General features: G+C 39.8%; 28 protein-coding genes and 3 long non-coding RNA genes across 54 annotated transcripts in view; 15 read left to right on the top strand and 16 right to left on the bottom strand.

Annotated features, from left to right (window-relative positions):
* tm9sf3 (transmembrane 9 superfamily member 3) overlaps window positions 1-15295 on the top strand; it is a 15832-nt gene extending 537 nt beyond the window's left edge. The window contains exons 2-15 of the mRNA XM_074646791.1: window positions 1596-1791; window positions 1925-2047; window positions 4085-4245; window positions 4929-5006; window positions 5512-5643; window positions 6986-7152; window positions 8571-8665; window positions 8789-8919; window positions 10228-10367; window positions 10943-11011; window positions 11100-11246; window positions 11452-11535; window positions 11662-11738; window positions 13693-15295. Coding sequence (XP_074502892.1) covers window positions 1596-1791; window positions 1925-2047; window positions 4085-4245; window positions 4929-5006; window positions 5512-5643; window positions 6986-7152; window positions 8571-8665; window positions 8789-8919; window positions 10228-10367; window positions 10943-11011; window positions 11100-11246; window positions 11452-11535; window positions 11662-11738; window positions 13693-13760 — 1668 coding nt within the window. The 3' untranslated portion in view covers window positions 13761-15295. The remainder of the gene's footprint in view (window positions 1-1595; window positions 1792-1924; window positions 2048-4084; window positions 4246-4928; window positions 5007-5511; window positions 5644-6985; window positions 7153-8570; window positions 8666-8788; window positions 8920-10227; window positions 10368-10942; window positions 11012-11099; window positions 11247-11451; window positions 11536-11661; window positions 11739-13692) is intronic.
* Window positions 15296-16296: 1001 nt separating this feature from the next.
* prdx3 (peroxiredoxin 3) lies at window positions 16297-23395 on the bottom strand. Of its 2 annotated transcripts, none has more exons than XM_074646800.1 (7): window positions 23271-23395; window positions 21052-21163; window positions 19849-19990; window positions 19477-19612; window positions 18454-18557; window positions 17624-17789; window positions 16297-16474 (listed from the first exon to the last, which is right to left on the bottom strand). In XM_074646800.1, the coding sequence occupies exons 1-7, from the start codon at window positions 23304-23306 to the stop codon at window positions 16424-16426; spliced, it is 747 nt and encodes a 248-aa protein (XP_074502901.1). In that variant the 5' UTR covers window positions 23307-23395; the 3' UTR covers window positions 16297-16423. The 2 variants fall into 2 exon arrangements, with proteins under 2 accessions (XP_074502901.1, XP_074502902.1); XM_074646801.1 differs by lacking the exon at window positions 23271-23395 and adding an exon at window positions 21280-21298.
* Window positions 23396-25123: 1728 nt separating this feature from the next.
* On the top strand, window positions 25124-28150 carry sfxn4 (sideroflexin 4). Its single transcript, XM_074646799.1, has 14 exons — window positions 25124-25310; window positions 25438-25503; window positions 25593-25649; window positions 25741-25767; window positions 26101-26155; window positions 26394-26419; window positions 26511-26564; window positions 26657-26719; window positions 26821-26889; window positions 27010-27100; window positions 27328-27443; window positions 27538-27623; window positions 27699-27816; window positions 27895-28150. The coding sequence occupies exons 1-14, from the start codon at window positions 25272-25274 to the stop codon at window positions 27970-27972; spliced, it is 945 nt and encodes a 314-aa protein (XP_074502900.1). The 5' UTR covers window positions 25124-25271; the 3' UTR covers window positions 27973-28150.
* Window positions 28151-28281: 131 nt separating this feature from the next.
* dennd10 (DENN domain containing 10) lies at window positions 28282-34804 on the bottom strand. Its single transcript, XM_074646797.1, has 10 exons — window positions 34646-34804; window positions 34492-34546; window positions 32956-33152; window positions 32768-32847; window positions 32514-32662; window positions 31547-31658; window positions 31355-31455; window positions 31131-31238; window positions 30720-30814; window positions 28282-30622 (listed from the first exon to the last, which is right to left on the bottom strand). Exons 2-10 carry the CDS (start codon window positions 34535-34537, stop codon window positions 30455-30457), a joined length of 1056 nt encoding a protein of 351 aa, XP_074502898.1. The 5' UTR covers window positions 34538-34546; window positions 34646-34804; the 3' UTR covers window positions 28282-30454.
* Window positions 34805-37207: 2403 nt separating this feature from the next.
* On the top strand, window positions 37208-47872 carry eif3s10 (eukaryotic translation initiation factor 3, subunit 10 (theta)). Its single transcript, XM_074646788.1, is given in 23 exon segments — window positions 37208-37385; window positions 39039-39229; window positions 39322-39458; window positions 39997-40160; window positions 40566-40765; window positions 40971-41179; window positions 41262-41433; window positions 41618-41722; window positions 41870-41968; window positions 42074-42190; window positions 42321-42506; window positions 42719-43066; window positions 43155-43259; window positions 43334-43447; window positions 43558-43680; window positions 43785-43938; window positions 44076-44257; window positions 44518-44634; window positions 44776-45211; window positions 45312-45395; window positions 45432-45480; window positions 45599-45891; window positions 46963-47872. Coding segments are annotated over 23 exon segments (3828 nt in total). The 5' UTR covers window positions 37208-37336; the 3' UTR covers window positions 47157-47872.
* Window positions 47873-48580: 708 nt separating this feature from the next.
* Window positions 48581-157742, bottom strand: LOC141774275 (uncharacterized). 5 transcript variants are annotated; one of them, XR_012595289.1, is made up of 6 exons: window positions 157541-157742; window positions 157274-157409; window positions 155839-155895; window positions 155158-155276; window positions 140772-140836; window positions 140072-140571 (listed from the first exon to the last, which is right to left on the bottom strand). It is a non-coding gene; the product is annotated as an uncharacterized LOC141774275 (long non-coding RNA). The 5 variants fall into 5 exon arrangements; XR_012595293.1 differs by lacking the exons at window positions 140072-140571; window positions 140772-140836 and adding an exon at window positions 48581-49826 and having other exon boundaries at window positions 157541-157741; XR_012595292.1 differs by lacking the exons at window positions 140072-140571; window positions 140772-140836 and adding an exon at window positions 56772-56867 and having other exon boundaries at window positions 157541-157741.
* emx2 (empty spiracles homeobox 2) lies at window positions 51059-56661 on the top strand. 2 transcript variants are annotated; one of them, XM_074646802.1, is made up of 3 exons: window positions 51194-51954; window positions 53770-53954; window positions 55897-56661. In XM_074646802.1, the coding sequence occupies exons 1-3, from the start codon at window positions 51567-51569 to the stop codon at window positions 56065-56067; spliced, it is 744 nt and encodes a 247-aa protein (XP_074502903.1). In that variant the 5' UTR covers window positions 51194-51566; the 3' UTR covers window positions 56068-56661. The 2 variants fall into 2 exon arrangements, with proteins under 2 accessions (XP_074502904.1, XP_074502903.1); XM_074646803.1 differs by lacking the exon at window positions 53770-53954 and having other exon boundaries at window positions 51059-51954.
* LOC141774276 (uncharacterized) lies at window positions 157331-174275 on the top strand. The gene is made up of 3 exons (XR_012595294.1): window positions 157331-157416; window positions 171582-171684; window positions 174138-174275. It is a non-coding gene; the product is annotated as an uncharacterized LOC141774276 (long non-coding RNA).
* On the bottom strand, window positions 161132-184218 carry rab11fip2 (RAB11 family interacting protein 2 (class I)). 2 transcript variants are annotated; one of them, XM_074646796.1, is made up of 6 exons: window positions 183938-184218; window positions 181299-181894; window positions 177190-177596; window positions 173956-174289; window positions 172295-172367; window positions 161132-161905 (listed from the first exon to the last, which is right to left on the bottom strand). In XM_074646796.1, exons 2-6 carry the CDS (start codon window positions 181649-181651, stop codon window positions 161837-161839), a joined length of 1236 nt encoding a protein of 411 aa, XP_074502897.1. In that variant the 5' UTR covers window positions 181652-181894; window positions 183938-184218; the 3' UTR covers window positions 161132-161836. The 2 variants fall into 2 exon arrangements, with proteins under 2 accessions (XP_074502897.1, XP_074502896.1); XM_074646795.1 differs by lacking the exon at window positions 161132-161905 and adding an exon at window positions 162388-170150 and having other exon boundaries at window positions 183938-184210.
* A 50694-nt stretch (window positions 184219-234912) lies between these two features.
* Window positions 234913-255709, bottom strand: fam204a (family with sequence similarity 204 member A). Of its 2 annotated transcripts, none has more exons than XM_074646805.1 (7): window positions 255365-255709; window positions 254142-254229; window positions 253773-253803; window positions 252829-252931; window positions 251168-251257; window positions 236082-236191; window positions 234913-235884 (listed from the first exon to the last, which is right to left on the bottom strand). In XM_074646805.1, exons 1-7 carry the CDS (start codon window positions 255569-255571, stop codon window positions 235833-235835), a joined length of 681 nt encoding a protein of 226 aa, XP_074502906.1. In that variant the 5' UTR covers window positions 255572-255709; the 3' UTR covers window positions 234913-235832. The 2 variants fall into 2 exon arrangements, with proteins under 2 accessions (XP_074502906.1, XP_074502905.1); XM_074646804.1 differs by having other exon boundaries at window positions 252829-252934; window positions 255365-255708.
* A 30095-nt stretch (window positions 255710-285804) lies between these two features.
* pik3ap1 (phosphoinositide-3-kinase adaptor protein 1) lies at window positions 285805-301372 on the top strand. Of its 2 annotated transcripts, none has more exons than XM_074646786.1 (17): window positions 285805-286075; window positions 286910-287335; window positions 288825-289066; window positions 290115-290265; window positions 290362-290504; window positions 290594-290726; window positions 290958-291154; window positions 291265-291442; window positions 292246-292308; window positions 292415-292678; window positions 292783-292839; window positions 294772-294965; window positions 295069-295138; window positions 295346-295522; window positions 296764-296825; window positions 297979-298076; window positions 299408-301372. In XM_074646786.1, the coding sequence occupies exons 1-17, from the start codon at window positions 286045-286047 to the stop codon at window positions 299523-299525; spliced, it is 2604 nt and encodes an 867-aa protein (XP_074502887.1). In that variant the 5' UTR covers window positions 285805-286044; the 3' UTR covers window positions 299526-301372. The 2 variants fall into 2 exon arrangements, with proteins under 2 accessions (XP_074502887.1, XP_074502886.1); XM_074646785.1 differs by having other exon boundaries at window positions 285809-286075; window positions 299405-301372.
* A 10141-nt stretch (window positions 301373-311513) lies between these two features.
* sorbs1 (sorbin and SH3 domain containing 1) lies at window positions 311514-350325 on the top strand. Its single transcript, XM_074646784.1, has 28 exons — window positions 311514-311627; window positions 315750-315792; window positions 316007-316093; window positions 316489-316605; window positions 317348-317454; window positions 317601-317742; window positions 317977-318006; window positions 319599-319741; window positions 320402-320462; window positions 320615-320689; window positions 323232-323267; window positions 323441-323543; window positions 324730-324844; window positions 327399-327482; window positions 333044-333093; window positions 335027-335205; window positions 337029-338471; window positions 339677-339741; window positions 339936-340106; window positions 341034-341080; window positions 342017-342131; window positions 342354-342479; window positions 342560-342754; window positions 342954-343475; window positions 344135-344230; window positions 345707-345894; window positions 345993-346099; window positions 346402-350325. The coding sequence occupies exons 3-28, from the start codon at window positions 316060-316062 to the stop codon at window positions 346467-346469; spliced, it is 4419 nt and encodes a 1472-aa protein (XP_074502885.1). The 5' UTR covers window positions 311514-311627; window positions 315750-315792; window positions 316007-316059; the 3' UTR covers window positions 346470-350325.
* On the bottom strand, window positions 339918-353087 carry LOC141774265 (uncharacterized). The gene is made up of 3 exons (XR_012595288.1): window positions 352941-353087; window positions 352815-352866; window positions 339918-340058 (listed from the first exon to the last, which is right to left on the bottom strand). It is a non-coding gene; the product is annotated as an uncharacterized LOC141774265 (long non-coding RNA).
* Window positions 352622-361536, top strand: pdlim1 (PDZ and LIM domain 1 (elfin)). Its single transcript, XM_074646787.1, has 7 exons — window positions 352622-352911; window positions 355119-355270; window positions 355742-355826; window positions 356940-357124; window positions 358708-358853; window positions 359062-359179; window positions 360887-361536. Exons 1-7 carry the CDS (start codon window positions 352819-352821, stop codon window positions 361071-361073), a joined length of 966 nt encoding a protein of 321 aa, XP_074502888.1. The 5' UTR covers window positions 352622-352818; the 3' UTR covers window positions 361074-361536.
* Window positions 361537-361735: 199 nt separating this feature from the next.
* neurog3 (neurogenin 3) lies at window positions 361736-362824 on the bottom strand. The gene is made up of 2 exons (XM_074645432.1): window positions 361958-362824; window positions 361736-361803 (listed from the first exon to the last, which is right to left on the bottom strand). The coding sequence occupies exons 1-2, from the start codon at window positions 362505-362507 to the stop codon at window positions 361736-361738; spliced, it is 618 nt and encodes a 205-aa protein (XP_074501533.1). The 5' UTR covers window positions 362508-362824.
* A 7077-nt stretch (window positions 362825-369901) lies between these two features.
* On the top strand, window positions 369902-384461 carry sgpl1 (sphingosine-1-phosphate lyase 1). Of its 2 annotated transcripts, none has more exons than XM_074646776.1 (14): window positions 369902-370121; window positions 374296-374461; window positions 375073-375140; window positions 375499-375646; window positions 375772-375851; window positions 376033-376161; window positions 376247-376335; window positions 377794-377902; window positions 377986-378084; window positions 378174-378320; window positions 378538-378776; window positions 378861-379007; window positions 379105-379225; window positions 381408-384461. In XM_074646776.1, exons 1-14 carry the CDS (start codon window positions 370110-370112, stop codon window positions 381549-381551), a joined length of 1698 nt encoding a protein of 565 aa, XP_074502877.1. In that variant the 5' UTR covers window positions 369902-370109; the 3' UTR covers window positions 381552-384461. The 2 variants fall into 2 exon arrangements, with proteins under 2 accessions (XP_074502877.1, XP_074502879.1); XM_074646778.1 differs by lacking the exon at window positions 369902-370121 and adding an exon at window positions 373048-373363.
* A 274-nt stretch (window positions 384462-384735) lies between these two features.
* On the bottom strand, window positions 384736-388432 carry pcbd1 (pterin-4 alpha-carbinolamine dehydratase/dimerization cofactor of hepatocyte nuclear factor 1 alpha). The gene is made up of 4 exons (XM_074646779.1): window positions 388295-388432; window positions 387388-387519; window positions 387202-387282; window positions 384736-384989 (listed from the first exon to the last, which is right to left on the bottom strand). Exons 1-4 carry the CDS (start codon window positions 388295-388297, stop codon window positions 384897-384899), a joined length of 309 nt encoding a protein of 102 aa, XP_074502880.1. The 5' UTR covers window positions 388298-388432; the 3' UTR covers window positions 384736-384896.
* On the top strand, window positions 387569-416603 carry LOC141774256 (heparan-alpha-glucosaminide N-acetyltransferase). 2 transcript variants are annotated; one of them, XM_074646775.1, is made up of 18 exons: window positions 387569-387662; window positions 389667-389761; window positions 391207-391325; window positions 392255-392373; window positions 394270-394339; window positions 394442-394508; window positions 398228-398310; window positions 401185-401261; window positions 402797-402827; window positions 402939-403099; window positions 405434-405546; window positions 406277-406398; window positions 406949-407072; window positions 407181-407267; window positions 409028-409105; window positions 413156-413226; window positions 414314-414426; window positions 416312-416603. In XM_074646775.1, exons 2-18 carry the CDS (start codon window positions 389681-389683, stop codon window positions 416491-416493), a joined length of 1698 nt encoding a protein of 565 aa, XP_074502876.1. In that variant the 5' UTR covers window positions 387569-387662; window positions 389667-389680; the 3' UTR covers window positions 416494-416603. The 2 variants fall into 2 exon arrangements, with proteins under 2 accessions (XP_074502876.1, XP_074502875.1); XM_074646774.1 differs by lacking the exon at window positions 387569-387662 and adding an exon at window positions 388996-389307.
* Window positions 416604-420277: 3674 nt separating this feature from the next.
* On the top strand, window positions 420278-441992 carry ret (ret proto-oncogene receptor tyrosine kinase). Of its 2 annotated transcripts, XM_074646773.1 has the most exons (21): window positions 420278-420417; window positions 420544-420632; window positions 430851-431099; window positions 431330-431620; window positions 433172-433410; window positions 433507-433699; window positions 433788-433987; window positions 435030-435312; window positions 435619-435750; window positions 436185-436295; window positions 436406-436519; window positions 436660-436901; window positions 436982-437129; window positions 437249-437356; window positions 437439-437653; window positions 438080-438202; window positions 438293-438363; window positions 438977-439114; window positions 439259-439358; window positions 440003-440150; window positions 441005-441992. In XM_074646773.1, the coding sequence occupies exons 2-21, from the start codon at window positions 420569-420571 to the stop codon at window positions 441160-441162; spliced, it is 3327 nt and encodes a 1108-aa protein (XP_074502874.1). In that variant the 5' UTR covers window positions 420278-420417; window positions 420544-420568; the 3' UTR covers window positions 441163-441992. The 2 variants fall into 2 exon arrangements, with proteins under 2 accessions (XP_074502874.1, XP_074502873.1); XM_074646772.1 differs by having other exon boundaries at window positions 420327-420632.
* A 3513-nt stretch (window positions 441993-445505) lies between these two features.
* Window positions 445506-454733, top strand: csgalnact2 (chondroitin sulfate N-acetylgalactosaminyltransferase 2). 3 transcript variants are annotated; one of them, XM_074646757.1, is made up of 8 exons: window positions 445506-445658; window positions 448341-449184; window positions 449273-449489; window positions 449646-449747; window positions 449849-450027; window positions 450111-450205; window positions 452174-452255; window positions 452345-454733. In XM_074646757.1, exons 2-8 carry the CDS (start codon window positions 448533-448535, stop codon window positions 452635-452637), a joined length of 1620 nt encoding a protein of 539 aa, XP_074502858.1. In that variant the 5' UTR covers window positions 445506-445658; window positions 448341-448532; the 3' UTR covers window positions 452638-454733. The 3 variants fall into 3 exon arrangements, with proteins under 3 accessions (XP_074502858.1, XP_074502859.1, XP_074502860.1); XM_074646758.1 differs by lacking the exon at window positions 445506-445658 and adding an exon at window positions 448011-448149; XM_074646759.1 differs by lacking the exon at window positions 445506-445658 and adding an exon at window positions 448160-448181.
* sec23ip (SEC23 interacting protein) lies at window positions 454198-465337 on the bottom strand. Of its 2 annotated transcripts, XM_074646755.1 has the most exons (18): window positions 465037-465334; window positions 462862-463373; window positions 462492-462702; window positions 462187-462380; window positions 461840-461929; window positions 461630-461750; window positions 461146-461235; window positions 460913-461054; window positions 460012-460220; window positions 459824-459921; window positions 459424-459594; window positions 459041-459136; window positions 458792-458956; window positions 458559-458714; window positions 457846-457948; window positions 457132-457314; window positions 456895-457057; window positions 454198-454851 (listed from the first exon to the last, which is right to left on the bottom strand). In XM_074646755.1, the coding sequence occupies exons 1-18, from the start codon at window positions 465170-465172 to the stop codon at window positions 454770-454772; spliced, it is 2922 nt and encodes a 973-aa protein (XP_074502856.1). In that variant the 5' UTR covers window positions 465173-465334; the 3' UTR covers window positions 454198-454769. The 2 variants fall into 2 exon arrangements, with proteins under 2 accessions (XP_074502856.1, XP_074502857.1); XM_074646756.1 differs by lacking the exons at window positions 454198-454851; window positions 456895-457057 and having other exon boundaries at window positions 457173-457314; window positions 457749-457948; window positions 465037-465337.
* Window positions 465338-468131: 2794 nt separating this feature from the next.
* mcmbp (minichromosome maintenance complex binding protein) lies at window positions 468132-478162 on the top strand. 2 transcript variants are annotated; one of them, XM_074646769.1, is made up of 16 exons: window positions 468132-468337; window positions 470586-470677; window positions 470783-470923; window positions 471056-471097; window positions 471181-471271; window positions 471396-471524; window positions 473056-473201; window positions 473387-473484; window positions 473566-473738; window positions 474963-475086; window positions 475201-475318; window positions 475410-475575; window positions 475736-475869; window positions 476572-476736; window positions 477560-477648; window positions 477943-478162. In XM_074646769.1, exons 1-16 carry the CDS (start codon window positions 468277-468279, stop codon window positions 478067-478069), a joined length of 1896 nt encoding a protein of 631 aa, XP_074502870.1. In that variant the 5' UTR covers window positions 468132-468276; the 3' UTR covers window positions 478070-478162. The 2 variants fall into 2 exon arrangements, with proteins under 2 accessions (XP_074502870.1, XP_074502871.1); XM_074646770.1 differs by lacking the exons at window positions 468132-468337; window positions 470586-470677; window positions 470783-470923; window positions 471056-471097 and having other exon boundaries at window positions 471189-471294; window positions 471373-471524.
* Window positions 478163-478924: 762 nt separating this feature from the next.
* inpp5f (inositol polyphosphate-5-phosphatase F) lies at window positions 478925-493581 on the bottom strand. 2 transcript variants are annotated; one of them, XM_074646767.1, is made up of 20 exons: window positions 493084-493581; window positions 489661-489741; window positions 489009-489145; window positions 488203-488331; window positions 487891-488076; window positions 487736-487792; window positions 487166-487364; window positions 486768-486947; window positions 486469-486536; window positions 486056-486180; window positions 485866-485943; window positions 485559-485679; window positions 484326-484454; window positions 483908-484025; window positions 483621-483819; window positions 483463-483534; window positions 483305-483378; window positions 482990-483118; window positions 482808-482895; window positions 478925-482645 (listed from the first exon to the last, which is right to left on the bottom strand). In XM_074646767.1, exons 1-20 carry the CDS (start codon window positions 493178-493180, stop codon window positions 481502-481504), a joined length of 3411 nt encoding a protein of 1136 aa, XP_074502868.1. In that variant the 5' UTR covers window positions 493181-493581; the 3' UTR covers window positions 478925-481501. The 2 variants fall into 2 exon arrangements, with proteins under 2 accessions (XP_074502868.1, XP_074502869.1); XM_074646768.1 differs by having other exon boundaries at window positions 487891-488058; window positions 493084-493578.
* Window positions 493582-495214: 1633 nt separating this feature from the next.
* On the bottom strand, window positions 495215-501130 carry bag3 (BCL2 associated athanogene 3). The gene is made up of 4 exons (XM_074646771.1): window positions 500750-501130; window positions 497890-498225; window positions 497453-497797; window positions 495215-497346 (listed from the first exon to the last, which is right to left on the bottom strand). The coding sequence occupies exons 1-4, from the start codon at window positions 500975-500977 to the stop codon at window positions 496447-496449; spliced, it is 1809 nt and encodes a 602-aa protein (XP_074502872.1). The 5' UTR covers window positions 500978-501130; the 3' UTR covers window positions 495215-496446.
* A 3947-nt stretch (window positions 501131-505077) lies between these two features.
* On the top strand, window positions 505078-515836 carry tial1 (TIA1 cytotoxic granule-associated RNA binding protein-like 1). Of its 5 annotated transcripts, none has more exons than XM_074646763.1 (13): window positions 505102-505290; window positions 506589-506685; window positions 507464-507562; window positions 507710-507764; window positions 507870-507957; window positions 510510-510585; window positions 510871-510979; window positions 511398-511493; window positions 511624-511708; window positions 511944-512067; window positions 512567-512637; window positions 512692-512832; window positions 513200-515836. In XM_074646763.1, exons 1-13 carry the CDS (start codon window positions 505262-505264, stop codon window positions 513321-513323), a joined length of 1194 nt encoding a protein of 397 aa, XP_074502864.1. In that variant the 5' UTR covers window positions 505102-505261; the 3' UTR covers window positions 513324-515836. The 5 variants fall into 5 exon arrangements, with proteins under 5 accessions (XP_074502862.1, XP_074502864.1, XP_074502863.1 ...); XM_074646762.1 differs by having other exon boundaries at window positions 512689-512832; XM_074646761.1 differs by having other exon boundaries at window positions 505078-505290; window positions 512567-512832.
* Window positions 515837-516922: 1086 nt separating this feature from the next.
* On the bottom strand, window positions 516923-522819 carry pkd2l1 (polycystic kidney disease 2-like 1). Its single transcript, XM_074646760.1, has 15 exons — window positions 522479-522819; window positions 522022-522135; window positions 520353-520480; window positions 519998-520251; window positions 519692-519916; window positions 519384-519612; window positions 519123-519293; window positions 518853-519034; window positions 518647-518767; window positions 518468-518566; window positions 518259-518380; window positions 517757-517874; window positions 517509-517642; window positions 517247-517388; window positions 516923-517042 (listed from the first exon to the last, which is right to left on the bottom strand). The coding sequence occupies exons 1-15, from the start codon at window positions 522750-522752 to the stop codon at window positions 516923-516925; spliced, it is 2433 nt and encodes an 810-aa protein (XP_074502861.1). The 5' UTR covers window positions 522753-522819.
* A 2220-nt stretch (window positions 522820-525039) lies between these two features.
* Window positions 525040-526490, bottom strand: atoh7 (atonal bHLH transcription factor 7). The gene has a single exon (XM_074645368.1). The coding sequence runs from the start codon at window positions 526005-526007 to the stop codon at window positions 525477-525479; it is 531 nt and encodes a 176-aa protein (XP_074501469.1). The 5' UTR covers window positions 526008-526490; the 3' UTR covers window positions 525040-525476.
* A 3129-nt stretch (window positions 526491-529619) lies between these two features.
* On the bottom strand, window positions 529620-547827 carry mypn (myopalladin). 3 transcript variants are annotated; one of them, XM_074646750.1, is made up of 21 exons: window positions 547601-547827; window positions 544959-546059; window positions 540103-540278; window positions 539968-540019; window positions 539419-539857; window positions 539251-539322; window positions 539028-539169; window positions 538327-538350; window positions 537792-537908; window positions 536930-537692; window positions 535160-536248; window positions 534941-535073; window positions 534282-534359; window positions 533307-533528; window positions 533064-533213; window positions 532900-532979; window positions 532549-532675; window positions 532261-532468; window positions 531975-532140; window positions 531036-531169; window positions 529620-530927 (listed from the first exon to the last, which is right to left on the bottom strand). In XM_074646750.1, the coding sequence occupies exons 2-21, from the start codon at window positions 546056-546058 to the stop codon at window positions 530749-530751; spliced, it is 5451 nt and encodes a 1816-aa protein (XP_074502851.1). In that variant the 5' UTR covers window position 546059; window positions 547601-547827; the 3' UTR covers window positions 529620-530748. The 3 variants fall into 3 exon arrangements, with proteins under 3 accessions (XP_074502851.1, XP_074502853.1, XP_074502854.1); XM_074646752.1 differs by lacking the exon at window positions 534282-534359; XM_074646753.1 differs by lacking the exons at window positions 536930-537692; window positions 537792-537908; window positions 538327-538350; ... (5 more) ...; window positions 544959-546059; window positions 547601-547827 and adding an exon at window positions 536678-536859.
* Window positions 547828-549884: 2057 nt separating this feature from the next.
* cacul1 (CDK2 associated cullin domain 1) lies at window positions 549885-555806 on the bottom strand. The gene is made up of 8 exons (XM_074646754.1): window positions 555295-555806; window positions 554968-555094; window positions 553582-553684; window positions 553399-553494; window positions 552404-552506; window positions 552061-552150; window positions 551336-551474; window positions 549885-551223 (listed from the first exon to the last, which is right to left on the bottom strand). The coding sequence occupies exons 1-8, from the start codon at window positions 555626-555628 to the stop codon at window positions 551184-551186; spliced, it is 1032 nt and encodes a 343-aa protein (XP_074502855.1). The 5' UTR covers window positions 555629-555806; the 3' UTR covers window positions 549885-551183.
* Window positions 555807-557535: 1729 nt separating this feature from the next.
* On the bottom strand, window positions 557536-564997 carry sirt1 (sirtuin 1). Its single transcript, XM_074646748.1, has 9 exons — window positions 563326-564997; window positions 561872-561994; window positions 561471-561706; window positions 561190-561342; window positions 560650-560797; window positions 560478-560557; window positions 560004-560187; window positions 559339-559866; window positions 557536-559043 (listed from the first exon to the last, which is right to left on the bottom strand). The coding sequence occupies exons 1-9, from the start codon at window positions 563693-563695 to the stop codon at window positions 558754-558756; spliced, it is 2112 nt and encodes a 703-aa protein (XP_074502849.1). The 5' UTR covers window positions 563696-564997; the 3' UTR covers window positions 557536-558753.
* Window positions 564998-565216: 219 nt separating this feature from the next.
* dnajc12 (DnaJ (Hsp40) homolog, subfamily C, member 12) lies at window positions 565217-568303 on the top strand. The gene is made up of 5 exons (XM_074646749.1): window positions 565217-565585; window positions 566278-566356; window positions 566629-566768; window positions 566849-566993; window positions 568057-568303. Exons 1-5 carry the CDS (start codon window positions 565508-565510, stop codon window positions 568137-568139), a joined length of 525 nt encoding a protein of 174 aa, XP_074502850.1. The 5' UTR covers window positions 565217-565507; the 3' UTR covers window positions 568140-568303.
* Window positions 568304-576716: the final 8413 nt, after the last annotated feature.

Here is a 576716-nt window from a genome sequence, read left to right as displayed (position 1 = left end):
AGCTTCATGGTGATCCAGATGAACTGGATTTACCTGAAGTGATGACTGTGATGGTTGTCAAATCAGTCAGAGGCCCTCTCAGGGTATTTCTAATGTCTTATTATATTAAACCCTGATTTACATTAGCTAGGTAATAAAGTGTGTTGTCTTCACATAATGCAGCAGTTAAGTTAGTGGAAACTGCATTGAAGTTAACTTCCCTGACTTGTAAATCAAACATGGTTAATGTACACCACTTTTAGTACTCATGCAGAGATAAGTGCTTTAACATTTTCTGATGTTTGCATGAATTTGAATGCAGTTAGTTAGTTTCAGTGGAAATGTGATGATAACATTACTACCTAAATCAAATGCATCTTTTATTTTAAGAATAGGGTTTCTTGCCAAGTAGGATATTCACATACATTGGTGTTTGGTGCATACAATAAACAGTGATAATAATAATATACAATACCTGTTAAGATTACACCCCTGATTTACAACTCATTAACAAGTTAATAAAGTGTATTACATTGTCTTCACATAATGCAGCAGTTAAGTTAGTTGAAACTGATGTAGCATTGAAGTTACCTTCCTTGACTTGTAAAGCAAACATGGTTAATGTACACCACTTTTAGTACTCATGCAGAGATAAGTGCTTTAACATTTTCTTATGTTTGCATGAATTTGAATGCAGTAGCTAATGTTAGTCAGTGGAAATGTGATGATAACATTACTACAGACACCCTAAAACCTGTGTGTAAATCATTTAACTCACACAATTTTTTTTCAGAATAGGATCATTGCCAAGTATGATATTCACATACAAGGAATATGCTTTGGTGTTTGGTGCATACAATTAACAGTAATAATAATATACAATAACATATTAATTCAACATAAATACAGGCAAAGTTTTGTTAGTAATATGAGGGTGAACATGTATTACAAGTTATTTATAAATCACATACACTTTATTGTAACAGGTCAACTAGCTAGAATATGAAACCAGTAGGGATGCACCGATACCGAATCGGATATCTGGCCGATACTGACTCAAATAGCTGGATCGGATATCTGGCCGATACTGACTCAAATAGCTGGATCGGATATCGGTGACAATGGGGTCGATCTATTCAATTTAATTCTATGTACTATATACTATATACATTATATACTGAGATATTAATTAGACTAATTTGTTGCTGCATTAAAAAGGTTTACATTTGAATTGTAATTCCTGTAAATTTCGAAGATTTTTTGGGTGTACGATTTATTATTTTAATAATAAATAACAATTCACTAAATCTCTATCTATTTATTTCGGACATTTTGTTTTATAAAGTTAGGAAAGTCAATATTTAAGTCAAGCCTGATGCTGCCTTACACATAAAAGACTGATCCCATCACTTCCACACAGTTAGGCATAAAGCTTATTGATTAAACAATGGTATCTAATTGGTACTCGGTGTTGACGGACGCCTAAAGCCCAGGTATTGCTATTGGTATGGGGACCGACTAGTCAGATCGGTGCATCCCTAGAAACCAGTAGGACTGGAAGAACAGGTGAAGTGTTCCTGGACTTCACAATAAGAGTCCTTGTTTTTTCTTTGCAGTACGTAGACAAGGAGGAGGTAGTTTTATGGATGAACACAGTGGGGCCTTACCACAACCGACAGGAGACGTACAAGTACTTCTCCTTGCCCTTCTGCGCGGGCTCTAAGAAGACCATCAGTCATTACCATGAAACACTCGGAGAGGCTCTGCAGGGAGTGGAGCTTGAATTCAGCGGCCTCGACATCAAGTTCAAAGGTAATCTACAGTTACCACTTTGTTGAGCACATGTGAACTGATGAGAGCATTGAAATGATAATTTGTCACTTGCCGCTATTCTTTTTCACACCATTTTTTAACAAAAATAATGTGGTATTCATGATCCCTGTAGATGAAGTCATGCAGACAACATACTGTGAAATTGACCTGGACAAAGCCAAACGGGATGCCTTTGTCTATGCCATAAAGAATCACTACTGGTACCAAATGTACATAGACGACCTGCCCATCTGGGGTAAGTGATACTTCATTTCTTTTTTTTAAACTGCCTGTTGGCCTGACAGACCTCTAAGAAATTGCCAGACACTGAATATGTGTCTGTGTTCTGAGTTGTCCGGTGATTTTAAGTATTACTGTAGTATTTTCTGACTCTGCCTATCTGTGTCTTCCATTCTGTCTCTGTTACTGAGTTACTTATTTGTTTATTAGCTCATTTGCCTCTCACAAAGGTTTGCGGTGACACTGGCTTCTTATCAGTGAGTTTATCTTGATATTAGAGACGTTAAACCAGTTCCTATTCATGGATGGGACTGTCCATTCATCCTTGGCCAACCTGCTAGGGGTGCATGGTCATTTATAGTCATTTATGTCATGTATGAAATGGCTTACTGAAAGGCACTCAACTCAGTACGTGTGGTGTCTCATAGCACAGCTCAGCATGTTTTTTGTTCAGAATCTGTTGAACAATGCAGTAGTCTGGCTGATTATCTGCTGTCTTCAGTTACTGTCATCTTGTCTGGTTGTTATATTGTAGAGAGCTGTACACATAAGGGATAATGTAATATGTTGTGAAATAAACCCCAATGCGGAGGGGTCTTGCATCATCCTGAAGGGGTTTATTTCACAACAATGACCCGCTAGCAGTGAAATCAATAATTCGACTCAAAAATAGGCCACCAGAGTCCGAGATCAGAACTGCGCCCATAACAGCGGTCTGCTATAAAGAAACAACACACCATAACCGCCATGAGTCTGTGTAATAGGACGTGTCAATTTGAGAGATGTTATGGTGAGTTGTTGTTGTCTTTCTAGCCAAACAGCTACCGTGGTGCTAACGTAGCAACTAGGTGGCTCACGCTTTCAAGTTGCGGCTGTGCTCAGCTCGTGATTGGCTCGGGAGGGTGTGTGGGCGGGACCTCGATACTGCGGCTCAACCGCTGATCACTACTGCGCAGACTCTGACTCCAAATGACGTCAAAATCCCAAGATTGCAGCTCATGTATCTGGGATATTTTTACTTCACTTTTGGGTGGAAGTGGGAGGAAGTGGAGACGCATCGTCCATCTTTATATACAGTCTATGGTATTGATTGACCGTTATTGTTATGCGCTAAGAAGCATATTGCTGCGTGACTATAATTACAGACTCTTCTTAATACTGTAACTCTAACAGGCTATCAGTGTGTGTGATCACTTCCATACATGGTAATAATTTGTACAGTTGTGCCACTCCTACAGTTGTTCAAACATAACTGTGTTAGCTGATGTTGTTGGTAGAGGGTGGGGCACTGGCATTTACTCAAGACAGCTCTCCATGTTGTATGTTACATACTCATGGCCTTAATCACAATAAATAAATATAGACTTTAACCTCATGTCCGGTTTGCCGGCGTGGTAACTGAACAAGTTTGTTTATCATGTCTGAAACAATGACGTTTGTTTGAGGTTGTTCACAGAAAGCCCTGGCAAACACATTGCCTGCCAAGAATGGTTGTTTTCCAGAATAATGTGTATTTTTCATAGAAGGTTATAACCATACCTGCTACTAGTGCTATAACCAGAAGCAGTGTGATTCACTAAAGAGGCACAAGTATATTTAGAGCTTTATGGAAAACTCATTAGTGAAACTATTTTTCTAGTGGTGCTACGGTATGTGTTGCCACAAGGGAATAGCATTGAATTTCTATATTAACATTGAATTATTTGTTGTGTACCCATGCAGTGGAGAAACAGAAGGATAAACATGCAGTTGTTTTTAAAGACCTAGAATAAAAGGCAGCCAGTCGGGACAATCAAACTGATTGTTTACGGTGTCCAGCAGGGACAAACTTCGATAACAGCTGAGGCCTAGAGACTGAATGTAACAGATGAATACAGATGATGCTGTTACAAAGTTAATGAGCAGTGTAGCAACTAGAAAGTGACCTTTTATTTGGAATTTACACACCCTGATTATTAATTTCATACAACCAAAGGCTCTTTGTTTACACCTGTCCATTCGATCACTTCTGTAAGAACCAGATCTGTAATTCAATGCATGTCAATTTTTGAAGGTATTGTTGGTGAGGCGGATGAAAACGGAGAAGATCATTACCTGTGGACATACAAGAAACTGGAGATCGGCTTCAATGGCAACAGAATCGTTGATGTAAATCTGACCAGTGAAGGCAAAGTCAGACTCGTCCCAAACACAAGAATCGCAATGTCTTATTCTGTGAGTACAGAACGATCCACCCAGTGGTCCTTTTTATATGCTAGTACTAGGGCTGTCAATCGATGAAAATATTTAATCGTGATTAATCGCCTTATTATCCATAGTAAATTGTGATTAATCACAAAATAATCACTAATTTCATCAAATCATAACATGGCAAAATCTAGCCCATCAGGCAACAACAGCCGTCAGTGTGTCAGTGTGCTGACTTGACTATGACTTGCCCCAAACTGCATGTGATTATCATAAAGTGAGCATGTCTGTAAAGGGGAGACTCATGGGTACCCATAGAACCCATTTACATTCACATATTTTGAGGTCAGAGGTCAAGGGACCCCTTTGAAAATGGCCATGACAGTTTTTCCTCTCCAAAATGTATCGCAAGTTTGGAGCGTTATTTAGCCTCCTTGCGCTAGTATGACATGGTTGGTACCAATGGATTCCTTAGGTTTTGTAGTTTCATATGATCCCAATCTCTGTAGTTTTAAAACTGAGCCCGCTGCAACCCTAAAAATTGCGTTAATGCATTAAAGAAATTAGTGGTGTTAAAATGAATTAATGTTAACACGTTATCACGTTAATTTTGACAGCCCTAGCTGATACTTATGTCATGTCTGTAGTGTGTGTCTTGTAATCTCATTAATTCATAGTCAATATATGAATGCAAACCTTTTGTACTACAGGTGAAGTGGAAGAAGTCAGATGTGAAGTTTGAAGACAGATTCGACAAGTACCTTGATCCATCCTTCTTCCAGCACAGGGTGAGTTGAATATTATACGTTTTCGTTTTCATCGTGCAAGACGCCAGTGGCTTGTTGTAACAGCACACTTGCGTATAACCTTTCAGGAGTTTAGCCTCGTTTGTATCCTGGTAAATACGGTGTAATTGACCTGCCTGGTAACTTTTGGCTGACTATTTGTCTCCACCTGCCGTTGTGGCAAGACTCCAGCAGCTCTCTCACACAGGAAGTTTGGAATCCACACCAGCTACTACAGCTGGTGGATGTAAACGTTTGGTTCCTGCCCAGACTTGTACAGTCAAGCTGAGTCTACCGAGAGCAGGGATATTACAAACCAGTATTTATGTGATTTAAATACCTTGAAATATCCTGAGTAATGCATTCGCCACGTTTTTACTGAAAATGTTTTCACACCACTAAATACTATTTTATCAAGGCTTTTAATATTTGATATATTCAGTTTTGATTTAATAAGCTTTATAACATGGTTACTTCCTAAAATAATTGTTAATCATTCTTTTTTTAGATTCACTGGTTCTCCATCTTCAACTCCTTCATGATGGTCATTTTCTTGGTGGGTCTGGTGTCCATGATTCTGATGAGAACACTAAGAAAGGATTACGCCAGATATAGCAAAGAGGAGGAAATGGATGACATGGTACGTAAAAAACATTTATTCCTTTATTTGGGATTCATTACAGCAGCAGTTCAGTTATCTTTACTTTTACAGAATGATCTATATTTTTAGCTTTTTACAATGTAAATATAGAACACAAAAATGGCACATGGGGTGTTTTTCATTTGAGATAAAGAAAAGCCACATTTAAAAATACACATTTTTTTGTTTCGGGGAAATATGCATTTTCCACTTCTCCAAAATTTCTTCAAATTTAGTTTACTGAAACCTCATGGAGAAGGTGATTCTTTACATGCCTTTGTGCCGCCGACAGCCGTGGCTGGAGGCATAATGTCTTTGGGTTATTCGTACGTACGTCCGGCCCGTTCTCGTGAATACGATATCTCAGGAACGCCTGGAGGGAGTTTCTTCATATGTGGCACAATCGTCTACGTCCAGACTCAAGGATGAACTGATTATATTTTGGTGGTCAAAGTTCAAGGTCACTTTGACTTTGTCCCATTCTCGTGAACGTGATATCTCAGGGACACCTTGAGTGGAATTCTTCAAATTTGGCACAAACATCCGTCAAAGGTCAAGGTCACTGTGACCTCACAAAACACGTCTTTGGCCATAACTCAAGAATTCATATGCTAATTATGATAATTCCACACAAATAGGATAAAGTGATGACATTTTGGACAGACATGGGTATAAACTCCAACTTGACTTGTTGGCGGCAGCATAGAACCGCGAGGTGGTAATTCTAGTTGACTTAGTGGTTTGCTCTTGAGCACATTATTATTTTTCTGAAAGTAAATTTTAGGTTTTGTCATCGTTGTTTTCTTTGAGTCTTGGAGGGTTTTGTCCAGTCCTTTTTTAAGTCTTCTTTCCTACTTATTTTTTTGTTTGTACTTCAGTACAAAATGGACAGTGTGACTGTAGCGGGCTACTATCAATTAAAAAGCTGCTAAGAGGCTGAAGTATGCTCTTCACTGTGTGACTCGTTCCAAACAATCCAAAAGTCCTGATGCGTTTTACTGCTTATTAAATTAATAAGGCTAACTGGAATAACTAAACGTGAAGTGACGGTCAACAGAAAATATCCAAGCCTATCTCACCCTCTTTGTCTAACTCCCGCAGTTCAAGTGAACAGGTAAAAATAGGTGAAACCACACCCCTGTCCCAACTACCGGAAGTGATGTTAACCAAAAGAACGTGTGCAGCCACTACTACTACTACTACTAATAATAATAATACTAATAATAAAAATAATAAACAACAGGCTAAATACACACTTTGGCTCCTATAGTGACTTTATGGTGTGCAAGAACTTTTTTGAAATTCCTTCTCATTTTTGCACTTTGTCACTGTGCACCATCAGGACCGAGACCTGGGAGATGAATACGGGTGGAAGCAGGTACATGGTGATGTGTTTCGGCCGTCAAGCCATCCGCTGATCTTCTCTTCGCTCATCGGCTCCGGCTGCCAGATCTTCTCCGTCTCTCTCATCGTCATCATCGTCGCTATGGTTGAGGATCTGTACACAGAGTGAGTAGCTGGCAGCTAACTGCCTGGTGGTAACTCATTGTTGTAATTGTGGGATTGGCTTCAGATACCAGGTTCCATTTCGGATCCAGTTCGTAAAATAGGTAGATTTATTGAGCTCAGAGTCTAATGAATCTCTTCTCAAATATTTGATCTCCTGTCAGTTAAATGTATTGCCTAAGACCATTATTCAAATCATTTAGCTAATAAAAATCTATCGGGAAAAGAATTATTTTGAAAATGTAAAATTGCTGAAAACAAAGCCAGATGGACTCATTAATTAGATTCAAAAGGATTCAGATTTTTAAAAATGCTCTAGAACACTAACCATATCTAATTGTCTGGATAAAATATGTGGAAGTTACAAATCACAAGAAGTATTAAGAAATATAATTTGCATATAAATGGGTCCTTAGGGGAAAGGTAAAAAAGGTGTGTATGAAGAGTCATCTGCATGTGTTTTTCTTTGGGTAATGTCTGGTGAAATTAAACTTCTCTATTGAATTGTAGCTTAAAAATAAATGATTAGACGTCAGTGCAGGAAAACACTATGAATATGAAATACCAGTTTCAAGGGGAATTAGAGTTGCATGGCATACCGATACTAGGAAGATATCGCAATACCCTTTACAGTCCCACTCTGAGCTGGTGTCTGTATCAGCAGAACTCCCTTCAAAAAAATAAGTAAATTAACAGCGCGGCTCTAACTACTGATTAAATGCACTGATAAAATTAGATTCACCATCTTTTCTGAATCTGTCCAAGCATCTCTTGTAATTCGGCAAACACTTAATCCACCAAAGAGCACGTGTTAAAGTATTATTTTACCGCGTGTCTCTGTAACAAGAAATGGAAGGAAAGAAAACTACAGAGACCTTCTCTTCACAAACACCACTTCGACACAACACTTTCTACAGTTACTGTCGTGTTGTCCTGATTTTAGCAGCTTTTCCCGCATCAACTTCTCCCAGAACTTCATCTGAATTTATTATAATTTTGTGGGTTTTTGTTTTGTAAGCTGCTCGCCGTCTCCCGTGCTGCAGTACCACTCTTCACCTGAACTGTTAAATGCTGTTTAAGAAGTCATATCTGGTTGCAAATGTGAAGTTAACTGTCAAATTAATAACATAAACTCAAATATAGGGGACAACAGAGTACTGCATACCATGTACATTTTTAAAGTAATACATCTAAACATATTTAATTAATATAAAAAAGACTTCCCTTCTGTAATTCTAATATTCCATTACCGTCCTGATGTTTTAGGTTTTCGTTTCAGTATCGGTATCGAGATATTTAGGCAGGGTATCATACTGAAGTCATAATTTTGGTATTCGTGACACCACTAAGGGGAATAAAGCCCAAACACTGAGGGTGTAGTTGACTTCACAGGGCTCCACTCATTTCATTTTTCTCTGCAGGAGAGGATCCATGCTGAGCACGGCCATTTTTGTGTATGCTGCCACCTCCCCTGTCAATGGCTACTTTGGGGGAAGCTTGTACGCAAAACAAGGAGGTAATAAAAAGAACAATGCATCACATTCTCTCTTTTCTGTTTATGGACTATTGTCTTTATTTCCTTTCAAAAGCTATCGTAAATGTCTCACATGATGCTGTTTGATTTGTCTGAATAACACAGGCAGAAGATGGATTAAGCAAATGTTCATTGGGGCCTTCCTGATCCCAGCCATGGTGTGCGGGACTGCTTTCTTCATCAACTTCATCGCTATCTACTACCACGCCTCCAGAGCCATCCCATTTGGCACCATGGTGGGTTTGACATAACAACACCTCCCTAAAAGCCACAGAGTTATGAAGAACATCCTCATAGTCAACAGCACAGTTTATCTTTGTGGCTGTGTTGCACTGTGGTGGAAGTGATATCATATAGAGTTTATCAGTCATGGAGCTGATAGACGGCTGAAGTAATGATTATAGTGGAGAAAGTATTTAGTCACAAGTGTTTAAACTGCATCTCATACGTATGTGTTTGTTGTTGAAAATACGTTTCTACGGTTACTTTGCTTCATCTGAAGAACATTAAAAACAGATCACATCCTGTAGAATACATTCCACATGACACTGTCCGCCCTAACTTAATGCAGTTTGTCCATTCTGTTGAGTTTACGTCTGCATTTAGTTTCCAAACTGAACAGTAAAAAAGAAACATGAATGCTTTCCAGAGAAACTCCTCAAATTACTTAATTGCAAACAGCTGTTTGTTGGCTCGACACTCAAGAGTTATGTGTCTATCAGCGCAACACGAGATCCATCATAAGTGTCAAGTAACCATCTTGAAACCAAACCATGAAAACGCCATGTTCCAACTGCATCAGCCAGACTTATTTATTCAACATGCGTGGACAAATCTGGGACAGTTTTAGTTTTTTCTGGCCAAACCTGAAAGCCTGGATGCATTTGTTATCCCTCTAATTTAATGAGCACTATTGTTTTTAGCATTTGTATTTACAGATCAGGCTATCGGGTCGACCTACAACCCGCGGGAGTGGGGCAGGTTTGGCTGAGCTTCCTAGAAAATACCGTGGGTTCAAGCGGTCTGGTCAAAAAGTGACATAGCAGCGTTCCGAGTAAGTTATTTGGCTCGTCCGAGATAAGCCAGGCCTGCGCAGAATGGATCACCAGCGATCACCGCACCATGCATGCCGGTTAGATTAGTGTCCGACTTGATCCCGACTTGCGTTGGCGTCATGCACACGTGGGCAATGATGACCTCACGAGATCGAGGCGGCCGCAGTTTTTAGAGCCAGTTGCGCAGTTGATCTATACCGACTGCAAGACCCAGGGCATGATGGGAAATTATTGTTACTATAATGCATAAAGTTGCCGGTTTATGGGTCGTGTTGGGTTTGGGTGGTTTATTAACGCATATTTTTGTCGGTCGGGCGGTGCAGATCGGCTCTCACAATGGGTCAGGTGGGTGTAGGTAATAAAAAACCCTGACCCGCGCATCACTATGGGACACAGTCAACGGACAATTGAGATAAATGATGGGGGATCTGAAAACCCCCTGGATGCTGGACCACCCAGTGTAACATTACTAATGTTTGTTTCCTGCAGGTTGCTGTCTGCTGTATCTGCTTCTTTGTCATTCTGCCGCTAAACCTCGTGGGAACCATTCTGGGCAGGAATCTGTCTGGCCAGCCCAACTTCCCATGCCGAGTGAACGCCGTGCCCCGACCCATCCCTGAGAAGAAGTGGTAAGTGTGTCACGACACAGGCAGGGTCAGCTTAGTCTCAGAGTACGGTAAATGTTCAGGAAGACAGATGAGTCAGAGACAGTTGAAATCCTTATGATACTTGCACACTGTACAAAAATGTCAATTAAAACATACTGTTGATCACAGGCAACACATATTCTGCACATGCTTTACATAAAAACATGTCATAGTGTTTTTATCGTTGTAGAGGGAAGGAAGTGGAATGACTGATCGTTGGGGAATGAGGAAGTTGTACTTAAAGCATGAAATGAATTCTAATTGTTGAAGGGCCTGTGTTCAAGTGTTACACAAGTAGAAAGTGGCTTTGCTGTCTACACAAACTCTTTGGGTAATGAAAAATAGCAAAGCAATAAACTTAGTGTATTAACATTTCCAACCTTCTGCCAAGCTCTCCTGTGGGCAGCTGCCAACAGGATGTGGTAGATGTGACTTTGGGCCACTTGAATTTGCAATCTGTGTCCTTTTTCCTTCTCATAACACAATGAGTTGTGTACCGTTGCCCTGGAGGGGGGAATCTAAACAGTCATATTCACATGTTGAACCTTGTGTTTCAGGTTCATGGAGCCAGCTGTCATCGTCTGCCTCGGAGGAATCCTTCCATTTGGGTCCATTTTTATTGAAATGTAAGTCCCTGCTGTAACACCGAGGTGGTTTTCATGTTCTGAGATGATCTTTGCAGCAGGTGACAAGTTTTCTGTTCTCTTTCTTCAGGTACTTCATCTTTACGTCCTTTTGGGCCTACAAAATCTACTATGTGTACGGCTTCATGATGCTGGTCCTGGTCATCCTGTGCATCGTGACCGTGTGCGTCACCATCGTGTGTACGTACTTCCTGCTCAACGCTGAGGACTACAGATGGTGAGTAGTGAGGTCACGTTTGGCTACAGTCTTGACACTGACTTTTTCCGCACAGTAAGAGCAATGTCATAGAGTTTAGTGGTGGAAAATAATCTTATAAACATGTTCACCTACCTCAGTCTCTAATCAAGAGCTGAGAGAATAATTAATGATTCAAAAAGCGTCTGTTGAGTCTGTTTGCTTACTTTCGTCTTCTCTTTTCTAGGCAATGGACAAGCTTCCTCTCCGCTGCATCCACTGCTGTTTATGTTTACATGTACTCCTTTTACTACTACTTCTTCAAAACTAAGTAAGTCTAAACTTTATTAACCACATTGCATTATGGGGAAAAAAACATTTCAAAATTCATAGAATTAAAAAAAAAGAAAAATCAGATGCACTTCTTACATATTGTTTTATCCTTGTTGTCTATCAGGATGTACGGGCTGTTCCAGACATCCTTCTACTTTGGCTACATGGCTGTGTTCAGCACCTCCCTAGGAATCATGTGTGGTGAGTCCCACATCTACTTGTTTAAATACTGTAGGACCGTCCTCCTGAACCAGATAAACTCATGACTGATAAATAATATTCACACAATTCGGCTTTTATGAACTCCAGATTTAATCAAAAATGCGAAATTGGAAAGTCTGTTGCAGTACCAGATATAATGTGACCAATTAGCAAAGAGGCAGAGCGACTCATTCTAAACTAACAAATTTCTTCAAATTTGGTACAAACATCCACTTGAACTCAAGGATGAACTGATTACATTTTGGTGGTCAAAGGTCAACAAGGTCACCGTGACCTCACGTCCATCCCATTCTGGTAATATCTCAGTAACGCCTCGAGGGAATTTCTTCACATTTGGCACAAGCGTCCACTTGGACTCAACATTTTGGACAGACATGGATGTAAACTGCAACTTGACTTGTTGGCGGAGGGATACACCTGCTCATGCTGGCTGTGTGGCTGCTCTAACTTGTTAACATGGGCACCGAAATAAAAAGCAACAGGTTCCACGGTGTTCTGACGCAGGCAGCGTGGCCTGGGCGTCACACTGTCTGTGCAATGCAAGCTGTTCTCCTGGACAAAGCAGCTGTGTACTGTTTTAAGTTACACAGTACAAAGCTGCTCAGGGTCTTTGCCAAAATATTCCAATAAAATCTACAAAAAATTGTTTTCACACCTCTCAGTAAACTGGCAAAACATGACGATGATGATAAATTGGTGAACAGAATACTAATTTAGTTATTTATTTATAGTTATTTTAGCTTATTTCTGTGACAGTTTCAACTCACAGAAATTCATTCAGATTAAAGTGGCAGTGGGCAGTATATCTTTTTGGCATCATTGGGCAAAAATCCCATAATAACCTTTCATCATGTTGTAATTCAAATGTTCTGAGAGATAACTAGACTTCTGCACCTCCTCATGGCTCTGCGTTCAGACTTTAAAAAAAAGCTAGCCTGTGACGGGAGACTTTGACCAATCACAGGTCATTTCACAGAGAGAGCGTTCCTATTGGCTGTGCTCCGGTCATGTGACCAGAACTTGGCGTTCCTTCACCAGATTTCACAATGGCGGCGGCGTCACAAACTTTCTCATTTTACAGCTAAACCGTGCACTACAAGATGATTCTGAAAACATTTGAGGCGAGACATAGGCATTAATGTGACATAATATTGATTCATATTTGATCAGCGCTGCCTAGTTTGACCGTTTGAACGGAGTTGGCGAGTGATTGACAGCCGGCTCTCATAGACGGCAGCAGACCTCAGATCAGCTCTTACTGCTTGTTTTCCTCCGGTATGTGAAATCTTGCAGATGCCGTTAGGAGCACCGGAGGACACAGAGGCACATGATTTTTTTCATGTTACCTGTTTCATTTACTACTGTCACGATATACAGTAGCGACCGTTTTATAAAAATAACTTTTTTAATCATATTTGCTCCAATCTCGCCTACTTCAGCTTTAAGGTGTTATAATTCCTAAGTCAAACAAGTGTTTTTTTCCCTGTGGAGAGAGGCGGACTACATGACTCCTGCAACAGGACGAATGAATGCTACAAGTAATTTTAGGAACTGATCTGTTACGTACAAGCAGTTCTTTTTCCACATTTGTTCCTCAGCTGGAAGTGCAGTTAAGTAGACGTTTCCTCAGCTGCTGCGAGCCAAACTCATTCTTCAGCTTGATGAGTAATAAGCCGAGGCTGGCACTGTGCACCTTTTTTAAAGCACCTCTGTGGAGCTTTCTCTATCTTCACCAGCTCCTACAGGATGCCTTCTGGGTGTGTTGTCTGCTCATTTTGTAGACGTAGGATGTGCTTTTTCTTGCTCACATCTTTATTGGATACCTTCACCAGTAATCATTTTATCCTGTGATGGATTTACCTGCACAGTGAGAACAGAGTGATAACTTGCAGCCGCCTGGCCACCTAACAGAAACTCACCTCTGTTTTTCCAGGTGCCGTTGGATACGTGGGAACAAGTGCCTTTGTGAGGAAGATCTACACAAATGTGAAAATTGACTAAGAAGCAAAGCAGCAACACAGGGATATTAATGGATTTGCCTACGTGTATCCTGAAAGACGGCGGGCACAAGTCATTCTTTATTACTTTTCTTTCTTGCAAAGAGATTGTGAGAATCTCACTTTGTACAACGTAGTTTTTTTTCCCTCCATTTTCTGAATGAATTTCAACGCCGCAACTCCGAACAAGAGCAAAATGTGCGGGAGAGATATCAAACACAAGGTTCTGTTTTTATCAGTTGCTTTCAAACAAAACGTTGGGGCAAATGTTTAAGGCTGACATGGCTTCTCTTTTCCGACCCAGTCCCACCTGAGACCAGAGAACACAAATGTTTATTGATGGAATAGTGTAGCTCTCTTCAGTGAAGAGGCCTAAGTGTATTGAAAGCCTTTGTTCTATTGGGTCAGAATATTGGAGAGTTGGGTTTTATGCCCGTGTTCTGACTTGATTTCTATTTTGTATTCTTGAAGTCACTCGAAATATTGTTAATACACAGTACAGTCGTTTGTTTCCGATTTACTTCCACTGCAAAAAGACGATATAAAAAAACTGTCGAGAATCATTCCCCCATTTTGACGATTCTTAAGTCCCTGTTACAGTAGCAATCCATCCAGTTGTTGAGCGAGATTTTAGTCCTGCTGTAGTTTACTGTACAGACGAGAACAGAGGGACTGATCAACGGTTGAGGTACAGTAAGAACCGATTTTTAAATGGATGTTTGATGTGATCCCATTTCCCCGTTTAGCCGGGGTTTTCTTAATGTTTGGGTTTGAATGAAGTCTACTTGTAAAGATAATATATGGATGGGTGGGAGTGTATATAACCTTAATGTACCTTTAGATGTAGATCCCAAATGTATTTTCGTTGTACAGATTTACTACAGGGTGTTTTTTTTAATGAATCATTCAGTTATAAACAAAAAAAAGGTTTTTGTTTTTTGTTTCTTTTTGTTTGGTGCTTGGGATGGGGCTGGTGGCGCTGTTACATCTTGCCTGAAATTGCATGAAGTTTTCACCAAACCATCTGCTCATCAAATTCCACTTCAGTCAGCGCTGTCAGTTTGTTTTTGTTTTTTTGGCCTGCTTATGGACACTCTTACTTTAATTTCTTTCGTATATTATTTAAAGCTTTAAAAAGGCTCTACATCTTCTGGTAAGCCATTTCCCCCCCCACTCACGTTCTTTCTGTTGCCTAACCTGAAACATCATTTGTGAATGTCAGAAGGAATGAGGCGATTGCTTTGTTTCCGCAAACATACTGTACAAAGTGAAGTTTATGTACACTTAAAAACTAGATGTTTTCATAACCACACAGTGCTGCGGAGTGTTTCAAACGCTTTTCTCCATTTTGTGTAAATACAGTATGTACCCTACTTGTATGAGAAGTGGCAATGCCTTTTTTGTTTTTCTAATTTCCAGTTCTCCCCCACTGAAGTTGATTTTGGCACCTCATGTTGTGTACCAATGTCTGATTAGACATTTTGAACCTGCATATTAACTTGCTGTAAAAAGAGAAAATAAACATGTTTATGTACAGGGGTTATTAAGTGTGGTTTTGACTTTGAGGGTAAATATTTTGGACTGAATTATTAGATCATTTACTGTAGGTTTGTACAGGGGCAGAATTTTTCAAAGGTGGGGGGGACACCGTTATTAGTACAGGTACGCTTTAGCTTTTGAGATGCCCTTACCCGATGTAGAACAAAACGCAGCCATGTTTTTTCATAATTTTTATGATAATGGTCGTAACAAATATTTTATACAGCAAAAGTGATTAAATTTATCAATATATTGATTCACCCCATAGGCGAGAGAGTGCAGAGTAAAACCACTCTGGAGACTGTGTAGGCTGAGATTATGTATAACCTCAACACTGTAATGCACAATCGTGTTATTTTCATCATTCCTTTTTTTTCAGGACAAACTCCGCTATTGGAATATGTATGCTATAGTGATGTCACATGAATGTATAAATAGTTATCACCATAAATACAAAAAAAAAATAACAATAGTGAACAAGACTTTGATTTGAAAGTTGTTCTTCTAGGCCTTGGTGATCATGGGGAAAAAATAAACATTGTAGCAAACGCAGCTCAAACTATTTACATTACAGAAGCCAAATATAATATGAGAAATAATAACTATATATACACATAATATACTTTGTGGCCAGTTGTCTCATTCAAAAAATAGATTTAAAAAAAATATCTGATATGCTGCAATAGTTGTAGCCTATGAATTTCCTCAAGAAGAAAGACGTTAACGTCTCTCTGAAGCTACGATGCCAGTGGGTTTCGTACTGGGATGTACTCACACGAGCAAAGGCTCTTGCTCGTTCTTTCGCACCCCGCTACGCCCTTGGACGTGTATCTACAGCCACACTGACTATATTTATGCAGAGTTTAAGGTGAATTAAATTCAGGTTAATCCATCAAGAAAATAAACAGCCATGAATAAAACAGTTTCACGTCAGGAATCCTGAAGTCCTGCTTAAAATATAGACCACTATCTGGCACATTAATCAAAACAAAGAGCTGCCATTTATAAAGAATATATTTATTAGTTTGTATCCAGCTGTGTATGACTTACAATTTACAACTTACTGTATAAACTGTAACTGACAGAGAAACATTTATTTTAAGGTGTACGAGTTGTGAACTTTGTCCTTCAGTTGACTTTTTCAAAGTATTCCTTGGATCCCTCTGGGGTTGGTTTAATCTGAAAAACAAACAGTTACACAGAATAAACTTTAACAAAGACAGGTGGCAACATATTAAGTCTGCAACAGAAATAAAACCTTTCAGTTCAGTACTGAATTGGTTGAAAATGGTAAATGTACTTGCAGTTATATATATATATATATATATATATACTATATAGCGCCTTTCTAGTCTTCCGACCACTCAAATCGTTTACACTACATGTCAACATTCACACACACACACATTCATACACTGATGTCAGAAGCTGCCATACAAAGTGGCAGCCTGCCCATCAGGATCTAATCTAAATACTCATTCACACACCCTGACAGACAGCCTTCAGGAGGACTGGAGGAGCCGGGGATTGAACCGCCGATCTTCCAATTAGTAGACGACCCGCTCTCCATCTTGAGCAACAGCTGCTCCAGGATATATACCGTATTGGTCCGAATGTAAGACTTTGTTTTGTATCTATTATCTTATTTTATTCTAATTTTTTAATTTTGTTTATAAACCTTGTGGGTCGGGGCAATGGTTAAAAAATGGGAGAAGACTCGTATAGTTGAATTCCTCATTGTACGGAATATAAAGAAAAGGCTATATGACTATGTTGCCAGGAAAGATCAAGACTTATTATTTCTCTTCAGTTTTTCTGAACTGTGAAGAAGGCAAAGATATTCACAATGAGGTTGTTTCTTCATGCAAAACAAATTTGGGGTTTCAATTTCAATTAAGCTGTTTTATTTTAGGGTTTTAGCAAAGGCGGTTCATCTTTTACCCTTAAGAACAAGGGGAGTATGCAGAATATTAAGACTACACCAGGGTTAAAATGTGCATCATAACTCCTCCTCAGTTGGTGGTGAACTTGAGCCACTCTGTTCGAGACAATCACTGCGTCTCTCCATCTTTCAGGCAGCTGTCAGCTAGTTGTGAAGGACTGATAGCTTCAGTCAGGAGGGCAACACTCCTTTTACAGATCTTTGGTGCCATCTATTGTTGTGGCTGTATATTGACATTTAAAAGTCTAGACTCCGAATATATGACACTTTTTCAGACTCATTTCCAGGTTAAAAGAGCCGTCTTATATCGGGACCAATATGGTAGTGTTTGAGAAACTCTTTTTGGGGAGCACTTAGAGATGCTATCAGAGATTGAAAGGACTCACCGTTGGGGAATCGGGGGTCCAGCTGGCCGGACACACCTCACCGTGCGTCTCCACAAACTGGAACGCCTTCACGATACGAAGCGTCTCTTCTACACAACGGCCCACTGGAAGGTCGTTCACACTCATGTGTTTCACAACACCGTTTGGATCAATGACAAACAGGCCCCTGAAGGAGAATAACATACATTATTAATTATCAAGCATCTTTCTAAACAACAGTTATGGAGTTCTCTATATAACAAACAGAATATCATGGGAAAACAGACTAAATTTAGTAAAGACTGTCATACAGGCAATAAAAAAAAGCTCAGTAATAGCTACAGTAACAGTGGTATTAATAGTAGCACAGTAGTATTATGCAAACATAATGGATATAAAATAAATAGCAGCATCTCTAGGCTGAATTGTGTTCTCCGTGTGCTTTCATTGGATCAAATCCTTCCCAAATCTCCTACTATTATTCAGTAGACATACTGTATGTACTAGCTTGATCTTCTAATGTTTAAGTATTGACGCCGTGGATGTGAGTATATGATTATTAGATTGTGCATTGACATTGTTCAAGTTCACCAAATGCTGCCTGTAACAGCCATCTGTAACATATGGCCAACATATTTCTCTTTTACTCAAAACAGTCCTGCAACAACATTATGATACCGTATAAAAAATACCAAGAATATCTAAAAAATACCAAATAAACTACACCACTAAATACGTACTAAAGACAATGATATACCTGTAAATTGTGTTGGAAATTAAATTTCAATATTTACAAAATAGTGACATTTCCGTAATAGCAGCTGTGCATAGATCACACATATTGAGCGTACCTGAGTGCAATGCCTGGATCCTCCAGCAGCACCCCGTAGTCTCTAGAGATCTGCTTGTTGAGGTCAGACAGTAGGGGGATGTGGATGTTGCCCAAGCCTCCAGTCTGACAAAACACCATGAAACAATACCTGTTAGATTAACACTGACACAACGGACCCTTCGCTAAGCCCCTCCCTAGAACGCCCACTGTCCAATCCTATGTTAGCAACCGTAACTAGGCGCAGGAGGCCTGTCAGGCTTTCAGCAGTGTGTATGGAAGTCCGACAGCGGATATCGTCAAATTTTAAAGGGTATAGTGTCGGATTTTTTTTGCTTTTCCAAAGTCAAAAACTCAAGAGGAGCTGAATCCATCGAATATTAACAAAAACTCCTTTGTTTTTTTCTCACATGTGGGAAAAAAAAAAAATGGAAAAGCGGGATAATTTAGTTTTATATTAGATAATGAAAGCAACAGGGAGTCATAACTAAACATTGACTTAGCTTAAAAAATGAAATATTGACTTAACCTGCTGTAAAGGAACATCCTGTTGTTCCTGTATATGTTTGTCCTTCATGTGAGTTGTCAAGACCTGAGTTGTCTGTCACTTGCATTGGGACCGCCAGTGAGCTTTCCTCTTGATTTTAATGTCCTCTTCATTCACAACACTCCGACGACAAATTATACTGTGAATGTAGCTTGAATGCATATTTTAGTCCTTCCTCTTACTTCTCTCTGATATTTCAGAACTATTATTTCAGAAATCTTCCATATTTCTTTTGGTTTATCTCTCACTGATGTAATTGAAAATGCTGTATTGACATGCCGGGTGCGAAAGCTCGACAGGTTTAGCAACAGTAACCAAGGGGGGAGGGGCTTAGCAAAGGTGAATTATTGCTGCTAATACGCATTTCAGACATGCAGTATTCACAGGTCACTTATTTACTAAAAGCTCCTTTATGGTCCACATCAAAAGATTTGACTGAGTTGAACTGCGCACCATGTGTTTGTTACTGAATGATCATTAAACTGAGAGGGAGAGTACCTTGCGTGGCGTGTTGGTCCATGCCAAGTGGGTGAAGTGAGAGTCCACAGACACGCCCACCACCTCACAGTTGATGTCGTGGAACTCGCTGGCCTTGTCGCTGAATGAGATGATCTCCGTTGGACACACAAAGGTGCTGCAATATGACAAACACAGAGAGAGAGAAATAAAAAGCTCTGTGAGTAAAAATGTTTGGATTGATGAGAAGTCACAAAGCAAAGTGATGGGAGGGCTGAGGCCTGTGGGACTTAATCAAATTCTCTGCTGGTCATCAGCAGAGAGTTACTTAAAAATCAGACTGAATATGCATTTCAATCAAAGGTAGGGAAAGCCATCATGTTGTTCTCTTTGTTCATGTCATAAAACACTCACAAGTCCAGCGGGTAGAAGAAGAGAACCAGGTATTTGCCCTTGAAATCAGCGAGGCTCATCTCCTTGAACTCCCCGTTGTGGACAGCTGTGGCCTTAAAAGCAGGAGCAGGCTGAGTGACAGCAGGGCTCCATCTGGAAGAGCCTGAAATAGAAAAGACAAACACAATTTATTCACTCATATTTGCTTAGTAAAACCAAGGTGACTCTCAGTGTGAAGTACAGAGACATTACACTGAAAAGTATAGACATCTATGTACTCTCACTTCACATCTAAAGTGAACATTAATGGTACACAGGAGTTATTTAAGCCTGCAACTAATAATTAATTTAATTGTCGATTAATCTGTTGATTATTTTCTTGATTAATCGATTCGTTGTTTGGTTTATAAAATGTCAGAAACATGTTGAAACATGTCGATCAGTGTTACCCAAAGCCTAAGATGACGTCCTCAAATGTCTGGTTTTGTCCACAACTCAAAGATATTCAGTTTACTGTCATAGAGGAGTAAAGAAACCAGAAAATACTCACATTTAAGAAGCTGGAATCAGAGAATTTTTTTTTTTGTTTCTTAAAGGTCCCATATAGTAAAAAGTGAGATTTTCAGGTCTTTTACATTATAAAGCAGGTTTAAGTGTTGTATAAATACTGTTAAACTATCAAAACACTCAATATACGGAGAAATACACACAGCCAGTTATTGTGCGTTTGAAACAAGCCGTTAGGATTTCTGTCCATTTGTGATGTCACAAATCTACAATATTTAGACCATTACATGGTTTTCAAAGTAAACATTCTAAATGGGTCCCAGTTTATTTCCTGTTGCAGTGTATGTAAATAACCTCAGCTGACAGGAAGTAAACATGGACCCAAACTGTTGCCTAGCAACGCAATTCCGTTGCAATTCCATTGAAATGCTCTAAAACGGAGCGTTTCAGACAGAGGGTAAATACAGGTATATTCAGGCAGACAGTATGAGGAAAATAAAGTGTTTTTTTAACATTACAGCATGTAAACATGTTCTAGTAGAAGTATGAACCTGAAAATGAGCATGATATGGGACCTTTAAAAAACTACTCTACCAAACTACCATTTTCTGACATTTTAAAGACCAAACAACTTATCGATTAATCGAGAAAATAATCAGCAATGAGATAATCGTTAGTTGCAGCCTTGATATTCTCTGACGTTGGTTTTGTACGTACTGGTAGAGAAACAGGCTCTCTGAAGCGACGGGGCGGTGAGGATTCTTGCAGCTCCAGATGCTCCATGTCGACAGGCTGCTGTCACGTTCAACCCTCCTGCTGCAACTCTTGCCTTAAAAAAACACACATCAATCCAGCATGAATAATCCACAAATACACTGAAGAAGAAAAAAATACGCTATTTTGGTTAGCAACTTGACAACACTTATGTTTATAGTTCAAACTAGCCATGTTTTGTGTCTTCAACATGAGGCCTGAAATCTAGTAAAACTGTTGATTTTGTCCTCCATGAAGGGAAAACACGTCTCTATTATCTTCCGTAGCTTTCTTTTTGCTGCACCACTTCAGAGTCTAGTGAGCAAAGGTCTTAATGTGCTCATTTGGGAAACGTGAATGAATGTGAGGTTGTTTTGTTTTGCAGTGGATGAGGTGATAGAGTAAACAGGATATCATCAGGTTTGATACTAACAGGTTCTCCAGGCTGAACCAGACCACATCCTGTGCCAAAAAAATTATGAAATGCTGAAACCTCATACAAGAGCTGCAGCTTTGATTATTATTGATTTACTTATTATATGAGACTCGGGGGTTTAAATCCTATTTTACATATTGAATAATTGTGGATAGAAATAATAATTTTGTTTTAATTAAAAAAAAAGAAAAACATTATTGCTCTAAAGTATATAATAAAATACAACAGGACATCCACAACATTTCATTTTTTTTAAAGCAACTTTTCTTTTAACATTAGTTTGGAATAATTTGAATTATAGTTATTATATACTATTAATTTTTGTCCATGTATAGTTTTGAAATTACTTGGGCAAAGATGCCACCGTGTGTTATTATGATGCTAGTGCAGACTGCAGAGTCGCATCAAAGCAGGTTTATATCTGCAGCTCCGTCATATGTGTGACTGTATTTTTATTGAATTTTCAATTTTGAATTTTCACGTCTAATTTTTAACTGCAAAGTTTCGACCTTCAAACATTTTTTTTAGGTATTTATTTATTTATGTGGAATTTGTTAATTTTTAATATTATTTTATATAATAAGAATAAACTTTATTTGTATAGCACCTTTCCAAACATAGTTACAAAGTGCTTTACATAAGTTAAAATAGAGCAAACATCAAGATAAAAATACAGCATAAAAACATAAAAAACACAGGCCAAAATAAAATGTTGAACATAAGACTTGTGTACAAAAAGTCAACAATAATGAAATTTAAAACAAAGGGATTGCTATAATATTTTAAAAGTACAAAATCAATATGGTTACAAGAAAAGAACAGCATTAATTCATCATGTCTAAACACATCCCTGCTATGACAGAGCACAATGTGCACTGAGGTCCATTGTATGAAATGATAATGTAAAATCACTATGACACAGCAGATAAAAAATAATATCGTATTATTATTACATTTTTAATTTTTAATTTTTACCGTCTAATTGTTAACTGCAAAGTTTCGCCTCCAATACTTTTTTTTTTAATGTATTTATTTACTTTTTATTTATTTATGTGGAATTTGTTTATATTTCTAGTATTCTCATTTGACATAATGCCATATGTTCTAATTGGGGAGAGTTCTCATATGCATAATATGTTAAAAGTACAAAATCCATATGTTAACAAGAAAGAACAGCATTAATTCATCATGTCAAAACACTTCCCTGCTATGACAGAGCACAACGCGCACTGAGGTCCATTGTAGGGAATGAAAATGTGAAATCACTATGACACAGCAGATAAAAAAACATCCTAAAATCATGAGTTTGTGACTCATCAATATTAACTATCACAGACACAATGAAACTTATTGATTAACATATTGATTATTTGCATGTAGAATGAATTTAATCTGATTATTATAACATTATTGAGTAACCTAGCATGCAGTGCTACTTTGTGTTGTTTTGTTAGAAGTCTAGAAGAAAGCCCTTCATTAGGCTTCTCTGTTAAACAGCTTTAAACACTATTAAGTGAGTATTTCTTTGGCATATTGGTGCAAACCAGAGGTCCGCGGACCAGAGGTTTGTTACCACAGTGTCAGGTTTAAATGTGCGACACAAACAAGACGAGACATCTCCTCCTGTAGAGCTGAACTACCCATCATTACCTGCTGTCAGCAGCAGGTAATCAGTGGTTGATGAACAGCAGACTAGAGAGAGAGAGGAGAGATCTAGTGATGATGTTTATCATGTAGTTTTACTCACAGAGGTCCTGAAGAGGCTCCCGATGGTGGCTGCCATTTTGGATTATGACAGAGGCCGTCTGTCAGACGGCGGTTTGAGCAAATTATTGCGTCACTTTACCCACGTGCTCCACGCAAACCTGTAATCTGAGAAAAAAAAAAATATATATATAAAATTATTCACTTATATTCTGCACAATCTATTACTTATATTCTGCAACAAAAACAGAAAACATTAAGAAAACAGCAAGTTAAGTAGCAAAATATAATAAAATTAAAATTAAAATAAGTGTATTTACAAATAATATACAGTATAATAATAAAGGAAGTACTTGGTATATGGTAAATATAGAAGCAATATATATATATATATGAAAAATTTACCAAAAAAAAGTCAAAAAATGTCTAAAAGAAAAGTCAGAATGTTGGGTAAAAGAAGTCCAACAAATGTCTGAAAAAAAAGTCAGAAAAATATCCGAAGAAATAAAGTCTAAAAAAATGTCCGAAAAAAGGGCAAAAAAATGTTAAAAAAAAAAAATCTGGAGAAAAAAAAGTCTGAAAAATGTCTGAAAAGAAATCTTAAAAAAGTCTGAAAAATGTCTAAAGAAAAGACTGAAAAATGTCCGAAGAAATGAAGTTGTGCGAAACAGGCAACCAGGTCAAAAAAATGTAAAAAAAAAAAAAAAAAAGTCTGAAAAATGTCTGAAAAAAAAATCTGAAAAAAAGTCTGAAAAACGTTAGAAAAGAAAGTTAGAAAAAAAAAGTCTGAAAAATGTCCGAAGAAATAAAGTTATGCGAAACAGGCAACCAGGTCAAAAAAATGTAAAAAAAAAAAAAAGTCTGAAAAATATCTGAAAAAAAAGTCTGAAAACTGTCCTTGGAAAAAAAAGTCTTAAAAAAAAAATCTGAAAAATGTCCTTGGAAAAAAAAATCTGAAAAATGTCCTTGGAAAAAAAAGTCTGATGAAAAAAAGTCTGAAAGATATCTGAAAAATGTCTGAAAAGAAAAGGGCCAAAAAATGTAAAAAAAAAAAAAAAAGTCTGAAAAATGTCTGAAGAAATAAAGTTAGAAAAATGTGCGAAAACAGGTCAAAAAAATGTAAAAACAAAAAAGTCTGAAAAATATATGAAAAAAAAGTCTGAAAAATGTTCTTTGAAAAAGATGTCCGAAGAAATAAAGTTTGAAAAATGTCCGAAAAAAGGGCAAAAAAAAAGTAAAAAAAAAAAAAAAAGTCTGAAAAATGTCTGAAAAAAAAAAGAGTCTGAAAAATGTCCTTGGAAAGAAAGTCTGAAAAATGTCTGAAAAAAAAGTCGGAAAAATGTCGGAAAAAATAAAGTTTGAAAAATGTCCAGAAAAAAGTCAAAAAAATGTAAAAAAAAGTTTGGGAAAAAAAAGTCTGAAAACTATCTGAAAAAAAAGTCAGAAAAATGTTGGAAAAAAAGTCTAACAAATGTCTATAAAAGAAAAGTCTGAAAAATGTTAAAAAAAAGTCAGAAAAATATTGGACAAAGTCTAACTAATGTCTATAAAAAAAAAGTCAGAAAAATGTCCGAAGAAATAAAGTTTGAAAAATGTCCGAAAAAAAGTCTAAGAAAAGTCTTAAAAATATCTGAAAAATGTCCTTGGAAAAAGGACATATATATATATATATATATATATATATATATATGGGAGCAGCAGAGGCTGCATACTATACAAATATTGCACAGGCATTTTTTTATTTTTATATCGCACATATTGCATTGATTAATTTATTATCATTATTTCCTATTGTTATTATTATTATTGCTGTTATTGTTGTATTAATATAATAATTATTTGTATTGGTTATATTCCGATATTTTCTGTGTCCCTGAATGCAGCACCAACCCGCCCACAGCTGACCACGTGGTTGAAGGCGGAAGTAGATTACAAATAGAATTTGACCTCAAAAGCAGGAAACACATGCTGTTAAAATGTGTACTGTAGTAGTATTATTGTACGTTATTTAATTTAAGAGCAGTACATGCACTTATTGTTCTAAATGGATCCTAATCTGCTGTATTGGAAGAGCCAGGGACAGGTAACATATCAGTGTTTTAACATGCAGAGCATCTTCAGTGATGAGGATTTATTACATTATATTCAGTCAGTTACAATGAAACTGTGTTTACATCTCAGTGTTGAACTGTTCTTTTCCTCTTTTCCAGTCTTTCTTCAGTCGACTACGGATCTGGGTTAATCTCCTTGATCCAACTATCCTGCTTTCCTCTGATGTAAGTAGAAGTCACTACAGAGATCTACTACTGTGAGATGAGTAGAAAATATATGATGTTTATCTAACTAGTGATGCTGCTCTCCTCAGGCGGAAATAGAGAAGGCCCACATTCTTCTTGGAAGTGGAGAGCAACTAAATGAAAAGGTCAGATTATGTTTAAGAGTCTTAACTGCACACAGTGGTCAGTCAGTCAGTCAGCTGCCGTAGATTTAATTAAATCTGTTTCTTCCTCCAGGATGGACAAGCACCGACCCTCTCACTTGTAAGTCTGGCAAGAAACTCAAAACTGCAAATAACATTGAATTTATCTCTGATAAATAAATCAGAATTCACTTCTATATTTCTGCATAAACATCCACCACTATAATGACTGTCCCCTCTTCCTGTTTGTTCAGCTGACAGGGTTTGATATTGTTGTGTAAATGTGTCATATTTTGGATTTTTAGAGAAAGACATTTAGCTTTAAACGTTTGCACAAACTTTTTCTTGATTAAGAATGAATTTCTATCAATTATATCTTTGAATGTGTCCAGATGTTGTGATTTTGAAGGAGTTTAATGTGCTGCTTTTTGTGAAAACTGCTCTGTGTTTACAGTCGTCCGTCCACGCTGATTCTGGTGCTGTTCTTCCACTAATTTTCCGCCCTGCAGGTACAATATAATTTAGACTTTTACACATTTTTATTATTAAAATTAACTTCAGGACGTAATGCATTCATATCATGTAACATCAACAAGTATTACAATTATTATTATATAAGGTATAACAACAGTAAATAAAGTCTATAAACATCTCAAATTACATTTTTGAAACTACTAATTGTGTCACTAAAACTATTAATTTGAAAAAGAGATGCTAATGCTCTCACTTCTGTCATTTTCTTTCTAGCATTGTTGCCAATATCAGCACCTCTGGTATGTCTGTCATCCAATAATAATATAATAATATAATCTGACACTTTGTTCTTGATAACGCTGGTGAAACAAACAAACGTCTTTATTTCAGGTGGTTGCCAGCTTTTTGCCACACAGTTATGTCAAACCCGCTCTGTTTTGGCAGGTAATGAAGCATATTCATCATATTTATAAAAATATTACATGTGGCTATAACACAGTGTACATTAATGATTTTTAAAAAATGGGTTATTTCAGTTTTTGCTGCAGAGTTACAGTGCTGGGTTCAACTATACAAATAGAAATTCTTCATCAGAGCAGGTAATATATAAATATACAGTATATACAGTATGAATTGTTCATCTTCAGTCAGTCCTCCCTGTTTCTGCTTGACGTTATCTGTGTTTATCTCTCACCACCAGAGTAAGAAAATGTCTCTGAAGCAGCTTCTATTGATCACTGGAACGGTTTCCTATGCAACATGTGCCGGGGTGTGTGTAACCTGATTGTACCAGTGTGTCATGTTGATTGTCATGTTACAAGAAAACTTTAAGGTTTTTAAAGAAAAGTTGCTTCTTCAAGCTTTTTTCCCCCTCTTTCTTTTGTTTCAGGCCCTTCCTCAAATTGTCATTAACCGACTTGGTATAAGAAGCGCACTGATTAAGACTTTCTTTAGGTCGATATTACCAATCCCACTCTCAGGTAAATATTTACTTACATACTGTAGCATAAATAGTATTGTACCATAAATCTGAATACTTTTTTTTCAGGTAGTAGATACAGTTGAGGCTTTATATTTAAATACACACAGGCTAAAGACATTCAAACTCAATTTTTCAGCTGAAATACATTTCTTTCTTCTCTTTCTGTGGATCCAGTAATAACAGGTAGGACTTTTTAAACTTACATGTTGTGTTAACTCTCTCCAGCTGCTCTGGCCTTCTTCAATGTGTTGACTGTCAGAAGTGAGGAGTCAGAAGATGGGATCCAAGTGTTTGATTCCAGTGGAAATCCTGTCGGCCTCTCTAAAGCAGCGGGGGAAAAGGTAAAACTGAAATAAAATGCAAGAAGCAAATAGACAAAATTAAGTCTTCTCATTGAAAACTTGCAGTGTTACACATGTTATTGTTTTTCTTCAGGCTGTGAGGGAAACCGCGTTGTCAAGAGCGGTACTGTTTGGAACCACCGCTGCTCTTCCTAATCTCCTGGTGTTGCTCTTACAGAGGTCAGTCACTTTTATATTTAGCTCTACTTACCTGGTCAAAACATCAGACTTTACCTAATAGATTTTCTTTTACAGAACAAGACTTTTCCAGAGGAACTCTCTGCTGGCCGCTCCTCTCCGTCACATAAGTGTTGCGTTTATCCTGGGCTTGATGATCCCCATCTCGTTCAGTCTCTTTCCACAACTGGGAACGGTGAGATTCACGACGATCATCCGGTGCTGTGATGTTTTCCTTTTGATGAACTCTGCTGACATTGACCTTGTTTTACAGATAAAGAAGGAAAACATGGAGGAGCAGCTGCAGGCTGCAGCGGGGGATGGACAGTTATATTACCATAGAGGACTGTGAGGACTCTGAGGCGCTGTAGATACAAAATCAACCAACACATGTGTTGCCATTACTGGATAGCTTGATAATAAATGTTTAAACGTCATGCAGCTGAAAATGTACAATGCATGTGAGCCTTTTCTCCCAGTTCTCATGGGAAATATTTTGTTTAAAACACACATTAAAACAGGAAAGAAGCTACTTTTTTGATAGTAAATTTATTTAGCTGGAATATTATGTGTTTTCATAGATAGGAAATATTACATCAATTCATGAAAATACATTTAGTTTTCAAAGTTACATGAGCATCTCTATGTATTGCACTCTGTCTTCTCTGAAATACTGAGGCACAAAACCATCCATTTGGCAATGTGGTTGAAATATACTCACCTGTAAAATAACAGCGCTAATTATACATTTAAAAAAAAAAAAAAAAAAGACAGTAAGACTCACATAATGCAGAATAAATCAATGTGGACATGGAAGCACCTATCGTTATTTGATCGGTTGCTGATTGATGAGGAATAGCTCTTTTTCAACCGATCATCTTTTTATAAAACAGTTTGAAAAAGCCTCATTCGACACAACTTACTAGTATTTAAGTCATTAGTAAAATACAAAATGTGACAATGTTAAAAAAAACTGAAATAAACTCACGTTGTGCAATGTCTATAGCAGTTCTGATCTGATAACCACATATAACGACGTTTCTATCAATAAACTCATTAATAATAATAAATGCTCATTACATCTGAGCCATTTCAGCTGCTGTGTATATATTTATATATATATATCTGGGGTCGGACTCTTCACAGCGAGAACTTAATATTTTGGACCAGGAAGAAGATTGTGTGTCGTTGTGTTGTCACCAAATCCAATGAAAAGACCAAAATCAAGCAAGTTAGTCTGTCTTTAAAAGCCGGGTCCATTATTTTTGTTTTTCTTTGAGGTTTTTATATCATTCTGTAGCTTCCCACTGGTGTTCTTTATGTATTCAAATCCAAACATTACAATTTTGGTCTAAGTATGTATGTTTTAGCATCAAAATGCTATTTTCCCCAAGCCCTTCCATAAACTTTTTCCCATGTGACCTGATGTAAGTTTCTGCATGATGATGCTGCTACATGTACAGTATATATACATCCTCATGATCAGTCTATTACATATATAGTAACTTAGATGGCGGTCGGCATGCTCCCAGTTTAGAGTAGCGGACTGGAGAACAGATGTTACAGTGAAATCTGTGACCGCAGAGAGCCAGCAACACAAGGTCACCATTTCTGACGGCTGTCATCAGTAAATGTGACCACCTTACCTATCTTTGGCTTTTTTAACTTTTGTGAATATATCTTTAAAGTAAAAATATTAAATTACAAATTTATATTTTTTAACAATTTAGTTTTGTGTGTTTTCCGTCACGTATTTGCCTCATTTATTACACAAGTACGGAGGTGGCACTTTTTCTGACGACAGCCGTCAGAAATGGAGCTGGCTCTCTCTGGTCACAGATTTCTGTGGTTACAGATTTCAGTGTAACACCAGCACAGAAGCTATGTACTGCTGTGTGCACACTGCGTTAGTTATTTAGTTCACATCCAAAAAGTCACACAATAACTCAAACAAACTAACCAATCGATGCAGCGGTAGAAAAGCAACTCCTGTGTTCTGTGAGGTAAAATTATTATTCTCGTCAAATGAGTCTGGTGGCTTTGAAGACAGCGATGTAACAGCTTCAGTTTTCAGTAAGAAAAAGAAAACGCAGACGGACCTGCCCTTTAAATACTCTCTGACTATGCTACTGTCTGTGGCACTGAGCTCCAAGGCCACTGGTTCCTGCTTAATACGTACGTCTTTGAAAAGAAGTCACAAATACTTACTTTCATTTAAAAGAAAGGCAATTTCCTAAAACAGCTGGGCACTGTAACTTTTAACAAGTGTAATCTCAAAGTGGTGTAAATAGTGCATTTGTTAGGGACTATTTTCAGCTGCGGATTAATACACAATTAGTGCTGTAGTGAGTAATACATCCATGGTATTTATGGCAGCAGAACTGAGTCAAAATGAACTACAGTACCCATGATCACGGTAATGAAGGAGCATGTCAACCAGTGCAGCAGTGTGGCTCGGGGATGTGTGTTTTTTTTTTTTAAATGACCAAAATGGAGCTCAAAGGAATATGATTTTTTGCTTTTGGATACACAGTCAATACTTCATAGGATCAATTCACTAATGTTTTTGGTCTTTTCATGGGATTTGTTGGCAATTAAATTGGTATTGGGACAAGATGTGAGTCATGTCACATATTAGCACAACAGTGCTGGTGACACTTTCCTACATCACGTAAAGATCACTGTGAGAAAGTGTCTTGTGCACACTCTCGTGATAACGGTGAGTGTGCACAAGCCTTTCATTTCAGTTATTGCAAATATATACAGAACAGCACAGCCAGAGTCCGTGCTGTTGACGGTAACGTCATCCTGCAGCACGGCGTCTAAAAACAGGTTTATATCCGTAAGAGCTGCTCGGCAGCTGCCAAATGAAAGAGGAAGTTCTCCGTCGCCGGAGGGAAATGATGCTGCTTTAAACCTTCCAGTGTGATTTTAGAGTCTTCACACTCGTCGGCCAGGGCCACCAAGTTGGCAAGGATCTCTTTTGTCTTGACAGAAATATCCTGTGAATTAATGTGGGGTTGTCATGTTAGATTCAGGACTACATTTCTTACAACTGTGGACTGAATTAAGACATTTGTGCTCTGAGGGAACTCTCACCTTAATGACCTGACTGTCTGACCTCTCAGCGTCCTCAGCAGACTGGACGATGAGGTGGCCAATGTCCTTGTGCAGCTTCCCCATCGCCATGGCCTCTGTGAGGGGATACTTAACATCAGTCTGAGGGAAATGCTGTCCTACTCTCTTAAGTAAGTCTGCTCGATTATGGCAAAAATCATACTCAAGATCATTTTAGTTAATATTGAGATTACGATTATTTAACACGATTACTTTGGAAACATCATGCATTCAAAAATAACATTTTTTAGCCTATATTTAAAGGTAAATGCATCAATCGAAGCGGCGAGGTCCGGGGCGAAGGGTGCTGTAAAGCGCAGAAAACTCTCAGAATACTCTCAAGAATCAAAGCGCTCTTAGAAACATGCTGCTTTCTCTTTGAACATACTGTACCTTTGGCGCTCTGGGATACTGTGATGATGCTGTCTGGGAGGTTCACATACACATCAAACAAGTCCGACCTGTTGCCCACTTCAGGATCTACAAACCCTGCTACATATCCTGCGGAGAAAACGAACATATTGGTGCATGAATAATTCATTTACAGTGCAGATGGTGGCTGATCACCAACCGTGAGGAGGAGGAATTAGAGTAAATAAACCAGGAGGCAGCCTCACCGGGGCATCTCTTGAGATCCTCTAGCTCAGTATCAGTCAGGTGCACATACGGGTGCACGATGGACCAGTCTTTCCTGTGCCACGTCAGAGTCGGCAAAACTCTGAGGGGAAACAGACAAAAAGTTACCCACAGACGGTAATATTCTCCACTACACAGTGTCCAAATATTTTGAATTTAAGTCTTAAATGCACCTTGTAAACTCCAACAATGCTTCAATCCGTGGGTGATGAACAATGATCCTCTTCTTCAGCATGAGAGCGGTATACAGGATGATCGTCTCCATACCAAACTGAGACACCACATCTATAGATAGAGAGGAAACATGGATGAGCCACTTTTACTCTGAAGGAATCTTGAATCTTTCAAGTCGGGTGGGACCCATCACTATCACTATCACCTTTATCACTGTAAACAAGTGATAAAAACACCTACATGAACTGCTGATTACATTTGCATACAGAACTTCCTTGTAAGACCTGTTTATTTCAAGGGTCGAGGTTCCTTTTATAGTCTCTCAAAAGAGAAAATTGTCTTGGATTCAAAGGAATTGCTGTATGAAAACCAGAAATGTCACCAAAAGGACGCATAAAGAGGATCTAACAAAGCGTATTGTAGGTTGAGGGTGTCTGCTGAGCATGTAAATCCTATTTTTGTCCTGAAAAGAACAAATAGCAGAGTTCAGGAAACGTCTGAATTAATTAATGAAAGGTCCCCTGATGTTTTGTCTCTTATGTCTTGTGTGCACAATTAATTATTTCCTAGGAAGGCTTTTCTGGAGTGTTCCCAGAGCCCGACTGGTGACTAAGAGCCATCAGGCTTTTGCAGTCCAGGCCCCCTCTGGACTCTGGAACGATTTACCTACCTAATCTATCACTGCTTTAAAATCTCTTCTCAAAACATTCTTAAAGCTAAAATTAAATTTAATAATATAAAATAATTGTATATAATTTAATATCTTATAATAATCAAATTAAATTAATTTTCATATATTTTAATAAATTCACACAGAAATAAAAGCTTTTATCTCTATGTGAATTTTATTTCACTGCAATTTTTGCATTTTTTTATTATTGTTTTATTGTGTTTTTTTTCTTGTTATACTGTTATACTTGTAATACTGGTTAGTGTTCCTGTTTAACGACTGTGACGTCTTCTTACCTTTGACTGAACCAGCCAAGTACGCTTTCCGAACATCGTAGTCCTTAATTAGAAATGAGCCGTTTTCATCACTCTGGCAAATTCCTTTGGTGAGGACGGTGACGTAAGCCTCCATCATCTTCACTGGGCTGCCATGTTTGATGTACATCCTGGATAACAGACAAAACAGACAAAAACACACCACTCAAATGAAATTAAAAAAAACACTTTAAAGAAAAGTGTACAAACAGTGTTATGTGAGCTGAACAATGTACCTGCAGAGTATTCTACTGAGTGCAGCATACTTCTCAGGATTGAAGTCTTTTGCTGTAACAACTATTGAAAAATGAGTGACCTTGAAAGGAGAAAATAGAGACAAAACTCAAATATCAGATAGAAATGCTGCTCTCTCATTGCTCCTTGTTAGAGATTTTGACGTCAGCAGAGTGTCTGGACGCTGTACCTTGTTTAGCGCTGTAGGTTCCTGCACCTCCGCTGTGGTGATGTAGTACCAGGTGCGACAGAACTGACCAAACACAAAGGTGTGGAAATCCCGGCTGTCCTTTGTCAGACAGCACTTGCTGAGCAGGACTTGCCTCAAGTCTGAGCCCACAGAGGGATAGCACCACACCCACAGTGTGTCTCCATTCACATCTTTCTCTGGGCACAGGCAAAATAAAACCATCATATATGAATCTTAACATATCAGAATAGTGATTATCAAAGTGGGTCTGTGGCACTCTGTCAGGGGGTCTGTGAAATAATTTGCAATAAATTATAAAATTGTGCTGCATCATTAAAAAAGTGCCTATCTACAGTTACTTTGTTGATACTTTATTGATGCCCGGGAGGAAATAAACATAAGAAATGTAAGAAAATACAAATTAAGGAGTATGTAACATGTAAATTATGTACATAATGCTACGATATAAACAAAGTAAAGAAATATAAGTACTAACATTTTTATTTTTATTTATCATTGTTGTAGGTCTAATGTACAACGGTACAACAGAGTATTAGGGCCACATTGAGAAAAAAAAAAATCTGAGATTTCGAGAATAAAGTCATAATATTATAAAGTAGTAATTGTACGTGTTATTTTCTTCTTTTCTCGTAAAGTTATGACTTTATTCTCGTATTACAACTTTTTTTCTCGTAAAGTTGTGACTTTATTCTTGCAATATTACGATTCCTTTTCCCGTTAAGTTATGATTTTATTCACGTAATATTATGACTTTATTCTCGTAATATTACAACTTTTTTCTCGTAAAGTTATGACTTTATTCTCGTAATATTATGACTTTATTCTCGTAATATTACAACTTTTTTCTCGTAAAGTTATGACTTTATTCTCGTAATATCATGACTTTATTTACGTAATATTATGACTTTATTCTCGTAATATTATGACTTTATTCTCGTAATATTATGACTTTATTCTCGTAATATCATGAATTTATTTACGTAATATTATGACTTTATTCTCGTAATATTATGACTTTATTCTGTAAATCTCAGATGTTTTTTCCCTCAATGTGGCCCTAATACTCCGCAGTACATTTGCACTTTGGCCCTCACTGCATTAAATTTATATACTATAAACTTAGACTATAAGCTGTGTTACCTTCATCACAATGCTCAAATGTTTTGTGGCTCCAGACATTTGTTTTTTATTTTATTTAGCCTAAACTATCTCTTTTGATAGTAAAGGTTGCTGACCCCTGGTCCATTGTGTGTCTCAGAGGGTTAAACACCATTATCACACAGAGCTCTCTGGAACCAGATCTGTATCACAGGGGTCTCTGTGTTATTAGGTGCGTTCAGGGACCATCCATGTCCATGTACATACTGCCTAACATGCAGGAGCAATGAACCAATCAGGGACCTGCTGATTAGACACTTTCAGGTCACACTGATGTCATGTGAGTCTCCTGCACCTACTGAGGCGTCAACTTTCGCTTGAAACAAGACAAACCAAGAGCTGTGAGCGGAGACTTACCGATTAGTCCGACGCTTAACATAAACTGTGTTTCAGGTGCTGCCATGTTCCATACCTGCAAGAGTCCAGAGTTAACACAAGTTAAACTGCAGAAACGACACCAAAACACACCAAAACAGCTCTCTCTGAGGACACTAATGCCACTGTGAAGCACCTTGAGAGCTCCTGCTGAGTCCACAGTAGCTGAATGCGATGCTGCACGGCTTTAATAAGACGGTAAAGTGTGTTAAAACTCGGGTGCGATTTCTTCTGTCAACAGACTTTCCTCTGTTTGCGAAATCTCTTCCTTCTTCCGGGTCAGGAGGATTGTGACCATCCAATGGGGGAGGAGCCACGCTGCTGACAACCAATCAGAGAGCTGGAGATTATAGTGCATTCAGGGTTACCGAAAAACCTCGTAAATTGCAAATGACTATATGTAGGTAAGAGTTTCTCTTTATGAATAACACAAGCTCAGTCAAAAGTAGGAATGTTGCTGATCATGCTTCTTTTAACTCGATCCTTTAATATCAAGTATCGACTACTGATAGGTCAGGGGTCAGCAACCTGCAGCTCCGGAGCCACTTGAGGCTCTTTAGCTCTTCTCCAGTGGCTCCCTGTGGATTTATAAAAAAAGTAGTGGAAATTAATAACTGTTTTACTGTTTACATTTTCATTTTTATCTATCATTGTTGTAGGTCCATGGTACGACGGAGTATTAGGGCCACAATGAGGAAAAAAATAAATAAATAAGAATAATAATAGATTTTGAGAATAAAGTCATAATATTAAGAGAATAAAGTCATATTATTATTAAGTAGTAATTTTACGTGTTATTTTCTTTTCTCTTGTAAAGTTATGACTTTATTCTCGTAATATTACGACTTTTTTCTCGTAAACTTATTACTTTATTCTCGTAGTATTACGACATTTTTTCTCGTAAAGCTATGACTTTATTATCGTTATATTACGACTTATTTCTTGTAATATTATGACTTTATTCTGTAAATCTCACTTGTTTTTTCCCTCAATGTGGCCCTAATACTCCGTAGTACATTTGCTCTAGGGCCCTCACTGCATTACTTATATACTATATACTTAGACTATAAACTGTGTTACCTTCATCACAATGCTCAAATGTTTTGCGGCTCCAGACATTTGTTTTTTGTTTTCTTTGCCTAAAATGTCTCTTTTGATAGTAAAGGTTGCTGACCCCTGTGCTAGACTAATCTGCAGTTAAATTAAGCCTAGGTTTGATATAACCGACATTTAACGTGGGTTACCTGAACACACCATCAGCGGAGCGCATACGGGAACTTTATACACTCAGGGCTGCCAGGTTTGTTGAAACCCCCCGTTTAGTGGGTTTTGAGACTCTGTTATCCGGTTTATAAAGCTCCAGTCAAATCAAACATTTATTCAAAATAAATCATATATATAATTAAGCTTGATACTTATTTCACACACTTTACTTATTTGATACTTTTAAATGAACACCCATACTAACATATCAGTGAGTTACAGATGATATATGGCAGCAAAATTACGAATAATAGGTCAAATACAGAAACCCCATACTGTACACGGAGAGAATAAAAAAAATAAATAAAAAAAAACTACATTGAAACCCTGAATAATGTTACATAACCTTTAATATTTATTATAATGTTTTGGTTGAGACAGAACTAAATTTCTTCGCACTGAGTCTTTCCTTGAAAGGCGCTATATAAGTCCAATTTGTTATTATTATTATTATTAATATTATTAAGGAACCCCTTTGAAAATGGCCATGCCAGTTTTTCCTCACCAAAACTTAGCGTAAGTTTGGAGCGTTATTCAACCTCCTTCGCAACACGCTAGTATGACATGGTACCAAATGGATTCCTTAGGCTTTGTAGTTTCATATATATATACCTTCACTCTAACTTTAAAAGTAAGTCTGCTACAACCTAAAAATCACAAGACGCATTATTGCGTTTAAAGGTCCCATATTGTAAAAAGTGAGATTTTCAGGTCTTTTACATTATAAAGCAGGTTTAAATGCTTTATAAATACTGTTAAACTATCAAAACGTCAATATACGGAGAAATACACACAGCCCGTATTCAGAAATTGTGCGTTTGAAACAAGCCGTTAAGATTTCTGTCCATTTGTGATGTCACAAATATACAATATTTAGACCATTACACGGTTTTAAACGTAAACATTCAAAATGTGTCCCAGTTTATTTCCTCTTGCAGTGCATGTAAATAATATCAGCTGATAGGAAATAAACATGGACCCAACCCAATTCCATCATAATGCGCTAAAACAGAGCATTTCAGACAGAGGGTAAATACAGGTATATTCAGGCTGACAGTATGAGGAAAATAAAGTTTTTTTTTTTTAACATTACAGCATTTAAACATGTTCTAGTAGAAACATAAAATACAAGTATGAACCTGAAAATGAGCATAAAATGGGACCTTTAAGAAATTAGTGGCGTTAAAAGAAATTTGTGTTATCATTGCGTTAACTTTGACAACCCTTAATATAATCTATAGTATATTAAGATTTGAACAGTCAAAAAATAACTACATTGAAACCCTGACTAATGTTACATAACCTTTAATATTTATTGTAATGTAACTAAATGTCTTCTCACTTCACGGTCTAGTCGTGGTGGGGTAGACTAGACGCTGCGATAGGGGGATGGTCGGTGAAGGCAGCTGGCGCCCCTAGCTAGGCCGCTCACGAGGTTCTCTCTTTCTCAGCAGCAGCGTAGCAACGGGTGAGGTCGTGGCGTCGCGTGGCTGAATGGACTGACGAAAAACATCAAAATACACTCAAAATCAGTCGATCTGAGTTCAACTAGAGCGCCGCAAACATGCCGGCGTACTTTCAACGGCCGGAGAACGCTCTGAAACGAGCCAACGGTGAGTAGAAACACAACTTAACGTCTCGTATCGTCACACTTTGATGCTAACGGCTAAGCTAACGGCTAAGCTAACATGCTAACGGCTAAGCTAACATGCTAACTAGCCTCCATGGCGGTGGAAGCCATGTTGCTCTCTCACAGCTACTTTGCTGCTAAGCTAACCGGCTGGGCCATCTTTGTGGCAGCTTTACTGACTATAGAGTAATGAGATGTAGCTTTAAGTGTCTATTAGATGCTTGTTAGCACTCATCACAGCTTTGAATCGTTATTAACAAAGTCTCTTAGCAGATTGTTAGTCTATTCTTGTAGCTTGATGATAATGTCCTGTTAAACCGTAAGGCCTAACAATGTGGGCCAGATCTAGATAAAGATGTGGATTGGTGCTAACGTTTACTAATATTTTTTTATATTTCATTTATTTGCACATATATAAAACTGCACAAAATCCAATCAATGAAAACAAAAAACAAGGAAATGTGTGAGGATAGGTCAAGAAGCCACAGGTTTATACAAAGGACCTCCCACCAAAACCCCAGGGGAAAAGAAACTATAACAACAAAGGAAGAAAGATCTAAACTAACATATAAACTAGTAACTAACTAGTATGTGTAAATGGTTACTATTGAGCTGTGATTTATTTATTTAAAAAGGATCCCTATTAGCTGATACCACCAGCTAGTCTTCCTGGGGTCCGAAATCAAGTACATTACATTTATCACATACATACTATATATATACATCATATTTGTGTTACACTAATAACATTCAAATTTTCCAAACATATGTATAAATTTCACATTCATACACAATCTTCCACAACCATTTAGCCTCAAGGCCCATCATCAGGGAAAAGGAACAAAAGAAAAAACAACACTGGACTATCGATCAGCTGCTTCAGTAATGTACTTGATTAAGGATCCCTATTAGCTGATACCACCAGCTAGTCTTCCTGGGGTCCGAAATCAAGTACATTACATCTATCACATACATACTATATATACAACATCATATTTGTGTTACACTATTAATAATGCATTATTTTTATTAATACAGAAAGAGAACACTAAATGTTGTAGTAATTTGTAGAGTTGTATAGTAATTTGATTTCCTCTTAATATGTACAACAGACATCAGAGTGACATAATTTACAATACATACAAACCACACTGTGTCACAGTAGTACCACAGGAATGACCAATTAAAATGCCATGGTAGTGCTACTGAGATAATGGTTATAAGTGTTGTTGCTCACCTGACTACCACAACAACCTCCTGGGTTCACAAAATATTCATTATAACCTCTGATTTTGTGATTTATTTAAAAAGGATCCCCATTAGCTGATACCAATGACACCAGCTAGTCTTCCTGGGGTCCGAAATCAAGTACATTAAATTTATCACATGTATACATATATACAACATCATATTTGTGTTACACTAATAACATTCAAATTTTCCAAACAGATGTATAAATTTCACATTCATACACAATCTTCCACAACCATTTAGCCTCAAGGCCCATCATCAGCGAAAAGGAACAAAAGAAAAACCATACATGACCAACACTGGACTATCGATCAGCTGCTTTAGTAAAATGTTTTAGTGAAATGATGGAGCTCATGTTGGTCTATTTCTCGTTGTGTTTACACAGAGTTTCTCGAGGTCGGCAAGAAGCAGCCAGCTTTGGACGTTTTGTACGATGTCATCAAGAGCAAGAAACATCGAACATGGCAGAAGATCCACGAGCCCATCATGCTCAAGTACCTGGAGCTGTGCGTGGATCTGCGCAAGAGCCACCTGGCCAAGGAGGGTCTCTACCAGTACAAGAACATCTGCCAGCAGGTGTGTGAGGAGGAGTCATCTGGGAGTGTTTGCACACACATCGGGGTAGTTGTTTTTTGAGTCAAAGTGTAATCTCTTGTCTTTGCTTTCAGGTGAATATCAAATCTCTGGAGGATGTGGTGAGGGCTTACCTGAAGCTGGCGGAGGAGAAGACGGAGACAGCCAAGGGGGAGTCCCAGCAGATGGTCCTGGACATCGAGGATCTGGACAACATCCAGACTCCTGAAAGGTGAGGATGCTTAAATGTTAGGGCCTGTTCAGACTTGGCATTAACGTGCGTCCTGTGTGATCCGATCACAAGTGGACAGCTTTAAGTACGTCTGTTAACACCTGGCATTAGAATGCGTCCCACATACGTCTCCAGTGACTGCTTGTGATCGGATCTCACTTCCCCGCACTATATGCAAATAAACACGTAGTAAACACATGACCAATACACCAGATGTTGTGACATAATATTACATGAATGTCAGTAGTAATATCCTACATGTTTGTGAAGTCGGGTACAGGAATGTGGTCATATTTGGCCCAGACCACCTCTGAATGTGGTCTGAAAGATCCGATCTCAATGCGTCTTGAGTGTGTTCACACCCGTACTTAAAGCTGTCCACTTGAGATCCGATCACTCAGGACCCATGTTAATACCAGGCCTGAACAGGACCGTAGATGATGTTTCTTAACAGCATAAAAAGTGTCCACATATATGTTGTTGGATTTCTTTTAATCTGATAAATAATCTAAACTAATGTCTTATTGTCTCTCTTTAGTGTTCTCCTGAGTGCTGTGAGTGGAGAGGACACTCAGGATCGTACCGACCGCCTGCTGCTCACTCCCTGGGTGAAGTTCCTGTGGGAATCTTACCGCCAGTGCCTGGACCTGCTGCGGAACAACTCCAAGGTGGAGCGCCTGTACCATGACATTGCCCAGCAAGGTAACGACACACACTGAATACCTTATTAAGAACGTTTTGTATTCATTTAATCTCTTGGTGTGATATTTTTCAAGGCTGCATTAAAGTTACTGTCAACAAAATGTTTTATATTTTGTCTGTTTTCGTGTAGGTAGATGTTACTGAATATGTAGAGAACATGGCAGTGGCACCATTTTGAAAAAAAAGATAAATACTGTAATTTTCAGCCAGTAATAAGGGAATCATAAAATGTACATTTATGATTTTAGTGTAAATATTGTTTTATCTTTACCTAATTTTGATAAGATAATACCGTGTGCATCATTAAAGTAAAGTCACACAGAAAATAATTAAATAATTATAAATTCAGCTGTTGAATGTTGCATATTAAATACTGTAAATAATATCTGGTCATCTTTTCTGCAGCTTTCAAGTTCTGTCTCCAGTACACCCGTAAAGCGGAATTTCGCAAGCTGTGTGACAACCTGCGTATGCATCTGGGTCAGATCCAGCGCCACCACAACCAGAGCACCGCCATCAACCTGAACAACCCTGAAAGTCAGTCTATGCACCTGGAGACACGTCTGGTGCAGCTGGACAGCGCCATTAGCATGGAACTCTGGCAGGTCTGTCCCCCTAAACACTAAATCTCTCAAAGGACGATATCTGATATCTACTTAATAAACATTTAAATGTATAAAATATTTTCAGAAATGCTTTAGTGTGTTATGTTCAGTGCATGATCTGTAGAAAAACTAAACTAAACACAGGTATGATTAAATATGTAAAGATGATATTGTTACTAATGTAGTACTGTTTGTCTTTTTCCAGGAAGCATTCAAGGCTGTTGAAGACATCCATGGCCTGTTTGCTCTTTCCAAGAAGCCTCCCAAACCCCAGTTGATGGCCAACTACTACAACAAGGTGTCTACTGTGTTCTGGAAATCTGGAAATGCTCTCTTCCACGCCTGCACCCTCCACCGGCTCTATCACCTTTCAAGGGAGATGCGCAAGAATCTGACCCAAGATGAGATGCAGAGGTATTCACTGTCTGTACATATGTGCACAAGTTTTACTCTGGTAGTGACCAAATGGTTAACGATGCTTACTTTGGATCTTCAGGATGTCCACCAGAGTCCTCCTGGCCACACTGTCTATTCCCATCACCCCCGAGCGCACTGACATCGCTCGGCTGCTGGACATGGATGGCATCATTGTAGAAAAACACCGCAGGCTGGCCACCCTCCTGGGCCTGCAGTCTCCACCAACCCGGCAGAGTCTCATCAATGACATGGTGCATTATCTGCATTAGAAAGCTTTGTTAGGTCTTTTAGGTTTCAACAGTCCCCCTAAATACTTTTTTAGTAACATGATTGTTTAGTTTGAAATTTAGCTTTTAACCTGATCTTGTAAAACAGTTGCTTAATATTTGCTTAAAGATGTTCTGACACATTTATATTTTAATGTTTGCATTCTAGGTGAGATTTAACTTGCTGCAGTATGTCGTACCTGATATAAAAGAACTTTATAACTGGCTAGAAGTCGACTTTCATCCACTGAAGCTGAGCGGAAGAGTGACCAAGGTAAACAATCTGGCAGCAACCAGCTTGATGATAAAGACAATTTACAATCCATCTTTGTAGTTGGAGCAGTTTATCTAATATTCATTTGATTAATTAAATTTGATTGTAACATCCCAGTGTATGCTAACAAACTAACTCACCCACTAGGTGCTGAACTGGGTGAAAGACCAGGCTGAGAAGGAGGCTGATCTGCAGCAGTATGTCCCTCACCTGCAGAGTAATACCATCCTGAGGCTCCTGCAGCAGGTAATTCTCTACAATCTTTTTCATTCCCCAGGAATGCTGTCCTAAATCACATCTACAGTGTGATGGTAGAACATCTCACTCATTATTCTGCATCCATTATATCAGGTTGCACAGATCTATCAAAGCATCGAGTTCACCCGTCTGGCCTCCCTGGTTCCATTTGTGGACGCCTTCCAGCTGGAGCGCTCCATTGTGGATGCCGCCCGGCACTGTGATCTGCAGGTAAGGCCAAGATCAGGAGAGATTAGGCATTAAATGAACTACTGATAAACCAACAAACATGTTATTACATATAAGAGTGTTTATCATACTGTTTTACACTACTTCTCTAACATTCCCTTCTCCCCTGTAGGTCCGTATAGACCACACATCTCGAACGCTGAGCTTTGGCTCTGACCTGAACTACTCTACCAAAGAGGATGCCCCTGTTGGTCCGTTCCTGCAGAACATGCCCTCGGAGCAGATAAGGAACCAGCTTACTGCCATGTCTGCTTCTTTGGCCAAGGCCATCCAGATCATCAAGCCTGCCTCCATCCTGGTGAGTTCACTCTCTCCTATATAGATACGCAGAGACACCTGATCAGTGACCAACAGTAGCTTTTTACATACTTGCACATAATACTAACCAACACATACAGGTATCTTCATGTGGTATTGAAGTCTAATTCATGATTAGTGTCTTTTCGCACAATACACTCTACTTTATTCTTCAACTCTAAATTGCATTTTGATGTTTTTGTCCCTTCTCAGCAAGAGCGCGAGGAGCAGAGCCAGCTGGCCATCGCTGCCTATCTGAAAAACGCCCGCAAGGATCACACGCGCATCCTGGCTCGCAGACAGACCATCGAAGAGCGTAAGGAGCGCCTGGAGAGCCTGAACATCGCGCGCGAGAAGGAGGAGCTGGAGCAGCGGGAAGCTGAGATGCAGAAGGTCCGTAAGGCTGAGGAGGAGCGTCTGCGCCAGGAGGCCAAAGAGAGGGAGAAGGAGCGCATCATGCAGGAGCACGAGCAGATCAAGAAGAAAACGGTCCGTGAACGGCTGGAGCAGATCAAGAAGACTGAACTTGGAGCCAAGGCCTTCAAGGATATTGATATCGAGGTAAATGTAGATTGATTCATTAGGTTGAACTCCATATTCATTGTAACATTGAGTTCAAAGATGAGACTAACAAATGTGTTCTGTGCAGGACCTTGAGGAGCTGGATCCCGACTTCATCATGGCCAAACAGGTGGAGCAGCTGGAGAAGGAGAAGAAGGAACTTCAGGAGCGTCTGAAGAACCAGGAGAAGAAGGTAACTGAGTGATACATCAGTGAAATATCAGTCACTTAGGTGTGAATTGGACACTAATCTTTCTCTCTCTCCAGATTGACTACTTTGAGAGGGCAAAACGTCTCGAGGAGATTCCTCTTATCAAACAGGCTTATGAGGAGCAGCGCATCAAGGATATGGAACTATGGGAGCTCCAGGAGGAGGACAGGGTATGTAAAACAAAACGCTGATTAAAAAATGACATGCATAGGAGGAGGAAATTTAATAAACCCAGGTGAGTATCAAGAATGTAAGGTTTTGTTTTTTCTTTTTGTTGTAGATCAGTAACATGAAAGTTGAGCGGGAGAAGGCTCTGGAGCACAAGAAACGCATGTCCAGGATGATGGAGGACAAAGAAAACTTCTTGTCCAAAATTACTGCTGCTCGTAGCTTCATTTATGAGGTAAGACCATTCAGTCCTTCTATCAACTTAAAGTTATAATATGCAGGCAGAACAACTGTATGACTGGACGCGGTGGTTTCAAAGTTACTGTTCTGTCTTTGAAGGAAAAACTGAAAGCTTTCCAGGAGCGTTTTGTGGAAGAGAGGAAGAAGCGCCTGGAAGAAAGGAAGAAGCAGCGCAAAGAGGACAGGCGTAACACTTTCTACCGTCAGAAAGAGGAAGATGCACAGCGTATCCACGAGGAGTCGCTCAAGAAAGGTAACTCATTTCTTGTTGCACTCCTTTCATGGTAAAGGAGGAACTTGTGGTAGAAATGTTATCAGTTGATGTTAAAGTGGTTGTTTTGAGGAGCATTAGTACCACAGGAAGTTTTCATTTTCCTGGTTTTGTTACAGAGCGCGAGGAGGCTGAACGCGTGGAAAATGAGCAGCGAGAGGAGGAGGAGAGGGAGTACCAGGAGAAACTGCGCAAACTCGAGGAGCAGGAACGGAAGCAGCGTGCTCGTCAACAGGAGATCGAAGAGCGAGAACGCCGTCGTGACGATGAGAAAAGGGCCCCTCCAGAGGAGAAAGCCAAGGTACAAATTAGCTTTTTTTAAAACTGATGGTCAGAGCCCGACAGAAGGGGTGGGGATCGCAGGTAATTATACGAGATTTTATCATATGTTACCCAGGATAATTGTGATACCATGGTGTCTAGAATAGAAAAGTCTAAATAAGGACTTTTTCAAAAACGATATGCTTGCTTTCTTGTACTGCATTGTGAATGTGTAAAGGTTACACCTGAGTATACATATTGCAAATAATGTGTCTTGATCAATACGTTTTGCTTGTACAGGATTGGGGGGGCGAGAAGGAGCCTGAGAAGGAGAAGGAGGAAGGAGGAGGAGGAGGAGGATGGAGGAGGCGCACAGAGGGTGAATCAGAGTGGCGTCGTCCTGTGCCTGACAAGTAGGTGTTAACTATATTTAATCATTCTTTTTTATTGTTAACCACGAGGGGCTACTCTAACGATAGCCGTGCTCTCTCCAGGGAGGGGAGACCGGAGGGGAGACCGGAGGGGAGACCGGAGGGGAGACCGGAGGCGAGACCGGAGGGGAGACAGGAGGGCCGTGAGGATGACCGAGAAGACAGAGACAACGTCAGGCGAGAATGGCCTCGCAGAGATGACGGAGGACCCCGTCGGGGCTTCGATGACGATAGAGGCCCACGCCGTGGCGGTGATGATGCGCGTCCTATACGCAGAGGGTTTGATGATGAACGTGGCCCAAGGAGGGGTGGAGATGACGATCGCGGCCAGAGGCGTGGCTTTGATGAAGATCGTGCCCCCAGGCGTGGTTTTGATGACGACAGAGGTCCCCGTAGAGGCATGGATGACTTCAGGGGTTCCAGGCGTGGGGCTGATGACGACTGGGGTCCCAGGAGAGGAGGAGATGATGAGAGAGGTGGAAGGAGAGGCATGGATGATGGGCCACGCCGTGGTGGTGATGAAGACGACGAAGGCAAAGCCTGGAAACCCGCGGGCAGACCCGGTAAGCCTGTAGCCATTCAGCTGCTGATAGGTGATAGAGATGTCTTCTAGCTCTGTGCTTAAATGTCTAGCAGGATAGTGAGCAAATGCTTATGTTGCAGGTGGTTGGCGTGAGCGGGAGAAGGCCCGAGAGGACAGCTGGGGTCCTCCCCGTGATGACGCCCCAGAGGGCAGAGATGATGGTGGCAGAGATGATGGTGGCGGTGGCAGAGATGATGGTGACGGAGAGGAAAAATCCAGTGACAGCTTCAGAGACCGTCGTCCAGTCAGGTGGGCCTGATAGACCTCTGCCAAGAGTGTTGCTCTATTTATGTTTTGTAATAAATGGAGAGTATATCATAGTTCTGCGAGTGGTCCCAGTTATGTTAATGACGCTATCTGTTCACAGAGAGGAGAAGGAGAAGGAGAAGGAGAATACCTGGAGGAGAGCAGGCGCAGATGACAGAGGAAGCGGCTGGAGAGACTCTCACAAGGAGGAGAGTGACCGCAGTGAACGGCGTGACGGTGATGATCGTCGTGTTGAGCGCGGTGTTGAGCGCGGTGGTGAGCGCGGCGGTGAGCGCGGCGGTGAGCGTGGCGGTGAGCGTGATGAGCGCCGCGTTGAGCGCCCTGTTGAGCGCCCTGATAGAGACCGTCGGGATGACCGTGAAGTCAGAGCCCCACCCAGAGATGAAGATGCTGGTAAGCGGAGCGAGATTTAGGCTATAACCATTACAGGCATGTCAGGCATACACCGTAGGACGCATCACAGTTCCCTTGAAGATGCGACATAATTAAAAGCTGTAGGAAGTACTTCCTTTTTATGCTAAAATATCCTATTGAAATGTAGTTTATGGCTTCAGATTTGTCTGATTTACCCTCAGACCAATCACTGAATGATCCAAACATTGTAGCAGTAGCAATTATCCTGATAGGCTCCAAATAGAGTTGCCAAGTTACTAAACGGAACAAATCACTTTTAAGTACTTTATTTAGCACTCCTGTCTAACAAAACAGTTGGATACAATATGTGGGGGTGTTGCATTCAGCCAGCAGAGGTCGCTGTTTACCTTTTAATACTGCTACAGCAGGTGTCTTAAGGCGCTTTCACAAGCCAACATTTAGTCTGTTTTAATCGAACTCTGGTGTTTTTCGTTTGGGCGGTTGTGAACTAAAAGAAAATGTCTTGCAAGTTGTCTCCGGTTTCCAGGCAAATCAAAACACAGGCTGCCTGTGCGGGCGTTTGTTGAGATGGACACATGTAAACGACAGGTTAACATGAGTGGGAGAGGACGGACCTGGACTCCTGCAGAAGTCCCATGTTGGCCTGACATCTGGGCCGGAGAGAACGGACCGAATATGCTAAATAATGTCCTCAAAAATAGTGACGTTTAAGTCATTCAAGATAAACTGGAGGAGAAGGGATTCGTGCGCACAGTAGATCAGTGCCAAGTCAAAGTAAGAGAACTTCAACAGCAACATAAAAGTCTGTGATTCCCTGCATAGAAGTGGCAGCTCTCAGGACGAAAAAGATAAATCTGCTCCTTCGTACACACCTTTCAGCAAGTTTTTTTTTTTTTATTTGGTCTGCTTCAATTTGTAAATCTGAACTAGTCTAAATGGAAAACAAACCAAAAGTATTAATTTCACTGATTCGGACTATGGCTTGTGAAAACGCCCTTAAAAAGATCACCAGGTTGGATAAATATGTAAACTTCTGAACTAGAGTGTTGTAAAATCAACGTGTTCTGATGAGTATCTCTGTTTCCTTAGGAGGTTCTTGGCGTCGTGGAGGCGAAGAGAAGCGCGAGGAGCGGCCCAGAGACAGAGAAGGAGATGGGGAGCGTGTGCTTGAGCCGGACCAGGACCGTGAGGCTGAAGGAGATAAGGGTTGGCGTGGGGACAAAGATGCTCGTCGCACCAAGAACGAGACAGATGATGATGGCTGGACCACGGTCCGCCGCTGAGTAAAGACCGCTGCATCTAATCAGCTCAGTTAATGAAGAATTGGTTTTGAAAATAAATAATACTCAGTATCCCATCAGCCAGTTAGCCAGTGGTGAATTAATAACCACAATCTTCTGATGCTCATGTGCGTTATTCCTTTGAATTAAATATTTGTAGGCAGTAGTTTTTCTGGGGATTTCTTTCCTTTTATTTTGACTTTCAGCAGTTTTGAACCAGAGGCTCCTCATTCACCACCCAAAACACCATTAACCAATGAACCCGTGTTCACTTAGGCCTCACGCAAACCATCAATGTAAACATGACTGCCCCCAGTGGTTAGGAGTGTTATTACTTCACATGAGGAAGTGAAACCGTCTAAACTGAAAATTAATGTACCTGTTCCAACTTTCACTGCAAACTCAAGTACATCACCAACTGCCTCTTTTAAATAATCGCATAAATGTTATATTAAGCCACAGATCTTGTTAACAGCAATGACTAGTAGTCTGTCATCTGCTTCAGTGATCTTCGCTCTTCATCTAATGTTTCAGGTTCTGCTTAACCCGATAAAAGACTAGTGGAATTTACATTTTGATGTGCATGCTTTAGAGTATTCAATTGGCCTCGCCTGATAATCCAGTATGTGCTTCTATCTTGCAGCAATCAACGGCATCAAACCAGGTTGCATGTGTACAGATAAAGCCTTTATTAATAAAGATGTTTGCTCACCACCAAATTGTTCATTTTGTCTCAAATTCTGTATCACCATTACAAGATCACAGCACACTTATCAGTCTGGTGTACAAAAATAAGTCACTGAAGACGGCGGCTCCCAACGCGGGGGTCGCCAAAGCCTCACAAGGGAATCGCAAAGCCTTCTAAAGGGTATAAGACAACTTTAAAAATATATATATATACAGTTGGCCTGTGTCAGCATTCCATTCATTTCGGTGAAGAAAACTAAATTAAACTTAAAGTCTGAATTATTTCATTTATAAACTTAAAAATTAGAAACGTATACAGTTTGAACAACCAAAGAGCTAGCGTCAGGGAGAGGAAAACACTGAATCTGTCAAAAAAGAAGCCTATTAAGTATGAATGATTGTTAAAAAATAAAAAAAATACACAATAGAGAGATTTGTATCAAGTTACTAAGGATAACAGGAAAACTTCTCTCTAATGCAACATTCACAGGAAATAATCTGCTCAAAATTCATCCTGCAAAACTCCATGCTTGTTTTACCATGAAAATTCCTGTAGGAAGTAGTAGTAGTAGTAGCAATAGCAATAATAGTAGTAGCAGTAGTAGTAGTAGTAGTAACGGTAGTAGCTATAGTATTAGCAGTAGTAATCCTAGTAGTATTAGTAGCAGAAGGAGCAGCAGCAGGAGCAGTAGTAGTAATCCTAGTAGTATTAGCAGAAGGACCAGGAGCAGTAGGAACAGCAGCAGTAGTAGTAGTATTAGTAGTAGCAGCAGCAGCAGCAGCAGTAGTAGTAGCTAGAACCTTTAAAACTGTAACACTACTACTAAGTGTTTAGACAGAAAGTATTTGGGCAGAATTAACCTTTAAAATTGTAAGTCGCTTGACAGAAAGTGGTATTTGGATGGAATTTTTTAAACTATGTTGTTAGACAGAAAGTAGTATAAATATGTAAGTAAGTATAAACAATAGAAACAAGAAAATATATAGCACTACTGTTCTGAAAGAGCTGAATATTTTGATAGTTGAATGGTTTCTTGAGCTGAAAGTATGCAGAAAAGTCCAAAAAGCATACAGAAGAAATAGAAGATGTTGAAATTGAAGTAACCGTAGAAGAACAATACTGTAGAGTATATAGTAAGTAGAGTATATAGAGCTAAGGTGACAAGATGACATTACATAGTGCAACACCAGTGAAACTAAACCACTCTTCATCTTGTTAAGGACTTGCTGGATCTCTCTGTTTTCAGGGTACCCTAAAGCTCCTCAGACCCCAGTTTTGGTCCCATTTTATGACCCTACCATGATGTAAGCGACCACTAGAGGTCAGTAAAGCTCCGTGGAGATGAACCGACACGCTTCACCGTGTTGGTTCATGTCTACGATCAGCAGTTAACTCGGTGTAAAACTCAGGCAGGCAGTGGTCAGTAAGCAGTCCATTAGCAAACCAGTAACATCATGTTAGAGTTGTTAAAATAAAAACTCAACCATGCTCATCTTTTCCTTTAAATATATGCTTGTTCAGAACAACAAATGGCTTTTAATGTGGTTGCCCGATTTTTAGCTATGATGTACTATAATAATGATGCTAATAATAGTAATACTGATAATAATAATAATAATAATAATGTGGGTGATACTGATATTTTTTAGGTGACATTACAAAAATTACAAAATAAAAGTCTTTACCTTAATGAACTGACAAAGCTAGTTCAAATAAAACTCCCAATAATTCCTGATAATAACAATGTAATCTGGATTGACGCATTTCAGCAGCATTATGTGTTGTACAGCAGTTTGTATTTTATTCCACAGAGAGCCCTAACATGCCCGCAAAATTAAACCTAGTGTCCTTAAGATGTGTATAAACAAGTGACGATAATAGACTAATAATAATAATAATAATAATATAATAGATATTTTTATCCTACCATTCAGTGGTCCTTTCAAAGGAGACTTTAATTTTCTGACATCTGAAGTCATAATAACCTGCAAACAAAAAAAAAAAAAAATAGAAATAAAAAATGTATTCAGATTAAATGTAAAAACACTATAGAGCATTAATGGTTTTCAGGGCTGCATGTATTCAATGTTAAGTGAGTGTAACTCGGCGTGTTATTATTAGTGTGTATCATGTGTTTATGGAGGCCCTGCTCGGTGCGCGGCCATGGCTGCAGCTTTGTGCTGCTGATCCACACACACACACACACACACACACACACCAAACACACGCACACACATAGGAGGTGACAGCCTGGCCTGCACTCACAGGTACATACTCCCAATAAACACCTGAGCATTCTGCATTAATAACACTGAATGACACATCATCATCAGGGGGGAGAAGGTGTTATTGAATATTTGAAGACTGACAGTCATAGTTGACAAAATGCTTTTAAATCTAAAGCTTGTTTGTGTCTCCAGCAGAAATATTAAAGAGTCAGAAGAGTCAATCAGAATCAGAATGAGAATGAGAATCAGAATCAGAATCGTGTTTATTGCCAGGTGTAAGAGGTATACACTAGGAATTTGCGTTGGTTTTGTTGGTGCAAGTTAAACAGTATAATAACAAAAGAATAGATAAAACGTTAGAATAAAATAAGAATAAAAAACGTATATCCTAATAGAATCTGAAGAGCAGTTTCTCTACATAAATCCAGTTAGAAAACCCCCAAAAACAGGAACAAAAACAGAAATAAATGAAGAGGCCGACTGCCAATTAAACAGCTGAACATCATCCAGCGCGCACAGCATCGACTTTAATAGAAGCTAATGTGAATGTTTGCGCAACATTGTTGTGCGTAATTAAAAATAATCACTTGCTAGTACTAACACCACACAAACCCCCACCTTTAAAAAAAAATGTTTTGCTTTGTTGTTGTTTTTTAACTCTACTCTTTCTTTTTGTCATTATTATTATTATTATTGTTATATCTTTTCTTGGTTTTGTTTTGTTTTTGAATGTTGAGGTTGTTTTCTCTTTCTAGTGTACTGGATGGGTTTGTCTGTAAAGCTCGTCTATACTTAAAAGTTGGTTTATAGACTGTTGTAATTACAAACAAGTGGATTGCATATATGAAAACAACCTTGAAAAAAGGGAAAAAATAAAGTATATATATAATTTTTTTTTTTTTTTTTAAATCAGTTTGAAGCTGCCATAGCCCTAACTAAATGCAAATAAGCATGCTATACCTTGAGCTTTTTTCTACTGGTTCAGATGAGTGTGTTAAATGTCCTGGAGATATATGTGCGTGTGAGTAATAATGTGTGTGTGTGTGTGTGTGTGTGTGTATGTGTGTGTGTGGGGGGCTCCTCTCTGGACGAATCCGCCTCTCCTCTCCTCTCTCCTCTGCTTCTTCCCATTGACGCACTTTTTAAGCGTCTTCCTCTTCTCCACCTTCAGGCTTGCAGCAGCAGCAGCAGCAGCAGCAGCGACCAATCACCATGCCATTACAGCCTTCAGAGGAAGCTGTTTATGGGACTGCAGCGCTAATTAGGCTCATGAACTAACAAATCTGCCTGCACGAACACCGGCGAGGAAAACGATCACATCCATGGATTAGTCTGGGAGTATAGAGCCGGGCACTTTTTATTTTGGCTTTTCGCGACACTGCTGTCGACTCAACTTATTTACTGCTGCAGAAAAACTTTCCTCTCTTTTCTTTTCTTGGGTGTGGAGTATTTTTTTCATACGACAACTTTAAACTTGGGAATCTGGACTATCAGACCATGTTTCAACCTACACCCAAGAGGTGTTTCACTATCGAGTCTTTGGTGGCGAAGGATAATCCCATCATCCCGGCGTCCCGCACCGAGGAGCCCATCAGGCCAGCGGCGCTCAGCTATGCAAACTCCGGCCAGATGAACCCTTTCCTCAACGGCTTCCACTCCGGCGGCAGGAGCGTCTACTCGAACCCGGACTTGGTGTTCGCTGAGGCGGTCTCTCACCAGCAGAACGTCCCGGTGCATCAAGTGGCTCCTCCGCACGCTCTGGCTGGACACCCGCTCTCATCGTCTCACAGTCCGCATCCTCTGTTTGCCAGCCAGCAAAGAGACCCATCCACTTTCTACCCCTGGTTATTACACAGATATAGGTACTTGGGTCACAGGTTTCAAGGTAAGCTATCCAAATGGCTTCGTTTGGCTTCTTTTACGCACGAAAGAATGATTTATCTCTCTCTCTTTCTCCCTCCATCAGTACACATGTATGTATAGAAGGAATTAAACATCTGTAGATAGAAATAATTAAACATCTGTAGCAGAGCACTTTTAAAGCCTCTCATCTCCAATTGTCAGGACAAAAAAACACACTTATTTAATGGATTATTTCGCTCAAAAGAAATTATACCCTATAATGAATTCCTTCATTTAGAAGGAAGAAAAAAATATCTCGAGTAAATAAAACAATGGTTTGAGTGTAGCTGTCTGCTGCCTGGAGTGTTTATTCATGGATAAAACAAATTAATTTTGACATATTTGTACACATTTGGACCTGCAGGTTATATTTAGCAAAGGGACCCCTCAACTTAGGTCACAGGTTTCAAGGTAAGGTTATCCAAATGGCTTCGTTTGGCTTCTTTTACGCACGAAACGCGCCGAGTGATTTCACTACAAGATGTTTCTGAAAACATTTGAGGTGACAAATAGGCATTACAGTAACAGTAATCTTACAGATGCCATTAGGAGGACATCGGAGGACACATGATTTTTTTTCAAATTACCTGTCTCATGCACTACTGTCAGGATATAGTGACCGTTTTTTAAAAATAACTTTTTTTTTAATCCTATTTGCTACATTTCGACCCACTGCAGCTTTAAATCCAAGCTCAAATTTTGTTAAAGGTCCAGTGTGTAACATTTTCGGGGGATCTATTAGCAGAAATGGAAAATAATATTCATGGTCTCTCCATCAGTATACAGACAGCAGCATGTATATAGAGAAGGAATTAAACATCTGTAGCAGAGCAGTTTTAAAGCCTATCATCTCCAATTGTCAGGACAAAAAACACACTTATTTAATGGATTATTTCGCTCAAAAGAAATTACCCTATAATGAATTTCTTCATTTAGAAGAAAGAAAAAAGTATTTCGAGTAAAAAAAACAATTGCTGCCTTTTGTCTATGTGGCTATTCATGGCTAAAAAAATACATTTTGACATATTTGTACACATTTGGACCTGCAGGTTATATGTAGCATGAGATTTATGATGCGTAAAAACGAAACTAATGTATCTCGCTGCTCGGCAGTTTATGCTTCACTTCTTTTACATTTGAACTAAAAAAATATATATTTTAGTATTTAAAGGAAAAAATATTGTGGTTATTTGACAAGCTTATTGCTAATTTTATAAGACTGGCATGAGTCAAATTTCGGGTAATTTAGATTTTATTATGAAAGTTGACTTAGCTTGTATTTAGACTGAGAATATTCGTTTATTATTTTTTGCTTTTTAGCCGCTCATTTAATTGCATTTATATTTGTGTGTTTATTTCTGACAAATAAAAAAAGCTAAATTAGGACATTTTATAGGAATGTTTTTTAAATTAATTTCTAAAGTGTTTTTTGGGCTGCTGTTTATTTAAACGTCTTCATGCTGCTTCCAGTTTACCTGTGATTTTGTTTACAAAGGAGCTAATTTAATTAGGCCCAGCTGCTTTCCTTCATGCGCTGCTCTCACAAATGTTACACGAATACAATAAGCAATAATTTAAAATACATACGTGTTCGATAAATTATCAATTTACTGACTTGTGTCGAGCTTCTCCTCAGACATTATTATTATTATTATCATGCTGTTTATTCCCAGTCTGCCCTCAGTAGACTATTGTTTAATAGCTGTGCGCAGGCCTGCTGCTTGTTATGGAAATGTTATATATTTAATAGAATTAAAGAAAGCTGCTGACGGATCCTCGTTGTTCTGCTCGTTTGCAGGTAATGAAACAAGTCCAGAGAGTTTCCTTTTGCACAACGCGTTGGCCAGAAAGCCCAAAAGAATCCGGACAGCTTTTTCACCTTCGCAACTCCTGCGGCTCGAACACGCGTTTGAGAAAAACCATTACGTGGTGGGAGCAGAAAGAAAACAGCTCGCCCACAGCCTTAGCCTCACAGAAACTCAGGTAAGAAATACTATATATTTTATTCAACATTAAACTGTCTTTTTGTCTGTTCACCTGGAACAATGTGCTCATTTTTATTTTGAAATAGTAAACGCTGCTTCTTGGTGTGATGTCATGCTCTGGCTGTTAGAAATAGGCCTGCTTACACTTTATAGGCATTTTTATTGTTATTATAAAAATAAATTTCTCACATTATGGCTGACTCTCCCCCGCTCTCATACACTCTCATTACCACCATACCATTATTCTCCATCTGACACCTGGTTGTTTGCACACCGGCAATATCTGTTTATATCATGTTTATAGCTTATTTTGTATATTGTATATTGGTAGAAATAAAAAAAAAAAATTCTTATTTTATTCTAACGCTTCTATCTATTCTTTTGTTATTATACTGTTTAACTTACACCAACAAAACCAAAAAAGAATAGTAGTAATACTAGTGTATACCTCTAACACCTGGCAATAAACACCATTCTGATTCTGATTCTGATTCTGATTCTGATTCTGATTCCGATTCTAATTCTGATTCTGATTCTGATTCTGATTCTGATGTAGTGCACTACGTTGTTTTTTCTTCAACGTGGCACCGTGCGTCATGGAGCCTTTTAAAACCCAGGCCGCTTATAAATAAAATGCATCTTAACGTCTATATGACAACAAAGATATATAGTTATAGCAAAACAATCATTTTAAATTATCAGCTACCAAAATTGTTTCTACACACCATGGGTCCATAAATGCATGTTGTCAATGGAAGACAGAGGCTTTTCTGTTGGATCCGATCCACTGCCATTGTATAGGCCTAACCTCATTTTAGGAGGGGTTGAATTACTTTGTTTTGGGGGAATGAATGAATGTTGCCTTTCAAAATGGAGGGCAAATTAACCAGTTAACCATTTTATAGGATAGAAGATACAAAGAGCCAGGCGGGTTCAGTGGATTGCCATATTTAAGATGCTGTTTGAGCCCATCAGACGCTGTCTTTTGTCCGCTGTGTCTCCTTTGGACGGCGGGGCCTTTGGAGGGACTGAAGGGAGAAATGAACCATCACCTGCTTTAATGAGCCCACTGAAGGCTTATTAAACGCACCTCAGTGTCCATTTAAAGAGATAAAAAAAGGGGCTGCAGAGTGACAAAGAAGGGAACAGACTATTTATCGATTTAGATGTTGTTAATTCCCCACGGTGCCGTTTAAACAGTCGATTTAGAGGAGTGTGTGAAAATACATGTTAATTATGTGACTCCTTTTATTTCTCTCACATGCTTGCATAAAAAAAAAAAAATCATATTGTGGAAAATAAAATGCTCTGACCTACTTTTAGATGAAGCAAAAAGTTTTTCCAGACAACACATGTTTGTGAGCTCATATTTAGAAAAGACCTTATTTTTATTTTTTTTTAAAGGGCACTCTTTGTGTGTTAAATTAATATTATATATTAGACGCTTTTGTCCTTCAGTCCATCTTGTTGCTAAATAATAATTAATGTACTGCTAAAGAAGACATGTAAATCCAGAGGACAGATGGTAATTTTTGTAATGGGTTATGTATGAATAATTGTGATGTGTTTTTGTTTTTTGTCTGATGGGTCTTACTTGTGTGTCTGTCTATGGTAACAGAGTGTATATCTATCGAATTTCAGTGCAAACTGACCATAAAGTTGTATCGTATAGACAAATAATTGTAATTTGAGGATTTAAATGCATTGATTAGATTATAATAGTTTATCCTGGAGGTTGTTTATGCAGGTCACAGTTTATACCTCCTTTATTCCCACTGCACCTCTCTCTGCTTGTATTCAGCTGCTGCTATCCAACAAACAATGCGTCCCTTTTACGCACTAGTTTTACGCACTAGTTTTACGCACTGGCCAATCTCGGTTTATCTCGTGATACTGATCCCGTTTCTTTTCTTTTCTTTCTCTTTTTCTTCCCTCTTCAGGTAAAAGTGTGGTTTCAGAACCGGAGGACGAAGTTCAAGCGCCAGAAGTTGGAGGAGGAGGGCTCCGAGTCTCAGTCGAAGAAGAAAGGATCACATCACATAAACCGGTGGAGGATGGCGACTAAACAGGGAAGCAGTCCAGAGGAAATAGATGTCACTTCGGACGATTAAAAACGAAAGAGAGACTATATAAGCGTCTGAGTGAAAGGAGGACATGGATAACGGATGCCGTGTAGAGACAGTGAGGCGGTAAAGAGCCAGATCTGCAGCTGAGGGTGAGAGAAACCCGACTGGTGGCTCTGCTGTCTGTCACCGTGCTGGTCTGTCAGGTCTGAGTGTCTCAGTCCACCTGAACCTTTCCACACCAAACCACCAAACCACCACCACTACAATCTCACTTTTTTTTTCTCCAATTCACATTGGACGTTTTGCACTTTTTTTTTTTTAAATTAAAAAACAAAAAACGTTTCCACTCAAGATACCAAAACACCAAACTGCTTTTTGTAAAACTTGAATTGCATGGTCTAGTCTTTTTTTTTTTTTTCCCTGGTAGTTGTTTTATTTAATTTGACAAGTTTTTCTCAAACCAAGAAGAAAAAAAAATCAATTTTGTTTTTAACTCTATTTTTTAAAAAACAGAGATGTCGTGCTTCTTCCTTTTTACAAAGTGTGCAGTCTTTAATTAATGATTCTCGTGTAAAAGTGATTGTGAAAACATATGAAGTAGCGGTGCTGCGCTATAGTGTTTTTTTTTTTTTGTTGTTTTTTTTTTTAAAGAAAATAGAACAAAAAAAAAATTCGATTGAAAAACAAAACCTTTCTAAAAAAAAAAAGATAATCTGACTCCAGCTAAATAAAGGGAAGGTATCAGGACATTCCTTTAACCTAAAGCTTTATTACCAATGTGTCGCTGCGGCCCCATGCAGCCTTCTGTCAGGACTTCAGCCTCCAGTGAAAGTTGCCAAGAAGGACTAAACAGAGAATTGAGAGTAAAAAAACAAGCACTGAGCGTATTCCATGTACAGAAATGCTAAAAGTTAATGTTTCTGTTAAACCCTCTTTTACAGAATGTAAATAATTTTTGTGTTTGTGTTAAGTTTGCTACAATTTTAACACAAAGTATACTTCCAAGAAGTATGTAATTGTCAATATTTTGTCAATAAAGTTTTATCAATATGTTGCGCGCAGTAAGAGAATAGAGGTTTGATTATGATGATGATTATTATAATAGATGATTATGACGCGCAGCAGCTGAATGGATGGAGGCCTCTGACTAAAACAAATGGAGCTTTTTAGGGCGATTATTCTTATTTTGTGCCATCAAAGTGACTCATTTTGGATACAGTGAGGTTTTGCTGAGGAGTTTCATCAATGCTGCAGTTTGTTGTGCTCAGCTCTGCATTTGTTTCTCAGTCTGATGGAGACTGCAGGTTTATTTCTGAGAGGCTGCAGCGTCTCTTGCAGGGATACAAAGAGTCCCTGCAAGCTTTTGTGAAAGTGCAAATCAGTTTGGGCAATTATCATGCGAGTAATATGAGGGGGGGAAAGGGGATGCATTGCCCAGTGGTCCACTTTAATCTCTTAATCCACGGATCCAAGGGGCCTTGGTTGGACATAATTTAGTACAATCTGACTACCCCTCACGACGCGATAAGGAAGGTTGCAATGCGCCGAGAAATGGGATCTTTGTTTAAAATCTTGTCTTCTGGGCTCCATCATGCTGCAAGCTGCTGAACGGGAACATTACAGGACGAAAAGTAAAAAAAGATGCTATTTATACAGCCGGAAATTATTTTCTGTTTACACAAACAAACAAACAGGAAAACAATGCAGTGTTTAAAAAAAAAAAAAAAAAAAATTCAAACTAGATTATGATTTTTTTCCTTGTGAATACATAACAATTTGAGTGTTTTCTGGTTACGAGGTGTTTGTGTTAATTGTTTCATAAACTAAAAAAGGAGCTGTTTTTGTGGCATATAGGGAATTCTTAATCGGCCCATAGATTATAACAGCAATAAAAAAATCTTTAGAGAATACCATTAGCTTTGAAAAAACCTAAAAGCTTTATTACAAACCCAGCTTTGAAATAGGGGGGATTAGAGGACTGAAAGGGTCCCACAATAGTTAGAAGAAAAGGTTTCATGCTAATGAGGTTAATGCCCTTTGTATCTCCGGACTCCACAACTTCATTACTCCTATCTATCTCAGGCAACACCGAGCGGCTCAGAGCTCCACAACCACAATCCACTCGAGCTTTCTCCTACCAGGCCTCTAAAGAAGGATTTGATAGCAGTCCTGTTCAAACTAGATAATTATATCTTTTCAAGTTGGAATTAAGATAAAGAAAGTGCAGTGGAGGCGGTGAGCCTTGATCCGCCGCAAACAAACTGTCCCCCCTCTGAGCGCCTGTGTGGACACACTGGAGACACACAGGAGACACGAGAGACAACCAGGACCGGCTTCTCATTAGAGCCGGACACAGTTTGACTCATTTAGACGCGTTTGTTTTCAACCTGGGAATAACTCTGCTTTTTTTTTTTTTGAAATTTATGGAAATATATTTTTTTGGTGGATATGAGAATAAGAAAAGCAGGTTGAGATGCAAAATTTTAACTGTTTTTTTTTTTTTTTAAATTCTGAAAATATTTTTTTGTCGGAATATCCGAATAAGAAAAGCAGGTTGAGATACAAAATTTGAATGTTTTTTTTAAATTTTTTTAATTTATAGAAATATTTTTTTTGGAGGATATGAGAATAAGAAAAGCAGATTGAGATGCAACATTTTAAACCAAAATGTACCAAACTAAGCGCGCTCTCCTGGCCGTCTGTCCTTATTCTGAAGGCACTCATCCAAATATTTAAATAAGAAAAAATAATAGAGTTGTAAGTATAGAAATTAATTTACAGTCTCAGTCATTTTTTGTTATCACTATTATGTAGTCATATTATTTCTTTATATTAATCTTATCTCTAGGTGGAGGCTTCAGATAAGCCCAGTCTTTTTTTTTGCCTCTTCCTGCACTTTATATTATTCATTTATTTTTTTGTTATGTTGTATAGCCTTAAATTGTGCAAAACAAATAAACAAATAAAATAGCCTATAATCCAAAATGACCAAATAAGAATTGCGCATATAAACTGCAAACCACTGAGCATGGCTAATATTTAGATGCGTTTTTTTGCGTGCACCAGATCTTGCCTCTTATTAAAGCGCAATTTGAGACTAAGGTCACATGAATATAATGGGTTTGGACAGTGTGTGTTGTGATGTGAAGTGAAGTGGCCCTCACATATCAGATCCCTCTCACAGAGGGCCAGCTGTGGAGACCTCTGGTGACCTTCTTATCTAAACTTTAAGCTGAGGCCAAACTCTCCATAAATCATCTGCAGCTCCTGAACTGTTGGATTATTCCTTAAATATTCACGACCGAGCTCGAGTTTGGACATTTTGTGGACCTATAAGCCCCCCTCAGCTTGCATGAAACATTTAGTCTGAAATGATTATCCGCACATTGAAAAGGGGAGTCGGTCCTATCAAGTGACCCCACTGACCCAAAACCTCTAATCTGCAATTAGTAGGTATAATTACGTCCGCTGACACCACTAATGTGGATGGAGGCTGAGGGAGGAAGACAGGCTGCGTATTAAAGCTGCAAGTCAATAATTGATCGAGCTGAAATCTCTTGGAGAAGTGTTTTTTTTTTTTTTTCTTAAAGGATGTCTTTGTATAGTTTTCTAGTTTTATTCCACATCTCATCATCAGAAATGCATCTCTGAGGTGGCACCTGTATAGGCCGACGACGTCATGACTAACTTGATCTGTCCTGTTTCACAAATTGCCTCTGAAATTGATCCTTGAAACGGGAGAATGAAGCCCACACAATTCCCTTGGCCTTGACATAAGGTGCAGCGATAAATATACAAGACTAATGAGCAATTACTATACAATCACCCTTCAAATAGCTTACATCATAATAAATTAAACATCGCAGCCTCGGATTCTGTTTCTTTCTTTATTATTAATAACTAAGAGGAGGGGCGTCTGCAGCCCTGATGTGTCTCTCATCATCATCATCATCATCATCATGATTATGTTTTACAAACGCAGCAATTTACAATTCTCCATCAGGAACAGTCAGCACCTATTGACTCGGACTCACTAACTAGTCCTCTGACTTTCTACTGCGCAGACGCGAAAATACCTATTTTTTAATTGTTATGTATTTGAATTTATTTCCAATTTAGATCTTGAAGGAGATGAGGCGTTTAAATGCACGACACTCACAGTGATCTTAAACGCAGCACATATGGGCCTGCTGCGTTCAATGACATAAATCGTCCTCGTTAAAGCCTAAACTCTTAACTAAATTGGGTTAAACAATAGATTATAGTTAATATTTTGTCTAAAATACACTAAAATCAAATGATAGCAGTCATATGTCAAATAATATACCATCATTTTGCTGTCCTGGCCCTGATTAGCCTCCTAAGTGTCCCTTTTTTTATCTTCCATCTCAATTAATGAATTCAGAGCAGCTTGTAGACACACACTAAGAGGCTGGCACCAAAGTGTGATTGTTAATAGATGAACGAAGCCAAGAGCCACATTACAAGCTTCTCTGACCGACCCACGCTGAGTTTTGGTGCTCCGTTGCTCCGGAGCTCGCTGAGGTCACCACACAGACAACACACGACCAAGAGATGTCGCAGACCTACAAGTGACAAATGGCCATTTCACGATGAAATATTCATCGAGAGCTGCGATTCAGAAACACTAAACTTCTTTCCACCTGCACAGATGCCTCTTTCTCCTCCTGTCAGGCTTCTTCTCTGTCCCATAATGCCCTGCGCCTCCAGCAGACACGCCTGCACAGTCACAGGGAAGCCTCAGAAAGTTTATTAGCTGTTTTTTCCTCTCATTCTTTCCACTGACTGCAGCAGTAAACATTTATTTTCAATGCATTAATATTCTTATGACCTGCTGGCTATAGCCCATAGATTCCTAAGGTTTATTTTCTCTAATGATAGGGGGAATTTGGGCTGTAATGTGATGCAGTTTCATTTGCATATAAGTGTTTCCCACATATGCACCAGCTCTGAAGAGAGCAATTGTCGACCCCCCGTCCTCTGAAGTTCCAAACATTTTATAGGTTGTATCTGCAACCAGCATTCCCCTCAGCGCTCTAATGTGTAACACATGGCGGACTGTACACCTGATAAAATACCTCAGGGGCCCTGCAGTTTGGAAAATCCTCAATTCGCTCCCTAAATAAAACAAACAATGGCCTCACTAAATATATCACATGTGCCTGCTGAGCTATTTTGTGTCTCTTGACCTGCGAGTCCCCTCCCACATCATCAGCACTGATACGGGTCTATCTGCTCGCTGGCTGCTGCCACGGCACAACCAGCAGGTACTTTTTGAAAACACAGATTTTAAAAAGCTCCTGTTTTTACCTGCTGCAGGCTAAATATTTTGTATGAGTACATCTTGTTGAAGCCACATTGCTCCTGTGTTAAACCCACATGAAGGTTACTAATTCTTCTGTCTGTGTTTTATGTCGTTCCATGTCAGGATATGATCACATCCAATGACATTAGCTCACATCTAAAACTGGAGTCCACTTCTCTTCTGCCGTTTCATCTCTGTGAAAGTGCTGCAAATGTGGCTGCGATTAGAGCTGAAATGTAATATCGCTGCGAGTGTGTGGGTTATGGAACAGACAGGTGAAATTGTGGGCACCTGTTCTTCTGTCCCTGCATTGCACCCGTCTGAGTTTTGCTGTGTCTCCCCCTCTTGGTAGCTGGGAGGGAGAAAAATCTACCCCCCAAAAAACATGAAATATCAAGTTTCTGTTGGCTGAGTCTGACGGCAGTTGAGTGCTTAGTGTCTGGAAAGTGAGGCAGCATAAAATACTCGCGGTGGACTTCTTGGACAGGGGCTCGTGTGCACTTGGATAGTGGATGGTGCATCGCTTTCCCTTATTCTTTTTCAACACCAGAGTCAACTGAGCCTGTGACACATATTTAAAATGTAATTTTAGATATTAGGATTTTTCATTAAGTGCTTTATAATAGATTAGTGTTGACTAAATGAAACATAAACCCAGTAAATACTATTTATTTTACAGCCTTACATTTTCTTATTATTGTGTTCTTGAAGTACTTGTGATAAGTTATACTATAGGGCTGAACAATTTTGAAAAAATGATCTGAATGCAATTACTTTGACTGATATTGCATTTGCGATATGATTTGCGTATCAGAGGGAATGATAATCATTATTCTCATTTTCAATGAAAAACATATCAAAATGATTATGGTGTTGATTTTCATGGGGATGTGTACCAAACAAAGATGTTTTCTAAAGCCTGTAGAATATGATGTGTAGGCCAGGACATCACTGCAGCACCACAATATTTAATCTAAAATGGTAATTTGTGACACATTTTGCCTTTAACAAATATTACGCCTCCTGCGATTTGAAAACTGCAGTAGACCATATTGTGATTTCGATAAAATTTATATTAATTGTGCAACCCTAAGTTACACACATGATTTTGCAGAAAACGTATTGCTTATGGTTTAAATGATGCAAATCAAACTGATCTTCACTAGGATCTTGTTTTAAAAATGACGTAGTATACATGTTTTTGTATAATTTATGACACATTACTATGACATCAGCTTGCACAGTTTGTTTCCCTTATCAGCACTGGACAAATTTAAAGCAGCACTAAACTCTGGCAATGGACTGCCTGCATGCATATATGTATTTATTTTTTTACTTTTTTATTTATATCTGGATACCACAGCATTTATAGCCTAAGCTAGTCTGCAATGCCCCACCATACAGTAGATGGGCCTTTAAAATACTCAAAACTCAACAAAAAAATACATCAAATGTGAACACAAACAATACAATAACACAAACAACGATACAATGAAATTTCCATTAAACTATTACACAAAGTTAGAAAATACTTGCCTGACGACATGTACCAATGCGTGGCGCTATTTGCCACTTTAATTTTACTTAAAGGTGCAGTGTGAAGGATATGGCTACATCTAGCATTGAAGTGACAGATTGCAACCAATTGCAACCAACAAGGAGAACTACGGTGGCCAACACGAAAATGTGAAAACGTGAAAACGTGAATGGTCCTATCTAGAGCCAGTGTTTGGTTTGTCCCTTTTGGGCTACTGTAGAAACATGGTGACTGGCTCCGTGAAGAGAACCCACTCCGAATGTAGATATAAACGGCTCATTCTAAGGTAACGAAAACACAACGATTCCTATTTTCAGGCGATTATACACTAAAGAAAACATAGTTATTAATATTATATTCCATTTCTGTAAAATATATCCTCCTAAATGTGACACACTGTTCCTTTAAACAAAAACATCAATTCCGATTGTGAAACCATAACAACAATCAACGAAGGAGCAATAAGATTGTGGATAATATAAAGAATTATCTTAATACACATTATAATTCACTATGTTAAGACTGGAAATCAAATCAAAGACTGAGACACTACACCAAAGTAGCTTACTGCATCTTGCACAAATTTAAAATAATGACCAGTGATTTATATTATTTTCTATTGTTAAAATTGGATAAAGACATTTTTGCCTGTATAAACTTGAGATTGACAAGTAACACTGACCAGACCACTTTATTCTCCCTGAAGCCTAATTTACAACAGACAGCATTCATAACACACAAGCAGAGGTTTCATGACGAGACACGATAATTCATGAAGTTTCAACTTCTCCACATTCATGCAGCGTCTTCATGAATGCTGACCCGACTCTTACGCCAACTCTCATTAGCTTTTCATATAACGCTGAAGTTATTTGTGGCATGGATGCGATGCCGTGCCAATTCTCTGGTCAATGCTGTCATAATACGCACGACAGGCGCTTAAAGTTGGTTTGAACATGACTAATATTCACAAACAGTATTTTCCGTCGGGGTTGCGTTGGCATCTCTTGTGTGTGTGCATTTGTGGGCAGGCAGCGGGTATCTCTGCATTCCTAGTGTAAAAATGCTGTTGGACAAACTAGTCTGTGGGTTTGTTTCAAGAAATTGAATGCCCTGGGTTGCGGCGACAAACATTTTGATTGTATGTTCAACACAAACACCTCACTAACAAAGTGGTTTTGTCTCTTGTGAGCCCGAGGACTGAAGGCTGCAACTCCAGCAGAGATGAAGCACAAAACATGGAAGTAATAGACAGAATGGAAAAAACTAAGAAAAGGTTTGTTACTTCTTTCTTTTGGCGGCAGATGTTCTTGAATTTCCTGTCATAAAAAAGTGCAGCCATGTGTTCAAAATGTGTCTGACATCTAAACACAGCGATGTAGAAAGGGAAGAAAAGCTGTTTAGTTATTTGTTCTGAGCATAAACGTGGGGGTCTCAATATGGCTGCTCACAGAGTTGGAGCATTGTAAATGATTGGTGGTAGTCATTCAGGTTGTGACATCTATTATGGGCCAATGAACACCTTAACACCTCCACAGATAAACTAACCCAAATTATACTTGCTAATCATTCACTCGTAATGTTCTTCCTCCACACTGCAGAGCTTAGCCATTGCTAAGAAGGATGCTAACATTGTCTAACGATCTCAAGTGGAGTTTCTAATTAATAACAAGCATAACTTCTTGCGGAGGGTTTATGTAAGTTTAAGGTGAAATGATCACTCCTCCAGCAGCCGCACTCCTCGTCCACCGAGGGACTTTGAAGTCGGACCAGTGATGGTTGGGAACCCTCCAACATCGCCGCTTGTGCAGCACTCCATTATGCATTAGCAGCAACTGAGATGTGCTCTGTGCCTCACCTGACTCTAACTGGTGGTAATGCTCACTGGCTAAAGTGCCGTCTGTGCAGTGTGAACATATGAACTCTAAATGCATGTAAGCCACAGAAATGACAGGCAGGTGACTTTGATGATCTGCACCGGTGTGCATCACTTTCTCAGATTCTGGGATATAAAACAGCAGCGAGAAGAAACAGGTGCAACGCCAAGTGTAGAAGATATAAACGAGGTAACGGCAATATATGTCTTTTCAAGTCCAATTACTGCGAGAGCCAGAGCCACTGCACATGGTTTTGCTGTAGCTTTTGTCCTCCCCTCCCCCCCCACGGGCAGTCCTATGTGTTTATAAGCGAGGTATAATGGTAGCAGGGTGTGTAAGTGCTGCAGGTTATTTTGTATTTGGAGGTGAGGACATGGCAAATCAGACCACTTCACACATGAAAGGCAGTAGTAGGTCCATTTAATTCTCTGTGCCTCTCTTACCCTGGATCTCGCTGTCCTTTTAGGCGGACTCCAGAGGCTAGTTAAAAGGTGTCTGATTCTCACCATGAATCTAATTAGATCTCTGACTGAGGTCTTAACATCTCCTATGAAAAAAAAAAAGGAAAAAAGAGAAATGCATGGAGGAATAAGGTGCTAAAGCCCCTACCCCTCGCCTCCACTGCACCTTGGCCCGAGTCGTCCCCTGCTCCCTCCTTTTCTGGAGAAAAACAAAGTCCTGCAGGCTAATGAAGTTTGTAATTAAGGAGATTCTGTCAGGCTGAATGAGTAATTAGGACGTGGTCTCTCAGGGGTGTTAATGGTGGTCAGGCGGAGCACAGGCTGCATGTATGGCCAAAGAGAGCACCCTTTCATACCTCACCAGGAAACGACAGGGAAAGAGGAGGGCTTGTTTTTCTCTCTTTTTTTTCTTTTCTCGGATCTGTTTTCTTTCAGAGAGAGGGTACATCTTGTTGTTGGTGCACTTGCTATATTATAACATTTATGTTAAAGGTGCTAAATGTGAGATTGGGAGCATTTCTATTGCCTCTGCGCGACTCTCAACATGGCGACGGCTGAGACAATGGCTTGTAGTGGAGCTGCAACAATTAATCTATAACTACTAAATTAATCGGCAACTATTTAGATTATCGATTAATCGCTTTGAGTAATTTTTTAAGAAAAAAAACTAAAAAATTTCTGATTCCAGCCTCTTAAATGTGAATATTTTCTGGTTTCTTTGCTTCTCTATGACAGTAAACTGAATATGTTTGAGTTATGGACAAAACAAGACATTTGAGAACGTCTTCTTGGGCTTTGGGAAACAATGATCGACATTTTTTTTACATTTTATAGACCAAACAACTAATCAATTAATCGAGAAAATAATCAACAGATTAATCGACAATGAAAATAATTATTAGTTGGAGCCCTAGCTTGTAGCTAACGTTGCTAACAGTGATCATCTGTAACTGCCATATGAGCGCAGTGCAGAGCAGCATCTGTGAGCTAGCCAGTGGGGCACGCTCACATGCACTAAAAGCGAGTGGGATCTGAAAAGAGAAGCCAACGCTGAAGCGCCTTAAACTTGCATTCTTTCTAACAGCCAGCAGGGGGCGACTCCTCTGGTTGCAAAAAGAAGTCTGATTGTATAGAAGTCAATGAGAAAATGAGCCTACTTCTCACTTGATTTATTACCTCAGTAAACATTGTAAACATGAGTTTATGGTCTCAATCGCTAGTTTCAAGTCTTCTTCAACACAGCAAGATGTTCATTTAGTAAATTATGGTCAAGCAGGGTATGCTTTAGGGCGTGGGTACCTTGTGATTGACAGGTAACTACCACGGCGTTGTCCGGTCTGGGAGTTGTTCGTGTTTTCGTCTTACAACTTTAACCCTTGCAGTGTGTTTTCAGTTCATAAAAGTTAATTATAACATTTTTGGTCGCCTAACAACGTCTTATCCAGCGTTTGGTTGTAGTTAGCTCCAAAATGCCGAACTAGAGGCTTCAAAACGGCAGTCTACAAAACAATGGATGACGTCACAGTAACTACGTCCACTTCTTATATACAGCCTATGGCTAAAAAACACAACAATGTCAACAAAACACGAAGTAGCTCAGATTACAACACACAGAGTGACTTCATTCTCTGCTCAGGTAGTATTACTCCTTTAGATCTTTACATAGCAAATAGTTGTTTGCTGCTATATTAATGCTCTGGATATCATAAAGAGAATCTTGAAATATCTGCAATGACATTTAAGATCAGAAACAAATGCTAGTAGAACTGCAGGAGATGTCTTTCTTGCTTATTGCTTCCAGATGATCATGTTTACATGTCTATGGGAGACATTACTGCATTTGTTACCCCACTAATTTGCTATAGATTTCTGATGTGTTGTGAAATCAGATATAATTTGAGGGAAATGGCTGCGGGACAGGACCACGCTCTGTTCTCGGTGAAGACATCTCCGTTCTAATTATCACATTTACTTCAGATTGGTTGACTGTGCTGCTGATAAAGAAAGTTCACCTGGCCTCAATTAACTATATTTATCTCAGATTATCCCTCCATGAGATTTATGCTCTGGCAGAAAGATTAGCGTTATTAAGAGTCGCATACGCAGGATGAATACATTTTCAGACAAAGTGACATCTCTTAAGGATGAGAAATTAAATCAATGAAATGGGAATCAAAAGGAAGAAGCTGCATGTTCTTGGGATTCTCCAGCAGCGCCTATTTTTTTTTATTCTGCTGTAATATCACAGTTTACATCCACTGATATGCTCTTTTCATTTGGACAACAAATTGAAAATTAAATTTGATAATTGTTTAACTCTTATCTAAAGTTATCTAGAATTAAATTTGTTCACCAAAACATGGTAGACATTTACTTAAATTTGCAGTAATCTGGTACATATGAAAACGTACAGCTGACACTAAGATAGAGCACATTATCAGCCCTAAAGTGACACCAAATAACCACACATACATAAAACGTATTTTTGTAGGCCAACCAGGAAGTTAGCACCGCACGGGTCCCCTGGACAAAAAGCCAAAGGGATTTTTCCATTGGCTTTTTGATTATTGCAGAAAATAAACTCTGTGGCACAAAAACGTTTATGATACTTACACGTTTTGTTCCCTAAAATAATCTCCACCAATGAACACCACTTTTATGATTTTTGAAGCGTGAATGCAATCGCCATTGCTAATGTTAGGCTATAAACGAACTACACCACGGTCGCATGAGCGCGAGTATACACAACGAGGCTGTAAAGGCGCATGAGTCGGCGTGATGACGTTTAATAGTCCCATTTAGACACTTGTCGCCTTTTTTAAGACATTTAAACGTTTGAAAATTCACAAGTGGGATATTTACTGATGTATTTTATATCGTAGAACAAAACGTAAAAATCTCTTCAGCTTGTGTTAACCACAGACCTTATTTCAGGCATCTAACTAAAATCCCATTAAAAAAAAACATTGACTTCCAGACGAGGGAACCAGAAGTGCTAAAATGCTAACTCATTTCCAGGTTTTAGGACTCCTTACTGTAGCACTCTATTGATAGGAGCAGATTCGTGTGTTGACAAACTGATGTCTTTGTCAGATACAGTAGAAAAGAGCCTCTTCAGAGGTGGATCTCTGTGATCTCGGGTTAACCTCTACATTCTCTAGAATCATTTACACTGTTTAGACTGGGAAATGTCCTGCTGCGAGGCACAACACCTGGGCTTTGAACCCGTGACCTCACATCTGAGTGCTCTCGCTGAAGCCCCGGCTGCCTCCCAGTCAGCTGGAGGATCAGCGTGGACAGACAGGCCCAAAACTCTTCATTTCCTGTTTCGCCTGCAACCAACCCTTCCAAAACTACAAAAAAAAAAAAGGAAAAAAATGCTACCTGTGTTTCAGGTAATATAATCAACATAACCAGGGTATGACCTTTGTGAGTCATGTTTTCACTGCAAATTCACAAACCAGTTGTGTAAGAAAAGTACTAGAAGAAAAATAGAGAACATGGGAGTATTTCAGTGATGTGGTTGTTCCACATATTGTTCTATGTATTTAAACGCAAGTGAGGAGATTTTAAAGCAATATTGTTCTTCCCTTTTATTGCCCCCACAGACACAAGACAGATCCAAGCTGCGGACTCATTACAGGTTAAGTAGAACAGGTGTTTGTCAGCTTCAGGCGGACCTACGTGGATGAGGTCTTTTCATGTTGGCTACTTCCTCACACATTAGTCTTCAGCCAAATTGCTCTGAGTGCCCGGCCCATCCCTCATCGTCCAACCTGACCTCTCTCCCCTCCGCGCTGCAGGCAGGGCTGGAGATAACAAAAAAAAAAGCTGAAAAACGACTCTAGGAATCCTAAATATTAGTGGTTGTAAATCAGCCCCCAGTGGCCTATGAATAGCAATTATCTTTTTCGCACTAATAAATCCCCCCAGTCACAGATAAGATGGTTTCCCTTCCTAACCTGCAGTAAAAACAGCTAAGGATTGAGCAAGCAAAAATGGGAGGGGTGCAGCAAATAAAGGAGGGCTCTTTAGCTGTGGATTACACAGAAAATATGTAGTCTTTTGTGCAGTATATCATGTATGAACTGAGAGAGGAAATGGCGCATGATCACAGGACTTTGGGAATTCAGATGATATCAAGAGGCAGGCTCTTATCGGCCTTATCAATACCTGCTAAACATGATTCACTCCAGTGCACTTCCAGCTGGTAGAAATGCTGAGATTTCTTGAAAATGTCACTGGAGAAAGTGGAGGATATTGATCCGATAGGAACACTCTTTGATTTTTATCTACTAACAGGTCAACACGGACGAGGTTTAGCTATTGTGGAGCACCGATTAAACTGACCATCCTTCAACCAGAACCACAAACTAACTTCCCGTCTCCTCTGCTTGGTGTTACCTCTGAGAATAAGTTCACTGTACCTCTGCACCCCACTGGGATTTACAAGGCTTCATGGTCATCATCTATATAGGAGAAAAACACGGCAATCAGCAGCAGTGTGGGGCTTTTTTTCTCCCTCTAAGGTGACTGAACCCTTATTCCATGTAAAGACTTAAGTTAACCTCATTAAGCTCGCTCACACACTAGATACATAATTATCCCTGAGAGGATAGCCAGTGCTAATACAAATTAGGGAAGATAATTAAGCTACTGAGACTGGCCATTGCATCTCCCAGAGCATTGGACCCATAGAACCATTATGGCGAATTAGAGCCTTTGTTTACAGTCACAACAACAGCCTTTTAACCAGTGGCCATGTCTGTTCAAAGTCCCATATATTTATATATCTGGGTTCAAGTTTACAGCATTTAGCCACATCCGTTTGGGAACATACCTCGCACAGGTGTTTAAGTTATAACTGCAGAAGAGACATAATGTGAATTCCTTTCTCCCTTTCCGGTGTCAGGCAGGACGACTTCACAACACCTTAGCTCTCTGAAAACAAAGCGTCCGTTGGAGAGAAGTGCCTTTGGGCGCTCATAAAAAATAAATCTAAACGACAATTCACCTCCATAGTGTGCAATGCATCTGGTCTTCTCTGTAACAAGGCAGTTTAGTGCTCTGAGAAGTCTTACAGCTACTTCAAAGATCCCTTAAATGCCTCCTCGAGCTAGAGGAAACATTTCTCTCTTTGCCTTTGCAAACAGGAACAATAAATCTGGCTGATTTCTGCATTCCTCTTTAGATCATATGATACCTGAACAGTAAAAACTCAAACCGCTCCAGTCCGTGCACAACAAACATACGTGTGCGCTGCTCAGTCTGGTCTCTCTGCAGCGTCACGATTAGATCAGGGCCGGACGTTTTTTGGTGAAAATATGTCAAGAGAAAAAGTTAAGCACACACAGCTGGATGCATTTTAGAGTGCAATTCCCTTTTGTCATAGGAAGAGCACACGCTGTGTCAGGCCTAAATGAAAATGCTGTTGCGTTTGAGTGCACCATAGCAATTGGGAGGGAAATTGTCGCCCAGCTATGCTTTAAAAAAATGCAGCATTACAGCTTGTGATGTTGAAAAAGTTTTTGGCCGTGGACGGAGGAGTGTTTTCTTTTTTCTTTCTTCGCCTTCATGGCGAGGGGAGTGCGAAGGAGAGGAGCACGCTGCTGGTTGTGTGCCAGCTCTGCCTCCTGTGGTTTCACGCATAACAACCTTGCATGTGCACAGCTCTGAGTAAAGCATTGATTTAAGAGGGTACTTCTTCTTTCCACAGCTTTAGCAAAACAAGCCCCTATGTTTGGATAGACCCGGTAAGCAGCTCACTGACCTGAGCAATGGGTCAGATTAAGTTAGACCCCCTCCTCCCCTCACCCCAAACCCTCCTTCCCTCCCTCCCTTCTTCCCTGCCGGCCCAATGCAGAGTGAGGAAAGGGAAAGTGCTCTTCAGGGCAGGCAGGCCTGCCAGCTGGGTCAGGGGAGTCGCTCAGGAAAACAGGAAACTGACAAGAGAGACAAATGATAGGTCTCACCCAAAGGTTGATCATCTATAATTGCTGCAGGAGCAATCTTTAAAATCTTTAAATGATACTTGTGTGATTTTAAAATGGAGCGGTTTTCCTCGAGCACACATGTATATTCTCCATAACTAATGTTCCACTTTGTTCAGAGGTAAATCTGTTACCACGGCAGCCAGACTGGGATGAACCCGGGACATTAACCTATAAAGGAGCTCTTACAGTTTGTCATAAACGCAGCAAAACATCCGTTTTAATCCACAATTAAAAGAAACATTAACTTTGAGTGTGTTTTTCTGCAAAATCACAAAGCAAACATTGTGACATGGCAACACAGATATTATCTATTGACCCCGCTGTGAGACTGTTCACAATAAGTTAGTTACATATTTTCTCCGGACAAGCTGGAGGGAGGATTGTGTGTGTGTGTGGGGAGGTGGTTCAGAGTAGAGAAGCTGCTTTTGGCCTAAGGCAAAGATAAGCGAAGGGGAGTGGAGGTGGCGGTGGCTGTGGTTGTGGAGGGGGGGGGGACACACACAATGGATTGAGCCAGGCAATCAGTGAGCGATCTGGGGCGGCGTTTAGTGGTGCTGTAAGATCTGCTAAACTAGCCCTAATTTCCCCTGTTGTAGGAGATGTGTGAGTTGAGGTGGAAAGGGGCAGGAGGAGGGGAGGCCTTTGGTCTGTCAGAGTGGAGTTAATCTGAACCTGGGGCAGCACGTTCACTTTTGATGGAGGCCAGAGATAGGACGCCGATGCGGAGGAGGAGGAGGGCTGGGAGGATGAAAGATCACCCACACCTGCGAGGGGCTGCCGAAAGTTACAACTCACTCAAAGAGGCCTTTCTACTGCTGCTCCATTTGTCAAGGATGATGGGGGCAATAGCGGCGAGAACTTCACTCTATTTCTGTTTTCACCGGTGGCTCATCACATGCACTCACGGCCACGGGATACAGATTACATTGATTTGTCTTTTCACCAGTAAATCTTTTCCAAATGCACATAAATTGCGTTTTTTTTCTTCATATATGGCTGTCTGTAAAGCAGCTGTGAATTTAGCACGCCGGCCCTTATCTCTTTAATTACATTATCGCAACAAAAAAAATTTAACACACCGGACAAAAAGCTAAGCAAATATAATTTTTTCTCCACCACTCCATATTTGATTCTCCGTGGCCCCTTTTTGGTTTTCGAGAGGTGTCTGTGTACAAAATCCCCCATAATCCTCTTGGAGAGAAATATGAAGCACCACCCCTTGAGGTCTGCACTCTTTGGCCCTGCGTCTTCCTTTCATGCACTATAAGATTCATCTGTGCCATCAAGAGCTTTTTGTTGAACTTATAAAGCCAGAATGATTACAGCGCCATAAAACACCAAGATCCAGAGCGGTCAGCTCCGTCTCCACAAACCACCACATCATAAACAATAATCAAAAACAACAATTTACTGCTGCGAGGATTTATTCAGCTTCGAAATGAGGATGAAGATGTTGTCTGAATGTGACAAAGTTAGAAAGACTAATTTATTAGGACATTTTGGTGGTGTGTTAGCGATAGGGTTGCACGATTATAGCCAAAATGTTAATCACGATTATTTTTGATCAATATTGATATCACAGTTACTCATTGATTTAAGCAACAAAATATTTTTATTACACTTTCACATTAAAATGAACAGAGCACTGCTTTCACTTCCATGCTGTGCTACATTCCTGCTAATGTACAAATTAAGGCTGCACCGTGTTGGCAAAAACTGGCATTGCAATATTTAGTTTTCTGCTATATATATTGCAATATAAAAAAAATACAGGAATATTCACCCGACCTTTTTGTTAGCTAAAGTTAAATGCTTCAATCTGGTGCACTACGAGAGCAAAATTAGCAACATTAAGAGTTAGATAAACAATTTTATGCTCTCAATTTAATCATAAACACATTGGTTGTATAGATAATATCCAAAAGTGAAGCCAAAACTTCTCGATCATCAGCTGTTGACTGTCTGTTTGTTTAGGAAGCGCTTGATTTGATATGCAGCAGAGTTTTCTATGAGCAGAACGTGCATTTTAAACGTCAATATCGCGGTCGATCATGTTCATTTAATTGTGGGGAGCCAAAATCGTGATTGCGATTAAAATTAGATTAATTGTGCATCCCTAGTTTCCAATGATAATAATTCTCAGATGGTTCTGTGTAACAAACTATCTGGCGGGTCATGTTACCCGGTACCTGCAGTAATGGGTTTGCCTTTTGGCTGGATTTAACGGTTTAACTTCCATCCGTAAATGTTTTAATTTAACGATGTCATAGCTACGCGTATCGATTTGTGGCACTACTGTACACAGCTAAAAAAAACAAATTAACTAATTAATCAAAACTCTAATTTTCTGGAAAAACAGGACAGGATTCAGGAGTTGGGACAACTGCTCGTAATCCGGGACTATCTCGAATTTTACGCGACGTCTGGTCACCGTAGTTTTATGGCCTCTGACTTTACTTTTTTTGATTGAGTCTCACCGCTCTCATCAGCTTAGTTTCCAGAAGTAGGCAGCTGTTTTAAGCAGAAAAGGAAAGTCGATCATGTTCATTTAATTGTGGGAAGCCAAAATCGTGTTGCGATTAATATTTGATTAATTGTGCAGCCCTTATTAGCATGGCTGTTCTTTATCAAAGTCAGTAACTAGCCAGTTTGCAGATGCATTATGGGTCGGTCATGCTGTATGTGGCTGCAAATGCAGGTTCTCAATAAAGACGGGAGGAGGGCATTAATCCCCCTCTGTCTGTTTCATCTGGCCTTTTTTGCTCTTTGCCAGGGTAATGCTCCCGCCACAGCTGGCAGCTCAGACTGCGCCGGGAGCACAGCACATCTGGATCAGAGGCTGAGGGAGGGATAGTATATGTGAGTGTGTGTGTGTGTTACGTATATAGACGGGGAGCTTGTGTATGTGTGTTGGACAGGTGGGCAGTGCTACATGTATGGGCATATCCTCTGAACTATGAAGAAAATGCCCTTTGTGTCCCAACATGACGGGGTGAATTCCCAGGGAGAGGTAACCGCTCATAAACAAAAACATATGGTGCAGCGAAGAATCATAAAGAGTTTTGTTTCCGCTGCCCCAGAGTCACACCGAGGCTTCAGTATCAACAAAGCGTGAGTTTGAGTCTGTGAGACAGCAAATCTGTACGTTATTATCCAGACAAGGGGAATAAGTAGAGAACAAGGCGATCTCCCAGTTGGGAATGAAACTAATTGTGTTCTACATGCGTATATTTTAAAATGAGTCATGTTAATCGTGCTAACATATTGAGATGTTTTACAATTGCTTGCTTTGACATTCCTGCTAGACATATTAACGTTCAAGATCTGTGACGCTGCAAATCGCTCCCTCTCCTTGAACTCATATGTGGAATATTTTTGCGGAGTGTGGTTTAGATTTTCATGCTTTTGAATTTCACTTCGAATCAATTTCCATATGTCCGTCTGTGCTTTGTAAGAATCTGAGGGTGATGTGTATTTGTGGTGAGCAGTACCAGAAATTCAAGTTCTTTCTCTCAGCTATTCTAATGAGACTCTGATCAAATATAGACAGGAGAATTGCTCGTTGCCGTATATAAACAAAGCGAAATCATTGTGTTTGACAAGTGAACTAAAGGAGGCCTGTATGTGCACATCGCTGGTGTTAGCGGCAGCTTGTTGAATAAATGCGAGAGAAAATGTAGGACAATTCCTGGTGAAGCTAACAGGTCAGAGACTATCCACCTTATAATGGCAGAGTGTTGTGAAAAGCAAGTGAACCAGCATCACATTTCACACTCTGGGCCAATTAAGATTGCTTTAAAGAACGCCAAGAGCATCTGAACACGAGCAAAGGTTAGAGATGGATCTGTCTCAGCCCTTAACACTAGAACCGTGGAAGTATGGATGCTCAACCTGCAGTTTAGCAGCATGTGGCCAACAGCAGTCATGCACAAGAGAGTCTTGCAGTGAAAAATAATGGTCACATCTTTACACCCTGTAGTCCTCTACACCTGCAAGCTTTAGTTACAAACCGGATGAAGTCTTAGCAAGAAACAACATCCAAAAGAGCAGACTGAATCACCTGTAAGAGCTCATCATTTCTTTCCTCAATGTTTTGAAGAGAGGCACCATTTCATAGCGATTGTGAACGGCTAACTGGTGATGCTGGGTGTGAGAAAGTGTTGCTGGGATATTTCGCCACATGGAGGGCAGACCAATTGTGTGTACAGCAGCGTCTCTGCAGGGATTAGTGGTGCCATTAAGTGGCGATGAGTTGCGGTGGGGGGGCCACATCCCCTGCTCCCTCATTAAATCGCCGGCAGCTGCCCTTTATCACAGCTCCGCTCCGCCGCCGTACTGTACCATCAGCACCCCCTCAGCACCCACGGTGCCAGTCTGGGACCCTTGACCTCCATGAAATCTCTTTTGGTAGCTTTCAGAAAGTTTAATTGCAGGCTATTGTGAGGCTCGCACTGATTATGTGTCTTATGGTTTGCATGCATATACACCGTTTGGTGTATTTCTTAACATAAAAAAATTCTGCATGTTTTGATCACAAAGCAGCAGATGTGGTGAGGAGAGGGATTATTAAAACTGAGAAAACTGAGACGTAGATGATGCAAAAGCAGTTGAATATTAGTAAAATGGTTTAAATGCAGGAATTACCTTGTAAGAAAAAACACACTCACACTATTTCTTTTTAATCTATCCTTTATTTTTGCAGGTGGACCTTATGATTAATGATAAAAAGGACAAAAAAAGATTAGGGCTATCAAAGTTAACGCGATAATAACACATTAATGTAAATTACGCCACTAATTTCTTTAACGCAACTTGCAATTTTTAGGTTGTAGGGGGCTCAGGTAGAGGGAAGATCCTGGCATCATATGAAACTAGAAAAACCAAAGGAATCCATTGGTACCAACCAATGTCATACTAGTTTGTCGTGAAGGAGGCTAAATAACGCTCCAAACTTGCGCTAAATTTTGGCGAGTAAAAACCGGCATGGCCATTTCCAAAGTGGTCCCTTGACCTCTGACCTCAAGATATGTGAATGAAAATGGGTTCTATGGGTACCCACGAGTCTCCCCTTTACAGACATGCCCACTTTATGATAATCACATGTAGTTTTGGGCAAGTCATAGTCAAGTCAGCACACTGACACACTGACAGCTGTTGTTGCCTGTTGGACTGCAGTTTGCCATATTATGATTTGAGCATATTTACCTGTGATGGTTTCTGGACAACATTTGTCATTGTTTTATGTTGCTAATTGAGTTCCAATAATAAATATATACATACATTTGTTTAAAGCAAGCATATTTGCCCACTCCCATGTTGAGAAGCGTATTTAATACTTTAAAAATCTCAGATAAAAAACGATTAATTGCAATTTACTATGAACAATCATATGATTAATCACGATTAAATATTTTAATTGATTGACAGCCCTAAAAAATATACGTCCTATCTTTGATGCAATACAAATATTTGTTTCTAATTAAAATGTAAGGTTAAGTATGTTTTGGTGCTATATCGTGAATTGCAATTATTTTGATCAGGATAATCATGACATGAAATTTTCACATCTTCCCATGCCTACTACACATAATATATTTGTAGCTACTGTACAATGTCTGCAATTTTGTTATTCTCTATTTTTCTGTTACACATAATGTATTTAGTCTGGGATGTTACCTAGCGGTGGACGGTGTCCAACCACTCAGCAGGTGACGGAAACTAGGATTGATTTGTTCTGTTCACGCAACGACACGACAACGATCATCACAGCGAAAACGTCTCCAAGAACAGCCTTTTCTCTCAGAGACGCGGCGCTCTCGTAGCTCTTTAATCCATTACAAAAATTAATCCACCGACTTCTGTTTAAAGTGTGGATGAAAAAAACAAAGGAGTGTGTGCTCCTGCATGTACAACAGTATATTGCAAAGATATCAAAAGGGATCCATAAATATTCCTGAGATCTAAACAGCGTTTGAACAGAGGAGGGATAGAGGTGTGTTAAAACACCACCCAGAATGCCGTGCCTCGGGCTGCGGCCTCGGGGCAGAGATGGGTCCTTGTGTAGACAGAGGGGGGAAATAGTAGGTGGGACAGGCAGTAATGACAAGCTAACAAAAAAACGCCCACTTTTGTGAAGTTTCTCATTTCCTTAAGGCATAATTCATTACTGGAATATATTTTAGAAATATTCTGGACAAGATACTATACCATCTGAACCTGGAGGATCTTTCTTTACACAACATTTCCACTGCAATCCTTAATAAGTACCGTAATAAAGAGACAAGCGGTGTGGTGAGTCCGAGGCAGTTTAGTTTCAGTAGTTACAGCAGCCCTGCCCCGGCCTCGGCCCCCGAGGCGACGGAGCCGAGGTGAGGTTTCAGAAACACAATCATACACACATGGATTTGGGGAAATTAGAGTTTCACGTAAATGTAAGCATTTACAGGTGGTAAATATCCTGTTGGATTTCACGAATGTAAAAGCTTAAGCATTACACCCACAGGCTGCGGGGCAGAGGAGACCAGCACACACACACACACACACACACACACACACACACACACACACACACACACACACACACACACACACACACACACACACACACACACACACACACAGAAGTGATTTAGTTTTCAATGTTATGTATATTGTTTTCACACCTTTAGTTGGATAATCTACTACATCTTGAAACAAACACAATTTCACTGATACGCCATGTGAAAAATACAAACTGTAATGTGCAATCTACGGCAATCCCCAGCTCAACTGGTGGATAAATAACTGAAATCTCTAACCTATGTCAATCTCTGATATCTACACCGTGGAATATGAGTCTAATTTCAAGGTAATTAAGATGATCTCTTTCCTATTTATTTTTTCAATTTACGTGCCTTTTCAGTAACATCCTTTTCCATACATCACCCCTGGAAATAGTTAAATCAAATTTGCATCCTGTGAATTGGGTATATCACAAACCTGATTGCATCTGCAAATCCACCTATTTTCTGGGGTTTGACTTTAGTCATGCTTTGTGTGATTACATGGCCGAGGACGGCGACGACGTTCGAGACAACAGAATTACATCGATATTGGCGGAAGTAATCGCTCATTCACAGTGTTAAAGTTTCTACTGCTGCTGCCTGAATTTGACCACTTTTTCCATTGTAGTGGAACAGAGATTGTAAAGACGACTGCAGCCCCTCCAATTTGTTATTGAGTGCGTTGCCATTACCTGGAGAGCCGTTGTAGTTAAAAGAGAATAACAGCCATAATGGAGATCTCTATCCAAGGTTACATATCTGATCGAGGGGCTTTAAAGATCAAACAGTCAGTCAAACATTTGGCATTCCTCACGGAGTTTCTTTTGATGTTGTGGTACGCCTCTCTTCAAAGGTGGTTGTCTTCATACCACCATGAAGATGTAAACATTATTACTGTTAATCCATTTGGTCGTATTCTGTTTGCTCTCGGGGCTAAGAAGGCCATATTCATTTTATGCAGAGTAGCCCAAAGAAAGGCTCAGATCAGGGAGCATTCGTAGCATTGTTTAAAAAGTGAAAATGTGTAGGAATCACAAGGTGTAGCTGCATAGCGAAATGCCATTCGCTCCACTGGAGCTTTTATAGGGAGCAGTTCCACACCATAAAATAATATTTTGTATTAATTCACTTGCAATACAGTTCAGTCTTCCAATAAAAAGCTGTCTGTTCCAGTTTGACAATAAAGACAATTTCTTATGTTAGATTTTTGCCATTTTTTTTTACACAAATGGCAGGTTATTATCACAATAGCATTTTAAAAACCTACTTTTAAAATAAGTAATTTTTAGGGCTGTCAAAGTTAACGCAATAGTAATGCATTAATGCAAATTTATTTTGAAGCCACTAATTTCTTTAACGCATCAACGCAACTTGCGATTTTTAGGTTGTAGCGGACTCAGTTTTAAAGCTTGAGTAAAGATACCGGTATCATATGAAACTAGAAAACCTAAAGGATCCATTGGTACATGCTAGCTTGTCGTAAAGAAGGTTAAATAATGCTCCAAACTTACGCTACATTTTGGCGAAAAAAAATAGTATAGCCATTTTCAAAGGGGTCCCTTGACCTCTGACCTCAAGATATGTGAATGAAAATGGGTTCTACTGGTACCCACGAGTCTCCCCTTTACAGACATGCACACTTTATGATCATCACAAGCAGTTTGGGGTAAGTCATAGTCAAGTCAGCACACTGACACACTGACAGCTGTTGTTGCCTGTTGGGCTGCAGTATACAATGTTATGATCTGAGCATATTTTGTATGCCAAATGCAGTACCTGTGAGGGTTTCTGGACAACATTTGTCATTGTTTTGTGTTGTTAATTGATTTCAAATAATAAATAGATACATATTTTTGCATAAAGCAAATTTGTCCCCTCTCATGTTGATAAGAGTATTAAATACTTGACAAATCTCCCTTTACGGTACATTCTGAACAGATAAAAAGGTGCAATTAATTTGCCATTAACTATGGACAAGCATGCGATTAATCACGATTACATTTTTTAATCGATTGACAGCCCTAATTTGAACATATCATGATAACGTTATAATTTACCTTCGCTCAATACTAATTTCCATCATGTAAATCAATAGAACCTAAATTAACGTTAGCAGTTAGCTCCGTTATTTAACCAAGCAGGACTGTGCCAGCGACTACAAAGCATTAATGTTGATCTCCTGATCACATCCCTAAAGATAATTCCTCATTTCAACTTCATGAATCCACAGTGGGATATTTGGTGGCCACAGAGTAACTTTTTGGTTAATGTGGAACCCTGATAAAGACATTTTTTACTGACAAATAGCAGGTTATTATTCCAATAGCATCTTAAAGTCTTATGTTACCCACTTTTAAAATAAGTAATTTGTGGGACTTATTTTGCACAACTGTAATTAAATTAAAAAAAAATTGGCAATGGTTAGCATTTTGACAGAAATAGGTCTTATCTTTGACTTGGCTTGCATCACCTTGATTCTGTTCAGATGGAAGCCGCTATTATCTGGCAAATTATGTCTGAAATGTCGAGAATATTAATGATGACTGTAACGCATGCCCAATCACTTCCCTGGAAAAATTATAGAGGATTATTTCTGAAAGGCAGAAAAACATGCCGCTTATTAAATAATTTCTCCCCCCCCCTTCTTCATGCTTTTCATGGGTGGTCAACAGTAATCAGTTTACCGTCTGGCTCTTTCAGGGTGTTAAGACATCCACTTTTCATTTGCACAAACAGTATGATAGTTTCAAGCACCCATTTAAATTAATCCCCCTTAAAGTTTTGTGCAGTCCCTCTAGAAAAAAACAAACCACCCACTTTTAATCTGAAACCTATGGTGTGTTTTTTTTGTGAAAAAGGATTTGCCCATAATTCTCATTGCCTGCATCCCTTCCCCTCACTTACAGAAAACACATCTGCACCCTTTTTGTGCACACACACATGCACACACGCTGACGCACACAAACACACACTGTATAATTTATAAAGCCTAAGCTCTTTCAATACTCCAAAATGCCAGATAAACTTTTCTCATTTGCTCCTAATTTGGTCACGCAAGATAATGCCAACATCTGAAGGCTTTTTAAACTGCTTTTTAAAATGCATTCCTGAAAGGAGCTGGCACTGGCACCTCTGCACCTTGTCAGCTCCAATAATTATTTCCAATCCGGAGCTAGCCCTTAATGTGCTGATTAATCCAGCCCTCTCCTTGCTGTGAGATGCATTCAGCTCCATTAATTTTTCAAAAAGGCCTCACTCTCTTTTGCTGGGAGCCCTGCAGATGTCAGGGCTGTGGCAGAGAAAGCCATTAGAAGTTAACACCTCCCACTCCCCAGAGACTGGCACGGACTTCCCCCTCCCTCATTCTAATGCCAAGCAGCCGCATTAAGGACGTCAGCTGCCAGGCCTGGCATTCCCTGAACTTGGACATCACCATCTAAGCACCATCCCCCCAAAAAGAAAACAGCCCTAATAAGAGTGGTTTCAAGAAACCGACATAATGAGAAACAAGGCTCAGTCTCTCACAAGCAGCGTTAACATCTTCGCTTTGGGAACATTTAGGATTCGTGGAGATCTCATGTCTTGTGTCACTGTTCTTATCCAAACTCTCGGCTCAGAGATTCCCAGCCAGGTTTCAGATCAGCCTCTGTGAAAACGTCCTTTAGAACAACTCGCTCACCACTGTGTTCGAATTCAAAGCGATTTGAAATCTGCGCTCCAACCTCCTCTCACTCCAGAGCTTTGTGCGGCTCCCCCCTTATGCAGACTGGTTACAAGCTGTCTCAATTGAGGAAATCCCCCCCTTCAACCAGCTTTTATCTGCCGATAGGTAGGTGAATGGTGGAAATTAGGATTCCTGGAGAGACTTGGGACGGAGAGAATAGAAACAAAGACTTCCCCATGTCGGGAACCGATGTCTCTTTTTCCACTGCTTTTCCCTTTCATCCCAAGGGCTCCTGTCAGACAGAGGGAAGGAGAACGAGAGCACATATAATACCTTTTAAGAGGCTGCCAGTTCTCTCCCATGCGATAAGCTCTGCTCAAATCACAATGGAGTTTCAGGACCCTGCAGTCACCCCACTGTAGGCCTGAGAACACACTCCAGCATACACATCAACACCGATATGCAAGCCGCATTGAAATATAGCACTGTAGCTAATTAGACATACAATGTTGGCTCCAACTTGCACTAAAAGCTAGCTTTTATGGTCATCATGTCTTCCAAATCATCTTTACGGTCTGATTGTAGCGTAAAGACACATTTTTCAAACATTCAGCATAAAGGCCTTTACACATCAGGGGCGTGAGGAATAAAGGACACGAAAATGATAAATACTCTCCAGCGAATAGTATATGTCTCGGGCTTTTATTGTGAAAGGTAAGAATGGAAAGAGTGGATCTGGTATGTGCTGCCTTTCTCAAGGTTGTAAGGAGTAGTAAAGATTGCCTACGGAGCCTCCGTGCTGTTGAGCAACTAAGCCGGTTCCGCACAATATGATTGGTTGATGCTTTTTTTCGCGGTGAGAAAGCTCAGAAAATCGACCTTGTTATGGAAAAAAACGCTTTTTTGCCACGTGATATTTGCGTTCTGTTCTAACATACAGGGACCAAGTGAACTCTGGCGAATCGAGCGTGAAAAATTGTTCAGATATACTACAAGCGATGTCACTCTCCGTTACATAGAGAGCGCAATATTGATTAGCTGTCAGTTGTTGTCAGCGTCGATTTTGACCTGTGAAAATAGGTTGGAGGTGCGCGAAACTTAAATACAGCCAGGGCGAGTGTTTTTTCAAACAAGCAACACGTTGCTTTGCCTGTTCGCTGTCGCACGGAATCTTCATTGGTAATAAATGAAACAATCTGATGTTCACTCGCTCGTTCGCATCACGTCCAGTGAAGAAGAGCTGTGAAAGTATTCATGACAAAAACAGTAGTTTGAAAAAATGTATTGACGTGCAAATGAATCACTCGAAATAAACGCTGCCGCTGTGTAACGGCCTTTAGTGGGAAAATTATCCGTCTACACCACAATGCTTAGGTTGCCAGTATGGAAGTGTATAACTCCACTCAACAGTGGAGATACTATGTATACAGTATTCTGTATACAATCCCCACCGCAAAGTATTCAGAAATCTGTATAAACAGAGGCAGTGTCAAAATCCCAGCCCTTTTGAATGTTAATGAAACGGAGGTGTTAGGATGTCAGAAATCTGTCCAATAATGATAACAGTACAACTCCTGTTTACACTGAGCACGCTTCAGCTCCCAAAACCCAAAGTGCAGCCTCATTTACGTGCTAATGTGGGGAGGCAGATAAAGGACGGAGGAGCGATCACATGCCCTGTCAGAGAGTCACCCTTTGAACCATCCCTCATGCCGGTGAAGAGGGGGGAAATTAAAGAGCCTCAGCAGGTTTACCACCTTTCAAACACAACTCACACTCCACTCAAGTCCTCACATTTGTGACAGAGAGAAAAATAACCTGCTGTAATACACACATACACAAACATACACACACACACACAAGCTTTCAAGGCAAGAGTTCACCGTTGTGTTTGTGTACGGGAGATTTTCTTTGACAATTAATCCAAATGATTGTTTGGACGGAACAGAATTAGGTTGAGGTTGATGTAATATACATGACAGCGCCAAACACAGCTATACTTTGTATGAGGCGTTAAGTATACACAACTATATTAAATGCGTTTTTGGTGTCATATAGGCTCAGATTGTTGGACAGTTTGACTCTTTCTAGCTAGTTAATTTAACTTTCTGCTTACCTAAAAGTGACTGCAATGACTGTTTACACAAGAACAATCGTAAAACACAGATATGTAATATTCAGGAGCAGACCTGCATCAAGTCGCATTTGCTTAAAGCTGCCCTAATAAATATTTTTATATTGACAATGGGTCAAAGGACTAGATGTAATGTGAAAGGTGTCACTTATAGTCAACTTGTTTCTGCAGTTCCTCTCAGCTCTATGGAGCGTTTTAGCGTCTTTATCTCATTGTTTTGGTTTTACTTATGGTGACCAGATGAGACGTTGGGCGTGGTCACATGACCACAGTGGGCGTGGCCTCCAGTACATTACATTCAGTGTCTACGAACAGAAACGCTTTGAGCTTTGAGAGTAAATATGAGACTTTCATTTATCAGGTGCCAGAAACCCGTCTCCACATAAATGCTAATGTTGCTTTGTATCTGCTGAAAATACATGTGTAAATAAACAACTGTTCACTAACACGTTTGCAACTTAAAAGGTGTTTACTCCTCGTTGCATTGCCCCCAAGTGGTCAAAAAAATAATATTTCAGGTCATTGTAGACATACTGCTGATTTATCTCCTTTTTTTTTTGTACTTTCCAAACATATTATTACCTTATTTTATTTTCCTGTCACAAGGCAAGTGGTGTGAAATTGTATTGTACATACTGTATTAAAGAAGTGAGAAATTTCATCAAGAGTGGATCCCGTAAAAGGTTTCCAAAACTGTCCACCACAGAGAACAATACAATTAACAAAGAGGAGGAAACAACGTGCACACTCCCAAGACTTTCTTAGTTGTGGTGCTGTAAGTGATGTAGCCTCCGAAATTAAAGATTTACTGCAGCGCACACATAATTGTAGACTATTCTAGTTTCAATGTTTCATCTTCTGACCTCCATGATGACATGTGTCTTGTCTTGAGGCCAGATGAGGTGAGAGATGAAACATTAACAATGTAATACCAAAATTGTTTTGACCATTACAGGAAAGAACTGTGAATTAAACACTTTGTGACGCTGTCTGGACTGTTCCAGTTGAGTAAACCCCACCCATCTGGTGCTCTCAGATGGTTAAAACAAATGAACTACTCGCACACTTTATGACCCTGATCTGTTTGGGGTTAAAATGAGGTAACGGAGGACTGATGGTGCATGTGCGTGATCCCAGCTGCACTGCCTTTCGGAGGAGTGTCTCTCTCTCGGAGCAGGAAGTGAATTCACAAAATTGTCATGTAGCGTTTAGGTGCGCTGAAGTCTTGAACAAATAGGCCTGGATGTTCTCCATCACCCTGCGCCCCGGCCCTCCCGCCTCAGCCATCCTGCTAATGAGAGCAGCCAGCTCGGCCACATTAGTGGTGCCGCATTAACTGTTCCCACATGCTGCTGAAATCTAAAGTAATGCACCTGTAATTTTTCCTCCGTTTGTTAATATTTTACATGCGGGTTTAAAGTCGGCGTTACTGAGTCTAAAAGCTTGCCGAGGGCTTGCGGTCACAGTTTGATACTTCTGTTCAGTTCTCATTCACACCTGCTTACAGTTTTACAGACACTGACTGCTCTAACTTAAAGGTGGTTGTGTAATGTGTTCACATAACTCATAATAACACCCACATAAAAGCACACAGTCCAGCTCAGAGGTCGTTTCATGGGGTAATAATTTTCCATCTGTCTGATTTTGTTCATGTAAAATGAAAACTTTAAATATATGACTGAACATGTCTGTTACAGTCAAAGCATTTTATTTTCATCCGTGTTTGCTGTGATTGGCATTATGTGGTTTTGGTAACATGAGAGGCGTTTTCAGACCGGAGGAACTAGTTCTAAGAGCTTAGTTTTTATTGTGTCCCACAGGAACTAGGAACGATCGTAGTTCTTGTAGTTCTTAGAACGCCGTTTTGAGGGATTTTTTTAGCTCCTTTTTTTAAGGTAGGTACTTTCCCAGCACAAGAGGAACCGTGATGGTTCAGTGCCCCTCCGCATCGGAGACTTTTGGACGAACCAGGGACGGCGTGTCAATATACGCTCATTACATGCATAGTGTCCTTTCAAAATAAAGTTTCGTTTTCACAGCAAGTTAGGTTTAGGCCACACAACCACTTAGTTAGGTTTAGGAAACGGTCATGGTTGACGTTAACTTCACTGACTAACGACTGATACTAACGAGTCACGTGACTAAAGACTGATGTGACAAAATAGGTCAACTTTACTTTTAGTTCGGGACACGAACATCGGTCTCCTGGTTGAAAGTTTGTTTGACCAATCCACAACACCTCCCGCCCACCCTCATGCTATTAATACTACGTCATTTGCTACGATCGTCGAATAACGCTGCGGGAGGGTTTACATTGGAGTTAGTTGAAAGCCCGGTTTGTCACATACTGCAGCTAAAGGGCGCCTCCGTGCATCGGTTTACGATACTGAGGGGCGTTTACCAGCGGCGTTATTTGACAAGTTGGGAGTGAGAACGGGTTGGACTGGTCAAACATATGAGCAAAGGCAGCACCGGAAACCACCTTTTCTAATGTAACTAAATGGAAGAAAACACTGACAAATGGGCCGACAGTGAAGTCCAGAAGATAACTTGTTCACGATCACACAACCACTGAGCCAAAGAACGTGAGAGCCGCAGCTCAGCGCGCTAAACCAGTAGCACAAAGGCTAACCCAGTACCACAAAGCACACCCAGTGAGCCGCAGAACGATAGCCGATTCAAACTGAAATCGCAAAAGCTACTTTCGTGACGGCTATTTTGCTTGAGTTTATATGTGGCATGTAACAGAGTTGTTTATTTATTCTTATATTACTAAAAAAGAAAGAGAGTTTGTGAAACGTAGCAAACTAGCCGCCTTACTGATCTCCCAGCTGGAGATGTGTGCGTGTGGCGCCGGCCGGCTAACGTCACTTAAGCCTTCCTATTGGCGGTGCGAATGCAAACAGAAAAAAAGCCCTGTTTGGTCTGAAAACACCTATGGTGACTTTCCTGACTCAAGAGGAAACTGGCCACACGGTAAGATGAAGGTCTGATTTGTAAGATATTAGTTCCCTTTCCTGTAATTCCTGTAAAAGGATCCGTCTCTAAGAGGCATAAATGTTGAATACAATTTCAGTGTAATTATTCAGGGGAGATTTGGAACAGTGGGACATTTAGGCCTTTATCCCATGTATTATGCGGGGAATTAACAGCTAGAGAGCTATCTGCATTTGGCAAGAGGAGCTAAGTAAACATCCCAAATGGATGAACCAGGCAACCTAGAATCTCACTAAATGCAATCATTAAACTTCCCTGTATTCTCATTAACTTTTGGGAGCTGTGTTATCGCTCAGGTTCAACTTTAGTAATGTACACAAGTAGTAATCCAGTATACGTTGTACTGTTATCATGTAAAAAAGCAAAGGTACTATGACTTTGCTGTTCCTTTTTCGGACTTTTATTTGGAGATATTTCGGCGGTGACAAAAAAAAAATGAACCCCCAATGGCTGGAGTTCAGGGAGGGGGCAAGCCAGATTGCGAAAGAATTGCTTTGAGTGGTGGATCGGCATTGCAGGAATTTTTTAATTTCCTGTTACTCAATAATTCTGCTCTAGTTAGGTCCTTGGACAACATCCTGCACTGTACCTTGTCTGATCAGCTCAATCCATTGGACAGATGCAGGGGAAACATGCTTTAATCCGTTATCATTGGTCCACGACATGGTGGCCCAGTGTGACCGGCCTGGCAGGTAGCAGAGACTGGGTGTAGTTATTTGGGAGGAGGTCGGACAATGTTGTGCGGCTCAGTGATGTCACACACTGGGGACACACCTCAACTCCCCCCCTCACCCGCCGCACAAGTGATTATTTTATCCTCCAGGCTTTTTATGAGCTCATGGTGATAAACGGGAACGATTCTGCCGTCTTTTACTGGGGAAATAAAGAAAACAGTCAGATGAGAAGCAGAACGAAGTGAGCAGTAAGTGCTTTACAGTGGGGGCGTTGACTTCCAGGCCTCCGGGGCTGTGGAGCTGGTTTTCTGGTGAGGATCTTCTCCGCCTTAACCTCCACCCCGCCTCCCTCCCCACGGCGCGTTCGTCATGGCTGCTCAGGGTCAAATAAATCACCTGCCATCGCAGGTGCTGACCTGTTGTTTATTAGTAAATGTCTAAAGGACAAGCTTTGAGAGGGGGAGGAGCTGGAGAGAGGTAGTCAAGGGGTTAAAGCACTAGTTGTAGGTCTTAAGGTTGATTTAGCAACCCCTCTGGGAGGCTGCTGTACTACCCTGAAGAAATGAATGCCAATAAAGCCTGCAGTGACTGATGTTTGAGAACGTCTTAATTGTCTTGTTAAAAAGAAAGACTATGGTACGCAGGAAGAAAATGTGCTCATGGTGCTGAGATGTAAGGTGTTAGGAAGACATTACGGCTGAAAAATGCTGCTGTCAAACTACTTTTGTACTTGACCACAACGGCAGAATAAATCCAATGTTCTTGTGCAGTCATATTTTAACTTTAATTGAACATATGGACGGCATTGAGAAATCTCTCCTTCTAGGGTTTATGATCGCTTATAAAACCCAGAACATAAACTCAAACTTTTATTAAAAAAAACTTAAAGAATTGACAGGAGATACCTGGTTTTCATTTTGTATGAGAAACTATTCCACAGTATTTAATCATATGTCACGTGTTTAAATGGTGGAGGATTATAAAGGGATTATTATATTATGAGAACGCTGACTGTCAGAAATGACAGACACAAAATTACTTCCATCATTGCTTCATAACTGAAACAATAATAGTAGAACCTTTGAGACAACCAGGACTGACAGCCAAGCCCGATCTTCTGCTATCTAATAAATTACACTATTGTCTCCTCACTCTTGACTTAGCCTCCTGAAGCATGTGAGCTTGAAAGAGACCAAAGCACTGGAGGCCTTAGCATAACACTCGCGCTGCCACCATCCAACAATGACAGGCACCTTCCACCAAAGACAAGTCAACCTTAAAATTTTTAAATTAAAATAATGATTGTCTAAACATTTATACACTGGATTTCTGTGTACATACGCCTTTGTCTAGACAGTGCGTTGCCATAAAGCTGGCAAAACAACATTAGCCTGCGAGAGCGGCGCAAAATATCTGTATCAAGTGATGTCATCTGCCCATGTAATGTAAAGCTAAGATTGAGCTCGATCAATTAGGATTTGCAGTGGAGCAGAAAATAGCTTATGACAGAGCTAAGGTGGAGGAATGTATGAGGAAAAATAAACTTCTCCTCTGACACACACTCTCTACCTTTGCAGATTCACAATGTCAGACTGTATTCATTCATGTTCTGTACTTACTAATACAACAAAACGGAGATCATTTATACAGTTTCTTGCAAATACTAATTTCAATGGATCGACAGTTGCACGTGTACATATTGCCGTGATGTCAGCAGTTCTAAATTATTTCATATCTGAAGCAATGCCATTTGATGTTCTCCAGCTGTTCCACATCAATGTAACTAAAGGATGCACCGATACCGAAACCAGTATCCGATACTGTGCTTATTAGGGACGCAAAACCAAACCTTTCAATGATGTACAAACCGAACTTTGGGCTTGTTGAACCGTTGCGCCGCTATTAAATACAGACCTGCTAATTATTTGATGAGGTGCAAGAGACAAAGAGTTTAAACGGTTAATTATTAACACCACTACTGCAAACTGTGCTCTTGTTGTTAAAATGTCAGCAACAGCTTCATGTTGTATATTTAATTTGATACAGTCAGAAAGTGAGGAACATCTGATGGAAATAAAACATGTTTTCAAAGTCATTGTTAGAACTGTAATGGTATTATTAAGTACTCATATCAGTACTCGGTATCGGCAAGGACCCTAGATGTACTGTAAATACTTGTACTCGTACTTGGTATGAAAAAAAGTGGTATCGGTGCATCCCTAAATGTAACACAACATAAACTCTGGTCAAATCGGATCTGCTTGAGGTGCTATAAGTCCTTGCTTATTAGACTGGATTGTGAGTGTCAGTCAGAACATGCTGAGGTTTGACTACAGGAGAGCTCCCAGCTTCATTCATCTCAACTCTGGACAAGCTTGCAACTTCACAGAGGAATACTCATCTACCTACATCATACCTACAAACCTGCATCCTGACATTTGCTTTATGACTTCAAACAGGTTATCTTCATAACAAAACTACAAATAACGTACAGTTCAAGTGCAAATGTAAATTGCAGACTACTATAGCAACATAACTTACTTTCTGTGATGCATCACTGTTAATACTAACTACTGAGTTCCTCTGTTTACTTCAAACACAAATGCTACTGCAGGAAATGCAAAGTGTATACTTCTCTGTTCACTACAGGCTTAATACACTTTAATAAACTGGGTATACTGTCGGCTACATTGCTGATGTGTCTTCTATCGACTGGCAAGTGTGTGAAAACAGAAATTAATTTATTTGAAAAGCAGTCCCATATACAGAATTGATTTGTGTGGCCCCTCATGTTTATTAAACCGACTATATTGTTTATTGTATAGAAAAACAAACGGTGTAAAAGAGGGGAAAACAGGCTACAGTGTCACCTTTTTCTCTTTCAGTTTTAAATTTATAGAGACGCTGCTGGGAGCACAGAGTTTACTACTTTTAGCGAGGGAACGTTGGCTGAAAAATATGTAAATTATGACCGTCTGTAAACTGAGGTTGAGGTTTCATAATCTACAGGCAAAATCTCTTACTGTCACATCAGTGAACCTGTAAAGTTGATCTTTTCATAGCCTATAATTTGTAGCAGATATTATCAGTGTGGATATCAGCACGTCAGAATGAGTTAACTGATGAATCAGTTAAAATGACTTATTACCTGCTCAATCTGGCTTATCACCTTCATCTGCTTTCAAACGCGCTGTCTTTAACAGAAAACTTCCTCTTGGTGAGCAAGTCTGTGCAGCGGGTCACCCCCGGTGACAGCTCAAATCATGTTTGTTATTGAGCAAGAGGTTGAGAGACCGAGGCTTGACAGGCAGGTGTAATAAGCCAGGGAGTTGAGATGTCACCCATGGGTGCAGCCTGGGGCAAATAAGGCCTAGTGAGCGTCTGAAGGATTCCTGGGCTATAATGTAACTCTTTGTTCAAGTTGTACTGCAGAAATGGGAAATATGTTCGTGCTTGACGTGTTCTTGTAATACCGCGGTAATGAGTGTCGAAAAGCAATGGCCATTCCAAATACCTTTTGGCGTCGTGCGTCACCTTGGTGTCAAAACCACAATCCAAACGCAGGTGTAGCTGTAATTATTTCACTTAAGAATATGTGATTTATGTCCGCTGTGAGCCTTGAAGTGCTGGAAACATAAATATTACTTATTAGTCATTACCACATTTGATCTGTCAGAAGAGCTGGATAAACTTTGGATGACTGTCCTGTGTCTGTAATTTATTACACGCATACGGTATTTACTAGATACAACGGTTACTGGCAGCTTTCCTTAACGTCCCAAACGTGTGTGAATGATCAATTAATGACTCATTTTTTTAACAATTACATAAACAGCCTTTCTCTGTGTATATTACCACGACACAAACTCATCTTTCCATGTTTTTTATCTAGCCTATTTAAGGGGGGCGGGGTACTCTCCACAAGGCTAAATGCTGTTAATCCTGGCCCGAGGCCTCAGACAACAGAAATACAAATTTGCAGCTGCCTTAATTACCAGATTTCAAAAACAAACAATAAATCTGCCTTAGATAGAGATGCTGGTGGAAAACAAACAACCTCTGGGCTTACAGACGGTTATCGCCATATTCTGATGTCTTAGGAAGATTAGCATAAAAGCCATATATATAGTTGAGGTTCCTATGAAGGGGTTGTGACACTTAAAAAAGTGTGTGAATCGCAGTTTCCTAATTAATTCTTTCTTTTTAAATCAGAAGTCGGCTCTAGCTTTAAAGGTGGTAGTTTGAGAGATACATGTCAGTCATTGGAACAAGGTGTGTCTGTTTCACGCATGAGTAAATCCCTCTCTCAGGACAAAGATGTGCTCTGTTCGGTCCCGACCACCCGAGTATTGCAGCCCAGCTTTTGAGGTTTTGATTATATTTTATGAGTCCTAATTGTGACTGACCCGGCCCGCCGGAGGCTTCATTTCATCTGAGGGAAGAAGGGTCCGGTGCTTCCTGCTGACTGGGGGCATCTGGGCCGATCAGCGTGGCTGTCTGCTGACCTCCACCTTCACAGGACGGTGAGGGACACGTCTCAAGTTCATCCTCCCCTTGGGTGGTACGGCTCTCAGCTTACCTCCACCTGTCCGCTGGGGCCAGCTTCTCCCTTCACCCCTCGCCCTCCAGCTTCTCTGTGAGACTACTTAACATACCCCACTCAGCTCCTTTTACAGCCCTTAAACAAAACTCTGGCATTGTTTACTAACACTAGTTAGGGGGAAACACGGCTTTCATGCCTAGTTTTGCTGTGACATCAAATTTTGAGTTGAGTTTTTATAATAGGGTTTGGATTAGGGCTGTCAAAGTTAACATGTTAATAACGCGTTAACGCAATTTGTTCTAATGTCACTAATTTCTTTAACGCATTAACGCAATCGATCTTTCGGAGGTTGTAGCGGGCTCATTTTTAAAGCTATAGTGAAGATACTGGCATCATATGAAACTAGAAAACCTAATGAATCCATTGGTACCAACCATGTCATACTAGCTTGTCGAGGAGGTTAAATAACGCTCCAAACTAACGCTACATTTTGGCGAGGAAAAACTGGCATGGCCATTTTCAAAGGAGTCCCTTGACCTCTGACCTCAAGATATGTGAATGAAAATGGGTTCTATGGGTACCCACGAGTCTCCCCTTTACAGACATGCCCACTTTATGATAATCACATGCAGTTTGGGGCAAATCATAGTCAAGTCAGCACACTGACACACTGACAGCTGTTGTTGCCTGTTGGGCTGCAGTCTACAATGTTATGATCTGAGCATATTTTATATGTTAGACGCAGTACCTGTGAGGGTTTATGGACAATATTTTTAATTGTTTTGTGTTGTTAATTGATTTCAAATAATAAATATATACATTTGCATAAAGCAAGCATTGTATTAAATACATGACAAGTATTAAATACCTCACAAATCTCCCTTTAATGTTCATTTTGAACAGATAAAAAATTTGCAATTAATTTGCGACTAATTGCAATTAACTACGGACAATCATGCGATTATTTGAAGGAGTTAATTTAAAGCTCTTATTAGTTCAAAAGGAGGCAACACTGAGAACTTTTTTCACTGTGAAGTCCGGTGGCTGGTGCTCTCTTTAGGTAGTAACATAAGAATGTGAGTCTAACCCTTTATTAAACTGCGGATTCCTCATTGTTTGTATAACCCCAGAATGACTCCAGAGTCACATTTGTTCTCTAGGCCTCCGTACAGCAGAAAATGGCCGCTGCATGACCAGATCCTCTTTGATGCGATAATGAAAACAAATGAGTGTAACATGATAATATATTGAGGAGTGCCGCAGTTTCAAAGCTGACATCGTGGGGGAATTGAGGTGCAACCAGGGAAACACTAAGCTATGTTTGTCATCGCTCTCGACATTGTCTCTCGCACAAATTATTTCCTCCAGTTCACTTCGGAGTATTAGTCTTCTTAGGGGTTCAATTAATCAAAGGAAGCACAGTTCCATATGCCTCTGCAGGGCAACTTTGACTGACCCCGCCATCGCTGCCGACTTAAAGCCATACTTCATTATTCTGTAAGTAAATACCAGAAGAAAACGCCAAATCATGCACGAAAAAAATACCATTCGAAAAGTAAAACATTTTAGCACATTTACCACTATACTGCCAACTTAGCTTTATATTCCATATACTCTACTTATTATTTTACAAACTGTTTACACCTCTGTGTATTTATATATTTATTACTTATCCATACTACATCCTGTTTACATTCAGCTTATCCATTTTAAATACTGCCTCCCACAAATTTACATTACATTACTTATTTTATATTTATGTATGTTAATATTTAAGCCCTATATTTTTACTTTTTTTAATATACAATTTTTATACCTGAGACCCAAGATTTTTATTGCAAATGACTGCTTGCTTTAATTGTTGTGCGAATATGACGAATAAAGACACTTGAAACTTAAATAGAACCCCCGTAGAAATGGTGACTATTATGGTGCTCTAAATATGGTATGAGGACATGACCCAATTTACCATGTGTGAATTGAGTTATTGAGCCTTATCCTCTTTATTTACATACACATAATTTTATCTTTATAGGCTCGGTATTACCTGCTATTTAGGTGGACTCTGAGTTATTTTCTACAAGCTCACCTGTTGTTCTCATAAGGAAATCAATGCCTCTCTCTGGCGGTATAATAACATTCCCGCTGGAGAGTAACAGCTTAATTCACTCTTATCACTTTTGGTTGTCTGGCTTCCAGTCAAGCTGGGGTCCAAGAGGTGAAATGAGTTTGGCAACCTCAACTCCAGGCGCGACAAGAGAACACACATCATGGTACAGTTAGTGGAAAAAGAGAGGGAAAATTGCCTGCATAAGCAGGAAAGATAGAGTTTCATCGTCGTCCCACTAAAAACGCACACTCGTCTTTGGCAGACTTCAAACACTTAATCGGCAATCATTTTTCAATGAGCCCCGGAGGAGCACATTTTAGTGCTCCACCAAACAGTCTGCTGCTTTGTGCTCTCTAATCCCTCACGGTTATGCATCATGGGGAGCCAGTGGTCGTTCTTTAGGCGGAGGTTAACCCCCACCTCCAGACACACAGACAGGCAAACAGACAGACCCGCAGCAGTCCTCTCCTCCGCCGCCTGTGCTCTGCCTCAGCCGCAACATCTGTATCCATCAGGAAACACTCACTTTCTATTGGTGCAGCCCTCAAATTAAGATTGTCTTTTGATCTGGAGGCTGGACAAAATGCAAATGAAACATGATCCCATAAATGGCCTTCTCATCTGCCTTGTTAGGCTCTATGAAGAGGTTTCACCAGCCCCTTGGATTGAGCCCTGCCTCTTCTGGACTAGTATCACACATGTGACTGCCTCACTTCAGAGACACCCCCCCTCCTACCCCAGCAAGCACACACACACACACACACACACAACTTCCCTTAACCCCTGCTTCACTCCCATCTCATCTTTTTGCTTGTGCTCACGATCGGAGACATAGAACTCGGGAGAAATCATATGCAAGGAAGCCAATAATCTAAACAGCACTTAACCTGGCCGGTGCAGGAGAGTATTTGTGTGATGAGAAAATCTCCAGGCTCTCGCTCCGTCTCATTAATGAGAAAAGATGAGCGTTCCCCACTGCAATTAAGAGTCAATCTCCTGCATTAACTCACCGCCCCGCGGCCACACACACAGCACAAAGACAACAGGCCATCCCCTGTCACTCATTTTCCTGGGGTGAGCACTCCCAAGATATATTAAATTAGATGCTCTGTCCTTCTGGGCTCACCTGCTGAAACCTAAACTTGGAGAATGTAATGCTGCAAGGAAACGCAATGAATGCAGCTCCAACTCCGTTTGACATTTGATCACATCACGGTGATCATTTTGGTGTAGTGCATTACAATCCTGCATACACAATCAGAGCTGCAAGCTGTAGACGAGTGGAAAGGGTGACAGGATACAAAACTAAAATCAGGTAGGGGTGTTTAAAAAAATTTAATACGCAAATGAAGCCTTTTGGAGGGTTTTGAGATTAGAATACAACAAAAAAACTACTTAAAATTAGTCTTATTGCATTTCAATTCTTTTAATCACAATGTCCAACAACAGAGATGGGCCACAGAATCACAACTTCAGTAAAAGTACAAAAGTAGTAGCATCAAATTGAATATATATATATACATCAAGTTGACAATAATATCATATTATTATAATTATAATATTAATATTATAATATTCATGGAGAAGAAGTAAAGTAGTAGAAAATAGAAATACTCAAGTAAAGTACAAGTAGGTCAAATTTGTACTTAAGTACAGTACTTGAGTGAATGTAGTTAGTTACTTTCCACCACCGGTAGCTGAGGTGAAAAACGCCATGAAGTTAGTTAATACTAGTGTGCAACATTATTTACGTTGTGTTGTTCTGTAAGGCAGCGGCCACTGTGCCGTAACTCTTGCATGCCACGGACAATCATTGCGTAATTCACTTGTACCTGAAGCAAATAAAGTGCCGCACCGTAGCCTCCAAACATGACAGTAACAATGCATGTTAATGTTTGCTATGAAAATAAAAGCTACACACCTTCGCCAAGGTCGAGGGTTATTTTGAACGATATTTAAACAATTATTTTTAATTATTTACACGATTCACACGAATGATCTGGTTGACACTAAAAACGGCGATTGTTGCTGGAAGGCGACGAGTTTGCAGGTATTCACAATACACAATAGGCTGCTGTTTCTATGGCAGACATTTTGACTTGTCATAGTAGGAAAAGCAAAAGTGTTTTTAAAAATATTTTAAATTGTGCGATGTTTACATCCATGTTTGCTTGCGAGCACAATGCTGCGTTTGTTGCCGCGGTACCGCCACCAAGATGTGAATTGCACCACCCACAACGCTCGCACGCGTGCACATGCGTTCTCCTGCACATGCAAGATACAAACAAAACTGGCATCCAATCATAAAAGCATTGCTCCATAGCGCTACTAGTGGTCAAAAACTCCACTGGGTGCCTTTAATTTAGAAAGATAAAGACTTGCTTCTCTTATTTTAAACACACATTGTACAAAAAAAAGCCGTCTGCAGCATATGACACTATTTTAGACTGTGTAACACTCAATGGAAAAGCAGGTTTGGACGACTCACCATTGTAATTTGAACAGCAAACATCATTAAGCACTCTAAGCACAATATTCATCAAACAAGATTACTGCAGCACTCAAAAGGAGCGCAATGGCGGGCGACAACAAACAGGCAGTTATTTCAAAGAACACACTGTAGTGTAGGCGTGGTGGGAGGAAATCTGAACAGAAATACTGAGGATAAACACGCCACTTGAAAACCATTATTGTGTTTATTATGTTACATCATCATTTCTGTGCAGGACTAGAAGACCAAACAGGGCCTATAAATGTGAGTGTTGGTGGTCATGGGGGTGTTCAAGAGAGAAAATAAGAGACAAGTGGAGGGACGGGAGATTGAGTCGGGGTGGGGTGGGCTGGCATAATGAGTGACATATTGTGAAATCTTTACCTACAAAGCAGAGTCTTCTTCCATGCAAATGAGACTCCCTCGATAAGGATCTGTTTGATGGGACACGTGCGGAATATGAGGCAGTTAATTCCCTCATTAGTATTCCACAGAGCTGATTGGCAAAGACCAGAGAGAGCCAGCCGGAGAGCATGTCTGCAAAACCCAATATTGATTTGTTTAATGGTGTCAGGGAGTCAAAAATCACAAATCTCCTGTCAATTGTTTATGAGGCTGTTTAGCGGGCCAATAGATGCCCCTCGCTTAATTAATACCTCATTACGGAGATGTGATTATATGCTTGAACTGTTAATGGGGGCCCCTGAATTTCAAAGACCACCATAAAAGGTGTTTTGACAAACAGAGGTGGGGAAAACGCGATATCTGATGAGTCTCAGTGTGTTTGTTGATTTGGGGCTCTTTGTTTGTTTTCTTCCCTTTTTTATGCTTCCATTATTCACAGGGCATCCGCGCTGGAAGGCTTTTCTTCTGGTTATGTCCGATTTTTGCTTTCTATCATTTCACAGCTATTTAACTTGCATTAAAAATGTCTGTGCCACACGTCAGGTAAATAAATGTAATAAATGGGAAGGAGTAATAAACAGCTTGTGAAGATGAATATTGAATACAATTTGCCAACGTAAAAATGTATGCATGTGCAAACTAGGGTTGTCAAAGTTAACGTAAACTCATTTTAACGCCACTAATTTCTTTAACGCATTAACACAATCAATAAGGAATCTAGCTAGTCGTAGCTAGAAACTAGCTTGTCGGGAAAGATGTTAAATAACGCTTCAAACTCATGCTAAATTTTGGCGAGGAAAAACTGGCATGGCCATTTTCAAAGGGGTCCCTTGACCTCTGACATCAAGATATGTGAATGAAAATGGGTTCTATGGGTACCCACGAGTCTCCCCTTTACAGACATGCCCACTTTATGATAATCACATGCAGTTTGGGGTGAATCATAGTCAAGTCAACACACTGACACACTGACAGTTGTTGTTGCCTGTTGGGCTTGAGTTTGCCATGTTATGATTTGAGCATATTCTTTATGCTAAATGCAGTACCTGTGAGGGTTTCTAGACAATATCTGTCATTGTTTTGTGTTGTTAATTGATTTCCAATAATAAATATATACATACATTTGCATAGAGCAAACATATTTGCCCACTTCTATGTTGATAAGAGTATTAAATATGTGACAAATCTCCCTTTAAGGTACATTTTGAACAGATAAAAATGTGCGATTAATTATGGACAATCATGCAATTAATCACGATTAAATATTTTAATCGATTGACAGCCACACATAAAGGATACTGGACACGACGTCTGCAAGAAACATATTTTTAAAATGATTATTGACAAAGCAGCCAATCCAAAAAAGCAATAAATGTCTTGTTACAAATGCCAGAAAAAGCGAGGGGGCTGATGTTCACCTAGTCGAGCACACATGGCTGATCTGAAGGGCTCTCTATTTAAAGGCCCATAAAGAGAGTGATAATGGCGTAGGTTTATGAGGACTCAGCCCAGTGAGACAGGCTGTTACTGCCGCGGCTGCTGTTGTTGTTATTCCCACTGTTCCTCGATGGCCACTAAAGCGGAAAAATGGATCCCCACTTTGGGTTGAAATATGAAGCTGGGCTTATTCTCCCTCTCTTTCTCTTTTTGTGTGAAAGGCGCCCAGGCATTTGCCTGCATGGTTATGGAGTTAAATGCTCAGCTCCATGGCTGGGCTTCTGCACGGTTCCCCCCTCCATTTCACTCCCCCTGACAGGATTAGCAGGTCTCCAGTGTTAGAAATACATTAAGTGGACCTTTGCAGTCACTTATTATGCCTGATTATGCAGCTGGAATGGGCAAGGTAGGCTCTGTTTGTAGTTAAATAACTTCTCAGATGCTTTTTTTTTTTTTTTTTACAGCAGCAATCTTCAAAGCATGAACGGGTCAGTGGCTCAGGCACAAAGCTGAGATTGATTTCCACCCTCCTACTCTTTGTTCCCGCGGTTTAAAGAGGACAGGTTCTACTAAATTAGTTTGCCCGTGTTATTAATGGAATAGCCAATTAAACTCCCATACAGTGGTGTCATGGCAAAACAATGCAGCCGCGCAGCCTTCCCACATCAGCGGTTAATGAAATGGTTAACTTATGCTGATGTATAGATAGGATTAGGCTCCGTCTGGGCAGCGTGCCACAGAGTCCCAACAGCTGTCCATTTTCTACATCAGTATAGCAGAGTGATGCATTCTGGGATCTTCTCAGGTCGAGGCGATATATATATATATAACCAAGCATCGACATCACCCGAGCCTGCAAACGTGCCTAATGTTGACTCCTCTTGTTTGGACAGCTGGGACAAAACTACCTGAGAGTTTTGAGCTAAAACAAGTGGACGATTCAGCGAAGCCTGAGAACGTTTCCATGAAATCAGCAGAGAAAGTGAGATTGACAGGGGGAAGGGGGGAAAGAAACTTCACCAGGAAAGTCTACCAAACAGTGATAAGATATGTGTAAACGTGTATGTGCGTGAGGAAATTAGAGGTTGGGTGTTTAGGTTGGTAGAGAGGCTGCTAACGCCTCATTTTCACACAGTTTTGTTTTGTCTTTGTAAATCTGCAATCTCCAAATATAGTATACGCCCCCTAGTGTTCAACGCAAGGAAATACATCTCTTTATTGATGTATAGAAACACAACCGTAGATATGGGAGAGAAGTTACTACATAGATATAAAACAGTGTTTTTATATCTTTGGGTTACTGTCTGTTTTTCGCCGACCAGTCTTGACGAGTCACATTTATATATTTTTTCTAAGTTACCTAACATCGATAGCATGCTAGCAGTGTAACATAGAGTGCATGCATGGGTGTTCATACGTCTTTTAACAAAAATAGTTCACAAAACTACTAAATATGCAGCCCTGTTGCACAGCAGTTTGAAAAATCTATCTGTCACGTAACTTCCGTACTTAAGTTACGGCACTTTAGGAGTTATTTTAACCCAGACCGCGATTTTTCCTAAAGCTAACTAGTAGTTTTTGTCACGTAACTTCCGCACTTAAGTTATGTCACTAAGTAGTTTTGTTGCCTAAGCCTAACCAAGTCGATCTATTCCGAAACGTAACTATGTAGTTTTATTTTTAAAAAACAGGAGCGGAAATTGACACGTGAGTCACGTGTTGCTGGATATTCGTAGGAAAACGCATGAAAAATGCGTTGTTGAAAGTCGTGCTGAGCATCACGAAAAAAAAGGAAATTTGCGTCTATGTACACAAATCAAATAGATTACATTTTCGTGACTATTTTAAAAACTACCTTGAGACTTTTCACTTTAAAAAAACATATAAATGTATGAGCTGTATTCATCAATCAAAAAAAAGAATTGAAGGAGGAGTTTCGCAAACACATTGGATATCACGGAGGTTCCCATAGGAATGAATGAACTTCCGGTTGTATCGCATACGTACACAGAGCTGTGTGGAAACAAGGCAGTAGTGTCAGCTGCTCAGATTATCCAAAATGAGAGAATATTCACTGTTGCTCCAACAATGAAACCCAATCCCGTGTTTCTTCCTACTTACTTGAGTTATTTTCTGTAACACCAGCAACATTTTGTTATTCATTCATTATCTCTGACAATATAAATGACTCATCACATTTCGAATGGCTCCCTAAGGTGAACAGACCCCAAGAACGATGTGAATGAAATCACGAGCATTTAGGCTGCGGCCCAGTTCCCTTGGCCTGAAAATCCCAGTTAGAGTATGAGACAGAGCGGAGGGAGAATTAGTCTTCCTCGCTTGATGGCTGTTATACTTGGCCATTTCCTGACCCACTGTGAATAAAGCTCCAATTTATGGCAATTATCTACGTTAAAGACGGCACCCATACAAATTAGCAATAATGCCAGAGGTGATGAGAATGTGCGAGCTCAAGTTGCTATTAACGTAGTCTTCAGCTCGAATACCTCACATGTACAGAGATCACAGCTAAAATGGCTTTACACATGTTATCTGTAAGGCGAGTTACGCTAAAGCTAAATTGATAATATTTCTATTTATGTGCTCCTGAGAAGCAGCGTATTTGTGGCGACGGGGAGGGTACGAGAGGACTTTTTCCCAGAACAGCTGACACAAGCGGTGCGTTATTTCTTGGAGGGGAGGTCATGCACATGGGGCCTCCACACATCACACACCTCGGGCCATGACCACTCAGCAACGCCCTCCCCATCCCGGGCCCGGCCCTGTCACATCTGGCCCCGAAGACCCGGGACGTTTTCTTTCCCCTGTTCAAAATGCACCAGTGGTTCCCATTTAACACCTGTTCGGCCTAATTTCCATTTTCGGGGACGCTGCGGATTTCAAATCATTTATCACTTCCCAAAGTGCTTCCACATGTGCGCTGCCTTTTCCCAGTGTGCGGGGTTCCTGCCTCCGGCCAACCTTTTCCAAATGTATTAAAATTCAGTTTGGTCCAAAGAAGTTCAGACACTGATGTTTCATTGTGGTGATGTCTGGTAATTATTAGTCTAAATTACGGCTCCGGCATGTGACTTGACAGGGTGGACTCCATGTTTAAAAGGGGAGATGGGGCGAGGAGGTAGGGCCAAGGTGGTCTGTCACGCTTTGTGCACTTTTATAACTGTGTTCCCCAACACTGGGATGTCAGTCAGACTGAAACAGTTTCGCCACCGTGGAAACACTTGTGTGGTTAGGGACCTGAGAGGGTCCACTGGGGCCCACTGCGGGGCAGCTGGGTGAAGGCTGTGTCAAAAGCACTCCACTGTGAGGGGAAGACTCCCACATCGAGCTCTGATGAACCTTAAATACCGACTGCAGTCCGGTTCGTATTCAAGGTCAGAGTTCATATTGTGAAACCAGGATTAGATCTCAAAGTGGAAAATGATTTGAATGAAAGTGAAATCAGATTATGTCTTCAGGCTCCTTAGTCAACGGTCCCCAAGCCTCAGCAGCACACCAACAGTGTGTAATTGGCTTTGACAAAACGGGACGGGAGACATGTAACCTACTTGGAAACTGTAATGTGGTTAAAACATGTTGAAGCACCGACCTGTAACAGCCCCTCCCATGTAAAGTTGTGTTTGTCGTTGTCAAGTCAACACCTTTAATCAACAAATTTAAAGTCTGGGAATGCGTTTGCTCAGACAACCTCAGACAAAAAGTTCCAAAAATTAAAAAAAAGAAAAGCACAAAAGAAGAAAAAACATGTGTGCCATATAATTGTGTTGTCATCATTTTAAATAATAACCCAAAATCATGGTAGGTAATGAGAACCTTATCATCACCACATTTTCATGTTCAAGGGCATGTGCTACAAACGTGGAAAAAAAAAAGATTTTTCTACAAACACAAAAAGAAATCAAATTTAATCTAATTAAAAAAAGGAAATTGCAACATTTGTGTTTACAAAGTAAGTTTTTCTGACGCGCTAAGCTCCATCTTCAAGTGGCGAATGTTTGAAACTGTACTGTAAGTGTGCTTAATTAAAGTGGGCTGTGAAAATGTGCACTAATCAGATATGGTTGGTTACAAAGTCCATGAAATTACTAATTAGAATTTCATTAAAAGGTACCGCTTTATCATCTGAGGAAATCGTAACCTTTAAAACGCTTTCAGGAAGGCAGTGTGCCTCTTTAAATGGGCTAAAAGAGGGAAACGGCTGGCTTTTGATGTAATATCTCATTTAGGATTTGAGCTAAATTGGACCATTTAAACATGTCATTGTTTTGGACGTAATTTATCAGACTAATTAATGACAGTTATTGCCTGGGTTGGGCGGCTGACAGAACACCAGGCTCCTGCAGGAAGAGATCACAAAGGCAGACGTTTAGCTTTGGATGAAAACACACCATTAGGACGTCAAGAAGGAGAGCCACCCCTTTTTGATTTCTGGTTTGGTTAGACTACCTCGGATGATTAACAATGACATTTCAAAGTGTTGTGGGGAAAACAAAACGAGTTCAGTTGTTTGGTGCTAATTTTAATCCATCTGTAATTTACCGTTTAATTACAGTGCTTTCATAGACAAATTTACACTAAATTTTGGCGACGAAAAACTGTCATGGCCATTTTCAAAGGGGTCCCTTGACCTCTGACCTCAAGATATGTGAATGAAAATGGGTTCTATGGGTACTCACGAGTCTCCCCTTTACAGACATGCCCACTTTATGATAATCACATGCAGTTTTGGGCAAGTCAGCACACTGACACACTGACAATTGTTGTTGCCTGTTGGGCTTGAGTTTGCCATGTTATGATCTGAGCATATATGTTTTTATGCTAAATGCAGTACCTGTGAGGGTTTCTGGACAATATTTGTCATTGTTTCGTGTTGTTAATTGATTTCCAGTAATAAATATATACATTAATTTGCATAAAGCAGCATATTTGCCCACTCCCATGTTGATAAGAGTATTAAATACTTGACAAATCTCCCTTTAAGGTACGTTTTGAACAGATAAAAAATGTGTGATTAATTTGCGATTAACCGCAATTAACTAGGGACAATCATGTGATTAATCGCAATTAAATATCTTAATTGATTGACAGCCCTTGTGTAGATATAAAACGTTTAACGAGTCACATTTATACATTTTGACGGCATATTCAGCTAACATTGGTAGCATGCTGGCTGTGTAACATATAGAGTTGTTAAAATAGTTCACAAAACTACTAAATAGGCCGTTGTTTCAATTAGAAAAAAAAAAAAAATTCTTACAGTGCTTTCATAGACGTTAAATATTCTTCAAAGGTGCATGCAACAAATACTACATTTTGCATTTCCATCCTGTTAAGTAGTTTAAAGTTTGCAACCTGGTCTCGTCCACGTGACTGTGTGCCTGATTACTATTCCTCCCGTCAGTTGGATGGGCTGTGTTAGCTGAAGGGATCATATGTCAGCACTCAGTCCTGTTTATCTGAGAGGACAGAGGCAGTGGAAGAAAAGACAATCTGTTCTTCTACTAATGACTGCCTGATTTAAGCCCCGCAGAGTTCACTCTTTTCTACACAAGAACAGAGAATAACAGGCAAACTGTCGACATCGGGCCGATATGTGTAGAAAGCTGATTAGTTGATAGTTCACTCCGGTAACACCCATGAGTCAGAGGTGAGCACGGGTGAACAGTGAAAAGTAATACTGTAGGTTTCCCTTGTGTCGTGCCCTCTGCAGAGGTGCTGCAGATGTTGAAGAGGGAAAGCAGAGAGGTGCATTACGGGGCCAAAATTGTCAGTCTAACTGGATGCAGTCTCAGTCTGACTTTACGAATCAGGAAACTGATCTAGTCCTACGAAAAGAGAGGGGAACTCAATCAAACGCAACACTCTCGTTAAGTTAACTGCCAGTGTGGTGCAAAACAAGGCATGTCGGGAATGCAGCTGTTTAATTTGCCCTGCAGGCTTCATAAACCTTTACCTTTGAAATACCAACCATGGTGGCAACATTCAGTCCTACCGTCTACATGTGTACACATGTAACGTATCACCAACTGTTTCTCATGCAACATAAATTCTCAAAAGATCAGCGACTGGATGCTAAAAACTTAAAAAAACACATCTTTATTTTTTATTTATGATACTGTATTTCCATAAATAATAATCAAACTGTCTCCTAAAATTAAAAGAGCAGATTAAATTGATAATCACAGACACTTTAGGTGATTGGTGCTCGATGCCTGAGGCCAAATGATGTCGTTAGCGTGATTTGTGGCACACCCTGGTTCCTCGAGTGGAAACTAATTTGCACCTTCGCACGGGTGACACTTAGGCATTAGCTTGTGAGTGTGTCAGTACCTGTAATTAAAGCAGATGGTCAAACAACCCTGTCAGGACTGTTAACAAAGTAGAGCCTCTACATGGTCCTAATTCCCTGCCCGTTTGCAGAGCAGAGCCAATTCCCTCTGCACGTTGTTGCAGAGGAGTTGTTTATTTCACTCGGTTTAGGCCTTATTAAAGCTGTGGCTACAATTAAGGCATATAGTAAATAGACTTGGTTGAGGACAACAGAGAGGACGTTTAAGCTGGGGATATACTGTACGATTTTACAAATGTTGTTCCTACTTCTACTGTACGGCCCCTGAGGGTCGTTCTGGCTGTTGTCAGTTGTCAATAAAGATTTGTTTGAAAGCTCCGAGGCAGGTAAAGTTTGTTTGCCAGCAGAGGTCTGTAGGGGTCACAATAATGCTAAGAATTATGCTGCCTTGATCATCTGTGCCATCCTGGACAGAATGGCTTGTCCATTGTGCAGAGAGAATTGGAGGTAAGCTAGCTACGTTTTACTCTATATATTGTATATTGTACATTGACTGACGTTGGGGAATCGGCTCGTGGCTCTGCTTCAACTGTGCAAGAGCCTGTGGACGGCCGAGCAAAATTTCGGACATGTCAGAAATTCATCTGACTGTCCATCGGCCGGTCAGGAGGAGTTAATTGATCCTCGGTTCCCCCCCGTACACTGCACGGCAAACGGGCTAAAATCGTACAGTGTATGACCAGCTTTAGGCAACAGTCTCTGTGACATGCTTTATATTTCCATAAATGACATGAAATGAATCCTGTTAATACCAAACTGCCTAATCTCCACCGCACAGGTACTCATGTTTGAATGACCTTCAATCAGCCCCCCCACCCCAAAAGAAAGGGTTATTCCCCCAATCATTTTTTTTTTTTTTATCCAGGAAGCAAAGAAAGAAATAAAAAGAACAAGTACACCATGGGAGGTCACTAAATTAAAGCTGTGACAGATCTGGAAGTTAGTGTGCGGTTGGGCTTATACTTGAAAATAACCCGGTGAGATTCCTATTAGACCATTTCCTCTAAACTAGTTCCAAATATTTGGGTCCGTCCCCCTTAAATGGCGAGAAAAGCGTCACACTGAGATATGTGCTAAATACCAGCTGAGCAAAAAAAAAAAAAAATCCCCATATCTGTCATTAAAAGGATCATAGAGTATAATCATGGAACACATGCTGTAATAGCGCATTCAGCAGCCACTATACTTTCTGACATGATACTACAGCACATAATGCAGCCTGTAATTATCTGTTTCCTGAAGGTGGAGAGCTGCGTAAAACTACCAGGCTCCTGTGTGCTTTTCAATAAAACGCCTTTCTCCTCTTTGGCAATCGCCCGCGTGGACTGACTCACTGGGCTTCGACAAGCAATTTAAGCAGGTTCACACCAGGAGGGGCAGCAGTACAGCAGCCATCTGGTTAGAGAACAAAGACCAGTAAAATAGAGTGCACACCTACACACCACTTACTGCACAAACCTGTATTCTTACTCATTCATTTGGATGAGGTATCACACTTGGATGTATTATAAGCTTCCTGCCATCATGCTCCCATCAAGCCAGCGTAATTTGGTTTAACCCAAGCTTCTCTATCAGGCCTTAACATGACCCTTCATCCCCGCAGACGACTGTGAACAGCCAGGAAATACATGATACTCGTATATCTTTTAGCACCGTGAGATTAAAGAAGCGAAATAAACATAATCAACACGGGCGATACAGTGCTGCTGTTGTCCACCGCCTTATCTAAAAATACTCTTGTGAGACGTCATCATCCTGCAGATTGGCGAAGCGCTTTCTTAATGATATAGCGAACGGAGGCAGGGAGTGCTTGTGATGGTGGAGGTAGAGCAGGAGGAGAGAAAGAGAGGGTAAAAAAACATTAATTATTAGCCCCAGTGGGATCTCTTATATTCTGTCTAGCCTGGACAACACCAATTAATACAGCAATTATTATCCTGGCCCGTAGCACAGGGTTGACTAAGCTGGCTTGCCTTCTGACGATTATGGCGTGAGGGGGAGCAGCAGAAGAGAGGCATGCTGGAGCGAGATTATTCATCTCGCACTAAACCCCTGCTTTTATGATGCATGGGTGATGGGGGAGATAGCCAAAAGAGCCAAAGAGTAATTTAGTCTGCACATTTCAACTCAGCATTACTGCAACACAATCTCCCTATAGATTAATTTCTGTTGGGTGTCATCTTTAGGGGCGTAGGGGAGCATCATGACGATAAAAAATGAACCCGCCACAGATATTTTCTCATACTTCGCCCTCCTCCGGAGTAACAAGCAAGCCTAAAGCTGCACTTTAAGTCTGAGACCCTCTAGATCCTGTGTGACAGGTGCACAGTTCACAGTGCTACTCCTCTCCTCATACCCCCGAGGTCTGTGACCCAGCCCTGCACTGCATTCATTTCCTAAACATTGTCTTCTCCCCTCCCCTCTCTTGGCCCTGATTCCTAAGCAGTGGACGCAGATGTAAGCAATAGCTCCACCTAGTTTCAGCAGCGCAGCTCTCGCCCCTGCACTCCTTTTGAGACGACTGAATGGGGCTCGTATGAGAGAAGATCTGCCGTTTCAAATAAAATACTGCTCCCATATTATCCCCCCTACTCCAGTCAAATTATCCACTGTGCTCTATTCTTCCTCATCATCTCTTTGGACAGGAGAGCTCTCCATCTCTCTTGTTCTATTTTTGCGCCTCCCCGTCCTCTCCTGCAGTGACAGCCCTTTGCAGGAGCATCTTAAGCACATATGCCCCTTCTCCCCGCAGCCACTGTAAAATCTGTGCTGACAGCCAATGAAAACAACACGGATGCTTGCATGTTATCTTGACATGGCCATGTTAAGCTTCGCTCTCATGATGCTAAATGGTCGTCATAAACCTTTTAGGATCCGAGCCGCCTAATATGGACTTTTATAAAAACATTATGCTGTGTAATATGTTTAGGTTCAGCGAGGACATACAGTAGGCAGCCGCCGCTCGCTGTCACAGAGCTCAAAAGTCAGGCACTTTACCAAAACAATGTGTAAGCTGTATTCAAAGAGAACCAGCAAGGTGTTAACACAGATGCTAATTCTATCCCCTGAATGCACCATTTTCCATGTTACAGCAGATTTTTATTTTGAAGAATTTAAAATATTTAAAATAATAGTGTTTTTTTTAATGTTCTACTGTCTTCTGCTCTCTAATCTATCTCCGCTTTTCCATGGGATCAATCGACAAAACAATTACAGTCTACAGGATCTCGTCTAACAAGCCCTTGGAGTACTAAGAATGATTAGATGGCGGGTATTACATGAGGAACCCATCTTTGGATTAGTGATGAACACAATAAATTCTGAAATAAGTGGAGGAATATGTACATCCCTTTCATGGAAGACGCTTAGGTGATTGCTGCCACGAGAGGATTTGTCAGCATAACACAGGATCTCAAACAATAACGTGTGTGTGATAGGACACCGTGGAACACATTCACAGACGCATTCACTGCCTGTTGTGTAAATGGATTTCTCCTCCGTGCAGCCGAGCGAAGGGCCAGAAAGAATTCATGCTCGGTTTCATCATCGTTTGGTTGAATACATTAAAACCATCCTCACCATCATCATCATCATCATCATCATCATCATCATCATCATCATCATCATCATCAAAAAGAGAAAGCAGCATTTATTTAAAAAACAACAAAGTTAAATCCAGGCCTCCAACAGATCACAGGTTCTAGTTAGTAATTGGTGCATGTTCTGTCCTGCAGGAACGTCATTTATTTACAGGGGTGTTGTGTTGCACCTCGGTACAGAAAACCGGCCAGGCCTCTAAGAGGAGGCGCTGTCATTGTCACTGTGAGGTGTAGGATAACAGCTCTTGAGCAGGTTGTAATTAGAGTGGCTGAGGTGTAATGAGGGTGCAAGATTCCTGCTCCTGCAGCCGGTGCCAAACTGGACTCGGGTGCCGATGGCACACCGTCGAGTGGCATCCCAGCCAGAGCAGGGTTGCCACCTCGCTGTCTCTTCCTGTGACATGGAGCAGCAAAGTGGACGCCTCACATTTTAACCGATACTCTTATTAACATGCGAGTGGGCAAATATGCTGCTTTATGTAAATGTATGTATATATTTATTACTGGACATCAATTAACAACACAAATCAATGACCAATATTGTCCAGAAACGCTCACAGGTTCTGCATTTAGCATAAAAAACAAATGCTCAAATCATAACATGGCAGACTGCAGCCCAACAGACAACAACAGCTGTCAGTGTGTCAGTGTGCTGACTTGACTACGACTTGCCCCAAACTGCATGTGATTATCATAAAGTGGGCATGTCTGTAAAGGGGAGACTTGTGGGTACCCAGAGAACCCATTTTCCTTCACATATCTTGAGGTCAGAGGTCAAGGGACCTCTTTGAAAATGGCCATGCCAGTTTTTCGTCGCCAAAGTTTAGCGTAAGTTTGGAGCGTTACTTAGTCTCCTTCACGACAAGATAGTATGACATGTTGGTATCAATGGATTCCTTAGGTTTTTCTAGTTTCACGTGATGCTAGTATCTTTACTCTAAGATAAAAATAGAAAGTTCGATTGCGTTTTGCGTTAGCGCGTTAACTTTGACAGCCCTCGTCCCTAAAGCCTAAAGCCTGTCAGTCTTTCACCGGGGCATAGCCTGACACATACATCAGATACATACACTGTCGTGTGTGTCTCAGAGGAAGCACATGTGAGACGTGTTGCCCTGGTCAGCTTTGCATTTCGCATTACAAATATTGCAGCAAGCGTTGTCAGCGTCAAGTTTTGAAAAGTGTAACGTTAACCAGCGCATTTGGCTCGCCTGTGACTGTGACTCTCTCTCTCTTTCTCTACGGCGGATACGTGCTACTCCGCTGTATCTCATACTCTGTCTCCCAGATGTGCTCTCAGGTACAGAAATTTGTTTACTAGTAGTACTAGGGCTATCCTGAATAGTATTTTTTAGGCTTCGAAAATTCGGTGAGAAATATTTGAAGGTATTTGAAGCTTCGGGACAGCACCGCTGCCACACTACTGTACACACACTCACCTCTACACACAACAAACAGCAATATCCATCTTATAATAACTAATAATAATTTATGTTGAATATGAATTGTGGGATTATTCCTTATTTCGTGGGCTATTTGGGGATTTAAACATTATTATTACATACTTATATATAAAAAAACAAAAAAACAAAGCATTCATATACTAATTTGGAGGTCTATTACCATGGCAACAGTCAAAGCTTTGAAGCATTCAAAGAGCCGTAGGTAGTACCGACTTCGGTACCCAACCCCAGGCTGCATCATATCAGAGAGGGGGTTCAGATTCAAGTCGCTGAATATGTTTACAATAGTTTCTTGGCTGAACTGGAGAAGTTCCCAACAACAGGTGGTAATGATAATAATAATAATGATCCTGAGTTATTAAAGTGACTCTCAAGAGACAGAGGTAGTGCTTTGGCTTAAAAGCAAAGTGAGACGTGAAAGAATTTGTGGTTTACTGATGAAAATCTTTGTTCATCCTGGGTGTTATTTGAACATTTTCTGACCCACTCCTCTTCTCCTATGGTCACATCTTAACTCGCTCACAAGATGTGTACAGTACAACTCCCAACACACACATAATGCACACACACATACACACACAGACGCCTCTTTTTGCACTCTTGGCAAAATGAAAACTTCTGTCGGAGTCAGATTGAAATTTATATCAGTTTGTCAGGCGCAAGCCAAAAATGATCTTACTACACATTATTTTGATAAGTTTGGTGCCAGAGATAGAGAAGAAATTGAGGAAAGAGGGAGGAAAGTACCCCACACTCCACACACACCAGATAAGTGCAGAAGCCAAGATTCCTCTCACTGCTCCATCAGTAAGTGCTCGACCTGACCCTAAAAAAAACACCCAACCTTTTGATAGCGATGCCTCTTTGCATAATATTCCACCCTCAACTATACTCTCTAAACTGCACACAATTTTCTCGGAGACGAAACGGCATCAATCACTTCCAACATGCTCAAAAACAATCCAGCTGCACATAAACTTAAACAGCAATGCATTAATTCTGTTTTTCTCCAAGTCATGTGTTTGTTTCTGTATATTAATATGTGTGTGCTTGCTTGTATCACTAACTGTGCTGTACCAGGAGTTCGTTAAAGTACAAACTGCTACTACCGTACGTGATTGAACTTTTAAATTAGTTTGTGAGCAGTTCTCCATCTGACACTTTGGAGACAACACAGCTGAGGAATTGTAATGAGATGAAGGTGGGTGGGGGGGTGGAAGAAAGTGGTATGTCAATAAAGTGTTGACATATAATTTTCTTCCCTTGTTTATTTATTTTCTTAATGAAGAGAAAGCCTTTATCTGCGGCTCAACCACCACCATGAAATTCTTTTCTTGGCTGTGTGTGGAGTCAACCACAGTGTAACACAGTTACACCATGTCAGAGCTGCAGCGCAGAGCAATGCGACTCATTACCGCTCTGCTAGAGAACATAACCACAATAAAACCACCCCTTTCCACCAGGGCAGGAGGCGGGGGCCGCCACTGTGTTTGTGTCCGGCCCCAAGAGTGAAAGGAGTGGGCGAGCTGTGGTTATGCTGGCAGGGTCAAGTCAGGATTGACTTTTAGTGTACTGTAATGTAGAATATGAAATACTGTTATATGAATATGATGATAGTTCAGCCTCATGTACTTTTGCTGGGTGAGATCATGTTTTAAATAGCTCATTATATGCATGGATATAGCCAGTTTACTCCAGCATCTGTCTGGAGTAAACTGAGGAGTCTGGCATGTGGTGAGCCAGCCAGAGATGGGCATTTTCCCCTGAAGTCCTGTCGGGCTAGCGGGAGCAGACCCCCACAGGCCATAAACTCCATAATGTAGGCCATCACAGCAGCTCGCCCGTGTAAATATGACTTCTGAGGGGCTTCCAAAATACCATGGCAGCGCTTTCATTTCCCTCACCGCTCGCCAGGCAGCCGCAAGAATGTCAATACGAGTGAAAGAATGTCTCGGGAAAATGTCGAGAGGATTAATCAACACCTGTACTCCTTGGATATCGATTTACAAACGGCGCTAGACTGAGAGACAGTGCAAACTAAGCAAAGCAAGAGAGTGGGATTTATCATTATTTGCATTCATCCTATTGTGAATGACAACCAGGCACAAGGCTTAAACTGAAACCAGAAATATGTATTTATTGCTTACTTAAACATTTTTGCAGTGACACACGTTAGAGATGAGTAAATGTGCGATGTAGGGCTGCACAATATGAGGAAAATATGCGATAAATAAACAAATAAATAAATGAAAGTGTGCTCAGTTCGGCCTTTGTGCTTCTTTCAGTATACTGCTGAAATACAACAAATTGCTTGTTGAATTAAAAAAACAAAGGAAATTTATTTCCAATATTCTTTTATTAAACATATTGAACATTGAATTGAACACAAATAAGAAAGAAAAATAGTTTGGCTACATATTAAAGTGCAGTTTTCTACTGATGCTCTCTTTCAACTAACTCAAAAAAATCCCTGAGTGCAATATTGCAGTCCTTCGCGATGGGTTTAACGCACAAGTTGACATTGCGATGATGATTAAAAACGATATATTGTGTAGCCCTAGTGATGTGAAGCAGACTTGGAAAGGTTCATCTTTATACAGTGAGGTGAAACACTGAATGGGCAATATGACTAATGGTCTGCTAATGATGGCAAATGCATAAGATAAGGATTATTATGAGAATCTTTCTCAAAGCCAAGTTGTTTCTTATTTAAATGTTTAGTAGTATTATCAATAAAATGCACTCATTATGCAGAATGCCCCCTGCTAGTGTTACTTTATTTCATTTTAGATTATTATTGTTGATTCATTAACAAGTAAGCACTACTTTACTGTTTTATCTGGTCAAGTAGGTCTGGGCAATATGGCCAAAATCTTCTATCACGATATAGGTCATTTCATATCTCGATAACGATATAGCATGTTTTCTGGTAATTCAATTAAAAATTGTCTATATGAAATAACCACAAGGTAAAGCCTATGTTTGTAAACTCCTATGTGAATTAAATACATGACAAATGAAAAGGTATTTTCTCATTTTAAGAACTTGAGTGCAAAAAGAACATAATGCTTTCAAGTGAAATTATAGAGAAAACAGAAATAAATATAGGCCTAGCCTAAATCACGACAGAAACGATATAGTAAAATATATACAATGGAGAATTTTATATAGTTTTGACGATATATATCGTCATATTACTCAGCCCTATGGTCAAAGTGGAGCTAGTTTTAACTGCTTCATATTCTGTTGGGTAGTTTAATTTATAACAATGCTTCATATCTTATAAACTGATCATTTGTTACATATGTAAAATCTTAATCTGAAAATATCATAAAATGTAAATACTCAAGTAAAGTACAAGTACCGAGTCAAAACTGTACTGAAGTACATACTGGAGTACATGTATTTTGTTAATTTCCACCACAACATTAACAATATGACCAGTGATTATGTCTCTGCAATAACTCAATAATTCACTCTTTCAATACAACCCTATGAAATAATGATATCAAGTCAACCTGATATGTTATTCTATTTACTAAATTATTTAATGAAAAGCAAATACTAATTTAAATCTCTCAGAAAATGAGAAAATAAAGGAGTTTTCATTCACTCTTCCTCTGTTTTATCTTGCCTTTACCGTGCCATGTAGTGTGATGTCAACAGATGTTGCAGTTATATCAAAACATTTGTGAGTCTTCCAAATGTCTGCACCCAAACACGTGTTAGAATAATAGTTATCACAAATGTGCTTATCAGTGCTTACACCTATTAAATTCACACTTATTATAATGAACAAATTACACTGCATTAGTGCGGCAGACGCGCTTTGTGACCTAACACTGAGTAATACACAGCTATGTTGTGTGTGTGCTGATATGTAGAGAGCAGATGATGTTATGAGGTGATAATGACCGAGCCGGGGTAATTGCTCTGCCAGCAGGAGACCTGTAATCACCACGCTGTGATTATGTAATGGACCTCGCTGATATTGAACAGGTGAGCCGAGAGCGAGCTGATTCATTTGGAGCATCCACAACAGGGACTTCATTTACATGCACACAAACATCAAGATTACATTGCTATTAAGACAATAAAGGCAGTACAACAGGACCTATGTAAACACCGTACAGATTATGTCAGCGCTATTATTATGCCCTTAATGTGATCATGTGATCTCAGTAGTGTATGTGGAGTACATGGTTGTTTATTAGTATCAACACTAGGGCGGTCAAAGTTAACGCAAATTTGTTTTAATGCCACTAATTTCTTTAAAACATTAACGCAATCGATCTTTCGGAGGTTGTAGCGGGCTCAGTTTTAAAGCTAGAGTGAAGATACTGGTATCATATGAAACTAGAAAACCTAAGCTTGTTATACTAGCTTGACGATAAGAAGTATAAATAAATAACGCTCCAAAGTTAGGCTACATTTCTGCGACCGCAGTCCGTGTGTATGTGGCGGCAATGAGTGTGGGGTTGTCGGTGGTGTTATAGCTGTGAATGTAACTGTGTTTGCAGTTTAGTTGTCGGTGATTAAAGGCTACACTAAACTCCTACAACTATTAACTCCTGTTTGAGTTATGGTTGTTAAAAATTACAGTCCCCAGATGTTTCAGGAACTTACTGAGCAGAGAAACTAGATATTTGTGACTCATCTTTAAAGATTTATTTAGAGATCATCAATCTCCAACACCTCCACTACATCACTTGCCTTTTCACCTGTGTCAGATGAAGGTCAGAGCGGTGAGACTGCTGAGCAGAGCTCGACCTGCCTCGTACTGGCAGACACTGGACCCGTCTCACCCTTCACCGGTCGGTCGGACACTATCTGTCTCCCCAAACAAGGAGGATCCACGATTCCCAAGCAAGGTGCAGCACACCGCCGTCACTGCCCTCCTCTTCATTGCTTGCACCTGCTAAAACATTTGAGGTATTTGAGCAGCAGGGCAACACATTTGCTTTTCATTTAACCTGCCTTTGGAGACCTTTGAAGTACATAATAGCAGAGCAGCATAGGTCCCCCTCCCACCCCCCTTAATCATTTACCTAGTAAAGGCGCATTCTCTGCAGCTAACCCATCAAGCGGAAAACGAGTTTGGCCCGCTATTTCTCTCTCCCTCACTTTTTTCCCTCCCACCTTTCCTCCCTTGCTCTCTCTCGGCCTGTTTTGCTCCGTGTCTCCCCTCCCGCCCCTTCCCATTGTGAAACCCAGTTGCTCACTGACTCTACTGTATGTGAATGAGGGAGGCACGGAGCCAATTGTTGGCCACGTTTGGGCGAGAAAGGTTTCAAGAGATGGTGTGGCTGGCAGCCCGTTGATACAACATGGCTAATTATCTTTTGCGTCCAATCATGAAGACATGTATTGGCATAGGGAATATAGCCTTTGTATTGTGGGCAAGATGATGAGACTTCTGTGCCTCAACCAGGAACATGAAAAAGATCTGGTTATAAATCTGAGTTGGGATTGGAGCCAGATTTGGTCGAAATGTTTAACCATCTTCAGTGATAATAGCATATGCTATAATTTTTGCTTTGCGTAAATGTCCTTATTAGACAGATGGGACTGTCTGAGTGTGTGTGTGTGTGTGTGTGTGTGTGTTTGTGTGTGTGTGTGTGTGTGTGTGTGTGTGTGTGTGTGTGTGTGTGTGTGTGTGTGTCCAAGGGGGAGTAAAGAAATTAGAGTAATTCTCTCACAACTGTAATTTGATTATTGTGTATAAGATAAATCTATTGGCTTTTTATTTCTTATCTGAGCTCTGTGGACTTTCTGAGGAAATATTTCCTACAAATGAAACATCTGTTTATGTTTTAGGCTACATTATCCTTTAATCAGAACCACTGAAGAGTGTCTGGTTCAGATGATTTGGGCTATTCGCCTGGCAGCTCAGACTCAACAGCCAAAACCATACTGTGTATTGAATAAACACCGTGATGAAATGCTCCACAGTGGTAGACGGCTTTACTGGATGAACCCCTGGCAGTCACACACTAACTACCCTCACCTGCGAATGCTCACCTGGACCTGGGAACTTTTAATAGACATTATTACACGCATTAAAGACACGGCCAAGAATCGGAGGATGCTTCGCTGGGAAATGTGCTTAGGAAATGCCACAGGGCAATTTGCCTCACCAGCTAAGGTTATTTGTACATTGCAATCCCTGCGACTGTGTGCAATAACAACAGCAGACTGGGGATGTTCCTGTTACAGACAGCTGGGGTTTGCATCCTGCAGCAATACACTAAACTATTGCCCAGCTGTGGATTCTTCCTTATTTCTAGGAATATATATCTACTTAGAGTTCTCAGTAAACACTAGGGCTAAGACGATACACCTATCTCCCGATTCGATACTATCACAATACTTGGGTGCCGATTCAATATGTATTGCGAATTATTGCAATTTTTGTTAACTTTTTTAACACTAAACTATGGGAAAAAAGTTGAATCATACACTTCTAAGGACATTTACTATATCTAAATTAATACAGTAAAAATGTTTGATTTTCAGCATGTATGTAGTCAGAGATGTCAGATGAGTTAAAATCAAAGAATAAAGGCATTTCCCTTGGGTGCTCTACAGTTGTAGCGTTGGCCGATTTGACCACGGAGATGTGAGTGACGGCCGGCTTGACCACACGTTACCGCAATACGATAACGTTTTCTGTCTATGACAGAGTTAGCATGCAGCTTTAGCCATCATGTCTATAGCTCTGCTTTTCCTGGCAATGTGTGAAACCCAAAGTGTTTCTATACTTAACCGTATGTGTTGTGTTTACCACTTTGGATTTAAAATGTGAGGGTGCAGGTTGTATCAATGCAGACCCGTGCTTTGTTGTTTCGGCTCGCTGCGGCTTTGTTTTGGTGTTTGATAGATACGGAACGGATATGACATCACGTTACTCAGACCACAACAATAAGAGCAAATAAAAAGCAAGTATATCGATTCTTGCATTAGAAAATCAATTCAAAATCATAATTTTTAAAAAAAAAATCACGATTCACCCTAGTAAACACAGTGATTCAAAATGTGGACCAGGCAGGCATCGTTGATAGAGCTCCTTTGAGTCCAGCAAAGTGAGGAAATAAAGAAGTCCTGCTCTATGACCATCGACTAAATGTTCCGTATGAACATAAATGTTGATCTTGCCACCTCTCTGCTCTGACTGAGTGCCTGGTGGAGTACCACATTCCTCTTTATGTCACTTGAACCTTAAACAATACGGGTTGGAGTCATAGCACATCCATAGGGAATCAAGGTGCAGGGCGTGAAGTGTGGTCAAGTGCACATGGAAACAGGGTGGGATTAGAAAGAATCTATTATCATACTTTGGTGGGTGTGTTAGAGGCTGAGACAATCTAGCCAATCAGCGGTCTCCTCACGATGACATCCTGGTGGAGTGAAGAGTTCAGCCCATCACTCTCCTTCTCTGCTGCCCAAACTCTGATCCATGCCTTCATCACATCCAGAAATGACTACTGCAACAGCCTTCTTTACGGCTCATCATCCCAAAGACCTAAATAAACTCCAGTACATCCAGAACTCTGCTGCCCGTCTGCTCACCCATTCCCGCTCCGGTGACCACATCACCCATCACCCCTGTCTTCCAGAACCTCCACAGGCTCCCTGTCCCACAACGGATCCAATTCAAAGTCCTTCTCCTCACTTACAAAGCCCTCCATAACCAGGCCCCCTCCTACCTCATCGACCTGCTCCACCATCACACTCCTTCCCGTTGCCTCCGCTCCTCTGATGCCAACCTCCTGTCCCCACTTCTGCTTTTAATGTGCAATCAATGTTGTGTTTTATTTATGAGCCACACTGTCACTACCACAATTTTTTTTTTGACAAATAACTTAATTTTGCTCAAAGTTAAAAAGAAAAATAAGGTTGTTGGTAAAATGAGAAGATGACGTGGGACTATAGGAGAAGCTGCAGGTCTTATGTCATCCTCCAAACTTGCGCAGGTGCACTCATGCTCGTTTGTGTCTGAGCAGCAAACTGATAAATCTGTTTATCTGTCTGTCAGTTTGTCTTTCTAGTTAGTTAGTTAGTTAGTTATTTAGGTGTAGTTAGCTAGCCCAACTTGTTGCATTTGCTTTAGTGTGTTTATTTTTCACAATGGCATTTGTGTGTGAACAAGTGAATCAACGCAGTAGATTAGTCTACACGAATACATACAGTATGTATATATATATACAGTACATACATATTTATATAAAGCCACGTGTAAAATTCAGAGCTCATCAATCTGTTCTCCATATTGAGTTGCTGAGTTGATCTTCTTTGGTGGTTGCCACGTCAAAGAGGATGCAGGTTGCACTGAAATCAGTAGCAGCTCTTTGTTACACGGTAGAGGCTTTCTGAGCCATCAAGGCATATTTGCTCCATCACTCCATTGTTCAACACTCAAATCCACATTTAAATCCTCTCGTCTTTGTCTTCTTCCACGTCACACGGCTGCCTCCCACTCTGAAAACTCTGTTAGCTGCCCCGACCGACCATGCAGGCTTTACGGCACAGGCTACAAGCAACTACAATTATCTCTGGTGTAGGTTCAAAGCTAAATGTTAAATTATCCTAAAGTTAAATAGCTTTTCATTGTTACCACTTTAACAACCTTTTCTGACCAATAAACTCCTCTGGAAAAAAAGCTGAAAATAAAAGTAGTTAATTAAAACCCACACATCAATAAAAGCGTCTGTGGTAAAATAAACATTGAGGGGCAGTAGCAGGATGTCTGTACACATCACTGAATAGCAGCACACTCGCTCCTTCTGGTGCTATCAATGTCAGTCACATCTCCTCGCCCACATTTTACTAGGGCCCTTGAGTGGTTCTCTTTAATGCTCAATTTAACACAATCACCGTATGAAAGGACCACCTTCGCCACCTGGCTCTTTCCTTCGGGAGAAAACCAGGCCGAAGATCAAACTCTTGACCCCGCTAACTAAAATTGTTATGCTCCCTCACAAATGAATCTGATATGCGAGCTTACTTAACATATCTCCTTTCCTCTCACCACAGCTCCTGCTTCGGTTTGGTATTTTTTGCAGGGTATAGCTAACTTGCTAGCAATGCTAGTGCTCCTTCCGTCCATTAGGTATGATGTACAAAAGCATGGATTCTTTTGACTATATGACTATAAGCAGTGGTGGAATCTAACTACGTATATTTACTCATGTACTGTACTTTTGAGGTTTTTTACTTGAGTGTTTCCATTTTATGCTTCTTTACATTTCAGAGGGAAATATTGTACTTTTTACTCCACTACATTCATTTTGAAATTTTAGTTACTTTGCAAATTTAGATTATTGATACAAAATAGAAGTAAACTAATAAGTTATAATATATTATAGTAGGTTAAATCACCCAGCAGTATAATGTGTAATTAAAATGAGCTCCATCTTTACCAGCTGCACCATTAAAGTGATGTACACACAAAAACATCAATGATCATAATGCAATAATATATATGATTCTGAAATGGGCCAATCTGCATAATGAGTACTTTTCATACTTTAAGTATATTTTCATGCTAATACTTTTGTACTTTTACTTAAGTAAGATTTTGAATGCAGGACTTTTACTTGTAACAGAGTATTTTACACATTATTGCTACTTTTACTCAAGTAAAAGATCTGAATACTTTTTCCACCCGTGGCAATAAGAACGAAACAGTTTGTGCTAGGTCTGCAACTAACGATTATTTTCATTTCGGTTAATCGATTAGTTGTTTGGTCTATAAAATGTCGATCAGTGTTTCCCAAAGCCCAAGATGACGTCCTCAAATGTCTTGTTTTGTCCACAACCTCAAAGATATTCAGTTTACTGTCATAGAGGAGCAAAGAAACCAGAAAATATTCACATTTAAGAAGCTGGAATCAGAGAATTTTGACTTTTTTTTCTTAAAATAAACTGATTAATCTTTTATCAAAACAGTTGCCGATTAATTTGATCAATAATTGCCTCAAGGAGCTTTACAATCTGTACAACAACTAATCGATTAATCGTTGCAGCTCTAGTTTGTTCAACAATTAACTAAAAATGAACAGTGACTGGACACAACTAGCGTCCCCAATCTGGATAGTCTGTCATAGTCACTTAAAGAGCACTTCAATGAGGCCAAGCAGATTGCCACAGAGAGAGAAGACTGATATTTCCCCTTTGGTATTTGTTTGTGTTCATACGCATCCTTCTCTTTCAGTTATGTCAACCAAACTAAAGGGCTGGTTAAAAAGGGCCTGTCTTCATGTTATATATAAAGCCCAAATAATAGGGAAGGGGTAAAGATGAAAAAGGGACACGGGGCTTAAAGTCAAATAAATCACACCTGGATCTGGGTGAAACTGGCAGAGCGCTCCTTATATTGCACTCAAATTACTCCATTTGTTCCCTAAGATATTTTAATCCCAACTGACCTCAAACTTCCCATGAACCAGGGTCTGAACAAAAGGCCGCCCACTGTCCTTGCAGTAAATCTGTTGTCTCCCTTCTGGGCCCTCAACAGGGGATCATAGATCAGCACTGCTCTGCAGCTTGCTTCAATTTACTCAATTAACTCTGGTAAAGCACTTGTAAGTTCTGCAGATGTTGGTTTATTATCGAGGCCTAAAATGTACAAGTGGGTTCAGGAGCCCGGGGTTGTGGCAAGGTTCACAAAGAGGGGGAAGGGCAAACTAATTACAACCCGTAGTTTTAGTACAGAACACAGATTATGACAAGTTAAGACCTTTGCACACCAAGTTCGTATTTTTCGTCCGAAATTGTTGCACGTTAAAAAATTAATACCACCTCACGTTTCCTCACCGACTACGAAACTTCTGTCCGTCATTAAAGTTTTCGGACCAGTTTCTATTTTTTGCATTTTTTCGCATCTGTCAAAAGCCAAAAGAGGTTTGTCTGACCACTCAGAGCCACCGTCCGTGCAAATGTCATCATCTACAATGGCATGATAAAAACTCACTTCGTCTCCCAGAACAAAGCACTTCACGATAAACAAAAGACTACAGAGATGCAGAATTAAAAGATTTAAAGCTTGTAATCGGGGACGGTTGCAAAACAAAGGATGTAGGAAAGATTAGATCGTAGTGATTGTGCTCTGAGCAGCTAAACAATAGATTCTTGCTAATAACATTCATTCATTAGCCCAGTTTTGGACTAGCGCTATCCATCACACCCACGTAATTATTTCAGTTTTGTCTCGTACTGCGAATTTTCGCAACAAATAGAATAATAAAACGCATCGTACTTGATGTGCAAGGTTTGTGTGCCACATTTTTTATTAGATGACGGATTAAAAAACGCATACGAAAAATACAGGCTTGGCGTGCAAAGACCTTAAGGCCCTGACACACCAAGCCGACGGTCGGCCGTCGGACAGTTTAGGGCTGTCAGTCTGTCGGCTTAGTGTCCCGCACCGTCGGCTCTAGTCTGTGTCCGAGTTTTTTTGGCCGATTCAGTATGTTGACTCGGCGGCGGCGCCTGTTGGTGAGAGAAATCACTCTGATTGGCTGTTTAGCTTAATCAAATCATTGCATGAGAAGAGAAACGGAAATGAGAAAAGCAAGCCAACATGTAAAGTAAAGAGGAAAAACACAGAAGGCTCTTCTCATTTTTCATCTTCATCTCCTCTGATCATGTAAGTATCATAACAACAGCTTGTATATCCGCCATCCTCGGTCTTCCGGTTTCCCTTTTTGAATCATCGCCATCGTCGCCGCAAGTTCTTTGATGTCGGCTTGGTGTGTCCCCCAGCTGTAAGGGTGTATGTGCATCTGCAAAACTTGATGTGACTGTTACAACCTGCATATTAACTACAGATCTCAAACCAAAACGTCTGCTAAGTAGCTTTAAAGAGAAACTATTTCAATCTTTACATTCAAATCCTCAAAGGTGGCGATTAACAGGTTTAATCGAGCCATCGGAGTGACGGAGAAGTCGACTAAAGATGAGCACACAAAGTGTAGATTATTTCCGCTGCCGCAGCTGTTAGACCTCCAACCAGCCTCTCTGAATAAAGTTCTCTGAAGATCTTAGCCACATGAAATGGCTTAGTCCCTCAGCCTGAATCATTTGCAGATGACAAACCTCAAGTGGCGAGACGTAAATCACGATCACAATATTATTGCAATGCTCACAGTTATCTCAGAAATGACCTCGCACCTAAATAATTTGTAAAAAATGTTTAACATATTTATCTTCTTCCAGTTATCAGAAAATCTTGCTTAAACATAAAACTCTATTTTTTATCTACTGCTAACCTCTCTTGGATAAATCAAACTAAAACTGACGTGAGGAATGTAAAGTATACAGTAAGGAGGATGCTAATATTAAACAGGTGTTGTTACCATCACCATAAAACATTCTGCCGACACCATCGATGTGTGCCCATATATTTCCTTGCTTGGCAAACTACATTTCAATTAAGAGCGGCAACACAGGATGACATTCATAGCGCTTTAAAATAAGGTTTTGACAAATTATTTTCCTCTGTCAAGCTAATGTGCTAACTACAGGCTCAGCTCTATTGAGCGGGGGCTTATCTTTGTTCAGTCAGTGAGTCACAGGCCAAGTCAAAGTTGGGAGGCTCTGCACCAGTTTAATGGCTTGCCGGGTGATTTTAATGTGAAAAGTATTGCTCGTACACAGGTACAGCAGCTTAGCCACAGCACATATTTCTAATAACTTCACTCCTCTTAAAACACATCAAATCTAAACACTGGCAGCGACATTGATCTTCTCTTTCAAGATGAAGCACTTGGCAGAGCTGATCTGAGCCCAACTCTGCACAGTTTTGACAGGAAGTGATAATTTTAACTGCAACGTCAACATTTTTTACATCATGATTTTGAAAAATAGCCTTATCGTGCTCTGTTATTGAACATTTTTAACATTTTTTAGCATTTCTCAGAATAAGTGGTGGAGTTTTATGTGGAGCAGACACTGATACAATTCAGTAGCGCTAATCATTCAGCCACAACTACTCTACTCTATGTGTGTTTTCTTGTGTAAGAAGACACTTATCACTGCAGGTTACAGTATTATTTACAGTATTATTATAATTTAAAAAGAGATCATCTGCAAGTGATATCTACGACAGCGTATTCGGGCCATTGTAGGTAAAAAAATATATAATTGCGGAGCCGGGGGGAGTAGAAGTCAGAATTTCCAAGATCAAAGTCGTAAATTTACAAGAAAAAAACTCAGATATTCTCTGAGATTAAAGTGGCAAATTTTCAAGAAAAATTCACAAATTTGCAGGATTTTAAAGTCACAAATTTCCGAGAAATAAACTCGGAAAAATAGTGGATTGCAAAACCGTGGTAATGCCAGCCACCGCCTGAATTTCATTGCTCTTAAAGTAGTTATTATAGTAAGGATGGCCTCTAAGTGAGGTGAAGGTCCTGAAAGATACATATACACATTTTCTTTCATGTTCTTAATGTGTTCTTTTACGAACATAAGTATATAATAATATTGCAGAAGTTACAGGAAAGTAGAGACAAACAACTGCTATCTTTGGCTACACGAAGGTGTGTCTTTTATTTCAGCACAGCTAACACTAAAAACCAACCGTTGGGAGGACGCTACTCCGAAACATACTGCGTTACCATAATTACACATTGACACTGTCACTGTGTCAGTGTGGAAGAAAAATAACTCAGAAAAGGCACATAACATAACAGCTTGTGTTGAACCACAGATTATAGTGAATTATGTACGTAGAGTTTACTGGGAATAGGGACGTCTGGAATATCTGGTTTAGCCTGCTGCCCCTTTGCGACCCGGCCCCGGATAGAGAACGGATGCATGGATGGAGAGCCCGTTACAATATTATATATTTTACACTCGACGTCCTACGTTACTGCAGTTTTTAACGGTTTAACCGCATATGTAGGGGGGATGAGGTTGTTCCAACCTTGCAAAGTAAAACAATTTGGTTCCTTAACAAACAAAGACACATATTTTCATTACCACGGTTTTGCACTCCACTATTTTTCTGATTTTTTCTCGTAAATTTCCGACTTTATAATCTCAGAAATTTGTGAGTTCTTCTAAATTAAAATAAAAATAATTTGCCACATTATCTCAGAGGATATACACGTTTTTTTTCTCATAAATGTATGACTTTATAATCTTGCAAATTTGTGATTTTTTTCCGTAAATTTGCCACTTTAATCTCCGAGAATATCCACGTTTTTTCTCGTAAATTTACAATTTTACAATCTCACATATTTTTTTTTTTTTTCCCCTCGTAAATTCTCCACTTTAATCTCAGAGAATACCCAAGTTTTTTCCTCATAAATTTACGACTTAAATCTCAGAAATTCTGAGTTTTTCTTACCCCCCTCCCACGACTCCGTAATTATTTTTCTTTTACCTACAATGGCCCTAATACGCTGTCGTAGATATCTAACAAGCCTTTAAATTCTCAATAAAATACTGACATAAAAAAATATATAAATTTAATTATAGCTGTGAAAGCTATTTGAGTGACCTTTGTAATATTTTATTAGGATGTTGCTCCTTCAAAACAAGATGTTATGGCTCCAGAGCCTTTACTGTAAAACAGATTAACGCTATGCAAATACAAGCTATGGCATGCGAGGCACCATGAAAGCGATGAGTCTTACTGTCGACATTTTCCCCCCATTTAAAAGATGAAAAGTAAGACAAAGTCTTTTGGGAGGCTATAAGAAGGAATTCCCCGCTAATGATATTCCCTGTGGGAAGAATGTAATTTATTCAAGTTAATGCGTCTTATTTTCTGTTCAAGGTGTATTCCACGGAATTACCAAACAAATTTAATTGTTAATCCATCTGCTTTGAAACAACCAAGATCTTGTTCAATAAGCTCTGAGTCAGCTTGATCCAATTATGCTACAACGGAGACATTTGTAATCATTTGCCATCACACCACCCCTGCAACCTACACAGATACATGCACAAAACCGGCTTATGCTATTTGGGGGAAAGCATGAAACTGGCGCTTGGTGAGCACCAGAGTAACACAAACTGTTTGAAATGAAGTAGTGACCCCAGAGAGTTTGAGGTCAAGGGTCTCGGGGTACGAATTGTAAATGACATGTTCACCCTAGGGCTTCTTCTAATAACTTTTAGATGAGAGGATGAGGCCCGCTCATTTCTCCACTGTCTTCATTGACAGGTCTTTGGGGAGTGATATGCAAGTATGGAGAAGTGTAATGAACTTGTTTTCCTTCTCTAAACCCCCTCGCTGTCTCCTAAATCACTTGCGCAGCACATGAGCCACCATCCTCTCTCCCACAGCTGCACTGGCTCTGAAGCTCTGAACTACACAAAGTGGTGTTGATTGTAAGCAGATACAGACCTTCTGTCCAGTCCAGTGCTATTGGGTTGTTGAGTTATTGACCATATGGAGTTTTTTCTTTAATTGTGAGCTTTGCAGATTTGAAATGATCTCAGCTAAATTTTCACAACATTACTGATGAGGGAATTTGTCCATCCTTTTATCAGTGCTGCTCAATAAATAACAGATGTAGCTTGTCATAAACTATTTCTTGGATGTGTTGTAAACCCTGATGATGTTTGACATTCCTCGTTGACAGAAGAGTCAACTGTCTCATCCTGTATCTGCAAGTTTCTGTATATTTCTATTAAATAAATATTGTTTATACACATACTTGCCAACCTTGAGACCTCAAAAATAGAGAGGATTTCAAAACTAAATTTGAGTTTCAGAGACTTTGTTTCCTACTTTGTGGTGACTTTTTAAGAATGAAAATAACAAAATAATAAGTACACTGCAACAGCATTTTTATATTAAATAGGCCTACTTTTAATTTGACTTTTAATTCTCAGGAAAGAGAATGATGAATAATTCACCTTTCTGACGTAAACATGTGTGAATCTCCGGCATAAACTCAAATTCATCAGTTTTTATTTAGTCTCTCATTCACTGAAGGTCCTTTCAGACACAACGCGACAACAGCACCACTGCGCTCTGAAACCCGTTATTTCATGCCATGCCGGCTTTTCGCTGCGTAAAGCAAAGCCCAAATTTGGGCGCTGCACGCTGTGATGTGTGGCGAGTGTAGCTCAAACCGGGTTGTGTTGCGAGCAGCTCACTTCTGCCGGTAAACAACATTTGGTGTAGCTCTATTGTCATCCGGGTGGAAACAGTAGAGTTTATACACGCTGTAGATTGCCAGAAACAGGATGAGATAACGAAAAGGGAAAAAAACGTGTAAAAATTTGCCATAAATCACGAGAAATACGGGAGAATACTGGGAGGAAACAGGGAGAAGGCAATGAATATCGGGAGGGTTGGCAAATATGTTTATATACACTATTATATAATGTGACACTAATAGTAGCATCATTTCCGTCATGTGGTCTCATAAGTTTCTGTTTTCATGTCTGAAGTTTCTACGAGGCTGAGAGATTATATATAATGTATGTTACTTTCAGTTTAACGTTGTTAGTAAAGCAGAAATTTGCCATTTTGCTGCAGCGCTATTTTCATTTATTTTTTTATTCCTTTTTACAATTTTAGCATTCTTTCAGCAAGCATATCCAGTAGGGGTGGGTGGGGGGTGGGGGAAAATCGATACAGCATAGAATCGTAATATTTTGCGTGGCAATATTGTATCAATACATGGACATTAAGTATTGATGTTTTATCATCCGACGGCCTGCCGGTGGGCTCAGACACTATTCTGTCATTCAGAGTTTGTAGCAGGCTCAGTCTTAAAGCTAGAGTGAATTGGTACCAACACCATATGTCATTATAGCTTGTCGGGAAGAACGCTAAATAACGTTCCAAAATAACTCTAAATTTTGGCGAGGAAAAACCAGCATGGCCAGTTTAAAAGGGGTCCCTTGACCTCTGACCTCAAGATATGTGAATGAAAACTGAGATGAGCGAAAACTGTATCTTATTAGATAAAGCAGATGTTGACAAACTGTATAATTTGCAGTTGAAAAAAAGGGAATAAATCGCAATATATCTTATTGCAATACTCAGCATATCACAAAACGTTTAAAAAGATTGTGTTGTGGGCGCCCCGGTAGCCCAGTTGGTAGAGTGTGTCCTAACCGAGTTACCCGAGCAGGCCCGAGTTCGAATTCAACCTGTGGCCCTTTCCGCATGTCACCCCCTCTCTCTCCCCCTTTCTAGACTATCCACTGTCGTATAAATAAAGGCTTGAAAAACACCCACAAAAAAAAATTGTGTTGTGACTTAAATATCACGATAATATTGTATCCAGGGGGCTTGTGGTAATTCCCACCCCATAATCCAGCTATGAAAGTCAGGTTTATTTAGTCTTCCCTATTAGCTGCCACCTGCTTTTTCTCTAACTTTAGGTATCAAATTTGAAAATGTGTAAACTTACCTCTTTAAAATTACAACATTGGCAATAAAAATGTTCTCAGAAATTACTATTTATTAGAAAAATACTTAATGATATAATCATATTTGCTTTGATCAGTCAATACTGGTGTTTTTGACTGGCTGACTTTAAGGTTTGTGTTGTGGTAAATGATATGTGATTACTACATTAAACACTTCAGCGAGGCCTATGAAAGATGTGAGATTGCCGTGTCCGTGTCATATCCTGCACAGGGTGCAGCGGCGGGTTAGCCTCAGGTCTGCTCCTGGTTAACTGAACAGATCTTAATCTTCTGGGTAGACTGAGTCCAGCATCTGTGGTATTCAAAGAGGATTGATGGGCAGCATTCCTTGATTTTTTTTTTACCCCTGCCCTTCCCCGTGCCCCTCCCGTGATGTAATGACATTATCAATTAGCCCCCATTAATTTAGCAAAAACAAATAAGCACCCCAGTACGCCTCCCTTCCAGCATGTGGTTCTGATTTCCTGAATGTTTGTCAGTGGCCGCTGTTTGGTTAATCCTTTGGCCAAGGTGGTGTGGCCAAGAGAGGTCATGCCTTTCTCCTCCCTTCAACTCGTTTCCTCCCAATCCTCTGAAGGCTTTCTTCAAGTTTGTGGCACACTGTTAACTTTCCTAAATCCGTCTTGCTTGATTTCTCTGCAGTCGTCTATAAGCAACAATTATGTTAAAATTTGACGGTTATTTAGATTTTAAAATGTGTATCTAGATATGACTAGAAGCAACATAATTAAAAGAAAAATTTGTTATAAAGTGCAAGTATTTGTCGAGATCAGAGCTGCCCAGAATACAGAAATATTAACTGATACTTAACAACCATACTTGCAAACCCTCCCGATTTTCCCGGGAGACTCCCGTTTTTCATTGCACTCTCCTGGTTTCTTCCCAATGCTCTGTCCTCCGAACAGCGATTGCCTCATTAATGTTGTGATTCCTTTACAGCATTGGGTTTAAATTCAGAATATTACCAGATAGGCATTTTTGCTTTTCACTTTGACACCAAATCTTCTCCATCGTCTTGTCTGTCAACTCTCTCTCGTCCAAGGGTGTGAAATCTGACTTCCTGCTACTCTGTGCCGAGACTTTCACTTTCAGTTTGTAGCGTCCGTTGTCCGATTATGTATTGATAACACTGTGTTGATATGCAAAAATTAACTACATGATTTTTATTTCTATAAAAAAAAAAGTAACACGACGGTGGTGGGCAAGTAATGTTATCTTGTATGCCTGAACACCGTGTAACACCGACTACCACAACAAGCCTATTGCTATCTATATGTAATAATTGCTAAACTCTTAGTTAGCCATTAGTCTGTTAACGACAAACAGCCAACTTACAGAAAGAAAACACAAGTATTAACTACTTAGTCAATTCAGACAATACAGGCACATATTCACATATATACACGCTCCACACACAGTGACAGGTATGAGTTGCTACAGGCAGCTTTGTGGTTGGATTTCAAATATGTGATGGTCTGAGCTGAAATACAATACTATAATAGATCTGTACACCATACTGTACCTTTATGTTGAACATCTGGCAATACTGTTTGTATAGTACAAGTTAGAGTAGTTAACTGACAACGATTATGGCAACAAAAAATACAAATAACATTTGGCAATGTGTTTTTTTAGTTATTTTGTGTGCTCAAGGAGGCTAGCTATAGCTCACCTACAGTAGCTCATATAAAAGTTAAACTTGGCAACTTGGCAGCTAACTTCAATAACCTGTTGGCTTGATTTGTTCTTTTAGGCAGTAGAAATAGTTTTTAGTGAGAATAACTGTGGTTCTTTCGCCCCACCCATTGTGGTTTAAACTCAAAGATTAAATCTGCCCCCAGAAACCAATGTAGGCTATAACTAAAAGTCCATTGTGCTACTTCTAAGTGAATAAGTGGATATTGGTCTCTGTAAATAGCTATACCCATAGTAGCTAGGAGGAGACAAAACACACAGACTCACTAACAATATACAAACAAACAATTAAGGACATATTAACCTATACTAAACATTATCAATACGCATAATATGGATTTTATGTTATTTACAGGGAATTAAAGCTAAGTGGAAACACATCAAAACGAGCCTAAGGAAAAGTTGACAACCTCCACTGCGAGCCCCCTGCGTCCCAGAGGAGCAGTTCATACATAATACTCGACCCCTGCAGGAAATTGGGGCTTTCCCCCCCTGTATCTCTGTAAAACATATTCCACTGCAACAAAGGCTATGGAAAGTAGCCCGCTTTTTTATATTAATAAGGAGGTTAAGACTGACGCTCATAGATTAGACCACAACGTCTGGCTGTACGGCTGCACAAAGACGAGAAGTTGACCCCCTTCTCTTCTCTCCCCGACTGTGAAGTGGCAGAGAGGAAATCATACAGTTAGGGCTGCTGCTGAAATAACTCGGCTGCAATCTTTACTTTGGAGTGTTTGACCACCGTTTGAAGCCTAGGTTTTCTAGCTTCATATGATGTCTTCACTCTAGCTTTAAAACGGAGCCCGCTACAACCTAAAAAATCACAAGTTGCGTTAATTTGTTAAAGATATTAGTGCAGTTAAAACGAATTTGCGTTAACGTGTTATTATCGCGTTAACTTTGACAGCCCTACAAGAAATACAAGAAAAACTGGATATTTAGCATGAGCAGCTACAATGGCTGGAGAGACAAAGGCTCAACATATAGAAACTCACATGTCATCAACAGATACACAGAGGAAAGGAATCACACCACTGACCACACTGATTGGTCAACACATGGTCTCCAGTGTTCGCAGTGCAAAAAGACCCCTGAAAAAAGTATGTGATTATCATGGTTGTCACTCTAACTACCTAACAAGTAACTACCTAACTTCATTAGTGATGGGTGGTTAAATCTGAACGCTATGCTGTCTACTACTGAGGGTCAGTATCAAATACTAAAGCACCTGCTACTGGGTCACTGAATCTGGATTAGCTATAGGGGTCTGTTCTCTTTTCATTCAGTAAATCTGTCTGAATGGTGTCACGCTGCCTTTACTCAGGCCACATTGACACTTCTCTGTGCCACTTCAATACTCATGGCTCATTTACTAACCGGGACAGATTTTATTGTTTCCGAGGACCACTTTTCAAAAGTGGCAACATGCTCAATACACCGTGATTCAACTTGAACTTGAACTCATCGTTCCAAAACCATCAGGTGATGGAAAAGGTTGAAGAGTTTATCTGCTTGCAGATTAAATGAAATCTTAATCTAGACTCCTGTGTTTTCTTGATAGCGGGGCACGTGTTGGTTATGTGATTGCTTCCCCTGCCTATCCTATTTACTTTACACTGAAGGGAACAAATCTCCAGCTTCTCCTCCTGGTTGCCACACAGTAATTCCTGAAGAGAAATCAAGGACCTTGAAGCGTGTTAATGCTCACATATTGAAGTCTTACAGCATGGTTAAGATACAGTAGCTATGAGGGAGCACAGATAAGGAGGTGTGGACAGTGATGCGAAGTTTCTGTGCAGCATGTTTGTGTAATATTGCATCTAAACACTTCAAAGGTGGTGTGACTCATCTCTGGACTTTGCACCTGACTTGTGTTTAGCCAATCAGCAATGTGCATATTTATCCCAGAATCAACTCTGGATTAGGAGCTGTCTAGAGAGCACTTTAAAGGAGATTTCTGGATGAGGTTCTGGATGTTTTTCAGTTTAAAAAACAGCTGAAAAATATTCTACAAAGCAGATAACCTTGTGAAGTTATTCATGTCTGTGGTAGGATAGATTAAAAACATATAGCAAGACAATAACAACTATGGGTTGGCCTATAGCTCATAGTCGAGGGCATATGACGGCAAAAGCACACTAACGTTTAGTGTTAATGATATCAATAATCATATAAGAGACCTTCTCCCCAATTACACTGGCATGGTACAGAATACTTTAGCTGTGTCATGGTGTACCTCAGAGAAGAGAATAACTGTCCTGACCCATGATATTGTGGTCCTGATTACATGCTCACTGGCCTTTTTGTCATTAGGGCTGGGTATCGCCACCGATTTCCCGAATCGATTCGATTCTGATTCGATTCAATATCGATTCGATTCGGGATATTTCAGTCACAATAACAATTTTGCTTTGATATTAAAAAGATTCACACACAACTTGTATGCTGTAAATTGTACAAGGAGCGCTCTAACCTGGTTCATTACTAAAAAATATTAATGTTTACATCAAGAATTGACCCCAAAGCATTAATGTATTTTAACTTATTTAACATGAACACAGTACAGCAGTCAACACAATAAAGTGCCACTCTACAGACTTCACAGCTTTTGTCCAGCACTTCTCTGTCTTCATAGTTTTTAAATCCGAAATGCAACCAGACATCAGCCTTTAGCCTTGGCGGTGCCTTCAGTGGAGCAGCTCCAAGTATGTTTTGATTCAACTGAATCAGTTCGCTAGTCTCTCACATGGCAATCTCGTTGTGCGAAGAACCAAAGGCTGGCCACGCCACACGAACCGGGCTAAAGATTAATGCATCCATGCATGGGAAAAGGCGTATATTAACATATCAATCTCAGGATTTTATGAATCGATATCGGATCATTCAAAAGAAGATAGATTTGAATCAGAAAATCTTTTTTTTTTTTTAAACTCAGCCCTGTTTGTCATTGCATCAGTTTCAAATAATGCAAAGGAAAAATGTTAAAGGAATAAGCAGCCATACTGAATTAGTTAAATGAAGATCTGCATGCAACAGGCGCTTATTGCAGTTGAGATAAACCTCAAGCCTCCGACAAGGCATCAAGTGAAGCAACACCTGACTTCTTGACCAGCATCACTCTGCTTCATTTACATTAAAATAGTCTTCGCACTACATCTCACAAGGTAATGGCACCAAAAAACAGCTATTATGGTGGCCTGAGAGTGTGTGCTGAGGCTGAAACCCTGTTTCAATACTGCAGCCACATTTCTCTGAGTCACTTTGTTTTGAATAACGGAGGGAAGTGGAGAACGTTATGATAAACCTTTGGAAAGGTTTATCATAATACATGCAAATATATACATATATAGAAGCTGTAGATTTATTGTTTTAGCCTTAGTTCTTTGACTTTAGACCACTTATCGCTACTGATTGGTCAGATCGACTTTCCAACATGATTTATGAGGCCTTAAATCAAGACAAGTCATGTTTGGTTCGTTAGCTGTCGGGCTAACTTGTGGTTTAAGCTTTTAAGATTTGTTCACGTTTGTCTTCCTTAAGCTATTGCCTTTAAGGCAGCAGATGTGTACTGGGAGATATTATAAAAGCTCTGATACATACATACAATATTTTACCCAATTTGGTTGTGTTGGTGATGCTAAAAGCACTCCGAACATCTGACCCACAATCAGAGTGAGGATCACTCTCTCATGCATTATTGCTATAATAAAGCAACAGCTTCCTTTTTTCTTCCTCTCACGTATCCACAGCTGCATGTATGTATTGGCTGGGGGATAGGAGAGAAAGGAATTTCTCCTTTGATTTATATGATGGACCTGGTTTTGACCCAGTCCTACTGCTGGAAACTTGCCATCACCCCATTCAGTTATCAGTAAGCACTTGAAAGTGACCAGACAACGTTTTACGCCACGTTTGGGTCATTCTGGGCAGCTCGGGCATTTAAGGAGTGGAGTGTCCTGTCAGGTGGACGAGTAAATATGTCACACACGCATGTACTCGCAGCTTCCTTTATTAAGTTGCACCAGAATGGGCCGAAAGCTGAATTTATGAAAAGCTGTTTTCAGTGACAGTTGTGTTTACAAAGTTTACAAAGTGTATGATTAAAAGTGGGGGGCAGTAAAGGTACATTGACAGATTGTATGGTAAGGCAAGCTGATGAAGACTCTTGTAAAGTGAAGAGTGCAATTCTTCTTTTATCTCTAGCGGAGCTGTTAAAACCTTCCAATGAGCACTTGTAAAATGTCTGTTGGTAAGCTGGGTAGTAGTCGGATGAGCAGAAAGGAAATCTAGAAATAAATAAAGTGGATTACATCCTCTGAAAGCTCCATCTCTGCCCTACAGCCGACTGGGTACCTCTCCTGTCTGCATGATAATGCTTTTGTCAAGGCTTGTGACCCAGTTGGTACAAAGCGGGAAATTACGTCATTTGCAAATATGCTTTTATTCCATGATAGTGTATAATTGTACAAATGAAATGAGATTTATCTCTCTAGTCCTCCACAAACAGCCATGCAGCTTTATAGGGGGGATTGGAAAAGACTGATAATTTGCCAAAAAAACCCGTGGCGTGGAAGCATGTACTCAACCTTGGGCCCAGGTTATTTTAAGGAAAGCCAATCTTTGATCAGCCAAGCTGAAATGGCTAAGATAAGTGGGAGCTACATCTCGCGGCAGGACCGCGCACCAGTCTGATATTGCTATTTCCTCCCTGGTTTCTCAAGAGCGGTAAATAGCTGCTGCCCCCACCACTGCACCTCCTCCCCTCCCCCTTATCTACTCCCCACTTTCTTCTGGAGATCTCTGTCACTTTAATCCACAGAGTCTGCCGCTGGTTAACAAGGAAATCCTGTGTCAATTATCACCAACCACTTCCTGCTGGGAGAGCAGCGGGGAATCAAAGGGGCCTGAGAGTCTTTCACACCAGAGAGGAGCGGTAGGCCTAATTAAATGGCCCTTGTGTCCCGCTGGCTGCCGGTGGCCGGGTGACAGATAGCCCAGCCCAACGATAACCTCCTTCAGCTGATGATTGTTTGGATAGGGGAGCTAGTAGGCACTTTGGGTGCCCTAAGGTTGGCAGATTGTGATCCAGGGGTCCAAATTAACTCATAGAGGACACAAAGGTTTATGGAGAAATATGATGACTAAACTCTTTGACATGTATGTAACCATAATGTAATGCGGGTATAACAGATGTAACAGGTTCATGTTGAAATGAGATCCAAGCTGTTAAAGCTTTACAGTACAACCTGCATTTTTAGAAAGTCACCATAAGCTTTCACAGAAGAAAAAAAAATCTGTCTCCTGAGCTACAAGTCATTAAAATTCTGGTTTCATAAATCTGGGAATGTGAACCCGCGATGCATCATTTGCACACTAGTGGGTGAAGCGTGCATATTAAGATTTGATATGCCATATTTTATCTCGATTCTCAAAACCCTGCGTTTGGGGAAAAAGGGAGGTTATTTGAAGCCCAAATATGCAACGCTCAAAATGACAATTCCCGGACCACTTTCAGGTGGGGGTCTGTGAAAGCACAACTTAAGGTTCAAACTGCTTTATATCAACTTTAAACATCATATGGGGTCAGCAAATCAGCAGCCTGCCCGCCTTGTAGTTGTCGTTTCACTCTTAACTGCCACTTACAGGTATCTTGTGTCGCCTGCATAATGTCAGATTAAGCTATCACCCACAGTCACTGCCAAAAGTAGCTCTTTCTGTTCATTAAAAAAAAAGTTAGCTTCTAAAAACTCACCAGAATTATCATTTCAAATAGTGCCTGTGTGAAATATGTTTCCCAGAGATTGGCTATGGATTGTGCATGATTGATAGAATAGGTAATTTGAGGGTCGGGAGGAAGTGAATGTGAATAAATGTGCCTGCACACAGTCAAACTTGGTAGAATATTTAACATTTAAACAGCCTAAATACAGTATAATGCTGAAATTTTACATTGCAGCCAAACATTAAGAACAAAAAAAAACGTGCAGCTGGTGAAGTTCAACACAATGTGCTCCCCTCTGCCTCCACTCCTGTTGGAGACGGCTTCAACCCCCCAGTGCCTTGTCCACCTTTAAATTTTCATATGGAGGAAAAAGGCTGCAGAAAAACCAATTTACTAACAGAGCGACATCATCTGTTTGGCCGTTTATCTCTGACACACCACCCCTCAGTCCAGTGTTGACAGTACATGATATTCCATTAATCTGCCTAATGAAAATTTAACCAGTGTTATAAACAAATAATTGGCCATTATCCTCTCAAAGATCCCGAATAAATTACTTGGGCGTTTTTCATGGCTTCTGAAAGAAGAAGAAGCCGGCCCCTCCTGATTGATGTTGGAATAAATGCGGGGCCGGCTCCGACGCTGCGAGTGGGTCTCGGCTAAGCCTGTGATTGACTTAATGAGAGTCTTTGGGGTGAGTAAATGTTCCAAATTGCTCAGTCATTAGCTTTTGCTCGGCTGTCTGAAGATACCCCCGGATCTGCAGCGCGGGTCTCTCCTCTTGTACCATTCCGCCTGCAATTACATTTTCATTTAGAGCAAACCTCTGAAGTCCGATAGGCAGGCCCCTTTTCATTATGCTGGCCTCCTTTTTCTTTTTTATCTAAATGGTGTGAAATGTCTCTTCATTTAGACCAATTAAAGTTGAAAAAGACTGCGCTGTAATGAATTATCATACAAATTATTTACTTAATGCCACAATCTCTCTCCCTCTCTCCCTCTCCTCCTCTCTCATCCTCCTCTCTCTGGCACCAGGGATGCACAGAGTCAGGCGGACGGGGAATACGGTGCGAGAGAAGACGTGGTGGGAGTCCACAATGGATCCACTTTGAAATTGAAACTTCCTTCAAAATGATATTTGCCGAGGTTATGTCTCTCTTTGGCATTTATCTGTGTCTTGCATGAACCGAGCTCTGCATATGGACAGTCTTGACTAATGGAGGAGGATGGGGAACCCAACATCTGAAGAAAGGGAATAGTATGTCGTCAATATAGCTCATTTCAGATATTTCATTTCAGGAGATGTCTAAGCTCTTCTTAATTAAGGACAAGCTTATGGTTTCAAATTAACTCGTTTAATTGAAGGGACCGGTTCTTGTCTGCAAGACGGTGTGGAGAATGTCTCAAGTCTCCTTCCGGAGGCTGTTGGCTGACACATAAACACTGGGAGAGTTCACAACTATCACAGCAGCCCCATCCATACCTCTGGGACCGCCTCTCTCTCTCTGCCTCCTCAACACTGCCAAAGACTTCCCTCCATTAGCTTTTCACCAGCAGAACAGCTATTCAGCGCATATTCTCCAGCCATTATTCGTGTCAGCAGCCAATGCACCATATTAGGGCTGTTTTTCACCAGCCGACATAATGGGGAGAGGAATGAAACGGTATATTTTCTCCCAATGTTTAGTTTTTTTTTTCAAGCCAGCCTGATCGTGCTGGGTAAAGCTGGTGGAGCTGAAGTGACTTGTCACCATGGAGACGGCAGCTTCTACTTCATGCCAGAGCAGTTCAGCTAAAGCCCCGAGATGAGGGGGCAGCAGGAAGGGGCTGTTAGTTTGTCCCCAGCCCAGCCACCTCTTTGCCTACTACAAATGAGGGGGACCGGCCCAACCTTAGATGGAAGCCAGATTTTGTCACCGGAGGCCATATTTAAAAAACCTCAAGCTGGTGAAATGAAAAGTCCCAGCTTGGATAAATTACTTTTACGTCCTGCAAAAAAGTCCGAAATCTATGGGGAAAAATAAACCCAAGAGGGGTCAGTTTCAGAGGAGGTGTCAAAGTGTTGTTAAACTCACTGGGCAATAATCTTAAGTACTCCATGATTTGCACTAATTGGTATGAAATCACCCACAGTGCTTAACTGCAGCTACCGCTTCGCTTTGCTGCGTCTGCTCCATGTCAGGGCCGATTCTTTGTGACAGCCTGGAAATACAAATACAAAATTTGCCATATGGATCGCCCACCTTTGAGCTTAAGACACAGGTACAAAGAGCGAATGGATTCTCACCAGAAAATCTCCTCTATTGCTTGTTGCTTTCGTATCAGTGGTGAAGAACACAAGTGCTATTTGCTGTCATTATCGAGGAGCGCATAAAAGCTCCAGATCTGCTCTTGTGCAAAGGAAGCTATGCTAAATATTATGACATGAAATGATTTAAACACAATGACAGGATTGCTGTTTGGCAACATAGACAAGCAGTTAATAGTGAAGGGGCGACCGAATGTCACAATATTTCCAGATATGTTCATAATACAGAGCAGGAGACATTATTAGATTATGACAGCAATAAATTAATGCCGTGAGAGGATACTGTAGGAGTCTGATGTCAAAACCACCTCACTTAGATCTGTCACGGGATAGCGAGTGTCCCATATGGCTAGACGAGGCTATTTGCTCTCTCAAACATCAAGCTGTCTGAGTAATCATACCCAAGTACTCATTATGTGTGGCATGCACCCTAATGCATGCTAATTGCTGCTTATTAATCTAATACTTCCATTAACAGAGGTAACTCATTCTGAAGCGACATATAAACAATATAGAAGCCATTTATAATAAACAATTAAAAGGAAGGTTGCACTAATATGAATCTGTGGTATTAACTAAACATGATGCAGTTTGAAACCAGTTTGATTGATTAAGATATTCTTTAAGCATTGCCTGTGGCTCCAGTTTACATGAACATAAAATCAGGACAGGTTGATCCAAAGTGCTTATGTAAGTAGTTGTATCTTCAGTCCCACTGCAGCTGAAACAAATGTTTAAGCGGTGACTTCAAGTGAATGAAACGGCCACCTGTCATGAAACGTTTCAGTCTTGGTTGAGTCATGAGTTGTGTTGAGCAGTTATGTGACATGATTTATAGACCTGCAGGCCAACATTACCTCCCTGTTACTTTAACACAAAAGGCCTTGTTTCTTCAGTATATTAATAACCAAGTCTCACCTAAAAAAAATTAATTTGAAACTATGCATACACTCCTGAATAGGAGAGGGTAAAACTATTAATTAAAAGTGGAACAGGTTCTTATTTTAGTGGAAAGTGGAAAAATTACGAGCCTTTGTTAAGGAAGGCCCAGGAGCAAAGCTTTCATTAGCCTACATGCATGGCAAAAGCAATTCATCAACTGTAATTTTGCCTCAATGGGCAAAAAAGAGGGATCAACCTCAGCATGCTATTTATGGAGATTTACGGAAGTCTGGGAAATGCTAATGTGATTAACATTTATCTACAACATGTTTCGAAATGGCCCTCATGTCCACGTTTTGCCTTTAAGATTAAGTTATTGCACTTGCTGGAGAAAAAAAAAGGAAAAATAAAGAGTGATACTGAATCTGCTTTGCACACAATGATGATTTTTTTTTTTTTTTTTTTGGAGAATTCTCTGTCACATTAGTGGAGGATTTCTTACCCCCCCCCCAATCCCCTCCCCTCTCTCTAAATATCTCTCTTTATGTGTGTCTGTCCCTAGATGAAGGCGCGGCGAGCAGAGCGGCGCTTTTGTCCTACCGGAGTGTCTCTCTCGAAAATGTGAACTGTTCCACGGATTAGCTGAGCAGAGATTTATTTAATGCATCCTCATAGAGTATTGTTGAAATCTATTTTGGGATACGGAGCTTGCCAAGCTCTAAGCCTGGTAATATATGCCTGCTACAGTTTAAGAGAGAGGGTTCACAGACCCTCTTTATGTTGGGATCATATGGATCATACAGAGTCATTGAATATGAAAATATTGAGGGCTGGTAGCACATTTATTGTTTTCACACAGGGCCCACAAAAGGCTTGTTTCCATGCACTCCCTCCCTACCGCCTCTTGTTTGTTTGGCCTGTTTAAATATTTGATGTCCTAGAGAATGATTGTGATATTCACCAGATAAGATACTGCACATGCATATGCCATGAGAGGCCCCTATTTAAGATACCGGCTTAAGGTTTCTGAGAGGCCAACAAAGCCACGGATGGAAAAGACTGCAGTGCATTTGCATTTAAGCGGTGGATTTAGCTGGAGCAGAATGAATACTAATAATGTATCTAATTTAAAATGCTAAGTATTTACCTTAGAATTTATTCAGCCGTAAAACCTTATAAATAAAATCAAAAGACTCATTTTTATTCAATATCTATTATAGTGTGTTTACAGCAAAGGACAGTCTATGTAAATCTCATAAAGCATTTACTATAAAATACAAATGTAGCCGTAACAGTAATTTACTTTCAGTTAAACTGCGTTATACCATTGATCAGTTTCAAGTTGCTGATATCAGCAAAGTCCCAACAACTGAACCAACAATCCCCAGACTCTGACTACACTTCCCAGCATGCCTCGGGGGGATAAGGTTTGGACCGCTTCTCCTCACTGTGAACGGGTAGCAATGTGACAGAGAGTGACACAAAAGAGGAAAGCCAGGGGGTGTGCAGGAGTGGGGGAGAGGGAGCCGGACAAAAGAGAAGACATGGGCTTTGCACGGAGGACACGATAAAGCCAGGAGCATTATCGTCAGTGTGAAAGACGGGGGCCATACTTCAAACGGGATTTTCTCTCCATGACAGGATACTCCGCTGACGCAGAGCAAATAGCTCTCTGTAGCAGTATATAGCTTCAGGGCTTCTAGGCTTCTTTGTAAATTCAACAAACTACAATGCAATGATAGGATCTCATGCAGAGAAACCAGAATGCTCAATGTCAAAATTATAGATAGGTGAATGCAATAGTAGAGAGGAGAAAATTCACAAGTGAAGAATTAAAAATATATATTTTTTTAAATGATTGAGAAAAAGTGGTTCTTGAATAAATCAATGAGACTCACTTGAAAGCAAGACTGGCAACTGATGCATTATTTTAGCTGCTATAAAGGAGGCTTTAAGCTTTACAAATATGACTCTTGCAAGGAAGCCACGGGGTTCAATCAATTAGTCTGTGATTATTATTACTTCTGTTGTTATTACTAGTCCCAGCAGCCGGGCTGTTATGGTAACCCTAGATGCGGCCCATACTACTAATCCTTGCCCCTTCCCTAACCTTAACCTTTACTCTCTTAATCAACATCATATTCGGAGCAAGTGGGCAAAATATTTACACGTTATCTCCCGCAGCATTCAGTGAGAATTCGCTTTCACTCTGGGAATTCTCAGCTGGAGTTGTTTTGTGTGCTTGCATACGTCGCAGGAGTGTGTGCGTGTGTGTGTACAGTATGTCCGTGTGTTATTCTGTCCGGGCTCCATTGTTGGTTTTTCATCTTTTGTCTGAGTTGAGAGTCACAAGGACATTAGGGTCCCAATAAATTAGAGGAAGAAAGGCTCCCATTGTAGATGGGCTGTCGTGGGTGGTGTACTTCTCTCTTTATATAGATCTGTCTTGCACATTATGGTGTTACTGACAAAATACGAGTTTAGGCTCGGCCTTAGAAGTTGTGGTAAAATACAAGATATTTTGAGTTAATAAAAGGCGAAAAAGACAGTAGTACAGCAACCACAGCTAGACAAGTTTATATCCCAGACTGGTGGAAAAAGCTCTTCTTTTAATTTGTTCAATATTCAACCCATCTGTCCTCAATTTCTGAAAATGACAATTGAGAAGTTTGATCCAACAGCAAATATAAACTGGACAGCAAGATAAAGGAAAAGCACGAAAACGTTGAAGCAAGCAAACATCACAGTGAGACAAAGATATTTCCTATGCAAAGCTCGCACACAATGTCATGTGTGATAGCGGCGAATCCCGTCCAAGTCACACGCAGGGGGGTTGGTGGGGAGACAGAAACGAGGTCGGCCGCCTGCATCTTCCAATGATTCCCCCTCTTAGCTTTGATTCCGCTGATCCAGTATCTCGCCATATAGCAAGGGACACAAAGCAGATTTCAGCTTTGGGCTAATCTCATTAAGAAACTCTAACCACCCTATGAGTGGTGGGGGGAAAAAAAGCAACTCATTCTGCACTATGCCAGAGCCAAGGCTCAGGGAGGCAGGTGTAATGTTACATAATTAGCCTCTAAACGGTAAAAAGGAGATTATTGCAAATGGCCTACCAGCCAGCACATGCAGTGGACCTGGTCCCTGAAGACTCACAGGTCTAGTGGAGCTGAAAACATCCCTGGGGAATTGATGTGTGAAAAAGGAAAAACAGGTTATTTGCTGTAAGTGTGTGGTAAAGGCTGGTCAAGGCCCTCTGTAATTTGGTCCACTTTAACAAATGAACAGGAGTTTGATTAGGGTGTAAGTGGGGAATTTAAAACAAAGTAGTTGATTGCCAGTTTGTGTGTGGTGCAGGGATGACGTATTTTTGTAGGCCAACCAGGAAGTTAGCATCGCCATGGTTCCCTCGACGAAAAGCCAATGGGAATTTTCCATTGGCTTTTGGATTATTGTAGAAAATAAGCTCTGTGGCAAACAAACGTTTATGATACTTAAATGTTTTGTAAAATAATGTCCACAAATGAACACCACTTTTATGATTTTTGAAGCGTGAATCACCAGAAGTAAAAAGCCAACGTTTAAAAAATATGCTGTTTTATGCAAATGTATGTATCTATTTATTACTGGAAATCAATTAACAACACAAAACAATGACAAATACTGTCCAGAAACCCTCACAGGTACTACATTTAGCATCAAAAATATTCTCAAATCATAACATGGCCAACTGCATCCCAACAAGCAACAACAGCTGTCAGTGTGTCAGTGTGCTGACTTGCCCCAAACTGCATGTGATTATCATAAAGTGGGCATGTCTGTAAAGGGGAGACTGGTGGGTACCCATAGAACATTTTTGGAGCGTTATTTAGCCTCCTTCGCAACAAGCTAGTATGACATGGTTGGTATCAATGGATTCCTGAGGTTTTTTAGTTTCATGTGATACCAGTATCTTCACTCTAGGCTTAAAACAGAGCCCGCTACAACCTCCAAAAGATCGATTGCGTTATTGTGTTAAAGAAGTTAGTGGCGTTAAAATGATTTCGTGTTAATGTGTTATTATCGTGTCAACTTTGACAGCCCTACTAAAAAAAACATTTAAAGAAAAACCACTGACTTCGAGACGAGGGACCCGAAAGTGCTAAAATGCTAACTCATTTCCAGGTTTTAGGACTCATTCCTGCACAACTCTCTAGTCAATGCTGTAGGAATACAGCAGGAACCTGAATTGACATGTAGCTTTCCACCATCTTTCCTGTCTTTCTCTTAACAAGAGAAAATGATACTTTTAAAACTGCATGAGGGGAATTTAGTGAGGCCCAAGTTTGTGCTCCTGCTGAGATGTCCTGTCAACCACCAGCAGGGGCTCTGCCACCGACTCCTGCACAGAAATGGCAGAGAGAAGAATTGATGAAGTCGGTCTGATCCGGGGAGCCCACACCTAGTCACTCATAACCTCCAGACTGGATTACCATGTCAGATTGTTGCCATATGTGGCACGGCGCACCACTCTGGCAATGACAGTGATCAACTACTACCGTTCACCAAAACCATCCACCATCCAACAAACATTACTGTCAGAGTTCAAACACTGGACGGACCCAAATAAAGGATCTCTGCGCTGTGCCGGAGCACAATAGCCCATATTGTCCAGCAAACATGCTAATTAGAGAAACAGATGATCTGAAAGTCTCGCTGGGCAGAGCCGGTTAGGACAAAGAAAGAACGGCGGCATTCCTTTGTTGCCTCTTCAGACACGCTGAAGCATCGGCTCGTTGTTACATAAAGTTGTATAACAAATGAGCCTGGGCTCTTTGAACTGGCTGACCACACAAGCCTGGAAGAGTCACTAGGAGCCCAACATGTGGCAGCAATAAGATGGCCCCGCCCTCCGCAAGACATGTGGGAGACACTGCATTCCAGCGGAGCTCATTAAAGCTAAAAAACAAATCCAACAAACACTGCCCCAGTCTCAAAGGAGGACCATGAAATATGCAGGACAGGCCACGGCAAATGACGCTACTTCTGTTTATCTATCTATTCTTAACTCATTTCTATTGTCCACACAACACCGAAAATGCCCAAACATCTCATAATCCTTAATTCCATTCACTCATCATCTCAGGAACTTTAATGAGTCAGTGTGACTGACAGCTGAGTTTTCAGACACGTTTTAAAGACAGCGACATTTACCACGGCTTTTATAAAGTGTACAGATGTGGTTAGACGTTTAAACCTGTCATTGAATTTGGCTTTATTTATAATACTGTTTGTTCCACCACTCTGCCCTTTTAAGCAATGTGTTGTCTGTTTAACTTGGCTATAAACAGACTGTCGCTGACTGTTTGAGCTCCTCCCCGTACATTCGCATGAGCGAAAGGGCGTGTTTGTTTGTTTTACTGTTATTGTAAAATGTGACATGATATTCAGTTTGCGTACACGACTTCACAACATGAGGCCGTGCATTATGAGGATCCCAGAGTGTATTCACTTAAGATTGATAAAAACTCAATAAAATCAAATGCCCACCGGGGAGGCAGCTTTCTCGCTGTAGCAGACATCTGGCATGATTATTTTCAGCTCTTCAGCTAATCCTCTCTAAATGTAAACTGAAGAAAAATGTGCCAAATGGCTTTAGAGCAAGACTGAATTTTGGACTTGTGGAAGATTTAAATGAGTTTTATAGAAATGTTAGAGGCATTATTGGAAAACACAGTGAGACAATTGTAATTACTTTTCAGCCTGTCACATTTATAATCATTATCCCACTTTTTAGACATGCCAATTTTTGACTCCTGTTAACCATTGCAGCTGTGGAGAAGCCACATAACATACAGCAGGGTTTTTTTTCTTCTTCTTCATGTTTTGATGTGCTTTCATCTGTGTTGCTGGGCGTTAGATGTTTGATATGTAGCGTTGTGACTGGAAACGCTTGAGTCGTGTGCATGCCATTCAGAGGTGGCCCAGTAAGAGCTAATCTACTTGTCAGGGTTGACTGCCAAGCATATCAGCCCACACACTTTCACAATATGACTTTATTCATACTGTAGATCTGGGACATTAACTGTCTCTGCCCACCAGAACACAACACTTACGCCCACCGCTCCCAGTGAAAGAAACCTACATTATAAGTCTGTGCGAGTGATAAAAAAACGGATCCACATCCTTCACACCTCACATCTACAACCCCCGTTACCTTCAGACTATAACCTAAACCCTGTTGAGACTCACTTTAACAGCAATACCTTTGTTTTTTATGTGATGAATCTACAATAATTCGGTACATTGTGATTCCTATTCAGTGGACTTCAGGAAAACTGCCAGAAGGATGTTTGGACAACGCTCTACTTAACAATGATTCAGTTCTTATGCAGCAGCATTTGAAATAAAAAGGCTTAAGAGGCTATAATGTTTACAGCGGCTGTATCATTAGGGACTTCTCACATGGCTACCACCATAGTCAGTACATAAACGCTTTGTGATTTAAATGAGTCAAACCAAAAAAAATTGATTTCTGATCTGACAAACCCGGTGATAGCTTCCAAGCAGATGACCTGAATCATCTTAAATAGAAAAACTGCACATCGCTTCTGACTTGGATGCATCTGATCAGGCTTATGGCACTATATTGTACCATAATAAAAGTGGCTGGCATGATTTATTGAGCTTGAATAATGGTGCCTCATGGGCATTTCATAAATCTCTAATAGGGCGGTGACCTCAGTCGCCGACACTTCATAAATCTATATCAACAAAATTGGAGCTTCAAAACACACATAATATAGCAAATACGTCTAATATGTTTGCTTCTATTAAAGAAATTGAGCACAGGTCAAATAGGCAGGGTTCGCATATACATTAAGAGTAAGAGCAATTATTTAGAAAGTAATAACTCCTTGATAAAGAAGAAAGGACACACGAACATCTGCAGTCGATTAAAGCCTCACAAATTTACAACGAGGCGGAAGAGGGATGTCAAGTTTTCACACTAATTTAATAGAGGGTCTTCTTGACCCAGCTATTATGAGAAGGATTTTTCTTTTGCATAACATATTGTAATGATAATTTTAACTCTAATACGTAACGCCGAATAAGCTGTCACAGAGAGGGCCGTTGCCAGATGGAAGAAATATCACTCTGTATTATAGCGAGACAAAATGAAAATAAGAACGTATCCAAAGTTTACAATAGCAAAGCTATTCAAATAAACCAATAAATAAATGAGAGTACAAATGTGTAGGCCTCAGGGCGAAGAGAGGATCTCGCTGCCAAGTCACAATCTCCATCTCAGTTTGTGCTACACCACCAGGGGCAGTGTGCCATACATGACAAACAAGGGCTGCAGTGCTGTTACACATTTGATTCACTGCAGGGGTGGGCTCACACAAGTCAGTTAAGGCTATCAACTGTTTATGGCTCCATTTGTCCGACACGTGCTGTAGGATAATAGAGAAACAAGCAAGACGGCTCAAACAAAATGTGCATATATCATTTAGCTGTTACGATTTAAACACATCTGATCCTTGGTGTGATACGTACACGTCCGTAGTTCCCTGTCTTAAAGGAGTCAGTGTTGTTATTGCAGAACGTGTAGCTAAACTGTTGTTGATCTCTAGCTTTCACTGTTAATATGATGTTCTTAGGGCAATTTACTGTACTAATATTAACAAGCAACCTGAGCATTAGTCCATTAATTCCAAAATGGCAAACTATTAATTCGACAATATGCCATTAAAATGGGCTGAGAGGAATGCTGAATATTTTATATGACCAATTAACAGCTTCTTAGTGGATGGATTTTATTTGAATTAACAGACCGTCTCGCTCTTCTTTTTAATTTCCCAGATTAGATTGTTTCAAAGGAAAGGAAATAAGTTTTCGCAGGCACTGTACAGTACTGACAATGGCAATGTGTGTGTGTGGAGGCATGTGTATGCTTAAGGTGTGTGTGTATAAATGTTTTTAAGACATATGCTTTGCATTTCATATTTTAAATACAAAAACACATTTTTAATATTACTTAAAAAATAATATAATATGATTACAGATACAGTATTTTGAAAAATGAGAGGATTAGTTACTATGTTTTAAGTGAGAAACACTGGTCGTTATTTTAACATATTTTCTATATTTAAAGAAATATGGTTTGGGAAAAAAAAAACAACAACACTGCAAATATGTTTGTATTATTTTTGTAATTAAAAAATACTTTTCTTTCCTTACGATTACTGGTACCTTTCAGTAGGGCTGAGCAATATATTGATATTATATCGATATCGTGATATGAGACTAGATATCGTCTTATATTTTGGATATCGTAATATGGCATAAGTGTTGTCGTTTCCTGGTTTTAAAGGCTGCATTACAGTAAAGTGATGTAATTTTCTGAGCTTACCAGACTGTTATAGCTGTTCTATTATTTGCATTTACCCACTTAGTCAATATATCCTTTACTGATGATTATTTATCATAAAGCAATATTGAGGTATTTGCTAAAAAATATACTGACATTTTATTTCTTCCATATTGCCCTACCTTTCAGTATGTTCATGCAATACTAAAACTTACTGTCTTTATCTTTTAGACCACATTAATTATCATTTTATTCGTTATCTCTTATTATTTTAATTATTTGATTGTAAAAGAAAATATATATTTTTAAATAACATACTCAAAGCTGTATATAGTACACCGGGCTGTATTAATTATGCAGTAGGCAGATGCGTTGTTGTGGTCATGTATGGATTTACGGTGTGGGCAATTACAGTAAAACAAAACCTGCCAGCTGACCCAGTGAGGAGGCTGCAGGTTGAGGTAGAAGCTGGGGAACTTGAGAACACAACCTGAATCACTTTCAATCTATGTACTAAATTGATGGCGATGAAAATAAGACTCAGAGACACAAAAAAACACTTGTTTGCAGATTAATGTCTTGAATGGAGGATTGTGAGGGCGCTCTTTGTCGCAGGCCTCACATTGTGCCTCGGCCCTCACCTGAGACTAATGCTCAGAAGACCCTGAAACCCTGCTGAGGCTGAGCGGCACAAACGGGACAAATAAAAAACTATAGTTTACTTCAGAAGGAATGTTCCTATTTACTGTGGATATTTAGTAATAAACAAGTAAGCCAACTCACTGCTACTGCAAGTGTTTTTCCACAATGTCACATTTAGTCTCTAATATTCTCCGGGAGAATGAATATATTTGTTGACTAACAGCATGGATAAAACTCTTAAATATTCAGAATTTTTAATCTGGTTTAACATTTCCACCCGTTTTATGCAAATTACAGTCTATTAGCATAATCTCATTTGAGAATACATCCTTTTAAAGTAAAAGATTATAACCTATTTTTTTAAACACATATAAATCAAGTGTTATATTGAAATGGTAATGTTTTAAAGTGTGTGTGCGCCGCAGAAAAGAAGTGCATTTACATATATACTTTTTTTTTTTTTCTTGCATTAGTGGCTCAACACTACATGAAAAGATACAAAACTAAGCTAAAACCTCCATGAGGGAAAACATCCAACAGCTTAAATGTCTTGGCAAACATGAAACATCCATTTAAAGAGCTACAATAAACAACTGCAAATATTCTCTTTGTGTTATTTTAACATATATGTACATCATTTCTATCCTGTTTCTCATACTTTTCTGATACCAATACGGTTGTTGACAAGATTAAATCAATTTTCCTGGCGAGGAGAGGAGAAGGTAGGACATTACCTCTAGGCATTTAAGTGGAAACAGGGTCTGTAAAAGCTTCAGCGAGATATTGGGATGGATAAAGATGTAAGAAAGAGCCATTATGCTGCTGAGGTGGGGGGACTCTATCTCTCTCCGTCCCCTCCTCCTTCCCTCTTTACGTCTACCTTGAACTTGTGAGGAGTTCAGCAGGTCTGAGCCGACCGTCCAGACAGGCCTCTGGAATGCGAGTGCGGCCACTCAAGCCCGTCTGACCTGCCACCATACCAGCTCCATTTCACTGGGCTAACTTACCTATTCATTTACAATGGGACTTCAACTTTATCTTCCCTTGTAACACAACATTAACTGCCAAAGAGCTGGAAATGCATTATCAGCCCGCCCCAAAGCTTGGATTGCTTCCCTCATAAATAAGATCATTATACGAGTGGTAATCCCATTAAATAGATCATTTTACAAATATCTAAATCCAATTAATAAAGTGTTTTCAGAGGGGGTGCAGCAAACACTGCCTTTTAGAGAGCTGACAGGCTGCGACTCCCGCTCTTTGTTCCTCCTTCCCTTAGTAGCAAGGGTGATATTAATAAATACAACCCCGAGCCGGATTCACTCTTTGACAGAAAATCAGGTTTTGCTTGTTCTGCTAGAATAAAAAGTCTCTGTTTATCAAATGAAAAATGTAATTATTTAAAGTTAGTTTTACTATGGGTTTGGAGAACCTTTCACTCTGGCGTGTATTGCACTTGCTTGCATAATGTGCTTATAGGATGTCCTTATGCTGTAATCCCATAAAAATCCCTAGCTGGACTGAGCCACATGAGCTAAACGCTTTTAAATGATTGCCAGATGGTTTAACAAATTAACCATTTATGGAATTAATCCAAACTAGTTTCCTAAATCATTACCATAACTCATCAGTGGAAGTGCCCTCCAAGTGCCCTTTAACTTTTGGACGTGTGTTCCTGCATTGACCACGTCGCTTTCTCTGGACTATTAGCCAGAATATTAGAAAGACAGAAAACTGCTTTACTAATTAATTGCCCTTGCATAAACCAAACATCTGTGAGCAAAAGAGGCATTATAATCCTAAAGTAGATGCCCCTCAAGTGCTTGTGTTTGTTCCACTGAACTAATAAAGTGCATAATCCGATAAAGGATGATATCCTAAGCTTTGATTGCGCCTGAAGTGGTTGTTTTACCTTTGTGGAAAGTGCGTCTGGCATGGTAAGAATGTTTTCGTATCTTTTCATGGTTTTTAATTGCCAGCTGAAGCTGTTAGGAAAACACTGCTGTGGTTAAATGAATTAGAAAACAGTGCCCCTGGGTGATGTTAACACGTTGCACTCGCTCATCCAAAGCGTATGTAAGGCAGCTGCCAGCGAATGATCTATGTGTCATTTATATGGCTGTTTATGGTACAGAGTGAAGGAGACCACAGCTCTAATTATGGTTTTGAATGTGTCTTTCACTATCTAGATAATTCCTTTGTCTCGGGGGTTCATTTTAATAACTCGGAGATGATTTAAGTCACATTGGCAACAGTTTCTACTGCACTTCAACCTGTCAAAGGAATCTCAAAGCCAAACATATGTCTGTATTTGTACATGTGATACCATTAGAGTGAAAAGTGTTTTTTACATTTTGGGAAGCTCCATGTGTTCAGAGTAGGAAAGGAGCAGCTTTTAGCGCTGCAGCAGACCACAACTCAGCATCCTAATGACAGCATCATTAGAAGTATCATAGCAGTAATTATTCTCTTCATCAGCCTACAAAGAGGGGCTGGTGAAAAACGAAGGCTGAGGTTGAGACCAGGCTCCCCCTCTTCCACTCTGCTTCCCCCTGTCTAATCTGTCTTTCTCTAATGAAGAGAAGGAAAGCGAGAACAGTGGAAAGAAAGAGATGTCAAGATTGAGGTCGGCCGCCCCCCTTGCGGGGTCAAACTCGAGGGGTTAATACCTGGTGTCCGACACTGCACATAAACTCCGCTGAGCTCATCACACTAATTAAACAGACACACATCCTCTCTGAGCTCCGATGGCCAATCGCTGCCAGCTAAAAAAGCAGTCCATTCATGGAGGTTGGCAGGGTGTGCATGTGGGGTGGGCTGGGGAAATGCTACCTGCCCTTCCTCAGTTTGATTAATGTGAAGAACAATGGCGCTCTTGTGGCCCGCCAGCCTCACTCCACTTGGTTCTGGTTCACCGCTCAAGGAGAGGGGACTGCATGTTCTAAACTCGTACCCCCAGACGAACCACCACCCAGCCTAACAACTTCTCGATGACGGCTGTCTCCTCAACACCCATCGCCTCGTCCTCGTGTCAAAATACAGTCCCAACGAAAGCACAATGTTTCAGAATGTATGTCATTAAAATAATGGACAAAATATGTCTTAAATGACCTTGGACATGTTTCTGCTGCCCTGTCTCCTAAAATATTACGTTCCCATACAACTAAATTGTATTCTCAATTACGTTTGGAAGGAAACGTATTTTGTCGTGGTTTACGTTTGTCTTTTACGTATCACAAATACCTTTGTTAGTCCGTGGACGGCTGCAGGGAGTGACATAGTACGAGCGACGTGCAGAGCAGGTGACGTAGTATATCGAGCGGGCGTTAATGAAAGTCACATTGAATAATAACGTTATTAAATAATAACAGGTATAACAAGCAAAAAAGTCCACTACTAGTGGGCGGGAGGGGAAGTCGAGTGGTCCAACAAACTCCAGACTTTGAAAATGTCATGGATTATTTCTTTAATGTCTCATTTGTTTGTCTTTCCACAGACTTAACAACCCTAAAGTGGATGCATCACATGCAAGTTAAGAGAAGTCGAATCCTTTGTTTTGATGTATTAAACTACTGTTTTGCGGATGCTTGATCTAAGTTTTATCCAGAGTCTCAGAACCATCCTTCTTTCTTGCTGTTGGCATAAAGAGTAACAGACAGCCGGCAATTACATTCAAGGTATAAAGACGTCAACGTCATCTCTCTGAGGGAGTGACAGCATAATGTTACATGTGTCAAAACTTGGGTGACATAATTAATTGCAGCACTCCCTGAACTCGCAAAGACTTGCAGAGCTTTACCGATACTTTGCCAATACTCTTCGCTTCAGCTTTATCAAAACAAGGAAACAAATTGAGCCACCTGCATGTCTCCAAAGCTTGACAACTCATCTCACTTGCAAATTGCGAGCATTTTACCCCCCTACAAAGAAGTCCGTAGAGGCCAGCAAGCTTCTCACCAGCCAAGGCTTGATAGGTCTTCATGCGGCTACGTGACACTTTGAAAACAGTGGAGACATTCCATAATACTGGAGGCTGGAAAAAGAACATGGAACGTCCTAATGATGATAGTCCATATGGCCAAGAGCACAGCGTCGGTCACACACTCTGAGATGTTTGGAGAAGTGCTTCACAATTATTTGCAGTGAATGTATATTTGAAAAACAAACCCTGACTAGTGCGCTAAAAGACAAGCAGTGAGGATTATGAACTCAGGCATGTTGGTTTTCTGTAACATAAGGTTTATATAAAATGATATATATATATATATATATATATATTTATTTTTTAAGTAAAGCTGGTGACGGGCACTCAGGATGTCATGATAACAGAAATTAAGCAGTCGATAACAGTACCAGTGAAATTCCACGATTCTAAAAACCACTGTAAAAAACAAAAGTAACGCAACAAATCCCATGTACGTCAACATACACTCCTTTATTACCGTTTAGGAACAGGTCATAATTCCCTCACTGTTATCTTCATATTGCTGTGAAAACATCTCCTTCAAACAACTGTATTTATTCAAGTTTCTCGCCAAAAACTAAATTTTACAAGATTACATTTGAACACATCATGATAACGTTAGAATTTACCTTCGCCCAGTTCTAATTTTTACTTTAAATAGCGCCTGAATGCATCATAAATCAACGGCACCTCCCGTATTGAAATCGGCAGGATGAGAGCTAGTTAACATTAGCTGTTGTCAGCCAGTATGCAGCACAGTCCTGCACGGAGCTGACATCTAACGTTTGTTCGGATTTGCTGTTCACAATGTAGCATTATCAGGGAAAAAATAGGATGCTTCCCCTGGACGCGTCGATAGTGAGTTTACTGCCTCCCAAATACATTTTCTATCGTCCCTGGGACGACGGGACGCTGGTAGTCTCGAGCGCTGACGGTACCTGTGGTACTGTAGAAAAACAAGTACTGTCACATTTTCAGAGCTTTGGCTTCGACTTGGTACCGAAGTATCGGTCTGAAGTATACTGTATACTGTCTGAAGAATTTTGTTCGCAAGTTGCATCTATACATATTTTTGGCATAAAGGTAAAGCAGGTTATAGATTACTGAGGCATCTTGAACCATTGACGTGAACATTGAACATTGAAGGATAGTCTTATCTCGTCAGTAAGTCAACTCATGTGTGAATAGGCACGTATTAATTGAGAATTAATGCTAACGGAAGTGAGATTATTGTATGTCTGGTACGTTCACATAGAAAATGGTTATCACAAGGAAATGTGCTGATGGGACTGTAGATGCAGCTTGACAAAAAAAAAGAGAAAAAGAAAAAGACGGAGGGGGAACGAGGCGAGAGAAAGATATTTCAATTCCTTTCATTAAAACTTTGTATTTTATGGTATTGTAATCCTCTCTATGAGCAATTTTGTAATAGCATAAATCATTATTTATCTCAGATTAATTAGATTAAAGACCTTTTAAATCTCGTCTGGTGCAGAACGCCCATGGAGCTTCTCTTTTCACAGCGAAGAAAAACCAATAGATCTTTCCTGCCGATCACTTTTTGTAGATTAGAGGATTGTTATTAATTGGTCAATCGGCTAATTGTTCTCTTTCTTAATTAGTCACCGCAGAGGAATAACGGGCTTTGTTCAGTGACCCTCATTTACAGTAATGTGCTTGTCACATTAGTGAGGATTCACACACAAGCCAAAATCTAAATTATTGGGCAGAAATATAGTGTATTTGTAATCCTGAACTAAATGATACAAATTATGGATCATGCCACTGATCCATACCATAAATCTTATCACCCATTGGCTATGGAAAAATGAAGTTAGCAAACTGAACACTAATCTTCTGCATATAGGGAGACGACAGAACAACATATTTTTTTTTTTCACTTCGTCTATGCAGACAAGCTGAAAGAACACATTTTATTTGCAGAAAAATGCTTCCTGTGGTATCTACAGGATGAGGAAAGGTTGAACGTGTTTACATTCACACCTGGGAGCTGCCTGGTATTCAAACTGGTATCCACAGTAAGTAGAAAATAAAGGGTAGAAACTAGAGAGGCAGAGTGCTGGTGATTACACTGTTTTGTTAACACAGAAACAGTATTGCAAAATTAGTTGCATGCAGCGTATCTACAATTAACAACACAGACAAAAGGGTGAAAATTATAACCTCCTTGATAAAAGCAGTATACAGAGGAGGAAGATGGCTGTGAGCTGTACAGCCACCCCTCGCCGCTTCCCAGGGACGTGGACTTAATGCTCGCTGCGCTCTCTCTCCCTGCAGGGAGGGGCGTGACTGCCACCCGGGGCGGACTGTCCTCACTGCGGCAATGTCGGCGACCCACCCGACCCGCCTTGAAACACGGACCCCGTCTCGTTTACCATGCTTTGTGGGTGTGACTTTTTTGCTGTGTCATGACCATTCATATCTATACAACCAATGTGTTTATGATTCAATTATTTACAAGAGCACAAAGTTCTTCACAGATCTAGCCTCTTATTTTTACTCTCAAGGTGCACCAGATTTATGTATTTAACTTAAAAATGTACAAAAATGTTCTCCCGGGGGACCGAAGCCCCGCGGGGCCGAGGCCCACCCACCAGTCTGACTAAATCCTGTTGGAAACACTCCATCTGAAAGGATACAGGTTTATGATCACTGAAAGATTCTCATGTTGTACAATAGTTTCAGCACCCTTGTATACTACATTTCATGTCCTCAGCTAAGGAAACAAGAGCCAAGTTGAACATCCAACAAAAAAGTAAACATCTTACACTTGCCTCAGTTACTATTTTAATCTAAAAAATATACAATTATCAGGCTAAATCATCAGGTTTGCCTTAAACTCAGTCATATTCAGATACTGGATATGGACATTTAGACTCACACTAAATGAAAAATTGAAAATCTAATAAAAATAAATCAAATTAAAAGTGAAAAAAGCACAGTTCGGGGTTCAACAATAAGGATTGCCCGATAGTAAAATGCTGCGTCGGGCAAGTAAATCTAGCAACTCACTTGTCCAATCAGGCAAGTGGTAAAAAGGAATTAAACACATTGTTTTTCCGGCGCTGATGGTGGAAGTAGCAGGAGTGAGCCATCTCGCTTCCTTCTCATCTCTGTTGAGAGCTGCACATGCGCAGTACCGATAGGGCACTCTCATGTAAATGGCCGCAAACTTAAGTGTGCTTTTCTGAGATTTACTTGATATCTTGGTACTCATGTTCAAAATTTGCATTCAGCTATCTCTAAGTACAATTTGGTGGCACCAATATGCAAAGACGCGTAGCACAGCTCAATCAAACAAAGCCCTTTTATATATACATTTTGGTTTTCCATTTCAAATGTAATATTTTTGACATTAGTTGTTTAACTTGAAACTATTGAGATGACATGTAACCAATGACATCCAGCTAAACTGAAAGTGGTGGCAGGCAAAACTGATGTTAATTCTCTGAAATGTCTAACTGAGCCCAAAAACAACAAGCGGACTGAATCCTGAGTCACCTCAGTAACAGGTTAATACTTTCTATTACAGCGTGCGGTGATGTCATATCCTCCTGGCCGTGCCTGCTACTGTAAACTGCCCACTGCCATCATCTGTGAGATGACCAGTGAGCGCAGCTCAACAAGGAGCTCTGTATAAGAGACCATGAAGCCAGACACTCAAAGACATTGGCAGACTTTGCTGAGCTCAGCCCAAATGTACAACACGCTCCCCTCAAACGTGGGCTTGTTTAGCTGCTGGCACCCGAAGGCATCAGTCAGATGTATGCCAGCTGAGCTGAAATGTGCCCACAGAGTACACACTGCAGCATCACTACCAGCACTCGTGCCCTCACCTTGTCTACCTTGGCACTTTTTGAGTTTGATGGAAAAAATGTCCCATTGCAAACGACAAGTCAAGTGCCAGACAGCATATTTATACATCTTAATTAGCGATAATGAAGCCCAGTAGCTTACCTGCCAACGGTCTGATGCCAGTGGTTACTGTGTTGTGTTGACTAGAGTGTGTGTCTGTTGTTTGCCTTCTACTTACATGAGAATTGCACAAATAAAATTGGTGAAAGGATACTGTGTTTTGCTAAAAAACCATTAGATCCGATAACAAACATGTAATGATGATGAATCTTTAAATCTTGATAATTCAGGTAACATTTGAGGATGCAAATGTTTAGTCTGAATAAGCCTGTAACATCACTTAATGATAACTAAGCTTCTATTGAGGGAAAGGTAAAAACCTGCAGGCTGCAGCATGCCTCAGATTTACAGAAGAGTATGAATGAGCAGATGATTATTAGTTACTCTCACAGTTTGTCATGTAACAGATCATTCATTTTAAAGGACCTGTCAGGACATGGTGAATGACTGCAGTAGATTCCCATGATGTTTTGTTTCAAGTGCCCGTGATTTGAGGCCATGTTTGGATGCTAACATGTTTAGATCTGTCCTCAGCGATAAAGGTGAGCCCTGCACAGCTAGACATTCTTTATGGGGGTAATGGAAACAAGTTGCATGGATTTTTTACTGTGAAATAGGCTACAGCCATCCTCCTGACGTCTGGATTTATGGCCTGGTAATTCCCCTCTGGAGTAATTTGGCTGGTACATCTGCAGCTTAGCAGCATTCCAGCAGAGCTCTCCTGTGCTGTGAAGTCAGGAGATGACTGATTGATTGATTGTATTACTCTAGTTTTAACATGGCTTTGCTGAGCTATTGCAGTGAAGTTCTAATGTGATCTATCCACTGCAAACTACAACTGCGCTTGACGTAAGCAGTGAGCGGCCTGCCTGCTGCTGGGATATCCTGCTGTGATGATCACAAACCTTAGTTAAAAAAAGTGAACTTAGCATAATAACCCACATCAATAACAATACACACACTGTTATTTTTTTAGATTAGGGGAAATTTAACATCCTTCCACACAGAAAAAAGTATGTAGGGTAACCATTATTAATACACTGTCAGGCAATCTTCTGCTTGATGATGATTATATGTAATTCTTAACTGTTGATAATCCCAAAATGATATCATCAGCTACTGCTTTCAAACTAGTGCTCCCTCTACAAGCTCTTTGTGGTGCCAATTACAGGCTAAAAATGACTGAATGCAAACCTATGGTCTGCTGACAGCTCATGTTTCCTAGCTTTTAGGTGATAAGTCCCAGGCACGTGCTGCTCAGACCGTGATAATGTAACCAGTCGCTCACCGGCCTGCTGTGGAAACACTGTGGTCCTCCGAGTTCTGTCCCCCAAAACAGCCAGGCCTGCAAAAAGCACAACACATCCAAGTTTAAAAGAGGGTTTAATGCACAGAATGAAATTACTGAATGAAAATCTACTAATTTTTAATGTTACTCATTTAGTTGCAAATTAAAAGCTAGAATTATACTAAACTAAAAGTAATGAATGTGTTATTAACCACTGTTAAAGGTCCCATATCGTGCTCATTTTCAGGTTCATACTTGTATTTTGTGTTTCTACTAGAACATGTTTATACGCTGTAATGTTCAAAAAAACTTTTATTTTCCTCATACGGTCTGCCTGAATATACCTGTTTTTACCCTCTGCCTGAAACGCTCCGTTTTAGTGCATTTCAACAGAATTGCGTTGCTAGGTAACAGTTTGGGTCCATGTTTACTTCCTGTCAGCTGATGTCATTCACATACACTGCAACAGGAATTAAACTGGGACACATTTAGAAAGTTTATGTTTAAAACCGTGTAATTGTCTTAATATTGTATATTTGTGACATCACAAATGGACAGAAATCCTGACGGCTTGTTTCAAACGCACAATTTCTGAAAACGGGCTGTGGGTATTTCACCGTATCTTGAGCGTTTTGATAGTTTAACAGTATTTATACAGCACTTAAACCTGCTTTATGATATAAAAGACATGAAGATCTCCATTTTTACAATATGGGACCTTTAAAGTTACTGTTTGTTAGTTCCTTATTTTTAACATAAAGTTATGACCTCCATCCCATAAAAGAACATGAGGCACATTTACATTTCATTAAAGTTAGCTGTGTAGTGTTTTGAAATGTGTTCAATTAACATTTAATATTATGTAAAGCATTTAAATAACTGACAATAACCTGATATATTCAGGTGGAATTCCAATCATTCATTCATTTCATTCTCACTGTGCAATATCATTTTCCACTTGTGCAATTTTGTTAATAGTCTGTTTATTGTCAATACTGTATATACTGTTCCTATTTATATACTTCCTTCTATTTAAATGGTTCATATTTTGTTACACTTTGTTTAGCTCTTTTTTACTGTGTTAGCTGATGCATCTTGTTTTTGCACTATGTCACTATATTACCAAGCAAGCAACATTACTAGCAACTAACTATAGCTACTAACTTAGCTTGCTAACCATGCCAACTATGTAACGTTAACGTGTTTACATGACATTAACGTTACCTTTTATCTCATGCAGCTAATATAACTGCAATTAAACATTTTAATTTAGTTTAGCCATTCAACCGCATTGCACTTTATAGCAGTTAGTTAATTAACGGCTTAGCTAGTGACAACAATGCAAAACAGCATAGCTGGCTAGTTATAATTTATCTATCGTTAGCTAAATCACCAAATAGGATATAAAAACTCAAACAAATACAAACTAAAATACCTGAAGGAGGAGGAACTGTGAATTAGCGTCACTGTTTCCTAAGCCGGATGTTGCTCGCCGCTATTGTCCTAAACCGGATTTATCCGGTATGACGCATTTCCGGTCTTTTCGCGGTCATTTCCTTCGGAGATCCCAACTGACATGTAAGTAGAATCAATTTATACATATCCAAGTATCTATGTGTCAAATTCCATCTATATGTATGGACGTTTACATGTTGAATTACTACAGGAAAGTGACTTTGATGAGATAAAGCAGTAAGAATACGTTAGTTGCGCTCGGGGCGACGATCTTTCCCCTCTGTGTTTTCACTGTACTGCTAATATGAGTTAGCTTATGAGCGCAATTCGTAGCTAGCTTTACCCTGCTTTGTCTAGCCAATGAAGATAGAGGATCACGTGTGACATCATCTGTTGTCAAGTGAAGAGTGGCAGAAATGTTGGATGTCTGTAAAAAAAAAAGTTGACAGGGAATGAAATTAGCAGCTGTTAAATAACAGGGTAAATGTTGGCTGTGGCAGGTGAACATTTCAGGTCACCTGCCACCATGGCAGACAGGTTTTCCTTATATTAAGAAATATTATTTTTAAAAAGCAATTCTAAAACCTAAATTAAATATATGATAACACTTCATTTTACAGGTCCGCAAATTTCAGAGTAATTAGGTGATAATTAGCAAGTAACCTATTTGAAATTTCTTTGTAATTACTGCCAAATCACCCCAATATTAACCTCAGAATTTATTGAAAATTACTTTATTATAAACATTATTTAATAATTATATTCCACTATTTCTCAACAGCTGGTAATTGATTTAACACATTTCCAGGAGAAGAATACAAAGTTAATTGATATGCTTTATTTCCATGTCTGCTGGTAAATAGATAATAATTAGCAAACAACTTCTTTAAAATGTCTTAATAAACTCCCTGAATCATGATATTAATGACATCAGCTACCAGGTTACATCTGTGTAGACAATAAGTCACAATGGTGAGATTTGTGTCTGATCAGAAGTGTCTTCTATTAGTTTTGGTTTTCCACTTCCGATGAAGAGCAGCCTCTTTTCAAGCCTAAGGGCCCTATTTTAACCATTAAATGCTATTTTAGTATAGAATTATTAAATAAAGTTTACAATAAAGAAATTGCGATACATTTTGAGTTAAATATTGGGCTAATTTGGCAGTAATTCAAAAGAAATTTCAAATATGTTACTTGCTAATTATCACCTAATTACCATGAAATTTGTGGACCTGTAAAATGAAGTGTTAACAAATATAGTCATGCATTAAGGTTACATGATATATTCCATAATTCTACGGTCTGGTACCACTGATTCAGTGTTTACAATTTGAAAAGGTACTTAGATTTCAGAAGTGGCAGACAAAAAAATTGAGTGGCCGGTAGAAATGTTTAGTGACCTGCCACAGTGGCAGGTGAGGAAAAAGGTTAATTTCAGACCCTGGTCATAGAAGTATGTCATGTTGTCCAATGACAAATCTAAAGTTCAGGTATGGGATAATACAAATGTAAAGACTGTATGCAAAATGTATTCCACAACATCTTTGAGAAAACAGGATTGTTCTTGGTGCTTTCTCCAAACACTACACTTAAATTAACTTTATTAACAATGATTCTTCATTAACAATGACTCACTGCTGAGTCAGCTGACCTTGTATTATCTGAGCTGTTGATAAAAGCTCTGACAGTGTGTGAAAGAAAATAAACGTTTTTTATTATCCTTACCCATTTGAAAGTATGAATGTACTTCAATCCTGTTGTCACTAACATAACAAATATTAAAAAAAAATTTTAATGTACAGGATATGTGTTTATTGACGTCCCTTTTGTAACGCTGTGAGTTCTAGTCTGTATCCGTCACCCTTGTTTGCTGTTCAGTGTTGACAGATTCCCTGTTTTCTCTGGTTGTCATCTGGCTTTGTTCACCTGATACCAGACGCGTGGCAGCTATCAGAGGAAGACAATACCGTCAATACAATGCACAACGCTGGGATCTGCAGCACGTTTGACACCTGATTTATCTCAAGCACCTATTCAGATGAGTTAACTATCCAACAAAGAGTGCCTGCGTTGGAGGAGTGGGTGTGGTCTGATACTCTGGGGAGTTTGAGGGGTTAACCTTGACATCTGGCCCCCGATCATCCAACAAGTTCAGGCCAGCTGCCCAAATAGGTCTGGTTTTTCCCCTAAAAACACCTCATCCATCTGCTGAATTTCTCCTGATATAAGTTTCTCCATGATTGCCTGAGGCATTTCTATTCACAGACGCGTGCGGGGGTGACACTGATCCCTGCTATGACGCCCATCCATATTTAAAGGGGAGTGCAGGTGACCTGTGGGTGGCCCTCTCTGGCACGCTCTGCACCCACAGAATCTTGCATAACACGTTTGTTGGATATTTCCTCAAATTACAGCAATATGATATAAAGCACAATGAACTAATGGGCTTTAATCTAGCAGGCACTCAGATGACACGTGCCGTACAAAAGCTGGGATCTGTGAAATTCGATCTGTTGATGAATGTGTAAGGATGACAATGAGTGTGCCAATTAGCTTATGAATACAACAGGTGACACCTACATAAAGCCCAATTACACACTTTATTTGTGTTCGGTGTCTCCCGAGGCAGACTATAAGTTAACATGGGGAGATAAAACATTAATCATGATGCATGCTGCCAATTTTTGTCACCAGACAGAATTATTTTGAAATTAACTTTATGAGCATGGCTGTATGTAAATTGTAACTGACACTTAAATTTAGCCTCTGAGGCCCACAGAAAAATTGCAACATCTATTTGAAACAAACTGTGTAGTAGTACCTATTCCTGACTGAATGTAGACAAACACTACATAAACCAACACCCTTGACCCTAAACTGTATCATCGCCACGTTCTGGGCAGGAAATAGTAATACTGTAAGACAAACCACTTTCCAAGTTCAAACAACATGCTGTCTCCCACTGACCCCCAGCTCTCTCGTTTGGACTGATTTCAACCATTTTCCAAGTAAGTATTTGACCTGTTAAGGGTATCAAAAATAGTTCAGGGTTAATGATAAGGGATAATTTCTTTGTGTGCAATATTAATGTCCAACATCTTTTCTCATCACATGCAATATTACTTATTTTTCTGTTGTTTAGCTTACTTTACCTTTTTTTTATTTTACTTATCTTATTTACTTACTTAATTGTTATTCTTTTAGGCACTGGTGCTAGAAATAGTATTTTTCTTTTATACACTTGTATTCTATATACACTTGAACTCGTTGTAATTTTGTTGTATTTTTGAGCAATCTCTGGCACAAGAATTTCCTTCGGGATTAATAAAGTTCTATCTTATCTTATCTTAATCTTATATATACTGTATAAGGTCAGGGTTGCATGCAATGCATTTAGGCATGTACAGCAGACATGGTCAAGACGATCTGCTGAAGTTCAAACCGAGCATCCGAATGGGGAGAAAGGCGATTAAAGTGATTTTTAACGTGGCCTGGTTGTTGGTGCCAAAAGGGCTGTTTTGAGTATTTCAGAAACTGCTGATCTACTGGGATTTTACTGGTTAAATTCATTTGCTTTTTAATGTGATGAATCAATCAGTTTCCTGTCAATAAAATAAATTTTAAGATACATATTTGGATATTATTTAATCATCAATGCCTAATATATGGACTTTGTTAATATTAATGATATTTGTAACCGTGAAGACTTGCAATTTTGCAACATTTTCACAAAATCCTCCAAATAACAAATAATTATTTTCTTGATCAGAGGCTCGTTATTTTCTTGATCAGAGGCTACAGACAGTTTAATAAGGAGAAAAAAAAATAGATTAGATTTCCTTTATTGTCATTGTACAGGTACAACGAAATTGAGTTTGCAACTCCCCATCACATACACGATGCATTAAAAGACAGTCTATAAATACAGGATACTGTATAAAGACAGCTGTGAGGTTAGTGACCAGTGTCGTATGTGCAAACTGTCATAAAGGACAGAAAAAAGTAAGTAGACAATCTAAAACAATATAAAAGACAATGATTATAATAAATAATTAAATACATAATAAATAGTATAATCAGTCGGCATGTGCAATGAAAATACATACAAATACATCAATAAAATCAATGCTTGGGCTTCAGAGGGTTAAAAGCAAAAGTTTAACCTAGTTATTTAATAAGCACAGGTGGTTCTGTCACTATTTCAATCACCCATAGCGCTCAAAGATTGCTTCATTCAATGAATTATGTTGTAAGTAATTTTGTACTTTGCTGGTGTCCGTGGTTACATGCATCGTGGTGTGCGTTGGCAGCTGCTGCGGTGTCGAGGTGAATGAGGCGACTCTTCAGGGACTATTACATTGGGATGACAGGGGAGAGAGGTCATGTTTTAACCTGCTACATGGCGGGGAAGCAAACCAACCCACAAAAGCATCAGCCGGTAAACAACACAAGTGTTTCTTGTCCCAAAAGACTCCACACAGTCTTGTTGCACTCATAGGCAAATTAGAGTGGAGTTTTAAAAAGCAATCTTGCTACTCAGTTGTCAAACGATGCTACTTCTCTCTTTGGCCAGGAAGGCATGGGAATTCCTCCAGAACAAAAGGAAGAGCTGCTTTAAGGAAGGGAGAAAACAAAAGCTTTGACACAAATCAGCACAATTAAAAACGCTAATCGTGGTTTAACTGCCAGTGAGATCAGAGTTAATTGAGAGTGGATTTTAATGATAGGACAGGTGTTAAAGGAAAGGAACAGCTGAATAGAAATCCACTTCATGGATGATTTGCATCAGATTTACGCTGCGGAGTTTGATTCACCGGATCTGCTGCAAAATGTAAGAATGCGTATTAAAACTTTTTTTTCGCTTTTTCTTAAATAGAAATATTATTTTAAAAAAGGGGTTATATTGGGACGGGAAATATACGCTTACATTGCCAAAGCAAGTGTGAAATAAAAATGTACTGTATAATAAGTTAAGATCTATTAGAATAAAGAAATGTGTATATAGGGGGAAAAAGAAAGGATATTATAAAATTCTACTTTAATTGTGGTTAAAATGTCTTTACAGGCGTTAAAAAACACACATTAAAGCACCAGTTTTCATTTACAGTGAGTTTATTGAAAAGGACATTGGAATTTGATTATAATGAATGTGGTGATAATATCTAAAAATGAGTGTTTGAAACTGTGGTACATGGAGAATGGGTACATTTTAAGAAATGTATCACCAAATTCTTATGAATTGTGTTGGCACTTTATATACATCATTAACAGCATTATACTGTTATAATAATACATACATCTTCTAGACCCCAATTTGTTTTCCAGTTAACTACAATAATAATAATAAAAAAGCCATACATTCTTGTCCCCACACATCCAGGTATGAAAGTCTTGCATATTGGCTATCGTGTGAAAATAAACACACAAAAAAAGCTCATCTACCTTCTTAACATTTGTTATCCAACGTTCACACTGTACAATTGTGAGTTAAATACATTACAATAAGGTAGTGTGATGAAAATGAACCCGATCTAGTGGAATCACGGGTTTCTAGATCAGGAAAATGCCAGATGATTTGGCAAGAATATAAAGTGTTACACAATCAAAACATGTGATTGACATGCAGAAATGACAAGAATCCAAACACACTTCATCTTATTACATTACAAGGCGTGTACTACACATTGACTACCTTCAGGTGTAGACCAACATGTTAGTATCAAAATGTCAGTTTAGGTCTCCACCATGTTGGGGCACTAAACTCAAATGATGTTTAATTGTGTTGGCACCTCTCTGCACCATACAATTCTGTAAACTCAATGCTAACTGGCGAGATCTTTTATAAACACAGTCATCATTTCCTTCAAAACTGTGTGCCACATTACAAGCACCGTCAGGGGATTTAGCGGCAGCTTAAGTCTTAGTGTCTGGCAGCTGTATGTGGCCTATGGCAAGCAGCATCACATTATCAGCAGAAGACTTAAAAGACTGCCAGAGAAGGATTGTGAGATCCGACTTGAGCTTCATGTCATCTTCATCAAAAGGTTCAATGCATGCTTCGTCAATATGGAAAAAAAAATCCCCCATATGTTTGCACTGTTTTCTTTTTAATGGGGTGGACATTCACCTACAACACAAAACATACTTCAATGCATGTGCAAAACAATCTATATAAATTTAAATTACAGCACAGGCCATGGCCAAATTTTATAGGAAATTTTTGCCTCCAAGCATTCTGAATGCTTTGCATATTCAAACACTGGCATTAATTGGATGACAAATATTATGCAAAGAGGCAAGTATAATAATGATGCAGGGTTTTTCTTTCTTTTTTTTGCAATGCACCTCTTTACAATGCTGTGCTAGAAAATGATTTGAAAATGCTTTTCATTTAGATTTGTGTTTAAGTCTGACATCTTCCAAAAGCACCAAATTATATTAAAGCATAAAAGCAAATGTAGCAATCAAGCTGAAAGACGAAATGACAGGCAAAATTAATTAATTTGAACTACGCACCCCTCATTTTTCATTTGAACTAAATAACCTCAGGGTCCAAATGTGTTCAACATTTATTTATTAAGACCTTATCGTTTGCTTTTTCCATCATTCAAACAAAGCAACGGCGCTTTAGGGCACTTTGTAGACCTGAGTGTAAATCACCTGTTCCATACTCAGTGTACGACCATAGACTATATAAAGATCGACGACATGACAGCTCCACAAAAGTGAAGCCAAAACATCTCGATCGCCCCCTGGTGGCTGGCTGCAGTATAGGTCATATATCCAACCCCTCCATGTTAGCGGATGGGGCATGGGTCAAACTAAAAAGTCAAAGCACACGTCAAATAAATTTTTCCCAAAGATGATTTCTGTTATTTTAGGTAGTTCTTATCATGTTGATGTTTGTTCAAGTGTTCATTTTTCTGATAAGTTTGGTTTTAATTAGTTATTTGATGCTATAAAAAGGGGATGGGACGTCATGATTGTCAGCTAGGAGTCTCTCTCGCTGACAAGCTGCGACCATGCTCGGCTCGTGATTGGTTCGGGCAAGTGACCTTGATACCTCGGCTCCACCGCCCGATCACTACTGTGCAGACTCTGACTCCAAATGACGTCTAATTTTAAGATGGCAGCTCCCGTATCCGGGATATTTCGGCTTCACTTTTGCATAGTGGGAGGAAGTGGAGACTACACCAAACGCCTTTGCTTTGCTAGCAAGAGAAAATGCCTCTAAACTGTTAAAAAGCCTGAGGATCACAACTAAATTTAGCCAATATCAGTTCAGCTCAAATGAAAGATGGGTGGTGACTACTTTTCATTCGTTTTACAGTTTTATTCCCACTTTTGAAATTTCATTTAGCTGAATAAAACGCCAGGAAGCACATTTTCAAACATTTTACAGCACAACAAAATGTGCAAAAAGTCAAAGGAAGTGAAGTGATAATACAAAGTGACTATACAGTATGTACAATGGAAGTATTAAGAGCTCGGCAAGGTCCATGAACAACTGTCTAACTACCAATACGGACTGGTTAGAGCAGTTTGTAAAGCCTGTAACACGAGGAGTCAGAGAGTTTACACTTCAGCACATGTAGGAAGGCAATCTGTGAGACGCTTTTCCCCAATGGAAAACAGATTCTTATCCACATATCTTCTTAATTACTATCACATAATACTCATCATTAAAGAACTGATTCAAACATGTTTGGCTTTACAAAATATATGCAGATCAAATAACCAATGCAAAGGAATTTACCCAACATCTGTGTCACATCATCGCACAAAACCATATAACCCGACAATAACCATAATGAAGATTGACTAATAGAGAGAAGGAAGGGGGGGAATCACTCATATGAAATGATCTCTTTGGAATCACCAAATACTTTAAAGGCAAGCAAGGTTCAATGGCCTTGTTAGTGTACTGTATATCATCATACACGTCAGAATCATGTATTTCTAAGCCGACCAGAGTACATTCATTAACAGATTTTGGCTTTGAGTCCAAAAAGAGATCACATGCCTTCAGATGAATTCGCAGCAGCATAAATAATTAGCACATACTGTACATGACGAGCTGTGTTTCTGAGTGGCGTTAACATTCATGGAAAACTTAAATTAAGTGTTTTTGACTGTCGACATTCTATAGATACAGTGTAGCACTCAGCTGTGATTTGGTATCATACAGTGTAAAGGTCAAATAGTGTATAAGACTGGAAAGTAATTACAAAATAGATACCAGAAATAATACCAGCAAAAGGACAAAGTGGATCATCATCTGATAAAGAGGTTTGATCGATTATTAAAAATGGCGTGCAACATTGATGGTCACTATATTACAAAGCGTGTTTAACACTGTACATGAAGCTGCGTTCCATTACGTAGGAATAAATGATTAAAAAATGTAAACCTATTATACTATTGTTGAACATCTAGCTCAAGCACAGGTGATTAAAAACGTGGCCTCTTTCTGAGATTAACCTTCAAGTTCATTTTAGTACCAGCAGTGCGATCGAACAGCTGCCCCGGAGCGCACTCAGCATCTGTTCAGTAGAAAACTGATAAATTCACAGAATTAAAGGGGTCGTGTCTAGAAGGTAACCCACAAGTTAAGAAACTCGCGAGATGGTTAAGGTTAGGCATTGACCTCAAATTGTTAAGGTTAGGATAGGTCGTCCGGTCTCGCGAGAGTTTTAGCACATTTTCGCAACTTGCGGGTTACCTTCTAGACACGACTAATTAAAGGTCCAGTGTGTAGGATTTGGTTGCATCTAGTGGTGTGGTTGCAGATTGCAACCAACTGAGTACCCCTCCGCTCACTCCTCCCTTTCCAAGACTGAGGTAACGTGAGGCGCTGAGTGCAAAACTGTGTAACGCCGTTCGCTTCGCTTGCCCGTTCGAGCGTGCATGCGAACAGCACCCCTTTGGCGGGGCTCATCCCTCGCTCACCCGGTACCAGCATGGAGGGAGACGGGCGTCGGTCTGCATGTGTGCCGCAGAGTCGATTTAGGGTTGGCAAAGTTTCACTTTGGGGGCATTACGTGACCAGGCATTATCAATCCACTTGACGAGGGCACCTTCAACCACAGGTGCTTTCCCTGTGTGTGTTTGTTTTTCAGTCAGAGAAAAAATTGCTTTCTTTTTCTCGTCATGACATCAATGTGCACGCAGCACAGCAATTCAGCTGGAAAGCGAGGCAAAATTCAACTAACGTTAGTCTAACGTAGTTTTAAAATGTTTTTCCATATGTTGTCATGTATGAAAAGACCCCAAATGAACACTGTAAGCATACTACTTGATTACTTTAAGCAGATTACTTAAACAGCATTTGTATAGGAGTGATTCTATCCCAAGCTTTTTGATCCATATGAGCGATTGATCACTGTAACCGTGATCACTATAAGCAGTTTCCACTGTAATACTACTTTAGGAGCAACAGAAGTCAGACGGCGGCTGGCGATACCACGGTTTTGCACTCTGCGGCTCACGTTATCGCAGTTTTGTGTCGGAGAACTACGGTGGCCTTCAGGTAATGTAAAAACGCGAAAGGCTCTCTTTAGAGCCAGTGTTTGGTTTGTCCGTTCTGGGCTACTGTAGAAACATGGTGGAGAACCATGGTGGACTCCGTGAAGAGAAACCTACTCCCTATGTAGATATGATGGGCTCATTCTAAGCTAACAAAAACAACGATTCTTAGTTTCAGGTGGTTATACACTAATGAAAACATGAATATTATATTAATTTTCTGCTAATAGAGCCCCCGAAATGTTACACACTGTTCCTTTAAGGAGTTTGACATGGAAACAACATATGTTGTTATGACATTAGCATCACAGATTGAGGCGACATATGCAATGACATAAAAACTGTGAAATGAGGACAGTTAGCTTCTGACACAAGCTGTCAAACAGTTATTATTAGTGACCTGAATGACACTCATTGGTTGTTTACCTCGAACAGTTATGAACTGATCTTCATTAGTACTCCGTGAACTGGTGAGACACTTTTATCTTACTGTATATGAATGTTAGTATTTGGACTGTATTGATAATCCAAAAAGAAATAAAAACATTAGCTGATATATACTGAGGCACGGTACATAATTAATTAGTGACTAGTAAACAGAATTACATATAAAACCTGTATCAGTGAGATCTTCATACGTGTATACTACAGTAGAAAGGGTGGTGAGGGAGGGGGTATTGGGATACAGTAGCGTTTTTACCATAAAGTACCTTACAAATACATTAAAATAATGGTCATATGTAAATGAGCTGTGAAACATTCATAAATAAACATTGTTCAGCATATATCCACATGTGCAGCTATGTACCATTAATACAATCTTCAGCAAAAAGTGTATTTGAAGGAGATGAAGGCTGGTCAACCCGTGGAGGCTGCAACAGACAACTCCAGGCTTTTCCAGTGAAATCAAATCAATATTAAGAGATGAGTTTGACTCAAAGATGTGATTAAAATGTAAACAAGAACCAGCAGAATATAAAGCAAGTTGATGATTATTGCACTTAAAGTCAGTAAAATGATCACCTTCAGCGAGTGACTGTGAGACCCTCGGTCCAAGAAACTTAAATGATAGTCATCACAAATAAAATAGAATGTAAAAGTCAGTAACTGATAACAGCAATGTATGTTTGTTCTTTTTTTTTTTTTAAATGCATGACTCGGTAAGCTAGAGAGAAACCAGACTCCAAGATACTCGTCCAGCAACTTCTTACCGTAACTCTCCATCAGTCTTTCTAAGAATACCCATGAATCATTCAGACTATTATAGGAGAGCAGAGTTCATCCACATCTGTAGCACAGAAGAACCAAACTGATGCTGCCTTCGCTGAATGTGTTTCGTTACTTAGGTAGCAAGTTTGAGACTTGTGCTTGAGTGTAAACACGGCAACTACAGCTTCAAATTATCAACCACTTGGCCGTCTTTCAGCACACAACTGCAACTACGCCATCTGGTAGACATGAATCTGGCTGCATTTGCACCTTAAAGGGTAACTTTGGTATTTTTCCAACCTGGACCCTATTTCCCCCCATGTTTTTCTGTCTAACTGACTAATAGGTTTCTGACATTGGTCCAGTATTGAGGGAGAGCACTGTAGACGGCGGCCGCTCACAGGCTGCAATGTAAACCTATTGGGGCAAGCTGGCACCGTCATTTACGTCCACTAAAAGTGCTTGTTTTTGCCCTGGCAGGCTCTGATTGTTATTATACGTGTCTGACAACATTATGGAAAGAGTCTCACTCAAGGAGAAGTCTCAGCGAGATGACGTGTTGCTGGAAGACAATGGTGGAATAGTGGAATTCATCCATGGTGGAAACGCGACAGTTTGTTGTGTTGGGAGTACAGAAAAGCGTAACTTGGTGTTATCTAAAAGATTTTCAGGGTCGTGGCTGAATATTTAGATGATTTCCATAATGTGGACGAGGTCTTTGAATTTGATGTCTGCCCATATTTATTTGAGCCAGAGTATACGGATATTCAGATATCACAACGAGATAGACTCCTTGAGTGGGACTTGAACGCAATAACAGACAGACCGGATCAAGAGAAAGGCAAGAAATCAAAAAGTTTTATTTCTTTGTAGAGTCCTCTCCATAATGTTGTCAGTGAAGATGCAAATCCGAACCATGGACTTGTTGAACCGTTGCACCAATATTAAATATTAAGCCCTAACCCTGCTAATTATTTGATGAGGTGCCATAGAAGAGGCAATTATCTGAACATAGGCCTGCTTGACCATCAAGTAGGCTATGTCATGTATAAAATCAGTACATCTTAATATACTGTACAGTAATTTCTTTCATTACTATCAATCGATCTATCAATTCATAGATTTTGGATTTCGAACACATTGGAAATTGTTATGTTTTTCTTCTCCCTAATGTGAAAAACGAACCAAACCGAAACCGTGATCCAAAAACCACAATGCAAACCGAACCGTGGGTTTGTTGAACCGTTGCACCACTTCTTGTCAGACACTTATAATAACAATCTGAGCCTGTCAGTGGCAAAAACAAACACTTTTAGTGGACGTAACGTTACATTGACGCTGCTCACTTGCCCTCGCAGTTCATTTCACGGCTGTCGGTTACAGCGTTGTCCCTCAATATTGGACCAATTTCAGAAATTGTTGTCCCCATTAGTCACTTAGACACAAAAACATGGGAAACTAACCAGGTTGAAAAATACCAATGTTACCCTTTAAGTGCATCTGAGGGGATGATCGCAGCTGTATGTGCAACAGACCTCTGTGGGTTCACAAGTACAACGAACAATAAACCTAATCTTTGATTTGACTTCAATCAATCGATGAATGTCTCTTATCCTGTTTAAGTACCTAAAAATGCACCGCAACAAGTATTCATAAAGTAATTTTAAAATGTAAATATAGGAATGCCAAACTAAGAGGTCAAAATACCTGTGTGTACTAAACATTGAAAAAAGGTATATAAAAACTACATCAACATAAAATGTTCTAAAGCAAAGACAAATCAATCATAAATTTTGATCAATCCCGTTTGTTCCCACTTATTTTACCACATTATTGATGCACGAGCTCTAGCTAAACCTTCATTAGTACCGTTTCATCCTGCGTCTTTTTAATTTCTACTTTTTTTTACCAAGTTTACCCGCCTTCTTTTTGGGCTCATAGGGCGTCCGTAGAATGCTCGGCGTCTCCTCCATGACGCGCACCAGCAGGTTATCGATGTAGTTTTCCAGCTCCCGGATGTGGGCGTCTTTCTTTTTCACCACTTCTTTCTGCTTGATGAGTTCCTGCACAACTTCCTCAAAGGATAGGTTGCTATAGGAGGCCACGCTTTCCTGTTTCACCTCCTGAAAAATAGTAAATGCTCAATTTAACCACAGCAGATTGACGCTCCATAATCACCATATTTTGCATAGTTATTCTTTGTAAAAATAGACTAAAATGGTTGAATGATCTTCTGTGAAATGTCAGCATCTGATAACAGAGGCAAGAGTAAAGATACCCTTTAAGTTCGCTCACAATGCGACTGAGAAAATAGACTAATTAGACGTGTTGGCCTAAAGTGACATAAACTGTCATGTGTTTATCTCGTGTTCTCTGTTGCTAATAAAGGCTAATTGAGAGTTGTTAAGATGACTGTTCTTGAGGGACATGTCAATGGCAGATGTTACGAACCAATACTGTGCAACAGTGTTTATAATGAGAATCAAGAGCAGTTTAACGGCTCTAATGAGACTTAACTTTGACACTACAGCAAGCAGCGAACATCTTGAGAAAGTTGTTCTCCTTTTTCTTTTAGTTTCTTAAAGCATGACCTCTCTAACTAGAGAGGCAAAAACTCTAACAAGCCTGCCAGAACTTAACAATAAAAGATGTCCCAAAAAGTGGAATCTTTGTTTTGTCGGGGAAATGCCAGGCTGCATATTTCTGCAATTAAAGGTCAGGCTAATAAATAGCAAAATAAGGATGCAACCCAAGCCCAGCGTTGCTCTTTGAGGACAACCTATTTGGACGGAGCAGCGTGGTACGGTATGTGCAGATCATATTGCGCGGGTACGAGAGGAGCTGTAATCGTTTTTAATGAGGGACCACTTTATCGCTTCAGTGCTGGGCATCCTCCCCCGAACGGATAGAGCAGCAAAGCCTTCGCCCTGTTTAAAATACCACACTTATCAGCTTCCACTCCCATGCACCATTCAAGCCTCCACTGCTGGGCAAAGACAATGCAGAAAGACCTGGAGCGGGACTGCTTACCAGGTATCTTATCGCGTCTAACGGCACAGAGGCTACTGTGGGCCGACACAAACCAAAATGAAATATTTGCCACTGAGATTAGATGTCCAATGTAAGGAGGGTTTCAAGAACAGAGCTCGGTGACCTATTCCTCACACACAATAATAGGCATCTCACTGAAAGATACTGCATCCAGGAGGGAATAAGAGAACTGACAACCATATGGATGTTGGTTTCACATACAAGCATGTAAACGTGCACTTTCTCTCTCTCACACACACACACAGACACACACACACAGCATAATAATCAGGAGCTTCAGTGGCTGGTGACAAAGCCCTGGAAAGGACCATGAATTGGCAAAGTAATGATGACCATTTTTCTGCGATCAGTAGTGAGGAGAAGATAAGGCGCACACTTGGCATTCTCCAGTTGTGTCATTACAGTTTCTAATGAGCTAAGCTTTGAGAATCTAAAAGCTCAGTCCTTTGAAATCTCTCGCTGCCCCCCCTCTCCCCTTCCCCCCCCTGTGTGTGGTTAATTAGGGCCTTGAAGCGGAGGAAATGGGAGCTGCCATTTCTGCAAGGCACTGCGGCATGCACGGGGGCACGTGTGGATACCGACAGCCCTCAACACCCACAAAGAAAGGTGAGGAAAGCTATTATCAGCATTCTCTTTCTCATTTAGGCATCACTTTAGCTACTGCTCCCACTGCTCCCTCATAAATACCAGTTTTGCTGCGTAATAGTCTGCAAATTTGACGTGGTTTTTTCTTTTTTCAAATTGGAAATGCAAAGAATTTAAACTAAATACAAGCTACAAAGTGTAAAAAGTGAAGAATAAATAATGTAATAATCATTAAAAAGAAAAAACAAATGACATTTCTGTGCCTTTTCTCACAAAAAAAACCTCCAATTACAGAATAAGTGCAACACACCACTACGAATGACCTTACAGACCGAAATCTCACACCACTTCAAATTATGATCAGATCAGACATGATGACCGATGTGTGCAGCTGCTAATTAGTTGAATGGCACATCTGAATTTTACAGAGGCCTCAGAGATCAGTGTCACCAGCTGCTATGTCAAATTAAAGTTAAAGTCCTCAATTAAAAATCTGCACGACACAGAAAGTAGCGACACAGTTGCAACTGCTGGGGTCATTTCTTCTCTTTCTTCCATCTCAATCTTTGTCAGGTACAAGTGACAATTTCACCTGACGGATCATTTGCTTTTACAAGCTGTCTTTTCTTACCTTTTTCTTGCCATAGATGTCCTTCTTCTTATGGCCAAATGTGATGTCTTGATTTCCTGTTGACTTTTTATCACTGCGAAGCAATCAAAAGGACAGTGAGTATTCATATGGAGGCGTTACAGTGAATACTTTTGGCATAATTATCACCACTCTACTAATACAGAAGCTCTAAGGTGTCTATCTTTGAGCTGAAAAATCAAATTTGGATATAGAGTGCTGCAGGGATGACGTATTTTTGTAGGCCAACCAGGAAGTTAGCATCACACTAGTTCCCTCGACAAAAAAAACAAAGCGATTTTTTCATTGGGTTTTAGATTGTTGCAGAAAATACGCTCGGTGGCAAACATTTATAATACTTACACGTTTTGTTCAGCAAGATAATCTTCACAGATGAACACCTCTTCTATGATTTTTGAAGCGTAAATGCAATCACCAGAAGTAAAAAGCATTAGGCTATAAACAAACTACACCATGACTGCATGACTTCACATCACCAGCACTAAGTTAAAGACGGACTAGTGTTCGGCGTGATGGTATTTAGTAGTCTCATTTTTAGCAACCAGCTTTTTTAAGACATGTAAAAGCTTCAAAATTCATGAGTGGGATATATACTGACTTATTTTATGTTGTAGAACAAAATGTTAAAATCTAAGCTTGTGTTAACCACAGACCTTTTATTCACTCATGTAACTAAAGAAATAGAAAAAAAAACATTGCCTTTCAGACGAGGGAACCGCAGGTGTAAAAATGTTAACTCATTTAGGACTCATTCCTGCACTCTATTGAGAGTGACTGACAGAGCTTATCAAGAAATAAAACATACATACGTTTTGCTACACCTGTGAATACGTTCATAAACCACCTTTTTGTATTCCTGCACCACATTATAAATGACCACTGAGCTCCTGCGCGACAAAGGCAGCAGTAAAGATGATGGACTAGTGCCTACAGAGATAAGTGGTTAATTGGGTGGTCTATCTCTGCAGAGGATCTCATTACTATAGCTCACAGGGCTCCGTTATCAAGCTCAGGCTCTCTAAAGAGCCACTAATGACACCTTCCACTCTGATAAACCAGAACTTAGCCACACAGCTCACCAACTCTTTATGCAACACAGGAAATAGATGTAACCAACAACATGTAACTACAACAGAATGAGAGAAAGAGAAAGGGGGGTCTATCAGATAGTAGATTTCAATCAAGAAGGTATTTGAAACTTTATGGGAATGCTGTAACCAATATCCTGTAGTACAGCGGTGGTTGACCCATGGGGTAGCGAGGTCACGCTTTGGGATTGTGAGAGGATATGGAAGATGTTATGCGAACTAAATGTTTTGCCGTTAACACAGACAGAACCTTTAAACAAAGTGATTTCATTAGCAACACTACTTTTGTCATATATCACCTGTCTTCTCTATGTGAGGAGGGCTTCTTCTACATAGGCCGTTAATATGAAAGATTGTTCTTGCTAAACTGTTTTCTGAAAAGGTGGCTTTAATATTCGATGTTTTGTATTTATAATCATTTATATATTGTTTATAATGAAACCTACCATTATAAAGGAAACATTTAATGAGATGAATAAATGATGTACTGAAGGAGAATTGGGTGGTGTGTTCTAATTTTGATGAACCACACAAAGCAAACATAAAAGGGACTACCTGGCTTTGTAGTTGGAGATGAACGGGTTAGTGTCTCCACTAAAGGGGTTGGGGGATCGCAAGTCTCCAGAGCTGCCCGAACGCGCCCCGTTGCTAGTCTTGCGGCCTTCCTTCTTTCCCGTCACGCGTTCCAGTAGGCTGACCTTCTCCTTTTTCTCCTTCCGCTCCGCCCGGTCCCACAGCTGCCCTTGCTCCCCCTCAAACGGGTTGTGGTTGCGTGGGAGCGTGGCATACTTCTGTGGCAGGGTGTCACTGATATCAGTGAAAGGGTCACTGTGTGCCTCGCTGTCCTGGTAGCCTGGCACCTCGCTCTGGGAACGCCTGTGAGGGCCGCCTGTACTCCCGAGAAGAGAAACCAAATCAGTTCATCAACTTATCACACTTTATAAAAGGTCAAACGTGTTATTGTTTTATTTTAATTTGTGTGATTATCTGTGACAGAATTTATGATGTAATATGGCTTTTAATGGCCAATACCACTGATTTGAATCATTATCTCTGTCATTAGAATTCAAAACTGATGTTTTTTTCTGTTCATAAACCTTTTTTACAGTTTTGCAGAGATAAGCAACCTGTATAAATCACCACTTTGCGTTTATGTATTTACTCGTGTTATCTTCAAAGTTGGTCAGGTGGCTGCTCCAACTAATACCACAAAAGCGAGACCGTGCCTTTGCAGCGACAGCTCCAAAACTTCGGTTGCTCTTAGTGGTTTTAATGCTTTGTTTTAAAATGTTTGTATTTTATAAACTTATATTCTTATAATTTGCTCTTACAAGTTTATAAGAGTTATAATATTGCCTTGTATTTTTCATTGCAACCTACTGTTGCTTTTGTTGATGATATTTTACTCGCTGTTCACTTTAACTTGTACAGCATTTCTGGTCAGCTCCAGAAGTTGTTTTTAAACGTGCTATATAAATAAACTTGACCTGACTTGGGAGCAGTAAAGGACAGCTTGTTATATAATTTATACCCTCAGAACTGTGGATAAGTTGCCCTCCCCTGCATGCCAATCACGCTTGATAAAGTAAAAGTCATCATGATGTACCTGCCTCAGAAAGCTGTTCAGTGGAGATCGGGCAGTGAATTGAGTAATGCTTATTTATTTGCCTTTCATGATAATTTGTACATTTAGAGACCAACAGTGAAGTTGTTGGTCGTGAATATCAGATATATAATATCAGAAAATTCTGATAGTTGCCTGATTGCTTGCAGCTTCCCGTGGTAAAAGTATGAATTTTACTGCTTCAGCACAAAATTAGAGCTGCAACGACTAATCAATTAATTGCTAGTTGTCAACTATTAAACAAATCTGCAACTATTTTGATAATCGACTTATCGCTTTGTAATTTTTTAAGAAGAAAAAAAAGTCAAAATTCTCTGATTCCAGTTTCTCAAATGTGAATATTTTCTGGTTTCTTTACTCCTCTATGACAGTAAACTGACTATCTTTGAGTTGTGGACAAAACAAGACATTTGAGGACGTCATCTTGGGTTTTGGGAAGCACTGATCAACATTTTTCACAATTTTATGACATTTTATAGACCGAAAAACGAATCGAGATATCGAGAAAATAATCAACAGTTCAATTTTTATTGAAAAACATATTAAAATGATTATGGTGTAATTTTTGCGGGAATCTGTACTAAACAAATATATTTTCTTAAGTCTGTAGAATATGATGTGTAGGCCAGGACACACCACGGCAGCACCACAATTTAATTTAAAATGGTATTTTGAAACACATTTCGCCTTTAACAAATATTGCGCCTCCTTTGATTTGAAATTTGTGGTAGGCCAAATTGCGATTTTGATAAAGTTTAGATTAATTGTGCTGCCCTTGTTTGCATTAATTACAGTAACTCAAGGACAGAGGGGGCAAATGGGGGACACATTTTATAGTGGGGTTAGCAACAGAGATAAATAAAGGTCACAGATGGATATGCTGACCTAAATAGCTATCTAATTTAGTTATGGTTTATATACATTATACTGTAAATATCTTTATATAGCACTGTGACTTCTATCGACCTCTACTGATGGCCACTAGAAATTGCAACAGTATCCCATTAAGAATGAGACAGTCACACAAGAAAAATAAGAAAGTTAATTAAAACCAGGTAGACAAATAAAACATTGTGTTAAGAGACACCAGACTACAATGCAAAACAGTATAATTATAACACTGCTCTGTAATTTTAGTGCGTGAGAATGAGGCCTTTTATCCTTCATACATAGCTGAAATTTTTGAGACACCAGTCTGCTGCTCCATCCTTGAAAATTCAAATATGAGAAGGTAGCAATGACTCACTGATCACTAGTGACTTGACTTGGTAAAGAAATGTGATAAGTGTTATTTAAAAAAAAAATAGGGCAGTCAAAGTTAACACGATAATAACACATATATTATTGCGATTTTTAGGTTGTTGTAGCGGGCTCAGTTTTAAAGCTAGAGTGAAGATACTGGTATCATATGCAACTACAAAACCTAAGGAGTCCATCGATATCATACTAGCTTTTTGGGAAGGATGGTAAATAACGCTCCAAACCTACAATAAGTTTTGACGAGAAAAAGCTGGCATGGCCATTTACAAAGGGGTCTCTTGACCTCTGACCTCAAGATATGTGAATGAAAATGGGTTCTATGGGTACCCACGAGTCTCCCCTTTACAGACATGCCCACTTTATGATAATCACATGCAGTTTGGGGCAAGTCATAGTCAAGTCAGCACACTGACACACTGACAGCTGTTGTTGCCTGTTGGATTTCAGTTTGCCATGTTATGATTTGAGCATATTTTTTATACTAAATGCAGTACCTGTGAGGGTTTCTGGACAATATCTGTCATTGTTTTGTGTTGTTAATTGATTTCCAATAATAAATATATATATACATTTGCATAACGCAAACATATTTGCCCACTCCCATGTTGATAAGAGTATGAAATACTTGACAAATCTCCCTTTAAGGTACATTTTGAACAGATAAAAATTAATGTGCAATTATCCTGATTAATAATGTGCAATCATGCGATTAATCACGGTTAAATATTCTAATCGATTGACAGCCCTAAAAAAAAACCGATCAAGTCCCTGCAGGCATGTGCCAAACAGCAATAAAAGCCTACCTATTACCATTTTGAGATCTTAGAAAAAAAATATTATTTAACTGTCAAATATTGAAACAAACTTCTGCAGCAAATGTGAAAAATAGAAACTCTGGTCCTCACCGCTTTCTTCAATGGAGTTCATGGAGTCCAGTTTGGGTCGAAAGTGAGTCCCAATGAGATCCGACATGGAATGAGCAGCAGAGAGTTTATGGGCCCCAGCCAGTAGTGGTCTCTTGACCTTCGCTTCAGGCTGGGGTTGTGGTTCTGGGGCGAAGGACTGCCGGCTAGGCTCAGAGTCGCACATGGCAGAGCGAGGCATGATGGCTGAAGACGTGTCACCAAGGCCACTGTCGTGTTTGCGACCCTTCATTTTGCCCTTCAGTTTGGAGAAAGGCGAGCGGGGCTTTTCCTTCATGGAGAGGTCGAACATGCTGGCCGTCATGTTGTTCCTCATGAACTGAATGCTGACTTGGATGCGGCCTCGTTCTTTCCTCTTCTTTCCCGGCTTGGACTCCAAGGAATACCAGCTAAAATGAGAGAGGAGGACGCTTAGGCTGAGCAAATTCAATGAGACAATTTATATAAAAAGAGCAGGATTTATGAAAATCTTCTGAGTTGATTACATGTAATTCAGCATAATTCAGGAAGACGGGTATACAAAGTCAGAATGTGGTAAAAGTCTTTACGCTATCAAACAATATGACAAAAGGAAGAAATAGCCCACATTCTTTCTAATGTGCTCTACCTACTTCTTTGTGGACACCACTGAAAAGGCTAATTTGAGCAGACTAATCCAAAAGCTACACACAAATGCAGGGGCTTAAATCGTTTGAACTTTTCTGTGACACAAGTGAGAATACAATTTATCATTCAGAGGATAAACATTATTCTTTGCAAACTGAACATAAGAAATAGCCTGCTGCTGAATAATATAGAGCCATTTCAGGGCTGCATTTGGGCTCCTATTTGTTTAACCTCTCTGCTTTTTCAACTGGAAGTAATGGGATTTATGCCTTCACTCTGAGCGAAATAAAGTGGCATTTGCACAAATCTGGCCTTTGTTCAGAAATGCAACGACGAGCAATTGGGAAATTGCAAAGCCACGTCGCAGGGCAGCCCAACAGTTCATACATGCTAATGAGACATATCCTCTGTTATACAGGGCTGGAGACAGTGTCCTTTAAGAAACCAGCATCGGGATGAAACAACTACCAGTCAATGTATTGTATTGTAGAGCTGCAACGATTAATCGATTAGTTGTCAACTATTACATTAATTGCCTATTTCTGATAATCGATTAATCGGTCAAAATTCTCTGATTCCAGCTTCTTAAATGTGAATATTTTCTGGTTTCTTTACTTCTCTATGACAGTAAACTGAGTTGTGAACAAAACAAGACATTTGGGGACGATCGATTAATCGAGAAAATAAAGGACAGATTAATCGACAATGAAAATGATCGTTAGTTGCAGCCCTACTTCTGTCTACTTTTGATATATTAGTCTGGGAAATGTTGTGGGTGTATTCTAACCTATGGTCACATCAATATACAGTATATACCTTTGCACTCACCCATCTCCATCATGGTGCAGTTTGATCAATATAATTGATTGTTCTAATCTTACACTATTTTTTCTTGATGACCCCTTAATCTGAATTGACTTAAATGCCACATTTTGCTCAGACTCAAAGTCATCACGTATTTACATTTACTGACATTTCTTCCTGGCTTTACATGGAGATTTGTAGTATCCCTTGAATTCCAGCATGAAATATATAAATAAATATATAAGTATTGGTATTGGCTTTTTAAAAACCGCAGCTGTCGAACGCTATTCTAAAACCGTCTAGCTCGTGGCTCAGGAGGAGCCCAGTCATGAAAGGCCTTGCCGGGTCTGATTCCCAGGCTGCGCGCCGCGCTCAGTCTGATCAGCAGCCACAGCATGCCGCTGCCGTGGGGCCGGGGCTGCACCTCACGTGTGTCTCAAGGCCAAGATAAACCTCCCTGTGCTTGGAACCACAATCCTCCCACTCGGGCCCGGACCGCTGGGAAACTCCTCACAATCAACAAACACAGGTGTGCGATAATTATGGGCTGCCTACTCAGATATCAAGACGGGCTTTCCTCCCCAATATGTCAGTTCAAAAACATTGCGGATGGGCCGCGGTGAACACAGACCCACTGTGGAGTGTGGATATAGTATCGAGGGTCCCGGCGTCATTGTCAAGTATGCCTGCAGTGTGGGATTAGGCCAACAAGCAACGTGAGCGTATCCATTACAGAGCCTCTGCTGAAATAGTGCACGGCCTCGAGGTGCATCGGCCCAGGCACCTAAAACAAATAAAACCCATCCACACACTGATTATAACATATTGTGATTCTCCCAACTGATGGGCAGAGAGGAAGTGTGCTAATGTCTTTCTGTGTTGAAATGTGCAGAGAGCTAATTAACACCAGATCCAGATTGGTTATTCTGTTTGCTTAATGTGGGGTTAAAAAATGTGTGTGTGCTGAACTTGTAAGGGTCAACACCCCCAAGTTCAGCCTGATATAATACTGCCTTGTCAAGCTATGATTAGGTTTAGTTTACCCTACCTTTATGCATGATCTGCTCAAGCCTTTCATACAAGTAATTTCACAAGGAGACAAACCTTAGCCAAACAAGCGCCAGGTATAGGGCAGGTAAACAGCCTCGACAAGTTACCTGTTAATGAAAGGGCTGACTCACTTACAAAGAAACCCATTATTGGCCATAAATATCAGGCCTACAGACAGTTTAGAGTCTCCACTTAACCTGACTTACATTCCTTTTTGGCTGAAGAAAAAACCCAGAGCATTCAGACAAAATAAAAACACGAGGAGAATGAGTCAACTCTACACAGAACAGGCCAAGTTTCAAACCCAGTTCCCTTTGGTGGTGAAGAAAAGGTCATACTCCATTCACACACCTTTGAAAACAATTAGGAGTGACTTACAAGACATGTTTAGCCAGCTCCACTAGTTTCAATTAGGCCAACTGCTGCTCACCATGTCAGTGATTAAGCTAAAAATAATCTCCCGACAATGTAGGCCAATTCATTACTAAGCCTCAAACAATAGAGAGTCAACAATGTGGAAAAGTTCAACCAATCTGTGGTCACTAACGGAGCACAAATGTACTACCTCATCTGTGTTATGTAGTTTCAAACTGAAGAAGAAGACATCTGGTGTTTCTGTTAGACCAGTTCACCTACTGGGCTACAAAACAAATATGCTCTTTAAATTAAACATGTCTATCTAATAAAATGTATTTGTAAAACAAGTGCATAAAGAGAATAAAGGACAATGCAATTGTATTTAAATCATGTGGTGTACACGTCATGAACTTAATTGAGAACAGAGCACAGAATATAACACACAAAACACAACAATTATGTTATTATGTGTAGCCTAATATGGCAATAACACATGTCGAAAATGTGACAAATAACAACTATTTCAGTCCATGCTGTAGTCCACTTATGACTGGAATAGTTCTGCAAATATTTTCCACTTCCTCTCAAAAGTCCAGTCCTCTACCAGCAGCACGTTGGTGCATGACTGTGAGCTGGAAAGTAAGTGAATGCTATAAAAATATCACATACGAAAAAGCTCAAAAACTGTACATGTGATGTTAAAGACGTATGAAATGTACTATATCAAAATCCCAGTGTTCAAGTTTCAATTACTGTACTATCTAATGCAGAAGCTCCTAAGCTTGGTAGTTTTTTCCGTACCAAATGATCCATCCTTCACATATTAATTATAAAATTGTCACAATATTCTCTTGTAAGGTTATCACTGTGGCTCTTTGTAGTTTTTCAACATTTAGTGGGTGTAATATTGTTAACTAATGACATTGCAATGACTGTATAGAGAACACATGGATGATTAATGGTATCATACTGGTCGCCTTAAATTCAATTTTAATTTTCACTGGTTCACTTAATGCTGCCCTGATAATCCAAAGGAGACATATTGACAAAACATGTTGGCGTAAATAAAACAAAAATTAATGTTGAGAATTTTGCAGCGGATATTATTTGATCATCTCATTTTGGATTGGTGGTTTGCACATTGGAATGGGTGTACACGCATTACCTGAAATAATTGTGCTTGAAACCAACGGCAGCAGATTAAAACAGTAATCGATGCAGATTTAAATGTATGGCTTGTTGTGAAATATTGTGCTACAGTATATGACACTTACTCAGTTTTCTTCCGTTCCTTGTTATCAAAGATTGTATTAAGGTTGATGAACCTCTGACCCAGGAACTTGTCCATCCCAACCAAGGACCGATGCATCACTATAAGGCAGAGTTCATATACTTCTGGGTTGCCCTCCAGAAGTAAACCAGGTAATTCAAAGGAGGCTTCCTCTTTCCAGACAGGGGTAAGTGTCTTCTCGGCCACTGATGTCGAATACTTTTCTTTGCCCAGCTGGATGATAGTGTAGGCATCATTGGTGCCATTTTTGCCCTTGGGCTGTAAACCGGTTGCTTGAAGAACAGTGGCTTGGACATGGGTTGGAAACCACTTTTGAGACTGCTCGCCCAGCGACATTGTCAGCACTGCTTATCAACTGAAAGCCATCCAAAACAAACTAAATGATAATTTATGTCGTTAGTGTTTTAAGTGAGTGTGATGTGCAAAAAGCAACAAACATGATTCACTATAGTTTGTCGTCCATGTCAGTTTGGTTTATGTGCCTACAGTAGCGATCATTACACGCAATGACAAGTCTGACAAACTGAGCAAGCCTCATCTTCTGTCAAATCACAGATGTCCAAGCCACTGGTGAGTCATCTGAATAAAAAAAACACAGAAAGAAACAGAACAGCATCAGTATCTTTCCCAGAACCACAACATGACTCATGTGGGTGTGCAGGGAACATTAATATTAAGCCAGCTAATATTTGCAGCCAGCTTTGATAGCAGTCACTTCGCATCAACATGTGATTTTTTAAGTAATTACAGGAAATAAAGACTAAAACAGAAGTTAGATTGCACTGTATGATTTTGTACAGTACCTATGAATAGATTTCCCTAAGAAACTGATGATCTCATCCAGTGACACATTTTGGTGCTGGTCCATTGTCACTGAATTAGTGACTGACTCAGTGGGATGATGGCTCGATTTTTCACGTTACCTCCAAATGAATCGTATTTGAATACAGGACTTCAGACTGAGAATAAGATAATGTACCCATAGTAAAGTAAAATGACTATGAGTGTTGTCAAAATGTCTTTTTCACTACCTAAGAGCAGCTCCAGGTTTTATCTCTAGATGACTCATCTCTGAAGTCTGTGTCTCTATTGTTCAACTTGAAATGAGACTGTTTTTCATTCACAAATTAACAAGAAAACTCAGCTGTATATCACAGAAGTGACATAACTACGCTGTGGTGTGCTGGGGGGGGCAGCACAACTAAGAGGGACACCTCGAGGCTGGACAATCTGATCAGGCGGGCTGGCTCTGTGGTCGGCATGGAGCTCGACTCTCTGGTGACGGTGGCAGAGGAAAGAACACTCAACAGACTGATGGCCATACTGGACAACGCCAGCCATCCTCTGCACGCCTTCATCATCAAACAGAGGAACTTGTTTAGCGGCAGGCTGCTGCTCCCCAAGTGCTCCACAGACAGACTCAGGAAATCCTTTGTCCCCCGAGCCATCAAACTGTACAACACCTCGCTAGGGAGGGAGGGGACAAAGGAGGACGGTCTGCAGGACAGATAATAATGCACATAGTGCACTTTCATAGACTAAGCTACTGGAGTTAACCTGCACTATAATCATTTTTAACAGTCTCTTCTGCACTATATTCACTTTTTAATAGTCCTGTATCTCAGTTGTTACCCTGCACTATATTCAGTTTTAACAGTTTTCTTCATCTCCTTGTATTTTTATATCTGGTATATTGTTTTGTACTTTGCATTACTGCCTTTTTTACTGCCTTTTTACTAACATGGTTTGCACTACGGAACTGTGATGCTGGAAACTTGAATTTCCCTCAGGATCAATGAAGTTACTATATCTATCTATCTATCTATCTATCTATCTATCTATCTATCTATCTATCTATCTAGTATGCACTTCATGACATCTATCTCTCTATCTATCTCTCTATCTCTCTATCTATCTATCTAGTATGTACTTCATGACATCTATCTCTCTATCTATCTCTCTATCTCTCTATCTATCTATCTATCTAGTATGCACTTCATGACATCTATCTCTCTATCTATCTCTCTATCTATCTATCTATCTAGTATGTACTTCATGACATCTATCTCTCTCTCTATCTCTCTATCTCTCTATCTATCTATCTATCTAGTATGCACTTCATGACATCTATCTCTCTATCTATCTATCTATCTAGTATGTACTTCATGACATCTATCTCTCTATCTATCTCTCTATCTCTCTATCTATCTATCTATCTAGTATGCACTTCATGACATCTATCTCTCTATCTATCTCTCTATCTATCTATCTATCTAGTATGCACTTCATGACATCTATCTCTCTATCTATCTCTCTATCTATCTATCTATCTAGTATGTACTTCATGACATCTATCTCTCTATCTATCTAACCACGTGAATTACATTAGGGTGGAGTTTACCTTTAAGTGAGCATCTTTCCACAGGTTTTGTCCTACATTCAACTGATTTGTCTCCTCGTAGATTAAAGCAGCTTTACACACTACGAGGCAATGAGGTAACTTTACATGAAGCTTTGTTATTGTTGTTACATTCACACATTAGGGCTAACGTTAGCATTATGTGGCTAGCTGCTGAAGCTAACAGCACACAGAGCATCTCTCTCACACACACAGATAATTACCTCTGGGTCATCTTCACCGACACTAGAAGGACATTCAGGGCTTCAGCTCCTCAGAGACTGGCTTCACTGAGACATGCATGTGACGGTTCCTGGTGGAGACAGCCCAGCTAGTAGGAGTTGTTGCTGTTGCTGTTGCTGTTGCTATCCAGCCATTGCTCTCCACTTCTCTCTGGTCAGCCAGCGGTGAGCTGTACTTCCTGGTCTGACGTCACGTCCGCCTCACCCCGGTGGGCGTTCAACGTGCGCGCTCCCGCACACACGCTTCCGCGCACTACAAACTGTAATGAACAAACTTAAACATCTGAGATAAATATTGGAGTATTTATAAAGAGAAAGACAGAAAAGAAGAACACATTATTTATCTCACTGAGTTGTGAGATTACTGTACATCCTACAGGTAAGCAGTATTTCTTTTATTTTAGAAAATATAAGTACATTAACAGCATATACATACAAAACTGCTCATGTCAGGGGTACATTTATAAAGTAAAAACAAATGTATGATAAATAATAACAATAAAAATAAAAATGAATACAAATTTAGAATAAATTCTCATCGTTCCATAAGAAATTGAATACATAATTAGCTTTAAAGGTCCCATATCATGCTCATTTTCAGGTACATACTTGTATTTTGTGTTTCTACCAGAACATGTTTACATGCTGTAATGTTCAAAAAACCCTTTATTTTCCTCATACTGTCAGCCTGAATATGCCTGTATTTACCCCTCTGTCTGAAACGCTCCGTTTTAGCGCATTTTGACCGAATTGCAACAGAATTGCGTTGCTAGGCAACAGCTTGGGTCCATGTGTACTTCCTGTCAGTTGATGACATTCACATACACTGCAACCAGGAATAAACTGGGACACATTTAGAATATTTCCGTTTAAAATTATGTTAAGGGTCTAAATATTGTATATTTGTGACATCACGAATGGACAGAAATCCAGCTTGTTTCAAATGAAGAGTTTCTGAATACAGGCTGTGTGTATTTCCCTGTGGATTGAGTGTTTCGATACTTTCACAGTATTTATATAGGACCTAAGCCTGCTTTATAATAAAAAAACATGAAAATCTCACTTTTTTATTATATGGGACCTTTAATTGTATTTTTATTCTTAATGTTTCTTATCGTGGTACCATATTGACGCAGTTCTTGATAAAAAAAATTCTAAATTTGGAGTTGCCCCCACCCCTACCAAAAAAGAAGTTTATTCAAGTGTGCTCTTAGTATACTTCTTTTAAACCTAAAATAAGAGAGTAGACTTTCAGTTTACTTTTTATGTACTTATCAAAGATATACTTAACAAAAGTATACTCAAGTATACTTGGCTCATACTGACAAGTATGCAGAAAAGTCTAAGTATACTTGGCTTATACTTATAAGTATACAGAAAAGTCTAAGTATACTTGGCTTATAAGCCTATGTACTTAATCTTTTGATCGAGATATACTTAAGAAAAGTATAATTAAGTATTCTTGCCTTATAGGCCTACAGAAAGGTATACTTGGCTTGTAGTTGTGTTTACGTTTTGATAGAGTAGCCTATCTCTTCTTGTGAATGTGGAGGTTTCCCAAAAATATAATTAACTGTACAAATAACACAATATCTTTTCCTTCTCATTACCTTAAAAAAAATGTCTTTATCCTGAAATTGAATTGTTTGCACAGTTTTCCTTCTTAAATAATGTTGAACATCCATCTACCCAAAATATTCTGGTATACATACAGTACATCTTCTAGTTCACAGATAGTGGAAGAATACTCAATATCAATTCTAAATTTCTCCAATGTCTTTTTTGCTGAATATATATGATGTAAAATTTGAAAGAAAACTTCTTTAACTTTATTACTAAAGCAGAATTTGTAGCCAAATTTTCTGCCAATTAATTTCTCCATAAAGCGAAGCCCAAGAAAATCTTCATTATATGCTAGTAACTGCCCATCAGCATTAAGAAGTTGTTGAGCCAAGACAATACCTTTGTCAACCCATTTCCTATAACATAGTGATTTATGTTTATATTGAATATTCTTGTTATTCCTAATATAGTAAGTAGTGGGTGAAAATTATGTTTGTAAATCAGCAGGCCAGCAGAGCTTGTTTTGGAAAATTCGTTAATTTTACAGGTAATTTATCAGTTGTGTAATCCCACTTAGATTAGCAGTTATGAGAGGATGGCTATATAAATTATTTTAGCTAACACACTCTCCTCTGTAACATATGGTTATGTGTGTGAGTGTGTGTGTGCATGTACTCGTAGGGGGTGCACTTTACTGGAGAGAGGTAAATCATACAAACATGGGAAGTGCTTTTGTCTCATGAGTGGGACATGGAGGTGCAGATAAGGGGTTCACTTGAATGAACACAGACATGCTTGTCACCCCTCTTGACAAGTGCATCTTAACCAAACACACCTGCCTGTGTTGGTTTTATCGTTCTGCCGCAACCAGTGCAGTATGTACACACACCAGTGGCCTGAGGCTGCGGCTGGGCCATCCATCAAACTGAGATTATTGCGCTTATCTAGAGAACATCGCCGAATGAAATGCTAAGGCTTAGTGAAATATTGGGCTGTTCAAAAATGTGAGTCAGATAGAATTTAATACATTTGAGGATCCCACCCTCATGTTTTGCAATAACTCCTCGATGTAAACATTAGGTGAATAATTATAGTACAATGTCCCTTTGGAACTGCAAAGACGGGGCAAAATGTAGGTATACATGTATTAGTGTTCGAAAATGGCTTTTAGCTCAGCTAAAATGGATTGGTAAAGTAAAAACTTATTTTCACCTGACAAATACCACTATTTTAACCAATATTTAACCAAAGAAATGACTGATAAACATTTGAATATTGATTTATAACACAGCATGTTTTGAAATTGTATTTCAAGTCGCACACGGTGTGTCATCAGGTTTATATTTCATCACAAAATAAAACCCCTAAACATCCAGTTTTCCCATTTAATTTCCCCCAAAGTTGGAAAATCCAAGGCACTGTGTTTTTTATGCTTTTTTTGGTCTACTCCACTTAACTAAATAGAAATATTCTAGATGTCTTGACCTCATTTTATACAAATTCTACCGAAAATCAGCCTGAAATATTTGGTATCTTTGGAAAGAAGAATTTAAATTTGGCAATATGATGATATAAACTGTAAGATGATACAAATTTGTCACCGCTAATACCGTTAGCTATCCCTTTCCCTCTGGGCGTAGGCCATTGTGGACAGTGTTGTGAATTGGTGAGCAGGACTGGTTTATTTATAGATTTAGATTTATATATATATACTGTATATTAGGGCTGACCTCAATGCTTCGAAGCTTCAACCGTTGCCATGGTAATCAACCTCCAAATCAATTAGTATGTTAATAACAAGCAACTATGTCATAATAAAGTATAAATCTCATAATAGCCCATGAAATAGGGAATTATCCCACACCATTATTCATTATTCATATTCAACATTAATTATTATTAGCTATTCTCAGACGGATATCGCTGTTAGTTGTGTGTAGAAGTGCGTGTGTGTACAGTAGTACGGTTGCGGCGGCACTGTCCCGGTCACTGAAACTGAAACAGACAGAATAACATGTCAGTCTTGAGTACATTCGAATATTTCTCACCGAAGCTTCGAAGAACAAAAAATGGTATTCGGGACAGTCCTAATATATATATTTGCGTCAATGTGATGAAGTACCTGAAGAAGATACTGTATATATATTATATATGATTCACTTGATTTAATAAAACAGACATTGTTTTATCCGTACACAATTTCTCAATATGTTTTCCAGAAAATTCACTATGTCACTTTATACTAATATTGCGATAAAAAATGACAAAGGACAGATGACAGATTGTTGGTGTGCACAAAGTTTGGCTGCACAGTACGAGTTTGTAACTACTGACCCACCAATGGGTCAAAATAAAATGACTCTCTCCACTGTTTGGTGTCCAGCAGGGACAAAGTTTGAAGACAAACAATGGGATGAACAGTTTTAAGTATTCACAGTGCACAGCTCCTGGTTGACTTCCAGGTGTTTGTGATGAATCCAGTCCCATCACTACTCACATTCCTCTCCTGAATATTTTATTATCTGTTGTACTTAGCAATGTCAGGTTGCGCTAGTCGAATGCATATACACCATCAGGGTCATGACACTCGTCCTTAATATGACAATAAGTCAAACACTTTCATATATTACCCTCTATAGGAACATAATACCACTGTACTGTGATAAAACATGAAAGGCGCTGCATTCCAACATCACTTGTATGCTTTTATTACTCCTCTAGTAGAGAATACATCGGTGCATATGAAAACAGAATATCACGCTATAAATTAGAGAGTAAGGACCCGCTCTACTTTCTGAGGGAATAACGCTGAAGGTCATAAACTGTCCGACATGTGAGTGAACCTGCCTGCATGGCCGGGTCCACATGTTGAACCACATTAGCCGTGGCCCCTAACGGCCGCCATCCACTCCGGGCACATGGTTCTGGTTTAGGCCCCTTTCTTCAACACTAGATATGTTGTATTACATTTATTAAACACTTTAAAAAATCTCTGGCTGCAAGATTGTCCATCTGTTGAGGACAAGAGAGAATATATGAAAGAGGCATAAGGCGCAGCGGGGAGAGGGGAAACAGTCGTGATGTCAGGGCCGGTCTTAATGTGGTGCAGGTCTAAGTTCTGGACGGATGACTGATTTAAAAGGTATAGCTTTTAGCCGAGTGGACAGTTAGATCACAGATGAATTTTAATAAAAAAAGAAGGAGAAAGGCACACAAATCACCTCCGCTTTGCTCTCAGGAATGTTTTTGTGCACGGCTTTGATATATAGGTGCAGATGTGCGACTGCAGCGTGACGAGCGGAGCTTAAAAGGGCTGCTAAGCTGGGGCAGCATGTCAGACCGGTGACTCCCTAAAGGCCTCGATTTCTACCTTGTAACCTCAAAAAGAGGAACTGAAACTAAAAAACCTACAACTTCCACAACTCGCTGGTCAATGAGCTCTATGTGTGCTTGTTGTTTACTGACTCATTTTAAGAAACAAGAGAAGGAACATCTAGAGAAGCAAAGGGCAAATCTGCAGCGTTTTGATCATTATTTGGTGAATTTCACACCAGATCCCAAAACTTATCAATAAAACAAGAACAAAAATCTCACTATTTCTGAACCTATAACCATCCAATTAGCACAGGTTTGTTTGTGCAGGAGGTGTCCTCTCCTGCATGTCAATCATACTGTGTGCTCAGCTCTCTACTGTGCAACCAGTAATTACACAAGGTTCCCTCTTCCTTGGTTTGTCATATTTTACTGTGCCACTAAGGCAAAGCTGTGCAAAAATTAATTTACTGCCTTTGCAGAACAGCGTGTCAGGGTGTGTTGTGAAAGCCGGGCTGCATCCAGGCCTTGTATAACCAGAGCGATTGTTGTGTCTACATTTTCAGCAGTGGCAGCGGGTATAGGCAATTCTTTGTACCAGGCTGTAAACATGTTTATTTCTGCTGTAAAGTTGGGCATTTTAATGGGCGTCTATGGGGGTTGACTCGCTTTTGGAGCCAGCCTCAAGTGGTCATTTGAAGAACTGCAGTTTTGGGCACTTCCGCATCGGCTTCATTTCTCAGCATTAGGAGGTTGCCGCTTCTTATAGGCATATGCCTTGTCCCCAATTCTCTTTGTGATTGTCTTGGACAGAGGCTGTAGGTGCAGCTGAGGAGTGTCTAGTTTGGTGACCTGTTTTGCTTTTTGCTGGTGTTGGGCTATTAAATAAATGGACTGCACTGGCGATGGACACCTGAACATGTTGAGAGGAGGAGCCAGCGGGATCAAACTGCCAACCCTGTGATTAGTGGACGACCCGCTCTACCTCCTGAGCCACAGTCGCCCCCAGTAGCCCAAGTTCAGCATACTGGACTTGCTACAGTATGTAGTGATAGGGACAAGGGTCAGAACCTCCAAGCTTGAGATTATGGTCTACTGGAAACTTGATTGCCGCCTTGCTTAGGAAAAAGTTGTTACTCCAAGTGAAGGAAATAGAGTGTCTCAGAGACATGTCTTGTTCGATAGTGAGGCTAAAATGGAGCTTGAGATCAGGTGCTGCAACAGCAATGATGCAGGTGTTGTCCTGGACTGTCATGGTGAAGACATTAACCAGTCAATCTATGTTCCAACTGGATATAGATGGATGACGCGTCTCCACTTCCTGCCACTGTACAAAAGTGAAGCTAAAATATCCTGTATAAGGGAGCTGCCATCTTGAGGTTTTGACATCATTTGGAGCCAGAGTCCGCACAGTAGTGATCAGGGAGCTGACGATCGAGGTCCCACCCATACGCCCGCCCGAACCAACCAGGAGCCGAGCACGATCGCAGCTTGCTAGCGTGAGCCACCTAGCTGCTCCGTTAGCACCACGGTAGCTGTTTGGCTAGAAAGACACAACAGCTAACCATAATATATCTATTACTACATGTATGATCAAATTGACTCATGTTCTATTATACAGACTCGTGACAGTTATGGAAAGTTAAAGTTCCAACTCCTCTCTCGTACTCTCTCTCCTCTGGCTCCGCGACTACTTCACTCAGAGCAGCTGTCAATCACAGCTGTCAATCATGATGACGTCTCACACTAGACACCAAAAATGCCGATCTAGAGGTGGAACACTTGTCAGATATGAATATAATTTCTTACATAAAACATTACATCACAAACAAAGAACTTTGTCTCCTGTCCCAAGTTTGACAAATAAAATCTGTCACGAAAAACTGGTATGACATTTTAATAAAAAACATTATCATATCATGGTCAATAAAACATGAAATGAACTTAGCATAGATTGTTTAAAGACGCTAATTTATATTCTATGAATGCAAGAAAGGAAATCCAGAAAGTAGCCTCTCTGTGTCCCCGTAGGCCTCTAAATTAGTGCATTCTTACATGCACAGTTTAATGTCAGCAGCACACTCTGAGGTCATGTTTAGCGGGGCAGGAGAACAGGTGTCCGTCCTGCACCAGTAGGAAAAGGCCAGAGGAAGCACCCACACGTGTATGCCCCGCAGTCAGCCCCGTACAGGATGAAATAATTCATCAGAACTGTTCAGAAGAGACACTGTGAGGCAAAGTTCAGAGGCATGCTAATGACAAGAGCATGTTCGCAGGGAAAAGGAAAAACTGTCAGCTCTGAATGAATTGGGAACGGCAGAACAGAGGTTAGGCCATTTCAAACTCTATATCTTTGTATAATCCGTGTAGAGGGCTTCTAAATGTCCAATAGAAATTGGTGGTTTTGTAGCACATGGTTCATGCTTCATGTTGTGTGAATTTCTTTAGTCCAGCTCTACTAGCGCAGCCTGTTGGATAGACCCAGATGAAAAATGTTGGAGAAGGAATGTTGCTTTTTTTTAAAAATCCCTGTCAAAGCTATTTTATCAATTTAAATATAACATATGGACTACTTTATTTTTTTAATACCGTGCAGCTGAAGACGGAATTTTCCATAGTCAGAATAAAAATGCAACTGCATTTTACAGTGGGATGATTTAAAGTCATTTAAAGTAATGAATGTAGTACATGCTGTAAATGAGTCTCTCCAGATTACCATTTTTATAAGACGGTGGAATGTATGGGGGTACCGGCATTTGCATAGGATATATGTTTATATATCTTAACTTAACAAGCGGTGAGACATTTAAATGTAAAACAAATATTGCATTCGGAGAGACTGTGCATTAAAAACACACACATAAATATATAAAGTGGTATTACCTTAGCCCTACAGACAAAATGAGTGGGATGCATCATTACGTTCAGCAGTCTTCAAAGCTAGAAGCAGAAAGGAATCAGCTTATTACCAGTTTCTACGAGGATAAACATCCCACACAGCCACTCAGTCTGCACAGTTTTATAGCAATTTGACTATATTAAGAATCAAATTAACATTTTCTTTTACACACACATATACACATTTAACACAATATGGCAAAGTCAGACTTGTGTATATGAAACTTTAATGATTCCTGTAGGGACGCTGGTCCTGCAGCTGGAAACTGGAGCCACAGAATTAATGACAATTGGGTTTACATATATATTTATAAATAGATGTGTGAATCCTCTGTACATTTTGCATGATTACTCAGATTTAATATGTGCATGTGTCATCTAAATTTCATTGCAATTGCACATTGAATGAAACAGATATGGTAGTTTATGTCAAATAGGCCATTTATTGGCAACCAACTACAACATGGCAGATCAAAAAGCATGTGAATAACTATTTTGGGGACTGATCCTAATATGTTATGTAACACATTTGTTTAATACTGGTGGGAGAAGCATTAAAAATAATTAAATGCATCTTGAAGATTCAAAGATTCAAAAAACTGTATTGTCCATCACATAGTGATAGAAAATTGTCTTAGGTTAGGGGCTCACAAAACACATAAAAACATACACCCACAAAGACACATAAAATTACATTAAAATGTATAACAACTAAATAAATAAATAAATAAATTAATAAATAAATAAATAAATAAATAAATAAGAGCAGGTGTGCAAAGTTGCATTAAAAAGCAGTGACAGTCTATTTGGCCTTGTTTAAAATAGATATTGCCGTGGGAATGAAAGAGTTTTCTCTTCTGGGGAACAGATTATTTTGTTTCACAGTTCATGATGGACACTTTTTTGTCTCTGGTGAACCAGGATTTGCACCAAAGTCTAATGTTGCTCATGGCCCCAACTTTCCACCAAAACATACTGAAATCTGTAAGATAGTTTTTAGATACAAATGTATTTATAAAGGATATATCCATCTTACTTACAAACAAATAGACAAATGGCATTGTTTCATGTTATATATCAACTAAATTGTCTTTAGAGATGCACAGATACTGAAGATTAATAGCAGTTAATTGTCCACCAAATGAGTAAAATTGAAACAAAACCAGGTTCAAAATGAATGTACTGCCTTTAAAGAGCAGTTTTTCTGTTTAGTTAAATAACATGGGTGATGGGAGACTGTGCAGCTACAGTAGAAGCAGGGCTGCACGATTTTGAAAAAATATTGAATTGCGATTATTTTGATTGATAGTGAAATTGCGATATGATTTGAGATTTATTATTTATTTAAAAATTAGCCATTAGCCATTAGCTGATACCAATGGCACCAGCTAGTCTTCCTGGGGTCCGAAATCAAGTACATTACATTTATCACATATATACTATATACAAAATCATATTTGTGTTACACTAATAACATTCAAATGTTCCAAACATTATTAGATATTAGAGGGAATGATCATTTCTACATCATTAGTCTCATTTTCATTCAAAAACATATTAAAATGACTATGGTGTGATTTTTGTGAGGATCTCAAACAAAGTGTCTGAGTCTCAAGTATGTAGAATATGACGTGTAGGCCAGTACATCTCTACAGCACCATAATATTTAATTCAACAAATATTGCGCCTTCTGCGATATAAAAATTGCAGTAGGCCATATTGCGATTTTGATACAAATTTGATTAATTAAGTAAAAGTAATCTAAGTAGAAGTCATTGTAAATGTGTGCTTACTCTGCTAAAATGCTCCAAAACAAACGTAGTTATATTGATATATTGAGTGAATGATGTTTAATATTAAAAAATGTATCTATAGGTAATAAATTAGAATCCACTGACAACCGTTTCCTATAAAATATCGATGTTTATGATGTGTTTGGATCACCTTACTGGCCCTCTGTTACTAAATACAGTGCATGCTGAAGCGTTACGGTGCACCTGAATGAATAATCTACCAGAGACTTGATGTGTTTCAAACAGGGAAACCTCCCAAATCTTTTCTCCAGGATTGTATTTATGAAGTGAGATGAAGATAGATAGTCTCGACAATTTCACAAAAGCTGCAGGTGCATAATAATACTGTCTGTAATAGCTTCAAAGATGCCAAAAAGCTGGAATATTGGCAGCGTATATGTCAGGAAGGTCACGAATGAAAGATAATGCTCCTCCACCTTTGGGTAACACATGCCCAAATAGATGACCTTTGTACTGACTCCGCTAAAGGCCAAGAAAGTGTGAGCAGCTTCAACCTGGAATGACACATTTCACAGATTACAGATTACACTACGGATGACTTGTCAGGTTAGATGATAGCTGCCATGACCTGCCATCACGGGTGTCAGCACCCCGGTAGCATCGGTGATCAAGAAAACCACATTTTAAGCCCTAAAAGGAAAAATGTTTAATGCCTGTTTTTGTGTTTATGTCTTTAGCAGCAGATTCATGATACCAGTAAAGAGTTTCTGGAAGTCGCTAGTGTCTGCTGAAGGTATCCGGTCATCACTCCCTGGAGTCGTTCCTCGCTCAGGTCAGACACGCTGCTGCTCTGTCATCATCCCTCTTGTTCTTCTTCTTCTCCGGAACACATCACCGACACTTTCTAATCTCCGCACACAACATCTTCACATGGGTTAACATGTCTTCCAGATGTCGTAGCAGCTTTAGCATCTTCACCACATTTTGTGTTTTTAGCGTAGGTTCTGAACAGTTAGCAGCATTTTAATTGACACAAGTCCTCATACTTCTGTGAGGTGATGATATATTGATAATTGGGAAATCTTTTTTACATTGTCAACGTGACAACAAAGGTCAAGCTCTGTGATGGAGAAACGCTGAAGTATTGTCTCATTTTTGTGTCACATCAACCTCAAAAGGTTACCCAGATGACATTAAGCAGAGCTGACGTCTCTGATTGGCACTATGAGGCTCATGACCTTTTGTGATGCGCAACTGTACTGTGATTTCTTGATATTAAAATGACAATTGATAATGATAATTTTAGTAGATCTTTGTTAGAGTTTTTCAAGCATTAAGGTGTGCAAAACATGATGTTTTAAGTCAGCTGAGGTGTGAGATTAAAAAAAGCTGCCTCACTGCACTTACTTAATAGTAGTAGGAGCCAAATATTAAAAAGTAAAATTCCTTATTATAAGAAGTAAGTTGACGCCAAGAGCCAAAATAGTTTTTCAAAGGTTTAAAATAGGTTACTTGTTAATTTCACTAAGACAAAGTTTAAGTTTGTCTTCTTCTTTACTTCGGGCTGCCGCACACATACACATAGGCTACTCGTTGCCTTCCATGCATTCATCAACTGAACTACCGCTGGACATCTAACCGTGTGTTACCTGCTGAATGAGCGTACCTTCATGTACCTACAAACCTTGTTGTGTACGTTTCTTGGTGATAGAAATGTGGCTTAAAGGACTAAAAGAAGGAAGCCATAACGTTAGTTAATCACTAGAAGGGAAGGAAAACCAGTAGGGGTGTAACGATACATCAGTCTGGATCGATATATCGGTTCAATGATCAATGATCTAATATCATCGATGCAAAGTGAAAACATCGATACGTATTGTCATCTTTAAGATACGCCTTTATTTTGAAATTCTTAACTGATAACATTTGCACTTAAACATGATAAATTTGGCACTTTATAGTGAACAACAGGAGGTCTATTTTTATTCTTTTTATTAAAAAAAAAATATTATTTTCATTTAAATGCATTTAAAATCAATTTTTCATTTGAATGTCTAGAAGAGCCCAGTAATAAAACAGTAAAATCATAATTTAGTTGCTTTTTGTGAGTTGATATACATGTATAACTGATTGTGTTAAATATATATGAAATATGTTATCGTCTCATATTGATCGCAGGCCGCTGTATTTAATCACAACAAAATCTAATCGTGGCACACAGCAGATATCGTATTGTTGTCCAAAGAATCCACATAATATCAGATTGTGATGAAACTTGTGATTTACACCCCTAGAAACCAGAGTCTTCATCAATGAACATGTGGCACTTGGACTATCAATAATATGTGAAACAAACTCGATTACTGCTCACCTGACAGCTAATCCCTTAAATATGAATTGATTCTGATATCAACGCGGTGCACTGTAAGCCTTTCCATCTGTTTGTAAATAGTTTTCAATTATGAATATGTTAAAATCCTCATTCTAATGCCTGCATACATTCAAACATGGCTTTTGCCACAAATGTGCTATTTTCCAGCAGAAAGGCCAATTTGATGCTCATCATGTGCCCTGCTGTACCTAAGAGCTGTTTAAAGAACATCAATGCAAAGAGGGATTAAATATTCCTGTATTTTGCTAATCATTTATGAAATGCATAATTATCTCAGCCGCTTGTTGAGTGGATTAGGAATCATTGATTCTCCCTCTCTCTCTCAGTGTATATATATAGTGTCTACCTAACCCTTTCAAACTCCCCAATAGAAATATTGTGAATAATACGTACGTATATAGTTGGCAGAGCTGCACCCCGGTTCATATTTCATGCAATGTGAATGACTAATCCATGAAATGTGTGGGTGGGATGATTAACACAGACACCAGCACTGAAAATATGTTTGCTTTGAAACTCTGAATGTGATACGAACATGAAACTATGAATAATTGGCAGAGAATGGGAGGCTGTGTCGATTTATAAAGTCAGAAATGCAGTTTATGACTAATTGTGTTAAGTGAAAATAAAGTGCACTTTTGTTCCTGGGATAATTAGCTTTTTAATGTTGCAAGGGTGATTGTGGAGGCTCTCCTGGGCTCCGCTGCTTTTGGAGTGGAGGGAGCCCTCTAGCTCTCCCATGGGGTGGCAGTAGTAGGAGCGCTTGTTATACATGTCAGCCTGCAGGCCGGAGGAGAGAGGAGGCAAGGCAACACTTGTTAAGAAACCAGCGTGTACACAAACAGCTCATACTGCTACCCACAGTGTTGGTTTGGTAAAGCTCATAAGGCACATTATTACTGTGGGATTTACAAACTTTATCAAAGTTGTTCCTAACTGTGAAACATGGTCGTTAAAGTCCTTTTTAGTTGCTTAATTCACACAGATTTCAATACATTTAGTTAGTTAATGCACTATGAGGGCAGAAACTAACGATTATTTTCATTGTTGATTAATCTGTCGATTATTTTCTGATTAATCTGATTAACTGATTAATCGATGATCAAAATAGTTGCCTATTAATTTAATAGTTGACAACTAATCGATTAATCGTTGCAGCTCTAGTTGTGTGTGAGCAGTGAGGCACCTGAGCTGACTTGAACAGAAATGTTTTGCACACCTTAAAGCTTTAAAAAAAAAAAAACTCTAACAAAGATCTACTAAAATTATTATTATCAACTGTCATTTTAATATCAAGAAATCACAGTACAGTTCCGACCGTTTGCATCACAAAAGGTCATGAGCCTCAAATTGCCAATCAGAGACGTCACCGATCAAACTGATTAATCGATTATCAAAATAGTTGCAGATTAATTTAATAGTTGACAACTAATCAATATATCATTGCAGCTCTATGCACAATTTCATGAACTTTCATTCTATATAACGGGTAATTTTTGTTTACAATCTCTTTCTTGGATGTGTCTTTTTATAATTATAGTAGACAAAATAAGGTAAACAACGCACAAGAAAGTACTCACCTTTAAAGCAACTAAATCATCATTACAAACACTGCTACACTGGGTCACAATACAGCATTTGTCAGCCCACTTTTATCACTATACAGTATGTCATAGTCCTGTTAGTCGGTTATTTTCAACTGTTTTTCTTTGTCAGTGTAGTTTGTTTATGTTCGTCATATGCTGTCATGACTTATTGGGCTGTTTGCTTTGATATAATAAATCATTATTAAAAGTTTTTAATAATGCACCGAGAGTTTTGTTCCCTGATAACCGGGAACAAACTCGTATTTCAAAGTGCTGACTGTCAGACCTCTTTACTACGCACAAATACATCCAAATAACAATTAACATAATTCAAAATGCATTGCATTATTTCTAATTGTGATTAAGTTATATCCAAGTTAAACTACTCTATATGTTGCCCCCCCTTGTGCACGGATCACATGCTTATTGAAAACACCTTTAAACGTAACTGAAATGTATTCACGTAGAAGGAAACCATTAAAGGGGTTTGAAGGAGCGGGAAGTTTAGCTTGAGAAAGAGGTGAAGGAAGAGGAGGATTTAGGAGAAGGAGAGGACAAAGTAGGAGGCGGCGAGGAGAGAGGGAGGGAGTAATTACTGGATGTAAAGGCCACAAACGGAGCTCCTGCTGTCGCTGAAAAATCAAATCTGTCAGCAATTAGAAGGAGGCCAAGCAGCACTTGTCAGTGGACAATGGGGCGAGAGGAGAGGGGGTTAGCAATTATTAGAGCTGATAGAGTACCTTTATTTATCTAAACAGCAGGTTAGTTGCCCAATCTGCTCCTTTGTGACTTGTTGCTTATGTGAAAGGGGCACCACTTAATCCGAATAGTGTTCCTTGTGGCGACCAACGGGTATTATGCCCGGGCCAAGAGCTGGAGAGGGCTGCCTTTCAGCGTGGAGGGCAGAATAATCCAGGGGTTGATCTCATGCTCTTGCAATGCTTCCTTTGCTCAAAGCGCTGATCAGGATCCCTTACGTTTGAAGCTATTTATTAGAAGTTTAGGGAGGGGAGGGGGGCACAAGTCTAAAACATGTAGTCATTATCAAAGACTTCTGCTCCTTGAAGGGGCAAAAGCCCTCAGTGGAGGGATTTGAGATGCTTATTTTCATTTAAACTGCAAATACAGACCCCAGTATAAACTCAGTAGTTCTCACAGAAACATATCAGCATCATATAAACTAGGGGAGACTCCGCTTTGTTTAGTTAGTGACAGAAATGTTATTAAATGGTGGCTCAGGAGGGAATATTTTGGCAGCTAAATTATTATTAGTTGCTTAAAATCTCAATTAGTGTATTATAATTAGTTATAATTTGAGAAAAAAAGTTCTCACCTAAAGGTTTTGACACTGTTGGAAAACGTGTTAAGCCAGTTTAATAACAAGATGTAACGATGCAAATATCACAAATATTGCTTTATTCTTAGCTACCGCACCATCATTAATAATGTTTCAGTTGACTACGGCACGTTCTTCATGCATGTTGATATTTATTTATTATACATGAGACATTTGTTATTTATTTTTCCCTAAAAATATCTTGGAAAAAAATAGTTTAGGTTACTGAGTGCAAACTAGTGTTACTCCAAGCAGTGTTACACTTACGCCACATTAATTAATACCATAATGTTTTCTCTTTGCATCCATTGAAAGGTAAAATTTGTTGGTGCAGTTAATTGCATCGGTATCTCTCAGGTGCAGAATGCAGTTTTACGTCAAGCAGCAAGAATAATTTAAGTTTGACAAGTCAGCAATTCTACAAGGAATGACTGCAAAATATTAGATAAATTGTGAAGTTTATTCATTAAAAAAAAAAATGACATTGAACAACTTGTGTTAATAATTAAGGCCAAACTGAGAATTAAACTATATAATTTGCTGATGATGTGAATTCATTCCATTAATGACGTGCGTGTGTGTATTTGTGCTGTTTCCCTCTTGAACTGCAGAAGTTTAAGAGCTGAGAAACATCGACTCAAATGTGCGGTTTATCTTATAATGTGCTTGATAACTCTTGTGCTGACACAGGCTAATTTCCTCAAACATCCTTAACTGGAAAAAGGAATTAATATCAACTTCACTCTCAAGTGCTCTGTTGTTCAATTAAAATTCAAATTGGAAAATTTTATTAATAATGTTTCAACTAACTTTAAGAATAACAAGAATTGGCAAAGTTTATTTGAAGTATCATTTTGAGTGAGGAGGTTATAGTTTCTGGATAAACGTCTAAAACGTCTTTCTAATATTGAGCATAAATATTTTTCATTTGCTTATGAAATTGCCAGAAGAGCTGAGCGTCATTTCCAACGTGTTTGGGCTAAATTACAGTCAAGTTATTGCTTCATGACATGTTGGTGATCGTAGTGCCTGGACACGCTATCTCTCAAAGAGCTGAACACTCCTGAATCGTAAAGAGGAGGATATTTGCGGCGATGCCGTCCGATTGTCAATAAAGTATGCAGAGCGTAGTAAAGTGGTGTCTTAAATATTCCTTTTATATATGGAACCCAGATGTGAAAAATATGAAATCCCATAAATCACCGCAGGCTGATTAGCTCCCTTTCATTTGGCCATTGAAAAATGCATAAGTACATCACTCATAGCTCAAAGCAGATTTCTGAAGATTACAGAGTTGCATATTTCTGAAATAGTGGCAGGTTTTTAATGTGGTTTACTGAGCGCTCAGATGGGAGAACAAGCAAGCGAGATTCATAAAGTGGAGACTCCGACGGCTGATTCTTTAAGTCGACGTTTAGGTATTTGCCTGTTTCTCACACATGTAAACATGTGCTGCTGCTGAGATGCATTACTGACATGAGACATAGCTCATTGTTATATGAACTTGTTACAAATCTATTTATCAGGTTGGAAAAAGAAAGAATCCATTCATGTGGATTAGTGATGTTGGAATAAATAAATCTCTTTCCACCTTTAATCTGAGGAAAAATTTGTCTGATTGGAAACTTTGTCGAGGCAAATTGGTGGTCGTGGAGAACACATGAAGAACATTGTTTCTCTACTTCAAATTGCTTTCACAGCTTAAACAAATTTAATAAGACTTCTTTTGATTGACAGGAGAGCGCTCTCCCACAATGTCTTCTTTTTGCTCTCACATTCCTCGTCAGCAGCTGTGCGGCCGTTTTCAATGAGATGGAGCAGAAAATCGGCGCTGCACACACACACACTATCGACATGGAACAAGTGGGACTTTTATACGAGTCTCGGCGGGCCTGAATGTGCTACTCATGACACATTTCACAAGTGTTATTTTGTGTCATTGAGAGTTTTGTAAATTCCGTCGGAGTACAGTGCAAGCTACATATCACAGCCGTCATTAGATGGTGTTTTTGAAAGCAAATCTTAAAATCCATTTGAGTTTTGCTGGTCTGACATTTACATTCCTGCACAGGAAGTGATGCATTTTACATTTCCTGCAGCGGCAACATGTTTGTTTGCATTAAACAAAGGAAGGAACTTGTTAGTATGAACAATAACAGCCAAAAGAATAATAATAACGCCACCTGTAAAGTCAAAAATAAAAATAAAAATGAAAAGAAAGTACCACCCACGCATCAGTGTTCTCTGGCACAAAAACACACAGCAACCCCTTAGAAAGAAGTGTATTTAAGTGTGCTATTAGTATACTTCTTTTAAAGTTAAAATATGATAGTATGCTTTCAGTTCAGTTTTTATGTACTTATCCGAGATATACTTAACAAAATTATACTTAAGTATACTTGGCTTATACTGACAAGTATACAGGAAAGTCTAAGTATACTTGTCTTATGCTTACCTTTTGATAGAGTAGCCTATTTGAGTGTGTGAGAGTTGGTAAACATATTTTTTTATATGAATTTACTTCAATTCATCAAGAATTTTCTACGGTTTTGCATTTTCCGTTCACCGTAGAGGCATGCGAGGATATCAAATTGTATTTATTTTTTCAATCTCATCACAAAACATCAAGTCAAATAGCAAAAGGAGCAAGTGTCTTTATGTAATGCATAAATCGTTGGCTAAGTACTATAAATTAAAGAAAAGTACAAGTATACTTGCTGTAAAAACTATTAAACTAGTAGTTTATTGAGAGTATACTTTAAAGTGTACTTTCATAAATGAAAAAGTGTGCTACACGTAACTACTAAACTAACAGTATACATATAAGTTCACTTGTAGTATAGTTCACTTCAAAATACAACTTAGATGTAAACTAGTTGTGTTCTCAACATTTACTATTGTTACACTTAAAGTACACTTAAAAGTATACTTTTATAAACCTACTTAGTCCAAAGAAGTATTGAAGTAGTACATTTACAAGTATACTACTAGTTGATATTTGTATACTTACTACATAAAGTATACTTGGGAAATATACTTGAACGTCACTTCAGTTTAATTGGTAAAATAAACTTGAAGTATACTACGTTTTCGTAAGGGACCCCTAACAAAAAATAAGTTTATTCAAGTATGCTATTAGTACATTTCTTTTAAACTTAAATTTAAGAAAGTAGGCTTTCAGATTACTTTTTATGTACTTATCAGAGATATACTTAACAAAATTATACTTAAGTATACTTATACCGACAAGCATACAGAAAAGTCTAAGTGTACTTGGCAAGCATACAGAAAAGTCTAAGTGTACTTGGCAAGTATACAGAAAAGTACAAGTATACTTCAGCATATTATACTGAAAAGCATATTTGGATAAGTACTAGAAGTTAACTTAAAGAAAACTTACAAGTATACTTGCAGTAAAAACTACTAAACTAGTTTACTGAGAGTACTTTAAAGCGCATTTTCATAAACTAAAAAGTGGGCTACAAGTATATAACTAGTAAACTAACAGTATACCTATAAATTCACTTGAAGTATAGCTCATATTATAGTTGCATTACAAAATACAACTTGGATGTAAACTAGTTGTGAACTCCAAGTTTACTATTCTTACTTACTTATAGTACACTTAAAAGTATACTTTTATAAACTAAAAAGTGGGCCAATTTAATCCCAAGAAATACACTTACAAGTATACTACTATTACATTGATATTAGAATACTTATTACATAAAGTATACTATACTTAAGTTTGCTTGATAAGTATACTTCTTTTTCGTAATGGACGGCCGGCGAGCACCAAAGATATCTCCCAAATAAAACCCAGATTACCACTTTAATTTGTCGTCAGCGGGGATTATTTGCTAACTTCTCCAGCGTTGTGTTTCCCAGCGAGTTGGAGGCACAGTGGAGGTCTGTGCAGGTGGCAGAGCTGTGGAGCCCGGCGGGGGTTTTCGGCTCCCTCTCTGCTTCTCCACAGGTGCTTATTAGCATATATGAGCTGCCACATGTTCCCAGCCCGGCCACCGCCCGAGGGGGCAAAATCAGTCTTCGCCCATAATCTTCACAGCCTGACCAGGCCTTCGCTCCCGCTAACAGGGGCACATGGCGGAGCGTTTATGAAGCACAGCAGAGGTATTACCCCGCCGTTTTCTCTCTTTTTTTCCTTCACTCCTCCCTGAACTGCTGGATAACCTTTCTGAGCATCTGCCCCTTTATTTCCATATTCCACGTTTAAGGTCAGGATGAAAAGAGATATCGATGCACATAATACATATATGTAAGAGATATCTATTCTCAAAGGCAAAGAGTCATTCAGCTGCAGACTTTACGTTGTTAACGGTTATCAAACAGCTCCGTACTTTGGCCAGCAGTTGAAATGTTTTGCACCTGGTCGGCATGACAGAAACCCATTGTCATCTTAACAGCCCCCCGCTCTGAATGGTTCCGCTGTGTGTATGCGAGAGGGCGAGAGGGGGGGGCGGCGGCTGGATGGGAGCCGTCCGTGTTTGAAGTGGGCATATGGTCGTCGCATTTGCATTTAATGCCCTTCAGATTACTTGTTTTAACTCGTGCTAAACACCTCACTCGGTTGGGGCTAATTTGATGAGGTCATGGTATGACCTCGTGACCCCCCTCTCTCTCCATGTTGGCTAAGTGAAACCAGCTGAGTCACAGAGGGAGCGAGAGAGAGAGGGGTGGAGGAGAGTGGGGAGGCGTTGTGGCTGGATTGGCCCTGACAGTCACTGAGCTCCACGTACCCATCAGTGGATGGAGCGGCGTGTACGCTGCTCAGCGGACACCCAACCGTCACAGAGCTCAGCAGCTCCTCTCCCAAGCAAAGCATCTAGTCAAAACACATTCAATAGACCTGGAAAGAATAACAAATGCTTCTTATCTCTCCACTTTCCACTTAGAAGATGTTGCAAGAGCGGATTGCGCCAATATACATTCAGCCAAGGATGTATGTGTGTGTGCGTGTGTGTGTGTGTGTGTGTGTGTGTGTGTGTGTGACCTGCAAGACCCCTATTAAGATATTTATTTTCCTTTGCATGGCTATACTTTCTTATGTTTCAAAACTCTTAACTAGAGGTTTAACTATGACTTTTCCAACACATGCAATCTTAAAAATTCTAGTTTTTAAATTGGGAACAATGCGTTGATTACATTTTACTAGGGATGTCAAAGTTAATGTGATAATAACGCTAGAGTGAAGGTACTGGCATCATATGAAACTAAAAAACCTAATGAATCCATTGGTACCAACCATGTCATACTAGCTCATCGCAAAGGAGGCTAAATAACGCTCCAAACTTGAGCTAAATTTTGGAGAGGAAAAACTGTCATGGCAATATTCAAAGGGGTCCCTTGACCTCTGACCTCAAGATATGTGAATGAAAATGGGTTCTATGGGTACCCACGAGTCTCCCCTTTACAGACATGCCCACTTTATGATAATCACATGCAGTTTTGGGCAAGTCATAGTCAAGTCAGCACACCGACACACTGACAGCTGTTGTTGTATGTTGGGCTGCAGTTTGCCATGTTATGATTTGAGCATATTGTTTTATGCTAAATGCAGTACCTGTGAGAGTTTCTGGACAATATTTGTCATTGTTTTGTGTTGTTAATTGATTTCAAATAATAAATATATACATACATTTGCATAAAGCAAGCATAGTTGCCCACTCCCATGTTGATAAGAGGATTAAATACTTGACAAATCTCCCTTTAAGGTACATTTTGAACAGATAAAAAATGTGTGATTAATTTACGATTAAATATTTTAATCTATAACAACCCTACATTTTACACTAGGTATTTGCTATGCAATTTATTATAATTTTCAAATAATGTTAGCTTGTTAAAAACAACAGCCATAAGCATGCATAGATATGCATATGTAAACCTGCACACAAACACACACACACACACACACACACACACACACACACACACACACTCCTCTCGACATGAAAGGCCGTCCATAGCAATAGTAAAAGCCCTCTTAAGGAATGTCAGTGAAGTACTGATCCACAGCGGCAAACCGGCTCTTTTCTATCGCTGCAGACTCAAGTGTTGTCCAGACTCCAGAGAATAGTCCCGTATGGTCTGAAGGGCTACATTTTCCTAACCTCCAAGGCCACCGCCGCGAAGGCGCCTCAAGAGAGCCTCTTTCGTGTCAAAGGGGGGAAAGCCATTCAACTCGAGAACGGCCTCTGGCTTTTGATCAGTTCACAAGTTACAGTTTTGCGGAGGCCCTTTTTTCATGCAAATGGCAAATCTTCAAACACTGCGCGGAAATACATCTCTTTCGGATGTACCTTGATAGGTAGTGCTTTTAACATGGGAACTTTCACAGCCAAGGACTTGCTTGAAAGCCTCCTCAGAGTAGTGAAAAACTCGCTCAGCGCCCAGGTGTAGCCGGTCCCCTTTAAGAGCTGCTTTCTGTCCCGAGCTCCTTCCAGCCAGCGCCTTTGTATGTTCACCGGAGACTTTATTGACTCCCAATTAAGGGATTAGGATAAAGATTATTGGAACCATTTTCAAAACACATAACGTTTACTGGCTTTCCCACACCACTTTGGATCACCACTCGTGTTTTGGCACACATTAACTTTATTGTTATAGATGGAACAGCTGTTTCCGAGTACAAAGTGTTATTGAAACCGGTGCAGCATCCAGCATAAACTGTTTTCATTCCCTTCTGACGAAATTGTGTTTTTTATAAGATTAAGCATAAATATTATTCCCCCGTATATATACACATATATATATATATGCTCAGATCCGTACATAATCCTAATTTGAGAAGCTATTTGCAGTGCAGGGTTGCGTAAATATAGTCCGAGAGGTCTTTCCCATGTGGGTTTGAACTCGAAGGTGTTGGAATGTCAGGTTTTATTTGGGGTGTCTCTGTGTTTCATGTGTTTCTCTTGGCGCTCTAAAACTGCCCATTATGCTCCTATTAAAGTTCATGTTGCTGGAATATTGGGAAGGAGGAGGGGTGAACCAAACTATCGTCAAGGTCATGTTCCAATGGAAAGAGCCAACAATGCCAGCGCTAATCCCTCCCCCTCCACCGCGCTCTGACCCCATCCCGTGGCTCGCAGAACTCTGTGGTGGGAGAGGACAAGAGTCCCGGCTTGTTCCTACACTCAACCCGGCATTAGGCAGCCCAGAGCTCCTGGATTATCTGCCAATTAGCACCAATTGTGCCGGACGGCATTAATGTAATGTTCTATATTTTTTTAATACCGTTTAATTTTTGCTCCTCTTCTCTCCCCTCCTTCTCTTTCGCCTAATCAAGATTGTCAGCACTCTCTTTTGCCTTTTCTCATTTAAAATAAAAGAGTTGGGGTTTAATTTGGCATTAAGGAGCGTAGAATATGCCTTGCCAGCAGAGCGTTTGTTGGAGGGAGAGAGTTAGCAGGGAAAAGAAGGGGGGAGAGAGAGAGAAAGAAGGGAGAAAATCATTTTATGGGAGATACTGTGAAGGACTTGTTTGAACAGGCCGCGAGCCTCAGTGTCCTGCTATATTAGTGGGGAAGTCAGCTTTGTGCCGGAGTAACGTGTTGCCTCACTATTGTGCCCCCTACGGTGGAAGGGTTTGGTGGGTTTGGATTAGGAGACTCCATTACATTACCCTAATAACTGGATAAAGCCGCCTCATCCAGTGCAACTGATCCTCAAGTATTAACGCTCATGGCTCGTTACAGCGTTTCAGCAGCTGATCTGCAGACAGTTGATTTCTCATTATAACACACTGATAGAAGCACACAGCTGCAGTATAAACGGCGCCCGAGCACGCCATGATGTGCAACTTTCATCTCTGAGCAAATGTGTTATTTATAAGAGAATTCCAGGAGACTATTACAGTCGTTTTTCCTACTGATTTAAACTGGCAATAAACAAAGTCAACAAACCGCCCCACAATTTACGAGGCTAAATGATAATCTTTAGTCTGCTATGAGGGAATTTCCACAGAGGTGAACTTTATGATTCATACTTTACACATAATTGACTCTGTACTATGCATAAAAGTAGCTAATCATTATGAAGCATGGTTAATTATATGTGTTGCAGGTGTTAGGGCATGTCAGAGGTGGCATTATGAGACTCGCTGCGTATTTTTATTGTGATCAAAACAGTCTCATTTACCTTGTGTAAGCTGTGCGAGTTGTTGAGAGAGAAAAAGAAAGACTAGGAGGAGAAAGAGGGAGAGAAAATGTAAAAAGTGCAGGGAAGGAGTGTGTAAGACGACAGCAAACGGAGCGGTGAAAGCAATGAAGATTTTTGTATTAAAATGCTAAATTTTTGTCATTTTAGATCAAAGTGAATTGATGGAGAATGACCTTCATTACAACGTTTGAACATATAAAAAAAGCGGCGGCGTGAGAGTGTGGCAGAGGAGCGAACAGATTACATATAAAGCCCAGCTTCTTTGATGTTAACTGTCCAGACCAATTAGGCCCGAGGACATGTGAGTGAGTCCTGACGCTTTCATGGATGGATTCAGGTTGACTGCAACCACGCACCAACCTATCCCAGAAATTCCCTCTAAATTAAATCACATTTTTTACTGTGATTTTTAAATAATTTTTATTAGTAGTCGTATAATTAGTAGTAATAGCAGTTTCTAGTATCAAAATATTCACAAAAATGTGAGTCAAAACATGCATTAAATAAACGTAATGTATAAACACCAGCGGACTGTAAATGAATAAATGTCCTTACATGTGCTCAAAGTGTGTCCGGAGGTCTGGCTGCTGTGTGGGAGGAGCTCAGGTGAGGCCAGAGGCCACTGGTCATTAGCGATCCAGCTTCCCTTCATAGTGTTAATATGGGGTCAGGCTGTGGACCAGAAATCCACAATCACAGCTGGCACATTCAGCATCTCCACGGTTGCTGTTTTCACTAGTGGAGTGAAAACAATCCGCCTGCTGTTCCCCCCGGTCCGCCGGGCTGACCTTGCCCTTGGGCCACACCACCGTACACCACCCCAGCTGTTGTCACTCTGCAGCAGGAGAGAGAAAGCCCCGCCGCTGCCGCCTCGCCTGCCCCTCTTGCTGGGACCTTTTTCTTCGCTGTGGGCCCTTCCTGCAGGTGTGCTAAGGTCCTAGCTCCCCCTGTTTGATTACGGCGCAGGCCAAACACCAGGGCTCGCCTCCGCCCCGGTCCTGCGGGTTTGATTCAGGGCCTCCAAATGCCTTTTAGATCCCTAATCCTAAACACTTAAGCCCTTCCTGATGGGTTCAGCTCCAGGTCCCAGCGATTTAACCAATCCAAATAGTGAGAGCACTGAGGGGTCGAGTTCGGCCGAGTTGCCTTTTGCCCTTTTTTTCTTTTAATTCAGTGTTTTAACCCTTTCCCATTGATTGAAGATCTATCGACGCAGTTGTAAAAACACAAGCGTCATTCTAATATTTTAGGAAATGTTACTCCACACAGTTACATCTTCACCCCTCTCATGCAATCAGAGCTGCTATAAAGTTTGAACGCAGACAAAACAAATATAAAGTCTTAAAAAGAAGTGAACAGATAAAGAGATCTCTGGATTGTGAAAAGATGTTAATGGACTATGAGGTTCAGTGCTTCATATATATGACTTAAAAAAAAGCCCCAAAAAGTATATTCTCATCAAGCGTGCATACGTTGGTTTAATCTTCCCCATTTTCCCCGTGCTGTTTGAGTAAACAGGGCTGTCCGGGCCTCCACCTGTTTCAGGGCGCTTGAGAAATGGACTTTTCCTGAAAAGTCTGTGACCTCTGACCCCTGCCGAGCAGGAAGGGGCTGCCAGCAGGCAAATGCCCTCCTGTGTGGCCAACTGCCATTTAACCTCATAATTGTTACAAGGCAGCTCCTGGCCGTCCAAAACTTGGTTTCCGGAAATCGCTCTTAAACAATCAAATAAACGCACATGCGGGGAATTTGCCATGCCCAAGGCCCTGAGACGGAGCTTGTGAAGCAGTGATTACACATTCACTGGTTGGACTTGACACCTTTGAAAACATATATAACAATATATATATAAATATATCTACATGTTGATTATGTAAGAAATGTAATTTAAAAAAAAGTTATTTCAACCACAACAAACATTATAAGCTCATAAGGTTTTCCATGTCAAAAAACAAGTTCATGTAATCTTGAGTTGAACAAACTATACTAACACAGTTTTTAATTGAAATAATAGGTGAAATAATTCAGCCAACATTTGACCAGTTAAGATCATTTAATTTTGGTGTTGTGGTGTTGAATCACAGCTGGCCTCCGGCTGTGTTGTAGATACAGTATCCACTTTACCTTTATCATGCAGCGCTCCGGCCCATCAGGCTTTCTATGTGGTTGGCTGCACTTGGTTATTTTTTCCATCCCTGCACATTTGCTTTTTTGCTCGGCGCTCACCTCCAGACTCGGGCTTAGAGTGTTTCCCCAGCAGCCTTTCTGATAGCGGCGCGCTCGGTGATTGCTTCCCAGGATCAGAGCGGCATGCAGCACGAGCAGGCGGCTCAGCATACCACACATGCTGCGAGATCAAAGGTCACTCTCGGAGGCCCGGGATTATGGGGGAGGTAAAATTATATTTTTTATCCTTCATGCTTTGTTTTTGATCACCCTATCTGACCCACCTCAACCTGCACTCCCACGCCACCTCTCGCTGCCGCCCTTTTACGCTCAGGTGTTAGTTTTCAAGAGGGGTGAAGGAGGGTTGAGGTTTGCTAATGTAGAAAAACAACAGACAGATTGGACGCAACCTTGAGCAGCGGGTTTTGGAAAGAGCTCTAAAGAGACTCCAAGGTCAGTGGATGTGGGAACTGCCGCTCTCTCCTGGGTCTGACGGAAATAGTGACCAAATCAAAGACGGCTCGTGAGTGATACGTTCACTGAGGTCACATCTATTTATTACTGCAGGGGGGGGGAGTATCACATATACAGCAGGTCTATAATGGAGGGGACAGTAATGATGCCTGATGTATGTCATCAGCAGGTGTGAATGACTTGTCATCATTGGAGTTATTATCCAAGTGACTACAGCTTATTATATAAACCCTGTGTGTATTTATTCTGCAGGACCGGCACATTACTGTCGTCTTTTATTTTGGTAATCAGGAGAAAAGAAAGATGTTCTCCTCTAACTTTTAACTACCACCTCATTTGCATGCCGCAGAGTGTGTAATTAACACAGAAAGCATTGCATTGTATTAACGTCAAAATTGTTCAAATTTGTAAACAAATAAAGCAAACGCACAGTGAGAGTGTGTCATCGACTTAGTCTTGTAATTTCAAGGCTATTGCAATAAACGTCATGGTGTTTTTCCACCAGTGTTAGGAACATCAAACACTTTTAAAAAGAAAAAGTATTGTAATTATTAATTCACAAAAATATTACCCCTATGTGTCAGAGTCTCTGGGGCACATTTGTTTTATAAATATACATTTAAAAAAAAAAAAATATGTCTGCTACCCTGCATTCATCTGGCAGAATTAATTATGATGTTTAGTAAATGCTGTATTTTAATGCTGACATTCAGGGAGTCCGAATTTCTTTAGGTGTTATGGTTAAACAACAAATAGAAGTTTAGAGGCAAGAGGAGAACAATAACAGTACTTTATTTACATACTTTATTTATGTTTGCATCATTCAGAATTTAAATTAATTATGCAATATGTGGAAAAAAGGGCACACATTATAAATCTACATGTGTTCATCCACATATATTTCATAAAATATATTTTATGACTTAAATAAACTACATCAATGAATATTCCATTAATTCAATAAATACATGCACATGCATCCTGAACTATAACAAATAATAATTTAACAGATACATAAAAGTTGTAAAAAGTTATGCTTATATATATATTTAAATGGATTACCTTATTGAGTATCTTCAGTAAAGTTTAAGTTTGCCTTGAAATGTACATTTTAAAGGCACCATATGTGGCATATTTTGTTTGTTGCATGTAAAATACTAATACAACAGATTTTTTTTGTGATGCTCCATTAATAGTTGTTTCTTGATACATGTTATAATTTAGTTTGTATACTGTTGAGAGAAGGTAAAAACAAAAAGACAGAGATGGTCGTAAAGTAGGTGGAAACAACTGTAGTAGAGAAATGTATATTTTTGATTTGACACTACAAAACAAAAAAGAAACATATTTCAACAAAAGAACCAAACAACCAAAAGAAATAAGCAGTTATATATTGTAATATTAGTGTAATATCTGCTATCTGATATTCTGTGGATGAATGAACGAGGCGAGCCGGATGAATAGAGGATGACGAGAGAGGAAGACGCTGCCCTCCATGTGAATCAAAATGCTCTGACAGAGTGGGAGAGGACCATTAAGTGGTGTGTTATTTACACATCATAAGCCAGTCTATTATATTGACATCCAGACGACCCAGTCCACCACTGCTCTGTGCACGCCGCGGCCTCCCTCTCTGTTTGCTCTCAACGCCAGCATGCTGATTGGGTGATTTTCTGATATGACATTCCAACGCTCGGGACTATGTGCGAGATCTTTTTTGTCTGAAATGGTCCGAAAGCATTCATTACCCGCCGAGAAATGAGACAAAAGGTCAAGAAAGCGGTGTGACGGGGTGGAGCCATGTGAAGTGGAGGTGGGGTTTACAATCCAATTGGGGATTAAGTTATCTCTTATATCTCTTACTTACAATAAATCCACACGTCTCCATCAGAAATGTCTTGTTTAAACTGTGGAGGAGCATGAAGCAAATGTTTGACTTTATTTAAAATTCATTGTTCAGTATTACATCGCCGGCTGGGGTGAGCCCCGAGATTGCAGAGGTGAGCAGACGGGCTGTATATTTTTTATTCTGATCCAGAAATTGCAGAATTGCCATCCAAGTTGTTGTTGCTGCTCCTGCCGCACCATTCTGCCATTTACCAATAGCATCAAAATATTTGACATCCTATAATGGGATCGCATCCAGAGTAATTCTTGTAACTACTGTTGACGTAGGTGCCCCAAGTAAAATAAATCTATTTTAGCCATTGATGTGAATGAACTCTCTGTGAACCATTTAAAGCATTAATGCAGATAAAGGAGAATACAGATCATTACAATAAAACTACCACAGAGTTATTATTACTATGGGCGAATACTTTTCAATAACATCTCAATAAAGCTGCAGGAATGCGGAACAATTATCTGCTGCAGTTCAAAGCGATCCTATAAAAGGTGATTTTTTGCAGAATATGAGAGGTATTACAAGAGTTTTGCACCCAAACACTCAGAGAAACTACTTTTTCAATTTGTCTGAAATGATTTACAAGAAAATAATGTTCTTAAAAAATCTCTCTCTGTGTCACACACACACACACACACACACACACACACACACTGTAGCACAATACAGTAGCCTTTGAAAATAGTCTTCACAAGCAGGGGAGAAATGCAATTATGAGAGGTCATCTTTTACCCCAAAATATTTGTTTAACCGTTTCAAGGACTGCAGGCAGCACAAGTACAGTGCATGTTATGAATTTTGACTGATTCATCGACCAATCAGAAGCACTTAGGCAAAAAGCTGAGAGAGACGCTCTTTATACAAAAAAAACATTCATGGCTTCAATTTATGATTGCAAGTAATCCAGCTGGGTGTTATACATGAAATGTATATTCAAATTAACATTTTACTTCCATATTTGGAGCACCTTTTTCTGTCTTTTTTAAAAAAAAATCCTTATTGTTTTGTTTGTCAGCATGCTGTTGAATATATAACACACCAAAGATCAGATGCTGTTGATCCTCAAATGAAGATTTGTGTTATTTTTCTGAAGAAATTGAGATCAGAGCAGTCAGACAAGTCGATCCTATTACAGGTTAAAAGTCTAGTGAGTAAAATAATAAGTCCTTGATATACTGGGGATCACTGGGAGACCCACAGGAGTCCCTGAGCCCCAGTTTAGCCACCACTAACCCAGCAGACACCAGTATGATCTCAGTGTAGCCACTCCAAGCGTCGTAGTGGAGTCAAACTAAATCTCTTTGTGTTATACCATCACAGTTGCCAATTCTTTTTTTAAATTGTAAAAGATACGTATTAAAAAAATATTTTTTTTCGTCAAATTGTTTTAATGTGTTTTGATTTATTTAAAGATATTAGAAATGAGACTTTAAAGAGTAAACAAAGCACATTTTAATGTTTATTTCTGTGCTTTTTACAGTCCACGAGTCAGATGATGATGCAGGCAGAGAGACTCGAGGGTTGTTTCACTGCAACACATCGCTGGTTGTAAGTACACCATCTGTGTGTTTGTACTGTACGTATTTTGACTGTAGGAGCTGAACTTAATTAAATTATAGTACATATAAGCTGTGCATTTAAGTTAAATTAGACACCAACTTTATTAGTTTCCTTTTCTTCTTCTGCATGAAAAAAACTAGTGTTTCTCCCCTTTAAAGTAGTCAAAAGAAATGTGTTTATCTTCATCTGATAAAGTAAAAGTAACTTGTTAATTTACATACATTGCACATACTTTTCCTTCCTACATCAACGGGATTAAACAGTTTACTATCATTTATTCCTTTAGAAATGACAGGTTTGTTTCCTTCTTATTTAATGCATTTAAAAGAAAATTTGCATACACTTGTAACATCAATTGTTCTGGCAGGAAATTAAGTATTTCAATAAAAATTGAAGAAAACAATTGGAGCTCTAAATTGTAAAACTATTAGGTTAATTGAATTAATGAACATTTGTAATATCAATTAAAATCTGCAGCTACTGGAAACTGATAATCTCATCCAAGAAAACTGCATCAGCAACAGCGCCAGTGGAGTCTTTAACATTGAACTTATACTGTTTGTAATAAATACTTCATTCTACGAGTGAGATTAGTTTGAGAATGATTTGAATAGGAAGGAAACAATAAAAACAAATGAGAAGCTGATTGGGATCTGTGGCAAACTTGGCAGACAATTTCCTCTCCTCACCTCTCCCCATAAGTAGCAGCACCCACCAGAGCTGGAGGCGGCCCACTGGGAGAGCCTCTCTGTGGTTATCATACCCCATCTAGTGGCTGCAGCGGGTTAAAGGACACGAAGAGGAGGAGGAGGAGGAGGAGGAGAAGGAGGACAGTGTCAGCAGCACCTTTAGACCTCAACTAGCTGCTCTCCACACTAATGTTAATACAGTCAAACTAGATAGATAGATAGATAGATAGATAGATAGATAGGTAGATAGGTAGATAGGTAGATAGATAGATAGATAGATAGATAGATAGATAGATAGATAGATAGATAGATAGATAGATAGATAGATAGATAGCAATAATATAATAATAATAAAGACTTTGGATGCAAATTACTGTAAAATTAAAAGAAAACAGAGACGTAATTTCACTCAATTTGTTTGTATATCGCATTAAGGGGAGCTTCAATGTGGTCTGACAATATAGTAGTGCACGTAACACTCTTTTAGGTGCAAATTGAATTTGATTTAGAGGAGAAAAAAGAAGGCTTATGGAGGTGTTGAGACTGAAGCGGTTCGTGTTACAGAGATATGAAGCCATAAGAATGTGTGAAAGCAATGCCCTCTAGATCCCCTCTTTTCACAACCCTATTATCCAATTGAAAACTGATCTTCAGCGAACTCCCATTGTGTGCCTCTCTCAGAGAATAAATGCACCAAAATTGATCTCAGGTCTCTGAAGTGGGCCCGCGGAGCTGGAGTTTACACATGGGACCATTTTATTCACTTCTGGTGGCAATTTACAAACATGCAAAACGGAGAGCTCTCCGCCACAACCTGCGAGCCAAACGCAGGAGCTCCACCTGTCTCATAACCTTGTTGGAGCACAATTTTCCTGCCTACAGTACGGAGGAGGGGGGGGGGGGGGGGGGAGAAAATGTAGCTGTGACAATGTCAGACAATGTGTGTTAACAATTCAACAGTACAGTGGGACTGTCATGCAGAAAGAGCAGCCAGTCGGAGGATCTGCTAATGTATTGTGACTCCTGCTGTCAGCAGTTCAGCTCTGCCCTCTCTTCCTGTAATTTTCAGCCATCTCCACTGCACTGATACCGTTTCAAAAGGCTGCTCACTATCACTCACGCTGAAGCTGTGGGGGCTATTAACGCTTTGCTCTGGTTTTGATGTTTTACATTGTATGAGAGCGGAGAAAGATGCTTTCAAAACACCCATGTGGCCCAGCTGAATTAAAGATGTTGCCGTTGAAAGGATCATCAGACTGTTTTGTGCCACATTTAAAGTCTCCTTGTAAGTCCCAGCTCACAAGATACAACCTGGTAATATTAACAAATGAACATTGCAATAAATGGATTGTTTTTGTCACTTATTTTAGAAATCAAGCATCACTTACCTGTTTTATGTCACAGCAAATAAAGATACAAATGTTATAAAAAGCCCAAACCTGCATGTATCCAAAAGATAAAATGCCAGTTATATATATATTTAATCAAAGAAAATGGAACTATAAAGTTTAGCATTCTTAAGAAATTTATAAACAATTGACAGATGGTTTATAACATGTTATAATACTGCAGATATAAGACATTGTACGTATGTATTTGTCAGAAACTATAACTTTCGTAACTCTGAAACAGTTGTAATCAAAATGTGTCTCCATATAAATATATAATTGGAATTAAATTAAATATATTTCTATATATATTATTTCACATTTGTTATCATTAATATATTTATATTGATATAAATAAATAATATAGCGTATATATATTGTGTACGATTTTTTTTACAAATGTCGAACAAAATATACACAGCTATACTTGACAATATATAATATAATATTATAGAGTACGGTCTAGACCTGCTCTATATAAAAAATGTCTCAAGATAACTTCTGTTATGATTTTATGAAAATAAATTACATAAATATATATATTTGTATAATAATATGTAATTTTCCTTTTGTTTTAATGATCTTGCTAAAGTGTTTGACAACGTTGATCATGACATTTTGTTGGCCACATTGAGACAGTAGGGTTTCCGTGGTAATATATTTAAGTGCTTAACTACCAATATGTAATAAGAAAGACAGTTCATGCAACATTTGGTGTACCACAGGGATCTATTTTGGGACCCTTATTATTTCTTATCAGTATCCAGTACTACTTATCTAGTATATTTATGGCTTCCCATTAGTATGTACATATTGTTTGCTGATGATACCAACATGATTTTATCACGTATATATTCCTGAGAAAAATTACTAATGAAAAAAAATGTATGCTAAGGATTATGCTTAAGTATCATCAGTAAATGCAGCAGAAATTTCCCACACTTCTTTCTCAGCAATGTTGGTTCATGATGAGAAACATATTGATTTTGCTTATAATAAAACTGTAAAGTCATTGGGGATCATCAACAAATGAGTTTTGATTAAAATGTGTTTTGTTTATTAATTTAATATTATTCCATGATTTATTCATTTTTAAGTTATGGTCGTATTGTGTGGGCCAATACATACTCTACATAATCTAGTCTCCATAAGCTTCATGTACTACAAAAGAAAAAAGATTTATATAATCGGCGATTTTGTCAAACTCTCAAATATATCATAAAATATGATTAGAGATATGTTAAACTGTGTTATTAATAATAGTTAATATACCAGTTCTGGACGCTTCATATCATTTATTAAAATCATCAATAATTAAAAGGAATTATAATTGTTGACAAACATACATTAACAAACATTTAAATGTGTCCTTATAGCTGCTTACAACGACACTATATTGGGTTTCTATACTTCTAAATTATAAGGGACTGTATGAAATTTATTATTTTATTATAATCTTTATATTTCATTTTATGAAAAAGAAAGCCCTCCCCAGAAAAAATTATATTATTAAATTATTTTTTTGTTTAATAATTTTTTTTGTCTCCTACCCCTGACACTGAAACACTGCAATACTGACCTCCCAATATCTCAAAATAAACAATTTAAAATATATATAAATAATATATATAATATAAAAAGATTTGAAACACGCTCCCTGGTGCTCCCAGAAAATATCTACCCTCCCTTGATCGAAAGAAAAATGATATACATTGCATCGGTTGCACTTTAATTACGTGTAACAATGCCTACATGTATTGTCCCTGTCAAATAAATTAATAAATAAATATATCCCTTTCCCCCCTTTTTTTTTTTTTTTTTTGTACACTTTTTTGCCCAGTTATAAACAAAACGGCACAACATCAACAAAAAGGAACAAAAATGGAAAGTAACAATGTTTAGTCATCTGGAAATTTAATCGTAATTTAATTTATTTGTAAATGTAATTTTTTTTATTTATTCAAAATCTAATTTAAAGCCCTCCCCCTTTTTGACCCTCCCACCTGTCCTAATAATTTTCATACGGCCCCTAAACTGAGGGGATTTAAGTAAAGTGTTAGTATAATCCTATTTACCACTTTATTAGGGTTGTCCATGTGCACTTAGCTTGAAATTCCTACATCTCTGATAGCGTTTACTCTTGACCATATACCTCAGAGTCAGATTTAAAACGAACCAACAGGAGCATCAGGATGGAGCTGTAGAGTTGCTCTGATAGGTAAAAAGCTGTCACGAGCCCTATTATATGGTTTATAATTATAGAGCCCTCAGCTGTTTCAACCTATTTCCTGAGCATCCTTTTAATCAGGCCATAACCACCATTACATTTGTTCGTCCAGTGGGTGATGCAATCCCTGAAGCCAAAGCTCTCTATTCATTAGATTGTTTTAATGTGCCTGAAAGCAGTTGTGCAAATAAACAAGCGGTTACAGTGAAAAGAGAGGAATCCCTGAGTCGAGCAGCGACTACAATTCCAACTTGTGCCTTTTATCTTATTAATCCCACGCAACGTCATTCTGCAGGTCCCTGAAAAGGACTTATAAATTGCGTCTAATGGGCTTCAAATCAAGCACTAATTAAAACTGCATTAACCTTAATGAATCAGAAAAATTGAGACCACAATTTATTGGAGTTGTGTTTATACAAGGGCTGGTTTCAATAATACATGACGCAACCGGCTGTGTGGGATGAGCCCGTCTTCCTAATGCGAACCTCCTGTGAGTGTGTACGCATGTATGTGTGTGTGTGTGTGTGTGTGTGTGTGTGTGTGTGTGTGTGTGTGTGTGTGTGAGCATCAGTGTGGTGTGTTTTGGCCCTCGTCGTCATTACAGGCCTTGTTAGAGGTTAACTTTAGCAACATTCAGGCGTCTTTAGCGCCGCGGAAGGAGACGGAGCCGCATGGTGCCAATCAGCGTCACAGGTGTTCATAATTGTCTGTCTAATTGCTTCATTACTGGCGAGGAGGCCTGAGCCCCGTCTGCGCTTCCAACACATCTGGATTTTGGGAAGCCCTCTCCAGCTCAAACGAGAAGCTCTCTCCAGAGTTTTAACATGTATCTGCTTGTTGCCGTGATTTCCCAGGAGCGCGTCATTTATTTGTACGCCGATTCTGACTCAAACGCCTTTAATGGAAATTCCCATGGCGGCGGGAGAGGGGTGGAGCGCTTATGGCAGTTTGTTGACGGGGGGAACTCATTTGTTTTGAATGAATGTGAAAAGACGTAAAAAAAATAATACAACATGCAAATGATGTGAGTGTGCTCCAGTGAAGTACAGGGAGGTTTTTCCTCCCGCTCTCCGAGTGTGTTTTTGTGTGTTCTCCCAGTCACTTGTATGGTTAGAAGACCCTTGAGACTTCCCTCAAGAGACCTGCTGTCCTAATGAATCAGGCCTCTCCAATGTGGGAAGGACCTGAGGGGGAAAAACTGTGATTCTTTATTACTGAGGCTTCAGCAAACCCGCCAAACTCACCAGACCAACTCACTCTTGTTATGTCAGATTACTGACTGAAATTACAAAATGACAAAACAGAAACCTTTAAAATCTTAAAATGTCTGTCTGATTAGTCAAACGGCTGCAATACTTTTCTCCGTAAGGAAATGGGCGATAGATTAAGCTGAGGTCACCGCCGCTAATGAAACATTTAACATGCCATTTCTCAGGAAGTGCCCCAAGATCTCCCCTCTCTCTTTCCGATAAGCTCCATGACGCCCGTGTGAAACGCTACGAGAGGGGACCGAGGCTCGACCTCAAACCTCCAGCCACCTCTGCCCACCCACACAGGGCTGTTATGTATCCACGCTCACGTCAAGCCCGGGCCTGCGCGCGCCAATTAACTCCCCGCCATATGGATTTCAACTGTGGCTTTTGGCAGCTGTTTGTCCAACCCATCCCTCAATTTGCCGCACGAGGGATTTGGTGTCACCTTTTGGGAGTTTTGTAGATTTCTGTCAGATTTTGATTATCAGGTGGATTGGTGTTTTCCCAGAGGTGAAATTACGGCCCAATGTGGCTGTTATTTATACATGAAAGTGATCTCAGTCGCCTGCAATGCCAGGAGTCCCTCAGGGGAGTCAACGTCATCGTTCACCTGTAAAATCTGGGCTCAAATTGGATGAACATTGTGGATTATATTCATGTCCAATGATTAAATTCACTCCTCAAATGTATAAAGTTAATTCAATTATAAAAACATTTGTAGGTACAGTTCCTTTCTCCCTACTGTCAGATGTAGACGGGCATGTCTTGACTTGATTCTCCCTGACAACAGAGTCTTCAGTCAGGCATGTTGAAGTCCTCCGAGGCCTCGCTGGTGTTTCATGTAATGTCAACACTCCAAACACAACATGCTAGTCTGGATTTGTATCAGACATTTACACCTCTCTCAAATTTGGTGATTACACACAGGAATCCATCTATCATGACGTAATTAGATATGACATAAATGGCCAGCAATGAGCATCTGCATCTGCAAATCGATTGATGAACCTGATTAGACTGTTATCGGGACATTAAATAGGCATTATGCATCGCTATAAGCACCATAGATGTGGGTCAATAGGGGCCTACTATGCCATACTTGCCAACCTTGAGACCTAAACAATTTCAAAACTAAAGCGGGGGTTCCTCCCCCAGCAGGACTTTTAAAGAATGAAAATAAAAAAAATAATAAGTACACTGCAACAGCTTTTTTTGTTAAATAGGCCTACTTTTAATTTTACTTTTAATTCTCAGTAAAGAAAACAAAATAATTTGCCATTTGAATTTGTGTGAATCTCTGCTAGGCTAACCGGGCTAATATTCATCAGTTTTCATTCATTCATTCATTTTTTGCACCTGCTTGAGTATTTCTTTCTCTTAGTACTCTCCATTTCTCTCCGTCTCTCACTCACTGAAGGTCCTTTCAGACACAATGCGACAACGGCACCACTGCGCTCTGAAACCTGTTATTTCCAAAGGCTTGCGCCATGCCATGATGGCTTTGCTGTGACGCTGTGATGTATGGCAAGCGCAGCTCAAACAGTGGCGCGGTGTCGCGAGCACCAAAACTTAAGCAACACGTTCTATCACGTTGTAAAACTGCATGAAACGTTACGTTATGAACACAAACAAAACGGCTTCTTTAGGTTTAGGCAACAAAACTACAACTTCTTTAAGTTATAGGCAACAAAAACACTTAGTGTTCTGTCTTAAAATAAACATGTTTCAAAAGTGAAAGTGAAACTTAACTCTTGTGAACACAAAGACTTCTTTCTACACGTTGGTTTCACCTGGATGCAAACCCCGGCCTCCTGTGTTTTGTGACCCATCCATCGACCCTGACCTCCAACCCATATGGACTTTCACACTGGCTATACAGCGCCTGACTTCGCTTCTGCTTCTGTCATAATTACTACGGTCACTAGGGCCGCTGTTGTGTCCTTTATATCTTCTTTTGGTGATCTACCATGTGAATAGATGATAAAAACCTACTATTGGGTGTAGTAGGCCCCTATTGGCCCACATCTATGGTGCTTATAGTGACCGATAAAGCCTATTTAATGACCTGACAACAGTCTAATCGGCTGGATTGATTGTCTATCAGCCCCCAGAAAGTCTAAAACATGCTTCAGTTTGCCATTACAGGCTGCACCTTCTCCCTAACCACCAACTGGAGTCAACATTTCCCACCATTGTCTGCCCCAAATTGACTCGGCAGTGGGTATTTCAAATACAAGTGGTGAAATATTTCATGTTCTTTGCAGCTTATGTGCAATAGACTTGGCAGCAACACAATAGCTATGGGAGGTGATTTATTTTCTTAAAGTAATTAAATGCCTACTTGATCATTTTTTCTGGGAAAATGCGAGAATGTGGCAAACAAATTAAAAGAGCACTCCATGACTAAACCTATCCCTAGGATTGGTGGAAACATCACAAGCGAAACAGGAGCCAAACCTTCTTAATCTACGTGGCTACATTTGGGAGTTTCTGAGGAAACAATTCGGAAACATGCATTCTATTTCTGTTTGCACCCGATTATTAATTTCAATTTATGTAACCCCACTTACTCCCACAGTTTAATTAATGATGCTTGTTATCAGCTGTGTTTAAGAGGTAATGGACAATGCTGAATTTTGAGTGTTTACAGTGCTGGAGAAAAAATCCCGCTTTACCCCTTTGTAATGGACTGCCAGCAAACAAGAGATTAACAGTGTTTGTCACTCTTCCTGCAGCTGTGTTATAATGCAAAGCAAAGAGGGGAGGGAGGAGGGAGGGAATTAAGCACATAACTTTGAAATGGTGACTTGAAATAGCTACCATGGTCAGAAGAACTGGCATGCCCCTCCATCACCTAATCCATACCATAATTCCTGATCTAATTAGAGGGAGGCTCAGCGCTAGGCCTGCCATAAATGAATAAAGAACACAGACAGACCGTGTGCCCAGGGAACGGAGCGAATAAGAAGTCAGTGAAATAGAAAGAGAGGGAAGTAGGAGAAGGAAGAGGAAGAGGAAGAGGGAAGAAAAACAAGTGCACAGTGAACTGAACAGGTAAACATGGCTGGCCGCTGATTTAAAGCACCATGTATTGATGCTGTAGTATCCACCTGCTCACAGTCACTATTTTAAATATATACAGTAAATGTTTAATCTACTCATGAGATTATTGGCTCATCTATCTGTGTAGAAACAGGCATATCTCATATATTTCACAAATCCTTCCAAGAAAGATACACAAACATATTTCTAAACTAATTAAGCAGCAATAAAATGATGGATACTCACAAACCACCAAGCTAACTGGCCGGTAGAGCTCATTTGCTTTAGGTGCTAATCTATTTATGGCACAATATAATAGCTAACAAGGCTATTAGTGCAGCAAAATACTACATCACTATTATATATCAGTTAATCCACAGAATCCTTAAAGGTACAGTGTGTAGGATTTGGCGGCATCTAGTGGTGTGGTTGCAGATTGCAACCAACTGAGTACCCCTCCGCTCACTCCTCTTTTTCAAGACTGCGGTAACGTGAGCCGCCGAGTGCAAAACCATGGTAACGCCGTTTGCCTCCCATCCTTACCATAATAACACTACTTTAGGAGCAACGGAAGACAGACGGCGGCTGGCTGTACACTGCGGTTTTGCACTCTGCGGCTCACGTTACCACAATTTCACAAGTATGTTGGAGAACTACGGTGGCCTTCAGGTAACGTAAAAACATGAAAGGCCCTCAGAGAGCCAGAGTTTGGTTTGTCCGTTCTGGGCTACTGTAGAAACACGACGGAGCAACATGGCGGACTCCGTGAAGAGGACCGGCTCCCTATGTAGATATGAAGGGCTCATTCTAACTTGAAAAATAAACATTTCTATCCTGTGCCGCCTGGCTTCGTGTGAAATTGAAAAATAACTTGTAAAAAACTCTCTGAGATTCAAATAATATGAAGGAATTAAATCAGTATTTGTACGCAACTCAGTATGCAAAGAGTTAGCCTGCTGCTAATACCATTTATAACCTCAGTAACTACGGTTTCAGTACCATGACGGTAATTTTGAGAAGTTACTAATTCATGTCCACAAAATAGACGATAGACACATTTCTAATTTGGGCACATGCTACAGAAAAATAACTTCCCTTAAAAGACCTGCAGGGCTTCGTAGACGATTACTCAAACAGCAATAACTCAAATAAAAAGCAGAAATGTTGCAAAGAGCAGGAAAACGTAACACATGTCCCCAATCTTTGTTTGTGATGCAGAAATCTAACATTTTTTTTCTCTTTCATCTGGACAAGATGAAGTCATTTAAACCGCCCGGCCCTGCTCGGCTTCAAAGTGTCCGTTTGAGGTCTCAGACTGGACACTCGCTGCAGGTGCAGTGTTGGAAACACTGATGCAACACCAGAAATGATGGCGGAGAGTGGGGGGGTAAAGCGAAGTGAAGTCACCTCATGTGTCTACCTGATCAGACATGCAGCCTAAATTCAAATTTCCAACATTTGAAGACCTTTCAAAACCAAACTGCATAAAACCAAGTGGGGAGATAAGATACCTCCCCTGGGTACTCAGGTGAAAGTAATAAAAATCATGCTGCTGCCTCTCCAGATACAGTAGAGCTACAATAAGTTAGCTGAGGATTACGCTGTTGAATAGCCGGAGGCTGTGCGTGTATCATCAGCCTGGATAACTGCACTATTGCGTACTACACAATCGTGCATTGCCAGTAATGTAGTCTGCACTCTGAATTACATTCACGGGGATGTCAGTAAACTCCCTTGTGATGTATCTTTGTGGGTTAAGAAATGAAATACACTGATCCAGCAGTAAGATAGAGTGCTTACCAAGGTCAAGGAGGCTCCCCGGCGTAATTACACCACTACCAAACACAAAGGGCATTGTTATTGGACAAGTATAATGCTGCATATTACCAGAGCAACACAGCGGTTTCTATCAGCGAACACTAGCTTGGGAAGACATAGGGCGGGCATCAATTTAGCCTACTTATCTAAAGTCTCTAATTACTTGGTTTATTTGATAAACAGAACAAGGAGAATCCTTAAATGATTCTGCAAGATCCAAAGGGGATTAATTTCTTACTCCTTGAAAAAAAAACAAATCACTGGTAGAATCCCTTATTTCACTCTTTAATCAGGCATTAATTAGGAGCAATAGGGGCACCAGTTACACTTGGCATTTGGTGAGATTGCAGGAGAAAAAAAGAGGCCTGCATTAGCCTCTCCAGAGGAGGAGGCGAGCACATCAGGCTAAGACAAAGACGACACAATCAGACAGAACAGCAGGAAGTGTGAGTTGGGAGAACGGGGATGTATGAGCTTCTCAAGCCCCATTCTTTCCTCAGACTGGATACTCACACTCACTGCATCCTGGTCCGACTTAATATTTACCACTGTTACATTAAATATAGGTTTTTACGATGTGGCTAATACACACATCCATACTGATCTTATAATGCCATCTACCCTTCCTTCCTAAAAAACACCTGTGCTCAAGTACAAACGGTTCACATCTTCATTCCTACAACTTAGTGGGTGATAAATAAATAGAAATGTTGTTATAGAGAGGTGAAGTCCCGCCTCTTCCGGTGGACCACCATGAGACCTTATTTCAGAAAAAATCAGACTGTGAAAATATGTGCTTAGAAAGACGACGCACCCAAAAGTCGCGTTAAGTGACGTCTCTCTCTCTGAAGCTAATGAAAGCCCACACAGACCATGCAAGAAGTCCATTGGTTCAGTTAAAACATTCAATAGACATGGACACCATATGGACCAGCAAACACGAGACTTTCAACCAGGAGACCTGTGTTCGAGACCGGTGTTTTGTTTTGTAAGTAACGTTGTGACGTGTCTTTCGTACTTATGTTACGTTGTTTCCGTACGTATTTCACTTAGTTTACGTACTCATTTTTAAGCCCAACCATGACGTTTTTCCTAAACCTAACTAAGTGGTTTTGTTGCAACGGCAAACACACACCAGGCAGCGGTGAAATGTGGCTCGCCGCAATAATCAAATTTTTCTGCAGCCGGGAGGCGTGTTCATGTGTTTCAGGCGGGAATAAATTCTTTGTAACACAGGTCAGCATGTCACAGGGGTTACAGGATCTGTTTACTGATTGGTTGCGGGTCCTCTCTGGCTGCACTTCGCCGCTAAAAGTTAAATTTCTCCCAATTTTTCTAATTCTTCGCCGCAGAATCAAACGGCCGCAGCTACTGCAAGCTTATCATAGACATTGCATGGTAGCTCGCCGCAGGCCGCACTTCGCCGCTGCTCTGTTGTGAATTCGGCATAACTGCGGACTTTACCGTAGTTTTGTTGTGTGGCGTACACAGCAGTAGAGAAAATACTGACTGAATAGAAAATACTGCCGTGTTTTTTCAGTGTAAAGCAACATGTTTTTAATATCTATTTTAACCACCATCCGGACGTGAACATCTTGACAAGATTATCACAACCCAGATGTGACGTTTATTGAACATCTGGGTTAACAATGGAATCCCTTTGGTTCTGCAGGACTGCTTTCTACCACAGGCTGTGAAATAACCTTTAAAAAGCACCGAACCTTCAGCGTTACAGCACCTGAACCAAAATACTACCACAGTAAATGTCTTTCAAGTCTTCTCATAACATTTTTTGGGTTATCTAAGATGAAAACCGTATCGAACACAATGAACAAAATGGTCTGTAAAATGTGTTTTGAAACCATTATGCGCTCAGTCTGTTTTCTTATTTCGCGAGCTTGAATAAAGAGGTAGCTTCTCAAGCAATCTCGGCCTTGTTTGTTTAAGGTAATTACTACTTGTCCTCCCATCCTGCCGGCCCAGATGATGCATGAAAATTACCATTCCCCTACTTCAATCAAAGCTGGAAAAAGAAAAGGGAGAACGGGGGGAACAGAGGCGAGCAGATGGGAGGGGGAGGCGGTGAGAGAGGAACTCTGTGAGACGCACAGAGCTCCCTCCCTGCATGACAAGAAAGGGCACTGTCTCTGATTAATTAGCTGGAGTTGGTAATCAGTTTAATAAGACTGAAGTTGATGGTGAGAGGTCCCCTTTGGCAGAGCCACGCTAAGCTTAGCACTCTGTTCAGGGCCCTCGCTTTCTTCCACCAAGTAAACACGCAGTGTCTATTTACATAAACAGTTGTTTCTTTTTTGTGGGGGGCTATTTTTCCTTCCAAACTGCCTGAAAGCCTAACACCACCGCTTAAGTCAATCCCAACAATGGCAGCGGGAATTGCAGACAAATTCATGAATTTTTCAACATATGAGAACTAATTAAATTGAGGCCTTTTTGAAATGAATATAGTGTGAGGTACTCACCAGCCCTACGCACACAAAGAGGGTATAATTCAGCGATTGAATTCTGGCTTGATAGCATTCAGCCTTTTACCATGGTGAGCTATACAGATGGCTGGGGTCCTTTTCATTCTTTTCTCTCTTAATGGCAAATCTCATTATGGCAGTTATCACTGTATGGAGAACAAGACGGGAACGACGACGGGCCACAAAGCCGCGCCGTGCAAGAATCTGGTACCTGTCTGCTGCAGAACATGATACTTACTGTTGGGTCATGATCGTGATGAGAATTTAAAATAATTAGACTTTGTTTAGATGATTATTGTATTATTGCACATCCAAAATGCTGTGGATTTTATCAACAATAAGCAATAGGATAGATCAAATATATTTAATAACATTAAAGGTTTGAAATTAACCCTTTAAAGGAATAGTGTCACATTTCATTTGACTCCTCCAAGAGTTACACGAGACGATTGATACCACTCTCATGTCCGTCCATTAAATATGAAGCTCAGAGACAAATATGAATATGGACAACAGAGACGGTTGGCTTAGCTAAAAACAGCGAGCCTGACTCAGGTCAAAGGTTAAAGAAATCCACCTCCCAGCATCACTAGAGCTCACTAATCCACAGCGACTTCCTGGAGTCTTGTCGTCACCGTGAGGCAACCAGAGGAAACTACAGGGAATCACAAGAGTCCAGCACATAACCCGCTGTAAAACCACAACTTTTTACACTTGGTTTTTGAACGGATTAAACAAATGAGATGTAATGTGTTAATTAATGAACATTATCCAAACCCACAGGACTTTAATTTAGTGGAAATCTTAAAGTTTCCAAAAGATACCAAATTTGTCACGCTGTCGGGGTCGTGGATAAAATAGTGCTCCCATAAAAAACGTGAATTCTGGGTTTGAATATTACAATTTCACATCATACTGTCAGAGGAGAAAGATTATTTTTAAATTAAGAAAATTAGGAAAGTTTGGGTAAAATCTCAGAGTTTTAAAGGATAAGACTGGCATTATTCTATATTTTTGTAATTGCAAACAGATCTCATGAAAGACCAAAACCAACAATGTGTTAGTGCGTCTGTCCCTCAGTACTTTCTGACTTCCCTACCCTGTCTCTGGCTCTCAGCTCCAACCACATGTTTCCCTCTGAAGCAATGAATCTTTAAAAACGGATCACAAAAATAAATTGTTTCCTCTTTAATAAAGACTCCTAAAACAGCTGTCACTGTAGTTTTCAGCAAACGTTACACAAACATGAGTAAATAGTGCATTTGTTGGGGACTATTTTCAGCTGCGGATTAATATACAATTGGGGCTCTAGTGAATATTTCCAGCAGCAGCACGGTGTATGTTTTTAGGATTGAGTCATAATAAACCGCAGCATGTGTGTATGCGGTGTTAAAGAAACATATCATCCAGTGCAAATGTGGCTCGTTGATGTGTTTTTAATAGTTTTTGGAAAACAATGGAGCTCTGTGGCAACACAGGAAGAAGCTTTCCGGTATCAGGATTTGGCTACACAGACAACAATTGTTAGTAGGATCAATTAATTGTTTGTTTTGGCCTTTTCATGGGATTTGTTAACAGTAAGAAAAGTATTTAATATCTTAAGACTTAGCATTTAATGAAAATTTGGGTGAAAATTAAAGGAGAAAATCAAGAGTTGAAGTGGTTGAGATGAATCATAAGTGTGTCATCAACCAACCCGAAGTCACGGGACGGCGTATAAATTACATGATATTACAAGGACATTCTGCGGGTCACCAGGACGCATTTTAGGCTTTTCAAGTGTCATTTTTATGCCACACAACAAAACTACAGTAATGTCTGCAGTTAGGTTTATGCAACAAATCCACTTAGTTAGGTTTAGGAGAAACGTCATGGTTGGCCTTAAAATAAGCACGTAAACTAAGTAAAATACGTAAGGAAACAACGTAACAGTACGGAAAACAAACGTCACTAACGTAACCCACAAAACAAAACACTGGTCTCCTGGTTTAAAGTCCTGTTTTGTTGTGGACCCATCCACCTCCCCTCCAGCCCACCATAAGCAGTCTTTCTCACTTTTTATTCTACGTCACTACCTCTGAGCGTTACGTGGATGCGTTTACATTGGAGTCAGAACAGACTACATGACGTACAAATGACACGGCAAAAGCAAGAACGCCTTGTAAATGCCTCGTACATTATTGTGTCATTGATATGATTTTTCGTGAGACCGGGCTTCATCAGCAGTGCCTGTTTGAATCCTTGTTTTAACTCCATCTGTTCCAGTAGCCAAAAAAGGAGGGTCTCTGTGAAATGAACTCTCAGATGTAAACTTGTGCCTTTATCAGCACTTCAAAGAGCATTTCTTTCCAGTTTGACATTTCTAGCTCCTCAACTCAGACACATAAAATGTTTGACAGCTTGATGGTCTTCTCTGCAACTAAAATCTACTTTCTTTATTATGTTCAGCCTCCCTGGTTCTCTGCAACTCATTCTCCTGACCACTGTTATAATTAAGACAGTTTTCTTGCCCCCGTTTTGAAACGCTTAAGATAAATTAGTCATATGAAGCCTCTCACATGACAAAACTGCTATAAAAGTATAATTCAACTTTCTACATTGTTCACTCTGCTACACTAAAGTCTAATAAGTCATGACTTAAACTAGTCTTGGAATAAAAAAAACAAGTTGTTGCCATCATGGCCCAGCAGTTTCTATCTAAAGTGAACTCTGAGGACCGAGCCAGAGATAAGGGCGCACCACATCACCCCGTGGCGTTAATGATCGTCCGCTGTTACAACACAAAGACAGTCAAGTAGCAGATAGAGCACCGAAATAATTTAAGCAGTGCTAAGTGGTCTATTGTCATTCAAATGATAAATTATGCTTGGCAGAGGTCTTAGAGTCACTTTTACAAAGCGTTGCTATTGTTTGTGTGGAGACAAGGTTTTAAGGAGTCGGAAAAGAGGGAATTACTTGGGAGAGTTTGGAGTTTCTTGGGGTTTGGACACAAATTGGTTCCTCGCTCATCGGGTTTGCCCTGACTATTAGACAACACTCCAACATCAGGGCAACATTATTGCTTACAAAGGACGGCAGTGTGTCAATGAAGATTTGGAGTCAATATTGAAGTTTAGATCACTGTCATAAAATGATGTTCAGGAGAAAATCTAACTAGAATTACTGCCTCTCGGTTAACGCCTCCACCATCCAGACAAGTTACAGTTTACATCCATGTCTGTCCAAAATGTCACTTCATCATTTTATCCTGTTAGACAATTGTGTGAAATTGTCATAATTACCATATGAAAACATGTTTTGTGAGGTCACAGTGATCCTGACCTTTGATCATAAAAATCTAATCAGGTTACCTGGAGTCCAAGTGGACGTTTGGGCCAAATTTGAAGAAATCAGCTCAAGGCGTTCCTGAGATATCACAAGAAAGGGAAGGACGTGAGGTCACAGTGACCTTTGACCACCAAAATCTAATCAGTTCTTGAGTCCAAGCGGACGATGCGTTCCTGAGATATCACGTTCAGGAGAATGAGTCGGACGGACGGACAGACGGACAACCTGAAAACATAATGTCTCCGGCCACAGCTGTTGCCGGCGTGCAAAAAATATTTTTTCTTGTCACTATTTAATGTTGCAAAAAATGTTAACCCTTAAATGCGTAAGTGGGTCAAAAATTAGCTGAATGCAATTCCTTCTCAGTTATTTCTGTCAGGTATTTACAATATTTAATGTATTTATTGTTAAGCACACTGATCAGCTGCATTATTTTACACAGCGAGACAAGACAGTTTCCTTCAAAAATGATCCAAAGCACACTTTGCACTTTTTTCCCCTTTCTTCTCCTCTCTATTGATGATGCATCATTTCCTTGTTTTGGACCAATAGACTCTCACATTGATGGAGAACCACCCTCCCACTCTACTAATCAGTGCAACACAAAAAATAATCCAAGGCACACTGTTGAGTTTGTACACAATTTATTTACTAATTTTATATACTTTATTTTACATGCAAATAATTGTTTAAAATGACCAACGAGTTGCGACCGACATACAGTAGGTCTTCATCAGGGTCATTATCAGCATTCAGCAGTAGTTTGCACACCTACAGTATGTTGTGTTGCACTAATGAGTAGAGTGGGAGGGTGGTTCTCTATCAATGTGCCAGCCTATTGGTCCAAAACAAGGAAATGATGCATCATCAATAGAAGAGGAGAAGAAAGGGGAAAAAAGTGCAAAGTGTGCTTTGGATTATTTTTGAAGGAGACTTTTATTTTGTACTTTTTTGAGATCATATTGCACCCATGCAATGAGCCCTTTACAATACGGAATAAGCACAGCTACACCTGAAGGATCCAAAGAGCACCTGTATGTGTCTACCACAAAGACCCAGCAGCTCCTCTACTCTGTTGTCTTCAATTCAGGATCATTATTTTGTGCAAACTTGTTAAAATAACATATTTATTATCAACAAAAAAGTGGGATCATTTTGGCCCACTTATGGAAGAGTGTAGGTTCGAACGGCCTCTGCATCTAAGGGTTAAGTCAATGTTCTTGTTGCCGTCCAACTCCAGTATTACCAGTATTAATTGATCAATAACAAGTCTGGAGCGATTTCTTCCCCCTTCTAATCAAGCCACTGTTTGTAATTACCTGCTCTACAGTAGGTGAGTGTTCTTCATAGGGACCCGGCAATAAATTAGCACACAAGCCAGACGTACTGAGGTCTTTCCTGGGACAAATCAAGGTAATGTTAATTACACCATTAAATTCATTTGCTCAGTGTAAATCCCCGCCGGCTGCTCTAGATCACGCTGCGTCCATTCTTAAGATACAAAGGCATCTCAGGTCTACGCATGTGGAAATAAAGCCAGGTCAGTGTAGGTTATATAGGTGTGTTTGTACACAAGAACAAAAGGGGAGGTCTTAAATGAACACGTTCATTGTTAAATACAATAAAAGCATTAACGTCCTAATATAGCCCCATATGTTGCACCTGGTCGTCCACATGAACGGTATTCTCTCCTCTCTCTTCAGGTACTGCTTAAGATGTCATTACCTCTGTTGGGACTGTTAAATGGTTCCATAAAGAAAAATGAAATATTCATTAACTTGGTTAATAATTCATCCTGATAAAATGCGGTATGTGGTTTGCAGAGTGGAAGATGAATGTATAATGAGTGCACGCTCAGCATATTTGTGCTTGGGAATGTTTTTATTTCGCGATAGCAAAAGAAGAAAATTAATTGAAAGTTCATTTTCAGTTTTTTTGTTCTATAAGTTATGCTAAATGATAAAATAGATGCTTTCCAAGCAGTTTCAAACTGAGAAACAATTAAGAGGGCGTATGAGTAACCCGCATGCTACAGAATGGGTTTTAATTATGGAGGATGTGCATTTAAACAGTCTTTATCAAATTGTAAATGTTAGCTTGACCTAATTCCCACAGTTTTGAGGAAATTGTGTAAAGCACTTTGTACTTTGCTGCCTGAAAATTGGAACCATAACCTCTGCTTATCATGTGACAAAAGGCGGCAGAATGAAACCGTATATTCATAATTTCATGAGAAGTTATGCCATTACTGAAAATATCCAGTTGCTGCTCCAGATGTCACATCAAAAGTCTCTCCCGTCCAGAAACGGCATTAAGTGTGCGCACGTTGCTTCAGTTAACACCGGAGTGGTAAAGTGCTCCCACACCGCCACGCTGCAGTGTAAACACCGCTCATCCAAACACTGTCAAACTAATTTCCTCACACCACAGAGGTTCATTTTGGCTTTCAGATGAATCACTTCTTCCTCTAATTATCAATTGTGACACCCATAATCACTGGAAGACTGTGGCGCTGAATAAATGGCATATCTTTTGTGTTATAATTCTGTGCATCTTGACAAACATGACCCATTAAACAACCCTGTGGCCTTTTTTCAAGAGCGATGATTACACTAATTAAAACGGCAAAACATCTGAGCGGGCTACAGACGTGCCAGAATTAAACAGGTCATTAAATCAGCCGAGGAATATGTCAACATCCACACTGCCTGTCGCTCCCGCAGTGTGTTACTTTGAGACGAAGGGAACAAATATACCTTGTGTACTGAAATGTGCTCATAATGCACATATCTCATGTAAAAAGTATCATTTCTACGGTGGCCCTGAGGTACAAAACACAACAACATTGGACAAAACACTTAAAGGACCAGTGTGTAACAATTAGGGGGATCTATTGGCAGAAATGGAATATAATATTAATAAGTATGTTTTCTTTAGTGTATAATCACCTGAAAATAAGAATTGTGTTTTCGTTACCTTAGAATGAGCCGTTTATATCTACACAGTGAGCGGGTCCTCTTCATGGAGCCAGCCGCCATGTTTCTACAGTAGCTCAGAACGGACAAACCACCGTGTTAACCTTTCCTGCTTGGGTCGGAGCATAGACTATATGTAAGAAGTGGACGTAGTCACTGTGACGTAACCCATTGGTTTGTGGACCGCCGTTTTTAAGCCTCGAGTTCAGCATTTTGGCCGTCGCCATCTTGGTTATTTGCAACCAGAAGTCACACGAAGGGGTGGACCTAAGTACAACCAAACATTGAATAAGACATTTTTAGGTGACCGAATATGATTATAATTAACTTTCATGAACTGAAAACACACTGTGAAAGGGTTAAAGGTGTAAGACGAAAACTTACAACGACCTGGTAGCAACCTGTCAATCACAAAGTAGCCACGCCCTAAAGCATCCCCTGCTTTATGGTCTATGTGACTCTAAATGGGACGATAATTTACTAAATGAACATCATGCTGTATTGGAGAAAACTTGAAACTAGTGATTGAGACCATAAACTAATGTTTACAATGTTTACTGAGGTAATAAATCAAGTGAGAAGTAGGCTCATTTTCTCATAGACTTCTAAACAATCAGACTTCTTTTTGCAACCAGAGGAGTCGCCTCCTGCTGGCTATTAGAAAGAAAGCAGCTTCCGAGTTGGCTTCAATTTTCAGACCCCGGAGTCGCCCACTAGAACTTGCTCTGGGAAACACAGGAGACCTCTGTTGGTCTTGAGGAGCTGCAGATTCCACTGTACATTCACTTGATATTCTCAAAGCTAAACTAATTATCTTCTGCTCCACTAGCTCACACACATTCACCGCCGCTCTCTCTCTCTTGCTTCACCACTCATTCCCCATGTACACACACACACACACACACTCACTGGCTCTGCTACTTACAACAACTGGCTCTAGAGAGCGCCATTATCGTTTTCGCGTCGGCCACTTTAGCTCTCCAACATGCTTGGCACACAGGAGAGGTTTAAATTGGTTGCAATCTGCAACCTCACCACTAGATGTCACTAAATCCTACACACTATTCCTTTAACACAACATGGTTTCACAAGTTGGTAATGAAGCGACATTAAATGATTTGGTTGTATTTTCTAAAATGTTGTGTTTTATGTTCTGTAAATGTTGTTGTGTTTTTTTTTTTATTTCGTTAATAGGCTTCATCTAATGTAGTTTTGCCTCTCAGGGCCACCGTACAGTAGTTTCCCAATGTGAACAAGTGAAATTTCCTCTGTGAAAAAGATGTCCCCTTCCAAATCAACGGCATCCTTATGAAGGTAAAATATTTTAATATATTCAATATGGATTGAAACCTTTATTTACACAATAAGAGCAAGTGTAACAAGATACAGTTACACAACAAAACACAACATCGCAGCTAAAATGTTATCAAAAAACCTGAACAATACTCCAACAAAGCAACGTTATCATGTCTGATGTGCACGTCGCGTTATAGGTGTGAGCTGTTTTCAACATCGCTCGCCTTTATCAGCTGCATCTCAGAGATCTCGCCTTCGAGTTAATCCTCTTCTAGCCGGCGATAACAGCGAGCGATAGCGCTGATGTCGTGTTACCGGCAACATATGTTCCCTTTCATACAACAGCAGCTTTCCAACCATTTAATGGGATTGTTGTTGTTGGTTTTTTTCTTTTTTATCCCCCCCCTCCCACTCCACACAACAAACACTTTTCCTAGAAGTGCTTCGACATGTGCCCAAGGAATTTGTCTCCGCGTTTCACAACAAATCAGCCTAGGTCAGGGGCTAAGATTGGCCTCCAGGAGCAGACTATTGAAAGCAGCTCCTCAACATAGACGAGAGGGGAAAGTGGATTTTCCAGCTTAAAAGCAGAATCATCTCTGCTCAGGGCATTATCCTGTGTTCCAAGAGATTAATAAAGTGAGATGCTATTGATACGGCGCCGCGCTGCTCTTGGATCAGCGCTGGTCGTGTTCACTGACGACTACTAGCTTTAAAAAAATGTCTACTTTACATATGGAAAGCACATTCACAGATGCTTTTTGCCTCTTGTTTTGAATGCTCTTCCATTGAGATGATAAATGTAATGCAGAATATTGAAAAGTTGCAATAATCACACAGACTATTAAACCATTTGTTCTCGAGGAGTTATCCAAAGCTTTTGAAGGCTCTAAAATGTGACTACTTTTTTAATAAAGCATCTCTGATGTTTCCTCTCTCCTCAGTCAAGATATATTTTTCATAGCAGTCATCAAAGTGAAGAAATCCCATGTTGTACTTTGATGTGCTTAACACAGTTTTAACTCGCGTCTCATTACAGAGATAATTAATAGTTTAATTAGCACCAATTCTCACCAACTGACAGCTTCTCAGACACGCAGTCACGTGACTCGCTCGGATGTGAAATGATAGGAAAAGCTTGATTTTTCAAATTTCAGCATTTGTTTTTGTCATATCTGGGTTTTCTTCAGCTCAGGTGTTTTGTGTCATTAACTGCCTACAAACTTTTATTTCTGATGTTTAGTTCATTTTTCCTCGTCCTGTTTCAGCCTACACAGCAAAGCTATGAGAGCACTCACCGGGGGACAAAGTGCCCAAATATGTGCAATGCAAACAACTTAGGTGGGATTAATTTTAATTCTCATTACCTTGAAGCAAAGCAATCATTTTCTATGGTTGGGAAAAAAAATATATAAGCACGCATTATGAATAAAAGTAATTATCATGCTTGTGCTTTTTTGCATGCTGTTTGCAATTAACACTTCCTGGAATCTGAATGAAGCGCGAGTAGCTGCGGAGGAAAAAAACGCTGCAGATCAAAAAAAAAGATCAAAGTAAGAATGAGAGGAATCGACGAGTTTACAGATGCTGAAGAGAGCTCATCACACAATGAGCGGCGAGCGTAGGCTTCGAGAAACAGCGCGTGCCTCTTGTTCGGGCTGAGAGACAATAGCATGTCTCCCAACATGGGTGAGGGCCAACAGCAAAGCCTCTGTTTCATGTCTCACCCCCCCATCCCCAAAACGTTCACTCAACTTCCAGTTTACAACTGCTCACAACTGTTTACAGCAGCCAAATTTCATTTTCTTCTCCCAAATCCTATCGCACATTATCCTGTACATTGCATTAGAGCCCTAATCTTTCCTTTCTCTTCCTCGGAAGAAGAAAAGAGCGCCTTCATGATTAACCCACTTTACAGCAATAAATAAACGCATCATCCAGTAATGTACACCAGATTTAATTTGAAGGGGGAGAAAAAAAAGGCCAGAACGCTCAAATCACTGAAATGTAATGAAAAATAACACAATGCAGACACCAATGGGCGCCTTAGGAATTAATTTGAATGCTCCATAATTTTTTCTCTCTCTTGTACTCTCCGGATTGGCTTTTCCTCCGCCAACTGTGTGACTTTTCCCCCCTCACGCTCAAGCCTTCAAAATATACAAAGAGAATAAAAAGAAACAGGATCAGTCCTTCTTAAAAAAACACTACTTTTATCAAATTAACTTAAAAAAAAATGACAGTTCCTCCGTGTTTGTCACATGAAGCCCATGTTGCTTTTGGTTTCCCATCGTCTTTTAGCCTCAAACCTGCAACACAGAAAACACATTAAGTTACTCAACCCCTTATGAATAGCTGTCAACTTCAATCTCTGCGCCAGTAATCATTCAAAGTCCAGCGAATGCCGGTTTCAGTAGCTCTATCTCAACTGTACTTGAGCCCAGAGTGTCACACATGGCAGATATGATGGCGAACACAAACACGAGGACACAGAGAGACGTCCTACCCCCAGGCTATTTGGTTCTTCCTTTTCTGCGCTGCCCTCAAAGCTTCCTCTTCCTGTTTGCGTTGCACAAAGTCACGGCAATCAGCGGCTTGAGCGATTTTCACAGCCAGCTATTTAGAGGCAGACAGAGGAGAGGCCCATTAGAGAATGGAAATCAGGCTGTGGCGAGAAAAAAGCTTTCTGACTGATGTGTCAGGGTGGCTTCTCGTCAGCGTGCCTCCTCCACACCACAGCACAGCCGTCATTGAGCTCAATAACACATGAACGCTGTTCTACTATCCTAGAATTGAACACATCTTACATTAGGACTGGTGAAAGCGTATAACATACAGTACGTCACAGAAAGCAACTCTTGCACAATGTCCTAAAACATACGAACATCATGTAAAATCAATACGTTAAACATGATGCAACAAGACGAAGCAGCAGCATGAAAATATAAATAAATAACAGGTGAAGAATAATATCAGGACATTTTACATCTGTAATGATCATATAATAACGTATTAAATACATATTATTATATACATATTGGGCTTTGTTTTCACTGCATCTTGAAAAACTAAGAAGTTCAGTTTGTTTACTCTCCAACTGCAATAATACAACAAGCAATTCCTCTTCTTAAGACATCTGGTGGTTTTACTGGTAAGTTTCCTGTTTCTGAAAATGACATTAAAGCTGAAACAATTAGTCGCTTATCCAGACAACAGAGAATGTTGATAATCTATGTAGGGCTGCAACTAACGATTGTTTTCATTATTGATTAATTTGTCAATTATTTCCTCGATTAATCGATTAGTTGATTGGTCTATAAAATGGTGAAAAATGTCCATCAGTGTTTCCCAAAGCCAAAGATGACGTCCTCAAATGTCTTGTTTTGTCGACAACTCAAAGATATTCAGTTTACTGTCATAGGGGAGTAAAGAAATATAATAATATGAATTTAATAATAATAATATTCAGAGAATTTTGATTTTTTTTTTTTAAACTACTTAAACTGATTAATCGATTATCAAAATAGTTGCTGATTAATTTAATAGTTGATAGCTAATCGATTAATCGTTGCAGCTCTAAATCAGCTCTAAATTTCTCAATTTTCTTTGATAGCAAATTAAATATCTTTGGGACTGTTGGTCAGTCAAAACAAGCAATTTGAAGACTATTTTCTGATTATTGTAGAGACCAAACTACAGCTGCAATGATTAATTGCTTAGTTGTCAACTATTAAATTAATCGGCAACTATTTTTTATTATCGATTAATCGGTTTGAGTACAAAAAAAAATGTAAAAATTCTCTGATTCCAGCTTCTTAAATGTTAATATTTTCTGTTTTTTTACTCCTCTATGACAGTAAACTGAATATCTTTGAGTTGTGGACAAAACAAGACATTTGAGGACGTCATCTTGGGCTTTGGGAAACACTGATCAACATTTTTCACCATTTTCTGACATTTTGTAGACCAAACAACTAATCGATTAATCGAGAAAATAATCGACAAATCGATCAACAATGATAATAATCATTAGTTTCGGCCCTAGACCAAACGATTAATTGAGGAAAATAAATGGCAGATGAATTAATAATGAAAATAATCAGTAGTTGAGATTTCTGAAGTGCTTCCTGTATTTTTCTTTAGAAATTCAACCCTACAAGATGTTTGTAATCTGCAACACCCAACATACTGGAAATAAGTCAATGAAAAATAAATGTAGAGAGATACAGTATAAATAACAGTGCTCATAAATGTGTATATTTGTGTGTGTTTTGAGTGGAGGGTGAAGTGCCTCATAGCTCCATAAATTACAAGAGCACCGTTTTATTAAAATTATTCTAATCTATTTTGCCTTTTGTTTGAGGTGTTTTAAGAGGAAGTCATATTTTTAAGCTCCTGGCTTATAGTCTCTCCCGCACATTGTTTCTTTTTGATTACTTCTTTTTTTTTCTTGTTTAATGTGCAAATGAAATGAGAAACAATGTTCAGCATTTTGCCATTTTTTTTCCTCCTCCGTCTCAAAAAAAAACGTTGCAATGGCATTTTTCACCAGTGTAAAAGAGACTTTTCTGTTTGGAGTACTGCAGGCAGTCCCTGAAATCAGAAGTGAAGAGAATGACCGTGACTGCAAGAGGCAAACATTCAAATCCCGAGGAAGACGTATGTATTGTGAAGCAGAATAATCCCAATAACCCCAGTCACACAGAAGCACGGGAAACAAAGAGAAAAACCCTGCCTCCTCTGTCACTCCTGAGATAGGTTTATTATTCAAGCAAAGGCAAACTTTGATAAACAACTTGGAACAATTTCACCAAACCTTTGGGTAATTCTCTGTAATATTCAGAGTACAATCAGGGGAGGGGGGAGAAAGTCTTAAGGTAATGAAGAAATGTGCCACCACTGCGCCACTTGAAAAAAAAAAAAAAAAAAAAGACCTGCTGGAAAAAAAATGTTTCAATTATAATTAAGTGGGATAAACTTTATTAGAAAGACTGAAACTAAAATATCTCCTAATGCATGCTGGGATTAAGCAGGTCAGAGCGAGCAGGCAGGAAAAATTAAACTCTAAAGGCTTTTTATCACCATATTTCAGGAACCAAGGGTGTAAAATGTTCTAATTTGGGATACATTAAAAGCCATAAAGGTCTTTCAAAAAGATTAATGGTACTTTGCTTGGATTTAAGATAAGGGCTTCGGCTGGCTGCAAGTACTGGGCTCCGGCTGGGCCCTCAAGGCATTCATCTATACAGTCACTGGAAGATTTGTGAAAGCGTCTGCATAACCTGGAGCGTTCATACTATGACAGTTCTCCAGTTCTTTGCCATTTTATAGCTTTTAAATTCCTCAAATCATGTTTTCTCCTCTCTAAGAGAGTTATAACGGGTGACTGCTCTTACATTTGCAGGAGATTTGCGGGCAGATAAAACCACACCAGGGTTTTTCCCTGCTGCTCCTTGATGGAGCGGCGTATAGGTGCTAAATGCTTTTGAGTGTCTGCGATGCACGCGGAGATTATAAAGCAGACGTTTATTAAATTGTTGACAAATCTGAGGACCTGCTCTCTGTGTTAGCAGAAAAAAAACCCCACTTTGGCTCATTGTGGGAGCAAATGAAAGTGCTTGATGCTAAATGGTTTCATTTGGAGATTTACAGACAGAGCTTTTTCTTTTTTTTCTACACCAGGATTACCCACATTAACCTGCTCTCCTGTGGGGTTGCATTTGAAATGCAAAAGGTCTTGAAAACACGCCTTCCCAAACATTCCAAAAGCAAAATTAAAACCCACCTCATTTCCCCCCTCTTTTAAATTCACAACATGGCGTTTACTATATTTAAAGCATTAAAGGTCTTTAATTCTTTTCCGTTTTTTTTTATCAGTTTAGTCTACAATCCCTGATTGTCTTTACTGGGGCTCAACATTAATGTCAACCAAGTTACCTAGGAGACAGAACAGATCAAAGAGACAAAAAAAAACCCCTCAAATGTCTGATTAATCAAGCCTGCAAACAGCTTATTTCTTTTAGCCTGCATGCAAGTATGAAAATGAGATTCCGAGAGCAGTACATTGTGCAGATTTGTTCATTCTTATCTGAACAAAGCCAGCGGCAGCTTATTTCATGGATCACTGGCACTGTCAGCGCTGTGGCGCCGAGCAGGTGACGGCTCCTCTTTCTGTGGCGAGAACAAAATTAGCAAAAAGTCGGCACAAATTAGCCTCTCATATTTTCAGTAATATGACATTATTTTTCATTTACTTTTTTGATCCACTTTTCAGGATTTTTTCCCCCTCCCCTTGCGTGCATCTTAGTGCCAAATCCTTTCACATCAGAGGCTGGTGGGAAATAAGAATGAAACTACAAAGCTGGAATAAAAGCAGGAGACAGAAAACCTCCTGCATTCTTTGTTTATGTGGCTCCTAAACGGCAATTCTTCCCACTCCACCACATATTAATATACAATTAAGTGTCCATCACAGCCGTGTTTCAGTGCCTCTCTCTTGTGTGGCCTGGGCACAGCCCGGTTAAAAACAAGGTTTATTCAGAGGATTAATACTCTGACCTTTGGAAGATTTGAGGGCGGAAAAAATCATCATGCACAATGCTGGCACTGCAGCAGCAGCAGCAGCAGCAGCAGCAGCAGCTTAAGGCCACTAGGAGGGTTAAGTCAATAGTACCGTTTTCTGTTCATTCATGTTTGGGTCGTCATGGAGATTCAAGTGGAGACCCAAACATGGGGCCTAAATAAAAAAAAAAAAAGCTGCATTGCTGCTGTATAAGCCATACACAAGATAAACCAATCTTAATGACAGTTTCACACTCTGCTGCCATGCGTGTGTCTGCTCTATTGCATCATTTCTGAGGTGTTTGATAAATAAAAGAAGCATTAGGAAGTCTTTATGAGCAGCGCAGGGTTCACAAAAAACACTGTGGCAATTAAACAGCGAGTGCAAAAAGACAATAGCTGAATGAAAGATGAGGAAAAATACATCTCCATGTGGATAAAGTGTTAAAGCTCCTATTAACAATAAGAAATAAATGATGGCTTTAAGGAAGAAATGGCCTTAAACCCATTCATAAATTTCCTATCCAGGAAGCCTCTTCCAATTAAAACGTGTGAGAGGTGGATTAACAAGGGCTATATGGCTTTGCCTCGCTAAATCACCTCCCCGAGCTGCTCTGCTGCATTTGACGTGTAAACGATTAATGACCAGCTTAATTCCCTTATCACACTACCTTAATGCCTAAATAATGTGGCCTTAGTCAACTTTGGAAAGCAGGGCTGTATAAGAAAGGAATGAATATCAGATTAGGCAGCTTGTGTGTTATTTCAGCATAATTTCTCAGAACTGAGGCGGAGGGGGAAGAGAAATGTGTTTCTGGCTGCAGAGCCTCAGTGTTGCAGCGACATCGGGGAGGTCAAAAGATCGAGAGGTCAATCAATACCACCCATATCGCATTAAAGAGGAGGGAAGACAAAGTTTCATTCAGCTAGTTCCTTTGGACAGAAGTAATAGACTGGAGTAAACACAAAGAATGCAAATCAGCCAGTTTCAGGTCTCGTAGAAGACAATAGATGTGATTACTGGGTGTGAACATACAGACCTCATTGGTTAGGAAAATCCTTAATCTATCAATCGATTATCAAAATGTTGCTGATCGCAGTGGCGAAGGAGTCTTTACTTGACTAAAACCACGCTTAGGGCTGGGTAATATGACGATATATACCGCCAAAATGATATAAAATGTCTATCGTATATATATTTTTCTATATTGTTTCTATTGCGATATAGGCTAAGTCTATATTTATTTCTGTTTTCTCTATAATTTCACTTAAAGCCGTTATGTTCATTTTGCACGTAAGTTCTTAGAATGAGAAAATACACAGTCATTTTCATTTGTTAAGTATTTAATTCACACAGGACTATGCAAACATTGGTTTTACCATCTGATTATTTCCTATAGGCTATTTATTTATTGAATTACCAGAAAACATGCTATATCGTGATATGTATTGTTATCGAGATATGAAAGGACCTATGTATATCGGGATAGAAGATTTTGGCCATATCGCCCAGCCCTGCTCTCGCTGTAAAAATAATCCATTACATGTAGAAGTCCTGTATTGAAATGTTACTTAACTAAAAGTACATAATTAGCCAAATCTAGTGAAAGAATGAAAAGTATGCAATGCAATTATATATTGTATCGTTAGAATATTCCTGCCGATGCATGAATGTGTAAGCAGTATTTTACTATCGTAGTTGGTTGAGCTCATTTTTAACGGGTTGCCACTAATGATTAGTTACTAATAAGATCATTACTAATTACTTCTAGAATGAGTCTACTCATTGTTTGGTTTGTAAATGTTAATAAAAAAGAGTGAGAAATGCCCATTACAATTCCCCAGAGCTAAAACTCACATCTTTAAATTGCTTGTTTTGTCCAACCAATAGTCCGAACCCGTTATTCAATAATTTAAGATACAGGAAAGGAGTATATCCTCTTATTGAATGAAATATTTGACATTTCTTCGCTGGAAGAATTAATTAAAGGATTAATCAGTTATCAAAATAGTTGCAGATTAATTTTCTGTTGACCGACTTAATCGACTAATTGTTACCGACTAAACTAGTGGGTAGTTTAATACATAATAATGCATCATATTTCACAGGATCATCATATGTTTTGCATGTCAAATCTTAATATGTAAAGTATAGAGCTGTAAATAAATGTAGTGGAATAAACGGTACATTTCTTTATGAACTATAGTGGAGTCAAAGTATAAAGTGGCATGACATGAAATAATCAACTAGTGTGCCTGCTACTAAGTATGGCGAATATCAATTAGTGTGCCCGTAGTGTACACAACAAAAGTACTTCAATTTGTAGTTAAGTAGTACAGTTCTTTAAGTAAATGTACTTAGTTACATCCCAACACTGGTCAGTTGATTTATTGATGACCCAACTAACCGTTGCAGCTCTGCTCAGGAGTTTAATGGTAACTTATGTTTCTCTGAATTACTTCAACAATGAGGTCTTCAACAGCAAAACCACTGTTAAACAGTGTATAACCTGAAAGCATTAACAATTACAATATGGCATGATTTCCATCGCAATGCTAAGTCCAGATATCAAGCAAAAAGAAAGCCACACCAGGGAAGACACAGCAGAACCGCCATGTCTACATTTTCCTCTATTAGTAATCTGATGCTAGATACACATGACATGACATCTTTAGGGAGTAGACAAAAAAAATCTCTAAAAGTTCGCCCGCTTTGTGCACACTCCATTATCTCGCCTCTTCTGAGTAGGGTAGGCTTATTAGCAAGCTTTGAACTCACACTTACAATAATATGCCATCAACAGTTTTATAAGCTAATTAGAAAAAACAGTTTAATTAATGAGTGACTGGCAATAAAATGGCAATCATGAAAAAAGAAACCGAGGGTGCTAAGCTTCCACTACCACCAATTAAGGCCTAATTACAAACAAATTATATATGTGTTTTGCTGTGGGCTTTAATTTAAAAAAAAAAAAATGGCTTTAATTAAAAGAGAAAACATGCTAATTAATTAAACAGCACACAAATCTACATTGAAAAGTATGCTTTGTCTATCAAGTAATTAATGAAATACAATAATCCAAATGAGATTCCCAGGCATTTGATAAAAGCTTAGTACCCATTTCAAAATCCATTTCAAAATTAATGGGCGAAAATTTAATGTGAGTCATCCAGAGATACAATAAAAGTTCATTCAGTGATAAATTGCTTATGCTGAAGGAAAAATGAACAAAGAGGAGAGTTTCCCTAAACTCTGTGCGAGGTGGCCTGGGGGGGCTCGCAGGGGAGACGGAGTCAGCCTCCGACTCTGATGCGGGGCGGGGAAAGTCACAATCTGATAAAACCCACTTTCCACAAAGGCGCTGCTCATTAATTTTTTGATTACAAACACGGGGCATGGCGTGGAGAAGGTGGTGAGAAGAAAAAAAGGTGCTAAATAACATAAATATCATGAAACACTCTTAGTTCAGCTCTTTGTCTCGACTAAGCCACCATGTCTCCTCCGACAAAATGCCGCGACACCTTTGTTTCACAGCGTTTAAGCGAAGCTTTCCAAAGGGTAGATTTCAAGGACAGTGGGGCTTTTCCTTTCAACTGCTGCTTCTATTGAAATACGAGCTGGGACATAATGAGGCATATTATAACCATCCGCATGTTCAAACACTACAGAAACCAGAAATGGCTCCAGTTAATACATATTCATTAGGTTAATTATTGTATATTAAGTGATCTAACTATTAGGAGGGAACACTTATGAACAGTTTAGGCTGATCAGGTTAATCTGGCTCAAAACAGGGTCTAAAGAGAGGTCCGCTAACCAAAGGCCATCCAGGAAGCCACAGGTCAAAAATGAGGCTAGATTAGGGTTGTTGAGCCACAACGTTTCAGGCAGTCAGTTAACAATCCAACACAACACAGGTACCGAAAGACCAGTAACGCACAACTTAACATGATTTTATACTGTAATATACCATTTACAGCTCAGTCGCATGAAAAGGTGTGTGAATGACTCAATAATTGATAATGCGCAAGACAAAAGTGCATAACAAGAACGCCGTTCTTGGTTTAGGCGTATCATATTCACCCCACGTAGTCTGTACTTACTGCAATGTAAATGCATCGGCGTACGTTCAGAGCTAGTGACGTACATTAAAAAGGGAGAAAGACCGCTTATGGCAGATGGGAGGGGAGGTGGATGGGTCCAACAAACACAGGGCTTTCAACCAGGAGACTGGTGTTCTGTTTTGTAAGTTACGAAAGTGTCGTTTGTGATGTGTTTTCCATACTGATGTTACGTTGTTTCTGTACGTATTGTACTTGCCCAATCATGAAATTTTTTCCTAAACCTAACTAAGTGGCTTTGTTGCCTAAACCTAAGTGAGTGGTTTTGTTGCCCCCTGCTGGTACTGCACTGTCATACATGCGTTTAATATTCACGAAGCAAAACGTGACACTGACACACTAGAACCGATGCGTTACTATGATCTTTCATTTATAGATCAATTTCTCTCTGGAATAATTTGCCTCAAAGTCTGTTTGCTGCGGTGGTGTTTGTATGTTTGTTTTGTTTGGTATGCTATCTTAGGTGTCCTATTTGTAAGTTGTATCTGTAAGTAGTATAGTTATTTCTAAGGTTTTTATTCTTGTATTTGTATTTTGTATGGTATTTTAATGTGTTTGTATGCACTTAATGTGGACTCCAGGAAGATTAGCTGGTTGCTATGGCACCAACTGATAGGGATCCTTAATAAAATCAAATCAAATCGAATCAATTCACAATTTATTTCTGCGAAAAATGACAGAAACAACTGGGTAAGAGACAAAAAAGTATCAGAAAGTGTTCCTGCCTTTTACACTCTCTCACTTCACTGACAGAGCAACACCGGGTTTCTTAGAAATGATGATTGATATCGTCAAGACTTCTCAGTTGTTGTTTTTTTGTTTTGAGTCATGTAAGATGTTGCTGAGCTGAAGCAATATAATACTAAGTCGGACTTAGTTCTTAAACAGGTTTCTCTGAGGAAGGTGCTTATGATATTTATATGTGAAAACATATTATAATGATACATTCACAGTGCACGTTAACATATCCAGAGCCATATTCTGCAATGTGGTGTTTTGACAGCACTTTGGACAGAAGTGGAGCCAAAGTCTGTGTTAACTTTAATGCCCTTCGGTGTGTTATTCTACCTCAATATTGAAAGCATCACTTCTACAGTAGAAGAAAAGATAAACAGATATTAAAGATTCAGTGAACCTGAATGAGACCTGAACTGGATTACAGTCAGTGACGGGCTTATTGGATGGAAATGTAACCATTGAATCAAGCATCTATGAAAACAACTATGAGGTCAACTTATTGCAGTAAACATCCACTAGACCATTATGCATTTGATCATCACATGAGTTAATAATCTGAGGCCCATTTCCAACTGACTGACTCTGTTGTGAGAGGGACTGCACTAGCATGGTTGACACTTTTTAGTGTTTACAGCTCCAACTAGATAAGACAACGATCCAGTTCAACACCAGGTATTTCTGAAATATGCCGACCCTCCATAGTGCCTATTAGACTGAAAAATAGAAACATACGGTAAATGTTTCTTTGTGGGGTGCTTTTTGAAGGCCTGCTTCTTTCCTGTTGGTTCAGGAGTGGCCAGCAGCCATGCAACTACTTTTTATTTTTCATATTCTTTAGCTCCTGGAAGTAATGAAATGGTCTTGACACCCTCTATTGTTACAGACTCAGAGAGTTTCTGTTTTGAAGTGGTAATGCCTCTCTAATAGCTGTGATGAGTGCTATGGGGGAACTGTAAGCTCTAACTTGGCGTGACAGTCTTTTGTGGTGAAATATGCCCACTTACTATATATAAAGTACAGCTCCTGACTGTTTCAAAAGACCTCAGTGGCTCTGTTTTATAAAGAGAAAAAAAGAGCGAGGGAGAAATTATTTGTTGTAAGGATGTTTTTGTATGAAATACTACAATGAGAAGGTTAATTAGTGTGACAAAGAAAGTACTGTATAGTAGCAGTCATCTTGATTTAGGGTACAGCGTTGAATGAAGACACCAATACATATTCTCTCTGCATGGGATCATCATATATTTAATACTAAATTGTATTGGCAATGCCAATCCAGGTTCTGAAAATCACATGGTTCTGATCGACCTTCGACAGACTTTTGATACACTAAATTATTTAATTTGATGCAATGCATTTGAGGTTATTAGGTGTGATAACGTAGTAGTTTGTTAGCTTAAGTCATACCAAAGTAATCTTATTCAGTAAGTAAATATGAATGGCACCTTATCCGATAGGACTGGTCATGTGTGGAGTTCCACAAGGATCAATCTTAGGGCCCTTACTCTTCCTAATATATGTAAATGATATTACATCTGCAGTTGATTGTGAACGTTTTCTCTATATGCTGACGATTCGGCTTTGTTAGTTCAAAATGTGTCCGTTGACATTGACTTTATTTCAATAAATTTGGGTATGACTTAATCTATTCTATTTGCCTCAAACAATAAACTTGCTCAAACCATATTTCTTAATGTAAGCTGCAATGATGTCACAATAAAAGGTCAAATCTTTTGGCTACCGTTTTCCCATAAGTCTATGCTTCAAGAAACTGTTCAGAAGTCTAATGCCAGTCTAAAATAAAATAGTTACATGATATGGTATGATACAATCAAGAATTCACTATGCAGGTACTTTATGTTATCATAGTCTTTCAAAGCAACAACAGATCTGCTTACAGATTGTACAAAATAGGAGGATATCTTACATTTTTGATTACAATAAAATATCTAATTTAAGTATAGGAGCTTGGAAGGAGGGGCCAACTTTGAATGTTTTGTTTACAAACCGAAACTGTTTGGGCATAATAGAGAGCAGCATAGGTATAATATTTGACATAATTCAGCCAAAATGTATAGATATGTTTCTACTGTCTCTAAATCCTTAAGTGTGGAACAGTTTAGCAGATACTAGTATGAGAATAACATAAGATACTAGAATCTACAACAGTTGTTAAAAACAGCTGTAAAAATGGAAAGAAGAGATACTGTACATACTTATGTGTACGTACTGAACCAATACATTACAGATTTTCCTGAAGGTCATACTACACTTTAGATGACACAGGAAGCCCCACTGTGCTTTGTAGTACTGATGAGTTATCAGCTTTTCGCTCTGGCTCATTTACCAGGAATAGCTGCAAAATCAATCTGTCAAATATGAGCTGCTGGATGCTATCAAGCCTCCTGACAGGCTGTGAGCCGTTTTATACTATATGTGTCAGTCACTCCATGTTATGCTAATTACTGAATTAATTGGCCCATATGCAACTAGCAGCAGTGTAAAATAATGTGCAGTAATCAAAGGATGGAGACCCAGTCTTCTTAATTGGAGGACTTGCACCTTTTAATCTACTCAACTACTAGAACTACTTTAGAGGCGAGAAGCTTTTTACATTATTTTGTGTCTTCTAAGGCTTGTGAAAAGAAATCTAAACGTGCTGAGAAGGATCAACAGACATCTTTATAAGAAAAGAAACCCTATCTGCACAGTTTAAAGGAATACATTAGGGAGCTTTGTCTAAGCAATGTAGACATAAATAATATTTTGTTACCTAAAAGGGGATGTGATTTCTTTGCGCCGTCTTCGGGGGCGTTAATACTTTCACTTAAAAGCGGAGCATGTCTTCATGAATTCATCTAAAACAAAGACTTACAGCCTTGGGAAATATTTAAAAAACTGTAATGAGAATAAAAAAACTCAACCTGCAATATCCAAGCAGCGCGTCTCAGAAGTTTGACAGATGAAAGAACACATATCTCAGAATTTGTAAGGAGCCTTCAAAACAGGTTTTTACCAAATTGTTTTAATGTTCAGATTAAAAAGAAGAAAGTGGAGCAAATGGAAATCATTAATTGATTTGAGGGAGCTCGAAACAGCAGAAACAAACATTTTCGTCTTATAAAAGGGGGGATTCTGACAGCAAGCTCTCTATCTTCCCTCCATTTCCCTTTGCTTTGAGGAGATAAGTGGGAAACCGTTAGATTGAGGCTGAAAATACGCTGAAACATTGTCATCCAACATGTAGCAGCGTTTTCTTAACAAAACAATGCCTAGAGGGACAAACAGGCCTCTTTAGTTCTTCACAGCTGTCGAAATGCTTTTGCATTTTTTGCGAAGAAAACCTGTTCCTATTCTTCCAGTGAAAAGCCTTCCACAATCATGTCTTGGTGTTATGACCGTAAACAAATTAAACATCTAAGCCATTCCGTGCCAAATGAGCCACTCAATTATAACCTTGAAATTGATTCTGGCCACAGCGGGGATTATTGATCCTCTAAATGTTTGTCACAGTGCTCCTGTCAAAAGTGAACAGGAGTGCTGTAAACAAACATTGGTCTAAATGCTATCTGCACTACAGGCTGCATCGTTTAAGATAGAATATAATCAGAATCCTTCAAACTTTTTGCATTTTAGCTGCCACTTCTCTTCATACTCCACATATATTCAGCCATGCCTTTCTTCGTATTCAAAAGTGAACGATAAAGAACTTTATGTTTTGGGGATTTCAAAATGGTCAATTGACTACACTCTGAAATGAAGTTATCGCTGCTAAACAATGAGTAGTGGCTGCCAGACTGCTGTCACGTCCCATCACGGTTCTGGCAAGACGCGAGGCAGGTGCCATGGAGGCGAGAACCTCGGCTCAGGCTAAAACCAATCCACCAGCGCTCTAAGAGGCTTTCTGAAAGTACAGCGCAGGTGCCACTCACAAGAGCTTTCATTTAACTTCCCCATATTTGACCACTCTGCTAGCAGTTAAGATGGGAATATGAGGGCTCTGATGCTGCACACTAATGTCCATTACACACTGGAGATACCAGGGCCACGCATGTAATGACAATTCAATGAATAGTATGACGTTTTCATTTTTAAACACAGACCCATGTTGTTGGAGCTTACTTATTCATTCAAGAGGGTGAGGTTTAAAATATTTACTGACATTATAAAACATTTTTTTTAAATAGCAGGAATAAAATATCATGCAAACACACATTCTGTACTTCTATTTATAGTTTGTGGTGTCATGTCTTACTGAATATCATCTTTTTGGGTGACACATCTAGTCTGAAGGTCAGATGTTTTCTACTGTGATTTCTTATTCACTATCGCAGTGTTAAAGAGTTGTGAAGTGGATGGAGCCATTTTGGTCACCCCTGCTTCCGGAAGTACATGTCCCATGTATATGTGTTTACATGAGGGGGAACCGGAGGGTGGGTGCTACACTTTTGCAACGGCACCGTCGGTCGGGACGGCATTATCAGCTGTAACCGCCGTATGAGAGCAGTGCAGAGCGGCAGCCGTGAGCTAGCCAGTGGTGCACGCTCACATGTACAAACATGCACTAAAAGGCACGCACAGCCGGCCCGGCGATGTCAACAAAGCACGGAGAAACTCGGATTACAACACACACAGAGGGAGAGTGACTTCATTCTCTGCTCAGGTAGACATTACTCCTCTATATCGTTACATAGTAAATAGTTGTTTGCTGCTACATTAATGCTCTGGATATCGTATAGAGCACCTTTAATCATAAGTGCAAAAGACAAAACTGTGGTTCTTTGACAAAAAAAGGTACAATCCTGTAGACATAAAAAACATGAGGAGAGAAGTTGACTACGACTCCTAAGGTAAAATATCGATGAGAAACATCTAATCATAGCGCTTAAATTTTAGTTGCGTTTCAGTTGCCAGGCAACCAACAGAAACTCCAGGAAGTTACTGGTCCCAGCAAAGAAATAGTCTGGCACATAACCCCCTGTAAAATGGCAAATTGTCATTTTTGTACAAATTTAACAAACAAGATATAAAGTTACTTAGTGAGCTTTAGTGGAGTAGTTAGGCAGATTGTGTATAGACCCAGACTAGCTATTCCCTCCTGTTTCTAGTCTTTTGCTAAGCTAAGCTAACTGGCTGCTGGCTCTAGCTTAATATATTTAGTGTACAAACATGAGAGTGATATTGATTTTCTCATCTGTCTGCCAGAATGCGAAAAAGCATATTTCCCAAAATGTTGAACTATTCCTTTAAAACAATTCACTTTTGGATTCTTGGTCAATTTTTGTAACAACAAAATGTTTTGAATTCACCACAACTCTCTGACTCGCTTCTTCTCCATTGCATCGTCGACAGAGGCTTATGGGTATTGTAGTATTTAGAACTGTCCACCATGCTAAACTGATGGATGAAATAGGATATCTTAGAAACTACGTTTAAATAATTCAAACTGGTGGCCATAACATAAAGCTATAGTATAGGAGCATTACACTATATGGGAGACTCCTGTGCTTCTTTGTTGAGAAATATTTCCTGAACCAGCAGCCCCGTCTACTTTGCAACTCTATTGCAATCATCCAGGACCGACAATGAAATCTGAGCCCACAGTGTTACACATGTTTGTGTTGCTATTATTACAAAATGAAAAAGCTTATGGGATGCTGTAAGCAACATGCATCATGAAACAAAGAAGTTTAACTTTGATGCTCAAAGTATGGCAATTCCCCCAGTGGAGGAGTAACACCGCAGCTGTATGTCTTTTTAACCACAATTATATGTGTGTGTGGGCTACATTTTATGCTAAATTAGTTTCAAACCACTTGATCCTTGATGCCTGCCAAGGCGGTTAGTTACAAAACTTCAGGCACTGCATTTAGGGACATGTACACTTCAAAGGTATGAAACTCTTACCTGGAGAATGATTTAACAGTTGGCTTGAAAGCAATGTACCCTTCATTAAAAAGCAGAGCCAAAAGTCCTTTAGACACTGCAGCACTTCAAAACTAAGGGGAGGGCTTTCCATTAACTCAATGGAAAAGGGCTGCAGGACTGAATGGTGGGTGTCTGCGTGTGTTTTTGTTCCTCTATGTCTTTGCCGCAGAAATGGCCACGGATCCATTAGCCTGATTTGTCACAGCGGGAGCACCCCAAAGATCTCTTATCAGCACAACGTACCTCTCGAGTGGCGAGTCTGTCGCTCATCTCCTCCGCCTTTGTAATGTCCCCTTCAGCTATGGCCCCGTCTATGCTCTTTTCTAGGCCGGACTGCAGAAGAGGGAGAAAAAAAATTCAGATTTTTTTTTCCGGAAATAGGGGTAGAGAGAAAAAAAATCAAAGAGTAACTTCAAAAGTCCCCAGGGCCTTATTTTTAATATGATTGCCATTACTACAAATATGTAGATTTCCCTTCACAAATGAAAACCTTTTTGATTGGATATTAGTGGGGAAATCTTAGAAATGCTACAGGAGATTACCAAACATAAATGTGACTCTTTAATTACACATTTCCATTACAGGCCTAAGCAGAAGGGGGTGCGGAGAGGCCCCCGGTTACTGATGGCAAGGCAGTTCTGCTGTGATGAGCCTATCTGAGGAAGCGGAGGACCAGATTTCTTCAGCCCCCAAAATTTCATCATACTGAAAAAAAAATACAGTGGAAAGAGGCTGTAATTATTAATGTGTCTCCTCTGATGTATTGTTGGAGGACCTCGACTCAACTGTAAAAGTACAAGGCGGATACCATCAGGCTTAAAAACGTAGAATTAGTATAACAATTTTCTCTGTAACTCTAGTTGCTTGCTCTTGATTTCACTTTTTATAGTTTATTATTCTGCATATAAACTGAAGCTGATTCAACCTGACTTGTGATCTCAATTATCGTCTGTTGTATCTCACTAACAAAACTCTAACTGTCAGACCATCATCCTTTGTGCTATGAAACATGTTTTAAGGTTACTGAAGAAATGCTGTTAGCAGATGAATTAACGACATCTGTCTGCTATGACAGCTTTTTCCTGAAATGACTGTGTGAAAGAATTAAAAGAAAATATGATATATTAATTACAAGGAACTGCATTTGAGGGATGAAGGAGCCCCTCATTATGTTGATGTGACAAGTTCTGTTTCATTCAGCTTGTTAATCATTTCTTTTATCCTTTCATAGTGGCCCTATTCAAAAGGAGGCTAAAATCAGCAAAAACTCAATTTTATGCTGCTCTGAGATAAATTAAGCACAAAATACTCCAAAATAATCATTAAAAGGATTTCAAATTGAAATGAGAACAGTTCCTATTCACTGGGTCAGCTATAATGTTCATCAAGCTTGCAAATATTTTGCTTCATTGGCAATTTGCAAGCCTTTGCATAAAATGTTCATTCATCTTTAAGTGCTGAGATGTATCCGAATGAAAGTAAGTTATAATTTCTTTCAATGATGAATTGCACATTATCTAACCATTAATTTAAATGTTCTAGCAGCAGTCATAGCGGCTGTATCAGGTACTCTAACCCTCTCTTCTTTTGTCAAGCAGAATTTTGATTTTCATTAGCTTTCTTGCACAGGAAAAACCTACATTTCACTTTAATCTCAAACACACGAGAAAGGAGATTCATCCTAATCTTATCACTAAATGTAGCCAAACATAATCCTTAATATTCATCTCAGTGTCAGGTTGAGTTAGTACAAGGATTCTTCTAATCCATATGTCATATCACATAAAACAATGAGAGGATACAGTGGCACGGAAGCACAAAGGATGGGAAGGTGTTACTAACAGCTACGACTGACACAGTATTAAACCTCAGCAGATAAGTTGGAAGGCAGGAGTCTTTGTTACCTTTGGAGGGGGTTTGGAACATGCAGGAGGATGAAATCGATCATTTACACCGAAATGCTGCTTAAGCCCGTCCCAGTGCTTCTCCTGTTCCTCCTGATGCTCTCTGCTGACAGAGAAAATGTGAGTTAATGTTTATGACATATCCCCCAGCACTATGATGAGGCAAACTACCACTGTACATCATACGACTGGACTTTATTTCAATCACTATGCTGAAATCAGATCCATGTGTCTAGATGAGTGTCTGTCGCACAGCATGGGAACAGCATTAGTGTTGGTAAAAAGGTAAAGTGTTGGTACATTCTGCCTCATTAAACTTCCCTCAACATAACACAGTTATGATGCTACACTGGTTGATGCTCAGAACTTGCTGTCATATAGATGATTTAGCAAACAATTGCTTTACTATAAATTATCTCGGTTTCTTGCATGTTTACTACAAATCATATATACTGCCATTTTCTAAAGTGTACAATAAGCTCTTAGCCATTGGTAGCTAGTGTATTATTTTCAAGTCAAATAGTTATTATGAGGATCAGCTTGCAGTAAACTTACTTGTTTGTGTTAGATATTCCATTAAAGCTATCGAGTCTGCTCTGATGCCATTCGACAATTGAGATTTGGCTGCATTCACAAGTGAATGAGTTGCCTATTAGAATATGATAAGTAAAAAGGGTAGGTATAATAAGTTTAAGCTTCAGCCTACACCTTTTCGGTCAAAACTTTGTTTTTATTCTATTTTATTTAATGCCTTATTGTTACCTATTCTTTATTAAAATTGTTAATAAGGACCGAAATAAATGACGACGACTACTACTACTACTACTTTTTATTTTGGCAGTCCACACTTTCAGCTACACATTTGCCACAGTTGCATGAGAAGAATTACCTGAATATTTTGTTGTATAAATGAATTTGTCTGGTTGGACATTATAATTTGGTACCTTGTCTCTGTAGGTTCCTCACTCTCTGCTCCTGTTGATTGACATAAGACACACAGTTAAAAGTTTGTAGGATACTTTGATACATCATTCATCAGCTAAGCAGAAGTCTTCAAGTATAACAGGTGGGCCAATAAGGTCCTCTGTTATTTAGAGTATTAAGAGGGTGGCCTAAAGTAAATATGGGAGAGTATTATTATTATTATTAATAAGTAGTACTATTATTTTATTGTATTTTTTGTCATAAAGAGTGATTTTGAATACTTTTGCCCACTGGACTAGGTAAAATACACACTAACAGAAGCAACCATTGTGGGTCAACATTAACACACATTCTCAAGCATTATATTTTCATTGTATAATCACTAACACCTTTCTTGTGTCGTCTTCTTTTTCTTCGTCTGCAGGGGACCTTCATTGTCTTCATTTCGTCATTCTTCTTCCGTAGATCCTGGAATTTCTTGAAACACACAAACACAAACTGTATTCACAAACTGAGACCACCACAACCCTTGATCTACCTCTGCTGTACACATATTATGTTATGATCAGGGTCTGAAATTAACCTTTTTCCTCACCTGCCACTGTGGCAGTTCACTGAACATTTCTACCGGCCACTCAATGTCTTTTGTCTGCCACTTCTGAAATCTAGGTAGAGCGCTTTAAAATTGCAAACACTGTGCCAGTGGTACCAGACCGTAGCATTATGGAATATATCATGTAACCTTGTATTATATAAGTAGTATAAATTAATATTTAATTTAGGCTTTAGAATTGCTTTTTTAAAAATAATATTTCTTAATATAAGGCAAACCTGTCTGCCAAGGTGGCAGGTGACCTGAAATTTGTACCTGCCACAAACAACATTTACCCTGTTATTTGGCTGGTGCTAATTTCATTCCATGGTGGGGGACACTTGAAATGTGTGTAAGTGGTGTTTTTTTAGCATTTTATATACAAATAACCCCAAATTGTAACATCAGAATAGGGACTTTTGTTTTATGGTTGTTTTATACATTATCCCCTAATTTCCCCAGATACAACAGACATTAGCTGCTTAGCTTTCCCTAACATATAAGTATCACATTATTTAATACAAAAAAAGACAAATAAAGGCAATATAATGGCTGGTAAAAGCCAATAAAATAATACTTTTCTTCCACCCCTTGTAAACACTGAGTCAATGGTAACAGACAGTAGAAATGTGGATCATGAAACCTTAATCCCTGACTGTCTTTAATTTACTTGCTTTTAAGAAATAATATGTCTTAATATAAGGAAAACCTGTCTGCCATGGTGGCAGGCGACCTGAAATTGTTACCTGCCACAGCCAACATTTACCCTGTTATTTGGCAGGTGGCAGGTGCTAATTTCATTCCCTGGTTATGATACACACATAGTCCAACAAACAGGGCTTCAAACACCTGTTCATTCACATTTTGTTAGATCAAGAAGGGCTGGGGATTCAACATAAATTGTATTGTAAAGGTGTTTTCTTTAAGAATTAGCCCTCACTTACAGACACCACAGGTACACTACAGCTAGCTCACAGGATAAATGCTAAGCTTAGCTCACTGCATACTAAATCAACATACTTGCCACGTTTCCTGGGATGTACCAGGCAAACTGCATGTCTGTGAATCACTGTGTGCATCACCGGCAGTGTGAGAGGACTGTGTCTCCTCCACCACTGAGACTGTGTTCTCCTCTGCAGAGTTCAACTTCTCATCCTCCTCCTCCTCATCCTCATCTGGACTGAGGTCGTCTTCGGTTAAACCTTTGGGCAGGAGTCCGCTGTACATACCGAGTCAGTAGATTACAGTCAGATCATATTTAGTTGGACTAAAAATGGTTAGAAATGAGTAAAAATATAGATTTATTTGACAGCAGCAGTTAGAGCTGGCTCTCATTTCCGGGTAAACACTGTGACGTTGCCGATATGAAGTCACCGATTGGCTGAGAGCTTGGACCGTTGAGCACATGATCCAATCAGAACTGTGCTGAGCAGCGGAGCACGAGGGCGAAACAAAGGCTCTGATTGGCTGTTTTTTAAAAGCAACGGTTAACAGTTTAACGGTTTAATTTTGATGATTTTGAGCGGTTTTAACGGGTTTAATGGTGTAAAGTTTCCCGTTTTAGTGACATTTACAGCTCAGAATAGACGCCTTTTTAACAAATGTAAGGAGTTATAGCCGTCTAAGATAGTCTTTGCAGTAAATTAAAGTCAAGAGCAGGCTGTTGTGGAGCGTTAAACAGTTAACGGTTTAATTTTGGGTTTTTTTTTGGCTAGCAGAGCGGTTTTTATCGGGTTTGATGGTGTGAAGTTTCCCGTTTTAGTGACATTTAAAGCTCAGAATAGACGCGTGTAACAAATTTAAGGAGTTATAGTCGTCTAAGATAGTCTTTGCAGTGAATTAAAGTCAAGAGCAGGCTGTTGTGGAGCGTTAAACAGTTAACGGTTTAATTTATTTATTTTTTTTGGCTAGCAGAGCGGTTTTATCGGGTTTTATGGAGTAAAGTTTCCCGTTTTAGTGACATTTACAGCTCAGAATAGACGCGTGTAACAAATTTAAGGAGTTATAGTCGTCTAAAAGATAATGTTTGCAGTGAAGTAAAGTCAGATTATACAGTAATGTATCATTTAGCTGGACTAAAAACGGTTCGAAATGGGTAAAATATAGATTTTTTTGACAGCAGCCGTTGGAGCAGTCAAGTCATTTCTGGGTAAACACTGTGACGTTGCCGATAAGAAGTCACCGATTGGCTGATAGCTTGGACCGTTGAGCACATGATCCAATCAGAACTGTGCTGAGCAGCGGAGCACGAGGGCGAAACAAAGGCTCTGAATGGCTGCTTTTTAAGAACAACGGTTAACAGTTTAACGGTTTAATTTTGAGTTTTTTAGCTAGCAGAGTGGTTTTTATCGGGTTTTATGGCGTTTTAGTTACATTTACAACTCAGAATAGACGCGTGTAACATATTTAAGGAGTTTTAGCCGTCTAAAAGATAGTCTTTGCAGTGAAGTAAAGTGAAGAGCAGGCTGTTGTGGAGCATTTCTAATTGAGGTGAGCCAGGCTACTGACAGGTCCGTGAATTACCAGGAACCATTCAAATGTTAACCTATATTTGTGTCATGTTCTCGGCGAGATAAGCTCCCCTTCTATGACCAATGGTTCGCAATTTGCTCAAAGCGCTTTGGGCATTACATTATTATTAGAATGATTAGCATGCAAATCTTGTATAGCCCCTGGCACTGGCACAGGCACATCTACCCTTAAATTGCTCTTTCACACTCATTCACATTAGGCTTTCTTTTGGTTGCATCTTATTGCAAAAGCCAATAATCTACATAAATTATAGCCTTATATTTTGTGTGCCCTATGAATGTAGAATAGAGAGTAAGACCTATAACACCAATGTATATATATGAAAAGGTCAATGACCAGGCTCAGGTAAGCTGGACACTGTAAGGGGAAGAAGTTTCTGGAAGAAAAGGGTATCTCAGGTAAACCAGTAGTGTTGTATAGGAACGGCTGGGAATTGTGTGAAATTATTCAATATTAAATACTGTTAAAGTGGCAGTAGGCAGTATATTTTTGGCATCATTGGGCAAAAATTCCATAATAACCTTTCAGCATATTGTAATTTTTTTTGAATGTAACCTTTATTTAACCAGGTTAGTCCCATTGAGATTAAGAACCTCTTTTCCAAGGGAGACCCGGCCAAGACGGTCAGCAGCAAGAACACAAAGTCGCAGACACAGACACAAATAGAGATAGAATACAATTCACAGATTTCACAACGGCTACTGCGTCACAAACTTTCTCATTTTACAGCTAAACCGTGCGCTACAAGATGATTCTGAAAACATTTGAGGTGAGAAATAGGCATTAACGTAACATAATATGAATTCGTATTTGATCAGCGCCGCCTAATTTGACCATTTGGTCGGAGTTCGCGAGTGATTGACAGCCGGCTCTCATAGATAGCAGATGGACAGCGGACCTCAGATCAGCTCTTACTGCTTGTTTTCCTCCGGTCTGTGAAATCTTGCAGATGCCGTTAGGAGCACAGGAGGACACAGAGGCACATGATTTTTTTCAGGTTATCTGTTTCATGTACTACTGTCAGGATATAGCGACCGTTTCATTAAAAAATATATTTTTTTAATCATATTTGCTTCAATCTCGCCTACTTCAGCTTTAAGTGATTTCGGTGCCAATGCCAAAAGAATATTTATTCTATTTTATGATAAATTACTATTCTTTGTATTTAAAGGTCTTATTGATAACATTTTTATCTAGACGAATAATTTAAAACAAAATAATACATCCACAGAGCTTTTAGAAAGGTGATGAATAAAAATCGGTTTCCCTAAAAAAATGATTAGGATTGTGAATTAATCATTTTTTAAAAATTGGCGGGTCCAAAATGAATGTTTTGTTTACCTTTGTGGAAGATATCTGACATCTAGTGGCTGAATGTTATCAATAATAGCACCTTTAACATAAGAGGCCAAACTTCTCAAATGTTCAGAAGCCATGCAGAAACTTTGCCTCAATGAAATACAGTTTAAATTTGGAAAAGTTATGACTTAATGTAGATGCAAACAACTGGCAAATTACACAATTAATCAATGGACGGAAAATTAATTGACAACAAATTGATAATTGATCAGAAAGTGATAATTTAATTCAATTTATCAAGTAGAAATGTCAAACATTCTTGCAGCTTCTCAAATGTGAGTATTTGCTGCTTTAATTGTAATTGAAACAATAAATTAAATTCATTTTATATTGGACTGTTGGTCGGATGAGATATTTGTAGTAGGGCTGTCAATCGATTAAAATATTTAATCGTGATTAATCGCACATTTTTGTATCTGTTCAAAATGTACCCTAAAGAGAGATTTGTCAAGTATTTAATACTCTTATCAACATGGGAGTGGACAAGTATGCTTGCTTTAAACAAATGTATGTATATATTTATTATTGGAAATCAATTAACAACACAAAACAATGACAGATATTGTCCAGAAACCCTCACAGGTACTGCATTTAACATAAAAAATATGCTCAAATCATAACATGGCAAACTCAATCCCAACAGGCAACAACAGCTGTCAGTGTGCTGACTTGACTATGACTTGACCCCAAACTGCATGTGATTATCATAAAGTGGGCATGTCTGTAAAGGGGAGACTCGTGGGTACCCATAGAACCCATTTTCATTCACATATCTTGAGGTCAGAGGTCAACGGACCCCTTTGAAAATGGCCATAACAGTTTTTCCTCGCTAAAACTTAGCATAAGTTTGGAGCTTTTTTCAGGCCGCTACAACCTAAAATCGCAAGTTACCTTAACGCGTTAAAGAAATTGGTGGCGTCAAAACAAATTTGCGTAAACGTGTTATTGCGTTAACTTTGATAACCCTAATTTGAAGACATCATTATGGGCTGTGGGATCTTGTGATTGGCATATGTCGCTATTTTTTATATTTTAAAGAGATATTAAAGAGATAATTGACAGTTAATCGATAATGAAAATACGTTGCAGCGCTAAAATCAGAAACAAGACTACAAATCGGGGCAGGCATTTGATGCCAGCTTTTGATACTTAGACACGTTTTGGTCGCTAATAGAAAAGTGTTAAGGTTCGATACCCAGCCCTGTCTTGTGGCCCAAATGTAAAAAATAACCCTGGAGACCTTGCACTCTCCTTGACCTTCCTGTACCCCAAGATGAGAGATTTACTCTGTTCAGCTTTGCAAAAATGCATTGCATATTAAACTGGGATGATAAGGCTTACGCTATATTAAACGTCATCTCGAACATGTAAAATCTCTCTAAAATACGGAACCATTAACTGGTATCACTCACTCAGCATTACTGTGACTTTAATTACTCGTGTGACAAGTTGATGAGCACGGCAGCGTCTGAAGGTAAATGAGAGTCACAAAGTCCTGTTAATACTAAACAATTTTGGCATTACAGGTCTGAATCATTTCCTTATTGATTACCAGACTTTGTGTTCTATTTCACACTTGAATTAATGTCTCTCAGCTCTCCCACCATCCATCTCTGTGTCTCCCCCTCTCTCTCCCTGGCATGTGCTCCAGTTCATTATTTCCGTCATTTCTTGGTAATTTGGAGTTGGCTGTTTAAAACTTAGAGCCTCTTATTAAGTTTTGGCCATGGCGGATAAGAGGCAGGACTGTAAGAGCACAGAGATAAACTAATCATCTTAAAACCCTAATTATTAGTATCTTACTGTGACAGACTGTTTTTGCGAGCCAGCCAAATTGAGCCTCAAATGAGGAAAGGCATATCTGTGGAAGTGGTAATAATTTTAAGTCATCTCGATCTGGCTTGGTGTGGCAGAATTCATTAGTGCAGATTAGCACTGTGTGTACAAAGTAAATGAGATATCTAATAGCAAACGTGGAGGTCCGGGGACTCTTAATTTCCTCCCCAGTATGAGGGAGGATGTTAAGAGGTGATTATTTAGCTATATTTTAACATTGTGACTTCTGCTATGTAGATTTGTCTGCTCCTTTACCAAGCGGTTACACTAAACTGTGTCACTAAACTGTTCACCTCTCACCTTCCTCTGCAAAAAGGCGACGAACCACAAATCAGATTAAACTGTGATGCAGAAGCAAGCTGATTTTTTTTTTTCGCGAGGATATGAGGGAAGTTAATTATGTGTGTAAGGAGAAGCTTGGGCAGAAAATAATAAGATTACAAAGAATAATTTGCTGATATAATTACACCAAAATTGGGTACACACAATTGTAAAATACATGTATTGCTTGACCTGGGTTAGCCAGTGAAATAAATCCTCCTTCTATAGCCTTTGTTAATTTGTTTTTATCATCTCCAAGTGGTGTTTGTGCAGGCAGTTCAATTTGCATGTGTAATTCCACTGTGCAAATTGACAACAAGTAGATAATTCGAGGAAATAGGCTGGTTGCAGGCCCCTGCTATCTTCCCAAGCCTATTCATTTTGAGGAACCACTGAGGCATGAAACTCATACATCAACTATTTCCTGACAACGCTTAGGCTTATTGTCCCCTAAAATGTCATTACAGCCATTATTTATGAAGCTAATTCATTTATTAAACCATATTTACTCTGACAGAATTTGTCACATTCTATCCATATCCCGAGCATTGCTTTTGAACAATGCCTTTCAATGAGTATGCGTGAACACGCACGGCCTCGCAAAGTTTTGAATCAACCCTCATAATAGTTGGAATATTGCGAAGAAATGGCATTTTATTGGTTTTATTCATGGGAGCTTTTCATGGCAAAAGCCTATACCTTGTGTTACAGAAGTCCATTGAAAGTAGTTTGGTAATAACTCTCTCCTTTTTTGTATTTTTGTCCTAACAGAGCAGAGTTGAAGGAGATTAATTATTCGCACATCACGTAGGTGCGAGGCTATCAGAACAGCGTCAGTAAAGAAAAAAGGTAACCCCTGCACACTACTCCATGACACAATATTTTTATCGACTACGATTCGATCCTGCTTGGATCTTCGTCAGGTCAAAATGTTTGAAAAAGTGGAAACCACACCCATATTTATACGTAAAGCACACCAATAGGCAAACAAGCTCTATGATGGCAGGTGTGGCTCCACAAACAATTCACCACACTTCTATTATCATGCTACTGAATATCAAACATGTTATTTTATGTCATATTCATCATCTCATATATCAGAAAATCCATCACCTATGTTTAAAAATATTGCATTACATTGAGGTAGAGGAAAAAAGGAAAGAAGAAATATTAATACTTGTACAATAAATTGGGTTTAAATCCCCCTTCTAATTAAGTTCTCTATATCGAATCCCACTATGGAAAAAAGACACACCTGTCCAAATTAGGGCTGTCAATCGTTTAAAATATTTAATCGCGATTAATTGCATGATTGTCCATGATTAATCGCAAATTAATAACACATTTTTTTATCTGTTCAAAATGTACCTTAAAGGGAGATTTGTCAAGTATTTAATCCTCTTAGAAACATGGGAGTGGACAAATATGCTTCATGCAAATGTATGTATATATTTATAACTGGAAATCAATTAACAACACAAAACATTGACAAATGTTGTCCAGAAACCCTCACAGGTACTGCATTTAGCATAAAATAATATGCTCAAATCATAACATGGCAAACTCAAGCCCAACAGACAACAACAGCTGTCAGTGTGTCAGTGTGCTGACTTGACTATGACTTGCCCCAAACAGCATGTGATTATCATAAAGTGGGCATGTCTGTAAAGGGGAGACTCGTGGGTACCCATAGAACCCATTTTCATTCACATATCTTGAGGTCAGAAGTCAAGGGACCCCTTTGAAAATGGTCATGCTAGTTTTTGAACGTTATTTAACCTCCTTCTCGACAAGCTAGTATGACATGGTTGGTACTAATGGATTCCTTATATTTTCTAATTTTATATGATACCAGTATCTTCACTTAGCTTTAAAACCGCGCCCGGTACAACCTCAAGATCAATTGCATTAATGCGTTAAAGAAATTAGTGATGTTAAAACAAACTTGCGTTAATGCGTTATGATCTCGTTAACTTTGACAGCCCTAGTCCAAATCCATAGTGGGATTTGATATAGATAACTAATTTAGAAGGGTCTTTTAAACCCAATTTATTGTACAAGTATTAAATATTTCTTCTTTCCTATTTTCCTCTACCTCAATATAATGTAATATTTTTGAACATAAGTGATGGATTTTCTGATATATGAGATGATGAATATGACATAAAATAACATGTTTGTTATTAGAAGTATGGCTTTTGTATTACTGTTTTTTATCACGCTGGTGTTTTAGATGAACCACACCTGCCATCATAAAGCTTGTTTGCCTATTGGTGTGCTTTATGTATAAATATATAGGTGTGGTTTCCACTTTTTCAAACCCTGACTGACCTGACAAAGATCCAAGCAGGATCAAAACATAGTCAATAAAAATATTGTGGCCTGGAGTAGTGTGCAGGCGTTACCTAACAGAGCAGAGTTAGAAATGAATGTGATCAGATGGACTTTAGTAGCACTGATAAATCCCCCCTCTGACAGCCTCCTTCCCAAATGAGTGTGCATTAGTCACTTTTAACGCATTGCAGTCAGACATCTGAAGCTAAAGAGTTCTCGCGTGGAGCCTCCTGGCCTGTTGCTGCTGACTTATGGATCTGTCAGTTTATAGCGCAGCACACTTCGTGACAGTGTGGATAATTTGCAATTGTGAGTGATGAAGTAACGCACAGGGGGGGGTAATACATTTTAATGTTACATGTTGGCTCTGGGTAAATCCCTCATACTATTCTCCCGCGTCTCTTTCTTTGGACTTACCTGTCACCCAAAAGCACTTATCACAGCAGTGGCGATGAGTTGTGTTTGAACTGTTTTACAATATTGATTTGGAGGCATGACATTTTAATTAATACTGGGTGTTAGCTGTCATATAGGCAGCCAGCCTCATTGGGTAGAGTATGAGACAGGCGAGGTGGGGGCAGTGAAGATAAGACTAAAGTACTTACTGTGAAAAGGCTGTAAAAAGGGATCAATGTGGAGGGAGAGAGACAGTCATGGGCTGAATTTAAGGTGGGAAAAAAACAGTAATATCTGCGCTCACTGTATTTCTGTCAAGGTCTATTCTCTGCCCGATAACACAAATCACTGAGACACAGCGTGGCCTCTGTCTTCCACAGGTTGCAGAGTACATCATGTTATTGGGAGTCTGCGTCGCCAGCGTGCTAAGAGACAACCAGGGGGGGAAATTAGGTAACTTTGTAGCACTCCATTGAACAGCAATAAGCTTTTAGGGCTTAGCGAGCATAAACACATTAAACTGATGAGATTCATCAGCACTCTTGTGTCAAATCTGTTGTGCCCACAGGCAGAGCTCAGCGGCAGAAAACTGCAGAGCGGGAGAGACGGGTTGGAGACTAACCAGTGCTGTGTCTACTCTTCTGGATGTTTCCTGGTTTACCCAGACTGATGCAGGTGATCTCTAAACTGAAATATGAACCGTTGATATACCATTTCATCTTTAGAATAGCAGAAATATTTAGCCACTTGAACTGCATGGAAATAGCAAGAGATTTAATACTCATGATTATCGCTCCACTTTTTGATAATTGAATTAAAGATGGACTCTGTTTAATGTGAGAAATAATAGTAAAGGGTATTCAAAAGCGGTGTTTTGAATCTACTCGGTAAAGAGATACATTTACTGGAGGATACAGATACAGATAGGTTTGGGGGTTAAATCGATACAGCATTGAATCGCGATGTTTTGCGTGGCAATATTGTATTGATACACGGATGTCAAGTATCGATCTTTTAGTATATAAACTAACCTCTTAACAATCCAATGCTATTCTGTATTTCAGATGTCGTAGCGGACTCAGTCTTAAAGCTAGAGTGAAGATAATGGTATCATGTGAAACTAGAAAACCTAAGGATTTCATTGGTACCATGTCATTCTAGTTTGTCATGAAGACCGCTAAATAATGCTCCAAAGTTAGGCTAAATTTCCGCGAGAAAAAACTGGCATAGACATTTTCAAAGGGGTCCCTTGACCTCTGACCTCAAGATATGTGAATGAAAACTCTGAGGTGAACTGAGTGAAAACTGTATCTTATTAGATTAAACAAATGTTGACAAACTGCATTATTTGCAGTTGAAAAAAGGTAATAAATCGCAACATATCGTAATATATTGTTTCGCAATACTTAGCATATCAAAGAATGTTTAAAGTCGCAATAAGATCGTATCTCGACTTAAGAATTGTGATAATGTCGTATCGTGGGGTGATTCCCTCCCCTAGATACAGAGTTTAACAAATGTGAGCAAAAAAATATATAGCGGTTATACGTATATACAGGTAAGAGCTGGACAGCAAATTGTCTAGTAGATTAGATTATGAGTAGATTATGTACAGTATAGCCTATGCAGTCTGCTCCCTCCATATGGCAATGAAAGGATATTATGTACACCTTATTGCACGATGTGTATATTACGCATTATATGATATGCATCTACAGTAAAATGTATATACATTATTTGCTCTAGCCTGCAAACATTCTGTATTTCTACTTGACTAAATGACTAAAATCATGAATCAAGTCACAGTTTTGGAATCAAATGCTTTTCAGTGGACTTTGACCAATAATTCCAGCTCAGTAGCTGTGTTTATGGCCCGTGTGAAGCTGTGTTAAATCTACACGCAGCAGACTAATTGTGGTTGTAAGTGAATGTCTCTGAACAGCATAACGCCAACCTTTAAACAGGAGCACACGAGGCATTTGTTCATTTGCAGTTAGTTCACCATATTTGATGTTTAATTGGTGTAATCTCAGAGCTGCAAAGCTGGAGGACTTTACACTGATAAAGTGATACATTTAAATTGAAATATTTCCTCTCAAAGGTAAGAAGGCCCCCTTCAACTTCATTTCACCATTTATCTGTTGTCTCTTCTTATCCAAATCACTGTAGCCTCTTGCCTTTTGGATAGTTTCACTGGAGGCAACCAGATTGGCATGAAATTAGCTCAGTTTGAATCGTTGTATGGTCCAATCAGACGAGCTGAGATTTAATCTGGGCTGGCCTGCCCTACCAGAGTCCGACCCCTCAGATGAAATGGACTACATATTCATAGGTTCACTCTCATGGTTGATTATGACAGCACGGATGGAAGGTACAACCTTTCTTCTGTTTATCTTTATTCCACTTTTCCTGTGTGAGAATGAAGATTGAATATTCACCAGTCCAAATTAAATTATGAAGAAATCACATTTGCTTTTTACACAACCACTCAGTCCATGTTTCATCCCATTCCACATCTGATTGTGTATATTTTTTAATATTTCCAGCTGTCTATTGTATAATCCAAACTGCAGAGCTTGTTGTATTTCGTAGCTAAATAGTGTGCGTGCCCTCGTAGCTATTCATTACCTTCCCTGACATAAAATAATGCCTTGGAATAATGGGAATTATTACCTGATGAATTAATTATGATGATAGCATCTAGGGTAGGAGGCTTAAATGCCATCTTAAATTACATGCAGACATTAGAAAACTTTCAACTTGTCTCATTTGCATTAAAGGAACAGAAGTATGCATAAATACGAAGGCTTCCTTAGGAGAGAGGCAAGTACGTTCTCTGGGAAGCCTCGTCAATTTATTGCGGAAATTATACTAAATTATTATCATCACACAGTATTGAGAAGAAAATATGTAAAATGTCTAACCTATGCTTACTGTTACACCTCTGTGTATATACAGTATATACATATTTACTACTTCTCTTTACGTACTACAGCCCTGTCTACACCCCTGTATATATATTTTGAATACTTCTCATTATTACATACTACATCCTGTTTACATTCAGTTTTCATATCTGAAATACTGTCATCAACAAAATTACAATTTACACATTTACATTTACATTACTATCTTACATTTACATATGTTTCTATTCAAGCCCTATATTTTAACTGCATTATTTTATACTTTAGATTATTATTTTGCTTTTATATTTACTTGTGTGATTTCCCCTTTTATATAAACATATTTTATGAGCATTGTTGAAGGAACCTGAGACAAATGATTTGCCAATGACAGGCTTGGCTGGAATTGACAAATGACAAATAAAGAACCTTGAACCTATATTATATAATAATATTATACAGGTACTGTATATATATATAATAGTACTTAGTTTTGTTTTTTTCAAAGGTTATACCCTATCAATTTAAAACAAAATTTGTTTTTACAATGAAGCTGTGGCCATTTTCCCATTATTTTATTTGAATGTCAGAAGTGATTGTCTCCTGCAATAGTTCAGCATTTTTAATTGACTTAATGGACAAAATGCCAATTTAAAAACAGAAAATTAAAGTGGTCAGTTCCCTGATAAGGGATGCTCAGTTGTACCGAATCAAAATACTGATGTAATTCATTGTTTTCCTTCATTATGTACACTGGGCACCAAGGACTAATGACGTATAAGAAATTTGGTAGAAGAGATTGGGACCAGGGTGTCTATCTTTTGCTAGAGTCTGTTGACGAACATTACAGTGATATGATTAAGATGTAACTGTACTAATCAGGTAAACTACAGAGCAGCAGCGTTATTATAGACAGTATTAAAAATAATAATAATAAGGTGTAATTGTAATGTCTTATTGATGTTAAGGAATGCACAAAATAAGAATGTTTTATAGAAAATCTGAAAAAAAAAGAAAACGTGATATGACTGCTAGTCAAGCTGAACTTTAAATACGACCTCCTGGCCTCCATTTATCATAATAAAATGATGGCTGTTTAGCCCAAGTTGATCCCTTTTAACTTTTACATTTCTAAACCAACTGCTGATTTGTTGTAGATACATAATGCTCGTTTTCAAATGTGCTGCATTGTCATTGTCAGAATATTGTTGTTTGCCTGCATGTATTCATTTGCAGTGCATTGAAAAAATATATATATTTTTCCTCCTTCACATAAGAGCCCAGTGCTAATTAAGCTCATGTGCACCTACAGTAAGTTCACAGGTAAGCTCTCCATCACGGCATCATGGCACAGGAGGAGGAAAGAAAAAAAGCCCCCATATTGTGGAAATCTCCTTCTCCTTAGAGAAAGCGAGGGGGAGAGAAAGTAAGAAGGAATGCCTTGCCTTCCTCATTACACTGCTGTCATTTACTCTTCATCCCCCGTACTCTTTAGTGGCATTAAGACGGGATGTAAATTTGACAGTTAACGCTGTTAGAAAATGGCTAGTTCAAGAAGGGCAGGAATTAGAGATGGGCATTAGACGCTGATAAGCTCCTTTCCTCTGCCGCGGCGGCTGCTTAACATTCATGGGAAAGTCATCATCAAACAACGTTATCACAGCTCTGTTGACGGCTGAGGAACATCATCACTATGATAATTTTTTTTATAGCTGTGAGCCAAAAAAGCACTCTTTTATTTCAGCGGTTTGTTAATGAGATAGGAGCTTGTTGGTATGGGCAAATGCAAACTTGCCACTCTCCAGCGTTTGTTTGAGTCCCCCAGCCTCCCTCCCCCTCCCCTCCATGCCTCCCACTGCACCCCCTCCACACTGTTTAATGTTGCAGGGAGGGGGGAGAGGCAGTTTTATGTACTCCTTTCGAAGTGCTCTGTGTACATTGCTGAAGGAGGGCCTTTATGTGTACCTTTGCAGATCAGTCGCTCAAAGAGAGGAAAACACGGTTATATCAACAAACGCTCTCTCCTAACAGCCCTGTAGCTGGCACCTGTCACTCACCTGGGACTTAGCCATAGATCTGAATAGAGCCAGAGTGTTGATGGTTATTGAAGCTGAGTAAACTCCCACCAGCAATAGCATGTGATCAGCTCTGCTTTTAATGATGAAAAGACTACTTAAACCGTCGGATCTTGAGGCCTTCAGTAATTATGGCTATAAATCATTTGCATTGTTCCTTCCTATTCATTCATTACGCTCCTAACAGCTCGGTTCAGAGGTTGCTCCCTGTTACCACCGGAGCAATTCACATTAGCTGCCAAGACTAAGCAGCTTTCCTATGGATAGGGATGCAAACTGTGGGCTGTAGATACCAAAATCTGATTTTGGCTTTATCCCTGTTTGTGTTTGTGGAAGAGAGATTTCATCTATGGAAATCCTTACCACCATGGGAGGTGACGAATCGTCTCTAACTTGCTCTAATTACTTCTAAAAAACTTTTTGTTTGCATATCAGTTATTGAGAAAATGTAGATGAGGATGATATGTAATGTTGTCATTATACAACACTCTTAGATTGTTGCATTAGTGCAATTAAATCATTTACATTCAGAAGCACATGTTATTATTACAATGTAGGGCTGGGCAAAATGGAGAAAATCAAATATCATGATAATTTAACCAAATACCTCGATACCGGTATTGCAACGATGTCATAGGGTTGACTATTGATGCTTTTACAAAATATATACACAATGAGATTTTTGATTATCATCAGTAATGTGGATATAATGACAAAGTGGGTAAAGATAAATAATAGAACAGCGGTAAGTTCAGAAAAATACGTCACGTTACTGTAATGCAGCCTTTAAAACCAGGAAAAGACAACACTTATGCCATATTGCGATATAATGCCTGCCGCATTACAGTGTTGTTTTGGGCTGGGCGATAATTCAATATGATAATTTAACGTCTTTCAATGGAATTATATCGTGATTAAATCTTATATCGAGATTTCATGATGCACAATTACGTCGTCTTAAATGATAATAACAAGCACATACTAGCTCAAAGTTCTCTGAAAATCTGATCAAACTGCATTAAATCAAACTATTGTCATAATCTGATTACTCTGTATTTGTGTGCATGCATGTCAACATAGTCAGTGTGTAGATGGAAATATGTATTCATTTATTTCTCTATAATTTTACTTGAACCGTTCATGTTCATTTTACATGTTCATTTCTTTTTGTAAAGTATTTCGTTAACACAGGAGTATACAAACATACATGTAGGCTTTACCATGTGGTTGTTTTATATTTCATATAGACTATTTATTGAATTACCAGAAAACATGCTGATATATATCGTTATCGAGATATAAAATTACCTATATCGCGATAGGAGATTTTGGCTTTATTGCCCAGCCCTAGTGTTGTTAAAGTAATAATTCAGTAGATAGTTGCTTTCATTTACAGCTCAGAACTCATCTGCACACCACCTCTGGTCCCAATGAGGAAGCAGTTTTCTGGAAGTTGCCCCAACAGTACAGTAAATTGATCCATATCAAACCAGCGGGCTAGGGGAAGCTAAATCAAAGCATAAACAAAAAACAAAGAATGAATAGTTGAACAACGAGGTCATGCCCTATTAGAGGTTATGATGGTCAGGTACAGTGTGTAGGATTTGGCGGCATCTAGAGGTGTGGTTGCAAATTGCAACAAACTGAGTAAACTTCGCTCACTCCTCCCTTTCCAAGACTGCGGTAACGCTCAGAGGCCATCCTAACGATAATAACACTACTTTAGGAGCAACAGAGGTCAGATAGCGGCTGGCGGTAACGCAGTTTTGCACTTTGCTGCTCACGTTATCGCAGTTTCACAAGCGTGTCGGAGAACTACGGTGGCCTTCAGGTAACGTAAAAACGTGAAAGGCTCTCTCTAGAGCCAGTGTTTGGTTTGTCCGTTCTGGGCTACTGTAGAAACATGGCGGACTCTGTGAAGAGGACCCGCTCCCTATGTAGATATGAAGGGCTCATTCTAAGCTAACAAAAACATTTCAGGTGATAATACACTATTGAAAACATAGTTATGAATATTATATTACATTTCTGCTAATAGAATGTTACACACTGTTCCTTTAAGTATCCAGTAAATATAATTCACATCTTTGACTTGGCGTTAGAGCTGCAACTGTCAGTGTGTTGTAATTCTTGTCAGCTAATGAGACCCTACTGTATGTGGTGAAGGACAGTAGTTTGTGTTGCTTCTGGTTGAGACATAGTGAGTCTTCAGCAAATATTTTTTTTAAATATGTCTGGCACACAGCACCAACATGTCACAACCAGGTAGAAGAACACACAGCAGCGATGTGCCTGTCTCCACGATGCCGTGGAGCTCTTGGTAATCATTGTGGCAGATGTAAAACCAGCAAAAGTCAACACTTTCTGGCGTTGAATTACTCTAGACGTAGAATCATGCATAAAATTTCAACATGTCACTTAAAATGCTCCTAGGTACTGTAGTGTTAAGGAGTGTTTTCACAGCTTTTTGACACAGAATTCATAATGATGATTGCATGGCGCCTCAGTTTACTGGAATTCAGACCTATAAAAGGAAAACAGGAAGTTTACTGCCACATTAAGTACAAGAATTAAAAAAATGTCCCTTTCTGAGTAGATCACCTCATAAAACATACTGTTTTTGATATGTCATTATTTAGGGCATGTCTTTTACCTAATAGATAGAATAGTGAGTGACATTTAAGTGACTTGTTCCACCATGAAGTCAGTCAGATAGATGTTATTAAGACATAAATAAGTTTGACATAAAGCAGTCAAATACACGCTGTATAGTACTTTTTCTGTAATATCAAGTTACCAGAGTGAGCTCACACTTTGTTAGACGTATAAAACCCAACGAAAACCCTTCATAAAAATCACCGTCTTTGTTTATCAATTGATTGGCTTGAAGACATTTTTTCCACTCTTTAATATTTTCATTGAGCGACTGGTACGAGAACCAACAAAGCCGCAGCGTATCATTGTGTAAGTCAGCTTTTTGTACAAGTTTGGAGCAAGGTTATAATAGTTTTGAATTTTCAATTAGTTCTTATTTTAGTTTTAGTTTTGACTTTTCATTTTCATTTTATTTAGTTTTCAGAGTGCGTTTGCTAGTTTTAGTTTAGTTTTTATATATTTAGTTTTTTGTTTTTTTTGTTAGGGCTGGTTACAATGTCTCAAAAGTAGCTACATATGCACACTAGGGCTGTCAATCGATTAAAATATTTAATTATTAAAAAAAATGTATCTGTTCAAAATGTACCTTAAAGGGAGATTTAGGAAGTATTTAATACTCTTATTAACATGGGAGAGGGAAAATATGCGTCATAGCGCCACCTCCTGGAAGGTCAAGAGAGAGAGAGTTGAAAATTCACACGGTCTCTTTTTTTATATAATAGTTAAAAAACTAAAATTTGTTTTTATTTTAGTTTTACCTTCATTTTAATTTTATTTGTATTAGTTTTTTTAACCGGGCAATATCGTTTCAGTTTATAGGTTTTCTTCAACAATATAGTTTTTGATTTAGTTTCAGTTTCCTAAAATATATTTTTCACTGCTTATTTTGGTTTTAGTTTCAGTTTTAGTTTACCATAATAACCCTGGTTTGGAGTCGTGTCATTCCTTAGAAAAATGAGTACAACGCAAATGAATCGCAGATGTGCTGCAATCCGTTTCCATCCACAGTAATTCTGTCTTTTGAGTCGAGTCCACAGCATTATCTCCACTTTATAGTGGTCTCTGAGCCCATTGTCGTGTTAGTTCAATAGTCCTCTGTACTGTAAACCACCATTGCTCTGAGTGTAGCTCTGTTATTTAGTGCCACTTTGGGAACGTGGAGACAGGAGAGAGCTTGATCCCGTGTTTCTGGGCACAGAGTTTCTTTGCAGGGTTGGGAACCCTGAAAAGCATAAAATAGATTTGATCATTTAATGAGACAGGATATATTTTTTGCTTTGAAAATACTCTTTTCAATATCGATAAGTGTTTATTAATGTTAAACTATTCAGTACATGTTTCTGATGAATGACCAAAATATTCAAATGCAGCCAACAGAAGAAAGTAGCTGAAACATTTAGAGCGATTGTTGGAGGATCTGGGGTCGAGTCTTTGGCTCACCAGCCTGTAAACTCCTCATAACTAAGCTGCAGTTTGCCTTCCTTATATTTATGATAATGAAATGTAATTCCGCCCTTCATTGACATCACCATCGCTGCCATATTTTGAAACCATTACTTAATCACATTGTCAAAATCCCCATTTCCTCTCATCAATCCTACATTGAGCTTTATTTGTGATCCTCTTTCTTTTGCCCTCACCCGTTTTATTCACTCCATTTCTCTCGTTCAATTTCCACATTGCTGTTTATTTTATTTATTTATTTTTTTGAGGATGACTGGATTAAACCTACTGAAATAGCTGTTACTCAGATTTTAGGTCATCTACCAAATCCATTAGGGGGAAATATACAAATAACCCGACTTTTCTCTGCCATCCACAGTGGTCTGCTTCTGTTTCTCCTCTTGTGGCTGCAGAGGCTTACGCTGCTATTAATAGTAGGTTATCTATCTCCTAATATATTTATGCTTATTGTGTTATAGGAAATAAACACTTCATGTGGATAAAGGCTACAGTATAACTGCCTAGCACTAGTTACCACTTCTTCTAATGTATACTAAACATCCTTGTGTCACATTATTATCAATAACAGAGAGGCAATGAGAGAGCAAGCTGCAGCACTTCTCATAATTCATAATGTATTAATTTATAATTAGCGGCTTTAATGAAACTGATACTGCAATATTAGTTATTAGGTGCACAGTTTCAACAGAAACAAATCCGCTCATTCAATACAATAAAAGTGGCCACATGAAAGAAATAAAGTGAAGAAGCAAAGAGCATTGAAGCTAACGAAGTGTATTACACACTTATTAAAGTAATTTTCACTTTGCCTCCCAGACCTGGCCAAAAACACTTTCAAATTCTCATTGTACTCCGAGGAAGGCTGTGTGGAGCTTTTTTTTTTCCTTGTTAACTTTGAAGTAAGCTCAAAAACGTATAGGTAGACAGGGGTGGCATCAAATAATCAGCAACTTCAAAAAGCATGCGGCCACTTAGCACTCCTAAAGCTAATGTCCCCGAGACATTCAGGATGGAAATTATTCAAACTCATTTAGTGGCAGCAAATTGGTCTAAGTTCAATCAGAAAACAGACTGACACTGAACAAGAAGTGCAGCCTAATTATACTTGTTTGTCAAATGAAAATTTCATTTGGGCAGAAATGAAACCTTCGAGCAACTTCTTTTTAAGGTGAGCTCCTAGTTGTATTATCAGCTAAATGCAGTAAAATCCATAATCATGTGATGATAATGAAAATGGAGCCAATGTTAACATTCAGGCTTTCAATGCCCCGGGCACATGGCGATAAAAATTAAGTACCATAGTCCTCTGCCAGGCACGCTGACACCCGGGCTGGTCTTTAGCCTCTTAGATGCGTTTTTGCATTTTAAAAACTTTATCAAAGCACTGTTGCAATGTGGAAAATGTCAACGTGAAATGCACTGAAGGCAAATTGGAATTTCATTAATAGTAAAATTATTGCTTTTGACTGATGTATTACTATGCTTGTTAAGAGCTGGAGAGTGGAACGCTCGTCTGTCTGGTCGGCAGTCTTGCCTCTTCTTGTCCCATGCCATTTGCTGAAAGTTAGAGATCTGCTTTCCTACTGAAAAATAGCAAGGAAGTTCTGAAAGTTGCAGGAAGTGAAGAATATCGAGTTGAAGACATTCATTTATAGAGCAGCATGAGAAGATACTGAGCTTATTAAAGAGAAAAAGAGAAGGGATGAACAGGATAACAAAGGCTTGTGTTAGATAACATTAACATTGATTTCTGGCTAGTTTCTTACAGTCCATGCTGTGCTTTAACACGGAGCTGTGACACAGTGTGGATTTGTGTCTTCTCATTGTAAAGCGTGGTGACATCTAATCTTAACTATATAGAGGACGGGCCCCAGAGATCCCACTGTGTACTGGTATCACAGGTAAATAGACCTAGCCCGGTATGGAGGTATCAGTTCACCGAGACTTGTGCTCATTCATGAAGCCGGTGGTGTTTATTGATTTACCTCGTAATCCTCTCAGTGTCAATGGCGTCAATGATGGAGGAGAAAATGGGAACGGCGTGTCAGATGATGGAGGACATTTTCTGACAGCAAAAGGAGACAACAGATTAGCTTTAATGGGATATTCATGTTCTCCTGTGGGGTTTGGATGTGTGGCACTCACGCTACGAGTGGACCAAAATTATTAGCTTGAGAAAATGTTGATGGACCGGCTATCATGATGGAGAAGATAATGTTTTATAACATTTTTGGTATTTTTCGTGACCCCTATCTTCCATTATCTATAAACTAAGAACGATTTCAGTGAGAGGTGAAAAAATAATATAAAAAGATGAATTAGCATGACTGTTTTAAAAATGTATTCAGAGGTAGAAACTGTCTACCTTAAAAATATGATATCAGAATTCAGCCAAAAGATTTAACATGTTAGAGTTATCTTACTAATTTCAACATGAGATTAACAATATTTAATATTTGAGTTAATCTCTGAAGTTGTTGTTTTCAGGTTGAAGGAGCCTTTTTAAGAAATGGAGGTGTTGCTTATTGTTAACCATGGACCGTGCCTGATATTGATATTTTCTAGTTTAAATAAGCTTGTGTTTACATGATACAGGAAGTGCAATTCATTCCATGACTGCAGTAGTTCTCACATTCGCATTGTCTGTCGGTGTAACTGAACATCTGATACATGCAGAAGTCTTTGTTACATGTTAGCTTTTATTTCTATTTTATTAAACTTTGACTCAGTTTATTAGTCATATATAATATCATCACAGTCACAGGAAAGATCACAGGTTATGTTATCATGACCTCTTGAGGGCTACCATAGCTACATACAATATTTTCAAATTCAAAATTGGCTTTATTGGCATGAAAGTTTCCAAAAAACAAAGCATGCCAAAGCATCAAAATACAAAAATATATTAACACAATATTACAATTGTTATATATTAATGATATATACAATATTGCAACACAAAAACCTAAGGCTTGTAAAAGATGAATTAAGCTTTTGTCTTGTCAAATGAATTAACCATTGAACACACTGTACCTTTCAGTTCCCTTTTCAACCTAGACATTTATGCAGTGCTTTAATATTCAAGACACAGACGGGGACCCATTCTGCGACTCGCTTATTTGTATTATTGTGTTATACATTCTACCTCGCAGTCTAATAAAAATACAGGATACAGCATTATGCTATCCCATGGAAATATAAACACATATTACTATAATATAAATTAAGAAAATAAGCGCTACATACAACAAAATGCAGAGTATTTTTAATAAAAGGTGTCAATAACAGTTACAATTGAAGGGTTGCACATTTTGAACCCTGTATGTTAGCGTTCCTCCGGCCCTGTTGATCCTCTCATTGCATGAATGATGGTACGTTGTCTTTGTGCGACTGTCAGTAGAGATGGACCTTATCACAGATTAATGCCATGGACTGTAGTCAAAGGGTTTCAATGAAAAAACCTCAACAAGATCAACTTACAGTGAGCTAAACCTTATGAATTTTGAAAGGTGCTTTTCATATTGAATTTTAAATGATTGATATAGTATTACGGGTGGTAACAAATACCATTTGGCCGTACTCTCCAGCTAAACATATTAAGAAATCGACCTCATTGAGATGAAGAAATCTATCTGTAAATGACTGAGTGTAACATAACAGTACACGGCAGCACCTTCCTCTATACATTTAAACATCAGTGACCAGATTGCTACCTGGTACTCAGCTGCAAGCTTTCTGTATTTTCAAAGAATTCAAATCACACAATGTTGTCACTCTTTTCATCTAGTTTAATGACACTATTAATTGGATTTGTAATGATGTTTTAAGCAAACTTATTTCAGCAGACATCTTTCAGGCAATGGCCTTCACGATAACGATGAATAGTGCATGCCTGGCATACATACAGCAGCTGTGGATGAGACGCCAGCGTGCTTCATTGTATTTGTAGTGGAGCTCTGACCTCTTGTGCCTCATTGTGGAAGTGCAAAATCCTCATGCTACACTAGCAGTGGTGCTCTGTAATGCAATATCTTTGTAAGTATGCACTTTAATTTTGAGAATTAAAGCTTCTTGGAGGCCTCTTTCACAGCTGCTCCATATGTAGGACTTTATGAACCCCTCAGGTGACTTCCCGTCACAATAGTCCCTGTAGGAACGAGCTGGGTGACATTTTGAAAAGCCCAAAGAAATGTTCCACAAGGATCCATTTATGGGACTGTGAAGGAACCTTTCTCAGTTTCTGAAAGGACTCGTACCAGAGCTGGTTGACCATGCAGGCTACTGTGCCAACTTGGAATAGAACAAATTGGAGTCAGTGTCATCATCAAATCTGCATTTAATTAACGTATGTCTGGTGTTGCCTTGTGGCTCTATTGTTTCACATAGTTCATGACCTCTGCTGTCTGACAGCCCCGACTCTAGTGTCTCGTCACTCCTGTCACCCTCCACTACACACAGTTAAAGCATTAAATATTCCATAATCCTTCAACAGTACCGATTTAACTCCGGTCATACGTAATGAAGCAGCAGGACAAGTTCTGCCTCTCCATGTTACTGTTGCTAACTTGGACAAACAATCCCACCTGGCTGAGTGACAACCAGCGAAACAACGGGGATAGTCTCTCAGAGGCCACAGATAACTTTTGGAGACAGACCAGTTTGATATCATCGGGACTATAGCATGCTACAGAGAGAAAAGTCCAAGATTTCAAATATACCAGAGGACACAGTGAAGTGCTACTGTAATGCTTAGGGGTGTTTCTCAACGGTCACCTGACATGACCATTTGTTGATGGCAAGTAATTCAAGAAATCTGCTTAACGTGAGGAAAATGATGAGGAAATGTTGGTTACACCTGGTACTTTGTATCACACTGACCATCAACAACTGAGTTTTTCTACAAAACAGCTAAAGTGGTTTTCGAAATAAGACAAAAATCATAGTTTACTGTATAATATATTATGATATGATATGATAAAAAAAGAAAATATAAATAAATATATTTTTCCCATTTATCCAAAGTCAGTGTTATTTAACTATTTACACATGCATGAATTAAGGGCTGCAGCTAATGATTATTTTCATCGATTAATCTCATGATTATTTTCTCAATTCATCAATCAGCTGTTGGTTTATAAAATGTCAGAAAATGGTGAAAAATTATGATCAATGTTTCCCAAAGCCGAAGATGACGTCCTCAAATGTCTTGTTTTTTCCACAACTCAAAGATATTCAGTTTACTGTCATAGAGGAGTAAAGAAACCAGAAAATATTCACATTTAAGAAGCTGGAATCAGAGAATTTTGACTTTTTTTTTTTTTTAATTATTCAAACCAATTATGTTTGACCTGTTATATATTCTGCAATAACCACTTTAAGCTGCCTTTAAAGAAGCTTAAGATAGTTATGACTTGTACCACCATATAACAACAAAAAGAAAGCTGGTAGATTTAATCTGTTATCCTCCAGCATTTTTAGATAAATTCAAAATTCTCTAAAGGCGTTTTACAGAAAGTGTTTGAATTGTTCAGGCCCCTTATGAATCCTGAAAACATGACTAAAGTACTTCACTGAGTTCTCAATTATTATTAAATATACCAATCAAAATACAAAATGCTATTTTTTTCTTGAACGCAAAGAGAACATTTCGTGGAAAATGTGTTTTTCGTGCAGCACTTTTGATATGTTGGAGGAACTTTTCTTGAGCCGTTACTTTGTAGAGCGTCAGTACTCATCTTTATTCTCTGGCTGTCACATGTGATCTGTAAATCTCAAGCTGTAAACCATGTCTTTAAGCCAGTACAAGGAAAGTAAAGAGATTCATGGGACCCTGAATATTGCTTTTGCTATTGTTGATACATCTTACGAATCCATCTTTGTCAGCCCGATGAATCCTAATGAAGCAGAAATCTGTCACATTTACTCCACAATGAGGGCAGCTGGCAAACTTTCTCTTGGAAAATGAAACTATTATCTTCAACTAGACACGCACGGGGCTCAATATAAATAAATAAAGTCACACTTATCTAGTGGCCAGTGTGATTACTGTAGCCAAAGCTGACATCCAAATTGACTGTCTTATCATGTCGAAGTGATTTCAGCTGAGTGGAGACTGTAGATGAAAGCGAAATGATCTTTAAATAGTAGCTAAAGATGGCTGCTTGATAAGTTGTCCCACAACAGTTTTGATCAATGAAGCATGCATTCAATATATTGCCTATTTAGATATGTGAGATAAACTTAACTGGGCCTCTAAATGATTCATAAATTATATTTCCTTCAGTGCAAGGTAATGACTTTATGGCCTTGTTGAATTCCTAACGTTAGGACGTGTTGTAAATGCTTCAGGAAAATGACGGTGAGCTGCAAACGACGCATTTTGAACGCACAGTATATTTCCTTATGCCTTGTATTTGATACAGCTTTTAATGCATGATCAAATAGGTTCATTCTTATTTCTTATATATATTTTTCGTATGTCTTATTAATATTTATCACACAGTTTTGTTGAATACTCGATTCTGATTGGACAATCACGGCGTTCTACGGACTGCTATTTCTTTATAACAGACCGTTGCTATGTATAACAGACCGTTGCTATGTATAACAGTCCGTTGAGATGTAAGTGCTGCATCGCCCTGTCGGGGTTTATTTCACAACAATGACCGGCTCGCTCTACATTATCGCTTACACACTAGGGTTGTGTATAGGTAGGAATCTGGTGATATGATACATATCATGATACAGAGGTTACGATTCAATATATCGTGATATATTGCAATTCTGTAAGCAAGGCGATATATTGCAGTTTTTTTAAATCTAATTTATAGGAAAACCATCATAGTATAAAGAACACACCACCTTATGTATATATAAATATATATCTTTGCAAATTAAGTTAAGTATTGATTGAGTCAATCTTTGCATGTAAACTATTAATTAAAAATCAATACAGTGTTTTTTAGAATCAATACAGTGTCGCAAAACACAATATCGCGATGCTCGATATGTTCTCTATTTTCTTACACTCCTAATACAGTATATATATTATTTATTCCATCAAACTGGCAAAGATACATTCTTTAAAAATAAAAAACAATTATTACACAATAAGTATCTATTCTCTAAACATCTGGATGCTGACGACAGGTGGAGTAAGTGAAAATGGGCCTTTAAGCAGTATTTCAGGAGGAAGCGTTGACTACCTCCCGTCTAAAAGCCTCTGAATTGAATTTGCCGTGCTCTCATACGACAAAGCCTGTCAGGTGGGAGCTCCGGCTGTGGAAAATGTCAAAGCTATTTTCCTCTTTACTAGTCAATGCAATGCTTGTTTAATAGTAATTGGAATCTTATCCTGCTGTTTGCTCATCATTTCCTGTGCCTGGTTATTCCACACCTAAACTCCATTTAAGTTTTTAATAACATTTTAGAATAGTTCCCATTCAGGTAAACAGAATCTGATTACCTTGATGGATTGGAAATGTATGTCTGACGGCGGTTTATTTGATTTATTTATTCAAGGGGCCTCAAATGGAGGCACTTTAACTGAGGCAAACAAATGGCTGCCGTACCTTTTCCAAGAGCAGAGTGGTTTACAGAAACGGTGAGATTTTATATTTCCCTATTCCGCTGTGGAGAGAGAATGGAAATAATGTCTGCCACACTTCATTTGTTTGTTTGGACAGATTTTTTTTTGTCAGCATATCATTGTTGCAACCTATAATGGGTCCCACAATCTACCTGTTCAAGAGAAAAATACTGTCCGGCGAGGTAGTTTAAGATATTTCTAAAAACTGAACACATGCACACTCAGTGGCAGAGGCCAATGAGCAGGAGGCTAAAACTATTCTGTGATAGTTTTGGATTTCCCTCTCTCCATAAGCCTCTCATTGTGTTCGAGGACCTGCTTTGTACAAGTGCTTGCCAGCTGCTTACCAAATGAGGTTATAGTGTTTCCCTATCAACTGTAAATTTCAATAATTTGTTGGAGGGGCCTCTCACTGTCAGTTTTTATCATATTATCAATGACGACTCAATTTTCCTCTGCCACTCCATCTCAAGCACTGACCCCCGGCCCTATTACAGTCCTGTAATGAAGTGCAATGGAGTGGTAATTGGTCCACATTATACCAGATCAGGTAACATTAGACTTATTTTCTTATCACAATGAGCCCTGCTGGTGACTCTCAATGAGAAACCAAACACAGTTCCTTTCTTATGCAGGCTATCATCCAAATAACATTTCAGCTGGAGACCCTTTCCCCATTTCAGTTTTCCATTTCAAGATTGCACTCCGTGTCCTCGGACTGCGCTTTGTTTCTGGCTTCCTCCACTTTAAAAGTCTCCCAAACAGCCTCAGAGGTAGAGCAGATACGAGGTAGAGCTTTCCCGGGATGGGGGAAGTACAGTAAATGAGACGGTAACATGACCATTATGTCGGCAATATTAGATGTACAGTACTCCGCTCCCCCTCTGTTACAGCCTCCTGCCTCGGAGTGCTTTGTAGTGACTCTAGTTTGGATGTTATTCATGTTGTTCTGCACAGGCTTCTCTATGAGCTGAGCACATTTCATGAGCTCGTGAAACTGTTTCAAAAGTACATGTTTAAATAAGGCTGCATTTCTTCCATTCCTCAAAAATTACTTTTTGGTTAATTTTCACCCAAGAGGCACATTATGTGGAAGTTATTGAAATCAAATTCAGTTCAGGAAATTGGCACAAATCCATTTTCTCATACTCATCATCGCAGTAATTGTGTGTCTGTCAGCTACAAAAGAGATTTCATGAGTCTGAGTAACAATGAGTTAACCGAGAAAAGTTGCAAAATTATATCTGCCCAGGTTTAAATAATTATGCAAAAGAAATGAATGTGTAATTCCCAGTAAAATAAGCCAAACATAGTCGAGAAGCCTCATATTGAATCTCATATTAAAGGAACAGTGTGTGGCATTTCGGGGGATCTATTAGCAGAAATTGAATAAAATTTGAATAACTATGTTTTCATTAGTGTCTAATAGAGCTGCAACGATTAATCGATTAGTTGTTCACTATTAAATTATTTAATTAAACTATTTTGATAATCGAATAAACTGAACATCTTTTAGCTGTGGACAAAAAAAGACATTTGAGGACGTCATCTTGGGCTTTGGGAAACACTGATCGACATTTTTCACCATTTTCTGACATTTTATAAACCAAATAACTAATCGATTAATAGAGAAAATAATTGACAGATTAATCGACAATGATAATAATCGTTAGTTTCAGCCCTAGTGTTTAATCACCTGAAACTAAGAATCATGTTTTCGTTAGGTTAGAATGAGCCCTTCATATCTACATAAGGAGCAGGTCCACCATGTTGCTCCGCCATGTTTCTACAGTAGCACAGAACGGAAGAAACAAAAACTGGCTCTAGCGAGAACCTTTCACGTTTTTATGTTACCTGAAGGCCACTGTAGTTCTCGTAGTTCTCCCGCGGCGTTACCACGGTTTTGCACTCGGTAGCTCACGTTACTGCAGTCTTGGAAAGGGAGGAGTGAGCGAAGGGGTACTCAGTTGGCACTAGATGCCGCCAAATCCTACACACTCTACCTTTAAGCAGTCCAGCTAACATCTAGGCCTGGCTCAGGGAGACTTAAACTCAAATTAGCCTGGTCAGTAGTAAACTGTTAATGTACGTAACGCTGACTAATCCAGAGCCAGCATAGCAGAATATCAGCAAGCTGTTAGTCCTTGTGTGAACCTTTGTGCTCCGAGAGGCAGGATGTCAGGTCTCTGTTGTGAACTGACGCACGCTCTCTGGCCGAGGCGCTCTGTGTGCTGAAAACACACGGCAGACTAAAAAGACAGGATATTGGATAACAAGGTTAAAATATAGGAGCGAAAATATTCTCTTATTAAACTCAGGCTGCAGGGATTTGATTTGAGCCACCTAATAGATAGTGGTTTCAAGGGAGCCCAAACAAAAGGTAACGGGCCGGTCATGCTTATGGTAGCTAATGGCAGAGTTAGAAGAAATTAGGGGATTCTTTTTCTACAGGAAATTGTACTTAAAGGCGGGTCATGGATCACCCTGCTCTTCACAGGCAGCTTCAGAAGTCAGAGAGTGAACTTCTGCTGCGGCCATTAAAAGGTCTACGTCGGAGGAAGAGGTCAAAGCAGAAACAAAACTAATTGCATTATTGGAGAAAGGCAAAGCTGTGTAAATTGATTTCATGGATGAAATTCATGCTTAGACAAGTGAATAAACTCTTGTCTCGTGATTTTGTAACTATAATTAAAGAAACTGAAGATTGAGGACAGGGCAAACCTACGTGTACATGCCAAAATAAACCAAACCTCAACAAAAAGGTTTAAACCGTGAGCCACAACGAACAGCTTCTTGGCTTTGATTCCACAAGTGTCGGGAAGTTTGTTGAAGTAATTCTACAAGAGATGTGATGGTTTGGTGTTTTGTTGGTGGAGGTGGAAAAAGCTGTTTCAGGTGCTGCTACAGAAACCCCTGTGAGGGCTTTGTTGGGCTGCGATCAGGTCCATCAGTTCTCATAAAATGATCGTGATCACTGATGATTGCTTTGTGTTCATTGGCATTTACTTCGCCTTCAAATTGGTTCAGTGGGTCTAAGCCATGCCAGGAAAATGTACCTCAAGTGTAGCCTTCAACACTTCACATGCAGCATAAATATGTGAAAAAAGGGGTTTAAGCTCTGCAACCTAATGTGAAGTTAGCTGTTTTTGCCTGTGCACCATAGACTGTATATAAGAAGTGGACGTAGTCACCGTGATGTCACCCATTGGTTTGGGGTTGCTGTTTTGAAGCCTCAAATTTGTTAATTTGGCCGTTGCCATCTTGTTTTTTTGCAACCAGAAGTGACACGATTGGAGCAATGGTGGGCCAAAATACTGTACAACAGAATGCAAAAAAAGACAAAGGTCATAATTAACTTTTATGAACTGAAAACACACTGTGAAAGGGTTAAAGTTTTAAAACGAAAATACAGACAACTCCCAGACAATGCCGTGGTAGCGACCTGCCAATCACAAGGTAGCCACGCCCTAAAGCATCCCCTGCTTTATGGTCTATTTGACTCTAAATGGGACCATAATTTACTAAATGAACATCATGCTGTATTGAATAAAACTTGAAACTACGATTGAGACCATAAACTCATGTTTACAATGTTTACTGAGGTAATAAATCAGGTGAGAAGTAGGCTCATTTTCTCAAAGACTTCTATACAATCAGACTTCTTTTTGCAACCAGAGGAGTCGCCCCCTGCTGGCTGTTAGAAAGAATGCAAGTTTAAGGCACTTCAGCATTGGCTTCACTTTTCAGAACCGGAGCTTGCTCACTGCTGTGTACTAATATTACAGTTTTTTACAATTTAAGTAGAGTAAATTGAGATTTCGGACACTTACGAATCGTCATTTTGGGTCAACACAAGCAGATGTAGAGTCACACAAAAAATAATTTTCACATTGTTATCAAAAAGTAGTGTCCATGCCATGGACAGTTTTGTTCCATTGTATACATTTCTGAGGGCACTATATAGTCTTGACTTTTCCTTTAACAACAGAAGTCCATCTCTCCAAAGCAATACAGGCTGCATCGACATTCCCATAGAACAGGGGTTTTCAAAGGCGCCCCCTCACACTCCCTTAGTTTACTTGCTTAGTTTCAATCAATTCCTGGATGCCTATGGGATCATGATTTTGTTTTTTGATCCCATAGGCACTCAACAATTGAGCTAAGATAGCCTAATATTGCAGTTTGACATAACTTCAGACATCACCAAATATATAAAAAAGGTCTGTCCTAAAGCATTTACGAGATTCTGACTCTGGGAAAAAATGTAAAATTTGCTGAAACTACTGTCTCTGAACTATCTCTTTAACCAAATCACACACATTAAGGCTATTCTATGTGATCTTTCTTGATAATTAATGTAAAAACTAATGTAAGCCTCCCCTGAAACAGTTTGGAGCCCCCCTGGGGACGCCCGCCTCCCACTTTGAAAACTTCTGCCATAGAAGATATCATGTCCATGTTCTTCAACCTGACCTGCAGAAGTCCAAACAGTTTTTCTCTTTTGATGTGGCATGAGGGTGTTGTCTTTAGTTCAGTCTTCCACGTCAACTTTATCTGGAGCTGAGGAGAAAGAGTAGTAAAGATGCTCAAACCAACTCCCCGCAGTTAGAGATAGGTTGTTAAGTCTGTGTAACCAATACAGTGCATTTAAATAATATATTATACCCTGAGTATTACTGCTAAAGTACACCTGTATAGAGGTACCTGCGTTGTAGTGACTGCTTTCCTCTGGTACAGTAGTCTGCATGCATAGTGAGAGGTGATGGAGATGGTTTGTTGGCCAGTGTAAGTGATTGACTGCTGCCCTCTAGTGGTTGTATCTGTGTGGTGCCTTGTGTTGTTGCAATCAGCTGTTTCATGCAAGAGGAGAAATTCACATCCATAGTAATAGTGACAACATACAGATGATTCATTCAGCTTGTTTAACGTAAGAAATACATTGTGTGTGCTCTTGTGTGTGTGTACTGTGTATGTGTGTGATCATTTTCAGTCAGCATTTGAGCACATAAATAACTCTGTACTAAATATCGAATCATAATAATAAAACAGACATTATTACAAGTTCTATCCTAAACATGTATACAGCATGAAGCCAAAAAATACACCCTCACTGTCAATGCTGAGTGTAGCTGCGTACATGCAGTATTATATGTACGTATGCATAAGCTTCACAATGACCCAGAAACAGTGTACCAGCACGTTTAAAGTTTTATTGCTTATAAAAATAGAGATATGTAAGTTTAACATTAACTTTTATAACAACACATCTGTGGTAGCAGAGTTTTTAGGTGCAGCTAATATGATCAGGGTGGTACTGTTTAGAGATACGCATGTTTATTTGTGAGATAATCTGTAGAGTGAAACTCTCCAGACTCACCGCACCTTGTTAAGGAAGTGAAAATACGGAAGAAGCATGGGTCTCACACAACAGGTGAACTAGTGTGTGTGTGTGTGTGGGGGTGTATGTGTGTGTGTGTGTGTTCTTGTATAGCTACCTTTGTGAGGACCAATTTGAGTTTTAGACCTTCAGAGTGAGGACATTTTTGGAAAGTGAGGACATTTTAGCCGGTCCTCATTGGACAGACCTTCAAAGGCCTGTTTGAGGGTTCAGACTTGGTTTTAAGGTCCAGGTTAGAATTAGCCTTAGGTTAGGGTTAGTGTAAGGGTTGGGGTCAGGCATTTAGCTGTGATGTGTCCTCACAAAGATAGATAGAAGTACACGGCTGTGTGTGTGCGTGTGTGTGTGCGTGTGTGTGCGTGTGTGTGTGCGTGTGTGTGTGTGTGTGTGTGTGACCTACATAGAACACTTTGTATTAATCTGTTTTCTACATCAACGTCTCAAAGTTCAACCCAGTAACTCAGCTAGCTGCCCCTTCTTTTTATTTATTAAACCCTTCTTTTGAATTCTTTCACTTTTGCCGTGAATGATCTCCTATCTACAAATGACTAATGACAAACAGCAATGTGTAATCGCAGACATGTTGCACGACATGACACCGCTGCGGTGCATTTTCTCACTTCTTCAACTGTTTCAGGAAGTGGGGCAGTGTCACCAAAATCAGGAAACTGAGTGTTGCTATTTATACAACTGAGCAAAGGGCTACAGCTGGTGAAAGCTAATGTAGTCTCAGTTGAAGAGGAATTGAGCTTCAGTAAACTTGAGAAACCAAAAGGATATACGGTGGATTTGAGCAAATGATGTTTCTTGTTGGGTGATTTTGAGGCTTCACGACCATGGAGGAACCCGTCTCAAGTGTTAAATCAGGTAAATACGACCTATCTTCTACAGTATAACTGTCTTTTTGGTCAGTTTCACGTGGTGAAAATATACCCAAAAGCTGTAGAGCTTTTTACACAGTATTTATTACTCTTTTAGAATGTTTTATCTTTTCTTTTAAATATATGTGTTTATTTAATTGAACTTTATTTAACTGAAGTTTCATTGACAATTCTTCTCAGAGCTTAAAAAAAGAGGAAGCTAGCATCTTAGCCTTCCTGTATGGTTAAATTAATATGTCGGTCATTATTTTGAATTTCCCATACGTCTAAATTCGGACCATGTTATCGCTCCATTAAGAAACAGATGGCGAGTCTCTCTGCCCTGTCATTAGGAGCGGACTGAGATCAAGGTGAAATAGTCGTGTTGGGTTTCTCTCCCAGTTAGCGTGTACAGAGGTGAACTTGACCTGATTAAACACTGTAATGAGTCAAACAAAATTACTCTGACCAGTGGTGACACGGTGCAATGTTTGCACAACGCCTTGTTGGCTCGGCGCTGAAATATCAAACAAATCGGACATTCATTCTCCAACCACAGTCACCTTGACGTTCCACCGCCGGACAGCTGGTATGTTGTGGGAGCATTTCCACGACAAACATTACCTCCTGCAACATGGAGAGCAACACATAATGTCGCCAGTGTCGCATCATTAGTGTAATGTTCGAGGTGATTACAGGATTGTGATTCATTTCACGTGGTCAGGCTGGATCAGCAGTGTTTAAGGAACTAATGATTAATATTTTCCAGTTTTATGCTTTGGTGGGGCAATTTTGAGTCTGTTTGCACTGTACATACTAATCACACTGTTCTGTTTTTCAGCTAAATCTGAATCACATTCAGTACATGAGACGTTGATTCTGCACTCAGCCGAGGCGCAGGAATGGGCGGCATATTTGCATCAGATCTTGAAATCCTCCAGAAAATTCCGCAAAAGGTCTATTTTGATGTACGCGGTCGAGCCAGCCGATCAGCTCCACGGATATGACTTTGAACGTTTCCAGAGCTGCAGGTGCGTTGTGCTGCTCCTCACGGGAGTGATCCTGGAAATGCTCAGTGACCCCGAACTGCAGGGAGCGCTTCAGAGACTCCTTCATCCTCCACACAGAGTGGTGGCGCTGCTGTGCGGCGTGTCAGAGGATGACGTGCCGACTGAGTGCTTCGAAGACTGGCCGAGATGGAGAAAGCTCTACGCTGACGACGACCCTGCTCTCTACGTTTCCACCATTTTGGAATCCATTGCTGACAGTACGCAAAACTTACCGCACTTAATTATTTCTTTTTTTTTGCCTTTAAACACCTCACACTTTTGTGGTGTATTATTATGACTCTATTTATGTAGCTTTTTCTCAAAATGTTACAGCTATTTAAAATTCAGATAAGCTGCTTAAGCTGTCAGTTCACCCCCAAAAAAAACAAAAAGACACGTTCTCTCACTTGCCTATTTACCGATACATTAGGGGGTATAACGATACATCGATCTGTATCAACATATCTATTCAATGATCCAATATCATCGATACAAAGTGAAAACATTGATGCATATCATCATCTTTAAGATACGTCTTTATTTTGAAATTCTTAACTGATAAAAAACATTTGCACTTAAACATGAGAAATGTGAACAACCAGTGATATAAATCATAATTCAGTTGCTTTTTTTGAGTTGATATAAATGTAACTGATTGTGTTAAATATATATGAAATATGATATAATCTCATATCGATCGCAGGCCCCTGAATTGAATTGGATTGAAATCGTATCGTTGCAGACACTGTGATATCGGCAAATATCATATCGTGTGAAACTTGTGATTTACACCCCTACGATTCATGTGGTAAAGTTTTGAGATATCGAACTCTGCTCCACTCCAATGGAAGTAAATTAATTTCCATACTGTATCTGATGGTCAAGATCTGACAAGAAATGTTTGAACAAAACTCATCAGCATCTTGCCTTTCCAGAGACAACAACAATGTCCTGGTTAATCACATTCATCCACAGAACCAGCTGTTTTCACTTGAACTGATTTTTGACGGAGGAATAGTCCTTGTGAAAACTGTTCACACTGTGTTCAAACTGTGTTTTATCAAATGTTTTGAACAACACACATGAAATTCCACTCACCTACATTGTCTTAAAGTGATAGTTTGGGTGTTTTGAAGTGGAGTTGTATGAGGTACACTTATCCATAGTCAGTGTATTATCTACAGTAGATGACAAAGTGAAACTCATCTATGCTCGCCTCAAAGCCTCCGTCGACAAAAACAGTATAGACACATTTCACTTTCATTTCAGTTCCCTGTCAGAAAATATTCTAAATGTAGTGCACACTTAAACGGATATTGATTTTATTTTAGGTGAGCCTTTCTTTTAGGTGGCTAAAATATGTTTAGCTGCTGGCCCCGTCCACAGCAGTACATTGCTTTGCTCCTCCTGTCTGTTTCTTGATGCTGAGGGCATGCCGACCGTCATTTACTGTAGGTAATACAATGACTATAGATACCTCATATAACCTCACTTCAAAACTTCCCCTTTAAGGTGGTTGGCAGAAGTTTCAGAGGTGGATACCACAAACTTCAGCATTTAAAACAAACCATCAGCAGAGAAAATGTATTTTTTGTGTGTGAACTGAGACTTCAGCCCTCACTGAATAATTGAAGCATGCAGAATATTTAGGTGACTATAGAAGTGATTGAGTTCTGATAATAATGTCTTTGTTTTTTTATTCAAAAGGCAGACGAGTGGAGGCTGAATATAAGAGAGAAGCTGTAGCTGCAGCAGAGTTGCACATGACAGCAGCCTCTCCAACTGAAAGTCCCACCACTGATGAAACAGAGGAATTGGTGTCAGCAGAGCAAGAAACTTGCCTGGAGGATGAAGAAGCGGTGAGCGCGGGGAATTCAGCAAGTGAGGAACTTAGTACGCCCACGCACCTCACCTGTCTCACCGTTCAACCAAACAGAGTTCTGTGTGGGGTAAGACTGAAGTAATTACATAATAAAAATAACGAAGATAATATTAGTATGGATCAGAGCTGCTTCCAAGATGATACTATGTGAAACGAGTGTGTTATTCAACTTTAATTCCCACTTTTTCTTAATTTAAAGGTGCTCTTGATAACATTGATAACATTCAGCTACTAGATGTTACATCCTCACTCCCCCGTTCCACTGCATTCCCTTCACAACAAATGGTTGCCAGTTTGTCGCACAACCAGCGTAGTGACACTCAGACAGACAGTCATGTCAAGTGATGAATCTTTCGTGGCGGAGTAATGAACTCGTTTTGCAACATGTAGCTATAGGCCTACATTAGGTGTGTGTGTGTGCGACTGTTATTTTTCTCATTTAGAAAATCTAACCAGTGACAACACATTAGTTAAGGTTGTATGGACTATGGTTGCTGGTTGTTATTGTTGGTTTTGTTTAAATATGCCGAATTGTAATTTTATGGGTTATTGTTGTTCGGATGATTAAGCTAAGGCAGCTAATATGTGCCAACGTCAGTTGTCACTTGTTGCCACGGTAAATATTCACTTATTCTGCAGCCTGATGGAGACACCTGTGTCAAACGCAACCATTTGTCTGTTTTTTACACACTAACTGGCAACTTGATCACGTGATACCAACGTTGTTTTACTATTGGCTCACAAGCCTTTTTAGAAGTGGGAACCAAACGTCAGATATCTTCCACAGAGATAAACAAACATTCATTTTGGACCCGTCAGTATTTTGAAAATGATTCATTCACAATCATATTTTCTTTTAGGAAAAACTATACTTTTATTCGGCACCTTTCTAAAAGCTCCGTGGATGTATTATTTTGTATTATTATTATTCGTCTACATAAAAATGTTATCAGTAAGACCTTTAATTGTGTGAGACAGGATTGAGTGCAGTGCAGAAATATTTAGCATTTGCATTATGTTAGTGCTGTTGATTGAAGCAGAAGAGTTTGTAGTGGTTTCAATACTAATGAACTATTATTGTCCGTAATTCGTTCTATTGTCCCTTTTTTTTTAAGGAACGGGAGAGACTTTTTATCATTTTCACACATAGTGCACAAGTAGACGATCAGTCGGCACCAGTGGTGGAGTTTTCATCTGAAAATGTAGATGCAAAAAGAGTCCCAGGCACTGTGGAGAATGAATACACTATAAGTGTTATTACACCTGGTAAGTCATGTGACCTTACACTGTTTTTTCAGTGTTGATGGCAATATCTTGAAACCTTCAATCTGAACTCACTATATTTTCTTTTTTTCCTACTAGATATGCCTGCTGGAGTGGTATCACTCACCATGTACACTGACCAGCACTCTGTCAGCTTGAGGCCTGTTACATTTTATACCAACATGGGAGAAGTCAGTCGGTGTCTTGAAAAGGCTGCTGATCCTGTTAACTTCATCTGCCAGGTGAGTCATTACGTCGTACAGTAAACAGTATTGTTTTGCTAATGTTGTTTGCTCTCCATGTCATGTAAGTCATTTTTTTGTACTTTCAGGCCTTCAACTTGACGTCCAATGCAACTGAATCACTGGACAAAATGCTAACTGACTCGTTAAAATCCAGACTGCCTGCAACTAGTCTTCAGCTGTTTGGAATCAGACAGATTGAAGAAGACAATATGGCGGCATGTGAGTACAACACAGCACTGATTTCTTGTTTGATTTCTTGCGTTCCACAAATAAGTTGGGGGCAGATGTGCTGTTGTTGCAGATGTGTCACAAGAACATATCTGGAAGCATTTGAAAGCATATTTGATCCACATCTGCAAGGCCTGTTTAACCTCAAAGAGTAAAAGCAGCTTTTAAGAGTCAGCATACAGTCGTACGAATGGTTTTATCTGATTGCTATTTGTCCTTCAGATCAGCGTAGTGACGAGCTTCCCACGCTGCTCCACTTTGCTGCTAAGTACGGCCTGAAGAAGCTGACCACCATTCTCCTTCAGTGTCCCGGGGCTCTGCAGGCTTACAGCGTGATGAACAAGTCTGGAGACTACCCAAACACGCTGGCAGAGAAGAGTGGCTTCTCTGATCTCAGACAGTTCATGGATGAATTTGTTGTAAGTCCAGTGATGAAAGCTTATTTTTTGGATATTTTTCTCCTGACGGTCAGGTTGTCGTATCTTTATACTCAGTGTCTGCCCGTCTCTTGTGTTTCAAACTAATCTAGGAGACAGCAGACATGCTCAAGTCTCACATTGAGGGCTCCATCAACACAGAGGAGAGTGCAGAGGTGTATGAGATGATGTCAGCTTCTTCTCAAGACATCATGATGAAGTACTCGGGATGCTCAGAGGACATATATGAGTCAATGCTGGGGATTGACCCTGAATGTGCAGAGGACCTATGTAAGATGATTTTATTGATTGATCCTAACAATGGCGACTACAAAACGCATGGTTAAAAGAATAGTTTGGGTGTTTTGAAGTGGGGTTGTATGAGGTACTTATCCATAGTCGGTGCATTACCAACAGTAGACGGCGGTCAGCATGACCCCAGTTTGGAGAAGCAGACAGGAGTTACCGCACAGAACCAAAGCAATGTACTGCTGTGGACGGGGCCGGCAGCAAAACTTATTTTAGCAACCTAAAAGAAAAGCTCACCTAAAAAAAATCTGTATCAGATGAAGTGTACGCTATATTTACAATATTTTCAGCGCTTTACCTTGCCGTGAGACTGCCCTTTCAGACGGGGAACTGAAGCCGTTGTATGTTCTCTCCAAAGCCACCAGACTCCATTGAAAAAAACTGTAATTTTACCTCGCAGAACACGGAAATTGCTGGTCTACCGCTGCCTCAATCGGTTAGTTTGTAGTACAAAAACACTATAACACAAAAAAACTAACCAATTGAGGCAGCAGTAGACCAGAAACTCTTGTGCTCTGTGAGGTAAAATTACAGTTTTTTTCAATGGAGTCTGGTTGATTTGATGAGAGCATAGATGACGGCTTCAGTTCCCTATCGGAAACATAGACTGTATAGCTGTCTCACGGCAAGGTAAACTCCTGTCTACTTCTCCAAACTGGGAGTGTACTGACCATCATCTACTGTAGATAATACACTGACTATGGATGAGTACCTTATACAACCCCACTTCAAAACGCCTGAACTACCCCTTTAAACTGATGCTGATGATTTGTTTGTTTTTTCAGATGAGTCGATGAATGCTGTAGACGAGAACCCAGAGGAAGTTATGCTTAGGAAGTTCTTCCAAGGTATACATTTGAATAACTGAAGTAATGACCTTAAATAGCAACATTTATAATATAGTACAGTACATATAATATAGTATGGGTAAAGCAGTTACGTTGTGTCCTTCAGCAAAACCACACGCCAGTGAAGACCCGGACAACAATGACCACCCTAAAAGTGAGGAAGAGGAAAAGAACAATCATAGTGACTTAGATCTAATTGAAGAAGAGGAGGATCCATACAACCTCTGCCCAGAGGATATCTATGATACCGTGGATGAAAACGGCACCTATAAATCAGAAATCCTGAACCGTCCACCAGCCCCCATCCCCAGACCCGAGTCCGTATCTGAGCCTGAAAGGCCTGAAAGGCCTGAGACCTACATCTCTAGAGGTATTCAACAGTCTCTCTTTCTTTCCCCCAAACGTTCCCTTTACATATCAGATTTCATAAAGCTGCTCTCCATGCAAAAACAGATAACTCAATATTTCTGACAGTATTTTCAGATAAAGCACCATCCCAGAGTGAAACGATGGACGTAGGATATCCTGCAGGTAAAGCACAGTTTAAATGATTGAAAATATCACTGATAATCTTTATTTTTTTAAGTCTGTTTTGTCATCATTTACATTTCAACTTGATAAGACCATAACTCTTAATAATCTTGTGTTCGACCTCAGTATCGAAGGAGCCAAACATGATTTGTTTGATCTTGTAAAATACTGAAAAGGTTAATGGATCAGGCCTTTACTACATACAAGCTGTTACTTCACAAAGCTTTAGTTGATTCTCAATTTAGTAAACTCTACCTATGATATTCTAACAACACCAAGTTGATGCAGTACTTCAGTGTGCTTGTTCATGTATGGAAAACACAATCTTTAAATCTTAACTATCTAATTAGTGGTGGAATGTAAGTAAGTATTTATTCAAGTACTGTACTTAAGTACACATTTGAGGTATTTGTACTTTACTTGAGTATTTCTATTTGATGCTACTTTCGTCTTCTACTCTACTACATCTCAGAAGTAATTATTGTACTTTTTAATCACCCGATTCGACTGTTTTCACTGAATGAAACATTACGTTTTGAACTCAAACAAAAGGGCTTCTTTAGGTTTAGGCAACAAAACCACTTAATTAAGTTAAGGGAAAAACAACATCGTGTTTTGGCTTAAAATAACTATGTTTCAAAAGTGAAAGACAACTACACGTTGTTGGTTTCACACAGGATGCAAACCTCGATCTCCTGGATGAAAGTCCTGTGTTATCTCCCCCCCATATAGAGTTTCACGCTTTCTAAACTCACTTCCGCTTTTGCTTCTTTCTTAATAACTACTATACATAGAGGTGGCTGTTGCCTTCTTTCGGTAATCGACTATGTGAATAGACAATAAAACCTAATATTGAGTGTAGCAGGGCCCTATTGACCCACATCTACAGTATGTGGCTTATAACCACTGTTATTACTGCTATTTCATGGCCTGATAACCTGATAGTCTAGTTCACTCTTTTACTCCACTACATTTATTTGACAGCTTTAGTTACTAGTTACTTTGCAGATTTAGATTATTAACTCAAAATTTAAAGTTATTATAAGTTAAGCTACCTATCAGTATATAAAGTAATTTAAATTAACCCCACCTTTACCAGCTGCTACATTAAAGTGATGAACACATTAATACATCAAAAACTATAAATCCAGTAATATAATATATATGATTCTGAAATGACCTCCATAATGAGAACTTTTACTTTTGGTACGTTAAGTACATTTTGATACTAATTACTTTTTTACTTTTACTTGAATGTTCCTCCGTCACTGTATCAAATCACCCATACATATTAATATTTCAGTGATTTAATCATGTAAACTTCTTGCTTGCTAAACTTCTAGCAGTGAACAGTTTTGCCTGCATGAGACCATTCTGCCGATTTAGTATTTAAGTTTTTCAATATCTTTAATTGCATGTGGGCCTTATTTGGATCACCACCTCATTTCTCATAGACGGTGAATGAAACTAAAATGTTGCCTTTTGCATTTGCTGTGCAACTAAAGTAAGAGAGGAGATAGTCCATGTTGTGAACACTAACTTTAAGAAATGTCAGTCAGCGGAATTACCCTTTAGGTTCTGAGGTCAAACTGCATGGTTTTGCTAGCCACTATACATTATATACGATACTGTAGTTATCTTGGTAGACTAGTCAGGCTTGTTTTTGACATTTGAATATGCGATTTTGTTAACCTTTCCTCAGATACCCAACAGACCTGATCAAAAATATTTTTAAATACTGTGCTCCACACATCAGTGCTCTGTGACTCTGCCTATTGAACCAATGAGCTCAGTTCCAGTCCCCACATCAGCTTTCCACATGAAACAGACTTTTAGTTCTGCTTTACATTGTTTTTTCTAGTTAGGCATGAAATAATGCAAAGTGGAAAACTTCACCATGTTTGATTACTCCTCTGTTTTCTACCCATCCAGTTCGGCCTGTGTCGGACCCCCCCTCTCCTTCTTATGACCCCTACGCTGGGATGAAGACACCTGGACAGAGACAGCTCATATCTCTGCAGGAGAGGGTGAAGGTGGGGGAAATTACTGTGGAAGAGGCCGTCCAAGAGTTCAAAGCCTGGCAGTTTGACCATGAGCGGAGGTCCAGCTCCATACGTTATCAGCAGGTAGATCAACTATACAGACTTCACGATCTGTCCGGTGCTGATTAGTGGTCAAGAAATGGATCTAACGTGTTGTGTGTGCCGTTTTGTTTTGTTTTTTCTTCAGGAAAATCTGAAGAGATTACGAGACAGCATCACCAGACGTCACAAAGAGAGAGAGAAGTCAGGAAAGCATGGTAGAATAATTTATTATTTGAATATTTATTTGATTTATTATGAATCAAATGGCTCTAATGCAGCTTTAATATAAATCTCCTCAATGAACTGACTATAAGCATATTTTACAGTGGTAAACTTATTAATTAATGAGCAGCACACAGCGGAAAATCACATCCTGTTGTTTTAGGAAATGCTAATATTTGATGTGGTCTCTCACCTATTAGATTTTGAGATAAGTGCTCCGCTTCAGAGGAACTTGTACTGGGGCTCCAGTGTGACGTTAGAGTGTTCAGTGTACGAGTCGGCGCCCAGAGTGACGGCTTCTCCTGTTCCTCCTCCTCCAGTGCCTCAGGTCATCCAGAGAGGCAGCTGGAAGACAGGCAGCACCTCCAGCACATCTAGTGAGTCCTCACGATTTAGAGCAAATCTGCTCCCTGAAATACTCTTATATTGGCCCATATTGCATTTTAAAAGCTTGAGTTGTCTCAAATTTCATTTTTATACTTATAGAGAGATATACAACAATCCCTCTCTTACAGTTTAGCTAATAAAAAAACAGATTACTGTTTGACAAACTAGGGTTCTTTGTTAAAGACACACTTTTGGCGAGTGATCTGACAGCCTCATATCAGAGAGTTAACTAATCCTTAACAGCCACTGCATGTTTAAAGGGGACATGTCTTGAAAAACTCACTTTTTCAGTGCTTGTGCACATACATTTGTGTATCTAGAGTGTCTACCAACCAACAAAACTGAAATAAGACAACCAAGTCAGTCGTTTGTGGGCTGCCTGGATCAGAAAACATGTGATTCAACAAGCCATTCAGATTTGGCTCCCCTTCCTACACATGCAGGCTCATTAGAATATATCGCCCACAGCTTGAGAACTACCTTCGCAAAGGTGCACCATACTTTCCAATCAGAGCAGACCGGGCTTTTTCAGGAGGGGGGCTTAAAGAGACAGGTGCTAAAATGAAGCGCTTCAGACAGAGGGTGAATACAGGTATATTCAGACAGACAGTATGAGAAAGATAATGTGTTTTTTGAACATTAAAGCATGTAAACATGTTGTAGCAGAAACCCAAAATACAAGTATGAACCTGAAAATGAGCATGATATGTCCCCTTTAAGTTATATTGTTTGTTCTTTTAGGGTTGTTTGTTGTTTATGTTGTTTTCAAGCGAGCTGGACATTGAACTGTTCTTTAGTATGAATCTAGGTCGTATGTACGTATGTTTTATGAAGGAACTGTCAGTTTAATTTCCTATATTTTGTATAATTTTTTTTTTTTATTTTTACAAAAACTTGCTTAAAACTAAAATAACAATATCAGAAAAGTGCTTATAAATATGCTTTTTAAATGCACTGATATGTTGACAAAGTTTGAAGAATTTGCTGACAGCCTCGTGATTTTCATTCTCACAGATGTAGTCCGTCTGTTCTTTGTTTAATCTCGCTGTGGTTGCTCATACTTCTCCCTGCAGACATGTTGTTCAACTATAACGTCTTTGTTGTGAGACTCAAAAATATATTTGGTGAGGTGGTCTACGGTATTATTCACCACAAGCATTAACCTTGCTGAAACTTAGAAATCACATGTCTACTTCCCACATTAACCTGTTTTATTTTTTCTGTTCATCAGGTACTGAGAGCAACAGACTCAGCACCTTCAGCTACAGTAGCGGGACAGAGCCTGACTTTGAGGTGAGCCCGAATCAACAACAAGAGCAAACAACAATCTTCACACACACTTCTTTAACATCAGAAAGTGTTACATTCGCTATGACAGGCCTTTATTGCTCCCTTCACTTTCTCTGGTGCTTGTTCTCTTGCTGCGCATGTCTGTCCTCTGCACTAGTAACATGCACTACATGACAACATGTGCAACAGAGAGTCTAGTGTTCAGCTTAATTCTCTAGTCACTGGCTATTTCAGTTCTTCAGTTCCTAAAATACGCACAAGTGCAGATCTACTTATAGTGCAAGACCCACGTTTTTCTTTTCTTGTGAAATCATTGAAGCTTAACACGGAATGCTCAATGGTTTCTCAGAAATCACCAGTCATCAGAATAATCAGAAAGGTGACGTATTTCTGCAGATTTCAACTTTTTGAAACCGCTACTCATATTGTAAGAGTCTTATATCTAATGAAGTTAGATAAGCCTGAAACCAACAACTATTTTCTTTTTTGATTAATCAACTAATTATTTGGTTTATAACATGTCATCAAAACGCCCGAGGTCATATCTTCAATCTGCTCATTTTGTCCAACAGTTTAATACCCAAAGATTTTCAGTTTACTGTCACACAAGTAGAGCTGCAACGATTAATCGATTAGTTGTCAACCATTAAATTAATCAACAACTATTTTGATAATTGATTAACCGGTTTGAATATTTTTTTAAGAAAGAAAAGTCTAAACTCTCTGCTTCCAGCTTCTTAAATGTGAATATTTTCTGGTTTCTTTACTCCTCTGTGACAGTAAACTGAATATCTTTGAGTTGTGGACATAGCAAGACATTTGAGGACGTCATCTTTGGCTTTGGGAAATGCTGATCGACATTTTTTCAGATCAAACAACTAATCGATTAATCGAAAAAATAACCGAGAGATTAATTGACAAGTTACAGCCCTACACAAGATCAAGAAGTGCAACAAATCCTCGCAACTGAGAAGCTAGAACTAGAGAGCGATTTACTTCAACTATTTATTGATTATCAGAAAAGTTGTGGATTCATTTATCGATGATTAATTGGCTAATTGTTTTACTGTAGCTGTAAAGGTGGAGCGTTGTGGGATGTTGGGTCAAAATGTGTTTTATGTGTCGTCACATTTAATCTTTTCTTTTCCTTCAAAAGGACTCGATAGAAAATGTCCCTCCTCCGCCACGACCTCCACGGCCTGAAGCTGCATCCCTCACCGCTGCACCCAGGATTCCTCCACGGATCCCAGAAAGGTCAGTTAAAAGACAAATCATTGAGTTTGCTGATGTTACAATACAGAACAATACTGTACTGAACGACATAGTTCAATATATAAAACAATACGATATGGCAACGTGGTAATGCCTAATAGAAATCTAATAGAAGTGTAAGAGTGTGACAGAAACAGAGAGAGAGACCACTAGAGAATCTACAAACGGTGATGAGTGAGACAAGATGAAGAGGAAATGCTCACCCACCAATGATTCACAACTGTGCATTAGGGAGGAAGCCAAAGTGAGAAAGCGATGAAGGCACTGATGTTGCGTAAACCTATAAATATCTACACAGAGGTGAGAGAGCACACACTGAGAACCTTTCAAAATGAATGTGACTCTAAAAGTGGTTTGATTGTTAACAATAACTGCACAGGATTCCTGTAACTTTGAGATACTCTGATGACCTCAGATGATAGAAGTCTTATCTCTTTAAAAAGTAATGTGGGTAACAGTGCAATGTGTACTACAGAAATACCAGGTATAAACTCTGATACACCGTTAGTTTGTTCAGCTGTTGAACATATTATATTTATCATAATATATCATCTTTCTTTCTTGTTTGTGCATGAAGAATCTTACTAGTTTGTGAACAGCAAGTCTCTAAACATCATAACTAAGTAATGTTTCTAAAACAAATGTCATAATAACGAAAAAAAACGTATGAACAAACACCTACAGTCCACCATGGCAAGAATGCAGTGTGAGATCGAGGAGTACACGTGTTCTGTACGTTTTTGGTGAGACCGTGTGGATGAACTTGTGAGTTCAGCTGAAAGTAAACATTTACGCTTCAAAAATCATAAGAAATGGTGTTCATATGTGAAGATTATCTTGCCGAACAAAATGTGTAACGTTTGTTTGCCGCAGAGTTTATTTTCTACAATAATCCAAAACCCAATAGAAAAATCCCATTGGCTTTTTGTCGAGGGAACCCAGGTCGATGCTAACTTCCGGGTTGGCCGACAAAAATACGTCATCCCTGCACCACTCTATTATCACAATCATACAGATTTATTTAACAGATGAATAATCAACCAAAGATTTAGTCAACTTCACCCCAAAGTTTGAATTTCTGGGATAAATGAATGCCACAGTATATGGTATGAAACAGTTTCTAAAGTCTGGATGTATCTGCTGCTGCTGCTGTTTTTTCTATGATTCACAAATTGAAGGTCACATTTTACTTTGCTTTAAATAAAAACAACATGAAACCATCAAGCCACAGTAAGAGACATTTAACATAGTTATATTTACAGCTGCATGCATCAGAGTTGATGACCTTACAGCACTGTGTCTGTTTCTAGTAGGGTGCCAGATAAGATGCTGCAAGAGCGCTACATATCCTGCCCAACTCGAGCACTTCCTCAAAGACCCACTCAGAGGACCACAAACTCAGCACCTCCAGTACCCCGCCGCCTGCGGTGATCCACACGTCTACTTTTTGCTGGGTTTGGTTTCCAAAGTTATGAGTAGGAGGGATGGAGGAGTTGAAAAGACAGTGTGTTCCTCTGTAAGCAACCATCAGCATTTATGAATACATGCAGAGAGAGTTTTTTGTTTTGTGTTTTTTTGCTTTTATTAATTGTATGTATCAGTATCCCTAACAGAGGAATTCAGTTCCCATAATATTTCATTGTGTGTGTGTGTGTCTGTGTGTGGGTGAGTGAGTGTATATGTTGTGGCATGTTTAAACTGTTATAACCCTGGAACATGATTTTACTGTGGCAATTGTAAAGTATAATAACAAAACATATTATGGTATTTTAATTATTTTCGTTCTGGGTGTTAAGTTTAATGTGTTTGTTTTTTAATTGAAATCTTAATTATGATATTTAAACAGTTCACCAGAGAGATTCCTTTTCATAAGTATGCTTGTACTTAATTGCAAGTTGTTTATTGCATTATATTGTACTTATTTTACCTCATATATCGATATTTGCATGTTTCTTAAACTTAAAGAATTCATGCATGGATGATCAAATAACCTTTAGGAAGTTAGTTTTGTTGTACATCAGACTTTATGTTACTTTTGAATTTCATAATGAAATATAAAAATATGTGCCTTTTATACACTTAAATGTGTTCTTATTTTAATTGGCTCCTTTACAAGCAATTTATTTCTTGTGCAATATAAGGTTTGGTCACTTGATGGCGCTCCATATTCTCTGTTTGGATTCCAATAACATTTGTTTCCATGTATGTGGAAACTTTTTCCAAGGAAATTTTTTTTAAGCAAGCAGCAGTTTAATGAAATTACAAATGACTTCACTGTATTGAATATAAATTAATCCTGACCCCCAAAACTGTCTCCTGTAAAGTTCTGGAAGGAGAGAGACATGTACAAAGTCTGAGAGAGTGTAGCCAGACAAGATTTCTGGTCAAAACTTTCAAAGTAAAATCATTACTGATAAATACACAGCAACAAATTTAAAGAATGTTTTAATTATTATTTTATCATTCACTGCATTTATTTGTGGCTTACAACCCTATGCTTATGTTTGGTGTAAAAGGTGTTAAATCATGTATTTATGAATGAATGAAAAAACAAGATAATGTCTGTCTTTATTCGATATTACAGTTTTCCAGACGGTGTGTTTTTTTTGTTTTTGTTTTTAAATGAATAAGATGACTATGCATTGACTGCTTTAGGTGAAAAGGTGGAAGCTTTCATACGCATGTAACGGCTCTTTGTTTCTTTGTATTCTTTGGCAACCAAAAGTGTGTTTCCAGTGACCTGTGTCTTCTAAAATGTGACAGAGGTCATCATCATTACTCCTCTGAATGTTATATGTTCTCAACTGACAAGAATTTATGAAGCAAAAAAATACTCCATAGCAAGTTAATATTCATCAGTGGAGGCATTTTAATCATGAGGAATTGAAGCATGACTAGGACCTGCACTGAATTAAATCTCATTTAATATAGATATTTCTGTCAGGCGTATTTGTTGCTTAATATTGTACAAATGAAATCCTGCAAAATCTTTCAACATGGTCGATATTCAGTTTAGTAGGCTGTATTTTGATGCATCCGTTAAGACCCAGACTGGCAAATACATTGAAGTATTTTAACCAAAGCCAAAAGCATGTGTTTTGGAAATCTAGAAAAAAACATGTATTTGCTTTAAGCTGTGCTTATCAATATTTTTTTGTAATGGTTAGAGGTGTCATTCATTTTGATAAACCCTTGGAGAATTACCTCCAGGCTGTTGTTTATAACCCTGTTGTGAGTTCCATTGTGTAAATAAAGGTTTTTAAAAAAATAAATAAAAAGACTAATTCCCCTCAGCTCTAACGAGCATTTTAGCATCTATTAGCTCATTGTTTTGGTTTTATGGGCCTCAACTTAACTGTTTTGGTTCAGTCTTACTGTTCCTATCAACCATATACTGTGCCTAGCGACCACCATGGCAACCACAGATCGACAAAGTGAGCTACTAGCTAGCTAGAAAACAGTGGAACATTTAGCAGCTACAATTTTTCTCAAGGGTTGATGCTTGATGGCGACAAAAGACGAGCTCGTAAGTGAATATTGGACTAATATTGGTAAAGTTGTCTGAAACAGAACTTCTAATGAACGCTAATAATGTCCCCTGTTCCCAGGATGTCTTAAAGGTCCCATATCGTGCTCATTTTCAGGTTCATACTTGTATTTTGTGTTTCTACTAGAACATGTTTACATGCTGTAATGTTAAAAAAAAAAGTATTTTCCTCATACTGTCTGCTTGAATGTGCCTGTATTTACCCTCTGTCTGAAACGCTCCGTTTAGCTCATTTTGACGGAATTGCAACAGAATTGCGTTGCTAGGCAACAGCTTAGGTCCATGTTTACTTCCTGTCAGCTGATGACATTCACATACACTGCAACCGGGAATAAACTGGGACACATTTAGAATGTTTACATTTAAAACTGTGTAAAGGGTCTAAATATTGTATATTTGTGACATCACAAATGGGCAGAAATCCTGACAGCTTGTTTCAAATGCAGAGTTTCTGAATACGGGCACATGTGTGTATTTCCCTGTGGATTGAGTGTTTTGATACTTTCACAGTATTTATATAGGACTTAAGCCTGCTTTATGATAATAATAAAAAACACGAAAATATCACTTTTTTATAATATGGGACCTTTAAGGTAACTCTTTGCCAGCATGTTAACATTAACCATGAACTTAATAGTTAAGGTAAGTCAGTGTTCAGCTGCCTAGTCCAAGTGGCTTATAATTATTTCAATGTGTAGGCCTACTGCTTGAAGTCAAAATGTTGCTGCAACATTTATTTACAGGTGCCATTGTGAAGTGACTGAGTGCATGCTTTTATTGTGAAGGGCCGTCGGTCCAGCCCCCCGATGCTCGGTGCTCGGTGGTGGAGTCGCGCAGCCGGTTGTTGACGCAGCTGCAGCCGGTGAGGGTGAAGCGCTGACAGGACGCTGGACGCTGGTGGAGAGAGAGCAGCTTCAGTGAAGTGTGTCTGCAGCAGCAAGCATAACACTGGATTACCATCACACACAGGTAAGCAAGTTCCTGCTCTGCATCGCTGCATGCATGTGGCTGCTGCTGCTGCTGTGGTATCTAATGTTTACTGGAGATGTATTATTCCATGCCTACCTTTTTTTTTTTTTTTTTTTTTTGCATTGGCATCATAAACAGCTGACTTTGTGTTATTATCGTATGATGCAAAACCAGCACCACTTAATGTCTTTCTTAATCCTCACTCAGTCAATAAGTGTGAATTCAGCAGACTTTATAAGTGCTTTTTATGAGCAATTTATATTTTGCATCCCAGCAGAGAGGAGCTCTAGCTGCCTGGCTTTGGGACAGTTTACTGCAGTACACACTGATCCATACACAGTACAGTAGGACCAGCCATGGTGCCGCACTCTGAAGCTCAATGCCCAGGAAAAAAAAAAGACACATTCTCAAGTCTGGGAATTAAAAACGCTTCCTGTCTTTACACTATGCTGAATATACAGCCTGGTATTATTTAAAAAAAAAAAATACTAATTAATCCTTTGGTTGTTTCTTTAAATTGTCAGGTAGCAGTGAGGCTTATTAGCGGTTGTCATTGTGAGTCATAGTGAGCAGACTACAGGCTACTCCACATGCATATAATAAGGCTCAGGACCATGCACTTAATGGATGCATATTATGCGGCATGGAGGTGTTGTGGAGCAGTTTATTAAATAGCATTCAACTAATTTTTTATCACAATGTTGTCAGATTGGACTAGCCTTTGGCATTGTTGTTATTTTGAAGGTGAAATTGCATTGATGAATTGAATGTAGGAGTAGTAGTTTGAATCCATGAGGTGCATTAGATACTAATAAAATAATGTTATTTTAGTGGAATATTTCAGTCCTATTTTACACGTCTTGTTCCAGTGACATATGTGTGTGAGTATGAGCAGCTGTGTTGTGTAAGTGCACAGTAGTACTAGTGTGAGTATTCTCTGCAGGTATTGACACAGTGGACCTTAATGTTAAACTTCCTGTTCTTGTCTGATAAACAGGTCTGCTTGAGAGAGGTCTCATAATGAACGGCATGTGACATGCCTCACAGCATAAGTGTGGACTTACAGCATATAGACACATAGACAATCAAATATACTCACCTCTCGTTGTACATATTGCAGTAGAAGCACAGTTAGAATAGGCTTTTTAACTATTTCCTAAGTGTTTGACAAAGAGGATATATGAAATATCGATAAAGAAAATACAGAATAGCTCTGATCATTGTGCTTAATTGCTACCGCAGGTAAAAAACACTCAACACCTGAAGACACTAGCACTAATCCTTTAAATTACAGTTTTTTTTAAAATCCTAACATGTACCTTTAGCATATTTCTGAGTGGAGCGTGAACACTGCTTCCACACTGAGTGTACCTTCGTTCATAGATGCCATTAAATCCCAGTAGAAAAACAAAATAAATCATAACTTACTTTGGCAAATTAGTTTCTCCGCTGTCATTGAGTCGAGTCGTTCTCCTCTGAAACTCAGCAGGTGTATTTGTCTGTGTTTTCATTCATGAATTTACTACAATGGTGATTTTTTTACTCCAAGGGATCTGGGTAACATGACGCTAAACAAGCTTGATAAAATATTAACCCCCACACAAATAATTCATCAAACTCCTTCGAGGACAGAGTCTGCAAAGCTGTCAGATGGATTTTCTAAATTAAAGAAATGGTTTTTTTCTTCCGTGTTTTGTTATGTAGATGGCACATTTCTGAATATCACACTCTCTTCTGCTTGTCTTATCACATTTAACAGAGATTGTGAATGTAGACAGTGTTCTCTCAGGAAGAACAGGACCTCCATTGGCTCCATGTTAAAGGACTTTGTGTATCTAATCAGTTTTATCAAGTCACTGAGGGAAACAATAGTTTAAATCTCCCGGAAGGCACAGCGTGTGTCCACTCTGCTCACTACTACACTACTGAGTCAATACTCAGTAGTATGAAGCAGACCCCTGGTTGACAACGTGTCAGCAGAGGAGTTGTAGATGTTTACATTCACAGAGATGGTGATAGGTTTAAATGGAAATCATATGTTACCTAGTAGCTCAGATGTTAGCTATTTGTTCAAACAGTCACTCAAAGGGCAGCCAAAACTCTATGACCTTTTGACCCATATTGTGCAAGTCAAATATGAACTGTGCAAAGTAGCATTTTTGGTTGAGATCGAAAGGATTCAGAATATACAAATGTACAATTTATCTTTTGCAGTAGTTAATACTTGTTTATTTTAGATTAATTGGCCTCCGATTTCAAGAAGGATTTTCTTTCTGAATGATTCACAATTTGGGGGTTTACAAGTGTTTTAATATGTATCAGCATACTTGATTTCAGGGTACAGATTGACTAATATTCAAACAGAATGTAAAGTTTGGCACCGGCTTTTATTATAACCCAGTATAATCTAGTTGTTGCTTTTCAAATACACAGTAAATCAAGGTCAAAGTGTTGCATTTCAGTCTTTTGAGCTTGACAAACAGGAATGATGACCTGTGGAGTAAGCATGGGACCTGTTGGTATGCACCCAGCACAGTTGTTAATATTTTATGAAGCTTGTTCGGAGTCACGTTACACAGATCCCCCTAGATTTGAGAGAAGCAACCCCTCGGAAACATGAATCTCATAACTGAATTTCAAAGATTTGCCAGAGCTGGCCAGTTTCCAGATCACCTGGTTTTTCCCTAGATTATCTCCATTTGGTTTGGAAATCTGACACAGAATATTAGAAAATATGAAGTATATGTTTAAGTGAAATCACCGCACGTGTCATTAGAATTAGCCTGCTTTGCTAAATAAGTGTATTTTAAATGTTATTTTTAACTTAAAATTAATCTCCAACTATTTTGACAATCGATTTATCGGTTTGAGTAATTTTAAGGAAAAAAAAGTCAAAATTATTTGATTCCAGCTGCTTAAATTTTAATATTTTCTGGTTTCTTTACTCCTCTATGACAGTAAACTGAATATCTTTGAGTTGTGGACAAAACAAGACATTTAAGAACGTCATCTTGGGCATTTTTCACCATTTTCTGACATTTTATAGACCAAACAACGAATCGATTAATCGAGAAATAATCAACAGATTAATCGGCAATGAAAATAATTGTTAATTGCAGACCTAGTTACTTACATACATATGAGCAGATATTGCTTTTGTAGTATGCCTACTTTAGTGTCAACTAATTATCAACCACTATTAAATGCAGTTCTGAATGAAATACAAAGTTAAACTGGACAATAACAAAATTATTTAATGATACTCCTCTCTTTGTTAAGCTATATTTCTTAAAGTCACCCTTATTCATTAGTCAGAGTTCATGCAAGCCAACTGCTTAGTGAGGCTGGATATCAGCATGTTAGCGTGACATGGACCAAAACATTTGTAGTGACAGTATTTGTAGAAAACAGCCTTGTCTTTACTGCGAATAACGGATGGCTTTGAACACCAGGTCTCTGTTTTCACTCCATGTTAATGTTACAACAGGTTGCTTAGCAACCTCCACCTCCCCCCCCTCCCCCCCTACTCTTCTGCTTTCTCCATCTGCTGCCATTGGCTGAAGTGGATGGTGAAGTGAAGTGTTATGCTTTGGCTTTTCAAGGTACGTGGAACAAAGAAGCCCCCTGCGATCATGGACGCATGTAAACAAGGCAGTGAAAAGACAATTTATGCTTTAGTGATGGATTCAAGCAGCACTCCGCCCCACCTCCACCCTTCTCCCCCGTGTTATATGTCAGCAACTGATGGAAAACAACAGCATCATCGCACCAGTTGTTGGAAGATATTTTAATAAGAACCAGCATGTGTCCTCACTCATCATCACACAAACCAAACCAGAATTATCAAGTGACAGTGATGCACAGCAGGTTTATAAATCACTCACTCCAAAATGTAATAAACAGTAATGAAAGCCTAATATGTGTGCCGCCACCTACGTATGAAGCCAGGCTGTTATTGATGGAGCTGCCTGTTGTGTTTGTGTCTGGGTGTGACGGGACGAGTCAGACTGGGCTGGCATTCCTAGAATAGACAGATGATGGCGACCCGCTGGAGTCCTGCTGCACGCTCATTTCACACGAGGATACCTTCATAGCACTTAAAATTACTGGATTATCACATCGCTGTTTATATTCACGTTTAACCGCCATATCCTATGACTCAATTATCAAGTAGTCCTGCCACATAGCTCAGAGAGTTATATTAGGGAGCACACTCAATCCGCGTTGGAGTCAAAACATCCAGCAGAGATGAGGAAACACTTTCAGCACGCTCTCAGACAGTGATTTGAATTGTCATCACAGCTCACCTAATGTGTGGTACAAAGGAATCTGTTGGGCACAGCTGAGCTCGTTATGACATCAAAGGAACATCACGTGTGTCTCTTATTCATATTCCCAAATTAAATGGCATTATATTATCTCACGGGAATTGTCGTTATATTGCAGTCGTTGGGGATTTCTTTCCAATTCTGTCACTTACTGTATAGTCTGAGCATTTTACCTCGAAATGTGGGCCAACCTCACACAACAACAACAACAACAACAACAAAATCAATGGATTTTGTGTCCTCAATATTATCTGAATGAGAGAAAAAAGTCCCAATCATAGACTGTATATAAGAAGTGGACGTAGTCACTGTGACGTCACCCATTGGTTTGTGGACTGCCGTTTTAAAGCCTCGATTTCGGCATTTTGTCCGTCGCCATCTTGTTTTTTTGCAACCATATGGAGAGGGTGGAGCTAAGTACAACCGAACGCTGAAGAAGACGTTTTTAGGCGACCAAAATGTTACAATTAACTTTCATGAACTGAAAACACACTGTAAACAGGTTAAAGTTGTAAGACAACAACACGGACAACTCCCAGACCAAACAACGCCGTGGTAGCGACCTGTCAATCACAAGGTAGCCACGCCCTAAAGCATCCCCTGCTTTATGGTCTATTTGACTCTAAATGGGACCATAATTTACTAAATGAACATCATGCTGTATTGAAGAAGACTTGAAACTAGCGATTGAGACCATAAACTCATGTTTATAATGTTTACTGAGGTAATAAATCAAGTGAGAAGTAGGGTCATTTTCTCATAGACTTCTATACAATCAGACTTCTTTTTGCAACCAGAGGAGTCGCCCCCTGCTGGCTGTTAGGAAGAATGCACGTTAAAGGCACTTAAGCATTGGCTTCGCTTTTCAGACCCCGGAGTTGCCCACTGGTACTAAGGAATTGTATGAAGGGAAAGATTTGAAAATTGCCTAAATATGATTCTACAAAAAATGCCTTTTTAGCCATATTTCAGTGCATACTAGATCTGACCATGCTGTATTTTTTTCCATGAAGCAAAAAAACAACAACACACATACAGTGCAGTATATCAGTGATGATAATTTATCATGATCACATTATTGGTCTTGTCCTATTCAAACCAGAGTTTTATTGCATTCTAGATAATCAGCCCTGTCAGATACCAATTACAAAATATTCAAAAGTAACTATATTTCAAATACAACTAACAGAAAGACATCTCTGATTGTACCCCTTTCAAATATGAAATCATTATTGACACTAGGGCGGATGAAGGCCATTTTGAATTTCCCAGATTTCAGGATTTTCTAGGGCTGCATCTAGCAATTATTTTTATTGTCAATTAATCTGTTGATTAGTTGTTTTGTCTATAAAATGTCAGAAAATGGTGAAAAATGTTGATCAGTGTTTCCCAAAGCCCAAGATGACATCCTCAAATGTCTTAATTTGTCAACAACTAAAAGATATTCAGTTCACTGTCATAGAGGATTAAAGAAACCAGAAAATATTCACAGCTAAGAAGCTGGAATCAGAGAATTTTGACTTTTTTCCCTTAAACCAATTAATCAATGTCAAAATAGTTGACGATTCATTTTTTAGTTGACAACTAGTCGACTAAATGTTGCAGCTCTAGGATTTTGCCTTGGGATTATTCATTAACATTTAAAGAGGATACCCTTTAGGGCTACAATACAAGTAAGATAGCTTTTACATCTTGTGTGAGTTTAAGTTACGTTGTTATTGGACTAGTATCCCAGTTATGAGTCTCTCCTTATTTGCTCATAAGCTTTTCTTATGTTGAATTTTTCACTTTGCGCCTACTGAAGTAAACTCTCTAAAAGCCCCCTAAAGAGACACCGCAGGGCTACTTGAATATTCAGTTTAATGTTTATCCTCACTCTGGGGCTTGTGATCCAAGCTCTCTCACTCTTGGAGTGTAGCCTGGAGCCCTCGCTGTGAAGATGTATCACCCTGGGTAAACTGTCAGCTCCCTGACATTCTTATTACACTGGCTCTAAAAGCCTAGCAGGCACGTTATAAGCAGGCTGGCTCTCTAACACAGCATCTGTAACAGTCCATGCGGCCAACTGCAGTCCTCCCCAGGACCTTTACACGTGCCAACCAAGGGATCTGGCCATGGTCACGTCCAATAACTGTCAGGGCTTCTCATGGACACGCTGGCAGGCTGCGAGCCTCTCCAAGCTCTGAGGGACACGTCTCTCATTGGCTGGTGCTCAGAAAAAAGGACATTTTATTCCTGAAGGTCACAATCATCCTCTAATATGACAGTGATACCATTGGATCACTATAAACTCGTTAAGTCTCTACTGTGATATTTCATTAAGCCATAGGAGCACTGTTCATATAGACTCAGCGTAAGCTCCGTCGATTATCAACATGAATGCGTAATCCTGCTCTGAGGCCTATAATGGCTGCAGTGTTTAAGTTACATACATTTCCTTTTATGCTGCAGTTGTTTGAAATGAACTTCAAATAGCTCGGTGGAGGAATGTGTAGAATCCCAGGCTGCTGTCCAGCGTGGAAGCTGTTTATGGAAGAGAGCTCGGAGGGTGGAGGGGTAGGTGGGGGTCTCTTCTCAATTAGGGGGATAAGCTGCTGCTCCGGAGCGGCCCTTTCGAACCATGTTTGGAGCTGTTTGGTGGGATCCACGCACAGCGCTGGATAGCTTCTCTCCTCTCTGCCATTTGTTGACAAAGCAGAAGTCAAACTGCGTTACGTAAGGGCCCTTTCTGTCCGTCCGTAGTACAGCTGAGCGTGTGGCGAGAGCTCTTTTGTGTTAACATAGGTCACTTTTAAGGCGGCCTCTGACTGCGACAAAGAGACCCCCTATGTGAAATACATCATAGTTCAACTTGGCACCACCGCACCTTTGTTTAGTTTTAGACAGACAGAATCTGAAGCCGGATTCAGAGGAAGTGATTGTTGCTGCTCTGGTCCACTGGACATTGAACTCATAAAGTAATTCAGGGAAAAATCAATTTAAAAAAAAAAAGCACTGTTTCCAGTCAGACAGATTTGTTGGATACCATCCAATTTGTTTTTCCCACATCTAATAAGATGGACGTTTCTCTCTGATCCCAGCGACATAAAAGCAGCCATCCTTTGAATGTTTTATTTATTACTGTAATCTAAGAGTTTCTTGTAAATTATTTCTTCAAATTAAGTGACAATCCTTCCAATTCTCACTACTTTCAGACAGCCCGTTCTCATTCCCAGGGCCTAAAATACAAACGCTTTGTCACGCTCCTTGGCGCGTGAAATCAATGCACAAGGCACCCTTTGGTGCCGGTATGAGACGCACCATGCTTTCCATTAGCTACAATGTAAACCCATCCGCAGCAACAGTAAACGCGCAGGGAAAGTGCTGTAGTGACGTAGTTTAAAGAGCGATAAAACACACACAGGGAGGGTGGGAGGGGAGGTGGATGGGCATCATGGTTTTCATCCAGGAGACCGCTGTTCGTGTCCTGTGCGTTAAGTTTCACTTTTACGTCACATTAGCTGTTCGTCCGTGTCCCATGTTCACAACGTTAAGTTTCATTGTCACTTCGTAGTGATTTTAAGCCCAATCATGTTTTTTTTTCCTAAACCTAACTAAGTGTTTTTGTTTGAATTCACAACGTTAAGCATGTGTTTACTGCGACTGTAAATTGACACTGAGGGGCCTGACAAAGCGTCAGTATGTGACGAGTTGGGATGAGAACGGGTTAATTCAGAAGGTGTGGTCGGTCACACAGCTTTAGTCTGGCCTTTACGGAAGAGAAAAATCTGTTTGTGTGGTGAAAAATGTATTTCTGTATTTTCTGGATATATGTACAGATTAAGGCACAAATATCATCTTTGTTATAAACACATTGGTATCAGCCCTCAAAACAACATTTTAGCGCTGACACTAATGTTTTTACTAAAATAATATTCCATAACATTAAGGAATAGCCTACTTCAGCATTTTGGGAAATGTATTTGCTTTCTTTCCAAGAGTTGGATTAGAAGATTGATTCCATGTTAAATATGAAACTGGAGATTTTCTGTTTTTCTCTCTCTTATGTCGCTGTTACTGGAACATCTTTGGGTTTTGAGCTGATGGTTGTACAAAAATGGCAATTTGAAGATGTCACTTTGGGTTCTCTGACCTTTTTTTTGTTAGACTAAACATAAAATTGAGTTATCAATTTAAAAAGGTTCAATTGATTGTAATTGATAATGAAAATAATAATTAGTTGCCGCCCTAATATATTTCAAACTGCATGTTCCCATTATCTAAAGATTTTGGTGTCATAGATCTAATCACACATTAACATGCACTCAGTAATAGCCATTGCAGTAGTTCAATGTATTAAAACCTTTTGGATGGTTGAGTCATCCAGTAGTGAATTCCAGCTGTCCTCCAGAGGGCCGTCTGTCTCTCATCTACTGTTCCTGCAGGAGCATTTCGAGTGGGCAGGAGGATTTTATATGGGGGTCTGCCCAGTTGTTGAGTGGGTGCCACATTCCCAGGTGGCATGTGGTGACAGGTCCATCTGGACACGCCTGTTGTCAAAAACAAACAGACCCCCTACATAGCGAGGGTCAAGGTCAAAGCTGGGACCGTCCCGCCCAGACGAGACCCTCAAAGCTCAGCCAGACGCCTCAGGAGGCTTCAGAGGGACCTGGTGTACGTGGACTAAGGACTCGCTGTGCTCATCATCGAGTAGGTAATGCGCCTCCCTAGATCCACAGTGATGCGTTGGGATGATCGTAGCCTTTTGGGGGTTGCTTGTTTTGGAAAGGTATTTTGGTTACGCCCGAGTGCATTCAGTAGGAGATTTATGTGTGTTAGAGTGTCACGTAGAAGTGGAGCTGCAAATGGGATGAATCATCTTGTCTTTGCTGTGTATTCCTGCTTTTAGGTAATCACACAGGTTTGAGCTGAGAGGGCGTTTCATTGGCTGTGATTTCCTGGACTCTTTACTGAACAGATCAAGCACTGTTTGTGCAATGTTTCTCAGGTCTATGAATTTGGAGTATCAGTGCTGTAGTTTGTGGCAGTTTTAATGTTCTTGCTCATTTTTTAAGGAAACACCAAAGTCTTGTTTGATTCTAGTCCTATGACCAGTTGCATAAACTTAGTTTAAGACTAGTCTTGTCCTTAGACTGGTCTTAGATTGACAGGTTACACTAAATATTAAGACTTACTTAATTTGTGGTGGGAAAGTTAGTCACCTGTCCTCCTGGCTAAGCCTGAGAGCTTTGTTGCTATGGCAATGATCTGTTAGAAGGTCGGTTAGATAACTATTTCAACTGTTTATTCATTACTTTTAGCTAACCTTTAGCTGTCTATGGCAAGTCTGACATAAATTTATATTTAAGACGAAGACTAGGTCTATTTTTAGCCCCTGGTCTCTTACTGTTATGAGACTGCTGGTCTAATCTAACCTCAGATCAGGATGCATCAGTTCACCAAGAAACCCTGGTGGAGAATGTGAGCTTAAACCTTAAGAAGTCAAATACTTTCATCTGTTTGAGCCTCTCGGTTTAATTCACTATCTGCTGAACTTTGAGCTCCCCACTTTAACTACAAATCCATTTGTTTGTGCCATAGAGATTTGCCAAATCGATCACATCGAGACATCTCAAAGCTTCCTAGACTATAAAGAGTGACGGTGCATTTAGGAAATTGCAGTTTCACAGGAGTTTATCCGATAAAGTCTCCTTTTATTTTCCTGTTTGTCTTGGCCCGGTCACTGCTGGCCGTCCCAGAGCTCCTGCAGTGGTCTCGTTTTTTTTCACAGGCTGGATGGATGGCGTTCTTTGCCCGCCTCTGCTCCGAGGCATCTCTTCCTAAAAAGGCCAGGGGTGATCTCTGCTCTCGTGTGTTTATACAGCGAGCTGAACGCTGCAAACTGTCATCTTCCCATTATCTATCATATGTGAGAGGTTTAAATACTCCCACATCTCTCTTATATATACTGTGTATATTCACCATCTCGGGGGTTCATCTGAGGATACAACGGAAGTAGAGTTGAGATTGGTGTAAGCACTCCTCAAAGGAATGCCTGTTAATGGTTTTGGAAATGAGATCATGGATGCATTGTCTCCCCGGAACGCATGGGGTCAGGAAGCAAGTTGATTTTATTAAAGAGAGAAGGGAAATAAATACACAGAGGCTGTGATGCTCAGGGACAGCTCAGCTCCAAGACTGGAAGATGTTTTAAAAGGTTTTTTAGCTTGGTGTCCCTGGGGGACTTGTTTGGAATCGCTCCCATTTTCCCTCATCCATTTAGACCTATTTGTGGAGGTTTCCAGCTGGAACATGAGTCCCCTGCCTGTTCTGCAGGTTGCCTTATTTACCGCCATGTGTAAACATAGTGGACACGCAGTCCTACACTAAGTCAGAGTGGAAAATGCAAAGATACAACTTTAAAAAGCAGCTTAAAATCGACATCGTAGAAGAAATTCTCGATGGACTTTGCTGTTTGTGCTTTTTTTCTATCGCCCATCATCCATAGCCTGCAAACCAAAACACTTATTTGTGTGCGTCGGTGTGTGTACATGTATGATTGAGTGACTGCTTGACTGCCTTTGTGTGCGTGTTTGTGTCTTGACTCAATCAGTCCTTTTCTTGGTATTTTAAATGGGGATGTCTCCTAAATCAGTCGTGCTGGCTGAGCACAATAGGAGGCCCAGTGGAGCAATGGGAAGTGTTTCACTGCCACTCTTCTGGTGGCCTTGGTGTTGCTTCTGCATGCTCCACTGATGCAGCTCAGATTAACATATGTTTGTTCTCTCTCACACCCTCCCTTCGTGTCCTTAAAGGGGAACACAGATACAATTCATATATCATTGGTCCAAGACTTCCTCCCAAACTAAACTAAAGGCATGCAAAGTGAGGCCAGAGACGTTGTTCTACATCTGAAGAATTGTTATCAGGAGCTAATCTTTTTACATTTAACTGAGTTTTAACTGATAACAGAGTTACTATTGAATTTGGCTGAAGAGAGTCATTATCCACAGAAAATTCCTTTCCTTAATTCATTTCACATGTAGCAGCTATTGACGTCCTAGATTAGATTGTTTTTTGGCTTTGTGATCATACTGTAGACATCACGGTCAAATAGTGCATGAGTAACAGCAGTCAGCAGATTGTTTCTGCTGTTTGCACTCTTTGCTGCAAAATTTAATATCAGTGATATGAGCTTGTATAATACATATCAGGGTTGGATAGGACTAAGAAAACATAATTTAATATATTAGATTTTGCCATATGAAACACCAGAGGTGATTGCTTTTTCTTAAAGCAAACTGATACAGTTCAAGCTGTGAATGTGTCACTGATTAATAATAAAATATGAAGTCTTGTGTGTTATAGGCGACATTTAAACAGATGACTTGGAGGTTCACCGCCTTCCTGTCTGTCTGCATTGTATCTCATTTCAGTGTGTAACCCAACCATAGTACTACCACAATTTCATTAGCTGTATGTGGTCCCCAATTACAGCTACTGGTTGCAGCCCTTTCAAAGAATTCTCTCTAAGTGTACAGTGATGCTCCAGTGCTCACAGTTTTCCATTTTATTTTATTCAAATGTGATTATTTTTTCACATATATTGTACAGTCAAAAACTGCTCAATACTCCAAAATAAGATAAATATAGAAACATAAAAACAGACTATTGCTAGTATTGTGAAATACCACATAAATACAGTAAATTGGCACTTGATAAAAAAAATTAAATGTATTGTAGGTAGTGTATTTAAGCTGTTGAAGTTTAAGATGGGACATTACCTCCTCCACCCAGTGATTGTGAGATGGTGGCATAACTGTCTTCCAACTAAAGAGTACCAGACGTCTAGCTAGTAAGGTAGAGATTAGGATGCTATAGCCTCAGCCTGCTAAATTGTTATTGGTGTCTCCTGCGGGACTACCTCACAGTCTTCCATAATAAAGTACACCGCAAAGGTATAAATCAATGTTCCTAGGCTGCCTTATCTGAGTTATGTGATATATACTGTATCTTAGATTTTGATATATCTTATTATTATTTTATTTAATATATACATATTTATTTTATCCTTGTCCATTTTTATTTAATTTAATTATTTATTTTATTTTGAAAATGTGTCCTTTCTCTATTTAATTTGCTTATTTTTGATACTGTTCAAATCTCACAATTCAACCCGATCTCTTTTATATCATCTGTTTTATGTCTGTGAATGTACATTAACATAAATGAATGGAAATGAGCATTAACACAACAATATACTGTATGTCTAATCTTCTTTGGCTCAATAAAAATATTTGAAACAAAAATTATAATACACCGCATGCTGCAAGCCAACACTGCAGCAAAGCACTGGCCTGGTTACCAAACTTACCCTGATCCACAACTAATATTAGGCAAGGCAAGCAAGTTTATTTATAAACCACATTTCAGCAACAAGGCAATTCTACATAAAACATAAAACATTAAAAGCATCCACATTATAAAAGATACAAAAATGAGTTACCTAAACAGCAAGCTGTGGGTTCCTCACAATATTAGATTTATGGATATCTGCCATATCACATGTATAAGTTGGACATTTTAAGAAAAGTTTCAAAACAAACAAAACAACCAGAAAGCAATTCACTTAATCACATTTTCTTAACTGCATTATACAACTGTCCATGACACGTGATTGTCTTTGCTGCACCAATCGGTCTCTTTGTATATCTGCAGGCTGATGTTTAATTATGTATTACACAGGTTTATGTGCAGTATACTTCCCAGATGTCAGCTCTTTTCCTTGACAACACTGTGTTGAATATTTGCATCCCTGTTTTTCTCCTCCAGGGCTCTCCAGAAGGGGGCAGCGTAAGACCGAGTACAACTCCCAGTAAGTCATCTCACTCTGAAAGGACCACTGAGTAATTATAATGCTTTTGGTTTAATAATTGGATGCTGATGAAATACATTCAAATGAAATACATTTTGACCTCTAAATTTGGTTGTTTTGCATTTACTTTGTGATTAACTGATGAACATTTTCTGACAACATTTTCTGCCACATGGAAAAAAAGTCTCCTCTTCTTTGTGTGTGTGTATTGAAGTCCCATCAGGTCCTCGAACGTCCTGCGCTGTCAGGATCACGCCTCTGAGAACCATGAAAGGCTCTCCTGACCTGATTCCCTCCGCAGGTGACGTATCCCTCCACCTCATCAATCTTTCAGTGCCTACAACTCTGGGACACCTCATACTCACAAAGAAAACTAAGAGCGATACTCTTAAAACTCACTTTTTTAACAACGTGGCATCACTTTGATAACCTGTGTTGAGACGGGACGAGCTCCAGCTGCTCTACTTCCAGCTCTGACAGTGTGATCATGGCAATTAGTTTTACAGGACAGTAGGATATTAATTTGATGGCCTGGTTCTGATGTTTCATTTCTATTTTGGTCATTTGGGGCATGAGGTAGCAAGAACTTCCCAGCAGCCCTGAAGCAGGAGTGCACTCGTAGATTATACCAAATATAAGACTGCTATGGGGTGAACGATGAGGAGCTGTGTAACTCTTATTTTTGAATGTTTTCAGATCTGGACCCCAGCAAAGTGTGCAAAGGGAAAGGAGTCGTGACTCTAAGGGCCACCCTCATCCACATAGACGATGAGGGCTGCATCAGCGAGGAGCCAAATGTCATCACAACGCCAAGTAAGTCCGATCAGCTGCTTCAGAACAACTCTCCACATGGTGAAAGAGGACAGTAATAGTTGCATGGCCTTGTGAAAGCAGGACACGTCACTGTAGAATGTGGACAGACGATGTGAGCGTTGCTGTAATTTCAAAAGCATTTCATCATTTTCTTTAGTCGTAAAAAAATTCCCCACGTTCCTGATGTCAGGATTATATAACTGGTCATGTTTTGAAGTGTATGCTCAGGCGGCGGGCACACAAACAGAGCTGTGATAAAGGGCGATTGCTCATATTTTCATGTGAGTGTCAAAGAGCTTTATTGTTGTGGCCTGCCCACTGCACGCCGGAGCAGGGCGCCTTTACTGTGGGCTTGTTTGTTACGTCGAGCACATTGGAACCGGGCTGGAGGCTGGCCAAGGCTTTTGGGGAGATGCTTTAATTGTTGTAGAGTCTGAATATAAAGGCCATTGGAACAAACAGCCTTTACAGCTCAATGAATGGACGCTTTGTCCTGATGACAAAGTTCAGAGATTGTGGGAGAATCTTTTTTTTTTTTTTTTTTCCTTTCCTGAGCATATTAACATTTCTGGAAACCTCCAAGGAAAGCATTCACGCCCCGCGGAATGAAATGGAGATTTATGTGATCAGCAATTGGCTGTTATGTTTTTACGTTCACTTAAATACTTTTTAGTATCATCTCCCGTGTTTTTATCCTTGCTGCGCTGGCTGCCAAACTGAGAGAGTTCTGGACTCTTTTCAGGTGGCTGGGCAGGCCAGATTAATGGAGACAGCTCTAAAGCAGGATTGGCTGAGGGAGGCAGCAACAGCACAGCTGATTTACCTCCAGTAAACAACACTCAGTGCCAGGTACGTTTACTTCCACCCTATTTATCACAGGATCTTTGTTTATGAGAGCTGTGTGATCTTTTTATTTTGAGGTCTTTATTTGATTTCAGTGATATTCTCAGGAAAGCTTTGAATGCATTTGACACTGTATTTTCTGTTACTTTCAGGCCAATTCACCAGAGAGCATAAAAGAGAACCAGGCTCCATCCTCCACTGACATCCAGAACTGCATCACATCGACTCGCAGCTCTGTTTATCCCTGCACTAGCGCAGTTAACCCCACCATAGTCCTGCTGCAACACAACAGAGGTGAGCACACCAGAAGAGTTTCCAGAAGCTTGTCATGAACATGCTCTTACATGTCTGTGTAGCATCTTATCAGCCAAGCTTTATGGTACCCTCAACTATAAATTTCATCTGTCTGTAATCCATTAGCTGTGTCTTGCTGTGTGTCACACACATAACCTGTGCTTTCTCACTTTTGCTTCACTGCTTATAGTCACATTTCACCGTGCTGTCCTTGTCTCTTGTCTCTCACAACAGAGAAGCAAAAGCATCTTTCTCATTTTGAAGGTATGCACTGGGGTCTTGGTGATGTCTAACGGATGTTTGTGATGCATTTTTAATTTCTTAGCCTTAGCCAGCAGCAATCCCAGTTTTATTACAGAGCAATTTATTACAGAGCAAGATTTTTTTTTGCCTCCACTGAAGCATCTGTCACCCTCCCACTGCTTCGACACCGCCGGCTAAATGTGTTTGCCACGAACCTCCTGGAGTGAATGAGTCATGTTTTATGTGTCAATCTGTCGAAAATATTGGAAATGTTTATTTGTTGAACAAGAATGTACCAGACTATACAGAAACATCATGGCTATGAGTTCTTTTCTGTATATTTTTTCCTACATACTGCTGATTATAGTCCTGCGTCAAACAAGATTAAATTTCATGTAGACAACAGGATTTTACAATTTCTTCCACTTACTTGACACCTGACAAATGTCATTCTTGGGGGCCAAGTGTCACATGCTGCATATGTGCTACAAAGTTTACCTCTGGCTCAGCAGTTTGTCTTTACTGCCATGAAATGAGGAAACAAGAACGGAAAGTATCATTTCAATATTCCATGTTGTAACGTCTTGGGGGAAATGCACTTTGATGACCCTTAGTAAGCATTAGCTCAGTAAGAATTTCATGCCATGGAAAGTGCTGCTACTTACATTTTCCCCAAATGTTGATATTGAAGTTATATTATAATCATTTCACTCTTTTTTATTTGGTGGTACAAAACGCATTCTGTGATGTAAAGTGGAACAGTTGTTGAATTATCAACCTGATATCACGCCAAAGTGTGTAATAGACCATCAACTAGAGGATAGAGTGTCAGTGTCACATTTTGCCTTTGCTGAGGCGTGAATATCACACGTGTGTATGAAGGTGCAGGAGCCTACCAGCAGGGGGCAACAAAACCACTCACTTATGTTTAGGAAAAACATCATGGTTGGCCTTAAAATAGGTACGTAAACTAAGTAAAATAGGTACGGAAACAAAGTCGCATCAGTACAGAAAACACGTCACAAACATCACTAAAATCAAAAATGCCACTAACTAACAAAACACCGGTCTCCAGGTGGAAAGTTTGTTGGAACCATTCACCTTCACTCCCGCGCGCCATAAGCAGTCTTTCTCCCTTTTTATTCTACGTCACTATCTCTGAGCGTACACAGCGTACAAATGACACGCCTAAAGCAATAACGGCGCTTGCCTTGGGCATTATCGTGTCATTCACACGCCTTTTCTTGCGGCCGGGATGGAATTAAAGGTATAAAATGCAAATTCAGTTCAGTAGCACCGAATACTGTATATTTTGTGCACAGCATGAAGCGTATGACATATGATACCGATAGATTTTCCATGTAGGTTGATACACATACTAAATATTATAATTATAATGAATTAAAAATAGTATTTGACCCAGGTCTCACACACACCAACACTTATTTTGTTTTTCATGCTCATCGTTTTTTCATATCGTGCTTTACATCTTGTCATGTAGTTCAATGAAATACTTGAATTCATTTTAGTGTTGTGTGTCATTTCACTAGAAATGTGCTGTGAACTTTGAGTTGTGTCTGGCTTACAGGGTTTTTTGATGTTTCTTGTTACAGACCCGACCCCAGAAAGGGACAAAAGCCCAGATCCTGGCAGAGACTCGGTCAGTCCAGTTCCTGATATGGACTGGAAGAGGCTGCGGCTATCTCTGCACTCCCCCGTCCTCGGTCCTCTCAACAAGCCCATTGTGCCTGTACGGGTGAGCAACAAAACCTATTGTCAAATGAAGACAAATCTACTCCCTGCAGACATTTAATGGGTCTTTTGTTCATGTCATACATGGGTCTTTGATGTTACAATAAAATAGTTAGAAGGCTATCCATATAAAGCACATTACTATACTTTATTATAACATAGTTATTTGTTGATTTAAGCTGATCTGGAATTTTTATTAGCAATAAACCTTTCTCAGAGACGATATTTCTGACTTTTCATAGCAGGTGAATCACAGGTGTAACTTATAACAGTAACAATGGCTCTGCTCCATGTGGGTGCCAGCATACACATCTTAAAGTGTAACTACGGTATTTTTCAACCTGGATTCTATTTTCCCATATTTTTTAGTCTAACTGACTGATAGGGACAACAATTGCTGACATTGGTCCATCCTTGAGGGAGAGCGCTGTAGACGGCAGCTGCTCACAGGCTGTGATATGGTGTTATCGGCATTTTCATCCACTAAAAGTGCTTGTTTTTCAGGTTGAAAAATACCAAAGCTACACATTAATGAAATGCAGCCACCGCTAATGACACTTTGAACATCACCAGGGCTGCTCTGCTCCTGCTGGAAAAGCACAATGTTGATATATCTGTCTGTCATCCTCACCTATTAATTCAAATCTCCTCATCTTAATTTCAGAACACTGAAAAGTCCAAAGACTGGTACAAGACAATGTTCAAACAGATACACAGAATACCTGGTAAGAGAGAAAAATCATCATTTCTGCTTCTTGTATGTCTGATCAGTTTTGCCAATCATGTTCCTCTGTTGGTGTCCAAGTCCTGTGTGTGTTTCTGTATGTGTTTGTATATTATGTCACGCTGTGCTCTGTCTCTCCATCACTGTGCTCAGAGGCTATTGAGGAAAACCCTTACCGCCCCACCTACATTTTCCCCGAGAACTATGACATTCAGATGAAATCAAAAGGTATCCGATGGCGGTGACTCCTCTCTCGTTGGCTTTACTGATCTGCAGCCACCCTGGGCTCTTTCAAATACTTTGGCTGTGTTTAATCGTGTGGCAAGTACAAAACCACATACCTTGAAGATGCCCAAAGTATTTGAAAGGCTCTGACCTAATCTTTCCCGACGTCTGTTCCATACCATAGAGCCATTATTTCCATAAGTTTTAAACACACTGCGGGTTTCGTGCAGATTTCCTGATCTAACTCAGTTGGGACATTTTCAAGATCAGTTTTAGATTTAATAGGCCTTTTTTTATAGACGATATTTTGACATGTCACAGTAGGAAAAGCACATGCACATGATAAAATGAATGATGCTTTTAGCTGCTTCAGTTTCAGGTTCTTGGTATTGTGCATGCTGGCTCACTGGGACACTTTAATAGAACGGAGCCATCCTTAATGTTATTAGTGACACTTGTGCTTTTCCTACTATGACAGTCAAAATGTCCCATATGGTCTGAGTGGTACAAAATCTCAGTCTGTGATTTAAACAAAAGGCTAGCTCCACTACTCAGCACAAACAGATTATACATAAACTCTTTAACTAATTTGAGTTAGGCTGTAGATTCTACGTTTGACAGACACAAAAAGTGTCACACGTATTAAAGGGGCAGTCCACCAATTTTACACATGAAGGTCAGTTTACTTGTACAGTAGTAGTAACCCTAATGATGTTATTTGGGTCTCAGAGACCTAAGATTTCTAAAGAAACTCTACATTACAAACTGGGGGGAGAGACCAGACCGGCATCGCCAAGGCCACGCTTTCTTTTGGGGGATAGAAACAGAAGATCCTCTAGATGTCAATGCAATTTGACGTGTCTGAGGTGATAGTTTTGACAAGGTGGTATGCATTTGTTTCTCGTTAAACAAACATTTGTTTTAGAGACACAACTAATAATTATTTTGCGACCTCGCCTGAACCTGAGCATTCTGCGATACCTAAATAAGGTTGATCGCTGTCATGCTCCTTCAGTGTTCCCCCGTCCAAGTCGAGGAATGACCCAACACAGTGGCCAAACATTGCTTATCCGGACATCTATAACGCTACATATTTGAGCGTTGTCTGTAAATAATCAACCTGTGAATAGCCACTGTTTGATCTTTAGGCTGAGATTTATTCGGATATGACAGTCTGATGCTGCTATGCTGTATGTCTATACTGCAGCAGCCTCCCATTCAAGCTAGTTAAGCTAACTTATCCATCTGTAGTAACTGTCACAACATAATTTAACGTTTTACTACACCGACTGTGAATATTTTCATATCTCGTGTTCCTCAAATCTCAGCGTGAAAGCCTCGGTTAACCCGCTACACAATAGCTTTTCGTAATTTTCCTGTTTCTCTCCATATATGACAGCACGTTTCTTTCCCCCAAAAGGGGGCGCGGCCTTGGCGATGCCGTGATGACGTTCTGGTCTATGACATTTAAAAAGAGTGAGGGAAATGTAGTAGCCAGTGTTTTTGGAGTCGTTACTAGGGACATCATCAATTTTGATCCTTGTTTTTAAATCTGTCTCTTGCAAGTCCCCCAATTTTATGGATGTGCTATTCTAAATTGTTGGAGTGCCCCTTTAATGTTTTGCTATGCTTTTGAAAGTAAAGTTTGTGCATATACTGTACTATACTAATGTTGTCACAAAAAAACTAAATGGATTGTGCCTTTAAAATCTTAATTTAAACATGGTTAGCTGGTTGATGCACGAAGCCTTGTGGTATCATTTTACTTTCAATTAACAAAGTGTATCAATTACTCATTGCTTTTCTCTTTTTGCTGTTAACATCTAATATTAAAAGCATCAGACAGTTTCAAATTATTTCATTATTCATAGACGTCATCATCATCATCATCATACAGTTGTAGTGTACTGTTGTGGCCACTAGATGCTGCTGCAGTCCTACACTGAGGTTGTGGACTGCACAACATTCAGCCTGTGTACAGCTCCTAACAGGCTTCACCAATCAATGTTTTGTAGATGCTTCAGGTTAAGTTTCGGTTCCTGGTTTTAGTTCTGTCAACTCTAGAGAACGAGACAAGATCTGTATGCAGAGAAGAAGCTGCCTGAATTTTCCTCTTTAGTTGCACCATGTTCATAATGTAGGTTTCTCAGTCTCAGCTTGACATGATTTCGTCCATGTATGGTTGTGACTGATATTATTCTGTGAATGTTATCTCATGTAAAATATATCACTTACACAGACGGAGGTAATTCTGAACCTTTTTGCTTTACAGTGCATTACTTATTCAGAGCCTTGATGCTCATCGATGCTTGGATCCCGTTTTAGCTCAGTAATGCTTCCTGTAAAGTGCTTTGATCTGACACACTTTGATTGTGTTTGGTGAACTTGTAATGTTCGGCCTAATGGAAGGTGTGAGGCGGGGGGGGGAAACACAGGAAAAGAGTCTTTTTAATGCCTTATGAATTATTTAGTTTTGTGCTATAGTCATGACTTTTCTAGTAACAGGTTGTAATAAATGATTTCTGGTTGTCTGCCCCTCTTTCAGACGACTGTCCCACTCCCTTTGGTTACTTGGAAGATGGTGAGTTTTGTAATTTACTTTCATTAAAGTACAAAACTGTATTAGTATTTATTGAGATGGAGTCCAAGATAAGAGTGCAGCATACATGATTTACACAACATTTCAGTTGATGCATTAAGGCAGTCGATTGTCATGCTGTTGATGTCTGTTGATATTAATGTGCCTGTTTTCAGTGAGAGCAGTCCCACGCTCAAAAAGTGACGCCGAGGTCGATTCGAGAGGCCGGTCGATGCCAGTGCCAACGCGGTCCTCTTCCCTCAAACCGTCTGCCAAAAGGTCAGCGTCCTCCATCTGCTCCAACCCTCCTTATGACATTCACTTTGATATTTAACACAAAAGCAGAGCACTGTTCGTGTTTGTTAGTGAAGAAAGGAGCTGTTTACGACTCAGAATACTTCAAACGTTGAGATGTAAAAATTATGTAACTCAGCATAAATATAATTCTAAGTAGAGAAATCCTATTTATGCGTGTTTCTTAGTGTTCCCGTGATATAAAAACCATGGCTGTAACGGTAGATTAGTGTCCATAATGTCCATGTTCTCACAGTGTGACGTTAAAGTCGCTTCCAGAAAAAAACTGTCTTGTGATGAACAGTTTGTATTGGTCTTTATTTACATACAGTGCTAGTAAGTGTGACTAAACATGGCTTTGCACAGCGGGGCAAAAAAAAGCAATTTCTTCCTCCTGACTTTACAAATCTGATGTTGTTTTGTTCCCAGTGGCTTCCACTATATGTCCCCCCAGTTTGTACTGGAGGTAGGATTAGTCTCACCCCTCCTCACACACACACACACACACACACACACACACACACACACACACACACACGCACATGTCAGCACTGACATAAGATGATCTGCTCTCAGAGAAATGAGTGATGGAGTGATGAAGGAGGACAGGTGATGGAGGATAAACTGTTGCCCATTAGAGCTGCAGATGACATGTCGAGGACTGACCTTCCTCTGCATGAAGGGGGGGGCATTGCTAAACACGTCTTTGTTCATTTTTGAAAAATGCTGCTCGATATTCTTGACGCCCAGAAGGAATTTCACAAAGTGTTTTTTTGTGTAGTGAGAATAGCTGAAATATTTGGTATTTCTTATTTAAGAGTCTTATTTCTGTCCTTTCTATGAGTAGTAATTTTAGCATTGGCTGTCTATTACAGTAAGAGATTCTCCCAGGAAATGATGCGCTCTGTTTTTCGTCACTGGGTCCAATCTTGTTTACCTTATCGAATTACCGATGTGGCTCAAACGTGAATTGGATTTTCTGTCACATCATCATTAGAGGGAGAGAGAGGGACAGGAGGAGAGAGAGAGTAGGGATAATGAGGGCGGACGTTATGATTGTATTTAAAAAAAATCATCTCAGCCTATGCTGGTTGCCATGGAGACTACTTGATAAGGATTGGCTCTCTTCCATCCCACACCCCACCCCTCCCTGACACCCGCCTCTCCACAGGAACGAGTGGGAGCCCCCGGATAAAAAGGTAGACACCAGGAAGTACCGCGCCGAGCCCAAGAGCATCTTTGAGTACGAGCCGGGCAAATCGTCGGTGCTGAAGCTGGATAGAACGGTATGCTAGCCGCCTGCCTGTCTGCCTCTCTCTCCTTCTCTCTCCCTCTGTCTTTTCCTTTCTGTGTGCATGTTGTGTAAGCTGTCCCCCACTCTCCACTCTCCACCCACCATGCACACCCCCACTCACCACCTCTGTATCTAAGCTCCCGGGTGGCAGCTTCACTAACAGCTCGGACGGCGTTGTATGTGTAGCCTGAATCGCCATGTGCACCACATTCCTGGAGGGTGTCCTGTTGCGGTGACAGATGATCCTGCTTGGGCGGCAGGGGAGGATCACTTACAAGGATAGCCATTGTCTTCCCGTCTTCAATTTAAGGTTATTGGGCCGAATCAGCGCAGACACAATACATGGATCCTGTGTGTGTGTTTTCTTGAGGGGAAGTGTAACGCTCTCGTCCCTACTTTCATCTCTAGCTGTGGCAGTTTGTGCTCAATCAAACGGCGCGGCATTATTCGGTGTCCTTGAGGGCTGTTTTTTTGAGGATGTGCTTTGTTACATATAACAGATAATTGTCAGCTGCTCTCTAGATCTACTCTGTAATATTTACCAAAGGAGAATACATATTACATTTCAATTTCTCAGGTCTCCCTCTTACATAATAGAGGACATGGAGGTGATCAGTACTGTGATTAAGTTGATTATGTCATTATTGCTTGTCTGATGCTCCATTATATCAAGCTAGTAGATGTCGTTAGACAGGATCTGGCCCAATCCCAGTGGCAACAAACACACTCATTAGAGAGAGTTCGCTCCAGTTCATCCACTGTGAAATAATAGACTGTTGTTTTTCAATCACAACCTCAGTGTTCTTGTCGTGTTAGCTGCTCATTTTCTACGTCAGGTCTATTCATTTTACTCTCTGGTGCTTAAAGTTGTGTTGGCACTGACTTACTTTAGACCTTATACATAATATATATTTTAATGATTATATTACATCTACAAAAAGTGCATGTTTTGTTGGTCGTCGTCGGTGTGTGTCTGTTGATTCGATAGAATAAAATGAAAACAACAAATATGTTATTCACTTTGAATAACAGCACTTGTGGGGTAAAAGACATGTTTTTTCCTGTCTATTTTAATGCAATACCCATATGCTCATATGTACATTGAAATCGTTTTTGTTGGCTGAAAATCTACTTCCGGTCCATACTGGTCAAGTCAATTGCATTGAAAGAGTTCAAAAGTTCAACTGAGGCTAATATGAAGCTTCAGCAGTCAAATCAAATGAATAACTACCAAAATTAAAGTATTTTATAGGACTCAATTCCTTCTTTGTATTTAATTGGACAGTGTTTCCTTGCTGAACTGCAGTGAAAGGATAATAACATTATGTATATTAGGGCTGTGCATTAGCAATAGTCTGGCTATAGGCTACATATCATGATACCATCCAATATATATTGCGATTCTGTAAGTAAGGCGATATATTGCGTTTTTTTTTTTTTTTTACTTTATGCAATCAGAACAGTAGGATCTGCATTTATCGCAATCCCTCCAACATCATAGCATTCATCATCATTACTTTTTGTGCAATCTGTCTGCGGCGAATCTTTGCATGTAAACTATTAATTAAAAATCGATCTCAACACATGATATCACAATACTCATGTGTATCAATATTTTCTTTCACCACTAATGTGTAGGGCAAACAATTACAGTGACTTGTAATTTTTTTTATGTACATATGTGTATTTGAGTATTATATTCAAGGAATAGTTTCACACTTTGCTTACTGTATTTGCTTTGTTGTTAATAGTTAGATGAGTAGATTGATACCACTCTCACATAGAGCCAGCAGCCGCTCAGCTTAGCTTAGCATAAAGACTGTGTCACTCTAAGGGCGCTTTCACAAGCCAACATTTAGCCTGTTTTAATTGAACTCGGGTGCAGTTTGTTTGAGCAGTTGTGAACACAGTAATCATGCTCTGGTGTAAACCAAAACCGGTCTCGCCTGTGCGGGCATTTGTTGAGACACAGGAAAACGACAGGTCAACATGAGTGTTAGAGGACTGACATGATGTTTGCTTGACATCTGGGCTGAAGAGAACATAGAGAATATGATAAATAAAATCCACAAAAATGGTGATGTTTCTAAAGTCATTGGAGATAAACTGGAGAAGGGATCCGTGCACACGGTAGATCAGTGCCGAGTCAAAGTGAGAACACATTGACAGCAATATACCAAAGTCTGTGATTCCCTGCATAGAAGTGGCAGCTCTGGAGACAAAAAAAACAGACATCACAGTGGTGTCAATCTTCTCGTGTTTCTCTCTGCAAGAAATCAAATAAGCTTTGCCAAAGTATCAAACTGTTCCTTTAAGGTAGACTTGAAAAACGCGAACCCATCCTTTAATTTACTAGCCATAAAGAAGTCAGTAGGTTCCTTCTCCAATGACAACACCTACAGTATAGCTGATAATTTATGGTGTTGGGTACAAACACGGGCTCAATCCCCAATATCTCATTACCGTGGTGTGTGTATATTCTGTGCTGTCTGAACTGTCTTCTCTTTGTCTTTCTCCTCCTCTTCTCGTTGCCATGCCCTCTGTAGACTCAGGATGTAAATCCAGAAGATGTAGATATAGAGAATGAGCCTTGGTATAGATTCTTTTCAGAGATGGAGTTTGACAAATCGGTAAGTGGTCGCTGTCTTTAAAGTGACAGTATATTGTACTTTATTGCATGTGATAACATCCATGTTCAAGTAATGCCTAAACAAACTGTGTCTGTCTATAATGACTACTCCGGTTTCTACTCCCACTTTCACTTGCGATATTGTACTGAATAATTGTTTAATTTATCCGGCACATAAAAAGTTATGTGACAGCATGTGTACGAGGAAAATGTGTTTCCTCTTGAACTAAATTTACTACCATGAGTCCCATCAACGTGGCTTAATGAGACCAGCTACTGATCAGCGTTTATGCATCCCTATTTCTTCATCGTATACTCTTTGTTTACTTTAAATGTTTACTGTTTTTGGACGTATATCAGCAATCATATCTGCAGCAAACGCTTTATATAGCTACTGTCATTCCTCATCATCACTTCATGCAAATTTAAAAGGATTTCATCCCCTGTAGTGTCTAAAATAGTAAACTGAGATCTATTTTTGCCCTCTTCAAATGTGTATCTCAGCATTTATTTGTATCTGTTTGATGCTGAGTGAGCACAATCAGCTCAGACAACTGAAAACTGTCTGACCACTAGCTGTGGCTTTTGCTCCTTGCAATTTAGATAGTTAATATTTAATAAGGCGGATTATTGATTATGGTTTGTTATACTCTAGTAATAGCACAGGTGCCCATGATAAAGGGTCAATTAAATTATCACAGGGATGTTGTGAGTTTATCACCATCCTATTTTCTTTACAACAGGCGATCTCTTGCCAGCCGTGGCAGCATCCCTGTTCTGTTCTTCCATGTCAACACCCAAGAGGCCGACCTTGTTGTGCTCATTTTGATGTGCCAACTAAGTGAGGCCTGAGCTGGATGATTCATCCAGACGTCACTCTCCACCTGGAGAGGCTGCGGTCCTCACCAGCATCAGGCTCCAGGATGATCCAAGGCCCTTGAAATAATAATTGCTGCCCGTCTGCTATCTGGTATATTTACCAAAAATACCCAAGCAGGTGCAGGCATGTTGAAGCAGTATACAGTGTCATGACAAATCCATGCCTCGGGCCTTAGTTGGCACCAGACAAGCGTGGCACTGTCCGCCCACAAACAGATGTTGGTTGTCCTCGCTCTCTGTCAGTCAGAGCCACGCCGCCGCCACACCCTGGATCATATGAGGTGGCACCACTGACTACGACATGAGGTCATGTCCTAGCATCAGCCAGACGCTGGGGCAGGGTCTCCCGTTCTAGGTTAGGGTATATGCGGAGGAGGTTTAGCGGTGGAGGCGGCCGACTCTGTCTCATGGCAGCCTGGATGTTTGCCAGATGATCTGGGCTCGATGACCGGCTCCTGTTTAATGTCAAAGTCACTTCTAAAGCTGCACCTGGTATGCGCAGTATTTGACCTTAAGGCCCAGCCAGACACTGTGGCTCATTGGAGTTTGATTGACATATCAGTACTCGCTCGGTGTTACCGGAGGAGAGATATGGTTGGAAGTCTGCAAAAAAACACAATGCTCAGGGCAAGGCATTCATGGCTCTGGTCCAGTCAGGTCTTGTTCTTATTAATAAACTTTAAAGTGCTGTGAGAACCACTTCTACTAATGAAGTACAATGGAAACTTCTCAGAGTGATCACTTCTGTCCAGGTCAAATTGAGCACTATAAACGGATGATTATTATACCTAAATTATTTTTCTTTATTTCTCATGCAGATCATCATGTTATTGACATTTGTATGTTTAGTACATGAATATAAAGTAATGAAACGGACAGCCTCATTATTTACTGAATTTGACTGACTTTCAAAATACAGTACAGCTGTTTAAAACACATTTCAATTAACAGTAATAACTGTACAAATTAAATTACTGTAGCCTACTGTGAATAATTCAAATACACCATAATACAGTACAGTACTGTAGTTCAAATTATAATCAGGCTATAGCCTAAAACAGTATAGTGCTGTTTACAAATACAGTAACGTCAGCCAGGCCTGAAAATAAACTGGTAGCGGAGTTTGAAAACGTATTCATAAAATACAGTACGGTGGGAGGAAAATTTAAAATAAATAGACTTACCGTAGTTTAAAAAAAATTCCATATGTTGTATGAAAAGACCCCAAAATGAACACGTAAGCGGACTACTTCATTACTATAAGCAAATTATTTAAACAGCATTTGTATAGGAATGATTCTGTTCCAAGCTTTTTGATCACTATAAGCGGTTGATCACTGTAATTGTGATCACTATAAAGCGGTTTCCACTGTAGTATTATGAGAAAGGGAAACTTCTTCAAGATCATCTGGTTCCTCTGATCCACATCTGTATAACAGTCTTCTTGTGGTTTCACACCGCTAATTAGCCAGTTGTCAACTAAATACCTCTAAAGAGCAGTCTTAGTGTAAGTAATACATTAGATAATCCTGCAAGTCGGCACTATTTCCTCTTCTTCTTTATCCCGTCCTGTCAAATCATCAGTACCCATCCACCAGTGGCCACTCCTAGTCACCTGATAACCACTGAGTAAGTCAAGTCAAGTCAAATTTAATTAGTATAGCACATTTAAAAACAACCGCTGTTGACCAAAGCGATGAACAGGCAGGAAATACAAATGAATACAAAGCAAACAACAGTAAGAACAAAGGAAAACAATAAACATAATGTGCCCATAATAGTAGCTAATAGTCGCTTCAGCAGGGATTTAAATGATTCTGTAGTCTGAGCTGTTTTAATATGAAAAGGTCAGCTGTTCCACGGATTAGGGGCGGCCACCGCAAAAGCTCGGTCGCCGCTGTTTTTGTGTCTAGTTCTGGGGACATCTAGGAGCATCTGATTGGTTGACCACAGTGCTTTAACTGGAGTATGAAGATGCAAGAGTTCTGCTATAAGGTCACGTTTTCTTTTTCCAGTCACAAGATGAGAAGCTGCATTTTGTACAAACTGCAGACGGCGAAGAGACACCCATAGTCTAACCGAGAGGTAGAGTCAGAGTGACACCTGTGTTTAATTACACTAATGGTCCTCTTGATTAATATTAACACGTTCTGGGTTCAAGAGGAGTCTGAAAACAAACCCAGTGACAGTTACGGTCAAACATAGGCTCATCGATATACATGGCTAGCTGCAGCAGGAATTCCACACATAACTATGGTCAGGAAGAGCGTTTTGTCCCCCTACGACCGACAGAGTGACTCCATCTGTCGAGCATATGCTGACGAGGGGGCTGCTGCCACACTGTCTCAGCGCTGAGTTACATATACCCCCACGCCGCCACCTGACATATTCTAAAGGAGGCAACGCCGTAAGCCCGCCAGCTCATTGTGCTTTCATATTTAACCTCTGTTACACACTTAGCCTTTACCTTTAAGCATTTAGCGGAGATGAGACGAGGGGCGCTCATGGCTATAACAGGCCCTTCACACTGGGGGAGCTGTTTGTTTTCATGAGGACATATCAACACAAATAAGGTGCTGGAAAGAATGAGATTCATGTTACCATGACCTACTCATGATTGCTATTTTGAATATGAAAGCGGCTCTGAGTAGCCGGGGACACCTGTTAGGAAACATGCACATGAAATTCTGCAGAAACGCAGTCATCGGTGTTCCACTGACTCACCGAGGCCATCATTCATGTCCATATACAGCTTCAGTCACACTCTTACTGCTTTGAGCAAGTAGTTTCATCCTCTATGTCGTTGATTCTCAACGTGGGGTCCGGGGAACCCCAGGGGTCCGTGGCATTCTGTCAGGGGGTCCGCGAAATAATGTGTTATAAATGATGAAATTGTGCTGTATCATTAAAAAGTCCAAATCGACAGATGTTACGTTAGCTTTGGGCCAATAGAAACTCTGATGTGATTAATAATCGGTGTTACGATAATGAGGTGGTCCTTGAAAAACATGTTCTACCCTGTAAGAGGTTCCTGGCCCCAAAACCTTTGAGAACCCCTGCTCTATGTGTGTGTTTATCTGATGAGTCAGAGCAGTTTTAGCATCTCTCTTTTGCCCCTTTAATTCATAAACTGGATAGAAAAAGTGTCTGAGTAATGTGATGTTAAGTGAAATCAGTGTAGGATTAGTTTCGAACTGAACAATTTTACCCTTTTATGTAAAGAAAAGTTCACATAAAGTGACACTAATCAGGCGTCTTGTAAATAACCAGATTAAGATTCCATTCCTTTACCCCAGATAAGCCTTCATGCTTGTTTCCTGTTTACTTTCCACTGATGCTGAGTGTGTATAAGCCCAATTACCCAGGGGTGCAAGAGGACACTATCTTCTCCCCCTGATATCAGATTTGAGGCGGAGCGAGGAAGAGCTGCAGATTATTCAATGACACTGGCGTGTTCCCCCGAGTCGACATGGAACATTTGGCTCTATAAATAGATGAGACTATAGACCTGCCAGCCTGATGTTCTGTTCTTATAAAGATAGGCATTTATTCTGAAAGGTTATAAATGATCATCCTGCCCTGGCAACTAAGTGCAAAGGCATGTTGTGGCAAGTGTCGCTGTTGAGAATGCTCCTTGTCTGGTCATCACCGTCGGTGTGTGTGGAAGCAGAGACTTGGCCGCGCCGTGGGGAAGTGGATGTGGTATTAACAGCAGGGCCAGGCTGGCTGGGATGGGGATTGTGCAATCGTATTTGCAAACAACACTTGCGCTCTTATTCATAGTGCCCGTGTCACTTCTGTTATTTTTACCTGCTGTGACGTCCGAAAAGAGGAAAGCAACAGAAACAGTGGGCTAAAATTAGTTGGCTCTAAACCATTCAAAATGCTAGTGGGTGCTACCACACTGATAATATCTGCCTCTAAATACCCTCTACTTTTTACTCCTGTAGTCCTTTAAACATTATTCACTCACTCTGTGCTCTCACTTTATTTATTTCTGCCTTTTATGTTTGTCCTCTTTGTCTTTACAACATTGTTATAATGATCTGTTTCCACAATGTTTTATTGTCATTTACTCTGTCAGTGTGTGTGTGTGAGTGTGAGTGTGAGTGTGTGTGGGTGTGAATGCGTGTGTGTGTGTGTGTGTGTGTGTGGGTGTGTGTGTGTGTGTGTGGGTGTGTATGCGTGGGCGTGTGTGTGTGTGTGTGTGTAATTCGGCCTGCTCGCACCACCAGCTGGTTAATTGTCCCCCGGTCTGGTCCAGTGGTAATGAGAGTGACTCAATACCAGACAAAAGAGACGGCTTCACTGGGAGACAGCAGCCCATTGGTTGGGTCTATGACAGCCCCCTCCCCGCATGGGCGCCCCCTGTCCCATGCACGCCCACCCGCTCACCGCCCCCCTCCCATCCCACACACACCCCCCCCTTCCACTCTCCTCACTGCCGCTTGTTTTCTCCCAACTTGCATGCAGGCCAAAACACACGCTTACTCCTCCATGCCAAGCCCAGTCCAGTGAAGCTCAGAACCCCGGCTGCTTGAGACAAAAACCCAGACCAGCCAGTGAACGCCAGCGAGGAAAAGAAGAGAGAATCTGAGCATAGCTAATGCTCCTGCCTCTGTTCTAGCTGGAGGAGACCTTCCTGTGGATTTATCAATGACTTCTTTGTTTGGTTTGTTGCAGAGTGCCCCCTCTTTCAGCCCCCTGGAAACAGCCTCCGACCTGCAGCAGTAGTAAGTCCATGCCTCCTTCTTATTCCAGCACTCGTGCTTTTCAATCTTGCTTCCTCCTTCCAGCATGTTGATGATTATTTAGGGCATGTTATGGGGATAAATGTCAGTGAGAGATTTCTCCACCCTGTAGAGCTCGCCCACCCTCAGCGGGGGGACTCCTGCTTCCTGAGGAGATCCTGTTAATAAGGCAAAAAGCTACCAGAACAGTGTGTCCTCTGTCCGTATTTCATGGTGTTTTTTAGGGGGGGGGGGTGGTTGTAGTGTGGAGACATGGCTGCTATGTAGTGATTTATTTAAAGACAGCAACCTGGATGTCACTGGGATAGAGGGAACTCGACCAGCTGCTGCATAACTTAAAAACCGTTATCTTCTTCTGAATGGGTGTGTGTACAGAACTGAGAGCGGCTCCTGGATTATGAAAGAGGATGCTAGCTGTCACTGAAACAAAGCTTACCGAGCCCTTGATCTTTCTTGTTTTTGTCCGCTGAGATTGACATCTTCTATTTCTGTTTGTGTAATAAAATGTAAAGAATTTAGGACTGAGCTTAGGACTTTCTGTCTCGCGCTACAGTCCAGGGAAAATAAACTTCCTCCCTCCATTTCTGCTAAGAACTTTTCCATCTGCTACAACCATTATGTCATCGTGGCCAAGTGTTTGAAAAGAGTTTCCCGATCCAACTTTTAAATCCATTGATTTGCTGTTAATTTAGAAAGTAAGAGGGTCCTGATGAAGGGGTGGTGGAAGTTCACTCACCCAAAACTTTTCGAAGGAAACCTCAAGTCATAAACTGACTTCCCTCAAAGGCACATATGTTGAGGGCAGGATGTTTCTTTTCTCTGGGGTCTGTTTGAAATCAGAGACATTTTGAAGAGCGTTCTTGTAAAGATATCATTTGATTGTAAAATGCAAAGCCATATGTGCCAGTGTGGCATCATTAGTTGTCTTTTCAGACCTCAGTTAGACACCTACTGTGTGTGCATGCATGATATGGAAGATTGATATAAATTCAATCATTTGTATAGCCTCACAATAAGAGCTGCCATTGATGCAGTAGTACATGCTCAGTAACTGTTATTTAAAGGAGCTCCTCATCATTCCAGGGAAATAGATAAACATTACAGTTAACCTGTCAAAGGTTCTCTCTCGGGCAGCGTACTGACTGTTGATTTAACCAGAACCGTCCCACGAGATCATATTAAATCTCACATGGCTCCTGTCCTGCAGATTTCCTGTATAACATTTATGTGAATTCTTGTGAGTAACCTAGAACCAACATGATTTTTAACGGCTCTCTGCAGTCAGCAGTGCACGCAGCAATGAAAGAGCTTTTTGTGTCGAGGCAGTGAACAAGGAGAGTAATGTATCCATACATTTGTGCAAGCTTGTAAAACTCTGACTTGGCAACTCTGCAGATGTAATTTTGGAAAATACGCTCCTCTTTTTCCCTAACACTGGTGAAAAGGGTTTGTATGGTGTGTTTTTATTTCACCTAGATGACACTGTGTATGTGTTTGTCTGCACAAATAGAGGAGCAGCGTGAGTAACACGTGAGCGGCATGTGAAGGAGAGTAAAAACCTGACAGTTGTACAGGTGCATGGCAGGAGCTGATGCACCATGTGGGAATGTTCAGGGAATATTTATAGAAATGTGTCCTGTTGGCCTCTCTGGAATGCCCAGATATGTGTGGTAGCTTACTAAAGGCTTCTCTCAACATCAGCCTCCAAACTTCTGCACTTTCTTTCTCAAGTTTTTCTGTTTCTGATTATTTTGTCTCCCACAAGTCTGCACAGACAGGAATTACCTCAAGATATACTAAATAAGAACCATATGACGGCTCATTACCCAACTTGCGTGCCTCTGGTTATCATAAAAAAACACAACTCCTCTGAATGTGACTGTGTTTAATTAGCTTTCCTCTCTCCTCCGTCTAGCTCCTCGAGCAAGTCTGGACACAGCGAGGTGGAGAAGGACGGAGGATCATCGGAGAGCGAGCCCGGGGCTCCAGAATGCGACCGCCATGTTTACAGGAGTGTCCTGGAGGGCGGCGACATTCCCTTACAAGGTCTACGGGCCCTAAACAAGCGCCAAGCCAGCTCCTCCTCCTCTAAAGGTAGGATAACAGCCACGTTATATGTGTGGCAGGTGTGTGTATGTTTATGGATGTGGATGTGGGGGCTACTAGACAGGACGGCAGGCCATTAAAGGCCTTTCCTGCTGAGACAGAACCAATGAGTTACAGACGGGATGTTCAAAGTGTCAGACAGGGATACATGTGTTTCCGTTTACCTTTCTGTTGGAATCCACACAGTTTTCTTTTGCTCCCAGACCTCACAGCATCGGCCAATCACCTCGCAGCATTCATTCCCCCTCAGCAGCTTTTGATTTATTATTGATGCCATGGATGTTTTCATCACTGGCCATCTGCTTTGGAAAACTCATACGGAGGGAGTGAGGTTGTCTCGCTAAGTCGATGGAAGCTAACCTTGGAGAGTTGCTCCAGTTGTGAACCGCCAGTCGCTAGGCAGGCTTAGGGCAAGACTCCAGAGCGTTCCAGCGCCAGGGAGCGGAGGGCCAGAGAGGGGATGGATGAGGAGGGACGAGGGAGATAAACAGACAGGGGTGAGATAAACAGGAGGGACACGGAGGGCGGGTAGGCGTGAGGAAGTCAGCTGTCAGTGTGAGGTCAGGGGCTGGAATGCCTGCGCACATGGAGAGAAACGCCGGGGGAGGAGACGAGATGTAAGGAAGAGAAAGGAAGGGACAGTGTGACCCCAAACATGTCATTACATCTGCAACAGATGCCACTTTAGAAACTCTGCATTCACAGTTAAAGTTTTGCACATGTCCACTATAGTAACTAATATATTGACTCTTGGAACAAACATTGTTTTAACTTTTACCCAGTTGAGTAGTGGGCCCATGCAGTAAATGGCATTTTAGTCAACTGACTAGCTCCTTCATTAGCCTCCTGCCCAAAGACATAAAACAAAGTGTTAGAAAACAAACACTTCATTATGTGTTTCTGTCTTGTGCTCATGAAACAAGTAAATATCTGTATTAATCTTCTAAGAGCTGAGCCTCCTCGAGGGCTTTTCAGCAGCCAGGACTCTTTGCTTGCCACATCCCGTGGACAGAATATCTAGTTTATTTCCTCAGCGTGTTTTTCCTGGTAGATATGAATGTGACAGATGGGTCACTCATGCTACACAAGTGTCTCGCAGCACGTGAAAGTGTTGCGTCACTTCCAGGTTGCATCTGTAGTGTTATCACGAGCGTACTGTAGCCAGGAACTGACGCCAGTATTTCTCCGAGGTCTTTGACAGTCACTTATCTCTGGGCAGGTTGTTTTTTATTTACAGCCGTGTAGGGGGGCAGTGTATTAACACGGGTGCCATAGGGTGTTTATCACCGCAGCCGCCTGTCTGATTGCTAAAAGTAGACGAGGAATATATTGTATGTGGGAGGTTAAAGCGGGACAGACAGCAGTCATGTGGGAGAAAAATGAATGAATGCAAAATAGGTAACAGGAAAGACTTACATTTTTTTTTTATCTTTTTGTTTTTGATACTGCAGTCAGTGTTAAGAATTCCTTTATGACCTCCAACATCACATAACATTTCATGACATATTGCTGTTTTAATACTTTATGTTCCACTTGTTATGTTTCTGTTACAGTGATATTTATAATGCAATAATCTGTCAGACAGTAAATTTCCCCTTGTTCCATTTTTACAAAGCATTATTCTTCACATGCCGTCAGTATAACAGTCATCTATTACTTGATGCACAATGCATCAAGTCTGCTTCTCATCTACTTTTAATGGAACTTGGTCTTTACTTTAGAAATGTGCCTGACTCTGTTTTAGTGTGTGTGAACCTGTGACCATTGTAATCTAATATGTTGTTTATTCTGTTGTCCTGCATGCTTGCCAGTGGATTATAAAGGTGGGAATGGCTATATAATTTCACCCTGCTCCTCTGTAAATAGTCGATCAGTTCTTGCCAGTAATGCAATAGGTAACCAGTGTAAGAGTATGAAGCCTCTATCTGCTGCCAAAGCCTGCATACCCCAAATCCTGCCCTCTAAGTTCAAACCCAAGCTGCTGCCGCCCAGTGGCGACAGTCAGGAGAGCAGGACTCACGCTGTCAGGCACCCAAAGGCCCACAGCTGTGAGGATCTGTACACGGGGCCGTGTGACACAGACTTTGCTGGAGCAGAGGAAAGAGAGAGTGGGCAACATTCAGACTCCAGCTGTGGCACCGAGTGTGCGGACGGCCTCAGGAATGCTTCCCCTGCAATTAGGAGGAGCGCATCGGACTTTTCCAGCCTGTACAGGACCATGCATCACATCCAGCGGCCCAACTCGGCCGGCTGCAGCCCCCACGGCAGCGTCCGCAGCCTGACCTCCCTTTTTGAGAAGTCAAAGGCCGACGGGGGCGAGAGGTCAGAGGCGGGTAACATTCCACGGGACGCTGTGTCGTCACGGGTCAGCGAGTTTGAAATGATCATACAGCGGTCCAGCCCGGCGCCCAGCCGCTCCTCCTCCCTGCCCACCCTGCACTCCGGCCACAGCCACAGCCCCGGCCACAGCCCCGCCCACCTCTACATGGCGTCTGCAGTGTCAGCGGAGTCCCTTTTGGTAGCTGACGTCACCCAGATGGATGCCTGCTCCCCGGTGGAGGCAGAGGGCTGTGGAGAGGAGGCCTCATCAGCGGGCGGTTTGACTGTGGAGGACGCTGCTTCCCCCTCAGAGGACAGACACCATGTCAGGACTGAGTCCCCCACTAACACCGAGGCCGAGGTCGAGCGGATCTTCAGTAAAAGTACCCCAGAACTGATCCACCAACATGTCGGTGGATCAAAGAGCCCCTCAGTACTGCTTACAGCATCCCCCCCACAACACAACCATCTCCACCATCACCACCACCTCCTGCACCACCTGAACCACCAACTCCTCCTCAAACCCAGCAAATGCAAAGGCTCTTGCCCGGCCTCCTACACCCGCTTCACCACCATCCTCAGGCACGAGAGGCAGCAGGCCACCACCCAACAGGAGAGGCCGCCATCTCTGGAGAAGAAGACCACGCTGCCTGGGAACCTCTTCCTCATGGGCCCCGCTCCCTTCAGGTTACGAAAGAACCTGCAGTCCCACCAAACTCGGAGGAGCATGCTCGCCACCAAGGTGACAGTGGACACCCAGAGGCTCAGCACTTTGTCTCCTGAGCCCAGACCTCTGATCCCTCAGCGCCTGTCCTCCCTGGAGGTCCTGGAGAGGCTGAGTAACGGGGAGGGAAGCACCACCGACCACCTCAGTAACGGGCAGGGCTTGGACGCCAACGGGAACCTTCTGCAGCCGCTGGCAGCTCACCGCAGAGGTGGCTATCTCCATCCCTTCACCACTGTCACCCTCCTCTCTCCTCCCTTTGTGGTCACTCATTTATCTCGACTCTCTCTCTTCACCTTGTGTCCCTTTTTTGTCCACAAAGCGACGTCCGCCACCCTCCATCTCTAGTCTGTGTGGTGTGTTTACAAAGTGACAGGGAAGCCTCTCCATCTCATTGTGTCAGTGTGCTGTTTGGTGCTCTCCCATTTCACTGTGAATGAGTCCCTCAAACGCATCAAAACACTTCAGTGACTGTAGGAGGTTCAGGCAGCTTTTGGTAATGTATATATATCTCCTCGTGACATCAGATTTGAGCTGTATGCAAGAGTGCTAGAGCCTGCATAAGCATTGCATCGAAACAGAGTGAATTCTGCGTTTTATTACATCATTATGGTGTAGGATAAATGTAGATGAAACATGACTTTTCATGATCCACAATCAGAGATGTCAAATATTGTCCTTGCACATTTGAAAGCTTTACCTGAAACTACAATCCCCAGCATTCCTCTGTAATGTTTACGCAGGATATATCGATATAACATTGCATACGCTCCCTCAAACTGATGTCTCACCATGTCTGTATCTGGGTTTTTTTCTGTTTTGGGAACAATCTACATCTGCCATCTTTCATTCTATCACCATGAAAGGTTTGTTTAAGCCAGACAGGATGTTCCCTGCTTTCATTTCTTTTACATAACAGCCGGGACACAAACCTGAAACATTGATAGTTGTTATTTGTGGCCCTTGCTGGGACACAGAATGAAACATCTATGGTGGGGAACAAGTTAAGTCATGAACGCATCTAGCTAATATAATAAAAGGTGCTGGTTGGTTGATCAGTAAAACCACAATGTCATGTTTATTCTTTTGGCCAGTAGGTTTCATATTTACTTTCCTGCATTTGTTTTCTCATGAACACACATCGGATCACTCTGTGTTCATTCCTATGTGCATGCGGGAATACATTTGGCTTTTTGGATGTGTGTGCTTTTTGTTTTAATGTTGCAGAGACTATGGTGTTCATTCAAAGCATGCGTAGCTGTGTTTATTGTATATTTTGATGATCCTCTTCATTGGAATTAAGGAGTTGACTGCAATATCATCATCTTATATTTGAGAAGTTTTCTTCTTTGAGTTGAATTTGCCACGAGGTTGACAGTAAAAATGCTTCACGGCGTAATGTTGTTTCTGTTTCAGACTCGTCCCCAGTTCTCGGGGAGAGCCAGGATGAAGTGTTGCGAAGGCGTCACGGGGACAAAGAGGTGAACTTCCTTTTAAATTTAGGCAAACTTAAATTTTAATTACACCCTCACTGACTGCTTTAGGCAAGAGAGCTGTGTTATGAATGAGGAAGTCATATATTATACATAAAAAAAAGATAATGTGACATGAATAAAAGAGTAGAAGAAACCCATATCTGGAAGGGTACAAACAACTCAGTGTGGTTTCCTGGCAGAAAATCTTGGAGGAGCAGCGGCGGCTGAAGAGGGAACAGGAAGAGGCCGACACGGCGTCGAGACGACACACAGGCATTGTCCCAACGCACCACCAGTTCATCACCAACGAGCGCTTCGGAGACCTGCTTAACATCACAGATAACACGGAGAAGAGGAAATCAGGCGTAGAGGTACAATACAGGGCCGTGTCTTATCCTTCTGTAAGCAGGAAGAAAGACGGCAGATGGTTTGTCAGTTTGTGTGTGAGTCAGGCTGAAGGGGGGGGGGGTGTCAGCGGGGTTCCTGCATACACAGATGGCTTTCTCTTCTGGGTCAAAATTCAGAGGGTGAGAGCAGTGATAGGAGAAATATGAGCTGTTGAATTTATCACTGAATATCTCCAGTCGGCTTCACTTCCACAGCGCACACCGTTTATCTACACGTACACTAACGTCACTGGTATTAGTTGCACCCTTGTTGTGTTTACCAAGGTGTGCCTGCTCCCATGACAGGCCAGTCTCACAGTAAACAACCCCACCCCCCAGGACACGCTCCAGAGGACAAGTAACCCAGTCAGTCACAAGCACCTCATTCCTGTCATTACCAGAATATTAATGTTCAGACGGGGCACTGAAAGGACACCTCAGGCAGATTTACAGCTCACAACAACTTCCAGAAAAATAGTTTCCTAAATACACATGCATGACAAAGCCCAGAGGGTAAAGTAACTGTAGGAGCTATTTATTAGTTGTTAGTAGTTGTTTTACTAATAATAAGTCGTATTGCACCTGATTGAGAGCAAGAGAGGCAGTGACAGACATGATTTCTTTGTTGTTTGTTGGCTTTTTTTGTTGTTGTTGTTGTTTTTTTGATAAATGAATCATAAGAAACACAGACTGTTTTGCCTGTGTATACCACATACCCATGGTGCATCAGTGGCCCTTTGATTAAGTTTGATTTTTCTGACATAAGGCCACTACAGTATCCAAAAAGTGACAAAGCTGGAGTTGCACAAGGGTATTAATTTTCTGGATAGCTTTCACTCAGTACAATGTTTAGAATAATATGCATGTAGTTGTAGTCATGAAATAAGAGTTTCTTTTTTTATATCTACACAGAGAACTCCAGCCATGGCTCGCTTCGACTTCAGAGCAGAAACTCTAAAGTGAGTAATCTATCCATCTATTAACGAGTCTCAAAACATGTCGGGTTTGACCGTGTGAGATTCTAGAGGTGTTGATGATGCTGTTATATTGTGTCCAGCTTGCGTAGATTTACATGTGAGCAGACCGCATGTGTTATAACTTCTATCTAGTAGGTGGGGTAAGCAACTTCTGATAAAACGATGCCAAATCACAGGAAATTACTGTTTATCAGAATCAGAAATACTTTATTTATCCCCGGGGGGGAAATTGGGACGTTACAGTTGCTCTTATACAGTATATAAGCATAAAGAAATATAAGAAAAATAATAAGTAAAATGTAAATTATGTAAATAATGCTACAATATATAACACAATATATGTAGAGAAGTATAAATAAATAATAGGAAATGAGAAATATAAAGAATATGTACAAATATGTGCATCAAACACATACAATATATAACCACAGTGTAAATAAGTAAATACAAATTGCTGAGAAGTGGGATCTATTAAGTGTGTTATATATAAATGCAAGAATAGTATAAATGCACAGTACAAATGCAGTATTAATGGCAATTAGTATTGCACAGTTGAATTATTGTACAATTTATTGTACATTTTAATCAGTATTGCACATAAGAATAATAAGAAATTATGATGTAGTAGCTGTTGACAGATGAAATAAGTCCAGGGCCAGTCTATTGACTCAGAGAGTTGAAATGACTTCCTGTGGCGCTCTGTGGTGCATCTCGGTGGAATGAGCCTACTATTAGAATAGTATAATAATATTAACAGATTTACAAATTACCTTTTACTTGAATGTGAATAATATCCCAGATTATTCAGGCAGATTAACTATAAAGTGCTGTTAAACACAGCTCTGCATGAGATCGCTTCATTTTCATACAGTAAAATCCTTTCATTTCATGTAACTAATCTCTCTGGAACATTTCTAGGGAACTACCGTTTCAGAAGGGAGACATTGTCTACATTATTCGACAGGTGGATCAAAACTGGTATGAAGGGGAACATCATGGAAGAGTCGGCATTTTCCCTCAAAGTTACGTTGAGGTACGTATCTTGACTCGGTGATTACTCTTCCGAGGAGAGCAGCTAGGACAAGTTATTGAAATTATGTTTCTTTCAGTTTATCATTTACATTTTTTAATTTTTCCATAAATACATATTTAAGTAATAAAATTAGAAATGTTTTGCATGATCATTCTGCTGCACAGTGTGATTCAACTTGTATTTTCTTACTCAACCAGTTTTGTTATTTGTTGCCTCCTCCAGCTCCTTCCCCCCACAGAGAAAGCCCAGCCAAAGAAAATGGCCCCAGTACAGGTACTGGAATATGGAGAGGCCGTGGCCCGCTTCAACTTCAACGGTGACACAGTGGTGGAGATGTCCTTCAGAAAAGTATGGACTGGACTTTTGTTACTCATACTTCATTAATCCAAAGGAATTTTTAACAATACTTACGATATGTGTGTCTGCAGGGAGAGAGGATCACGCTGATTCGTAGAGTTGATGAAAACTGGTATGAAGGCAAAATCTCAGGCACCAACCGCCAAGGCATCTTCCCCGTCACCTACGTAGAGGTAAACAGACGACCCCGCGTCAAAAACGGGGTGGAGTATCTGGACCCTCCCGTCAGCCAGTCGCCACAACGCAGCACCAACGCTTCTCCTCAGGTAAGGAGAGTCAGTAGCCAAGAAGAGTTTTTATCACCACATCTGTGAATTTATAAATCCTCTTCTGTGTTCACCTTTGACACCCACCTTTTCATTTAATTATTTTTTTGCCCTGTGAATATCTCATCTTCCGTTTCCTTTTCTTTTCTTCCTCTCATCCCCTCTTTGCTTCCATCTCCTCCCACGTTCCTCTTAAAAGCTGTATCGTAATCGTCTGACCACCTCCCCGCTGCCCCTCCCTCGCTCCCCCCGCCGCTCCGTGTCCCCCGAGGTCCACGCCATCTCCTCTGAGTGGATCTCCCTGACTGTGGGAGGAGGGAGCCCTCCCGCCGCCCCCACCCCTCCCCTGCCGCCGCTGCCCACCGTGTCCTACCGCTGCGGCGAGTACCTGCCCCCGCCCTACTCTGCCAGCCCCGTGCCTCTCATCAGTGGCAGCCCGTACTGCGTCTCCCCCACGGCTTCGCCATCTGCCTCCCCTCTCCCCCCGCCTTACCCGCCCAGACCCAACTCAACCACTCCCTTCCTCACGTTCACCCCACCTCAGGGCGGGGACTTCCTGCTCTCCCCTCCCTCCCCACGTCTGTCACGCAGCGTGAGCCCCTGTGGAGGGCCGGTGCTGGAGGGATGGGTGAGGGGGGACAAGGAGTTGACAGAGGGGGACAGCACAGAGGGGGACAGGGGCCACGGAGCCCCGGGCAGCAGGATAAATAGCCCTGCAGAGGTATCTTCTGCATGGTGTGCGGTGTTGCATCTCAGGCTCACTCAGGAACGCGGGCTTCTGGCCACAGTTTGATTCCCTAAAATAGATGATTGATGAAGTACTGAAGCTGACATTTCTGTGTGGAAGACGTGACTAACCTTTAGATTTGAGCCCCGTCGATGAATTTGCTGGTTTAGTGGAAGCAGAATAAGTTCAAACTGGTCACATTGCTTAAAGCTGCAAGTCTGCATGTTGTTGTGTGTGCACTACTAACACACAAAGTGTTTTACAGTGTGAGTTTCAGATTTCCGAGCTGTAAAGGACTGTGAGAGCATTTCCAGGATTGATTTGAGAGCTCGAGTTTCTTTCTCTTCATAAAATCCAGCATTTGGTTGCATGTTGTTGTTGTTCCATGAAGAGGTGTGATGACTTGAATGCCGTCGGAGTTTGGAAGTTTATTTAGGACAGTGACATATTTATTAGTGAGTATTTTTAGGTTTCACATGTTGGCTTGTGTTTCAAAAGCTGCTGCGAGGTTGAAATTTCCACCTGAAGGGAAATGCAACCTTACTGTTGCTGAAGTATGATGGTATTTACAGCAGATGGAGACGTGGTGCAAGCTTTGGAGAAAGCTTTTGTTTTGTAAATATCCTTGCTGATTTGACATTTTTATGTTGCAGTTTGTGAAGAATGAGGCCGACCATCATGGACGGAGCTCCAGAAGCCCCGTGATGCTGTTCGACATCCAAGATAACAACAATGTTAACTCCTTTGCGGTAAGATGCTGCAGGGTTTTATTGGAGTAGATTTACAAAAAGTAATGTGTAGTTTGTTAAGTGGCTTCATCATCTGTTTAACTTTTTAACACATCACCTTCAAAGATCCATTTGACTCACATCATCTTTAACTCCCATTATGTCTTCTATATTTGTGTTGTATGTTAAATATGTGAGATATTTGAGGACTGCCCTCCATTAGAGGAGTAGTTCAACATTTTGGGGAAAGAAATATATTCACTTTCTTGCTGAAAGTTAAATGAGAAGATCAATATCACTCTCATGTTAGTCCGTTCTGTTTGAAGCTGGAGATAGTGGCTGGTTAGCTCAGCTTAGCAGAAAGACTGAGAGAAACAGCTTGTGTGGCTTTGTCTGAAGTTAATAAAATTCCCCCACCAGTGCATCTAAAGCTCACTAATTAACATAACGTGTTAACTGTTGTCTTGTTTGTTTAATCCGTACAAAAGGATCAGGTTAGGTACTGCACAACCGAACATGAAAGTAGCTAGAGGGGTCTTGTAGTGCCGGCATATAAAGGGCTTTAAATTTTAAAAAGGGATGTTGAAGAACCTGGTCAATAAGCAGGAGTAGAGGGAGGAGTGAGCGGAAGGGTTTTCAGTTGGTTGCAATCTGCAACCACACCACTAGATGCCTCCAAATCCTATATACTGTACCTTTAACAAAAAGTTTACTGAAAAAAAGGGCAAAAATGAAACCCTGGAAATTCAATAAAACCACATTTAAACTGGGGCAAAATAACACCAAACAAAAGAAAGCTGCATCCTCACAGCAAGCTGCCACAGTAATTAAATCTAGTGAGAAACTTTTAAAACGTTTTACATTTACAACATTGGCCACCACAGTTACATCACCAGGCAATCAGCAGACGCACCAGGAAGTCACTGCTCTCGGCCAAGAAACAGACCAGCAAATAACTCCCTGTAAAACTGCAAATTGTCATTTTTACACACAACACTGTTTCCCGTGTTTTCCGTCTTTATGCTAAGCTAAGCTGACTGGCTGCTGGCTTTATATTGAATGGAAAGATATGAGAGTGGAATCAATCTTCTCATCTATCTCTCAGCAAAAAAGCGAATAAGAGTACATTTACCCAAAACGTCAAACTATTTCTGCCTGTCAGCTCCCCTTTAATACTGCATGTTCATACTTAATATTATCCTGTAAAAAGTGAACTAATATTTCATGTTTCCTGTCTACATGCTCTCACTCTGGTGTCTTGCCTTTTCATGCCTCTCGTCCTGGGCTCCACCAACGTCTCCTCTGCTCTTTCTCCTGGCTTTTAACGGATCACTTCCTTTTCTGCCTTGCTACTTACTGGAACCGACTTCCTGTCTCGCCCTTCGTCCCCCTCCCCTCCCTCTCTAACTCCTCACCTCCTCCCCCCTCCTCAACTTCACCTCGGCCTCTTCCGGGACTCTCCGCTGTCTGTCTTTCTCTGACGACTTCACCTACTAGGAGGCAGTTTGTAATGAGATCTTGAATATAGCTGAGACCTCGGTGAGGTACTGCAGCACCCTGTCCCACCACCCTCATGACTCTGTCCATAGACTGCACCCCCACCCCAGTAAACAATCTCTCATCATTTCCCAGCAACCCCTGTCCCACAGCAGCAGCCCGGAGCCGAACCGTCTCAACTGTGGAATGTGAGTAGGAGCTGTGTTGCAGTTTCACATCTTAGTATTTCATTTTTCCTGATTAATTTTTAGCAAGTTTACCAGTTTATCCTCGTGTCCCGCTCCAGTTTCCAGGCTCTGTACAGTTACGTGCCGCAGAACGAAGACGAGCTGGAGTTGCAGGAGGGAGATCTCGTCAGCGTCATGGAGAAGTGCGATGACGGCTGGTTTGTTGGTATGTGCCTGCAGGCCTCCGGGATGCATTCCTCAGAGACACTGTCACACTCGCTGTGTCACATTAATCCATATAGGGTTTCTGCACAATGACAGCAAAGGACTGTACGCGTGCAATGTGCATGCTCAGAGCAGAAGTAGAGTCATTTTCACCATCACATCCTTCCATATAGGGTTTCTAAAGAGTGACAGCAGAGGATTGAGTGCAAAGGACTTAATTTTAGATATAGCTTAAATAGATTATTTTTGAATCATTTTACTTTCTTTTGCCTGATCCACGTTTCTCTTCCTTTTTCTCTGCAGGTACCTCAAAGAGGACGAAACAGTTTGGGACTTTCCCTGGGAATTACGTGAAGGAGGTGAAACTGTAAAGCTATCTAATCTGGCTGTAACACATGGTTGCCTGTCAAGCTTGGAAGTCATTACTATCGCGCATGGCTGTTGGTTAGCGTAGTCGTTTAGCCAGGCGAATCCATTTTGTCTGGGAAAGTGATCGGTTCGGCCTGAGGTATGTCAAACTGCACGGAGGGGAGGCGGAGACGGAGACAGCTCACTGCCCAAACCTCAGCATGGTGTACACCTTGACCACATTTCACACACTTCTTGACACGTCCGTCTTCACGAGTGGAATTTCCTCCCACAAAGTAGCTTTTATTGTACAGATAATAGCTTCCATCTTGTCCGTGTAATTTACAGTATAGACGTGTTCACGTAGCACCTCAGCGAGGAGGCCGGCAGCAGAGCAGTGTGTGGATTAAAGAGCGGATCTTATTACCTGAACGGGACTTGGGAGGATTCAGAGTGTATTTTTATGGGATGTGTGGTTGGAGCTGTTTGTCATGAGCTACCTTTCAGCACCAGAGGTGTTAATTATGATTAGTAATGATGATGCAAACCATGCGTTTGCTTCCAAAACAAAACCGTCAGTGTTTGGATCAACATTTAATATGGTGGTTCATTCAATTTTCCTCAGTTTATACTTGAGAGAATTACTTAAATTCAGAGCCCTTTTACTTTCTGTTACATGTTATGAATCATCATAAAGTCAGTATTTGAAGAACATCACAAAATTCACAACTCAGTGTAACCCGAAAGCTTTAGATACCGGTTCAGTATTGCCTTCATTTTCTATAACAACAGTTATTACGAAATCATGCAGATGGCGGGAAACACTAAAATGTTGACTTTAGCTTCTCGTTAGCAAACACAAGTACAGGACACTGTGTTGCATGTCTGATAAAAGTGAAAAGAAACCATGTATATGCACATCCTATATTTTCAGAATCTATTTATTTGTCCTTTTATACCTCTTCTGTTAAAATAGAAGTGTTTGCTGATGAACGATGACTGTAAGGTAGCTGGTGGTAGACGCCGCCTGGCTCCAGCGCAACCACAGGACAGGCGTGGTAGCACTTAACTTCCTGTTTGGCAGGACTGTCCCGAAATACCATTTTTGGGGCTTCGAAGCTTCGGGGAGAAATATTCGAAGATATTCGCGGAGCAGCGCGGCAGGCTGACATGTTCTTCTGCTGCACTACTGTATACAACACGCACCTCTACAAACAGCGATATCCGTCTGAGAGTAACTAATGATTATTAATAATGTTGTGGGATTATTCCTTATTTCATAGGCTATGTAGTGACTTTAGGAAACAAACTAAAAGCCGCTGAGAGGCTGAGGTCGGGCCCAGTTCGCTTGTCCGACGCGCTATCAAAATGATACACTGAGATTCAAAAAAGACGTTGAACAAAATCTTATTTAATGAAAATGATCAACTTATTATAACTTGCACAAAATCAGGACAATCAACAGCGATCAAAAGTAAATAGCGGTCAACTAAAAATACGGCGACCCACTCACCCTCTCTTCCCTCCGGCACCCAGGTGAACAGCTGATTATATTAACTATGAGTGTCGCCCACATCCATGTGACCCAAGTTTCCCAAATCATTGCGTTCACATGATAATAAATGATAATATCCCAAACATTAACTAATACCAATACCAAAATATATAAACCATCACAAACCTAATTAACATTAATACAAACATTACTCCTACAGGCTATTTTGGTGATTTATACATTCTTATTAAATACTTATATATATGAAAAAACAAAGCATTTGAATACTGATTTGGAGGTGGAATACCATGGCAACAGTCGAAGCTTCGAAGCATTCGGGTCAGCCCTACTGTTCGGTCATCTACGGAGATCCCATCTAACATGATAATAGTAGATTAATCACAAGAAGCTATTTAATGTTTTAAGTAAAGCCAACCAGGTGTCTTAGAAAATAATGATTTTTAAGAGCTTATTGAGATTTTAACCACGCCCTTACTGACGAGATTGTATGTTTTAGCCATGTAAATGTGTACAGAAAACTTTAAGAGGCCTTCCAAATATGGCTACGTATTTTCATATGGGATGACTACAACTTCAGTGGAATGATTTAAACAATAAAGTCAGCATTAGTACGGCATGAAATCGGAGCATGAAACACTCTCAATCTTCGCCACCCTTTAGCTTTGAAGCAAACAGAAGTGATGACAGGGTTAACTCCCTGATGGAAGATGGCTTTGAATTGTGGTATCAAAGCAATCAGAGCCGTCTCCCCGCGAGTACAGAGCTCCCAGATCCTGTAACAGACGCCACATGTCAGAGTAGATCCTCGACACACGCACAGATTGAAAGACGATAGCTATTGTTTTCCCATAGCTTGTGTTTTCATCAAATTCCTCGTTGTCATCAACCGCGGCACTGTGCTCATCCAGCCTTCGCAGAGCTGTCAAATAGTACTCGCAAATAATTCTCAGTGCTTGTTACGACCTGCTCGGACTGGCAGTAATTGCTGAGAAAGTCATTTAAAGTCAGTTTAGTTGATGCCAGGCAGTAGGTAGTGAACTCCTTTTCCCAATCATTTCTAATCAAATGGTGCCAGACTATCAGCGGGCCTTCCTTTTTTTTTAAGAATAACTCAAAATCAGAAACATAATGTGAAGTATTGAAAGATAAAACAGTAGCTCTCACTTAGATCTAAACGTGTATGTTTACTATATCTTTGTTGTTTGAATGTGTTAGCTACAGTTGTGCAGTGATGATAAACATTGACCTAATGGTTTGAAGCTGTATGTGGCTGCCACATGAAGTGATATATGACGTTTAATAATTGACATTAATTTAACACAATTCAGTAGCAATCAGTGTTTCATCCTCTCCGACGTTTGCGGCCGTTTCTTCTTCTTTTTTTTGCCAACATCAGCAAAGGAATGTTTTCTACAGATAATACACTGCATTATGGGTTTGCCTGTATAGCACTGATATAATATTCAGGTATTTTGCTACACCACAAAAGTATGTTTTCCCCTCCACTGCTGGCTAAACATTGTTGTTCCTGTGTAACTGCAGCTCCGCTTGAATGTGCTGATGAGGTTGGGAGTCTGTTGACCTCCTGCAGGCTTTTCAAAAGGAGCTCAAACATGATGGACAAATAATCATTTAGTCATAATAATATAACACAACACTAGATTGTTTCTGTGCTCCATCACAGGATGTATGAATGTATGATTATATGAATGTGGCACACATAATATGTAAAAAAAAAAATGTTCATCTTGAATGAACATGCAGACTATTGAGCAGCATGGCACAAGAAGAAGGATTGTAAATATGTAAAATATAAAATAGACTGCGAGCGATGGGAGCGTCAGATGGAGCTCTCTGTCACTCGCAGCGGTTTATTATTTACCTGAAGGATTAAGCACAGAGTGGAGCGTTACTGAGCACAGGAAAGTTTAACGCATATGAACATTACGCTGCCATTTGTGACCATCATAATTCCTTATGTTAAATGCAAAATTGTGCCTCATTTTCATTTATTGTTGTTGTTTTTTTGGGGGGGGGTTATCACTGAAATGTATCCATGACATATTTAATGTAACCATGGTTTCCCCATTAGTCCTACTAGTCTCTGTGATGGGAGAACATTTTACTAAGAACTTGTCAGTTACTGTACAAGTACCTTAAAGTGTGACACGATGCTTTAACGTAATGATTAATAATCATAAGAATGGACTAAGTTTGATGATGAGACGCACAACCTGCAACAGGTTTGGTTTGTTTGCTTCAATTTTGCAGTGCTGTTACATTGACAATATTAAAATAAAAGATACTATATACACTGCTGTGACTTCGGTATTATGCAATATTTAATAAACCGTTTAAACCATTTTGGTGTGTTAACCTGTTTTGATTTGTGGCTGAGTGAGAGCAGAGGTAGAACTGTTTGGAAATGTTAATGGAGTCTTAAAGTCTAAGTTTAAAGGTTTATAAGCAAGTAAACATGTTTTTTCTCTGCGGCTGTGTGATCATGCAAATTCATGTGAGCTAAAGGTGAAACTTTTGCTCTCTAAGTTGCTGATTATCTAATTTTTTTTAATGTAGTACATCATTTCCTGGGATAATTATTGAAATTGATGCTAAAGGGGTGAAATAAAAAATTTCAATAAAATTACATAGTTATGGTCCACTTATTTTGGCTGCTCTGAGATGCCTATAAAGCAACAGTATGATCTCATTATGATGTTGACAGATGTGTTTGTACAGGCCTAACAGTCAGGAGCAGATGGACTTTTCACTTGACTAAAAGGCTTCACTTTTTAAAGCCCTTACAGACTTCTCTGGCATGCTGCTGAGGATGCATGTAAACCCCACAAGAAAGGACGTATTTCATTGGGTCAGTCTGTCTGCCCCGAGGTTTTTCTTTTCTCTCTACTTTCAGCAGAGATCCTCTGGCAGGAATTCAAGTTTTGGGAGCGGCACATTCCACATCCTGGGATTTAGCTCTACCATAAATGGTAAGCTTGCTTATAACACGGTGACGTACCGGCAGGCCGACATCCCTAAAACAAACACTAAAGCTCATCTGAGAGCAGACAAACATGAGGAGGCATCACTCCGCTCTGATTTCAGAGAAGTTTCATTGAGGCGAGCATTATTTAATTGTTGTTACTTCAGATTCACTACAATTATTTCACGTTTTTGAGTGGTTGGTGTGTGTTTTGTCTAGCTTGCTGTTTTAGCTCAGGTTTAACAAATCAACTCTAAATTCACCAATTTATTCAACCACAAACCCCACAACATTATTATACAAACTGGATCCTGGAGGCAAGAAGGTGCAAAAACAGTTTAGATTGGAGTTGATGTGCCATTGTTGCTCCGGATATACATGGGCTTTTAAGTGAGTGCTAACACACAGGAGTCCTCACAAAAAAATAATGACCTCAGCAAAAGGGCCCTCTTGGATGCCTCTATGGTAGAAAAAAGTGCCCTTTCAGTGAAGAAAATGTGATATAGTGCCCTTCCAGTGGAGAAATCGTGATAAAGTGCCCTTCCAGTGGAGAAAACATGATAAAGTGCCCTCTAGGGTGCCCTTCCAGTGGAGAAAATGTGATAAAGTGCCCTCTAGGATGCCCTCCCAGTGGAGAAATCGTGATAAAGTGCCATTCCAGTGGAGAAAACATGATAAAGTGCCCTCTTGGATGCCATTCCAGTGGAGAAAACATGATAAAGTGCCCTCTAGGGTGCCCTCCCAGTGGAGAAATCGTGATAAAGTGCCATTCCAGTGGAGAAAACATGATAAAGTGCCCTCTTGGATGCCATTCCAGTGGAGAAAACATGATAAAGTAGCTTCAAGGGTGCCCTTCCAGTGGAGAAATCGTGATAAAGTGCCCTCTAGGATGCCCATCCAGTGGAGAAATCATGATAAAGTATCCTCTAGGGGGGTCTTCCAGTGGAGAAAAGATGATACAGTATCCTCTTGGGTGCCCTTCCAGTAGAGAAAACATGATGCAGTGTCCTCTAGGGGGGCCTTCCAGTGGAGAAATCATGATAAAGTGTCCTCTAGGGTGCCCTTCCAGTGGACAAAAACATGATAAAGTGTCCTCAAGGGTGCCCTTCCAGTGGAGAAATCGTGATAAAGCCCCCTCTAGGGGAGCCTTCCAGTGGAGAAAATGTGATAAAGTGCCCCTCCAGTGGAGAAATCGTGATAAAGTGTCCTCTTGGGTTCCCTTCCAGTGGAGAAATCGTGATAAAGTGTCCTCTTGGGTTCCCTTCCAGTGGAGGAATCGTGATAAAGTGCCCTCTAGGATAGCCTTAAAATTGAGAAAACATGATTTAGTGTCATATAGGCAGCTGGTGCCCCTTTAATTTGTTTGGCCCCTCAGACAGCCTGAGTCCGCCACTGGTGTCTATGTTTATTGTATTGAGGGAACATGTTACCCAGTGCAACTAATTTATGTGTTTAGAGGATTAAGCTTTAATTGGGCTTTTTTATACATATTAGTAGTAATCAATTCATTGTTGTTTTTTTGGTCTTTTAAAGAAAAAATATAGTAAGCCTATAGCTACCCTGGGTCCTATTGTTACTTCACTACTATGACAAAAATCACCTTTAAGCTTGGTCAGAGTGATCCATCGTCTCAAATACACGATCTTTGTTCGCTCACTTAATCAGCGAGGAAACTTCAGCATGTATTTGTCGGTAGAGAGAGTAACCTGGGTGTAACTGTAACCTGAAGGTCCTCCCACTGAGCCTGTCTCAACCTCACACTATCGATCACTACACATGTCATCTGCTGCTGTAGGAAGTGAACTGGTGGTGTGAGACAGATCTCTATAAACCCAGTCTACTCTGTTAATATAAACCAACAATAGTTACCGCGATGCCTCTCCGGGTAGTGGTGCAGGGTCCTGGTCCCTGGGGCTTCAGGCTGGTTGGGGGAAAAGACTTCGAGCAGCCGCTGACTATCTCCCGGGTAAGTGTTGACTTGTTTCAGCTGCTTACCTTGTAATTCAGAGTAACCACACCTGGAGCTTTCACCTCTCATTGTTTCCTCTCGACTTCACTGAGAAGTTAGATAGTTAACGTCAGCTAGCTCAACCAACGGCTAACGTCCCAACGGCTAACGTTCCTTCACTTAACTGACATAACTTTAATTTAAACGGTTGCTAACGTTCCTTCACTTAACTGACATAACTGTAATTTAAACGGTTGCTAACGTTCCTTCAGTTAACTGACATAACTGTAATTTAACGGTCAGCTAACGTTCCTTCAGTTAACTGACATAACTGTAATTTAACGGTCGCTAACGGTTGCTATTGTTACAGTGTCGGTATGTTGAAGCTATTTTTAGCTACTGATTGTTACTAATGTTTTACTTTCAGTCTCTTTATATATATTTAATGTTAGCTACATTTCCCTCTTTCAGTTCTGTTCTTAGAGATGTCTTTTTGTTGGTGGTGAACTGTGTTATTTTTTTGTTTATGTGACTGCAAATAACTGTACTGTAAACCTGTAAAGTGTACAAACAAAACATTAAAGTTTATTTATATTATAACCTAGCTCATCTCATAGGACAGGCTTAGAGTCAATGTGCTTCAAATTAATAATAATAATACAAAAACCCTACAAAGATCATACATGAGGAAATATATAAGATAAGATATAGATAAAATAAGAAGGTATTATATAAATATTAATATATACACAAGAAAAAACATATGTAATGAATATAAACATATATATGATAAAAAAACATATAAGATAAGAAGGTATTATAAATATAAATATATATAAGGTAAGTAGGTATTATAAATATAAACATATATAAGATTAATAAAAACATAAGATAAGAAGGTATTATAAATATAAACATAAGATAAGAAGGTATTATAAATCTAAATATATATAAGATAAAAAAAAACATGATAAAAAGGTATTAAATATAAACATAAGGTAAGAAGGTATTGTAAATATAAACATATATAAGATAAAAACAAGATAATAAGGTATTATAAATACAAACATATATAAGATAAAAAACACAAGATAAGAAGGTATTATATATATATATATATATATATATATATATATATATATATATATATATATAAACATAAGATAAAAAAATTGTTTTATATATATATATAAAAACATAAGATTAAAAGGTGTGTTTTTATATATATATATATATATATATATATATATATATAAACAATATATATATTATATGTTTTTTATATATATTTAAGATAAGAAGGTATTATAGTCAAATTGGATTGATATGAGAAGGTATTATTATTATTATTTTATTATTATTTTATTATCATTATTAATAAAAAGGGAAAAATGGTAATACTAATTCTAAAAATAAATCTAAAAAGTTTTACCCGTTTATGTTTTTATTCTGCTTTTAAAAGAAGACACTGTTGTAGCTGACCTTAGTTCATGTCGCAGAGAATTACAGAGAGAAGGGCTACGGGGTTAAACCAAACATTAGTTGAAATATACCAGTATTTAATCATGTCTGCAGACTTTCTGATATACTGTGGCTGTCATATTTGATCTATTTTAGTCCTGACCTCAAATTAAAAGCATAATATGGAGGGGTAACATCACCTGAGCCCCTCTTTGACTAAGCCGACAGCTCTTTGCAGCCCATTTACAACAGCATGGTGTACATCATCATACATGTTTTACAGTGTGACAGTAATGAATCAGAATATGACCCTCCACTGTGTACTTTGCCTGAGTGGCGGCTGCTGTTCCTGTTGTAAATGTTGTTACAGTGGTCGCTCCACTCCACCCATGGAAAAGTGATCAGGAATTCCTGCACTCTGCCAGAGTCTCTCTCTCTCTCTCTGCTTCAGGCTGTTATCTTCGATTAGACTGTCTGCCCTCCAGGCAGCTCTCTGACTGAAAACACAAACACAAACTCACAAAAACACAAACTCTCTGCAAGAGTGTTTACTGTAAATAATGAAATGTGTGTGAAGGTCCTTGAAGGTCAGAGTTAAACAATGCAGCAGAAGGATTAAGGTCTGATTAGAAAAGAAGCTGTCAGACACTTATAAGTTATTTCAGTTTTGCCTCTACGGGTGTCAAATACCTTATAATACAAAGCTCACATGTTGTCAAAAAAAAAGCTTCTGTGTCTTATCAGTTATTCCTGCTGTGTTGTAGGTCACCCCTGGGAGTAAAGCTGCCCAGGCCAACCTGTGTATTGGAGACATGCTCTTGGCTATCGAAGGAGAGCCGACGGAGAGCATGACTCACCTGGAAGCGCAGAACAAGATCAAGGGGTGCATAGAGGAGATGGTGCTCTCCATAGACAGGTAGGATGTAGCAGCAGTCTGATCTGCGTAGCCACAGGCCTGAAAAACTCTGAGTAATATGAGACGGCTCAGCTGCAATCCAGGTGCTCGGGAAGTGACTGACTGGGTGTTTACTCAAGGACAAGTCTCTCTTTTGTTCTACTGAAATCTTTAGTTTGAGAAGTGTATGTATGCTAAGCTATGTTGTAATCCTGTGTTAGGTCAATGCATGACAACTTTTGTGGAAGTGGATGAACTCAAGTAGCGGGGATGTTGAAATTCACTCAACAGGCAGGTTGAAGCAAATATGTTTGTTCAAATTAAGAGGGAATGTGTTGAATGCAGGGTGGGGTAAACATACCTGTAAGGGGTCTGTTGCGTTCAAAGACACTGCCATAATATCGTATTTCAGTACAGCAGCTAGGCAGATATGTGTATGAATATTTTGTGATGATATTGATGAAGGCGTCTTGTCCTTCCTCTGTTCTGCAGATCAGAAAGTAAAATGTGGTCGCCGCTCTCATCTGAGGAAGGGAGGACACATCCGTACAAGATGAATCTTGCATCAGAGCCGAAGGTGTGTGTGTGTGTGTGTGTGTGTGTCTGCGGTCTCAACATCAGAGCTTTTAAAATTACTTTCCAGCTCTCTCATTTAGCTTGAAATCTGGACTTATTACAGGTAGTCATACAGTGTCTGGAAGCCTGCACGTTCCTTTCCCACCGCACCCACAAAGCCTTGTGGGCTGGATTTTTTTCTTTATACTGCCAACGATGAAGTCATTGTTTACTTCCCAACAGGAGGTTTCCTAGGAGACGGTAGTTTATCAGCCAAGCTCTGACGCAAGCCTCTGTTCCTCAGTTCCTGCCCGCTGACTGGAAAGTTGCGGCCAAAGTGTGAATTCATGTAGGAAGCGGTGTGTGCTGTGTTTCACAGGTCACAGATGTTGTGCATTTTTCTCACAAACACGTGTTTCAAGCGCTTGTCTGGAGTCTGTCACTTTGATGTCTCTTCACCGTTTTATTGCTTTAAAACCATTGCTTCGTACTTTCTAGTGTTTCTGTGTGTACGTTTACATCTCACAAAGAGACTCTGGGGTATTTCTGCAGTTTAATTGTCAGATGCTTGAAGCATGAGCTATATTTGGAGGCATTTCCGTGATCCCACTGAGAAGCATGAGCTAGATTTGGTGGTATTTCATGTGCCTACTTTCATGGCGTGCCAGTGGCATGACGTGTTCGTCTTTTAAAGGCCGTCAGCTATAATTAAGTCGGAATCCATAGTCATACATTATCCCGCTAAATTATGTGTGACTTTGAGTCAAACTAGAAGCAGCAGTTGAACACGCAAATAAGACGCAAATAAAGGCTGTTTTGACGTTTTCAGTTGAACAATATTTTCAAGTTTTCAAAGTGTGCAGTTGCACCATTAGTGAATTCATTGTTGGAAACACTTGAGGTTGGGTGTTTTCAGATATTGAGTAATATTCCTAACTATCAGCTGCATGTTTGTACTTGTGCAAGCTTGTACATTTCTTTTTAAAAATTACAGTTCATCTGAAGGCGTCAAAAGTTTGCACTACGAGTGTTGCATGTTTCAGACAGTTATTTAACAGATCTCTGCACTCACTAACTTTTTGCTTGGTTACTCACAAAAAGCTTCAACGTTACAATTTTCCATTAATTTTTTCAGGAGGTGAAACATATAGGCTCGACCCACAACAGGAGTGCTCTGCCGTTCGCTGGTTTTGGCCCCAAAGTTGTGACCAACCAGTACAACAGTCCCTCTGGTCTCTACTCTTCAGAGAACATCAAGGACTTCAACTCGGCTGTGGACGAAGTTAAAACCATCGCTTCAGCTAATGAGCCCAGCAACAAGTAAGAGGACACCAAGTGGTCCAAGTTGAGACTGGATTCCAAAGCAAATGATGGACTTAATCAAAAAAGTAAAAGCATTGCTTGAGTTTTATAAGCGTCAGTCAGTCAGTGGGCAACCTCCGGGTCTGAGAGGTCAGCAGGGGGCGACTCCTCTGGTTGCCAAAAGAAGTCTGATTGTATAGAAGTCTATGAGAAAATGAGCCTACTTCTCACTTGATTTATTACCTCAGTAAACATTGTAAACATGAGTTTACGGTCTCAATCGCGAGTTTCAAGTCTTCTTCAATACAGCATGATGTTCATTTAGAGTCAAATAGACCATAAAGCAGGGGATGCTTTAGGGCGTGGCTACCTTGTGATTGACAGGTCGCTACCACTGCGTTGTCCGGTCTGTTAAAGTTAAAAGTGCTATTGATAACATTCAGCCACTAGATGTCGCATTCTCCCTCCCCCGTTCCATTGCATTTACTTCACAACAAGTCGTTGCTAGGCACTTACCGTCAATCTCAGTGGTGACCCAGAGATACCACGTGATATCAACGTCGTTTTACTATTGGCTCACAAGCCTTGTTAGAAGTGGGATCCGAACGTCGGATATCTTCCGCAGAGATTAAAAACAAACCTTAATTTTAGACCCGCCAACATTTTTAAAATGATAAATCATCATAATTTTTTTTGAAGTGTATGTATATTGTATGTACATTTGCCACCAACATCTACAGGTTGCTTTGTTAGCTGTATTGTCAAATATGTATTTTATGTTGTCGCATGTGACAGAGTGTGCATACTCTATGGTTCTTACTCAGCTCTGTTTCCCCTCTACTTACTCTACCATCCAAAGTGTGTCTATAATATACCATCACCTGTAAATCAGAAGAGCAGGTCAAAGTGAAATGACAGGCTCCGCTGCCCTTGATGTTGCTTGCATGCTTTAGCTTAATGTTCCAAGTCACACGCTTCGTATTGATGTTTTACTTACAGCGTGTTTCACAGTCCATTTAGTTGAAACAACCCACAGCAGATTTATCTACCGTGCTATTAAGTGTGATCAAAGAGCTCCAATGTTTCATCTGAAAAGAAGGAACCACAATGCATCTAAGAATCAATTGTTGTATTGATTGACAGCCCAAAGGTCGCTGTTTGGTCGGCTTCTAACTGCTGCAGTCAGTTGATTCTCAGTGATTAGTTTGCTCAGCAGAAATTGAGTTTGATGAATGCGGCTCCCAGCAGGCTGGGTGGGTGATACATGTCTTTACAAGTCATAGTAATGTGGATACGATGAGGTATTCACTCAGCTACCGTCAAATACATTTAGGAAATTGTACCACCTAATGCCGCCTTTAAGACCAAGAAAAGGTGATATAATGCAATATTAAACAGTATCACAATACAGTATTAAGAAAAACAAAATTCTAGATAATATTGGAAAGTCTTAGATCTGGAAGATACAAAAAAGAGCAACGGTTTTATGATCTCTTTTATCTTTTATAATCATGCTCTTTATGTAAAGACAGAATGTTTTTAACATTTCTGCATCCTGTGGCTCCTGCAGACATTTTGAAATGTACACATTTGCTTTGCAGAGCTCCGTCAGATCCATCGCAGACGGGCAAGCGGGCGGTTACAGAGGACTCCGAGGTTTACAAGATGCTGCAGGAGAACCAGGAGTCTGATGAACCTCCTCGACAGTCGGCTTCATTCAACATGCTTCAGGAGATCCTCGAGACGGGTACGGGTACCTGCTTATTACGCACAGCTTTAGGTTACACAATTATCTGTCATTTTTAATTAGAATACAGATTTCTTTGGGTGGTCTGGCTTTTGTTCCTGATGATTCGTTGCTTAAAATGACAATCCTAATGAAAAGAAGCATTCTAGATGAGTGTAGAACCAGTGAAACCTCAAAGTTCATTAAGATTGTTCATATCTGTGTGTAGGTGACCCTGATAAACCATCAGGGTTCAGGAGTGTGAAACCACCCGCGACAAAGATTGGATCATCAGTGGGGAACACAGACAAGTTACCCTCCTGTGACAAATGTGGATCCGGGATTGTGTGAGTATTTTATGATTCCTCTCAGTACTGTTTTATAGACGAGCACGGAGGAAGTGTATCGGAGCCATTTATGGCCCAGATTCACTGATACGTGCTGTTATTCTTGCTCAGTGTTTTAACACTAAAAACTTCCTCATTGTGACTAAGTGCTGTGATGCAACAAAGAGTCTGAATGTCTCTGTGTGGAGTTTGTCTCCACCTTGTGGCTGAAGACCCATACGAAGTCTTGTTGCAGCTGTTGCCTTGAAATTTGCTGCTGTGAAATTTCCCTCAAAACTATATTCTATAGATTTTTACTTCATTTGAGTTTACTTTATTGTTTTTGATTCAATATCCATTCAAATCTGTGTTGTTACTTTTGACATGTTTTTCAGCAGACTGCACGATGAGGGCTTTTGCTCACGTCTAGTTAAAATCCACTTACAGACATAGGGGTTAATTATGCGCCCAGACGTTTTCAATTGGAGCTGCAACTATTAATCAATTAGTCGTCAAATATTAAATTAATCAGCAACTATTTTGATAATCGTTTTGAGTAATTTTTTAAGAAGGAAAAAGTCAAAATTCTCTGATTCCAGCTTCTTAAATGTGAATATTTTCTGGTTTCTTTACTCTATGACAGTAAACTGAATATTTTTTAGTTGTGGACAAAACAAGACATTTGAGGACGTCATCTTGGGCTTTGGGAAACACTGATTGTCATTTTTTGACATTTTAATAAACCAAACAACTAATCGATTAATCAAGAAAATAATCGACACATTAATCAACAATGAAAATAATCGCTTGTTACAGCCCTACTCTCATAGGATTGTTTCAAAGTTGTTGTTGTTTTTTTTTAGAGATTTGAAATATAAGATAATATGTTACAAAATATTAACTATTATGTCTTCTTTTATATATTTTGTCTTTTGAAATACTGCTACAATATAATCATTTCATTTCAAAATGATTCAAGATTTGGCCATTTTGAAAGTTAGGAAAATTAACCTAATTGTTACATCTTGAACTGTTTGCATAAATTGCATGAAATGTCTGTAGTAGCAAGAAAAATTAAATGAATGGTTCAGGTATTGACTTTCTCTTTATACAGAATACTCACTATTATGCCAAATTCACACCAGATCAGTGGCGAAGTGCAGCCAGAGAGGAGTACCCACAGCCAATCAGTAAACAGATCCTGTGACTCCTGTGACATGTTGACCTGTGTTACAAAGAATTTCTTCCTGCCTGAAACACATGAACACGCCTCCCGGCTGCAGAGAAATGTATCTATTGCGCCGCTGCCTGGGGTGAATTCGGCGTTAACTTGCATAGTTAGCAGTATATGAGAATCAGAATGGCTTGGACGTTTGTTGCATCTCTGTCTCTCCCTTGTTTCCTGACATTTACTGACACAAAGTCTGTCGGTAATAAAGGCATGAAAATGCCAAAACATTTAAGATATAAGGGGAAATGTATGTGGAAACCCTGTTCCCAGAAGAGTGGAGGCTGTTAAAGCAGCAGATATTTTGGAATGAGATGTTCAGTCATCATATATCGGTGTAATGTTCTGCTGTCCAAATAGTTCTGGCCATGTAGCTTAGCTCCTAACCTTTTAAGGTGATCATACCATAGAAAACTGATCCAAATTAGTGTCTGTATAAACTACATACTGTTGTGTTAATCAAGTTAAATGTAATCTGTGTATCTCTTCTTCTTCTTCAGGGGGATGGTGGTAAAGCTTAGGGACAAGTTCCGTCACCCCGAATGCTACACCTGTACAGACTGCGACGTCAACCTAAAACAGAAGGGACATTTCTTTGTGGAGGAGCAGATTTATTGTGAGAAGCACGCACGCGAGCGAGTGACTCCGCCTGAGGGCTACGACGTGGTCACCGTCTTCCCCAAGTAGAGCGCTCGCTGAGCTCCGCCTCGGGACTGCACGCCACTATAGGACACCATGACATAATCCAAGACGTTCCAACATTTAGCACAGGACTATAAAAAAGGTCTCCTCTCGCATTACGAGTCAGTACAGTCACTGGTAGGCAGGACAGTAAAGAACTACATCTTTGAAAATGTTGATTTGCACATTGACTTTGGCATCTACGAAAGGAAAATATGAGATGGCATTAATTTATCTCCTTAAAAAAAAAAAATTCCATTTGAATGACAGCCACTGTGTTTAAATAATGTCTTTATACATGTTCAGTATGTTCTGTTGAATCATGGAAACAATGGAAAGCCACACTTGTTCACCCCAAGACATGTTTTCTACAGTTTTATTAAATAAATAAACTACTTTTATGCAGAAGAAACAGCTCAAAAAAACATTTGAAAACCATTACCAAATAAATATTTTTAGCTTAAACCAATTGTGTTGTCTTGCTAAATCATTGATTGTGCTTTATGGTCTTTTAGTGAAACTGTGGGTGCAACATGGTACATTTTTGACTAAATTTGTTTTCACTTTAAGTGCTTTTTTTTTTTAAAGAATAAATTTACAGTGAAGGTATAAAATGCTGCTGCACTGATCTGTAAGTTTCGGGCCAATTAAGATGTCAATCAGTGACGTTACTGCAGGTGTTTGGCCCCTGGAAGGTGATGGGAAACATCTGCTCGGACATCACTGATCAGTGTGTCTGGAGGTGCAACAAGGTTTCAACCATAGAGAGCAGTGCAGCAGCTTTTTTATCATGAAAAGTCAACAGTGCCAAGTGTTTTTGACACCATTTTCACCACAGAATGACTTGAAATAAAAGGTAACACAGGACTGATCTCTTGATAGAATCTTACACTTCATTTGATGAGCTAAAGTGTAACAGTCTCTCGGGTCAAAGTCAGCTGAGGAGGAGGAGGAGGATGAGGAGGCCACATAGCCAGACTGAGCAGGTGATGCTGAGTCCCACTCCGCAGAGGAAACACTCGTTGTTGGGCTGCTCAGATCAGATCCCACCGGCAGGTATTGATCAGCCATGCGCAGAGTCTCGGTCAGAGCCCAGATGTAGTTGTGTGCGAAGCGCAGAGTCTCGATCTTGGTGAGCTTGGCGTCTTCAGGCAGCGCCGGCAGGATGCTCCGCAGCGCGTCCAGGGCGGAGTTCAGGTTGTGCATCCTGGATCTCTCTCTGTCGTTGGCCTTCATCCTGCGTCTGCCTCGCTGACCGGACCGAGAACTTCTGCTCTGGGGTTTCAGATCTCTCAATGAGGAGGCTTCACCTGCAGTAACAGTCAGAGGTTCTCCACCGGAGTCCTCTGAAGAGTCTCCAGCTTCAGAGAACCTGCTGAGCGTCACTGCGTCTCTGGAGGCGCGAAGCTCGCTTGGTGCGCACGGTGCTTTAGGAGACATCCTGCACGTGCAACCTGAAATATAAGTTAAATAGAATCAAAACTCTGATGCATAACTTAGAAAATTACTTAGAAATTACATCTTTTTCACATTAATCCAATTTTCAGTGTTTGTCTGTAACCTGCTAAGTCGATTCGTCTAGGCAAAAAATAATGTTTATTAAAATGTATGTAAAAAAATACAACCTAAAAAGTGCATTAAAACAAATCAGTAAGATATTGTAAAAGAAAGGTGAAAAACAGCTATATAATGTATCTTTAAAAAGTAAATTAACTGTAAAATACTGTGAAATTAAACTGTATTTTTCATTAACAGTACAAAGCTGTAAATTTCAGCGACAGTATAATAATGTTAATTTTACAGTAACATAAAGGCAACCCTGCAGCCATCAGTTCTTTACTGTTATTTTACTGGGAAACTCTTAACAGTGTAGAGTTTTGCATGGAATTGAGCTCAGAATGAAGATTTGACACTTGGAGGCCAACTATTATGTAAAATTTTGGAAAACTATGTTCCCTTTCATAGTCATCCTGTGTTGTATGTGTTTAATATAAGAGATGTGTTTCTGTGAAGAAATTACATCTTTTTCACAATAATCCACTTTTCAGTGTTTCTTAAAGGAGAAATGCGTTTCTGAGTGGTTTTGGATGAGAAAGTCAAAAACTCTTCCATGTTTATACATCTAGCACTGTGCTGAAGTGATGAAACTTAGTCTTATAGTGCAGCTTTTTACCTAAAAATCATTCAAGTGTTAAAAAGAGGAAAAGATAACAGATTTAGACAAACTTCAGATGGATGGATATTCTATATTTGCACTTACTTGCCAGGTGATGCTTTGGATAAGGAGACAGCCAGTCGTCCTTGTTAATCCTCTCTGGTAGCTGGAGGCAGCGGACAGTGTAAAGGTGCAGCTGACACAGTGAGGGATGGATGCTCATCTCTGTACTTTATATGGCCTTTATCTTATCTTCCACCACCGTGGAGCCTGAATCAACAGCACCTGTCAAAGGGCCAATCAGCTTCAGGCAGCTCGTCCTTCAGCCTCTCTCTCTCTCTCTTTCTCTCTCTCTCTCTCCTTCTTCACACTGCTCCATTTCTTTGTGTATTCTTTGTTATTTTCATTCAGTGTGCCGGTAACGTGTCAAATATTTTTTGCCAGGTTAATAATAACCATACTTTATACCCTGAGTGAGATCAAACTTTGATTTTCATGACTTTTCCCAGAAGTGTGCCTTTAAAATCAGGGAGCATTCAGGATGCTTCTGAGATGCTTCTTTTGGGGATCTTATTGTAACTGTTCATATACTGCTCATATAATAATAACAATATCCTGTCATAAGTTATTCAGTCGTTACTCCATCTCACAGTGCTGGACTTCTGGGTAGAAAACAACATTGTTTCTGATCAACAACATAGAGATTATCACTCAGACCCCAAGCTGGGCTGTATGTTTTTCCATTTAGATTTACTGCAGGAGCTGGAGAGTCCAAGGCATAAAAGAAAAAGCACTGACATAAACCAAAGAAATACACATTTGTCTTCTTTTTACGCATAGAAATTCTTCATCCACAACCAAGCTCTATAAGAAAGACCTGGCACAGGAGTGTAGATGGTAAATGTTCAGCTCCATAAGTTGCCAATGCCAGTCACTACTTTGTTTTTTACCATCAGTAATAACATAACTCTGTTAATAAAGAGACAATGGAGAGGTTGTCAGCTGGTTGGTTTTTATGCGCAAAGGTGGAATCGAATGAATGAATGAATGAATGAATGGGAGATTTTATTTCGAACATAAAATAAATAAAAACAGATACAAAATAATAACAAACAAAAAAGAGTAATAGTGTCCGAAAAGGAGTAGGTAGAAGTAAAACTTATATTTCCCTACCCCTTTCTCACTTCTCCTCTAATAACTCATATATCATAGAATGATAATATAATATGATATATAAACTATCCCAGATTTATTCACATCCCAAATTAAATATATGAACAGCATCCCAAGTTTATTTACAACCCACATATCCATCCGGAGTTAAAAAGTAGATATAAACCAACCCTTAATGCAACCCTTATCACAACTCTTCCTCATCCATATACCTCCCAAAAATATATTTTTTGTATAGCTTTTTAAATTACTTATATTTGTGCTCCGTAGGACATAGTTATCATATCACTGTATTTTCTTCACAGAAAGTTTTTTAGGACGAGTTTTGAGTTTACTTTTGCAAATGTTATCAGATCTCCATCTTTAAGGATACTTGTAATGCCACATTTTACGCACTCAACATATTGGCACACATCGTGCTGGGCACATATTGGTCATGGTAACTGAGCAAACTGGCTTCTTGAACCAACTTCAAGTGCACCACAGTATTGAACACTGAGGTAGAAACAACAGCAGCTCCAAGATTATTTTCAAATAATGTGTTTATTATTAAGTATACTGTTGCGTATTTCTGATTGGGCGCACGACCTGGTGAGGTTGGCATTAAATAACGTTAAGCTGCTGCAAGCTGGTCTTTACTTGAGTGTTACCAAAAGCTATGCTGAGGAGAAACGTATCTCTTTGTTAGCTCAGAAAATCTGATCTATATCAAAGAAAATATAACTTTTAATGCCACATATATTTGGACAAACATGTGCTTAATGCATTAGTGCGCAAAGTTGAGGTACTTGGGTAAAGGCTATTACGCATGGGTCCAGACAGCACAGAGTATATGGGAGAGTGAAACCTGTTGTGTGATCTGATAGTACAAAGGCTCTGGTTGTGTGTGACAACAATTAAAGCTCCATTTCTTCTGTAATGTGAGTTTATATGTGCGCGCTATGACATCTCCAAAAACATGTCCAATATGGCCACAAGTCAGTGGCGCATTAGATTTTATAATGTTACTTCACTGTTAGAGAGTTAAAGATTAGTCAAATATGTCAACAACATGCACACACGTTTCAGCTGCGCTTGAGCTCAAACATGATTTACAATTGCCAACAAAGGATCACAAAAAAGCTCTCCTTAACTTTCTGTCTAAATATGTGTTTTGGGAACAATCTGATAACCATATGCTTTCAATAAACTGGACAAATACACCAGTGAGATACGAGATGGTGCCTTGCTGTTATAAAAGGCACGAAAAGTCTAAAGTAAACGGAATATTACCACTTTACAAATAATCATTGATGCCAAATCCATATTGGGATATGGTGGCCAGGTGTGGGTTTGAAGTTGTCAGTGTGTCTCTCTCTTTATCAGTGTGCTGTAAGTGTCCTGCTTGTTATGCAAAGTGTAGGCAAACATAAGCGCCCAGTTGCTGTGGAAATAGCAGATATCGGAGCAAGACTTGGTACGAAAAGTGATTTAACAATATTTAACAATAAACTGAGCAAAGCTCCGGAGCAGGTGATACCTGCCCGAAGCTCCTGATTAATACTTCCTCTACCACTTCACTTTACAGTCTCCTTTGCTTATTTATTAAACGAAATCTATTTATTATTATTTTAGCAAACAGAGGTACCAGGTGGGGCTTTATTTTCGTCTTCAGCTTTTTGTTTGAAGGACGTTTTGAGGGGGGCAATCAAAGTCCAACAACTCGCTGACCAGATTGTTGTCATCCTGAACCAGCAGAGAAGCCTTTCAATGTGCCCCCTCCTCCTCTTCTCCTCTTCTTCTCCTCTTCTTCTCTCTGCCAAAGAGCTGCCAGGAGAGAAGAAAAAAAAAGAAAAAGGGAAACTTCTTCAAGAAAGAAAAAACATCTTAAAAACATTTAATTGCAACCCGGATGCCATATGTACACCTCTTGTGAAACCCCTCAACAATGTGACTGCCTTTTAAGAAGTATGGAGTGCGCCTTTTGGAGACGCGTGCGCTTTTGGAGAGGTGCGCGCGTCGTGACCAGAATGACCCCCAACACACTTTACACAAGAAGTAATTCACTTTTAATGTGCTTTGGAGTTTCCTTTCACAGGCAATGCATTGTACCTCTCACCTCAGCTTTAGAAGACAGTGTACACCAATTACAGTGGAATAGCTGTCCTATGGACACAGTTTGTCTTTTTGTATAGAGTTGAAGCACGAATAGAGCTGTGGCTGCAAGTCGCCCTCTTTCAGCTCCTAAACTAATGCACCACGTTTTCTCTTTCTTCTGATAGCCTGTTTACGATGTTAAAGCTGGTGTTTGTTAGTGGCTCTTTGTGGAAAAAAAATAACAAACGTGCATTTTCTACAAATATATAAAAAAAATCCTCAGAAGAAATGTAACTTTTTAAGGCTAAATTCATTTTTAAATCTATAATTTAGCCACTGAATATTAGTATTTTTTTGTTCAATATTATATTTATTGTTTTTTTGTTCATTTTGAAACAACAGAACAAACATTCACAAACGTCCCCAATAATAACATTATCGGTACAAAGAAACTTAATAAACCTAATATTAATATAAAATAAGCCAGTATAGATACAGGAAAAACATATTATATACAAAAAATAGATATATAAGTAAAAATAATATACACAAGTAAAATAAATCAAATTTAAAACATTAAAATAAAATAAAATCTGTTTATATATACATATATATACTGTATACATATATACATACATACACATATACACAAACGCAGCATATACACATACAAAAACACATATACATATAATCAATTAAAAAAGTACAATTCAGTCATCATCCTATTCTATCTCCCTTTTCACAATCATCCTGCTCCAGCAATGATACAAATCATATAAAAATCCTCAACTTTACCTCTTACTATGAAAGTCAGTTTTTCTAATGCCAGACTAGAAGACATCTCTTTAATCCAGTTAGGTCTCAGAATATCCTTCCATCGGAAAGCTATGGCTTGTAGCAAACAGAAGTGAATCAGTTTACGTTTCCTTACATTTACTGTAAAGTCTTCAGGGTATATATGTAACAAACATATTTTAGCTTCAGCGGGAACAACACTTTCTGTCAATTCAGAAATCAGCTTAAGAACTTCTTCCCAGAACATCTGGAGCTCCCAACTGAATATTAGTATATTGAATTTTCAATGAAAAGTTCATATACTAGATTTCTATCTTGCAGGGATTTTTAGTAAGTTGATCATAAATAAATATGAATTTAGCTGACTGGTAAGGATGTCTGGTCCCTTTAACTGTAAATGTGGAGCTGGTGGGCATATTGCCATTTTTCTCACAACTCTAGTAGCCTAGATTAAAATTACTAGTGAAATCAACAGAATAATTCATTGTTAGTGCCAGCCCACTCTGAAGAGTGATATAGCAATTGTATCCCAATCAATTATAATTAGCCTACATTTATTTTTACTTTAGAGAAAATAAAAAAAAATTCTAACAAATAAAGCCTTTGTCATGTTTAAAATGTGCATAAGGAGCTCAGTAGTGCACAAACTACCCAGAGCAATTTAACCCCTGTGGAGCCTCACCAACAGTACAACCCTGCCTGTATAACAGAGGATAGGGATAATAATCAGCAGCATGTCACATACAGTTACAGCCACCATGTGCACCACAGCCTGAGCTCACTGGAGTTATTGTTTAAACAATGTTAGTCCATTCATATTACATATTATTATCATTATTTGAGTAATACCTTTGTTGTTTTTTATATAGCAATATTTTCACTTTATCAGTCAAGCTGCAGCATTCATACTAAATAATAAAAGTCATTCCTTTTAATTAAAAAAAAAAAGAATCTATCTAAACTAGAAAAGAGATTTGATTTCCATCATATTGTTGTTGTTGCAGTGGCAGTGCTCGGCTGCTCTGAGGCGCTGTTTTCACTCCTAAGAAGAAAACAACTTATGCATGTCATTGCAAAAGCAGCACCAGACGATGCCTTCAGGTAATGTCCAAACAATGGAAACTGTAAGTAGAATAAAGGTGAACATCACACCACAGTTGTAAATGAGTGTGCCACAGAATTATCGCCATTATATTCCTGTAATTTTATTTTATCATTATTATTTTTTATTGTTACATAGTTTACTTACTGTTACATGTATCTATTAGATATGTTATATGTGATGATTACATTGTCCGAATTGTTGTTATTGTCCCATTCTTGAGTTATAATGTTGATGTTATTGAATAAATAGATACAAAATAAAATACTTTTTTTTTTTAATTACAAAATTTTAAAAATAAAAAAATAAAATACAATATTCTGGTTCTAATAAATAACTAAATAATTAAGGCAATTTAATTGTGATGCTGACCAGAGTTGGTAAATTAAATTTTTCAGATAAATTTAAGGATTTAAAATTTACTTTATGGGTTGAAAAAATTGCTCTACTTCTTAGGCTAAAAACATTGGAATTATGTGGTCTTTGCACACTATATATTTATAATATAATATATAATTATAATTATAATGCAATATATAAATATAATAATTATAATTATAGGTCTGTTTTTGTTAGCTCATGAAAAGTTTATGTTTTCATATGACAGAGACCTCCATGTGGAGAATATTTTTTTACAGACAACAAAACGGAAACATAATGCATAAAATGTAAAAAAAAAGAAAATATTTTTTTTTAAAATACATAAATAAATAAATAAAGATAAAGATAAACTGAAAGAAGAAAGAAACAATGCTTTTGTCTGTTATTATTTATATTGAATGCAATGGGAGCATACAAAAACTAAATGCATAAAATGTAATGCATAAAATGTAAAAAAAATAAAGAAATACATAAATAAAGAAATAAAAATAAAGATAAACTAAAAGAAGAAAGAAACAATGATTTTGTCTTTTATTTGTTATATTGAATGCACTGGGAGCATACAAAAACTAAATGCATAAAATGTAAAAAAAAAAAAAAATGTAAAAAAAATACATAAATAAATAAATAAAAATAAAGATAAGCTAAAAGAAGAAAGAAACAATGATTTTGTCTGTTATTATTTATATTGAATGCACTGGGAGCATACAAAAACTAAATGCATAAAATGTAAAAAAAAAAAAAAAAGTAAAAAAAATACATAAATAAATAAATAAAAATAAAGATAAGCTAAAAGAAGAAAGAAACAATGATTTTGTCTGTTATTATTTATATTGAATGCACTGGGAGCATACAAAAACTAAATGCATAAAATGTAAAAAAAAAAAAAAAAAAAATGTAAAAAAAATACATGAATAAATAAATAAAAAGAAAAAAGAAACAAAAAGAAGAAAGAAACAATGATTTTATCTGTTATTATCTCTATTGACTGCACTGGGAGCTGTAGTTTACAGAGCAGCACTATAACGCAGCATTAGCTCTTTCCTAACTCATCAAGTTGTGAGCGTCACAACTTGCACCGCTGCTGATTCCAACAGTAGATCTACAAATCATGCGGCGTCACCGCGGACAGAGGTGAAGACGTCACCGCAGCGTTGTCAGATCTGCGCATGCTCAGATTGCGCAGCAGTGTTATCAAACCCCTGCTCACTTCCTGAATCAGGGCTAGCTTTCTGCTGCTCTGCTGCTGCTGTGTTCTGGTAGTAGCATGTAGATGAGAGCTGAAGACTCGAAGCAGAGCTGCTGGAGGTGACTTTACCGAGCAGCAGACACATAAAGAGGACTTTGGGCGAGAGTTAACATGGATTACTGGGTAGGTGTCAACTCACTTTGGTCTGTTTAGTCAGTGTTGATGCACACAGGAGGCTGCAGCTGCTAGGACGCTTTGAGAGGCTTGTTTATCAATAGTGAAGCTATGAGCTGACTTGTTTTGCTCTCAGGGGGATGCTCCAAACTGAGTGTTATGAAAGCTTTACTCTACTGGTTTATGGATGTTTTTTGCAGAAACCTGCATTGACACTGAAATGTGACACTTTACATAAGATGTTCCTATAATAATAAGACATGTTCCTATAATAATAAGACAATAAAAGAGCTGCCACATAACTTCATGTTCTATTAAGTTAAAATCAGATTTTCTTTTTTTTGGATGAGGTGCATGGTAGTGAGGATTACAACTCCTTCCCTATTGTTTATTGTAGCAGCCACTGTTTAAAATTAGAGATCCTGTTCAACTTAAACCAGCAGGAAGCTATAAACAAAGCACTACTCTTCTAGTGCTGCTGCTGCCACCAGAGAGCTGCTGTGGAGATTTGTGGGGTTTTTCCTTAAAGGAGCAGAATCAAGTTTTTTGTTGACTTTAGATATTAGACAGACAGAGGAGTCATTCAGCACTAGGGGGCAGCTAGTCTGGCACATAATCTGCTGTCAGTGCAAAGTTAACCTCAAAACTGTCTTGTCACAGCCTCCAGATCAATAAAAAAAGGAAGAGAAAGAAGAAGTGACACCTAGCCTGGTAGCCTAATTTTGGCCTAAATGTCAGTTCATGTCACAAGGCTCTGCTGACAGTTAAAGGAAACACCACAGCTGCCACATTCTGGGGAGCGCTGGTCACCCTTTAATAAAAATAATAATAATAATTAAAAAAAAAAAAAAAAAATGTGTGGGCACCCTTCCTCATTTTCTACATTGAGGTAACAAATAAATAAATACAGTTTTCACCCCTGTAACTCTCTTTCGCACACTTTTTCATCAGCTCGGCCGCATTTATTCCTTAATAATTTAGTAAATTGTCGTGAAACTGACTAAAAACTGTTCGACCAACAATATCAGGGACCTATTGTTTATTCATATTATAATAACTAAAGTATTTATGAAAATAAAAATCTTAATCTTTTGTCTTGAAACCACTGTGATGTCTGATGTGTATTGCGGTTTACGGGGCTAGGGTTAGGATGTATATAGAGAACTGGATACAGCGTTGGATTCGGGGCTCCCGTTCATTCCTATGGGAGTTGCTCAGTGGCGCATGAAGCCAAAATTGCTCGACTGCCGAGAGATAAAGTACCCAGATCTTCCGGCGATCTTCCTTATCCATTGCAAGGCTTATGGAAAGGAGGCTGGGTCACGGGCGGACATGGGTCTTGGGGTATGGGGTATAACACATGCACAGTGTAACAGAAGCTGCAGTCGTGCGTTGCGATTGGCTCACGTTCGGCGAGTGCAGGCCAGATTTGACTGCGCATGTTTTGTACCCCCAAAGACATGACGCGTTGATGACGCGTGACCCAGCCTCCTTTCCATAGGCCTTGATCCATTGGGCCCATAGAGCAGTAGCGTTTCCTTTAAACTCCGCCTCCCAGCCCTCGCTCCAGCCTCGGTCTGGGGCTCATTCACATGAACGGAGGAAGGGAAATAACTCTGGATTCAGCTATTAGTGCATTTTACAACTTTTAGGACCTAATGATTTAAATAAGGGCTATTCAAGTGTTCATACTGGGAAGTTGATTCACCTTGAGAAAAAAAATGATCCGCTGAGTTACAGACGTCTCTTTCCCGATGTAAGTCTACGGGGGAAAAAAGTGTTTTTAGGCTAAATGGCATCACATGACGGACACAGAAGTTGTAGTACCGCTTGGTTCAATCCCCCAGAACCCTAACCCTCGTAGACCGCAACCCTACAGCAGCGCTGCCACCATAGGGGGGGCTCTAAATCCGAATTTTGCCTAGGGCACCAAAAGGGCTAGACCCGAACCCTGACCGCTGTAATTATTTCCCCCTGAATGATTTCTGGATCTCTCTTTAGACTGAAAGCCATTGTGATGTTGTTGTGCTCACAGCGTGTTTTCCTCTTGATGTATCCAGGAGCAGCCACCTCACACCCAGTTCATTTCCATGAGAACATGACCTGCCCTCAGAGACAACAAAAGCTCTCCTTACACACAATGATAGTCTTATGTTGTATGAGGGGGAGCAAAGGAATGGGCGTCCACTACTGCTCAACAATGAGTCGGACAATGCTGGTACAAGCGTCTTTGTGTGAACTCGGTATAAGTTTTCCTGAGGCGAAGACAGCATTGACTGGTTTGGGTGGACCTGAAGGCAAAAATATAGACAGAAAAAGTGTTGGATAACAGACAGACTTGGCTTTTGCACTGATGTTACATAACACCATTTAATCTTTTCTTTATGACACATACGTGAGGGCTAGCACTCTACCTTTACGTACAAACATGATCGCTATCATGAAGACTCCCCAACAGTCAACACATGTTAATGGCCTCTTTTCCGTTGCTTCTTCCCACTCGGTTCTATGCAGCTGATCAGGCCAAACCTGTATAAGAGCATGTTATCCAAACAGGCAGGTATGGCAGCTGTAGTCTGGGCAGGGGGTGGACTCCTGTGACCTTAATTCACTAACTAACTAACAACTGGATATTCTCATCATGAAGCTCTTTATGTCAGCGGATGATGAACACAGTGTTTCAGTTGTCTCATTGTACTATTATGGGATTTATATGAGGCGGCGCAGATTGGGATTACTTAAGATCTTGTCTTTTGCACCGTAAGCTTTTCTCCATCTGATTGTGGCTGAAACAAGGGCCCCTTTTATCAAACTGCCTGCTATTGTGTCATAAAGAGAGATAATGGAAAGATAATTTTGCTGGACTTGATGGACATGAAATAGCCTTTATGGGTCAGATAACTGATTATTTCTGTGATTTCAGAGCTCAGTTTGATCTTGAAAACAGCTGCATTCACATTCAGATTGACAAACAAATAATTCAGCATTTATTGGTGATATAGTTCTTTTATAGTTCTGTCTATTTTAAGATGAACTTCCTGTCTTATGTGATCTGATGATTGATTGCAAAACATCCCCTCAGCTGGCTGGATGTGTTGTTGCCAGTTTGGGTGCTGGGAGGAGTCTGGTGATAGTACTCCAGGCAGCTCAGAGCGTTTGCTCACTCTCACCTGGAGAACGAAGAGACGACCGTCTCTACTGCTGACAGTATTATTAGTGTGAACTCTGTAGGGCTGACTATGTCTGCTGATGTAAGTACTTACATTTGAGATTCTTAATATTGGGCTATATATAAATAAACTATTAACAGTTAATCATACTTGGATTTTAAACATGTTGCATGTGTTTTCTTTATATTGGAGAGCTGTGTTATTGAATTATAATTACTTTGATGTTGTGGACACTTCAATGTGGAAGTTTGCTCTGGCGTTTGGGGAAGTTTGTTTGTAAAATAAGTTACTTGCCTTTTAACTAGTCACAAAGTTGCTCTTCCTTAAAAGTGAGTTGGAGTATTTTTCTGTTTCATGGAGTATATGTGTGTTTAAATTCAAGGCAAATCTCTCTTTAGTTCTGAATAAGGCTGTAACTAATGATTATTTTCATTGTCGGTTAACCTGTTGATTATTTCCTTGATTATTCGATTAGTTGTTTGGTTTATAAAATGTCAGAAAATTGTGAAAAATGACGATCAGTGTTTCCCAAAGACTAAGATGACGTCCTCAAATGTCTTGTTTTGTCCACAACTCAAAGATATCCTGTTTACTGTCATAGATGATTAATCGATTATCCCTAAATAGTTGCAAATTAATTTAATAGTCTGCAACTAATCGATTAAACGTTGCAGCTCTATCAAGCATACTTGCACTGTAGCTTTTCAATCCAGAGATGCCATGCCGTCAGACTGACTGACTGAATAGTTGCACATCAAGATTTAGGGCTTGATATACAGTACTTTATGAGATAATATGCTGAAGTACTACTGTAATTTAATCTGCACATATTCATTGCCTCATTTTGAAATAAAATGGTTGTGATGGTGTCAAACGATGACGATAACTTTCATCAACATTGTATGGAAAAGGTCATTTCCTCATTTTAACATAGTCAGAGAAAAAACGATGTGTAACATATTTGCGGTGATGTAAGCAGCAAAGCAACCACGTATGTGTCTGTGTGTGTCCAGAGTGCCTTGGAGGTGTATAAGGAGATGGTCCTGCTGTACCTGGAGGAGGGCCGGCGGCAGGTCAACTCCCGCTGCGGGGACCTGGAGCCGTGGCAGATCATCGGAGCGACGGTTATCACCACGCTGGGAGCGGTCTGGATCAAAGGCTTCCTCTTCCAGCAAGAAAGTAATCTTTCACACGTGACACAGGGGGGCAAAGTAGGGGGACTAAATCAGGCATGAAACGAGCTTCAAATCTCTTAAAATCATAGAGGCCATGTTCACAAACATTTTTGAGTCAATGCTCCCATTTGGCCTGTTTGACAGCAAGTGAGTTTGGCTGGCATACTGTCGTTTGCAGTAATATTCTCTGAACTGTTAACATCAGGTTTACTGCTAATCTACTGTATGGTATCTCAACATGTGGCCTGAGCAATTGAGTGAATTTGATGAGTTAAAGTTTCCCTAGTAGTCTGCAATTAGCAGTACTTGTTTCTCAATCAACAAGACTTTCTAGATCTGCTATCTATCAATCAGTCAGTGGTTGAATTCCTCAGCAACAAGCTCAACTCCACCCGTCGTACTTCAGCTCTCAGAGAGTGAAAGTGAGGCTCCTTGAAGGAAACTGCACGTCTTCAGTGCTTTAAATGCTTTGTGTAATATGGCTCTGATTTCCACAGAGCACATCTTGTCTTGACGTGTGATTATAGGTCATAGTCAGCTGTTTTATGTCTGTGGTTGCGTGTGTGTAATGCCAGCCTTTCACCACAGCAGCTGCCTTGTGTTTTTGGCTAATAGGTCTCCCATCCCGAATCAAGAAGCTGTCCTTTCGACTCATCAGAAAAATACCCTTTGTTGGCGCAACAGTAAGTATCAGTGGTGAACGTGTTCCTTCTTTTCCCAGCAGATGTACACTGACTCTGTCTGAGTCTGAGACTCTTATGAGTCACTGTTGGATGACTGAGTACAGCATGCTGGGAGGAGGAGGAGGAGGAGGAGGGAGGCGGGGGGTCAGACCTTTGGCACACTTAACGTCATGCGCTGGTGATAACGCTCGGTTACCTCTGGTCATTGTGTCAAGTGTTGATAATACAGTGGACACGTTGTCACTTTCAGTCTGAAACACACTTACCTTCACTCATTTTAGGGAATAAACTTTACTTTACTGTTGCATCCAGAGACAGTCGACGCCTATAACGTGACTTTGTCCTCTCTTTATTACAGATCCAGAGCCAGCTCAACAAAGCTTTGGATGACATGTCTGCTAGTCTTTGTACTCTGAAGGAGGGGATGAGCTACACTAAACAGCTGCCCTCTAAAGGCCTCTCTCAGAGCCAAGTGCTGGACAAAATCAGAGAGTACGAGACTCTGAGTAAGTCATCCGTCATTCCTGAGCTTCATTATCTCTGCGGCTGACTTCCTAAGGAGTATGTCTAGTCTTCATTGTTGATAACAAACTTGTTTCATATTGAAAAGAAATGTCTTGTGTCGTTGCAGATGAGGTGAAGTGGGAGAAAGGACGTGTTTCGGGTGCAGTGTACTGGGGGGATGAATCACTGACCAACCTCCTGGTGAAGGTACACATCTTTCTATTTAATTGGCATTCCAAGCACGAATAGTCAAGGTTGAACTTGAATACATTTTGATGTTCGCTACAGTAAGCAGGACTGACTTATTCTTTTGTTTCTTTTTTGTAACAACTCCTGTTCATTCCCTTAAAATAGAGTTATAGATTAACGTCTTTTCTTTTGTTCCCAGGTATATGGAGATTTTGCATGGAGCAACCCACTCCACCCAGACATCTTTCCTGGCGTAAGAAAGATGGAGGCAGAGGTTGTCAGAATGGCTTGCACACTTTTCCACGGTGGACCAAACTCCTGTGGCGTAGTAAGTTATCATAAGCTCACATATTGTATAAGCTGAGGATGGATGGATCCAAAGCATTTCAACAACACTCTGCCTTTGTGTCCAGGTTACTTCAGGGGGAACTGAGAGCATCCTGATGGCCTGCAAGGCGTACAGAGACATGGCGTATGAACGTGGTGTCAAATACCCTGAAATGTAAGAGGAGCTTTATTAGATATGTTTGATGAGTAATTTCACTTTTCTTGTGTTCTTCAGGTCTTCAGGTACAAGTTTGCCATTTCCTTCATCTTCTGTCAGTTTATTTTTTCAAAAGTGAACATTTACATTTACGACAACAACAATGCGAATGTCTTTCATATTCTTGTAAAAGTTTTTACTATTGAATTATTCATTTCTGCAATCCACACTCCAACTGGTACAGGATCGTCTGATTTCCAATTTAGCGTGACCCATTTTTCAGCTGTAATTAAGATTTCCGCAAACTTACCAGCATTGCCACGACTAAGGTTTAAATTGGTGAAGTTACCCAGAAGACAAATTTCCGGCTCCGCTAGGAAATTAATTCCATGGATTTGTGATATAATGTTATATTAATTTTGCCATCTTCCTCCAGTTTTAACACCAAAAGAAAGTATATATCTCATCTTATGTACTTGTCAACCTTGAATAACATGATGTAGCAGTACTGTACTTAAAGACACAATGAGTAGGATTTGTCGGTTGCGGTTTGTAAACACAACATTCAAAGTTGGCCCCTCCTCCCCGGCTCAACGAGGGTTAGCGTGCTCGCCAGCGGGTGAAAGCCAACCCGAGATTCACTCTGGTTTTTGGAACAAGCTTTGTGGGTTTTCGCCTCAGTATTGGGGCTGTGTACCAGTACCAATAACCAAACCCTTCAAGTGATACCAATACCAATAGAGTACTTTTTTCTACTTTATTTGATACTCATCATGTGAATGGAATCATTCAGTTGCATAAAATGCCACCACCACCGCATTTATTTATATATGACATCTCGGCACGCTGAACTGCCAACTCCGTCAAATACACCGCGCTCGACTTCAACACACCACAGACTGTATGGGTTGTAGCTGCTGCCGTAGTGGGCCAATCACACGTCGCATTAAATCGAAGAATGCTTGCTGTGATTGGCTGTGTTTTTCTAGATTTGGGTACAAAAAGGATCAAATTCGGGTATTAGTTTGACTGAAGAAGTTCCGACACTATATGATACTGGGTTATTTTGTATTTAATATACCCAGCCCTATTCGCTATATATATATTTTTTTGCCGCTGTGTCTTTCGTAGCTTCCTCTTGGATTCGTGCTTACAATCTGGCAGCTGGTTGCTAATTTTTTATTGAGGTTGACGCTCAGAAACGTCCCAACTACTGCAAAATAAGAAAATACAGGCAGAGGGCCGCAGGGTCTCTGTAGATCCAAACACCGCCAGCCACTTCTAGTGGGTCATAAGTGATGATTGAGAGGGATTATTTCAGTCTATACATTGTTTTTTTAGGAAAATCCTACTCATTGTGCCTTTAATCATAACCATTACAATTAATTCAAAATCTAATACAAGACATTTTAAGGAGTGTTGTTGATTGTGTTCTCCACAGAAGTTCTAATTTTTATTTTTTTCTACTTTGTGCAGTCTTGCCCCTGTGAGCGTCCACGCAGCCTTCGACAAAGCAGCGCATTACTTTGGGATGAAGCTCGTTCACATTCCGCTTGACAAGAAAACCATGAAAGTAGACGTGAAGGTGAGAGTACAGTATACACGGAGGCAGCATGTGCTCATTGACTGCTATTCTTAGACTTTAATTATTGTTTCTTCTCTTTCAAGGCTATGAAGAGAGCCATCAACAAGAACACCGCCATGCTCGTGTGCTCGGCGCCTCAGTTTCCTCATGGAATCATTGATCCCATTGAAGAAGTAGCCAAGGTCAGCAGTGAAATAATTTTTCCCTGAAAATGTTCTGAAATGAAAACCGGGGAGTGAAATCTCTGATACTTTCCCCTGGTGTGTTCCAGCTGGCCGTACGCTACAACCTCCCGCTGCATGTGGACGCCTGTCTGGGAGGTTTTCTCATTGTCTTCATGGCCAAGGCCGGTTACCCACTCGCCCCGTTCGACTTCAGGATAAAAGGTGTTACCAGCATCTCTGCTGACACCCACAAGGTAAGGAGTGGCTGTTGATTCCCTTCAAATCAATTACTTCTGGTTTGTTCTTTTCCAAACTAAATAAACAAATACACAAGGTTTAAAAAAGGTTATGATATCAAATAACAAATCAAGGAAGTACAAACGTGTAAAGCAATAGTCCTGGAATTTAAAGACCAATGTGGCTCCAGGCCATACTTTTATAGTTACTGTGTGTCACTACATTCCTCTCCAGTACGGTTACGCCCCCAAAGGTTCCTCGGTGATCCTCTACAGTGACAAAGAGTACCGTCACTACCAGTACTTTGTAGCTCCAGACTGGCAGGGGGGAATCTACGCCTCGCCCTCCATTGCTGGCTCCAGGCCCGGAGGAATCATCGCCGCCTGCTGGGCGACCATGATGCACATGGGAGAGAACGGATACATAGACGCCACCAAGAAGATCGTCAGCACGGCACGCAAAATCAAAACTGAGTAAGACACCAAAGTCGAGATGTGTTAAAAATAAAAAATAATTTAAAGGACCAACATTTACATATATTTTTTTTCTATCGACAGAATCCGCAAGATAAAAGGTGTGTTTGTGTTCGGGGACCCAGAGGTGTCCGTGGTGGCAATAGGCTCAGATGTTTTCGATATTTTCCGTCTGTCTAATGCACTGACGACAAAGGGCTGGAATCTGAACACACTGCAGTACCCATCCAGGTACTTCATTTAAAAAAAAAAACCTAATAATAATAAAAACTTAATATGATGATAAATGGTCAGAAGTGTAACAACTGTATGATGTTCTCTTCCACAGCATCCACATTTGTTGCACAGTCCTGCACACAAAGTCGGGTGTCGCTGATCAGTTTGTCCATGACGTCAAAGAGCAGGTCGCCATCATCATGAAGAACCCCAAAGAGAAAACCACAGGAATGGTGAGCTAGCTCTGCTTAAACACGTCATACACGTTATACATGTTTAATTAGTATATTCTTATATAAGTAGTCTATAAAAGAACAGGTCTGTGTACATTTCATGTCACGTAGAGTGAGTTTTATCATCTCAAACAACAAGGATATAAAAGGACACTGCAGCACTTGAACATAAAAAACTTTATTACAATCGTCATATACACATAGAGGCACGTCCATGAAATTTGACCACTGCATTTCCCCCAATCCTAAAAGTTTTTAGGATCAGTGAACTGCTGTAATGCCCCCGGGGACACTGCAGCACTAAACAAATATACAGAATAAGTGCTCTGTTCATTTATTAGTACAGAACCAGCACACACTTAAGAGGATCTTAAGTTGTATACCCCCATGAAGGATCTTTAAGGAGAAGTCAGCTCTTTAAAAATAACATTATTTTAAAAATGCTGTAAAAAGACTCTGACGTTGCGTACCACATAAAATACAAATTCACACCTAGAGTTTCCAATTCAGCTGAGGAAATCGGAGAACTCAACTGAGAGGATACTATGTGTATTCAAGCTTTGCATGTATCATTAAGCCAAGTGTAATTGTTTTGAGGCATGACAAAGCATGTGAAATATGTTTGCCAGTCTGGTTCCTATCTTGTTTACCTTGCCGTTGGCACACGTGGCACTTTGTTTTTCTGCTGCACAGGCTGAGCATGTGCTGTTTTGTGAGTCAATTTTAAATGTAGTGGGAACTCCACCCAACAGTTCGTTAGGAGCACACCCGTGAATGATGCGTCACCTTCAGCTGAATAACAGAAATGAAAACAAAGGCCATACGTGGAGCAAAATCCTACTGAAAATTAAAATATCAAAATTCATTCATTATTTATTTATGTGATAATTTTGTTCACTCATTCATTTAGTCAGGACACAGCTCAGGGAGGCAATTAAGGTACTTTAAAACGGTTAGCGCACGATGCCACAGCATTTAAAAAAAGTCTTTACTCTTTCTCTGAGTCATAACGCAGTCAGCTCTGAACACACAGCTATGATACACATATTTTTAGATTCAGTATGACTTACACTTTCAATATCATCACATCTGCGAGAATAAACGTCCATAAACCTACTTAGAAATCATATAAAAAAGACACTCCTTATAACCCTTGAACTTGCCTGAGAATCATAAAATGTTCGTCAGTATCAAAGTAATCCAGTGACGGTTGTTTGTGCATCCACGGGCACACTGCAAACAGAAACTGCTAACAGCTAATTCGGCAGACTTATAATGGTGTTAATTTGACAAAATGTAAATATATATATATATATAATATTAAGTTATCTAACTTACTGACTCCATTGTAATATTATACTTCATATTTACATCCCCCATAGAATTATGGGAACTGCAGTTTCAAAAGTTAGAGCATGATTATCTACCAAAAAGAAGTAAGACAAAGAATAATAACAGGAGCAGCTGTCTGTTGATTTTTGTCTGATCGGCTTTGAAACCCCCTGGGCTAACACATTGATGTCCTCTGGGGGTTGTTAAAGAGGACTGCTCATTTTCAGGTGCATACTTGTATCTTAGGTTTCTACTAGAATATGTTTACATGCTTTAATGTTCAAAAACGCTGCAGCACCGATTGGTCAGCAGGCCCACTCTGTTGTGATTGGTCAATCGAACCAAACTCTTTCGGACTCTGCTCCAGCTCCACTCTAACTAGCTTTGTTTGGGGGCGTGCTAAAGTAGCCGGTGGGCAGGTTCTATGCAAATGTGTTACTTAGTGACATCACCACGTTACGGAAGACGAGGCAGGACTTCAAGCAAGGCGTTTCAGGCAGTTCAGGAGCAGTGTTTCTGTGCGGGAGAGTAACTCCATTTGGCGTGGACTTTGCATTTTCTACCTTCCAGACCTTTTACATGCACAATAAACTATATAACACACTAAAGGAAAGGGAAAAAACACATAAGCACAATAGTTCCTCTTTAAAAGGTATGCTGGGAGATGTAGGAAAACACTAAAGGAAGCGCAGGTAGTCAACGGCAGGTTTATAAGAAAAGTAAATCATCAAATATTTCCTGAAATGCTCTCAACACCAGACTGGTGATAGTCTATTAGTGTAAAAGGAGTATGTGTTTTCTTTGATTACTGTGCACTTGTAAACTCACTTGTGTCTTCTTGTCATTTCAGGGAGCGATCTACGGCATGGCCCAGTCTATCCCAGACAGATCCATGGTGACGGAGATCTCCCAAGGCTTCCTGGACTGTCTCTACAGCACTGAGGTCGCCAAGTCAAACACCAGCCACATGAACGGCAACGGCAAAGCGCACTGAAGCAGGACTGGGCCCTCGTGGTCCGACCCCACCGCACGCAGGGAAACCCGCTCGCCTCCTCCCAGAGCTGCTCTGAGCTCATCACTCAACGGTTGCCTTATCTTGCATACCTACACCGTACGGAAAACATCTGCAAAGATCTTTTGAAGCACAAGCCATCGTCATTTTAATCAGCCCAGAGGGAAGTGGCTCACAGAAGAAATGACTGTTTCTAAACGAGTTAGTCTTTTTATTTGATTTTAATAATGTAGTGGAAGTGTGTGTTATTTTATTCGTTTTAAAAGTTAATTTCAATTTTAGCTTTTGTTACATGCAAATGTCTGTCATAATCTCTACTGATTTACATAACAAAACCATTCCTTTTTTTCCCTTTTTTTTTTTTAATTACTGCCGGAACATTTCAGCTCGTCGCCATCACCCTTCACTATCTGTGATGACTCAGCAAAAACACAGACCACTGAAAGCTTGTTAAAAAAAGCTGTGCCGCCCTCTAGCATGAAACCTGGTGTACTGCTTCAGACTGGCTCCACATGTAGGAGGCCTGTCGAAGGTGAAAGTCATCATCATCATTATGTAGTTCTCTGGAAGACAGCATTTTTAATGTAAAAGCACTGCAATGCCCTGACATGAACATATCAGGTTAATCTGTTAATCACTTGAAACAACAATTCTGATGTTAGTTTGTCTGAAAGCATGAACATGCATGTTCTTTGTTTGTTAGCACTTAGTATGATGACATTCATTTTGTTTTCAGTCTGTATTCGTGGTCCATCTGCAGTGGTCGGATTTGTAGACAGAGGGAGAATGATTTGGATAGTAGGAGCTTTTAATGTCATTAATATAACATAAAATTGTCTTTTAAATTTAATTAAGGGATAACTTGTAACCAGGCTGTGAATACTTTGAAATAATGCAAAGCTTATTAGTAGGGCTGCAACTAACGGTTATTTTCATTTTCGATTAATCTGTCGGTTATTTTCTCCAATAATCGATTAGTTGTTTGGTCTATAAAATGGTGAAAAATGTCGATCACTATTTCCCAAAGCCCAAGATGACATCTTTAAACGTCTTGATTTGTCCACAACTCAAACATATTCAGTTTACTGTCATAGGAGTAAAGAAACCAGAAAATATTCACATTTAAGAAGCTGGAAAAATTACTCAAACCGATTAATCAATTATCAAAATGAATTAATCTAACAACTAATCGATTAATCGTTGCAGCTCTACTTATCAGCCACTTTGGTTATTTTCTAAAGTGTTTGTCAGAGTTGGAAAAAGGACTTCCACACAGTAGCTGGCTTGTAAAGTAAAGCAAAGATCTTTTAACAGACTGGACTGAAGGCTGTTTCCAACCCTGGTCTACTGTATATTATCATATTTCCTCTGCAGTCTGCATTTAGTCACCTGTGTACCACTTAGTTTTAATCATGTGTCTCCTAATTCAATCTACCTCAGTTTCTACTCAATGCAAATGTCATTTATTCATCCATTGAAACTCATTCAAACAGGGCAACTGTTTCCCATTTCTGACATAATAAACTTCACAATGTTAGGGCCACTTGACAAACTGTTGACAAAGTGTTCTTAGATATACTGAAAAGGAAGCAGATCCACTGTGATAGAGGTTTTTGATCCACAGACTGACGGTTTTATTTTGGGAGAAACCCACTCTCTGCCCTGTCTGATATGTGGATTTATTTTGGTAAATATCCATTCAGCAGGATATGTTCACGTTTACTAACCGGTTCTGTAACACCAAAATGACCTTGTCTTCTTCTCTTTTATGTGCTTTTCCTAATATTGCTTGTTGAAATTGTGTATTTCCATGAAATTATTATTTCCGTGTTTGTGCAATAACTTTTCCTTTTATGAAGTGAAACGAAGGGGAATGCTCTTCTATGGATGTTTAAGTCATTATAGAAGCATAATGTTGAATGACATCGTATCGGCCTTGTTAGTGTAATTTAACCGTTTGTGTGACCACTGGGTGTTTATTAATCACTTTAATTTGTGAGCGTTTTGTGTTTTCATCTATTGTTTTTACATACTGAGCAGTTTTAAAGAGATTAGACATGAATGTATTTAGGTTCTTCTTACATGAGCGGGGATTTTTTTTAGTCTTTTAGGCAGTTGACTAACAGGACATAACATCCCCACTAACTATACCATCATCATGTGTCCATCCATCTTTCAATACTGTGCCCAGTGACGGTGTGGAAAGCCATGCCCATGCAAAAATACTCATCCTGTTTTGCTTTGGAGAAATATCTTGTGACGATTAAATGGCCTAGAAATCTCTTTTGAATCAAAAAATGTTCATGCAAATTCCTCTTTAAGCATTAAGTGACTACAAACTGTAACGGATTCATTAGAGGTCTGCAGAGAACATCTAAATTGTCCAAGCCGTCTGGTGACATTATGTAGCAATAATCACCTCTGTGCCTTCAGAGGTTTGAACTCATGACGTTTCCTCAGGGATTTGGCTTCATAACTGCGACATCTATAAGTCTTAGGGGTGGACAAACACCTTCAAATATAATGCAATCAAATGCTAACAAATACAACCTTACATCAGTCTTAAAATGTTGAATTTTGTAGATGTCAGGAGCCTCGACAACTCTTGTACTTTGTTTTTTTGGAGTGCATTATATTGTACAGTCTTTTGTCCACCCGTGTACACTATATGTCTTTGTGTGAAGATCTGAATGTACAAGGTTTAAAAGACGTGTGTCCATGTCAGCGTGCATCCTTGTGTAGCAGATTTATTTTGAGTTAGGAAGCACCTGCTGGTTTCTTCTTGCACATGATCCATTGATAGTAAATACTGTTATTAACCCACTCTGAGCAGTTAACACAGTCACACAGCAGATGGTGTGTTATGTTTTCAATAAAATGCATTCAATCTGATAAGATTGTTTTTTGGTCATTTTTTTTTTAGTTATGACAAAAACAGTTTAACAGAGAAATAAACATTTATTAACAATTATTGGCACATAAGACACTGGTTGTGACAGAGGGACACATTGTGAATGTTATCTGTATAATAACTGGAATGGTTGCTGAGAAATTACTTAAAGACTTAAATGTGTAAACAATATTTTACCATCTACCGTTGGCTATTAATCTCATTTATTCAACATGTGCAACACCGACAACATCTTTTTTAAAACACATTAGACCCTTTTGCAGCTACAGCTTTTTTCACAATTCATTGAACGTACGTAATTGGTTCATATTCTTTGGATTTGCAGGTCACGTCCTCAGAGATTTCTCAGTGGAATGAATAAATGAAGAGCTGTGACTTCCATTTCCACTGTTGAAATGACTGATAATGTGTGTTGCTCACATCAGGGATGCCTGGTCAATGAAGGTGGCCAACGTGATGTCTCGCTGGGACAGCCCCCCACAGTCATGTGTGCTGAGAGTGATCTGGACCTGGGGGAACAAATGAAAATGGAGCAGGGAACTCATCATATGACTAGAAAAGGCTCATTGTTCTCAAGTAACTGTTTGCTTTAGACAAAAGCTGGTGCTTTAATCAGAAAGCCTCAAACCAGCCAACTTTCCACTCTTGCCTTCCAATAAAGCCAAAAAAGATTATATAAAGTGAAATATCTATGGCAAATGTATGTTTAAATATGCAAATGATGTATTATCTTATTAAATATGTACTAATATGCTTACATTTCCAGAGCAGAAATCTGAACATTGGATAAAACCAGGTTCAAAATTCTTGTTTCATTTTGTTGACAAGGCTTTACAGAGGGGAATCACTTTGTATCACAATCAGAAAAATTTCTCAACAGCCATAAATCCATTTTCGCCATGTTTTTAGGAATATAACGGCATATAAAAAAACTCAGACTATTAATTACATATAAACAAACCCCTCTGTAAAAACCTTCAGAATATAAACTAGAAAGTTTGGTGTATCCATTTTAGTGCTACTGAAATGGAAATTTCTGGGTCAGAAAAAAAATATTTTAAAGATATGTATTAAAGGTCCCATATTGTAAAAAGTGAGATTTTCATGTCTTTTATATTATAAAGCTTTATAAATACTGTTAAACTATCAAAACACTCAATATACGGAGAAATACACATAGCCAGTATTCAGAAATTGTGCGTTTGAAAAAAGACGTTAGGATTTCTGTCCATTTGTGATGTCACAAATATACAATATTTAGAACATTACACGGTTTTAAATGTAAATATTCTAAATGTGTCCCAGTTTATTTCTGGTTGCAGTGGATGTAAATAACATCAGCTGACAGTAAGTAAACATGGACCCAAACTATTGCCTAGCAACGCAATTCCGTTGCAATTCTGTTGAAATGTGCTAAAATGGAGCGTTTCAGACAGAGGGTAAATACAGGCATATTCAGGCTGACAGTATGAGGAAAATAAAGTTTTTTTTTTAACATTACAGCATGTAAACATGTTCTAGTAGAAACACAAAATGCAAGTATGAACCTGAAAATGAGCACGATAAGGGACCTTTAATGAGCATAATTTCTTTTCTTTTTTGGCCACTGAGGGGCAGCAACACGCTGTAAATATCAACACTAATCACTTTACTTTATGTCGCGAACATGAAAGCATTAACAGTACAATGTAGATCCTACTCATTGTACATGCAGTATATAGACATTTTTACATACTGTACATAATAATCCAGCCCATGTATATCCATTCAGTATTTATTTCTTTGCACTATTTGTGTTGTTTACAGCTTCCAGAACACTTGACTTGTATATAGACATTTTATTTTATTATTTTATTCTTATTTTATTGTTGGTCATTGGTGCTTTTTATATATATATTTATATATACACTTATTTTTTCACTACTTGTGTACATAACAGCTGTCTATTCCTCGCCTTTATTTGTCAGCTTTGTTGTCCTTGTTTTTTCTATCTATATATAAGTACATTGAGAGCTGCATAAAACCAGAGTCAAATTCCTTGTACGTATACTTGGCAAAATCAATCTGATTCTGACATTGGTTAAAGGTCCATATCATGCTCATTTTCAGGTTCATACTTGTATTTTGTGTTTCTACTAGAACATGTTTACATGCTGTAATGTTAAAAAAACATTTATTTTCCTCATACAGTCTGCCTGAATATGCCTGTATTTACCCTCTGTCTGAAACGCTCCATTTTAGCGCATTTCAACGGAATTGCATTGCTAGGCAACAGCTTGGATCCATGTTTACTTCCTGTCAGCTGATGTTATTCACATACACTGCAACAGGAAATAAACTGGGACACATTTAGAATGTTTATGTTTAAAACCGTGTAATGGTCCAAATATTGTGTATTTGTGACATCACAAATGGACAGAAATCCGGCTTGTTTCAAACGCACAATTTCTGAATACTGGCTGTGTGTGCTTCTCCGTATATTGAGTGTTTTGATAGTTTAACAGTATTTATATAGCACTTAAACCTGCTTTATAATATAAAAGACATACAAATCTCACTTTTTACAATATGGGACCTTTAAAAGTCTAATAGATTTGAAGCTTTTGTACATGGTCACAATATTGAGCTCAGTCAATCAGGACCATTTACCGATTACCAAAACATCCACCCACCCTAAGGGCTGTAATCTCATTTTAATGTGTCATAATTAGTCATTTATACCTTATTATAGACATTGAACCACTCAGGATGATGGTCCATCTTCTCTGCTTGTAAAGCCACTCGGGACATGAAACCAAAAGCCTGAAAGGTAAAGAAATCATGCAGTCATGTATATAGATAATGTACAGTAGTTGCTAGTTATGTGAATTTTGTGAGTTGTGCATTCAACTATGATATATTAGATACCTGATTGAAGTCTTTAAAAATGAACTCTTTATAAATGGCATCCCGTCCCACAACCTCCACCCACTGAGCGTTGCGTAGCAGGGGGAGTAGGTGGTTCCTCTCCGCCTCGGTCAGACTCTGTATTTTACCAGCCTGGTAGGAAAGAGCAGAGGCAACAGTACAGCAGATCTGAGAGGGGCAGTTTCACTAACACAATCTGTGATTGGTTGCACAGGATCCCATCTGGAAACAATGAGAGGCTGCATTCCTGGTTTAAAAGTCTAGCTGGTTCAAAGGTATGTGGTGGTGGGAGGGGGTGGGTGCACTGTTTTTGGTCACTCAGTTCCTAATCTTGACACATGATGCAGGGTCACATGGATTTAAAGTTACTTATGCTCGTTTTAAATCAGCCGTCATGACCCTGTCTCCAAATTTAAACGCCACTGTCAACATTTCACAACATTTCCCCAAATAGATTTTATTGCACAATCAAGAAAGGGACTTTTGAAAGGCTTTGTCCACAGATGAGCGGTCATGCTTATAAGCCAGAGCAAACAGATGTCACGATCACAGCCTGAAGCGGGGCAATGACATCAACAGGTATCATAGCAACCCTCTAATCTGCTCTATCAGCAGAGCGAATGGACAGCACACAGACAATACCCACTGGCTTAAACCTTGTCTATTCATCACATGAGGTGGATTAATGCTTACACAAAGACACAGGAAAATGAGCTTATGTCAGTCTTATTTCTGCAGAATTAAAGGGGCACATATTAAACTTTTGTATCAGATGTATTTGCATCTGTCAGAGCTATAAAACATTATGTAGTGAAGTTTTAGACTGTGAGAGAGTGACTAAGTGTGTGAGGCGGTGAGCAGCCCTGTGTGACGCTGAACACACACTGTAGGGAGGTTGTGTACTCACCATGTTTGCAGAATGTTTTCAGCTCCAGGTTCCTGTTGCACAGATCTGCTGTGGTAGCCAGTGGGAGCGACTGGAGTGAATCCATTCAACAGATGAGCCTAGGTCCTGCAGTGCTTAGCTGTCTCTGCAGAAGCCTGAGCAGAAATCCTCACTACTGATAGGCTACTCAGCCACATGTCAACATGGGTTTAATCATAAACTGTCATCTGTTGCACAAAGGCATGCGTGAGGCCAGCTATTGTAGCAGCAATGACATTTTCCCCCTTTTACACTCTTTAATTATCTATTCTATATTGTATATGCACATATTAAAACATGAACTTCAGAATAAAAGCACACTATGTCTCTGTTCAACAGGGCAGCAGATTTTAAAGCAAGCGCTGCTCTAAAGCTGGCTGGAGTTCATGTCAAAGGTTAATGAGCTGCTCCTGCGAGATTGCCCCGGTGAACTCATCTGTCACGGCGGGGCGCTCAGGGGAAATGAACTGGTTAATGAAATGAGGAGAGGGAGAGGATGTGACAAGTGATCAACGTTTAACAGTCGGCTGGTTGGGGAAATGAGAATGGTGCTTTCAGTGTTTTGGTTAGAAAGGAAGGTCACGATTAAGAACAAAACCATTAGATTGGAGTCAAATGGTTGTATAAATTGTGTTTGGAAATGGAGCTTATCCCTCTGACTTCTACATTAATACACACACTTACTCATATACGCTTTTTAAACTGGTGAAGTGTCTGTTTTCTTATATTACTCATCATCTCTACAACAAAATAGCAGACTTATTTAACCCCAAACGTGATTCCAAACATATGCATCACAAACCAGTTTAAAGGAACCACCAACCACGCATGCATGCTGCCCTTTGACCGCTTTTTATATTGGTGTGAGTGTTATAAAGATGAGCAGTGGAAGTGGCTGTTTTCAACTAGCAACATGGAGCACCGGAGACCGCTACAAGCAAGTCTAACTTTGTTAATCCTTGTAACCAGCAGCTATGGAGGACACTTGAAATCAGGTGAGTCTTCTAGGATTCATTAGTGGTAGATGTGGATGGTGTTCAGTCTTAAACAATCAAAAGTGTTCCTGTAGTGACAATTTGACACTCTACCAAAGAGCAATCACTTTATGGCAATCCAAAGAGGAATTTGTAGCTTCTTGTGACAATCAATGTTCGGCCTCTGTAATCAAGGTTAACATTAATTATGACAAATGGACCTGTCACTATTATGAGAATTTACTCAGTCAATAGTATTGAGCCAGTGTTATGATCTTGATAATGATACTGATCTGATACACCCTTCTGCTATCTCATATTTATGATGTACAAAAAGCGTTGTGTACATCATAAATCAGTGCTGCTTTGAATCTATGCAGGGCTCACTCTGAAAATGGACCAGGCTATGTTAACATTTCATAACCAGCTGACAGAAGAAGTGCAGGTCTTCTACACGTCAGATTACTGCTACAAGGTAAGGAATATATACTATCTTCCCAACATCTGTCTGTTTGTCCAGGTTGTCCAAGATAGTCAGCAAAATTACTCAAGTCTCCAATTGTCAATTTTGAGAGGTTCATAGTGATGCATTCATGTTTCTCACCCAGATCTTTCCAGCCACTAGAAAGGTTAAACGAGTACTCCAGTGTTTTAGCATTGGACCCTCCTGAAGTTGGGGAACTCACAAAAATGATTAAAAAATAAAATAAAATGCACTAAATTTTGGATATCGTGACATTTAGGGCTGCAACTAACGATTATTTTCATTGTCGATTTAATCTGTTGATTATTTTCTCAATTAATTGATTAATTGTTTGGTTTATAAAATGTCAAAAAATGTTGACCAATGTTTCCAAAAGCCCAAGATGACTTCCTCAAATGTCTTGTTTTGTCCACAACTCAAAAGATATTCAGTTTACTGTCATAGAGGAGTAAAGAAACCAGAAAATATTCACGTCTAAGAAGCTGGAATCAGAGAATTTTTACTTTTTTTTTTCTTAAAAAATTACTCAAACCGATTAATCGATTAGTTGTCAACTATTAAATGAATCGCCAACTATTTTGATGATCAGTTAATCATTGCAGCTCTACTGACATTAGTCCCTAGCATGAGTCAAGCTTAAAAAACACTGGCTCTTACATTTCCGATATAGCAACACAATAGCCTCTTTCATTAGACCTCCCCTGCCTATTAATTGCTCATGTCTTTCAAACCCCACATCCTCAGTGTGTAATGTAGTCTGTCTGTTAAAAATCTGAAGTTCAGATACCCCTGATGTCCCCATCAGGTGTAATTCCTCAGATTTTAAGATCTTTAAATCTATCATCTGCATTTTTGTATGTAATTTAAACAATGCCTGCTTTTCTAACCTCTATACCAGTAATTCCTATTTTGTTTGGCTCATGCTCCTTTAAAACAAATTAATATCTACTTACAAACCGTTGTCACAAGTTATGGTCTTACTGTGCACATTCGCTTTTATCAGTTGTACTAAAGAGCCATTTTTCCTTTTTAGGTTGTTTCAATTGAATTATGTTTACAGACCTGAGGAGAGGAAAACCTGTATTTCACAAGCAAACGCTAAAATTGTAGGAAAGTCAGAGAAATAAACCCAATTTTGTACAAGAGAAATGTGTATATTTTTCTCTGTTATATTGACAGGCACATTGTCTTCAGTGAATCCTTTGCACTGCCCTGAACATTGGCTATTTGGCTATTTTATTTCTTAATTTCTTTCCTTTTTATTTATTTTAGCACACCGTTAAGAGCACATTGCATTTCACTACACATATTAGTTGTGCATCTGACAAATAAACCTTTTAATCATTGAATCCTTACACCTTTAATCGTGACCCCATCAGATCCCTCCAGGCTACAGACTTTCTGATGGTTTTACATACTCTGTTTTTACTTCTCAGTGTGTGCCGCAGCATTTGGTCACTGTGAAGCCCATTAACAACAATGCATCTGCAGTGATCAGCACTAAATTCACTCTGACTCTGCAAGTGGAACTGACCAGGAATGCAACTCTTTGCGGGTAACAAGTTTGAACATTTTAACAAAGCATCAATAACATCAAACCATCTACAATCCAAAGAGGTTAAAATGCTGATTTGTTTCCTGGTTACTCATATTAACTGCCTGTGGGAGTGTATCGCTCTTGTTTCCAGCCATGATATAGTGTGGTGGCATCAGCAGTCTGTGAGATTATTTACAGGGCTGGGGGAGTAATCCTGACCTGCTTTGTGGACCTGAGTGATGCCCTCCCTTAAACTACCTCCCCGGGTATTGATCAGGAGCCTTTTTGGGGTTAATAAGACCTGACATTCCAATATTGATGAAAAGGGCTCATTAAAGCTGCACGTCCTGTGGAAACCTCAGCGGGGAAGTTAACTGGAGGAGACAAGCGGCATATTTATAAACAATCAGGACTGACAAGATACCAGGGCAGAGTTTTCCATTAGGGGGTCACCTGTAAACACGGTGCCAGAGCTTCGGTTGCCACATGACAAGCCTCTGGTGCTTTTTCTTGCCCTCTCAGAGGTCCGGTCTTGGGCCTCCTAGATCAATGCTGAGGTCTCTAACCAGACTGTGCTGCTATTGATTTCCTTTTCCCCTTTGAAAAAACACTCCAAGTGATAGCTAGTATGTCATCCCAACAGTGGATCAATATGAGTGTGTAATGCATGTTTTTGGGACCTGAAACTGGAGATGACGAGAGGACAAAGGGATGCACTTTAAGTCTGCAGACACTAGGTGGTGCTCCTGAGCTTCTTAGGCGTTGTAAAACCACCAGAGGGAGACCATTTTCTTAAAGTCAGGTCAAGAGGAAAAGTGGATGAAAAAAGTAATTTGATATATGCTTCTGAGGAAATATAATTTGTAAGGGGATCAAATAAAAACAGCCTGTGGTTTCATGTGCTTTTAAGGGAAGCGTGCCTCAATATTTCACTGTTTTGGATGCAGGTGGAGTCAGACATATAGAGAAGGAGGTCATTACTCTGTTTGGATCCAGATGTCCGAGGCCGCCAGTAACCCCAGCTGCACTGCCGCCGTCGATAAAAGACCAAACAACGCATACCTGCGTAAGTGCACAACACTGATGAAGAACACAGGATGATGACATTCAGTAATCAGCCGCGCAGTTTTGAATAACTGAGAGTGAACGTGATTGCTTTGGTGGTACACAGCGACAGTAAAGGAACCTGGGTCCACGCTCAGGCCAAGCCTTTGATCCACTCTCTGCTTAATTGAGTCAGCAAAGAGGGGAATCATTCGGCCTGTCCACATCTACTGAGCAGTAATACTCATCCATCTCCTGGGACATGATGTGTATTGATCAGATAAGACATGCTTTCTTGAAAAGGGATAAAAGAAAAGCTTTTCTGTTTGTTTTGAAGGCCTGGCTCCGCGCGTGGAGCATTGTGGGTAATACATTAGGGAGTGTGGAAGGATTAGGGCGTAATGGGATTTTGAAAGCGTCTCTCTCCATAATGTACACTCTACTTAACAATATTGCAGATTATGTTGTAGATCAGACTTTTAAGGCCAAGTAGCCATTATCCAAGCAGATATATGGTCAGCGTGACGGCACCCCTCACAGTATGATGAGCTTCCATTAGCTCCGCAGACCAGTGATTATACAAACTCCCCATAGGACTTGCTCAGCTTAAGTAATGGTCTGGTCAGCAGCTCGAGACAGGTTAGAGTTGCCCTGCTAGGGAATTTCAAAGTTTACTTCAGCGTCTCAGATTGATCGTTGGTCTTTGTGAGGTCATTCGACGGGTGCGGTATATTTCTATGCAGCTACAATCAGATCCAGCCTTTAACCGTGTTAGTACTGTATTCTGCGCTGTACCACGAACCGCAAGTCACCTGCTAAGGTTTTAATTCACCTAAAGAAATCCAGAATATTGACTGCTATCAAGTGTTTTGTTCGATTCTAGCAGACGTATCGATGAACTGAACTTAATCTAGTTGTTTTGAAATGCATCCATTCATTTTCTATTTATTCTGACAATAACTAATAGAGCGAGCAGAGCATGGCTGTTGCAGAGATCTAGTGTTGTTTCATGTGCTGAGAGCTTTATGGCGTTTTTATGACTGGGCAGCAGAGATGCCATGACTTTTCCGAGGCGATTAAGTGACCACTCTTTGTTCAGAGTGGATGTCATAGTGTGGATTCAAGCTCAGGTTTAAAAAATGGCTTCTATTTTGTTTGTTTTTCCACTGAAGACAAACACGGTGCGTACTGCCCCCTTTATTTCCTGTGCTTTGACGTAAGAAGACTGATATCTCCTGAGCCTATGTGTTATAGGTTTATAATTAGTAGCACAGCTGTAAAATGTCTCACTTGTTATTCAGTGCTGCTGTTGGTGACGGGTGAAGAATAATGTAGCAAACTTGGATTTTTGTTTTTGTAAAAATCTAATTAAGTGGCATTTAGCATCATTTAAGTCTGATACAGCGATACAGGTACAGGAACATGAACATGAGCAATCTTTGATCTATGATCTGGGCAGATTTCATTATTTCTTTAGCAAATAAAAGACTTCTCAGCTGCAGTATTTGTGTCCTCATCTTGACCTCAGTCCTTTCTATGATGCCCTCTGGCTGACCAGCTCTTTTCTGTCTTTGTTTTTTTGTCCTTGTTCCAGTGTAGCCTTACATTTTCCTTTTCGTACGCCTGCAGGGTTAGATTACCCAGTTGGATCGACCAAGAGTTTTCCATTAGGTCCTTATTTGTCACTTGAGGGATCCCCTTTGACACTGGTTGACTGACAGAGAGCCACAAGGGAGTCCAGAGGCGAGTAAAGCAGACAGTTTGGACTGCTAATCAGGCCTTTTATCCCCAGTCAGATCCTATTCTGATAGAGATGTACAGCATAAAGCTCCTGACACGGACTTCCAGACAGAAAGACTGTGATGTAAGGTGGTGCAATCTGATTACACAATGTCCATGTCCTTTTCTTATTTTCCAGCTCTTGTGGTGGCAGCTCTCTTACTGGCCATAATCGCTCTCTTATGCGCTGTGGCGCCATCCATCTACAGGTAGCCATATGTTTTTTACATCATCCACAATGAAAATACCATTCTGCACTGATTACTCCTCCATCAGAACAAGGCAGCTCAATCTTGTTGTCCCATTTACAGGAGGCGCTGTACATCAAAATTTATTAAGACCCTTTGCTGCCAAGGCCCGCAGTACTCCGTGGATAATGTAAGTAAAATGCTGCTTCTGATGAGTGCATTAGATTAATATCTTAATAAATGCAATGAGAGGACACAGATGAGTAATTTGATTGATTAGTTTTAGATCGATCATAAACCAATCAAAAGAAATGAGTGCTTCAGTGGCAGTCTCATTAGTATCAAACAGAGGTGGGACCAAGTCATTGTTTTACAAGTCACAAGTAAGTCTCAAGTCTTTGCGCTCAAGTCTCAAGTCAAGTCTGACAAGTTAAGTCTTAAACTTTGAGTTTCGAGCTCTAAGACATAACGCACTCTTCACCGAATGTAATGCCATTTTAACAACAGTAACTGGCGCCAACTGGCTCTCAGTAACGTAACGTTAGTTCTTCCTGGATTTCTCCTGCAACGTGATTGGATGCTGTTGAATTGATTGAAACTAAGTGGATCTGGGGAATTAAGTGTAAGATAATCAAATGCAAGTTCCAATGATGTTCACCAAAAAATACAGACTCCAGAGTTAAAAAAAAAAAAAAAAAACTTTTCGGGGACCAGCTATAAACAAAAAAAGATAAAAAGTCAGTTTGTTCAGTTCAGTTATTTCCCCACGAGTAAATCCTCTTCCCAAACAAATCAATGAAGGACCTCTCAAAAAGTAAATAAACTCAACATCTCCGACGCTGTCAGAGTTACCTCCGGTACCGGGCAGTTCACAGTCTTCGTGCACACACACACTTATAACATTTTTAAACTTTGGTCTTAGGAGAAGGTATCACATTATTTTCGAGTCAAAAGGCTCAAGTCCAAGTGAAGTCACAAGTCACTGGTATTAAAGTCCAAGTCGAGTCTTTTTTTATTTTGTCAAGTTGAGTCTAAAGTCATGAAATTTGTGACTTGAGTCTGACAATTTTGAGATGCTAAACATGACAATAAGAACCATTATAATCACAATTTAAGTAATGGTAATGTGCATACGAGAAAAATGTATGGAAACTTTTAAAAAAATATATTTTTTATATCGTCGTTTGCTCCCTTAACTCCCGTATTTTCCCAGAATTTGAAGCGTTCAGAAGAACCCTATAAAAAGCAACTGCCCCACCTTTATTTCATCACTGCAGAAAAGTATTGACTTTCTTTATAATCAAACATTAAAACTGCCTTAATCCAACAGTAACATTGCATTATTTGTATTGGCCAACTAGGCAGCCTGAGATGCATACCAAAATTGCTCTGAGACTCCAGTCATCAGGACGTTTGGGAGACACTAATGGAATGATTGATACAAATGTTAGCAGAGCCAATTGTACAGCAGACTTACATGGAAGAGATAGAGCGTCGTATCCGTCCAATCATCTTGCTTGATGGCAAGAGCTGCTGTGTAATTTTGGTGAGCATGAATGGCTCCTCTCATTCTTCCAAGGAAGATGTCTCTGTTTTCCATATGCTGTCTGGATGGCATGCAGATCCATCATAACATATTAGTGCTGGTGTCTTCCTGCTCTGGCTCTTTAAACTGCTGCATGGAGGCCAGCGAGTCAGGCTAATCCAACTGAGAGGGCAACAGGCCAGAGTCATCTCAATTCTGCCTTCACAAGGGGAGGGAGAACAAGGCGCCGACACACAGCACAGAGGATGACCCAGGGTAGAAACATGGCCAACATCATTTTGAGGAGTTCTGACCCATGTGACAATTTGGAGTTTTGGCTTTGTCAACATTTTTACATCTCAGAACAATTCAAGTTACGTAAAACCTACAAACAACTTTGAATTACATGTACATATTTTTGTGCTACAAGTATATGATAGTGTAGCCATTTTATGTATTTCTAAATATGTCCTCAACCTCTCCATTTTTTTTTATTTAAAAGTTTAAGTGTGAAGGATACACAAAATGATGTGACCACTTCAGGAGAAAGAACATTAATTATAACAATCATAATCAATCACTGTTACAGAAGAGGGTCATTTCAAACTTACTGCCAATCAGCAGAACTCATGAGCTATTAAAAGACATCTTGTAATCAGCACTTTGATATGTAAGCATTCAAAGCAACATGAGGCAACTAAGTGGGCTCCTACGAGACGAAAAGATAAATTATTTAAAGCTGCACTAATCAATATTTTTATATCAACACTGGATCAAATGACTACATGAAATGTGAAAGTGTTCACTCATAGTGGCGAACCTACTGAGAATTATCACCCGGCTCTGCAGTTCCATGCAGCGCCGCATTTTAGCTTCTTTCAGCTCATTGTTTTGGTGTAGTATATCTGTTCTCATCAACCTTAAAGCAGCAGTGGGTAGATGTTTAATCATATTTGTTTATTTGGTTATTTTTATAAAGCGGTCACTATATCCTGACAGTAGTTCATGAGACAGGTAATCTGAAAAAAAATCATGTGCCTCTGTGTCCTCCGGTGCTCCTAATGGCATCTGCAAGACGTCACAGACCGGAGGAAAACAATCAATCAGAGCCGAGCTGGAGCCTGCCGTCTCTGAGCAGCTGTCAATCACTCACAAACCCACAATCAAATGGTCAAACTAGGCAGCGCTGATCAAATATGAATAAATATTCTGTTACTGTAATGCCTTTTTCTCCCCTCAAATGTTTTTTAGAAACATCTCGTAGTGTCCTGTTTAGCTGCAAAATGAGAAAGTTTGTGACCCGGCAACCGCCCACCAGCCTGAGCCAACTTTCTAATTTTACAGCTAAACAGTACACTACAAGATGTTTTCTGAAAACATTTGAAGCAAGAAATAGGCATTATAACAACAGAATATGATATCATGTTATCTCTGAGTACTTGAATTACAATATGCTGAAAGGTTATTATTGAATTTTTGCCCAATGATGATAAAAACTTTATGCCTACTGCAGGTTTAATTTGAGTTAAAGAAGGCAGCGGTTTAGCTTTAACATACCCACTGCAGGCTACCTACTCAGCACTAAAAGACAAACAGACAGAATTAGCACCTAGCTAGTGAACATTAAAGACCATTTAGCTGCTAAGGAGACAAATATCTTCCTCGGGAGTTGGTGGAGGCCAAAACCGAGCTAAAAGTAGAGTGAATATCGGACCCTACAGACCAAATAATCTGTTAATATTGCTTTAATACGTTAAACTGAATAGTCAATGAAAAATCTAACAAATGCAAACACAGATTAAAGGTGGGGTTGGTAAAGATTTTAGAAACATTTTTGTTATATTAGTTGAAATTCTCATTACATCCTGACAGCCATCAATAAACGAAATGCTCTTGACAGCTGTGAGTACTAACAATAGCCATGTTTGTTGTTTACGTTCTTTTTGATATATTTACGTTCATAATGATAATTGTATGGGAGTGGCTATGGATGGAGGCCTGAACAGACGGACTGTCAGTGTTGCAGACTTGGCAACTTTCTTGCTAGATTTAGGGGTTAGGGACTTTTGGATCCAGTGCTGTTTGCTACTTTCATTAGAAAAGAGTTGGCAACACTGGGCTCAGTTTTTTGATTGGATAATTTTTTTTAAATCTTGTGTACTCTTGCTAGTTTCTCAAGATCACCGACCCTGCCTTGCCTTTAACTGCAATAAGACAAATTGCAGTCACGAAATGAAACAACATACTACATACAGTAGTCACATGCAGTGAGTTAACAAATGTTGCTACTTTTCAGACAGCCTATTTTGAGCCGAACTGGTGTTTAGTTACTTGAAAGCCAAAGTTGTGACATTATTTTGTCTACCCTATAATTGTTTCTACAGGACGAAGCACAGGCTGGTGAAGCTGAGCACAGTACCGCTAAAGCTAAACCAACACGTCTGCACTCACTGGACACTTTACGAGGGTATGTACGCCATCAACAACCATCATATCTATCAGTCTATCACCACATGCGACCTGTTCACATGCTAATTCTTTTTAGAGCAGTCTGAGGCATGATGAAGATCTACAGGCCCAGCGTAATGAATAATTACAGGGGTCACAGTCTGGCCACATGCTCCCCCAAGCTTTTGTTATCAGGCGGTGTAGCTTTGGGCATGATTTCTGATATCAGTGTGTCTCGGGTTTGGAACAGTGTGTTTCTGTTGGACAGGAGTGATGCATGTGATTGAATCTGGGCTCCCTGCTAGCCTTAATTGTGGCCTGGGGGTAGACACAAAGCACGCCTCTCTGGAAACAGGATGCTGGTGTGGCTTTGACCTCCCCCATGCCAAATAATTGATGTAATAATACCGTCAACATATCAGCACACATCCACACGGCCATAGATCTCCTGCCAAAATGGAGAGCGAGAGGAAATCCAGCAGCACAGAGGCAGCATCCAGCAGACAATTGACATCTTCTCTGTCTGTGGCTTCCTTTTTGGATGAGAAGCCATCTGAAACCACCGTGCATATGTGCTGAATTCAAATTACCACATAGTTTTATTTAGTTTGGGAGCTGAATTAGTTCAGTACACTTTGCAAAGGTTCAAGGAAAGTCTAAATTTCGATTTCATTTCCGTTCGGTTACACTGCTTGCCGCAGTCCTGCTCAATCTTATTAGCTGAAATGTCACTCTGGTGTTACAGATAGTTGTCACATATTGATGTCCTGATAGGTAATACTGGAAATTCTCATATCTGACAACACACTTAATCAAACTGTGACTCAGCGCTCAAGATTAACGCTGCGTGTGCCTCCTCTCAGCCCGGTGACTTATGATCCATGCTCCCTGATAAGTAACAACTTTCTGCAGAAAACAGACGCATCATCGACCATAAATGCTGAGACATTTCTGAAGGCAAAAGGCTTTTCTTCTGAGCTGAAAGGTTTTTCTGATCATTGCTCAGGCTGCACTGACATGATATACAGAGAACAGTAGGGTACGGTTAATTTTTCTAAAAGGATTTGGATTTTAATCTTGTGCCGCACTGCTAAAAGCCTGTCGCCGGTTTCCTTACTGTTGAAAATCGCACCGTCAGTAGTTAGCAGTGCCATACGACAGAGGGAACAGCTATTACAGTAAAGCAATGGATTGTCAGTCGCATTTAACACCAGGTGGCTGAGTCATTCTCTGCTTTATTTTGACTACGCTCCAAGTTTTCCTCCGATTCAGTTTCAGATACACTCTGATGTTTGGCCACAAAAAAAAGAACCTTGGCCTTTCCACTCAAGTAGTAATTTATTATGACTAGATTGGATGTCTGTGTATTTGATATGGCCAGCACAGCAGGTAACTCAATACTCTGCAGTGATAGAGTGCAACTATCCATTTGCAACGGCTAAATGTACAAAGCTAACACTCTTAATTGGTAATGCATGTACAGTGATTCAAATCAAAGAAGTCCATAAGCATCTGTCAGCGAGTCATAACCAGTTGTCACTGCTGCAAGAAAGACACGTCTTTCTGTAATCTGTTAGCCATAAATCATGAATACTGATTCCCAGACATGAATTAAGTCTATTACTGAAGTGACAAATGCTCATTGGAGACCTTCACGGGGATATTTACAACTTCAATCTGATTAGGAACCAAGAAACAACAGTCTGTGGTGTTTCAACCTGGACATTAACTTTGGTGCAACATAAATCAAAGTGATCTCAGTGCACATCATATTAATTAAGCACTTATAGTTTCCCTTATTCATAATTAACAGCCACTAGTGTCACATGTGTGGTATTTTTAATGTAATCTGCCTAAAATGGAGCTCTCATTCACAATCAGACACCCAGAGTGTTTTGATTAAAAAGATGACCACTAAGCTCTGATATTGCAAGGATTTTCACCGGGTCTCATCTGGCCGGTGATTTAACCTCTTGTCTTTGTCACTATGGCGACTAATGGATATGTTCGTCAAAACTTAAATGATAGCCTGCATGCATATGTGTGTGAGAGAGAGAGAGTACATGGACACATGCAGCAGGGTTTACTCTACTTTAATAGCCCTTTTGAGATGATAGTGGACGATTAAAATCTTGTATCAGCAGGTTGGGGCTGAAAGAGCAGTAATGGCTTTGGTGCACCTCTTAATTGAATCTAGGGCAGAAAAACAAGAGGAGGCAGAGGTAGATACAATGCATCTTATCAGAGAGTCTTGTTCTTAGAGGTTGTCCTAATCGTGTTATGGCTCTTAAAGAACCCCTTGATGATATTTTCTTTTTCTTTTTGATGAATTAAAAACATAAATTCAAGTATGTAGGATGTAGCAAACCTCTGTAGCCGCTTGACCATGCAACCATTTACATTTCCCTGCAAGTTTGTGTTGTGTAATGTTCCCCCACCCATTTTCTGACATGCAACGCAAACACCTCGTTTCCCTCCAGTGTGTGGTTCAGTGAAGCACTCCCCATCACGTGTGCTGTGTTTCAGCAGGCTTGGCCAGTGCTAAAGTATAAAGTGTATCATATATTAGACGCAAAGTCTTTAGTCAGCACTCCTGCGTGAGGAGATCCAGAGGACAAGTGTTCATTTCCTGAGTGATTCATAATGCTTAGATTGCATTACCTTGCATTTGGAGTGTGACGGAATAAAAAGCCCACCCCCCACTCTGGCCTCTTAATTCAGAGTATTAGTCAGATGGTAAGAAAGCTGTTGGATATGAATGATTTTATGCTGTATTTATAATAGTTTTAAAACAGTTTTCACCCATATTTCCATCATTCACTCTACTGCATGAATCCAATTATTACTGGTGTACAGTGTACTATAGTGCTTACTCATCATACTGTCTTTGTAGGTTTGCCCTGACAGTGATGGTGTTTGTGAACTATGGCGGAGGAGGCTACTGGTTCTTTCAACATGCACCATGGAATGGTTAAGTAAAGTATAAGACATGCACAATTGTGATTCAATTACATCTGCTGTTAAAGTAGGTTTAGGGCGCTTTCAAAGGCCATAGTTCGGCTAGTCCGAACTAGAATGAAATTGATGCTTATGGTTCATTTCCTATTTAGTCTGGTTCAGTTTCACAGTGCACAAATTAAAGCGGACCAAATCAAAAAATGCATTTGTTGAGGTGCGAGTATACGAAAATGCAAATTTATCTTTTTCGTCTTGAGAGCTGCTACTTCAATGCAGGGAATCGCAGACTTTGATATATAAAGTTTATTCATTTTGACTCTGCACTGATTTACTGTGCACACAAATCTCTTCTCCTCCAGTTTATCTGGAATTACTTTATAAACATCACTATTTTTGTGGACTCTCTTTAGCATATTCTGTATGTTCTCTTCTCCCAGATGTCAAGCAAACATCGGACTTCTGCAGAAGTCCAGATCTGTCCTCTCCCACTCATGTTAACCTGTCGTTTACCTGTGTCTTACCTGTGTATCTCAACAAATGCCCGTGCAGGCAGCCCGTTATCCGCTACGTTTTGGTTCGCTTGGAAACGGCCCTAGACCACCTCTTGCAAGAGGTCTCAGATCGGTTGTTTTGGTCCGCACAAGTTCGATTACTGCGTTCAAAACTGCACCAGAGTTTGATTAAAACAGCCCTTAATAGCTGGAAGGACCAACAGCTCACAATGGTCAGTCTGTTTAATGGAAGGAGCCGATACTTCTAATATTAACCTCCGTCTTCTTTCACATTAAGCCAGATATGAAATGAATGTGTGAACTCAAGGCTATTATTCAATGGCAGCATTCTCCTCATCATGACTGCAGCATTTTCTGACCCGTTGTCACTAATTATGATAAATGCAGTCTCAAACCAAACACACTGGATGCCATTCTTCATACGAGCCAAATCAAATGCACGATCCATAGATTTTTATTGTTATTAACAACCAGGGAGGAGACGGGAAAAAGGAGGGATGAGTGTTTAAATGGCAGCGGGGAGAATCTGGGAGGGGGCAGTAAATGAGTAGTACTCACCTCCTGCAGCAGCAGCAGCTCTCGAGGTGCCCTGGAGCAAGGCGCCACTCAAAGAGACAGTGGGTGTTGAAAGGTTAAAGCGAGCTGAGTGCCTTTTCCCTATGTAAATAAAAGTTTTAACAAATCGCACTGCAACTTTTATGAAATCCATGTCATTATTTAGAGGTGTTCTCAATTTAAATCGTATAATAGCTTCTTTGCCACATCTACAAGGGTGTATTGATTTCAGGGGTGGTTTGATTAATCTTCTCTTTGCTGCTGTCACAGGAGTGTAGATATTTATTCACCTTTTCAAAATGGAAAGTTAATGACTGAAGCAGCACTTTAAGGACATAACATTGTTCTTAATTTACCTCGTAGTCCTTTTGGATTGCAGAGATTAGAAAAGGGCAAGAACTGTGAACTCTGTATAATGCCATCAAATTCAAGTATCTGTGTGTCTATTGATATTAATGTATGCCTCTGGATGTGTTGCAGGTCTAACTGTGGCAGATCTTGTCATGCCATGGTAGGTTTGGTACTGTCAGACATTTTCAGTCCTATTTTAATATACACAAATATGCATGTTTGTGTGCAAATATAAAAAATTTTAATCGCGTAATACTGCTGTTTCTTCCAGGTTTGTGTTTATTATTGGGACTTCAGTGGTGTTGGCTTTCAGATCCATGCAGAGGAGAGGAGTTAGCTGCCTGCAGATGCTGCGCAAAATGACCTGGAGAACAGTCGTCCTCCTGTTGATCGGCTTCTGCTTCCTCAACTACTCTCCAAGAGACGGACCACGTAGGTGCACGTTATGGAACAAATACGTTATATGTGGATGTGCTTGTTCTGTACTTTTTGTTTTGTTCTATACTGGGGAAATGATTAAAACACAGACTCTGCCATGTCTAATAATGTCCACTTATTACATGTACAATCAATTAGTCGCAACATCAGAGAACAGAAAGAGGCTTCTCTTGTGTTAATGCACCTGTTCCTCTGAAAACAGAAGCTCGGTAAAACAAACTGCATTTGCTGTTATATAATGCATCATCGAACAATTATGACACAGATTCTATAACAAGGTTTTTATGTCATATAGACCTGAAACGATTAGTCGATTAATCAATTAGTCAGTCGACAGAAAATCAATCGGAGACTATTTTCACAATCAACTATGTTTCGGTAATTTTTCAAGAAAATATACAAAACAAGTAATCACTAGCTGCAGCCCTAATGTCGTAGAAGATTGGAGTAATACAGCTTATACCTGGTATGCTCATAACATGCTCGACACTAAAAGCCTTGTTTTCACATAACTGCAGTTTGTCAGGTGACAAAGACAAAGAAGTGTTGAAATCCAGATTTGTGGTAAAAGCCAAAGCTGCAGGGCTGTGTCGGGGTTAAAGGAGGGGAAGCAGGCTGAAAATCCCCATTTCATCGTCCACCTGGGGACGCACAGGGCGCCCCTCACACATTAGCCGCCTCCCCAGTGCTAATGGACTTTCCTGGGTTGATGTCTGCGTAACTGGGTTAACAAAAATATTGTTATTGTGTGTGCAGTCTCAAAATCCAGCACCAGGGGACGTTTAACAGCGGCAGATTGAGCAAAAACAACCGCTGCGGTAATGGACAATTACAAACAGATAGTGTTACACTCTTCAGCCCCGTGCAGCTGCTGTAGAGGCTGCTGCTGCTGGAGCTGATCATAACAGCACAGTGACTTTTACCATAAACTGCTAAAGCTTTGCCCTCCGTCTCCAAGGACGTCCTCGGCAGTTCTGTCCCGGGGTTTGATCTAATAAGAGAATGGAATCGTATCGGCCCAATATGTTAAACCGTTTCAATGTCAGACGAGACAGAAGAAGGTGTTAACCTTTAACATCAACTATGAGTCATTTCAAATAAAAGCTGCTACGGTTAGATCATCGTTGTCAAAGCAGTGACCTTGAAACTCCAATTTCGGTTATGTTATTTTTATTTTGTCACTTTAATGAAAGACTTACACACTGCTTTGTTGGTTTAGATGGTTATAAATCACTTAATTTAACATTAATTTCAGATTGCATTAGATAAACCTAAAAACATGGCTCCAAGTTTTTGACATACAAAAATATTATTTTGCTTAAGGCGACAGTGTGTTTTCAAGATTTAATCTCTGACCATTTGACATCTTTTTTTGGATGATTTGTCGGATGAAGATGAGGTCAAAAAGTCAGATTCAAACCCCTTCTGCTGAGTAGCCTTCAGAGGATGTTCAAATAAGAAAAAATCTCTATTTCAAAAGTTTTTGTCTCCGTTATTTGCTCTACTTTCTGATGGCTTTATTCCGCTCTGCTCACTTCCATCATATAATTATTATTTTATTCAATCTATCACTGAAAGTGCTCAGAGATGGGAAGCAGACAGCAGAGCTTTCACTGCTTAAATGATATTGAACGTAAAAAAGGGTCTAAATTTCACACAAAAAAACCTACATAAATTGATCTGAAAAGTGAATCAAATGCTGTTTTTTCCTGCTAAACTGACTTTCAGGATGATTTTTATTCAAGTGACACTTTAGTGGGGGGACAGACACAGTAAATTATCAGGGTGGGGGTGTAACCTGCAGATTTAACAACAAATGTGTCATAAGTAAGAGCTTCCTCTTTTCCTGTGAAAGGAGAGATTTCCGCCTCTTATTTGATTTGTTCCGATCAATGATTGGGATTACACTGTTTTCATGGCACTTTGTGCGGCAAAGAGGTTTTCAATTAACTAATGTGTAGATTACCATCAATCTCTCAAACAAAAGCCAATCTTATCCTCCCCAATTTGTCGAGACAAAGAGATAACTGGGAATCTTGATTGGCTTCCCATGTTCTTGACATGTCCGTATCCTGAAGGCTGACACCATTTCCCAGTGTGGCGTGCTGTCCATCATCCTCCCTCAGGAAGTAGTGGGATGATTGAGAAGCGCTTCTCATGTCTTATGCTATCAATTTCCTGATTTATAATTTGCTTAGATCAGCAGGAATCGCTCTACACCACTGAGTTATGTCTGTGCTTGTACCTGAGTTGTAAGGTCATATATTCATCATTGGGTATCAAGGCACGCATGAGGGTTCATGCTGTGTGTTGTTGACTGTGTTCCAGTGTCCTGGTCCTGGCTGAGGATCCCTGGGGTGCTGCAGCGTCTGGGCTTCACCTACTTTGCTCTGTCTCTCCTGCAGACTTTCTGGGGCCAGAAAGAAATCCCACTGAGAGCGGTGAGCAGCTCTGTCAAGTCCACTTTAGTCTGTCATTACACACCAGGGGGGGAAAAAAGAAAGTCCAGCCTGAAACAACACATTTATAAACAGCTAATTCGCTGTGTGCACCTTGGATTCCTGGGTCCTTTTTTATTGCTGGGATAACTGGACAAACCAGCCCGTTCTCATTCTTAGGGCGTAAGTTCCCGACGCTTTGTGACGCCCATCGGCGTGTTATACCAACGCACAAGGCACCCTTTAGCGCCTATTGGAAACGTACCGGGCTTTAACTACAATGTAAACCCATCTGTGCCGTTAGTAAACGTTCAGAGAAAGTGACACACATAGGGCGGGAGGTGAGGTGGATGGGTCTAACAAACACAAGGCTTTCATCCTGTTTGTGTCCTGTGCGTTAAGTTTCACTTTCACTTTACAATCAGTAGTTCGTTCATGTCCCGTGTTCACAATGTTCAGCTAGAGTTACACTGCATAAATGTAGTCATTTTAAGCCCAACCATGTTTTTTTCCTAAACCTAAGCAAGTGTTTTTGTTTAATTAACAACGTTAAGCATGTATTTTCTGCGACCGAAGAGTGACGCTGAGGGGTCTGACAAAGCGTCAGTATGTAACGAGTTGGGATGAGAACGTGCTGCCCAAACATACACAAATGTTTCATGTGGAAAAGTGTCAAAAAGATGAGCAGTTTTGTACCTGAATTTTGCATTAACAAGATTTTTGTGTGATGCAGAATCACTGGTGGAACCCCGTCCAGGATGTGGTCCTTTATTGGCCACAGTGGCTGATTATCATCCTGCTGGAGACTCTGTGGCTCTGCATCACTTTGCTCATGCCCGTACCCAACTGCCCCACGTGAGTCCAAGCAATCTTCCCACTGTCGTGTAACTGTTCAATCCGCTCAATTAATCCACTGTACACATATGCTAAAAGTGTAAATCTCTCCATGCTGAGATTAATCTCCAGTTAGGGCTGTTGCGCTGCAGCAGAGGTGTTAGTGTGCACCTTGTGTTGCCGGTGTTATGAACCGCTGTGATTTATGGGCCTGTGGTGGATGCTTCAGAGGGCATAATTAGCCAATCTCAGTCTGTCATGTGCAATAAGAAGAGCGGAGGCAGAGGATCCATCTTCCTCGCTCTGCGTCTTCTGCTCAGTGCTGCTTTTTGTGTGTTTTCCCCCATTTCTGTGACCCTGCTTGGCATCAGTGTTAGAATAGTTTGAGTTCAAATAGAGGCACTTGTTTCTTCCGTTGTTTTTCATTTTTTAGCAGAGTGTGAGGATATGTGGTGAACACAAATAGAAAAACCTGCCTGAGGAGCTTCCTTTGGTTAAATCTGCCACATTAGTTTGTTAAAATGTCTTATTCTTTTAATACTGATTATACTACTACATTGTTTGCTATCAGAGGGTATTTGGGAGCTGGTGGAATCGGTGATAACGGTCTTTACCCAAACTGCACTGGAGGCGCAGCAGGATACATTGATAGATGGATGTTTGGTGATAACATGTATAGATACCCCACATGCAAAGTAAGATATGTTTCTCATACACCATTCATTATTTTATCCATCTATCTTAAAACCTCGCAGGTGGAATTAAAACAACCTTGCTGGTCCTTTTCATCTTGCTTTTTACAGGAAATGTATCACACCACGCAGCCCTTTGACCCAGAGGGGCTTCTGGGTACAATCAACTCCATTGTCATGGGATTCATGGGGATGCAGGTAAGATGGATCATTTATTTCTGCGAGTATAATTCAACAAGTGGTACAAGGTGATATTTCAGAGTTTTTTTAGGTATCAGTATTATTTAGTTGTCATTTGCAATGTCCAATTGCTTGGAATAGGAGTAATGTTTTTTCATGATATTGGATTTTGCAAATGTGTAGTAAAGCTTAGTTAAAAGGTTAATTATTGAATAATTATGAAGGCTAATTAAAGGGTCAGGCCACTCTTAATTGGTTTTATGATATCTGACATTTCATTTGTGACGCTCAAACCATTTTAAATACACATTTTAAAAACTCCAGTTCAACAATCTGTCTTTCTTTTGGATCTGTCTTTCCAGAAACAGTAACAGACCTCACCATTTTCATAGGGAATAAATGTTAAACCTTTTAACTAGTTTTTGCCAAGTGGTATTATTGTTGGCGCCGCTGTCGCAACCGGATCGCATTCTTTTTTCCTCACAGCCTAGCAACTACCAACAACACCGAAGGACACACTGCATTTTGTTTTCCACTTTGATTGTTCCACCGTCCGCCATTTCCGTTACTGGGGATAGTGACAAAGAACTTACATTGATACTCTTTGGTAACTGAGGATAGCTACCGATAGCTACCGGGTAAAACAAAAGCGCTATAAAGAACTTTAAGTACATGAAAATTGTTGCCAGCAAGAAATCTGGAACAGTTTACAGAAAGATATGTTGGTTTTGTGTTTCATAAATGTCTTTATTTCATTACTTTGAGCAAACAAAATTCCATTCACCTCCATTGTACTTGAATGCATGACTCAGAATCTCAGTAGGTTTAAAATGGCTAGATACCACTAGAAGTAAGTGAGAAAATACTGAATGTTTCTCTGTGATTTGGGTGAACTGCCTCTTACATCCTCACAATACTGACCCCTGATTGGCTGAGAGCAGCAGCTTCTTTTATTCATATTGGTCTAGACTTACTCAGTGAAGACTTATTAATAAAAAATAGATTTAAGATTCAATCAGTTTTATGTTTTAGAGACAGAAACCATGAATCCAATCAGAACCATGTGCAGCGATGGCCTTAATCTGAATTTATACAGATTAATTGTTTATTTCTAATTTCTTAAATTTCAATATTTTAAATTTCTATACCAGAGCTTCTTAACCTAGAGGATCAGTGATGCTCTTCAATGCTAAGATGTTAATAAGACAATATATTAGACAGTGAGACTATAACTCTGTACTCTGTATGAAGGTTATGTGAAAGACTCTTTCCCGCCTAATTGAAACAGCTGCCCTCTTTTAATGACAAAATGTTGTCTGGAAGTGGGGAGAGAGCTTTTGGTCTTTAGACCTGAGCATCTGATGGCGACTGTGTCACTTATAACCATTTGTGTTCTGGGAAGTAGCCATGCAAAAGCAGCCACATTGCTCAATTCCCGGTAGGCGGTTTGCTCTGAGCCCTTCAGTCAGCGAGTCTTAGACGACACGCCAGGTGTCCGCTGCCCTCCTCTGTGCTCGCCCGTGCTAATGTCCTCAGCTGAAACATATTCGTCATCACCAAATTAATCAGAGGGTGTGGATGTCTTACACCCCACATCTGGCTCAACAGGATAGGAGAAATGTGACCGCCACGTCAGGGACACATCCCAGGCCTATTTGGTTACCCAAGGACAAATATATGTACACACCGGTTGTTGGTGTTTACATGGTTATTTCTCATTAAATGTGGGATTGAATGAGTTGTGGTGTCTGTGCTTATCTCTGCTTCCTTCTTCACAGGCAGGGAAAATTATCGTTTACTACAAGGGAATGAACGTCCACATCCTCTGTCGATTCGTAGTGTGGGCCGTCATCCTGGTACGTTACATCATGTTAAGGTTTTAAACACAGCTGGTAAAGTAAATGAGTATAAAAGTCAATTGGTAATTTAAAACCAGGACAACAAATCACTTAAACCATCGTCCTGCTTCTGTGACTCACACTGAGCTGAGCACTTTTATGGTGTTACTTCGCCTTGCAGGTAAACTCTACAACGTGGTTTCCAGCCACTCGGGTATTAGTCATAGCCGCCGAAGCCATTCATTAGCAGGACTTAGTAGAGGACATGTGTGTGATCTCAGTACAATTAAACAACATCCAGTGTGGCCGTGTTTCCGGGCAGACATGGGTACCCGTGGCCTCGGGGGAATACATACTGTCTCTCATTGCCTCACATGTGGTTTTAGATTAGAAGAGTTGTGCATATTACTTACAGTCTACTGCAATCAGTAGCGTCTGATGAAAAGCATGATTAATTCATATACCTGCACACTAAGTCTCAACACACATTTACAGAACAATCACATGAGAGTATGGATAAAGAGGTCTAAAAGCCATTCAAACAGAATAAAAACAAACATTTCTTCATAAATCTGCTCCGATATCATTTGAGGTCATATATGTTTTGGATCTGTGTTCATTCTGGGTGGTCTCAAAACACAAGAAGAGGCAAGCTGGCCTCTATTTCATTTAGAGGGGGGAATGTGCCCCACTGGGAGAAGCCAAGTGTTATACGAGACGGCCCGTTTTGCATTTCTAAACCTGTGACAGGAGGCTGTTAGTCTGCGCTAACGAGATTGACAGATATCCATGTAGAAAGGCTTTGCTGAGCGGTGCTCGGCCACTGTTTTGTACGTGCGTACAGTGAGATGCTGCAGAGATGTAGCTGGTGTGCAGAGAGGGGTTAGTAGGAGCCTGCATGCTGTGGAGGCAGACATCCTGAGACTGGCGGTGCTGTGACCTGAAGCGATGATGGAGCTGGAGGAGCCGGCTGCATCACTCAGCCTTTGAAATCAAACTGTGCAGGATGAAAACAAAGGGGCCAGAGGAAAACACACAGAAACACATCCTATTAGTTTAAAGTTATGTAGTTGTTGTATATTACTGTGCTATTTTAGATATCAGGTTCAGACTGCAGACTGGCATGTATAACTGTTTGACCAATGTGTGTTGAAACCACACTGAAGGTTGTTAAATTAAGTAAACAATTTCATTCATTAACTCAGTTTTATCAGCACGACATCTGTCATCTAGGTTTGTTGCATCAAGTCAAGTTTATTTGTGTAGCTCAATATCCCACACAATATCTCAATGGAGTTACTGAACATACTGCATACTGAATACAAAGACAAAAATCCCCCAAAAACGTCAGCATGTAAGTAAACAAGACGAGGATACAGTCATGCTATCAGCTCTGAGAGGCTGCATTTAGGCACAGTGATGCTTTGAGGTAAATGCTAACATTAGCATGCTAAAATTGTTTTATGATTATTTTATTTAGCCTTTATTTAACCCGGTTTGTCATGCTCACAGTCACAATATCTGGCAGGTATGTTTACCATTAGTTTAGCAGATATTTAGTCATAAACCACGGTATTGGACATTCAAATTTGTGACCTGATGATGGTGTTAGATGAAAAAAATAATAATAATTGCACCTTTCATACATAAAATGCAGCTCAAAGTGCCTTATAAAGTAAAATAAATAGAAACAATGACACAGGTGTTAAAGACAGATGTCATCAGGAATACATTTTACCAATAATAAAACCAATAAAACAGTAAAATACATAAAAACAATTATGTTAAAAAAGGTAAAAATGTATTAAAAGCAAGATCATAACAAATAAGTATTGAGCTGTGTTTAAAAACTATCAACGGAAGTTGCTTGTCTGATTTGTGATGGAGTTTGTTCCAAACCTTTGGTGCATAATAACCGAAGGCTACATCACCGTGCGTTTTGTAGTTCATTATTGGTATGTTTTGCAAGCCGGCATTACACGAGTTCAAGGGATGGTTTGGAACATATTTGGAAAAGCAGTCAGACAGGTATGAAGGTGTTAAACCATTGAGGGTCTTATAGACAAGTTAAATAATTTTTAAATCAAAAGTCAGAGGATCACTAAAGTTATTTCAAATTCATCCTGAGGGGAGCATGAATGTCTGTACTAGATTTTGTGACAATCCATCCTATACTATAGATGTCCAGACATCTCTCTCAAATTTTTACCTCATGGTGCCGCTGGAGGAAATTAAGATTCATCATTTGGGAACAATGAAAGTCTGTACCAGATTTTATGCCAATCAGTTTAGTAGTTGTTAAAACCGTGAACATTTTCACGACAATCCAACAGCATGAAAATAACATTTGCAAAAACAGAAAGGTTGTTGTACATGATACAACAACAGTATTATTATCCAATATAAGGTTGTAATAGGTCCAATATGAATGTACTAAATCCAATAAAAGAAGCCCAGGAGTCTGAGGAATGGCTCTTTTATGTTTGTGAATCCCGAAAGATTCCTGCTCATATATGTGAGAATAAATTGAAATTCTGTTGTGAGAATTTAAAGTCATTAACCTCAATTCTTAAATGATAAATCTCCCTGTTATGTCTCCTGGTGTTGAATCTTATTGACTATCATTGTGGAGCGAGTGACTGGAGGCAGGTGAAATAAATTAGATCCATTTGGCTTCTCCCAGAGGCCCAGGGTGATAAAGTAACACATGAGGAAATAAATAAACATTAGGCTTTTATGTTTTGCCACTGTATCTCATGGTTCACCGGTTGATGCCACATAGATGATGTGGATGCTACTCAAGACTGTGATGTTGGAGACTTTATATTCAGGATCATTCAGTGTTTAGTGATTGATCAATACAGGGATTTAAAATCCTGGTTAACTGAAATAGAGGATAACAATAAAATAGATTTTCCTACATTGCAATGGTTGAGAGAGAGAGCTGCAATTTTTATTGATCCTGGGAAGAGATGAAGTTTGAATCCAGCATATGATTGTCCCACATGTTCTCCTGTATATGTATATTTTCTTTGGTTTCTTTTTTAATCTCAGTAGCTAAATCAGCTAAATCTATTTTTAGTCCCACAAAATGTTTTCACCAACAAAGAAAGCAAAATTAGTTTTAGCGATTGGCCTGCTCTTCATATTGACGTTCCTAATAGGATTTGGCCTCAGAGGGAAGGCGAAGTAAGCAGAGCTGAACTGCCTCTTGTTTCAGACATGTGCTCTTGACATTAGCAGGTCTCCTCGGTGGAGGAGGGAGCTCATTTCTGCAGGCACCCGACCACAGGATTGATATTATGCACAGGAGGTTCACAAACCAGAACCAGAAAGTGTTGATACGACAAGCCAGGTTTTTTTTACACCACAGCTCACTGTAGTGTGATTTCTGCGTCGGAATTGATATTCAGGCGCGGCCATGCATCTTCCTTTCTAATAAACAACAGCCCCTGTTAATTAAAATCCAACGATCAGGCTCCAGAAGTGAGAGATTGAAATTGAGCGATTGCCCCACATACCAGCCCCGTCCCACATCCTGCTGCCTGGATAGCCTGGAGACTCAATCCAGCCCCGGCTAGGCTATTTCCACACCATCGATTCTGTCATCTATACACATGATAGATATCCACCCAACAAGCAAGTTTGGTTTCTGATCCTCTGCCCTGGGTTTCTCTCTGGAGCACAAAATGTTTCCTTAAGTATCTAAATCATATGTAAAGGTAAATAGATGAGACAACAAAGGTGTTTATTGATGAAGAGTTCATGAGATCTACACAGTTCCTCTGTATTGTGGTTAATAAGATTGTGGAGTCGACTTCAAATAGGTGTGACTCTGTAGGTGTCTGTCTTTGAGGAGCACAAGATTCCAGTGTGGAGGATCAGATTGGCGTGTTTGCAGTCCGATATTGTATGTGTGTGACTTGACGGACTTTGTTCATCTGACTTTCAGATAATCGGTTAATCTGCCGGACTCGCTTGATTCGGTTGCCTCACGTTTTAGCAGCCCAATACTGCTTGCTTTATCGCCCTCCATCGATTTGAAATCTGTTTCATTTCCACCCTTAGGGAATCTCTGCAGCCATCCTTTCTAAGTGCATGCGAGATGGAGGATTTATACCTGTCAATAAAAACCTATGGTAAGTGCTTCCTGACCCTCTAAATCCAGCCACTTTTCTTCACAAAAGAAAGGATGGGTTTCCAACAGGCACAAATCAAGGCTGCTAAAACACACGTTTACTTACCTCTAACGACAGCTACGACTGTAAATAATCACCCGCGCTGTCGGGAGTGTGAGGAGGAGCGGTTATACATCCTCCCGACATGATCACTCTTCCTTACGGCCAGGAAAATAAAGGATGCTTTATCCTCTCTACTCACTCGCTACACATTTTTACCAGCTCTGTGTGATGGAATGGGATCCGGCTCTGGGAAAAGCATCGATGTAACCACAGTGTAGTCGAACTGCTCCCTAACTATCACATGCCTTTTTGGTAAAACAAGGCACGGCATCTTGATAGATGTTTGTAATGATTTCGCATGAAATACAGCGCAATTACTACCTCAGACGTAGATTACTTTACGACCTGTGCATTTGTTCCACTCCCACATTCCCCCTTAATATGATGTGAATCATTTTAATGTTGCAGCAGGAAGAATACCATTTCATCTGTGATGTGTAAGCAAATTCTTCAAGATGTTCCACAGGGGCCCCCGCTAACGCTGTGCTCATCCCTCGCCATTACCTGCCTGGCTTTTATAGGCAGTTCATCATACACAGGTTATTGAGCTCTTGAGTACGAGTCTCTGCCTGGATGTCTAGAAGTAATTAACTCCCAGCTAAGAATCCTTTTTGGCCCCACTTCAGCTGAGATAAAAAAAATAAATAAATAAAAGAGCCCACTGCAAGGAGGCTCCGAGAGGCAGCCATTTTACATCAAGATGGTATTACATCAAACATTCTTGCACTTAGGAACAGACAGGGACATGGCTGGCTGGCACGGCTCCACGGGGCACGTGCCAAGGATCCACTGCTGATGCTTTGGACCAATCCAGCAAACTGTCCCGCAGTTTGCCGGATTGGCTCGAGACCCCTGGGTGTTATTTATCTGCATTACAGGATTGATAGACTCTGTGTTTTTACACCCTTGTTCACACCGCACCACTAACATTTTAGTGATGCCCAGATGTACAGAGTTAAGTGTTGCTGATGGTCTGTTTCTCCAGGTCGTTGTCCTACGTGATGTGTATGGGCTGTTTCTCCTTCCTGCTGCTGGGAGGCATGTACTTTGTCACTGATATCAAGGGCTGGTGGGGCGGACAGCCATTCATATACCCAGGTACTGTTTAGTCACAAATCAAAGGGCTTAATGTGTTATACTGATATATATGCTGTGGTTATAATAAAAAAACAAAACTCAGAAACAGAGATTGGCACATGATTGCACACCTTGACCACTTTCTTAAAGCGGCCATAATTCATATTTTTACATGATTTCTTGAAGTGATGAAGCCACACAGAATTATCCCTCGACTGCAGACACCTCTGTTGAGCGTTTCAACATCTTTAAGCTCATTGTTTTGGTTTTCTGGCCTGTAACTATACTGTTTTGGTTAAAGGGTAACTTTTGTATTTTTCAACCTGGACTCTATTTTCCCATATTTTTGTGTCTAACTGACTAATAGGGACAACAGTTTCTGAAATTGGTCCAGTATTGAGGGAGAACGCTGTAGACGGCAGCTGTGCACGGGCTGCGATATGGTGCTATCGGGGCAAGTTGGCACCGTCATTTATGTCCACTAAAAGTGCTTGCTTTTCCCATGTCTCTGATTGTTATTATAAGTGTCTGACAACATTATGGAAAGAGTCTCACTCAAGGAGAAGTCTCGTTCTGAAATCTGTCGAGGTGACGTGTGACGGTGGAATACATCCATGGTGGCAGCTTGGCAGAGTTTGTTGTGTTGAGGCACAGAAAGCGTAACATAGTGTTATCTAACAGATTTTCAATGTCATGGCTGAATATCTAGATGATTTCCACAATGTGGATGATGTCTTTGAATTCAATGGGCGCCCGTATTTATTGAGCCCGAGTATACAGATATTCAGATTTCACAACGAGACTTCTCCTTGAGCAGGAGTTGGACACAATAACAGACAGACTGGATCGAGCAAAAGGTAAGAAAAAGTTTTTTTGTCTCTGTAGAGTCTTTTCCATAATGTTGTCAGACACTTATAATAACAATCTGAGCCTGTCAGTGGCAAAAACAAACACTTTTAGTCGACGTAACGTTACAATGATGCGACTCTCTTGCCCTCGCAGCTCGTTTCGCAGCTGTTGGTTACAGCGTTATCCATCAATACTGGACCAATATCAAAATTCTTTGTCCCCATTAGTCCGTTAGACACAAAAACATGGGAAACTAACCAGGTAGAAAAATACCGAAGTTACCCTTGAAGTTTCACCCCTCTCATCAATGCTGTTTCCATGTACAGGCAGCTCTAGAGACCCGCTGCACACTGCCTACTCCGTACCCAACAGACACACAACTAGCTGGTGAACATAGTGGAGCATCTAGCAGCTAAAGAGACAGATATTTCAGACATTGAACTTAGATTCACCAGCTGGCCAGAAACGCTACCTCAAATTAATGCTAATGCGGCTCTGTACTGTATCTGCTGGATGTGTAAATAGGCAACTACAAGTCCAAGTCCTCCATATCAATTTTGTAGATGATAATATATCAGTGTTGTGTTGTTTACAGCTTTTTTCTGCAGCAACAAAGTGGCCAAAATATCAATTAATGCAGGTTTAAAAGAAACTTATAGTATATTTCAATTAATTATTGCAGGATTCTGATTCAACGTGGGTTAATATTACTAAAGTGCCTGAAAAGAGTTTGATTTCTTTGTAAGGGTTGTGATCGCTGTTTTGGTTTAGCTGCCCTCTATCGTTTCTTCCAGTTATTGGTTTACTTTTGGTTGGACAAGCATTTGAAATGATTAACGTAGAATTTAATCGAATTTATTTTGAAAGATTTTGGTTCACTTTCCCCGATATAGTTGTTTTGTCCGAATTCACATTTTCCAAATCTCTACAGCAGAGATGGTGAGTGTAAAGTAGCATGACTGATGAAGAATAAATAGATAAAAATACAGATATTTTCCTTTTAAAACAGAGGAGTCCCGTTCAATAACAACGTGTGTTTGTCTCTCCTCCTCCTCAGGGATGAACTCCATCTTTGTATACGTTGGCCACTCTCTCCTGGGTTTCTACTTCCCGTTCAGCTGGGAGATGCGCTTCCAGGAGAGCCACTGGGAGTGGCTCTTCCAAAGCCTGTGGGCAACGTCACTGTGGGTGCTCATCGCTTACCTGCTGTACAGGAAGAAATTCTTCCTCAAAATATAAACCTGGATGATCTTCTGTCCCTTTTTCATTCTGTAGATGCCATTATCTTATTTTTTTAATTCTAAACAAACACTATTCATGGTAAGGTTTATAGATTATTATAACATCTGTGGGGGAAAATCTGGCTTACTGTTCTTGGCTTAATCAGTTTAGTTTACTTTTCAGTGATGTACAACCTACCCATGTACATTTGAATGAATTGTACTGATGCTAATATCCAAACCATCTGATAAAGCAAGCAGCTCAGAGGAAAAGTTTTTATCTAACACAAGCAAAAAAGGTATTATAATATTCATCTATGAAACCCAATAAATCAGCACTTAGTTTCTAAAGAAGATGTGTGATCCACTGTCTGTGTGGGCAGCTGAGAATTTATTTGATGCCACTTGTTTTGTGCACTGAATAGACTGATTAAATCAAATGTACTGAGGTGGTACTTAACAAATTAGGCCGAGTGATTCCACTACACACCAGGCCAGCCATTATGAGTCTGTTGCCATGGCCACTCCTTCTCCTCCTGTGTGTGTGCGCGGATACCATCTGCTGTCCGAGTGACAGTGCTTTAATAGGGGTCAAGATGCACAGCTCACAAAGGAGTGTCATTATTGGGACCGACACCTCTTGCACTCATTGTATTAGAAAATCAGGGAAATTACACAAATCCAATTCATCAGAGAACAACGACGAGCCCCCTCAAAGAGCCTGAGCCCGTTACAGGTTTTACATATTTAACACATAATACGGTTTATTTTTAGATTTAGATTATAATATTTCCACATGGTTGACCATCTGGTTGAGTGATTTATTGATGTTTTTGTACACATGACGGTATTGAACACGCTCAGATCAGCGTGCCCTCAGCATCAGGTCAGGTGGTGTGTACATCATGAAATGACCATCTAGTTAATGAAATGAAACGGCATCGTGCTCTTCTTCCAGAGTGAAATCATATTACACACTGCTCAGGAGCTGTAATAACATCATTGCGTAACACGGTGTAGTGGTTTTGGTTAATTGTCTTTTGAGCAGAAGTTGTTGTTTCAATCCCTGTAGGTGCATCCTGCCTTCTTGAACAGGACTCAAGTCCTTAATTGCTTTCCCAAACTACCGTGCCAGCGATGGAAATGCATAGCTGCATTTTCTTGAGATGAAAATGAAATCAATACAGACTCACCACAGAGGTCTAAAGATATCTTTTGTGTGTTTGCTAGCATTGTATTTAAATATAAGCATTTAGCTGACTCACTCTGAGCGACTTACAGGAACTGCAACAGCATAATGAGCACAAACTCTATCAGGAAGATCACAAAAAGCTGTTAATAAAGATCAAAAGGGTCAAAATAAAAGATGTCTAGACTGTGGAGATGATGCATATTCTGCTCATGTTTCAGATTGAATTTCTGCTGAACTCATGCTACAGAAACATAGTTGGAAAAAGATGCCCATTGTGGTTTCACATACCATGACTACACCACAACATTTCCTTGTCTTTATTGATTCTCATATGTCTCAGGATACATAGTCTGTCTTATGGAAACTTTATCCCAGATACAATGTTGTCATGCAAACCGCTCAACCTCTTATATCACATAATGATCCACACACTCTCCCTTGATACAGCGAACAGCATTTAATGTACATTCATCCTCCTATATAGTGTAAGTAAACATTTGAGTACAGTATCTGTTGACATATTGAACATGATATCTGGAAGAAAGTGACACATTTCTTGGTTGTTTTTAAGCAATAACTTTATTTTACATTGATATATTGGATTTAGATATGTTTATTGTATAAGAGTGAAAGTTAAATCAGTGGTGTGTGGCTGAGTACCAAAAAAACTGAATGTAATAGCTAATCTGGATATTATTAGGATGTCAACATGTACTTTCAGTATAACAGTAGGTCTACACATGTAAGTATACACATCATTTTTTCTTTTCTCTATGGTTTCTTCTATTATTTTCTTTTTTTGTAGCCGATATGATGCAAACAAATGAGACAAATTGAGTAAAGCAAAGACAGCAGGTGCAACTTTAATAGCAGTGTTTTGGTGAAAGTTGCTGGAGCTGCTGAGAAGCCCTGCTGTCCCCTCTGCAGCCCAGTGAGCTCCAGTGTTTCTATTCCATGCAGACACATTGATTGGAGAGTGATTTCTGTGGGAGTGACTGGTGTCCTGCCCTGAGGCTGCAGCAATGCATCACTTCACACAACACCCATCCAGCCTTTAGCCTGGGACTCGAGACCTGAGATAAGAGAGGGAAAAAAAGGTCCCACTGAGTTTGACCAGCTGCTCTTACAGTAGTTAGGTGATTTTTTTTTCTTGCACTTAAAAGTATAATTTATGAGCAGATAGAAACTGCACGTCAGCTAGTTTGAAGTGTTATTAATCCATATGGGCTGCAGCTATACCTCCCAATTGGCAGGAGTCCATCTGATGCTGGGCCACCTTGTTATCTAATTTAAAAAAAAAAAATGTTTGAATCCACTGAAGTAAAAATATCAATGCCATCGGTGCAAGTATTTCAAAATAAAACTCATGCATACATGATTACTGTTATAATGAAGCAATGAACCCACCTGATATTGGATTTAGATATATGTTTATTGTATACTTAAGTAAAAAATATCAATGCCATCGGTGCAAGTATTTCAAAATAAAACTCATGCATAAATGATTACTGTTATAATGAAGCAATGAACCCACCTGATATTGGATTTAGATATATGTCTATTGTATATTAAGTAATAAATATCAATGCCATCGGTGTAAGTATTTCAAAATAAAACTCATTCGAAAATGATTACTGTTATAATGAAACAATGAACCCACCTGATATTGGATTTAGATATATGTTTATTGTTTACTTAAGTAAAAAATATCAATGCCATCGGTGCAAGTATTTCAAAATAAAACTCATGCGAAAATGATTGCAGTTATAATGAAGCAATGAACCCACCTGATATTGGATTTAGATATATGTTTACTGTATACTTAAGTAAAAAATATCAATGCCATCGGTGCAAGTATTTCAAAATAAAACTCATGCATAAATGATTACTGTTATAATGAAGCAGTGAACCCACCTGATATTGGATTTAGATATATGTTTATTGTATACTTAAGTAAAAAATATCAATGCCATTGGTGCAAGTATTTCAAAATAAAACTCATGCGAAAATGATTGCAGTTATAATGAAGCAATGAACCCACCTGATATTGGATTTAGATATATGTTTACTGTATACTTAAGTAATAAATATCAATGCCATCGGTGCAAGTATTTCAAAATAAAACTCATGCATAAATGATTACTGTTATAATGAAGCAATGAACCCACCTGATATTGGATTTAGATATATGTTTATTGTATACTTAAGTAAAAAATATCAATGCCATTGGTGCAAGTATTTCAAAATAAAACTCATGCGAAAATGATTACAGTTATAATGAAGCAATGAACCCACCTGATATTGGATTTAGATATATGTTTATTGTATACTTAAGTAAAAAATATCAATGCCATTGGTGCAAGTATTTCAAAATAAAAGTCATGCATAAATGATTACTGTTATAATGAAGCACCTGATGCCTTTTTTTTTTTTTTTTAAACACAGCGCCTGTGTCTTTAAAATGAACCATTTAATGGTAATTATTAATAATTTTTCCCCCGCAGAGTGTTAATGAGGTGACTGACCTGCTGTTAAATTATGCTCTTAAATTTCCTGTAGATGCTGAGCTGCCTGCTGCTGCTGCAGGAAGCAGCGAGGCAGTGAACCAGCAGGGCAGTGAAGCAGCGAGCCTCCTCCCACCAGAGAGCCAGTCATCCAGCCAGTCCGCCCAGCAGCAGCAGCCTCTGGAGCCGCACACAGCAGCTTGTCTGTGGGACACTAAGGATTTCATCTCTCTATAACCCGGAGCAGGTTTATACAACGCCTTCATTTCTTTTAACGCTTTGATTTTTTTTATTTTTATTACTAATTCGTCACTCAAAGGAACTTTTTTTGAATCTTATTTTTCTTTTTTTTTAATCTCATTTTTTCATTCAGAAACTTTCACTTATGGTTCGCGAATATGGGGTCAAGTTGTGGTTTCTCTCGAGGAAACATCGTTGTGGTGCTTCTTCTTCTGCTGGAAGGTAAGATTCATCAACACTTCTATTGTTTCACTAATGAAGAGGAAGTTTTATATATAATGTTGCACTAAAGTATGTGTCCAAGTGGCTTACATGAAAACAGAAAAAGGGGAAATAACACTATAATAATAATTAAATTTAAAAAAAAATAGTCCAAATATGAATCCAGAGGAGATTAACATTTTTGAGACATTATCTGTTAATCTGACAACATCAGTTTTTGTTTAAAGCATCTTCTTCATCTCTCCTGACAGTCAGAAAAGCAATCATTTGTGGTTTAAGATAAGATTATTGTCCCACAGGGAAATTTGTGTTGGGCTCCAAGCCACTGCATCACACAACATACCAAAGTCACAATGTACATACACGCATAAAAACATGGATCATACATACATACATTAAATTCACATGTTGAGTGTGAGACAGTAGTTCTTTAAAATAATAAAAAAGTAATAAAAGATTCAAATACTAAAACCAGTGGTTCTTCGTATGAGCACATAGCAGGGACTAAAATATGCTTGGCTTGGGATGCACTTTAAATTCACAAAATGTATGATTGTCTGCAAAACTGACACAAAAAATAAACACAGAGAGGAAAAGATTTCCGAGTTGCAACAAACAGAGCCATCGGACCTGAAGTGTAGATGGCAACTGACAAATACACATGAAATTGGCTGCTCATGTGTAAAAACTAAATTGCTTTGCTAAATTGCATCATTTTGGAAACTGATTGAGTTTTTTTCCAAGAAGTATGTGAAATGGCACGAACACAATGCCACCGGCCCTGTCTCGTGCATGCTGCAGAAAGTGATACTTGCATTGTGCGCTGGTTGTTATGCATGCTCGATATGGCACACTGGAACCTGGAGTCAAATCATAATATTATAATCCCATTCACAATCCCACAGCCCAACTGTACCAACACTGTCCTCCCATGCCGTCTATATTTAAAGTGTCTCTCATAGCTCAGGAGTGTGTGGCAACTATGTCAAACGTGATGCTTGGACAAATATAGGCCATAGTTTTGAATTCCTGAATTTGTTTTTGGATGTGACAGAGGTTACTATCAGTGCTTTCATCAGGGAGTGCAAAAGTAAGATTATCATCACAGTCTTTTAGTGGGATTGAGATGTGAGGAGGGTGTTAATGTTCATGTGGATGGGTCGGTGCTATTTCATGCCTGCAAAAGTGGGCTTACAGTACTAATAAACTACAGGCCTACGTAATCGCCCAAGGGAGCACTTTCCTGCAGTGTTGTTAAAATGATTAATTTTAAGGTGCCACAGTTGTATGTAGTGCTTATTTTTCATTGTGACAGACAGTGTAGCTCTCAGTGCTCTGAGAGAAGTATTCCCACATCACACTAACAGTACATTTGATGCTCCCATCACACACCCTGCCACATTTCCATCTCTGCTTTGTTCTGCGTGTACCACCACTGAAGCAGGCGTTTGTCCTGATATTTATAGACGAACACAGTTCAATTTCATATGTCAAGGACGTGATGGTAATTAAATGGGTGCTGAAAGCTACACCCTACGTAAAACGCGGCCCTCCTCACCTGCCCTGTTGTGTTTGCAACAAAAGACCTACACTTGTTCAGAGAGGAGAAGAAGCGAGCTGCAGGCAGGTGTGCAGCAGCTGCTCCTATCTCTGGGCAAACACTGGCTGTTTGTTTTCTTTAGGAAAATATCGCCTGTTATACAAGTGCACACACCGTTCAGATTGCACGTCGGACGCTAACTGCCCTCAAAATGACACATCAGATTGATTTTGCTTGAGCCTTTATTTTCAAGCTGATGGTTTTCTTTCACTTTTGGAGGATGTTCTGACTGTTGACGTCGTTAACAATAGAATCATTTCCTCTTCTACACTTCTTTTAAAAACATCCCGCACTGTATATGTGAATTTTCATCACCATACAAGTCATTTGTTAGAATCAAAGGAATGGTTAGATAGTAAAAAACAAAAGATAGTTAGTGTTTGGTAATTCACATCATCACTTTTCCAGGTAACTCATTAGTTTTAGGTTTCTTGCTGAGGTAATCAAACAAAGGAAATTGGCAATCAGCGTTCACTATAAGAGTAATCAGCATTTTTTAATGTGCCTGTGTTGCCCTGCACTTACGAGTAGAGTTAAGTAGAAGAAGTAAAGCAGTTCACAAACTAAATTAGAGAGAATTAAAGGCTCTTTGCTTATGTAGTTAGAGATTGTGGTGTTTGTTGCAGTTAAATGTTTTTTTTCAATCATATTTGAGATGATCCAAGGCACTGAAACGTTTCAGCCATGGCTTCGTTAAGATTTGAACTTATGATGACGGGAAGAAGCACATGGACTTTGGTGTGCATTTTTTTAAATGGAGGCTGGCTATTGAGATGTCATGACTTTGACTAGTTTAAAGAAACGCTGAGGGCTGATGGGCTGGTTGCTCTGCCGAGGTTACCAAAAATGTTCAGAGTTGAATCTCAATAGTGACTAAACCTGGTGAAAACCTTAATTAACCAAATCCTCTTAACAGACACTTTTGTGTAATCCATCACGCAGAGCCACAGATGTTTTCACATAAAAGCATCGATCCGTGTATCTTCCACCGTGACCTTGCTACTGTAGCTTTGACCCTGCTTTGCACTCTGACCTTTGAAACCTTAACCAAGTGGTAATCCCCGGTGATGACGCCACCATCCAGGAGGAAGCCATGTCTGCAGCCTCTTAATCTGCTCCTCCTCGCATTAGAATGATCATTTTCATCAGCATCTTTTCCTCTTGAGAAGGACCAGACCCATAAATCTCATTTGATACATGCTGCTATTTGATTTAGCCCCTTATTACATTATATGATTTAGTAAAGCTTCTGTCTTGTGCTGCCTATGGATGCATTATAAATCTTGTCAGTTTTTCCAGTCTTGCTGTCACTACGTCTCTTTCAGGATAATTGGAAAACATCATGATACAAGTTGTTTGCTGGAGAGTTTATCTTTTATATTAAATTGTGTAAACAGCATTGCTGTGTCGCTCTGTGGCTTTCTGTCCAAGCTGTTACTAGTAAAAATAAATAATTTGATTACTTGTCTATGGTACTGCTACAATATATGTTTTGGTGTTTAGTTTATTGATTTTTGTACAAATTGTGGCACATGATATCGGGCCTCAGTTTCCCTCCACCCATCTCACCCCAACCCTCCCAATTTATCTGAGAGGACAATAAAGCTACAAATGCCTCCCATTTTAGTTAAATGCAACAGTAAAGATGCTGTCTATATACCTATTGCGACAATCAGTTGCGTCATCCCTCCAGGTTTGATCAGAATCAGAGCCGTGATGCAGCAGTTTCAGCCTTTCAAAGTTTTGACTGATAGCTCCTCCTTTTGCCAGGACGGACAATTTTTAATCACCAAAATGTTGGCAAAAATACATCATCCCATTAAGTTTTTGAGCAAACTGGACCAATGTTTTTTTAAATATTATGCCTGATGGAGGGACACCACCCACTTCATCATCACTTTCATTGCTGAGAGTCTTAACCTCTAACTCTGGACTGTTGCTTGTGCTTCATGGACGCTGCTCCTACCTGTCAAAGCTCTCCGCCTGATCCTCTAGTCAGTTCAGGGTCACACTTCCCTCTCATGCATGGGTAGAATCTAATTTGCTGTGGTGAAAGGACAAGGAGACATTGATTGAAATTTCGCCCTCGGGGCATTTAGTCCTCTCGTTTCACATGGGCCTTGACAAGTTATTTTCCAGTCGCCCAGCGGTGCGCGCTGTGTTTGACCCATCATTTACAACAATGAACGAAACAAAAGAGCGAGCTCAGCCCATTTGATTCCACGTGGTCGTGTGACAGTGCAAAACTAGATGTGGGTGAACGTAGTATTTTGCAGCTTTAAACATGAAAATCTAATTTGTAAATTCATTGTAATTGCTGTGACAATTGTGGGGACAGATTTGCCATTTTCTTTTTTTTTATTTAAACCGCGTTGCTTCTTGTCAAAGCGATAATGTAGCTGCGTGCCCCGGCTCCACCAGCCCCACCCTGGCTTCACCCTGTGTCCATTTGTTTGCTCCTTCACTTTACTGAAGTGGGTAAACATGTTGGGATGTTATTTTTCCAACTGGCCTTTCACTCCTTCCACCACCTGCCAGGGCCAGAAACTCTGAGAGCTTCACTTCCATTTGTTCTGGACGATCAGCGCCCTCCATCCTCTGCTATAAAGCAGCGGCCCTCCCTTTGTTTCCATACTGTAATCCATCAGATTCACTGTGAAACCTGATGTGAGGACACACACTGTAACAAGCAGTCAGAAGCTAAACGTACTAGTCATCTCAACAGTGCTCTTTGTAGTTTAGGTACTGCATGATATCTCGGATTTAAAGTAGTAAATATGCTAAAAATGCTACACGTAGTAGGCTATTGTTAATGTGGGAATAGAGCCCCACAATTAAAACATTTTATATTTGATTCATTACATATTTTGTGTGTTTTTTTCCACTGCATGACTGACCTCTTTATACAATGACAATACGGTTTAATATGCAATATCTGTAAGATATACCTATATGCATGTCTTCTTTTAGCCATGCCAGCAGCGTAGCTCTAGGGATAGTTGCTCTGTTGATGTATCTGTCAACATATTGGCTGGATTGCCATGAAATTTTGTCATTCATGATCCCCAGAAGATGAATCCTGATGACTTTAACAATCCCCTTACTTTTCATCTAACACCATCGTTATAGGTCAACATTTTTATTTTGTCCAATGCTTTGGTTTGTGGCCAAATACCTGCATAAACTAAAGACTAATGAGCTGTACTTTGTGTTTCGTGCTAATTATCAACTGTTAGCATGCTAACCATGGTTATAATAGTTTTGAATTTTCAATTTAGTTTTTATTTTATTTTTGTTTTGACTTTTCAATTTCATTTTAGTTTGGTTTTAGTTTAGAGTGCGTTTTCTAGTTTAGTTTCAGTTTTTTCAGAAAGGTTTAGTTTTAGTTTTTATATATTTAGTTTTAGTTTTACAGTAGTTTTAGTTAGTTTTTGTTAAGAAGTATGTAGCTACATACAAAATACGGTGGCTGGACAACTGTTGTTTAATGTTTAATCTTTGTGTTACTTTAGTGAAACAATTATGGCATCGCAACGTCGTCTGGAATGTGAAGTCCGTTCAATTTCTGTGGTTCAATGTCACGAGAGTTAACGGGCATTCATGCTGTCTCCTTTTTTTGGTAGTCATATGTTGAAATGAATTCATGGTCATTTTTATTAGTTTTTACACAGACAATATTGTTAGCATTGCTAACACAGTAAACTATGATGGTAGACATGGTAACCATTAAACCTGCTAAACATCACGGTGTTAGCATGGTGTCATTGTAGTCATTGTGGGCATGTTAGCATAATGGTACTGTTGTTAACATGTGTACACAGGACTGCTGTGCATGAGTACAGCCTCACAGATCCGCTAGCATGACGTTGGAAGGGTGAAGGGCCTGTTTGTCTTGGCAATGGTTGTACAGATGCTTTTATCTGGATACATTTAGTAGGAGCAAATAGAGAGATAAGAAATGAACATTGGTCAGAAAGCCCTTCATTCTCAAAATCAGTCATCTAGTAAACAATAAACCTTCATGAAACATGCAGCAGTGAACAATTTATGCAATTAAAAATGACTTTACTGTATTTTGCCACAGGCAGCTAACGTCTACTTGTCAGTGAATCTGGTGGCTTTTTACCACCGCTGTGACGAGGATAGAGATGTTTTATCAAAGCAGTCTAATGACTGCTGCGTCAAACTCCGTCTGGAGCTCTATGATGTACCACGTGGTCAATATTTGATGCCACTGTCACTCCCACAGGAATCCTTAAAGTGAATTTGTACTTGCAGCTAACCCCTGAGGAGATGTTCTATTAGATTCCTTTATGACTGGTGAACATGGTTCATTGGATCCCAGCTCTTGTATTCTCTGAGGGCTAATTGGATTACATTGTGGTGTAATTGATTATTATGTTACGGTATGCATCACGGTAAACTGAGTAATCTACCTGGAGCCTGACTACCTCCCCCAAACTGATATCAGATATCGTATTACTCCGATGAAACGTTTGATGACTGTGTCATCATGACAGGAAATGACTTTCTTTCCTCATTACGCCTCATTGTTTTGAGATTGAAAGCGTCACAATCAGGACTATATTAAATCCAGGTTCTGGATCCAGTATGATATGACGAAGCAATCGTGCATACTGGCACAGGAAACCAAGAGGGAGATGTTTCCAAACATTATGATCAATAATAGCTTTCACAAGTGGAATTATAGCTCAATGTGCAGCTTTTTAGTTAATTGAATCCTCGAAGAGAACCATTCCCATAACTGTTACATCTCTGGAAGCGGAGTAATCATGATAGGTTTCAGAGTGATATTCATTGTATTTATATCAACAGGATGTAACTGGGTGGATGCTCCTTAATGCTTCTGGCTGCAGCTAATTTGTAATAGGTGATGGATTATTTGAAAATGTGGATATTGATGGGCCAAATTGTGTCTGTGAAATGAACAAGTAGATGTGATATTTCTGCAGCTAAACAAGTGGGTCCACATATTACGTGCAACGGAGATGATTGCACACATGCAGCCTTCAGCCTTTCTCCTCGTCTGTCTCATCAGCGGAAAACAATCAGCATCACTGTTGATTAGTACGGTTATTGATTGGTCTGCTGCCAGATACACGGCCTTTCCAATGATGGGTCGTTACAGGGACAGATGCAGCGCACGTTGACCTTGGGAGAGAAAGGGCACCGGGCTGAGCTCTCACCGCTAGAGCTCCAGTCTACCAACAAGATTGGTGAGGGAATAAATCATACAGCAGCCGGGTCACTTTTCCTTGATCTGCCATGTTGTTGACAAGGATGCTCGGTGAGGACGTCTGGGTGGGAGATCCAAGTTTTATTTCATTGGGACTCAGAGGGACATTCACAGAGGTAGAAGCAGCCCGTTGGTTAGTCTAGCACATGAGCTCATAGCTGGTAAATCTATCAGCCCAAGCACGCATTGAGCTAATTGAGTTCCTGTCTTTGTCTGGGACGACGGAGAGGGCGTCCCACCCTATCAGCTCTGACCAGTCCTAGACACGCTGGGGTCTGCGGCTGACTGAGCACATGGTCTCAGATTTTGTGATGAGCTTTTGTCCTTTTTGTCCTTCCTTTGTTAAAATATGAGACAGAACTGACACGGGCCATAATTAACTCAAGGATCATCAAAGGCATACGTGTATAGATGAGAGAGTTGTTGTTTTTTTCACCAGACAAGCGTCGACGTACGAGTTCAATTTCACGATCCACTCAGCAGTACATGATATCTATTGTAAACATGGATTGCTACAAGAGTACTCCTGTTCAAACACTGGCTTTGTTTGCAAAATTACTTACTCCGGCTTTTGAAGAAATGACACTGTATATGGCAGCTTAGCATCAGTTTTATAGGTGTTTGAAGGCTGTAAAAGGTCCGCTTATGGTGGTTATGTTTACACACTCTGAGTTATGGGAGGTCAAGGCTGTTCCAAAAACAGCTTATTGTTCACGTTTAGGTCAAAATGTCAAAAGAAAATCTTCAGTTTTCCTAAGACATAAAATAAAACCTGTGCTGCTTCTTTTATTCTTTAAATCATTATCTGTGCGTGGCCATCAGAGGTGAAATGTCATTACTACTATCTGTATTTCCGTCATTCTTGTGCATCATTTAGGGAAGGTAATGAGTCATGCTTCTGGAAAATCTTCATCATGGCCTCACAGACCAAAGATGTCATTTTGCTAAGAGAGGCCTGTTTGATCCATTCAATTAATTAGTTTTGATATAAACTGCTTGCTTTCTGTTGGCTTCAGTCCTGGAAAGAAATTGAATTTTGAATGATATAAACAAATTGTGTTGCGTGGGGTCCAGGCAGCCAATGGGCTTCGAGCCAAGGCCAGCATTCATAAATACGTTCAGCTCCCACCAGTTAACATGTTGGACCCACTAGTTTTATTTGTAGAGCTGCTGTCATCTGCTCTATTTGATTCATGACAGTGTCATGTGTACAATATCTGTGGATTAAATTAATTTCCTCATTTATATAACAAAGAGCTGTTGAAGGGAGTATTGTTATAGCTTGTTAAAGACACAATTTAATCCAGGATCTTTAGCATCTTATCAACTTAATACAGGCATTGGTCTAATAATGTATTATGATAATGATTAAGTTCTCCTCTCTGTTTGGGCCTGTGTCTGTAAGATAATGGCTCCCTCTAATGGCCATTTATAGTATAGTATACAGAAGGAGAACCACACTGAGATTGTTTGACTCTTTTTGCGTTTTACATCCTATATTTTCTCACATAAAACCGCCACACTGTTATTTTGCTCTTGGAACTCCTATATATTCTTATTGAAGTTAACTCCAGTAAATTCACAGTATACATGTGATGCTGAGAGTTGCATTTAAAGTGTTTTCATAACATTTAACAGGTGCCATACCATGTTGTACTACTATAGTAAGGCTATCCGTCCATGTTGAACCATTTTGTTTCTGCCTCCCAACATGTCGTAACACTATTTTATTACATTAGAAAAAAGTACAATGTTTGGATCCCAAATTGGCTTTTCATCAGGCACAGAGATATCAGATGTCATTGAATAAATGTTGTTTCACTTAAGAAGACATGTTAGATCATCTTTTCATGCTCCTTTGGTCCAGTTTAAAATCTGCAGCTTCATAACATCCCAAATTCACTTTGAATGATATCCTGTGTTATGCAACTCATGAAACAGACACAGCCAATTTAATTGACCTCATTTTTATTGCGGGTAAATATCACATTCTTTGCTGCAAAATAATTTCTCTTTTCTAGGATGAATTTTCAGATTTGTCTAAAAGTGTGAAGTCCCTCAGTTACAGAGACATAAAATTGATGAATTGCTTATTCCAATGTCTGCTTTTTATGAAAGACAGTAAATGAGCATATGTATTTTATTTTGTTGTATCATTATTTTCACATTTTTTTAACCTTGCCAATCAATCTTTTGCTTCTATGTTGTATTTTCGAGTATATTGTCATAATTGTACTGTTTGAAACTTGCAAACACATTTAAAAAGGTCTACCCATAAGAACAAATCCATGAGAAAAAACATGTAGCGAGCAGTTGGGATGCTTTTTTGACAGCAGCACCATAAGAAAACTATTTTGGGTGGCCTCTACCGGATCTACATGACAAAAAACAATATGCCGGATAAGGTCTCAAGACATTTTTCAAGCATGAGCATGAATGGTTCTAATTCTGTTGCGGTAAATTTAGCAAATGGAAAATCATCCCTAAAATCTGAGTCGTGAAACTGACACCCATCATCCCGGCAGGATTAACAAACAAGTGGCCTGCTGTTTGTTTTTGTCTCAGGAACACTTTTAATAAAAAGGGCTGCAGCCTCCCTGAGTGTATCTCCATCCTTCAGGAAGGACGGCCACATTTTATCCATCAGCTCGGCCTCCTGTCATCCAACCCCCGCTAAATTAAATCAATGTCTGAAACCAGAGCCGAGGCCTCAACCGCACCAACAGAAATAGAAAATCTAGTTTTGCTGTCTGCTAATGACATTAGTGCGTTCCCTAAATGGTCGCCTACCGTCGTCAAAGAGGAACACAACAGGGATATAATTACAGGAGGAACATTGGCATCTCCATTTTCCTGTAAAACACACAGCCTGCTATAGCTCTTTATGGATTTCCTCAACACACATGCACACCCCTCTTGGCAGGTAATGATTCATCTCTCCTCCATATCATGTTATCCTGTGTAATTAAACTTCTCAAGGTGAACACAAGGAGAATCGGAAACCACGTTATTGACCGTATGAGAAATTCATTAAAAGAGCTGCATAAGTGTCATACGAGCCCTCCTTTCAATTTCCGGGAGAGATGAAAGACGCGTCAGAGGAGGGAAAAGACTGAACCTGTCATATTCCATGTATGTGTTAATTTCCATTCAGTGGCCGGACAGACAGCATTGTCAGTTGGTATTGTTCCCACCGTTAAAGAGATGTCTGATAACTGCTGTTATCCTGCTCTGTAATAACACTCAGCAGTACTGTCAGGCATTATTTCCAGTTATCACAATGTTTTTGAATATAACCGAATCCCCTGTGATTGATTTGGCTGCCTGGTTTTTAACATCTGGTTATTCCTTCTTTCTTCAGGAGCGACAGGGCTGTACTTCCCTCAGAATGAGTACACTGAGACGGTGTACGTTGGCCAGCTGGCAGGGACGCCCATCCTGCAGGTCCACGCCATGCTGGACAGCCTCTCAGAATGGCCGCATTTCTACTTGTGCTGGCCGAACCCCCTCAGACGTCCTACGACCTACAGCTCCTGGTTCAGCCTGGACGTCAACACTGGAATACTGTCCTTGAACAAAACCCTGGAGGAGAGCGACTTTGCCTCGCTAAGTGAGTTGGATGCAAGCATTTTAATGTATAGATGTCAGTGCCAGGTATCCCCTACACATGAGAGTAAATCAGTTTCTTGACGTTTATCCTCTTTGCATACTAATAATGCTTCAGGTCTCTGCTTTCAGGATGATAATGTAATTGCATACAGGCAAAAAAAAGAGCTTGGTCATCAAAAAGAGCACTGTCTGAGATTAAAACGCTTTTGTTTTGGCCGTGTGTCTCATCAGCTCAACACTCATTGTTCGTGAAGAAGTTGTCCCTGCATGCCATGGTGTTACCTAACTTCCCCAAGAAGTCCCAGTGCATCAGAAACTCCCCTCGGGTCACCCTGGACTTTGTCAACGCCACGATGCCTCAGTGTGCTCAGACGGATATGAAGGAGCTGTGCTTCCCGCACAGAGACACTTCCAACCCCCACATCATGGAGAACAGGTTCCCCGGCGCTCTACGGCAACTCCGACGCCTCACCAGACTCAACATCTGCCCCAACTACACCATCTCTTACAATGTGGAATCAGGTTAGACACATTAAAGACAGACTTTGAATGATTTAAAAGAAGAAATTACACGTTCTTCCTCTTACAAAGGAACAGGTGAATTAATATCAGCAAAACGCACAATTGCTCAATTTAATACACTCTGGGGTTTTGCTGCTACGGCTGTACTTGGTCTGGTATGACCAGTATGGTGGCAAATGTTAGCAAACTTTACATAGGTAAGGGATAATGTACAGCGAGCCGGTCATTGTTGTGAAATAATCCCCTAGAGGGGTCCACTGCATCGCCCTGAAGGGGTTTATTTCACAACAGTGACCCGCTAGCTGTACATTATCACGCTTTTTACACAGCTACTTACTTAAGAAAGCAATAATTTGACACAAAAACGGTCCGCCAGAGTCCGACATCGATACTGCGCCCATAGCAACGGTCTGTTATACATAGCAACGGTCTGTTATAAATAAATAGACCGTAGAACGCCTTGATTGACCGATGTTATTATTCCATTACTATCAATTGTAGCCACCGTGGCAACTGTTCAGCAAAAGTTAGCAGTCTTGCTTTAAAGGGATAGTTCGGGTGTTTTTGAAGTGGAGTTGTATGAGGTACTTAGACACAGGAGCAAAGCAATACAGTGATGTGGACGGGGATGGTAGAAAAACGCCACCTAAAAGAAAGGCTTACCTAAAAAAATCTATATCCGTTTAAGTGTATGCTATATTTAGAATATTTTCCGACAGGGGACTTACTTGACTTACTGACTTAAGCCTCTTTATTCCCTGCTGAACATAGGCCACCGACAACCCCTCGCCACTTTCTCCTGTCTTGTGCTGCCCTTGCCAGTTCTTGCCAGGTGTGTCTGCTCTGTTTCATTTCGGCTTCAACGTCCCTCTGCCAGATGTTACACGGACGCCCTCTTTTTCTTTTCCTTTGGGGGTTCCAGGTTAGAGCTTGCCTGGTGATGCTGTTGGGAGGCTTCCTGAGCATATAGCCAATCCAAGTCCATTTCCTCCACCTGATCTGGGTATCGATGGGTTCCTGTCTTGTAACTTCGCATAGTCTGATGTTGCTGATGGAGTTTGGCCAGAATATGCGGACAGTGGACTTAACTGAAAGTGAAATGTATCTATACTGTTTTTGCCATCTGAGCCTACTGGCTTTGGAGAGAGCATAAATAGGTTTCACTTTCGGTTCAATTCCCCGTCAGAAAGGAGAAGGAAAGAGCTGTCTGACGGCAAGATAAAGCTCTGACATGTTCTAAATATAGTGTCATAAAACGGATATTGATTTTTTTAGGTGAGCCTTTCTTTGAGGTCGCTAAAATACGTTTTTCGGCCGCCCCCATCCACAGTAGTGTATTGCTTTGCTCTGGTGTCGGTACTCCTGTCTATTTCTCCAAGCTGGCGGTGTGCCGACTGTCATCTACTGGAAGTACCTCATACAACCCCACTTCAAAACATCCAAACTATCCCCTAAATCACACCCATACCATCTCTGACTCAGTATATTCCATTCAGACAGTGGCTCTAAACAAACACACACCTCATTTCGGTTGTCCCATCTTGTCTGCAGATACACCAGCACCATTTGCTGTAAATGAGAACACCACAGAGCTGGTGGTGACGGCTGCGTTGGACCGCGAGGAGAGCGAATGCTACCGACTCCTGCTCGTTTGCACTGTCCGGACAGAAACGCTCATCACCAAGGTGGAAACTTCGCTGGATGTTTTTGTCAACGATGAGGACGATAACGCACCGTATGTGAATGGAACGGACACAGCAGATATTATCATCAGCTTCAATCGGACAAGGGTGAGGAGACTAATAAGACGCAGATCTGATCAGTTGATTGTTTTATAGACACAGTGTTGGCTGATGAATGTTCTTCTTTACAAATTCTCTTTTCAGGGTGGCTCTTTTGGGGCTTTGTTAGTCTTTGACAGGGACTTAACCCCCATCTACCCCATAGACCAGAGCCACAATAAGTATGTGGGGACCATACTCAATAATGACACATGGATGAAGGAAACATTTGACATTAAAGGCACCTTCAGTGAAAAGAAAGCTGCTGGCGGAATTCGAGAGACTGTCCACGAATATCGTAAGTAATCCAGTGGCTGCAAATCATCTGTTTTTATGAACACTATAGTTTTTAATCCACATATTCATGTTTCCCCCCGTGACTTTAGAGCTCGTCCTGAAGAGGAACCTGTATGTGACTGAGAATCGCACCCTGCAGCTGGACTACCGGGTCAATGATACCACCTACCCCGGTCTGGAGGGAACAGTGTTGCTGCACTTCAATGTCACCATCTTACCCGTCCACATCCAGTTCGCCAACATCACCCATATGTTCACATTGACACGCAGAGCTTCTCTTTATGCTCAGGTACTCATGACTGCTTATCATACAAATCTATTTAACTCTGTTTTGTCTGCTGCTGTGTGAAATAATAGGTAGACATTAACAGTTCAACAAGCCCACGGTTCGATTTGTATTACGGCTTTCGGGCCACGGTTTCGGTTTCTGTTCAGTTTGTTTTGCACTTTAGGGAGAAGAAGAACTTAATCAATGAATGAATGATATTTCTATATTATTTGAAGCCATAGCACTGATTTTATACATGTAATAAGACAGGCTACTTAATGGTCAAGCAGGCCTATGTTCAGATAATTGCCTCTTCTATGTCTCTGGCACCGCATCAAATACACAGCAGGCCTGTGTTTATTGGTTCAACAAGTCCACCGTTTCGGTTTGTACGTCATTGATCGGTTTGTTTTTTTACGGGTCGGTTATGCATCCTTTGTATGTTTTTAGTAACTCACATCCAGCTCTCTGCTGAATGAGCCACAGCTGTAGCCAGGCATCACATCAACATGTTTGAAGATGATAAAGATGTCCATCTGAGGAGCTCAGGCTTGCTAAAATAAATCCTCAATGTTGAAAGATGCTAAAAAAACTGTGCTGGGAAGTACAAAAACAACAGAGAGTAAAAACTTCTGAGCATGTTAGTACATTCTGCACACTATATACAGTCCGGTACCTGCCTCGATGTCACTGAAGTGGCCAGAAGTGTGACAATGTTTTGATGCTGCAATGAAACAGATATATCCATTTTAACAGCTTAAAAAGTGTTGACTCACTCATAAACATACTGAGAGACTGCCACCTACTGGCTCAGTAGAAACACATGTAATTCATTAATCATTCATTCTTTCATTCATTATCCGTAACCGCTGGAGTCGATCCCAGCTGACATTGGGCGAAGGTGGCGTTCACCCTGGACAGGTCGCCAGTCTATCACAGGGCTAATTCATTAATCAGTATCTCTGTAATACAGCGCTCCATAAAGGTGTTTGCATTATGCCAACCTTCCACTTAAATAACCTACTGTACTGTCTTTCAAATCTCTCATCCCATCTCCTCTCAGGTCGGCAGAGTCTGTGTGGAAAACTGCCAACAGTTCGACGGCTTCGGGGTCACGTACCGGCTCGAGGTGCCAGATAAGAACGTGTCTGCTGACGTGCAGTCCTGCTACACAGCCATAGGCATCACCCAGGCCCCGGACGAGATGTGGGGAATGCTCTATGTGAACGACTCGGAGGCGCTGCGCAGGCCCGAGTGCCAGGACCTGCAGTACCTTGTTGTAGCCCAGGAGGAGCACAAACAGCTGGAGGCCAGCACTCAGATCCACATCATACTGGATGGTTTAGGTGAGACTGTAACACACTTTACATTTCATGAGGTTATAAAAGAAAAAGGTGTTAATCTATATTAGTAAACTGCACACAGCATGTTCATGTTTGGAGGCAAAAGATCCTTCATTAGTTAGCTCAGTTTTCTCTGGATACCGTGATCACTCGCTGCTATTTAGGACACAGTTTTATGTTTCACTTCCAAACTAATTCACTAAACGCCACCGCAGGAACACATGTGCAGAATCTTTTCAACAAATTTCCCCTTCTCCCAAATGTCTTTTAAAGATTTGGTTGTGTGTTTTTGGCACGTGTTGCACATAGCTAACAAGGCCAGTCAGGAGAGCCAGCAGTTCCTGTCCTGTGCGGAAAACAGACGGCGAGGAGACTGTGAGTCGGTCCGAGGCCTGGGGGCGACGACAGGGAGATGCCAGTGGAGGCAAGGCTCTGAGAAAGGTACATTTTATTTAATGAACACTTATGATAAACAATTATAAGCTGTGTTTTTTGTAATCGTATAACATTTTAACATCACTGGATCGTGTCCATATTAATTATGAGACCTTTAGAGAAATCATTTAACTAGAACCAAATGTGATGGTCCGGAACCAGCATGTGTATCCGTCCCAGTAACATCCTTTCTGCAACAGGAAGCAACAAGAGTCATGGAAAATGTGGTCTTGGAAAATTTTGATAAAAACAAGCACTAACAACAAACATATGATGGCTAAAGAGAGCCACCACAGTGATGTATTGTGGTTTAAACTGCCACCTTTTTCTTTTCAGGACTTTAATTCAGACGAACATCAAGACAAGCTCGCCAAACTTCAACATTTTTTGGTCATCTGGTAATGTTTTCCCACTTGCTCTCCTTTGTGTTCACGTTCCAGGAATATCTGAAAATTACTCGACCTGCTCCCCTGACCTGCGGACATGTCCAGATAGCTTTTGTGACGCAGTTGAAAGCAAAGATACATCAATATGTCCACAAGACTGTACAAGTAAGACACACATGCCATGCTGTTTATTTTACCAGTGGATTTATGCACAAATTTAAACACGTAAAATACATTTTGTACAATATGAGCATCCTGTTTATTTTTCTCTGAAGAGGAAACAGTTATCGGAGGTCATGAACGAGGCTTGAGGAACGGGATCCAGGCCGGTTATGGAACCTGCTACTGCTATTCTGAGAAATGCTTCTGTGAGAAGGAAGATGTTGAGGGTGAGTTGTCATAAATCACACAGAACTGTCGATAATAAAGTTTCCGAGAAGTCCTTATTCATGTCATCTCAAGGATGAACCAGAGATGGATTGCTTCCATCTTGAAAAATAACAGTATTGTGCAACATGCTTTCCTCCAGAGGCGATATGTGACGACATGTGTAAGACCATCATTGCCACGGCGCTGCTCCTCTCCTTCATCGTCTCCATCCTGCTGTCCTCATACTTCATCCACCGCTACCACAAGAACTCTCCTAAGCCCCCGATCGCCTCTGCTGAGATGACTTTCCGCCGGCCAGCTCAGGCGTACCCCATCAGCTTCCCTGCCAACTTACGCCGGGGCTCGCAGGACTCCATCGAGACCGACACCTTTAAAATACCTGTAAGCTGCTTCTTTCGGCCTGTGACTTATTCAGCATAGTATGTTGAACAAGTTAAGAATATTCATATGTTTTTCAACAGGAGGATCCAAAGTGGGAGTTTCCTCGTAAAAACCTTGTACTTGGCAAGACTCTGGGAGAAGGGGAGTTTGGGAAAGTTGTCAAGGCAACAGCGTTCAGGCTGAAAGGAAAAGCTGGTTACACCACTGTGGCTGTGAAAATGCTTAAAGGTAAGACAAGCCAGCCAGAGGCCAGACAAGTTGAGGAAGTGATGGTGATATATGAGAAGTGAATGTCTGAAGAGATGAATGGTTTCATCATTACGATCCCTTCTTTTCCTCCATGACAGAAAACGCCTCCCATAGTGAGCTGCGTGACCTGCTGTCAGAATTCACTTTACTGAAGCAAGTCAACCATCCGCACGTCATCAAGATGTATGGAGCGTGCAGCCAGGACGGTAAGACCTCAATCCTCCTGCTATCCTCTTTCAGGGCATGTGTGCTGCACATGGACTCTAACCGCTGCATTCCTCTGAATAGGTCCATTGTATCTGATCGTGGAGTATGCCAAGTATGGGTCGCTCCGCAACTTCCTGCGTGAGAGTCGGAAAGTTGGCCCGAGCTACATGGGCAGGGACGCCAACCGGAACTCCAGCTACCTGGAGAACCCAGACGACAGGGCGCTCACCATGGGTGACCTGATCTCCTTCGCATGGCAGATCTCCAGAGGCATGCAATACCTGGCGGAAATGAAGGTATATGACAAGCTGGAAAAGAAGGAAAAGAAAACGTGCATATGTGCTCACTGCAGAAATCTTGCAGTTGAAACATTTGAAATACCGAAACAATTGTAGTTGCAGTCCAAATACATAAGCTGAAATAGCAGTTCACATGGAAATGCTGAAAGATGTTCAAGTTTCAGCTTAAGTTTGAGGGCTGAAACCAGTTGAGAAGAAATTCAGTTGAAGTTCAAGCATTGAAAGGAGTTGAATTGTCACATGAAGACTAGAAGATGAACGTAGTTTAAATGTCAGTTGACGCGTTTTGGCGAAGGTAGTTTAAATTTCAGTTGAAGTGGAAGAGCTAAAGCCACTTCAAGTGTGTGCACTGTAAGCAGTTGAAATGTCATTTGGTTGTGAAAGCACTGAAAGACACTTTAAACGAGCATTTTGGTCCGACAGCTCGTTCACAGGGACCTCGCAGCGCGAAATGTCCTCGTAGCTGAAGGACGAAAGATGAAGATCTCAGACTTTGGCCTCTCCAGAGACGTGTATGAAGAGGACTCATATGTAAAGAGGAGCAAGGTAAAGAAAACTGCTCATTTTGGTGTATTTACCACAAACTTTTAAATGAAAATAATAAAAATGAACAAGCTCTCTCTCTCTGTTTTCCAGGGCCGTATCCCTGTTAAATGGATGGCAATAGAGTCCTTGTTTGATCACATTTACACAACACAAAGTGACGTGTGAGTACAATCAGCATTTAAAGGAAATAGTTGTCGCTTCCTGCAGAGTTTAGATAAGAAGAATGACACCACTCGTATCTGTTTGATAAATATGAAGCTACAATCAGCAGCTGGTTAGCTTAGTTTACCATAAAGGACTGAAACAGCAGGAAACAGCTGGCCTGGATATGTCCACAATCTGCTCACCAGCACCTCTAAAGCTCACTAATTAACACATTTTATCTCGTTTGTTGAATCCGTACCAAGAAATAGTTCACCCCTCGTAAAACCACAAGGTGTCTTTTTACACTTTGGTTTTTGTATGGATTAAATGAGACATAATGTGTTAATTAGTGAGCTTTAGAGGTGCTGGTATGCAGTTTCTGTTACCTTCAGACAGAGCCTGACAAGCTGTTTCCAGTCTTTATGCTAAACTAAGCTAACAGATGCCGGCTGTAGCTTCATATTTAACACACAGATACTAGAGTGGCATCGATCTGCTCATCCAACTCTTGGCAAGGAAGCAAATATGGGTGTTTCCCAAAATGTAGAACTATTCCTTTAAGCAATTACGCAGATTATTCCATTCTCTATTTATTGAAATATTCTTATGAGCTCCTGTGTTTTCTTCCAGCTGGTCCTTCGGTGTGCTGTTGTGGGAGATAGTGACACTGGGAGGAAATCCATACCCAGGTATCGCTCCTGAACGCCTCTTTAACCTGCTCAAGACTGGCTACAGGATGGAGAGACCAGAGAACTGCTCGGAGGAAATGTGAGCTCCACTCTCTCTGAGTGCTATAACTCTCCCCCACCCCCCCACCCCACCAACACAACATTAGGACAGCCATGGAAAATAACTGTTGGGAGGATTAAATGATATTTATTCTCACCCACTGTAAAACGTTTTCCTCTGCAGGTATAACCTCATGCTCAGATGCTGGAAACAAGAAGCAGACAAGCGGCAGACGTTCACAGACATCAGCAAAGAACTGGAAAAGATGATGGTGAAAAGTCGGGTATGGCGATGCTATACAATACATTATAATAAGTTATTCATTATTGTTCCACAGCAGAGCAGTGGGGGGGAAGCTATTAATCAGCCTCTTTCCATGAATTACTGGCAAAACCTTGGTGATGCATCATTGAGATCTGGCAGTCAGAATATTTTTTGCTTTCCACTCCTTTGGGATTTGCAGCTGGCCAAAACTGAGCAGTATATCATTTCTGGTGGACATTATGTACTGTTTAGAGCCACACACACACACACACGCTGCGTTACGCTGCTTCACTGTATGGTCTGTCACTCGTCCCAAACCATTATAGATACCATAATTAGAAGAGCAATCCGAAAATGTGGGCTTGGGCAGCGTAATCACAGAGCATACCAGTCAGGCCCCTGTTGTTGACGTGAGGCTAAATATAGAGCATTTAAAGACAAGGGAATGCAGACATCCCAGAATACAGCAGGCCAGCTCTCCCCTGTTATCAAATAGAGGTAGTGGGCATGTCACTGGATGTAATGAGTAGAAAGTATTTGCACACATTTCCCCAGTAGACGTCACTGCCCTGCATGTGTGTGTTCTTTATCATGAGCACACGCTGCTGTGATTCCTCGCCTCTCTGTAATCAGCCTAATCACACCTTCATCTGCTCTTGTCAGGATTACCTGGACCTGGCGGCGTCCACGCCAGCAGATGCCCTGCTGTACGACGACGCCCTCTCTGAAGAGGACACACCACTAGTGGACTGTAATAACGCCCCTCTCCCTCGAACCCTCCCCTCCACATGGATTGAAAACAAGCTCTATGGTAGAATCTCCCATGCATTTACTAGATTTTAGAAACAGGACACACAACACAAGCTCTCTTTTTTGGCAAGATGTGATTGGCTTTTTCCGTAGTCAAGTGTGCGTGACTGTGATCTAGGCATGCCTTTTGCTGATTAATGCTGACATATCTCCCATTTCATCGTAAATGAGAGGCTCAGTGAAAAAAGATCTTGTGTCTTGACTTTTTTGTTTTACTTGGACCTGCTTCTAATGTACATAAATGCTGACCAAAAAAATGCCACATTTGTAAATATTGAATATACCCTTCATTTTAATTTATATGGCACCACTCATACTCGTGCTTCGTCTGCATTTCATCTGTAGATAGTTCATTTTTTTCACTCCATCACATCTCCATTGTCACTTCACTCCATTATTTGTTTGCATTGGAAGAAACAGTGTGTGACATTTGAAACAGGTCCTTGCTGAATCAATCACTCACTGTGTTTTTTAAATTCCAGATTGTCTTAAATTTCTTGACTTTCTAATGTATATTAGCTATTGATCTATGATGATTTTACAATGCTGAACAGAGAAACAGTAAGGCTTTTGAACGCAACTCTCAGGTGACGTTGATTCAAAGTAAAAATGTTGCTTGTTGAACAGTTACAGCTTAAATATAGGGGCCTTATAGCCTTGATACATTATAAAAACTCTATAAATAATACCTTATATGATATTTCACTTTATGTAGCATATACAAAGCCATAACTGAGAGTCTAATCCGGACATGTTTCGGAGACAGGCACTACAGAGTTTGATTTGAGAGCCTTACTGTCTGCACGCTGTTTATCTTTCACTGAGTGCAGAAAAATGATATGTTCTCGTTTTTAGGCATGTCATACCCGAACTGGCCTGAGAAGAGCCCGGTACCGCTCAACAGACATGATGCCACTAATCCAGTCTTTACAAGATATGCCAATGATAGTGTTTATGCAAACTGGATGGCTTTGCCTTCACCCGCAAAAGCTGTGGACAAGCTTGATAGCTAAAGACAAACCAACACTGTAGAAAAGATGACTAATTGGTAGATGTGTATATTTCTATAAGACTGTACATATACAATCTGATGCTAAAGTTGGTTCCCTTTTATTTCTGTTGCACAGGTATTCAACGTTTTAAAAACTGGGGTCTTTTTGCTGCAAAAGCGGCAGGATCAGTGTAGACCACGCTTCATTCAGCTCTTCAGTATGTTAATTATTACCTCACGGGTCATGTTGGCCGAGTTGTATCACTGCATGACTATTGTACCAGATTGTATGCCAGTGTCAATGTCTTTTAAGTGCCTGTGCCGCTTCTACAATAGCCTCCAATTATTAATGTGCGACTGTGAAGATCTTGTTCCAGCCCAGGAATTAAAGGGAACGTCTTTACCATCACCTGCTGTAGACAGCTGGGATTGAGTGGACAAAAGCAAAATGCTTTTCTGAAAATGTAAAGTTTCTACTTTAGAGGATTGTGCTCCTCAAAATGTCAAAGACCCATTGTGTGTTTCTCCCGCGAGATGTTTCAAAGCTGTTCTTGCCAAAGAAAAGTAACACAGACATGATCAGTGAACAGTTTTCTTGTTTTTATGTTCTTGTTTTTTTTTTTTTACATACAAATATCAACTAGTGAGTGCTACTTACTCCAGTGTAAGGACATGAGACTTAATGTAGATTGTGACCATGTCCCGTGTCAGACTACAGTTCACTTTTGGATTCACTGTAATGGCAATCTTTGTGGAAAAAAGTATGATTATGTAAACTGATGAGTGTTATCATTGTTATGCTGTTATTATTTGATTAAGTTCCAATTAATAATAAACGTTAAAAATGTGCAGTATGTCTAATCACCTCATGTCTCTGATAATAGATAGTAAGCTTCTGTCTACTGATCGCTTAAATGTTGCTGTTTTTCTTTACAATGTTCAAAATGCGACTTATGTTTGGTAGTTCACATAAATTATAATTTTTTATAACCATACAATATAAGGTTGAGTCTCAGTTCACCTCCAGACATGATTTGATCACTCCAGTTTCAAGAAATGTTTATTCCTAAATTATTATTAAATATTAGAAGTAGTTGCCTGGGAAGCCTTTTCATGTGTAGATATTCAACGTTGCAGAATAATGCAAACTTTGTGTGCCTTTTCTATTTCCACTGAGACTCAATATCTGCTCCACTCTTGTTTTGGCTCTAGGCAAATATTTATACTGAGAAGCTGATAAAGGTTTTAGTTTTCAGGTTTTATAGGAAGAGATTTGTGTTTGCCTTTGATTTCAGCATAAACTTTAATAGCCTGTTTACTTTATTGTTTATAACACACTGTAAAACTTAAGATAACATTTTGAATAAAGATGTCTTGCACGTGATGTCTTTGCACAAATCCTCAAAAGGGATTTAGTTTTTCAGATACTGTTACCCGAGGTAGAACAAAACACGATCATGTTTTTCATAAAAAAAAAATTTAATTAAGTTATTTTACTTATTTACTTCATCACATTAATTTAAACTTTGTACAAAAACAGTAAAGATGGTGCAGTAAAGTGAGCCATAAAATGCAAAAAAAAATCATGTTAATATATAACAAATTATGCAAAAATAACCCATTTTCATTCACATATCTTGAGGTCAGAGGTCAAGGGACCACTTTGAAAATGGCCATGCCAGTTTTTCCTCTCCAAAATTTAGCGCAAATTTTGAGCGTTATTAATGACAAGCTAAACATCGCAAGTTGCATTAATGTGTCAAAGAACTTTGTGGCGTGAAAGCAAATTTGTGTAAACGCGTTATTATCGTGTTAACTTTGACGGCCCTAATACATAGTTATATCACCACACGGACATGTGTTCTGTTGTCATCATAACAAATAACAACAATCACCATTTTCTCTTGTACTAGTCAAATCACTACAGCAAACAGTTCAACGACCCTTCTACTCCTATTTTATTTCTATGGGTCAAATACTGCCGTCTGAAAAAGTGTGCGTGGGAGGGACATGTCCCCTGTGTCCCCCCGTAAATTATGCCCTTGTAAGTAGGACTGATATTGGTTCTAGGATGTAGGATTCCTATAAGCTTAAAATGTACACAGTAAAATATTATACATGTCACCCCTTCCTACCTCATCTCTTCCATTACCAGGATTTTTACCACGCAGATCAGTTCAAATTTTAAATTCTCAGTTTCACCGTTCTGAATTAGGTGTTTGACTCGCTTGTTACTGAAACACAATTACAGTATCTGTCAGAAAAGACAGAAAAAAGAAGGAAAGTATTGATTAAAATAGCTCAGTGACAAACTGGTGACCGGGCTGTCCATGATGTCTCAGTGATTTCCGCAAAATGTGTGCTGGGATAGGCTCCAGACTCCTGTCACCTGTAATGGGAATTAATGAAAGGAAATGAATAAATGACTATAAATAGAACCTCATGGGAGCATTTCCTGGTTTGCTCTATGCACCATGGTAAAGGATGCCATGGTTGAACATTAAATAAGTGATCTGTCTCCAGTTAGAGTAGAGATTCAATTCAGAGTTGTCAGCTAGTGTATCATCACAGATAAGAGGTCTGTTTTACCAGGTAGGACAGAGAAATACAAAACAGGACCCAAGAAAAGAAGTTAATCTTTTAATTAAAGGTGCTATTGATAACATTGATAACATTCAGCCACTAGATGTCTCATTCACCTTCCCCCTTTCTATTGCATTTACTTCACAACAAGTCGTTGCCAGGAATTTACTGTCAATCTCAGATATTTATCTGTTTTTTCCACACTAACTGACGACCCAGAGATACCACGTGATACCAACGTTGTTTTACTATTGGCTCACAAGCCTTGTTAGAAGTGGCAACCAAACGTCAGATATCTTCCACAGAGATAAACAAAACATTAATTTTGGACCCGCCAAAATTCTTAAAGGGGACATATCGTGCTCATTTTCAGGTTCATGTTTGTATTTTGGGTTTCTACTAGAATATGTTTACATGCTTTAATGTTCAAAAAACACATTATTTTTCTCATACTGTCTGTTTGAATATACCTGTATTCATGCTCTGTCTGAAACACTCCGTTTTAGCGCATTTCAATAGAATGTCAACGGAATTGCGTTGCTCGGAAACAGCTTGGGTCCATGTTTACATCCTGTCAGCTGATGTCATTCACATACACTGAAACAGGAAATAAACTGGGACACATTTAGTATGTTTATGTTTAAAACTGTGAAATGGTCTAAATATTGTAGATTTGTGACATCACAAATGGACAGAAATCCTGACAGCTTGTTTCAAAAGCACAGTTTCTGAATACGGAATGTGTGTATTTCTCCACGGATTGAGTGTTTTGATACTTTCACAGTATTTATACATCACTTAAACCTGCTTTATAATATAAAAGATATGAAAATCTCACTTTTTACAATATGGGACCTTTAAAATGATTAATTTACAACCCTAATTTTTTTTTTTCAGGAAAAGCCATACTTTTATTCAGCACATTTCTAAAGCCTCTGTAAATATATGTATTTTTAATATTCGTCTACTTAAAAATTGTATCGATAAGCCCTTTAGCATTTATGAGAAATATATAGAATTTGTTTATATTCACGGTGCATGTATTAATAAAAGCAGTGGCACAACAAGATAATCTATAATACATAAAGAAATAATAATAATGATAATGATCATAATAATAATAATAATAATAATAATAATAATTGTAATAATAATAATAATGATAATAATAGTAATAATAATAATGGTAATAATAACAATAATAATAACAATAATAATAGTAATGATAATAATGATAATAATAATATTAATAATTAAAATAATAATAGTAATAATAATAATAATAATAGTAATAATAATGATAGTAATAGTAATAAAAGTAATAATTATAATAATAATAATAATAATAATAGGTATAATAATAATAACAATACAAAAATGATAATACAAATAATAATAACAATAATAATATTAGTACAAATAATAATAATAACAATACAAAAATAATAATATTAATAATAACAATAATAATAATAGTACAAATAATAATAATAATAATAATAATACAAAAATAATAATAGTAATAATAATAATAATAACAATACAATAATAATAATAATAACAATACAATAATAATAATAATAATAATAATATAACAATAACAATAATAATAATAATAATAATAATAATAATAATAATAATAATAATAATAAAAATAATAAAAATAATAATAATAATAAAAATAAAAATACTTTTTTTACTAAAAAACAAAAAAAAAACATTATTGTGAACAAGGAGCTTCAGCGTGTTTGATGACGACACTGGTTAGCAGCGCTCCCATTGGTTGGTGGTTGACCGGATGTAGACTATGACCATGACTACGACCCACTCTCTGCTCTGCTCCGTGGCACTTAGCAACCAGACTGCTGCTGCTGCTGCTTTCACACTAAACACAGAGCTGTGAGCACCGGCAGGCATGGACAAGGACGGCATTAGGTGAGTAGCTGCTTTTACACTATTATAACTGCTCAGCGGGTTCTCTAATGTTTATAAAATAACCCGACAGCGGAGTGAAGCTCCCAATATCGCTAAGCTAGCTAAGGAACCCTGCTAACATCCGGTTTGGATTTTCAAAGTAAGTGTACACCATGTGTATGGCATCACAATGTCCAGAGGGACAGAAGGTGCTGAAATTTGGAAAAACACTTTAATAAAACAAGGTGATGAGGATCTACAACACAACTTTAATATTCAGAAATGTGCATGACACAGTTTGAATGCCAAACTTCTATTAAAACTCAATGTGAAAGTTGTACTTTCCAAGATAAACATTAATTTTAATGACAGAAATTTCATTTAAATTCAAACTTTAATTCAGACACATGTAGCAAGAAAAGAAAAGAAAAGAAAAACATACAAGATAAAACCACAGAAATTCACCATTCAATTAAAAAGAAACAACACATTTATCCTACCAGTATTAAAGCCTCTATGATGCTGTTCTGGGACTCATCCAAGCAACACATTAAATTATACATCAAATGTCTTAAAAGTGCCTCACATGTAGGAATACCAGAGGACACAAACAGTGACTGGCACTATGCCATTTGGGTACCTGAAGCAACAACCTCATTGTAAGCCATTATGAGCCTCCACATACTACTACTCTTGTAGCTACACCAAAGATGAGCTGTACACAGAGGCGTGCAGAAAGCTCTAAATAATGAATATTTTACATTTACAGTAACTGTCGATAGATATCTCTGTCACCGTTCCAATCATCAGTGAGAAAATGGCCACGGTATTTTATTCCCTTGCAGGTCATGAGAGAATATCAGGTAAAACAACCCACTTTTGCCTCCTTAAGTAGTTTAATTCTTTAGTACAATTAAGTCAATTCACCAGACTTTACGAGTCCCTGTTGATGTGTGAATGTGTAGTCTTTATAAGTTTACTGCCACCTAGACTGGGATGTATTGTTACCAAGACGATGATGTCAATGTGAAACTTTAACTTTCAGCCAGGCCTGTGTTGCATTTATTTTTATTCTAGTCTGTGGCAGCTAGAAAGAAGACAATTTAGGACATAGTGGTCAATAAAGCATTGACTTTATTACGCCAAAGTAATGACTAGCAGGAGTTTCATGTGAATTTTTCTTGCATGTGAGAAAGGATTGTCTTGAGAAAAGTCCTTGTGACCAAAATGTTGACTTTGTTTATCAATGGTTGTCTTTGTAAGGGTGTTGCACACAAACCAAGGTGTGTGATCTGTTTGGCTTTAAAAGTGACAAAGCTGCAGAGATCAATGTTTAATGTGACAAAGCAGAAATCTCCCAAGTTTCAGTATGAACATGAAATGCCACGCGTTTTGTCTCTTTCATTAATTGAACTCTACTAAACTTTACACTCTGTACGCTTCGTGTCTGCCTCTGTTTGCGTGACTGTACTTTTGTGGCAAACATCTTGCAAAATAGGACTTCCTTTTTTGGGGTTGTGGAGGGGCTGTGTTACATTTTGCATTAAAATTGTTCAGCAAGCAGTTCTCAACGTACAGTTTTTGTTATTGATTCCTCTTTTTTTGACTGGCTGAAACCTTTCAGCCTCATCAGCAGCAGAGTGGCCCCTCTGTGAATATTGTTATGTCATTAGTTATGATCTCGAAAATGTCTGAAGACATGTTTAATATTAAATATTTACTTTTGCTCTTGGCATTAAACTGTTCAAACTTTTCAAGAGAAAACACAAAGTAGAACCAAAGTAGGAAAACAGTGCTGAGTGTTGTGCACTTTGGACAAGAAAAAGGAGTGGTTTGGAAAAAAAGCAAGTCAAGCTACAAAGAAATGGTCTGATGACTAAAGTAGGTTTTCAGCAGTGATTTCAAGCTCTAACCACATGGACTCAGAGACCCGCTGGTTTTCATTATAGCCGTCTTGAGTCCTGATTTAGACCTGTGAGGCCAGGTGAAGACTGTGAAAAACAGCATTACTTTGTGTGCTGAGGGCTGGAGCTGAAGGTTTGACTGTGTGACCTTCAAGAAAAGAAATTTAGCGTGGTATGTGGTGGGTGGATAAGACGAGGTTTAAAGGCCCCACAGGGCTAGGACTTAAGAGATCTCTTTAGCATATAAGTCACACAATAATCAGGAAAACTTGAATACTGTAGTTGTTTTAGATATTTTGTCCCCATGTTTCATCCGTTCATTCCACAAGGTGCCTCTTGGCATCTGCAGTTTATTGTATATCTGTTCTGAGAGTGTCGTGCTGTTATTTTGAAAAGGAAGCCATTCAACCGGAAGTCAGTATTTAGTAGCTTGCTGTGGAGTTCACCCACCAGATTCCCTCTGTGCTGTTGTTTAGCTGAGCCGTGGGTTAGCTCACCAGGTGTAGCTAATTACTCCTTCCCTGTTTCTTCAGGTCTAAATTAAATGTTGAACACGTTGTTATAGAAAAATGTTTTATTTATTGCCTGAATGAAATTGTTAGTAGAAGGTTGGTTAATTACCACTAAGGTTGCTTGAATGGTAACACAATGTTGTATTATCAAGTGTTATTGTCTGATTATCTGGTAATAATCCCCAATGTTTTAATCTGAACTAGAACTATTTATCTAAATCAAAAATGTCTTCCTCTCTGTAAAGTAAAAGATTTGTTGTCTTAATTTGGATTTCTGTAATTTTTAGGTGATCATCGCATGGATTTACCCAGAACAAATGTATGAAGACACTTAAAGGTTGGAGCCAAGAAACAAGTAAAACAGTAAAATGACGGCCCTTCCAAACCTCTAAGATGATGTGCAGAAGCACATTGTGAGTAATGTGATCTGAGGGGAAGGGGTATGCAGACTTGCCAGCTATAGCTTGTATGTGAGCGTGATGCCCAGGCGGGGGTTGACGCTCCAGGGCCGGGTCCGCTGGCTCTTTCTGGGCCTCTTCCTGCTGCTGGTGCTGCTGCTGTTCGCGTACCTGCTGGAGTGCACCCCTCCAGCAGACGTCAGCCTGGCCCTGCCCGGCCTAGCAGGGGACACCTACGGGAAGGAGTACTACCAGGCCCTGCTGCAGGAACAGGAGGAGCGCCACCTAAACCGAGCCGCCAGTCTCAAGCGCCAGATTGCCCAGCTCAAGCAGGAGCTGCAGGAAATGGGTGAGAAGCTGAAGCTCCTGCAGGACAAGAAGGAGCCCCCTGGGGTGCAGGGCCTGACCGAGGCTAAAGACCAAGAGCCGGGAGATCTGCTGGAGTACCTGCACTCTCAGATTGACAAGGCTGAGGTTAACACAGGGGCGCGCCTCCCCAGCGAGTATGCCCTGGTGCCCTTTGAGAGTTTCACCTCGTCCAAGGTGTACCAGTTGGAGATGGGGCTGACGCGGCACCCAGAAGAGAAACCTGTACGCAAAGACCGCAGGGACGAGCTGGTGGAGGTCATGGAGGCTGCGCTGGACATCATCAACAACCCTGATGAGGAGGATGGTGTGGAGGAAGACATGCCGATGCAGAGACAAACCTACATAGAGGGTCACTTTACCGAAGGTACGATCTACACCATCGCCTGACTACAGACTTCTGAATGATCACTGTACTGATGTGTTTTCTCAGTATATCATTGTTTTCTTCACAGGACTTTACAGGACAGAGCGAGACAAAGGGACGCTTTATGAGCTCTTCTTTGCCAAAGAGGATTCCAGCAGCTTCCGCCATGTCACGCTCTTCAGACCTTTTGGTCCCTTGATGAAAGTCAGGAGCACATCTGTAGAAACATCAGGAATGATTATAAACATCATTGTGCCGCTGGCGGGCAGAGTAGAAACGTTCTCACAGTTCTTACACAACTTCAGGTGAGAATGAGTCAGAAACCGTCCCAGCCGTTTAGACATGACCCAGCATGTTCACTTCAAAGGTGCATTCAGTAGACACAATGCCCCTTTTTTCATCGTTGTTGTGCAATAAGATGCAATCTTGTTATTGATTTGAAAAAAATCTTATGTTTTTAGGGAGGTGTGCGTACAACAGGACAGACGAGTACATCTCACAGTGGTTTATTTTGGGCCAGAAGGCCTGCAGGAGGTGAAGTCATCTTTGGAAACAATGTCAAGGTTTGTCCTTTCACAGAGAAACAGCTTTTGATATGTTTGTGTTTGTTCTGTGGTAGTAATGTGTCATGGGAATTGAAATCTACTGCTTTTGTTGTTTTAAGGGAGGAGAGCTTCTCCAATTACACTCTGATTCCAGTGGACGAGGAGTTTTCACGAGGTCGAGGTCTGGATATCGGGGCCCACGCCTGGAAGAAAGGCGACGTCTTAATGTTTTTTTGTGACGTTGACATCCATTTTACACTTGAATTCCTCAACACCTGTCGTCTCCACGCGGCTCCAAGTAGGTTTTTACACATTATTGCTCATATTCATTGTATTAAGAGTAAATATACTGTAAGTCATACTTGACTGTTTGTTTTGTAGATAAGAAAGTCTTCTATCCAGTGGTGTTCAGTCTGTACAATCCTGCCATTGTCTATGGAAATTTGGAGCTGGCTCCACCTTCTGAACTCCAGCTGGTAAGGACTTCACATTTATCCCTATGTGGTATTTGTAGAAAGATGATTTAAATCTGTGTTCTTTAAAGGCCCCCTCCACACATGTTTTAAAAGAACAATATGTAGGACTGACAGCTAGCAGTGTTTAAAATGGGTAACAGCTGTCCCAATTCAAAACTGGATGGAAAAATGGAAATTTCTAAGGAGAATATACCGACTGTAGCATTGTTGTCGGAGAAGCCAGTATTTCAATTTAGCATGTTTCCTTAATCTCTGATGACATATCATGGTCATTTTATGATTTATTACAGTAAATATATCACATATTGGTCCTTTTAAAGGGACTGTTTGTAACTTCTTAAACGTATATATCAATCCGGGTCGGTGTCCCATGCGTGCTCCCGTGTGGCTACGCTGTTCAGACAAGACTCCAACACAAACTACACGGAAGCACCAAAACCGCAAAGTTATATCTCGTGAAGCCCGTCTTGTAAAATAGTGTTGACTGCGGTCGGAGGACACGGGGGAGACCGTAGCTTTGGTCTCCGGGACCGGAGTCTCTGCTGTACTCTGCTCCTCTGCCTGCTTACCTTCACTCACACACCGCGCTCGTTCTCGCTATTTCGCTCCATTCTCACGTGCATGCGCGCACACTACACACTGCAGAAGAGTTAGTAGCTCTGAGAATATCTAGTGAATGTACAGTGGATGTTTGTGCAGAAATAAATGCTGCAGCCTCTCCAGACCAACAGAGGTTTCTGGGGTCTTGTGAAGTGACGGGGCTCCGCAGCGAGAAACGTTATCGTCTCCGACCGGGTGCTGGTGTCTCCCCTGTTCCCTCCGACCGCGGTCGGGAGGCTGAAGCAGGAAAAGCCAACACTAGGATCAGCAATGATTCATGGAGAGACCTTCGTCTGGTCAGCTAACATTACTGCCAAGCAGGTGAAATATATATAGTGATATTGTGGTTTTAGCTGACGTGTGTCGCCTCACTGTTTTGAGCGATGCTCGTTCATGTCTATGTAGAGCGAGCACAAACGCGAGCGCGACGCTGACTTTCGTTGACTTAACGGCCACAGGTGTCGCTGTTAACAAGCATTTCTGATTCCTACAAACAGTCCCTTTTAAGACATGAAAAACAGTCTGCTTGGAATGATAATTTGCATCTGATATGGATTTTCCACAAAAAAAGTTAGCTACCTTATTAAAAGTTCTTACAACTGCATCTGCTTATTTTCCCGCATTTAGGGCTGGGCAATATGACGACATATCGTCAAAAGGATATAAAAATGTCTATCGTTTATATTTCTCTATATCATTTCTATCGCAATATAGGCTAGGCCCATATTTTCTTTTTATGTAATTTCACGTAAAAGTGTTGTGTTCATTTTGCATTTTGCTTAAAATGAGAAAATACTTAGTACTTCTCATTTGTTAAGTATTTAATTCACACAGAAGTATAAAAAAACAGGCTTTACCATGTAGTTGTTTCATATAGACTATTTGTTAAATTACCAGAAAACATGCTATATCGTGATAAACAGTATATCGAGATATAAAATGACCAATCACCCAGCCCTACCCGCATTGAAAAATCCAGAATTTGCAAATATTGTTCATTTCAAAAGTTGAACTACTGGATACTAGATGTCTCCAACATTACTGAAAAGTCAATTCTCACTATTATGAGCGCTGGAGGTTTAAGTTTCTACATCACACTTAGTGTAAGCTGCATGCTGGACTATGATTGCCTCCCAAAATAGTTGTGAGTTCATAAAATCATCTTGTACAATCACATCTTGATCACAGAGAAACTTTCTGCAGCTGAATGCAAAAACCGCCCTCTAGTGTCAAACTCTGCACAGTGAAGCTCAAACATCTGAGTGAAAAGGACAAAAATATTTACATAACATTTAAATTAAATTTCAGTTCAACCACATATGTGTTGTTCTCTTGTTTATTGCAATTAAAAATCTCTTTTTCAAATAGATTCACAAAAAAGATGCTGGATTCTGGAGAGATTTTGGTTTTGGAATGACGTGTCAGTATCAGTCAGATTTCCTAAATATTGGTAAGCACTGATCGCTCCACGTGATTAATATTTAATTCCCTCATAAACAACTGATAACAACAACTTACAAATGGATTTTATTCCTCCAGGTGGGTTCGATCTTGAAGTCAAAGGCTGGGGTGTGGAAGACGTCCACTTGTACAGGAAGTATCTCCGGAGCGACGTAATAGTGATTCGGACGCCGGTGTCCGGTCTCTTCCACCTGTGGCACGAGAAGCAGTGTGCGGACGAGCTGACGCCGGAGCAGTATCGCATGTGCATCCAGTCCAAAGCCATGAACGAGGCCTCCCACTCTCACCTGGGCATGCTGGTCTTCCGCGACGAGATCGAGGCTCACCTACGCAAGCAGGCCTTCAAGACTCAGAGCAAGACAGAGGACTGAGCAGCACGCCGCTACGCCTCCCATCACCATTCCAACATTAAGACTGTGAGTTGCTGACAGACATTATTATCGCACTACAGCAAAGACGTGTTTACATGGACCCTTCTGCATTTCACCGCACAGCTGTAGACGAATGTACAAAACAAACATTGATCAATGTGAAACTTCACGACGTGGTACAACAGCCGCAGCAGACACAGATACACAATCAGAGTGCTGAAGCAGAACTAACGAGTAATGTATCTCCTGGATTTAGGTTGACATTGTATTTTACTTATTGACATCAATTCATTTAACAAAATTTTATTATCTTGGGAAACTACTCATTAAGCCTCCTACCTGCAACCAGTATCTTCACCAGTTTCACCTTCTGCTTAACTACCTTTCACAGCTGAATGTGACGTCAGTCAGTAGATTTCTACTGCTTCAGGTGATTTCTGCTTTCCAAAACAAAATATCAAACGAGATCAAATACAACCAGCTGTTGATAATGTAAAGTGGCGTTTTAACAGAAAGAAAGCAGTTACAAAAGGGCAACGAGTCCAACTATAGAACTATTTACTGTCAACAAAAGGAAAAATATGAAGTTGTACTATGTTAAAATGGAGGTTAAAAAATCCAAGTTGACCCCACAAGAACCAGTACATGTCTAGGGCTGCAACATTTTGAAAAAAAACATATAATTGGGATTATTTTGACTGATAATGCAATTGCGATATTAGAGGGTATGATCATTTTTACATCATTATTCTCATTTTCATTGAAAAACATATTAAAATGATTACCAAACAAAGATGTTTTCTTAAGTCTGTAGAATATGATGTGTAGGCCGGGACATCTCTGCAGCACCACAATATTTAATTAAAAATGGTATTTTGACACACATTTCACCTTTAACAAATATTGCGATTTCCTCCTCATCTAAGCCATATTGCAATTTCGATAAAATTTCGATTAATTGTGCAGCCCTATACATGTCTACTGATTCTCAGCTGTCTGCAAGTTGAGCAAAGCAATTTACAATCTTTGCATTTACAGTATATATTGGCAGTTGTATATGGATCCGTTCTGTTCCGTTAGTATTATATTTATAGGTTGTTTCAGACTGGCAACATGGTGAAAAAGGGAATTTTTTTTGTGTGTTTTATGTGACAATCGGTCACAATCTTCCTTTGCCGACGACAGCTTCCAAATGATCAGTTTAACAGAGAAGCATGTTGATTAAATAGTTATTAAGAGCCAGGAGCAAAGATGTGCTTATAGCATGCAGCGCTATGATATCAGGTGTACGTGGACCAGTATTATTGTCTAAAAAAACATTATTAATAAGAATGACTCGCAACGTTATGATTCCTAATACTGGACTGAGTTTGAATGTTACAGCCACTCTTGTAAATACTTTTCTAATATTTCTTTGTTTCATAGTTGTGAGTTGTACATGCCTACATGCTTTAAGTGACAGGAAATGTTTTTTAAAATTTTATTCCATCTCATAACGAGAGCGGATGTTGTTGCAGCTGAACAGTCAGAGGTTAGAGAGACGGAAAACCCGGCACAGAGCAGGCAAGAAGTGCTTTATTTTCCTCACAATGACAGCAGGTTATTCTTGCATCTCATCCTGTACTGTAATTCTTTTTAATCAATGTTTTTGCTAATATTACAGCATTTTGTAGATAGTCATACAGTCTCCTCACCCTGCAGGAGAAACATTACATGTCTTCCTCTCAGCAGAACACAACAATTCAAACAGAATGTGCAAGGAAATGATTTATTTTTAAATTTTGGCCATTAAAAGTAAAACTTACAGAACTTTCATTTCTGCTGTTAGCATTTGCTTTGGTGACACATATTGTGAGTAAACTTGACCAGTTCTATAATTTATACTATAAAAAAATGTAATATCAAACATGTCAAGTGTCTGCTGAATCTACAAGCTCATTTGTACGTTTCTTAATTTAAGACAAATGGCATAATACAATTGTATTATTCATCTGTATACAATAAACTACATGAATAGAAAATAAAAGAGAAAAAAAAATTAGAAAAATTAAAATCCAGGAAAACTGACATGAAATAAACCAAATGGTAAAGTTTCAGACAGGCTTTCTCTTCATCTCCGGTACTTCATTGTATTAATGTGCGATCTGCTCTGGATGGATCCCCGTGGTCTTGTAGATCTCTTTGAGAATAAGCAGAGCTGTGTCTTCAGATTGCCTACAAAACAACACAAGTGTTAATATAAAAGGATTTATCTTCATCTGCTAACAGGTCACTCACAGTGGTTGAAGAAGACATGTCACTGTAGGAAAAACACAGGTTACTAATAACATTAACGATGGCTCTGTTCTACTCAAGTGTCTGATTAACAGTGAGCCAGCATTCAAAATACCAGGACCCTGAAACTGAAGCAGCTAAATAGAATAGAGCTGCAACAATTAATGTATTAGTTGTCAATTATTAAATTAATCGCCAACTATTTTGATAATCGGTTTGAGTAATTTTTGAAAGAAAAAAAAGTCTGAACTCTCTGATTCCAGCTTCTTAAAATGTGAATATTTTCTGGTTTCTTTACTCCTCCACAACAGTAAACTGAATATCTTTGAGTTGTGGACAAAACAAGACATTTGAGGACGTCATCTTCGGCTTTGGAAAACACTGATCAACATTTTTCATAATTTTATGACATTTTATAGACCAAACAACTAATCGATTAGTCAAGAAAATAATCAACAGATTAATTGACAATGAAAATAATCGTTAGTTGCAGCCCTGAAATAGAATTCAACCATCATTCTTTTGATTATTTAAACCTGTGTTTTTCCTAATGCGACAAGTCAAAATATTTGCTGTGAAAGACCTATTTAAAAAACACCCCACTTCAGAAAATGAATAGTGAACTGAGAACTATACTGTGGCAGAAATGTGATTTGAGAATCTCATGTTCTATTACAAACAATGTCCTAGGTGAAACAATCGCAACTTAGAGGAACTAGTTATTTTCCTTAAAGTTGCATAAACGGCTGCAAGACACTATTCTTTTTATTATCGAATAATCACTTGATCTGTAAAACAGTAAAACTCAGTCAGTTCAAAACCCAAAGATATTAATCAAGTCAGACAAGGAAAAGCAGCAAACTCTTACATTTGAGAAGCTAGAACCAATACATTTTTGGTATTTTTGTTTATAAAGTTATTTATACGATTTTTTTTTTTTTCAATAAAATTTTCGAAATAGTAGCCGATTGATTTTCTGTTGACCGACTAATTGATTAATCCACTGGTTCCCAAACTGGGGGTCCTGACTACCACTAGGGGTCACCAAAGCTTCACAGGAGATCCCAAGGCCTTCTTGACTTTAAGATATCTCAGCATTACATTCGTGTCTGTGAAAAAAAACTAAATCTGTGCGTTCCAATACTCATACTACCATACTATTTAGTATGCCAGAAAAATATTTAGTAAGTCCCAATACATAGTATGTAAAAAATACCAGGATGTATGCTACATCCGGTCGCATTTTGCAATAATGCAAGGCCAGCATGAGCAAGAGGGTCGAAGTTCAAGGTGCAATGTTGTGACGAAGCAGTGTGTCCCAATTGTTTGCATACTGCGTGTCACAGTACATACTTTGTAAGGGCAGCTGCAGTATGTACTAAAAGTAAGAAGTATTCAATTTGGAACGTAGCCTAAATTAAATGGATTATTATTTAAAATATAAACAGGATAAGGGCAGGGTGAAGACCTGAACACAAGTTATATTCACAGCCTCGTCTTGCATTAGAGCTAATAGAACAATGGCCCAGCATCAGGGAGGAGAAAACACTGAATTTGTCAGAAAAAGAAGCTTATGTATTAATATTAAAAATTAATTTAAAAAAATACATAATACAGAGAAAGTTATTAAAAATAACCGAAAAACTCATTTCTGATGCAATATTCACAGGAAATAATCTGCTCAAAATTCATCCAAATTGCTCGTTTTACACAAACTTCCTGCAGTAATTGCGTTCACTATTTGGGTTAAATGTACAGCTTCAGTTGATCTGTACTGTTATTGTTATGCATCGAATATAATATGAAATATGTCACTTAGTCAGGGGTCGTCAGTTTACTCAATAATAGAAAACCACAGGATTAATCGACTAATCGTTTCAGCTCTTTTTGCAAATTGGTGGAGGGACTGAATTTTAAACTTTATATAGCGGACATGTGAACGTGCAGTGGTAAAAAGCGTGAATAAAAAGGAGGTGTCTGTACCAGTAGCAGAGGTGACTCTGGAGGGCAAACAGGTACTCGTTGAAGCTCTCGATGGGCTTCTCCTGCAGGACGTAGTCGATGCGATTCCCTCCGTTCAGCATCCCGACCTTCACCTCAGGCTCCTCTTCTTTTATTGGCTCAGGGCTCTCTGGGATCTTGCCCTCTGTGAGAAACCAGAATGGAGTTATAAATATCCAACAATACAGCAATAACTTGTCACAAATTAGAGAAACTCACCCTCCTGCGCTTGCTTCTCCTGTTCTTCGATCTGATTGGCCACCATGGCCAGCTCAGCCTGAAGCTGGGCAGACGACGTGTGGGCGCGAGCAAAATCGTTGAGCGTCTGCCAGGCGGTCCTCAGAGAGCTGATAAACCCGTGCTTCAGGTCAGAGCCCATCCTGGTGAGACTCTCCTTCAACTCTGAAACACAAACAGATCCGTAAATAAATCCATCTGCAGGGAACAACTGCTCACATGTGATCGCTAAAGTTTCTTAATTAGATCAATTTCTGCATTCCAGCAGAGAAAAACAGCCAAACGTGTATTTTAATTGGCCAATTATTAGACATCTATTTGTCTTCAAAGTGAAACATATTGTCTTCCTCTTAATGTTAAAATTTCAATCTACAAAAAAAAAAAAGAAGCTTCATTTTGACACTTTTCTACAAAAGCCAGAGGAAATCACTGTTCAGTCTGTTTTATTTTATAGCACTTTCAATGTAAGAATAGAGTCTTTCTATTTTGCCACCACACAAATCAGGACACAACATACAGTAACACTGAACAACTCAGCTTTGTTTAGACTCCTATGAAGACATGCATCTGTGTCTGGATGTATTATTAACTCGACTTACTTGAATTAGCTTCCAGCAACAGCAAATTATCAACAGCGGTCTCGTTATCTGGGCTGATGAAACAGAAATTTATGAGAAAATAATCTGAGTGTCATACCGAGATGAAGCCTCTTCCTCCCTTTGTGATGTGGGATCAAAACAGGCTTAATGTCCAGGTCTGGTATTATCATGGGCTCAATCCTGTACGCCACTGGGTCCAACTGAAAGAAAAGGAGTCATCAATGAAGCCACCAGATGCATAATGGGATTCAACGTCACTGCTATCATCACATTTGATTTTACTTTTACTGCCTTTGCACACTACGATAATATGTACAGACTTTCAATCAAAACAATTACGTGTCACAACCAGGGTTACTATAGTAAATTAAAACAAAAATAAAGGGAAAACTACTGTTTGTAAACTGAAAATAAATAAAAACGATATCCTTTAAGAAAAACTAAAGTGAAACAATATTGGTAAAAAAAAAATTAATAAATATAAAATAAAACTGAACGTAAATTAATTTCAGTTTTAGTTTTTTAAGCTATAATATATCACTACCGAATAAAGGAGACGGCGTAAATATCCGTCATCTCTTGTGACATTAAACCACTGAACAAAAACAAACTAAAACTAAATATATAAAAACTAAAACTAGCAAACGCACTCTTAAAACTAAACTAAAATGAAATAAAAACTAATTGAAAAATTCAAAACTATTATAACCTTGGCTTCAACTCAAGTAGGCCAATAACTTTCTAATAATTAATCTGTAGCTTTATCAGCAGTAATTTCTTCAGGATAAACAGGCTGGAAGAGCTGCATACCGGATGGTAGATATTGAAGAATCCCTTGCACGTGGGCAGCTGGAACGTCTCTCCTATTTTCTCCAGTCCTCGGACCGTCAGGAACATGCCGATCGGAGAACCCAAAGCAAAGAAATTCATCGGCTCAAAGTCCAGAGCGTGGTAGACCACTGACACCTGCAGAACAAAACATTATTACTAAATGTCAAGTCAAATTCAGAAGCCACTTTGATGATGTTTGAAGCCACATTTACCTGCCCAGTGCCAACTTCAAAGTAGTTGTAGTCGACGGGGACGGAGACGCTGTTGCCGACTGGAAGCGTCTTCACAGAGGGATCAGGGGGAGCTTCAACTACTGGCGGGGGCGCCGAAACCTGACTGACCTCTGCTTTCTTCTCCTGGGCGGCCTGACGTGCAGCCTGAACACATAATACCAAGACGCAGCGTGTTAATCAACACCATCGGTTTGAAAACCTCACAGGTGCCCAAGAGACTCAACGTACCTGCTTGTTCACTCTTTCTTTGACAAACTTGCCGATCTTTTTCCTGGGACCCAGCGGGATTCCCATCTCTTTCAGGTCCTCAATTGTGCACATGAGCTGAAAGAGCGTAAGAGAGAGACAAAGAGAAACAGACACCACCATCTTATAAAAATGATATGTGAAGAAGAACATCGAAAGCCCGAGCTGTTATCAAATTACTCCTCAAATTTCAGCAATTAATATGTCCGTCCATAACCTCAAATCACCATCCATTTCTCACACATCCGTTGTATTTATTTTTTACAATGTTGGCCTTTTTATAGACCACAACCCCCCCCTGGAATTACTAATTTAATTTAACACATTTGACTCTCTAACAAGCAAAGGAGGCTTTTTATTCTTACAAAAGATTCTACGTCAATTTTCTCCTCATCAAAGGTATTTTTGTACTCCGACAAGCCCAGATTTTCCAGCATGGCAGAGAGATCCTCAAACTCCTCCCCGTCTTCTTTGGGCTCCTCTTCCACAGCTGGAGGGGTGACGGCAGTAATTTCCTGCTTAACGGGGGCTGCCACCTGATGTGAGAGGCAGAATTTACAATTATGTATTGCAAATGATCCATTATGCACATTAGTATGTCAAAGAACTGAAAACGTTTATGATCAATTACTACATGCATCGCATTCAGCGGGGAAATAAATGTTCTAATTGCGTAATCTGATGTTTTTCAACTGATTAGCAGGATAATAGAGGACATGTTACTATATATATATGTTCAATTAATTCAATTAACTGGTGTCTGACCTGTTTGGTTTCTCCGTTAGCAGTGGGTATGATTGGCGTGGCCAGTGCAGTAGAGACATTCTTCTGATTTGACAACAGGTCAAAGAGAATCAGGGAACCTGCAGGTACAAAAAGAAACAATCTAGGTGAAAAACAGAAGAAAAAACAAAACCAGTGAAGTAGAAGCTAATAATCAACTGGTTTATTACCTAAACTGTGTCCGGACACTGATGTGCCTCCTCTGTAGTCTGGGTTCCTCATCAGGAACAGGGCGTAAAGTCTGTTAATCTCTTGGGCAACTGTGTCCATGATGGTCTGGCAGTAAGTGGGACTGTTGTAGAAAAGCACATCTAACAAAGTCTCATTTGTAAAGTGACGTAAACGTCCAGTGCTGGGCAACGTAATCTTCTTGATTCTCCTACAAAGAGAAATAAATAAATAAATAAAAAGATTAAAAAGAAGTTAAAATAAAAAGTATATTAAAGGATAAGTCTGGTGATATTTTATGTTTTTCTTACGGTTAACAAATCCCATAAAAAAGTATTCTCTGTGTAGGCAAAGCCTGATATATCTTCTTCCTCTGTGCTACTGAGCTCGTTCAAAAACTATTAAAAACACATCAATGAGCCACACTGTTTCACTGGGTGACATTTTCCTTCATTACCATTAACACAAACACTATACTGTAGTTTCTTTTTAGTCAAACCACACACCGTCCTGCTGCTGGGTCACAGGAGCACCAAATAAGTATTAAACCACGGCTGAAAATAGTCCCCAGCAAATGCACTAGTTGCTCTTGTTTGAGTAACGTTGGCTAAAAACTGCTGTGACCAGCTGTTTTTAGGAAATTACTGAGCCTTCTTTTAAACTGAAACTATATATTTGTGACCTGTATTTAAAGATTTACAAAAATTGCATTGTTGGGTCTTTTCATAGCTTTTGTTTGCAAAAAGAAAAACATAGAATAAGTCCAGTCTTTTCATAAAATGACCTTCTTCTGTACAATTAATAGAAAACTGACTTTGGATGCATCCACTGATCCACTGACATTTCCACATACGTTATTATGGAGCAATTATTCAGTGTCAGTGTTAACCTGCCTCTCCTCACCTGTCCACCCCGGTGGCATCTCCATGTAGAGCTGTGTGCCACTGCACAGGGAGGAACTCCACCCTGCTGATGGCGTGTTCATCCAGCGGTTTCTTAAAGTGACTGTGCAGCAGCTTCAGTGACACACTGCGGAAGTCGTCCACTGGAAGCACAAAGATTTGTTCAGTTTATTTCATAAATACTGACACCGTATTTATAAATACTGGCAAATGGCATGATCGTTTGGTACTCACCACACTCGACCATGCTCCTAAACCGCAGGTCACACACGGGACCGATTCCATGAACCATGAACACAAGATGATCCACCGTTGGGAGCTCACCTGGAAAAGAAGCACAGGGTGGATATGTTGAATTCTACTTTTACTTTTTTTACACTTATTGCCCTGTTAATTATAATTAAGCTGCATTACATTTACCAGCAGATATTAAAATGCATCTCACAGTTAAATCTGACTTAACTGTCTCATAAAACAGAGTAATGGCTGGCACTTCCTCTAATGTCTTTTGAAATGCCTCATTTCACTTTATAGCATCCTGACAATCTATTTTTCTAAGAATACTTTTAGAAAAGCTTCTCGTTAGATCACTGAGCTTATAGTTTATCTCCATTTACATGAGGGGTCTAAAATGACACAGTAAAAAACTGAGTTTTATGTTTTCCTAAGTGCCTACACATAGATTAAATGAACTTTTAGTACAGAGGAACTTGACTACCATCCGGCACTTCATCGTGGTCATCATCAATCCCTCTCTTCACCACTCTGGGCCTGGTCTGCCCGTCCTGAGTTGTGCCCCACTCATCCGGCATGGAGGAGGGCTGAAACTGCACAATCACCTACGGAGGCAAACGGAACTCATTACATCAAACTAAGATGATTAATCATCACAAGACCACCGCTCAACACTAATCAGACATGGGTTTACCTTTGGATTGTGCATGACAATGGTCTCTCCTGATGGGAACTCCAGTCTACGGTGCCACTGGTTGGTAGACACAGCTTTCTTATATTCTCCCTGAAGTGAAAGACATATAATATAAGTATATGCACAGTGATTTGCAATACAGAAATTGGATATTAGTGTCAATGCAGAACTGGATGAAAAATAGATGTTTGATGTTTGTGATCTAAAAATGTCATTGAACTGTTAGATACTTGCTCACATTTCAAGACTTTTGACCGATGTGGCATTTTTCCTACTAAATATAGTCTTTGGGCTCAACTTAGTTAACACAACACCCGTTTCTGGTCAAATGTAGTAGTGAGACAAACCTCCAGCTTGTCACTGAACTCCTCAGAGTAAGGAATAAAGCGACTATCCGTATCTCCTTTGTAGAACCAACTGCAGCGCCGGACCTCAGTAGGCTCCTCTTCCCAGTACACTGAAGTCCGCATGCGGTCGTAGAGCTGCACGTCGTAACGACCTCCATCTGTACGTATGATCACATTTTCGGGGTCTGGTTGAACTGGAAGAATAAAAAGCCCACAAAAACGTCAGAGCAGGTCACAGTTTCATGGTGCTGTGAGAGAGCCAGGGTTAGATGTTATGATGAAACATTTGCAGTGTGTCATCGCACCTGAGTTATACGTCTCCTCTAGCTGAAGGGAGTCAATGATACTGAAAGGAAGCCAGACGCTCTTTGATTCCACCTGCTTGCAGTAGAACCAGTGAGACTGAACAGGCTCATAGACATTGTAGTTGTATTGCATCATGGGACCTGCAGGGACGATCGCTCCAGCAGTGGAGGCTGTAGGCGGAGGCGCTTGATCATGTGTAGGAAGAGCAGGCTGAAGAAAGAAGAAAAAAATCCTGATTATAAATTCCTCTTCACTAATGATGACGGCATTGGAGGCATGTAGCTGGTGCTCTTAGCAGTCATTTCATTCACTGAATCGGTGAATCAAGTATCTGAAGAACAAATCAGTCACTGATTAGCTTCTATCTACCTTTGTGAATGTGGGTCCTGACAACGGGAATGTCTGTGGCGGAGAGCCAAGAGAGTATGGATTCTGCTGAGGTATGTGTGTTGGCGGCAGGACCTCTGGAGCTGGCATATACGGACTAGCTCTGCTGCTGATGGGGGTGTGTCGGTACGGGTTATGACTCTGTGGCTGCATCTGAGGAGGTGGTGGGGTCATTGTGGCGGGGGGAGGAGTGTGACGCCCCATAGGGCTCTGGTAAGCGGCGCCGCCGAACGCTGGAGGAGGAACGGGGTTCATTTGTGAGCCTGGATGGGGCGGTGGAGCCATGCTGACACTGCTGGGGACAGACACCGGGCCTGCTGATGTCGGGGCTGCTGACAGGGCCGATGGCGGCAGGCATGGCGACTGGCCGATGGCGGCGAACGGGTCACTGCTGGTCACGGGGCTGGAGAAGTAGTTGAATGTGGAGGGGGCTGGCCCATTCCCAGAGGTCTGACCTAGAAAGCTGTCTTCTTCTCCAACATCAGTGGAATCATCTAATAAATCAAAACGTTATTTGAACAGTGAGCACATTCTTGCAGGAAACATCCAAAAACACTTGACACATTTAAACACAACAGTGGACAGGTATATAACAGTAGGGCTGCAGCTTATGGCTCTTTTCAAAAGGTTTAGTCCATGATATGCCAGAAAATAGAAAAATGGCCATCAAAATGTTGGTGACATCTTCAAATGCCATGTTTTGTCAGACCAAAACCCAAAGATATTCAATTTACAATGACATAAAAGTCTCACATTGGAGACATTTAAATCAGTGTTTCTAAAATGATTCAAACAATTATTCGATTATCAACATTGCTGACTGATTAGCTTTCTGTCGACTAATTTATTAATCAACCAACCAGCCATTTCAGCTCTATATAATATTACATATAATAAATACATGACACTGAGGATGCTGTGAAAGTGGAAAAATATTTAGCTACAACCCATATTGCAGCAAAATATAGCTAATTTAGCACTAGTGTTTTTAATAAAATGACATGTGGCCATTTAAAGACAGAAACTGTTTTGATCATTTAACTCCCAAATAGCTGCAACATCCTCTTCATGTCTTCATCATCAGACAGCCACTGTCAGTTAGACTAACATCACTGTCAGTTAGGTTAACATCACTGTCAGTTAGGTTAACATCACTGTCAGTTAGGTTAACATCACTGTCAGTTAGTCTAACACATCACTAGTCAGTTAGTCTAACATCACTGTCAGTTAGTCTAACATCACTGTCAGTTAGTCTAACATCACTGTCAGTTAGTCTAACATCACTGTCAGTTAGTCTAACATCACTGTCAGTTAGGCTAACATCACTGTCAGTTAGTCTAACACATCACTAGTCAGTTAGACTAACATCACTAGTCAGTTAGACTAACATCACTAGTCAGTTAGTCTAACATCACTGTCAGTTAGACTAACATCACTAGTCAGTTAGTCTAACATCACTGTCAGTTAGACTAACATCACTAGTCAGTTAGGCTAACATCACTGTCAGTTAGTCTAACATCACTGTCAGTTAGGTTAACATCACTGTCAGTTAGGTTAACATCACTAGTCAGTTAGGCTAACATCACTGTCAGTTAGTCTAACATCACTAGTCAGTTAGGCTAACATCACTGTCAGTTAGGTTAACATCACTGTCAGTTAGTCTAACATCACTGTCAGTTAGTCTAACATCACTAGTCAGTTAGGCTAACATCACTGTCAGTTAGGTTAACATCACTAGTCAGTTAGTCTAACATCACTGTCAGTTAGTCTAACATCACTAGTCAGTTAGTCTAACATCACTAGTCAGTTAGGCTAACATCACTGTCAGTTAGGTTAACATCACTAGTCAGTTAGTCTAACATCACTGTCAGTTAGTCTAGCATCACTGATAAACGTCAGTTAGGCTAACATCACTAGTCAGTTAGTCTAACATCACTAGTCAGTTAGTCTAACATCACTAGTCAGTTAGTCTAACATCACTGTCAGTTAGACTAACATCTCTGATGAACGTCAGTTAGGCTGACGTCATCACAGTTAAATGGCATCATGATCATGATCGATATCAGCACAGGAACACCGGGGTTAGCTAGCCAGCTTTAGCCTGCTAACGACACCGTTAACGTTTAGCCGTTTCCTCAGTCGGTTAACTCATCTCACCTCCGGACAGCACCGCCGGACCGGTGGCCTGACTCACTGGCATGAAGGGCAGATTGAAGTTAAACTCCGGAGCGCCGCTGAACAGTAGATTAGCACTGGTGGTGTTGGGAACATTATTATTCCTCCTATCTGCCATTTTCCCCCTTGAATTACACGTAGCCACTTAACTGGCGCAGGCAGCCAGGCAGTAAACAGCAGCTCGGTTCTCTGATCTCTAAAGCATCACAGTAGATTAACGCAGGGCAAAATGGAGGCACACATTGTTTGTAGATCTGATGCTTCTTCTTCTTCGCTGGAGTTCGACGGCGGTTGGGAAACAACCGTTATGACGCGTTACCGCCACCAACTGGTCTGGAGTGTTGATCAGGACTCTAACTACTCACTAGTTTAACTACTAGAGAAACATTAAAATAACAATAATAAACTCACTAGTTTAACTACTAGAGAAACATTAAAATAACAATAATAAACTCACTAGTTTAACTACTAGAGAAACATTAAAATAACAATAATAAACTCACTAGTTTAACTACTACAGAAACATTAAAATAACAATAATAAACTCACTAGTTTAACTACTAGAGAAACATTAAAATAACAATAATAAACTCACTAGTTTAACTACTAGAGAAACATTAAAATAACAATAATAAACTCACTAGTTTAACTACTAGAGAAACATTAAAATAACAATAATAAACTCACTAGTTTTACTACTAGAGAAACATTAAAATAACAATAATAAACTCACTAGTTTAACTACTAGAGAAACATTAAAATAACAATAATAAACTCACTAGTTTAACTACTAGAGAAACATTAAAATAACAATAATAAACTCACTAGTTTAACTACTAGAGAAACATTAAAATAACAATAATAAATTCACTAGTTTTACTAGAGAAACATTAAAATAACAATAATAAACAATAATTAAAATAATGCTAAATCCACGTAGGTCATTTGGTCAGGGTTTGGGTCTGGGTGTCTTTTGGTCATTCGATTTTTCTTTCACAAACGGATATTAAAAAACAAAAAATAAAGTGGTTATTTAATTTTCGTTTTAAAATACAAAAATTAAAATTGAGATACTAGGTGTTTTTTCTTTATCACTGTCAAAAAGGAATGAAATAAACTTTAAAAAACGGTTTGATTTTCATTTTCTATTTAAAAAAAACAAAAAATAAAATCACTAGAAGACAGAATATGAAAAAACGCCCCGTTTTTTCATATTCTGCGACCGGAAGTTGTCATTTACAAAGTAAGAGCGCGTATGAGGACGGTGATGTGTATGACGGTGCTACTGTGTAACTGAAGGTGATGGACAAGGTTAATTGCAGAGTTTTTTTAAACAATAAAAGAGTTTGCCTCAGTTTTTCCCCTCTCATACACATCCCCATCACCGTCCTCATACACGCTCTTACTTTGTAAATGGCAACTTCCGGTCGCAGAATAATATTTGAGAAATAATATTTATTTTTGTTTTTAGAAATAGAAAATGAAAATCAAATAGTTTTTTAAGTTTAGTTCATCCCTTTTTGACCCTGATAAAGAAAAACACCTTGTCTTTGAATTATATTTTGTTGTATTTTAAAACAAAAATCAAATAACCACAATCTTTTTGTATTTTAATATCTGTTTGTGAAAGGAAAATCAAATGACCAAAAGATACACTGACCCGCCCCCTAAAGGCCAAATAGATTAACTTACTTACACTGTGACACTGTATCCTTTTAAATGGTCTAAAATAAGAAAATTATATTTTTTAATGCAGGATTATATAATAAAAGAGTATAACGAGTAAATTATTTTTCTCCTCACTATACCACTAACCCAGGGGTCAGCAACCTTTACTATCAAAAGAGCCTTTTTAGGCAAAAAAAACCTCCAAAAAATAATCTGTCTGGAGCAGCAAAACATTTGAGCATTGTGATGAAGGTAACACAGTTTATAGTCTAAGTATATAGTATATAAGTCTAATGCAGTGAGGGCCAAAGAGCAAATGTACTACGGAGTATTAGGGCCACATTGAGGGGAAAAACATCTGAGATTTACAGAATAAAGTCGTAATATTACGAGAATAAAGTCATAGCTTTATGAGAAAAAAGTTGCAATATTACGAGAGTAAAGTCATAACTTTACGAGAAAAAAGTCGTAATATTACGAGAATAAAGTCATAACTTTACGAGAAAAAAGTCGTAATATTACGAGAATAAAGTCATAACTTTACGAGAAAAAAGTCGTAATGTTATGAGAATAAAGTCATAGCTTTATGAGAAAAAAGTTGCAATATTACGAGAGTAAAGTCATAACTTTACGAGAAAAAAGTCGTAATATTACGAGAATAAAGTCATAACTTTACGAGAAAAAAGTCGTAATATTACGAGAATAAAGTCATAACTTTACGAGAAAAAAATCGGAATATAACGAAAATAAAGTCATAACTTTACGAGAAAAAAGTCGTAATGTTACGAGAATAAAGTCATAACTTTACGAGAAAAAAGTCGTAATATTACGAGAATATAGTCATAACTTTACGAGAAAAAAGTTGTAATATTACAAGAATAAAGACATAACTTTACAAGAAAAAAGTCATAATATTACAAGAATAAAGTCATAACTTTACGAGAAAAAAATCGTAATATTACGAGAATAAAGTCATAACTTTACGAGAAAAAAGTTGTAATATTACGAGAATAAAGTCATAACTTTACAAGAATAAAAGAAAATAACACGTAAAATTCCTAATTTAGAATATTATGACTTTATTTTCGTAATATTATGACTTTATCTTCAAAATCCCAGATTTTTTTTTTTCCCAATGTGGCCCTAATACTCTGTCGTCCCGTCGTACCATAGACCTACAACAATGATAAATAAAAAATTAAATAAAAACAGTTATTCATTTCCATGTTTAAAGATCCACAGGGAGCCACTGGAGAGGAGCTAATGAGCCGCATGAGGCTCCAGAGCTGCATGCTGCTTAGACCCCTGCACTAACCTCAAATCACAGCCCGTTACTGTATCTACTGTGATATTTAGCTCCGTATGACGGTTGGTCGCTGTACACAAAACAAACGAACCACGCTCTACAAACTGGTGACGCAACTTTCCCGCCCTCACTTCAGCCATCCTGAGTGTGTGTGAGTGAGCGGAAAGTCAACTAAACAGTGCTTTTCTAACTACTCTTTTACTTTGATATATATTTTTATAGTCTTCAGTTTGTTTATCTGTGGCTTAATGATGCCTTCCACACATGACTGGATTAACAACCCTCTCGGTGTTGTTGAAGGGATGTTCGGTAAGAGACACACCGGAACTTCACCTCCTCCACAGATAACGGCAACCGAGCTAGCTGCTAGCACCATACGGCTAGGTAGCATGCTAATAGCTAACTAGCATCATACGGCTACATGCTAACCACCATGCTGATGTAGCTATCCTGTCTGTATCCTTCAGTAACAGCTAATAACACACATTAAGCGGGTTGTGACTGTTAACGCTGCATTGTTGCAGCGTGTAGCCGCACTGTTCTCACTGTTAGTTACCAGAATAAGAGCTGGTGAGCAGTTTGATCTGCACATACACTTTAAAAGTCCACAACATGAGGCGTTCAGGGGTCCTTAAAGTGTCTTAAAGTCCTTTAAAATGGGCTTAACTTGTCTGAATGAACTGAATTAGTTTGGATATAGATATATGTTGGCTTTCATGCCATTAAAACAGCTTCAGTAGTTGTGAAATGTACTATTTCTTTGTCAAGATATATGAATGACTTTCAGTCCAGCAGTGAAAAGAGCTCCACCTGACACTGATCATTATTTCACAAACACATAGTTCACCTTCAAAAGCAAGCAGTCTTTTTTTTAAGTACTTGATATATATATATAACATATATCATAATAAGATTGATTGGATTATATTCACCAGAATTATAAATCATTACACGTCCATTATACATTAAATAGAAAATACCACTAATTTGTGAGGGAAATGTCTTTATTCTTTGATTTGTGGGTTTCTGGAGAAAGAAAAAAAAAAAAAAAAGTAATATCTAACAATGAATTCAGGACATCTCTGACTACATACATGCTGCAAATCAAACATTTTTACTGTATCAATTTAGATATTTTCTAAAGTAAAAGTCCCTAGAAGTGTATGATTCAACTTTTTTTCTCATGGTCTAAAATGAACAAAAATAGCAATAAATCATAATATCGAATCTCAATACTTATCGAACCGGCACCCAAGCATTGTTATAATATAGAATCGGGAGATAGGCGTATTGTCCCAGCCCTACTTGATATATATATTTTCTGTGAAAGTAATCAATATGAAGTACTTTCTCACTTATAAATAAAGGGGACAAAAATTATGTATTTTTATATTTTGCGGGAACAAACTGATTGAAACCTGTTAAAAGTGGGCTAGTAATAAATGACATAAGCGACCATTTTCCTGTATTTGTAATATATGATTGTGAAATAAAGAAAAAACAAGGAGGAAATTGGCAAAAGATGTGTAAGGGTAAGAACTGATGAAGCAGTAAACATTTCAGGAATGACCTCTCAAAAGAAGAGTGGAAAGGGGTTTATGTAGAAGAAGTAACTGCTGCATATGAGACATTTCTAAACAGATACTTATCCCCGTATGATAAACGATGTCCAACGATACTGTCTCAACATAAATGTAGTTTTAATAAAAAGCCTTGGATAACAAAGGGCTTACACAACCCAGGTGAGCCCTCTTTTCAGCAGTGGTTCACACAGAGTGCAGAAGTGGTAATACGAACAAATTTCTTTCAGTTCGAAGGACACGACTGAGAAATGTGTGGCAAAGTGAGGAGACTACTTGGAATATATTGTTAATGTGGACAGATCATGAAGTAAAGCACACACCATCACACAATAGGCACATACACAGCACACAGACACACTCTTTATGTGTCTGAACATGAATTAGCTGCTTGTAAACTAGATTACATCATGGTGCAGATTAATGTAGGAATATGTATTTTTTATTTTTTTTTATTTTTGTATTTTATTTTGATTTTGTAGATATTTCAATTTTATATTAATATTATTTTGCATATAGGAGTCATTTGATTTGTTGACCAAAATGTGACGATGTTCATGTAAAAAATCAATAAAATACTGATTACAAAAAAGGGCTTCCACAATGCATGCAGAAAAAAAAATTAACTTTACAGAGCTGTCGTAAAATTTTAATGAAAAAAATTAAGTTTACATTTTTCAAAAGTTGATATATAGGCAGAAAAATCACAAAAATGCCAATTTCACATACAATAATGCAGCTATTTTGATGCATCTCAAGTACTTGTTCTTCACGCCCCTACAATTACACACTGAATTGGTTTTTGTTTTGTCTATCCCCGCTTACTTTGTGACCATCATTTATCTAGTGTAACCTAGCTGAATGAAATCTAATCGCTGGGATTATCAAAGCCAATGTTTTCTGTTATAATAATGGTCAATTTATGTTTTTGTTACTTTAAATGATTAATAACATTATGCTCTTGTTTATTATTGTAGCTGCTTCTCAGAACAGTCCAAAATCTGGATGGGAGGCGAAGGCAGTGGAATTTTTTAAAGATCATCTGAAAGAGAAGGACGCTCATACCTGGGTAATGCCGCTCACTGATCCTTTCAGCATGTTAATTCCACAGAGATGCAAAAGATGCTTGTTTTTTCAGTGCTTGTTAATGACAATCACCTTCATTTTGGTGCAGGTTCCATCTCTGAATGATGTCCCTCTGCACTACCTGAAGCCCAACAGCCTGGTGAAGTTTCGTTGCTTTATCCAAGACATGTTTGATCCAGAGTTCTACATGGGAGCGTATGAGGCTGTTGATCCATCTACAAAGGCTAAAGTAAGCGCTTCCTTGTCTTCTCCTGTGCAGCTATTCATATAAATACAGCCCTCTCATGTGTCATGTGCATGTTTTTTGCATTGATAATGTGTCAGATGTCATCATCTTATTTTACTGTCTCACTATCCCCAGGTGATGCGATGTGGGAAGTACAAAGATGTTACAGAATGTGGGGTAAGTCTCTCTCTGCTAAATTACTCAAAAGATCCATAAATACACATTCAGCTTTGCTAACAGCGACATGTGTTTATATCCAGGTTGATTTTAACTCCGGTAACACTGTGACTGCAGAGAGACAGACTTTCTACTGTGTGCCAATCCCTGGAGAAAATCCCTGGGTGAAAGAGATATCCTCATCTTGTCCAGATTATGTGTGGAAATGCTCCTCAAACAGTATTCTTTGCTGCAACCAACTTGTGCTGGAAGTATTTTTGTATTGTGCTCCCTAGATTTTCCTTAATTCTGTCGCACAGCTATGCCGGCTCCAGCCAAGCAAGAGTGGTTCCTTCCACCTCGTATGCACCGACTAGACAGAAACGCAGCTACGAGGAAGACGACGACATGGACACACAGCCGCAGAAGCAGAGGGAGCCGCATACTGGTATGAGCTGCTGTTTAAGTGAATGTGGAGCAGAAAGTAAGACAGAAGCATTGTCCATTTAGTGTTTTACTTGTCTAAGGCTGATCTGAATACCATTTTTTGGGCCTCGAAGCTTGAAATATTTGAAGGTATACAAAGTGGCGCAGCAGGCTGACATGTTCTTCTGTCTGTCTCCATCTCCCCTGTTTCAGTGCCCTTGCTGCACTGCTGTACACACACGTACCTCTACACACAACAAACAGCGATATCCGTCTGAGAATAACTAATAATAACTAATGGTGAATATGAATAATGAATAATGTTGTGAAATTATTCCGTATTTCATGGGTTATTTTGAGATTTATACTTTAATATTACATATTCATATAAAAAAAAATAGAAGCATTCAAATACTGATTTGGAGGTCCATTACCATGGCAATGGTCAAAGCTTCGAAGCATTCGGGTCAGCCCTGCTACTGTCAAGGTGTTATAACAGACATGATTTTTATATTTTCTTGTCTTGTTCCCATGTATGCGTGTAAATCCACCTTGGGAGGTGAAGGTGGTGTTTTACTACATTTTAATGATGTAGTGGCTTTCCCTTTTTCTGCTCCATCATGTGTACTCCTCTCTTCATGTGCTTGTATAACCCACAGCTGAATGCAACATTCTGTTGGAGTTGCCTCTTCGCACTCTGGGAAATGTAGGAAAACTGCAGTAGATGGACAGGCAGGTTGAGAGGAAGTTGGTACACAAGAGATGTAAATTATGGCACACCTGAAATAGCACCAATAGGATGTTTTACAATCTATCGTTATCACAGAACTAAGCTCCGATAATAGCCAATGGCTGCAAAGCCGCCACCAGTCACGCAAGGACGTACATCACCGTTTTGCATGGAGGCTCCGTACACAAAGTCAAGATAGAGGGGAAGGAAAAAAGTTATCTCTCGAATACATAACGCAACACTATCAGCTCCTTGTCCCAGATACAAGACAGGCAGACGGAGGAAAATAAATCATTCACCTGTTATTTTTATTTGCTTACTGTACAAAATTGGCGTTCTCTCTTCCAAATAATCCAGCCATATAACCATCCATTCATGAAATGAAGTTGCACACTTTAAGATACCCCTTACCTCGGGAATATGCGTGAACATTGATGGTGAAGAGCGGCATTGAACAATGTACGAGATGTGCAACAGAAGTAATCCTGGTCATAAGCCACAGAATGCCACATGCCAATAAATTGAACATATTCCAATGATGTAATCCACCATTAACACTTCAGGTTATTCTCTTACGAATGATTCAATTCTGAGTGACAAAAAAATTAATTATAACAGCGTATGCTGAAGTAGCCGACTAGGCTGCTGCAGATGTAAAGAAGAAAACCGCAGCTTTTTCCTGATTCAAATTATTGTTATTATATCAGCCTTTAAAAATGCAACCGGTCGACCTCTAGTATTTGACATCATAGATTATCTAACACTAAACCTATATTGGCTGGATTTTTGCCATAAATGCAGACTGCTCCCCCTCTCGCTGCAGGTCCTCAAAGTCCCACAGAACAGCACGGCAATGGTGACTGTAAGCGGCAGGAGACAGAAGCGCCTTCCAGCCAGACGGCGTCTACGTCCCATCCCGACCTCAACTTCCCCCTACCAGGAGAGAAAGGCCCCGCCTGCCTCGTCAAGGTGTGTTATGTCTCTAACAGAGGGCTTTGGTGCCTTTTCTTTTGTCACCTAATTTTCATGGCCTGGTGGGTGATTTATCTCTCGTCAAACATTTGTTTCAAGAGGTGATTTCAGAGATGATGCCACCATTATCAGCAGGCTTTTAGAGTAGAGAACAGAAGCTAAACGCTGCGTGTTGTTGGCAGGTCTACGAGGACTGGGACGGCTTCAAACTGAACGACACACTAGAGGTCTTCGGGATCCTCTCTGTCAGCCCCGCTCTCAGTGCTCTGGCCGACGAGAAGTAAGACACAGAATTGAGTTTATAACTTCTCTCCGGTGGTGATCTGCGTGCTTGTTGCTGATTCTTGGCGTGTCCACACAGAGACGCCTCCTCATCCCTCCTGGACCCTACAGAGTGCATGGAGATGGCAGAGGAGCAGAGAGTGCACTGTCCGCCAGCCTCGCTCGTTCCTCGCCTCCACGTGCTCTACGCCAAGCCACTGCCACACAACAACCCCGTGCTGCCCTCCGCCAGCTTGGAGGACAACAGTACATGTAAGGACAAATAGTAGAGTTTTCTTTTCCCCTGTGTGTATGTGTTCATATGACTGTAAATGCCAGTAATCGTGAATATTTCAACCTTTTGAATAGAAGGCTATTGCGCTACATCATTTCTGATATATCCATGATAAAACCTGAAGAGATCTGGGGAAATATTTATAAGCCTGCTGCAGCCTAAAGCCTAAAAACGGGCCGCCCATCCCTGGAAAATATTCCCTACTAGTGTTTCTTTCTTGAGCTTACACTATATTAATGTGTAATATGAATCCAGCAGCACTGCTACAAAAAATTGAAAAGAGTGTCTGCTCAGTTATAAATCTATACACTGAGCTCTGTGCCTCTCCATGCTGTATTACACAGTAGAGCTGCAACGGATGATTATTTTCATTGTCGATTAATCTGTTGATTTTCTCGATTAATCGATTAGTTGTTTGGTCTATAAAATGGTGAAAAATGTCGATCAGTGTTTCCCAAAACCCAAGATGACGTCATCAAATGTCTTGTTTTATCCACAACTCAAAGATTTTCAGTTTACTGTCATAGAGGAGTAAATAAACCAGAAAATATTCACATTTAAGAAGCTGGAATCAGAGAATTTTGACTTTTTTCTTAAATAAATTACTCAAACCGATTAATGGATTATCAAAATAGTTGGCAATTAATTTAATAGTTGACAACTAATCGATTAATCGTTGCAGCTCTATTACACACTGTGTAGATGTTACACAATGCTAAGTACTATTATTAAAATGCCGTTATTTGTACACAATTTGAGTTCAGCTCTTTCCATTTAAAAATGCAGCGACGTTAAATTTAGTGCTGAGATGATGTGTCAGCGAATCGACTAGTCTGTCAAGATAAAAAAAAAAAGAATCAATAAATTGAAAAAATCTGTTTAGAATATAGACTATCAAGCAAAACATTCTTAAATGTGAGAATGTGCCTCTTCAATGTATATCAATTTAATACCTTTGGGTACTGTTGGACTGTTAATCAGATACAACAAGCAATTGAAGGTGTCTCCTTTGGCTCTGTGAACTTTTGATTGGTGTCCTTTTAAAAAAAAAAGGGAGCCGTTATGTCGAAATGTGTCTGTCTTGTAAAGCTTTCCAAGAAGAGGAATAAAGCAGCGAATCTTTTCCACTGTAAAGCTTTTAAATCACACATGCCTGTAGTAACCATAGTAACTTGTTTTAACTCTCTGTCCTTCGTCCTCAGTTTTATCTTCGACCCTGAGCGAGATGGCCGCCGTCAGGGCAGAGCTGCTCACATACTTCACTCACATCCTTCTGGGAGATGCCCTGGCTGCCGAGTACCTCATTCTGAATCTCATTTCTAACGTGTACGTTAAGTTCAATCTGTAACTGTTAAGCGGGAACCTTCCTGTCTCTCTGCGGTTTCATTCTAAAGCCAAAGGAAGTTTTTTCATTTCACAATGTGGTTGATTTTCTTGTAGGTACTCTAGACGGGATGTTCTCCCTCTGGGCAAGTTCACCTTGAACCTGAGTGGCTGTCCTACTGTCGCCTCGTACACTGAACGCTTCTATCAGATCATCCAGCAGCTCGTGCCTTCTGTGAGTGAACTTTGTCAGTACTGCTAGGTTTATTTATTTATTTGTTTTTGGTTGAAATGAAAGACACTGACCGTTTGTTTCCCCTCTGCAGTCGTACTATCTGGGCATGAGCCTTCAGAATATGAACCAGATACGATTTGTGCCAAAGAAGGACTATGTGGCCAACCGGCTAGTGAGTGGAGCCCTGCAGCTGGCCAGAAACACTTCCCTCTTCCTGGATGAAACCCAGCTGGAGCAGGGACAGCTGGACACAGCAGGTGAGGCTTCCAGAAACCACGAGGGGACGACACTGAGTGGACAAACACTGCAGTTAATGCCTCCCTGCAGGCTGTACACACTGTTATCATGATGACTGAGCTGACGCTAACCAGGTTGGATCTTCTTTTCTGTGTGTGTGTGTGTGTTTTTGTTGTGTAGGTGTGCGTAACATTACGGCCCTGGGGAACCTGATCTCGTGGCAGAAGGTTGATTATGACTTTAACTACCACCAGATGGAATTCCCCTGCAATATTAACGTGCTCATCGCGTCAGAGGGCCGCTCGCTTCTGCCGGTGAGGACAAAGAGGGATGAGGCGTGCAACCGCAAGGCGAAAACTCACCCCTACCCACCACTGATCCCAAAGCACCCCCAACCCTCCCTCCCCGGCATGGCCAAGGAGGGCTTAGGTTTCCTCCAGCCTCTCATGAGACGAGCCGTGTCTGACGCTGGAGGTTGTTTCCAGCCGGCGTCACGCTGTCATCTCAGCTGCCATTGGTTGGCTGCAGCAACCCCTCCAGCCGGCGGCTTTAGCTCGGGTCTCACTCTGCTGCGAACAGCCCGAGGAATGTGCCGTGTGCTATTCCTGTGTGTTGGTCTAATAGGTTGCTATGGTGGCAGCTGCGTGCCACAGGAACAATCCTGGGAGAGGCGTCTGGCTCGGCCATCTATTAGCCCTGCAGTGAAGGGCAGCGCGCTGTAAACAACTCCCAGGGTTGATTAGAAGTCAGAAGCGCACGGCTGTGTTTACATTGAACAACTATCGGCTGATGATCAGCTTGACCCTCCAGCTGCTCGAGCGCTTCACAGTTAGCTCGCCAAGGCTTTACTCCTGTCTGGCGTGCTATGAAGTTTTGAGAATGGGCCAAACTAGGCGTGCACACAGCAGGCAGAACTGACTTTTGCATAGCAACACCTGTGAAAAAAACTATACATGCGTTTCTTTTCCATGTGCAAAGTTCTTCCCCTCAATATTTCTTTCTCTGTAACTCCACAGTCAGACAGCCAGGTACCACTCCAGTCTCAGGTCGCCTCTCCCCACATGGAGGAGTATCTCAGCAGCATCCACATGCATCCGCAGGCTTCACAGCTGAACAAGTTCAGGATGTACCTGAGCGTGGCTCAGCAGCTGGACTACAGTATCTCTGATGAAATGACAAAGGTGAGACATGAGGACAACAGCCTGAGTTGAGTTGCAAGAACCCTGGTGGAAAAAAAAGTAGTAGTGACATAATGACATCAGTTTAACTTGGAACTAGTTGCTTGCAGGTTAGTTGTTTTGTCATACTCGCCAACCTTGAGAACTCAAAAATAGGGATCCCGTTTCCTGCATTTTGGTAACTTTTGAAGAATGAAAATAGCAAAATAATAAGTACACTGCAACAGCATTTATATGTTACATACTTTTAATTTTACTTTCAATTCTCAAAAAAGAATACAGAATAATTCACCCCTCAGTCGTGAATTTGCGTGAATCTCTGCCATTAACTAATGGTCATTAATTTTTTGCACCTGCTGAGTATTTCTCCGTCTCTCACTCACTGAAGGTCCCTTCTGACACATCGCGACAACGGCACCACTGCGCTCTGAAACCCGTTATTTCTAATGGTTTGCGTCGCGCAACGATGGCTTCTCACTGCGTCAAGCAAACCCCAAATTTGGGCTCTACATCCAGCGGAGAGCGCAGCTCAAACCTTGTTGAGTCACTATTCAGCTGTATTGTTGTCTGGGTAGACTTTTAGAGTCGTAAGGCTTATACACGCTGTACAGTGCCAGAAACAGGTTTAGATAATGAAAAGGAAAAAAATAAATTGTCATAAACTGGGAGAGAGCAATGAAAAAAAGAGTCTCCCGGGAAAATCGTGAGGGTTGGCCATTATGCTTCATGTACCTAACAAGCCTGTGTGTATCTGTTTAATGAGCAGTCTGTTATCTGTGTGCATCAGAGTGTCCTTTAACGGCTTGTCCTTTTCTGTTGTCCTCAGTCAGTTGAGGATGACTTTGTAGACATGAGGAAGGACGACCCCCAGAGCATATCTGCTGAGGACCTCCACAGGATGCTCGTTGTGGCGAGGTGGGCTGTGATTACGTTTTACTTGGCATTTCTTTCCTTTTTTTATCTAGTGAGAATGATAACAACAGCCTGTAAAGCCTTCTTTAAAAGGCAAAGTGTTAAACGCCCATTATGACCAACGGCGGAAATGCCAGATATGACATAAGCAGGGACAATCACGTCACGGGTCAATGCAACCAAAATAAAATAGTTGTTAAATACTTTGACTTACTGTTTGCCTGAGCCCGGATACTGAAATGTTACCGCAGTATTTGGAGTATTAACTCATGTGTCTGACTGTGTCTCTGTCCGCAGGTTGCTGTCTCTGAGCCTGGGACAGACGTCTCTGTCCACAGACAGCTGGCTGAGAGCCAAACACATCGAGATGCTGCGGAGGAGCCGGATGGAGCAGCACAAGTGCGTCAACGGCAACGAGCCATGATCACTCACACGGAGAGAAGACAAGGTGGCTTTTGTTTTTCTTTTTGATACCTAAAAAAACTTTGTAATAAAGATGTTTTTCATGTGTCGTAAAGTTCACGTTGCGTTCAACTTCTTTACAGTACGGCGTTGCAGATGAAATTTTGATATATTTTCACTTAATGGGTTGTAGTTTGTACGGACAGTAACGCCCTAATGTGCATCATTACTCTCTGCGGTTTATGACGGAGTTGCTGCAGACCGAGATTTCCATGTTTACAAAAAATATATAAATATTGTAACCTCAAAAATATGGAAATAAAGTCTGGAGGATTATTTCTTATAATGCATTTTCTTCTGGAGTCAGTATACATTTAGCTAGTTGCCAGAAAGACCAAACTGTTTGATATAGGGCTACAACTAACGATTATTTTCACTGTCAATTAATCTGTCGATTATTTTCTCGATTAATCGATTAGTTGTTTGGTCTATAAAATGTTGATTGGTGTTTCCCAAAGCCCAAGATGACATCCTCAAATGTTTTGTTTTGTCTACAACTTAAAGATATTCACTTTACTGTCATAGAGGAGTAAAGAAACCAGAAAATATTCACATTTTAGAAGCTTTTTCTTAAAAAATGACTCCCACTGATTAATCGATTATCAAAATAGTTGGCAATTAATAGTTGACAACAAATAGTTGATTAATTGTTGCAGCTCTAATTTGATAGGCTCCTATGGAGACTTACTGTTAATGAATTCGGCAATAAACCTCATGCAACACTTGTACACTCATTATTTTATTCCAATGGAATATCTTCCTAGACGGAAAGTGTGCAATGCACTTTGTTATCAAGTAACAACACACCCAGAGAGGATAAGAATAAATAGGATACTTTAATATACAATACAATCTCATTACACCGTGGAAAACAATGACAACAGTCAGTTGGTAAAGAGGAAAGATATGACCACAGACATTCAGATGAAATGGTGCTAATGCTAGAAAAATGTGCTTAAACAGTGCAAATCAAATGCTTTAAGACCTCTAGTCACATGATAATGCGTCATGGTCTGGGGTCCTAATGGGACGGGAGGACAACCACAGATAACAAATGTAGGAGGTGGACGCAAAAGCACTTGGTGTAAAAACAAAGGAAAGGAGAAAAATCTCACCCAGCAAGTATAGGATAAAATATAATTACGCCAGCTTTTGCATATAAAAACCAGACACCGACACTCTAGCATTGTGGTCTCTATCGGGAATGTTGAGGATTACTGCTCTTGTTAGCGTAACACAGCAAGTTTGTGACAATAAGTTTCTGCTCTGCTTGGGAACGGCTCCAGTGTTTGCAATCCTGCGCGAAAGTTTCAAAAAAACACCTTTGCATTACAGCTATTACCTTAAAGCTTTGGCAGCACCACGCACTATCAGCAGGTTCAATAACTATATGATGTAGCACCCACAAAGCAGCCAAGGCTACAATCTCACTTAACACAATTATAGTCAGATAAAATATACACAAAGTATCCCACTTCTTATCTGCTGGTGAGCAAGCTGAATGCAAAAAAACAGGCAAATAAAACACAAAATACGAAATGTGTGACCGTTTATCTTGGGATATTTCAGCTCGAAGCAAACCAGATTATTATTATTTATCATAAATAGACAGATATACAAAGCAGTGTGATGAGGTGGATCATTATAGTTTCTTCTGGAGGACTGTAACAAGGTCATGTTGGACATTTTTACCTTAATGACAGCAAGTGTAACGGCTGACTAACGAGGCAAAACCTCTCTTCTTGAGGTTAACGGAAAAACATGTACAATATAACAATGTTTACGGCTTCATAGCACATAAATATAACTAGGGCTCCAAGGCGAGCACTCCTAAATACCAGCAGCAGCAGCAGGGATGCTCTAACTCAAATACTGTACAGTACATACACCCAAAACCTGCTCATTTCCATGGAGAATGTGTGCGCCAGTGGAAGAAATGTCCCAAGACAAAGCATGATGACATACAGTAACCCTGAACATGATCTTTTATACAGTACACCAAATGTAACATGTAAAGAATGGACTTAGAAAGGTAGATTTTGCCATAAATACCTGATATACATAATCCCACTTCAATTCCCTGTTAAGGCAAATATGCTTTCGGTTTGGGGAGTGCATAAAGCGTCAGTGTTTCTAATAATTGGATGGGTGCAATTGCATATATACCTACTATATGCTACTCTCCTGTCAAACATGCAACGTCAATGTACAACGCTGGCCGAGGACGAACAAACCCTCATAGTTAATTAGTTATTTAATTACATTTATCTATCAAAAACAACTCCAACCAGTAGTTTTCTGGTTATTTGTGGTTAGCAATGACAGTACTGGGCGTTCTTTTCAAAATATAATGCTCATACCTCGTTGAACATATTAAGATGCCACCCTGCTATCGATACAAAAAGCTTAAGGGAAGGCTCTACTTGGGGAACAGATAAACATACGATACTCACTGTACATATCAACAACCAGGATACTCCTACTATGGTCTTGTGTACTCATTATTTCTATAACGGTTTATCACTTGACAACATTGATATTACATAGGATAACTACGTACAGTATGTCGTCTGGCTAGTTTCTGACAGCTATACAAAGGGGTGATAGTTAACTTTGGGGATCACAAAAGATATTTGGTCGGATTCTACAACAACTGTTACAAATTGAAGGTCTATATCACAAACGCCAATAAGTGACCTGCACATACAGGGTGCCGTACAGTACATGATAGAGTCAGATTGGTCTTTCAACGCACAGCTAATGTTTACCTGCCTTGTCACTATCAGTTACCATTAACCTCACATGCAAGCACTGCGGGTAGAATAACTTTTCAGTGACATGTTTACATGCACAAAAATACTCTGCATACCACTCTGGAAGTACGAGAGTTTAAAACATCTTAAAAATCGTATTTGTCTCTTAAGGTTATCATAGTGAGAATATCCTTGAAATTTGATAACTGAACTTATAGAACAATTGACTTCAACAGTAGCAGTATTTCTGGAGTGATTTAGGATGTACATACACTCATTTCAATCACTGTATAAAATTGGACATGGGAATTATAACAATTGATTATTTTAACACCTGACATTGTGTGAGGTTGCTTGGCAAAAGGGATATGAGCTAAACATCCCTTAGATCAATCAGTTCTCTCTTAAGAGTGAGGGAATCCATAATGATGTGCATGTAAACATGGTCACTGCCATGTTGGGCCTAAGTATATATTTCTGTACAAGAGTCATCATTAACATGGGAAAGTTTAACTAAAGGGCAAATTTAACAGCGCGTTTCTTGGCTGAGTAGTGACGCTATGTGCAAGCTTTTGCTACTGCTACCATTCAGGAAGTTTCTACAAGACGCACGACTACAAAATCCTGCTACAAGGAAAGCACTAGATCTGAATGATCCTGGTCTGGCACTGTGTAAACATTGCCTTCAGCTCGTTCTCCTGGGCTTCGTTGACAGTATCTGGCTCCGGGCTCTTCTGTACCTTTGCCACAGCAAAGTTGATGCCCTGGGTGAGTCCCGCCTGGGTGAGGCTGGCCACCTGGACCATGGAGCTCTTGATCTTGGCAAAGGGGGACACCACTCGGCTGCCGTTGCTGTCGGCGGGTGAAGGGCCGAGGCTGCCCTCCAACAGTGAACCCAGACTCCTCTGAGAGCCTCCCGAGGCCGCGGAGCTGGGCTTCTGGACGGAGAGGAGGTTGGAACTGGAGGTAGTGGAGTCGACGTCTAGCTTGGACGGCCTGGGGAGCTGGGGCTCTTCCGGCTCCTGCTGCGGCTCGGAGCTTGGCTGCTTGTCGGAGTCTGCTAGGGTCTTATTCTGCACAGGCACCACAGGGTTGAGTAGAGGGACAGCAGCTGGCGGCAGCTCTCCAAACACCTCAACAGGTTTGGTCTGTGCATCCTGGACAAACTGGTGGCAGTAGGCATCAATGGGAGTACCAAAGTCAATCAGAATGGCTTCTTCAGCCACCGAGGCGGCCCCTGGGGACTTGTCTTCGCTGACTTGAGAAGGGCTTTCCTGCTTCCCGTCACAGCCAGTGACTCGGATAACAGAGGGGATGTTTAATTCCACGCTGCCAATAGACTGAGAGCGACTGCCCAGTCGTGGGTTTGATGCTACAATGCCGCAGCTGGGCAGCACATAGTCCACGTTCTCTAAAGAACCAGAACACAGGTGCTCTGGGTCCGAATTATAGGAGTCAGAGTCGTCGGAGTCAGAGTGCCTGTTGCCGATATCTTTCAGGCCTCCTGTGCCGGGGTTGTTATCTGATGTTTCCAAGCTGCTGTCCGACTTCCACAGGTTGACATGCATAGTTGGCTTTAGGAAATTGACTTTTACATCAGGCTTAGAGAAGTTGCCCAGCCTCCCGAGGGTTACGTTTGTCTTGGTCTGTTTAACTTTCTGATTGAGAGAGGAGAATTTGTTGAGGAGGAAACTTTTGCCCTGAGCGAGACCAGAGCTACCTTGGACCTGGTCTGCAGGTTTGTTCTGGATGCCCATTATATCCTCATGAGGTTTACTCTGCCGCCTGTAACACAGATACAAACACCCACAGCTCTTGTCATTGGTTAAAAGTTCAAATTGTGCTATAATAAGTGCAATTATTTATCTGCATTACATTTAAATATGTGAAAAAAGACAGAGACTAAATGCTAAATAATCATCTTAATGACTACAAATTAGTTCTCACCTCTCCAGCCTCTTTTCAACCACAAGCAGGTCCAGCCCCGTGGCTTGTTTAGTTATGCGAAGCATCTCAGCTATGCACTGTAACGTGTCTGCAATGAGTCACATTGTAAGGTTCAACCAGTAGATGCGGTTTTTCGATCTAAAATGTTTCCTTTTTTGAGGTTTAAAAGAATTTCATCCTACCTTTTCCGTCATCCTCAGGGTTTCGTGTTGCTGCTCTCAGCGTGTGAAAGTATCCGCTCGTCTCTTCGCTCCTGTAATGCAAACGCATGCAGCAGAACTTTGGCTTCCCGAACAGAGTCGGCTCTGGACCTGCAAAAGAAAACACAACTTATAACTTCCATTTTTACTGGTGTGCTTTCCTTGCATGAATCATGAGCGGAGATGAGATATTGCTAAAAGGTTACTGAGAAACTGTTAAGCACACTTTTAGGAAGTGTTGGGTGACTCAGTGAGCGTACAAGAACCCTCACTTCTCCTTTGAGCCTAACGTCTTACCAATTTCGATCTTCTCCAAACCCTCTAAATTGAGGCGCTGGTATTGGTTGACTTTATCTGCTTCTTCGTCGTAGCTACAACAAAATAAATGCAAACATAAGTAAATCTATCAGAACAATTTAAAAGACAAATGTTGACAAATTTAAAGTCAGACTCACTAAGCGATGTAATAGGCTTTGTCGGACAGAAGCAGCAGCACATCCACGTCTTTGTTGTTTGCGTCAACGAGGCTGGTGGGAAATGAGAAAATGGTATCATGAAGAGAGCTATTCAGAAACTACTGAAAACATAGAAGACGGGGCAGCTAGCCACTAACCTCATGTCACAATTGATGAGGGCCCAACCTCCATGAAACTTCTCGTCATCAGGCAGCAAAAGCTGCATGTATGTCTGCAGCAGGAGGCTGACCTGCTCCTGCGCTCCCCTCAGGCTCTCTTTCTCCTTCTCTTCATGCTCCTTCTCCTTACTGAAGATGGAGTACAGGTCCTCCGTCACTGGCAGGCCCATCATTAGGTCTGCAGGGAGAGGAAGAGGAGTCAGAAGATGGGTACAGATACACATATAAAGTGTATATATATATACAGCTATGATATCAGTCCATACCAATGACTGCTTGTCTGTAAGCATCCCTGAAGCGGTTCAGATAGTAGCGGTTGGCAGAGTTTACGCCATCCTTCATCACACCAGCCAGTTTCCTCTCCCCCGTCCTGGTGAAATCTCCCTAAAATAGATCAAACAGCGTCTATTTAAATATATCTTTGGACTTATCTTTGACTTGTGACCCTCTGTGATTTCAGTCCATTTCTAAGTCCAAAAGGCTCAGTCCATATTAGTCATTCTGATGTGTTTGATCTAAATACTATATGCTCTGTTGGATTCATGAGTCCTACCGTTGGAGGCAGTCTCAATAGCTTAAACACTGAGCTGTGTCAAAAGAAGATGGCACACTTCACTACTGTGTGTTTAAGCAAACACTGACTCAGACGTGAACGTGTGTGCAAAGACAATGATGTAAACCTACCTTGAGCGCTGCTGTGCCTGCGTACTGTCTGCTGATGGTGTCTCCGTTGTTGGCCCACATGCTCTGATAAATCTTGTAGCATTTGAGAGGCAGAGGCTGCTCTGGAGGCATCACACCCAGTTTCTTCAGCTGCAGGGAGACAAGAGACATTATTGTCCATGGGGATGCTGTTAAACCAGTGAGTAGAGATGGTGATGCCTCTTTTTCCTTGTTTACATTGCATCAGTGGGAAGGGTCAGACTTTATTTATTTACACATTTATTTAGATCGATTGTATTTACTGGATTCCAGGTGTACGAACTATGGTTGTGTTGATGTGCACTAACGATCTGTTCTGCTATCTTTGCTGTACGAGCGTCAAAGTCTGCCATCAGTAATGTGTTGTGATGAGCAAATATGTGCGGATGTCCGTAATCTCTTGTACAAACGTTAAGCAAACTGCCTACAAACTAACAAAGACGAGGAGTCATGTTGCCAAAAGAATCTTTTGTATCACAATTACACCTTTTGTAAAGCACTTTGGAATTTTTAGAAAGCAGTCATATAAAATATGTCAATGATGATGTTGATCATTCTATATTATTATTATTACTGGTATTATTCATAAAACATAACTTCTTTTAATGTACATATTAACAGCAATGTTGTTAAATGTGTATTTTCCCTGAATAATTAATAATATATAGAGCTTAATCGATTAGTTGTCAACTATTAAATTAATCGCCAACTATTCTGATTGATTAATTGGTTAGAGGAATTTTTAAGGGGAAAAAAAAGTCAAATACTCCGATTCCAGCTACTTAAATGTAAATATTTTCTGGTTTCTTTACTCTTCTATGACAGTAAACTGAATATCTTTGAGTTGTGGAAACACTGATCTACATTTTTCACCATTTTCTGACATTTTATAGACCAGACAACTAATTGATTAATCGAGAAAATAATCAATAGATCACTTGACAATGAAAATAATCGAAATATATATATATAAAAATAATATTTGGTTTTTGCTATTGCTTACATACTTAATTCATTTTACAGGCACTAAGGACTCTGAGCAGTCACGTTTATTTAGCTGGACTCGAGTTTCATAAGGAAAAATGTAACTTTCAGTCTAAAAGGTCGCTGGTACAGAAATAGTAAAGTAAATTTAGAAAGCAGCACCTCCACCTACAAGGTACAGCAGACCTGCATAATAACAGATGTTATGTGCTGCGAGAAATGTATGTTCACCTGATGTTCCATCACAGCCCGACCAAAAGCAGCCTGGACCACGTTGGTCCTGTCGAGACAGTCCATACAGTTGACTCTAAAGATGCCCTCCTGTTGGCAGATGACTCCGGCCTGATCCACCCTGACAGAGGAAGATACAATCATAGAATTACAATCTTTAGCCCGATAATACACAGGACTACTAACATGCACTATAGCCTGCTAGTGGTTCATAGTTGTTTTCTAACAAAACAAATCTTGTTCCCATGAAGTTGAGCAAGAGTTCATGCTATCAGCATTTCTCTGAAAATTACAAAAGTACACTTACCAGGCCCACTTCATTTCAGTGATGATATCAGAGATCGCATCTGTCAGTACTTGCACATTCTCAAACTTCATACCGCGGCTGAAAAAACAGGATACAAGAACCGAAAAGGGGAAGTAAATGCAACGTAGTGTAAAATAGGACGACTTCATTCATGAGTAAGTTACACTTCTGAGGAAAGGGTTTCTCTTACCAGTGCTCATGAAAGTCAAATGAAACATATGTGAGGTTTGGGTTGTTGTAAAGTAGGACTTGCTTCAGATATGCGTCGCCAATTATCTTCTCCCGTCCACTTTGATCCACCAAGTTAATGATGATCTGAAGAAGACAAGAAAGATTTTCGGCCATTTAGCCTTGTGTATAACATGTATGCCCCTCTCAGCCTTCCATGTGGAAACACTGAGGTGCTAAATGTTAGAGGAAGGAGACATGGTAGCTCCCACTATATAAGTCCAAGTCCATTACACTATATGCATTCACAGGTGACAGAATAACCACAGTGGTGATAAATTAAAAAAAACAATCCTAACAAGACTGATGCATGCATGTAGTCAATAACTATGCTAAGCACATACCAAAGCACATCCTCTGGCAAAGCAAACCCACCTGTGTCTTGTAGAGTTTAAGCTGTTCTTCAAAGTGGGAAGAAAAGTAAGACATGGTCTCCTTCTCTCCTGAAACAGAAGAAAAATATGCATACAAATTATTTCAATATAATTGAATCTGGCTAAAGACACCAAGGGATCTAGTTTACAAACTGATGAGATTCAGATTTGGTTGATATGAAATGTCATTTTTAAGATATAACGATAAAAATACGAAGTGCAAGGCCCACTATACTCCATCAAAGCCTCTGATAGACCCTCTCTTTTGAACTGTATGCAAGATAATGTAGTTCTGCTGACCTTTCTCTAAGCGTGGCCGGGGATTGTAGCGGTACCCGGCCTGGCTCCAGAAGACGGGCACGGAGCCACGAGTCTGCACAAAGGACAGAGTGTGGCTGTGCACGTGGATCAACTGCTCTGTCTCCACATAGTTAGCCACATGGCCATCGGTATCCACTCCTCTGCGTTTGTACCGCATCCCTTCGGGCAAGGAGAATGCATCAACACTATTCAGATTATTTATATCACACATCATGCTTCACTTGAAGAGAACAAAAACGTAATTGTCTGCCGAGTTATTCAAAGTGAAAGAAACCCTACTTTGATGTGGGAACAATCAGTCGTTATTACGCAACATAACCCATATATTACAGGCATGACCTTCCTCTGAGCCAAGCTGACAGTAACCGTAGCTCTACCTGCGCGGTGGCGGCTGCGTCTGGAGATAAGGGCCACAGTGAAGCGGGGATGAATGTCATCAACGCAGGTGATCTCCTGTGGAGGGGTCTCAGGGCTGCTCCTCTCCTCATCAGAGGTCTCGTTGTAGTTCACCACCAGCTCCTCCACCTGTACAAAGCCCTGGATGATTGGTGTCACCCAGAAGTCCACCTCTGGCACCTGGAGCATTCAAAAAGTTAAACATAATATCAGGACAAGAAGATTAAAATGCTGTTTGACAGGTTGATAAGGAAGAACTTTGCATCCACCAAGTATCCCAGGTAGGTAATCTTGCATAACTCAGATCCGTTAGCCCTTATATTCACTGAGTATTTTCATACTCTTCTGATAAAGCTCTGATAATTATCCCCACATACAACTGTCACGGTAACACAGAGGAGCTAACTGTGCCCTTTGAGCCGACATTTGTAAAGAAAATTAGAGAATCAAAGAATGAAATGTGGGGGCAAAGTGCATTTATTAAATTCTAAAATGAGAGACACAAACAATAAATGTGCCACTTAGTATTTCTGTGTGGAAGAATAATTTACCTGAAGGTCAATAAGGTCTTGGATCATGTGTTTATTCCAGAAGAAACGGTCATCCACCTTTCACAAAGAATAAAACCGACAATTAGATTTCAGGGTTTTTCTATATAAGTATTTTTTTTAAATAAGGCAACGAGTTGTTGTTTTTCTCTCCACACCTGTTTCCATAGGGGTAAGCTGGACTTTTCCGAGTCTCCCTGACGCTGCACAGTGTTTGTCAGGTCGTAGGTCATGCTGTAGTAGAAGGAATCGGAGTCCATGAATACCTTGTACAGCTCATCCAGCAGCCGCCTCTCCAGGCGTTCCTTCTCTTTATTTTCCTTGACCTGGAAGGCAGGGGAATACTGGATTGGGCGTGTGGATAGAAAAAAGCAGTAAGTTGAAAAGTAAAACCCTAACAGACTTAAAAAGCGAAAAAGAAAGGAAAAGTAGTGTGTCGGCTTGAAGATGACAGAATACATTTAAAATACCTTTTTCTTGATGGGCACGGCCACATTGGATTTGATCTGGCTGAAGGTTTTCATCAAGAACTTTGAATCCTCGGGAGACTGGGCCAGTTTCTCCGGTTTGTCGATTCCAAAGTGATGCTTCTTGCAAAGCTGAAAAAGAGGATCCTCTATCAAGATTGTGCAATTACATACACATCGTAGTGATATTTAGAAAGTTAAGAAATAGACAATTTGGTGAGTGACAGAATTTGGTTTCACCTTTAATTTCTCAAAACAACAAATACACAAAAAGTGTATAACTACCCACTACAAAACAGCCAAAAACAAAACAATACAGTACTTTATATAGTAATCTAACAGCTACACTGATCTATAGGATTTCTAGGCACAACAGGGGTGGAACGATCATTCTGCAGTACAATGTACAACAGGATGGGGTCTAAAAGCCTATCCAGGAACAATCCCCCTTCAAATTTACTCACTTGAAAATATTCTGTCTCACCATCCATGAAGCTCACCTGAAAGACTGAAATCTTAGTAATATTCAACTTCCTTTGTGATCTATTACAGTGAGTATTTTTCACTCTACATGTGTAGGTGATAGGAAAATTAAAAAAAAACATCTACAACTCATTTTGTACCACCGTCAGCCCATCAGAGACGAATCACACGCTGATGCACACGGGGTATTCTTGGGTTTATAATAATTAAATACTATTCAGGATTCTCACAAGCACTGTTTATGATTGTCAGAAGCGCTGAGTGCAATAATTAAAACACAAGTGAGCACTGCTTCTCACGTCTCGTTACGGTCTTAGTGTACACACCTCCAGCTCGAGCTCCTGAGGCTCTTCGTCGGACAGAGGAATGACGGCTATCTTAGTGATCTTGTAGACTTTGTGGTCGCCTGGTAAAGTGCCCACCAGTGCTTTCTGGCGGATTAATACGAGGCCCAGAGGAAGGTCTGCCAAGAGAAGACAGAAGAAGAAGAAGGGGGAGTTGCGTCATGGGTGCAGAATTCCTCACATTCTGAAAGGTGTGAAGAAAGCAGCTGCACACCAGCAATATAACGGCAGATTTTTTTAATAAGGTAACACCAGACATCTGGTAAATAAATATCCAAACCATGTTAATCTATCTGAATTACGAGAATAATGTAAATGTTAATATATTTTCTTGTGAAGGGGTATAATGTTTTTAATATCTACCCTGAAGCCCACAGAGGCTTCAACAAAATTAGATTTATCATCAATTGAATCATCGCCATCAGCTCACTCGTCTTCATAACGACACAAATTTCAAAGTACGTTAACACATTTTTTCACACCTTTCCTTGTGAGTAAGGAACATGATAAGCACTGGATGATTTAGTAACTCAAGTGTCCACTGCACACAGATTGGAAATACTGGTAGGAAATGTGTGCTTGGAGTAAAAAAAAACAAACAGCTGAGGGTGAAAAGGTCAGAGGTTTTTCATACCTGTGTGAAGCTGTATCTTTCCAATGATACCTTCTACCATGCCCAAACACACTGGATTCCAAGCTAACAACAGGTCTGTTGCTGAAACGGAAATATGAAAATGAGAACATGAGAACATGAGAACAGCGGTGTAGCAAGACAGCTCAGCAAGACATGATTGAGGCCAGATAAGCAGCCAGGGTCAAACATAATATGCGAGTACAGGCAGGGCCACGTAGGCCACTTTGTTTACTGAGGCCTTGAGATATCGCTTAAAAGGCTTGAGCATGTGCACCTTTTCTGTCGGAAATAGCTAAACCTGAAACAGAAAGCGCATCGAAACGGTTGTGGTTGGGTGATTTCCTGATACTAAAAGTTGTTTTTTAATACCCAGTAAAACACTCGTAACCTCAAAAACTTTGTCTACAAATATATTGTATATTGTGTTGTACAGTATATAGTATATACTGCTCCTAGTTTTATACTTCCTTCTATTTAAATGGTTCATATTTTGTTACACTTTGTTTAGCTCTTTTTTACTGTGTTAGCTGATGCATCTTGTTTTTTGCACTATCCCCTTTGCTGCTGTACACTGCAAATTCCCCCAATGCGGGACTAATAAAGGAATATCTTATCTTATCTTATCTTATCAAATTGCAGCTGGGGTAAATGCAGTAACGACTGATAGATAATGGGATCTCACTAAATCTGTATCAATCATATAGGTCTGTCATTCTTCATGCACTTAAAACGGTCTAGTGTCATTTTTATTGAAGAAAGTGTAATTTCGATTGCATTTACTAACATCAGGACAAGCTTGTAGTCAGTTATGGCAATACACAAACTCAGCGGCTGCAAAGGAAAACTGGAATGCTTAGCATTGGTGATGGATTAAACATCATAGTGGAGAGAATTGGAAAAGTGTGAGAGGTGTGGCTAAGGTTGGAGAAAACCAACTGAAGGCGGCCTCAGACAATGACTCTTCCTGTTCTACCAGCCAGAATATTTCATGTACAGGGGAACCCACAGGAAAGGTCTCGCATTTAAAAACAAACAGTCAGAATGTGTAATATCATGGATTTGCTTCACTGTGTGCTTGAGAGTTGGAGCGGAAACCCAGTGAGGAGTGGAAACCCTTTTTCCAATTAAATAATGAAAGAGTGGTGCAACTAAAAACCTGTTCAGGATGGCTGCACAGCCATACAACTTCAACTGACTCACAGGATAAGAGGCACGCATGCCTTCTGGTGACTAATGAAACTTCTCCTTTAGTTCAACAGTTTCTTTCACTATGTTATTCCCACACTATTTCATTCAATGTGAATGCATGGCCAATTCTTTGTCTATGAGCCACAGCAGCAGCAGCTATATATGACTAAAAGGTGTAATGCCGGAAGCTGCTTTTACACACTTCAGTTACACTTACCATGTCTTTACCTGTATTCAAGGTCTAAAATTAAGTTTTTTCCTCACGTGCCACTGTGGCAGATCACTGAAAACTTCTACTAGCCACACTAATTTTTTGTCTAAAGTCTATGTAGAACGCTTTAGAATTGTAACACTAGGACTGTGTATTGACAAGAATCTGGCGATACGTACCATGATACAGGGGTTACCATTCAATATATTGCGATGTATTGCGTTACTGTAAGCAAGGCGATATATTGCGATTTTTTTAAAATGTAACTTTAGTAAAACAGTATAAGAAGCTGCCCTGTACTATGTCTGTTTGATCAGCCCTGTACTATGTCTGTTTGATCATAATGAGTCAAATGTACCTGTCTGTTTGTACTATGTCTGTTTGATCAGCCCTGTACTACGTCTGTTTGATCATAATGAGTCAAATGTACCTGTCTGTTTGATCAGATCTGTACTATGTCGGAATGATCAGTCCTGTACTGTCTGTTTGATCAGCCCTGTACTATGTCTCTTTGACCAGCCCTGTCCTATTTCTGTTTTACCAGCCCTTTCCTATCTCTGTTTGACCAGCCCTGTACTATATGTCTGTTTGATCAGCCCTGTACTATCTCTGTTTTACCAGCCCTGTCCTATCTCTGTTTGACCAGCCCTGTACTATGTCTGTTTGACCAGCCCTGTCCTATTTCTGTTTGACCAGCCCTGTACTATGTCTGTTTGACCAGCCCTGTACTATCTCTGTTTGACCAGCCCTGTACTATATGTCTGTTTGATCAGCCCTGTCCTATGTCTGTTTGACCAGCCCTGTCCTATCTCTGTTTGACCAGCCCTGTACTATGTCTGTTTGACCAGCCCTGTCCTATCTCTGTTTGACCAGGCCTGTCCTATTTCTTTGACCAGCCCTGTCCTATTTCTGTTTGACCAGCCCTGTCCTATCTCTGTTTGACCAGCCCTGTACTATCTGTTTGACCAGCCCTGTCCTATCTCTGTTTGACCAGCCCTGTACTATCTGTTTGACCAGCCCTGTCCTATTTCTGTTTGACCAGCCCTGTCCTATCTCTGTTTGACCAGCCCTGTCCTATCTGTTTGACCAGCCCTGTACTATCTCTGTTTGACCAGCCCTGTCCTATCTCTGTTTGACCAGCCCTGTCCTATCTGTTTGACCAGCCCTGTCCTATTTCTGTTTGACCAGCCCTGTACTATCTCTGTTTGACCAGCCCTGTCCTATTTCTGTTTGACCAGCCCTGTCCTATCTCTGTTTGACCAGCCCTGTCCTATCTCTGTTTGACCAGCCCTGTACTATCTCTGTTTGACCAGCCCTGTACTATATGTCTGTTTGACCAGCCCTGTACTATATGTCTGTTTGACCAGCCCTGTACTATATCTGTTTGACCAGCCCTGTACTATCTCTGTTTTACCAGCCCTGTCCTATTTCTGTTTTACCAGCCCTGTCCTATCTCTGTTTGACCAGCCCTGTACTATATGTCTGTTTGATCAGCCCTGTACTATATGTCTGTTTGACCAGCCCTGTCCTATCTCTGTTTGACCAGCCCTGTCCTATTTCTGTTTGACCAGCCCTGTCCTATTTCTGTTTGACCAGCCCTGTACTATGTCTGTTTGACCAGCCCTGTTTGATCATAATGAGTCAAATGTACCTTTCAGTGTGTGACATAAGAAGCAAAGCAAGAACTTTGTGGTGTGTTTGGGGTGTTGGCACTCCCAGAATGAAAGCTACAGGACGATGATATCAACACTTTAGGAGGAATGTGACGCATCCAACAGTTTTCCATCTTTTTCAACTGACTTCCGGCGGTTTGAATTATATCACGTTAACGGCTATTTTCAGAGATTAACAGTTGACACAATTAACGAATGAGGAGATTAAGACTAAACCGTTGAGGTATGTTAGATACATACATGGTGACGAAACACACGTCAAGAAAAACAAATACATAGATTTTACTAAGTATAATGTTCAGGTAAATGTCCGGTTACAGTAGATAAAGCTGGGATCCATCCAGTACGTACCAGGTCTAACCGTCATGGTCCCGTCTCTCCGGCTGCACCACAGAGCCCGGTCTCCGCTCTGCAGGATGTACTCATCTTTAGCCTGGAACAGCTCCATGTTAGTCCTTTTTTACGTGACACCAGAAACAGGTAACTATTATCAACTTCCACGTCTTGGAGGTTTAACTGTAGCTAGCCAGAGGGAGAGACTGGCTAGCCACGGTTAGCTCGGTTCACCTCCTCACACACAGACAGGCTGCTGCTGCTGCTGAGCTAGCTCCTAGCTACCTCTCTGGAGCTAGCAGCTGGATGCGTGTCGGATCTGTTTATTCCGCTTTCTACGCATACTGGTCATCTAATCCCCTTTCCAGTGGAGGAGCAGCCCTTCCCACAGGCATGCTGGTGCAGAGTAAAGGCAGAGACACATCGATGGACGGTGAGGAGGTAAGGAGGTGTCCCAGCTGCTGGGTGCAGTTCAGAGACGTAACACGACTGTTTCCTGCTCCAAACAATGACACGTGATCTGTTCCGTCACAGGTACTGATCATTAAAACTATTTACATCAACATGATTACACTAATTATTAACTCATTCATTATCATGTTATTATATGTGATGACACCATTATGTTCATAACTGGACTCCCTGTTCTGATGAAACTGAAAATTATTATTTTATTTGCTTTTATCAGCCATTATATTGCTTTTATTTGTATTTTTTTATTAAATAATGTGATACTTATATGTCAGGGAAAGCTACACACCTATGCTTAGTGCCGGTTGCCACCTACTAAATTATTAGACTAATTATTAACTATATGTCTCATTCATTATCATGTTATTATATGTTGATGACACCATTATGTTCATAACTGGACTCCCTATTCTGATGAAACTGAAAAGTATTATTTTATTGGCTTTTATCAGCCATTATATTGCCTTTATTTGTCTTTTTTTATTAGAAATTGTGATACTTATATGTCAGGGAAAGCTACACACCTCTGGTTGGGTTGAATTATTAGAAAGCCCTAATACCATTCTGATGTATTATGTAGTGCAATTAATACAGGCAGGGAATGAAATTAGCACCTGCCAAATACAGGGTATTTGTTGGCTGTGGCAGGTAAAAATTGCAGGTCACCTGCCACCATGGCAGTCAGGTTTTCCTATCTGTTCCGTCACAGGCACTGTACATAAAAACTATTTACATCACTTACTAAATTATTAGACTAATTATGGCTCATTCATTATCATGTTATTGTGTTTTGTTAACACCATCAAACAGACATAGGACAGGGCTGTAAGGAAGGTGTAAATAACAGCTTCCATATGATATGCTGGAGTTATGACAGTTTAACACTATGTTGTATTATTAGAAATCCCTAATACCATTCTGATGTATTATGTAGTGCAATATAAATACAGGTAGGGAATGAAATTAGCAACTATATTATTAACTAGATGGCTCATTCATTATCATGTTATTATATTTTGATGACACCATATGTTCATAACTTGGTCTCCCTATTCTGATGAAACTGAAAATTATTATTTTATTGGCTTTTATCAGCTATTATATTGCCTTTATTTGTATTTCTTTTATTAAATAATGTGATACTTATAACTCAGTCAATACTTAATTTATTTGCAAAGATATGCACCCTCTCTGTGATAATTGCAGATGCAGATCCTACTATTCTGATTGCATAAAAAAAGAAACTTTTTTTACTCCTATTTTATGCATATGGTGGTGTGTTCTTTATACGGTTTTCCTAAGATTAGATTTTTTAAAAATCGCAATATATCGCCTTGCTTACAGTACCGCAATACATCGCAATATATTGAATGGTAACCCCTGTATCATGATACGTATCGTATCACCAGGTTCTTGCCAATACACAGTACTAGTGTTACAATTCTAAAGTGTTTTAGACATTGGTCCCCACCCACCAATGAATAAGAGGGTAAAAATTTTCTCAGTTATAATGACTCAGTGGGGCTCTGAGGGAAAAGGCAGGAAAAAACAGCTGACATCATGGAGACATAACTGTTAATCTTTAGTGTAAAACTAAGATGATTATTGTCAGGGACACATATTCAAATATTTAAATCAAGACTGACTGAATCTGCAGGAACCCAAATATTAGTCAAGATTCATGTCAAATACATTTTATTTTCAAACATACCAACGTGAATTGCTTTCAACAATGCATCAGTCTGCTACTCATAAACAGTGATTAACACTACACCACAATCCATAATTTGTAAAGGTGTGTTATGCAGTGACCCTACCTTACAGATCGTATTATAGTGACAGATTATTACACAAACAATTAGTGTAATCTTAAAAATTGTTTTGAACCTTTTGACATGACAGATTGAAGTTTTCTTGCACTTAATCTCTTTAAAAATCGGGCACTTTCTCACAGTTGGTATTTCTAAGGCAATTTTTTGTGTTAGCGTTATTACAGATTGTGGTTGTGGTAGTTATACATTCTGACAATCTTAAACTGTGATTCCTCATTAGCACCAAGTGCTGATTGTCTGACATCTCAAGTAAGATACACATCTCACCTCCATTTGTCATTACACATTCATAAATGTACCAAAATACTATATAATGATATAAATACTGATATAATGTTTTTGAAATAACAAGTAAACCAATGCACATACAAACACTCAAACACATCAATCAAAAAATTGTGTAACGTATATAATCAACTGAAGTGCTGCTGATCTTTCAGCATGATACATTTCAATGATGGCAAAGTGCAAAGACGACAAAATCAGTAATGCACCAAAAAGCAGCATCTAATAAACATATTCACTGTGTAGTGTGACAAAGCAGCTGCTCCAACATGGCCATGTGGCTATAAAGGGGAAAATGCTTTTCTGTTGACTGAGTTTTGCAGTGAGTTCTGCTTTAAAGCCCCAAATGTTTGCACTCGTGTACTAACTGATTTGCTGACTGGATTAAGAAAAGCTTCATACAATATTTGATCAAGACAAAAGGCAACCACACATAACATTTCTTAAGAAAATACTTCTACTTTTCTTCCATTTATTGATAAAGGCCTCTTATTCAAACTTCAATTTGACTAGAAATTGTTGATAACACCTTGCTCATGACAGCTGTCTTATTATGAAGATATTGGCACAACATGGAAGGCAACAACATTGGCTTGAAAAACATGATTGCACTGAGCTACCATCAATTATGTGCTGAATGGCAGGAAATACCAACACTGTTAATCAATGCATGCAACTTCCACAAATGCTGTAGATAGAGGAGGAGGAGGAGAGTTAGCCGGAGCAGACTTATTCACTATCAAATATACAGCAGGTTATCCACCTCCCCTCTTGATTATGAAGTGTGAAGTCATTATGATATCTCCTTCGCCAACTCAACATTCTCCTTTGTGATCATTCTGGGCTCTCCTTTCTGTGTCAGGTTGTCTCCCTCCATCGCGGTCTCGCTGGCAGGCCTGGCTGGCTGCTCCTCCATTTGCTCCAGTGCTTCCAGTATGTTCTGAACACGTCGGACGCCATCCCGTCTTGCCTGCCGTACATCTACACGACCCTCTGGGTCAACCGAGTCCAGTGCTAAGAGCTCTTTGGTCAGCAGCTCCTCCAGTAACAAGTATTTCTTGTCATTCTTCTTTCCATCAAAACATTTAGCCTCATGCTCCAGTTTAGCAACCCGTCCGACTATCTGCTGTACCTTAGCCAAGCCTGGGTGGACTGGGCACTGAGCAGCATGTTCAGCCTCCACCTTTACAGGTGGGGCATCTGGGGGAACAGCTGTTATGTCCTGGGCCTCAGGTTTTGGAGGTATTTGAACTGTGATATCTGCAGTGTGTTGTTGTGGTTGCTCTGGTTTCTGGGGCTGCGGGAACTGGGGCTGCGGGAACTGGGGCTGCGGGAACTGGGGCTGCGACTGCATTAACTGTTCAGGGTGCTGAGGCTGTGGAGATGTCTGAGGTGGTGCCTGCTGGAACTGCTGAGGTTGTTGGAAGTGTTGAGGTTGCTGATTTGGAGGCTGCTGGAACTGTTGAGGTTGCTGATGTGGCGGCTGTTGGAACTGTTGAGGTTGCTGAGGAGGAGGAGGAGGAGGAGGAGGAGGGGGAGGCTGCTGGAACTGTTGAGGTTGTTGAGGCTTTTGGACGTCAGCTTCTGTGTGCAACGGCTGGGGGAGCTGCATGTTCTCAGGTTTCTGCTGAGTGCTTTGTTGTTCCTGCTCCGTTTTCTGGGGCGGGTCTCTTGTGAGGACATGCTGCTGAGCCTGGGAAGTTAAAAAAGAAGTCGTCACAATCTAGGTCAACACATGCTGAGAAGAAAATCAAACATTTTTGAACATCAAGTTAAAAAAACAAGTGAAAAAAAATTACCTGTGGTCTTTCTCCCAACACCTGCGTTACAATAGGAGACTGACTTCTAATATGAGGTTGGAGGTGAATAGAAGTAGCATCGCGATGCTGGGGAATCTGTATCGGAGAAGCTCTTTCCCGGGGAGGCTGCATTGCTGCAGAGTAGCCAGGCCATTCGTCGGCCTGATGGCGATGGAAGGGCTGCTGGTGCTCTGAGTAGGGGACGCGCTGAGAGTAGACAGTGGGATTTAACTGAGTTTGTGTTTGGCCTCCTCCACCCTCGTGGATCACCGGGATGGGGATGTAACCTGCTTGAAGCCCAGTGCTGCTGGGCCGTGGGGGTTGGTGATGCGGGGCAGTGTAAACCTTGAACACAGATCAAATTGAAAAATTTAGTATTTGGTCTTTTATTTGCATACAAATTATACAATATTGCAGCACGCATACTCAAATCCAACCTCTGCTGTCTGTGAAACAGGCGAGTTGGCCTTTCCAGGCTCAGCGGAGCAGCTATCTGAAGGTCCATGTAAAGGTGATCTTGGCCTGCAGTGGAGCCCCGGCGTGGGAGAAGGTGTCCGCCCGTCTGACCGGAGATTCTGTGCGGTGTTCGGCTGGATGTAGGAATAACATGGATGCTGTTGCTGCCTCAGTTCCGCACCATCATGGAAGACAGGGATAGGAACATAACCTGGGCGCAGAATGGGGTGCTTCATCTCCCTCACAAAGCTTTTCTGTATCTCCTGAGGGCTTGGTTCTGGGGGGATGTTGGGTCCATTTGCTGATACTTCTCTGACCTGAAACACAGCCAATTGTATATAGATATCATTTAAAATGTTAAATCCCCAGTAATTATATCTTTACAACACCAAATATCAAGAATCTTGTTATTTATTTCTATTACATGATCCAGCAAAGTAAAACAACTAAATAAAACTACTCTAAGCCCTTAGAATACCTTTTAAATTAACAACATTGTAGGCAACATTGATGTTGGTTTCTTTACTTATATTGAAGTTATTAAACAATTTAACCAAAAAAAAAAGTTTAGACATCATCAGTGAGTATAGCTATTTGATGCAAACACTACAAATTTGGTTGACATCATGATCCCTAAACCTAAGGCAATTATTATCAAATATTTTGCCAGGTGATTGTATTATTTTGAGCAATTAGAAGTTATAAAAACTATTAAAACTAACAAAATGCTAGAGTATTTCTAACCAAGCTCTTCTTGTGTAGAGTTGAGTAAAAGAAGTAACATAACTTTCATCTAGTGAATTGTATAGGAATTTACTCCCCCACAAAGATATTTACATTAAGTACATCCAAAACAGTAAACCTTCATAAATTCAACATTTTTATCTGAATATGTGCAGCTAAACATGTTGTCTGCAAAAACATATTACAAACCTATTAATATATACAACCGGATGTTTTTTTTTAAAACCTGGAGTTATTTTTAATAGGAAAGTTCTCTCAGTCCTGATATAACTGCAAAGGTTATAGGTTAAAATGTGACACAGAGGGATGCCAAATGTATCACCTCGTGGAGTATTTGATGAATGAAATGAGCTCATTTCCAGTCAGCCCACTGCTGTGTTAGTGTGTGATATTTTGCTCCATAATCAGAGTGACATCATTCACCTGACGGAATTATCCTGCGCACAATAGTCTGGCACACCCTCTAAACGAACAATGTTATAATCTAATCATCATTATGTCATACACTGAGAGAGAACTGTTTTTGCTCCGCCGTTTGATAAACTTCATGAAGGCGAAAGGCTCAATATTTGTATTATTTTTGCATACATATGAATTGCGGTGAATAACTGAATTTTGTCCTTATATCAGTCTTCTTTGACCACACCTGTTCTGGTCCTGTCTTATGAAAAATAACATAAATAATACCAGAATTGATTTGCAGGCACACAAAACTAATAATCACACTTAAAGTAAGTCCTTATTGGTAGAGTTGTTCTTATCGGAAATGCGTCCAAAATTGTCCAAAATTTGGGATAGAGTAGCGGCAAGTAACTAACATTACTAACAATCTAGTCATCATTATGTCATACACTTAGAGAGAACTGTTTTTGCTCCGCCGTTTGAAAAACTTCATGAAGGCGAAAGGCTCAATATTTGTATTATTTTTGCATACACATGACGATACGTATCGTATCGAGAACGAAAAAAATTGTATATCGGAACATCTCTACTTATTGGGAACTTACTATTGCAGGAAAATAATCAATAATAATAGCAAAATATCTCACTATCAACACGCTCCTGGATGAGACTCATCAGGAATAAAAACACATTTGAATTAGCCAAGGTAGAAAAAGTATTTCTCATAGTGTAACTAAGTGACTATAGACACCTGTAAATGACAGCTAGGAGCAACAAGTCTATTGGTAGTTCATCTCTGTCAATGATATATCTGAAAAGTGGTCTACTACCTCTACTAATACTGAAGCCTACACAACAAAAACTGCATTTATATGTAAGCCAGTGGTATTTTTCGCTGTTGAGACAAAAGTTGTGAAGTATAGCTGTGAACGACCCTTTGCCCTCTGCCATTTCTGTATGGGACACTGCTGCACACTTTGCCAGCAACCATTGCACCAATTTTATCCCCTGACAGCTGTGTCTTTCAAGCAGATTCTTCTCGACACTAACTTTGGACAACACTGTCTCTCCCTGAGACGAAAGATTAACAACTGGCAGCCCAGTGTGTGTTCAGCCCCCGGGTTTTCTCTCTGTGCAGACCTGTATTCAAAACATGATATATACAAGGCAGCCAGCGCCTCTATCATATACAGTTATACTCCACAGGCCAAAGTGAACTAGTCAATCCTTGTAAGGGAAAAAGTTTAATACGAGCAGGACGACGCAGTGGTTCCCACCATGAAATAGTGGAAGCTCCTCATAGGTAGCCCTTTAATATACACTGCACGGTGAGTCATCGAGTAATAATAGTGTTAGATCATGACACGGGGAACATAACGGGGTTGATCACCCGTTATAATAAGGCTTATGAGCTGTCTGTGTGAGGGGGAGGAGACGGTTGCCCAACAAGGCCTATATACAGTCAACAAGATTAATATATAACAGTCAACAAGATTAATATATAACAGTCAACAAGATTAATATATAACAGTTGATGTAGCACACAGCGCTTTAAACACAACACTATAACGGCTCGATTTTAAAAAAAGAATAGCCGTTGAAGAGTTCTACAGAACGTTAGCCGTTGAAGAGTTCTACAGCCGTTAGTTCTACAGCCGTTAGCCGTTAAACCAACTTTATCCCTTCATTTTTTACCTTTTTCGTGTCGTGTCTCGGGTCATTCCAGGTCGTCGTGCGGTTATTGTGATCCACAAAGAAGGGCCATCCAGTCTGAGGGTCAATCTTTACTTCCCAGCCGAGAGGGAGAGGGTCGTCATTATTGTTGGCCATCATCGTCAGTACCGTCGGTGACTTCGGTGTCTTCATGCCGTTCATGTTCATGTTGCTGTTGCTTGGCTGCTGCCGTGTCGAGTACTGAAACATTTTTATACAGTGCGACGGACGCTTTAAAGATTCCTTCAAGTGACGTGGGGAAAAAGTGGGCTGGAAGTTTCTCGAAATAGCCCGGGTTAATGTTGGAGGCGGACAGAAGCTGGATACTGTGGCATGGGCTCTCTAAAAACCCTGTTATGTCGCAGTCAGACCCCCAACATAGACACAGAGTATAACCCTCTCATCTGCTTTACAGTTAACCCCTCCTCCAGGGAGCCGCACAAATGATGCTGCAGCGGTGGAGAAAGTGAGTGCTCCTCTCAATTCAATTCAATATGCTTTATTGGCATGACTGTTAGGTGAACAATAATAATAATAAAAAAGAACAAAATAAAAACATATATACAATACATTAAGCAAATTACAATATATAGATATTTAAAAAGAACATGGAAATGGTAGAAAACAATAGAAAAAAAGAATTTGCTGTGTCAATAAAACAAACAAACAAATAAAAAACAACTAACAACAATATATTGCAATATCAAATATCAAATGTATATATACGTATATATATATATATATATATATATATATATACATATATATACTGGGGAAAAAAGTTCAGAAACTTGTGTTTGGTCGATTATTTCTCTGTTGTTACAATACTAATTGGCATTGTATTTTACATTGTTGGAAAGCCTGTTTATTTACCGTCACAATGATGTCCAACTTATAAGGATCATGCATTTGTGGGATAAGCAGCACAGCTGATTATTTGGGTAGCGCCCAAGAAAAATGTGCCAAAATGCTCTGCCAGTGGTAAACAGTGTATTATCCTGTTGGTATTGACTCTTGTTTTGAGTTGGTTGGTGGATTGGATGATTGAACTCAGTAACAATCAGTAACAAGGAACAAACAAGACATATTGGCTATTTTACACTTTATTCATTTAATACACCGTTTCACAGTTTCCGAACTTGTTTTTCCCAGTTTATTATGTGTTGTTGTGGTTGTCTCTTAGGCTGTGACATGCACTGACATATCCTGCAGCTTCTATGGCGATGACACTATTTTCTCCAAGTAGATGTTGCATTTTAATTTGGTCAGAGAGGGAATCAAAATCTTGCAGTTTACATTTAATTTTTGTAAAGATTTTTTCCTAATTTCTTCATATATTCTTCTCTCTCTCTCCAGTTTACGGGGAAATCTTCACCCTTAATATTCCTGGAGCCCTTCAGTGACCCTGTATGTCCCTGGACCCCAGCTTTCTGTGTATTATATAGACAAGGGAATCCCAAGCTTTTAACAAAAATGGGTTCCCCAAATAGATGTACTCAGACTCCCACATGATAAAATATTGTCCAAGGGAAGTCAGTCTGGGTTTGCTAGGATTTGGTACACTATTATGTAACTGTGGTGGCGTGCTATAAGTGTGGGCACAGTGACATCTCTATGATGACAGATCTTCCTTAATCACAGCACTACTCCAATTCAGCTCAAGGGAAATACTAGTAAATGTCAAAAAACTTCACTTGGCTGGAGACGGTCTGGAATCACTACATGAGTTTTAGGTAGGGCTGTGTATTGGCAAGTGTCTGGTGATACGATACATATCATGACACAGGGGTTACCATTCAATATATTGCGATACTGTAAGTAAGGCAATATATTGTGATTTTTTTAATCTAATTTTTTTTAAACTGTCATAGTATAAAGAACACACCACCATATGCATAAAATCTGAGTTAAAAAAAAAACTTTTTATGCCATCAGAACAGTGGGATCTGCATTTGCATTTACCACAGTACCTGTAAAATCCAACATCATAGCACTACTTCGAGAGTATAAAAAGATTATAGAAATATTTCCCTTTTACTATAAGCTTCTCCATAGCCACACAATGCAACCCGACTTTGCTTGCTTGGTCTATTCATAGATTTCCATGACAGAGCAATTTTATGTTTAGCTTCAAGTAAACAGAATATAACCATCTTCTTATTCGTATTATCAAGCTTACAGTTTACTGGGAAACATACAAAAATACACAATCCAAGCTCCAATAATTGATGCATTATTTAGTCAGTGGACTCATTAATACAGTGATAAATCACATTGACAAATGATTATCAGATTATTCATTCAGTGATGATGTTGAAGTTTCCAGCATGTTTGCATGATCAAGGGGCATCTCTGACTTTTGCAAGCTTATCAACCAGTACTGAATGGATATGTATTTGGTAACCACCTACCACCTGTCCTGTCTTGACAAATCTCTGAGGGTTAGGTGGTGGTTAGAAGTGGCTTCTAATGGAGAGTAGAGACCTCAGTATTGCTCTACCCTTATTGGAACCACTAAGCCCGGATGGAAATTTGCTAATTTAACGACAGAGGAGAAATCTTTCTTGTTTTGCCCTTTTAATAAAATGAATTAAAATTAAAAGCACCTGCCAAAAACTCATTAAAGAGTGTGAAAGTTACTGTCTTTGGCGCCCCCCAGTGCTAGAATAAAAAAAATACATTGTGGCAGACTAATGCAAGTTTCTTTATATACTAGATTTTTTCACATACACTTTTATATATGTGTGTTGACTAATATCTCCCCTGTTATTAGTATCATTGATGATCATAATGCTGCAGTTTTGCCTTTAGTTTGATAGTTGACGGTGGGAAGTGAAAATGGTAAGGAAAGAGGTACATGTGACAGTTTGGGCCTATTTTCATCCTACATTTATCAATTTATCTAGCTTGGTGGTGTGAATGAACGACATTCATTCATTAATTTATACATGTACAGTATCATTAGTTTGTTTATGTGTAACTGGACAACATGTTTGGTAATGCAGAATAGACTAATCCATACATTTTATAAATACACATTAGCTCATGTTCTTTTAATTTGATTTATTGTCCTTTTGATACATTAGTCAGTACTCAATGCCCTTTAAAGGTCCCATATTATAAAAAAGTGAGTTTTTCATGTGTTTTTTTTAATTATAAAGCAGGCTTAAGTCCTATATAAATACTGTGAAAGTATCGAAACACTCAATCCACAGGGAAATACACACAGCCCGTACTCAGAAGCTCTGCATTGGAAACAAGCTGGATTTCTGCCTATTCAGCAATGCAATTCTGTTGCAATTCCGTCAAAATGCGCTAAAACGGAGCGCTTCAGACAGAGGGTAAATACAGGCATATTCAGGCTGACAGTCTGAGGAAAATAAAGTTGTTTTTTTTAACATTACAGCATGTAAACATGTTCTAGTAGAAACACAAAATACAAGTATGAACCTGAAAATGAGAATAATATGGGACCTTTAATACACCTTTTTGTACAGTTCTGAGACATAATTAATTCATCAAAACATGAATGTGTTATTTATGAACGTGCTCACACTGGAACCTTCACGCTGACTCCAGAAAGGTCTCCGTGTTTCGAGACACCGCCATGAACCACCGGTGATTAAAACAAGCTCACCCCTTTCACTCCACTTCAAAATAAAGGTCTCTTAGGCACATTACTTCCGGACGTTGTCTAATGTTATAAATGAAGTACTGGAAGGTGTTCGCTGCTCGCTTGTGTAGATATTAATTAACTCTCCACCTCCAGAAACATCAGCTATATTTAAGAAATGTATGTTTTTTGGTTTTTTTGACTTTTTATTTTAAACACAAACAAACATACAAACCACAATACAATGATACAATAACGTTACAAGACTGGTCCATAAAAGAGAAAGAATAATAATAATAAATAATAAAAAAAAAAGCTAAAGCATAAATAAAATGTATACTTATATATTTATAAGTATAAATAAAAACAAACAAAAAAAAAAATATATATATTAAGTATATCCTTTTATATATTATTTATACTTACTAAATTAAATGATGAATGAAGTCAATAATTGTGTATGTGGATCTGATTCACGCACATTTGTCCACAGTTATTATCAATTTAAATCCAGATTATATTGAACTCCCAGAGATTCCAGTGGGGTCTTCCATTTATCCATCGATACAATGTCTTACTTTTTCACAAGAGTCACAAGAAATGTATGTTTTAAACAGTTTAAACTGTTCAAACTGTAATAACGGAGGCTTTGCGTCACCTCACGCTGCTCTGACCTCTGACCTCGGCTCGCCGGGGCTCCTCGCACGCACGCACCCACACACGCACCCTCCCACGCACGCACGCTTGTGCCCTGTCTCGCAGCGTGACGTATACACCCTGGCCCCCGATTAGCTAGCTGCTAAGCTAGTTAGCTAGTTGTTGTTGTAACTACTCAGTCAACAAGCGAACACCGGAATATCGGTGAACGGTAGCTGTCGACCATGGACGACGAAAGCCACCCTAAGACCCTGTGAGTAATGTTCGGAGTCTAACTGTAGCGTTAGGTCGCATATTAGTTAGCTTTGCTCAGCTAACATCGGAGAACCGGTGGCTAACTGAAGCTAAGCTAACGTTAGCCTGCTGAATATACCGCCACACAACATACACATGTAATACTAACCACTAACGTCAGGTTAGTTCACATAAACACAGATATAACACGTGTTTCTTATGTGTAATGTGGACGAGTTAACGGCGGTAACTGTCTTCGTTAGCCGGTACAAACGTTGGGCTTGAGAGTCAGTCACGCTAACGTTTTATTTTTATTTATTTAACCTTTATTGAACCAGGTAGTACTCATTGAGATTAAGAATCTCTTTTGCAAGAGAGAGCTGCATGGCGTAGACAGCAGCATTTAAACATATATTAAAGTTTCAGACGCCACAACATAAAACAAATGCAAAATAAATACATAGCATAATATCATATAAAAACACATTAAAATCAAGTGTTTGCAGCCAACGTTAAAGTGAACATATTCAGAAACACAGACAGCTTGACTCTGCTTATAGGTCTTTCATTAATGTATTAAATTCATCAAAAGTAATCAGATTTCCAAGTTTCCACTTAGCTTGCAGTGTATTCCAGGAGAAGGGAGCGGAATAGCTAAAGGCCAAAATGCATAAATGTCTCTTGGTTTGTAGTGAGAAATAGATTGCTGTATTCATTGATGGTTTTCATTAAGAATGTTATAACAACAAAGATTTATTTTTTACAAAAAACTATCCTTTAGTACAGATACACACAATTATTCCACAAAGCATGCTGCTGCAGGTTGTTTTACTTTACCAAGATCCAAAACCAAATCAGGTCAAAGTACAGCAATATACAGAGCAATGCAAGAATGGAATTCACTCCCAAATCATGTATATGGTTTTTATAAAACACTAAAAGAGCATTACTTAACAAGAAACTTTAGTAATTAATAAGTGTTCTTGGGTGTGTAAGGGTATAATGGGCATTCAATGTTAAATGTTAAATGATGATATTTATCTGTTAGATCATGATAGATACAGTCGGAGCCTTTCTATTTTCTTTGTGTTTTTGTTATTTAAACTGTCAGTTATTGTTTTATTTATAGTTGACGTGTATTCCGATGTGTTATGTTAGTGTATGATGAGAAGTGATAATGTGTATTTTTGTATTGTCACCATGTAAACTATGTGGACCCCAGGAAGAATAGCTGCTGCTATGCAAAAGCTAATGGGGATCTAAATAAACAAACAAACAAACAGCTTTCACTAAATGAACCCTCTCTTTTATCTGCAGGTATGTGGGAAACCTCTCCAGGGATGTAACAGAAATTTTGGTTCTGCAACTCTTCACCCAGATTGGGCCTTGCAAAAGTTGTAAAATGATCACAGAGGTAAGCAGGCAATATTATTTGGTTTTATCTTCCTGTTTGTCTTTTTCTTTTTATGCCCCCCTGCCCTGTCAGTCGTTCACATCTGGAGGGATGACCACCTCCAACTTTTCACTTACTAGCTAGTTATGAACAACTTTAAAGGTCCCATATTGTAAAAAGGGAGATTTCCATGTCTTTTATATAATAAAGCAGGTTTAAGTGCTATATAAATACTGTTAAACTATCAAAAAGCTCGATATATGGAGAAATACACACAGCCCGTATTCAGAAATTGTGTGTTTGAAACAAGCCGTTGGGATTTCTGTCAATTTGTGATGTCACAAATATACAATATTTAGACCATTACACGGTTTTAAACGTAAACATTCTAAATGTGTCCCAGTTTATTTCCTGTTGCAGAAATAAATGACATCAGCTGACAGGAAGTAAACATAGACCCAAACTTTTGCCCAGCACCGCAATTCCTTTGAAATGTACTAAAACGGAGCGTTTCAGACAGAGAGTAAATGTAGGTATATTCAGGCAGACAGTACGAGGAAAATAAAGGGTTGTAAACCTGTTCTAGTAGAAACACAAAATACTAATATGAACCTGAAAATGAACATGATATTTGACCTTTAACTTGAATTAACACAGTTTTTTAAATTGTGGCTCCCCCACTGTTGGAAAAAATGCATCCACTGTTGACAACAATATAATGAGCTACAGTTAAATCACTATAAAATAGTGGAGTGAAACCAATCATTTGAACTTTTGTGTCTGATCTTGTCCCTTGCAGCATACAAGCAACGACCCCTATTGCTTTGTGGAGTTCTTTGAACACAGAGATGCTGCTGCAGCCCTTGCAGCCATGAACGGGAGGAAGATATTAGGAAAGGTAGGACAATTTGTCTGGTCCAAAGTTAAAAGTGAGGTTAGGCAGCTCAACTATTTGAGTTACCCTGTGATCCTTGTTCCTTGTGAAAAAATGTCTATTCTCAGGTTCTCTATCATAGTTTCAAATACTGTCTTTGAACTTTTTCAGGAGGTCAAAGTAAACTGGGCCACCACTCCAAGTAGCCAGAAGAAAGACACATCCAGTAAGTGTTCACCTGTTGGTTTTTATTATCTGCCGAAATCAAAGTTTACCAGAGAATAGTAAATGGTATCTTTCCTCTGTTTGTTTGTCTTTTGTTTTGTTCTAGATCACTTCCATGTTTTTGTGGGAGATTTGAGCCCTGAGATCACCACCGAGGATGTCAAGGCTGCATTCGGACCTTTTGGGAAAATCTCGTAAGTTTTCACTTTAAAGGATTTTTTTTTATACGTGCATTACAATAATTTGAATGCTACAATGCAGCATATTGATTTATCTAAAGCCTTGGAATATTAAGGTGCTTTATAATAATCTTCTGTAAACTTCTGAAACAACGGTCTATGGCCATTTTTACATGCATACAATATGGGTTGACTTAACTGTAAATATAAGAATATTAAGATGTTCATGCATATTGTGATTTCAAACACTGGTCCACAAGGGCTGACATCCTGATGTTTTTTGTTTCTTCCAAACAGTTTACGAGCTACATCTTATCTCAGATAAATTCTTTTGTTTTGGGATGAAAACAATGGTTTGACATGAAAGCTTAGGGTTAATGGGCTGACCATGAACTACTGCAATTTCCCTCCCTTTTTGCATCCCCTCCTCTCCTCACATTTGCTGTTCTCTCTCTCCACTAATGGCTATCCATTAAAGGTATAAAACACCCTACCCAAAATGAATTAATAAATAAATCAAGTAAAATTTACCAAGGAACACATGAATGGATATTGAGAAACAGACTCAAACTGTAAAGGGGAAACAAAAGCTTGCATTACACAATGAGGCCTAGATTACTGATGCTGCTTTGATTTTTGATTGTCTAGCACTGCAAATTACTACTATATGCACACTTTCATTGAGAGAATTGATTAATAGGTAGACAGACAGACAGACAGATGAGCAGGTTTTGGGAATTTTATGCTTTTACTCAGTATACTGAAAAATATTATCACAAAGAGTGAAAACTCAAGTTATCTCTTGTGAGCTGCAATGTTTAAAAGTCAACATAGATGGTTAATGTTTAGGAGAACCAACTCATTATTGCTTCATCTTGATGTCTTTTTATGTCAAATTTATACTATAATGCGACACTACATTCATGCATAGAAATATAGTTGATGACGGTCCAACTTAATTTTAAGTACTGTATCATATGAAAGTAAATATCAGAATGGACTGAACCTCTTAATAGGGATGCACCAATCCGACTTATTCAGTCCCGATAGCGATACCTGGGCTTTGGGTATCGGCCGATACAGAGTACTGATCAGATACCAGTCTTAAATTTAACATAAGGCTTGACTTAAATATTGCTTTCCTAACTTTGTAAAACAAAATGTAACAAATAAATACATAGATACAAATTTAATTGTTATTTATTATTAAAATAATAAATCGTACAACTTGGTAAAAAATATTGCAGATCAAAAATTATTAGGAATTACAATTCAAGTGTAAACCTTTTTAATGCAGCAACAAATTGCTCAAAACTTACACAGAAATTGAAATTCAATTTTATAATGTATATAATATATAGACATAGAATTGAATTTAATAGATCGACCCCATTGTCACCATTACCCCTATTGCTATTTGAGTCAGTACCGGCCTGCTATCTGATCCGGTATCGATGCATCCCTACTTCTTAACCATCATATGTATTGCATTGTTTTAAAAAAACACTATTGGAACAGCTTGATTAAGTTGTTAATTTCGAACACAATTCCTGAAGTTGTTAAGAGCTTTATTGCAGTTACTTACTTGCAGTCTGTGTATTGTCTCTGTTTTTATGACTGAAGCGTCAGGTTTTAGCCTACTCTTGTTGCTTTTCTTTGCATAGTTAGGGTGTGGTAAGTAAACTATATGTCAGCAACATGTAAGCTGTGTGTATGAACCTGAACAGCTTTTAGTTGTGGGTCTCAGTGAAGTAATAGCACTTTGGTTATTTTACAGAAATGCTCATAGGATTGGACAGGAGCTTGAAGGCTAACAGCAAGGAACTGTGCACTCTGGAGACTCAGATGTAGTTTTTTTTCTCTATTTATTCCATTCTTTCCATATGTCTTTATTTGTAGATGCTATGTATTAACATGATCTAGCTTAGATTAACAAATTCCAATACTCAATGTATTCCTCTAAATCTATGTTTAAATTGTCTCATTTTGATTTGCATAGTGTTGTTTGTAGTGCAATGATCCTCTTCCAAAATATCTGAAAATGTCAATTTCTCAAAATTTGCAGCTCCCCAAACTCCATACTCCATATTGGTGGTAAAGAATTGACCAGGAAAAATAAAGAAATCTGTTAACAGGCCATGTATGCCGTTTAATTCCTTTTTTCTCTTTTGATATTTTCTATATATTTCTATTTGTAGGAAGAGCACCAACAGCAGATTTTAAGAATGCATGGTAATCCATATAATCTGTTCCTTTGTGAATTTAAGTCAGTAACCTACTTTTGAGAAAATTGAACAAGAAGTGGTGCTCTCGTGGCAAGAATCCATTAATACATCTGAAATTATTTAAAAACTACTTTAGGCTGCATGTTTTTGTACTTGTTTTTTTGTCTCAAGTGTTGCTTTGAAGTTTTATTAGGAGTCTGCTCAGCACAAGGTCATGATAGCTAATGTACATTAATTAAGGACAGTGTAGAGGATTCACAGTTCAGTGTGTTTTGCGTGGTTCCTTTTAGTTTGAAGCATGTAAAGTGGAAAGTGCACTAACGTTTTCCCGTTTCCCTCCAGGGATGCCCGTGTTGTGAAGGACATGACGACAGGCAAATCAAAGGGGTATGGATTTGTGTCCTTCTACAACAAACTGGTAAGGCTCCAGTGCAAGAACACAGACTGAAGGTTATTTCTATTTCTGTTTATTATCCTACTTTAATGCATTTACAGTAATTAAAATATAATTAATCTTAGTTGAAACCATAGTCACAACAACTTGAATAATCTAACATTACATAGTTTCTTGTTTACCATCACCAGTTTCAATAATACTTAGATTAAAAACAGTAATGTAAATTTTAAGAACTGATTAGTTGCCAATAAACTTTACAGATTCATCAAATCCAGAAGGGTAATGGTCTTTGATTTGGATTTACAGGATGCAGAGAATGCCATCATTAACATGGGGGGACAGTGGCTTGGAGGGCGCCAAATCAGGACCAACTGGGCAACGCGTAAACCACCAGCTCCAAAGAGCGTCATGGACAGTAAGTTTTAAAGTCACTCTACACACATGCAGGGGATTTCACTAACCAGGCCAGTAAATTTCACCAGGCAGATTCCGGTCTGACTGCACCATCAGGATTGTGTGGGAGTATGCACAGTGTTTGATTGACATCCTGCACATAAACCCAGCATAGTTCTGCCCAGAGCATAGGTCTAATCATCAGCCAGGATAAGTGAAAACCTGCGTGGGTGTGAAGGGCCTTAAGGACCTTACCTTACCGCACATCAGACTTTATTTTTAGCTTTAATATATCCCATTCGATTATAGATTGCAAATGCTGGAGTGTGGGTAATTTAATCATAGATATCATAAATCACAGCTGTGACTTGGTTTTGATTTTAAACAGACACTGTGTGTATAAAGGTGGGAACATTCCTTCACAAACGTTTGTTTTTCAGATGGCTCAAAGCAGCTGAGGTTCGATGACGTACTGACTCAGTCCAGTCCACAGAACTGCACCGTGTACTGTGGAGGGATCCAGTCAGGACTATCAGGCAAGTGTCATGCTCTCTAAAGATGCTTCGTCACAGCCCTTAGTCACACTACAGTAATAGTCTTATTACACTTTCCTCAAATAGCCTAAGAACTAACCATTTTAACCTTTTTGTTTTTTTATTCTTTCAGAACACCTAATGCGCCAGACCTTCTCACCGTTTGGTCAAATAATGGAAATTAGAGTTTTCCCAGAGAAAGGATACTCTTTCATCAGGTAGTGACTCAGTCCATTGCAACATTTGGCCTCTAGATGTCAACACAAGCACACTGCATGACTCAATGACAGGCCAGTCAGTACCTAACTCACTGTCAGGGGCCTTTTCTCTTATGTTTGTCTTCACCTCAAAAGAGTTGGTTTCAAAGTTGTCATACTGTGTAATTTCTGAATTGCTTTGCTAGAGATTCTGTTTCATACATTCAACTGCTAAGCTGCTGTTTTTCTTTTTAAGGTTTTCCTCCCATGACAGTGCTGCCCATGCCATTGTTTCAGTAAATGGCACAGCCATTGAAGGACACATTGTAAAGTGCTTCTGGGGCAAAGAATCTCCTGACATAGCAAAAAATCCACAGCAGGTAGGAAAAACATCACTGGTAATGAAACTGATAAGATTTAAAACAATATATATATTTTATGGACATGTTTATAACTTTGTTAGTGATGACAGGAAATGAGGTGAGAGAGGAAGAAAGACATGCAACAGAGGTCTCCGGTCAGACTAGAGCTGGGGACATTGCAGTCAATGGTCGGCGTCTTAATCCCTAAACCATGGGGGGGAAACACTGAAACTGATTTTGTTGATGATTCAGATCTTGGATTAATGCAACTTTTGGGAGTTTTGCTCTTTAGGTTAAACTATGAAACAGAAACCTTAAAAATCCCAACATATGTTTGCAGAGTGAAAAAAAAGATAACAGACTCAAATTAACTTAAAAGGGTGAATTACGTTTCTTCTTTTTAATTTGGCCTTTTTCCTGCAGTATTTGTAGTATTTGCTCCTGATTGAGCATAGAGGTTGTATCTAATGGGACAGTTAAGACATGTATTCACTTCCTCTCTGTTTGTGTTACTCAGGTTGAGTACAGTCAGTGGGGACAGTGGAACCAAGTCTATGGGAATCCGCAGCAGCAGCAGCAGCAGCAGCAACAACAGCAGCAGCAACAACAGCAGCAGCAGCAGCAGCAGCAGCAGCAGCAGCAGCAACAACAACAACAGCAGCAGCAGCAGCAGCAGCAGCAGCAGCAGCAGCAGGCGTATGGGCAGTATGTGACCAATGGGTGGCAAGTGCCCTCCTACAGCATGTACGGCCAGACGTGGAACCAGCAAGGATTTGGAGTAGAGTGAGTTTTACTCAGTAGTATGTATTAAATTAATTTACATACTCAGTATTTGCAGAATATTTCCATATATTCTTGTTAAAGTATTTAAAAAAGGATTTAGTCACTTTCTTGTGTATATAAATGTTAAATTCATTCATAAAGTTTTTGTCTGGCTATATTGTCACTATACACGCCAGAAGACTCACCTCCGTCATTAAATGCCTCTAAATGGTGATGGATGGTAGCGCTTTACTTTAAAACTTTTAAACATTTTCAAGATAAAAAAAGCATGTTTTCCTCCAGCCTGGGGAGCATTTATTTATTTATTATTTACTTTGTATGCAGTGACCACAGTCATACTAACTGGGTATTTGTGGCATCTTTTCAGGCAGTCCGGGTCATCAGCCTGGGTGGAAGGCTTTGGATCTCAGTCAGCCCAGGCTGCAGCCCCACCCGGGTCAGTCATGTCCAACCTGGCCAACTTCAGCATGGCTGGCTACCAAACACAGTGAGCTGGTCCTAACCTAAGTGTAGTACCAAGAGGATTTTGTCAACCCTTTTAGACCACACAGCACTCTTTGATCTGGACAGCTGCTGTGTTAGCAGAAGGGCGGGGGCCATATTCACAAAGCCTTTGTAGCTAATAGTTGCTCCTAAACAACCCGTTTAACAATTATGTTTTAAATGACAGTGTCCATTTCACTCAGATCTTTACAAAACTTTATTTGATGATAATTCATAGTTCTGTTATGGAAAAGTGCTCTTGGGCTTCTGAAGTAGCCAAACCAACTGTCTTTGTCTAAGTAGATGTTAAAGGACACACCGACCTTCTGAATGTTTGGCCCTTTGAAAACCTTACCTAGTATGTGACAAAGGGTTTGCAGCATTGACATGCTTACTGGACAGCTATCTTAACAGAGACAAAGACCATTTGATGTCTCTTATCACATACTGAATAAGTTGACCAATGGGCCAAACCATCAAAAAGTCAGAGTAGTCCATCAAAACTAATTGTTACCCTCCCATATTCAGAATTTGAGCAAAATATCTCTGAAAATCATGAAATGTAGACATAGAAACACGATAGCCACAGTATTTTAGTTGAATAAAAAGCACACTTACTACAAGCCATCATAATACTCCAGCATCTCACTGGAACATAACTAGGATTATAATCCCTGGAAACCTCAAACTTTATAACATCAATATTGAATCATCAAACTATAGCAATGTCCACTCTCAGTTTGCCAATATGTTTTTTAATATTTCAGCGTTTGCTACAGACTTGTCAAAATGTTTATTTACTTGTCATACTTGGGGCATTTTTCTGTCATTTTATACAACAGAATACAAAACTCCGCTCGAGTCTTCATGCATTGATTAAGTTCATTTTTGTGATATAGGTCAGTTTGTAAAATAGCATACGGTGATAACAGTGTTGCACAGATCGAGCGGGTATGATCGATCGGTCACCATGAATTTGTGCTACAAACTGTACTGAGCCACAAGAATGAACCAACTTGCTAAAAGTTGGTCTGGGCTTAGCTTCAGCTCATAGCTAGAAATTCGGTCTCATTTTGATATATTAATGAAAAATGCTTTGTGAATAGAGGCCCTGGAATGGTAGTTTACCTTTCCAGTACATGTGAAGAAACTGTTTGTATAAACAACTGTGGCTCTAAAGGAGATATAAGCGGGGCATGGTATTTCTTGGGTAAATTTTGTGTATAAAGAAAAATGTCACCTACACAACTCTGAAAGCAAAAAAAAAATTGTTTTTTCATTTTTTGTATCGGAGTGATCAGCATGTTCTTTGCAGACTTTTGATGGATTTTAGTTTACACCGTAAAGTAGCCTAGATTTGACTAATTTATAATCATGTGTCTCAAAGTAAAGGCTATAGCACGTGCTCACTATATAAAGAAAATATTGTAAAAACAGCTTAACCCCCAATCTTTGTAAAGGTAACTGACTGTGTGCTGATTCTGGGGGCTGGTTTCCTGGAAAGATAACGCATCTTGGATATTTTCTTCCTTCCTCTTGATAACCTCAGTTAATTTATAGTCAGTTCTTTCTAATGGCTTTTAGAGTTTTTGCAAAGAACCTTAATTTAGCACCCAAACCAGCCCCTAATGATATTGCATCATGTTTTACATCATTCAAAATTCTTAAGTTTTTGTGTAAAGACAAGTTGTCCAGTGTTTTAGACTTACTATGAATTGGGATGGTTTTATTTTACGAAAGTGGAAGTTTTCCTAAATATATCATTGATTTTTCAGGGCAGCGGGCACCTTTCTGCCCTTTTAGTGCATTCTGAATTTTCTCAGTATTTGCAGAATATTTCCATATATTCTAGGTAAAGTATTTTTAAAAAATCACTGGCAAATTGTGACAAGAGGATTTCTCAAAGATGTCCTGCCATTTGGATTTTATTTGCATATGTGCCATTCTGTACAGTACATTACACTCCTTGTAAGCTCACTCTCCTTTTCCTGTTGAACAAACTTGATAATGATTTAGTTTGTTTGTTTATTAGACCCGGGGGATGTTTGTGTAATGTGGCCGAGAGTGTAAATATAAACCTTCATCACAAACCTTCATGAAACTTAAGAAAGAATGTACATACTGTAGGTAGAAATGCCATCATTAAATTTCAGCAATATGATTTATGAATAAGCCTTAATTGATGTGACGGTAAATTCAAACTTTGTGTTATTTACAGAGGCTCCATTACAAACCTAAATTCTTTTCCATTGTGGATTTTCCCCATTTTTAAGTTTGTGTGCCATTTTCAGAACGCAGCAGGAAGCAGGTGATGTTTCAGCTTGAACTGCACGCTTATGACATGTAATACATTTGTTGCTTAAAATATTGAATGTAATAGAAATTTGCTTTTCATGACAATAATACATATAGCCTAAGTTGAACAATAGAAGTGATGTTTAATAGTAAAGGATGAAATCAATTTTCCATTTAAACGGGAAAACTCAAGAAGCGACTTCAAATAAAGAAACGTTTGAACCTGGTCGTTCAGTACATTTATTAGACACTAATAAATTGTGCTTTACACAGAACGTCTGACAGCAAAGCATAAATGCACTGTAAATGTTTCAGTAATTCTACCAGACACAGTAAATAACATATTTAACAATTATTATAAACTGAGATTCTGAAGTTTGTACCATTTGAATGTTAAATACACAAGACGGCATATATTTTCTAGACATTGGTTCAAAAACTTGTTTACTTTTTTTTTTTTTGTAGTAATGTTGGGCGGTATGAAACCTGAATTATGATGTCCACATTTTTTTTTTAAAACATCCTCTCTGCTGGGATAATGCTTCCCAAATCCATTTATTTTGTATTTAATGGAAATATGTTTTTAATGAAGGGCTGTAGACGCTGTCATTCATCATGTTTGCTCTGTTACAACAGCAGGATTTGGCAGCTCAGCAGGTGGACAAAGGTGATGAATAATTATCGAACCATATATTCTATATAAACATAATTAAGGGATTATTTTGTAAATACATCTCTCTAAACTGCAAACAAATCAAGGGGCCGATAGCTTGTGAGCAACTGCAATAGAACTTGAACATTCATAAACATTAAAAGACTAAAGCAAAGCAAGCATTACTTAGTCAGATGTTAAGTGGCATAAGCACTGGGTTATATTGCATGACTTTATTTTCCTAACCTACTGCTGAAATAAATGTATATTATACAACACTAATATGTGGATGTACATTCAGGTCTCATCTACAACTTATATTGTAGTCTTCTACATATCTGAGCTTAAACTTGAACCAGTTTATTATATTCGCTCTAGTGCAGTCGCCTAGTAAGCATTTCGAAAATGTATTTATACAGTATTTACATACTTCCATGAAATGAGTGGCTGTAACTTAAGAGCAGCTGGAGCAAAGTGTTTAATATAGTCATACTGTTTATTGTTGATCTGACCGCCCGGTTGTGGTTTTTCCACCTGAAGAATCCTGTCATTGAACTTTGGAAAGTTGTGAAGCACAAAACATTGTTGGCGTGTGACCCGTTCATCCTCGTGTGTCCGCTGACTTCCAGATAACCCGTGATTCTGTTCCTCAGAGGTAAATCACATATGGCAGTCGTACGTGGAGTTGGTGCGAACTGCTGGTCTCCTTGATGCCATCTCAGCCTTCGTCCCTCTGTCCACACAAACCAGGACACTCCCATCTGAGGCAGAGTCATCACTCTGGATAGGGGTAATCCAAAATAAAACATTGTATTCATAAGAATAAAACTAAGAAAGTCAAGTCTTATGATATATGAAGTATTAAATATTGGACATTACAACCTCTTTGGCATTATCAAGAACACAGTTATATTTGAAAAAATAAAGCATTTGATGCATACAAAGAGGTTTAAGAAAATCTTCATAACCTATATCCATACTCACATCATTATTAGTGACAGTCAGTTTCCTTGCCGTTTCGTTCCCTTTAGCTTTCTCTTGTAATCCCAGTTTCTCCATAATCAACTCAATCCTGGATGTGATGCCTGCCACAGAGCTTTCAAGCTGGAGAACCTGTCTGGACAGTCTTTCACGGTGAGAGAAAGGTAATTCAGTTTTTAGTCCATTGCAATGAAATTCATTTCCCGTATTTGAGGACAAGACAATTCAAGACATTTCATAGGTTAAATGTAAAAAGTCTTCCCACCTTAGAAACTGTTCCCGATCCACAAAGGTCTGACTGGAGTGGTTCTTCTGCTCACTGGATGTTACGGGAGGCTTCTCCACTAATTCTTTCCCATAATTCATTCCAAGATTGTTGAGTTCAGCGCAAAGGGCATCCTGACAAAAGAAAAGGAAACACCATCATGAATTCATTCTTACAAACATGTATTTCATTGCTTGTCAAGCTAAAAAAAAAAAGGAACAAGTCTATGTATAGACTATCGCACAAACCCTCTTTTCCTCCAGCTCGATTTTCATCCTCTCTTGTTCGTCTTCGTCTAGAATTTGGTTCCCGTCATGGTCAAACCGTGAGAAGGCTGCAGAAATTTCATGATCAGCATGTCCCATCCTACGAGATCATCAGAGCAGTGAGGGTTACTTACGTTTCATACTAAAGTTAGCATATGCTCAAGTCAATTTATATAGACCTTTTCAAACTTGACAACATAACCATTATAAATGGGCCTCTTTGTATTTCCTGTTGCAATGGTTGTTAATGTAGAAACTGACAGGAAGTAAACTTGGACCAAAGCTGTTTCCCGAGCAACAGAATGGCAATGAAAAAGTCGATAGCCCAATATCACAAATCACAAATTTGCCTCAAGGGGCTTTACAATCTATACAGCATACGACACCCTCTGTCCTTTGACCCTCACTTCGGATAAGGAAAAACTCCCCTCAAAATGTAAGAAACCTCATGAAATGATCTTCTTTTTGATGTTTTGTCACTTACTCTTTCAAAGTTTCTCTGAAGTCCTTGAATTCAATTTCTCCAGATCCAGATCGTAGCGCCTTCTGAACATCTGATATTTTCTCCTTTTTAAGTTTCAACTTCATAAATGTCTTCATGTAGCTCTGAATTACAAAAGAAAACCATTTTTGTTTTTAACTCTTGTAAAACTTTATCCATAGATGTATCTATTGTTACATGATAATCTTTACCTGTTTGATGATGTCAGTAATCTGTAGCTCATCTTTTTGGGATGAGAGCTCCTCCTTAACCTCAGAATAGGTGTCATTTATGATGGCCAGAAACATGTTCTGAGGGACAGATACATAAAGAGATAACGAGAATGCCCACCTCTTATCTTTTTAAAATCTTGTGTAGCACAATGACTTACCAGTAGAACAAAGAAAACAAAGAACACATAGGTGACAAAGTAGATTGGCCCAAGAACTCTGTTAGCACGGTCAATGGCGTCGTAGTCAAAGTCTCCAAGAATAATCCTGAACTGTGTGAAGCTGCAGAAAGAAAAAACAAAAGGATTAATTAATTCATGCTCAATCATCCTATTTAAATATTTCCGCTGTTTTGGATAACTCTTACATGCACTTGACGAAGGTGCTGAAAGATTCAACCTCTGTCCCAAAGAGCAAATATCCAAGTTGAGCATAGGCGAAGAACACGATGAAGAACATGATGGCGAAGCCCAAGATATCTTTAGCACATCGACCCAGAGTGGAGGACAGCTGAGTCATGGTCTTGTTAAAACTGATGTACTTGAAAACCTAAAGAAAACACACAGTCTTTGTGATGACGCTAGACCCAGATTTTTTTGTGAGTAATTTGTTAGAGTGAAAGATGTTAGTACTTTACCTTGATCCACGCAAAGAACAAGTTCACTGCATTCATGTTGTTGTACTGTGTTTGCCAGAACGCCAGAAATTCAAAATCAGCGTAGATACCAGGTTGTTCCAGCAGTTTGCCAAGCAATTTGTCCACTTTGACAGTTCGGAAAATATTGAAGACAATAGCAACGATGGCGAGCTGCGAAGGAGAATAATTTTACTTCTTTGATGCAAAGCAAAATCAGAGAAAAGGACATGTTTGAATCAAATAAGAATGACATTTTCTTACCATTATGACAACAATATCCAGTATGTTCCAGATGCTTTTGAAATAGGAGAGCTTGTGTATTCGCAGCTCAAGAATCTCCTCCACAACGTAATAGAGGATGAATAAACAGAAAACCATCTCGCAGCCGAGGATGAAGAAATCCCAGTAGGTGATGTAGCGGATCAGTTTGACTGTTCTTATCTGGTAGGAAGGGATCGCGCCACCGGTCGCTGGGAATTCAACCACCAACCTGAAAGAGTGGATACAAATTTTGTCAACCAATGCATGATTATCAATCAATGGATAAAGTTGTCAATAGCGCTTTTTACCTGATGACACAGAACATGTTGATGTTTGCGTTGTAAGTGGAGAAGTCGATGAAGGCTGCTCTGGTGCCTCGGTTAAGCCACAGGTTGTCCACCAGTTCCTTCAGTATGATGGCGCTCTCCTCTTTGGTGCGACTCAGGTCTTGGTAGTATCCCGATCCACTGTATGTGGTCAGCAAGCCCCAGTGAGAGGAACCTTTCACCTCTTTCTCTGTGTGGTAGGTCCAGCTGCAGAGGGGAACAAGACAATGTTGCTGTAGTAACTGCATACCCAAAGTAACCCTGTAAGGAGAACTGTATGCGGCTTACGCGGTGCCATTGATGAGACCGAAGCTCAGGTCATCCTCCTTCTTATCGTTGTAAACGTCGAAACATCCCGTGATCTCATCTTCGAAGTCGTTGTGGACCTTGCAGGAGTTGTTCATGACCTTGATCTGCCTCATTCTGGGGATTCCCAGCAGCATGTTCTCATAGTAGATGAAGGACTGGTCTCCGCTGTCCAGGGACTGGTTATTGTACCATTTAGTCCAGTAGAGGCCGTCCAGCAGTGGGCCCCGGGTATACTGTTCATATAAAGAGAGTGGATGCAGTTTGCAATTTCATATTGTCATTTCTCAGTGATTTCTCACTGTGGTAAACATGAAGGAAATGAAGGAAAACTCACAGTCCAGAAGTCGGCCATGGTGCCAATAGACTGAAACTTAACCCCACCGTCACCGGCTGTGTTCACAAACAGGTCCGTCATGGCTTTAGTGTAGTAGTAGGTGCTGGAGCTGGTCATACCGTATGTCACTGAAAGACAACGTAATCACATTGTTAGCGGCCAGTCGTTGATTCCTATCTGGCTTTGCTCAGGCTCGGCTCTAAATGTTGCTCCATTCAACAGTCCAAGATAAGACAGCTCAGAAGCAGACACGCGAGGTCTCATTGAAGACTTGTTGTTTGGCTGTGTTTATGTCATTGCAGTCAAATGGATCCAGATTAGAGGCCGTAATTTGTTTGAAGAGAGAGCACGCTGGCTTGATGCAAATAGCCTCTCCAAACAATGTAAATCTAAGCTAGACAAAGCAACAATGGACAAGCCCAAATGCTCTTATCGCTAAAAGGCAAGGGAGCAGCACCCATGTCCCTTTCACTCCTAATGCTCAGCTGGACAATAGCTTTCAGGCAGAGGGATGGGGAGGGCATTTGTGGTAGGCATTAAAGCAGGAGGAAGCTTTTTGATGGTAAATCAACAGTGCCCAAAGTGCTGTGGACAGTAACACCCTGCCAAACAGTGAGCACTTCAACAAGTGACCAGCATTGCTAAAAACAAATTGATTGATTGATTGATTGAAATATACTAAAGTAGACATAAATACAAGAACACCAAACAGCATTTAGTGTTCGAGACACATTTTAATTCTCTTTATGGACCATTATTGTGTGAAAAGAATACATTTTGCATTAACAGTATTTGGAAGTAATTTTCATGCTTGCATGTCAATTCAACAAGTTTCATTAAATTTGGGAAAGTAGGTGTAAAATTAGGCTTAAATCAAGTTTCACAACTTTTACTTAGAGTAGTGGTTCCCAACTTATTTTCATTGAAGCCCCCCCTACGTGTATCTAAGAAAAGCTGAGCCCCCCAACGTCATCACCCTAAAAAAAAGACCATATCCTTCAACAAAATCCTTAGTCTGAATAAATTGAGTAAATGAGCTTTCTTTAATGATTATAACTCGTCAGTTTCGTCAACATAAATAAAGTTATGTGTCTTGATGGATTCACTAAGTGAATGCAGATACAAAATTTGATCTTTTTTTTGTAACAACTTATTTAATTTACTATAAAAGTGTTCCTGCAGAAATAGATTTTTTGTTATTGTGGTTGAATAAATGTAATTTATGGTGTAGTTAGATTAATGCAGGTGCGTTCCTCCCTTTGTGTGCGGCGAGCAAATAGACCGCAGTGAAAATGTTGTTTTTGAATGGCTAAACACCAACAAATATGGATTGAAGCAGAATATTTAGTTTGTTTTTGCTACTAAGTAAAATAGTTTTATATACAGACTTCTAATTTTGACAACCTCATAGCAGACAAACCCTGGTGCACCTCTGTGATCTTTGGTGCCCTCAGGTTGGGAACCACTGACTAGAGTATCTGAACTTTCAAGGTGTATGAAACACTTTTCCGTGTTGTACTGCGTGTAAGAGAACCGCCACGAATTAATGCAAATACTGTTTGAATGTGGTACTGAACATGATTTTTGACTCCCACAAGGGCCAGGAATAGACATCCATATTGCAAATGTAAAATTTTGTCTAGAAAAGGTAGAATAGTAAAATACTTACAAAGGCATATATCCACCAGGAACACCAGATAGACCATTAACTCCCGTAGCGTGGTTCGGACAAACAATTCTCTGTTGTTTGAGGTGTTTTCAGTCAACGTCGTGCCCCACAAGCCTACGGACAAATTACAGTCATAAAGATGTTAAATTATTTAGAGAGTCAAGACTGTTTTAAAGACCTTTCAACTTTGATCCTGGGTTGAAATAAAGTAGCTGATTCAAGACCTAAATTGCTTTGCCAACAAGATGGTCCACAGACATTTTTAGGTTCAAGAAATATTGAGTCATATCAGCTCGTATTACAGGCCCACACTGAACCAGAACCAAAGAACGTCTCCAGTAAGATAGATGTTTTTGTCAAGATCTTGTCTAGGTACCATCCATACTCATTAAACTAGCTGTGCAGATGTCACATATAGCAGAAATACTGTTATAAACTCAGCTAAATGGGTTCCTACCTTTGAGAAAAGAGCAGCAGCCTCTTTGTTTCTTCACCGGGCTTTGGTCAGTGGCTGGTGGTTCCTCTGGGAATGGGCCGGGGGTGTCCAGTCTGTACATGCTGTCCATGGAGCCCTGGAAGAGGGGCTGAGGGTTGTAGATGGTGCTGACGGCTCGGGGCAGGGGCGGAGGGGAGCTACAGTAGCCCTGGTTCACCCAGGCTCCGTTGCCCACATTATCCAACTCCACCTGCCCGGTCAGGTGGCTGTCGGCCCGGTTGTTCAGGTACTTCATGCTGTTGGACACCTGTGTGTGTCTCTGCGTGGACTGCTGATGTTTAGATCAGAGCAGTGCAGGCAGCTTGTGGACACCTGCTGGAGAGATGATTATAAAGAGTGGATGACATAAGCTTTGTTGAGGGAGGAGCTGCTGGTCCTCTGCTGGAGCTTTTGTAGTCTTGAGATTGAGACCCAGTTAAAATACATTGAGGTAATGAAACGGTGGGTGTTGTGCTCACACAACATTGACGCACTTGTGTCCTGCTTTACGTGGTTTACATCACATTTAACCTTGATTTTGTCAGTGATGAATCATTATTGTCATGTTAGCAATAGGCTATGCATTTGGTAGAATCAAATTAAATAACCAGAAAACAAAATATAATAACACCCCTCCTTCAAACTAGCAGTGAAGAGCTGAAATTATACAAATACTTTATACCAAATATAAGGAACTTCACTCTATAGATCTGTACTATACCACATCGTCACCTATTAATATGCTGTAAATGTCTTTATTAAAAGAGAACATCCAGCCTGAATAATTCAACAGCTAAAAGACAATTTAATTTGTTTTGCCCTCTCAATTACTTCCATGCTGAGCACATTGTTGTCACTATTGATTAACAACTCATACAATAACGTGCTCCTATTGAGGAAATCAATTAATTGCATGTCGATTATATTTTCTGTCACCAACTGTTTGCGGCTTGTGACCGAATTAATGAGGATCCTGATTGCCTCATTACCATCACGCACTTTTTGACTCTGCCATCTATTCATTTTTAACATGCCAACTGTCAGAAAGCATTTATTAAGAATGCATATGAATCATTATGACCATCTGTATCAGCGTTTGGCACCTTGTCTATCGGGTCTCTTCTGCCAACCCAACAAGCCCCCTGCAACACTTACCACATATATATTTACAGGAAGTGTTCTTGGCTGATATCACTAATTAGTCAAGCAGATAAACTAATGAATACTTCAGCTACAGTATATTTAATTGATCTTTTCTATAATTTGGTATTTGATAGTTCATTTTGTGCAGTTAGAGGCATTAAACCAAACAGACTGGAATATGAGATAAAAACAACACATCATTTGCAGGCTAATAAGATGCATTTAGTGTCTTAGCAGTTGGACAGTACAGTTAATACACTGCTTTAGATGTCTTATACTTAATGCTAGATAAGTTTGAGTCCAGCTATGGGCGTTCATGCTTCAGCGGCCGTGAACAGAGCGATTACACACAGCCATTAGCGCACAATAGAGTTTAATTTCTGCTCCCCCTCTGAAGCCGTGGCAGGATCTGGCACACAGGCTTCCTTAATCTGCTGTGGCTTGTGCCACCATTCAAACTTTTTCAAATCTGTAACAATCACTTTTCAGTGGCTGATGATTGCCATTTAAATCTGTAGCTGTGTGACTCCAACAACGGACAGTTGCGGATCATAAGATGTCCTGGTGTATCTCTACTTACGTTAGACTGTCCTGTAGCAGAATTTAATCAGTTTAATACTTTAAAACTCCAAAAACGTGTTATTTTTATAGAGAACATTTGAGAATAAAATAGTGATTGTACCTCACCCCCCTCCCCACCATGAGACTATTTTAAATGTTTGGATTTTGGTTCCCCGTTGACGTAAAAGTGTCTTATCTCGGAGCACAGGAGCTCAGGAGCTCAGGACAAAAGGATGATTTATTCCCCAGGGTGCAGAGCGAGGCAGCGCAGCAGACATGACCTGCCATTACTCCCACTGAGAACTTGACACACAAAACAAAGGGTGTGCTGTAAATTAGGTGATCTCCTTGACAACCCTTGTTTTATTAATTTCAAGTTTTATTACCCCACAAAGAAGACAAAGTGAGATTATGAGGGTTAAAATGCCGGAGCTTTCCTATAATAAGTTTTTATTGAAATGAGAAAATTATGCAGTAAAATGTATATTGTGTAAATGTACTATTAGGATTTTCAGTATGTCAGGGTTATATTTTAAAAATATAAATGTTTTTGAGGATGCTAAAGGGAAATTATGTCAATAAGGAATCATCTTTGTATAGTTAAAAATTGCTTACTTAGCATGTAATGCATTTACATACAGTAGATACTGTATAAAGCACATTACATACAGCTCCATGTTTTGGTTGCAATATAAAAATCCCATATTTGACCATCATAATTATGATAGAAGACCGTGATAGAAGATAATAAAGAACAAGAGAAATGCTTTTTCATAGAAAATAGTTTTATTTTTTGATCAAAAACTATAATTCAACAAAATAGAGGTCTGCATGTGAAAAATAACATCTATTTTTCAACTCTACAAATGCGTACTTACACTTTGACATGTTGAATTTAACTATGCAACTAAGACCACAATGATTTTCTCAGAATCCATTGAACATTGCACAACATTTTAGGGCCATATCAAAATAACTGATAAAAAATACACCATTGTATCTTCAGTACAATCTAGTGATAATTATAATGAGGCTACATTTCTGTCATTGCTATACTTTGAACAAAAAATGCTCAACATTTCCTAGCAAAAATTATAAAAAAAAAGACTTCAAACTGAAATAGAAGTCTTTCTGATTGTTATACAAAAACTAGATAAATACAAAAAGAAAATAATGCAATACAAATGTATTTACTGTCTCCTGGATTGAAGGAGAAATATTCACATTGTCACTCACATCCAACAACATGACTGATTATCTACCAAGTGGCAGCATTTTATGCGTGGACCTGATGGCCGTCGAACTGATATGGGAACGACGAGTTGATGTAGTCCTGCTCAGTGGGAGAGTCGTACCTCAAGAGGCACGGGTAGCTTTCAGGCTGCACGCAGTCAAACTGCAGGTCCAGCCACTGACTGTGAGGAGCGTTGCGTCTCCTGGCGTCTGTCAGGATCCGGTTGAGGGCCATGATGTAGCTGAGGGCCATCTGCAGGGTTTCATACTTGGACAGCTTTTTGTCCTGGCCCCACTGGGGGACCACTTTACGTAAGCGATCAAAGGCTGTGTTCAAACCCTCCATCCTCTTCCTCTCTCTGGCGTTGGCAGCCATCCGTCGCCTCGTGACAGTCTCATATTTCTCTGGGCTCTGGGAGTCCGGTTCTGAGGACTCGGATCCGGAGTCGGTGCAGCTGGGTCGCCGAGACTTCATGATTGTTGGTTGAAGAATCAAACCAGTGTGTGTCCTCAGGTCAGAAAGACTAGAGCCGCGTGTCAAGAGGAAGTTTCCGGGTTCAGCTTCAGGGTTCATCAGAGGTCTCCTCAATGTTAAAGCCGGGCTGAGGTCCAAGATGTGTTTCAGATATTTATAAGTCCAGATAGTGGACAGCCTGAAGAGTCCAAGGTGTCTGTGATCCTGGAGACAGTGAGGGAGCAGCTTTTATAAGACGGAGCAGATGAACAGATGAACAGGTGGCAGCAGGTGGAGTCCCCCCCTCCACCCATCCTCAATATTGCATATAGAGAAACACACCCATGCAGACTCATAAACACCCACACCCACTCTCTCACACACACTTAGGCATATGAACGCACACTCAGCGCACACACACACACACACAAACAAAACCTTAATGAAATTCCAATTATCTTGGGCTGGGCTATCTGGCCGTGGCTTCACTCAGAGCCATGTGTCACAAACACCAAAAGTCTACCATCTGGTAGCACAACTCACCACAGCTGATGGTGCAAACAAACTTTTAAAGGGATAAGATTGTAGATATTTCCCTGTTAAACTTACATTCCCACCAATTATGTCAAATCACAAACTGTTAAGGATATAACTCTTAATTACGTTTTAAATTAAACACAATATTGACAAATTATGGAATATATTTACAGTCAGGTATTAGCAATTAAATAAAACTACACAATGTTGCTAAAATGGCATTAAAAGCACATCTTTTAATCTAATTTAAAGGTTTACTGTGTCAAAGAAGGGATTTACTTGTTGTATATGCAAACTATCTCACCTCATTGTATAATAAAACAAATTCAATCAATATTTTACAAATTAACATTTATGATGTTTTTCTGCTTCTAAAATTTATCATTTTTTGTATGGAAATGTTAATAAATTTGTGACTCAGTCAATGTTATAGTTGACTGCCGTTTATCTCAGAAATAAATCTTTAGGCATCACAATTTAATATTTATTTTATTTATAAATTAAATATGAAATCTTTAGCAGCACTTTGGCCATAAATCCATTAGGTTTTATTAAATTACATAAGTCCTTTCACTTCTCGTGTAACTGGTCTGCATGTGATAATAACCATAATCTGAGATTAGCCCGAGGCAACAGAAGTGGAAGCAACAGAAGTGGAAGTGTGGCCTGTAACCTGTAACAGCACATCGGGGGGATTATGGCTGTCAAACAATATGGGCCAAGATGGTTTAGAGATTACTGCACCATCTGAGATTAGGAGAGCAGTTTGTGAACAGGTAAAATTCATCTCCCTTGTATATTAAAAGAACATCAGTCAGAAAGGATGTTTATCAGCACTGTGGTCTTAATGAATCACAGTATGTGGGATGCATTAATGTTCCTTTTGTACTTGGGACCACATGTGAAATAAATAATTGATCTGTGTGGTGGTCCGAGAAAAATGAGACAGACAGAATAATTTGTCTGTCTGTCCGTCCCATCTGCCAACATCGAATTCTGTAATTCAGGAGGATGGATCTGAGCAGCGTCCTCCATTAGACACACACACTGTTAACCGTCAACACACACAGCCACACAAAAAACAACTTTAACCGTACTTTTACTTCAATCCCTCAGTTGCGCTTTGAATCACATTAAATTGTGTGTTTATCTGAGAATAAGATGCATAGAATATGATTTGTTTCTTATAAACTACTGAAGAACAAAACTAACTTCTAATATTGTAATTTTTACTTCAATATATTTATCTGTCAGCTGTAGTTATATAAATATATCACAAATATGTGTTGTTATAAAATACCCAACAATATACAGTTCAAATTAATTAAACGTAATTAAAATACTGTTTACACATGAATGCATCAATATCAATAATAATATGTGATAATTTTGCACTTTAAAAAGTAGCCATTCAGCATAATGAGAGCTTTTGATACTGAAATACATTTTTATATATAAAAATATAATACTTCTGTCCTTGTAACTTATTTCAAATGTGAATGCAGCACTTAAAATTGTTTTTTATTTATATATTTTATTGAAGGACAGATGCAAGTCATACCATGTACAATGAAGGTAATATTGATCCTTCCCTTTTTCTTTTCTTCAACAAACATCCCTCCCCTCCCTCCCGCCGTAGCGATAACGATAGAAACAAACAAAAAATACACAACGAACAGAAAGGAAAGAAAAAAATAATAATGATGATGAAAAAAGAAAAAATGATAAATAATTATAAACAAAAACACCATCATGGAAAATGACAGAAATGTTGACAGCCAACATGATGCACATTGTGTGTCGAATTTAAATTTAATTTGATTTATAATGGAGTACTTTTACACCATGGTATTGGTCCTTTTACTTAAGTAAATGATCTGAATGCTCCTTTATTTTCTGGTCTCATCCTTTGTCAGGTCCTGTCACTGTGTACTGACGAACTCAAAGCTTGGGTGTAGAGGCAGGTTATGAATGATTAATCACTGTCGGAGGCCTAGAATAATGCCCATCTCTGGTATTGGGTCATGGACACAAGCTGATGCTGTCTGGTCATTTTGGGATGGACTGGTTAGCTGTGCAATTAGGCATATAATCCCATCTACCAGTTGGTTCATTGATTACAGATTGATGTAGTTTGCCAGCTGCTGCTTGTCTTGTCTGAGGGCCTCGTCTCAGACGTGGCCCGGCCCTTCCGTGTCTTCCACCCTTTTTTTTTTAATATACAACCTCTCACGTGATTGGCTTGTCTGAGCACCGATGGCTGAGCCATGCTCCCTGTCAAAAGCCATATGTCACCACTGAGGAGTGACCCGTCTGCTCTGACAGAAACATGAACCCTCATAAATCCAGCTCTCCTTATGGAGAAATGGAGATTAGGGCACAAAGCGTATGTTTCAGTAGAGGAGAAAGTGTAAGAAAGGATTCCCTCTGCATGTGTGGTTTGACTTGATAAATCTCATTATCATTACAGGATTAATTTAAAGGAGCAGGGGGAGTTTATGTTTAATTTGAATGAGCAGAGAGAAAAAAGTGTGCCACTACCTTTGGTTTCCAATGTGTGGACTTTTATTGCTGGTTTTGTAACAAACTTAAAACATTATTGTGTCAATACTGCAGAAATCAACACTTAGAAAATATAAAACAGAATTTAAAACATCATGGCAGTATACAGTATAAGTGAGCTATGAGTGTAAGAAATGAAAAATAATAATTCAACTCATTCAAAGCCCACAGATATATACTGCACATACAGCAGCCAGTAGGCCTGGCAGCTGGTCAGATGAGGCTCAGAGTATAATTAGGTCACATAAGGTGAATGTAATTTTATGCCTATTTGAACTCCCTTCCCCTCTAATTGGACTGATTAGCAATGCTTAATTGGCTTGCGAGCTTTCCTATTTGTTTTGAATTTGGCATCAGTTTAAGCTAATAGAGCTCTGATTACAGCACAGTCATAAAAAGCTCTCAGTAATGAGATATTAGATAGATTCGATTTTAACCCACATTAATGTCAGAGCGACCTTCCCCTCAACCTCTTTTAACACATTCTGCATACAGCTCTGAAAATAAGGGATGAAATGAGACAATCTAAACTTCATCAGTTGCGAAGGAGCACTGTAGAATGATTTCAGGTTTCTGTCTAAGTAGCATGCAGAGTTATAACCACCTGCTCCAGCAAAGTAAACATATCACTCATTTGAATAAATATAACTTTATTCTGAGAAGGACAAAACTATTTTACAATGTGCAACTTGACATCAGTCGAGTATGTGCTTTCCAACTTTTCTGACTTGAATTTATCTTAATTAAAGTTCAATTATAACCTCTGACAGATACATTTGACTTGTTGGTGTCATTTTAAAGCAAAGCCAACAGTCTGTCTTTACCACAAAACAAAGATCTTTTAGTCTCATCTCACTCATTCCTCTAGTAATACATCTCCAACTGTAGATATGATCGAGATGAATCTTTGTCATTACAAAGATGAATTAAATCGACAGAAAGCAAAACAAATTCGAAGAAGGTTTTTGTGTTTCAACTCCTAGCCATGATTGAGAGTCACATAGGATATTATTATTATGACTGAAGCCACAGTGTGTATACAGTATTGCATCTTCGTCAGGCATTGGCATGCATGCACATGAAAAAAACATGGTGCAAAAATGTGAACCAGTGATGAACGTCAAGAAATGATTTTACTAAATTTAGAAAGATCCTCACCTCGCTGGAGACATTTAAATAAACTAAATGGCACATTCAAATGTCTATTAATATACTCTAAACTATCTCTAATTATTAATAAATAATAAGTTTATATAAACTTTAAAAGAAACTATTACTACCAGTTCAGGTATGTATGATTTGCAATAAAAATAAGCGGTGCTTTTACCACTTTGAGAACAGGACTAACAATTAAGAGCATTATCGTTATCACGTTAACACGTTATCACCAACATTCAGCAACAACCTCGCTACCGTAGCTAAATATGATGTAGAAAACAAACGTGAGTCATTCAAACAGAGAACACTATTCAACTCCACTGATGGCTCATGAGCTAAGACTTTGCAAATCTGTTTTTTTTTCTGTATGTGAAACACTCCTCATATGATTTGAGTAAATAGGAATGGTGACAAACCCACTATCAGTGCTGATAGCTTTAATACAGTAATTCTTTGCCATTCTACTCTGAGTGTATCACTTCAAATGCATCACACAAATCACATGACGATCTGCTCGGATCATCGTTCTCCTTTTAGCCCTCTACGGTTTTGACCTCAGGGGAGGTCTCAGCGTGTGCTGGGAGAGGGTCGCCATGCTGCTGTGTCACAGCTCCTCACTCTCCAGCATGGCCTCGGGAGGAGAGCTGGAGAACAGGATGGGGTTGGTGTCCGATGTGGGGAAAGCAAACTTGATGTCGAGCCCCTGGCCCGTCAGAGCTGCGTATCGGCTGCCTGTGCGCTGAGCCGTTTTCATGGGTGCAGGGATGCTCTGATGCCATTGTGCTGAAGGCGCAGCAGATAGCTGGTATTACTACTTAGAGTGACAAGCTAAAAAAATGTGGCACATTTCTTGTTAAAGCTGATAGTTGCACAGCTATGCATAATATTCACCATAGATATCAAGCCTGCAGGTGCAGGATACTATTCCAGCCTCGTTTTTTGCTGACACTGTGTACCAGCCAGCATCGTCTTTTCTTGTTGGCTGGATAAGGAGACACACATATCCTGTTGCATCCTGGGTCATGCTGAAATAAACAGATCAGGGAGAATTAAATCCAATTCCAATAGAGAGTATCTATTGGACTATCTACAAGGAATCTCTGTCTGTCCCTCTGTGTATTATTCACATATCTCGAGAACCACTTATCCAAGCGACTTCACACTTAGCGGATGTATTGCTCAGGACCCAAGGGAGTGCAGTGTTGAATGTGGTACAATTTGGCCAGATTGTGGTGCTATAACAACTAACTTTACGTTTTGACCGTAACTTTTGAACTGTAAGTCTCAGAAATGAAATTTTGAATTTTTTTGCTACTCCTTCTACAAATTTTGAGCAATCGTCACCAAATTTGGTACAGAACATCTCTGGACCAGGCCGGAAAGAGATGAGACTTTTTCGGATTGTTTTTGTTCCATACATTTGTTCTATAGCTGGCTCTCAAAGTTAGCTCAAGTGCTGTCGGCAGGGCTTATATTACAAATATCTCATATCTCCTGAACGCTTTGTGCTATGGCGGGACATGTGTCGATATATCTGAGTGACCACAGCAAATTTGGTGCCATTTGGCCAATAGGTGGCGCTGTAGCAGCATCATCTAACTATAAAGGAAGTATTCTCTCTCTGTCTGTCTGTCTGTGTATGTATGACTGCCCTTCGCATATCTCAACAACCATTCATCCAATCAACTTCACACTTGGGGGGTGCAAGTAGCTATACCACGGTTCTCGCTAGCAGAATGTCCGCGGGCCAAGCAATCGACCCGTTTCGGACGGGCACTGCACGAGTGTTACAGAAACAGCTACACGGAGAGGCTCAGAACTCCTACTGACCTGATTCTGTCCTTAGTTCTAGGAATGGTGTCATTGTCTTTCTTCCAGAAGATGGCTGGAGGGGGCATACCCACCACCCGACACTCCAGCCTGACTGGAGTCCCGTCAGGAATACCCATGTTCTGCAGCTTCTCTATGAACTGGGGAGGATGCTTCATCTCTTTCTCTAAAGTGGACATGACTTAGATTACTGGAACTTCCCAACAGAGCGTGGGACATCACCATTAAGTATTCAACTGATTCTGCGTACGAGCAATTCATTCCTTTTCATTCATTGTATCCTTACCCACAACTTTCAGCTCTAAACTAAAGGAGCTCTGCCCTGCTTTGTTGCTTGCAATGCACGTGTATGTGCCGGCGTCATTCTGCGTCAGAGGATCAATGACCAGAGAATGGACGCCATTCTCCCGCACCAACATCTTGTGGTAAAGGTCTGGATAGATTGGCCTCCCGTTGACCAACCACATCAGCTCTGGGTTGGGGAGGCCGCTCACCTGGAAGATGAAAAACGTTGAAAGTAAGTTGAGGCAAATGTGCAATATTTTTGTATTGCATGCCCAGACCTGCTGCCTACCTTACAGTCTAGTCTACACAGTCTTCCCTCGTGAGCCAGCATGTCCCCCGGTGCCTGGAGGAAGTGAGGCTGGAAAAAGCGCTCCTGGGTTTGCTCACTTTCAACTTCCTGAATGCGGGCTCGCACCCTGTGAAAAGTGAGCAGAGCACATCATGGGGCTCAGACGCACGCTTTGACATTTATCCATGTGGGTCTTTATCGTGGTGTATGTTAGCATTTTAGTGTAGATGCACATGATCACAAACATATCCTAATGGTCAGGGAGGACAATCTGTAATTGGCTGGTTCCTCATGCTACAGAGGGCTCCTTCTTACCTCTGCAGATCACACTGCACACTCAGTCCTGCTCACCTCTGAGAGTGGATAGGTGTCAGTCGGTTTCGGGGAGGTCCTGTCGTGACTATCAAATGACCCGAGCAGCTGATTCGTCCCTGGTTGTCATTAAATATCAAATATCAGATTTTGCAGCTGGTGAGGAGGCGCTGACAACATGAACAGGAAGTGTGAGGTATCACCTGAGGATTAGCTGCCATGATGGTGTAGTTGCCATCGTCATCATTGGTCGTGGACTCTATATGTAGAGCACAGGTCCCATCTCCCTCTCTTATCTTCTTGTAATGGGTGTTCTTCCTCAAGACCTGCTTGCCATCCTTGAACCAGTAAACCTGACGAGAGACACATTATGTGGCGGATGAATGTGAGGGATGAAAGTGACAGATCACGCTGTGATTTGTGTAGCACAGATGTTGACCTCTCACCTTTGGAAAAGGGATTCCCACAACTTTACATGAGAGTGTGACAGGCACGCCTTCCATGGCTCTGTAGTTCTTCAGTTTCTTGTCAATTATGGGTGCGATGCATCTGCCTGTAGGGACGTCATCGTGCTGCACCTCATCATCCGACTCCTCCACCGGCGTCCGCTCCAAACGGAATTCGATCTCGCTCATTAGTCTCTGCTCAAAATTGGACACTTTGTACTCCTGGAAAAGGAAAACCAACACATAAAAGTAATCGCCAGCGTCAACTGTCTTGGATTTGGAAGTTTAACACACTGAGATTAGCAACAAATGCTCTTGGAGAGGTATGCAGTAATCAGACATGAGACAACGTGCACGTATTTATCAGGTAGCAACCGGGGTTATAAAGTAGCAATCTATAACTCATATCTCTAAACAAAACGGTACAGATTGTGACTTTAAACCACTTGATGATGAAGATCATGCACTGGCATCCGTCTGACAGGATCATTCCTGGTTGGTAAAACATTTTGCTCATCTAAACCAAACAAAAATAGGGCTGAAGGTAAAACAGAGAACAGAGGAAGATGAACTGTAGAGGGGAAAAGCAAAACTAGCAGGAGATTGTTAGTGTGTGTGAAATTTAAGTAACAATATGCAGGTATGTGAGATTTTTTTAGAAAAGTGTTGCGAAGAAGAAGGACTATCATGTTGGCCTTTTAGGAAAATCTGAAATGCAAACAGAAGAACAGGGCTGCAAGCTTCAGCGGTGAAAATGTCAAATTAGTTAACTGAAAACTGGAGAATACAGCACAGTAGAGTCGTTACATTTCATTAGCTTAATGGTTGTATGTTAGTACAGCTGGAATGCTTGATTAGAGATATTGATTAACCATGGTATTTAGACAATAAAGTTTTGTAATCTCGGTCTGAAACATTTTAATAACCCACACAGCCTCGAGCAAAGCAGTGCATGGGACGGGAAGATCCTTGTACCTCATCATAGTTAATGACAGTAGCAGGAATGTTTGGTCCAAGGGGTCTGCTCGCTGTTTTCCCCTCATTACTCGGCTTCTATGAGAGGATAGGGATGGATGATGAACGCCAACAAAGACACACAAACTGTACACACAAACATGATGGAATAACACACAAGCATGCGTATGTTGCTACGCTACATGGACACACAACAGTGAATGACCGGGAGGGAATGATGGCTGACGCTCGGCTGAATTGAAGCGAGTTCCTCATTGCCTCTGAGTCAATCTGAGGGATTTTATGTCCCTTTATCATTTTACATTTTTAAATATCAATCACAAAATGCATGCATGTAGAAACCTGGAGACGAGTGAGAACGCAGCACAGTCTTTGGTTAATATACAGTAAACTTCATCCTTAAAAGCATAAAGAAACTAGATTGCAACAGTTGGTTAGTTAGAAATTTGTGATCACACATCTACATGTCAACAAACTGATAATTTATTGACATATTCACACAGTAGTCTAATATCTAACTGAGCAGGGATGTAATGGAATATGATTTGTTTATGCAAGTAGTAGTTTGCATTATTATATTTATTTATTCACCACTACATCCCTGCGATTGAAGCACTCAAAAGAGGAGAAATCAATCAGATCTGGAGACTACTTATTACCTGTTGATGTGCAAATTGTGGAGTATCGTCTTTAAATCTAAGTTTTCTCTCAATGTCATGGAGGAGAATTTCTTTGCTTTCGCGAATATCTTCGAGAGACGGGATGCGCACCCTTTGTACGTTCTTTTTTAGCCTGAAGAGACAGACGGGAAAAATGTGTTAGAGCTTGTGACAGTACATCAATCTCATATGCATTGTAGTCCGTCAGATAGGGCGTACCCTAAAGGAGCTCCCTTGGGCAGGCCCATTGAGTTTCTGGGCTGACTCGGGGTCAGGGACGGCAGGACGGAGCTCAGGAAGGCCACGGGGTTTTGAATGGGGCTGGGGGTGGAGCTGCTGGAGGTGGGAGAGGAGGCCTGGGGAGGCGACTGGGTTCGCATGGCGAACACGCTGTTCAGGAATGACGCTGACACCGGTGTGGGTGAGGACATGAGATAAGGAGGGCTGGTGGGAGACTTGAGCACCCTTGTCGGGAAGAATCTGGGTGGCGGGGAGAACGGTGGGAGAGTAGGGGAGCTGGCTGCAGAGGAGTTGAGCTCAGCGGCCAGCTCTTGGAGCAGAGGGACCGGTGACTCTGTTGGGGAAGGACTCCTAACTGGTGAGAAGGCCTGAGCAGCTATGAACTCTTTAGGCCGGGCGTAGTTGAAGGTGTTGGAGGTGGCGGTGAGGTTCATGAGGGAGGCGTGGGTGCTTCTCAGTTGCTGAGCAGGAGATGTGATCTGCTGTAAGGCCGAGGTTGGATCTGTAAGGGCTGTGCTAAACTTTGGTGCAGGAGGAGAGAAAAATTGGGGCATAGGTGCAGTTCTGGCAAGAGCTGCAGGGGTCAAGTTGAGGTGGGAGGCATGGATGGTGTTCATCTGGGTTACAGGAGCTATACTGAGAGGAGGAGCTGTTCTCAGCTGTGGGGCAGGTGGAGGGGAGGTCACCAGGGACGAAGTCTTTAGCTGAGGAATCGAAGGAGGGGAGCTCAAAGAAGTGTTGAAAAGAGGTGAAAAGGTGGTGTTGAATGCTGGAGCCGAGCTCAGAGAGGGAGCAGGGGGAGCGGTGGTCAGTGGAGGTGCAGAGTGGGTCATCTGCTGCGAGGGCGACGTGGTGTTAAGGTAGGGCTGGAAAGGTGGCGGATGGGGTTCATGGTGCATTCTGGGTGACCACAGCGGACCTTCATTGGAGCTCTGTACCTCGGGCTGGATCTGGATCTGTACTTGGCGGTGTGACTGAGGCTGGGCGGGGGTTTGGGTCGGAGGTTCGGTGTCCTGCTGCTGCTCCATGAGGACCTGGTTGTGCAGAAGCTGGAGCTGGGCCGGGTCCCTGTTGATCAAAGCAAAACCAATATTAAAGAACTGACTATACATGGTGAAAATGAGAGCGGCTCAATGCACTGCTCTCATAAATTCAGTCCATGCTGTGAACCCCAGCAGGAATGAGCCAAAGTCAGCATGAAGAATACTCTGCCCTTTTATGGGCTACCAACAAGTAGCCGACAAACAAAACACTGTTCGAGCTCTAGACACTTTCAGCTTTCACTCTAAACAGGATGCTCTCTTATATTTATCATCAAATTACTGCCAATTTAGTTAAACTAAACAATGCAGGACACATTATCATATTTATATTTGTGTTTTAAGTCTATGATGTACGAAAACAACAGTAAACAGCTCATCAAACCATACAAGATTTCATCTGTAGCATTATCTGAAATATTAGATGAACATAGTAAAAGCATAGAGTTACACTTACAAATAGAAAATGCCATCCTTTGTTTTAGAAAGCTGGAAGGTCCACATTTGAAGTCCGCATGCATTCATTTATGAATTGCAACTGGTTACAGCTGCTAGTTGAGCCAGAGGAGGAGGAACCTCCCACTTCTCAATACAACCCATCTAATTCACTTTGATGGAAAACAAACTGGACATAATTTAGATAACCCATCGACAAAATCTCTTCTTCATCTGCTTGTACTTGTTTTTTGTTTTCATTTGCTCTACTCACAGTTTGGGTTTAGCCAGCACTGGTGGTGGCCCTTTGTTGGCTGACATGTTGCCGTCTTCATCAAACTGACTGGATGCGTCACTTTGTTCATCCTCCTCATCCTCAGGCAGTCTGAAGTGCACACGCAGGCCGACTCGGGAGTCTTTGTGGTTTGTCTGGGCGCCTGTCTTTAGGCAGGAGTTAGGAGGGGGATCAGGGAGGGGCACCACAATGAGGCTCCCATTCTGATGGTTTGGGGTCCCCTTAACTTTGGGGCTCGTGTCAGGCGATGTCACTGAAGGTGTGGACACTTCCTGCTCAGCTGAAGTCTCAACCGCAAATTGAGAAGTAAAGGGTTTTAGGTATGAGATCACCTGTCCACCGCTCTGTGGTTCTGGACGCACTCCACTGGATCCAGGAGGGTTCTGGTGGACGTAGAGAGGATCTAAGTATGTGGTGCTGGTGCTGCGAGAGTTGAGGCAGGAGCTGCTGCTCAGGCTGGAGGGTTCCAGACTGGGTAGACTGGTGCGGAGGGGGTCTGGACGCAACATGCTGGAGCCGAGGGGGTCCAGACGGAGGGTGCTGGTGTTCAAGGGGTCCAGGCGTAAGGTGCTAGAGATGAGCGGGTCTAGGCGAATGGTGCTGGAGTGGGGCTTGATGCTGTTGGTCACAGTAACCTCCGGTTGAGGGTTTACAGTGGGAGCTGGTGAAGATTCTTGGATTCGACTGGGCTCCACCGTCACACTGCTGAAAGGCCTCACGTGGTTGCTGTTGCTGCCATTGCCTGATGAGAATCAGAGAGATAGATATAAACATATTCCATCCTTTTATAAGAGTCTTTTATAAGAATACATGATAGCTGAAAGTGAAACAGAAGAGTTACCTTTGACCCTTAGAGCAGCAGCGCTGGACACGGTTCCATACTTGTTGCTTGCTGTACAAGTAAACATCCCCGAATCTTCAGGACAGACCTCAGCAATGACCAGAGTGCATATTCCCTCTACAGGCAAAAAAATAGTGATACTCACATAATCAGGTCGGTTTGGTTTGACTGCATCATATTAACTTCTCAACTAGAGAGTCTTAATACACTGAGGAAAGATACATGACTTGTGTTTCAGATCCCCAGCAGTGAGGTTTCTTTGTGTCACTGTGGCTGAGAGTCTATCTGCAGCTAAAGCAGGTTGAAGTGATCTGCCATGGTGGTTTGACACAGGATGAGAGACTACCTTATATGGTCCAGAGTCAGGGAAAAGCAGCCCTGGCTTATGTACAGAAGAAGAGCAGAAGCCTTCGCCAGGGCTGTAAACACTTCAGCAGATTAATATGTACACACAACGCAGCATCATATACAGACAGGCAACTGCTTTGGTGCAGTCAACACTTATGTTTTAGACTGATGAGGATTTAATATGTACCTGATTCCGCTGGAGATCTGGGCTCTGAAACAGAAGAGAAATATATTTAGTATATTTACGCTGCTGAATTGCACATTTCACTCTTTAGATACCATTTACACTATTTAAACCAGCTCATTAATAATATTCCCTGCATTGGACAGGATTTGGTATAACTACGATTTCTTTTAGATAAATTACTTTATATTTTTATGTCTCAGGACAATGTCTCAATGGACAGACAGTACATTAACAGCCGTTTAAAGCAAATTGTAAATCTTAAAAACTAATTATTTGGGTTTTATTTGCACTGAAAGTAATTTCTGACACTAAATCAGGCATTTTGAAGACAATACTAATGTTTTTATTGTAGCATAATTTTTTTTTGTCTGCACTCAAGGTTTTTAAGCAACACTAAATTGTGAGATTACAGACATATATTTGAATTAAACTGAATTAAATTGATAGTTTGGCAAATCCGTGACCCTTAATAGGATAAGCGGTTACAGATAATGGATGGATAAATTAAAATGATTATTTAAGATGCAATTAAATCTTTAAATCTTAATTAATTAATCTTTCCAAAAACTCCTATTCTTTTTAAAACAAGGCATGTCAAATCTGGCTGCAGCATACGTCAAAGAAACAACGCTTATAAAAATACATAAAGCACATTTGCACTTTCAGTAACACTACAGTAGTGTGGCAGCAGCAGAGCTTACTTTTCTGCAGGATCCTGAAATCAGGAGAGTCCTCTATGAGTTTTCCTTCTCTGTACCAGTCCACTCGAGGTGACGGCTCCCCTTTCACACGGCACTCTAGCACCACCAGCTGGCTTTCTGACGCAAGGAGGTCCTGCAGGCTCTGGTGGGACAAGACAGTGTGTGTGTTACACCAATAAACACATAATAGACAGTAGCAGTATACATCCTTTTATACATTTACCTTTGTGAATACAGGGGCAGCCATGAGAGGTTGGCCGTTAAACCCTTGTGGATAGTGGTTGGAGGTTTGACTCTGAAGATAAAAAACAAACAGAATACATGTTAATTAAAATGTTGAAAAGTTATCATTGAACCGTTATAGAAAAAGGAAGTGTTTCAGCTCTTCTACCTCAGGTTGGGGTGTTTGTGTTGGAGTTGACAGCACAGATGAGACCACAGAGTTCAAAGGCAGTGATGTAGTGATCGCTGCAGCTGTCTGCACTGACTGTGGTGTGGATGTGACAGATGTTGACACCTCCTGAATTTCTGTAAGTTCTGTATCGCCAGGTGACAAAGTAGGAAACACCTGCACAGGTGATACTGTTGCCTCCTCCTGAGCAGGGTATGCTGTGGATGCCACAGATGTTTTAGAGGGCTCTGGGACTGGAAGTATAGTGGCGGATATCCGGACCGGTAGAAAAGGTTCTGGGATTATTTGGTTAGTTGGTGGAGAGGAGAGCTGCTCTGCTGGCTCCTCAGTGGCTGCTGCAGGTTGGGATGATGGACAGTCTTCCTCTTCTGCAGAGAGAGTTTCGCTCGATGATGGAGGGGAAGATTCTCTCTGCAGCCTTTGAAAATCACAGGAAGAAAGGAAATGTCTTATTTAGTGTTGCAATAAGGTAGATAAAAGTCCACATAAGTTATTTTTTATGTGGGTCTAAATACGGTAGAAACTCACTGGGCTACATGTTCAATGTGCTGTTCCCCCTCAGAATCCGAAGAGGAGGCACCTGTCAGTTTGAACAAACAACCATCACTAACAGTGTTAAACTGAACTGTAAAAGTGTCAGTAACAAAGAAACACGAGACTCACCTTCGACATAGATCTCAGCTGACGTGGAGTCAGTGCCGTAGAAATTAGATGCGAAGCAAGAGTAGCGTCCAGTATCTTCCTCGAAGGCCTCTGCGATGACCAGAGTGTGCAGCTCGCCGTTGGTGATGATCTGAATGTCAGGGCTGTTCTCCAGCTCCTTGCCCTCACAAAACCACCTGTAATTAAACATATACAGCAAAACTGCTCAGTACAACTTAACATTGTAAGCTTCTTTCAGTGCTTGTATTTTATAAAATTATATTTAAAATAATTTTCTGTTAAAAGCATGTTTGATATGCAAATATGTTGGAGGAAATCTCCTTTGTGTAAATTAGCTTTAAAGGTATCCTATGACGTTTTTGACCACTAGTAGCGCTATGGAGTGATGTAGGAAGGAAATGCATGTAACATGTCTGTCAGACCTCATGGTTTTGGTGAGAAACATTTAACGTAAACATTAACCCCACAGGGCACCTTTAATATGGTTTAATTAATTACAAAATAAAACCTGCTGAAGTAAGTCATTAACTTCTTTTTCAAAGGCCTTCTGGTGCATCAAATAGATACTAGAACCACTCCATACATATTGGTCAAAGGTAGATGAGTATGAATACGGGACAATCGTAGTGAGCTTCAGTGCAACTGGACATGAAATTGGTGGGTAGAGTGTATTTGTATGAAATGGTTACATTCAGGATGCCACATTGGCATGTTCACCCTGACAATATATACAAATGGGTGATAAATTAAAAAAAACAACAACATTAAGTGTCTGTGGAGCTTTAACAGAGGGTTGAACTCCATTCTACCAAATATATTCCCTCATTTAATTGGGCTTTATGTGGGTTAAGATCTGCTAACTGTGAAGGCCAAAGTATATCAAGTATATCATTTCATACTCATTCAATAGGTGTGAGGGAAAAAAATAAATACAGCATAGTATCACAATATTTTGCCTGGCAATATTGTACGGATAAACGAACGTCAAGTATCGGTCTTTCAGTATATAAACTATTAACCTCTTAACAATCCAACGCTCTTCTGTCTTTTGAAGCGGGCTCAACAGGTTAAAGTGAAGATACTGGTATCATATGAAACTAGAAAACCTAAGAAATCAATTGGTATCAACCATGTCATGTTAGCTTGTTGGGGAGAACTCTGAATAACGCTCCAAAGTTACACTAAATTCTGGCGAGGAAAAACTGACATGGCCATTTTCAAAAGAGGGTCCCTTGACCTCTGACCTCAAAATATGTGAATGAAAACTCTGAGATGAACAGAGTGGAAAAATGTAGATTAAACAGATGTTGACAAACTCATTAATATAAAATAAAAATAATTTGCAGATGAAAAAAGGTAATAAATCGCAATATCACAATACTCACCATATCGCAAAATGTTTAAAATTGCAATAAGATCATATTGTGTTTTAATTATCGTGATAATATCGTATCGTGGGGCCCCTGGTGTATCCCACCCCTATCATTCAAACCCTCAATGACCCTTTTTCCTTTAATTTGTTGCCTGTCTGTAACTTTACTTGAGTTGTTTTCAGCAAGTACTCTATTTCCTCTTTAGTGATAGTACTGTTACGTGACTTAACTATTATTCAGTAGGATATTCTAAGACTCTCCTATCCTTGCTTTATTATTTTAAACCCCATCTTTACACAGTTCTCGTTTTTCCTTCTATTAACCTTCTGACACCATTTCTAAAAGGCTGGTATCATGTGGTGTCTTTCCCAGTTCCCTAATAGTGCCCCTGGCTCGGTGCCATTCAGCAGAGTTATGCAGGCCAAGAGAAAAATGTTTTGATGAGCAAGCCTTATCCCCTTCCCTGTAAGACAAGAAGTAACACCAGGGTGCCAGTTCAGAGGCCGCTTCAATGCTCTGTTGATGTTATGAAGATGAGGAGCACAAAACAATCGATCTAAAAGCACCTAGAGTAATGTGTTAAGTGTATTTATTATCAAATCTGGTGTCTTCTAAAGTTTTTTTTGTCGCCTTTATTAATGAGGGGAAAGATGGCAGGTGACATGCAACAAAAGCTGGACTCAATTCAGGTTATATCAGGTCAGCGTCCTAATAGCCAATAATCAATATCATTTTATGCTGTCAAATTATGAATAAATGGGCTGAAATCATATTAAAACATGTGATAAATGACAAGAAAAACGTCCTACCTGGCTAACATTACATACCAGGCATTGGAGTCGCAGTTGGCAACAGTCTATTTATTCATTGTAAAACTATAATAGTAAAAATAATTTTTCCTCTCCTGATCAGCAACATAATGCAGCGGCCTCTACGTCAAAGCACATCTATTCTGAGCAGATGAGGTCTTGATGCTTTATAAAAATCCAGCCAATAAACATACAGGAATGAGGTGACGTGTTACTCTTTGGCAAGACGTCATCATACAGTCATAAATCATATCCAGGCTCATGAATCACATACAGTATATGAAACACTTTTTCAAATAAATACGCAGGCAATTACGCTATTAGACTAGACAAGCTGGAATATGCTGTCAATGTCCTGCCTGAGGCGAGTCTATGTCATTTTCTAATGAGTAAGGGTCTAAATTGAAAGCATGAGTAGTAGAGGAGGTAAAGGACCCCGCTCGCTGCTCGCTGCACCTGTCAGGGCTATTTTCCCTCTGGACTTCAGAACTAGAGAGGAGATTCCCTCTGGAGCCTGGGAGCTCTGACTGGCTGACCCAATCACATACGCATAACGCTAAACATAGACTCCGTAGACACACAATGCTATACCCTGACGCACCACAGACACTACACCGCTGCAAACTGATGGGAAATATGAACCTGACAAGTCTATTTTGACTCCTTTAAGTCATAGTTACTAACCCAGTAGCTGCAGGGGAAGGAGAAACAAACAGCACTAATGAAAAAAAGCTTTATGTTAACAGCCAAATAAGAGAGAAGCTTGAACACAATATTAAGGAAGTAACATTTAAGTAGAAACCACTGAAACAGAACTCAGCTCTTCAGGCTTTTGTAAGAGCCTGAGACCAAAAACTAAAAATCATCTTACCAAACTGTTCATGCTTCTGTCAAGAGCTCAGTAGGTTCCATTATCAGACGCGACTACAGCTTGCAGTGCCAGTCCGGTCTAAAAATGGCAGAGAGCTACATTCTCCCTGGACACTTTTCTGTTGGTGACTCAACAATGTCCAGTAGGACTAACAAACCCGTGCCCTCTATAGTCTGAAACCTCAGCTTCACTTCAATTCAAGGCTTTGTTGTCCTGGGAGTGCGAGTCCGGCCAGGGTTTTAAAACATATCTGACAAAACTGCCATAAAAAAGCTCCAGACAAGCATTAACAAGAGTGTAAATTAGTAAGCACCATCATGTTAGTCTTCAAAATGTATTCTGCTTTACTCTGTTACCTGAATACAATGAGAAGTGTGAATCCCTCTCCTAAATGGTCGTTAATTAGGATGGCACTCTCATTAGAATCTGATGTTATTCTTCTTAAGAACGACAGATGTGATTCTCATTTGTCCCAGACATAACCCTGACCACCAACAAACACACACAAACAAACACAAACACACACTCCGCACCATTCAGAACCAGCTGTTGGCTATCATCACACGTCACTTCTGTCTGGATCTCCAAAGAGAGAAACACCATTCCTCTTAACTCACACGTCTCAAAACACTTTGTAATAATGATTCAGTATTGTCTGAGGCTCAGGCACAGACATGGATCCATCTTTCACACAATTTATTCACTAGAGTCTGACTGACACTGGCTTTGTCTGGCTGATACCCATATTATTATTTCAGAGTTAAAAAATCTACAATAAATTGGCCAATATATAAACATTTTTAACATAAATGCATAAGACATACACACACAATTTTTTCCTGGTGAACAAACTGAGAGTCAGACCATTCCTACAATAATTCAAACATATCTTTTGCACTTGTCTACAGCAATTTCTTGTTACACATTAGCAGGCACAGGTGGCAATACCTGTAAATGTATAAGTTAATATTGAACCATAATATTGGGCTCTGATATACACCCTGTATTTCTCTTTATATTGTTTAAAAGCGTGGACAATAGTGCTCTAAAATTCTTTCATCTGCCAAATAATACTGAGACTCCATCACAGGTTAAAGTCCTGCGTTGAAAATGTCACTTAAGTAAAATATGTATTATGAATGAAATGTACATAAAGTATCAAAAATAAAAGTACTCATAATTCACAAAATTGTCCCTGTTAGTGTTATACAATTAGATATAAAATGATTGGATTACTATTACTGATGTAATAATGTGTTTATTGTTTTACTGTTGAAGTTAGTTGTCTAGTTGGTAGACTTTTTATACACTGTTGGGCGGTTAAATTTATAATATATATTATAAGATCATAATATGTTTTGTATGTAAAGTATCTAGTAACTAGAGCTGTCAAATAAATGCAGTGGAGTAAAAAGTATAATATTTCTCTCTGATATGTAGTGAAGTAGAAGTACAAAGTAACCTAAAATGGAAATGCTTTAGTATAAGTAAAGTACAAATACCCCAAATTTGTTCTGAAGTAAAGTACTTTAGTAAATTCTATCACTGAGTAAAACTAATATCATGACATCTTACCCTAATCTCTTGTTCTCGTAAGATGTTCCCCAAACAAAAAGGTAATCCAAATGGATCCAGATCCTTCAGTACGCTGCAAAATCTCCACTGACACTACCTCACAGCACACTGGCCTTTCTGCTTGTTCATGTAATGTAGACTCGTTTTAAAAGATCATGGAAGCAGAAAGGCTTACTGTAACTCCAGCAAACTAAGAAATAAACTGATATCAGAACTTATTTGCCTTACCGGACTTCAGGCACAGGGAGTCCTCTGACAATGCAGTCCAATTGGACTTTGCTGCCCTCTGGAACCTCCCTGCTTTTCAATTTCTGGATGAAACAAGGAGGCTCACACGCAGCCTCCGCTGGGTACGGAGTTTCTGTCAGGGCACAGCTTTCAGCCTCCTCCTTCTGCACCTCCTGGGAAACAGAGTCTTGCTGCTGCTCCCCAGTAATCCTGCTGTCCTGAAACTCTACGTGCCCAATCCCAGAGTCCAGCAGAGGCTCTGGTTGGTGGCTAACAGCAGGGCTGGGTCTCTCAATCTCCACCTCCACGGGCATGGCAGAGCGCTCCCTGTTGTCTGTGCTGAGGGGATGAACCGTCCCATCGCTCTGGCTCTTGTTCTGGTTCCTACTCCTGTGGGATTTGGACCCTCTCGGTCGTACCCGTTTGGAGCTGTTAGCCTTGAAGAGAGAGGAGAGCTCCTCAATGAAGTCCGCTGCCTTGTTGAGGAACTCCTTCTTGGACTGGGTCTCCACACCGTATGGGACGTTCCTCGCCGACCTGTCAAAGTCGTCGAATCCCTCACCGGAGTCTCTTGTGTTCCTGATCATGTTTTCCTGCTGTGCGGACGCTTTGTGCATCTTTCTGTCTGATGTGAATGTCGTGTGTGTTGCTGGCAGTTCTCTGAGTTCAGGGGCTGGCTTGGTGAAGGGCACAGTGGAGGGGGCGGCAAAAGGAGCAGGAGAGGGGTTAGCAAAGGGAACAGATGGGGGTTCGGAGGAAGAGACTGAGGAGATGTTGGAGGGGGTTAATGGTGTGACAGAGGCCTTGACCTCTGCCCTCTCCTCTCGAGACTCATGTCCAATGGCCTGGCGGGCCAGGTTCACACTCTTATCCAGCTCCTCTTGGCTGAGGAACGCTGAGAGGTCTGAGAATTGGGGATCATTGTGGCCCACAGAGTCCTCAGCCTTGCCTTTAAGTGACCCGTAGATCTGAAGGCGTGAGGAAGAAGCGTCCGAGCGGCTCATCTCGCTGTGGCGCTGCTGGGCTTTGGCTTCTGCCAGGTAGCTCTCTCTTAAGAGCTGAGACAGTGACGGTGGCTGGTCAATGTTGTTCTCCTGCATGCTGTGGAAATATTCACAGGATATTCAATTACATTCCACACTATTCAAGTATCTGTGTGGAGAAAATACTCTATACTTGTTTTCCAACACATACCATAGAATGATTTCCCAACACAGTCCATATTCACTACATTCATTATGATGCAATGCAGCAAAAAATAACTAAATGTTCACTGTGATGGATGGATCTCTACAAGTTCATTTTCATACTGCACTGAAAATGACTGAAACCAGTGGCTGTCTGGAGGACCGGACATCAATCTAAAAGCATACAGTATGACAAGCTGGAGAACTGAAACGATTAGTCAATTAATCGATTAGTCGATCGATAGAGAAGCAAAAATGCTAAAAATGCACAGATTCCACCGTCTGTGAAGATTTGCTGCTTTTCTTTATCTTCTTTGAAACTAAATATCTTCGGGGTTTGGACTGTTTTTCAGACCGGCAAGCAAACAAGAAAGACGTCCACTTGGTTCTGGGAAATTGTGACATTTTTCACTATTTTCTGATATTTTATAGAACAAATGTTTTATCAATGAATAGTATATGCAACTTGCAGTAAATAAGATGTCTAACAGACCTTTTAAATGACTACAGAAACTAAAGGAAGAATGACTAATAGTCAGAAGTCAATTAAATGTTTTGATTCCTTCACATATTTATTAGATATATCTGATAAATACAGTAAAGAGCTAATAAAAACATTTACTGATGTGTACCGTAGATATAATTCACATTAATATTACACTTAAATAACAAATATTTGGTGAAAAGATGGAACATAAGTGCAGAGACTGTAGTTAAAAGCAGGTTATATGTGGTAAAAATAGTTTTTTATTTCAGCCTAATTTCAGCCTTCCTCTGGCCTCAACAGGGTATCAGGTTCAAGCTCTGAAACCAGATCTGATGGGACACAGGCAGGCTTCCACCTCATACCAACACTTAAGTGACGTTTAGTCTTTGCACAACTTTTTGACACTAGGCATGAGCAAGTTATTGAGTACAGACATGAGATAGGGTACACATATGCTACTGACACTCAAATCTGCGCAATTAAGAGAGGCAGCAATGCCCTTCCAACGGACCTGAAGCTGCAGCTGTTGTGTACATTAATCCTTTGCAAACAGGCTCCAAGCCCATCGAGTCATATCTAATAATAGCGAGGGGTCAGTTTACATGAAGAAAATCAACACAAAAAAAGCAGTCCCACTCATCCTGTGTGCCCTTGTTGTCATGATTTTGATTAGACACAACAGTCATTAAGCAAATATCACAAACAGAACTATAATTATCATAAATGGGACATTGTTGAGTGAGATTACACACAGTTCACAGCCCACGCAGATGAAGCTCCCCTGGTTAAACACAGCAGGCAGGTTAAGATAATTCAATTTAACATTCAAACAGAAATAGACTCGAGCTTGTCTGAGGCTCAATGTCAGAGATTTTCTCAGTCTATACACAGCATATGAGGCTGATGCCAGAAGATAGTCAACAGGACACAGTGAACAACAATTAAATTAGGGGGGTGGTTTGTTTTACCTTCAGAATAAACCCAGCTGGCCCCTGTGAAGGACTGGTAAATCCTCAGAGTGCACCTGTGCTCAAAGAGGGAGATTCTGGTCTTCCGGTCGGCTGCCACCTGGGGAAATCTTGGACACAGGCAGCTGCCCCAGCCTCCCTGGTTTTAAAGCACAGAGTTCACCTTGGAGTTTACAGGAAAATATGGAGCCGAGTAGCTAGGGTAACCTGTCACCAGTACAAGTAGCAACATTTGTCAGTGCAGTAGTCGCAGGTTATTTTAGGGAGGCCTGGCCCATGTGTCTGGGTGGCGTCCCAGCTCATTGGCCAGGGGGGTAAAGGGATTCCTCCTCCAGGGGTCCGTCAGAGGCCTCCATCCTACAGAATTAGAAGCCCCTTGTTGAGCCTCCCAGACACTAATGTTAACACAGCAGATTAACAGCACTTATCAATTTCCAAAGCACTAATGTTGTGTGTATTCTAGGGGTGTAAGAAAATATTGAATATCGCGATATGTTTTGTAATACTGTAACGATTCTCAAAAACATCATATTGATTTTTAATTAATAGTTTACATGCAAAGATTAACTCAGTCCAAAAAAATGTTTCATTGTCAAAGAGATGCGCCCTCTCAGCGTATGTGCCCTCTCAAAGTAGTGCTTTTATGTTGGATGTTACAGGGACTATGATAAATGCAAATACAGATCCCTCTGTTCTGATTGCATAAAAAAGTAAAAATTGTATTCAGATTTTATGCATATAGTGGTGTGTTCTTTATATGACAGTTTTCCTCAAATTAGATTGCAATACATCGCCTTGCTTACAGCAGTGATTCTCAAAGTGGGGTCCGCAAATAATTGCTATAAATTATAAAATTGTGCTGTATCATTAAAAAGTGTATATCTACAAATGGGGAGCATATTGTGTCATTACTCCCTCCCACGTTAGCTTTGGGCCAATAGAAACTCTGATTGATTATTGTGACACACAGCGATAAGTTCATTATTTTTAAGTTGAAGCACTCACTGAAAGTCAGCTTTAAATAAGTGAGTTTAAATATCTGGATTTATTAGGACTATTTACAGCTTTCATTTTCTGAAAGCTGTTAACCCTTTGAGACCCGCGATCCCGACCGACTTAACTGTCTTTCAGAGGCTGTAGCAGATTTAGAGCTAGAGTGAATGTACTGATATCATATGAAACTAGAAGACCCAAGGAATCCACTGGTACCAACCATGTCATGCCAGCTTGTTCCTCAAGATCTTGGTGTCTTAAGGTGGTATTTTGGAGGGATTTGGTTAAATTTAGCACCAAATCTGAGTAACAAATGGTATCAACCCAAAAATTACTGCAACAATTTATGAGACATAAGAGAGCATGGGAATGGCCATCATATACTTCGATCATAATGTTCTAAGCTCTTCTGATTTATGACTACAACTTGACACATAGTGCTGTACCCCCCTAAAAAAGACAAAAATGGGTCTATTGTGGGTCTCAGATGGTATAAGATCAATTACTTGAAATGTAGGCTATAAATGCTGTCAAGTTGAGTCCAAATGCAATTTGAATAAAATCTCCCCTCTGTTTAAAGATATATTAGTACTAACATTCAATAACATTGCAAATTTCTCTGCTGTGGGACTAATAGAGGATGATCTCATCTTATCTTAACATGATTCAAATTGAAATGTGTTTCTGTTTCTCCCAATGAAACATGTCTGTAGTATTTAGGTTGAACAGTTTTAGAATACCAATAGTTCCCATGGCATCTAAGAGTACAAATGTTAAGATTAAGATCAAGAGGGGGTCCTTAGAAAATTGTCTCCCCTATATAGCGTCCCTAGCCCCAAAAAATTTGAGAACCCCCAGCTTACAGTAATATATTGAATCGTAACCTCTGTATCATGATACGTATCGTATCGCCAGATTCTTGCCAATACACAGCCCTAGTGTGTTGTAAAAAAAAAGGTGGTAAAACATCTGGCTTCAAGGATTTTATTGGTTTTAGAAAAAAGATTTATTTGCAACATATTTCTGGAACAGCATTTGAGCCAAGTGGAAGTTTATTCACAGTTGTTCAGTTGTTTTTCAACATGGATATTTTTTGCAGCATGTTAGAGAGAAAGTGATATCTCAGCAAGTAAATCAGTACGTCCAGTGTTTGGCATCTGCAGTCAGTCTGACTTTCTTCTACTTCTTCAGGTTTATCGTAATGCCTACTTATTGAAGAGAAAGACATTTGTCAAGACCCAGATTTTAAATCTTGAATAGTGAAAAACAAAACCACCTCTGTGCCCCACGATTAATGAAATTAGTTTATTTGAAAGTCAACGAGAACCATTTTCAAGACTCACAGAAACCAAAAGCAAGCCTGAGCGTCTACACTTAAAACAGTGTAAGACATTGTATCAAATACTATTCATGTGAATCATTTAACAAAAATGCATCTGTGACAAAAGCTAGTGTACACTGACTCACTATGCAAAGACCAAAAACTATTTACATCATGAACAGGCTATACATGTTAGGAACATTTAATGCACAAGTACGCCAGACTCGGGCCATCCATGCATCAGATTTGATGTATTTACAGTTTAGGGATGAATTAGGCAAGTTGTCAAACAAACTGTAGTAAAATTAGGAAATTGTCAAACACTATTCTGTTGTTGTTTAAGCTGTCTGGCAAACAGTGTAATGTCCTAAATGGCAATCCCTACCAATCCTACATGCAAGGCTAACACAGACAGGTGATATTTAAAGTTAAATTTGACTCAAGCCCAACAAACAAACAAACAAACAAACAAACAAGTCAACCAAAGCTCAAAACTTGCTAGTATCAAAAAATTAAATGGCTCAGTGACTCAGACAGTATACAACATTAACAATGTCAGCTTGAATCCAATGCATTATATATATAAAAAGAAAAAAATCCTCTTTGGCGTAACAGGAAAATACAATCCGGTTTACCAACACAGTAAAGGCAACATGAAGAAGAGAATCATAGTTGAGTCAATGACTTAGTTCCCCTTGCTCTCATTTCTTTCCACACTCATTTGTGTTGAGTCAAGCCACTGGGTTACTGACACAGTGGGTGAAACTGAGGGAGTTGTAGTATTATCACATGGACAGTTTTATTAGCAGCAATAGAAAGTGTTGATTAGCCCAGTCTATCAAAAAGACACTTCCATGTTAAAGGTTAGGAATGAAATACCCATCATCAGCCTATCCCTCGTTAGGATATCCGATCAGAAGGCACCATGAAGGCACTCTTCAAATGAGGAGAACATGACGAAACCAATCTCAGCGCACACAGCAGCATCCCACAAATACTGAAGCTGGATGCATCATTATCACAGAGGGAAGCACCATAATGGAAGTCTGTGTGCTTTTTCTTTTTAGTGCAGTAAGATTAAGCTTCTGCTCAACAACCCAACATCATGTTCTCTTTGTTGTTCACAGTGTTTTGTGACCTTGAGTCGAGGGAGATGAAACTGACACATTGTCAACATTGTACCAAGTGCAGTGAGCCAACTTGTGATAAAGATGTAGGAGGCACAGTAATAGTTCTGCAACAAATCTGGCGGCGACGGCGGCGCTGCCATCAGGAGTCATCGCTGGCCCGTTTGCGAGACTGGTCACCTCTGGAAAACAAAAACACGTCACATCAGTGATTTAAAGTAAAGCGCTTACCCAAAAAATTGTGTTTATGTTCAGACTGGGACTATCTGAGACTGATGCGTCAGAAAAACAGACCGCGGAAATCCGTTCATGGAGAGCTCCATCTGTAACTTCTGGTCGTGAGCGGCGTAGTCCGGCAGCAGAGACTCCACAGCAGGAGGGTTGATTTGGGGAATAAACCCAGAGAAGAGAGCCGGGGCTAACTGGGCCCAGTCTGAAACAGAGGAACACGTGTAGTGCAGCTTATTCTGAAGGCGGAGGAAATAAACCAATATTTCTGTTTTGTTTGCTATAGTGGAGGCAAAAAGATTACACTAGCTTTCAGCAGAAACGCGATTACATGACTAGAGATGCACCACTCCTACTTATTCAGTCCTGATAGAGATACCTGGGCTTTGGGTATCGATACCGAGTACCGATCAGATACCAGTGTTTAATTAATAAACTGCATGCCTCACTGTATGGAAGTGACTGGATCAGGCTTGACTTAAGCATTACTTTCCTAACTTTGTAAAACAAAATGTAACAAATTAATACTGAATTGTATTAAAATAATAAATCTTACACCTGCAACTTGGTAAAAAAAGTCTTAAAAATTAACAACAAAACCTTTTTAATGCAGCAACAAATTGATCAAAACTTAAAAATTCCAGTATATAATTTACTTTGTATATATCGATACCCGATCCAGCTATTTGAGTCAGTATTGTTCCGATATCCGATCCGGTATTGGTGCATCCCTATAAATAACACTTAAGCAGACAATACAACCCTCAATAATAACAATGAACATAGCTCACCTGGTCGGAGGCTGTAGAGGCCTTTAACCACGCTGGCCATTGTAGATGGCTGCACTTGAAACGGCATGGAATGAGCTTTGATGAGAAGAGCTGAACATGAACAAGAAAAGAATCAATTAAAAAACACAAATATTTCAGAAGTCGTGTGTGTTAGTGAAGAATTAAGTCTTCTGTAGGTGCAGTTCCCACGTCCTGAATCAAAAATCCTGCACTTTCGAGGATAAGAGAGCACAATGGGCTGAGATAAAACATCTGCCCCTCGATTTAGCCAAATGTAGATTATACATTTTGTTCACAAACATCATGATAGCCATCAGGGCTTCAAATGAAGCAATGCACTCACGCATCAGTGTGTTCACATGTATTTCTGCGACGTGATCGGCAAACAGCTTCATCAGATCCTCTCTGAGGTCTCTGTTCAGCTTTGACTCGATGTAGAACTTGTTCTGAAAACATTGAACATGAAAAACAATTGAGAAAAAGAGTTATGCCGTAGCACAAGACTATACTTCTGTTGCACGGAATGAATAAATTTCACTTAAAAGGGACTGTTTGTAAGAATCAGAAATGCTTGTTAACAGCGACACCCGTGGCCGTTAAGACAACGAAAGTCAGCGTCGGGCTCGCGCTTGTGCTCGCTCTAAATAGACATGAACGAGCATCGCTCAAAACAGTGAGGCGACATACGTCAGCTAAAACCACAATATCACTCTATATTTCAGCTGCTTGGCAGTAATGTTAGCTGACCAGACGAAGGTCTCTCCATGAATCACTGCTGATCCTAGTGTTCGCTTTTTCTGCTTCAGCCTCACGACAGCGGCCGGAGGGAGACACCGGCACCCGGTCGGACACAATAACGTTTCTCGCTGCGGAGCCCCGTCACTTCACAAGACACGGAAAACCTCTGTCGGTCTGGAGGAGCTGCATGATTTATTTCTGCACAAACGTCCACTGTACATTCACTAGATATTCTCAGAGCTACGAAGTCTTCTGCAGTGTGTAGTGTGCGCGCATGCACGTGAGGTGGAGCGAGCTGTGAGTGAAGGCAAGCAGGCAGCGGAGCAGAGTACAGCAGAGACTCCGGCCCTGGAGAACAAAGCTACAGTCTCCCCTGCGTCCTCCGACCACGGCCAACACTGTTTTGCAAGACGGGCTTCACTAGATATAACTTTGAGGTTTTGTGCTTGGTGTAGTTTATGTTGGAGTCTTGTCTAAACAGCGTAGCCACACGCGAGCGCGCATGGGACACCGACCCGGGTGATTTATACCTGTAAGAAGTTACAGTTAAAGTCCCTTTAATAGTCCAAGATATTTGACAGAAAAAAAAAAGATGCCTACCAAGTACATAAATACAGGAACTATACATTGAAGAGAAGCTGTGTATTGCGTCAGCGCAACATTAAAGTTCTCAATGAAGTCCTCAGGTGGGCTGGCCTGGAAAACAAGAATAAAAGTATTAGTCATTTCATAGTTTATTTATGTGCTTTATATAATAATTCCCTTGTATTTGGATTTGCTTACTTGTAGATGGGTAGAAACCTGCTGCAGATGATTTGTTATTTTTAACGTCAAATCATTGTAGAGCAGCTCAGAGTGCTGCTGACAGACACACTTGTAGACGTAACTAGGAAAACAAAGCAGAGAAACTCAGACCGGTAAAGAAATGTAACTTGTCTTCACTTTTAAAAAGGAAAACTGGAAGTCATAATCTTCGTTCTATGGACATTTTGCAATTTGTTGTCCCCAAAGCACGAACTGAATTGGGAAAGAAAGCTTTTAGGTTTTCGGCAACTACTGCTTGGAATAATGTACAATCTGATCTTCAACTTCAAAACTTAGTTACCTTGAATGAGTTTAAGGCTCTGGGGAAATCGCTGCAGTCCAGGTTGTCTGTGTGCAAGTGTTTTGTATGAGCAAGTTTTAAAAGGGACTGTTTGTAACTTCTTGCACGTATAAATCACCCGGGTTGGTGTCCCATGCACGCTCGCAAATGCATGTCGCGTGTGGCTACGCTGTTCAGACTCAGACTCCAACACAAACTACACGGAAGCACCAAAACCGCAAAGTTATATCTAGTGAAGCCTGTCTGTTAAACAGTGTTGGCCGCGGTCGGAGGACGCGGGGGAGACCGTAGCTTTGGTCTCCAGGGCCGGAGTCTCTGCTGTACTCTGCCTGCTTGCATTCACTCAGCTCACTCCACCTCACGTGCATGCGTGCACACTACACACTGCCGAATAGTTAGTTTAGCTCTGAGAATATCTAGAAATAAATGCTGCAGCTCCTCCAGACCAACAGAGGTTTTCCGTGTCTTGTGAAGTGACGGGGCTCCGCAGCGAGAAACGTTATCGTCTCCGACCAAAACTCCGGTGTCTCCTCTGTTCCCTCCGGCCGCGAGGCTGAAGCAGGAAATGCCAACACTAGGATCAGCAGTGATTCATGGAGAGACCTTCGTCTGGTCAGCTAATATTACTGCCAAGCAGGTGAAATATAGAGTGATATTGTGGTTTTAGCTGATGTGTGTCGCCTCACTGTTTTGAGCGATGCTCGTTCATGTCTATGTAGAGCGAGCACAAGCGCGAGCCCGACGCTGACTTTCATTGACTTAACGGTGTCGCTGTTAACAAGCATTTCTGATTCTTACAAACAGTCCCTTTAAAGTTGTTAATTTATGTGTTGTCTGTCACTTTCACTAAAACTGTCTTGCTGCTATCTTGGCCACGGTCTCCCTTTGTAAAAGAGATCTTTGATCTCAATGGGACTAACCTGGTTTTAATGAAAAGGAAAATAATAATAATAAATCCAGCATTACCTGTGATGCACATGGCATAATGTATAGGGCATCCTTGAGGCAACATAAATCAGTGAGAAAATCTGGCCCTCGCTCAGGTGTGTGTTTACCTATCTTACCTGTATATCTGTGCATAAGACACAGAGATGTGGTCTGTGGGATTCTGAATCAGCAGACGGTCTATTGCCTTCTCCAGGTTTGGCCAGTGGTTTTTCCGGTAGTCTTCTACAGCCATTGCATTCAGAACTGAGTGAGAAAGAGGACAACTGGTCAGCAACATGACTGTGATCAAAACCATCAGGCCTAACAAGAGCGACTGTCTTCTACCAGGAGCATCAGTCTACACATGATTAGTGCTATTGCAGCAGGCCGATGTGCAGAGTGACTGCAGGATGTCAGGCCTGCAGCTGTGTGACACTGTCTGCTCTTTATCATGTTGTACTTACGGAACTTGGAAGTAGAGTCGAGGGTGAATTTGCCCTCAGCAGCGGCTGGAGGAGCCGTGCAGTCAGTCTCGCTGACTTCGCTGCTCTCACTGCCTGAATCCGAGTCCATGAACTTTGACCCCGCGGTGCTGCTGCTGCTGCTGCCGGTCCACATCAGCTTCCCCCGTCGAGTCCCCGGTTCTCCTCCTCCCGGTACCGGTACCGTGGTTACCTCCGCCAGCTGGCTGCTCAGAAACGAGCGGACCTTGCTGCTGCTGCTGCTGCTGCTGCTCGCACAGTAGTTGTGGTTGTGATCGTCTTTTAGGTCCAAACTGTCATCTTCCATCGCCTCCATGTTCACAACCGGTCCTGTGTGCTTGAAGCCTGAAGTCAACCCAGAAACATGTCTGGTAAAGATGTAAAGACAACAAACTGTCAGGCGTCTCCGGTGGTGTCCATCTCGGTTCAACTGTTAACTGAATCTTTACGACATGCCGTATTACAGGACAGTTGGTTAGCTATCATCTAGAGATGTGTCGGTTATGAACGAGCAGGTTCAAAGAGCCGGCTCTTTTAAAGGGACTATTTGTATCTTTCAGAATTGCTTGTTAACAGCGACACCTGTGGCCATTAAGTCAACGAAAGTCAGCGTCGGGCTCGCGCTTGCTCGCTCTATATAGACATGAACGAGCATCGCTCAAAACAGTGAGGCGACACACGTCAGCTAAAACCACAATATCACTCTATATTTCAGCTGCTTGGCAGTAATGTTAGCTGACCAGATGGAGGTCTCTCCATGAATCAATGCTGATACTGTGTTTGCTTCTCCTGCCTCAGCACAGGCTGAGGCAGCGGGGCTCCGCAGCGAGAAACTCGTCTCCCTCCGCCCGCAGCTAGAGTGAGCAGGGAGACACCAGCACCCGGTCGGTAACGAGACGATAACGTGTCTCGCTGCGGAGCCCCGTCACTTCACAAGACACGGAAAACCTCTGTTGGTCTGGAGGAGCTGCAGTATTTATGTCTGCACAAACGTCCACTGTACTTTCACTAGATATTCTCAGAGCTTAACTAACTCTTCTGCAGTGTGGAGTGAGCGCTCGTTCACGTCTAGAGGTGGAGCGAGTACGCGAGAACGCGCACGCTGTGAGTGAAGGCAGGCAGGCAGAGGAGCGGGGACGCTGGCCACACGCGAGCGCGCATATGCGAGCACGCACGTGTCCCGACCCGGTACATTTATACGCTTAAAAAGTTACAAACAGTCCTTTTAAGTGTACCATAAGATGGTGAATGGACTTGCATTTATATAGTGCTTTTCTAGTCTTCCTACCACTCAAAGCACTTTACACTACATGTCAGCATTCACCCGGCGTGCTGATGGTCTACAGGTACAGAGCAGGAGGGAGAGGAGGAGAGAAAGAGAGAGAGGAGTACGGTGCGCAATTAGCAGACAAGATGAGTGACAGTCGGAAACGAAGCAGCATGTAAAATTATGGTATTCTGGAAATTATAAGGTTTAGTATAATTATATTGAATAATTTAAGTGATATATGCGCACCAATACTAATCATAAGTCAAAACAGCTCTAAATTTGGCTGAATTATAAAAAGGCAGAAGTGGTAAAATGAAAAGCCGTTTGGGAGCCGAAAGAGCCGGCTCTTCTTGTTGAGCTGAGCCAAATGATCTGGCTCAATAAAAAGAGACGGAATTCCCATCACTACTGTTAACAGAATTTTTACGACATGCCGTATTACGGGACAGTTGAAAAAAAAAGAAAACAGGGAAATGTAGTTCTAAAAGACTTCAGCTAAATAAAGAAGCAGGATTTATGGTAACGTTATAGTCAAGTGGGACCGTGTACAAGTATTTTAAAGTCTAAATATGAAAGAACCGACTGTTAACAGATAGATTATCTTGATATTATAACTAAATGATACATACTGCTCATGTGCAGAACCAGGAAGGGTTAGTAATGGTACTCCACTAACAAACACACAAAACATCCCCCCAGGCTTTATCCACACTCTGCTAAAGATAAATCCTGACATATTGCACTGTTTTGCTGTTATAAAAGGCCCTTTTCTCAGACTATAATGTTGAAATGATCGTGGAAGCCCTCTCAAGCCCCATAAAGAGGAATGAGGAACTGGCAGGCTGAGCTCAGAGGCCTCTAGGTGGCTCCACTAGTCACCAGGTTGTGAAGATGTTGATGTAAACAACACCTGGCTGGCTGGAGTGAGTATGAAATAACAGAAATTGTCAGTGTTTTTCATTCTTTTCTTTTTTTTACTGAGAACCCGCAGAATAGATAACAACTATAAGGATGTAAAAAAACAACTCCTTAAACCGTAAACAAAACATTATCTTGAAAATGTGAACTATGTTGGTGTAGAGAGTATACCTTTATCCAACACATTGGCTCAAATATGTCTATTTACCCAACACTTAATCTTTACAGGCAGTAGACTCCCTCTGTATAATGAATGTCTTTAACTCTATATTCTATGAAAAGTGACATGGGCAACAAAACCGCTTTTTATAAGAAAGGAAAAAAAGTGCCATTTTTTTCAATGTGAACTCATTGAATATATTCCTAAGGCTTAATATTACAACTTAGTATAACTTTGTATAACTATCATCTACTCTTTGATGAGTATGTCTCACATCAGAGTATAAAAATAAAAGGCTTGACCATAAAAAGTAGCTGCCACATGTCGGAAGGAACACCTTTTCAATAGTTATATTTTTTCCAAGATTTAAATGACAGGTTAAACATACAAAGCTTATGACAACATAGGAGCGTGTTGATAAAGTGTTCTTTGGTCTAAAATTAAAGAGTACTGTTCTTTTTTTTCTAGCATTTACCCTCATGAAAGGGCAGAGCTGAACATTTATATTGCAAGTTAGACAATGTGTTCAAGTAAACCATCTGAAGATTTATGTATGTGTCTGAAACTCATAGTACCCCACTACACAGACAGTAGGCTTGTATATATTTACATGTTTCCCAATGGTAACATGAACCACCTCTAAAACACAACAAAGACCACAGCTGACTTCACACTATGGACTGAGACATACTGTATGAAGTCTTTGCTTTTATAATGACTGAAATTTAGGAATTAAAGCTTAATCTAGTGTTGCATTCACAGTACGCTGCAGTGGATGTATCAGAAGAAGAATTTCTCAAAATGTGAATGAAAATTCGATGAGCACATGGAAAGAAATCCTAAAAAGAAAAAAGCTACTGCAATCTGTTTAGTAAGTAGTATACAGTATGATGTTTCAGACACAATGCATGTGACCAAACTGGGCACATAAAAAAAAATAAAATAAAAAAAATTGCTGCATATTCACACAAAGTTGTCACGCAATTTCAACTTTATGAAAAATAATAGTAAGGTTGATGAGTCAAAAATATACGAAACATATATATATATATAAAAAAGACAATTAGTGCTTTGTCGACAGGGTACTTTACATTTAAAGCGGCGTGGTGCTCTGAGTCTTTTCAGAAGTATTGTCTGTCTGCACACTTGACGTGGCCTCATTGGCTAAAGTGTGTTGTATTGTGTCTCTGAGGCTTGTCTCTCCATCCGCTGCTAGTGTGTCGGCTGCCTCCGGCTCGCTGTCGTCTTCCACCCCATCTGCACTGCATTCAGACTCGTCACTGTCACTCCCGCAGGAGCTCGACGTCTCATCTTCAGAGTCGGAGTAAACCTCAGCCCCATGGAAGATATAGTGATTTGGTGTTTGAAACAGGTACTGGCCTGCTGTGGGAAACAACACAAACAATTTACAGTGCTGAAATCAATATCTGAAGAAGATTTTAAAGAATTTATAATTATGTGGATTAACATGTATTTTCCTGCTGCATGGGGGAAAAAAATAATCTATTGTTGAGGAAATATCTAATTAGTAGGATGAATTGGTTAGCACGTGTTTAAACACATGATGCCTCACTTTCAAATACATCGAAATATAAAATATATTTATAATGATAAAAACACACACACTTGTTAATTATAGTAAACAGTGTTGTTTGGTCTACCATAGTCTAAAGCTTACTCTCAAGGCGTTTGCTGATTGGACTTCTGTTGATTCGACTCATCCAGCATCGTCTACGAAATTCAAGGTTGGAGGTTTGGCTCTTTACTTCAGCGGCCTCCTCTTTTGGTGCGTCTTCTGCTGGTAACTCGGAAGGCTCAGCCGTCTCTTCACTGGGACACTGCGCATTTGGACAAGGCTCTGGAGGTGGAACATTATTACCAGCAGTGTCTGTGAAATTCAGATTTTCTGTCTCCTCTGAAGGCTTAGTTACTGAGTCTGTACTGTGCTGCTTCTGCTCCTCCTGAGCTGCATCACTGGAAGCAGGCAATGCCTCACTTGGTGGCTGTTCTGGTAGCCGAGGGGGTTTCTCTGTGGTCTCAGTGAGTCTTACAGTGTTGAAGCAGAGCTGCTCAAAGTTCCCACTCAACCGATGACAGAGCTCGTTGACAATGACATCGCAGTCCCCAAGTAGCTCAACGTCAAAGTTGAGGTGAGGCAGCTGCTCTCTATTGATCAGGACCTGAGGCACTTCATGAGGAATGGAGTCTGGACGGGATGAAGAAAAGAGAAAAAGGTTACATGTTGTATGTTTGGATTCATTGCAGGCAGACACGATAAAAACATATTGGTTATAGCGTACATCTTAAAGAAAACAGAAATCCATTCATCTGAACAAAACATACTTGGGATGAGGGCAACTGGTCGGACTTTGAGTGAAGAGCCAATGACAATCAAGAGGTCCACCTCATCTTTATCTTGCTTCATAGCTCTGTGGAACATTTCTGGAAGATTCTCTCCAAAGAAGACAATGTCAGGTTTCATGATGGCCAGGGGAATATCTGGACACCGTGGACAACGAGGGACAACCTACAGGATGAATTTATGTTATTAGCATTATAACAAGATATTCTTAAAGGAGTGTTGAAGCTGAAAACCATATCACATTTTAAAACATGTACGTGTACTACTGTCAGGATATGGTGACAGCTTGAGCAAAAACGACAAAAGTGATTTTCATTATAGTTACCAACTGTAGCTTTAAATGCAGTCTAAAAAAAATGTTAACCTAAATCTTGACAGCCGTGCTAGCATCAGGTTGTTCTTTTATAGTTCTGTAGTTGTCATTGCAAAGATTGAGTATCGACTGCTATAAATACCTGGTTAAAGATGTCTTCCCTTATAGCTTCACAATCCACTTTGTGTTTACAGACGAGACAGGAAGCAGTTGCAAACGACCCTGAAATTAAAGTTAATGATGATTTTCACCAATACCATGGACAGAACTATATAACAAATAAGCAAGATCCATCTATTAGCTGTATCACTTACCATGACACTGGATAATCCGCTGAACTCCAGCCACTTGTTCTAAGGTATCAATGTTTTGTGTGTAATTGCGCAGCAGCTTCCCCTGCTTATCCAGCATAGATATGAATTTGTGACAGGGTGAAGGCTGGAACTGACCAGGGTAGATCTCCTGTAACAAAGAGGATGCATTCAACACTTGGACCAACTCCCAAGCTTGCTATAAATCGTGAATATTACCCAGATAAGCTAAGTCTTGGAACACAAATTGGACCTTTTAACACCAAATGAATATAAATGCAGCCCAGTAGCCTATGGAAAAGTTCAACCTCATGACTGCAGGTGACTTCTTCTTTGACTGTGAGTGACTTCTGTATTTATGCATATCATCTATGTAGCACCTTGCAGAGTTTTATGTGAGAATGTTTAATTTTTAATACATCATTTTAACAAAGTTTACTATCTTATTACATCAGGTTCTTAGTTGGGGGGTGATCAAATCATGTTTTATGCATTGTTAGCAACTTTGATTTGCACAAAAGCAAGTGGACAAAATGAACAAACCTTAGCAAACTTGAAAAAGGGTCTTGGGTCCCGTCTGAAGTATTCAATGTCAAACATAGCTTGAGGGTCTGGAAGATCAGGAAAATCTACAGCTAGTCGTGCATAAATTCCATCTCTGGAGCGAAAGTCTGGTATTCCACATGAAACGGACACCTACAGAAAAAAAAAAACGCACAGGCATTCTGACTTAATATCATGAACATTGGTACTACTGTATGTATTCACTCAGACAAATGGTAATTCAAACAGTACCACTGTATAATATTACTGTAAATGCATACCCCAGCACCAGTCAGCACAAGGATCCTTCTACTTTCATGGAGTAGCCTGACCACATCTTCTAAGGTGTTGATATCTTTCCGCTTCTTTCTTTTCGGAGGTTCCGAGATGTTGATGATGATCTGCCACAATGTCATGTCGTCTAAATCTGGTGGGAGTACAGTCTCAGGCAGCAAGTCCCTCAGAATGGTCCTCGGATCGGTCTCTCTGATGTGTTGCTGGATGAAACTGTAGGAACCTGGCCGAGAACACAACATCTCAGTATGACTTGTATTCCACAATGTATATGCTGTGTCACTGCCTGCAATTATAAGGTAGGTAGTTTTAACTGTTTTCTTCTTACTATAGGCATACTATCAGCATACTATTTTTGCCAAATGCTACTCAAATTCTCTTAAGTTACCTATTTGCGGTTGAGGTGTCCAGTCGCTGGAGCTTGCATGTGAGGATCTGTCGTCGTCATCGTTGTTGTGGTCCGGCGTGACAGCCAGACCGTTGGAGGGGAGATCGTCATGTCCAAGGAAATCTGAGTAGAGAGAAGTTTGTAAAATTAACAAATATAACTAAAGATAAGTGGCGTCTATCTCCAATAACCACGATGACCATTTACAACCAATATCCATGGCAACAACCTCATTATGGTACGGTTAACGTAGAGGTCCCATATCGTGCTCATTTTCAGGTTCATACTTGTATTTTGCGTTTCTACTAGAACATGTTTACATGCTGTAATGTTCAAAAAAAACTTTATTTTCCTCATACCGTCGGCCTGACTAAGCCTGTATTTATCCTCTGTCTGAAACGCTCCGTTTTAGCGCATTTTGAAGGAATTGCGACGAAATGCAACAGAACTGCATTGCTAGGCAACAGCTTGGGTCCATGTGTACTTCCTGTGAGCTGATGACATTCACATACACTGCAACCAGGAATAAACTGGGACACATTTAGAAGGTTTACGTTTAAAATTATGTCAAAAGGTCTAAATATATATGTCGATTTGTGACATCACGAATGGGCAGAAATCCTGACGGCTTGTTTCAAATGCAGAGTTTCTGAATACGGGCTGTGTGTATTTCCCTGTGGATTGAGTGTTTCGATACTTTCACAGTATTTAGATTCAAGAGTTTTATTGGCCATTTGCACCTGTGTACATTGGAATTCTGAGCAGTTTACACCGAGTCAGCTTTAAGAAAAGAAAAAAGGTAGAAAAGGCACAAGGTAATTACAGTACAAAATAGGTAGCACATTCAACTCAACACAATAAATAAATAAATTATTAAAATATAAAACGCCCTCAGTGTAGTCAATAAATAAACTAAACTACCCTCTGCATAGGAACAATACAAGTATAGAGTATATATGCTCCATGACCATGTTAAAAGAACTCTCAAAAATATCTTAAAAAAGAAATAATTAATATATTTCAGACAATAACACAGTGGAAGGCAGCATATTGAACAACATCACAGTCCATTCAGTTCATGTGTACTGTGTGTTATATTATATATTTTAAATAGGACTTAAGTCTGCTTTATAATAACAAAAGAAACATGAAAATCTCACTTCTTTTATAACATGGGACCTTTAAGTGAACGATAGTCGGGAAAGAGATGTAAACCGTAAAGTGGCTATCAAAGTTTAGTGCCGTGAAGGAATTAGTCAGTGTCGTGAAATTCCCACAAGATGCGTCACAGAAACTCGCCGGTTAAGTGACGTAAGAAGTGACGTTAACTGTTACATTCTGTGTCTAACTCGCCGGTTGAGTGACGTAGAAAGTGACGTCAACTGTTACATTGTGTCTAACGCGCCGGTTAAGTGACGTAAAACAAGCACAATGAGTCCCGGCTCTTTACATACCAGCCTCCTCCTGCTCGGTTGTCCCCGGTACAGCGCGGTCGTCTAGTCTAACTACCGGTCTGTGTGTCTCTGAGAGCAGCGGCTCATTGTTGTCTCCGTCTGTCTCCGCCGAGGCCTCCTCCTCCTCCTCCTCCTCCTCCTCCATCTCCACCGCCGGCTCTGCTTCCTCCTCCGCCGCTGCTCGCTGCGTACCATCTACCGCCGTCTCCCGGCTCTCTTTAGGCCCCGACACGCTCGATAATTCATCTTCTTTAGCTACTTTGGCTCCTCGGTCAGCTACCGGGCTGATCTTGGACCGTTTCCTGGCCGGTTCTTCCGGACCGGAGGCGCCTGAAGAGGCCGCTCCGAGACTCGTCTCCTCGTCCGCCATCTTGGAGCCCGCAGAGCCGTTGAGCAGATCCTTCGTCTCGAGGACAGCTGGCTCATTTGCATAAGAGCACGTGACGTATCCTCCACCAGTAGACGATGGCTGGAACGGCCCCCTTTTTACGTCGATGACGTAAAACCATAACAAAATATGTGCTGCATTCAGGGCCTTCCAGATATTTCACTTTTTTTGTAAATCAAAAGTAAGCACTCATGACCATGCAAAGTTTTTTTTGGGGGGGGTTTAGAATGGGTTTAGAATTTGTTTTTTTAAATTCAGAAGATTGTTAGCATTTTTTTTATTTTATTAAACAAATTCAAATTTACAAACAACATGGCTTATAGATCATTGCATTCAAGTAAAAGGACAAGGTGCATACAGAACAAGAACAAATAAAATGTGTAAAATTATACATGAAAATAATAATAAATTAAATTAAGGGCTAGGGCTGTACCTGTAATTCATATTCTTCTGTTATGCTAAGAAGTTTCAATGCATTTTTGTTTTTCATGACTTTAAGGGCTTTTATGTAAGAAAGAAACTCAGAATGAAACACATTAAACCTAGGTTTCACTTGTCCACGCAAAGTTGTGAGTAAAACGCAGACGTCAAATGTAAATAGCATGTGAGCCATGTCAATAAAATATTTTACAACTTTTGTATTATTTTATATTATAGACTAAGTTACTGGAGTTACCCTGCACTATACTACTTTTTAACAGTCTCTTCTGCATGTGAGCCATGTCAATAAAATATTTTACAACTTTTGTATTACAGTACATGAACAAAGGAGGGCGGTCTGCAGGACAGATAATAATGCATACAGTTCACTTTCAGAGACTAAGCTCCTGGAGTTACCTTGCACTATATATTCATTTTTAACAGTCTCTTCTGCACTATACTCACTTTTTTTAATAGTTGTGATGTATCCTCCACCAGTAGACGACGGCTGGAACGTCCCCTTTTTACGTCAATGACGTAAAACCATAACAAAATATGTGCTGCATTCAGGGCCTTTCAGATATTTTACTTTTTTTGCTACTGGAGTTACCCTGCACTATAATCATTTTTAACAGTCTCTTCTGCACTATATTCACTTTTTTAATAGTCGTGTATCTCAGCTGTTACCCTGCACTATATTCAGTTTTAACAGTTTTTCTTCATCTCCTTGTATTTTTATATCTGGTATTATATCTTTGTACTTTGCACTACTAACTTTTTTACTGACTTTTTACTAACATGTTTTGCTCTATGGAACTGTGATGCTGGAAACTTAAATATCCCTCGGGATCAATAAAGTTACTATCTATCTATCTATCTGAACACGTTGATACTCGTTAATTACAACCTTAATGCCTCCTGCAAACTTTTTCCTTTTTCATTATATCACAAGATATGTAGCCCACTCATCAAACACATGATTTTTTATCACAGAGTAAAATATTATGTTATAGGCTACCTTTGCCTTTATTCCATGATCCAATGAATGCTCGAAATTACGAGCTGAGTGTGGAGCTTTAGTTTAGACACTTGAATGCAGCATACGTCATATGGTGAAAAGGGACGCGGAATTTTCCCCACAACTCAGGAGAAACCTCCATTGATAATTTTACTATTAGGCAGTTTCAACATTAATAACTTAATCTGATAAAATAATAACAACATCAAGTTTGTCAGTGAGTGACCCACAGCAGCAGCAGCAGCAGCAGCAGGGGGAGCCCTTCAGCAACCATTAAAAGGTACATCTGTGATCCAGGAGAGCAGATATTCAAGCTGCTGCGTGACAAGAAACCAGACACATTTCAACAGGTTTTGATGGAGGCTATTTTGAACTGCAAACCAGAGGACTTGGAGGATTACTACGGGTTATTAGGATGTGATGAATTGTCGTCGGTAAGTTCTGAGCAGTGGGTTTATAAGGATCAGCCTATTTGCTGGCTGAAATAAGGGTTGTTTGGATCTACAAACCAAAACATGCTGGTTTTTAAGAGTTCAGAAGTAAAAGATAACGTTGAATGCTGGATGTAGGCCAACGATCAGCAACTTGTAAGTTGTTCAACTATAAGGTTAATAAATTATGCATGCTCCAGAGGTTAGTCTGATCCAACAGAGACCTGTTGATGCCTCAGCTAAAGATGTCAGAGGAGTCGTGCGTCATCCACTGTCGGTAAAGCTTGTGTCGTAGTATTTGTACTTGATAATTCTTTCTTCAACATGGGAACATGATAGCAACATCAAAAACGATAATGACAATATCACTTTACATTATAAATGTAGCAACACTAAGAACAATACTTGCGTCATAGGAGCAGTATAATGTATTTGAAGGCCTCAAAATAAACAGATCAATATAATAATATAAAATAGACCTGGTTCAGAAAACCATTGGGTGTATTTCCCTTACATATTCATGATATTGAATTTGTTTGTCTGGCCTCACAGAAATGTGTGTACATGTTAATGTGTTTACCACAGTGGGTGATTAATGTCCCTTAGAAATACAAAATAAGTGACTGATTACTGAATTTCAAATATTTAGTTTGGCAAAAGTACATTGTGTTTATTTAATCTTTTTTTCTGTGGAGACTGAACAGATTCTCAATGAATACAAGATCAAAGCCTTGGCATGTCACCCAGACAAACACCTAGACAATCCAAGTGCAGGTAAATATGTGAACCATTGCTTTTATCATTATAAACAGCCAGAAGTAAAAAATGAAGTCAAGGTGAACTCAACTTTTTATTCGAATTAACTTTGTTAATGATTACTTACTTATTTATCCCACAAACAGCTCTTTCTGATGTCTTGACTTCAAAGCAAATTATGTTTAATGTAGAGCTTACAACTGCATGCAAAGAAGCGTTTTTTATTACTCTTAATTTGGTAAGCATACTGTTCCATTTTAGACCCTGATATTTTTTTTCCTTTCTGACAGTGGCAGATTTCCAAAAGCTGCAGGAAGCCAAAGAGGTTTTATGCAATGAAACCAAGAGAAAAAATTATGACCATTGGAGAAGAAGTGGAGTTACTATTCCATTTCATGACTGGCAAGCCTTGAATGACTCTGTTAAAACTGTATGTTTTGACTTTTGAATAGATTTTCCAAAAAATATCACTGAGAACGCCTGGTGATGTATTTGGTCATCTGTTTACAGTCAATGCACTGGGCTGTGAGAAATAAGAAGGAACCAATGTTGGAGGCCTCAAATGCAGAAATGCCTGTCACTTCCCAAGCAGAGGACCTTCAGTCTGAACAAGAAGCATCGAGGATCTCTTCATATGATGCCATGTCATCCGCAGGTGAGTGAATTACGAAATGTTCTCAAAGTAATGGAAAGTATGGAGACCCAATTTATTTTCATGTATGTTGCTTCTAAAGTGCAAAACGCATACAAGCACGTAAGTGGCCAATAATGGCATAGAAATCCTGGTCCTCCACAGTGCCTTGTTTTTGTAGAAGAGTTCCCACTGGCTATGCAGAACTGATACCTCTTCCATTCATTTAGTTAGGATATACTTTTTCCCTATAAGGTCACACCATAAAGGCACATTATACTCAGAGGAACACTGGGTGACTAGAAGAAAAACGTAAGTGCCCCTCTGCTGTGACATAGGGCTACTGAATATTAAAAAAGGGGGCCCTTTGGCACTCATATTGAAAAGTGATGCGTTCAAACCCCCCTTTTTTGTGAAGTGTTGTGTTTTCCATTAAAGGCAACCACTTGAACCTAAGTTTGGGAATTGGACCAAAAATCCAGAAAAGTATGAGCAGCTTTTTCCAAACTGGTTTGTTAGTTTTCAGTCATGTCATCTAGTTTTCAGCATCAGTTCAGAGGGCCACAGGTGTACCTGCTGCTTTTCTGTTTTAGTTTACTCTGTTTGCTTGTGATACCAACAGACTAATCAGTCCTTGATGGATGGCTAGGAGGAACCACAAAGCAGAAACCACGTGCAAAAAATGACAGTTATATAATGCTGCATTTCCATAGTAACTCTTCATCTAACCAGCTCACTATGACTGCTTTTTTTCCCATTCCTCCCTTGACATATGTAAAGCTGGCCATCAACAAAATACACTATAATGTTGCCTGTAGACAAATTTGCAAAGTTAGAAGTCACTTGTAACCTCGGTGGCAAGCAGGATAATGTTTTTCACTAGTATATTGTTATTGTTACAACATCGGTTAAATGATACATCTCTTCTTTATGAAATAAAACAATTATTATAATGTATTTCTGTGTAATCGCAGCAGGTCTAAACTGTTTCTATCCCATTCATTATTACTATGTGCCAACCATGGGTATGTTTTGTTCTCACAGTATTAAATCCTATAAAACTAACTGACTTTTCTCATCATTGCAGGTGATTACTGTCATCGACGTTTTCGTTGGGCCGCTGACTCCCCATCTAGTCTGCTGCAGAAGTTTAGAAATTATGAAATATAAATATATCAACAGTTTAATTTTATATAAATGTTTGTGTTCTGTGTCTTGTCGTCATTGTCCATATTCAGATGGGACCCTGTTAAATGTGGTGTAAATTTTTGTGAATATGGTCTGGCTGTAACTCACCAAACTTCTTCCATAAACTGGAAATTGTGAACTCTAAATGTGTCTGTTGCAAGTGTCAAATACAAACATGAGATTATGTGAACAATTTATTTTGTTAGTTTTGCTCATGTGTTAATTATGGTCACAAACACACAAATGAAAATATGATCATGGATTATACTTGTGTACCTTTCATGCTGTAATGTGTTGCTGTCAAGTTCATGATGTTGGGAACATAAAACTGAAGCATCTTGTGTACATTATTTTGCTTATGTGTATTATTTAATGTCATTTTCTTAAGCGGGAGGGTTTTTTATTTTTCAGAAGTAATTCAAAATATCAAGCCAAAGCTGTAATGTAAATGGTCTTAAATGTATGAAGGTTGGCTTCATTCTTCAAATGTTACTCAGTCTCTTATCTTTAATCATCCATAAAGAATGAATTAGATAAGTTAAGGACTGAGGGCAAAAACAAGAAAATAAGTAAAAACAAGATATATTGATTAAAAAGTAGATTAGATCTGGATATTGATCCAGGACAACTGATATGTGTTTTCTCACCTTTTCTACATTTGAGGGTTAAAATAACTCAGCTGTTTAACGAATTACTGTACACAGCAGTACCTGCAGTAAAAGCCCTGCAGCCAAAATATTACTTCAGTAAAAGTAGCCTCCATAAGTTTTACCAGAAAAATGTCCTTAAAGTATCCAAGGTAAGCATATCTCATTAGGCAGAGAAAATTCTAACAGCATATTATGTTTAGTATATTCAATTCAATTCAAACTTTATTGCAGACTCAAGGTCCAGGTAAGAAAAAAGAAACAACAACAATACATTACATATAATACATTACAATACAGGAAGCACTATAAATAGTCATGATTAAAAGATATTAAAAATATTAATAAAAATAAAATTGAATATACCAAGCATAATATGCAGTTAGAATTTTCTCTGCTTAATGAGTATGCTTAACTTTGATACTTTAAGGACATTTTTCTGTTAATACTTATGGAGGTGCTGCATTGACTGGTGTGACTGATGGTCATTGCTTCTCTCCTCCAGGTGGAGGTGGTGACTGATGGTCATTGCTCCTCTCCTCCAGGTGGAGGTGGTGTTGGACACACAAACACAGCTGGTTTGTGAAGGTTTCCATGTGACTAAAGAGATGTAAATGAATCAGTTGTAACATGTAAGGATCGTGTGTGTGGTCTCAGTTGTTGGTGTAACAGTAGAAAGAGTGCTAAAAGACTGGGTCCCGCTGTATTACTCAGGCTGCACTACAACGTCTATTCACAGGCGCGATCCCACTACTGAGCGGCACGGGGGCTTTGGCCTGCTCCGTCTCCGACCTTGGCCGGTGCACCCCTCCTTAGACAACCTGGTGGTCCCGGGCTCCCCCAGGAGCACCATATCGATACCGAATTTAGTGCGGACACCCGATCGGCATAGTCCGCTGCAGCTCAGAACTCCTGAGCTCAAACGCTCCGCCAGCCTCAGCCTCCCAGTGACTTGGATTACAGGCGCGCGCCAACGCACCCGGCGAGGATCTGCTCCCGTCCTCGGGCTTTTAACTGCTACACATGTGACGTCATCAAAAATGGCGGCCAGCCAGCGACATCTAGCGGCAAAACACTGAAACTGATAAAGTTCATTCACTGAGGCAACATTTTCTTCAGTGACCCGCGAGCACAGTGTGTATTCCTCTGTTAAAGTGAACTCTGTAGATCAGTGGTGCTTTAAGATTTGACATAAATTATATGATCCATTAATAAAATATGATACACTATACAGAAAAAAAAAGCTGTGTGCTATTATCTTATTATCACTATAGACATATATATATTATTATTATTATAATATATATATTATAATAATGTATATATAATAACATAATATATTTATAATAATAATAATATATATAATATTTATATAATATAATATATATTATATGTACATTATATATAATATATATATTATATATAATATATAGTATAATATATATATGTCTATGGTGATAATAAGATAATAGCACACAGCTTTTTAAAGATACATGACATGTTGCTCTCTGGTGACGTCACATGTGTAGCAGTTAAAAGCCCGATGACGGCAGTAGATCTTCGCCGGGTGCGGTGGCGCGCGCCTGTAATCCAAGTCACTGGGAGGCTGAGGCTGGCGGAGCGTTTGAGCTCAGGAGTTCTGAGCTGCAGCGGACTATGCCGATCGGGTGTCCGCACTAAGTTCGGTATCGATATGGTGCTCCTGGGGGAGCCCGGGACCACCAGGTTGTCTAAGGAGGGGTGCACCGGCCAAGGTCGGAGACGGAGCAGGCCAAAGCCCCCGTGCCGCTCAGTAGTGGGATCGCGCCTGTGAATAGACGCTGTAGTGCAGCCTGAGTAATACAGCGGGACCCAGTCTTTTAGCACTCTTTCTACTGTTACACCAACAACTGAGACCACACACACGATCCTTACATGTTACAACTGATTCATTTACATCTCTTTATTCACATGGAAACCTTCACAAACCAGCTGGGTTTGTGTGTCCAACACCACCTCCACCTGGAGGAGAGGAGCAATGACCATCAGTCACCACCTCCACCTGGAGGAGAGGAGCAATGACCATCATTCACCTCCTCCACCTGGAGGAAAGAAGCAATGACCATCAGTCATCACCCCCACCTGGAGGAGCAATGACCATCAGTCACCACCTCCACCTGGAGGAGAGGAGCAATGACCATCATTCACCTCCTCCACCTGGAGGAAAGGAGCAATGACCATCAGTCATCACCCCCACCTGGAGGAGCAATGACCATCAGTCACCACCTCCACCTGGAGGAGAGGAGCAATGACCATCATTCACCTCCTCCACCTGGAGGAAAGGAGCAATGACCATCAGTCATCACCCCCACCTGGAGGAGCAATGACCATCAGTCACCACCTCCACCTGGAGGAGAGGAGCAATGACCATCAGTCACACCAAAAAAAACACAATTTAATTTTCTCACAAACTGATTATAGATTTTCGAGTAAAACAAGGACTTTTGCAGTATACTGTAGGGCATAATATTGTAAAACCCTAAGTGAATATGCACATTGTCAACTACGTATATTCAATTAGATTTTCCCCCCACTTTTTTATCTGTTGTTTGTTTATTTATGTGTTTCTAATATCAGCACGTTAATTGGACACCTGCAGTCTTTGTGTGTGTTCTTCCTTCAGATTGTAAAGTTGGTGATGTAAGCCTTTCCTAGCCAGCTCCAGATCTAGCCTCTGCCTCCACCCTACACATTATGTCAGATATAAACATCGTCAGCCTCTATAACCTCCAGTCTCCACCAGCCACCTGAGGTCACATCCTTCACCCTGCAGCTTCAGTCTCTGCCAACCAGCTCCAGCCTGAAGCCCCACTCTCCACCTCATGACTTCAGCTGCAGCTCCAACCTTGGCCTTCAGCTGCAGGTGACAAACAGATGCAGTTACAGTCTGTGTTATCTAACCTCATGCGAGCTATACAGCTGCAGATATATCAGTACTCTATGCATCATTATATGCGACCTGAAGTCTCTGAATAGTGTATCATATTTATTAATGGATCATATCATTTATGTCAAATCTTAAAGCACCACTGATCTACAGAGTTCACTTTAACAGGAATACACACTGTGCTTGTAGCAGTCACTGAAGAAAATGTTGCCTCAGTGAATGAACTTTAGAAAACTGTTAAAATATGGAAAGATATTCTGAGACCTAACTCTAGTCAATGGATTAAAGAGATGTCTTCTAGTCTGGCATTATAAAAACTGACTTTCATAGTAAGAGGTAAAGTTGAGAATTTTTATATGAAGTGGAAACTTTTCATACATTTTATGAACGGCCTGACTGTAGATCCCTGTGATCGGATAATGATGCTGGAGCAGGATGATTGTGAATAGGGAAATAGAATAGGATGATGACTGAATTGTACACAGATTTTTTTAATTGATTATATGTATATGTGTTTTTGTATGTGTACATGCTGCGTGTGGGTATATGTGTATGTATGTATATATGTATGCAGTATAGATATGCATATATAAATAGATTTTATTTTATTGTTTTAAATTTGTTTTCTTTTTACGTATGTATATTCTTTTTACTTATATGTCTATTTTTTGTATATAATATGTTTTCCTGTATCTATACTGGCTTATTTTATATCAATATTAGCTTTGCTAAGTTTCTTTGTACCGAGAATGTTATTATTGGGGGCGTTTGTGAATGTTTGTTCTGTTGTTTCAAAATGAACAAAAGAACAATAAATATAATACTGAGAAAAAGAAAACTGTTAAAACACGCAGTTTCAGTATTTTGCCGCTAGATGTCGCTGGCGTGCCGCCGCCATTTCTGATGACGTCACATGTGTAGCAGTTAAAAGCCCAATGAAGGCAGCAAACTCTCGCCGGGTGCGGTGGCGCGCGCCTGTAATCCAAGTCACTGGGAGGCTGAGGCTGGCGGAGCGTTTGAGCTCAGGAGTTCTGAGCTGCAGCGGACTATGCCGATCGGGTGTCCGCACTAAGTTCGGTATCGATATGGTGCTCCTGGGGGAGCCCGGGACCACCAGGTTGTCTAAGGAGGGGTGCACCGGCCAAGGTCGGAGACGGAGCAGGCCAAAGCCCCCGTGCCGCTCAGTAGTGGGATCGCGCCTGTGAATAGACGTTGTAGTGCAGCCTGAGTAATACAGCGGGACCCAGTCTTTTAGCACTCTTTCTACTGTTACACCAACAACTGAGACCACACACACGATCCTTACATGTTACAACTGATTCATTTACATCTCTTTATTCACATGGAAACCTTCACAAACCAGCTGGGTTTGTGTGTCCAACACCACCTCCACCTGGAGGAGAGGAGCAATGACCATCAGTCACCACCTCCACCTGGAGGAGAGGAGCAATGACCATCAGTCACAAACAGTCAACGCAGCACCACAGATGAAGAGGAAAGCAGTCCCAAACATGTCTGTTTTTCTGTTCATAATAGAGGGAAAAAAATTCACTGAAAATTCTTAGTCAAATTAAACATATCTACAAAGTCCCTAGTATTTTCCGATATATACACAATTTTGTCACAACCATACCTTCACCCCAACATTGCGGGACAATACATTTGCTGTATGGTGTGTAAAAGGGCTGAAGAGCCAAATGGACTTTTATTTAGACAACAAGTTTGCATCTTTCGGTCAATTAAGCTCAAAGTACAATCTACCACACTCCAATTTTTTCGTTATTATTGTTATTATTATTTCGTTATATAAAATTTGTCAATAAAAATAATATACAAAAAAAAATTAGATGTCCACAATAATTCTTTCAGGTAGACACATCAGGATCTAAAAAAGTTTCACAATATTTTTCCATCTTGTTGTTAGGTTGTTGCTCATTGAGTGAGCTTTATATCAGCCTATGAACAGTTGGGATGAAACAACACAGACAGCTCATGGTTCAGTAGCACAAGCCGTGGTTTACAGTATGACGACATAGTTCAAGAATCTCTGCAATAAAACAGCTATTTCTTTAAAAAGCAGATTTACGTCTACATAAAATGACACTGAAGAGTTAAAAAAAAAAGTCTAGATAAGAATGTATTTAAATGTTAAAGAGCAAATGTCTGAACTTGGTTGGAGCAAACACCTCAGTTGAATTTTTTTCCCCATTCCTCATTTGACATATGTAAAGCTGATCATCAACATAATACACTATAATGTTGCCTGTAGACAAATTTGCAAAGTTAGAAGTCACTTGTAACCTCGGTGGCAAGCAGGATAATGATTTTCACTAGTATATTGTTATTGTTACAACATTGGTTAAATGATACATCTCTTCTTTATGAAATAAAACAATTATTATAATGTATTTCTGCGTAACCTCAGCAGGTGTAAACTGTTTCTATCCCATTCATTATTACTATGTGCCAACCATGGGTATGTATTGTTCTCACAGTATTAAATCCTATAAAACTAACTGACTTTTCTCATCATTGCTCAGGTGATTACTGTCAACGATGTTTTCGTTGGGCCGCTGACTCCCCATCTAGTCTGCTGCAGAAGTTTAGAAATTATGAAATATAAATATATCAACAGTTTAATTTTGTTTAAATGTTTGTGTTCTGTGTCTTGTCATCGTTGGGATGGACCCACACTGTTAGGTTGCCTAGCAACGCAATTCCGCTGAAATGTGCTAAAACGCAGCGTTTCAGACTGAGGGATAAATACAGGCATATTCAGGCAGAGAATGAGGAAAATAAAGTATTTTTTTAACATTACAGCATGTAAACATGTTCTAGTAGAAACACAAAATACAAGTATGAACCTGAAAATGAGCATGATATGGGACCTTTAAGAAAACTGTTAAAATACAGATTCAGTGTTTGGCCACTAGATGTCGCTGGCTGGCCGCCACTTTTGATGACGTCACATGTGTAGTAGTTTAAAAACCCGAGGACTGCAGCAGATCCTCGCCGGGTGCGGTGGCGCGCGCCTGTAATCCAAGTCACTGGGTGGCTGAGGCTGGCGGAGCGTTTGAGCTCAGGAGCTCTGAGCTGCAGCGGACTATGCCGATCGGGTGTCCGCACTAAGTTCGGTATCGATATGGTGCTCCTGGGGGAGCCCGGGACCACCAGGTCGTCTAAGGAGGGGTGCACCGGCCAAGGTCGGAGACGGAGCAGGCCAAAGCCCCCGTGCCGCTCAGTAGTGGGATCGCGCCTGTGAATAGACGTTGTAGTGCAGCCTGAGTAATACAGCGGGACCCAGTCTTTTAGCACTCTTTCTACTGTTACACCAACAACTGAGACCACACACACGATCCTTACATGTTACAACTGATTCATTTACATCTCTTTAGTCACATGGAAACCTTCACAAACCAGCTGGGTTTGTGTGTCCAACACCACCTCCACCTGGAGGAGAGGAGCAATGACCATCAGTCACCACCTCCACCTGGAGGAGAGGAGCAATGACCATCATTCACCTCCTCCACCTGGAGGAAAGGAGCAATGACCATCAGTCATCACCCCCACCTGGAGGAGCAATGACCATCAGTCACCACCTCCACCTGGAGGAGAGGAGCAATGACCATCAGTCACCACCTCCACCTGGAGGAGAGGAGCAATGACCATCAGTCACCACCTCCACCTGGAGGAGAGGAGCAATGACCATCAGTCACACCAAAAAAAACACAATTTAATTTTCTCACAAACTGATTATAGATTTTGGAGTAAAACAAGGACTTTTGCAGTATACTGTAGGGCATAATATTGTAAAACCCTAAGTGAATATGCACATTGTCAACTACGTATATTCAATTAGATTTTTCCCCCACTTTTTTATCTGTTGTTTGTTTATTTATGTGTTTCTAATATCAGCACGTTAATTGGACACCTGCAGTCTTTGTGTGTGTTCTTCCTTCAGATTGTAAAGTTGGTGATGTAAGCCTTTCCTAGCCAGCTCCAGATCTAGCCTCTGCCTCCACCCTACACATTATGTCAGATATAAACATCGTCAGCCTCTATAACCTCCAGTCTCCACCAGCCACCTGAGGTCACATCCTTCACCCTGCAGCTTCAGTCTCTGCCAACCAGCTCCAGCCTGAAGCCCCACTCTCCACCTCATGACTTCAACTGCAGCTCCAACCTTGGCCTTCAGGTGCAGGTGACAAAGGGATGCAGTTACAGTCTGTGTTATTTAACCTCATGCGAGCTATACAGCTGCAGATATGTCAGTACTTTCCAGCTTTTCAGAAAAAAAACGGATGAAAGAACTCAACCATGGGAATACTCACTAAATATAAGTTGCATAGTAGCCTGCAAAATTTTTAAATTGTAGTAGAGTGTACAGAATATACTGTATGTGTATCATATTTTATTAATGGATCATATAATTTATGTCAAATCTTAAAGCACCACTGATCTATAGAGTTCACTTTAACACAGGAATACACACTGTGCTTGCAGCAGTCACTGAAGAAAATTTGCCTCAGTGAATGAACTTCAAGGTCTCATATTGTAAAAAGTGAGATTGTCATGTCTTTTATATTATAAAGCAGGTTTCAGTACTATATAAATACTGTTAAACTATCAAAACGCTCAATATACGGAGAAACACACACAGACTGTATTCAGAAATTGCTTGTTTGAAACAAGCCGTTTAGGATTTCTGTCCATTTGTGATGTCACAAATATACAATATTTAGACCATTACACGGTTTTAAAAGTAAACATTCTAAATGTGTCCCAGTTTATTTCCTGTTGCAGTGTATGTGAATGACATCAGCTGACAGGAAGTAACCAACATGATTATGTGGGCCCCACATAGGTTATGATGGGGGTGCCTGGGTACCAAGTGGGTATGGGCTCAACATCTTATCTGGGGCCAACTAAGTAGGTCCCACATGGGCTCCCCATGTGGGCTCCCCATGTGGGTCCTAGGTGGGTCAC

Source organism: Sebastes fasciatus, chromosome 9 (genome assembly GCF_043250625.1).
Source record: "Sebastes fasciatus isolate fSebFas1 chromosome 9, fSebFas1.pri, whole genome shotgun sequence".
NCBI lineage: Eukaryota > Metazoa > Chordata > Actinopteri > Perciformes > Sebastidae > Sebastes > Sebastes fasciatus.
This window is presented reverse-complemented; position numbering and strand designations above follow the sequence as displayed.

What these genes read in the sequence shown, in the direction of transcription:
- prdx3 (XM_074646800.1), bottom strand. Translation starts at nt 23,306, where the DNA reads ATGGCAGCCACCATCGGGAGCCTCTTCAGGACCTCT. An exon ending in GAGAGCCTGTTTCTCTACCA is followed by an intron (nt 19,991 to 21,051) that starts GTACGTACAAAA and finishes TTTCTATTTCAG; the next exon opens with GCTCTTCCAGATGGAGCCCT. An exon ending in TTCTTCTACCCGCTGGACTT is followed by an intron (nt 19,613 to 19,848) that starts GTGAGTGTTTTA and finishes GTCATATTGCAG; the next exon opens with CACCTTTGTGTGTCCAACGG.
- sfxn4 (XM_074646799.1), top strand. Translation starts at nt 25,272, where the DNA reads ATGGATCCTAATCTGCTGTATTGGAAGAGCCAGGGACAG. An exon ending in TGCCAATATCAGCACCTCTG is followed by an intron (nt 26,420 to 26,510) that starts GTATGTCTGTCA and finishes TCTTTATTTCAG; the next exon opens with GTGGTTGCCAGCTTTTTGCC. An exon ending in CTAAAGCAGCGGGGGAAAAG is followed by an intron (nt 27,444 to 27,537) that starts GTAAAACTGAAA and finishes GTTTTTCTTCAG; the next exon opens with GCTGTGAGGGAAACCGCGTT.
- dennd10 (XM_074646797.1), bottom strand. Translation starts at nt 34,537, where the DNA reads ATGGCAGCACCTGAAACACAGTTTATGTTAAGCGTCGGACTAATCG. An exon ending in GTTAAGCGTCGGACTAATCG is followed by an intron (nt 33,153 to 34,491) that starts GTAAGTCTCCGC and finishes GCCTGTGCCCAG; the next exon opens with AGAAAGATGTGAATGGAGAC. An exon ending in CTCAGTAGAATACTCTGCAG is followed by an intron (nt 32,663 to 32,767) that starts GTACATTGTTCA and finishes TCTGTTATCCAG; the next exon opens with GATGTACATCAAACATGGCA.
- emx2 (XM_074646802.1), top strand. Translation starts at nt 51,567, where the DNA reads ATGTTTCAACCTACACCCAAGAGGTGTTTCACTATCGAGTCTTTGGTG. An exon ending in CTTGGGTCACAGGTTTCAAG is followed by an intron (nt 51,955 to 53,769) that starts GTAAGCTATCCA and finishes GCTCGTTTGCAG; the next exon opens with GTAATGAAACAAGTCCAGAG. An exon ending in TTAGCCTCACAGAAACTCAG is followed by an intron (nt 53,955 to 55,896) that starts GTAAGAAATACT and finishes TTCCCTCTTCAG; the next exon opens with GTAAAAGTGTGGTTTCAGAA.
- rab11fip2 (XM_074646795.1), bottom strand. Translation starts at nt 181,651, where the DNA reads ATGTCGCTGGGCGAGCAGTCTCAAAAGTGGTTTCCAACCCATGTCCAA. An exon ending in ATCTCCAACTACAAAGCCAG is followed by an intron (nt 172,368 to 173,955) that starts GTAGTCCCTTTT and finishes ATTGCTTCGCAG; the next exon opens with TGATAAAAAGTCAACAGGAA. An exon ending in ACATCTATGGCAAGAAAAAG is followed by an intron (nt 170,151 to 172,294) that starts GTAAGAAAAGAC and finishes ACTATTTTTCAG; the next exon opens with GAGGTGAAACAGGAAAGCGT.
- fam204a (XM_074646804.1), bottom strand. Translation starts at nt 255,571, where the DNA reads ATGTACAGCGGACTCCTGCCCAAAGGTTTAACCGAAGACGACCTCAGT. An exon ending in AAGAAGACGACACAAGAAAG is followed by an intron (nt 253,804 to 254,141) that starts GTGTTAGTGATT and finishes GTCAATCAACAG; the next exon opens with GAGCAGAGAGTGAGGAACCT. An exon ending in GAGGAACCTACAGAGACAAG is followed by an intron (nt 252,935 to 253,772) that starts GTACCAAATTAT and finishes TTTCTCTGTCAG; the next exon opens with CAGAGAGCATCAGGAGGAAC.
- pik3ap1 (XM_074646785.1), top strand. Translation starts at nt 286,045, where the DNA reads ATGGAGGAACCCGTCTCAAGTGTTAAATCAG. An exon ending in TTTGGAATCCATTGCTGACA is followed by an intron (nt 287,336 to 288,824) that starts GTACGCAAAACT and finishes TTTATTCAAAAG; the next exon opens with GCAGACGAGTGGAGGCTGAA. An exon ending in CCTCCACGGATCCCAGAAAG is followed by an intron (nt 298,077 to 299,404) that starts GTCAGTTAAAAG and finishes GTCTGTTTCTAG; the next exon opens with TAGGGTGCCAGATAAGATGC.
- sorbs1 (XM_074646784.1), top strand. Translation starts at nt 316,060, where the DNA reads ATGAAAGGCTCTCCTGACCTGATTCCCTCCGCAG. An exon ending in CCTGCTGCAACACAACAGAG is followed by an intron (nt 317,743 to 317,976) that starts GTGAGCACACCA and finishes CTCTCACAACAG; the next exon opens with AGAAGCAAAAGCATCTTTCT. An exon ending in ACAATGTTAACTCCTTTGCG is followed by an intron (nt 344,231 to 345,706) that starts GTAAGATGCTGC and finishes TTCACCTACTAG; the next exon opens with GAGGCAGTTTGTAATGAGAT.
- pdlim1 (XM_074646787.1), top strand. Translation starts at nt 352,819, where the DNA reads ATGCCTCTCCGGGTAGTGGTGCAGGGTCCTGGTCCCTGGGGCTTCAGG. An exon ending in GCTAATGAGCCCAGCAACAA is followed by an intron (nt 357,125 to 358,707) that starts GTAAGAGGACAC and finishes TTTGCTTTGCAG; the next exon opens with AGCTCCGTCAGATCCATCGC. An exon ending in TCAGGAGATCCTCGAGACGG is followed by an intron (nt 358,854 to 359,061) that starts GTACGGGTACCT and finishes ATCTGTGTGTAG; the next exon opens with GTGACCCTGATAAACCATCA.
- neurog3 (XM_074645432.1), bottom strand. Translation starts at nt 362,507, where the DNA reads ATGTCTCCTAAAGCACCGTGCGCACCAAGCGAGCTTCGCGCCTCCAGA. An exon ending in TTTAGCTCATCAAATGAAGT is followed by an intron (nt 361,804 to 361,957) that starts GTAAGATTCTAT and finishes TTGCACCTCCAG; the next exon opens with ACACACTGATCAGTGATGTC.
- sgpl1 (XM_074646776.1), top strand. An exon ending in CCATGAAAGTAGACGTGAAG is followed by an intron (nt 377,903 to 377,985) that starts GTGAGAGTACAG and finishes TTCTCTTTCAAG; the next exon opens with GCTATGAAGAGAGCCATCAA. An exon ending in AAGAGAAAACCACAGGAATG is followed by an intron (nt 379,226 to 381,407) that starts GTGAGCTAGCTC and finishes TTGTCATTTCAG; the next exon opens with GGAGCGATCTACGGCATGGC.
- pcbd1 (XM_074646779.1), bottom strand. An exon ending in TTTTTAAAGACTTCAATCAG is followed by an intron (nt 387,283 to 387,387) that starts GTATCTAATATA and finishes TTTACCTTTCAG; the next exon opens with GCTTTTGGTTTCATGTCCCG. An exon ending in GGTTCAATGTCTATAATAAG is followed by an intron (nt 384,990 to 387,201) that starts GTATAAATGACT and finishes TTGTTCCCCCAG; the next exon opens with GTCCAGATCACTCTCAGCAC.
- LOC141774256 (XM_074646774.1), top strand. Translation starts at nt 389,145, where the DNA reads ATGCTGCCCTTTGACCGCTTTTTATATTGGTGTGAGTGTTATAAAGAT. An exon ending in AGGAATGCAACTCTTTGCGG is followed by an intron (nt 391,326 to 392,254) that starts GTAACAAGTTTG and finishes TTTTGGATGCAG; the next exon opens with GTGGAGTCAGACATATAGAG. An exon ending in TCACTGGACACTTTACGAGG is followed by an intron (nt 398,311 to 401,184) that starts GTATGTACGCCA and finishes CTGTCTTTGTAG; the next exon opens with GTTTGCCCTGACAGTGATGG.
- ret (XM_074646773.1), top strand. Translation starts at nt 420,569, where the DNA reads ATGGGGTCAAGTTGTGGTTTCTCTCGAGGAAACATCGTTGTGGTGCTT. An exon ending in TGAGAAGGAAGATGTTGAGG is followed by an intron (nt 436,520 to 436,659) that starts GTGAGTTGTCAT and finishes GCTTTCCTCCAG; the next exon opens with AGGCGATATGTGACGACATG. An exon ending in GGCTGTGAAAATGCTTAAAG is followed by an intron (nt 437,130 to 437,248) that starts GTAAGACAAGCC and finishes CCTCCATGACAG; the next exon opens with AAAACGCCTCCCATAGTGAG.
- csgalnact2 (XM_074646757.1), top strand. Translation starts at nt 448,533, where the DNA reads ATGCCCAGGCGGGGGTTGACGCTCCAGGGCCGGGTCCGCTGGCTCTTT. An exon ending in TCGTCTCCACGCGGCTCCAA is followed by an intron (nt 450,028 to 450,110) that starts GTAGGTTTTTAC and finishes TTTGTTTTGTAG; the next exon opens with ATAAGAAAGTCTTCTATCCA. An exon ending in GTCAGATTTCCTAAATATTG is followed by an intron (nt 452,256 to 452,344) that starts GTAAGCACTGAT and finishes TTATTCCTCCAG; the next exon opens with GTGGGTTCGATCTTGAAGTC.
- sec23ip (XM_074646755.1), bottom strand. Translation starts at nt 465,172, where the DNA reads ATGGCAGATAGGAGGAATAATAATGTTCCCAACACCACCAGTGCTAAT. An exon ending in CTAACGGAGAAACCAAACAG is followed by an intron (nt 459,595 to 459,823) that starts GTCAGACACCAG and finishes CTCTCACATCAG; the next exon opens with GTGGCAGCCCCCGTTAAGCA. An exon ending in CAGAGTCACCTCTGCTACTG is followed by an intron (nt 454,852 to 456,894) that starts GTACAGACACCT and finishes GTTGTTTTGTAG; the next exon opens with GCAATCTGAAGACACAGCTC.
- mcmbp (XM_074646769.1), top strand. Translation starts at nt 468,277, where the DNA reads ATGATGCCTTCCACACATGACTGGATTAACAACCCTCTCGGTGTTGTT. An exon ending in AGAAGGACGCTCATACCTGG is followed by an intron (nt 470,678 to 470,782) that starts GTAATGCCGCTC and finishes ATTTTGGTGCAG; the next exon opens with GTTCCATCTCTGAATGATGT. An exon ending in AAATCCCTGGGTGAAAGAGA is followed by an intron (nt 471,272 to 471,395) that starts TATCCTCATCTT and finishes TTCTGTCGCACA; the next exon opens with GCTATGCCGGCTCCAGCCAA.
- inpp5f (XM_074646767.1), bottom strand. Translation starts at nt 493,180, where the DNA reads ATGGAGCTGTTCCAGGCTAAAGATGAGTACATCCTGCAGAGCGGAGAC. An exon ending in CTCAGGAGCTCGAGCTGGAG is followed by an intron (nt 488,332 to 489,008) that starts GTGTGTACACTA and finishes CCTCTTTTTCAG; the next exon opens with CTTTGCAAGAAGCATCACTT. An exon ending in CCGTGCCCATCAAGAAAAAG is followed by an intron (nt 488,077 to 488,202) that starts GTATTTTAAATG and finishes CGCCCAATCCAG; the next exon opens with TATTCCCCTGCCTTCCAGGT.
- bag3 (XM_074646771.1), bottom strand. Translation starts at nt 500,977, where the DNA reads ATGTTTCAGTACTCGACACGGCAGCAGCCAAGCAACAGCAACATGAAC. An exon ending in CGAGACACGACACGAAAAAG is followed by an intron (nt 498,226 to 500,749) that starts GTAAAAAATGAA and finishes GCTGTGTTTCAG; the next exon opens with GTCAGAGAAGTATCAGCAAA. An exon ending in TGTTGGGAGAAAGACCACAG is followed by an intron (nt 497,347 to 497,452) that starts GTAATTTTTTTT and finishes TTAACTTCCCAG; the next exon opens with GCTCAGCAGCATGTCCTCAC.
- tial1 (XM_074646761.1), top strand. Translation starts at nt 505,262, where the DNA reads ATGGACGACGAAAGCCACCCTAAGACCCT. An exon ending in GGAGGAAGATATTAGGAAAG is followed by an intron (nt 507,563 to 507,709) that starts GTAGGACAATTT and finishes GAACTTTTTCAG; the next exon opens with GAGGTCAAAGTAAACTGGGC. An exon ending in GGACCTTTTGGGAAAATCTC is followed by an intron (nt 507,958 to 510,509) that starts GTAAGTTTTCAC and finishes GTTTCCCTCCAG; the next exon opens with GGATGCCCGTGTTGTGAAGG.
- pkd2l1 (XM_074646760.1), bottom strand. Translation starts at nt 522,752, where the DNA reads ATGAAGTACCTGAACAACCGGGCCGACAGCCACCTGACCGGGCAGGTG. An exon ending in CCATGGCCGACTTCTGGACT is followed by an intron (nt 520,252 to 520,352) that starts GTGAGTTTTCCT and finishes TTATATGAACAG; the next exon opens with TATACCCGGGGCCCACTGCT. An exon ending in GGTCTCATCAATGGCACCGC is followed by an intron (nt 519,917 to 519,997) that starts GTAAGCCGCATA and finishes TCCCCTCTGCAG; the next exon opens with CTGGACCTACCACACAGAGA.
- atoh7 (XM_074645368.1), bottom strand. Translation starts at nt 526,007, where the DNA reads ATGAACCCTGAAGCTGAACCCGGAAACTTCCTCTTGACACGCGGCTCT.
- mypn (XM_074646750.1), bottom strand. Translation starts at nt 546,058, where the DNA reads ATGCAGGAGAACAACATTGACCAGCCACCGTCACTGTCTCAGCTCTTA. An exon ending in CTCCCTGTGCCTGAAGTCCG is followed by an intron (nt 540,279 to 544,958) that starts GTAAGGCAAATA and finishes GTTTAATTACAG; the next exon opens with GTGGTTTTGTGAGGGCAAGG. An exon ending in CACAAACACCCCAACCTGAG is followed by an intron (nt 539,323 to 539,418) that starts GTAGAAGAGCTG and finishes TTTTATCTTCAG; the next exon opens with AGTCAAACCTCCAACCACTA.
- cacul1 (XM_074646754.1), bottom strand. Translation starts at nt 555,628, where the DNA reads ATGGAGGCGATGGAAGATGACAGTTTGGACCTAAAAGACGATCACAAC. An exon ending in AGGTTTCTACCCATCTACAA is followed by an intron (nt 553,495 to 553,581) that starts GTAAGCAAATCC and finishes CTTGTTTTCCAG; the next exon opens with GCCAGCCCACCTGAGGACTT. An exon ending in CCTCTACAGCCTCCGACCAG is followed by an intron (nt 551,475 to 552,060) that starts GTGAGCTATGTT and finishes CCTCTGTTTCAG; the next exon opens with ACTGGGCCCAGTTAGCCCCG.
- sirt1 (XM_074646748.1), bottom strand. Translation starts at nt 563,695, where the DNA reads ATGGCGGACGAGGAGACGAGTCTCGGAGCGGCCTCTTCAGGCGCCTCC. An exon ending in GACACCTCAACCGCAAATAG is followed by an intron (nt 561,707 to 561,871) that starts GTAACTTAAGAG and finishes GTTCTCGGCCAG; the next exon opens with GTTCCTACAGTTTCATCCAG. An exon ending in ACCAGTTGCCCTCATCCCAA is followed by an intron (nt 559,867 to 560,003) that starts GTATGTTTTGTT and finishes CATCCCGTCCAG; the next exon opens with ACTCCATTCCTCATGAAGTG.
- dnajc12 (XM_074646749.1), top strand. Translation starts at nt 565,508, where the DNA reads ATGGAGGCTATTTTGAACTGCAAACCAGAGGACTTGGAGGATTACTAC. An exon ending in GATGTGATGAATTGTCGTCG is followed by an intron (nt 565,586 to 566,277) that starts GTAAGTTCTGAG and finishes TTTTCTGTGGAG; the next exon opens with ACTGAACAGATTCTCAATGA. An exon ending in CCTAGACAATCCAAGTGCAG is followed by an intron (nt 566,357 to 566,628) that starts GTAAATATGTGA and finishes CCTTTCTGACAG; the next exon opens with TGGCAGATTTCCAAAAGCTG.